The sequence below is a fragment of the Saccopteryx bilineata genome, chromosome 4 (assembly GCF_036850765.1).
Source record: "Saccopteryx bilineata isolate mSacBil1 chromosome 4, mSacBil1_pri_phased_curated, whole genome shotgun sequence".
Taxonomy (NCBI): Eukaryota; Metazoa; Chordata; class Mammalia; order Chiroptera; family Emballonuridae; genus Saccopteryx; species Saccopteryx bilineata.
In genome coordinates this window covers 121,020,973-121,597,688 of record NC_089493.1, presented here as the reverse complement: position 1 = coordinate 121,597,688, position 576,716 = coordinate 121,020,973, and the positions used below count along the sequence as shown (strand labels likewise).

General features: G+C 35.9%; 1 protein-coding gene and 1 non-coding gene across 8 annotated transcripts; both read left to right on the top strand.

The window, feature by feature from the left end:
* Positions 1-103,211: 103,211 nt before the first annotated feature.
* LRFN5 (leucine rich repeat and fibronectin type III domain containing 5) lies at positions 103,212-531,614 on the top strand. Of its 7 annotated transcripts, XM_066277863.1 has the most exons (7): positions 103,667-105,306; positions 304,459-304,633; positions 393,516-393,585; positions 510,111-511,515; positions 514,608-515,317; positions 523,237-523,280; positions 531,275-531,614. In XM_066277863.1, exons 4-7 carry the CDS (start codon positions 510,131-510,133, stop codon positions 531,290-531,292), a joined length of 2,157 nt encoding a protein of 718 aa, XP_066133960.1. In that variant the 5' UTR covers positions 103,667-105,306; positions 304,459-304,633; positions 393,516-393,585; positions 510,111-510,130; the 3' UTR covers positions 531,293-531,614. The 7 variants fall into 7 exon arrangements, with proteins under 7 accessions (XP_066133957.1, XP_066133960.1, XP_066133955.1 ...); XM_066277860.1 differs by lacking the exons at positions 523,237-523,280; positions 531,275-531,614 and adding an exon at positions 103,212-103,463 and having other exon boundaries at positions 104,367-105,306; positions 514,608-515,547; XM_066277858.1 differs by lacking the exons at positions 523,237-523,280; positions 531,275-531,614 and having other exon boundaries at positions 514,608-515,547.
* On the top strand, positions 275,666-275,771 carry LOC136337022 (U6 spliceosomal RNA). The gene has a single exon (XR_010731743.1). It is a non-coding gene; the product is annotated as a U6 spliceosomal RNA (small nuclear RNA).
* Positions 531,615-576,716: the final 45,102 nt, after the last annotated feature.

The window sequence follows — 576,716 nt, the reverse complement described above, 5'->3', positions numbered from 1 at the left end:
GTGATAGTTATTTTAAATTCCCTTACTGTATGTCTAATTGTGTTAATTTGATTTCCCATATAGGTAAGATCATATGATATTTGTTGTTCTCTGCCTGGCTTATTTCACTTAGCATGATAATCTCCAGGTCCATCCATGCCATTGCAAAAGGTAAGTATTCCTTCTTTTTCACAGCTACATAGTATTCCCATTGTGTAAATGGACCACAGCTTTTTTTAAATTTTTTATTTATTTATTTATTTTTACAGGGACAGAGAGAGAGTCAGAGAGAGGGATAGATAGGGACAGACAGACAGAAATGGAGAGAGATGAGAAGCATCAATCATCAGTTTTTTGTTGCATGTTGCGACACCTTAGTTGTTCATTGATTGCTTTCTCATATGTGCCTTGACCGCGGGCCTACAGCAGACCGAGGAACCCCTTGCTCGAGCCAGCGACCTTGGATCCAAGCTGGTGAGCTTTTTTTGGCTCAAGCCAGATGAGCCCGCGCTCCAGCTGGCAACCTCAGGGTCTCGAACCTGGGTCCTTCCACATCCCAGTCTGATGCTCTATTCACTGTGCCACCACCTGGTCAGGCAACCACAGCTTTTTTATCCGTTCATCCTCTGACAGACACTTGGACTGTTTCCAGATCTTGGCTATTGTGAACAATGCTGCAATAAACATGGCAGTGCATATCTTCTTTCGAATTAGTGTTTGGGGAATCCTAGGATATATTCTTAAAGGTGTTATAGCTGGGAGATAAGTCAGTTCTATTTTTAATTTTTTGAGGAAGCACCATACATTTTTCCACAGGGGCTGCATAAGTCTGGATTCATACCAGCAGTGTAAGAGAGTTCTTTCTCCCCACACCCTCACCAGAATTTGTTGTTTGTTGATAAAAGCCATTTTGGCAGTTGTGAGATAGAATCTCACTGTAATATTAATTTACATTTTTTCTAATGATTAGTGACATTGAACATTTTTTCATATGCCATCTATATGTCCTCTTTGGAGAAGGGTCTATTCAGGTTCTTTGCACACTTTTAAATTGGTGTTTACTTTCTTGGTGTTGAGTTTTAGAAAATCTTTGTAAATTTGGTTATTAACCCCTTATCAAACTTATCAATGAAGATGTTCTCCCATTGAATGGGTTGTTTTTTAATTTTGTTAATGGTGTCTTTTGCTGTGTGAAAGCTTTCTATTATGATGTAGTCCCATTTGTTTATTTTGTCCTTTATTTCAGATGCCTGCAGAAATATATTGGTAAAAATATGACTACGAGAGATATTGGAGAGTCTACTCCCTATGTTTTCTTTCAAGAGTTTTATGGTTCTGCTACTTAACATTTAAGTTTTTTATCTATTTTGAATTTGTTTTTGTGACTAGTGTAAGTTGCTAGTCTAGTTTCATTTTTTTGCATGTACCTGTCCACTTTTCCCGTTTATTAAAGAGATTGTCTTTACTGCATTGTATACTCTTGCCTTGTTTTTTAAATATTAATTTACCATAAAGGTGAGGGTTTAATTTTGAGTTCTCTCTGTTCTGTTCTCTCGATCTGTATGCCTGTTTTTTTCTTTCTATTTTTTTTTTATGACAGAGAGAAGAATAGAAAGAGACAGACAGACAGGAAGAGATAGAGATGAGAAGCATCAACTCATAGTTGCAGCACCTTAGTTACTCATTGATTGTTTTCTTATACATGCCCTCACTGGCAGGCTCCAGCTGAGCCAATGAAACCTTGCTCAAGCCAGCAACCTTGAGCTCAAGACAGTGACCTTGGGCTTCAAGCCAGAGACCTTTAGGCTTAAACCACCAACCATGGGGTCATGTCTATGATCCCACGCTCAAGCCTGCAACCTTGGGGTTTCAAACCTGGGTCTTCAGCATCTCAGGTAAATGCTGTATCCACTGTTCCACAATTTGGTGAGGCTGTATGCCTGTTTTTATGCCAGTACCAAACTTTTTTTATTATTACAATGGCCTTGTGGTATAATTTGATATCAAGAAGTGTGATATCGCCTGACCAGGTGGTGGTGCAGTGGATAGAGCATCGGAATGGGATGCGGAAGACACAGGTTTGACACCCTGAGGTCCCAGCTTGAGCGCAGGCTCATCTGGTTTGAGCAAAAGCCCACCAACTTGAACCCAAGGTCACTGGCCCCAGCAAGGGGTTACTCAGTCTGCTGAAGGCCCGCGGTCAAGGCACATATGAGAAAGCAATCAATGAACAACTAAGGTGTTGCAACGCTCAACGAAAAACTAATGATTGATGCTTCTCATCTCTCTCCATTCCTGTCTGTCTGTCCCTCTCTATCCCTCTCTCTCTGACTCACTGTCTCTGTAAAAAATAAAATAAAATAAAAAATTAAAAAAAAAAGAAGTGTGATATCTCTTGCTTTGTTCTTCATTTCCCAGATTGTCGAAGCTATTCCGGTTCTTTTTTGGTTGCAGATAAATTTTTGAAATATTTGTTCTAGATCTATGAAGTATGCCACTGATATTTTAATAGAAATTGCACTTAATTTATAGATTACTTTGGAGAGTATGGACATTATAATGATGTTAATTCTTCTTACCTATGAACTTCGTATATACTTCTACTTGTTTGTGTCTTCCTTGATATCATATTTCAATGTTTTATACTTTTCTGAGTACCAGTTTTTACTTCTTTAGTTAAATTTATTGCTAGGTACTTTTTTTTTTTCTTGTATTAGTGAAAAGTATTGTTTTCTTAATTTATTTTTTAACAGTTTATTAATGTGTATAAAATGCCACTGATTTCTAAATATTAATTTTATATTCTGCACCTTCTAAAATTCATTTGTTAGTATAGTAGTTTTTTGGCTGAGACTTCAGGGTTTTCTATATACAGTATCAGGTTGTCAGTAAATACTGATAGTTATACATCTTCTTTTCCAATTTAGATGCCTTTTATTTCTTCCTGTCTGATTGCTGTCATTAGGACTTCCAGTACTATGTGTTTTTTTGTTTTTTTTTTTTGTTTTTTTTGTTGTTTTTTTTTTGCATTTTTCTGAAGCTAGAAACAGGGAGAGACAGTCAGACAGACTCCCGCATGCGCCCGACCGGGATCCACCCGGCACGCCCACCAGGGGCGACGCTCTGTCCACCAGGGGGCGATGCTCTGCCCATCCTGGGCGTCGCCATGTTGCGACCCTCCTGGGTGTCGCCATGTTGCGACCAGAGCCACTCTAGCGCCTGGGGCAGAGGCCACAGAGCCATCCCCAGCGCCCGGGCCATCTTTGCTCCAATGGAGCCCTGGCTGCAGGAGGGGAAGAGAGAGACAGAGAGGAAGGCGCGGCGGAGGGGTGGAGAAGCAAATGGGCGCTTCTCCTATGTGCCCTGGCCGGGAATCGAACCCGGGTCCTCCGCACGCTAGGCCGACGCTCTACCGCTGAGCCAACCGGCCAGGGCCAGGACTTCCAGTACTATGTTAAATAAAAGTGGTAAAAAGGAACAGCCCTGTCTTCTTCCTGATCTTAAGGGAATTGCATTTATTTATTTATTTATTTATTTATTTATTTATTTATTTATACTAGAAAGAGAGGAGAGAGAGAGAAAGATATAGAGACAAGAGAGAGAGAGAACAGGAGGAGGAACAAGAAGCATCATCTCCCATATGTGCCTTGCCCAGGCAAGCCCGGGGTTTCAAACTGGCAAACTCAACATTCCAAGTCAATGCTTTATCCACTGCCCCACCACAGATCAGGCTGCTTTTATTGTTTGCTTATTGAATATAATGTCGACTGTGGAGTTGTCATAGATGTCTTTTATTACACTGAAGTGTGTTCCCTGTACTCCCACTTTTTTGAAAGATTTGATCATAAATGGTTGCTGGGTTTTATCAAATGTTTTTTCTGCACTTATTGATATGATCATGTGATTATTATTCTTATTTTGTTTATGTGATGAATCACATTTATTGATTTGCAAATATTGTACCAACCTAAGGTAGTCAGTTGCGTTCCCCTAGGCTGCTGCCATCTGGAGATGACTGCTTCACCCAAGAAAGATGGCAACTGCAACACTGGAGAATGACTCAGCACAGAGGTGCAGGTGGCCATCCCTTTCAGTGTCCCTCCTGTGGCCTCCAACTTTACACTCTCCTCATGCATCTCTATTCCTCCAAGCCCTCTCCCATCAGAGCCCCAAGTAGGTGGCTGTAAGCAAGATTTTTTTGTGCTGATCCTTTAACACAAAACCTGTGTCTTCAAGACCTCCTGTCTCTTTCTATCAGACAGAAACCTTGGCTTTTTTCACTGTAAAATGCTGTGTGGTGCATTTTCTAGGCTCTGGAGATCTAGGCTGGGGCACTGGCCTGGGACTGAGGACCCTCCCTTTTTAGGACGACCATCCCCGCAGTGAGAGTCCTTTCAGACCCTCTGCCATTGCTTACTCCTGAGAGCGGTGCAGCCCTTTCTGAGCCTCTACTCTCCCAACTAGTCTCAGTGTGGCTTCTGTGACTTCTTGGTTAAGGACTCCACTTCATTTTGTCCTAAGATGGTTTTTAAGATGATTGTTCTGAAATTTAGTTATAACTCCAATTTGGTCCTTGGAGACCACAACTGGACCATCCACCTATTCTTGCCATCTTGGAATGTGTCCTTCTCGCTTTCCTTTTTTTTTCTTTTTCTTTTTTTTAATTGAGAAGATGGGTGATAATGAGACAGACTCCTGCATGCATCCCAACCGGGATCCACTTGGAAACCCCTTTCTGGGGCTGGTGCTTGACTCAGCTGAGCTATCCTTAGCACCTGGGGACAATGCTCAGACCAATCAAGCCACTGCCTGTGTAAGGGAAAGAGAGAAAAGGGGGGAATGAGGAAGAGAAAAACAATGGTCACTTCTCATGTGTGCCCTGACTCCAGACATCCTCATGCTGGGCTGATGTTCTATCCACTTGGCCGAACAGCCAGCACTCTGCTCACTTTTCTAAGTAAAAAATCTCAGGCCCTTGTCTCACAATCTTCTAGCTCTAATATTTTTCCTCTGCAACAGTCTTTTTAAAGCAATGTATATTTTTTTATTTCAAAACCTTTTTATGTTGCATTCAAAAACATTTTAATCTGGTAGTCTGGAAAATCTTTAAGGAACTAAAATAGATAAAATGATTAGTCTGAAAGAAGCAAGTAAAGCTCAAGGTTGTCTCCTATGATGTAAACTACAAGGTGAGACATAAAGCCAAAATTACAAGAAAACCATTACAAGTTTTTTTTCTTAAATATAGGTCAGTATAATAAAAAATTGTCTGAATTTTCTTTGTCATTCTTTTGCTTTATTCTTAAGCTGGAAGACGAGTGGCAGAGCAAGAAAAAAGCTGAGAATTTATAGTAATTCCTGATAAGTCATTTTAAAATGTAGACAGTGATGGTAGTTAAAAATTTATAACATGAAAAATTTAAATAAAATGTTGGCATTTAGTCAAACTCTTCAGATGTCTCAAATTTGATAAATTATTCATGTGAGTAGAAATATGGTTGAAATCACATATGGGCATATGTCAAAACCTTTGGCACTATTAACATTTTGTGTCCAGATCTCTTTCTTTGCTATGTTAGCTGTCCTATGCAATGTAGAAAGTTTAGCATCATCACTAGCCCTTACTCACTAGATTCTAGTCTCATTCTTCCTGCCCCCAAGTCATGATAAACAAAAATGTCCCCAGACATTGGTAGAAGTCCTCTGGGAGACAAAATCACTTCACATTTAAAACCACTGTGCAAGATTTTAGTAGATATTGAAAAGCATAAGATGTCATTCTTTGCCTCAAAGATCATACTACCTTGTGGGCAAGGAAGACTTGCTAAATAAAGTCTTATTTCAGTTTACTTAATCCAACCAGATTGAGATTTTTAGAAGAGAAATTTTAATACAATTTTTAGCAAAATACAGGGTGAAATAATTCTAAGGACAAGAAATTAGGAAGGAAATTCAGTAAATATTCTATAGAGGAAGTATATATGAGCGTAGACTGAAAGACAGAAATGGAGAATAAGGAAACTGCAAAAACTGATAGCACACATAAAGACTGGGAACCATGAAAGTAAAAAAGCATATTTGAGAAATATTGAAAAGCCATTATAGTCATCCAACTTTAAAATAAGTAATGGGTTAGGAAGATGGAAAGATAAATCTAGGGGCATGTAGACTTTATCTGACTTTTTTGAAATTTTTTTATTTATTTATTTTTGTCAGAGAGAGTCAGAGAGAGGGACAGATAGGGGCAGACAGATAGGAAGAAAGAGAGATGATCAACATCAATTCTTTGTTGTGGCTCCTTAGTTGTTTATTGATTGCTTTCTCATATGTGCCTTGACTGGAGGGCTACAGCAGACCGAGTGACCCCTTGCTCAAGGCAGAGACCTTGGGCTTAAGCTGGTGAGCCTTGCTCAAACCAGATGAGCCCATGCTCAAGCTGGTAACCTCGGGGTTTCGAACCTGGGTCTCCACATCCCATTTTGATGCTCTATCCACTACATCACCACCTGGTCAGGCATGACATGTTTTAAGTTAGAACCCTCTGGTGTACTTTTAGAGACTTAAGAAGAAAAGAGAAAAAAACAAGGAGATAAGTAAATTTCTCAAGATAATCATTGTGGATGTTGTAGAAATGGTTAGATTCTATAACTCAGGGAACCTATGGTGCACGAGCCAGATGTGGCTCTTTTGATGGCTGCATCTGGCTCGCAGACAAATCTTTAATAAAAAAAAATAACATTAAAAATATAAAACATTCTCATGTATTACAATCCATTCATTTCCTACCACTCATGTTCATGGTTGCAGGTGGCTGGAGCCAATCACAGTTGTCCTCTGGGACAACACCAAATTTTTATTAGATAATGCGTAACATACACTGGTCATTGTATGGCTCTCACAGAATTACATTTTAAAATATGTGGCATTTATGGCTCTCTCAGCCAAAAAGATTCCTGATCCCTGCTTTAAATGATCTAAAGATGTAAACTGTAGGATTTGTCAACAGAATTATAAATGTGGTTAAAAGGGAAAAGTCAAGAAGGACCCAAGGTTGTTACCTGAACATCTGTAAGTATTTGCAAAGAGTTATATCTACTGAGAGAGAACATAGGAAAGAGTTGTGGAATAGGGAGTTTGTTTAAGAATATGTTGATATATGTATTAAACATCTGTATGAAGTTGAGCAGAGAACTAAATTTCAATGCTTAATTAAGTTCAGAGTGGAGATTTGGACTTGGAAGTTCTCAGCATCAGAAAGCCATGTGATGAGATCATCAAGAGTGAGAGCAGAAAGCAAACATCAGCAACTGAATTCTGGGTGCATCAATATCCAGAAGATAGGGAAATGAGACTATAGGCAAGACTAAAAAGGCATAACCAGTGAATTAGAAATAAAATAAGGAGAGAATCCTGACAGAATCATGTACAAAGAAAGAAAAAAGTGATGAAATCAGTAGATCAATAAGATGAGACCAGTAGAACAAATAAGTTGAAAATTGAGAAATCATGTAATAGTCATTGATGAACATTGCCAACAACTAGACTAGAGTTGGCTCCCACCCATGAACAAGTAGGAAATCTATTAGATCCTCCCAGCAAAGATTGCAATTCTTAATTAACAACTAGAGACAGAAAAACAATCCCAGAAGCATCTGAAATACACATACATCAAACAAAGGTACAATTGGATGAAAAGGTGGCTGAATATATAAATCATTCTGAAGGAAATAAGATGGAGAACAAAGTATTCTGCTTCCCTCACTGACTTGAGAAAACTTTTTTTTCACTTGGAACTGAGAGGAAGGAAGGTTTAGGGCAGAGAGATTCAAGCTGAGGAGAGAGTATGTCCACAGCTCAGCCCATGTGGAGCTAACACCAGCAGCAAACTCTATAGAGGTGGGTGAGTGGCTTGCCTGCAGAGTAGGCTTTGTTTATTCCTGGTCTCTGGATTGACGAGAGTGGACAGTGTGCGAATGGTTTCTCCTAGCACTCTTAGTATGGGTGCCCATGTTGCCAGAAAAAGGGCCTAGTTCAGAGACTTTAAGCAGTGGCTTTCTGCATAGGCTGTAGCCAGAGTCTCTGTATAATCCCTGCTCTCCAAAAAACAGCATGCAGGGAGTGCAAAAAAGCCAGCTTTCCTACACCCAGACCTCTCTGGGTAGAGAACCTCCACCAACCATACAGGCTAACAAAGCATATTCCCAAGGAAGAATACTATGGAAGTGCTGGAAGCCTCTGAAGAACACACCCACAGATCTCTGAAAGGAGCCTAACCCCCAGTCTGCTCACTGTCCAGCTAACAAGGTCTTCTTTCCCAGGTCTTCAAATTAAGAGAACCCAGAAAAGGGACTTGTTAGTTCTTAGGGCCTGTCACTCTGCAGGTAGTGGTGGGGGCAACTTCCTGCCAGCCAATACAGGTTAAAAAACACATCCTATGGAGCAGACCTCAGAGAACACTGCAGAAGTTGGGTGGGCTGGGCTGTAGGCTTTCCAATAAGAGAGAAGCCTGTGAAGAGCAGATCCATGGACCACTAAGGCTAATTTAACTATACATACCCAGGGAACCTTAGAAAGAAGCTTGACCAGAAGTCAGCTCACCCCCCTGCCTGCTTAAGCTGGTGGCTCTGGTTGGCAGAGCTTTCATAACCAGGGCTTTAAAAGGACCTGAAAGAGGGACTTGGCAGCTTTTAAGACCTCTTGTTCTGCAGGCAGTGACTGGGGCATTTTCCTGCCAGCCAATACAGGTTATAAAATGCAAAAAGCCTGGGGAAACTAGTACCACAAAATGCTGAAGCATATTAGATATACCTAGAGTCTCATAGAAAGACACCTGAGGAGTAATTGTCTCCCAGCCCTGCCTGATTATACTGGTGGCTTGGGCTGGATAAGCCTTACCCAGAACCCTGTCCTGAGTGGGGATAGAGGAAGAATTTGGCAGCTATTAGAGCCTCTTGTTCTCCAGGCAGTGGCAGTGGCAACTTCACAGCTGGGTCCCCAGGCAGCTGATTCAGGAAGGAGAGATCAATCGGGGAGAGGCTTTGGAAAACAAACTCTCTCATTGTCGAAGCCTGCAAACACTAACAAGCCCCATCTAATAATGGGCTGAGGCCTAGTTTATGTCATCGCCGTAGTAACACATGAACTGCAAATCTCTACCTAAGAATGCCACAGGGGCAGAGCCTGACGTACAGTGCCACCGGCCAAGAAGAGAGAGAAAGAAGAGATAACCTCTCAAAACTAGGAAAAATCCACAGTCTTTATAACTTTTTCCATTTTTCTTTCTTTTTCATTTTTGTATCTTTTTTTCTTCCACCTTGGTCTTTTTATCCTCTTTCCATTTTATTCTTTTTTTTAATTCTAAACTTCATAACCCATAGGTGTTACATTTTTCATTCTTTTTTTTCTCTCTATGAAAATTACATTCCAAAAATCTTAACTCCCACCTTTTTCTTTTTTTGTTGTTTCTTTCATTATCTTTTTTCTACCTTTCCCTTGGTTTCTTCTTTTCTCTTTCATTTTTCCTCTTATTTGATCATCACTCACAAATTATTTTATTTTGTATTCAAATTTGTTCTTGGTGGCATTTTATGTGCTTTTTACTTTACTTTTTATCTCATTAGCATTTCCCAAACTCTGACTCTCCATTCTATGTAGTTTTTGTTCCACTTAATACAATAGAATTTGCATTTCTCACTGTAATGTTTTTCTTTTTCTTTTTTTCTTCTCTTCTCTTTCACTATATCTTTCAATTGATCATCATTTACAAACTAATTATTTCATTCTTAAACCAATTTTTTTCCTTTCACATTATAAGGATTCTTACCTCATTTTTTGCCTCTTTTTCACTTCTCCCCAACTAAAGCCCTCCATCCTATGTAGTTTTGGTTCCACTTAGCACAATAGAATTTTCAGTTTTTCACTGCATTTTCTCAAAAAATATTTTTAATCAACTCATTTGTGTTATTAATAATATCACTCTCAAATGCCATTAAAGAAAAGGAAATCAAATATTATGGATACAAAAGACAAAGATGTAGCTAATATAAGTGAGGAAAATCAATAGAAAAAATTTCAATAGCTTAGGAACCTTGGAGTTAAATGGCAGAGAATTTAAAATTGAAGTCCTAAAAATACTTAAGGATATACAAGAAAGTACAGAAGAGCAATTTAAGGAGCTTAAAAAACAATTCAATGAACAGAAAGAATACTTCACCAAGGAAATTGAAACTATGAAAACGAATCAAACAGAGATGAAAAACTCAATTCATGAACCGAAAAATGAGGTAACAAGTTTAACTAATAGAACAGGACAGATAGAGGAGAGAATTAGTGGCATAGAAGACAGGCAAATAGAGGTACTACAGAGAGAAAAGGAGAGAGACTCATGAGTTAAAAAATATGAGATAGCTCAAAAGAAATTGCTGACTCCATCAAAAAGAGAAACATAAGAATAATGGGTATATCAGAAAAAGAAGAGAAAGAAAATAGAATGAAGGGCATATTTAAACAAATAATAGATGAAAACATCCCAAGCCTGTGTAAAGAACTAAAGCCTTGAATTCAAGAAGCAAAGATAACACCAAGTTGTCTTAACCCTAACAAACCCACTCCAAGGCACATCATAATGAAATTGGCACAAACCAATGACAAAGAAAAAATTCACTTGGTAGCCAGGGAAAAGAAGAATACAACACATAAAAGAAGGCCCATTAGATTATCATCGATTTCTCAGAAAAAAACTATACAAGCTAGAAGAGAATGAACCCCAATATTTAAAGTTCTGAAAGAGAGGAAATTCCAGGCAAGAATACTATACCCATCAAAGCTATCATTCAAATATGAAGGAGAAATGAAACATTCACAGATACAGAAAAAATGAGAAAATTTATTACCAGAAAATGCCCACTTCAGGAAATACTAAAAGGAGTTTTCTGACCAGACACAAAGAACAAAACAAAACAAAACCACAAGTAAAAGCTCCATCAAAAACACAATAAAATCAAATTTAATCTGTGACAAAAAAAACAAAAAAGGAGAAAGGACAAAGATTAACAGTAGCAAAGAAGGATGGAGTACAGAAGCACTCATGAGATAATGTATTTAAAATGAATATGATAGGTACCCTTTCCATTACTTAATGTTAACACCCCTGAAAAAAACACCACAAAAGCACATGGCTTGAAAAAGAAGTAAAAGAGTATGGATTACAACCAAACAAAAACAAATAATAGAAGAACAAAAGAGAGGAATCAAACAAGATACAAAACTATCAGAAAGCCATATATAAAATGGCAATACGGAACCCATAAGTGTCAATAATTACATTAAATGTAAATGGATTGAACTCACCAATAAAAAGACACAGAGTAGCAGAATGGGTTAAAAAAGAAAATCCAACTGTATGCTGCCTACAAGAAACACCCTTAAGCTATAAGAATAAAAACAAATTCAAAGTGAATGGCTAGAAAACAATACTCCAAGAAAACCACATACAAAAAAAGAACAGGTGTAGCAATACTCATATCTAACAATGTTGACTACAAGACAGCAAAGGTAATCAGAGACAAAAATGGTCATTTCATAATGATAAATGGGACATTGAATCAAGAAGACATAACACTTCTTGTGCTCGCTTCGGCAGCACATACACTAAGAAGACATAACACTTCTTAATATATATATATACAACAAAACAAGGAGCCCCAACATATATTAGATAGCTACTGACTGACTTAAAAACAAAAACCGACAAAAACACAATCATACGTGGAGAACTCAATACACCACTGACGGCTCTAGATTGTTCATCCAAACAGAAAATTAATGAAGAAATATAGGCCTTAAATGAAACACTAGAAAAACTGGATATTATAGACATCAACAGGACATTTCTTCCCAAAGTGCCAGAGTATACATTTTTCTCTATTATACCTGGAACATTCTCAAGAATTGACCATATGTTGGGCCACAAAAATAACATCAAGAAATTCAGAAAGATTGAAGTTCTACTAAGCATATTATCTGATCATAAAGCTTTGAAACTAGAATTCAACTGCAAAAGAGGTTTATTTACCCATACACCTGTGAACCCATAAAACCCATAAAAATGTGAAAACTAAACAACATACTTTTAAAAAGTGAGTTGGTCAGAGAAGAAATAAAAGCAGAGAACAAAGGTTACATACAGACAAAAATAACAAGACGACATATTAGAATCTCTGAGATGCAGCAAAAGCAGTAATAAGAGGAAAGTTCATATCACTATAGGCCTATATAAACAAACAAGAGAGAGCCCAAGTAAACAACTTAAATTCACATATTAAGGAACTAGAAAAAGAAGAACAAAGGCAACCAAAACCAGCAGAAGGATGGAAATAATAAAAATTAGAGCAGAAATAAATGAAAAAGAACAGAAAAACTATAGAAAAAATAATAAAACAAGGAGCTGGTTCTTTGAAAATATCAACAAGATTGACAAACCCTTGGCAAGACACCCTAAGGAAAATAGAGAAAGGACTCAAATAAACAAAATCCAAAATAAAAAGGAAAAATCATCACTGATATTGTAGATATGCAAAGAATTATTGTAGAATACTATGAAAAACTATACGCCACCAAATTTAACAATCTAGAAAAAATGGATAATTTTCTAGAATAATACAATCTTCCTAGACTTAGTCATGAAGAAGCAGAAAGCCTAAACAGACCCATAAGCAGGGAGGAAATAGAAACATCTAACAAAAACCTCCCCAAAAATAAAAGTCCAGGGCCAGATGGCTATATTAGTGAATTTCGTCAAACATTCAAAAAAGACTTGGTTCCTCTTCTACTCAAAGTCTTCCAAAAAATTGAAGAGGAAGCAATATTTTCAAACACATTTTATGATGTCAGCATAACCCTCATACCAGAACCTGACAAGGACAGCACAAAAAAAGAAAACTACAGACCAATATCTCCAATGAATACAAATGCTAAAATACTAAACAAAATACTAGCAAATTGAATACAATAACACATTAAAAAATAATACATCATGATTGAGTGGAATTCATCCCAGATCACAAGGATAGTTCAACATACGTAAAACAGTTAACGTAATACACCATATCAACAAAACAAAGGAAAAAACCATATGATCTTATTAATAAATGCAGAAAAGGCATTTGATAAAATGCAATACAATTTTATATTTAAAACACTCAACGAAATGGGTATAGAAGAAAAATATCTCAACATAATAAAGAGCATTTATGATAAAGCATTAAGGCCATTTATCATAAATGTTAAAACACCCAACAAAATGGGTATAGAAGGAAAATATCTCAACATAATAAAGGCCATTTATGATAAATCATCAAGGACATTTATGATAAATAATCAGTTAACATTATATTAAATGGCATAAAACTGAGGACATTTTCCCTAAAATCAGGAACAAGACAAGTTTGTCCACTCTCTCCACTCTTATTTAACATACTACTAGAAGTTCTAGCCGGAGCAATCAGACAAGAAAAGAAATAAAAGGCATTCATATTGAAAAAGAAGAAGTAAAGGTTTCATTTTTTGCAGATGATATGATTCTAATCATTGAAAACCCCAAAGACTCCACAAAAAAAAAAAAAAAAAAAAAAAACTACTAGAAAGAATAAACCAATACAGTAAGGTCATAAGATACAAAATTAATATACAAAATTCCATTGCCTTCCTATAGGCCAAAAATAAAACATCAGAAAATGAACTCAAAATACTAACCCCCTTCATAATTGCAACAACAAAAATAAAATACCAAGAAATAAACAAAACAAAGAATGTAAAGGACCTATAAAATGAAAACTACAAAGCATTTTTAAGGAAAATCAAAAAAGATACAATGAAATGGAAAAATATTCCTTGTTCCTGGATAGGAAGAATAAATATAGCCAAAATAACTATATTACCCAAAGTGATATACAAATTTAATGCTATTTTCATCAAAATTCCAATGTCATTTTTTAAAAAAATGAACAAAAATCACCAAGTTTATATGGAAGTATAAAAAACTCCAAATAGCCAGAGAAATCCTCAGGAAAAAAAAAAAAAAGCTAGGGGCATTACCATACCTAACTTCAAATTATATTATAGAGTCACAACAATCAAAAGAGCATGGTATTGGTAGAAAAATAGTTCAATGGAACAGAATAAAAAACACAGAAATAAAACCACATGTATATGGTCAAATAATTTTTGATAAACGGGCCAACAACACACAATGAAGAAAAAAAAGCCTCGTCAACAAATGGTGCTGAGAAAACTCGAAAGCCACATACAAAAGAATAAAATTTGACTATAGTATGTCCCCTTGTACTAAAATTAATTCAAAATGGATCAAAGACCTAAATGTAAGACCTGAAACAATAAATTACAAGAAAATAACAGGTACTAAACTTCTGGATCTTGGCCATAAAGAGCACTTTATGAATTTGACTCCAAAGGCAAGGGAAGTGAAGGCAAAGATAAATGAATGGGATCACTTCAGACTAAGAAACTTTTGCACAGCAAGAGAAACTGACAACAAAACAAACAGACAGCCAACTAAATGAGAGATGATATTTTCAAACAACAGCTCAGATAAGGGCCTAATATCCAAAATATACAAAAAACTCATAAAACTCAACAACAAACAAAAAAAAATTCAATAAAAAAAGGAAAGAGGACATGAACAGATACTTTTCCCAGGAAGAAATACAAAAGGCTAACAGATATATGAAAAGATGCTCATCTTCATTAGCTATTAGAGAAATGCAATTCAAAACTACAATGAGATGCCACCTCACACCTGTTAGAATAGCTATTATCAACAAGACAGTAATAACAAATGTTGGAGAGGCTGTGGAAAAAAAAGGAACTCTCATCCACTGTTGGTGGGAATGTAAAGTAGTACAACTATTATGGAAGAAAGTATGGTGGTTCCTCAAAAAATTAAAAATAGAGCTACCATATGACCCAGCAATCCCTCTATTGGGTATATACCCCCATAACTCAAAAACACTGTATGTAAAGACACATGTAGCCCCATGTTCATTGCAGCATTGTTCACAGTGGCCAAGACATGGAAACAACCAAAAAGCCCTTCAATAGATGATTGGATAAAGATGTGGTACATATATACTATAGAATGCTACTCAACCATAAAAAATGATGACATTGGATCATTTACAACAACATGAGTGGACCCTGATAACATTATACTGAGTGAAATAAGTAAATCAGAAAAAAATAAGAATTATATGATTTCATACATAGGTGGGACATAAAAAAGAGACTCAGAGACATGGACAAGAATGTGATGGTTACTGGGAGAGAGGTGGGAGAGGGAGGAGAGGGAGGACGTGGAGGGTAGGAGAGGCACAAAGAAAACCAAATAGAAGGTGATGGAAGACAATTTGACTTTGGATGATGGGTATGCAACATAATCAAATGTCAAAATAACCTGATGTCAAAGATGTTTTCTTTGAACATATGTGCCCTGAGTTATCTATGTCACCCCATTAAAATTAATATAAATAAATAAATGCTGTTTATGGCCTCTCCTCAGTGTCAGGCATCCTATGTTCAGACATTGATAGAGTACGAGTCTTTCACTCACTAACAGGGTAAATGAGACACAATTAAAATATTAAAATATATCACAGAACAGGCAAATACAAAGGATTATGAATCAGAACATCATATTCTCAAATGCAGCAAAAGAAATAAGAAGCATTCTGAATTATGTTTTCAAAATTCTGAGGAAAAATCTGAAGGGAGATGAGGATGGTTTCTGTCAAAACAAAGAAATAAACCAACATAGAACTGTGATCCAGGAAACAGAAGACCCAACAGAGTAGAGAGATGAAAATTTTCAAGAGCCGTGACAAAGAGTAACTGAACTCTTAACGAGCCATACTGCAAAATAATTGGCATTCTGCCATAATAGAGGAGACTGTTCTGCACAGAGAAAACAGGTGATACAATACTGACAACTGAAATCTGAAGTCAGCGCAGGGCTCATCATGAAACTTAATGACTCTAAACTCAAGGAAACTGATAGAGACAAAGAACCCATAGAAGTGAAGTTGTGAAGACAGAGATGGCAGGGTCCTGAAGGGAAGTCTGACTGTCTCTAGACAGTTAAGATTACAGAATAAAGGGAACTAGTGGATGCACCAGAAGAGGGCAGAGAATAAGAAACTGACTCCATCAGCAGAACCAAACCCTGATGCTCTAACATCAGTCCCATCTTCTCCAACGAGACCACCAACTTCTGCATCATCCAAGGTAAAGTTTTTCTTCTAAAATAAATGTAAATGGTGGAATAGCTCAGTAGGTTAAAGCAACATCTTGACACACCAAGCTTGACGATTCATTCCCCAGTCAGGGTACATACAAGATCAACCAATGAATGTATAAAAAGTGTAACAACAAATTGATGCTTCTCCCTCACTCCCTTGCTCTCTTTCCCTCTCTCAAATCAAAAAATAAATAAAGTAACTTTTGAAATAAAAAAAATATTAAGTATCCATATTAATTTTTAGGTCTTCTTGAATAGGTGGTCTACATATACCAAGCTTAATTGTAAATTTTTTTTGTGAAAATATATGGAAAGATTTCTTTTGGAAACAATCATAAAATGATTTAAAAAACCCACATTCTCTTACTATTTCTGTTAACTTGAAATTATAGAATAAATGTTTAAGAGAAAAGTCATGTTGATTTGCTTTTAATGAAATAAAATCTGAGAAAAAAAAATTGGAAGTAAACAAAAAAAGTTTAAAAAATTTAACCCAGGAGATTAAAGACTTGTACTTGGAAAATTATAAAACATTGATAAAAGAAATCAAAGAAGATATAAACAAGTGAAATTATATATAATGTTCATGGTTAGGAAGAATAAACATCATTAAAATGTCTATATTACCCAGCACAATTTATAAATTCAATGAAATACCAATTAAAATACCAATGACATACTTTAAAGATATAGAACACATATTTCAAAAATTTATACGGAACCAAATAAGAACACAAATAGCCTCAGCAATCTTGAAAAGGAAGAATAAACTAGGAGGTATCACAGATCCCAATATCAAGTTATACTATCAGTACAAGGCGATTGTACTCAAAACAGCATGGTACTGGCATAAGAACAGGCATATAGATCAATGGAACACAACAGAAAACCCAGAAATAAGCCCACAGCTTAATGGACAACTGATATTTGACAAAGGAGGTAAGAGCATACAATGGAGTAAAGACAGCATCTTTAATAAGTGGTGCTGGGATAATTGGACATCTACCTGCAAAAAAAATAAAACTAGACCACCAACTTACACCATTCACAAAAATAAACTCAAAATGGATAAAAGACTTAAATGTAAACCGTGAAACCATAAGCATCTTAGAAGAAAACATAGGCAGTAAGCTCTCTGACATCTCTTGTAGCAATATCTTTGCCAATTTATCTACATGGGCAAGTGAAATAAAAGGATAAACAAATGAGACTTTATCAAACTAAAAAGCTTCTGCACAGCTAAAGACAATAAGAACAAAATAAAAAGACAAACTCTACACTGGGAGAACATATTTGACAATACGTCTTCCTATATGAATCCATACATAGATTAGACATAAAAATGAGACTCAGAGACATGGACAAAAAAGTGATGGTAACCAGGGGCAGGGGGAGAGAAAGGAGAATGAGGGGTTGGGGGGAGGGGTGGGGCACAAAGAAAACCAGATAGAAGGTGACGGAAGACAATTTGACTTTGGGTGAGGGGTATGCAACATAATCAAATATCAAAATAATCTGTCTGACTGACTGAGCCTTACCCAGAGCCCTGTGCTGAGTGGAAATAAGAGTGGGGAGTGACCGCTCTTAGAGCCTCTTACTATCCAGGCAGAGGCAGTAGCAACCCCATAGTTGGATTCTCAGGCCAATGGTTGAGGAAGGAAAGACTAGGAGAGAGGCTCCTGGAACACGGACTCTCTCACTGTCAGAGCCTATAAACGCTAATGAGCCTCGACTGCCAACGAGACTGAAGCACAATACATGACATCGCCATAGAGACTTATCAACTGCAAACCTCTACCTGAGCGTGCCAAAGGGGCAGAACCTGGGGTACAGAGTCACCGACCAGGAAGAGAGAGAGAAAAGAAAAAGCAAGAAGATAACCTCTCAAAATCAGAATAATCTGCAGACTTTATAACTTATCCTATTTTATTATATTTGTTCGTTTGTTTCTCTTATCTTCATCCTTGATTTTTTTTTTCTTCTTTTTTCTTTTTTTTTTTCCTCCTCCAATTTGGTCGTTTAACTCCCTACCGGTCTTACTCTCTCCTCTCCTTGAACTACACTACCCATAAGTGTTACATCTCCCATTATCTTTTCTTTCCTCTTCCTTTCTCTCTATGAGGGTTGCACTCCAAAACCCTTAACTCTCTCTCTCTCTCTTTCTCTCTCTCTCTCCTCTATTTTCTTTTTTCTTCTTTTAGTGGTTCCCTTTTTCTTCTCTCTCTTCTTTTCTCCCTCTATATTAGTTTCTTCCTTTTTCCTTTACATCTCCTCTCATTCAAACCTCAATAACAAACAAATTATTTTATATGGGACTCAAACTTATGTTTGTGGCATTTTGGGGGGTTTTTACTTCACCTTTTTAACTCACTAGCAGTGCTCCCATCCCTGGCTCTCCATTTTATCAAGCTCTTGTTCCACTAAATAGTAATTTTTTAATTTGTCCCCCCATTTTCCTGTTTCCCTCTTACTCCTCTCATCATAACTCTTAGTCAACCAACACCTAAACGCAAATCATTTTATTCTTGATCCAAATTTTTTCATTATTTTCATTTTGTGGGTCCATACCACCACCCCTTTTTTATTTATTTATTTATTTATTTATTTTTCTTGCTCCTTTATTACTTTTCCCCAATTCAGGCCCTCCATTACAGACATTGTTTGTTCTATTAAATACAATATAATTCACAGTACACCACAAGATTTTCTCAAGAAAGAGGGGAGAGGAGAGAAGAGAAAAAAAGAAGGGGGGGAATAATTTCCTTTTTTTAAATTTTTATTTTATTTTATTTTTCTTTATTCCATTATTAATTTTTTTAAAAAAACAACTTTTTTAAATTTTTTATTTTTTTATCTTTTTATTTTTTATTAAATCTCATTAATACTATCAACAAAACCACCCTCAGATGGCATTAAGGAAGAGAAAATCGAATATCATGGATACAAAAGAAAGAGAGGTAACACAGATACAAGAGGAAAAATCTATGAAGAAAAAATTTAATATATTGGAAACCTTGGAGTTAAATGACAGAGAATTCAAGATAGAAATCCTAAAAATACTCAGAGATATACAAGAAAACACAGAAAGGCAATTTAGGGAGCTCAGAAAACAACTCAATGAACACAAAGAATATATGTCCAAGGAAATTGAAACTATAAAAACAAATCAAACAGAGATGAAAAACTCAATTCATGAGCTGAAAAACGACGTAACAAGCTTGGCTAATAGAACAGGCCAGATAGAAGAGAGGATTAGTGAAATAGAAGACAAGCAACTTGAGGCACAACAGAGAGAAGAAGAAAGAGACTCAAAAATAAAAAAAAATGAGATAGCCCTACAGAATTATCTGACTCCATCAGAAAGAATAACATAAGAATAACAGGTATATCAGAGGGAGAAGAGAGAGAAAATGGAATGGAGAACATACTCAAACAAATAATAGATGAGAACTTCCCAAGCCTGTGGAAAGAACTAAAGCCTCAAATTCATGAAGCAAACAGAACTCCGAGTTTTCTTAACCCCAACAAACCTACTCCAAGGAACATCATAATGAAATTGGCACAAACCAATGGCAAAGAAAAAATTCTAAAGGCAGCCAGGGAAAAGAAGAATACAACATATAAAGGAAGGCCCATTAGACTATCATCAGATTTCTCAGCAGAAACCCAACAAGCTAGAAGAGACTGGACCCCAATATTTAAAGTCCTGAAAGAGAGGAACTTTCAGCCAAGAATACTATACCCATCAAAGCTATCCTTCAAATATGAAGGAGAAATAAAAACATTCACAGATACAGAAAAGATGAGGGAATTTATCATCAGAAAACCCCCACTCCAGGAATTACTAAAGGGGGTTCTCCAATCAGATACAAAGAACAAAAAAAAAAATAAAGCCACAAGTAAAAGCTCCAAGAAGAACACAATAAAACCAAATTTAAACTGTGACAACAACAAAAAGAAAGGGGGGAGAGGATGGAGATTAACAGTAGCAAAGGATGATGGAGTGCAAAAGTACTCACAAAATAGTGCGCTACAATGAACAGGGTAGGAACCCTTTTCATTACCTAAAGGTAACCACCATTGAAAAAACCACCACAGAAGCACATGAGATAAAAAAGATAGCAACAGTGGAAAGATGTATGGAATACAACCAAATAAAAACAAAAGATAAAAAAATGAAAGAGAAGGATCAAACAAGACACAAAACTAACAGAAAGCAATCTATAAAATGGCAATAGGGAACTCACAAGTGTCAATAATTACACTAAATGTAAACGGATTAAACTCACCAATAAAAAGACACAGAGTAGCAGAATGGATTAAAAAAGAAAATCCAACTGTATGCTGCCTACAGGAAACTCATCTAAGTAACAAGGATATAAACAAATTCAAAGTGAAAGGCTGGAAAACAATACTCCAAGCAAATAACATCCAAAAAAAGCAGGCGTAGCAATACTCATATCTGATAATGCTGACTACAAGATAACAAAAGTACTCAGAGACAAAAATGGCCATTTCATAATGGCTAAGGGGACACTGAATCAAGAAGACATAACAATTCTTAATATATATGCACCAAACCAAGGAGCACCAAAATATAAGACAGCTACTTATTGACCTTAAAACAAAAACTGACAAAAATACAATCATACTTGGAGACCTCAATACACCGCTGACGGCTCTAGATCGGTCATCCAAACAGAGAATCAACAAAGACATAGTGGCCTTAAACAAAACACTAGAGCACCTGGATATGATAGACATCTACAGGACATTTCATCCCAAAGTGACTGAGTATACAGTTTTCTCCAGTGTACATGGATCATTCTCAAGAATTGACCATATGTTGGGCCACAAAAACAACATCAGCAAATTCAGAAAAATCGAAGTTGTACCAAGCATATTTTCTGATCATAAAGACTTGAAACTAGAATTCAACTGCAAAAAGGAGGAAAAAAATCCCACAAAAATGTGGAAACTAAACAACATACTTTTAAAAAATAAATGGGTCAAAGAAGAAATAAGTGCAGAAATCAAAAGATATATACAAACTAATGAAAATGACAATACGACATATCAGAATCTATGGGATGCAGCAAAAGCAGTGATAAAAGGGAAGTTCATATCACTTCAGGCATATATGAACAAACAAGAGACAGCCCAATGGAACCACTTAACTTCACACCTTAAGGAACTAGAAAAAGAAGAACAAAAACAACCCAAAACCAGCCGAAGAAAGGAGATAATAAAAATCAGAGCAGAAATAAATGAAATAGGGAACAGTAAAACTATATAAAAAATTAATAGAACAAAGAGCTGGTTCTTTGAAAAGATCAATAAAATTGACAAACCCTTGGCAAGACTTACCAAGGAAAAAAGAGAAAGAATTCATATAAACAAAATCCAAAATGAAAGAGGAGAAATCACCACGGACACCGTAGATATACAAAGAATTATTGTAGAATACTATGAAAAACTTTATGCCACTAAATTCAACAACCTAGAAGAAATGGATAAATTCTTAGAACAATACAACCTTCCTAGACTGAGTCAAGAAGAAGCAGAAAGCCTAAACAGACCTATTAGTAGAGAAGAAATAGAAAAAAACATTAAAAACCTCCCCAAAAATAAAAGTCCAGGACCTGACGGCTATACCAGCGAATTTTATCAAACATTCAAAGAAGACTTGGTTCCTATTCTACTCAAAGTCTTCCAAAAAATTGAAGAAGAAGCAATACTTCCAAACACATTTTATGAGGCCAACATAACCCTCATACCAAAACCAGGCAAGGATGGCACAAAAAAAGAAAACTACAGACCAATATCTCTAATGAATACAGATGCTAAAATACTAAACAAAATACTAGCAAATCGAATACAACAACATATTAAAAAAATAATACATTACGATCAAGTGGGATTCATCCCAGAGTCTCAAGGATGGTTCAACATACGTAAAACGGTTAACATAATACACCATATCAACAAAACAAAGAACAAAAACCACATGATCTTATCAATAGACGCAGAAAAGGCTTTCGATAAAATACAACACAATTTTATGTTTAAGACCCTCAACAAAATGGGTATAGAAGTAAAATATCTCAACATGATAAAGGCCATATATGATAAACCATCAGCTAACATCATATTAAATGGCACAAAACTGAAGACTTTCCCCCTTAAATCAGGAACAAGACAGGGTTGTCCACTCTCTCCACTGTTATTTAATGTGGTACTAGAGGTTCTAGCCAGAGCAATCAGACAAGACAAAGAAATAAAAGGCATCCATATGGGAAAAGAAGAAGTAAAGGTATCACTTTTTGCAGATGATATGATCCTATACATCGAAAACGCAAATAATCCACAAAAAGACTACTAGAAACAATAAGCCAATACAGTAAGGTCGCAGGATACAAAATTAACATACAGAAGTCAATAGCCTTTCTATATGCCAACAATGAAACAATTGAGAATGAACTCAAAAGAATAATCCCCTTCACAATTGCAACAAAAAAAATAAAATACTTAGGAATAAACATAACAAAGAATGTAAAGGACTTATATAATGAAAACTATAAACCGTTGTTAAGAGAAATTGAGAAAGATATAATGAGATGGAAGAATATTCCTTGTTCTTGGTTAGGAAGAATAAATATAATCAAGATGGCTATATTACCCAAAGCAATATACAAATTTAATGCAATTCCCATCAAACTTCCAATGACATTTTTTAAAGAAATAGAGCAAAAAATCATCAGATTTATATGGAACTATAAAAAACCCCGAATAGCCAAAGCAATCCTAAAGAAAAAGAATGAAGCTGGGGGCATTACAATACCTGACTTCAAACTCTATTACAGGGCCACGACAATCAAAACAGCATGGTATTGGCAGAAAAATAGACACTCAGACCAATGGAACAGAATAGAAAGTCCAGAAATAAAACCACATATATATAGTCAAATAATTTTTGATGAAGGGGCCAACAACATACAATGGAGAAAAGAAATCCTCTTCAATAAATGGTGCTGGAAAAACTGGAAAGCCACATGCAAAAGAATGAAACTGGACTACAGTCTCTCCCCCTGTACTAAAATTAACTCAAAATGGATCAAAGATCTAAACATAAGACCTGAAACAATTAAGTACATAGAAGAAGACATAGGTACTCAACTCATGGACCTGGGTTTTAAAGAGCATTTTATGAATTTGACTCCAATGGCAAGAGAAGTGAAGGCAAAAATTAATGAATGGGACTACATCAGACTAAGAAGTTTTTGCTCAGCAAGAGAAACTGATAACAAAATAAACAGAAAGCCAACTAAATGGGAAATGATATATTCAAACAACAGCTTAGATAAGGGTCTAATATCCAAAATATACAAAGAACTCATAAAACTCAACAACAAACAAACAAACAATCCAATAAAAAAATGGGAAGAGGACATGAACAGACACTTCTCCCAGGAGGAAGTACAAATGGCCAACAGATATATGAAAAGATGCTCATCTTCTTTAGTTATTAGAGAAATGCAAATTAAAACGGCAATGAGATACCTCCTCACACCTGTTAGATTAGCTATTATTAACAAGACAGGTAATAGCAAATGTTGGAGAAGCTGTGGAGAAAAAGGAACCCTCATACACTGTTGGTGGGAATGTAAAGTAGTACAACCATTATGGAAGAAAGTATGGTGGTTGCTCAAAAAACTGAAAATAGAACTACCTTATGACCTAGCAATCCCTCTACTGGGTATATACCCCAAAAACTCAGAAACATTGATACGTAAAGACACATGCAGCCCCATGTTCATTGCAGCATTGTTCACAGTGGCCAGGACATGGAAACAACCAAAAAGCCCGTCAATAGACGACTGGATAAAGAAGATGTGGCACATATACACTATGGAATACTACTCAGCCATAAGAAATGATGACATCGGATCATTTACAGCAAAATGGTGGGATCTTGATAACATTATATGAAGTGAAATAAGTAAATCAGAAAAAAACAGGAACTGCATTGTTCCATACGTAGGTGGGACATAAAAGTGAAACTAAGAGACATTGATAAGAGTGTGGTGGTTACGGGGGGAGGGGAGAAAGGGAGAAGGAAAGGGGGAGGGGGAGGGTCACAAAGAAAACTAGATAGAAGGTGACAGAGGACAATCTGACTTTGGGTGATGGGTATGCAACATAATTGAAAGACAAGATAACCTGGACTTGTTGATCTTTGAATATATGTAACCTGATTTATTGATGTCACCCCATTAAGAAAATAAAATTATAATTAAAAAAAATAATAATCTGGAGATGTTTTGTCTGAACATATGTACCCTGATTTATTAATGTCACCCCATGAAAAAATTTAAAAATAGAACTGGCTTTTTCTAAATTTGATTTTGTTTGTTTGATTGTTTCCTTTGTGTTTTAGGTTTTTTTTCTTTCTTCTTTTTAATCCATGAGGCACAAGAGTAGGATTTTAGTCCTTCCATGCTTTGTTGGATTGTTTGCATTATCTTTGTCAGCCTTTATTGTTCACTAATTTTCTGTCCTATATTATTTTTTGAAAACTGTCTGATTCTTTCTACTTTGTATAGCTATTTTATTGTTTATCCATATTAGAAGAAGACTTTTCTATGCAAAGTATATCTGAATGATATATACATGGTAATGCTTGTTTGGGAACCAACAGAATGAAATAAACCAAATAAAATTCATCAACTGATTATGTGATGGTCTGCCAAGAAGCAAAGAAGGTCAGTGATCAGTTCTTAAGTTGATAAATGGCCAGGCAAATTTCCGAAAACTGAACAGCTCCAGGACGCAAAGGGTCGGATGTATAATGATTATATTAGAGTTCATCATTTTATATAATATTGTGGTATTATGCAATAAATAACACACTGGAGACAATGAAATTATGTATAACTTTGAATAAAGGCAATTTATCATTATTAGTAAAACTAATTTGTCTTACGCAAGAGTTCTTATTTTTTTAAAAAAACATATAATACAAAGACACCAACTTCATATATCATCTGGTAGTCAGCAAAGTTACATCATTCTGTCTTTAAATTCAATCATTATAATATTCTAAGAGCTTATTAATAATATGAGAATATTAATAGCTAAAAATTATTAAGCATTTACATTACAAATAGTATTCTAAATACTTTAATACATACAATTTATGAGAGAGTTATTACTTTTTTCTATTTTATGGATGAGGAAACTGTAGCACAGAGAGTATAACTATCATCCAAAACCAGATAGCTAGGAAGTTTTGCAGTGGGCTTTGACACCAGGACATTCTGATTCTAGAACCCACACACTGACAGTGGTAAGAATAATGAATACATGAAGTATCATCATTCACCGGTCCTTCTGAAATCTATTATATGCTCCCACCATGTGAAGAGCATGAAGAGACAAAGAATTCAAAAATTTTTCAAGAAACTTGCAATCTAGTTGAAAACTCATGAAAGAAAAGAAAATGGCATGTCACAGTTCTAATGGCCTATAATCTAAACTAGTTTAGATAATAAAAACTAGAATAGCTGTTTATTATGATTATGATTATGATTATTGGAAACTATACGGAGGTGAAACTTTAAAAAGAAATTAGTTTTCTATTATTTGAAGGGAGAGGAGAAAATATTTCTAGTGACAATATAAATTTTATCTACCTGTTGTTACAACTGTTTTGTTTCCTGTGAAACAGCTTACTTCAAATAATCACTCTCCCTATATTACATAGATAATAGTCACAAATACCTTCCTGTTTATCTAAGGTAAGGCCAGACTCAGACTCTCCAAATTCCCAATCTCTGCCCCTTTAGTTGTTTCTTCTCTTCCTCCAAATTCTTGAACTTTGATCCCCCTTAGTATAAAATCTCTCGTTAAGAGACCCTCCCCCCAAAAATCAGCAGACTTTAAGGAAAGGTATTCCCTAAACTCGCCAGTCATGCTATCCACACATTCCAGTTATACATATCCAGATATTTCTAATTTTGTTATTACTCCCTATAAAAGAAGAGCCTTTTTCTTCCCAAGGCCCTTGCAAATCTCGTGGTCAGAGAGTTCCACTGCAATAGTCCTCCTCATTTTATTGTAATCGTTCTTTTCCCATTCTTGCAATAGTCTTTAAGGTCTCCTTATATAAGCCCAGATTTGTTATTTGACAATAGAAAAAGAACAGTATGAGAAAAAAAAATGTAAACCTATACATAGAAAAAGAAATGAAAATACTGTTATTAATTGGACACTGGGCAACTAAATTAATCAGAGCAAAAGCACTTAATTTGCAGACTGCTGAGGAATATTGTGTCAACAGCCTGAAGTAACATAAGACTGAATTGTTATATACCTGAATAATCATAACTAACAGCTGTAATAAAGGCATCATTATCTAAAATCTATTGAGTATTTATATCACGGTTTTTACATATTTAGCTTTTTAACCCTCATGTGAATCCTAAGATTAGAGACTATTTGTAAAGACTGAATTGTGTCTCCAAAATTCATATGTTGTAACCCTTACTCCACGTGGGACTGTATTTGAAGACAGGATTTATAAGAAAATAATAAAGATTAAATGAGGTTATATGAAAGATACTGTCCTCATAGAACCGGTGACCTTAAAAGAAAAGAAAGAGAAAGCAGAGATCTTGTTCCTTCCACATGTGTCACAAAGGAAAGGCCATGTAAAGAAAGCAAGAAGGTGGCCATCTTCAAGTCAGGAAGAGAAGTCCATCTCACCAGAAACTAACTCTGATAAAACCTTGATCTTGATTTTCCGGTCTCCAAAACTTTAAGAAAATAAGTTTCTATTATTAAAGCACCCAAAACTATGGTATTCTGTTATGGCAGTGTTAATAGACCAACACACTGCTTTTATCCATATTTTATAAGTGTGTAAATTAACACATCTACAGTAAGTCATTTAACTGGTAAGTCACAAAGCTGGAGCAGATTTTGAACTAAGGCTGTCCAACTACAGAATTGACTTCTTTGGTATTATACTATACTGTCCCCAAAAAGAAAAAAGGACACATGCATGCTGTCCAGACCTGCACATGAACTCACAATAAAAATATAAAGGCCAAAGTTCTTGAAAACAAGTAAGGCTTTGAAAATGCTATTCTGATCTGGAGAAAAATTGTCCTTATAAAAATGTTAAATAAATGGAATAGTAAGATATTGTAAGTAAATGTACCCAAGCAATAATTCTATCACATTGTAGGCACTAAATAAATATCCATTGAAACTGTGTTATATTATTTTTATAGTTTAAGCATATTTTATAAAAATTATATAAAAATAAGGTTTTGGATATATTTCATTAATTAATTTTATTGGAAGCTTTTTATTTCATAATACATTTTATACTGGAAACTTTATAACTTCCAAAATTCCCACATCAAATAATGATAAATAAAAACATGAAAAACATTTAGCATAACTATTGCTAACCCAGAAAAAATTAGAAACTTCAAATTCTTTCCTTTTTTTAAAAAAACTAAGCCTGACTAAACTAACATCATTGAATAATAAACATATTTTTCTTAATATATGTAAAGGCCTGAGCAAGTATAAAATTAAAAAAAATTATTCAGTCAAACCAAGCTTTCAATTATTAAGCTTCAAGAGTTTCACTGTATGTTAGATATTTTAATAGAGGATACAATTAATAATTTGAAGTATGAATGAAATTTTTTACCAGAGGAGAAAGAAGGTAGCAGATGCCATCATAGCTTATCTATTATAATGGAAAATGTACCATATTTCTCCATATATATCATGCACCTTTTTTCAAAAAATTTGGGATCTAAAAACTGGGTGCATCTCATACAGTGGTGGTAGATTTTTTTTCTTGCATTTCCCGCTTTTTTGTGCTTGTTTTTGAGCTCATTGTTGTAGACAATTTGACACCAGCAGGAAAAGTGAAGAAAACAACTATAAGAGAATTTTGTACCTGCATGGAAAGATGCTGGGATAATATCAAGATTGAGATTGTTGTCAAGTCATTAAAGAAGTGTGGCATTTCAAATGCCATAGATGGAACTGAGGACAAGACAATAAATGAAGACAGTGATTCGTCATCAGACACAGATGAGGACAAATTAATGGATAGGAGTTTTGACAGTGATGAGGAGTTGTATGAATTTTATGATGAATAAAAGGAGTTCAATAACTTTATGTAATACACTTTTTTTAATTTCTTGCCCCAAAATTAAGGTGCGTCTTATACATAAAAGTGTCCTATACATGGGGAAATACAGTGTTTTATACCATTATACACGTAGAAATCTGACTTGAAACTCAATATAAAGAAACAATGACACAATTTTATCTGATTTGAAGGTGACTCTCTGGTCTGACAAAACAGAACAAAATATGATTCCAAACATTCTTGTTTTATAAATAGATTTCTTATAACATTTCTTTAAAGAATGTGGTCTCTTTTTGAAATTTATTTTGTCAGATAGAAGTATTGTTAAGGAAGCTTTTTTTAAATTTTCTTTAGCCTGAAATATCTTCTTTTTTTTCCTCTTTGCCCTTCATTATAAGGTGGGTCTCTTGTAGACAGCATATGTGTGGTTCTTGCTTTCTTATTCATTCAGCTACACTATGTCTTTTTATTGGAACATTTAAGCCATTTACATTTAAAGTAAAGTAAGAGACAAAGAAAGGCACTTCATAATAATAAAGGGAGCAATCCAACAAGAGGATATAACCCATAGAAACATTTATGAACCCAATATGGGAGCATTTAAATATATAAAGCAATATCTGATGGACAGAATGAGAGAAATCAGCAGTCATAGTAGGGAATTATAACAACCCATTGATATCAATGCATAGCTCTTCAAGACAAAAAAATTCAACAAAGAAATGCTGTACTTAAATGGCACATTAGATCAGCAGGATTTAATTGATATCCTCAGAGTATATTCCCCCAAAGCAGAAGAATATACATTCTTTTAAAATACACATGGGACAGTTCCCAAAATAGACCATATGTTAGGACAATAAATAAGTCTCAATAAATGTAAAAAGATTGAAACTATATGAAGCATTTTGTCTGACCATAGTGATATGAAATTACAACTCAATTTATCCAAAGCAATCTATAGGTTTAATGCAATACTATATTTAATGCAATACTAATATCAAGATACTAATGGCATATTTCATAGAACTGGAAAAAATATTCAAATATTTATATGGAACCACAAAAATTCCCAAAGAGCAACAATAATTTTGACAAAGAAGAACAAAAAAGGAAGAATCATAGTATCTGATATTAAACTATACTACAAGGCCATTTTAATCAAAACAGCAGGGTACTGGCATAAAACCATACATATAGATCAATGAAACAGAGAAGAGAGCCCAGGAATAAACTCATGCCATTATGGTTAATTTGTATTTGACAAAGAAGGCAAGAACAGACAATGGGATAAAGATAATCTATTCAAAAAATAGTGTTGTGAAAATTTGACAGATAAATGTGAACAAAACTCAAACTGGGCCACCTTCCTACACCATACACAAAATAAATTCAAATGAATTAAAGAATTAAATGACAGACTTTAAACCATAAAAATTCTAGAAGAAAACATAGGCAATAAAATCTGGTACATGTCTAATAGTAAGACTTTTAATGATATATCACTCTGGGCAAGGGAAATAGAAAAACAAGTAAACATTGGAACTATATCAAAATAAAAAGATTTTGCACAGCAAAGGGAACCATCAAGAAAATGAAAAGATAACCCACTAAAGAGGAGAACATATTCGCCAATACCTTTGATAAGGGCATAAATATCTAAAATTTAAAAGGAACTTATAAATCTCAATATAAAAAAGTCCAATTAAGAAATAGAAAAAAGACATGAATAAACACTTCTTCAAAGAATAATATAGATGGATAATAGGCATATGAAAATATGCTCAACACCATTAATCATCAGAGAAATACAAATTAAAACCATAGTGAGATATCACCTCACACTTGTCAGAACAATTATCATTAATGAATCAACAAACAACAAGTGTTGGTAAGAGCGTGGAGAAACAGGTACCCTTGTGCACTGTTGGTAGGAATGCAAACTGGTTCAGCCACTATCAAAAACAGTATTGAGTTACCTTAAAAAATTAAAAATGGAACTGCCTAATGATCAAGCAATTCCACTTCTGGAAATACACCCAAAGAAACCTAGAACTAATTTAAAAGAATTTATGCAGCCTACTGTTCATTGCACTATTATTTACAATAGACAAGATTGGAAAGCAGCCCAAGCATCCATCAATAGATAAGTAAATAAAAACGCAATGGTACATCTACACAGTGGAATACTATTCAGCCATAAAAAAGATAGCACAGATGAACCTGGGGATTACTATGCCAAGTGAAATAAGCAAGTCAGAGAAAGACAAGTACCAGATGATTTCACTTATATGTGGTATCTAATGAACAAAATAAATTAGCAAATAAAACAGAAACAGAATCATAGATCCAGAGAACAGACTGACAGCTGTCAGAGGTGATGGAGTGTGGGAAGCTGGAAGAGATAGGTGAAGGGATTAAGTAAAGAAAAAAAACTGATGAACATAGACAACAGTGTGAGTATTAAAAGAGTGAAAGGGGGTGGGGAAGTGGAAAAGGGTAGAGAGGGATAGTTGGTGATGGCAGGAGACTTGATTTCAGGTGGTGGACGCACAATGAAATATACAGAAAATGTATTGTAGGATTGTGCACCTGGAACCTATCAATACATAATTTTATTAACCAATATCACCCAAATAAATTCAATAATTTTAAAAAATTTGCTCTCTCATGCATTTTTTGCAGTTACTATATGTAATTTTATTTTAATATGTTTTAAATTTATTAGGGTGACTCTAATTAACATAATTATATAGGCTTCAAGTGCACAATTCTTCAACACGTCCCTATACTATATTGTGCGTTCTCATGCATTTTAAACACTATTTTTCAAATATACAGAAGGTAAGCACAGTTGAATGATAAGGTATTAGAAAATATTATAATGTTAATATAATAACCTTTACTATATACACCAAATCAATTCTACAAACTGCCAGTGAAAAATAAAATTTTCATTAGCATATAGAGATAAAATCTATAATTTCAAGAGAAGAAATTAATTCCTTCTTTTCCTATAAAATAAACAGGGGGGTAAAGAGATTAATTCATGTTTTAGTTCTAAAATTTTTCCTCCAGATCCAGAAAACAACTTTTTCTGTAAATATAGTCAGGAGATACCAAAGTATCTATTTTAATTACACATTGAGTGAACTATTGAGAATTAGGCAGTGCATTTTGCAGTGATTAAGAATAGTGATGTCAAAAGTGAAACTAAGAGACATTGATAAGAGTGTGGTGGTTATGGGGGAGGGGGGAAAGGTAGTGGGAAAGGGGGAGGGGGAGGGGCACAAAGAAAACTAGATAGAAGGTGACAGGACAATCTGACTTTGGGTGATGAGTATGCAACATAATTGAACAACAAGATAACCTGGACTTGTTATCTTTGAATATATGTATCCTGATTTATTGATGTCGCCCCATTAAAAAAATAAAATTATTTAAAAAAAAAAGAATAGGAACCTAGAAGAAGACAGCCCTAGCTGGTATGCCTCTATGTTTAAGACCTCTCCTTGGTTAACTACCCTTATATCTGCAATTGCTGGACCCTTCCTATTATTCTTATTGGCTCTTACCTTTGGACCAATAATCCTTAACAAGCTCCTTGCATTTGTAAAGGAGAGGATAAATGTAGTGAAGTTAATGGTTCTGTCCCAACCTTACACCATTCTCCCCACTGATGAAGAATCAAGGGTTTGATTTATGCCCAAAAGAGATGGGGGAATATTACATTCAGGAAGATGTGCTGTGACTGCCAGAGTGTAAGAGCAGGAACAGGGAGGTGATGATAGGGAATCTGTGAGGCTGAGAACAAAGAAGATCAGCACAAAGGAAGACAAACGTTTGCATTCCATTGGTCAGAGACCCTTATCAGAAGTTTATGTTTGAAATTCACCACTAAGCTAAACCCTTCCCCTGTTGCTATGCTGTATGTGATCCTCTTAGCAAATAGGTAACTGCCACATCTGCTTCTGTATAATGCTTGCTTACTTAGGATATATAAGGACCTAGCTGTAAGCGCCAGGTGCAACTCTCGTTTGTAGCCCCTTGTGGGTACGGTGTCTCCAGACACCTTGAGAGTTTGTCCCTGCACAGGTTAAACTTGGCCAATAAAGTACTATCTAGGCTCCTAAAAAAAAAAAGAATACTGATGTCAGGGCTAAATCAGCTGGGTTCTGACACTGAGTAGCCACATGGCTTTAACATATTCTTTGGAATTCAGTTCTCTCATCAGTAAAACATTATGAGAATTTTGAGTTATTATATACCAAGGACATAGGATAGTGTCTAGAACTTAGCAGGTACAATGTAAAAATCAGCTGTCATTGTTATTGTTATTTTTTTCTTAATAAATAAAGATTTTCTGTTCGATAAACTCATAGTCTAACCCATGTTAGACAATACCATGGGAAGAATTATTGCAATGTGGAAAGTAACTTTACCCTGCTTTGTATCATACAGAAAGAGTGCTAGGCATCATCATGAATATATTTTAATATTTACATGTGAAGATATACAGCATGTCAATATTAGCTTCATAAAATTATGAACCTTTTGGTAAATATAATTGGTTGAATTTCCACTGTAAATATCAACTGTGATAAGATTTCTTTACCACTTTTTTTCCCTAAAGCATTTTTCCAGCTTGGTTGTAACTGAACTTCCTTTTCTCAAGTCTTTGGAAAGTTCCACAGAGAAACATTCCCACACTCGTGGGCCCTGGCCAATTATCTTAGTTGATTACAACATCAATCTGAAACACCAAGTTTCCTGGTTGGAACCCCAGTCAGGGCACATACGAGAATCCTCCAGTGAATGCACAGCTAAGTTGAGCAACAGTGAATGCTTCTCTCTCTCTCTTTCTCTCTCTCTCTCTCTCTTAAATCAATCAATAAAAATAAATAAATTAAAAGAAAAACACTTGTGGAATGTATGTAGTTACCAGTAATTGATATATATATATATATATATCATATATATATATATATATATATATGGCCAATTTAACAAAAGGTGAGAGCACTGGAGATTGACAGTCTATGGTCTTCAAATGTCAAAATATTATTTAATTACTGCTGCCATGCTTTTCCTTTTCTAACTTTATAAAAGATCAATGCTTATGATATTTAATGTTGAACATAATATCATAAAATCCAAATAATCTAAATGACATTTTTCAGATTGTTATTATTAAGACCTCAAGTTTGTTTGACATAATTAAAATATCTCCAAGACTTGTCAGCTGTTTTAATTTAATAAGGCAGTCAGTTGGATATTTAGGAGTGGTCTGTGTCTCTTCAATTGCTCTTAAGCTTTTTGTGTGTGTGTGGGAGGATATGGAAAATATATGATTGTCAATTAAAATATATAAAGTGTTAATTTATAACTGTCCATGTGTAGTGCTATTCAGGATTTTTAGGAGACTAGGTTAGCTTTAGGGAATATTTTTAAATTGTTGGCTCTGGCCGGTTGGCTCAGTGGATAGAGAGTGGGACTGGTGTGCAGACATCCTGGATTTGATCCCTGGTTAGGACACACATGAAAAGTGACCATCTTCTTCTTTTTCCTTCCCTATCCCCTTTCTCTTTCTCTCTTCCTCACTCACAGTCAGTGGCTTGACTAGTTCAATCGTCAGGCTCAGGTGCTGAGGATAGCTCAGTTGATTCGAACATTGGTCCCAGACAGGGGGTTCCCCAGTGCTTCCTAGTCAGAGCACATGTAGGAGTCTGTCTCTCTATCTCCCTCCTCTCACTTAAAAAAAAAGAAGAAAAAAATAAAAATCTTAAGTTAAAAATTATAAAGCACAGGTACTATTTTTGCCAAGTATTCCCTTTGCATACCCTTTACTATCAAATATATATATATATATATATATATATATATATATATATATATATATATTACATTCAGTTATCTTTTCCACTAAATGGTAGCATTCTTTCTCTTAGTAATACAACCAATTCAGGGTCTGGTCATCAGGTTCTTAGAACACTTTCAGACTGTCCTTAGAGACTTGACATTTATCAAACCTGAACAATCTCTGTGTGTAGAATATAGCAAATATCTACATTCATATAAATCATGAAATTTCAGTTAAAACTAGAATCATGACCTAGAAATTCAGTCAACTAGGATTCAGACAATATCTTTTGACAAATAGGAAAAGGTGACTTTTTAAAAAAAATTCTTAAATTTGATGTAGTCCAAGAATCATATAGACTAACAAGAAACAGCTTAAGAAGCAAAAAGATGTCTCTGAGAGCCCTATATTGAAGAGGTCACAGGAATGAAAACAAACAGTACTGATATTGTAAAGGTGTCTACTAAAGATCAGTTACTCAGACTGTTAAAGGGCAGCTACTCAATGAGCAAAGGTACAGTAAAGGGAAGAGGTAAACAGTAAGTGAAAAATGCTTTAGAAAAAAAAATTTTAAATTTTAATTTCTCATGCTTTAAGTATAAATATCACCTAAGTGAGGGTTCTCTGAACTTTAGAACTCTTGAAGTCTTATTTCATGATTACCACTTCTAAATTGCTCAATATATCTCTTGTAAAAGAAACAATGTAGTCTGAACAGGAGGTGGCGCAGTGGATAGAGCATTGAACTGCGATGCGGAAGACCCAGGTTCGAGATCCCAAGGTGACCAGCTTGAGCTCAGGCTCATCTGGTTTGAGCAAAAGCTCACCAGCTTGAGACCAAGGTCACTGGCTCGAGCAAGGGGTTACTCGGTCTGCTGAAGGCCCACGGTCAAGGCACATATGAGAAAGCAATCAATGAACAACTAAGGTGTTGCAACGCATAACGAAAAACTAATGATTGATGCTTCTCATCTCTTCGTTCCTATTTGTCTGTCCCTGTCTATCCCTCTCTCTGACTCTCTCTCTCTCTAAAAAAAAAAAAAAAAAAAAAAAAAAAGGAACATTATAAGGTAAAACATGTATCCAGGAATAGAGCTTCAAGAATTGAACTATCTTTATTCTGCAGTAAAAAACATCTTACATAGACTCAAAACCTGGCCACAGAAACATCAGTGTTACTTCCAGTTTATCCCTCCCACAAAGAAAGCTGTGAGGAATGTAAGTATGTTCAGAAGGAAACTCAAGGGTAAATAGAAATGTTCTACTGGGGATTGGAAAAATCATTTCTTCTTTATGAAATCTAAATCTGAATATATCTGAATTCAGTTGTGTGTGTGTGTCTATGTGTGCAGTTACACAGTGTTAGATCTGAAATGGTTATTGTTTTGTTTTTTATATTTAATTTAATATTTTATATTAAATATGTTGTTTAAATATAATATTTCTACTAGCTCTAAGTTCACAGTTAATTATACATAATTATGAATGGTTTTTAAATATGTTCTACTTACTTGAAAGAAAGATAGTACTGTAGAAAGATGACATTCTTTGGAATCAACACAAATATGTGTTTCTCATTTTTTATTTAATTTTCTAAGTATTGCATTATCTTTATTCACTATACATATATTATACTGATTAGAAACTTACTCAATAAGCCAGACACTAAAGCAAATGCCTTAGAGATTTAAGGTATTTAAATTTCACAGTAATTTGAAGAATGAGGTCTTATTATAAACAGTTTTCAAGCAGAGAAACTGAGATCACGTAACTTTCTTAAGAACATGTCACTTGGCCCTGGCTGGTTGGCTCAGCGGTAGAGCATCAGCCTGGCGTGCGGGGGACCCGGGTTCGATTCCCGGCCAGGGCACATAGGAGAAGCGCCCATTTGCTTCTCCACCCTCCCCCTTCCTCTCTGTCTCTCTCTTTCCCTCCCGCAGCCAAGGCTCCATTGGAGCAAAGATGCCCCGGGCGCTGGGGATGGCTCCTTGGCCTTTGCCCCAGGTGCTAGAGTGGCTCTGGTCTCGGCAGAGAGAAGCCCCGGAGGGGCAGAGCATCGCCCCCTGGTGGGCAAAGCTTCGCCCCTGGTGGGCATGCCGGGTGGATCCCGGTCGGGCGCATGAGGGAGTCTGTCTGACTGATTCTCATATTAGGCAAGTTGATATCAGAGGCCATGTGCTTTACCAACATGAGATTCCGCCTTCTTGGAACTTAAAGAAAAAGTCTTTGGAAACATAAGTTCCCTGTATTCAGGGGTCTTGCAGCCTGAGTTCAAACTCCATTCTACCAGACATAAGTTCATTTATTTTTACAACCGAGTATTTTTGCACTTTTTTAAACAGATAGATAAATTGAGGCTTTGAGAAGTTAAGAAACTAAGTTATTCAAAAGAACACAACTAGTGAGTGACAAAGCCAATAATTTGACATGATTGCTTTGACTCCAAAGTCAGTGCTTTAGTTCCAATACATTACACTGCAATTCATTTCTTTCTTATTTAATTTTTCTAACAATACTACAAATTAAGTCTTAGTGTGTGTCTTCTTATAAACAATGGAGCAGGTTAAATGACTTACCTGAGTTCTCTTAGTTATTAAGTACTGAAACAAGGGTTCTATGATAGGTCTGATTGATGCAAAAGGACATTTGCTATGATAATTCATTGTCACCAACCATTCTTGTGATCAAGCTGTCCATTACTAATATTTTAATTTTTAATTGGATGTTTTTGGGTGACTTGGTTAATAAAATTACATGTTTCAGGTGTACAAATTTATATTATATCATCTGTACATTGTATTGTGTGTTCTCTATCACAAGTCAAGTCTCCTTCTGCCACCATTTTTACCCCCTTTACTCTCATTTACTTCCCCAACGCTCTTTTCTCTCTGGTAATCACAATATTGTTGTCTGTGCCTATAGCTTTTTCATTCTTTGCTTAATTCTTTCACCTTTTTCACTCAGCCCCCAACTTCCTTCCTCTCTAATAGTCTGTCTGTTCTCTGTAACAATGAATCTGTTTCTTTTTTTGTTTGTTAGTTTATTTTGTTCAATAGATTTCAATTATAGCCCTGGCTGGGCTGCTTAGTGGTTAGAGCATCCATTCAATGTATAGATGTCCCAGGTTCGATTCCCAGTCAAGTCCCACAAAAGAAGCAACCATCTGCTTCTCTCCCCGTAACCTCTCCCCCTTCTCTCTCTCTTTTTCTCCCATAGCCAGTGGCTCGGTTAGTTCCAACATCACCAGGGATGCTAATGATAGATTTGTTTATTCGAGCATTGACCCCAGAAGGGAGTTGTTGGGTGGATCCTTGTCAGGGTCCATGTGGGAGTCAGTCTCACTATCTCCCCTCCTCTCACTTAAAAAAAAAAAAGGATTCCAATTATAAGTGAAATCATATGGTAGTTTTCTTTCTCTGGTTTATTTCACTTAGCATGATAATCTCCAGGTTCCTTTATTAAGCGTTTACTTATCTTCATCTTAACTATATAATTCTGTTTGTAGATAGATGAATCTCATACACAAACTTGAGCATTTTATAGTAGTCATTTGTTTTCCTAATCCTGATCCAAATGATATATGGAAAACATAAAAGATTTACCAAGGCAATAGCTTAAGAAGATGATACTGCCACATAATATATACACAGTGTTTTGGGGGGTAGGGGGTAGTTTATATTCATTGGAACTAGTTTTTTGTGTTTTCTTTTTTAATTTAATGAGAGGAGAGGAGGCAGAGACAGATTCCCGCATGTGCTCTGACTGTGCTCCACCTGGCAAGCCCACTAGGGGACAATGCTCTGCCCATATGGAGCATTGCTCTGATGCTTAGCACCTGAGGTAAAGGCTATGGAGCCATCTTCAGCACCTGGGGCCAATTCACTTCAATTGAGCCATGGCAGCGGGAGAGGAAGAAAGAGAGACAGTGAGAGAGAAAGACAGAGAGAGAAGTGAGAGAGGGAGGGATGGAGAAGATGGGTGCTTCCACTGTGTGCACTGACCAGGAATTGAACCCAAGACATCCACATGCTGGGCCAACACTCTACCACTGAACCAAGCAGCCAGAGCTATTCTTTGGATTTTTTAAGTGTATTTAATTATTTATTCAAATAATTTAAAATGCATATTTTACTTATTTATATGTTTCCTCATTCTACCAAAGAATTATTTTAGAAGTCTTTAGAATGGTGTTTCATATCTGTTAATAATTTCTAGAATATATCTTCTTTTTTTAAAAAAAATGTAATTAACGATAATAAAAGCCATTCTTGACTTAGAGATTATCTATGGCATGAACACAAACAGATGCCACACTCAAATTAGAAACATCTGAGGACTGTTAATTTATAAACCAACTAATTACAAAGGCACAGGAAGGGTATATGCACAAGGACTAGAGAATAAATTTGAAGCTATTGTCACCCTTTTTCCAATGTGGAAGAGGACAGGGAGAGGTGGCTGGAATGGGGAAGGATTGAGAGCTGTGTAGAAAAGGCCACTCTGAACAAGTAGTCACTAAACACACCAGCCTAAGGTGATTGCAGAGAATGAATAAAAGGGAGAACAACTGAACCGATATTTCTATCCTCCTGTTTTTTAATCTTGTTTCAATGCCTCAGATTGGCCTAACCCAGCTGTACTTCAAAGGGCGTGAAAACCTACTGATGTTAGCCATATAAAGCAGTTTCCCAGGGCAGACAGGGTTGGGGGAGAAAGGCAGAGAGCAAATCTGGAGGGCCAAATGTAAATATTCAATACAGAAATTAACACCCAGATTGACTAATTATGTACTTATGTATTTATACATAGTTTATCAAATCAAGTAGGATATATACATATGCTACTATATAAAAAATTAAATAACAATAATTGTCATTAATAATTATATACATATAAATATTTGTAATCTGTCTCCTAATAAGAAAACAAAAAAGGCTAGAGTGATTTTAAAAAAACTTTTAAATATTTTTTTAATTGAAAAATACATTTATTGGCCCTGGCCGGTTAGCTCAGTGGTAGAGTGTTGGCCTGGAGTGTGGAAGTCCTGGGTTCGATTCCCAGCCAGGGCACACAGGAGAAGCACCCATCTGCTTCTCCACCTCTCCCCTCTCCTTCCTCTCTGTCTCTCCCTTCCCCTCCCGCAGCCAAGGCTCCATTGGAACAAAGATGTCCTGGGCGCTGGTGATGGCTCCATGGCCTCTGCCTCAGGTGCTAGAATGGCTCTGGTTGCAACAGAGCAACGCCCCGGATGGGCAGAGCATTGCCCCCTGGTGGGCATGCCGGGTGGATCCCGGTCGGGTGCATGCGGGAATCTGTCTGACTGCCTCCCCGTTTCTAGTTTCAGAAAATTACAAAAAAAAGAAAAATACATTTATTAAGGTGACACTAGCTAACATAATTACACAGGTTTCAGGTGTCCAATGCTACAGCACATCCCCACCATATTGTGTGTTCACCCCTTCAAGTTGTCTTCGTCCATCACCATTTATGCCCCTATACCATCTTCTACCTAACCCCTCCCAGCAATCACTACATTGTTATCTGTGCACTTTAGAAAATGCAGAGGACTATGAGTTAGGATTCTTACATTTAAGTCATCCATATAAAATGTAATCTTAAATCAGTTAACCTCAATATTTCAGTTTCTGTTCTGTAAAAGAGAAATTATATATATCTTACCTCTCTCATGGGAATGTGGTGATAGTTTATTGGTTATATAGTATATAAAACTTTTAAAAATATAAAATATTAATTTTAAGAACAAAATCTCATATTTAATTGTCATCTGGCAAATATAATTTTAAGTACAGTTTATCTGATTGTTTAAATGGAAACTCGTATTTAAAAATTATGTGTAGCCTGACCAGGCAGTGGTGCAGTGGATAGAGCGTCAGACTGTGATGCAGAAGGACCAGGTTCAAAACCCCGAGGTTACCAGCTTGAGCACGGGCTTATCTGGTTTGAGCAAAAAAAGCTCACCAACTTGGACCCAAGGTCACTGGCTCCAGCAAGGGGTTACTCACTCTGCTGAAGGCCCACGGTCAAGGCATATATGAGAAAGCAATCAATGAACAACTAAGGTGTCGCAACACGCAACAAAAAACTGATGATTGATGCTTCTCATCTCTCTCCGTTCCTGTCTGTCTGTCCCTGTCTATCCCTCTCTCTGACCTCTCTCTGTCTCTGTAAAAAATAATAATAATAATAAAAATTATGTGTATACACTAGGTGAATATGAATGTTCAATTTAACCTACTCTGAATGTCTTGATTTCTGTTTTTAGGTACAAACAATTGGTTTCTTTCTGAATATTTGATAATCATCTATATAATACTTACAATATGATCACCTTACATATTCCTGGCATATTTGTAAAAAGAACAGTAGAGCAAGTGTACTTTCTCATTCTGAAAATATCAAACCTATATTAGAAATTGTATTTATTTAAATAAAAATATTAAAATACTTCAAAAGAACTTAATAATTTATACAAGATCTTTTTTTTTTTTTGATAGAGACAGAGAGTCAGAGAAAGGGATAGACAGGGACAGAGAGAGAGGAAGGGATAGAGATGAGAAACATCAATTCTTTGTTGCAGCACCTTAGTTGTTCTTCAGTTATGTTCTCATATGTGCCTTGATGGGAGTGGGGGTGGGTTTTACAACAGAGCAAGTAACCCCTTTCTCAAGCCAGTGACTTTGGGTTCAAGCCAGCAACCATGAGGTTATGCCTATGATCCCACGCTCAAACTGGTAAGCCCCTGCTCAAGCTCACAATTTTGGGGTTTTAAACCTGCATCCTCTGCATATCAGTGGCATTCTATCCACTGCACCACTGCCTGGTCAGGCTATTTACACAAGTTCTAAAACATAGGTTTAAGTATTAATCACCTTCCTATTTTCATTCTATATACTCTTTCTGACTTACTGCATACCTCTGGTTCATCAGCCATAAAATAATGACTTCCATATTGTTATCCAATGCTGGCATTTCTACTTACATGTGTTACAAGTACCTCAAACTCAACATGATGGAAATCAAAGGTAATTTTTTAATTCAAAATTATACTGCTGCTTTTAAGCAACAATGCAATAAAAATACATTATTATCTATTTAATCTCCCAGAAATTTTAACATTTTCAAGTAGCTACTACCTCCTGTTCATGCATATTTAATTCATTTTAAAATTCACTGTTTGATTTATCTTGTCTTCAAGCTAAAATTTCAATCTACTCTTCCCAGTACTATTGGTGTAACTTTCTATGACATAAGTGTGATGTTATTTTTCTGCTTATACGAAGTGAAATAAGTAAATCAGAAAAAAAACAGGAACTGCATTATTCCATATGTAAGTGGGACATAAAAGTGAGACTAAGAGACATTGATTAGAGTGTGGTGGCTATGGGGGGAGGGGGGGAGGGAGAAGGAAAGGGGGAGGTGGAGGGGCACAAAGAAAACTAGAAGAAGGTGACAGAGGACCATCTGACTTTGGGTGATGAGTATGCAACATAATTGAATGACAAGATAACCTGGACATGTTATCTTTGAATATATGTATCCTGATTTATTGATGTCACCCCATTAAAAAAATAAAGTTCTTAAAAAAAGAGAGAAAAAAAACCATTTAAAATATTCATAACAATTTAGTTTCCAATTATGCATGAGCATTATTTGAGCTATCTACAGTCACATTTTTATTTTTTTAATTTTAATGGAGTGACATCGATCAATCAAGGTACATAGGTTCAGAAAAAACATCTCCAGGTTATTTTGGAGATGTTTTTTAATGTTTAATCTCCAACATTTTATTATGTTGCATACCCATCACCCAAAGACATATACTCTTCCATCACCTTCGATCTGGTTTTCCTTGTGCACTTGCTCTCCCCCCCACCCCCTCCTTATCCCTCCCATCTCCAGTAACCACCACACTCTTGTCCATGTCCCTGAGTCTCATTTTTATGTCCTACCTATGTATGGAATCATATAGCTCTAAGTTTTTTCTGATTTTCTTAATTCACTCAGTGTAATGTTATCAAGGTCCATCCATGTTGTAAACGATCCAATATCATCATTTCTTAGGGCTCAGTAGTATTCCATAGTGTATATGTACCACATGTACTTTATCCAGTCATCTATTGAAGGGCTTTTTGGTTGTTTCCATGTCTTGGCCACTGTGAACAATGCTGCAATGTCATGAGGCTGCATGTGTCTTTACGTACCAGTGTTTTTGAGTTATGGGGATATATACCCAGTAGAGGGATTGCTGGGTCATAAGGTAGTTCTATTTTTAACTTTTTGAGGAACCACCATACTTTCTTCATAATGGTTAAACCACTTTACATTTGAACCAACAGTGGATGAGGGTTTCATTTTCTCCACAGCGTCTCCAACACTTGCTATTACCTGTCTTGTTGATAATAGCTAATCGAACAGGTGTGAGGTGGTATCTCATTGCAGTTTTGATTTGCATCTCTCTAATACAGCCGTTCTCAACCTGTGGGTCGTGATCCCAGTGGGGGTCAAATGACTAAAACACAGGGGTTGCCTAAAGCCATTGGAAAATAAATATTTATTATACAATACATTTTTAAATAAAATATGTATTTCCGATGGCTTTAGGCAACCCCTGTGTTTTAGTCGTTCGACCCCCGCCGGGGTCGCGACCCACAGGTTGAGAACTGCTGCTCTAATAGCTAATGAAGATGAGCATCTTTTCATGTATCTGTTGGCCATTTGTATTTCTTCCTGGGAGAAGTGTCTGTTCATGTCCTCTTCCCATTTTTTTTAATTGGATTGTTTGCTTGGTTGTTGTTGAGTTTTGTGAGATCTTTGTATATTTTGGAAATTAGGCCCTTATCTGAGCTGTTGTTTGAAAATATCATCTTCCATTTAGTTGGCTGTCTGTTTTGTTGTCAGTTTCTTTTGCTGTGCAAAAGCTTCTTAGTCTGATGTAGTCCCATGCATTTATCATTGCCTTCACTTCCCTTGCTTTTAGATTTAAATTCATAAAGTACTCTTTGTAACCAACTAACATCATATTAAATGGCATAAAACTGAGGACATTTCCCCTAAAATCAGGAACAAGACAAGGTTGTCCACTCTCTCCACCCTTATTTAACATAGCGCTGAAAGTTAAATATCTGTCTTGTAGGTATTTAACTTTTATGAGTTTAGTACCTATGTTTTCTTCTATGTAATTTATTGTTTCAGGTCTTATACAGTGTGTTCATAAAGTCATGGTTCACTTTTGACTGGTCACAGGAAAGCAACAAAAGACAATAGAAATGTGAAATCTGCACCAAATAAAAGGAAAACCCTCCCAGTTTCTGTAGGATGGTGTGGCAGCATGTGCCCATGCGCAGATGATGAGATAACACTGTGTATACAGCGGAGCAGCCCATGGCCATGCCAGTTGATATGTGGATGGTACAGACAAAAGCTAAGTGTGTTCTGTGGCTCGCTAAATTCGAATCCATGATCAAAGTGCAACATGAATATTGGCGCATTTATAACAAAGTGCCACCACATAGGAATAACATTTCTCAGTGGGATAAGCAGTTGAAGGAAACCAGCAGTTTGGTGGATAAACCACATTCTGGTAGCCCATCAGTCAGTGACAAGTCTGTATAGGCTATACGAGACAGCTACCTAAGGAGCCCTAAAAAATCTGTGTGTGAGCCCACATTGAACTGCACTGAATAGGTATGAAACTGGGAGAGTTTTCCTTTTATTTGGTGCAGATTTCACATGCTTTCCTGTGATTGGTCAAAAGTGCACCATGACTTTATGGACACACTGTATTTAGGTGTTTGATCCATTTTGAATTAATTTTAGTACAAGGGGACAAACTAGTCGAGTTTCATTCTTTTGCATGTGGCTTTCCGGTTTTCCCATTACCATTTGTTGACGAGGCTTTCTTTTCTCCATTGTGTGTTGTTGGCCCATTTATCAAAATTTATTTGACCATATACATGTGGTTTTATTTCTAGGCTTTCTATTCTGTTCCTTTGGTCTGAATGTCTATTTTTCTGCCAATACCATGCTGTTTTTATTATTGTGGCTCTATAATATAATTTGAAGTCAGGTATTGTAATGCCCCCAGCTTCATTCTTTTCCCTTAGGATTGCTCTGGCTACTTGGGGTTTTTTACAGTTCCATATAAATCTGATGATTTTTTGTTCCATTTCTCCAAAAAATGACACTGGAATTGCGATGGGAATTACATTAAATTTGTATATCGCTTTTGGTAATATACTCATTTTGACTATATTTATTCTTCCTATCCAAGAACAAGGAATTTTTTTTCCATTTTATTGTATCTTTTTCTATTGCCCTTAACAATGCTTTGTCATTTTCATTATATAGGTCCTTTACATTCTTTGTTGTTTATTCCTAGGTATTTTTGTTGTTGTTGTTGCAACCATAAAGGGGATTGCTTTTTTGAGCTCGTTTTCTGATGTTTTATTGTTGGCATATAAAAAGGCAATAGAGTTTTGTATATTAATTTTGTATCCTGCAACCTGCAGGTTGGTTTATTGTTTCTAGCAGTCTTTTTGTGGAGTCCTTGGGTTTTTCGATAAATGAGATCATATCATCTGCAAAAAGTGAAACCTTTACTTTTTCTTTCCCAATATGAATGCCTTTTATTTCTTTCTCTTGTCTGATTGCTCTGGCTAGAACTTCCAGCACTACATTAAGTAAAGTTTGAGAGAGCAGAAAACCTTGTTCCTTCCTGATTTTAGGGGAAAAGTCCTCAGTTTTATGCCATTTAATATGATGTTAGCTGATGGTTTATTATAGATGGCCTTTATTATGTTGAGATATTTTCCTTCTATACCCATTTTGTTAAGTGTTTTAAACATTAAATGATGTTGCATTTTATCAAATGCCTTTTCTGCATCTATTGATAAGATCATAAGGATTTTGTTCTTTGTTTTGTTGATATCGTGCATTATGTTAACCATTTTAGATATGTTGAGCCATCCTTGTGATTCTGGGATGAATCCCACTTGATTATGATGTATTATTTTTTTAATGTGTTGTTGTATTCAATTTGCTAGTATTTTGTTTAGTATTTTACATTTGTATTCATTAGAGATATTGGTCTGTAGTTTTCTTTCTTTGTGTTGTCTTTGCCAGATTTTTGTATGAGGGTTATATTGGCCTCATAAAATGTGTTTGGCAGAATTGCTTCTTCAATTTTTTGGAAGACTTTGAGTAAAAGAGGAACCAAGTCTTCTTTGAATGTTTGATGGAATTCACTAGTATAGCCATCTGGCCCTGGACTTTTACTTTTGGAGAGGTTTTTGATAGTTGTTTCTATTTCCTCCCTGCTTATGGGTCTGTTTAGGCTTTCTGCTTCTTCATGACTCAGTCAAGGAAGATTGTATTGTTCTAGGAATTTGTCCATTTCTTCCATATTGTTAAATTTGGTGGCATATAGTTTTTCATAGTATTCTACAATGATTGTTTATATATCTCTGATATCTGTGGTGATTTATTCTCTTTCATTTTGGATTTTATTTATATGAGTCCTTTCTCTTTATTCTTTGGTGAGTCTTGCCATGGGTTTGTCAATTTTGTTGATCTTTTCAAAGAACTAGCTCCTTGTTTTATTAATTTTTTCTATAGTTTTCTGTTCTCTATTTTGTTTATTTTTGCTCTGTATTTTATTGTTTTCTTTCTTCTGCTAGTTTTGGGTTGTCTTTGTTCATCTTTTTCTTGTTTTTTAATATGTAAAGTTAAGTTGTTTACTTGAGCTCTCTCTTGTTTGTTCATATAGCCCTATAGTTATATCAACTTCCCTCTTATTACTGCTTTTGGTGCATTCCAGAGATTCTCATATGTTGTATTGTTATTTTTGTTTGCTTGTATGTATCTTTTGATTGCTGTGCTTATTTTTTCTTTCACCCACTCATTTTTTAAAAAAATGTTATTTATTTTCCACATTTTTCTGGGTTTCTTTACCTCTTTTTTGCAGTTAAATTCTAGTTTTAAGGCTTTATTATCAGAAAATATGCTTGGTATAATATCAATCTTTCTGAATTTCTTGATGTTATTTTTGTAGCCCAACATATGGTTAATTCTTGAGAGTGCTCTATGTACACTAGAGAAAAATGTATACTCTGGCACTTTGGGATGAAATGTCCTGTTGATGTTTATCATATTCAGTTGTTCTAGTGTTTTGTTTAAGGCCAATATTTCTTTATTGAATATCTGTTTGGATGAACGATCTAAAGCCGTCAGTGGTGTATTGAGTTCTCCAAGTATGATTGTATTTTTGTCAGTTTTTGTTTTTAGGTCAGTCAGTAGCTGTCTTATATATTTTGGTGCTCCTTCATTTGGTGCATATATATTAAGAAGTGTTATGTCTTCTTGATCCAATGTCCCCTTTATCATTATGAAATGACCATTTTGTGTCTGATTACCTTTGCTGTCTTGTAGTCAGCACTGTTAGATATGAGTATTGCTACACCTGCTTTTTTTTGTTATTTGCTTAGAGTATTGTTTTCCAACCTTTCACTTTGAATTTGTTTTTATCTTTGTAGCTTAGATGTGTTTCTTGTAGGAAGCATACAGTTAGATTTTCTTTTTAATCCATTCTGCTACTCTGTGTCTTTTTATTGGTGAGTTCAATTAATTTACATTTAGTGTAATTATTGACATTTGAGGGTTTCCTATTGCCATTTTATATATTGCTTTCTGATAGTTTTGTATCTTGTTTGGTTCTTCTCCTTTATTTTTCTATCATTTGTTTTTGTTTGATTGTAATCCATACTTCTTTTTTCTGTAACTTCTTTTTTGGAGCCATGTGCTTCTGTGGTGGTTTTTTTCAGTGGTGGTTACCATTAAGTAGTGGAAAAGATACATATCATGTTCATTGTAGTACATTATTTCCTGAGTGCTTTATCATCTCCATCCTCCTTTGTAACACTGTTAATCTTTGTCCTCTTCCCTTTTTTGTTTTGTTGTCCCACATTAATCTTGTTTTTACTGTGATCTTGATGGAGCTTTTACTTGTGGTTTTGTTTTGTTCTTTGTGTCTGGTCAGAAAACTCCCTTTAGTATTTCCTGAAGTGGAAGTTTTTCTAGTGATAAATTTCCTCGTTTTTTCTGTATCTGAATGTTTTTATTTTTTATTTTTGTATTTGAAGGATAGCTTTGTTGGATATAGTATCCTTGCCTGGAAGTTTTAGAACTTTAAATATTGGGGCCCACTCCCTTCTAGCTTGTAGAGTTTTTGCTGAGAAATCTGTTAATAATCTAATAAACCTTCCTTTATATGTTGCATTCTTCTTTTCCCTGGCTGCCTTGAGAATTTTTTCTTTGACATTGGTTTGTGCCAATTTTATTATTATTATTTATTAATGTGCCTTGGAGTAGGTTTGTTAAGGTTAAGATAACTTGGTGTTGTGTTTGCTTCTTGAATTCGAGGTTTTAGTTTTTTCCACAGGCTTGGGAAAGTCTCACCAATATTTGTTTGAATATGTTCTCCATTACATTTTCTCTCTCTTCTCCTTCTGATATACCCATTATTCATATGGTGCTCTTTCTGATGGAGTCAGACAATTCCTTTTTGACTATCTCATTTTTCTTAATTTGTGAGTCTCTCTCCTCTTCTGTCTGTAGTGCCTCTAGTTGCCTGTCTTCTATGTCACTAATTCTTTCCTCTATCTGGCCTGTTCTACTAGCTAAGTTTGTTACCTCGTTTTTCAGTTCATGAATTGAGGTTTTCATCTCTATTTGATTCATTTTCAAAGATTCAATTTCCTTGGTGAAGTATTCTTTCTGTACATTGAATTGTTTTTTTAAGCTCCCTAAATTGCCCTTCTGTGCTTTCTTGGATATCCCTGAGTATTTTTAGGACTTCAATTTTTAAATTCTCTGCCATTTAACTCCAAGGTTTCTAAGCTATTGAAATTTTTTATTGATTCTTCCTCATTTATCTGGGCTACATCTCTGTCTTTTGTATCCAGGATATTTGATTTCATTTTCTTTAATGGCATTTGAGTCTGGTATTGTTAATAACACAAATTAGTTGATCAAAAAAAATTTTTTTTGAGAAATTGCAGTGAAAAACTGAAAATTTTATTGTTCTAAGTGGAACAAAAATATATAGAATGAAGGGCCTGGGTTGGTGGGGAGTGACTAAGAGGCAAAAAAGGAGGCAAAAACCCACAAAATACCAGAAGGAAAAAATTTGGATCAAGAATAAAATATTTTGTTTGTAATTGATGGTCAAATGAGAGAAATAGTGTAAGAGAAAAAGTAAATAAATAAAAATAATATAGTGAAAAATAAAAATTCTATTGTATTAAGTGACATAAAAACTATAGCATGAAAAGCTGGAGTAGGGGGAAATGCTAAAGAGATAAAAAGCAAAGTAAAAAATACACAACATGCCACAAAGTGAAAATTTAAATCCAGAATAAAATAATTTGTTTGTGGGTGACATTCGAATGAGAGAAAAAGTGAAAGAGAAATGGAGAAACAAAAATAGAGAGAAAAATAAATTGAGTTAAGTTTTTTGGAATGTAACACCAATAGAAAAAAAGAGAAAGAAATGAAAATGTAACACCTATGGGTAATTAAGTTCAAAATGCAAAGAAAAAAATAAAATGGAAAGAGGATAAAATGACCAAGGCAGAAGGCAAAAAAAAAAAGATAAAAAATATAAGGAAAAAAATGAAAAATATTATAAAGACTGATTTTTTCCTAGTTTTGAGAGGTCATCTTCTTCCTTTTTCTTTTTTTCTCTGTTTTTGGCTGGTGGCACTGTATCCCAGGTTCTTCCCCTATGGTACTCTTAGGCAGAGATTTGCTGTTGTGTCACTATAATGATGATCTAAACTAGACCTTAGTCCCATTGGTAGATGGGTCATTTTAGCATCTGCAGGCTGTGACAATGGGAAAGTTTGTTTTCCTGGATCCTCTCCCCAAATCTCTTCTTCCTGAACCAACATTCTGGGGACTCAGCTGTGAAGTTGCCCCAGCCACTGCCTGGAGAGCAAGAGGCTCTAAGAGCTGCCAAATCCCCCTCTATCTCCACTTAATGCAGGGTTCTGGGTAAGGCTTTGTCAGCCAGAGCTGCCAGTGTAATCAGTCAGGGCTGGGACCCAATTGCCTTTCAGGGGTTTTCTATGAGCCTCTGGGCATGTCTAGTATGCCTCAGCACTCTGCAGGTCTGCTCTGCAGAGGCTGTCTGCAAGCTACTTGCGTGCCCTTCCCCCCACCACTTCCGCAGTTCTCTTCCCCAGGAGTGTGCTTTGTTAGCCTGTATGGCTGATGGAGGTGCTGCCCCCGGACAGGTCCAGGTGTAGGGAAGCCGGCTCTCGAGTACTTTCCGTGCACTGTTGTTTCGGAAGCTGGGATTATTCACAAACTCTGGTCACAGCCCACACAGAGGGCCACTACTGACAGTCTCTGACCCAGCCCCTCTGTCTGGGAACACGAGCACCCCTGCCCAAAGCGCCAGGTAGAGCCATTCGCATACTGCCTGCGCTTGCTGACCAGGATACCAGGAATAAACAAGGCAACTGCTCACCCACCTCTGCCAGTGTCTGCCGTTGGAGTTAGCTCTGTGTGGGCTGAGCCGCGGACCCACTCTCTGCTTGACTAGAATGTCTCTGCCCTAGCCCAGCTTTTTCTGTACACACAGCCCTCCCTTTCTCTCAGTTCCAAATGAAAGCAGCCCTTCTTTCAATCAGTGAGGAAATACTCCATTCTCCATCTTATTTCCTTCAGAGTGGGTTATATGTTCAGGCACTTTTTTGCCCAATCATACCTTTGTTTGATGCATGTGTATGTCAGATACTCCTAAGATTGTTTTTCTGTCTCTAGTTGTTGAATTTGTTGAAGTTTCAGGGAGAGGTATTGGAGCACTCCTCACGGTGTCATTACTCTGACATCACTCTACAGTCACATAACTTTATCATTACTTCCACACTACCCTAGTGCCCAGAAAATACAGATAACTCTGACTTCCAAGCCTATTCTTAACTATCCATGTTGTTTTAGGTCTCACTGGTTTTTGGTCATATTGTGTTCTTTTCATAGAATAGTATTCTGTTTCTCTACCTCATCTCTGGCCCAGTCTGTCAGATACAAATTTCTCATCAGTCAAAATGGGCTGTTTCCACCTATGTGTGTACTCCTGGCTGGCACTTTTCCTTTAGTTAGAATAGACCATATCCTTTTTTGTGGTCTTTATTTTATTTGATCTTTCATTATAACACCTTTATTATTAGTTTGTAATCAGTCTCTTCTCTTACTGGAAGTTAAAACTCATTACAATCAGTGGTGCTGACTTGATACTTCATACATTTAATAAAGAGGAAGTTTTAAAATTACATAATATCATATATGAGAGAATGACTGAAACAACAATATTCTATAGAGATAATTTTCTACTCTTGCCAATCTTTCTTTGGATTCCCCAATTGATATTGATAAAACAGAATAATCATTGCTTTTGTTATTATAAGAGAAGAATACTAAACATGTATAAAATAAGTGATGAATAACTAATAATTGTAGTGACCTAGTTATGACCTCTTCTACTGTTTTCCAAAAAAAACCCTGCAAAATTATATTATACCTCACTAAAATCAGTATATTGTTCATAGTTTTATCAAATAACTTTTCTTTTACACTAAACTGGTTGCCTGAAAAGAATTAGATTCTATGGAGATATATTTTAGTTGTTGCTAAGATGGAAGAATTCTCTATTAAATTTCTCCTATGCTAAAATAAGAATTAAAACATAAATTTGCATTCTCAATAAGTTTGTCTTTAAAAATTAAAGTGAGAGTTAGTCATGTCTTTTAAGTTTAAATACATTTAAAATTAGGAATGCAATTATGAGCATTCAAAAAAATTGAACTTACTAAGAAGTAATTTTTTCCACATAAAAATGTCTTTTTCAGATCAAAATTTTTCTACTTATCCTATGTTTAACATTTAATTTCAGACTATTTAATTTAGCAATATAATTATATGCACATTATGTTAAGTAATCTAATGTTTTTTATTAGTCCATTTTTCTAACTATATATTTTGCTAAAAGTAAAATGTGAGATGTATGTTATTATTGTAATTTTTCTAATAAAACAAAACATCATCATAGCATCCACTTTACTCCAGATGTAAGATTTTATAGTAATAAATACAATAAACATATTTTCAATATGTTTCATGTAGTGTAAAGGAGATGAAATTTCTTAAAATTCCAGTATTTGTAACACATTTGAAAAGAAACAAACATGAAGAGAATTTCCTAGAAATTGTTGTTATAAGATTTACAGAAATCTTGTAGAAGGTTCTATTTTAAGCCTGAGTATTGAGGCTTTCTAAGAGGCCTCAGTTATCGCATGGCGCTATAGAAAGCAATGAGCCCTTTGGGTGATGGGCCCACAATGCAATCAACAGTTGAAATGCATGAAATAGGGTTGTTTACCTGAAACCTATGTATACACTTATTGATCAATGTTACCTCATTAAATTTAATTTTCTAAATAATTTTTAAAAAGAAAGAAAGCAATGAGCTGACTGATAAACCAGAGCACAGTCCAAATAAAGAGCATTTAACAGCACATGTCCTAAAGAGGTATGTAGTGTTTGCAACTAAACTGGAGGAAGGTCCTGGTGGGGCAGCAAAGTGTATTATTCTTAGCCATGATAAAGTACTGCTGACAGGAATTCCAGCTATGACATAGTCTGCTGTGTTAATTTTTTTCTTTTCAAGGCATTTCTTTTTACTATTTTTTATTGAGTTAAAATTGACAGAGCCTGACCAGGCAGTGGCACAGTTGGATAGAGCATTGGACTGGAATGTGGAGGACCCTGGTTCAAGACCCCGAGGTCACCAGCTCATCTGGTTTGAGCAAAGCTAACCAGCTTGGATCCAAGGTCGCTGGCTTGAGCAAAGGGTCACTCACTCTGCTGTAGCCCCACGGTCAAGGCACATATGAGAAAGCAATCAATGAACAACTAAAGTGTCGCAACGTGCAACAAAAACTGATGATTGATGCTTCTCATCTCTTTCCATTCCTGTCTGTCCCTATCTCTCTCTCTGACTCTCTCTCTCTCTGTCTCTGAAAAAAATTGACAGATTATGTAAATTTAAGGTGTACAACATGTTGATTGAATATATTTTTATATTGCAATATGATCACCATCATAGTGATATCTAAGACATATCATATCAGAAGACTATGATTTATTTTTTTTATAGTTGACATATTTAAGATCTAGTCTCTCAACAACTTTAGAAATATATAATATAATTCTGTGATGTGTCAACTTTTGAAACAAAGAAACAATGGTAAATCAAGCTTAATGACCTGTGCGATATCACACAACCAATATTAAACAATGCAGAAAGTTACATTTCCTTATAGCCTTTCTCTTTTCTAATATCATTTCCATATAGCTTTTCTCTTTTCTAATATCACCTCTAATATCAACTGAGGTGCTTCCTGAACAAAATTCCTAGAGTTGAAGTAGAAAATACCTCAAACAACATCAAACATGAATATGGATGCCTAACACACTTGTATAAACAATTACTTACGACCTTCCTGTAAGCATGAATATGAGAGCAGAAGCATAGTCAGGTGTATAGTGCAAATCTTCTAAGTTAAGATACTGAATTTTGTCATGAAAAAGATTCTGGTATTTGCTTCAGTTCAAATTTGAGCCATAGCCTGAAAAAAACATGGGCAAATTATTTAGTTTTCTGTTCCTCAGTTTCCCTAATTGTTAAATGTGCATGCTAGTAGTATCTTAGTGGATTGTTGTGGAAGCGTATAAGTAAAAATATCAAAAGACTTTAAATAATACCTGGCACTCAATAAATCCCATACTTGCATTTTGTTCATTATTGGAGTTTTTTGTTTGTTTATTTTTGCTGTTGTTTTTTACTATTAAATCTTTCAATGTAGGCATTTACTTATAGATAAGCTTTTATAAAATATTTAGAACAACCTATATGTGTTAGCATTTTTGGTTTGATTTTATGACTCAGAAAATGTTAAACAGAAAACAAAATAGTGTGTGGCAGTTAGAGTGTCCCTAGCCCAGTTTATGCTATTAAGCCCATCACATATAAGCTTATTAAGGGGAGGACAGTTGTAGTATCATCTAATTTCAAATAAGTTGAACTGGTTTAACCTGAATCAGATACTTTGCTGTCTGGCATTGTTAGTATGATAAACCTCTGGGTTTATAAGTCTTATTATTTTTAAAAAATTTTATTTCAATTCCCATTTTACTGTTTTAAATCCTTCTGCTTTTCAAAGCTGACAATATCTCAATGATTTCCTTATTCAAACACATTTTTTTATTCATCTTGTTTACTGTTTTCCAGCCTGATGTTCAGTTCCCACAACCTTCCAAGTCCCAAAGAGCCTGAAGGCCATTCATTTCTTCACTCCTTGATGACTCCTATTTCTAGTAAGAAAATAAAAGCAAGGAAGGTAGTACATCAGTAGATCAATGAGAAGAGGAGCCTGACACTCAAAAGCTATCCCATCCCATAAAAGAATCTCATGTGTTTGTTAATTCATTTGTTCACATATTTATTTACCTATTCATTTAACAAACATTTATTGAAATCTATTCTGTGCCAGATACCATTAGCCATTTAACATACACTGTCTCACTTGGTCCTTACAACAATACCATGTATCCATTATTGGCAGCACTATTATTGTCAATTAGCAACAATTATGCTATGGATAAACCTCATTGGCTATAATCCTATTACTGTGCAAACTGGCAGCACTGTTATTCTTAACTCTAATTTATACATAAAGAAACTAAGATTTGGAGGTTGTAAGTAACAAGATGGTAAGTGTTAGACACACTTGCTGACTTTCTCCATAAATAAAAGAGTCAGATAATATTCACATGGGAGTAGAGCAGACCATCATTCACATACTCATTCATTCACTAGTGTGCTCATCTGTTTGTTCTGAAAAACGTAGTTGTGTGCCCAGTCTTGTGCTAAGTATTGGGAAAAACTCTGCTTTCAGGGAATAGGAAAGTATTACTTACCAATGTTGCTTTACAAATGATAATTTACCTACTTTAGGAATGGGTAAAGTTTTGGTTGTTCTAAAAATTTATACAATACTTAAGTGGAGTATCCTGTATTGTTTGAACCTGATTACTGAGACTCAGTCATTTTTATTAAATAATGTTTTCAGAATTCTAGAAAACCTTTGATAATTTTCAGATTTATGAAAAAAGTAGATTTTGACAGGTTCTCATATTTTTTGGTGTAACTGAAGAGCATATTTTCAGAAGTTATTATCATTTTATTCCAGAATTACCTCCCTACAATAATTATAAACTTACTTCTAATTGTATTCTTGTCAGATTCTTTGTGAGCAAGTTCACTGTCATCCTTCAGTTAAAGTAATCTATCTTGATTTTAATTTGTTTTATAGTAGTTTAATATCTTCATTACTGAGGTGGTGGCACCTTGTTCAACCAATCATCCCAGAAATCATCATGATAAATTTCAGTACTGATCTTTCAACCAATCATCCCAGAAATCATCATGATAAATTTCAGTACTGATCCCCACTCTCTACTTAAAGACTATTTTAGAAAGGTGATTTCTTGCTACTTTCTTTGTATATATCTGGCATAAAACTTGAGAGAAGGATAAAATTACCCCTATACTTCACTTATCCATTTACATGTCTTTATGTTAATCATTGTGTATGATATAACTCACACAGAAAACAAAGACACCTCTCTGGGCTTTATTCTTTAGACCTGGATTTGCAGTAGAAAAGTTATTCTGGTGTGAAGTGTTTAAAAGATACTTGTTGCTATATGAAGGAAAGAACCCAGGGTAAAGATGAAAATGCTATATGTTAAGACTTCCAAGGTAATTTTATGTAGCTAGAGCTATCTTAATTCTAAAACCAGTAAAAGATACTACACAGAAAAAAATAATAGGGCAATTTCCCCATGAACATAGATGATAAAATTCTTATACCAAACCTGGTTTTATTAGCACTGAGCCCAGAGGCAGTTCAGCAAAAGTCTTAAGAATCTGTAAGGTCCTTCTTCATGTGCTTGCTTTTTTCTGCCAGTTGCCTGTTAGGCCTGGTCTCTAAAAGAGACTGCTGGTACTCAATTTGTGTGAAATAGGTTCTCAGAGAATCTCCAAGTTGGAGTGAGAGATGTCCACTAGATTTATACAGGTTCAAACACAGTGCCAGTGCTAGGTGTGAGTTCACTCAGCAAATGTACCATGGTATAACAAGTCTAGCTGCCACCCACTGGGTGGTACAGCGGGGTCTTGGGGATGTTAGATTGAGGGCTCTAAAATTGATTAAGCCCAAATAAACCAAGATTTGGTTATGTGAAGGAAAAGCTCTGCACTGCTTGCACGTGCTAAAGTAAAATGTTCCCTGTCCTGGATATACACAACTCAACCTTATCTGTTCCAGATTCTTCCGTAGCCTGACCTCAGCAGTGCAGGGCCACTGGAATTTGAGGGAAGAGGAAGTGCTGGTAAGGCTTAGGAGAAGATGGTAGGTGTGAGCCCTAATCCAGTGCCACACAGCTCAGCCTGTCACAGATTCTGCTTACATGTTAGCAGAACCCAGCCACCAAGAGTCAAGAGGGTGAGACCTCTGAGAGCCTCAAGGGCAGTGCCATGGGTCTCCCTTTAGGGCTAGGGGCCTTTCAAGAAAGTGGCTGGAATAACCTTTGCCTCAAAGCCACACAACTCAGTCACTGACACCCCTTAATATACCCAAACCTCTATACCCTTGCCCAGGCAGCTGATTCCTCAGCAGATCCAACTCCACAGGTGAGGTGACAGGGAGTCCAAGGGCAGGGATAATGCGTTCTGCCAGACTGGTGCCACACAGAGTCAAGTTCTCTACTCAAGAAACATAGTGTTCAGAGTGTTTTAAAGTGACTCAGTGCAGGAAATTTTAGCAGTTGTCCCTTCAGCTTTCTCCCCAGGGCGACAAATCTCAGTCTCTCCTCCCAGAACTCTAGTTCACTCTACCTTTCCTTCGATGGAGTCCAGGGTGCTTGGCTGTGAAGAAGATTTTGTGCATTGGCCCCTTAAGAAGGCTCCTGTATCTCTATCAGACTCCTGTCTTTCTCTGATGGACATAATACCAGCTAAATTTCACAGGGTAATGTTATGGGGCTGCCTTTTCCTAGCTCTGATGTTCTGGGGTAGCAAGCCTTTCTTGAGGTTGAGACCCTACACTTTTCACGGGGACTTTTGCAGCTAAGATATGTCTCTAGAATATCAGCCACCTTTCATAGGAGTGAGGCCAGCCTTTCCACATCTCCACATTTCCTAACAGTCTTGATGTGGCTTCTATTATTATTTTACTTCTACTCATTCCAATCTCTTGAAAGACCAAGGATGCTAAGATTTTCTCTGACATCAATTGTCTGTGCTGTGTAGCCTAGCTCAAATTGAGTTAATCTAGAGCCTTTAAAAAGACTCCAATTATATGAGACTTAAGTAGAACTACTTACAGGCATGTGAAGATGCCGTACCAATTCTTATGCTACCTTCTTTGGTTTTTGTGCTCATTTTGCCTTCCAACTTTGACTTTCTGTTCAATACCCAAAGCTTACCTCTTTCACATATCTTTTTCACATATTTCAAGCCATAAGATTGTTTCCCTTTGGTCTCCTAAAAGTGCTCCATTCATATAATCCTGTGTATGTTTGTTAGTTTTTTGGTATGCCTTTGCCTACCATTTTATTAGGAACCTTGAAGACACAGTCTATTATATGGTCTGAGTACACCCATAGCATATACATACTTATATGCCTATTCATGCTCACATAGCCACGAATGAAAATTTTCCCTTAAGTACAGAATAACTAATTGGACTCTAAGACTATATAGCAAGCTAACTTGTAACAGTGGATTCCGTCTGATCTTTTTCGTCTGATTTTTGCTTAACTCATCTTGGCTTGTAAAACAATAACTGGCCCACCCGGCCCCTAGATGTTTGCCCAGGCTCCTTGAAGAAGCCGCAGGCATCCGGTGTTTGATTAGGGGCTTATCAGAAAGGCAAGGCTGCAAGCATCTGAGGCAATCAATTGTTGCACTCGCCAGGTAAAATAGACACTGGAGACGTTTAGAGAGTTTAAACAAAGTTTTATGGCAAAGAAAAAGCAAAACCTGCGCAGGGGTGAGCTCAGGCGGCAGTCACACCGAGCGCCTACAATTTAGGGGTTTTTATAATGTAGCAAGCAAGCGGTTCATACAGAAGTGAATTTTGCTTTTAGCACTTGGCTCCCCCAAATTAAATTTTAGTCAGACGTGCCTTAGTAACCAGTCATACAGTTGAAAGCCTCCAGCTGGAAAAGTCCCTATCTATCCTCCAGGATTAGGTTGCACTAATTATCCTGGGAGTTTTACGACTTTCCTATCTCAAGGACTCATCTATTCCTAGTCATCCTGGGAGTCTAACACCTTCCTTACCTCAAGGACCGGGAATAGGTTATGTCACATCAATCACCCTGAGAACTGTTACAACTCCCCTCCATGAAATTAAGCAGATGTTTGCCCATCAATTACCCTGAGAACTGTTACAACTCCTCTCCCTGAAAATAGGTATAAAACTTGCCTGCTGAAGTGGCTCGGGGCTCTTGGCCATTTCCTTGCCTTGGGCCCGCTCACGAGTGTAATAAACTTTTTTTTGTTTTACCCTGAGTCTAAAATTCTGTTGGTGCGTCCTCAGTCAACATTTGGAGGTTCCACCGAGATCCTGCTTCCTCGCAGACCACGAGACTCACGCCTGATGCTTGGTAAGTGAAACTGGCGGTGGCTGTCAGGCAGGGACGTGATTCCCTCCTGGCTGTGACCGACAGACGTGTCAGGGGGTCGCAGGCCACGACTCCGGGGGACGCCCTGGAGTGTGAGGACGACCAAGGACACTTGGAAGTCCATCTGCTGTCTCAGACAGAATCTGTAGATTTGTTGCCAGTTTCCAACCGAGCTCGTAGGTCCGGACCGTTAGATTTATTTTTAGTTTTATTTTGCCGTTCGCGGCGCAGCCGGCTTTGTCTGTTTGTTTTTGTCAGTGTCTTATTTGTTGCCTTCTTTCTGTCTTTTTATCTCTTTGAAATTAAAATGGGACAAGGAGCTTCCACCCCACTGTCCCTGACTCTGTCTCATTGGTCTGAGGTTAATGCCCGAGCTCATAATCTGTCTCTTCTTGTTAAGAAGCGCAAGTGACAAACTTTCTGTACCTCCGAGTGGCCCACCTTAGGAGTAGGTTGGCCGACCACTGGAACCTTCCACAAAGACACCACAAAGGCGGTTAAAGCAGTCGTCTTCAGTCCAGGACCTCATGGCCGTCCGGATCAACAGCCTTATATTTGGGTTTGGGAAGACCTGGCCGACGACCCTCCTCCTTGGATCCAGCCTTTCCTTCCTCCCCCTGCACCCTCCCTCCCAACAACCCTCTCCACCACTCCGGGCACTCCCAGACCTGCTCCAACTCATCCAGACATCTGCTCTATGCTTCCACTCAAACCTTCGGAGCCAACGACGCCTACTTCATCCCTGTATCCTCCCCTTCCCTCCTCTGTTCTCCCTAAATCTCAAACTGACCTTATTCTTTTTGATTTGGGACTCCCGCCTCCCTATCCCAGGAATGTCCCTGCCGATGCTGCTGGTTCCCAGCCTGAGGCCCCACATCAGAACGAACGGGGACCATCAGGAGAGGGTCCAGCCCAAGGTACCCGGAGCCGGAAAGCACAAACCTCGGATGACGTGGCCGTCACCCTGCCCCTTCGGCCTTTCGGACCCCCTGTCCCTGACGGTCAAGGGAGAGACATGCTGGCACTTCAGTATTGGCCCTTCTCCTCCTCAGACCTATATAATTGGAAAAACAATAATCCACCTTTTTCAGAGGACCCTGTCAAACTTACTGACCTTCTTGAGTCTCTTATGTTTTCCCATCAGCCCACTTGGGATGACTGCCAGCAGCTCTTAGGTATCCTCTTCACCTCCGAAGAAAGAGAACAAATTCTCCTCGAGGCTAGGAAATTGGTTCCTGGACCTGATGGTCATCCTACTCAACTCCCCAACCTTATAAATGAGAATTTTCCCCTGAGGCGGCCTGACTGGGACCCTAATGCACCTGAAGGTAGGCGGCAACTCTTACTCTATCGCCAGACTCTGATGATGGGTCTCCGAGCAGCGGCGAGATGCCCCACTAATTTGGCTAAGGTAAGAGAAATAATTCAAGGGTCAGAGGAATCCCCATCCAGATTCCTAGAGAGACTAATAGAAGCCTATAGGAGGTATACCCCTTTCGACCCTGAGTCTGAAGATCAGAAAGGGGCACTGGCTATGGCTTTTATAGGACAGTCAGCTACTGATATTCGGAGGAAACTCCAGAGGATGGATGGGTTACAGGACATGGCTCTGAGAGATTTAGTCAAGGAAGCTGAGAAAGTGTTCTATAAAAGAGAGACAGCAGAGGAAAAGGAGCAAAGATTAGAAAAAGAACGTGAAGAGCAGGAAAATAAGCGAGATAAACGGAGAAATAAAGAGTTAACAAAGATTTTGGCTACTGTAGTAGGGAAACAAGATAGAAAAGGAAAGCATAGTACCTCGGGCCCAAACCAAAAACCAAAATTAGGACCTAACCAGTGTGCCTACTGTAAAGAAGAAGGACACTGGGTCAGGGATTGCCCTAAGAAGAACAAAAAGAAGACTGAGGAAATCCTTGCCCTAGGAGATTAGGGGCGTCGGAGTTCGGACCCCCTCCCCGAACTCAGGGTAACATTCAATGTGGAGGGGACACCAATCGACTTTGAGGTGGATACAGGAGCGGTTTACTCCGCCTTGCAGAACCTGCTGGGCCCCCTCTCAAACAAAAAATCCCTGGTTCAGGGGGCAAATGGATGCCAGCATAGGTCATGGACAACTAAAAGGACAATGGACCTGGGGAGGGGAAAAGTACAGCACTCCTTTCTGGTCATACCAGAATGCCCTGCCCCGCTGCTGGGGAGGGATTTGCTTACCAAGTTAGGGGCAAGTATTGACTTCAAGCCCCAGGGACCAGAAGTAAGATTCAGTAACCCTCTTGTCAGTCAGCCTATTGTGACCATGCTGACCTTGTCTGCTGAAGATGAGTATAAACTGTATGAGACCCCTGCCCCCGGACCCCATTCAACAGAGGACAGGTGGCTTCAGAGCTTCCCAGAGGCCTGGGCAGAAACGGCAGGGCCAGGATTAGCAGTACAAAGGCCTCCGATGGTAGTATACCTAAAGCCCTCCGCCACCCTCGTAAGGGTCAAACAATACTACATGAGTAGAGAGGCCCGAGAAGGCATTAGGCCTCACCTCAAGAGGCTACTAGGACAGGGGATCCTGAGGCCTTGTCAATCAGAATGGAACACCCCCCTGCTACCGGTAAAGAAACCAGGGACAGGGGACTATAGACCAGTCCAGGATTTGAGAGAGGTTCATAGTCGAGTTATGGACATACATCCAATGGTCCCAAACCCTTACAACCTCCTCAGTACCCTCAGTCCTGACAGGAAGTGGTATACAGTACTGGACCTGAAAGATGCCTTCTTCTGCTTGCACCTGCATGAGGACTGCCAACCCGTTTGCTTTCAAATGGACGGACCCTGAGAATGGACTCAGTGGACAGCTCACCTGGACGCGGCTACCCCAGGGCTTCAAGAACTCTCCCACCATCTTTGACGAAGCGCTGAACCAGGATTTGAGTGCTTACCGAGCCTCCACCCCTGAGGTAACTCTGTTGCAGTATGTTGATGATCTATTACTTGCAGCCGCCACCAGAGAGCAGTGCAAACAGGGAACTGAAAAACTGCTTGCCGAACTGGCCAAACTGGGATACCGGGCATCCGCCAAAAAGGCCCAGATCTGCCAACCCGAAGTCACCTTCCTGGGCTACTGTCTCCGAGACGGTAAGAGATGGCTAACTGAGGCGAGGAAAAAGACTGTTACTCAAATCCCGCCTCCGAAAAATCGGAAGGGCCTCAGGGAATTCTTAGGCACAGCAGGTTTTTGCAGACTATGGATACCTGGCTTTGCTGTACTAGCCGCCCCTCTATACCCCTTGTTAAAGGATGGAACTGAATATACCTGGGGAGATGAACAGCAAAAGGCCTTTGACCAAATCAAGAGGGCACTGTTGTCAGCCCCGGCCTTGGCACTCCCCAACATAGAGAAGCCTTTCACTCTCTATGTAGATGAGAAGGAAGGGATAGATAAAGGAGTATTGACTCAGTCTCTGGGACCCTGGAAACGGCTAGTAGCCTATCTTTCTAAGAGGTTAGATGCAGTCACAAAAGGGTGGCTGGGCTGCCTACGGGTGATTGCCACTGGGGCCCTCCTAGTCAAAGACACTGACAAACTGACTCTGGGCCAGAAATTGACTGTTGTCGCCCCCGATGCCCTGGAAAGCATAATAAGACAACCTCCAGACCGCTGGTTAACTAATGCCCACATTACTCATTACCAAAGCCTCCTGTTAGATAAAGACAGGATCACCTTTGGCTCTCCAACTGTTTTGAACCCAGCCACCCTGCTACCCAGGGAGGAGGGGGGAACTGTCCACCATCAGTGCAGGGATATCCTAGCGGAGGAAGCTGGGATCCGGAAAGACTTGCGGGACACACCATTGCCACAATCTGACTTAATTTGGTATACTGATGGAAGCAGTTTTCTGTATGAAGGAGAACGCCGAGCTGGGGCTGCAGTGGTAGACAAGGAAAAAGTAATCTGGTCAGAGAGACTTACCCCAGGAACCTCAGCTCAAAAGGCAGAACTAATAGCTCTAACAAAGGCCTTGGAACTAGCTAGTGGTAAACGGGCCACCGTCTACATGGACAGCAGGTACGCATTTTGCTACTGCACATGTGCATGGGGCAATTTACAAAGAAAGGGGCCTGCTTACATCAGCAGGCAAAGACATTAAACACAAACAAGAAATCCTAGCCCTCTTAGATGCTATCATGCTCCCATGGGAGCTAGCCATTGTCCATTGCCCTGGGCACCAGAAAGGTCAAGACCCAATAGCAAAACGCAACAGGAGGGTGGATGAAGAGGCTTGAGCAGTAGCCATGAGGACTGCCTCCAACATCCTCACTATAGAAGCAGAGCCATCCCCCACCCTGACCCACTTAGAGGAACCTGAGGATGTTCGGAAGTTCCTCCAGATGGCCCACCATCTTACCCACCTTGGGACTGACAAACTGGTACAACTGCTTCAAGATGATAAAACATTGACTACCCCCGAGAAGAGGCAAATAGCAAAGGAAATAGTCAAAGCTTGTAAGGCCTGCCAAATGGTGAATGCCTACCCAACAAAAGGAACCAGTGGAACCCGTCTCCGAGGCACCAGACCAGGCCAATATTGGGAAGTAGACTTCACTGAGGTAAAACCTGCCAAGTATGGACTAAGGTATCTCTTAGTTTTTGTAGACACCTTTTCAGGATGGGTAGAAGCCTTCCCTACCAAGCATGAGACGGCGGCGGTGGTAATTAAGAAGATTATGGAAGAAATCTTTCCTAGATTTGGCCTTCCAAAGGTAATAGGGTCTGATTAACGGACCAGTGTTTGTGGCCCAGGTAAGCCAGGGGGTAGCCAAAATATTGGGGATTGATTGGAAACTACATTGTGCTTATAGACCCCAAAGTTCAGGACAGGTAAGAGAATGAATAGAACAATTAAAGAGACCTTAACTAAATTAGTCATAGAGACTGGCCATAGAGATTGGGTAATGCTCCTACCATATGCTTTTTTCCGGGCTCAGAATACCCCTTCTGCTAAAACTAACCTAACCCCCTTTGAAATACTTTTTGGAACCCCTCCGCCTATTCGGGATTTATCCCTCTCTGACTTAAATATCCCAAATACCCCTTTGTCCATTAGGTTACAGGCCCTGACCAGAGTACAACATTGCCTATGGAAGCAGTTGTCTGACCTTTACCAGCCGGCAGGAGACGGGACCCCACATCACTACCAAGTTGGGGACTTCGTCTACGTCCGGAGACACCAACACCAGACCCTCGAACCCCGCTGGAAGGGACCCTACCAAGTCCTCCTCATCACACCCACTGCTGTAAAGGTCGATGGCATCGCTGCTTGGATCCATATTTCACACCTCAAGCCTGCTCCTGCTCCTGATGACCAGTGGACAATGGAGAAAACAAACTCAAAAGGAACAAACAGAGCACCAACTTACAACTATCATAGTAAAACCTTGCATGCTCATAAAAAAATTCTGCCAGCACAAAAACTGTTCATTTTGACTCTTTGATGGTAAAATTTATTTTAAATAAAAGTTCCCCACCATGCTGTGCCCTTTTATATAAGAATTGGAAAGAACTGCAGATCTAGCACCTGTTGAGTTATACAAAAATTTTAATGAAACCAAGAGTGTAAATGCATGTGATTAAATATAAAAGATTAAAATAAAAACCTTAGGTAGCTATGGTTTCTGCTGTTATTTTAACTCTCCATGCTCTTTTACCTCATGTATACTAATTACACATTGCTAGCCCTATTCTTCATTCCTAGACAATGCATATTATGGGTATTCTGAGCACAAGAAATGATTGAACCAAATAGAAAGGTTATCACATTGCGTTTATGAATTTTGATAATGAGTGGCCTTGTATAAGGCACCTCTGTGACTCTGGAGAGCAGATTTAGGTTCAATCCTGTGGCAGCTCCTGCAGGGGCTAATCAAAAGAGCTGCTGTGACTGAAACTGAAGTGGAAGTTGCAGCTACCCAGGAGATGATTTTTATTAAAGCTGCCTGGCAATGTCAATATGGAATTCAAACTGGATTTTAGAAACAAAATGTGACACTTGCAAGGAAACTTGGTCATACTACTCAAAATTTCCTAATGGTACTGTGGCATCTTTTCACCAAAAATGGAAAGGAAATCTTTAAACAATTATTGACATAAAATTCACCTTGTAACAAACTGGCCAAATGTGAATGCTTCTGTAGTTCCTTCTGTTAATTATTGTAATATATATGCAGGTTTTGACATTAAATATACATGTTTTCAGCATATGAATTACTATGGACAGAGATCAGAACATAATCCTGAATTGTGTTAAAGTAATTAAATTGTGAGGAAATTTTCTATTTAATTATTTTCATGTTATTTTATCACAATGAAATAAATGTAAAAATATTGGTAGAAATTTTCATTTATTTAAGTACAAAGGTAAATTGAGTATATATATGTATATATAGCATATAATATATATATAGATATAGATAGATAGATGATAAATAGAGATATAGATAGACACACACACAGTATAGCACTTTATTTTTATCCTTGGTTTTAAAAAGTAACTTTAAGATTTTTTTTCTAGTAAAATAACAAATATTTGGGAAAAAACCTTGCTTTCAGTAGACTTCTCTAATAGATATTAGTCAAAATGTATTAAATAGTATTATCTTGATTATTTCCTTGTTATTCTACAGATTTCACATAGAATGGTCGCTATAAAATAATTATTTGTGAAAATAAATTTTTTGCTTAGATATTAACTTGATAAAATATAGACAGAAATTTTATTTGCTTTTTCAAGGGATGCCAATAAAATGAAGAGGAGTAGCATAAGCACTGTATTACAATAGGGTTTTGGGCTTCTATGTAAACAAAACAAAAAAAAAACAACAGAAAAACTCACCTCTCTACAGCTTTATCCCAACAAATATATTTTAGTCACATTCATACTATATCTGAGTTTTTAAAGAAATAAAAAATTGAAAAATAATGAAGAAAAAGCTTAGTACAAGACTATTTCATGACGTTTTGCCTCGAAGCAGCTTCCTAGTTAATTGGATATTCCTCCTATGCCTTTGAGACTAGTTTATAGGAGTGTTCAGTTAAGCCATTTTTTATGTACACCATGTACTCAATACATATTGGTTCATCAAATGATTTTTTTCTAGTTTTTACTACTTCAGTTGAAAGGATTCGACTTCTTCAGAATAAAGAATGTGTTTCAGAGTACAGATAATCTATTTGAAAGATTTTGCAGCAATGGCCAATCAAAAAATTCACCTGGAAATTCATGATTGCTAACCAGAAAAATTTAGATTATTATTAACACTATATATTTATATTATCATTGTAAATAAGTGCAAGAAAATGCTTCTTATTTTGGTAATTATGGTATAAAGCTATTATTTTTGTGAGCAACCAAAATTAAAATTGAATCAAATGCTAGAATCCACAAAAGAAGGAAGTTAGTGTGGTAGAAACCTCTAAAATTTCCACACACTGGTGCTAGCTAAGGGTATCAGTATCATTTGAACACAAGAGCATCTTTAGATATTCTCCAAACACAGACATGCACTGGTATTTTTCATAAGCTCTCTGAAGGTAAGATAAATTTTAGAAGAGGCATTAATTCTCCAAGAAAAGAAAAGAAATAGAATTGCTTGATAAAGTAATTGCCAAAATTCTGTAAAACTTACACATTTGTAATGCCTGAAGTTGACATCTTTGCTTTCAGGGGCCAAATGATAATGTTTCAATGTACATGTATCATTTGAGTGTGTGCATCACAAATGAATGCAAACATATGAGTTTTATAAATTACTCAGTGACTGTTAAGCCTTATAAAACCTAGTCATTATATATAAACTTACCCACTTCAATCTGAGAACAATTTTGTTATGCTTAAAAATACTTGATCAATCAAATTATTAGTTGTTCTGTCTGGCAATAAGAACCTACTCCTGTCATTTAGATCAGGATTTCTTAATTCAGTATGCCACCCAATGTTGCCCTGCTAAATACCATATTTCCTTTAGTTTTTATTTCCCTTCTTAACATGCTACTTTAACTCTAAGTACATAATTGTATAATCTGAAACAGAATTTTGAAAGAAACTTTTATATTTTAAAAACTTCTTTCACTTGTGACAAAGTAAGTGAGCAATGTGGGAATGTCAGACACTCTGACAAGTCAATTTATGCACTTTCTCCCAAAATGTATCTGACATGTAGCTGCATTTTTCAAATATATTTATGACCAGCTCTGTATGAAAATCGACACTTATAATTAGTGTCCTTACATAGAGTTTCTGTACGTTAAATTCAAAATTTTAAGAAAATCCAAATGTTTATCACTTTGTTTTTTATTGTTTTGATTCAATAAGACTTTAGAAAAATTATGCATTTCTGCTGTTTAAAAATTACATTTTAGTCATATAAGTCTCTGACCCAACCAAATTATTATTTTATAACATATCTGAAAGAATCTCTGCTTTTTATTTTGAGGATTGTTTTTTAAATTTTATTTAGACAATTTTAACGGGGTGACATTGATCAATTAGAGTACATAGATTCAGAGAAAACATCTCCAGATCATTTTGACATTTGATTATGTTGTATACCCATCACCCAAAGTCAAAGTGTCCTCCATCACCTACTATTTGGTTTTCTTTATTTCCATCCCCCACCCCTTTACCTTACCTTCCCCTCCCTGGTAACCACCACACTCTTGTCCCTGTCCATGAGTCTCAATTTAGTGTCCAACCTATGTATGAAATTATATATCAATAGTTTTTAGTTTTTTCTGATTTACAAATAAGTAAAATAATACTCAAGATAATGTTATCAAGGTCCATCCATGTTGTCAAAAAGGATTCTACATCATCATTTCTTATGGCTGAATAGTATTCCATAGTATATATGTACCACATCTTCTTTATCCAATTATCTATTGAAGGGATTTTTGGTTGTTTTTATGTTTTGGCCACTGTGAACAATGCTGCAATGAACATGGGGCTGCATGTGTCTGTACATACCAAAGTTTTTGAGTTTTGGGGGTATATACCCAGTAGAGGGATTGCTGGGTCATATAATAGTTCTATTATTAATATTTTAAGGAACCACCATAATTTCTTCCATAATGGTTGTACTAATTTACATTCCCACCAACAGTGAATGAGGGTTCCTTTTTCTCCACAGCCTCTCCAACACTTGTTATTACCTGTCTTGTTAATAATAGCTAATCTAACAGGTGTGAGGTGGTATCTCATTGTAGTTTTGATTTGCATTTCTTTAATAGTTAATGAAGATGAGCATCTTTTCATATATCTGTTGGCCATTTGTATTTCTTCCTGGGAGAAGTGTCTGTTCATGTCCTCTTCCCATTTTTTTTTTATTGGATTGTTTGCTTGTTTGTTGTTGAGTTTTCTGAGTTCTTTGTATATTTTGGATATTAGGCCCTTATCTGAGCTGTTGTTTGAAAATATCATTTCCCATTTAGTTGGCTGTCTGTTTGTTTTGTTTACAGTTTCTCTTGCTGAGCAAAAGCTTCTTAGTCTGATGTGGTCCCATTCATTTATCTTTGCCTCTACTTCCCTTGCTTTGGAGTCAAATTCATAAAATACTCTTTTATGGCCAAGATCCATGAGTTTAGTACCTATGATTTCTTCTATGTACTTTATTGTTTCAGGTATTATATTTAGGATTTTGATCCATTTTGAATTAATTTTAGTACAAGGGGACAAACTGTAATCGAGTTCATTCTTTTGCATGTGGCTCTTCAGTTTTCCCAGCACCATTTATTGAATAGGCTTTTTTTTCTCCATTGTGTGTTTTGCACTCCACTAGCAAAGATGATTGGACCACATATATGTGGTTTTATTTCTGGGCTCTCTATTCTGTTCCATTGGTCTGAGTGTCTATTTTTCTGCCAATATTATGCTGTTTTAATTATCATGGCTCTATAAGATATTTTGAAGTCGGGTATGGTAATGCCCTCAGCTTTGTTTTTTTTCCTTAGGATTACTTTGGCTATTCAAAGTTTTTTATAATTCCATATAAACCTGATGATATAGTTCCATTTCTTTAAAAAATGACATTGGAATTTTGATGGGAATTGCATTAAATTTGTATGTTGCTTTGGGGAATATGGTCATTTTGACTATATTTTTCTTCCTATCCAAGAACAAAGAATATTTTTCCATTTCATTGTATCTTTTTTTTTATTTCCCTTAACAATGCATTATAGTTTTCATTATATAGATCTTTTACATTCTTTTCTATGTTTATTCTTAAGTATTTTATTTTTTTCTGTTGCAACCAGGAAAGGGAATATTTTTTTGAGTTTGTTTTCTGATGTTTCATTTTTGGCATATAGGAAAGCAATAGACTTCTGTATATTAATTTTTATTCTGCAACTTTACTGTATTGGTTTATTGTTTCTAATAGTCTTTTTGTGGGGTCTTTGGGTGTTTTGATGTACAGGATCATATCATATGAAAAAAAGTGAAACCTTTACTTCTCCTTTCCCAAAATAAATGCCTTTTGTTTCTTTCTCTTGTCTGATTGCTCTGGCTAGAACTTCCAGCACTTCATTGAGTAGAAGTGGAGAGAGTGGGCAGCCTTTTATTGTTCCTGATTTTAGAGAAAATGTTTTCAGTTTTTTGCCATTTAATATGATGTTAGCTGATGGTTTGTAATAAATGGCATTTATTATGCTGAGATATTTTCCTTCTATACACATTTTGTTGAGTGTTTTGAACATAAAGTGATGTTGTATTTTATCAAATGCCTTTTGTGCATCTATTGATAGGATCATATGGTTTTTGTTCCTTGTTTTGTTGATATGATATATTATGTTAATTGTTTTACATATGTTGAACCAACCTTGTTATTCCGAAATGATCGTGATTATTTTTTTAATATGTTGTTTTATTTGATTTGCTAGTATTTTTTTTTTAAGAATTTTAGCATCTGTATTCATTAGAGATATTGGTCTGTAGTTTTCTTTTTTTGTGTTACCCTTGCCATATTTTGGTATGAGGGTTTGTGGACCTCATAAAAGGTGTTTAGAAGTATTGCTTCTTCTTCAAGTTTTTGGAAGACTTTGAGGAGAATAGGAACCAAGTCTTCTTTGAACGTTTGATAGAATTCACTAGTATAGCCGTCTGGCCCTGGACTTATATTTTTCAGGAGGTTTTTGATAGTTTTTTCTATTTCCTCCCTATTTATGGGTCTGTTTAGACTATTTACTTCTTCATAACTCAATCTAGGAAGATTATATTGTTTTAGGGATTTATTCATTTCTTCTGGATTGTTGAATTTGGAGGCATATAGTTTTTCATAGTATTATACTATAATTCTGTGTATATCTATGATATCTGTGGTGATTTCTCTTCTTTCATTTTGGATTTTGTTTATATGAGTCCTTTCTCTTATTTTCTTAGTGAGTCTTGCAAAGGGTTTGTCAACTTTGTGGATCTTTTCAAAGAACAAGCTCCTTGTTTTATTAATTTTTTCTATAATTTTTCTGTTCTCTATTCATTATTCTCTATTTCATTATTCTGCTCTGATTATTATTTCCTTTGTTCTGCTGGTTTTGGGTTGCCTTTGTTCTTCTTTTTCTAGTTCCTTAAGATGTGATATTAAGTTGTTTACTTGGGCTCTCTCTTGTTTGTTCATATAAGCCTGTGATGATATAAACTTCCCTCTTATTACTGCTTTGGCTGCATCCCAGATGTTCTGATATGTCATATTTTCATTTTGGTTTGTCTGAATGTATCTTTTGATCTCTGCTTTTATTTCTTCTTTGACCCCCTTATTTTTAGAAGTATGTTGTTTAATATCCACATTTCTGTAGACTTGTTTACCTCTTTTTTGCAGTTGAATTCTAGTTTCAAAGCTTTATGGTCATAGAATATGCTTGGTATAATTTCAATCTTTATGAATTTGTTTGTGTTGGTTTTTTGGCCCAGCATATGGTCTATTCTTGAGAATATTCCATGTACATGAGGAAAATGTATCCTTTGACATTTTGGGATAAAATGTCTTGTAAATATTTATCATATCCAATTGTTCTAGTGTTTTGTTTAAGGCCCATGTTTCTTTATTGATTTTCTGTATGGATGAATGATCTAGTGCCATAAGTGGTTCATTTAGGTTTCCAAGTATGATTGTATTTTTGTAAGTTTTTATTTTTAGATAAGTTATTAGATGTCTTATATACTTTGGGTGCTCCTTCATCTGGCACATTATATATATATATATATATATATATATATATATATATATATATATATATATAAAGAAGTGTTATGTTTTCTTGATTCACTGACCCTTTTATCATTATGAAATAGCCATCTTTGTCTCTGATTATCCTTTGCTGTCTTGTAGTCAGTATTATTATATATGAGTATGGCTACACCTGCTTTTCTTTGGATGTTATTTGCTTGGGGAATCATTTTCCAATCTTTCACTTTGAATTTGTTTTTATCCTTGTAGCTTAAGTGTGTTTCTTGAAGGTAGTATACAGTTGGATTTTCTTTTTAATCCACTCTGCTACTCTATATTTTTTTATTGGTGAGTTCAATCTATTTACATTTATTATAATTATTGACACTTGAGGGTTTCCTATTGCCATTTTATATATTGTTTTCTGATAGCTCTGTATCTTGTTTGGTTCTTCTCTTATATTTCTCTGTCATAATATTTATTTGGTTGTATTTCATACTTCTTTCCTCTGTTTCTTCTTTTTTAAGCCATGTGTTTTGTAGTGGTTTTTTCAGTGGTGGTTACCATTAGGTAATAGAAGGTATATATATATCATATTCATTGTAGTACATTATCTAATGAGAACTTCTGAACTCCATCCTTCTTTGCTACTCTTAATCTTTGTCCTTTGTCCTTTTTTATTTTTGTTGTCACAGATGAATTTGTTTTTATTGTGATCTTGTTAGAGATTTTACTTGTAATTTTTTTACTTGTAATTTTGTTATGTTTTGTTCTTTGTATGTGGTTGAATAACCCCCTTTAGTCATTTCTGAAGTATGGGTTTTCTAGTGGTAAATTTCCTCATCTTTTTTATATCTGTGAATGTTTTTATTTCCCCTTCATATTTGAAAGATAGCTTGGATGGATATAGTATTCATGGCTGGAAATTCCTCTCTTTCAGTACTTTACATATCAGGCTTCATTCTTTTTTGGCTTGTAGAGTTTCTGCTGAGAAATCTAATGACAACCTAATGGGCCTTCCTTTATATGTTGTATTCTTCTTTTCCTTGGCTGCCTTGATTTTTTTTTTCATTGTCATTGGTTTATGGTAATTTCATTATGATGTATCTTGGAGTAGGTCTGTTTGGGTACAGATAACTCAGTGTTCTGTTTACTTCTTGGATTCAAGGCTCTAATTCTTTCCACAGGCTTGGAAAGTTCTTGTTCATTATTTGTTTGAATTTGTTTTCCATTACATTTTCTCTCTCTTCTCCTTCTGAAATGCCCATTATTCTTATGTTGCTTTTTCTGATGGAGTCAGACAATTCCTGTAGGGCTTTCTCATTTTTTTTTAATCCATGAGTCTCTCTCTTCTTCCCTCTGTAGTGTCTCTAGTTGCCTGTCTTCACTGTCACTAATTCTCTCCTCTATCTGGCCCGCTCTATTAACTAAACTTATTACCTTGTTTTTCAGTTTATGTACTGAGTTTTTCATCTCTGTTTTTATTATTTTAATAGTTTCAATTTCCTTGGTGATGTATATTTTTTGTTCAATTAATTTTTTTTGAGCTCTCTAAATTGCTTTTTTGTGCTTTCTTGTATTTCCCTGAGTATTTTTAGGACTTCAATTTTTAATTCTCTCTCATGTAACTCTAATGTTTTCAAGCAATTGAGTTTTTTTCTAGAGATTTTTTATCATCTATCTGAGCTACATCACTCTCTTTTTCATCCATGATATTTGATTTATTTTTTTCTTAATGGCATTTGAGAGTGTTATTGTTAATAACACTAATAAGAGATAATTTGAAAAAATAATAAAATAGAAATTGAAATGATACAGTGAAAAAATGAAAATTCTATTATGATATGTGGAACAAAAAGCACAGAGAACGGGGAGCCAGAACTGAAAGAAAATAATAGAGTTTAAAAATACAGTAAAAAACATGCAAAATGCCAATAAGAAATGTATCAATACAGAATAAAATAATTTTTTGATAAATGAAAATCAAATGAGTGAAAAAAAAGAGAAAAGAAAAAAGTTAACGTTTTTGAAATGTAACCCTCATAAAAATAACAAGAACGAAAAATGTAACAACTATGGATAATGAACTTCAAAAAGAAAAGGAAAGAATGAAATGAAAAGAAGATAAAATGACCAAAGTGGAATAAAATTAAAATAAAGTTATAAAAAATTTAATTTTTTTCCTGGTTTTGAGAGGTACCTTTTTTTCTTCAGCAGGTGGCGCTATACAGATTTTCCCCAGTGGGGCTCTTGAGTAGAGATTTGCTGTTGTGTTGCTATGGCAATGACTTAGGCTGGGCCTCAGTCCCATTGGTAGGTGGGGCTTGTTAGGGTTTGTAGGCTCTTACAATGGAGACTCAGTTAGTTTTCCTGGTGCATCTCTGCACGTCTCTCCCTCCTGAGCTAGCAGCCTGGAGACTTAGCTCTGAGGTTGACCCAGCCAATGCTCGCAGAGCAAGAGGCTCTAAGAGCAGCCAGGTCCTTCCTCTAGCACTGTTCAAAGCACAGTTCTGGGTAAGGCTGTGCCAACCAGAGCCACCAGTGAAAGCAGGTAGGGCTGGGAGCCGATTACAGATCAGGCGCCTTTCTAAAGGCCACCGGACATTTCTAGTATGCCTCAGCGCTCTGTGGATCTAATCTCCACAGGGTTTTCTCCCTTGTGCCCTGTTTGATAAACCACAGCAAGCTACGTGCGCACCCAGCCCCCACGACATCTGCAGTGCACATGGAGGTCTGCTCAAGCTCAGGTAGGTGCAAAACGTCTATGATCTCAGTTAGTGCTGGGAATGCAGGAACGTGCTTTGTGACCTGTATCAGCTTATGGAGGCATCCCGCCTGGACAGGTTGAGGCCTAGGTATCCTGGCCCTAGTACACTTCCTGTGCTGTGGGTCAGGGAGCCAGGATCACACAGACATGCTGGCTACAGTCCATGCACAAGTTCACTGCTGACAATCTCAGGCCTAGCCCCTCTGCCCGCGAATGTACAATGAGTGTGCCCATGCCAAAGGTGCCCGGTGGAGCTACTCGCACATCACCTGCGATCACAGACCCAGGAGTGCACAAAACCCAAAGTTGCTCTGATGCCGGCCTCCAAGGGCAACCTACTCCGGCAACCTCCGTCGGAGCCTGCCGCCCATGTTAGCCCCCCATCCATGATCTCAGGTTGAGCCAGCGTGCTCTCTGCTCTGCTTGATCATCCGCCCTATCCTAGCTTCTTCCCTCTACCCCAGATTCTCCGATTTGTGATTCCAGATGAATGTGGCCCTTCCTCAGGTCAGTGAGGAAAGTGGAATACTCCGTTCTCCATCTTATATCTTTCAGAGTGGATTATATATTCAGCCACTCTTTCGCCCAATCATACCTTTGTCTGGTGTGTATATATTTCAGGTGCTTCTGATATTTTTTCTCTGTCTTTAGTTGTTGAATTTATTGAAATTTCAGAAGGAGATATCTGGAGCACCCCTCATGGTGCCATTTCTCTCTAGTATTCAAAAGAATCTCTGCTTTAAGCTAGGTTGACAACAAGATGTACTACTCCATATTCTATCCACTTGGAATATTTCTTTCCTGAATACTTCTTCAGTGTCACACCTCAGTGAAATCAGTGAGATCACAGCAGTGACCTTCTTGCATGTGCAAACATATCATACAGAAAATTTTGTGGCCCATCCTCAAATATTTTACTCTATAGACCATAGTTTTGGAATAAAGGAAAGAAGAAAGTAAGCAAAATATGCATTGTTGGAATATGATTTAAATTAAACAAACAGAAACAGAGTGAAAGTAACAGTGCTCAAGTTTAAATTGTCATTCTCATGTCTTTAAACCTAAAATGCTTGCTATGATTTAATCAACTCAATGTGTAACTCAAGAAAAGGTGATTTTTCAGAGATATATTTAGATAGGCAGCTAGTTGGTCATGACACTGTTTGGAGATAGCAAGTTATCCAAATAAATACCACATAGCAATCAATGAACAACTAAGGTGTCGCAATGAAAAACTGATGACTGATGCTTCTCATCTCTCTCTGTTCCTGTCTGTCTGTCCCTGTCTATCCCTCTCTCTGACTCTCTTTCTGTCCCTGTAAAAAAAAGAAAAAAGAAAAGAAAACTAACATTCCAGTAGCTACAAATGCTATAAAAACAAGTTGCTTGAGGCCCTGGCCTGTTAGCTCAGTGGTAGAGCATTGGCCTGGCGTGCAGGAGTCCCAGGTTCGATTCCCGGCCAGGGCACACAGGAGAAGCGCCCATCTGCTTCTCCACCCCTCCCCCTCTCCTTCCTTTCTGTCTCTCTCTTCCCCTCCTGCAGCCGAGGCTCCATTGGAGCAAAGATGGCCCAGGTGCTGAGGATGGCTCTGTGGCCTCTGCTTCAGGTGCTAGAATGGCCCTGGTTGCAACAGAGTGATGCCCCGGAGGGGCAGAGCATCCCCACTGGTGGGCATACCTGGTGGATCCCAGTCGGGCGCATGCAGGAGTCTGTCTGACTGCCTCCCTGTTTCCAACTTCAGAAAAATACAAAAAAAAAAAAAAGACAAAAAAAAAAAAAAACCCAACAAGTTGCTTGAAAGCTGCTAGAGAAAAATAAATGGGATTGGCACCCCATTCCACCCTAAGAACTATCACTATTCAACCTGCCAAGCGGCTACTAAAAGCATCTATTCTCAAGAATTGGCTAATCAGAGCCTGCTATGTGAAAACAGCTCCATCCTCTAGACATTTGTTAAAAAACAATTGTTGGCCATCATAGCTGCCTGGGTTACATTACCAATTAAGACTAATAAGGTGGCCCTGGCCGGTTGGCTCAGTAGTAGAGCATCGGTCTGGCGTGCAGAGGTCCCAGGTTCTATTCCGGCCAGGGCATATAGGAGAAGCACCCATCTGCTTCTCCACCCCTCCCCCTCTCCTTCCTCTCTGTCTCTCTCTTCCCCTCCCGCAGCGAGGCTCCATTGGAGCAAAGATGGCCCGGGCGCTGGGGATGGCTCCTTGGCCTCTGCCCCAGGCGCTAGAGTGGCTCTGGTCACAACAGAGCGACGCCCCAGAGGGGCAGAGCATCGCCCCCTGGTGGGTGTGCTGGGTGGATCCCGGTCGGGCGCATGCGGGAGTCTGTCTGACTGTCTCTCCCTTTCCAGCTTTAGAAAAAATACAAAAAAAATAAATAAATAAAAAGAAGACTAATAAGGTGCTTATTAAAAATTTTAAATGCTGATTTAAAGTGTTTTCTTAGCCTTGATTTGTGGTGCTGTGGATAGAGCACCGTCTCTGATTATTATTACGTCACTGGTTTGATCTCAGGGTTGCCTGCTCAGTTCCTAGGTCAGCAGCTCAATCCCAAATATACCAGTTTGATCTTGAGGGTGAAGCTCTACTCTGAAGTCACCAGTTTGAGCCCCGGTTAGAGAAGGTATGAGAAGGGCCATCGAGACAGAGAGAGAAAAGCATCAATTCATTGTTCTACTTAGTTGTACACCCATTGATTACTTCATATGTCTTAACTGGTACTCAAACCATGACCTGGGTGTCAAGTTGGCACCCTCAGAATCAAGCTAGTGCCCTGTTGGGAAAACAGCAGTTAGGCTTGCTTGCTGGTGTACTGGCTGCAAGCACTGTGCTTGATTAGCATGTGAGCACATGGCAGAAGGACATGTGCATAGTCTATGTAAGGCTATCGGTGCTTTCACTCTGGGGAATTGGGGATTGCAGGTGGTGGTATGCCTGCCCTGCACTGTGAGGAGCCATTTGCTGTTTATTTGTCTGAGAAGCTGTTTTCTCCTGCTTTTGTGCTCATCTGCCATTTCAAGACTCTATTAAATGGAATGGTCCAATGCTTTCTGGCTTCACAGGTTCTCTCTACCATTTGGCTGAATCCAATGTGGCCTTGCCTGACCTTGGCCACCAGCATTTCATGCCCTCAAGATAGAGCCAGAGACCCTGAAGTCAAGCAAATGACCTAAGTGCTCCAGGACAATGCTATATACACTGCACCATAGGCCAAGGCTAAACAAAGACATTAAATAAGCATTTTAAATTGACCAAGGAAATAAAAGAAACTGTCCAAAGAATATAAAGAAAATATGAAAAATATTTCTTATTAAATAAAAACATCAATAAAAAGATAAAAAGTATTTAAAAAATCAAATAGAAATTCTGAAGTTGAAAGTGCAATAAATAAAATACATATTAGAGCATAACAACAGCATTTCTAAGCAGGCAGAGTCAGTGAAAGAAAAAATATAGATTATCATTTGGAATTACCCAGTTTAATGAACTGGAGATAAAAAAATAAAGAAAAGTGAACAGAGCTTCAAAGATATGTGGGACAGCATCAAGCATACCAACATATGTATAATGAAATATCCCTAAGGAGAAGAGAGAAAGAATATTCGAAGAAATACTGACTAAAACCTTCCCAAGTGTAATAAACATTATTAATCATCACACCTAAGATTAGTGAATGCCCAGTAAGATAAATGCAAAGAGATTCATGTATAAATGTATCATAATCAAAGCTTTAGAGACAAGTAGAGAGAGAATTTTTCAAAGTAGCAAGAGAAAAAGTGACTCATTACATACAAAGGATCCTCAATTATATTGATGGGTGACTTCTCAGAAATGATGGCAGCTAGAGGGAAGTGGGATAGTGTAGTCAAATTATTGAAAGAAAATAGATGGTAAACCCAAGAAGTTTATATTCTGCAACACTAATCTTTAAAATTTAAGAATAAATTAAGACATTCCAAAATAAAAAGTGAGAATTACTTGCTGGCATACATGCTCTTTAATAAAAGGGAGTTCTTTGGGCTTAAATAAAAGAAAACTAAATACATATTAACTTGAATCCACACAGAAAAATTAAGTGGTAAAGGTAACTATATAAGAAAATATGAGACAATATAAATGTAGATTAGTTTATAACTCTTCTATTACCTGATTTAAAATATACCTGCATAAAGCAATATTTTTAAATGGTGTTAATGGGCTTTTAAGTGCATAAAGATGTAATCTGAATGAAAATAATTGTACAAAAAGTAGGAAAAATGGAGCTATATACCATTAAATTTAACCTGTTATTAATTTAACCTGAATTTAAATTTCTTTGAATTAGCATGTAAATTGCAATCACTTGGGCAACAACTAAGAAAATGATTGAAAACATACTAAAAAGAAATGTTGACATTAAAATATACAGTATAATACATAAAATATAAAATTGTGACAATTTAAATCAGATTAGTAAAAACAAATTTAAAAATCAACCATAATTAACAAAACTAAAAAATCACCTTACTGTGTTGATGTTAAGTTTTCAAATCTTTAAAAGAATGTATATAAGCATTTATATTTTATACACATTTGTATTTTAATTTGACATTATATTGTAAACTATTTTTGATCTCAAGTTTGGATTTAAAGTATATGGTAGCAAACATTAAAATCTATTTTAATATCTTATAGAATGTACTTATGTATATGTAAACTAATATGTTATATAAAATTTAAAATGTATATTAATTCATGACATATTCACTTCTGTAAAACATCAAATATTTTAAATAACTAATTATAATATGTAATTAAGTAATAAAAGTTAAAATCTATTCAGAATCATGAATATTTACAAATTTACATGATATAAGGAGCTACCAGAAATATACATAATACTTATCCTTTCTCTACATGGTTGAGTTTTTAATATAAGAGTTTAAATAGTTCCTTAATCACAAAGTCTTATAAACTGTATTAATAAACAAAAATTGGCATAATTTAAAATAAATTAAATGCCCATTCAAATGTTTTTGGTTTATAGGCACATGAAATTTGCTTGGAGAAGTTATGCTCTCAGCAGTCCTTTCACATAGGGATTTGTGTGATATTTGTTCTTACCAAGAAGAAGAAAATTGAAAAGCTTTTTCAGAACTTGATTAAATTGCTTTGAAAAAAAATAAAACAAAAAGTGCTTTACTTCCTGTGGCTTTGAGCTAATTGCTCTTCCCTTCAAATCTCTGATTTGGGGGAGAGGGGTGTTTGTTTTGTTTTTCTTTATCTATTTTCAAGGTAGATTTAATGGTTTATGTGAAAAACTTGTTTAATTTACTTCTTTCTTATCAATAAAGGTTTTCTTACCTACCTTTTTTCTAAATGTTTATTATATTTATTTTAGAGGGAAAGGAAGGAAGGGAGAAAGAGAGACAGGAAAATCAATTTTCCTGTATGTGCCCTGACCAGGGATTGAACTGGCAACCTCTGTGCTTTGGAGCTTTGGAACGGTGCTCTAACCAACCCAGCTATCTTGTCAGCCATCACTCTTCTTTATTCCCTCCTTTTTATTCTTCTTACTGAAGTTTCATTTTAGTCTTAGCTAGTTGAGAAATTAATAAGAGGTTGAGAAATTGTAAGAGGTTAGATCTAATGATCTAATCCAGGGAATTATATATACTCACTTCAATTCTGCCTGGAAGAAGCAATATTATCTCAGGAGCCATGAAATAACTTTATCCATTTGTATCAATTTTCTTACTCATACAATAGAAAGGATGGAAAGTGTGTTTTAAATGAAAGACCTTCAAATGAACAAACACAAACTTTTAAAGATTTACCTAATTAATTTTAATAATGGGAAAATATAGATAAATTAATACCCTCAATAATTGCTAACTTTAACTTCAATACTTTCTCTTGAAATATCTGCATCTAAGTGATTTTTATATAATTTTTAAACATTTTTACTTTTTTATTTTAGAGAGAAGAAAGAGATGGGTGGGATAAGAAGTTTCAACTCATTGTTGCTTCACTTTAGTTATTTATTGATTGTTTGTCATATGTGCCTTGAACAGGCAAGCCCAGAGTCTTGAACTTGCAACATCAGTGTTCCAGGTCTATGTTCTATCCACTATGCCACCACAGGCCAGATGCAAGTGATTTCTTATGTGTATTTTATTACACAAAAGTAATAGTTAACGTTAATTGAACACTTATGCAACCAAGCACTATTTTAGGTTCCTGGCATGTGTCCATTTATTTAATAGTCAAAACAACTTATTAAGTAGGTACAATTATTACTAAATATTATAGGAGAAAATGCGGAGGTAAAGAGTTGTTAAATAATCTACTTCAGGATTTGTCTTAAAGTAATGTCATGGTAGAGAGCCTGCAATCTTATTTTGTAATCATTGTTAACTTTGAAAAAAATTATCAGCAAGAAAATTTAATTTAGGATTAAAAGTAGCCAATTTTTTTAGTGCAAAAAAGATAGCTATATGTGATATTACAAATAACAGTAAAGATATATATATATATATATATATATATATATATATATATATATATATAATAAGATGAATGGATGGTCAAGTTCCTCCAATGATTAAAGTTCAGGTCACCATAATAGAGTAAATTGGTATAAGATTTGGAAATAGATAGACATTTATTAAAATTACTCTTGGGCTGGATTATCTAAAAGTAGATTTCAGATATCTAAATCAGGATTTTAAAAATTATTTTCTTGTTGATTCAAAAATATGCAAAGTAATCTAGTTTTTAACAAAAAAATTATGTTTTTAAAGACCTCAAGAAAATAGCAGTAGTATTAACTTTCATGTTTTCATAAAAGAATAAAAATCATGGGTCTTTCAGATACATTATAAAATAATATTTTGAATAGGTCATAAACTGATATAACTAAAATATTAATATATAATTTAAGAATAAATGAATAACTTCATAAAGTCTTATTGAATGAAAATAATAAAAAATGACATATTTGGATTTTTAATATTTTGAATTTAATATATTTTACATTATGTACTTACTTTAAGCCAGATGCTTTTCTATGTTTTCTAGAAATATTACCTCATTTCATCTTTCTATCAAATGTGTGCAGTGGCCTTTTTCACCTACATTTTACAGATGAAGAAATTCAAAGAAGTTAAACTGGTTAACTGGTTTCCCAAAGTCACACAGTTGAAATATGGCAGAAACAATAAATATAACTTCAGCTTTGACTCCTAAAGTTGGATCATAACCAGTATCCTATAGTGTGCTTTAGATTTTTAATATTACTTGTTACCAGTTCTCTCTCTTTCTCTATCTCTCTCTTTCCACTTCTTCACTCTACACACACACACACACACACACACACACACACACACACACACACACACTGACTGTTAGGGGTGGTGGTCCTGCAAGTTAGCTTGGATTATCTATTTAGTTATACTACTCCTAAGATCAGCACATATATTGCATGATTAGTTTTCATATTTTTATTATTAAAATTTTTTTCAGTAGTTTTCTTTGCATTAATTGTCAATGAAGTTTTAAAGTCACAGTTAACAATGGAGAAGCATTTATTCCTTTTTACCATAAATCAGTCCAAGTAGATCCTATACATTTCAGAAGGAGTATCAAGAAAACATAGTAACACTATATTCAAGTTTTCTTCCAGTGGATTTTCTTTTCCTGTGTATTCAGGGTTACAACTGAAACACTTAAAAATCAAATATAAATTATGCACAAATATATACATGATGATCAACCACTTACCATGTCTAAAAGAGACCAAGAACTAATATTTTAATCACATTTTATAACTGCAAGTTATTTTCATACACATTTTAAGGACCTTAAGTTACAAAGCAGGCATTTTTATTTTTCCCAATATATTGAAAAAAGTGTAAAGATTTGCATCATAGAGTACTGTGATTGTTGATAATTAACTGAGTAACTTTAAAAAATAATTCTTCCATACCTCAGTTTCTTAACTTATAGAACAAGGCAGATAATATATACTTTTACACTTCCAGGAGTTTCTACCAGTAGCAAAGTAAGGCAAGAAAAAAGTAATTGCCCACTATAAATCACCACTCTTGGTCTATCGTTTCTCATGTGTACAGTAGAAACTAATGTTCAGGCCATAGAGTATTACAAAATATCTTCTAATAAAAATTCTATTATATAAATATAAGATGTTATTAGCTGCTGATGATCAGGTTTTCAACCTAGTTCAAAAAGATTTTTGGTTATTATTTATATAGTGTTAATATTTTTATACCCTTCAACATTGTAGAGAGGAAGACTATAGAATTAAAATTTTAAGGCGTTCTGTGATCTTGACTTGGATTAACTCAAGGTTACATTTGTCATGCATTCCTCTTCTTCCTTCTTACCTTTAGTTAAGATTAAGAGGCTTGCTGAACCTATTGGGGTATTAAGAAGAAGCAGAACTAAACAACAGCAGAGCATTTATATTTGAGAAAAATTATTCTTCATGTTATTCAGAAAGACAAACTATCATTTAAAGCGAAGTGTTAGTCTAAAAATGAAATGTTAACCAATATGCACTGAAGATATAGAAATAATTGATAATTTAAAATATTACTAGTAAACTAATATTTTATAGTTCTAGAAACTGAAGCCCCTTTGTAGACATAACTTAAACCATAATTTAAATGAAAATGGTATTTATAAGTGGGTCATTATTTACTAGAAATGGTTTTAATCAATGGAAAATGTGCAGAATGAATGAACTGGCCAGTGTATTATGCAATGCAATAGCTCCCCCAGCTTACAGTCTAAAGAATAAGTACTGGAAATCTTCTTTTGATAACAACATTTATATTTTATTTTGTTAATTCTATTTCTTTATTGAGAAGAAAAGTCTTATCACTGATATACTTGTTCCAAAAGTACCCATTATTTCTACAAGATATGAGAACATAAAATCTTTATAGATCATTGAAACTATTTCAGAGACTAAGACATTTCAAATTATTATTGTAAAGCTAAATAAATATTATGGGTACCTTATGCTTTTAAAAATATATATATCTGGTAAAATAAACTTTTTATTGCTCTGCTTTTATATTTTAAAAGTGATGTGTCAACTACCAAAATCTTTTTAAATGTTTCTTATATTTTGATCACTTAATAGCAGTAGTCAGGGTTTTCTTCTAGAGTCAGTTTATTTATTTTATTTATTTTTTATTTTTTATTTTTTGGTATTTTTCTGAAGCTGGAAACGGGGAGGCAGTCAGACAGACTCCCGCATGTGCCTGACCGGGATCCACCTGGCATGCCCACCAAGGGGCGATGCTCTGGCCATCCGGGGCTTCACTCTGTCACGACCAGAGCCAGTCTAGCGCCTGGGGCAGAGGTCAAGGAGCCATCTCCAGTGCCCGGGCCATCTTTTGCTCCAATGGAGCCTCGGCTGCAGGAGGGGAAGAGAGAGACAGAGAAGAAGGAGAGGGGGAGGAGTGGAGAAGCAAATGGGCGCCTCTCCTGTGTGCCCTGGCTGGGGATCGAACCTGGGACTTCTGCACGCCAGGCCGACACTCTACCACTGAGCCAACTGGCCAGGGCCTAGAGTCAGTTTATTTTGACTCAATATTTAAATATTTATTTTTTACTTAGTCTTGAAAATTAGCTTAAAAAGTACTAAGTAACTTACTTCAGGTTTCCTTAATAATGATTATACAGTAAATTAATTTAAAAACTAAAAATTAATTACTCAAGACAATATGAGTGAAATAATGTTGCATAATAAGTATATGAATTACAATTTCTCAATTTTAAAAATTTCATTGGACCCTATACACTATAGTTTTTCTATGTTAATTTGTATTAAAAAGTTTATGAGAGCCAAAGGGCACTAAAGGGGCCACCACATAAAAAAATCACAATAACAAATAGAGTAAAGGAGAATTACATGGATTTTTCATTTTATAAAGTAGATATTCAACAGCTTGCTAAACACAAAGCAAGTTCTTTAATATTACTTCAAAGACATAGTTTTATTTGAGGAAGATCTCCCTCCACCTTCACGCACACACACAATACCACCACCACCACCACTTCTTGAAAACCTTCCACAGAGAATATATTGGTTAAAGCTACTGGTGTTTGATAATGAAGTCATGTGGAAACACTTTTAGAACCTTGGAACCACATGTGTGCTGAGACCAGGATTCTGGTTAGCTGAAGTTCATTGTATGCATCTATTCTTAAAGTTGTGATCACTATCCTTGAAATTCCAAAAGATTTTTATTTATTAATTTTAGAGAGGGGAAAGGGAAGGGCAGGAAGCATCAACCCCCATATGTGCCTTGACCAGACAAGTCTGGAGATTCGAACCAGCGACCTCAGTGTTCCAGGTCAACTTTTTATCCACTGCACCATCGCTGGATCATTTACAAAAACATGGATGGACCTTGATAACATTATACTGAGCGAAATAAGTAAATCAGAAAAAAAACTAAGAACTATATGATTCTATACATAAGTGGGACATGAAAATGAGACTCAGAGACATGGACAAGAGTGTGGTGGTTATGGGGGGGAGGAGAGGGAGGGAGTTAGGGGAGGGGAGGGGCACAAAGGAAACCAGTTAGAAGGTGATGGAAGACATTTGGACTTTGGGTGATGGGAATGCAGTATAATCAAATGTCAAAATAACCTAGAGATATTTTCTCTGAACATATATACCCTGATTTATCAATGTCACCCCATTAAAATTAATAATAATAAAAAAGAAATTCCAAAGGAAGGATCCTTTAAACCATGGAGATACCCAAAGTTTTTATGTCAAAACTTCCCCTCCTTCCTCCAACAATCATTCTTGCCAAGCTGGTTTTAAGTCTTTACCAGTATACTATAGCTTGTAACAAGTCTAAACCTATAAAATCCCTTCTGGGATCAAGGTTTCTTTTTTGCTGGAGCACTTTGCTATATTTCTCAAATGGCTGTAGTTTCTCCTACTGGTAATTCTCTGGCTCTATAATGCAAGTACAGAAATTTAGAACTTCTACTTTTGTTTTTATACTTATAATGTCTAAACTGTTACAGAATTACATGGTATAAATGACAACCATTATCTAATAATACATGAACTCTAATTGAAAGTTCCATGATTTTATTTTATTTTTTTTTTTTTACAGAGACAGAGAGTCAGAGAGAGGGATAGATAGAAACAGACAGACAGTAACTGAGAGAGATGAGAAGCATCAATCATTAGTTTTTCGTTGCGACACCTTAGTTGTTCATTGATTGCTTTCTCATATGTGCCTTGACCACGGGCCTTCAGCAGACCGAGTAACCCCTTGCTCAAGCCAGCAACCTTGGGTTCAAGCTGGTGAACTTTGCTCAAAGCAGATGAGCCCACGCTCAAGCTGGCGACCTCGGGGTCTCGAAACTGGATCTTCCGCATCCCAGTCCAACGCTCTATCCACTGCGCCACCGCCTGGTCAGGCGAAAGTTCCATGATTTTAAAAACGAGACTAAGAGACATGGACAAGAGTGTGGTGGTTACCAGGGGTGGGGGGAGGGAGGACATGGGAGGGAGGGAGAGAGTTAGGGGGAGGGGGAGGGGCACAGAGAACTAGATAGAGGGTGACGGAGGACAATCTGACTTTGGGCGAGGGGTATGCAACATAATTTAATGACAAAATAACCTAGACATGTTTTCTTTGAATATATGTACCCTGATTTATTAATGTCATCCCATTACCATTAATAAAAATTTATTTAAAAAAAAAAGTTCCATGATTTGACACTTCCATGCAATTAAACATTGTCATACATAATTTATTCCATATATTTTGCATTCTTGTGAAATTGGTTTTCAAAAGGAAGAAATAATTTTAATTAATATAATAAATTATTTAATTTAAAGCTAAAAAATTATTTTTGAGGCAAATACATATTCATGAATATATAGAGAGCATAAGAACTGTCTGCATACTTTAAGGAAGTTTTTAAAAAATCAACAATTTAAAGCCCAAAGCCTGAACTGTGGTGGCACAGTGGATAAAGCATCAACCTGGAATGCTAAAGTCACTGGTTCAAAACCCTGGGCTTGCCTGGTCAAGGCACATATGGGAGTTGATGCTTCCTACTTCTTTCCCTTTTTCTCTCTCTCCTCCCTAAAAAAAAAAAAAAAAAAAAAAAATTTAAAGCACAAGTACAGAAGGGGGGAGAAAAATTAAAGACAACAAAATTAAACCTAAATTAAATGTATATTTATTAAAGTGATTTTCTGTTTTTATTCAAATATGTAATAAAATAATTGATGAATTTCAGTATTTAAATAAAATATATTTTATCATTTAAACAGAAGTATTAAAAAGTTTTAATTTTTAAGTAAAATTAATGTAAAATTGGAATGCCTGTTTTGCAATAGTTGGCCCCTTTAGTATTTAGTATAAGTCAGTACTAACCTTGAAATCAATGGTGATCACAATATAGAGAACAGAGAATGATCTGGAGAGCCTGTTAAATGATTCTTGGACCCTAATCCCAGGGTTTATATCTCAGTATATTTGCAATAAATCTTAACATTGTTATTTCTAACAAGATGCTGGACCAGGTACAACACTATAAGAATTATTGTTCTAAAAGTGCAAGTCTTCTAAATACTAATATCATCAAATTTAACCACCCTGAGACGAAAAAATTACTCAAATCTTTGAAATATTAATTGAGCTGTTGTAAGCTGTAATATATTTACTTTTAGATATATTTTGAGAATCTTTTTGAAATTATTATCTTGCTTGTTAATAAACTTGCATCTGTATGCAGTGGGCCAGGAGAGATGGAAGAGACAAACCACTTGAGATGGGTAAGTGGCAGGTTTATTAAGTAAGGAAATTTACTTATAAGGTTTGATTTGGATGTCCTCCAGAGAAGTAGAGCTCCATTCCTGCCTGACAGAATGCAAAAGTTTATATAGAAGGCCTAACTGGATTAAGTCATGCATACCATCTAAATGGTCTCAGCAACAAATTGCTCTCTCAAGGCACAATTTTGAAAAACGTTTTCACCATGGAAATGGTGAGCAGAATGTACATTTTAAAGACAGAGGAGGAGTGAAGACCTTTCAAATGCTATCATGGACTCTCCTGTCAACTGATGGCCAAGTGCTTTAAATAATCTTTTCCAATACATTAACTAACTGACTACATTAAAAACTAAAACTAAAACAAAAACAAACTTAGATTTTCCTAAAATAAAATTGAAAATATTCTGAAATTCAAAAACTCAAATGTCCATTCTGAATTTATCATTTTCTATATTAAAAATAATATCCTCATTTCATTGTTTTTTAGGACACATTATTATTTGCATTGCAGACAGAGAAACAAGGCCACAAAGCCTGATTTCATCTTTTAACCTCTCAGAGCTTGCTTCCCTTCACCTTTTGTGTCAGGTTGCAGAGCACATTATTTGCAAACCCAAGAACTGGTACTACAGAATTTGTCCTTGAGTCAAGGGCACACTCTGTGACTAATCCCAGGGTCAGGTAGATGCACAGGGGGGATTGGGAGGCCCATTGTTTGCTCTTTCTGGGAGGGTAAAGCAACAAAAGAGGTGGCCAGTTTCCCCTAGCTCACTCAATTTACACATGTAATCCCAGTGGAGGATAACACTAGGATTTCAAAGATTTAGAATCCCATTACACACCATGTTTCCCTGTAAGGTTGGTCCTCTAGTAACAGGGAACTTGGATTATAGGGTAGATACCCATCTTCCCAGGGAACACAGGCTATTTTCTACCACCCTGAGAGATCTAAAAAGCCAGAGCAGTGAAAGAGAGCTAAAAATCCTGTAACTCAGCCTCACCTACTGGAAAATAATATAAAGACTTTTTACCAATCTACTAGAGAAGTACCACTCATACATGCCTAGACAGAGAAAGAATTCATCAAATACAATGAATAATTAGAGTAATGATGCAATATAAAAAGTCTTCAGAAAATAAACTTAAAGACATGGAAATATGTGTTTTAAATGACAAAGAACTCAAGATTGCAATCATAAAAAAGTTCAATGTATACAATAAAACACATACAGGCAGTTTAATGAACTCAGAAAACAAATCAATTAACAAAAAAAGAACTTCACCAGAAAGATTAACCCTTTGAGTAGTATAAACATTCATGTACATCCTTGTGCCTCCTGACCATCCAGAGTAAAAAAAAATATTTTAAAAATGTGGCCCCAGCCGGCTGGCTCAGTGGTAGAGCATTGGCTCAACATGTGGAAGTCCTGGGTTCAATTCCCTGCCAGGGCAGACAGGAGAATAGCCCATCATCTTTTCTACCCATCCCCCTCTCCTTTCTCTCTATTTCTCTCTTCCCTTTCCACATCCAAGGCTCCATTGGAGCAAAGTTGGCCTAGGCACTGAGGATGATGGTTCATGGCCTCTGCCATAGATGCTCTGTTGCAACTGAATGGCTCCAGTTGCAACAGAGCAACACCCCAGATGGGCAGAGCATCACCACCTATTGGGCTTGCCCGGTGGATCCCAGTCAGGCGCATGTGGGAGTCTATCTCTCTGCCTCCCTGGTTCTCACTTCAGAAAAATACAAAAGAAAACAAAAAAAAAATGTGTAAAGCAACATTAAAGAAAGGCAAGTGTATGTTTTTCTTGTTTTCATAAGTTGTTTGTTATCAAACAAACAATGATTTTAAGTTAATAAAACTATAACTAGAACTAATTTTATTTTTTGAAAGAAACTTACTCTTGGTGGTCAACGAACATTAAAAAAAAAAGCCTCACTATTTAATGTGTTGAAACTCTAAAAAGAACCAAGTAGAAATTTTGGAGATTAAGAACCCAGTAAAAGAAATTAAGAATGAACTTGTGAACATAGGAAATAGAGGTAACAAAAAGGCAAATAACAAAATTGAAGAATATATTTGCTAACAACAGCTCTGGTAAGGTGTTAATATCCAAAATATATAAGAAACTTATAAAACTCAACAACAAACAATTTGATTTTAAAAATAGGCCAATAAGCAGAGGATTTGAATAGACACTTCTCCCAAGAAGACATGCAAATGGCCATAAAAAGATGCTCAACGAGGTATATAAAAAGATGCTCAACTTTACTAGCTATTAGGGAAATACAATTCAAAACTACAATGATATACCACCTAATACCTGTTATATTGGTTATTATCAACAACACAAGTAATAAGTTTTGGAGAATTTGTGAAGAGAAAGGAACTTTCATTCACTGTTAGTGGGAATGTAATCTGGTATGGCCACTATGAAAAACAGTATGCAGGTTCTTCAAAAAACTAAGAATAGAGTTATCATATGATCCAACAATCCCTCTACTGAGTATCTACTCAAAAAAATCAACATCGTTTATTCAAAAAGATAAATGCACCTCTATGTTCATTGCATTATTAGTCAAGGTGGTTAAGACATTAAGACAACAAACATTTTCTTTGTTAGAAATTTGGATTGAGAAGATATTTTATATATATATATATATATATATATATATATATATATATATATATATATATATATATATATATGAGGTCTACCGGAAAGTTCTGTTCATTTCTATCACAAGTTTCAACACATAAGCACATGTTTATTTGGAGCATGTGTGCCTCTCTATTTTCATCACTTAATGTATACATACTGACGTAGCAAATTAACTAAAACAAAGTTGATTCACGTTAGTCTTATGTGTGAAGCGATAGTGTAACCATGGCTACTGATAAAGTTCATTTACGCCACTGCATTGTATATGAATTTCAACAAGGAAGAAATGCTACAGAAGCATGTAGAAATTTATTGAAAGTGTTTGGTGAAGGTACAGTTTCTGATAGGACATGCAGAAGATGGTGCGAAAAATTCGAAACAGGTGATTTCGACCTTTCTGATAAGCCACATTCTGGGCGACAATCTTTGATTGATGACGATGTTGTTAAGACCATGTTGGAGCAAGATCCTTTTCTGACAACATCGGAGATCGCAGAAAGGCTTAATTCAGCCCAGCAAACCATTTCAGACCATATTCGGAAGATAGGATTGGTGTGGAAATATATTATTTAATAAAATTTATTGAAGGTAAGAAAAATTTGTACTTTGCTTTATTCCAAAAACGAACAGAACTTTCCGGTAGACCATATATATATATATATATATATATATATATATATATATATATATATATATACAGAATATATATATATATTACAGAATATATATATATTACAGAATATATATATATATTACAGCCTTAAGAAAAGATAAAATACTACAATTTGTGACAGCATGGATAAACTTTGAGAATATTATACAAAGCAAAATATTATACAAAGTCAATAAGAAAAAGCAAAAAAACATATGATTTTACTCATTTGTAGGATTTAAGCTGAAACTCATACACACAGATAACAGTATGATATTTTCCAGAGGAAAGGGAGGTGGGAGGTAGTGAAGAGAAAAGTAGGCCAAATATTTGGTGAAGTAAGATCATTTGACTTTGGGTGGTGGGCACACAATGCAATATACAAATAATGTACCACAGAACTGTACACTTTAAACCTATATAAATTTTTTTGAAAGAGAGGCAGGGAGACAGAGACAGACAGGAACATCAAGCTGCTTCTGTATGTGCCTTGATGGGGGAATTGAACCGGCAACTTCTGCACTTGGGGAAATACTCCAACCAACTAAGCTATCCAGTCAGGGCTTAATTTTTACTGACTTTTTTTAGAGAGACAGAGAGAGGAAGCAAGAGGGAGAAGAGGGGTAGGGGAAGCATTTGTTGTTCCACACAGTCATGTGTTTTTTGGTTGCTTTCCAATTGTGCCCTGACCAGGGACCAAAGTCACAACCTTTTTTCTGGACAACACTCTTAACCAACTAAGTTAAGGAGCCAAGACCAAAAACCTATATAATCTTATTAACTAATGACACCACAATGCATTTAATAAAATAAAATAAAAATAATTTTTACTACATGCCATCATCCTTAATTTTAAAAAATATCAGTATAAAAATAAAAACCATCAGCAATAATAAAATTAAATAGTTATGGAAAAGCTTAGACAAGGCAAAATGTACTATCTTCTGTCATATTTTTAGAAAGAAATCTCTTCTATTAATTAGTGCTAATTTCTTTCTAGAAAGCTCATGCATACAAATACTTTGGGTACTTTTCTTCAGCAATTTATAACTCCTTTTTCCATATTTTTATCTTTTATTGCTTAATGGGATCTGTTGATAGAGCTTTCAGCATTCTCTGTCTTCACTTGTCTTATTTGAATGAATGATCCACACCCATTTTGGATTTCTCATCTACCATTTTCTCCTTGGCCCACTAGGAGAAAGCTGTCCTCTGTCCACTCTACTTCAACTGTTCTTGCTAATATCACCAGTGATGCCCTGTAATTCTTCCCCCCTCTTTTCACTCTTTATATTATTAATCTCTGCTACACTTTATATTATTCTCTAATCCATTATTATTATGTCCTTGCTTTTCTTGATATCATTCTCTTCAACTTCCTATTAAGACATTCTTTTCAACTTATGTCCATTTTATTTTTCATCATTTTTTTGGCTCTTCCTATACTTATGGAGTCCATTTTTATTCAGATGTTTTAAGTTATGCATTCTTATCTAATCCTATAGTTTTAATTGTCACCTATAAATTAATGACTTCCAAATATATCTTCATCCCAGATTGTTCCTCTGCACTTATATCTAATGACCTCCTGAGAATCTCTCTTCTAACTATGATAAGCTGACATATAAAAACTAAATTAATTCTTCTCACCCAAACTGGCTTTCATTCTACATCTATATATTGGTAAACAAGAAAATACAATATGTTCTTTCGACCTTCAAATCCACTTCTCAGAAAACTTACCCGAATCCCTTCTTAGAGACGGTCTCTCATGATGATTTGCTGAGTATGTAGCATAAAGAAGATGTGGTGTGTATATATATATATACACACACACACACACACACACACATATACATATATATACATACATACACACATAATGGAATACTACTCAGCTATAAGGAATGATTGACATAGGATCATTTACGACAACATGGATGGACCTTGATAACATTATACTGAGTGAAATAAGTAAATCAGAAAAAACTAAGAACTGTACGATTCCATACATAAGTGGGACACAAAGTTGAGACTCATGAACATAGATAAAATTGCAGTGGTTACCAGGGAGAAGGGAAGGGTGGGGAGGGAGGGGATAGGGAAAGGGGAGGGGTTTAAAGAGAAACAAAATATATGGTTTGACTTTGGGTGATGGGCATACAGCATAATAAACTGTCCAAAGGATGGGGAGATGTTTTCTCTAAATTTATGTACTCTGATTGATCAATATCACCCTGTTAAATTTAATTGTCTAAAAAAAAATGTTCAGGAGTCTGTTTAAGCACATATTGATTGAAATCGGGCAGCACCAAAACAAGGGTTGTAGGAACATTCCACCAACAGGAGTGAGAGAAAAGAATTTTATAGAAAAGATGTGTTAGCAAAGCAAGGAAACGATCTGATTGTATATGGCTTAAACATTAGCCATATTTGGGAAAACCTAGCTGGCTGTTTATTGTTTGTTCTCCTTCCGTTCTCTCAGATTCGAATTAAGGTTTGCTTGTGTTGGCTATCAAGGCATTTGAATCAATTTAGTTTAATGCCCCCTTTGTTTAATTATTTTAACATTCATGCAGCCTATCTTACTGAAATTAACAATTCTTTTGATAGTATTTCAAATTGTGATACATTTGGCTAAGATTCTTTAAAACCAAAATTTACCATTTCCTACTCAAATTCCACATGTATTTTAAAAACCAGTTTCTTTTAACCAAACGTTAAAAGAAATAGATAATATTCTCCTTTTTACAAGAGACTGTAGTAATAGGATTGGCGAGTTGGAGAAAGAGTTAATTCTAATCTTGCTTCTACTCTCAAGGAAGCATGGAAAAGTTCACTAAAAAAAATAAATTAAAAGGTTAAAATAGATGATCTATAAATTTCCTTCTAACTTTACATTTTTGCTCTTGGAGATACAAAACAATTCTAAATATTAATGACCAGATAGTTTGGAAAGTAATTATTAGTGGCAAGCAAATGTACTTATATTAGTATTCAAAGGAAAATATATGACTGGTTGTATGAGTATAAATTAAAATATATTAATAATTTTTCACCACTCTAGGTGCAAATATTACAAAACACTTTGATTATAGCAACATACATATAAGAGTAAAAGGGCTATGTTTTGAGTTAATGTAAAAGCTAATTATCTGATTTTAATTTTTACAACTTATTTATTCATTTTTATTTACTTATTTTTTGAGAGAGAGAGAGACAGAGTAACAGACAGACAAGGAGGGAAAGAGCTGAGAAGCCTCAACTCATAGTTGCAGCACTTTAGTTGTTCATTAATTGCTTTCTCATATGTGCCTTGACTAGAGGTGCTCCAAGCTGAGTCAGTGACTCCTTGCTCAATCCAGAGGCCTTACGGTTAAGTCAGCGACCCTGAGCTTCAAGCCAGCGACCATGAGCTTCCAGCCAGTGACCTTTGTGATTATGTCAGCGACCATAAGATGTCTTTGATTCCATGCTCAATCTGGCGACTCCACGTTCAAGCTGCTAAAGCCACACATAAGCCAGATGAACCCACAATCAAGCCAGCAACCTTGGGGTTTCAAATCTGTATCTTCAGTGTCCCAGGTTGACATTCTATCCACTGTGCCACAACCTGGTCCGGATTATTTTAATTTTTGTAAATCAGATATATAGCATAACAAAGTGTCAGATTACATAGAAAAACTACTTATTTGTTTGGAGATAACCTCTAACACAGTGGTCTCCAACCTTTTTTGGGCCACGGACCAGTTTAATGTCAGAAAATATTTTCACAGACTGACCTTTAGGGTGGGACGGATAAATGTATCACATAACCAAGACAAGTGTCAAGAGTGAGTCTTAGACAGAGGTAACAGAGGGAATCTGGTAATTTTTAAAAAATAAAACATTGTTCAGGCTTAAACATAAATAAAACGGAAATAATGTAAGTTATTTATTCTTTCTCTGCAGACCAGTACCAAATGGCCCACGGACCGGTACCGGTCTGCCGCCTGGGGGTTGGGGACCACTGCTCTAACAGATTGTGTTCCAAGAATGTTTTCTTATCAGTTTGTTAGCAGCAATGTTAGATCTCAGTTCTCAAGTTTGGCAAAGAAAGAATTCAGAGCCAAGAACTCTAGTACAAGAAGTTTATTTAGTTTTTTAGAAAAAAAGATGTGAGCCATCGGGGCTGTGTGGACTCAGGAAACAAGTAATAAAAGCAAAAGAAGGACCTTTGGAGCTCAGAAGAAAGGAAGCAAAGTATATGCACCTAACGAAAGGAGGGAGTGAGGGAGTGAGAGTTGAGAGTGAAAGAGAGAGAGAAAGTACGAGAGAGAGAGTACACTGGGCCCTTTGCCTTAGGGTTTTTACCTGTTTTCTAAAAGAAATTTTAGAGAAGATCTAAAGGAAGAATATCAACAGAATATTTATCAGATTTCTAGCTATGTCCTTCCAGAACTGTGTTTTCTATTGATCGGTTGGTGCTAGAGCAGGAGTTCATTAATCATTGATTGCATCTGGTAAGAAAGTCATCCATGGTGGTGGTTCATCTGGTGGTTTTGGTGTTTTTCTGAGCCTGGAGATGAAACACAACTGAGGCCTAGATGTTACTACTAGTTTGATCAAAACTTTGTATCTGTATCCTAAGTTTATTTTCCTGAGGGCTTAATGGTTAAGAAAGTGGTTTTGTTAGGGAGAAGGAGGCAGATGAGTCAGGGTGCTGGATGAGGTCTGTTTAAATCGGCTAACTGTCTCAGTTTTCCCCAATTCTACTTGCCAAGCAATTTTCCTAACTTCTTACTATGCTACCTCAAGTTTATGCTCTTCCAGAACACAGATAATGGAATAAAGTAGTCAGTGTTGTTGTTGTTGTTATTTGTTTTTATCGTGACTGCTTATTTATAAACCTGAATGTTTTCACATTTACAGAAAGTAATCTTTCTATAGGTAAGGCCATACTACATATATTGTTTCTCTTCTTTAATATTTTAAACGTTACTCTAAGTTCCAATTGAGACATCTTTTGTAATATTTTCCAGAAGCCTCTTTCATAACTATTCAAAAAAGTACTCTTCTAATTATTCAGTTCCAAGCAGAATTATTCCTGTGTTGCTTGATGTTGAAAAACAGGCTTACATTTCACTTATAAAATAATCTCTTGCCAAATAAAAATCAGAACTGATTGAATAACAAAGCCAAGAAAGAAGCTAGTTGCATAATGCAAAGGCAAATACAATTGGCAGAAATGAGTTCAGGAGGTCCAGGAATTTTCTAAATTAGTAAATATAGTAGTATTGAATCCAATCAAGGTTTCCAAAATGAAGTCACTAGGAAAAAAAAACTGCCTTATTTTGTTTCACTGCCTCAAACAAGTGTCTGTCTTTCAACATTAATAAAAAGTATTTTGTTATGAGCATTTCTACATTTAAAACAAATTTTAAGATTTAAAACTACATTTTGAACTTTTCCTTATTTAACAAATTGAAAAATTAAGACCTTTATGTGTTATATAGATCCACTTTATATATATCTTTCTTATAAATCTTTCATTTATCCCTATCTTTTTAGAAGTGTGTAAAATAAATGTCACTGTGGAATAGTAAAAAAAGTACTTCTGTTTTAATAATTAATGTTTGATAACACCCCAAAATATAGAGAATAGTTCTCTGGTTCTTAGTAATTATTAGCTTTACAATCTGCCCTCATTCTTTGCTTTTCTTTCTTTTTTTTTCTTTTGCTATATTGCTGAATTTAGTATGAATAAGACTAGAGAACATTACCATCTTAATAAACACAGTCAAGAACCATATCTTGAAGCACAATGTGTTTGAAAGTGAGTAAATGAATGAATGAATGAGTGAATAATAAATTCCATGCAATGTTTTTACACTTTTGGTTACATTCATCAGTACACTGGAAACTAAGATAGCTTAAAAATTCTCCACCAGAAAACGTAGCAAATCCTCAAATTTCTGTAACTATAAAAGCTGCATTTTTATGCAGAAATAAAAGATACAACAAGTGCATTCTAGTTAAATTAATATTGCCAATATACAAATTCACTTGAGAAACTGAGAAAATACTTTTGCAATATAATGCAATGAAAAAAGGTGGTTAAATAATTACATTTCCTACAAGTATAATGTTAATGAGGCCTTGTTCAGTTGACTCAGCAATAGATCATCAGCCTGGCATGTATAAATATAAGTCCTGGTTCAATTCCCAGTTAGGACACACAGGAGAAACAACCATCTGCTTTTCCATCCTTCTCCCTTCCCTCTCTCTCTCTCTCTCTCTTCCCCTCTCACCTCTCCTGCACCCATGGCTCCGAGTGGTTCAAGCAAGTTTGGCCCTGGGCACTGAGGATGAGTCCATGGCCTCGCCTCAGGTGCTAAAATAGCTGATTGCTGAGGAAAGGAGCAGCAGCTCCAGATGGAAAGAGCATCACACTATAGGGGGTTTGCTGGGTGAATCACAGTCTAGGCACATGCAGGAGTCTGTCTGTCTGCCTCCTTCCCTCTCACTAAAAAAAAAATCTTAATGAGGATTTTAATAAATTGGAGGCCAAATAACTTAAATATTACTTTTATTCTCAACATATTTCTTAGTATTTATAACTAATATAATACTTTCCCTCCTTCTAATGAGTTCTAGATACTTCAATACTGGTGAAGAGACACTCTGTATGTTCTAACTCATCAGAGAGCCGGAGTGAAATTAGATAAAATTAAAGAAAGCTGCTTCGATCAAATTTATACAAGAGTAGCTCTCTTAACCCTTTGAGTAGTGACTTTTTTTTTCATGCTCGCTGACCCCCGAGAGTGAGTTTTTTTTTCAAAAAATAAAATTTGCTACAGTTACAGTTTTATTAACTTAAAATCATGTTTGTTTGATAACCAATTTATAGAAACAAGAACAGCATACATTTGCTTTTTTTAATGTAGTCTTACACATTTTTAAAATAAATCGATCGTATTCTGGATGGTCATGAGGCATGAGGATGTACATGAACGTTTGCACTACTCGAAAGGTTAAAGGGGAGAGTATTACTAGCACTTAACTTATAAAACACAGTTTGAGGGTGAACAGTGTTTGAAAAGAGCAACTTGATATTCAAGATTTTGCTAAACAATGTCACCAAAATTACAGAATATTTAATATGAAGGGAAATAAAAGTTTTAGAATGTTTCATACAGCTTCCTGAGAAATTTTATGTCACTTTTATGAACAATTTTCTTTATTAAAATAGATTATTTTAAGAAACTGGATTACTTATACTTTCAATGAAATTATTCATTATATAGTTTGAAATAGTCTAATGGCAATGAATAGAAATGATGTGCATCGGGCGTCTCCTTGTACTGGGTAGTTTATTTAAGTGAAGTCATTAAAATCTCTCAACCAATCCCAAATCTAAGTCTTATAATTTCCGTTTATAAACAAGAGAGTTAAAGATTCAGAGAACTTGGGAATTGGGCTAAGGACCAGGCCACTGGGAATATAAAACAAATAGAGGAGTAAGCAGTAACTCTGTATTCTAAATAAACCTTAATTAAAGGCAAAGAGAAGTAGTGAAGAGATTAGGAGAAAATTACCTAATGTTATACTCTAAAAGTTTATGTTAAAAATAATTGGGCCCTGGCCGGTTGGCTCAGCGGTAGAACGTCGGCCTGGCGTGTGGGGGACCCGGGTTCGATTCCCGGCCAGGGCACATAGGAGAAGCGCCCATTTGCTTCTTCACCCCCCCCTCCTTCCTCTCTGTCTCTCTCTTCCCCTCCCGCAGCCAAGGTTCCATTGGAGCAAAGATGGCCCAGGCGCTGGGGATGGCTCCTTGGCCTCTGCCCCAGGCGCTAGAGTGGCTCTGATTGCGGCAGAGCGACGCCCCGGAGGGGCAGAGCATCGCCCCCTGGTGGGCAGAGCTTCGTCCCTGGTGGGCGTGCTGGGTGGATCCCGGTCAGGCGCATGCGGGAGTCTGTCTGACTGTCTCTTCCCGTTTCCAGCTTCAGAAAAATACAAAAAAATAAATAAATTAATTAATTAATTAAAAAAATTGTTCTAAAAGAAATGATCTGCTTTCATGTAGGTAAACGTAAGCAACATTATTTGTTTCAATGACAATGCATCTTTCACAAGAACACAGAAAGTAATTCTTGATTCTAAATCTAAGGTGGTTTATGAGAAGGCAAAAGCTTTAAACTCAACCATGTAAGAGTGTTACATTACTGCCAACTTGTGGCCCTCTGGCTGAAATCAGAGGAAGATTCTGAAGATTGTTAAACATTAGAAAATGAAATCTGTAAAACTAAAGCTTAAAAGCAAACATTTTCTTAGTAGTTTGTCATCAGGTTCTTTGGAGAAATCAAGTCCGTAGACTTTCAACAGCTTATTACGTCCATCTAATATAACTGAGTTGTGTGCCAGTGCTCAGAAATCAATTCAGAAGAATAGTAATGCAAACTTTAGCTTTTAAGATAATTATGTGATGACTGGCTCCATTTTAGAACAGAGTTTCAAGATTGAGTGGAAATATTCCTGAAATATTATATGAATGTATAAATATAAAAGTCTCTAAATATGTCTCCCAAGGTTAAAATATTGGTTTTGGTTGTTTAATGGCACTATTAATAAAACAAAAAGTGGCCCTGGCCGTTTGACTCAGTGGTAGAATGTCGACCCAGCATGTGGATGTCCTGGGTTTCATTCCTGGTCAGGGCACACAAGGAGAAGCCTCCATCTGCTTCTCCACTCTTCCCTCCTCTTTCTCTTGCTCTCTTTCTTCCCCTCTTACAGACATGGCTCAATTGGTTTGAGAGCATCCCCTGGTGCTGAGGATGACTCCATGGAGTTTTGCCTCAGGAGCTAGAAATAGCTCAATTGTAAGCATGGGCCCAGACCGGTGGGGCTGCCCAGTGGATCTCGGTAGGTGGGAGAGGCATGTGGGAATCTCTTTCCATCTCCTCTCCTCTCACTTGGAAAAGGGAGGAAAAAAAATTAAACACTAAAGTATAAAATAATAGTACCACAGTTAACATACAATCCTGTATGCAAAGACTGAGGTAAGAATGACTACGGTGTCTTTGCTTCCTATATATTTATCACACTGCCAGTTACTCTATTTTTTAGAAGTTAAGTTGTTTTCACATTCCTGAAGTAGTAAATTGCTAGTTACTGACACTTTAGTTTAAATTAGTGCAATATTATTGTTTTTGTCTTAAAATTTTAATTAGATTCATCTAATATGACTAAATACAGGTTTCCATGGAAAGAGAAAAAAAATCACAACATTGTATCATTCTTCTCTGGGCTAGATATTCCTAGATAAGATGTTGTACTTTGAGGCTTTTGGGTAACTAAATGGAAGCACCAGACAAATACAAGGAGTTGATACCAGGATGCAAGTGAATAAGAAAGAAAAAAGATTGATAGATGTTAAAGACAAATTTCAGCCTGACCAGGCGGTAGTGCAGTGGGTAGAAAGTTGGATTGGGACTCAGAGAATCCAGTTTCAAAACCCTGAGGTCGTTGGCTTGAGTGCAGGTTCATCTGGCTTAAGTGCGGGTTTACCAGCTTGAGTGTGGGTTTTCAGGTTTGAGCATGGGATCATAGACATGACCACATGGTCACTGGCTTGAGCCCAAACGTCACTGGCTTGAAATACAGTGTCATTGGCTTGGGCCCAAAGTCACTGGTTTGAGTAAAGTGTCTCTCTCTCTCTCTGCTGTAGTTCGCAGGTCAAGGCACATATGAGAAAGCAATCAATGAATAACTAAGGAGCCACAACAAAGAATTGATACTTCTCATCTCTCCCTTCCTGTGTGTCTATCCCTATCTGCCCCTCTCTCTATCTCTGTCTCTGTCATAAAAAAGATAAATTTCACTTTTTATTTGCAATATCACCTAAGAATTGCCTTTTTGTCCATCAATGTTTATCTCTGAAATAACTCCTTTTTATTTTTTATTATTATTATTTTTTTTTTTTTGCATTTTTCTGAAGCTGGAAACAGGGAGACACAGTCAGACAGACTCCCGCATGCGCCCGACCGGGATCCACCCGGCACGCCCACCATGGGGCGATGCTCTGCCGGCCAGGGGGCGATGCTCTGCCCATCCTGGGCGTCACCATGTTGCGACCAGAGCCACTCTAGCGCCTGGGGCAGAGGCCACAGAGCCATCCCCAGCGCCCGGGCCATCCCTGCTCCAATGGAGCCTTGGCTGCGGGAGGGGAAGAGAGAGACAGAGAGGAAGGCGCGGCGGATGGGTGGAGAAGCAAATGGGCGCTTCTCCTGTGTGCCCTGGCCGGGAATCGAACCCGGGTTCTCCGCACGCTAGGCCTGCGCTCCTTTTTATTTTTGTACTCTCTAAAAATGTTCTTCCCAGGACATTGTCTTTAAAAATCATTACACTTACGTTTTAAACAGTAAGGTAAAAAAACAAATACTTTTCTTAGTAAAAGAAATTACCACTTTCATGTATACAATAATTTATTGGGTCTTAATGCTAGTTCCAGCATTCATAAGGCAGAACTTAAATCATGTTGTACCCCATTATCATAATCTCTAAAGGTTAAAAAATATCACAAAGATATAGGGAGAAAGGAAAGTAAATGTATGTTTTATGCAAGATCAAGTAAAAACACCCTGAAACAATAAAATAATAAAAGGAAAAAATGTCTTCTCTGTCTCAGAAGAATGCTAAATAGAAAATAAACGTAATTTGGGGGGGAGGTATGTCCATAATAAATAAATAGAAAGTCTATTTAATTATGGCTGAAATATGCTGGGTCTTCAAGTTCACTTGTATCATGTTTTGGGTAAAATTTAATGGTCAAAACAATGTATACTTTATGACTTTATATATCAGAAACATATTTCTAAGATAAGCAGATCTCTTTTTATATTTCAAAATTATGTAGAGTACATCCATGATAGCAATTTAAAAAATGTTTATGCTTAGATTTTATTTATTTTATGTTTCTTTAAAAAATGTTATTCTTCCTATTCAGAAACTTGTATTCCCCTGTTGGTCCCTCATATCATTTTCCAGTCTTAAATTAACAGAGAATTTCATACTTGTAAAAGAAATCAAAACCTCCTCACAATAGTGATTATTCACCTAGGAAATTTAGAGATAATTCCACTGTAAATTAGTTTCTTAAAGTGTATATATATATATATATGTATATGTATATATCAAGCAAAATATCAACTAAAGCGACAATCACACACTTCAATCCACAGAGATAACAAAATACGTGAAGAGAACACATTTTTAATTACAATTTTAAAATACAGTAAGTAGATTGTGTCTTAGAAAAACTTAAATGCTAAATAATAATATAACAAGAAATTCAAGTTACCTTTTGGTATTCATCATCTTAACTGTAAAACATTCATAATCCCATTTATTGTCTGAAATCAGCAACACAATCAACTTTTTTTTTTTTAAATTCTATATTATTATAGGAAAACAGTCCAACATTTATAATCATAAACAATCTGGGAGAGAGAGAAATTTGACATAATTTTGAAGGCGATTTGACATAATTATTGAATTGGGGGATAAATTAAGAAAGTCTTAGGCAGATATATTGAAAAAAAGTAAAAACTAAATTTTTAAAATAAATTTTAGTTTTCTTTAGATGCTAATGTGTAAAGGGACTCTATTCTACAAGAAATTCGTTTGTACTCTCAAAAGTATACCAATTTTTAGAGTTAGTTAATTGTAATAATAATTATATAGCAAGCTAGAAATGGCCAAATCCCCTTGTTTTCAGAAGCATTTTTTTTCCTTTGGAGGAGATAAAAATAAAAATTATCCTTTGCTACCTTTAAGAAAGATCCTTTGGAAAAGAATACCTTATCTTTTTCCTTGAAAGTTTGCCACCTTTCATTCACAAGCATATACAGTAAAACAAAGCTCTTCTTCCTCTCCACCGGTATGTAAGCTCTAACCAGTTTGTATAGGAATAAAAGAATAAATACACACTGTACCTGGTAGCAAGAGGTGCAAGGCTTTACCACAGTGCCTTCTAGAGCTGAGATAAAATGTAAAAACAGAGGAAAACACTTTCAAATACTATAATGCATAATGTATAGGGAGACTAAACAACAAAGAGACGCTGTTTTTATGAATTTGGTAAAAGAACATTGAGAAGTTACACATTACTCTCTGCTTTTTAGAGACGTGGATTTTATCCTTCTAAAGCAAATAAAACACACACACACACACACACACACACTCACACTCACACCCAGGAAGATGGTGGAACTTTGCCCTGTTCCCAATTCTGGACTTATTAGAACTGGTTCAGTGTGCCCCCCCCCCCCCCCCCCCCCCGCTCACCTCGGTACGGGCACTGAGGGGCGGGGGTGGCGTACGGGGTAGAAAATAAAACGAAAAAGAAGTTATCAGTCCAGCGAAGCAAGGTCTTTGGATTTTTCATTCAATATCTCTCCATAATTTGGTCCCCTGGGGAACTACAAACCTTGGTCTCTTGGACTTCAGCGGTTCCTATCAGCTCAGCAGGAAAGAGAAGCCAGTGAGACAATCCCGGAGGAAAAGAGGAATCATCCCCCACCCCCAACCCGTCCTAAAGTATTTGGAAGTGCTCTCCTGTATCTGTCAATCCTTGCTGGTGCAACTCCGCCATCCTCCAGCGAAATCCCAGAAGCCACTAAGTTTAAATGAAACGAAGATGGAAGCACTCTCTCTCCTTGTACCTCCGGGAGCCCCTATACTCAGTTTCGCTTCAGGTTCCTACCGTGGAAACCCCACGTTTTCACTTTGGGAGACGGAAGAGCCCTGGGGCAGCGCTGATAGTTTTAGTGGAGAGTCTCCGGGACTACAGCGGTGTCCGCTGATGCATTTGTCCACGGTGTCCCTTTTGTTTATTTTTGTGAGGTATCGCCTCACAGTTCCTCTGCTGCTAGAGTTGGGCTCCCCAGCTCTCGAACTCGGATCAGCCGACGCCGTCCGGGTCCCGCAGAGCTCTCCCCAGAGCTTCCTCCAGTGCCACAGACGCGGCGCCGCCAGTCTCCCTGGAGTAAAAAAGCGCAGTGGCAACTGCAGCCCCAGAGCGACGCTTCTGCAGAACAACGTGGCAAGAGATATTGCGGGGATTCCTGTACCCGGACTGAACCCGGAGCCCTGCGGACATAGAGGGGGAGAAGAGAGGAAAGAGGAGAAACGAGAAGTATCACCCCTTGGGTTTCTTCCCCAAGGACGCGGCTGTGTGGGTGCCGCTTACGGGTGGGTGAGTCTGTGGGTGTGCTCGAGTTTGAGCGTGTATAAACCGGCAGATGAACGCTAAGCCGGGACAGCGCTATTGGTAGCAAAATGCGAGAGCGTCCTTGGCATGAGAACACTACACGTGGCTTCGCTAAGTGTGCAGAACCAGGAAGAGTCCCTTATTAGCCAGTTTCTCTCTACAATCCCCAACTCTTCCATGTTCTTTGGATTCAGGCTCGCGTCCGGGCCAGCCGGGAAGGGAGCTGAAAGGGGAGGTGCTCGCTGTAAACGAAGACTACTTGCTGGTGAAAGGTTTCCCGGCTCCAGCAGAATGGAATGACTTGATTTCATTCGGGGTTCCTAGGAGGAAGCCCTTTCCTGGCTGGAAAAAGTGAGGGTAGAATCGTGGAGAAAAGCTCTTAAATTTCGGCGGAGACCCCCCTCCACGTGGGACCTGATCTAGTCTCCCCCCATCCCCCTCCCTTTCCCTGCTTCGCCTGTTCCCTGTCCCAGTGACCTTAGTGGTCAGGTCTGGCTTATGATTATTGGGCTTGCTTTCTGCCCTTAATAACCTAAAATGTGGCAAACTGCAGCTCTCCTAAAGTCTGAAGCTGAAATCAGTTGATTCTCAAATATAAATGTTCTTTTCAGCTTCCACCTCTAATTTATTTGTAAGCAAACCTACCACATAATATACTACTAAGGAGACACTGGAATACCTCGGTTTCAGATCTTTCCGGCGGGTCATCACTAATGACCTTTTCCACCGCCCTTAGTCGCTAGCTGACCGGGGCATTATCCCTTTATACCATAACCGTAGGGTCAGCAAGTTTTCCATTGGAAGAGATTGAGAAGCCCCTGGAAGTTCGCCTCCATGCTCCAGGTTTTCTGCCTTCTCCCCTCCCCCTGCCTGCAACGCCCCCGCTAGCCAAGGGATTTGCAGGCGCTGCGCCGGCCCTCTACCGCAGGTAGGGGTAAATCGTTCGGAACATTCCTGCTCCAAGGGGCGAGGGTGGCGTGGCGGCCCCAGCGGGGTTCTCGGTGTGTGGGCTTCGAGGCCGCTCCCGTCACCTTGGTGAGGGCCCAGCCCACGGCCGCGCGCTCGCCACCGCCTCCATGCTGCAGCTCAGGGCACAGATCCTCCGCGCTGGGCGGTAGCTGCTGCCGGAACACGCCGCCGCAGGGAGCTGGGGACCGGAACCCAGCTCCGCGGCAGCCGCAGCCGGGAATCTAGGCTGCCATCCCTGTGCCTGGGCCACGGACTCGCTCTAGAGTCGCAGGCAGCGTTTGGGGAGCTGAGTGCATTGGCGCGCAGGGAGGCGGTGAGCGTGTGCAGAGCGGCCCGACTAAGGACTCTGTGTGTGCGCGCGCGCGCGAGTGTGCGTGTGTTTGCGCGTGGTTTTCCTTCTTCCCTCGAGGATCTGAAGGGTTTTGCAGCTGGCTAGTCCCTTAGGATTTTTTACTTTTTGGAGCGCTGGGCTGAGAGCACAACCCATCCACATAATTCGTTTTGCACGGTCGGTTTATGTCAGGAGAAAAAAAAAAGAACAACTGGACGGGGGTGGGGCAGACAAACGATACCTTCTGAAAATACATACTCGCAGGAGCAAGGAACAATGAAAGGTCTGGGAAGATTTTCATAACCTTCTTGCTAGCCCTTTGATTTCCCGGAAGGATTCTGGATCTTTTCTACCTTTCGAAGTCATGGCATTTGTTTTTTGTAAGCTGCTCTCCAGCTAGCGCTCGCTCTCTCTCTCTCTCTCTCTCTCTCTCTCTCTCTCTCTCTGTGTGTGTGTGTGTGTGTGTGTGTGTGTGTGTGTGTGTGAGTGCACGCGCGCGCGCGCGCGCCCATCTTTTATCCATCTACCCAGAAACAAACGTGTTAACTCCGCGGTCCCCCTTGGTGCCCGGGTTCTTGAAGAGGGCGGAGGACGCTCAGACCCATTTTCCCGGCTGGATTCAGAGCGACTGCCTGGCTGTGGACCCGTGTGTGGATCATTTTACCCAGAGGCTTGGAAAGCATCAATATTAACCTGCTTTCAGGTACATCACAAGGTCAGCAGAGGGTCCTGCAGCCGACTTGTTTTTGTGCATATAAACCTTCCTGGCTTGGCAAGAAGGATATTTACGTTTTGGTCCACATCATTTGAAGACAAAAGTTCAGCCCATCGAGCTGGTTCTGGTTTCTGTACAAACAGGATTGCTTTTAAAACTGCTTAACAAAATCCCCTACTCTTCCTCAGCCCTTTCTCGGTTCTCTCTTCCCCACCAAAATGTCACCAGCTCTTGAATTACGCAGATTTAGGTCGGAGGAGAACTTGAAGGAAATGTGATCTACCGGCTATGCCAGACCACTTTCTTTGCTGCCCGTAAGTTTGGTGGGCATCCAAACTGATCCTGAGAAGGACCGGTCCTCTGTTATTGCTCCCTCCCCGTGTTGTGCGGGGTATGCGTGTGCAAGTGTGAATGCGAGTGCGCGCGCTCCTTGGTGAGAGTGTGTCTGAGTGTGTGTGTCTGAGTGTGTGTGCGCGTGGCTGCCTTGTCTCTGCCCGCTCTCCGGGCGCAGAAACACTGATTTCATGGGGCGATCGCGCGGATTCCCCACCCAGTGCGACCCGCAGGCAGAGGCGGCAGTGGCAGAAGCCGCCTCTGGGACTCCCTAGGATGCCGGTGCTGAGCTATGGCAAAGGGCAGCGAAGTGAGGAGGAAAACCAGCGTACGACTGTGAAAGCCACCTGGAGCCACCTTGCCGGGATTATACCTGCAGGCAGAAAGTCCTCCTACGACCGTCTTTTCCTCTAGAGGCACCAGGTAACAAGCAAACGACTACTCTCGCCTTACCCAGTTTCCTTATGATCTTGTTTCCACTGTTTTATCTGCATTGCAGGCTACTTTACTTATTAATGTTTTGAAAATCATTAAGAGCTGGGTATCCAAGGGCGTTCCATGATGTTGCAATATAAATCTCGGAAGTGGAATATAAATCTATACCTGAGCACTTAATCTAGCAGTGAGAGCTAAGGGAGTATGGATAGCTCCACCCTGACTGATGCTTTGAAAAGCATGTTAAAGCTATCTGGAGAAGCCAGAGATTAAAATCTCTTATTTCCATCAGGTTATGGTTGTCATGGACCATTTGGTACCCAACCTTCCCCAGACTGTGGAGTGCAAAGGGTGTTTGTTTCCACGCAGCATTTCAGACAGGGATGGTTTTTTGACCCTTCTCTACCTCTGGAGACAGATTGTTTTCCTTTTCCTATTGTTACTGAGCTTGCCAAATCCTTTAGTAGTTGTGAACTACACATCTGGAGACTTTAATTCCAAATGGAGTTTTTTTTGGAACTTGCTTTGCATAAAAGAGAATTCATTGTCATGGGTGTGTGTACCTCTGGATATGTGTTTAACTGGGGGTCTGCTTTTATGTAGCAAAGTAGGTCCATGAAAGAAATCATTTGTGTACCTAGAGGAGTGAGGCTAAAAACATAACCACCACCCCAACACCATCCCTAGCTGTATTGTCTCAGTTGTGGAGAGAGACTTGTGTATGGTGGTTCCCTTGTTTGTCTCTGTATTTTTTTAAATTCTTGATTTACAAGGAGTGGGATGGATTTGTGACTGGCTAATTAACATATTGGATCTGATATGTTAAAATGGAGATTCCCAAAGCCGGCTGAGGCAAAACAAATTTAGTGAACTTCCAAAGCCCTTTACCCTTGCACCATGTCTCATTTATTTTTTCCATCACCACTGTGTCCCTTACAGAAAATTGCAGTACCTTCTCGAGGGCATTAGAATTAGCAAGATAGAGCAGTTCCAGAATAGTCTTATCAATGTTTTATTCCATAGTGAAGGTGGTCCGAATAATTGAGCTGAGTTCTCCTTAGTCTCCTGCCTTCCAGAGCTGCCTGATGGCTGCACCCAGTGGAGGACTTGGCCAGGCCCAGCACAGGGCATCCTGTTCTAAGAGACAGTGACTGGGACTGCCAGGGTTTGTCTTTGCTGAAGCCGCTTAGAAAAAGTGTAGAGGTGCTGCCTGCCATTCCTATTCTCTCTGCATTTCAATGGCTATCCATTTGATGGCATTTATAGACTATAAGCCGGCAACTAGCTATTCTCCCTTGATGTCCTCCACTCTCTGTAGTCTGAACTCGGCTGCTGCTGCAGCTCTCACAGGCTGGTGGTGCTACAAGGCCATGTATGTAGCGGGCTTGGGGGGCTGGGCTCCTCCACTGCAGCTGCCAGGCCCTCGTTGACACTTTCTTGGGGCGGGGCAGGAAAGCTCAGAGGGCCCCCTGGCATCAGGGCTGAGGTAGCCCCCTGGGATATGAGGGGTATGAGGGGAAGGAGTTAAAGAGAAACACATGGAGAGTAGTGTTTTCCTATCTCTGCAACTCTCCTCCTGCTCCTCCCCATCTAGTAAATGAATAGTCAAGAACATAAAAGGAAAGCTTGCTGCAAAAATGCCTTTATATTCAAATACTGTAGGGTTTCTCAGAAAACCTGCAACTAAGTGTAGGTTTTTTCCCTACATTTCCACCTATTCATTTTTTACCCCTCGTCCCTCTTGGTCTCCTTTATTGAATCAGTGCATTTACACTCTTGTCTTGCTCTCAGTTGGAATACCAATGAAAAAGCAACTACACCACCCTTCCCATTTGCTCTGTAACTTCAGGCTCTAGGGAGAACCAGGAAAGGATATAGAGGGTAACTCAGCTTTCACAGAAGAGCAGGTCCCCACTCTCCCTTCTGAAGACTCAGAAAAGGGTACAGACTGCAAAAAAAAAAAAAACCCACAAAAAACAAAACAAAAAGAAAATCTAAATATTACTGGGAATTTGGGAGAGGTTAGGTGAGGATTTTTCATTTAGTGAATTTATTGGTATTTCTCCTATCACTCAGAAAAATCCTAGACAGAAAACTGACTTGTGTATGCTAAAAATCTGAAAAGGACACCGTCTCCCACATTTCTCCCAAATATTTACAACAGAAACTCTATGATTTTTAATGTTTGTTAACAAATAAGGCATACCTTAAATAATGTTTTCCCTATCTACCTTCTTTTTTTTTTTTTTTTTTTGCCTTTTCTTACTATTTAGCTTTTCGCAGGTTAGGTCTTGTCCTTGTACCCTCATCCTCAGGGGGTTAGACGACATGTCCTAACCTCAGTGACCTGCTAGCACAGAATTACATGTATACATGTTCCTTAAAAGTAATGGGCTTGTCCGCCTCTCTTTCCTTCTCCCTTGTGTAAGAGAGACAGAGAGGTGCAAGCCAGTTGGGAGACCTGAATCCACTGTGCTTGTGAAGCTTTGTACTTAGAGCTGGCCTGGCTCACTGACAGGTTAAGCCTGTCAGGTATTGATAGGAAATTTCCCAGCAAAATCTTCCTTTCTTGTAAGCCCTCTTATGGTCACTATTACTAGGGGCAGAGTAATAATAAAGTCAGCACACCCATTGGAACAGATGTGAGCAGATGGGCAGGTGGAAAGAAGTTGTCACTTGACTCCTGTCCTCCAGACCATTTTTAAGGCATTTTTTCCCTTCTTTTTTCAAAAAGAGAATGACCTTGAATGTACTCCAGTCTTCTGTGATTCACACACATCTTTTCTTCTTTCAATCATGTGATGTATACACATATGGTCACACACACACCTCATTTTTGAAGTATGAGATTTCTTTGTGTGTTTGCAGAGGGGTTCATTAAGATATATCTGGAAGATATCAACGAGGGGTGATTTTTCTTTCCTTTTTTCAAGATGGGATAGCAACAGCTGTGATTACTTGAGGGAAAATTGCCCCATGCTTATCCCCTTTTCCATTATTTTTGTCTCTTCTTTCATTAAATATATTCTTAGTGTTAAAGCAGTATCTTGTTATGGCATTGTTGTTTAAATGACCATCATATGTTATATCTGCCTTTTATCTTTTCATTAATGACCATCAGTTCCCTTGGTTCCATTTAAACCAGTGTTGTTTCCTCCCGCTGCTTGAAGCACTTTTGGCTTCAGAGTTTTGCTGTTTTCTAAGTGGTGAAATTAGGATCTCGTTTTCTGCTGATACTATTGCTGTGTTGTTATATGGGTGGGATGAGGTGCTTGCAGATAGCTAACAATGTCCCGGCTTCTACATGAAACTACTACTCATTTATTTTAAGAGATATTTACAATAAATATTGCTAATAAGCTTTTTTGAGCCAATTTTGGAGTTAAGGGAAGAAGACTATTTGAAATTTTCTTAAGGCTTAACTGTCTAATCTGTTAACTATTTCCACAGATTTTTATTTTCTCTTAGAAATGTAATATTGTGGCATTACTTTCAGAGTTTTATGTATAATGCAACATGTTCTAAGTTTTATGTATCACTGAAGTATAAAGATATAAATTTATTCCTTAAAATAACTGTGATTATGACCCCGTAGGATACATGACTAACATGGAATTTTGCTAAATCATTCCATGGACACATGCATAGCCTTGCCTTGTTTAGTAAATCTAGAGACTGAGACTACTCATTTAATTTCTACAGTCCCCATTTTTATTCCTGTGGCATCCTTTAATCATTGAGGACTATTTAAAACCTAAGGCAGTATAATTTGTCCATTACATGGTGTGTGCATGGTGAAATTAAGTAGTATTATAAGTATTGAAGCTATTCTGATTAGAGGTGAACCATTCTTATTATGCTCTATCCACATAAATTGTATGTAATTACAGAAACCCTAATTTTATATAAGTATTAAAAGATATAGGAATATAAGAATGTAATTCAGAGATAGTTAATACTATATTTAAGCTTTTACATCATAATGTACTGATAGATACTGTTCTGATAGAGTGCTATAGACTGAGCTATGATATAATTTAATGCTAATTTTTAAGATGATTAACAAGTGGAAGAATATTATATGGAGTTACATGGTTATATAACTGCACTATCATTCTAGGATTTTACTGATACCAAGCAAACTACATGAAAAGGCTTTATTATTAATTATTAACTACAAACTATTTTTGTAAGATTTCTCAACAATTGGCTTTGATTAGTGGTTAATTTACAAACTTGGTCACACAGGGAGGAAAATACCAATTGATGAATTTGGGTCTTTCTGGAAAAAAAATATAGATTATATAGGAAACATGTTTAATCTTAAATCTCATGCTCTTCTTCTTTATGACAGTATGTGTGTAATTGCTTTAAAAAACCTTTTAATGAAATATTGTGAAATTTGTATTATAATCCTGTGAAGAACAATTGCAGAATTGCCATTGAATAATGCATCTATTTTAGATTTAACAAGAAAAGGCTGTAAAAAAAAAAGTAATAAGATACACAAAGTTATAAAATCCTATTTTCCAACTCTGGGATTATTTCTTCATGCTTAGAAAAAGAATGAAAGAAAACATGAATTAGATCAGTATATACTCAAATAAGGACCAGTTTATTTTATCAGACATAGAAGCCAAAATAGTGTTGTTTCTGTATTTTCACTTTCCCTTGTGCAGTTCTTTTGAGGAAATACTAAAGAGTTTTAAAAGACACACCCAGTTGCTCCTGGATTCCATTCCCCATGTTGATTTCTTATTTCTTATCTAAAAGTAGGTTTATCATAAGTCTTAGTAGTGTCATTTCCAAAGTTGTAGGATATTTGCATTAAAAATTTACTAGAGGAAACATATCAGCTCTGTAATCATGTGAACTAACTTTCTCTATTTTCTTTGGAAGTACAATCTGTTATATTTCTCTGTAATTAACTCTTGTTATTTCTTTTTCTCATGGTATAAAATTAGGTTATGAAATGATTTATGTGAATTTGTTTTATTAGTGCTAAGGCATCTGTATAAAAACATTAATTTATATGACAAACATTGAACACAAAATTCAATAGTATGTATGCTTAATATAACAATATAATGATAGATAATGATATAATATAATATATATAATGTTATAACAAGAGATTGTTATATCACTGATATTCACAGATATTTTAGTTTTAAAAGCCTCAATTAATAAAAATGTGCTTATTGTGGCATTAACAATTTGGGGTTATTTATAGAAACTGTAGAGGATACTAGAAATGTATTGGTTGTTTGAATGTTAGGCACTTTAACAACTATGACTTATGACTAGACCTTAAGAGACTTATTTTCTTAGTAATAGGAAAGACAAAAACAAATTCATAAGCTTGAAATTGATATTTTAAATTATATTTCAATATTTTATGCTTTGTATTAGGAGAAAGAGGAAATTGTAACTGTGTAGATTGTAACTGAGCAGTGGTTAGAAGCACAAACTTTTGGGGATTTTACAAACCTGTGTCTCAGGCTTGTGTAACCTTGAGCAAGTCTTACAACCTCTCTGAGCATTTGTGTCCTCAGCTCTACAATGAAGCTAATAATAGAATACACTTAAATGCTATCATCAGCAGCAGCATCATTATCATCATCACCATCATCATCACCATCAATTATCTCATCATTAGCTATCATGAGGGTAAAGGGGGAAACTGAAGGATGTAGTAATTGGATGACTTAAAGGCCTATCCCTTGCATTGTCATAGACCCACAGGGTTCCAAGGAATGCTAAAGCCAAACCAGGTGTCACATAGTACAGTTTCTTCATACACTAAGCAGAAAATATAAAGCTGGAGATGTGACTGGGTTTAAAAAATTATAGACTGTAGGCCCTGGCCGGTTGGCTCAGTGGTAGAGCATCGGCCTGGCGTGCAGGAGTCCCGGATTCGATTCCCTGCCAGGGCACACAGGAGAAGCGCCCATCTGCTTCTCCACCCCTCCCCCTCTCCTTCCTCTCTGTCTTTCTCTTGTCCTCCCGCGGCTCCATTGGAGCAAAGATGGCCCAGGTGCTGAGGATGGCTTTGTGGCCTCTGGCTCAGGCGCTAGAATGGCTCTGAATGCAACAGAGCGACCCCTCAGAGGGGCAGAGCATCGCCCCCTGGTGAGCATGCTGGGTGGATCCCGATCGGGCACCTGCAGGAGTCTGTCTGACTGCCTCCCTGTTTCCAGCTTCGAAAAAATGCAAAAAAAAAAAAAAAATATATATATATATATATATATATATATATATATATATATATATATATATATACTGTAGAATCTCCGGTATACTGGAGAATGCAAGACTTACCCAAGATATATTAACATTTAAATTCATTTTAATTCTTGCTCATCTAGCATTGTGAAACTTTTGTTTTTTTCTGACATATATTAATTTGAAAATTTCCTCTAAAGCAGGGGTCTCAAACTCACGGCCCGCGGGCCGCATGCGGCCCGCCGAACAATTTTGTGCAGCCCACAGACTAATCCACAAAGTTCAAAATATTTTGGATAAAATTAAGTAAGCCTAGGGGCCTACTTGTATTTTTCATTTCTCTAGCATCCTAGCTAGATATTAGCTTAGTTAACAGCAGTTGTGATGCGAACTACAGTTTCTGGTCGTTTTGTGACACTGAGTAAACTGCATGTACGATTGTGCTTGTTGTACTGATTTTTTTTTTTGTTTTCAACTGCAGTGAGAAAAGTGTTGCATAACAGTTGCCTTTTGTAGACCTAGTGCGGCCCGCCGAAATGCTGTGATCTTGCTCTGCGGCCCACATGCTGAGTTGAGTTTGAGACCCCTGCTCTAAAGCATTCCTGCCAACTGGTCATCTTGACAAAGTGTTAGTACCTTTAGTGATTCTAAAATCACTCCACCTAAAGTAGAATATTCCATTTTTGAATGGGAATATTATAAAATTTTTCTTTGGTGCTCAGCCAAAAATCTGGCAGGCATCCTGTGGCTTTTAATTAATTTTAATATGAAAGGAGTTACCAATGACAGTACCTCAAATATTTAAACTCAGTTACTTGAGATCCCCAACACATTACTGCTCTGCTTTTGATTAAACATATAACTCTGGACCCAACCTAGTCATAATTTCAAGCCCTTATTACCTTTTATACTCATAAATATTAACTACATCATCTTTCTCATTATTTTTTTCTAGATGGATTTCAGTTTGTTTGCCTCACTTTTTTTTTTTTTTTGCCTTGTTTTGGCTTTGTGATATGTCAACTTGAATATGTTAGATTTCCCAGAATTCCCTTCAGAACATTTCAGGTAGATTTAAATTTTGTAACTGAGGATTTACTGTGAGATTTTGGTGCCTAGACACTGAGCCAGATATAATGAGATTGTCCTGCTATTTTGTGGTATGCTGCCTGATACCTGTGCTTCAGAAATAAGTATTTCTTGGAAATTACTGTTTTCTGTGTCTTAATTTCACAATGAGGGCCAACAGTATTAGTGATATTATACATCCCAAATGGGTGCTGCTGGTGAGTTGAGGGATGCAAAATTATACTGTTATAAATTATAATTTCACTGAAGCATGCATGGTACCACGACCAACAAAACCTGGGATGACTAGTGTGGAGTTGAACAGGATCATTATTTCCTTGCTTTTGGAATAACGAAAGCAGGTACATGCTGTAACTCTCCATCTGCATGCATGTCAAATATTACTATTTGATTAATTACTATTTTTCTTTAGAACCTGGACAAGCCCTTGGAGTTCTTAACATGCCTCTGGAACTCTACAATTTGTCAACCCACGTTGGGTAACAAAATTAAGAGTATTTGCTATTCTGAGTCTAGACCAGGGGTAGTCAACCTTTTTATACCTACCACCCACTTTTGTACCTCTGTTAGTAGTAAAATCTTCTAACTGCACACCGGTTCCATAGTAGTGGTGATTTATAAAGTAGGGCAGTAACTTTACTTTATAAAATTTATAAAGCAGAGTTACAGCAGGTTAAAGCATATAATAATGATTACTTACCAAGTACTTTATGTCAGATTTTTGTTAAGTTTGGCAAAATAAATCTTTATAAAACAACTTACTATAGTTAAATCTATCTTTTTATTTATACTTTGGTTGCTCCGCTACTGCCCACCATGAGAGCTGGAAAGCCCACTAATGGGCAGTATGGACCAGGTTGACTACCACTGGTCTAGACATTAGTAAAGTTGCCTGTGTAAAACAAAATTAATTTTAGACTATATAAAGAATGAAACATTTATTCGAGTGAAAGGAGCTACAGCCTAGGACACACAAATTTTCATAACAACCTAAATTAGGAAGGCTGTCTCTTGTAGCAGAAGTTCTGGCTGGGGTTCTCTATTAGGTCCATTTTATGTAAATGAGGTTTCCAAATTGTGCAGTTCTGATTGGACAGGGAAGGTCTCCATCATTGGTTGGAAGATAAAACTAGGGTTCTTATGCAGTGTTTAAGTTAGACTTTGGAAATAAGTGAAACATATTGAGGGAAGCTGAGAGTTCAGTCTGAGTTTCTCCCTGGTATACAGGAGGATCCCCTCGTTGCTAGACATTTATTATTCATGAAATCAGGGCTCTTGTTTAACCATTGGGATTCCATTTTAGTAGGTTAATTTCTTCTTCGGGTTCTCATCCAAAGATTCTTCTCGAGATCTATACTTGAGACGCTTTCTCAATATTGCTATCATGATTTTCTCATAATGATGACATTACTTAAATCTTTTCCACTAAATATTGAAAGAAAAATAAACATAAATTGTAATAGCGATGTTCATAATAAATATAGACATGAAATAGAACAAAGTAAGATGAAGTAGATTTAATTTCATCCTGAGGTGATGGCATTACTGTCTCATGTCTCATGGGCTTTTTGATCTAGATAAGAATGCCTCAAGGCCCATACCTTGAGTCCTTTAACAAACATTTCTTCAGCATTTAATGTATGCTAGGTACTCTGCTCACCATTTTTCTTTTGAGACAAAATGCCAAATGGCATAAATACCACTGTGAGGAAGCTGCAGCTGAGGGTGAAGAACAAATACTCCTTCAGAAGGGCAACCTTAGGTCTGAGTGGGTATTGATGATATTTTTATAGCTTTGACTTTTAGCTCTTAAACCTAGATGATAGTGATTTCTAGAATATTTATTCAGTTAATTTATTACTTCTTCCATTTTTTAAAGTTTTGATTTATTGTATTAACATAGTTCTAAGTGTCTCACTCGATATAATGCCTTCAACCCCCCTCACATTGTGCCCCCCATGCCCCATGCAAAGTCTCTTTCCATTCCCTTCTCATCCCCATTGCCCCCTCTCCCTACCTTCATCCTCCCTTTAACTCTGGGACTTGCTGCCCTGTTATCTGTATTTGTGGGTTATGTATATATGATATGGCTAATCTCTTCACCTTCTTTGATCCTGTCCCCTCTATCCCTTTTCCTCTGACAGCTGTCCCTGTGACCCTGACTCTGTTTCTGTTTTGTTCTTCAGTTTATAGTGTTCATTAGATTTCACATATAAGTAAGATCATATAATATTTGTCTTTCTCTGCCTGGCTTATGTCACTTATACTTTCTCAATTTTTTAAATTAAATTGACAATGACACTCTTAGTAATTCTTTCAGCCTGTTCCTCCAGCCTCCATGTAAGGTTACTAATTTCTAAGAAGGGTAAAAATAAGTTGAAATCAGAAGGAAATAAGACTAAAGGTTTCTTAACCTGGTACACTTGCAGAATGAGACTTTTGGCTATCAACATTCTTCATAATCATGAATATTATTATTTTTAGGCATTACGTTTAACAATTTTTTTTAAGTTTTACTTTTTTGTTTTTCTTTCTTTTTTCTGAAGTGAGAAAGGGGGAGACAGAGAGACAGACTCCTGCATGCGCCCTACCGGGATCCACCCAGTATACCCACCAGAGGGCAGTGCTCTGCCCATCTGGGGTGTTGCTCTGTTGCAACTGGAGCCATTCCAGTACCTGAGGCAGAGGCCATGGAGCTATCCTCAGCTCCCAGGCCAACATTGCTCCAATGGAGCCTTGGCTGCAGGAGAGGAAGAGAGAGATAGAGAGGAAGGAGAGGGGGAAGGGTGGAGAAGCAGATGGGCGCTTCTCCTGTGTACCCTGGCCGGGAATTGAACTTGGGACTTCCGCACACCAGGCAGATGTTCTACCACTGAGCCAGCTGGCCAGGGGTATAAGTTTTACTTTTAGTGTAACTACTACATTATTAAAATTGACACTAATTGGCCCTGGCCTGTTTGCTCAGTGGTGGAGCATCAGCCCAGCATGTGGATGTCCAGGATTCCATTCCTGGTCAGGGCACACAAGGGAAGTGACCATCTGCTTCTCTAGCCCTCCCACTACCCCTTCTCTTTCTCTCTCTCTCTTTTCCTCTCCCACAGCCATGGATTGATTGGTTTGAGTGCATCGGACCAAGCACTGAGGATGGCTCCATACAACCTCCACTTCAGGTGCTAAAAATAACTTGGTAGTGAGCATGACCCCAGATGGACAGAGCATTGAGCCCAGACAGAGTGGATGCCAGTCAGGGCACATGCAAGAGTCTATCTACCCTCCTCTCACTTGGAAAAGAAAGAAAAAAAATAGCACTAATTTAACTAATTTTAAATATAGTTATTCTTCTCTTAATGATTTTGGATCTTCATTGAATATGTTAGTTATTGCAAAATGCTCTTAGGAACCAGTCCATGTCATGTGTTATTTTTTTAAACATTTTAAAAAAGATTTTATTTATTGATTTCAGAGAGAAACAGTGAGAGAGAAAGGGGTAGGAAGAGGATCAGGAAGCATCAACTTGTAGGAGTTGCTTCTTGGATGTACCTTGACCGGGCAAACCCCCCCCCCCATTGTTTCAAACTGGCAACCTCAGCATTCCAGGTCAATGCTTTGTTTACTATGCCACCACAAGTCAGGCAGCCATGACATGTTGAAGGCAGGGTTTTTTTTTGTTTGTTTTTTTGTTTTTTTCTTTTTTTTTTGTATTTTTCTGGAGCTGGAAACGGGGAGAGACAGACAGACAGACTCCCGCATGCACCCGACCGGGATCCACCCGGCACGCCCACCAGGGGCGACGCTCTGCCCACCAGGGGCCTCGCTCTGCTGCCACCAGAGCCACTGTAGCACCTGGGGCAGAAGCCAAGGAGCCATCTCCAGCGCCCAGGCCATCTTTGCTCCAATGGAGCCTTGGCGGCGGGAGGGGAAGAGAAAGACAGAGAGGAAGGGGGGGTGGAGAAGCAAATGGGCGCTTCTCCTATGTGCCCTGGCCGGGAATCGAACCCGGGTCCCCCGCACGCCAGGCGGACGCTCTACCGCTGAGCCAACTGGCCAGGGCCTCGAAGGCAGTTTTTATTGAAATTTCCCCAACTTCTTTTTTTTCCCCTTTTTATCTTCTATGTATGATTTTCTTCGATTTATTCTTTTTCTCTTACAGCTTTTTTTTTTTAATTGGGCCTATCTTTCTTTTTTAACTCAGTGATAGGAGCTTATTTAAAAAATAACAAGATTTTTAGATATTTTTGGAAAGTAAGAGTCCAAGGATGAATAAAATTCTAGAGACCTCCTTCACTGAGAAAAGCACATAAGTTTTTCTCTAAGTGCTTTATGTGGAAAACGTGGAAGGTGCTGATACGTGTACCTTGAATGATACGTAACAAGTGATGAGCTGCTGTGGCAGTGTCTTCGTCACTTTTGGAGAATGTGCTCTGTGCTAGGCAGGCGCTGTGGCTTTCCCTTTCCTCTAATCTGTGGAGTGACTGTGGAGTTTAGGCATGATTATACACATTTTTAGAAGAGTAAATTGGGGCTAAGGACAGTTAATTTATTTGTCCATGATTATATGGCTAATAGATGGTAGGACTAGATTTTAAATCCAAATTCTTCTGATTCTAAAAAGATGCTCTATGTGGTTACTTTTCTTACCCCTTATAGGTGGTTTGTGTGTGTGTATTTTGCTGATTATTACCTTAATGTATTTTAACCACTCTCAAGGCCGAGGGCTATCCACTGAATTAGTACCTCGTTCTTAATTTCTTTACTCTTAATGGTAGTTCACGAATTGCCATATTTTATATTTGAAAGTTTATGAAGGACTTTGTGGTTAACCATTAGAGGATTCTGGGTTGGGTGATTTGCTCTAGTTACCAGTTCTCATATCAATCAGTTTGCAAGCCATTGTAAACTGACTGATACGTCATAATTAATAAATATATGTTCCCTTGAGCACCTTTCCTAGTACAGAGGGATCAGAGAGTTTTTTAAATGTTAAGATTGTATGGAACTTAGAGTGTATACTGTTTATCATTAAAACATTTACATTTGCCTAATTGTGCTCTACATTCCACTCAAGTTTTAGCGCCTTTGCCATGTGGTTTGTGTAGGCTGATGTTTCCTTAATGAGGGCTTTAGGCTTTACTCTTCCTCCACCACATCCCAGTTACTTCTCCCCTTTGAGACAAGGCCAGAAAAAAGTCAAATAACAAACACATTTCATCACCTTTATTTCAGAATTCTATGCTGTTATTTTAATGATAAACTGGTCAGACAGATGAAATCTGATGGTTAATTCTAGAATTCTAGGTATATCTTTGACAGAACAGATAATTTCTATATTAATTCATGTGGTTACTTTCTTACATTCTTTAGAAAATTCAAAATGGCAACAAATTCATTGCATGTCTTTCCATCAAGACTAATATATCTGTTTCCCTTCTCCTGGAGTCTGCACTGGCTTTCTACTTGCTTTGAACATTAGGAATGGCAGAAGTAATAAGGTATAATTTTCAAGCTGAACCCTCCAGAGACTCTGTATTCTTCACTCTTGTCTTCTTGGAAGAATGTTAACATCATGTGAATAAGATGGTTTCGCTGCTGGAACAGTGACCCGACAGCCTTGACCGACAGAGAGACATGTGAATTTAAGCTATACCATTCAGACACAATTGAGCTTTCAGTAGTTATATGTAGTCACATGAGTGACCCCAGGTGAAACCAGCAGAAGAACCAGCTCAAGTTGATGACCCACAAATCATGAAATAAAATGGTTGTTACTTTAAGCCATTAATTGATAAGGTAGGAATGAATAAGACAACTCTCTTAAGTAATGAGACATAGCCACTCACCTTGCCTATTTTGGAAGATACAGCTCTGACTCCCTATTTTGGGGGCTTTCATCAAGGATATATTAAATACTTATAATATTCAGGCATGCTGCCTGTCTATCATGGGTAAATTGATTTTCTTGAGGAAGAATATATTATTTTCATAAACCTTTGGGGATTTTTACTGATACCTCAGATGCTCCCAATTTCCACAAAATATTTTTTTCTAACATGATGAGTGTTATTTTGATTTGCTTGATTTCTTCTCTACCCCCTTATTACTGCATTAGAGAAGCCTCCCTAAAAGATTTATTCTCTTATGCAAACAATAATGCTATTCACCTAACGCCTAAGGAAGAATTTGTGTTTGTGTCTCCAAATTGCATATGGATTTGTTTTAGTTCAAAGTGACATTTTGTCATTTTTTCAAGACTTCATTTTAAGATTATGTATCAGTGGTTCATATGTACTATTCATTTCTTTGGTAAATTAAATCTAGATTGCACAAGTACTTGATTCTGGGACATCATACACATTTTATTTCATAATGTTCTCATTTATGTATCAAATGACTGGAATTTGGCATACTGTTACAGGTGTAATAAGGTAGAGGATGTAAGCTATGGAACACTACAATTACAATGGCTTTCTAAGCTTCTCAATACTATTGATTTACAAAAATACATAATAACAAAATAAATACTATTAAATTTAGTGTTTCTACTTTTAGTAAAAAAATACATTTCTGAGGGGGTGTGTGGGAATTCATAATTACATTCACCTAAATATTAAAGGTATTTTGTTATGGACTTGAAAATCTCCCTGAAATATAAAAAAATGAAATATTCTATCTATATTTTTTTCTGGTTTCTTGTAATGGGAATTTAGAGTTTAATATAAGTAATGTATATTGTACTAATCATTTGGAATTTTTACTGGTGAATTCTTTTTTTTTTCTAGTAGTGAATTCTAAAATAATCAAGTACATATTTCATCCATTGCATGCTGTAATATATATTAAAATATACTTTCTTATTATGGTATGTATTAACTTTGTCATCTGAAAAATGGGGCTAATGTTGTTGTCCAAATGGCCTTTTGTTAAAAATAAAGAAAAAAATGCTTCCCGGCACTTCACAAGTAACTAGCAAATAAGAGAATGTTTGAACAGCACTAGCAAAATGCATATCTTTATAGTTTATATATTAGAGTGTAATATTTGATTTGAGTAGATTGTCAGCTTGTAAATCTTTTTCTGTTTTACTCTGTAGAGTACCGAAGATTGAAGAAATCTTCTAAGACAATATCTGGACAATACTTTTCTTTCCCAATAAATACAAACGTTTTAAAGAAATTAGTAACAATAAAGTAAACTTTTATATAGATCTAGAATATCTAAATATACTTAAACTAACTGGAAGAATATTTTAAAAGAAACCTCTCAAATAATGTATGACCTTTAGAAATCCTAATATGATTAGAAAAACTGAAGATAATTATTTTAAAACTAATCTAATAGGCAGGGCCAATACAGTTTGTTTAGAGTTTTAAAATGATAAAACTTAATGGAGCTTTAAAGAAAAATAATATCAAATTAATTAAAAACACAAACTTTAGGTAAGGTGCCTTAGAAGGGGTCTGTGTATGCAATGTTAGTTATGTGAGAAATTTGCCTTTTATATTACATAAATGTTCATAAAGTTCTGGACAAAATGAATAACTTTCTTTTCTTTACTTTTGGGAAAATTGATTTTATAGTTCAGACTAATTTATGCAAAAAAACTTTTTGGTTCATGGTAATTTCTTTAAAATTTTAGTATGTCTTAGATATTTTTTAAACAGAAAATTAAAATATTTATCTAAGTACCTATCTGGCTATATGACTGCAGCATGTCTTGTTTTATTAATATCAAAATAAATGGATGAATCAGTTTGCATAATTAATGACCAAATTTTTCCAATGAATATGGGGAAATAATTTTTTCAATTTTAGGTGATATCCACAGCATTATAATTGAAAACATGGAATGAATAATTGTCTCTAAAGTATCTATATCAAAGGAAGAAAGCTGATTCAAGAGCAATTTTAAAGTAAATTAGGGAATTTCAGTAAAATCATGCCTTGTACAAAATGTACACTCAGGAGGTGTTGTTTGAGTACTGATATGTAAATTCATTAATAAATACAGTTTATTGGTTTTGAAATGGGGTTATACAGCACTTCAATCAATGTGTATAAGTAATAGCCTAACTAGTGGTGATGCAATGCACACAGTATTAACCTGAGCTTAGGCCCCCATTTCAAAACTCAGAGGTCGCTGGCTTAAACCCAAAGTCACTGGCTTAAGTACAAAGATAACTGGCTTGAACAAGGGGTCATCAGCTCTGTTTGAGCCCCTGGTCAAGGCACATAGGAGAAACAATCAATGAACAACTGAAGTGAAGCAACTACAAATTGATGCTTCTCATCTCTCCTTCCCTTCTCCCTGTCTCTCTCACTCTAAAAAAAAAACAAAGCAACAAACACACACAACAAAAAAAAACATCTTTATAAGTAATAGAAAGAAACCAGTTTCATTTTCTATATTTACTTTCTATATATTGGTGTTTGCATTATGATTTTAATATTTAAAAACTTGCTTATTCATGGAAAAAATAATATATATTCTTTCTAAGAATGTATATTGGAAGACAATGTAATGTTTTAACATCATTTTGAATATTTTCCCTATCATATCTGTCCACATAATCCCCCTATATCCATATTGGGAATAGAAAATATCAACTTTTTAAAACTGCTTCAAAGCACATAATACAAAATTGTCCTAGAAAGAGTACTAGATTTTGTAGGATTCAGCCCTTCTTGGATGGATCCATGTGAGTGAGCTGAGTGTAAATGGAGTTGATATTCATTCTTGCGAATTGGTGCTATCAATAACTATTTAAACGAACAGTTCAAATGCTATGGAGATGTTTACTTGAAACCTATGTACTCTTATTAATCAATGTCACTCCATTAAATTTAATTTTCTAAATTTTTTTTTTTTTTTTACAGAGACAGAGAGAGTCAGAGAGAGGAATAGATAGGGACAGACAGACAGGAACAGAGAGAGATGAGAAGCATCAATTATCAGTTTTTTATTGCGACACCTTAGTTGTTCATTGATTGCTTTCTCATATGTGCCTTGACCACAGGCCTTCAGCAGACCAAGTAACCCCTTGCTCAAGCCAGCAACCTTGGGTCCAAGCTGGTGAGCTTTTTGCTCAAGCCAGATGAGCCTGCACTCAAGCTGGCGACCTCGGGGTCTCGAACCTGGGTCTTCTGTGTTCCAGTCCAACACTCTATCCACTGTGCCACTGCCTGGTCAGGCTAAATAAAATTTTAAAAAATAAAAATATGATTTACATTGTATGTTGAAATCATATATTGAATATACAGTAGCCTATGGTGGAGCAGAAACTTGCATTTGAATAGTTTAAAAGAGTGAGACAAATGGAGTGATGTGGTTGTTCTCAGCTTGTTAGAGTTCAGCTTGTATAATCAGAATTCTATAACATAGGATTTTTGTTTTCAACACCTTCAGTTAAGGTTCAAACCGGGTTGTGTCACTTAGGACTCAATTATCTGTAAGTGGAAAACTTTGCTCAAATTAGCTCAAGCAAAAGGAATTTCTTGGTTCAAACAACAGTTGTCTTTAAGTATAGCTTAATTCAGGATTGAAATAATGTAATAACTGGGGTCCAATTTTCAGCTCTATAGCTCTCTGTTAGTTTCTTTTCTCATATTTGGGAGAGTGGATCACAATGGCTTCTAATGATCACACAATCTAAGCCAAAGATAGAGGGAGAAAGACATAGACAGAAAGGGTAGGAGGAAAGAAGAGGGTGCGGAAAGGCAGAGACTGCTTTCTGACAGTCAGAACAAAGGTCTTTTAACTGGTTCTTTTCAGTCTTAGTTGTGTGATTTGTTGTCTGTTAACATCTCCAAACTTGGAACTTGGTTAGAAGTCAAATAACTTTGATTTATTTACTTCTTCCTTTATCCTATTGTTTTTCCATCCTTCCAACCCTCCTTTCTTTTTTTTTCCTCTTCAGAATAATTTTCCACAAAGAGCCACTATTCTATTCTCATGTGAAATTTAAAAACCTATACAACTTAAGGGAAATTTTAATATTTTTCTTTGATAATGAGTGTTTCCTGCTGTAGGGAGGGAAAAATAATTTTACCTCTACTTTCTAGGTTCTTGGCTGAGACACCCTCTACATAATGAAATAACAGATTACCAAGAAAACAACAAACAAACAGAAGCTTAATAATTTGTGTATCTTCTGTATACATAAAAGATACCCAAGAAAACTGAGTAATTCCCCAAAGTGGTCCAAAGCATCACATTAAATACCATCTCCTGGTATAGAGAGGAAGACACACCCTTATAAATGAAGATTTTACTTACAAATATAAATATATTTTACAAGAGGATGACTTAGTTTTTAGGAAGGAGCTTTTCCTATGTCAATTATTTCTTAAAAATAGCCTAAAGTAATTTTTATAGTAAAAAGGCTTATTTTGGGGTAGTAAATTCTGCTCCTCTTTGCTTCTTTTCCCCCCTCCCCCTCCTCCCTTTCGCTTCTTTAAGATTTCTTAAGCAAATTAAAAGCTTCTAGCTTTAGTCTCACCATAAAATATTAATATTTGAAATGAGTATGTCTTACAGAATTTAGCTACAGTGAAAACTGTATCTATCATAGGTCAACAATCCTACCATTGTTGACAAACAAATAGATAACCAGATATTTGTCTAGGAAAATGAATGAGTATCTTCAAGAAGAATAAAGAATTGCAATTTTGCAATTCAGGACATTCAGTCTAATGGCTGGCCACCTGGTAGTCAGAGAACAAAGGAGAGGAATATTGTTTTATAAAAGAGGGGAGTAGTTCAGAGTCCTTTGGGAGGAAAGTAAGAGTTGGATGCATAGTGGCTCCTTCCTTCCCTCCCTCCCTCCCTCCCTCCCTCCCTCCCTCCCTCCCTCCCTCCCTCCCTCCCTCCCTCCCTCCTTTCTCTTTCTTTCTTTCTTTCTTTCTTTCTTTCTTTCTTTCTTTCTTTCTTTCTTTCTTTCTTTCTTTCTTTCTTTCTTTCTTCTTTCTTTCTTTCCTTCCTTCCTTCCTTCCTTCCTTCCTTCCTTCCTTCCTTCCTTCCTTCCTTCCTTCCTTCCTTCTTTCTTTCTTTCTCTTTTCCACAGAGACTGCGAGAGAGTCAGAGAGAGGGAAAGCTAGAGACAGACAAGAAAGGAGACAGATGAGAAGCATCAATTCTTCATTGAGGTTTCTTCATTGTTCAATGACTGCTTTCTCATATGTGCCTTGACTGGGGGGGGGGGCGGATGGCAGCTACAGCAGAGCAAGTGATCCCTTGCTCAAGCCAGCAACCTTGGGTTCAAGCCACTTCAGCTTCAAGACAGCAACCTTTGGGCTCAAGCCAGCAACCATGAGGTCATGTTTATGATCCCATGCTCAAGCCAGAGACCTTGCACTCAAGCTGGTGAACATATGCTCAAGCCAGATGAGCCTGTGCTCAAGCCCGCGACCTCAGGGTTTAGAACTTAGATTCTCCGCCTCCCAGTTTGACGCTCTATCCACTGCACTACAGCCTGGGCTGAGTGGTTGCCAGACAAGGGGATGTCATTATTCTTCCTGGTAGAGTATTGGCACAAAAATATCTTCCTATTGGATATAGAGAGTACAGTACAGTCACTTTACTATAGGATAAATGTTAGTATGTGAGAAGCCCTCTCAACTCCAATTTAAATGACATTTCTCTTTATTAATCTTCACACTGTAAGAGAACAATAAGGGGTTATTTATACAGAGAGCCATGTCTCATTCTATTGTGCTTTATTTTGTGTGCATTACTAACACTGTGCTTTTTGCAAATTGAAAGCGAGACCCTCTACCAGCAGAGGTCATGACTTGCTGAAGATTTAGATGATGGTTAGCATTTTTCAGCAATAAAACATTTTTTAAATTAAGGTATGTATTTTTTTAGACAATGCAATTGCACACTTAATAAAATACAATATAAACATAACTTTTTTATAAACTGGAAATCCAAAAATATCATGTGGCTTCCTTTGTTGCCATATTCACTTTATTGCTGTGCTCTGGAACTGAACCTGCAGTTCCTCTGAGGTCTGCCTGTGTGTGTGTGTGTGTGTGTGTGTGTGTGTGTATGTGTGGGTGTGGGTGTACACACATATAAGCATTCATACACATATACATACACATCTACATAGGCTTATTTGTTTTATCAGATTCAAAAAAATAATATACAGGCTACATTCTACTATTTGCAGTTATGCTTTAAATAATATCTGTGATAAATTTTAAGCTAAATGGTTGTAGATAATAACCATCTATTCATTTGGGAATAAAATTAAGTAAAATTATAAAAGATAAAAGATAATGACTGAATGTAAATATAATTTTTTAAAAGTCTCAGCTTTCTTATTTTTATGCAACAGAGATTAACTATATGCCAGAATAATTGTAGTTTTTGCTTTTTTAAAAAAATTGTTATTGATCTTCTGAAATACAACATTCCCCATTATGATTTCCCCATTTCTTGAAGTCGTACTTATTTTTTTTTTTTACAGGAATAGGCTAAATTTTTTTTTTGTATTTTCTGAAGTTGGAAACGGGGAGGCAGTCAGACAGACTCCTGCATGCGCCCGACATGCTCACCAGGGGGCGATGCTCTGCCCATCTGGGCGTTGTTCTGTTGCAACCAGAGCTATTCTAGCACCTGAGGCGGAGGCCATGGAGCCATCCTCAGTGCCCAGGCCAACTTTGCTCCAGTGGAGCCTTGGCTGAAGGAGGGGAAGAGAGAGACAGAGAGGAAGGAGAGGGGGAGGGGTGGAGAAGCAGATGGGCACTTCTCCTGTGTGCCTTGGCCAGGAATCGAACCTGGGACTCCTGCACGCCAGGCCAATGCTCTACCACTGAGCAAACTGGCCAGGGGCTAAGTTAAATTTTTTTAATTAACTTCCTATCTAATTTTCTGCTGGAGTATTATTTTACTATTACAAGTGATAGAAGTGAACTCAGTTTTAACTGGGATGAGCCATCATTTTGTATTGATTCCAGGAGAAGGAAAGAAGCAATAGACCCTGTAAAGGGGTGAGCTGGGACATGCTGAGAGCCTCTGCCTTTCAGCACAGGGTCAGATCAGCATTCCACCCCTGCAGGCTCATTGCTGTTCCCTCAGGACCACAGCATTCCTACAGTCATTGAAGAAACTTTCATTTGACAAGTAAAACAACTAAAATGATCACCTGTGGGATTTTGAAGAATTTCTGTGTTTGAGTTCCTATTCAGTGGAACATCAGAAAAGTAATCAAACATGTCTGTGTTTTGTAGGGAATGTCATAATGCAGTTACTTGTGCATGCAACCTATATTCAATTTTATATAAACAATTTTCAGTGTCTGTTATAAAGCTGATGAGGAAATTTAAAAAAATGATGTAGCCCTGACTCTAGCCTTAATTGATCACTGTAGGCAATATCTACTCATATTTCCATTATATTTTAATTGTCTTGAAAAGGCTTCTTAAGGTATGTATGTATAAAAGATGGATATTATTTTTAATATTTTTGGTTGATTGACTTTAGATTGAGGAGGGGAGAGAGAGAGAAAGAGAGACAGAGACATCGATACGATTTTGTTCCATGTTATACATTCATTGATTGGCTCTCTTATGTGTCCTGACCGGGGATCAAACCAGCAATCTTGGTGTATCAAGACAATGCTCTATCCAACTAAGCTACCTGTCCAAGGCTATTTACCTTTATTTTAGCTTACTTCAATATAGTGAAGATGGAAACTTACTTTATAGTTAATTTTTGGTCAAAGTACTCTAAAATTTACTAACAAATTTTGATGAAATTACAATTCTGTTTTTTCTTTCCCCATTGGGAGAAAGTTGGTGGCCTCTGAAGAAAATAAAGCAGTGTGGTGAGGTAATGATCCTATTTTCTCTTGTGTGATATAACTAGTTTAATCAATTATGTAAGCAACTATAAATTGTTGAATTACCAAGAAAGAAATATTTTCTGGCCACCACATATATTTTGATGTCAAATATTTTGAGCTTCAGCTATACAGAGTTTCAAATAACTGTCTGTTACTTCACTATGGGTAACACAGTATCCATATATTTTACCATCTGAGAGTATTTTAGAGTATTTAATCTCTTACATATAGTCAAAGGTATTGAACTTTTAGTTAGTCAGCATGGAGTAAAATTTTAATGACTGGTTAGTTTTCCTGCAGTTAGTCCTCTTGTGAAAGTATGATTGCTATCATTTAATTAAAATCAATAACAGGTTGTTTGTAATTGTGAACAAGGAAGATATGCTTATAATGTAATATCATATTATTTGCAAATTCTTTGGATGATTCTGCAGAAAGCAAAAATGTTGAACTGGAAGGTTATCAGCAAAAATGGAATATATTAAGGGATAATAAAAGAGGACTCTTCCTGTTTTTTTTTTTTAATTTGAATGGAGCACTCATTTTATGAGTCCACACAAATTCTGCAAAGTTCTGTAAAGACTCACTTTTAATTGGAGTAACCCTATGCTTTTTGAAGTGTAACCAATGACAGACAAAAGTGGCATTTTGATTAAGCCATGGTTTTATTCTGAAATATTGTTATTCTGTATTAATGCTGGGAACCTTAATTGGAGTGAGTCTTATTAAAGAAACAACAACAAAGCAAAAACAAAGACAACTGAATCATGGTACCTTTTTATGTCAGTTCTCTTACAGTTCACACACACACATTCTTTTTTCCTTCTGTTTAAATCAATAAATAATGCCCCTCCTGATTCTTACTGTTTTGTCTTAGTTCTAAAAAAAATGACTAATTACTGATAAAATATTACAAGTCAATCAGTTGCCAGTTTTTTTTTTCTTTTCTTTTTTCTATATTTTTCTGAAGTGAGAAGTGGGGATGCAGAGAGACAGGCTCCGGGATGTGCAGTACTGGGATCCACCCGGCATGCCCACCAGGGGGTGATGCTCTGCCCATCTGGGGCTTTTGTTCCATTGCAACCAGAACCATTCTAGCGCCGGAGGTGGAGGCCATGGAGCCATTCTCAGTGCCTGGGCCAACTTTGCTCCAATGAGCCTTGGCTGCTGGAGGGGAAGAGAAAGAGAAGAAGGAGAGGGGAAAGAGTGGAGAAGCAGATGGTCGCTTCTCCTGTGTGCCTTGACTGGGAATAGAACCTGGAACTTCCACATGCATGGCAGATGCTCTACCCCTGAGCCAACCGGCCAGGGTTCAATTTTCTTTTTAATGAAGTAATCCTAAGGTTATACTTATTACAAGTGTTTTCATTCATATTTTAAGACATAGATTGCTTTATTATTTTCATAATAATTAAATGTTAGATAAAGATATGTTAATAAACCATAGAATATAATAAAATTACAGAGTGCTTTTTTTTATATAGTACTTTGTATTATACTCCAACATGATAAAAGTTAGTAGAATCAAGGAATGGCTTTGAAATTTATCTTATAGTAAACAGATTAAATGTATATTTCAAAAAAGTTTATTGCAGTATGATTTGTAATAGCAAAAACATTTTACAAAACATTATGGAAGCAAAATATTTATTAATGGTGAGCAGGTTTCTTAACAGAATATTGTGTACTCTTTAAATAAATAAAATAGATCTATTTTTGATAATAAAAAGCAGTCTAAAATGTATGGTTGTATAAGAATGAACATGATATCTGTAATGTTATATTTTGTAAAAAATACATATTCATGTGCAGATACTCATAAACACACATGTGAATTAATATTCTTTGGAAGGATGCACACACAAAATAGTAGATGGTAGTTTTCTTTTGATGGAAGGGTCAAATGATTTTAAATTTTATTCATTTATAAAATTTGAAATTTTCTAGCTTCAACACATAGCAATTTATAATAATAAAAGGTTAAATATAAGGTTTAAATAGCCATTATAATGATAGATCAAATAAAATTAAAAATGAATATTTCTAAATGATGGCAGGTTATTATATGCTACGTGTACACTACTAAATGTTTATACATCAATAGAAATATCAATTATATTTACAGATTTACTTTCTATAAGTGCATTGCTGGAATTTAGCAACCAGGCTTATCTAGAATGTTATTTATATTGAATAAAACAAGCTATATATATGACTCCTACTGAGGATTTTAGTAACAGTGTAAAATGCCAAAATTCATAGCTCAGTTGTTTGGGAGTTTCTGCTCTGCTTTATATTGCTTTCTTTTTTGGGGGAAAGTATTTCTAAAACTTAAACTTTCAATTTAATCTAAAAGAATAGGAAACTTTGACTTCTATGATAAAGGGTGTTTCATTTTGGGCTCTATAACTCTGTAGCTTCCTTGTTCTGGCAATAATGTTGGGAAGAAGAAAATATTCATCTATTCTCTCTCATAGTTCTCTGGCTTCTCTAATAGTTAAATTGACATGACATAGATTAAAAGGAGAAAATAACTAAGTTTATTATATATGTAATATAGGGGCTCCGAAAGAATATGAAACTCAAGTACAAATTAGCCAGTTGAAACTTATGTTCCATCTTGAGGGAATTCAAAGGACAGGAGAGCAATTCACAAGGAAATGAAAACAGTTAACGTTTAGTAAGCAAATATTTGTTGAGCGATCTTGAAACTATGAGACACAGACAGAACTTTGATCAAATGGCTCTTGTTCCTTCCTCACTGTCTATCACATGCTAATTCATATATACTGTAGTTATCTATGATGACAACTCCCTTCTAGGAGAGGTTTTCTCTAAATTCTTTTAGGATTTTTCTGAGTCTTTTTTCTTAAAAGTAACCAAATAAAAATAACCAAAGTCCCCAAACCATATTTTGGGGTTGCAAATTCTCTTGTCCTTCAATAGAAATTTTGAGTGTTTAGTGCTTTTTTGCATCAGACACCAACACAGTTCTTGTCATGTAGATGAATGATTGGGTTATTAAATATAAAAAATATTCTTTTTTTTCTTTTTAAGAATCTTAACATATTTTGAAAATAAAACTAGTTTTTAATTTACTTCACTTTTTTAAACAAAATAAAGATACAACATGTTTTGCTAGGAGACCAGGTTAGGAAGTCAATATTGGGGAAAAAGTAACGAGGAAATTCCACATTAACAGAGATAAAAGTGTCATTTGGATTTTGTATAGAGGAATGAAGTTAAATTTTTTGAACTATTTAACACCATATTTAACAAAAATGGTATTGCAACTGTGTATGTTCCTGAAACAAGAGAAACACTCAAATCTTATTCCCCTGCATTTTCAAATAATATTGATCAGTAACATAAAATAGTACTTTGTAATTCACTTTTTTTGTATTTTTCTTTTCTTTTCTTTTTTTTACAGGGACAGAGAAAGAATCAGAGGGATAGACAGGGACAGAGATACAGGAACAGAGAGATGAGAAGCATCAATCATTAGTTTTCCATTGCGCATTGCAACACCTTAATTGTTCATTGATTGCCTTCTCATATGATCCTTGACCGCGGGCTTTCAGCAGACCGAGTAATCCCTTGCTGGAGCCAGCGACCTTGGGTTCAAGCTGGTGAGCTTTGCTCAAACTAGATGAGCCCTCAGTCAAGCTGGTGACCTTGAGGTCTTGAACCTGGGTCTTCTGCATCCCAGTCCGGCACTCTATCTACTGCGCCACTGCCTGGTCAGGCTTGTATTTTTCTGAAGTGAGAAGCTGGGAGGCGGAGAGACAAACTCCCGCATGTTCCCCACCAGGATCTACCTGGCAAGCCCACCACGGGGTGATGGTCTGTCCATCTGGGCATTGTTCTGTTGCAACCAGAGCCATTCTAGCTCCTGAGGTGGGGGTCATGGAGCCATCTTCAGCGTCTGGGCCAACTTTGCTCCAGTGAAGCCATTAGTGCAGGAGTGGAAGAGAGAGACAGAGAGAAAGCAGAGGGAGAACGATGGAAAAGCAGATGGGCGCTTCTCCTATGTACCCTGGCCAGGAATGGAACCTGGGACTTCCACACACGAAGATGCTGTACCACTGAGCCAACCGGCCAGGGACTTAATTCACATTTTAACTTTCATAGAAGAATCTAAGGAAGTTAATTTAAAAAAAATTATTTCCCATGTTTTTATTGATGCATAATTTCTGTAGTATATAAGTATATAATTCATCCTTTTAAAGTGTACAATTTGTAATTTTTGGTATATTTACCATTATATAATTCCAGAACTTTTTCATTTCCCTCAAAAGAACTTCTGTACCCATTGGCAATCCTTTTCTATTCCTTTTTCCCGGGTAATTAATTTTTCTTTGGTGGGGCTGGGGACAAGGAAAAGAAAAATAAAGTACACAAAAAACAAATCAGAGCTTTTTTTTTCATGACATCATTTTCCTACTCACTTTTTTTCATCTTTTAGATAATTGAATCAATATTTTTGAAGCATTCTTGCAGATACATTTTCCTTCATTTTTAAAGTGATTGCATTCTGCTAGATTCTCATACATCAGGAGCTATGCATTTGATTCTAGCAATTAATTAGTTATTTGACATCATTTTCATTAACTTCATAAAATCCCAATTGTTATAAATGAAATGGCAGTTCCACTTTACTGAGATACACAACATATTTATGATGCAATAGTGATGATAAAGATGTTGACAACATCATGAAAGGAATCTCTAGATTGATTTGTCTGACCATCCAGACTTGTGTGAAATAGAGGGAGTTATTTGAATGTGGTTAATTATATAAGTGAATATGATTCATTAATGACTGTTGTCTTGTAGTGATGGGTTTGGCTGCTTTTTAAAGTTTTATAATTTGAAAGACTTTAGTAAAGAATGCTAGGTTAAAAACACTTTTGTATGTCACTTGAGATTTTATACATTTTTACTCTCTTAAAATATATGTTGTTTCCATTTATGCAATTGGCAGTTGTGAATATTGTATAATAGAAATTAATTTTACTGATTGCAGATAAGAAAATTAGTATTTCCTCAGTATTAATCTTTCTAGGCTTTGGTGGCATTTGACTTATAACTTACCTCAAAGTTACTAATATTTGATTGTTGCATAAAAGGTGTCTATAGTATGAAGACTTTTCTGTCATAAGTGAAGCTTATCTGGTCTCTCAACTCTGAGTTTCTGAATTTTGACTATAATTTTAAAATCCTTTTTACCTCTTATTTCTCACTTTATTTTCTCATTAATGTGTCAGTGAAACCAATTATCAGAGTGGATTAAAATAAATAATTCATCTCTCTAAGCTGGTCTCCTTTTTCTGTTGTCATGTTCTTTATCTTTGATGGATTCACTCAACAAATATTTATTGATAACATTCTACAGGTAACAGAAACAGTGGTAAGATCTAAAGATTCAGCAGTAAATGAGATAATGATTGTTTCCCTTGTTGAATATATAAATTAGCAGGGAGATAAACAGGTAGGAATTCATGGATTCAATTTTTGGGTCACCAATTATATATCTGGTACTGGTATTTGTAGTAAAGTTGCATTACATATCTGTTGACCGTTATGACACAGGAAGCCCAGTGAGTTTGGGGCACATGTAAGGTGGCATCTCATCCATCACGCTCACTTTCTTCTGTAATCCCATGTTCTGTGGATAAATGATGGTGCATGCTAGACTAGCTTGTTATATCTGGGCTGCTTTTCTGATGCTTGTACATTCTCATTTAGTCTGTAAAGTATTAAAATTTAAATATTAAGGTAGATTTATCTCCAGCTATCTTTTTTAAAAAGGTATTTAAATCTATATCTATATGTGTATGTATACATATATACATATATGTCTATGCATTTATTATATAAAAATGTAGATGATGCCCTTGTCTACATATTTACAAAAACATATTTGTAGTTATTCATGAGATATGGGAATTTTCTTTCTATCTTGAATAATATAGAGTGTTCTGACTCAAATTCTGGGTTGAAAATGTACTTGAAGAGTTCTTTCTTGTTAATCAAAAACATTTTGTTCTATGGTTATTTTTTGTATTACATCATCATATTATTATTTAATAAGGGGAACCTAAAATTTACTGTTCAGTCAACTTAGTGTGTTTAATTTTTTTTGTGCTAAGCTTCCATGATGCTTCTATGACCTTGAAAGAATCCTGTTACTTTATAAAATAATTATATTCTTTTACTCCAACTTACTTTCTTCAACACATCTAATTATTCAAAGGTTCATGCACAATAATTAGGTTATACAAATACCATTTTATTTTTTGAACAAATACATCAAACTGAAAATCTTCTCTACAGCAAAAGAAACTGACAAAAAAACAAATAGGCAGCCAACTAACTGGGAGATGGTATTTGCACACAATAGCTCCTATAAGGGGTTAAAATCCAAAATATATTTGAAAAACTCAACAATAAATAAGCAAAGAATTTAATTTAAAAAATGGAGAGAGGACTTGAACAGACACTTCTCTCAAGAGGACATACAAATGGCCAACAGATATATGAAAAGATTCTCATCTTCACTTGCTCTTTGAGAAATACAGATCAAAACTACAACGAGACACCACCTCATACCTGTTAGGTTTGCTATTATCAACAAGACAAGTGATAACAAGTATGGAGAGGTTGTGGAGAAAAAAAGGAACCTTCATTCACTGCTGGTGGAAATGCAAATTAGTACAACCATTATGGGAGAAAGTATGGTGGTTTTTCAAAAATTAGGAACTACCATATGACCAGCAATCCCTTTACTGAGTATCGACCCCTAAAACTTGAAAACATTGATACATAAAGACACATGCACCCTTATGTTTATCACAGCGTAATTCACAGTTGCCAAGAAATGGAAACAACCAAAGTGTCCCTAGATAGAGGATTGGATAAAGAAGATGTGGTACATGCATACAATGGAATACTACTCAGCCATAAGAAATTATGACATATTGCCATTTGCAACATGGTTGGACTTTGAGAACATTATACTGAGTGTGATAATCAGAAAAATCTAAGAACTTTTATGATTTCGCACATAGGTGGGATATAAGACTGAGACTCATAGAAATAGATAAAAGTGTAGTGGTTACCAGGGGCAGGTGGACATTGGAGGAGGGGAGGGGCAAAGAGTATAAAGAGGGACAAATATACGGTGATGAAAAATGATTTGACTTTGGGTGATGGTTATACAACATCAACAGTTCAAATGTTATAGAAATGTTTACCTGAAACCTGTGTACTCTTATTGATCAATGTCACCCTGTTAAATTTAATTTTCTAAATAAAATTTTTAAAAAAAGGGAAGAAATTCCAAATTAGTCAGTATGGCAAACGCACAAGCTTATCCAAGTATTACTAAGCTATTTGTAGTTCTTTTAACATAGAAAGTTATTTCATATTTCTGTTTCTTAGATTCTTTTCTTCTTTCTGCCTAAAAACTGTTCTCATCATCCTAAAATTATTTATTTAAAATCATTTAAAAAATCGGCTTTTGGAGAAGGCTTTTTTGATGCCCCAAATTTGAGGTTATTGTTAAACACTCTTATTTCTTATTCTACCCTTATATTATATATACCCTGGATAGAATTCAAAGATTGAAGGTTTCTGTGTTTCTCTACAAAGAAGCTGCATTAGGTGCAGATTCAGCCTGAAGATCTCTGGGCAGATGTTTTTAAGAACTTTCCCATTCTATGTAGTTGTCATTCTGTATTGAGCATTCTTTCCTCATAGCACTTCCGTTGTGTATTTAAATCATTACTTATTTTTGTCTCCACATATTTTAGATTTTAATGTCTTTGAGGGCATGATATATTAACCTATTTTTAATATTTTTTCAATCAAGTGAGTAGAATAGTGTTTGAAATTATTGAACTAAATTACTAAATTACTCAGATGAAGCACATGCTTCTGTGTAAAGGCAGTATTGGTGGTATGAAATCAGGCAACTGTTTTCTCAGAGATTTCCCTTGATCTTGTTGGTATTAAGAGCTAAAAACTGGGTGTAAAGTAATATTTTTTATTTAAGTTTATTAGAGTATTATTGGTTAATAAAATTATGTTTCAAGTCCACAGTTCTGTGATACATAATCTGTGTAGAGTTTTATTTAAAGACCTTTTCTTAATAAGAAAACACTGGGAAGAACTAATAGTAACATAAATATGTTGTGAATAAAATTAAAAAAATTTCTTTCAGTTGATTAGTTTAAAGCAATGACATCTTTTTCAAATTTATAATTAAATTTCTGAATTGGCTGTTGGATTATGGTAAGCAGGGTAAATGTTTATAATTTCAAAATTTTAATGTGAATTATTATTATTATTATTATTATTATTCTTTTTTACAGAGGCAGAGATAGACAGGGACAGACAGACAGGAACGGAGAGAGATGAGAAGCATCAATCATCAGTTTCTCGTTGTGCACGTTGCGACTTCTTAGTTGTTCATTGATTGCTTTCTCACATGTGCCTTGACCGTGGGCCTTCAGCAGACCGAGTAACCCCCTGCTGGAGCCAGCGACCTTGGGTCCAAGCTGGTGAGCTCTTTGCTCAAGCCAGATGAGCCCGCGCTCAAGCTGGCGACCTCGGGGTCTCGAACCTGGGTCCTTCTGCATCCCAGTCCGACGCTCAATCCACTGCGCCACCATCTGGTCAGGCATGAATTATTATTTTTTATTTAGAAAATTAAATTTAATGTGGTGACTAATTTGAATTCTTAATTCTTTCTGAGGATTTCAGAAGGCTGCTTTTGAGAAAAAAGTAGGCTCTAAGAATGGACTGCTTTCCTGGATTACAGTCTTCCATTCTCAACACCCAGAAACTCTAATTCCATCTTGTACATTATGCATAGTTTCAGTTTTCATTTATTTTCTGCTAGTTCAGATGTACAATACCAAAACAGTTAGAATATTTTTTTTGACATGTTACTATTTTGCATCATATACTCTTGAGATGACATAAGTGGGTAAAGATACTTTTCTTTTGTAGTAGGAGATTTTAGTCACGTAAGTCATCACTGTTTTCAATCATTGGTCATTTGTTCTACTCAGATTTTCTTTGGTCATTTAATAAAGTCTTTTCAATCAATTAGATACACTTTATTTTAGGGGGATTTTATAAAAAGTTTTAATTTTTTATTTCAAAATTAAATTTATAATGACATTTGTGTTATTTACCATTTTGTTTCCATATCTTCTAAAGGTCTTTATTTTTAATTGACCTCAGTTGGAAATCTTACAAATTAAAATATAAAAATCTTTTCTAATTTATCAAATGTTAGAGTGAATTTAGGTTGGAATGGTTTATTGAGAGCTCTGGACTCTACATATAGAATTCCTCTTTCAATCCTTACTGTACATTCTTGCAAGATAAATCTTCCTAAAATGCTACAGTCATGTTATTTTCCTACTAAAAAACCTCCAGAGGTCCACCATTGCTTATTAAATTAAATAGAACCTTGCTCTCTGACATTCATGGCCTTCCAAACCCAAATAAGATCCAACCTCTGCTCTGAACTATGACTACTCTTCTGTTCACACTGTGTACAATAAAACTGACTTATTTGCCTTGCACATATTCTTTTTTTTTTCCACTGTATTTTTCTTTGGGCTTGCTCTTCCTATAACACTTGTTCTTGTATTGTTTCTCATTTTCAAATTCAACTGATTCTTTAAAACCCATTTTGGAAATCCATGTCTGTAAGAAGTCTCTCCTAATATATTTCTTCAACAACTGTCTGCCAGGCATTAGTCAAGGGCACAATGAATGAAAAAGTTAAAATCCCTACTATTAAGAGCTTATTTTAAAGCAGGGGTGATAGACAACAAATAAACAAATGACACAATCTCAAGTGATAAGTGCTATCAAGTAAAATATGGAAAGTGCCATATGAAGTGTGAACTTATAGTGGGAGGGCTGATAAATAATATAAATATAAATATGAATATAAATGTAAATATATAAATATAAATAAAATATAAATTATATATATAATAAATTATAAATATAAATTAGATATATATATATATATCTTTTTGACGGTGATCAAGAACATGTCATTTCAGAGACGAGGGGACATTTTCAAAGAGACCTGAGGGAATATGTCATGAAGATATCCAGGAGAAGACAGAGACTTAGGAAATAGTGAGTTCAAGACCAGACCTCTGGAGCAGCAGCAAGCTTGGTATATTTACAAAACAGCCAAGAGGCTAAAGAGGAATCACTAAAGTGATTGGAGAGAAGTTAGCCTTGTGAGCCAACCTAAAGATTTTCACTTTGTGTGTGTGTGTGTGTGTGTATACATTTATATATATATAAATATATATATTTAATTTTTATTTGTTGATGATTTTAGCAACAGAGGAATGGAGAGAGAGACAGAGAGAGAGAAACATCTATCTGTTTCTGTATGTCCCCTGACTAGGGATTGAACTGTCAACCTCTATGCTTCAGGATGATGCTTTATCAGCCAGGGGAAGATTTTAACTTTCAATACGAATAATATTGGAAACCAAGAAGGGTTTTGAGCAGTCATATGACCACTCTGAACTCTGAATGCTGCCTTTGAATAGACAATAAAGACACAAAGAACAAACAAGAAAACACAGTGGCTATCTTTATCAAGATTTAATGGTGTCTTGAATCATAGTTTTGATGTAGAAAGTGACTGGAAATCACACACAAAAAATCAGCATTTTTGAAGAATCATTCTTTAATTTCAAAACTGCCATTATTTTTTAAAACAATAATATTATGTGCTAGGTTGTTTATTAAGCTCTTTACTTCCATTATTCATATTTAAACCTTACAACAACTCTATGAAGTGTAGATACTATTATTGTTATATTTTTACACATGTGGTACTTGAAAAATGGAGGAATTGTTGTAAGGAAATATATGTGTCTATCTATATTTTTAGAAAAGGAAAAAATGGCTAGGATAATACATAAGAATGTTAATAGTGGAGAAAATAGATAATTTTTATATTTCTCTGCAATTTTTAAAGAAGTAATGTCAGGTTTTTTTACTTATTGTGAAATTCTTATAAAATTTTTATATTTAGATAAATAAGAATATTGCTTTTATAGTATGATAAATATTAAATGTAATAATCATGAATTTTAACACAATTTACTGGACTTTTGTTTTTATATAGTTGACAAAATATGCAATTTGTATTCAGACTTGGTTTCAAATTCTATTATGGGCAAATAATGTAGCTGTTCTAAACCCCTCAAGCTGTTATCTGTAAAGGAAACCTAATCCAAAGTTTCAGACTTGTCAGGGCACATGTGAACAACACAATAATAGTCACAGGCAGAATGCCTGAAGTGAGTACTTTCAATGGATTTTATTAATTATAAATAATTATTTAAGGATACCTTTTAGTTACTGATTTAGCATGGGCCAGTGTTGTTTAATGAAAACTCCTTTGATGTTAACTGCAAACAGACTTGATGCCTATGTTGATTCATTCTGCATTAGGGTTGTAAGATCAGGTCCAATTTCATTAAAATTATTGCAGTTATTATATGTGGCAATGCTATGAGTGTAAATTAAGTTATTCCTTTATTGATGTACATTTTTAAAAACAACAGGTGAAAGTATTCCCTTCAACTTCAACAGAGAGTGTCAGAGAGAGGGATAAATAGGGACAGACAGACAGGAATGGAGAGATGAGAAGCATCAATCATTAGTTTTTCGTTGTGACACCTTAGTTGTTCATTGATTGCTTTCTCATACATGCCTTGACCACGGACCTTCAGCAGACCAAGTGACCCCTTGCTGGAGGCAGCAACCTTGGGCTCAAGCTGGTGAGCTTTTCCTCAAACCAGATGAGCCCTCACTCAAGCTGGCAACCACGGGGGTCTCGAACCTGGGTCTTCTGCATCCCAGTCTGATGCTCTATCCACTTCGCCACCGCCCAGTCAGGCTCCCTTCAACTTTTGTTAAGTGTTGTCCCCTATTAATACATTTAAAGAGTCGTTATATTAAAACTATTTATAAAATTAAGTCTGTGTACTCCTAAAGTTTTTTTTTTAATGCATATGCTGCATTATGTATAGCTAGCATTCCAAATGAACTTTGTGGTGTTCTTTTGCTCTGAGCCCTTAACCCTTCATTTAGAGGAATTTTGTTTGTTTTTAAAATACAAAGAGGATTGCTTAGAGATAAGAAAAAATGTGAGCCTGTGTCTAAGGGCAAAGCTCAAAAGTGCAGCAGATGCTGAATTTACATTTTTTATTAAGGACCCAGGGTTATGATCACATTCTTCAAAATTTTAGTGGAATCTTCAGGACTTTTTGTGGCAGGATCAAATTGTCAAGTCGGTTCAGCACCTTGAACAGTTTCTCTCTGCCCATAGGCTTCACTGTGTGTACCCAGAAAGGTTTCTCTTTCAAGCCTAAATTTGCCTTAGTGAATCTTTCCAAGTTTTACTTCAAATTCAGATTCTATTCTGTTGTTTACAACTTTAGATTTAATATAAAATTGCTCTTTACTTCAGGACTCATTCTTACCTATTACATCAATGCCAGACCTCTGTGATGGCCCTTTGTAACTGGACTAACTCCGCCCACAGGGCAGCTCTGACATCCTTAATGGATGGTTTAATATGAAAACAGTCTATTCCTGTGTATAACACCACCTGATTTCTTTGCTTTGCTCATAGAAATGAGGTAACCCTGAGGACTTTGAGACCTTTGGAATTTCTGCTGTTACTAGTGAAGACTTTGTAGATGCTAATATATTGTATATTCTTGTTATACTAGGTACAACTTGATCTTTATACTTAGTATGGTAAGGAGTTATGAACCAAGGATGTCCCTGCCAAAAGCTGTCAGATTCTTCTTAGAATGCAGTGGGGGTATCTGAATAGTGTTAAGTCTAGACTGACAGAAGGTTGCTATTCCCAGAAATTACTGAAAGGAATCCCCCACATTGTTGCTTAAATATATTTTTGCTGGACTGAATTATGAAAGCCATTTAATGAAGAGATAATATACTTTGAACAATACTTTATATAATTTCCAATTGTTTTTTTTCTTGCTAAATGAGAAAAAGACATTTAAAAATATTTTACTTACCAATTTAAGGTTTGCAGTTCTTGTAGCATTGTATATCAATTCTTCTCACTAAAATTTATATGCTATGAGAGGAAGATTCTAGTTCTTAAAAAGAAATTCCAACCAATCCCAATTTTTAAAAGTTAGTTTTTAAATTAGGATAATCTAAATTATATAAGATTGTAGTTTTTATAACAAATTAAATTGTATAAATTTTATGGAGCTTAGAAGTAATGATATTTAAATATGTCAACATATATTAAATATTTTTATTAGAACCTTTGTAACTTGCTTCTGAAAGTACATCATCAGGAATAAAATAGGTGTGGTATTTCAAATACAGAGAATAATACTAATTTATATTTGAATATCTGTCATCTTTTAGAAAGCTTTTCTTTCATGTTATTTCTTGTTTACAGAAATGCTGTGAGATAGAAAGATTGGTATCAATGTCTTTACAGTACAGATAAGGCATTTCTTCAATAAAATATACTTGTAAAGTGACAGAAATGGACCTGGGGCCTCTGACTGCTAGTATTATTTTGCCTCTGTTGAGATAATAAAATAATATTTTTTTTCCTCTAAATACAGAATACGTAAACCATTCGTTCAGAAAGAGAAATCCATTATGTTTCTCTTAGGACTAGGTATTATGCTAAGCACTGGGAAAGCAAAGCAAGTGAGGCAGTCTTGGCCCTACAAGGATGGATGTCCTGGGAAATACTTTCAGTAGATCATGTTATAGCCTAATCTGGATATCACAGACATAGGGAATAAATTGTCTCTCATTCTTTTAGCAAACAATATGGTGCAGTCTTATCTTTTCTCCTACATTGTTATTAATTGAGCAAAGAGAAATTCACAAATCCATATCTACTTGTCTTATTCCACAGGGTTGGGTAGATGCCCTCTGTAGAAAGTGTATCTCCCTGAAACTGGCAACCTAGAATTTTTTTTTCTTCTCATACTACCTAGTTGTACAACTTTAACAATAATATTTCATCTTCCCAGGCTTGTTATTTTTTTATTAATAAATTAATCATAATAATGCTTAGCTTACCTACCTTATAGTATTGATGTGAGGAAAAATATACTACTTTATAGGTAAAATTGAAAGTGAGATATGTAGGAGGACTGAACAAATACAGGGCAATATAGTTAATTCTGGTTACTATATCAAGAAATTACTAACTACTATAATAATACAAATTAGTGACAGTACCCAGACATTCTTTAATTGGATACTACAGCCACTGGAAACAGGTGAAATGTAAACCTAGATAATGGGAGTATCAGAGGTGAAAACATGTCACTGTCATGCTGGAGGCCTGACATTCCAAGAGAGTTTTGTCAAGATAATATTACAAGCTGAGGAATAGAATACCATTTTTTCCTTTGCCTTAAGCTCTTAATATAAAGCCACATTTATTTTTTAAATGCCAAACCAACTCAGAATAAGTTATTGTTAGAAATAAATGGGCCTGACCTGTGGTGTTGCAGCGGATAAAGTGTTGGTCTGGAACGCTGAGGTCACTGGTTCAAAACCCTGGGCTTGCCCGGTCAAGGCACATACAGGAAGTAACTACTATGCATTGATGTTTCCCACTCCTCCCTCCCTCCCTCCCTCCCTCCCTCCCTCCCTCCCTCCCTCCCTTCCTCCCTCTCTCTTTCTCCTTTCTCTAAAAATCAATAAATGAAATTTAAAAATTAGAAATAAATGATAAATCCAAAATTTCAAGACAGTAATGGACATCAAGCATTATATTTGTACAAAATTATATACTAAAGGGAAACCAATGCTTTTTGATAAACAAATTGAAGATGCAGTTGTGCCCTGTAATTGTATCTATCATGGCCTCTATTATATCACATTTTACTTGTGTTTGTATCTGTCAAGGAGGAGCACGCAGGGAAGATTAAGACACTGTGGAGACAGAGTTATGTGGAACATTCATAAAAAATTAAATGCTATTAGCATTCTCAGAAGTAGGACATTTTATTCTTTATTAAATTTATATATCATAGTCGCTGATTCACCTATATTTATATTATAATTAGGTAAGTCTGAACTTTGTGTCAAAGCTTTTGTGCACATCTACCATGTATAACAGATAAATAGTATTAAGTTAAAAGATTATTCGGCCCTGGCCAGTTGGCTCAATGGTAGAGCGTCGGCCTGGCGTGCGGGGGACCCGGGTTCGATTCCCGGCCAGGGCACATAGGAGAAGCGCCCATTTGCTTCTCCACCCCCCCCCTCCTTCCTCTCTGTCTCTCTCTTCCCTTCCGGCAGCCAAGGCTCCATTGGAGCAAAGGTGGCCCGGGAGCTGGGGATGGCTCCTTGGTCTCTGCCCCAGGCGCTAGAGTGGCTCTGGTCGCGGCAGAGCGATGCCCCGGAGGGGCAGAGCATCGCTCCCTGGTGGGCAGAGCGTCGCCCCAGGTGGTCGTGCCGGGTGGATCCCGGTCGGGTGCATGTGGGAGTCTGTCTGACTGTCTCTCCCCGTTTCCAGCTTCAGAAAAATACAAAAAAAAAAAAAAGATTATTCAATAAGTTTCTTCCTCAGGTCTCATTGCTCTTTATCTCATATTTCACAACTCTGTCTTTTATACATCTAAGATTCTCTATCTAAGTGACCTATTTTTATCTTGGGTTGCTTATTTCAGCAGAAAGATGAAAAATCTCAGGTCTAAATAGTATGCACACCACATTGTCCTAAGAACTATATGTGGATCCCCTGCTGTTAGAATTTCAAGGATGAGTATTTGAAAAAATGGCACAAAGAACTTTATGTTTTTTGAAGGTATAGGATGACTGCATAGGCAGAATAAAACAAAAAAAAAAATCACTCTCTCTCAAAGTGCAAATTACATCAACTGTGAGCAGATATTCCCCTTCTAATGTAAAACCTCAGCACAGTAACTTGAGACATATCTGATCATTCTTGGAGACAGGATGATCTCTTTAGAGGTCATTTGAAAACATTATTCTGAAAGTCTGAAAAGGGCATCGAGTGAGTCACATGAAATATTAACTATACATTCAAGTATTATATAAGAAACACTCTAGAGAAATAGGAATGCATTTGATTGTGGATTTCCAAAAATGGATGAAAGAAGTAAAGCTGTATTTCTCTTTAACCATCATTAAGAAATATTAATTGTACTGTGTTTGGTTATTTGTTGATTGATTGGAAAGAGTGATATTTTGGTTAATTCTAATCACAAATTTTAGTGATTTATTGATAATATTTTTTTCAATGTTCCAAAATACTGTACCACAAAAATTAAGATAGCTGTTTTCTCTTTTCATGTAAATGTCAGTACTTTTGGCATGGAATGTCATCCCAATACATTTTTATATAGATATTTTTAGTTTACTAGTGTTGAAAACATAAAACTCAACATCAAATTGCTTTTTAAATTCCACAAATATACTGCAAGAGTGATAATTACCAGATCCATAGTAACCAAAATCAGATATTCATATGGTACCTTCTGGTTTGATAATGGCCTTATAATTTAGATTTAAAAAAATTTAAAAAGTGTGGGATAATTTACTACTCTGAAACATCAGAAGTTAAAGATTTGAAGCATTACTGTTGTCACATAAATCAACCAATTTCCTTTTGTTTTCAGAGTGCAGTATATTTTCCCTTGTTGAAAATGAGTGCATCAGCATAAAAGCCTCTTGAGCAAAAAAAAAAAAAAAAGTATATTGATCATTGTAAGTGCATTTCTGTAATACCCCCAAGGTACTGAAATTGACCCTAAGCCATGCTTTATTTCTGACAATAGATCCTTTTTGTGTTGCTATTTATTGATTTATAGCTTAATAGAGATGCAAAAATAATTTTCATTGCAAGAACCACAAGTAAGACCTTGTCTTAGTATTTTAATTTGTTCCTAGCATTAACAAAACATCACAAGCATTATACTCAGAATAATAGTTCACAGACTACCCACCAAAGCTCTTAAAACACTTTTGTCCTCCAACAATGTGTTGAAATAGATATGTGTGCTGAATCATCTGCATTACCACAAAGTACACTTGGCTAGTGAACATGTAGAGAAAAATAGATTCTAGAGAGGCAGACTATTCGTGTTATAACCTGAATTCTAGTTTTTTCTCAGACTTACCATATTATTTCTTTGTACTTCACATTTTCCATTTGGAAAATGGTGATAACATTAGCCTTCATCTATATAGCTCAATGAATGTTATAGAAATTGATGAGGCAGCATAGGTATACAGTTCACAGAGCTTTGAAAGAAAGTTGCTATGCAGATCAGTTAGAATATAAGTCAAAGCTGCTGGCTAAGGCAGGTGCTTCTTCAATGATATTTAGTTTCTTCCATTCTGAGGTAAAATAAGGCTTTCTGACAAAAACATGAGTTATCACAAAGAACTGAAATAGATCACAAGAATTTAGTTGTGTCTCCCATTTCTGCATTCTTGGTGACTTGGATTTAATAGTAACTTCCCTATGGATTGATGGAAAGATAATTTGCTTTATGATTTATATCCTCCCACTCACTAGCTACTTAAAAACTGTTTGTTTTTTCGTTCTACTTTCTTTCTTTTTCTCTTTAATATCTTAAACTGGAGTAAAAGGCTTGGGAAGATTCTGTGCTGTTTTATACACAATTGTACATAATATGATACAGGTGTTTTGAATGCTAGATAAATATTAATGAAACATATTTAGCTAGATTTAGCCACCAGTCATTTAAGTGCAAATAATTTGTTATACCTGTATGCTGTTACTACAATGTTACAATTTATACAAGATATTTTAGCAAAAGTAATAAAAATGGATTAAGAGCCTTACATAATCAGTATGAGGTGATCACACTAAATGGAGTATTAAAAATCCATCTTAACTAATTCATAATTCAGGACCAAAATCTAGTGCTTAGGGAAATCATGTATTTTTTAATTAAGTTTTTTTTGGGGGGTAACACTGCTTAAAAGGATAATATAGGTTTCAGTTGTACATTTCTATGGTACGTAATCTGTGCACCTTATTGTGTACTCTTCACCCAAAATCAAACCATCTCTGTCACCATAATTTGGCCCCCTTACCCCCCTTACCCCCCTTACTTGGAAAATAAGTAGTTCTTTTCCCATTAAATTTTGAAAGATAGGAAGGAAGCGGGAGACAGAGAGGGGAAGAGAGAGAGAGAGAGGGAGAGGGAGAGGGAAAGGGAGAAGCATCAACTCATTGTTCCATTATTTGTGCACCCACTGATTTTTTTCTCATACGTGTCCTGACCAGAGCTCAAACTGGCAACCTTGGGGTTGAGCCAGTGCCCTCAGAATTGAACCAGCAACGTTGGTGCTCTTGGGATGATGCTTTTTCTACTTCACCACTTGTCAGGATGCCTTAAGTATTTTTTTACTCCCCAGATGTTATTTTTGGTAAGATAATTTAAGATTTTATGGGTATGGATTTTGTAATTTCTTTGTAAAATAAAACAAGAGAAAAAGATGTCTATATGATTTTTAAAATGCTTAATTTTGTCATATAGTTCAGAACATTTTGAGTAAATGAAGGTGACCAAACTAAATAATTGAACTCAATGGAATATAGAAATTAAAGGTAGATAGATAGATGCAATATCCTGTGAGAAAATTAAAGTAGAATAATATTTTAGAATATTTTTTCCTTTCAGGGATAGTTTTGAAAACTAAAATACCTCCCACAACCTCCTCAGCTGTCCTTTCAGAAAACTATATATATTAGTTTCCAGATAGTCTAATATATTTGAAAGTCAGCTATCTTTACATCATCGGTTGATTTAAATTCTGGCTCTGTTTGCCATAGCTCCCCACTGTGCACTAAAAAATGATAAATTCATTATTATTACTTCATGTTTTTCTATAAACTCTTCCATGGGCACAATCTCTTTCTCTCTTCGGAAACATGCGCGCGCACACACTCATTTTTCTGCTTAACCTAATTTCTTGTTACTTCCAGATGTTCTTTCATCGTCTGATTTAAATGCGCTGTTGTTCTCATCTTTTCCTACACAGGAAGCCATATTTCCTTATGGTGCCTGCACTTAGGTTTTCTTGGGCATGCAACACTTCCCCTTCTAATCTTTGTCAGTCTCAAAGTGAATTCCTTCCATGTATATACCAAAACTAATATTTTCCTTTTTGGAACCACTGTAGCAGACCGCAAGTTAGCAAATTGCTCTGTATAGCATATGGTATAAAAATAAATTACCAACATACAAAATTGAAATAATTAGTTAGAATACTTCTCTTATTTGAAGTCACTGTTGCAAACAAAAGTGGTGTTTTGTTTTTGATATCATTCATTTGGCTCATTTACTTTTGAAAATTTTTAAGGGTTTTAGAATTAACAGATACTCTGAGATCTTGAGAGTTCTATAACTTGATTGTAACCAATTTGATATTTCAGATACTTCATGTATGGATTTCAGATTTCCATCATACTTAAAAGCATTTGTATTTACAAAATGTGTACAAGTAGATTTCAAGTGTTGAACCTCTCTTAAGTAATGTGTTGTTACCTTAGAGCAAATAGAAAGGATGAAAACCATTTATGATGTTTTCAATAACTGTTTAAATCTATCATGTGATAAGACATATAGTTTCTATAAATCTTCTATTTAATGCTTCTATAGAATAATTTATAAAATATAGGTTATATTTTATATTAGATAATTATATATACCGAATGTGTAGTCTATAAAATAACACAGATCCTACTATACATAGGATGCCATCAATCTCATTACATGTCACGAACCATATACCACACACTATAGCAGGACAGGCTAAGCAGATTGTGTGTGTGTATATGTGTGTGTGTATTGGTTAAGGCTAAAATCAAGGGTGTCTTTTGAACTCTGTGATGAAAGAGAGAACAAGGATTTTCCTGAGAAAAATATATAGAGATATTTTCATCAGTATGTGTTTTGAGTCCTTTCCCTACTTCCTCCAACATTCAGTCACTCTATTATTTGATAGTTTAATTTCCAAACACGGAAGACCAAGAACAGACAGATGTTGTTCATGGAAGACCAAGAACAGATGGATGCTGGGAGAATCTTGGCTGAAAGCATAGGTTTATCTTCTACAAAGAATATAAGATCAGAGAATCTTAAAATGAGATGGAAAGAAGTTTTAAGGATCCTCTTTACCATCTTTATGGTCTTCTAAAAGCAGCCATCTAGTTCTTTTAGGACAACCACAGCAAGATAACTACATATAGTGTAATGGTTAGGAACTTTGCTCTGAATCAATCCAACTGTCTATCTTTTCTACCTTTGCTAACTCAGAGAGCATAGCCTTTTTTTATGCTTCAGGTTCTTTGACTGTAAAATGAAGTTTGTAATAATATTTATCTCACAGAGTGGCTGAGGGTATTAAAGAATGATGCCTGTAGAGTGTAGCATGATGCCTGAAAGGAAACTCTCAATGAGTATTAGCAGTTATTTTTATATGGTTACTCTGTTGAAGAGCTCATTAGAAGTTCTTTCCTATTTTAAATCACTAACAACAATCTTTCTACTTCTATATGTTGGAATAGTTTATACCTTAATGAAAGTAGTCAAAATGACTGACCCTTTAAAATCAGAACTATTTAAACAATTAAGTAAAGGTAGCCTATTTCTTAATTTTTTTTTTTTTGAGGCTAGAACCCTAAGGTATTTCATTTCATATGTTATGATTCATCCTTCAGGCTATTCTCTTCCTTTGTGTAGTGACATGTGTGTTAATGTTTCTCTAGAAACTGAGTGCAATATTCTTTGTGTACTGCAGAGGCAGAGTCAAACAGACTATGTATCAGCTCTCTTTTCCTATGTCCTCTGCTTCTGCTGATGCTGGTTCTATTTTTGCTATTATTTTGAGGCAGTTCATATTTCATTTTGAACAGGCTAAGTTTTCTTGTTGTATTTGGGCAGACACATATTATATTTTGAATGACATCACTGAAATCAAGTTTGCAGTCAACCCACAATCTGAAACAATTTTATCTCATTTTTTTTTGCTTTTGTCATGTTTCCTTCATTATGTATATTTGTCTTCATTTTACACAATTTTTTTTAAGTCTTAGTGAAGAAATTTCTTTTTTTATAAAAATAATTTCAGCCCTGAAACCATCTTCTTTGATGCTGGACTAGAGCAAGCATTGCTTCTATTTCTTGATAGAGCCTGACCTATGGTGGCACAGTGGATAAAGCGTCGACCTGGAAATGCTGAGGTCGCTGCTTCGAAACCCTGGGCTTGCCTGGTCAAGGCACATATGGGAGTTGATGCTTCCAGCTCCTCCCCCCTTCTCTCTCTCTCTCTCTCTCTCTCTCTCTCTCTCTCTCTCTCTCCTCTCTAAAATGAATAAAAAGAATTTAAAAAAGTGGATATTTCCTGATAGATATATTCAAAATGGAAGAAGAAATGGTGCATCCAAGACAAGGCAGATGTGTCAGAGGACACAGACTCTTTCTGTATATCCCATTTATTAAGATCACTTCTCCTTCAAACTATTCACCCTATAATGCTTTATTTGGCCATATGAGGGTAATACAAGAAGTCTGCTGATTAATTATATCCTGATGAGCTTGCTGCAGCATTTTACTTTGTTTGGGCTTTTTTTTTCTTTTCTGTTAGTATATTCTCCAATTTCTTAAAAAATTTAGTGAATATTTACTGAAAACTGTGCTTTGCAAGCTAGTGCTCACTACTATTGGGGGATCTTTTTTCATAGAAAGCACCTTTGCAGTTGGCCACAAACCCCAAGACAATTTTTGGAGCCATCTTCTGGAGGGCAAATACAATTGAGAGGCTTCCTAATAGCCTTCTTGTCTAGGTTGATTTGGAGTTAGTTCAAGGCAAAGCCTGTGTTGTTCCCATTTTCAATATATGGGAATTGATGAGAATATACATAGAACAATACAGAATCCTTTGCATTCTCAGGAATCTGTGAGGAAGTAGAAAAAATAACTGGACAGGTGAGCTGGTGAAAACTTTTTGAAGAGTAAATGTTTATACTATTCTTTTATTGATATACATCCATATATGCACCTGAACATTAGCTCAAAGATTATTTCAGGAATTGACTTCTACCTTCTTTGAGCCCTGGCTCATCAAGTTCTTCTGGTGTTTATACTGTTGGTTTTATAACCACTATCCCCTCTAATCTTATCATTATGATTTATGTATTTGGATAACATACAGAGATTTTGATTCCACATATTCTAAAATGCTTCCAGTTACTAAAAAATCACAATATCACAGAAACAAAGGTGACACTTGCTGATGCCCAGACTATGTACCTAGAGTATGGCTTACACAACAAGCCCCTGACCCCTGCTTATCTGGGAAATCAAACTGGTCATCAGCTGTCAGGTAAAGAAATTTGAACATTATTTTTTTAAATGTTTTATATTATGAAAGAATATAGTCAAGAAGTAACATGATGAACAACTTTATGTATGTACCATATAGAGAAAGTGACATGTGGGTACCCCAGAAGATGTTTGCCGTAGCAGAAGATGAAGACGCCACCTAGAAATCCACAACCACTGGCAAGTGAAGTGGACAGAGAAAAGGAGGAGGGATTTGTTAGAGGTGATGCTATGGGCTTTTGTTTGATAAAATAATGGAAGAATTATGACTTTAATATGGGTAGGAAAATCTGGAGGATGTGAGTTGGCAGAAAAATAGTGAGTCTGTCCAGTATGTCTGGACATGTTGATTTTGAGTTGTAAGTAGGGTAAAAGCAAGGATTCAATTTTTTAAAAAGAAAGTAATAAGAGAGGACAAACATGTACCAAAAGATTTGGACTTATTCAGATAAATTTTTGAAGTGATTGGATGGATGAGATTATTAGTTGGGAACAGACTGAGAGCAGTGGACAAAGGTGGTAGGACAGTGCTGACAAATTTTAAGTAATAGGGAGCAACTCATGACTCAGGTAATTCTTTTTTTAATTCTTATTTTTTTTTTATTAAGTGACTAGCAGGGAGGCAGACAGGCTCCTGCATGTGCCTAAACAGGATCCACCCAGCAAGTCCCCTTCCAGGCAATGCACTGCCCATCTGGGGCTGCTGCTCCACTGCTTGGAAACTGAACTATTTTAGTACCTGAGTTGAACTCAGCACTGAGGGCCAACTTGTTTGAACCATTTGAGCCATGGTTGTAGGAGAAGATATATATATATATATATATATATATATATATATATATATATATATAGAGAGAGAGAGAGAGAGAGAGAGAGAGAGACAGAGAGAGAGAGACAGAGAGAGACAGAGAGAGAGAGAGAGAGGAGATGATGGGTGGAGAAGCATATCGTCCCTTCTTCTGTGTGCACTGACAAAAAATAGAACCTGGGACTTCCACATACCAGGCCAATGCTCTACTGCAGAACCAGGGCTGCACAGAGGTAAGTCAAGAAGATTAAAAATTACAAAGGCAAGTAGAAGTGCATACAATAATAACTAAGAAGAATAGTAACAAAAATTTTTTTGAAGTTTAGTAATTTGACATAATACAGGTATATCTATGTATAAACCGATATTAGTATCTGCATCTGCATCTTCCTATAACTTTTCATGTAATTTCATGTTTTAAAAAACATGAGTAGACTTTTTAAAATTAATTTTAATGGGGTAACATTGATAAATCAGGGTACATATGTTCAGAGAAAACATCTCTAGGTTATTTTGACATTTGATTATGCTGCATTCCCATCACCCAAAGTTCAATTGGCTTCTGTCACCTTCTAACTGGTTTATTTTGTGCCCCTCCCCTCCCTCAACCCCCTCCCTCTCACCCCCCCATAACCCCCACACTCTTGTCCATGTCTCTGAGTCTCATTTTTATGTCCCACCTATGTATGGAATCATATAGTTCTTAGTTTTTTCTGATTTACTTATTTCGCTCAGTATAATGTTATCAAGTTCCATCCATGTTGTTGTAAATGATCCGATGTCATCATTTCTTATGGCTGAGTAATATTCCATAGTATATATGCACCAAAGCTTTTTAATCCACTTGTCCACTGACGGACACTTGGGCTGTTTTCAGATCTTCACTATTGTAAACAGTGCTTCCATAAACATGGGGGTGCATTTCTTCTTTTCAAACAATGCTATGGTGTTCTTGGAATATATTCCTAAAAGTGGTGTAGCTGGGTCAAAAGGCAGTTTGATTTTTAATTTTTCTGAAGAATCTCCATACTGTTTTCCACAGTGGCTGCACTAGTCTGCATTCCCACCAGCAGTGCAGGAGGGTTCCCTTTTTTCCACATCCTCGCCAGCACTTATTCTGTGTTGTTTTGTTGATGAGCGCCATTCTGACTGGTATGAGATGATATCACATTGTGGTTTTAATTTGCATTTCTCTAATGATTAGTGATGTTCAGCATTTTTTCATATACCTACTGGCCATCTGTATGTCCTCTGTGGAGAAGTGTCTATTCATTTCTTTTGCACATTTTTTGATTGTATTGTTTGTCTTCCTGGTATTGAGTATTACAAGTTCTTTATAAATTTTGGTTTTTTTATTTTTAAATAATTTTATTTTTTTAATGGGGTGACATCAATAAATCAGGATACATATATTCAAAGATAACAAGTCCAGGGTATCTTGTCGTTCAATCATGTTGCATACCCATCACCCAAAGTCAGATTGTCCTCCGTCACCCTCTATCTTGTTCTCTCTGTGCCCCTCCCCCTCCCCCTTTCCCTCTCCCATTCCCCCCTCCCCCCCTTAAACACCACACCCTTATCAATGTCTCTCAGTTTCACTTTTATGTCCCACCTACGTATGGAATAATGCAGTTCCTGTTTTTTTCTGATTTACTTATTTCGCTTCGTATCATGTTATCTAGATCCCACCATTTTGCTGTAAATGTTCCCATGTCATCATTTCTTATGGCTGAGTAGTATTCCATAGTGTATATGTGCCAAATCTTCTTTATCCAGTCATCTATTGACGGGCTTTTTGGTTGTTTCCATGTCCTGGCCACTGTGAACAATGCTGCAATAAACATGGGGCTGCATGTGTCTGTACGTATCAATGTTTCTGCGTTTTGGGGGTATATACCCAGTAGAGGGATTGCTGAATCATAAGGTAGTTCTATTTTCAGTTTTTTGAGGAACCACCATCCTTTCTTCCATAATGGTTGTACTACTTTACATTCCCACCAACAGTGGATGAGGGTTCGTTTTTCTTCACAGCCTCTCCAACATTTGCTATTACCTGTCTTTTTTATTTTTTTTATTAAATAATTTTATTTTTTTAATGGGGTGACATCAATAAATCAGGATACATATATTCAAAGATAACAAGACCAGGGTATCTTGTCGTTCAATTATGATGCATAACCGTCACCCAAAGTCAGATTGTCCTCTGTCACCTTCTATCTTGTTTTCTTTGTGCCCCTCCCCCTCCCCCTTTCCCTCTCCCATTCCCCCCTCCCCCCCGTAACCACCACACTCTTATCAATGTCTCTTAGTTTCACTTTTATGTCCCACCTACGTATGGAATAATGCAGTTCCTGTTTTTTTCTGATTTACTTATTTCGCTTCGTATCATGTTATCTAGATCCCACCATTTTGCTGTAAATGTTCCGATGTCATCATTTCTTATGGCTGAGTAGTATTCCATAGTGTATATGTGCCACATCTTCTTTATCCAGTCATCTATTGACGGGCTTTTTGGTTGTTTCCATGTCCTGGCCACTGTGAACAATGCTGCAATAAACATGGGGCTGCATGTGTCTTTACGTATCAATGTTTCTGAGTTTTTGGGGTATATACCCAGTAGAGGGATTGCTGGATCATAAGGTAGTTCTATTTTCAGTTTTTTGAGGAACCACCATACTTTCTTCCATAATGGTTGTACTACTTTACATTCCCACCAACAGTGTATGAGGGTTCCTTTTTCTCCACAGCCTCTCCAACATTTGCTATTACCTGTCTTGCTAATAATAGCTATCTCATTGCTGTTTTGATTTGCATTTCTCTAATAGCTAAAGAAGATGAGCATCTTTTCATATATCTGTTGGCCATTTGTATTTCTTCCTGGGAGAAGTGTCTGTTCATATCCTCTTCCCATTTTTTTATGGGATTGTTTGTTTGTTTGTTGTTGAGTTTTATGAGTTCTTTGTATATTTTGGATATTAGGCCCTTATCTGAGCTGTTGTTTGAATATATCATCTCCCATTTAGTTGGCTTTCTGTTTATTTTGTTATCAGTTTCTCTTGCTGAGCAAAAACTTCTTAGTCTGGTGTAGTCCCATTCATTAATTTTTGCCTTCACTTCTCTTGCCATTGGAGTCAAATTCATAAAATGCTCTTTAAAACCCAGGTCCATGAGTTGAGTACCTATGTCTTCTTCTATGTACTTAATTGTTTCAGGTCTTATGTTTAGATCTTTGATCCATTTTGAGTTAATTTTTGTACAGGGGAAGAGACTGTAGTCCAGTTTCATTCTTTTGCATGTGGCTTTCCAGTTTTCCCAGCACCATTTATTGAAGAGGCTTTCTTTTCTCCATTGTGTGTTGTTGGCCCCTTTATCAAAAATAATTTGACTATATATATGTGGTTTTATTTCTGGACTTTCTATTCTGTTCCATTGGTCTGAGTGTCTATTTTTCTGCCAATACCATGCTGTTTTGATTGTCGTGGCCCTATAATATAGTTTGAAGTCAGGTATTGTAATGCCCCCAGCTTCATTCTTTTTCTTTAGGATTGCTTTGGCTATTCGGGGATTTTTATAGTTCCATATAAATCTGATGATTTTTTGCTCTATTTCTTTAAAAAATGTCATTGGAAGTTTGATGGGAATTGCATTAAATTTGTATATTGCTTTGGGTAATATAGCCATCTTGATTATATTTATTCTTCCTAGCCAAGAACAAGGTATATTCTTCCATCTCATTATATCTTTTTCAATTTCCCTTAACACTGGTTTATAGTTTTCATTATATAAGTCCTTTACATTCTTTGTTATGTTTATTCCAAAGTATTTTATTTTTTTTGTTGCAATCGTGAAGGGGATTATTCTTTTGAGTTTCTTCTCAGTTGTTTCATTGTTGGCATATAGAAAGGCTATTGACTTCTTTTTTTTTTTTTTTTTTTTTTTAAATAAATTTTTATTAATGGTAATGGGATGACATTAATAAATCAGGGTACATATATTCAAAGAAAACATGTCTAGGTTATTTTGTCATCAAATTATGTTGCAAACCCCTCGCCCAAAGTCAGAATGTCCTCCGTCACCCTCTATCTAGTTCTCTGTGCCCCTCCCCCTCCCCCTAACTCTCTCCCTCCCTCCCTCCCATGTCCTCCCTCCCCCCCCACCCTTGGTAACCACCACACTCTTGTCCATGTCTCTTAGTCTCATTTTTATGTTCCACCAATGTATGGAATCATGTAGTTCTTGTTTTTTTCTGATTTGCTTATTTCACTCCTTATAGTGTTATCAAGATCCCACCATTTTGCTGTAAATGATCTGATGTCATCATTTCTTATGGCTGAGTAGTATTCCATAGTGTATATGTGCCACATCTTCTTTATCCAGTCTTCTATTGAATGGCTTTTTGGTTGTTTCCATGTCTTGGCCACTGTGAACAGTGCTGCAATGAACATGGGGCTACATGTGTCTTCACGTATCAATGTTTCTGAGGTTTTGGGGTATATACCCAGTAGAGGGATTGCTGGGTCATAAGGTAGTTCTATTTGCAGTTTTTTGAGGAACCACCATACTTTCCTCCATAATGGTTGTACTACTTTACAGTCCCACCAACAGTGAATGAGGGTTCCTTTTTCTCCACAGCCTCTCCAACATTTGCTATTACCCGTCTTGTTGATAATAGCTAATCTAACAGGAGTGAGGTGGTATCTCATTGTAGTTTTGATTTGCATTTCTCTAATAACTAATGAAGCTGAGCATCTTTTCATATATCTGTTGGCCATTTGTATCTCTTCCTGGGAGAAGTGTCTGTTCATGTCCTCTTCCCATTTTTTTATTGGATTGTTTGTTTGTTTGTTGTTGAGTTTTATGAGTTCTTTGTAAATTTTGGATATTAGGCCCTTATCTGAGCTGTCGTTTGAAAATATCAGTTCCCATATAGTTGGCTGTCTGTTTATTTTGATATCAGTTTCTCTTGCTGAGCAAAAACTTTTAATTCTGATGTAGTCCCATTCATTTATCTTTGCCTTCACTTCTCTTGCCATTGGAGTCAAGTTCATAAAATGTTCTTTAAAACCCAGGTCCATGATTTTAGTACCTATGTCTTCTTCTATGTACTTTATTGTTTCAGGTCTTATATTTAGGTCTTTGATCCATTTTGAATTAATTTTAGTACACGGGGACAGGCTGTAGTCGAGTTTCATTCCTTTGCATGTGGCTTTCCAGTTTTCCCAACACCATTTGTTGAAGAGGCTTTCTTTTCTCCATTGTGTGTTGTTGGCCCCTTTATCAAAGATTATTTGACCATATATATGTGGTTTTATTTCTGGGCTTTCTATTCTGTTCCATTGGTCTGAGTGTCTATTTTTCTGCCAATACCATGCTGTTTTGATTATCGTGGCCCTATAATATAGTTTAAAGTCAGGTATTGTAATGCCCCCAGCTTCATTCTTTTTCCTTAGGATTGTTTTGGCTATTGGGGGTTTTTTATAGTTCCATATAAATCTGATGATTTTTTGTTCCATTTCTTTAAAAAATCTCATAGGGATTTTGATGGGAATTGCATTAAATTTGTATATTGCTTTGGGTAATATGGCCATTTTGATTATATTTATTCTTCCTATCCAAGAACAAGGAATATTTTTCCATCTCATTGTATCTTTTTCGATTTCCCTTAACAATGCTTTGTAATTTTCATTATATAGGTCCTTTACGTTCTTTGTTATGTTTATTCCTAGGTATTTTATTTTTTTTGTTGCAATCGTGAAGGGGATTATTTTTTTGAGTTCGTTTTCTAATATTTCATTGTTGGCATATAGAAAGGCTATTGACTTCTGTATGTTAATTTTGTATCCTGCGACCTTACTGTATTGGCTTATTGTTTCTAGTAGTCTTTTTGTGGATTCTTTGGGGTTTTTGATGTATAGGATCATATCATCTGCAAAAAGTGATACCTTTACTTCTTCTTTTCCCATATGGATGCCTTTTATTTCTTTGTCTTGTCTGATTGCTGTGGCGAGAACCTCTAGTACCACATTAAATAAGAGTGGAGAGAGTGGACAACCCTGTCTTGTTCCTGATTTAAGGGGGAAAGCCTTCAGTTTAGTGCCATTTAATATGATGTTAGCTGATGGTTTATCATATATGGCCTTTATCATGTTGAGATATTTTCCTTCTATACCCATTTTGTTGAGAGTCTTAAACATAAAATTGTGTTGTATTTTATCGAAAGCCTTTTCTGCGTCTATTGATAAGATCATGTGGTTTTTGTTCTTTGTTTTGTTGATATGGTGTATTATGTTAACCGTTTTACATATGTTGAACCATCCTTGAGATTCTGGGATGAATCCCACTTGATCATGATGTATTATTTTTTTAATATGTTGTTCTATTCGATTTGCTAGTATTTTGTTTAGTATTTTAGCATCGTATTCATTAGAGATATTGGTCTGTAGTTTTCTTTTTTTGTGCCATCCTTGCCTGGTTTTGGTATGAGGGTTATGTTGGCCTCATAAAATGTGTTTGGAAGTATTGCTTCTTCTTCAAGTTTTTGGTAGACTTTGAGTAGAATAGGAACCAAGTCTTCTTTGAATGTTTGATAAAATTCGCTGGTATAGCCGTCAGGGCCTGGACTTTTATTTTGGGGGAGGTTTATAATGTTTTTTTCTATTTCTTCTCTACTGATAGGTCAGTTTAGGCTTTCTGCTTCTTCTTGACTCAGTCTAGGAAGGTTGTATTGTTCTAGGAATTTATCCATTTCTTCTAGGTTGTTGAATTTAGTGGCATAAAGTTTTTCATAGTATTCTACAATAATTCTTTGTATACCTACGGTGTCCGTGGTGATTTCCCCTCTTTCATTTTGGATTTTGTTTATATGAGTTCTTTCTCTTTTTTCCTTGGTAAGTCTTGCCAAGGGTTTGTCAATTTTGTTGATCTTTTCAAAGAACCAGCTCCTTGTTCTATTAATTTTTTTCTATAGTTTTTCTGTTCTCTAATTCATTTATTTCTGCTCTGATTTTTATTATCTCCTTTCTTCGGCTAGTTTTGGGTTGTCTTTCTTCTTCTTTTTCTAGTTCCTTAAGGTGGGAAGTTAAGTGGTTCACTTGGGCTCTCTCTTGTTTGTTCATATATGCCTGAAGTGATATGAACTTCCCTCTTATCACTGCTTTTGCTGCATCCCATAGATTCTGATATGTTGTATTGTCATTTTCATTAGTCTGTATATATCTTTTGATCTCTGCACTTATTTCTTCTTTGAGCCATTCATTTTTTAAAAGTATGTTGTTTAGTTTCCACATTTTTGTGGGATTTTTTTTCTCTTTTTTGCAGTTGAATTCTAGTTTCAAGGCTTTATGATCAGAAAATATGCTTGGTACAACTTCAATTTTTCTGAATTTGCTGATGTTGTTTTTGTGGCCCAACATATGGTCTATTCTTGAGAATGATCCATGTACATTGGAGAACAATGTATACTCAGTCACTTTGGGATGAAATGTCCTGTACATGTCTATCATATCCAGGTGCTCTAGTGTTTTGTTTAAGGCCACTATGTCTTTGTTGATTCTCTGTTTGGATGACCGATCTAGAGCCGTCAGCGGTGTATTGAGGTCTCCAAGTATGATTGTATTTTTGTCAGTTTTTGTTTTAAGATCGATAAGTAGCTGTCTTATATATTTTGGTGCTCCTTGGTTTGGTGCATATATATTAAGAATTGTTATGTCTTCTTGATTCAGTGTCCCCTTAGCCATTATGAAATGGCCATTTTTGTCTCTGAGTACTTTTCCTGTCTTGTAGTCAGCATTATCCGATATGAGTATTGCTACACCTGCTTTGTTTTGGATGTTATTTGCTTGGAGTATTGTTTTCCAGCCTTTCACTTTGAATTTGTTTTTATCCTTATTACTTAGATGAGTTTCCTGTAGGCAGCATACAGTTGGATTTTCTTTTTTAATCCATTCTGCTACTCTGTGCATTTTTATTGGTGAGTTTAATTCGTTTACATTTAGTGTAATTATTGATACTTGTGAGTTCCCTATTGCCATTTTATATCTTGCTTTCTGTTAGTTTTCTGTCTTGTTTGATCCTTCTCTTTCATTTTTCTATCTTTTGTTTTTATTTGGTTGTATTCCATAAATCTTTCCTCTGTTGCTATCTTTTTTATCTCATGTGCTTCTGTGGTGGTTTTTTCAATGGTGGTTACCTTTGAGTAATGAAAAGGGTCCCTACCCTGTTCATTGTAGTGAACTATTTTGTGAGTACTTTTGCACTCCATCGTCCTTTGCTACTGTTAATCTCCATCTTCTCCCCCTCTTTCTTTTTGTTGTTGTCACAGTTTAAATTTGGTTTTATTGTGTTCTTCTTGGAGCTTTTACTTGTGGCTCTGTTTTTTTTTTTTTGTTCTTTTTATCTGATTGGAGAACCCCCTTTAGTAATTCCTGGAGTGGGGGTTTTCTGATGATAAATTCCCTCATCTTTTCTGTATCTGTGAATGTTTCTATTTCTCCTTCATATTTGAAGGATAGCTTTGATGGGTATAGTATTCGTGGCTGAAAATTCCTCTCTTTCAGGACTTTAAATATTGGGGTCCACTCTCTTCTAGCTTGTAGAGTTTCTGCTGAGAAATCTGATGATAATCTAATGGGCCTTCCTTTATATGTTGTATTCTTCTTTTCCCTGGCTGCCTTGAGAATTTTTTCTTTGCTGTTGGTTTGTGTCAATTTCATTATGATATGCCTTGGAGTAGGTTTGTTGGGGTTAAGAAAACTCGGTGTTCTGTTTGCTTCTTGAATTTGGGGCTTTAGTTCTTTCCACAGGCTTGGGAAGTTCTCATCTATTATTTGTTTGAGTATGTTCTCCATTCCATTTTCTCTCTCTTCTCCCTGTGATATACCTATTATTCTTATGTTATTCTTTTTGATGGAGTCAGATAATTCTTGTAGGGCTATCTCATTTTTTTTAATTTTTGAGTCTCTTTCTTCTTCTCTCTGTTGTGCCTCAAGTTGCTTGTCTTCTATTTCACTAATCCTCTCTTCTATCTGACCTGTTCTATTAGCTAAGCTTGTTACTTCGTATTTCAGCTCGTGAATTGAGTTTTTCATCTCTATTTAATTTGTTTTTATAGTTTCAATTTCTTTGGACATATATTCTTTGTGTTCTTTGAGTTGTTTTCTGAGCTCCCTAAATTGCCTTTCTGTGTTTTCTTGTATATCTCGGAAGATTTTTAGGATTTCTATCTTGAATTCTCTGTCATTTAGCTCCAAGGTTTCTAATATATTAAATTTTTTCTCCATAGATTTTTTCTCATCTAGCTGTGTTACCTCTCTTTCTTTTGTATCCATGATATTCGATTTTCTCTTCCTTAATGGCATCTGAGGGTGGTTTTGTTGATAGTATTAATGAGATTTAATAAAGAATAAAAAGTTAAAAAAATCAAAAATCAAAAATAGTTGTTTTTTTTAAAAAAATTAATAATGAAATAAAAATAAAATAAAATAATAATTTTTTAAAAAAGGAAATTATTCCCCCCCTCCTTTTTTCCTCTCCTCTCCCCTTTTTTTTGAGAAAATCTTGTGGTGAACTGTGAATTATAACAAACAATGCCTGTGATGGAGGGCCTGAATTGGGGAAAAGTAATAAAGGGGCAAAAAAAAAAAAGGGGGGGTATGAACCCAGAAAAAGCAAATAAGGAAAAAATTTGGGTCAAGAATAAAATTATTTACTTTTAGGTGTTGGTTGTCTAAGAGTTATGATGAGAGGAATAAGAGGAAAACAAAAAAATGGGGGGATAAATTAAAAAATACTATTGTATTTAGTGGAACAAGAACTAGATAAAATGGAGAGCCAGGGATGGGAGCACTGCTAGTGAGTTAAAAAGGTGAAGTAAAAACCCCCCAAAATGCCACAAACATAAGTTTGAGTCCCAGATAAGATAATTTGTTTGTTATTGAGGTTTGAATGAGAGGAGATGTAAAGGAGAAAGGAAGAAACTAATATAGAGGGAGAAAAGAAAGAGAGAGAGAGAGAAAAAGAAGGAACCACTAAAAGAAGAAAAAAGAAAGGAGAGAGAGAGAGTTAAGGGTTTTGGAGTGCAACCCTCATAGAGAGAAAGGAAGAGGAGAAAAAAGATAATGGGAGATGTAACACTTATGGGTAGTGTAGTTCAAGGAGAGGAGAGAGTAAGACCAGCAGAGAGTTAATTGGCCAAATTGGAGGAGGAAAAAAAGTATCAAGAATGAAGATAAGAGAAACTAACAAATATAATAAAATGGGATAGATTATAAAGTCAGCAGATTATTCTTGATTTTGAGAGGTTATCTTCTTGCTTTTTCTTTTCTCTCCCTCTTCCTGGTCGGTGACTCTGTACCCCAGGTTCTGCCCCTTTGGCATGCTCAGGTAGAGGTTTGTAGTTGATAAGTCTCTATGGCAATATCATGTATTGTGCTTTAGTCTCGTTGGAAGTCGAGGCTCATTAGCATTTATAGGCTCCGACAGTGAGAGAGTTCGTGTTCCTGGAGCTTTCTCCTAGTCTTTCCTTCCTCAATTAGTAGCCTGATAATCCAGCTATGGGGTTGCTGCTGCCTCTGCCTGGATAGTAAGAGGCTCAAAGAGCTGGCAACTCCCCACTCTATTCCCACTCAGCACAGGGCTCTGGGTAAGGCTCAGTCAGTCAGAGCTGCTAGCATAATCAGGCGGGCTTTCCGCCCACTCAAAGACCTCTGGCTCTGCCACTCTGTCCGATAACACAGGCGGGCGCCCACTTCCGGGGCGCTTGGAGGAAACTCTCATTCACTATCTGCGCGCGCAGACCAGGATATCCGGCCAGCAGTCTCACGCTCTGAGTGAAACTCCCAACCGCATGGAAAAGTTGCAGCGTTGGAATTCGCTCTCGCTCCGTCCCCGTGCGCGGCTTTTGCAAGGCGCTGGGGCGGCCCGAGATTCCGCTTTTGCCCACACAAAGGCCCCTGACTCTGCCCCTCTGTGTGATAACATGGGCGCGCACTGCTGAGGCACTCGGTGGAATCGCTCACTTCCTATCTGCGCGCGCACACCAGGATATGAGGCCGGCCGAGTTTCCCTCTGAGTGAAACCCTCACCAACATGGAAAATTTCCACCGTTGGAATTAGTTCTTGCTCCCTCCCGTGCGCGGCTTTCCCAGGGCGCTGGGGCTGCCCAGAGATTCTGCTTTCGGCCCACAGAAAGACCTCTGACCCTGCCTCTCTGTGGGGTAACATGGACACCCACTTCCGGGGCTTAGGAAGAAATCTCTCGCCCACTAACTGCGCACCAACCAGGAGAACGGGTAAAATGGCTGCCCCGCTTGTCTTTCTTTGTTTGGGTTTGGCGCGAGTGTTAGCTTGTCTTGCCCGGTTTGCCACAGGATCAGTTTTTCCTCGGCTAGGATCTCCGTACCACAGCCTGTTTTGGCCCTTTTTGCCGCAGCCTGGATGTATTCACCCCCTTTGCCCGCCTCAGTTTCCATATTCACAGTTACCAGAGAAAGCCGCCCTGTTTAGGTTAGTGAGGAAGGCGGAGCATTTCTTACTCCCTATTTCCTTCGGGGTTTGGTTATATATTTAGCCAATTTTTCACTCGACCATACCTTTGGGTGTATTGCGAAGCATCTGGAGGCTCCAAGTATAGGTTTTTCTGTTTCTGGTTGAAGATCTTGTTGAGTTTTGGGGAAGATTTATCAGTATCGCTTCCTACTCCACCATTACTCTGATGTCATCCCTAAATTTTGGTTATTAACCCTTTATGAAACGTATTGTCAAATATGTTCCCCATTGTATAGTTTGTCTTTTTATTCTGTAATTACTGTCTTTAGCTGTGCAAGAGCTTTTTAGTTTGATATGGTCCCATTTGTTTATCCTGTCTTTTATTTCACTTGCCCGTGGAGATAAATAGGCAAATATTGATATATTGCTGTGAGAGATATCAGAGAGCTTACTGCCTATGTTTTCTTCTAAAATGCTTATGGTTTTACGGCTTACATTTAAGTCTTTTATCCATTTTCAGTTTATTTTTGTGAATGGTGTAAGTTGGTGGACTAGTTTTATTTTTTTGCAGGTAGCTGTACAATTTTCCCAACACCATTTGTTGAAGAGGCTGTCTTTACTCCAATGTATGTCCTTATCTCCTTTGTCAAATATCAGTTGTGCATAAAAGTGTGGGTTTATTTCTGGGTTCTCAGCTATGTTCCATTGATCTATATGCCTGTTCTTACACCAGTAGAAGGCTGTTTTGAGTAGAATGGCCTTGTAGTATAACTTGATATCCAGAAGGGTGATGCCTCCCACTTTATTCTTCCTTTTCAAGATTGCTGAGGCTATTCGTGTTCTCTTTTGGTTCCACATAAATTTTTGGAATATGTGTTCTATATCTTTGAAGTAAGTCATTGTTATTTTAATCGGTATTGCATTGAATTTATAAATTGCTCTGGGTAATATAGACATTTTAATGAGGTTTATTCTTTCTAACCGTGAGCACGGTATATGCCTCCAATTGTTTGTATCTTCTCTGATGTCTTTTATCAATGTTTTATAATTTTCCGAGTACAAGTCTTTAATCTCTCTGTTTAAATTTATTCCTAGGTACTTTATTTTTTTGGTTGTAATATTGAAGGGGATTGCTTCCTTAATTTCTCTTTCTGACAGTTCATTGTTAGTGTATAAAAATGCCTCTGATTTCTGAGTATTAATTTTATATCCTACCACCTTGCTGAATTCATGTATCAGGTCCAGTAGTTTTTTGACTGAGACTTTAGGGTTTTCTATATACAATATCATATCATCTGCAAATAATGATAGTTTTACTTCTTTTCCAATTTGGATGCCTTTTATTTTTTTTCTTGTCTGATTGCTGTAGCTAGGACTTCCAGAACTATGTTGAATAAAAGAGGTGAAAGGGGGCACCCTTGCGTTTTTCCTGATCTTAAGGGGATTGCTTTTAATTTTTGCCCATTGAGTATGATGTTTGCTCTGGATTTGTCATAGATGGCCTTTATCATGTTGAGGTATGTTCCCTGTATTCCCACTTGGCTGATAGTTTTGATCATGAATGGGTGCTGAATTTTATCAAATGCTTTTTCTGCATCTATTGAAATTATCATATGGTTTTTCTCCTTCCTTTTGTTTATGTGATGAATCACATTGATTGATCTGGAAATATTATACCAGCCTTGCCTCCCAAGAATAAATCCCTCTTGATCATGGTGTATGATTTTTTTCATATATTGCTGGATCTGGTTTGCTAATATTTTGTTGAGGATTTTAGAACCAAAATCATCAGGGATATGGTCCTATAATTTTCTTTCTTTGTGTTGTCTTTGCCTGGTTTTGCAGTCAGAATATTACTCACCTTATAAAAGGAGCTTGGAAGTCTCCTTTCCTGTTGAATTTTTTGAAATAGCTTGAGAAGGATAGGAATTAGTTCTTTGAATATTTGGTTGAATTCACTTGTGAGGTCCTCAGGCCAAGGACTTTTATTTTTTGGGAGTTTTTTGATAACTGTTTCAATCTCATTTGTTGTAATTGGTCTGTTTAGGTTTTCTTATTCTTCCAGATTGATTTTTGGAAGATTATATGTTTCAAGGAATTTGTCCATTTCATCTAGATTGTCTAGTTTTTTGGTGTACAGTTCATCATAGTATTTTCTTACAATATTTTGTATTTCTGTTGTGTCAGTTGTTATTTCTCCATTCTCATTTCTAATTTTATTTATTTGAGTCCTCCCTCTTCTTTTCTTGGTGAGTCTGGTTAAAGGTTCATCAATCTTGTTGACCTTTTAAAAGAACCAGCTCCTGGTTTCATTGATCCTCTGTATTGTTTCTTTAACCTCTATGTCATTTATTTCTGCTCTGATCTTTATTATTTCCTTACTTCTCTGGGCTTTACTTGTTGTTCTTTTTCTAGTTCTTTTAGATGCAGTGTCAAATTGTTTATTTGAGTTTTTTCTAGCTTCTTAAGCTATGCTTGTAATGCTATGAACTTCCCTCTCAGGACTGCTTTTGCTGTGTCCCATAAATTTTGAGTTGATATATGCTTATTATCATTTGTTTCCAGGAATTTTCTTATTTCTTTTTTGATCTCATTGTTACCCCATTCATTATTAAATAACATACTATTTAGTTTCCATGTACTTGAGTATTTTTCAGTTTTTCTGTTGTGGTTGATTTCTAGTTTTATGCCATTGTGATCAGAGAAAGTGCTCGATATGATTTCAATTTTCTTAAATTTGTTGAGACCACTTTTGTGCCCTAGGTCTATAGACATATGGTCTATCCTAGAAAATGTACCATAAACACTTGAAAAGAATGTATATTCTGCTGCTTTAGGGTAAAAGGTTCTGAAGATATCTATTAAATCTGGTTGGCCTAGTATGTCCTTGAAGTCTGCTGTTTCTTTGTTGATTTTCTTTCTTGAGGATCTATCTAGTGATGATAATGGGGTATTGAAATCCCTACTGTTGTACTATTGCTGTTGATATAGCACTTTAAATCTGTCAAAGTCTGCTTTATATATTTAGGTGCTCCTATATTAGGTGCATAGATATTTATAGTGGTTTTATCTTCCTGTTGGATTGCTCCTTTATCATTATGTAGTAACATTCTTTATCTCTTACTATAGCCTTTGTTTTAAAGTCCATTTTGTCTGATATAGGTACGCTACCCCAGCTTTTTTTTTCATTTCCATTTGCGTGAAATTTTTTTTTTTCACTCTTTTATCTACAGTCTATGTGCATCTTTTGTTTTAAGGTGTGTCTCTTGTAGACAGCATATGTTTGCGTCCTGTTTTCTTATGGACGCAGCTACCTTATGTCTTTTGATCAGATCATTTAATCCATTTACATTTAAGGTTATTATTGACATGTAGTTGTTTATTGCCATTTTATTCTTTAAAACTGTATTCTTTTTTTGCTATATATTTTTTTCTTCTTTGATCTGCTTACAACAGACCCCTTAGCATTTCTTGCAGCATTGGTTTGGTTGTACTGAATTCCTTGAGGTTTTTTTTCTTGTCTGGAAAACTTTTTATTTCTCCTTCAATGTTAAACTTTAGCCTTGCTGGATAAAGTATTCTTGGTTGTAGGCTCTTGTTCTGCATTACTTTGAATATTTCTTGCCGTTCCCTTCTGGCCTCAAGTGTTTCTGTTGAGAAGTTGGAAGTCATCCTTATGGAGGCTCCTTTGTAGGTGATAGTCTTTTTTTCACTAGTAGCTTTTAATATTTTCTGTTTATCACTTAGCTTTGGTATTTTAATTATGATGTGTCTTGGTGTAGATTTTTTTGAGTTTCTCTTTAATGGAGTTCTCTGTGCTTCTTGAACTTGTGAGACATTTTCCTGCCTTAATTGAGGGAAGTTTTCAGCTATCATATGTTTGTACAAAGTCTCTATCTCTTGTTCTTTCTCATTGTCTTCAGGAACCCATATGATGTGGATGTTCTCTTCATGTTGTCACAGAGCTCTCTTAGAGTTTTTTCAGAGTTTTTGAATCTCTTTTCTTTTTTCTGCTCTGCTTCCGTACCTTCATTTATCTTGTCCTCTAACTCACTGATTCTATTCTCAGCTTCATCCATCCTGCTTTTAATTCCTTCCATTGTGTTCTTCATTTCTGATATTGTATTTGTCATATCTGACTAATTTTTTTTGTTATTTCAATGTCCTTTTTTATATTTGCTATCTCTTTATTTAGGTGTTCGTAATGACCATCTATTGTTGTTCTAATATCTTTGAGCATCCTAACAATCATTATTTTAAACTCTGCAGCTGGTAATTTGGTTATATCTAACTCATTCAGGTCCTTTTCTGGGGATTTCTCTTGATTCATTTGTGTTGCATTTCTCTGCCTTCTCGTTTTGTCTGTGTAAAAGAATGTTTTGGCCACTGAAGTCCACTGGGTGTGGACTCTGTGTTCTCTAGGTGTGGTCTGTCTGCAGGCCTGCTACCCCCTCTGCTGTTGCTGTCTAGGGCATTCAGGTATCCATGAGTACACTTTTGAATATAATATACAACCTAGATTAGTATCATACTTAGTGAGGTATCAGCAAATCCATTATTACTAGAATTAATACAATAATTAGTTTTATCATACATACAATACTTCTTAAGAAGGTTATGGAATGAAAATTTCCATTACTTTTTAATATTGTTTTTGAATTTGGTAATATAGGTTTTAGAAATGAGAATTTATGTTTATTTTTATTTGCAAGTTATTATTTTTGTTTATTATTACTTCAGGTAATTTTTTCAATCCAGAAATCTCCTAAATCAGTAAGTATATCAGATATATTCAGAGTTCATAAACATCAGAAAATAAATATGTTCAATGAAGTTGCTTCCTTTTAAAAATGAACAGTTTCAATTAAAATGCTTGTGTTGTCAAATAGTAACAGAAGTATAATACATCCAAAGATAAACTTGGCAAGATGTACAAAAACTTTATAAATAAAATTATTAGACTGCATGTTGGCTAAGCAGTACTATGGTAGTCAGCAAGAATGAGCACTTTATGGAAGGCAGCAAAAAGGGAGCCAAGAAAAAGAGTGGTTATCCATTTTGTAAGCAACGTCAGTGTGATGTAAAAGCACCAGCTATGTTTCACTATAAGAAATGTTGGAATACACCAGCCATGAGAACTCAAGGAAACAAAATAGCATCTGAAAGTCTCAAGGGTTGTGTTTTTGAAGTGAGTCTAGCTGATCTGCAGAATGATGAAGTTGCAATTAGAAAATGAAAGCTAATTACATAGGATGTTTGGGGCAAAAAGTGCTGACTAATTTCCAAGGCTTGTATCTTACTCATGACAAAATGTGTTACATGGTCAAAAAAATGTTAGACCATGACAAAAGCTCATGTTGATGTCAGGACTACCAATGGTTATTTGCTTTGTCTATTCTGTATTTGTTTTACTAAAAAATGCTCCAGTTAGATTTGGAAGACCTCTTACGTTCAGCACCAACAGGTCTGCCATATCTGGAAGAAGGTGATGGAAATCATGACTCACCAAGTACAGACAGATGACTGGAAAGAAGTGGTTAATAAATTGATTCTAGATAGTGTTGGAAAAGACATAGAAAAACCTTGCTAATGTGTTTATCCACTTTATTATATCTTTGTTAGAAATGTTAAAATGCTAAGGAAGCTCAAGTTTGAATTCAGAACACGTAATGGAGCCTCATGTTGGAGGTAACAATTCTGGAAAAACTACAATGATGAGACAGGTGCTGAAGTTGAACAATCTGATGGATAAAAGTATCAAGACCAAGAATATGTCTAAAATTCAGACTTTTAATGATAACAAATAAAATATCCTATTTGTGATGTTTAAAAAAAGGAAAACTATAAGACTTCATGAAGGAAATTTAATAAGAGGTAAATAAATGCTATTAACAAGTCCCTTGGTTGAGATGAGTTAATATTGTAAAGATGTCTTTTCTCTCCTAATATTTTATGCATTTATTCTCTTATTTCCCACTTCCTATAAAATGGCATCTTTTTTGGGGAAACTTGAACAAACAATTCCCAGTATAGTGAAAGAATAAATCAAGAAAATTAAGATGATCAATAATAATAATAATAATAATATAAAACTTGCCCTGTCAACTGCTAGCATGTAATTAAAACAGTAAAATGATTGACAAGAAATTTATTAGAACTAATATATTATTAGAGAAATAAACAAAAGTAAATATGGCAATTTACTTTTGAGGCTAGAAATTTTACAATATTGAGAAATAATAGATCATTTGGTAAATAATATTGAGATCATTTTAAATTTGGAAAATATATTTAAGATATTTATTCATCACCATACATCAATATTAACACCTATATATTAAATATTTAGTTATTAAAATACTAGGATAAAATGAGGTGAATAAATTTTACTTTTGTAGTGCTGAAAGGCAAGAGTCATTAGAAAATATACTGAAAGATTTCACTGTGTAAACCTAATTTAAAAAAAAAGAAACAAAAATGTTCATAATGATATTTTCATAAAAGATTTGTAATGTAGATGAACAACAAAGGTATAATATACTCAAGATATAAATAGAAATATGGCAATATAAAAAAGACTAACAATAATTAGATGATTTATGATAGGTGAAATGATCAAAGTCAAAGACTGTGAAAATATAACCAAATCCAGTAGCAATTAAAGATGTACCTCAGTAGTGCAAATCTGTGAGGAGACAGGAATTTACATGAACTTTTTATTGAAAGTTAAATTGATAGGACATTCTGAAGGGCAACCTGAAAGTATGTATATAATTTGAAGATTAGCAAACCTTTTAGTCCAGAAAAATCACTTTGAGAAATATCTCCTAAGGAAAAACTTAAAAATTTACTTATATGTGGGTTTACAAAAAAATACTTACAAAACAAAATCAGGGAACCATTTTAAAGAATATATTTAAGTTAAAGTTAATTATACACACATTAGAATATGGTACCTCCATCAAATAGTTAAATCAAGATGTGCATAATATTAAGTAAATATTATAGGTAACATATATAATACAGTTTTATTAAGAAAAAAGGAGGCAGGAAGAGAGAAAGGGAGAATAATATCATTTTAATATTTAGTGGTTGGAAAGATATGCACCAAAATTTTTCAGAAGGATACTGTACCTACAAGTTCTTTTTATTTTTTATTTATACTTTTCATCCACAAATTAAACATATATTAACTTGCAGTTGGAAAAAGATAAGGTTGTATATATGCATTGTCTCATTTATTTAGACACGAAGACAGTAAATACATATGTGCTCAGCTCATAGAATGAAAGCAAATTGTGCAAAAATTATTTGCTGTCACAGCACTATCATGAAACCCCAACAGCCACAACCAATTTGAGTTTCTTTAGTAGAAACTTTTAATGAGTGTTCAAGTTATGCTACAATAATGTGGAGTCATTCACTTGACTTGAGATGGTAATTCTCTAACTCTGGGATTTTATGTGGCAAAGGCTAAATCTCAAGGGTAGACTACTTCCAAGTTTTGCTTTTGACATGTTTCTTGAGAAAATCTATGACATGAGCTAAAAATATACTTTCAATGATAATCAGCCGGCTGTAATACAAAAAGATAATTGGAAAAAGATTAAACTTTGACATTTATACTTACACAAAGAACTTGAATTGGAAAAAGAAAGGATGCATTACCTCCCACATCTTCAAGCAGGTGGGTATAGTTAACGCAATTCATTTTATGATTCTTTTTATTTCTCCATGAAGGTATATATCGGAGCAGCCTGGAAAATAGTGCAAAAATACAGTATCAAACAAATAAAAATAGATACCGAAGTACTAAGGTGTGTGATATTTTGCATTTTTTTTGTAACTTAATTAACCAAAAAAAAAAAGAAAAAGAGAAAAATGTAACTGTGCCGAAAACACTACTAAGCAACACAATCCTATATTAGCTGCTTGCTATATCAGCTGTCAATTAGTTTGCTAGAGCTGCCATTACAAAGTACCACATACTTGGTGACACGAATAACAGAAACATGTTTTCTCACAGTTCTTGGAGCTAGAAGTCAAGGTTAGTTTCTTCTTAGGCCTCCCTCCTTGGCTTGTAGATAGATGTCTTCTCTCTACATCTTCACATATGTGTTAGTGTCCTCATATGCCCTTCTCATAAGGACACCAGTCATATTTGAATATGGCAAACTCTAATATTCTCATTTTAACTTACTTCTTTTGTGATGCTGTCTCCAAATACACAGTCACATTCTGAGGTACCAAGAGTTGACAATTCAACATACACATTTTGGGGAAATAAAAATAAATTGAAGAAATGATTGTGTAAATGAAAGAATGAATCTTTAGCATCATTTAAATAGTTTTGTTAATGTAGTCCATTAAGAAATATGCAAAAATATTAAAACTGTGTAAATACTTTGAAAATGAGAGATTAAAAATTTTTCAATATCATTTTTATATAGCATGTTAAAAAATTATGTCATTCCTGTGGTATTCTTAGACGTGTAGAAGTGTAAAAATAAATAAAGAATCTGGAAAAAGGCCTCTTAAAAGTTTTATGATATGTAATTATTTTAATCAATGAGTCAGTTAACAACTAATTATATAGTGGAACAGATACAATTCTGTTTACTTTCAGTATCAACAAGCAAAAGAAATTGAACCTCTGCTTTCAGAATTCATATTCAAATGGGGAAAAGAGTAAATAAACCAGTAAGCCAATAAATAAAATTAGTTTAAGAATTTTATACACTAACAGGAGAGAAGAAAATAGGAAAATATGGTGACCTTTCTGATGAGAAGGGCCCGCTAAGCAAAAGAACAGCATGAGCTAATTCCCTTTGAATGAAATGGTCTTTATTTGGGATTGCAGTGAAAAGTTTCAATTTAATTATAGTTGTAATCCTTTGAAGATTTAAGTCAAGGGAGTAACTTGGCTTTATAAACATTGAAAAGATATTATTCTTGCTTAGAAGAGAGGCAGGAAGAGAAAAAAGGAGACCAATATAATTGCTGCTACCGTGTTACAGGCAAGAGGGTGAGGTGACCTTGAGAAGAGCTGGGGAAATACAAATGGGGAGAAGTCACTAAATTTGAGAATTACTTTGGAGATAGAGCTGACAGGAGTGACAGACAGATTGGGTGTCAACAAATACAAATAATCCATGATGAATCTTAACCTTTTTTTTTTTTTTGGTTTCTGTTACTGTGTGAAAGGTGGTATCATTTACTGGATAATTTGAAAAGGGGAGTATATTTGGAGAGAAAACAACACGTTCTCTTTTGTCAAGGAATATCTAAAATGGAGAAGATAAGCAATTGAATATGAGCCTTATTTTCAAGGAAGAGTTTTCTTTAGGCAAGACATACAAGTTTGAAAGTTTTCAGTATATGCTTGGTATTTGAAGCTGTAGGGAGCTAGGTTAGGTTATATAGGTTGAGTACAGAAAGAGAAAAGAAGGGATTCTGGGAGATTGTTACAGATTTTTCAGGTTTGGAGGCTAATGGAGGTCCTAGTAAAAATTAGTTATTGAATTAAAAGTAACCCAAGAGTAGGAGTTCTGGGGAGCCTAGATACATTTTTAAGAAAGAATGATCCATTGTGTCAAATGCTACTGAATAGCTGAATAAAATAAGAACACATAATTTATCATTGGCTTTGATAAAATACAAGTTTTTGATATTCTCATTAAAAACCATATCATAAGACTGATGCAAATTAAATACTATTTGAGTACATTTAATGAAGAATGGAAGATGAAGCTATAGGTACAGACTAAAGAGGGTCAAATGGTAAACAGAAAAAAATATGAAATTAAAAGATATTAAAACACTAGGAAATATAACATATCATTATGCCATTTTAGGAGAGAAGGGTTTTCTTATCAAGATATAAAATATTGATAATTTTGACTCTAATTATAATTAAAAAAAACAACAAAAAACATGTTTAGTCCTTAGGGAAATTTAGTTCAAAACTATAATGAATTACTTTTCCACAACCCTTTGTGCAAGAATATTCATTATCACAAAAAGCCCCAAATTAGAAATAGCCCAAATATCTATGAACTGATGAATGAATGGAAAGGAAATAAAAAAGCATCAAATAATCACATAGACAACCAAATAAAACAAATTTAAATCATCTTTAATAACTAATAAGTGGTATGTATCAATTTAAACAGACAATTGAACAATTCAATAATATTTTTACAGAATAGCACAAATTTTCTCATATTTTTGACTAACTAGTTCTACAATATTTTGTCTCCCTCACATAACAGGTATCTTCATTTTAAGGTATACATCTATTCAGTGAGTGAGAATACTAATTATCATTCATCAATTTTAAATTTTCTTTAAGCCAAGTTCTCCTCTGTAGGGATAATATTGTAGTAGGTTTTAATTTAGTCCACAATACATTAGATCAGCTACCTCTGTAAAGTCATAAATTATATTAGCTTCTACAATATAAAATTTACCTATGGCTGCTGTATGATACCATAGAGTAGTATTATGAATACATGGTATGCTATAAATCATATATAATTACATGTAATTATTTGTTCTTTCCAACAAAATCTACCTTTTGTCATAGAAGTGTAGGTTAGTAATTATGTCTCTACTATTTCAAGATTCCAGCTTCTTAAAAAACATAGCAAATTATTTTTCTCTGGTTACATGGTTTGAGAGATAGGGTACTTTAGAGAGATGTGTTCCACAACTGGTTCCATCTGTTCTCCATTTAAAGGTTGTCCAACACCCATGAGTTATGTTATAGGAAAAGAATAGTTAGCTCTCAATCATGGCACCAAATAAAAATAAAAAAGAAAGAAAAAAAAGAAAGAGAGAAAGAGAGAGAGAGAGAAAGGAAGAGAAAGAGAGAGAGAAAGAAAGAAAGAAAGAAAGAAAGAAAGAGAAAGAAAGAAAGAAAGAAAGAAAGAAAGAAAGAAAGAAAGAAAGAAAGAAAGGAAGGAAGGAAGGAGTGAAGGAGGGAAGGAAGGCAAGCCATTCCAAAGGGCTGATGGCAATTAAAATAGTTTGTGTATTTTTTTTTTTTTTGTATTTTTCTGAAGCTGGAAACGGGGAGAGACAGTCAGACAGACTCCCGCATACGCCCGACCGGGATCCACCCGGCACGCTTACCAGGGGCGACTCTCTGCCCACCAGGGGGCGATGCTCTGCCCCTCCGGGGGGTCGCTGTGTTGCGACCAGAGCCACTCTAGCGCCTGGGGCAGAGGCCAAGGAGCCATCCCCAGCGCCCGGGCCATCTTTGCTCCAATGGAGCCTTGGCTGCGGGAGGGGAAGAGAGAGACAGAGAGGAAGGAGGGGGTGGGGGGTGGAGAAGCAAATGGGTGCTTCTCCTATGTGTCCTGGCTGGGAATCAAACCCGGGTCCCCTGCACGCCAGGCCGACGCTCTACCGCTGAGCCAACCGGCCAGGGCTGTTTGTGTATATTTAACAATAACCCCTCTCTCCCTCCCAAAAGAAAATAGAAATTGAAGTTAAAGATAAGTACAGACATGGTAGACTTTGGAACAATTTTACTATAGTAGGGAAATGGGATTCCACTGAAAGCATATGTGGATTCCAGAGAATTTATGTTTATAGGTTTGTGTCTGTGGATATTGCTTAAATTAGGTGATATTATTTGGTTTGTTGAAATGGATCATTCAGTAAAGAAGAAACTAATGTTGGAAAGACAGAGAAAGAGAGAGAGAGACAGACAGACAGACAGACAAAGAGGGAAGAATATTTTAGAAACTAATTTTTTGAGTACCAAGATGGGATCCAGGACATGAATAGAAAGGCCTTAAAAAGGAGTAGAAGCACCTCTTTCACAATAACTTGATGGAACATAGATTATGGAGATGCAGATATGGGTGAATTGGAAAATTAGTGGTGGGCAAATGAAATAATTATTTTTTATTGCATTTATTTGCTTTATGAATTATCAGTGAGGTCATCAGCTGAGGATGATGGAATAAAAAGGTCTAGGAAACTTGAGGAACAAAAGGCATTGTAAATAGTCACCTTGAAAAGGGGTACATGAATTTACTAGGGAAGTGATATAATAGCTGGACAGTCAGTCCTTGTTAAAGGATTCCTTGTACTGTGTTATTACAAGCTTGTGACTGGTAATTCTAAGTGAACCAGTCAAATTTTGCAGCTGTGTTCAGCTTTTTTCTTTTATTATTGGGATGTAACTAACATAACATTATATTACTTTCAGATGTATAATACATATAATGGTTTAATGTGTGTATATGTATGTATGTGTGTGTGTGTGTATTGCAAAATGATCATGGTGATAAGTCTATTTAATATCCATCACCAAGGCCCTGGCCGGTTGGCTCAGTGGTAGAGCGTCGGCCTGGCGTGCAGAAGTCCCGGGTTGAATTCCCGGCCAGGGCACACAGGAGAAGCGCCCATCTGCTTCTCCACCCCTCCCCCTCTCCTTCCTCTCTGTCTCTCTTTTCCCCTCCCACAGCGAGGCTCCATTGGAGCAAAGATGGCCTGGGTACTGGGGATGGCTCCTCGGCCTCTGCCCCAGGCGCTAGAGTAGCTCTGGTTGCAACAGAGCGACCCCCTGGAGGGGCAGAGCATCGCTCCCTGGTGGGCATGGCGGGTGGATCCCGGTCAGGTGCATGCGGGAGTCTGTCTGACTGTCTCTCCCCGTTTCCAGCTTCAGAAAAATACAAAAAAAAATATATATATATCCATCACCAAACATAGGCATAGTTTTTTCTTTTTTGGGCATGAAAACTATCAAGATCTACTCTACTGGCTACTTTTAAATATGCAATACAGCATTGTTAACTATAATCACCATACTATACATAACTTCCCCATGACTTACTCATTTTATAACTAAAAATTTGACCTTTTCATCTCTTGTACCCATTCCACACACTCCTACACCCTGCCACAGGAAACCACCAATTAGTTCTCTACATTTATGAGTATGGCTTGTTGTTTTGTTGTGGTTGTTGTTTTTCTCTTTGTTTTTAAAGATTCTACGTATAAGTGAGATCATACAGTTTTTATCTTTTTCTCTCTGACTTATTGCACTTGCCATAATTCCATTAAGGTCTATCCATGTTACCACAAATGGCAAGATTTTATTCTGTATTCTGGCTGAATTATACATATAAATTGGGGGCAAAAGTAGGTTTACATTTGTTCATATGGAAATAATACAATCATTAATAATAGTAAAATAAACAGTGTGCTTCACATACTCACCAATGTAAACCACATTTGTCCAAGCTATGAGTGATTGTGTGTGTGTGTGTGTGTGTGTTTCATTTTCTTTATCCACATGTCTTCTGATGGACACTTAGGTTGCTTCCACGTCTTGCTTATGAATATTGCCGCCTATTATGAACACAGGAGTGCAGATATATTTTTTAGATACTAATTTTGTTACCTTGGAAAAATATCCAACATTGGAATTGCTAGTTATGTAGCAACATCTGTTTTTATTTTTTTGATGAATCCTCATACTGTTCTCTATAGTGGCTACACCAATTTACATTTCCACAAAGGTTACCTTACCTCCACATCCTTGCCAACACTTGCTATGTCATGTCTCTTTTTAATAATAATCCTTCTAACCAGTATAGGGTGATATCTCATTGTGGTTTTGATTTCCAGTTCCTGATGATTAGTGATTTTCAACATCTTTTCATGTATCTGTTGCCCATCTGTATGTCTTCTTTGGAAAAATGCCTATTCAGATCTTCTGCCAATTTCAATCCACTTTTTGTTTGCTACTGAGTTGTATAATTTCTTTATATGTTTTGACTGTTAACTCCTTATCAGATATATGATTTGCAAATATTTTCTCCCATTTGTTACTTTTCTTTTCCTTCCTTCCTTCCTTCCTTCCTTCCTTCCTTCCTTCCTTCCTTCCTTCCTTCCTTCCTTCCCTCCCTCCCTCCCTCCCTCCCTCCCTCCCTCCCTCCTTCCTTCCTTCCTTCCTTCCTTCCTTCCTTCCTTCCTTCCTTCCTTCCTTCCTTCCTTCTTTCCTTCCTCCCTCCCTCTCTCCCTCCCTCACTTCCTTTCTTCTTTCCCCCCTTTCTTTTTTTCATTTTGTTTTCGTGAGAGAGGGAGAGACAGACAGACAGAAAGGGAGAGAGATGAAAAGCATCAACTCACAGTTTTAGCACTTTAGTTGTTCAGTGATTGTTTCTCATTCATGCTTGACTGGGGTGAGGGGAGCACCAGCTGTGCCAGTGACCTCTTGCTCAAGCTAGTGATCTTTGGGATCAAGCTAGCGATCATAGGATCAGACCGATGATTCCATACTCAAGCCAGCAACCCCTCATTCAAGCTGGTGAGCCCACACTCAGGGTTTTGACCTGAAACCTCAGCATACCAGGTTGATGCTCTATCCATTGCACCATCACCAGTTAGGCAGTAGATTGTTTTCCATTTTATTTATAGTTTCTTTTGCTGTGCAGAAGCTTTTTATTTTGGTGTAGTTCCACTTGTTTATTTTTGCTTTTGTTGTCTTTGCTTTTGGTGTCAAATCCAAAATATCATTGCCAAGAATGATGTCAAGGAGCTTACCATGTACGTTTTCTTCTAGGAGTTTTATGGTCTCAGGTTTTGCATTCAGTCATTGATCCATGTGAAGATAATTTTTTGTGTATGGTATCAGTTATTGGTCCATTTTTACTCTTTTTCGTATGTCTGTTTGGTTGAGCTTTTTCAAGGAATACACAATAACAAAGACACTAACAATATGTACAGGCTAGTAATATGATTGAACTGTTGCATCTTGGCTGAAAAAGAGGAATATGATGATATGATGAAGATGATAACTGTAGTAGAGAGGAGGTCTCAGTGATATTAGAAAATTGTTGGGATTTTAGAATAAGCGACCTGGAAAGATTAGATGTGATAGTCAAAAGGTACAGTAGTCATTGATGACAGGGTCTATTATCTGACCATGTGTAAGGTGAGGTGAAATAAGATAATTGAAACAAAAGATGTCAAGAAAATCAGAGGCCATAGTGTTAGATGGATCATATTCTTGATTTTCTTAGGTAGTAAAGAATGATAACAGCATCAGTTGTGAATTAGGAGAGGATAAACTAGGAGACAAGATCATCTCTGAATAAGGGATATGCTGAGAATGTCAGAAGGTGAGGACAATGAGAAGGGTATGGAGTACAGAAGACCGATGACATGCATTTCAAAGGACCTGGGGTTTTGAAAGAGGGAAAAGACAGTTCAAAAATATCAAGGAGGTGGCAAGAAAACACTCTACTTATGGTTTTCTTACTTCCTCTACTTTGATACGTGGGAGGAAAAAAGAAGCAGCCTTTTCTTAAGAAGCTGGGAGAAGCATGGCTTCAAGAAGACCTAGGTCTCAGATTATAAAGAGTAATAAATTGAAGTGAGTTGGGATATCAGAGAGCAAGTTTTATAGCAAGGCTTGTGAGGGAAGTGCTGGAGGGTTCTTGGTTATAAGAATTAGTGTTTTTATGATAGATAATCTGGGAGACTGTAACTTCTGATGTTGACTGAGATGAATGAAAAGTAGTTGTAAGGCAACCTGGTAATATTTCTGGGCTTTACGGCTGAATGTTATTTAAGATATTAAGGCAGCTATCACAACTGTGAATGGTGAAATTTTGTCAAAGAATGAGAGACTTACAGTGAACCATCAGTGAGGTTGGTTGTAATCTCGGGAGAATAAATACCTGGAAAAGGAGATAACTGAAAAAGGGCTAGAATTAGGGAGGAGAGGCTGGAAGAAGAAAGGCTCAGGATTTTTCTGCAGCTGGAGGTGTTTTAAAATCATTTTAAAACACAAACCAGTCAAGACATGTATAACAGCGTAGGTTTAGCTCAGTGTCTATGTCAACCTCTCTTTAGTGGGCCTCCCTATAACACAAAGTTTGAAAAACAAAAGGCTACATTACCCAGGCAATGTGTTTTAGATTCTGTCTATCAGATGGGGTTGTGTGAGTCTTTAATTTGAAACTGAGTTATGGGGAGAAAGGAATAGGGAATAAGACCATCATTATTTTGCTGGTAGAGACAGTGACAGAGACAAAACATTTTGGGAATTTGAAGTTTTAACCCTCAGCAATGGGTTTCTTGACAGTAAAAGAGGTAGCAGTTCCTTTGGTGCTTGAGGACAGGCATTACGTTTGAAAGCCTAGCCTAGAATCTGCCTCTTGGGCCCTCCCAGTGATTCTGTAAGCCATTTTATATCCTATAATAAATGTCCTTTCCCAAACTACTAGAATGGATTATTTCCTGTACAACTTTCACCAAATCTTGTTTCTTCTTTGAAAGCTACCCCTTCCCAGCCTGAGGTTGGGCACCCAATGTAGTACATATCTCGGCTTTGGTGGTTAAAACATATTAAGTAGGAACATAAAATATCCTCTCTTAGAATTTTATTTTATTTTATTATTTTTTAAGAAATAAGATTAGAACCAGTCAATTATGAGAAGTAATGGATGTTACTTTTAGAAGGCGGGTCTCATTCTCTGGTTGAATTGGTAGAAGAGAAATCTGGCATACCTGGTGTCATTGTGCTTCACTTTATTGCATCGCACAGATATTGCAATCCTGACATATTGAAGGCAAGGTTGTCCACCAGCCAAAGGATTACACTTGCTTTATTGTAGTGGTCTGGAACTGAACCCGTAACATCTCTGAGTTATGCCTGCAATTTTTTTTTAGATTAAATTTATTAGGGTACAGATTTTAATAAAACTTCATCTGCACACTTAATTTATGTTCATAGCCCCAAGCAAAGTCTCCTTCTGTCCCCATCTCCTACCCTTTGACCACCTCCACCTACCTGGGTGTAGGAGTTCTCTGTATCCATGCCTCTGCTTCTATTTTGTTCATTGGTTTATTTTGTCCATTAGATTTCATGTATAAATGAAATCATATGGTATTTTTCTTTCTCTCTGATTGCATGCATCAAAAATAATGCTGTAATCCTGAACTGATTTGTAGTGTGTATGTGTGTGTATATGTGTGTGTATATATGTGTGTGTGTGTGCGTGTGCATTTATCAAAAATACTACTGGATAGCTTAGAAATGCTGTAAAATGACTCTTGATCTGACACTGATTTTCTAGAATCAGAAATTACCCTCAGCACCGGATTCTTGATTGTTTTCTCCTATTCTCCATTCTATTTTCAAGTAGACAGAAATGTTACTTTAAATAAGTCACTCATTAATTTCTGAAGTATTTATTATATGCCTGTGTTGTCAGGCACTAAGCTAGGTGTTGGGAATGCAGCTAAGGAAAAAATAGAGAGCATAAGCTTACAATCTACTGTAAAGGGTAGATGTAAACAAAAATACTAATGAAAGAGATGAGTATTATGGATAGGGAAGACTTGGTGTTAGAAAGCAATTCTGTAGGGAGATCTAAGATCTAAGCTATCATACATAAATGGTGCTTTTCAGGGAAGTTTGCTTTCAATTGATTTCTACTTGTAATAGTGAACTTAACAATACATATACACAGCAAAAAACACAACTCTCAAAAGCTTAACATAACAAAAATGTATTTCTTGCTGTCATAAAGTCAGATGGATGTTTATTGGGTGGCTTTTCCTCACTGTTGACTTATTTGTCCTCTCCTCCCCCTGGTTGCTCCTTAGTTCTCTAGGGTCACCTCAGATTCCCCTGCTGCATTGACAATTGTCAGCTGCCCAAAGAACAGAACCCATTTGAGAAGGATTGTCTATCTGATACTTAATTATTTCATCCTGGAAAGGGTTACTCTCATTCCATCTAGAACAATCAGATGGGCCCACCAAGGTACAAGGGCAGGGGAAAAGGAGAAAGGTGTGTGAAATAGAGGTCTCGGTAGGACAGGTGCTTCCCAACAAGAATTCTCTACTCTGTAAAAGAAGGAGAAATCTCCTAGTTGAGTAGCTAATTGTCTCTGCCACATGAAGAGACACACTTGCATTTTAAAGAGATAACTAGCTTCATGTAAAGTTGACATATAAAAATATGACCGCAAAATGAACTGTTACTATCACCAATTTTAGTAGCATTGAGGGAATGTTGAACTTAAATAGATGTTTTTCATATAGCACATGGAAATTATAACTTTAAATCTGGGTCACTAAGTTACCGTGAACGCTAGCTATGATGTACCCTGATAGCTACTGTTAGCATTCTATGAAATTAATCTATCCTATAATTTAAAACTGTGACTCCATTAGCCAAACAGAATTGTTTAGAATACCAAGGAGTAGAAAAAAATGTGGACTTCATGCAGATTTTATATTTAGTTGAACCATTGTTATTAATACTTTTTGTATTGAGATTCCATATGTAGCAATGGGGAAAGGCTACATAATTTGAACTTAATGGAAAAATTGCAGGGGGCTGGAAAATCTCATGTAGTAACACAAATTGGCCTGGGACATCAAATTATTTTTACTTTTTAAAGTTTTTTAAATGTTTCAATATTTCTAATGTGTTTAAAAAATAGCCTACAATATTGTGATTCATAATAAGGAATACATATTTAATCTTTGCTTCTATTTCTAGTACTGAGTTTCTTAAACCTTTGGAATATCCTAATTGATGAGAGGGACAAAAGTATCTCTTATTATCATAATGAGGTGACTATTTTTAATTGAAGTATAATTAGCATACAATATTATATTAGTTTTAGGTATACTAGATAGTAATTTGATATTTGCATACACTGTGAAATGATCACCGTAATAAATATAGTTACCATTTGTTGCTATACAAAGTTAATAGACTATTAATGACAGTATTCCTTTTGCTATCCATTACCTTCCCATGATTTATTTATTTTATATATGGAAGTTTGCATCTCTTGATTCCCCTTACCTGTTTCCTCTGCCCAATTCTCCCCTCTGGCAATCACTAATCTGTTCTCTGTATCATTGAACTGGGTTTTGTTTGTTTGTTTTGTTTTCTATATTCCACATGTAAGTGAAATTATGCATGTTTGGTCCTTCTCATTTCACTTAGCATAATACCCTCCATATTTATCCATATTGTTGTAAACGGCAAGATTTCATTCCTTTTTATGACTGAGTAATATTCCATTGTATCTTTATTCATTCACCCCTTGATGGACACTTAGGTTGTTTCCATATCTTGGCTACTGTTAATGATGCAATAACCACAGAGGTATATATAAGCATTTTAAAATTACTGTTTTCATTTCTTCAAATAGATACCCAGAAATGGGATTATTAGATCATATGGTAGTTCTGTTTTTTAAATTTCAGGGGAATATGTGGTGACTTTTGGACCCCACTTAAGGATAGTGGCTGGTCACCAGGAGAGCCAGCCATGTGATTACTGTGTTGGAACTTGAAGTTCCACACCTGACTTCTGGGAGAGGGAGAGGATCTGGAGATTGAATCATTAGCAAAATGCCAATAATTTATTCAATAATTGCTATTTAATGAAGTATCCATAACAACACTAGAGGACAGGGTTGAGAGAGCATCCAGGTTGGTAAGCAAGCTGGGGGAGTGGTGCCTGGAGAGGACACTACGCCCCCTGTACGTTCCCCGGCATCTCTTTTATCTGACTGTTCCTGAATTATATAAGTTTATAACTAACTGGTAAAATAATAAGTAAAATGTTTCTCTGAATTCTGTGAGCTGCTCTAGCAATTTAATCACACCCAAGGTGGAGGTTGTAAGAACCTCTGACTTAAAGCCAGTTGGTCAGAAATACAGGTAACAACCTGGGCTTGTGACTGGAGTCTGAAGTCTACGCAGAGGACTGTGAGAACCTCTAACCTGTACCCAGTTGTTCAGAAATGCAGATAACAATTTAGGGTTGTGATTAGCACTTGAAGTTGGGGATGGGGTGGCTGCAGTCTGGTAAACTGAACACTTAACCTATGGAACCTCATGCTATCTCTAGGTAGATTGTGTCAGAATTGAATTAAATTTTAGGACATTGAGCTGGTGTTTGAGAATTGTTGGTGTGGAGAAGCCTCCACATATACACAGATTGGAATTTAGTCCAGGAATCCCGAAGAGAACTTTTTCCACAACTATTTTTGAAAACAGTTGAGAGAAATGTTGAATAAATTCCCATAAAACTTTACATAGATTAGTAATGACTAGTATTTTGTCATGTTACTTTTCTCTCTCTCTTCCTTAAATAGATGGAGAGCTAGCTAGCTGTAGATACAGGGTTTTTTGTTTGTTTGTTTGTTTGTTTGTTTGTTTCAGACTCAGCGGAGATATTGCAGACAGCAGGACACAAGATCCCTAAATACTTAAACATGTCCCTCCTAAGATCAAGGACATTCTCCTATATAAAAAAATACAGTTTGCAATGTGAAAATATAACACAGATATGATACTCTTATCTAAAATATAATGTACCAAGTTCTTCAATTGTCTAATAATGTCCTTTATCGATAACTTTTAATCTAATCTAGAATCTAGACAGGTATCTCGCTTTGTGTTTAGTTGTCAATATCACGTACTATTTTTTTGAAATAGCATTGACATTTTCAAAGAGTTCAAGGTAGTATTTTCAAAACTATTTCTGAGCTTTTATTTGTCTCATAATTTCCTAATGGTTAGATTCAAATTGAACATTTGTCATAGAGTATTGCATTAGGACATCTGTGATACTAGTTTCTCCCATTATTGGTGATGGGACATGTCATTACAGAATTACTGTGGTGTCTGATTTCTACATTGGAAAGCTGACTTTTCTTTCTTGTTATTAATAATTTAACAGTGAAGTGATATATTAGGAATGTGTGAAGATCCTGTTCCCTAAAAACTTTATTGTATTGATGAACCTTGCCTGATGTAAGTATTAAAAGTTTGTGGCAAAATGTTTATCTTTTATTTTGGTTGTTCCTATGTCACTCTGTCCCTACATACTACTTACTCCCTCTTCTTCCACTTTCTCCTTCTTCTTCAGTTTTTCTCCTCTCCTCTCTTGTTTTCATCTCCTCTTTCCTTCCTCCTTCTCACTTTTTTTTCTTTTCTTTACCTCTTTTCTATTTTTATGATTACCATTGTGGATTCATGGATACAATATGTGATACCTACTGTGATCCCAGTCATGCTAACATCTAGAAGGTGAGTTCTCCAAAAAAGAAACATGCTATAAGACCCCTGAGAAAGGCAGGGAATAAACTGTATAGAAGGATCCATGACAAGCAGCCAGGTTTGTAGAGCCAGATCAGTGGAGTCATGGTTGAGTGGGGGGATCCAGATCATAAGAACTTTTAGTACTTTGTAAAGACTCATTTATGAGTAGATATGAGAAACCATTATAAAGTTTTGAGAATAATGTGACACTATTAGACTTATGGTTTAAAGAGATAATTCAGGCTGTTGGGGTAAGGAACAGATCAAAGAGGGCCCGATTAGGAAAAGGCAGATAAATTATGAGGCTATTGAAGTGATCCTGAATGTAGGATAGGGCAAGTGGTGGGGGAGGTGGACAAATTTTAAATATATTTTGCAATTGAAGTTTGTGGATTGTTTGGTTATATGTGGAGCGTAGGACAATGAAAGAAATCAAGGATGACCTCACAGTTTTGACAATTGATTTGGGGGCTATGATAAAGGATTACATAGTTAAGTCACATAAAACATTTAGAATAGTGCCTCACACATGATAAAAAAATCAATAAATATTAGTTTTTAAATTATTTTTAGTGCCTATCAGTTATTTTTTACTTTTTTTATACATTTATATTGTTTTCATGTATTTGATTTCTGGATTTTATGTTAGCTGTCACTTTAACGCTATTTCTCTAGAAGTGTTAGCCATCTAACTATATACATTTTGGAATTCAGTTATCTTACTACTAAAGCCCAAGACTGAAATCAGCATATAGTTCACTTACTGTGTAGCTATGGGCAAATTACTGATCTCCCAATTTCATCTCCTATGAAATGAGGATAAGGATATTTACCCCCCAAGGCTATTATAAAAAGTAAAGAATATGCAGATTCAAAAGGGAATGTCACTACAAAGCATGAGTTATTGCAATTTTTATTGTTGCCTACACTCTGAGAAGGTTCTTTATGTTAATCCTAGCCACTTCAAGGCATGAAAAAAATAAATTTGAATGCATTAGTCTTTCACACTAAGTTTTATCCTTGTTTGGTAATATTGGAATGCTTTTATTGGTGAAATTTGTTTTTTATATTTCACAGTTTGGGATTTATTGAGACCTGAACAGCTCTATAGAACCATATTTAAAAAGATTTAATGAACCCAAATCTCCCAGTGAGGATGAATATTGGGCCCAGGAAGGGAGTGTGACAGGGCAGTTTAGAATATATTTATATATCTAATTCATTCAACTTAAGAGGGCTTATTCCTTAGTGCATATTAAAATACTTCCAGGATACAGCAATCACACACAAGTGTTATGATGTTAATACTCAGCAAATCTAGTCTCTAATAATTACCAAAGTTTAAGAAGCATTGATCATTGACATAAAAATTGAGGAAAGTACACTGAGGGATTGAGTGGGTTTTTCATTATTTTATTTCAATTGCTTGGTTCTTACTGAGACTGAAGGTCAAAAATAATAATGTCAATCCTAAGGAGGGTAGGAATACATAGCAATGTCATTTTTATCATTTTATACTATTTTACTACTCACCGATATTTCTCTGTGTGGATTCAATCTAAACTAAAAATCCTTATTTTGATACATTAAATTATACTTCTTAGGCAGATGTTATTGTTCCTAATTTTTTAAAAAAAGGGAATTAAGGCTGACAGAAACTAAATCACGGGGTCATTTGCTTAGTAAGTGGGAGAAAGGAACACAGCCTTCTTTTCCTGACTCTCTCTCATATCTACCCTCTACATCTCAGACCTTCATTTCTTATATTGTGAAATGTTGGTCACTTTGGTATCAGAATTATCATATTTAGCAGAAAAAAGGTAGTATTTGATCTTTTGCATTTCTGTTGCATTTAATGCATAGAAGCTTTTACCATTAAATGTTTTGTGGAGAAGTAGAGTTATAATTTAATTCAGACACAAGTCAGATACAAAATAATTTCATAATAATATTTTTAATAAAGTTTCAGGGAACACCTATGTAATCTGTTCAGCAAGCATGTGCAGTCCTTTTTATTTTTACCTTAAATGCTGTAAAATCAAATAGACGATTCCTGTGATTGTCACTAGAATTAGGGCTCTGATCTGGCTCATTTCATAAGGATATCAGAAATTCAGCATTTTAGAATTCATTGCTATAAAAAAGATATTACATGTAGCTCATAAGGTAATTTGAAACATTCTTTTGTAACTAAGATACAAATGACCCTGACCCCAAACCCTTTGATATTGAAAGGCATTTTCAAAATATGCAAGAAGATTTAAAACATGTAATACTAACACTGATTAGGTGATATCATGATCTCATGATGAAACTGTTAGGTCAGCCAGCGGGTTGTGAATGAATTCACAAAGATTAGAAATGCTGAAGCAGAATAATTTATTGAGTGTGCAGGAAGAAAGTCAGAGAAAATGAAAACAGGTTCAGGGGGTGAGCCCGGGATGAGCTACTGCTGCCCATTGCTTCCCTGGTTGCAAGTATCATGGTATGCCTTAGCAGGCATCCCCAAACTACAGCCCGCAGGCTGCATGCGGCCCCCTGAGGCCATTTGTCCGGGCCCCCACCGCACTTCCAGAAGGGGCACTTCTTTCACTGGTGGTCAGTGAGAGGAGCACTATATGTGGCGGCCCTTCAACGGTCTGAGGGACAGTGAACTGGCCCCCTGTGTAAAAAGTTTGGGGACCCCTGCTTAGAGCTTAGGAGAAAGAGAAGGGCCCAGAAAACACACCTGGGGGGAAGAAGGGGAGAAGTAGAGGGAAGGAAAAGGCCTGGGCATGCTCCTGGGAGGGAGAGTGTGCTGGGTCCTCTGTCCTAAGGTCTTTTAAGGGTGAAGATTTTAGGGAAGCTCCCAGGGGAGGATCTCAATAGAATATTCTTCAGTTCTCCAGGTGTGTCCTTTTAGGGTCATGATCTCCACTGATTGGTTGGTGCTACGGCAGGTGTCATTAGTCAATGCAGCTGCTCCTGAGGTCAGCTGTAGCATTGTTTGTCTGGTCTTGCTGTTTTTCTGGGCCTGGAGCTGAAACACAATTGAATCTTAGATATTATTTCTAGGGATTAATGCTTAAGCACTAATCTCTGGTCCCTTGGTCATTTTTTTAATAAGGAGCTTTGACCTGCATGACTAGCAACATGCTAATGAGGAAAAGTTCCCTGGGGGCCAGGTCTTTATTTTCCCAGCATTGCCCATAGTTAGGCACCTGAGGTTTGCCCCCCAGTGACCTTTCATGCCTGGCCTATTGTCTTTGCTTTGCTCTTGTCTATCTAACTGCTTAGGACATTCAATATCTCTTTATCTTTGTAAAACAAACTTAAAACTACCTCAGGTAACTAGGTTTTATGGTGAGCAATAGGTCTTTGGTTTTCTATCTCTACAAAAACCAAATATATGTATGTATATAGATATTGCCATAGTCATCTTAAAAACCTTGTTATAAAGGCCTGAAATAGGTATGAAATAACTTAATAAGCCACCTTTTAATCCCTTCCTTTTGTCAAAAGGAACCTCTAAAATTATTGGTGAATCTTAAGTATATTTTTCATCAGGAATATTTTGCTTTCTCTCATGTAGAGAATAGAAATACTGACCTGTGGTGGCGCAGTGGATAAAGCGTCGACCTGGAAATGCTGAGGTCGCCGGTTCGAAACCCTGGGCTTGCCTGGTCAAGGCACATGGGAGTTGATGCTTCCAGCTCCTCCCCCCCTTCTCTCTCTCTGTCTCTGTCTCTGTCTCTCTCTCTCTCTGTCTCTCCCTCTCCTCTCTAAAATGAATAAATAAAAATTAAAAAAAAAAAAAAAAGAGAATAGAAATAGAAATTACTTTTGTAATGCTGGTGGTTGAGGCCAGGCAAGTTCACATCGGATTCAGGCAGACTGTAGAAAAACTGCGGAGCCAGAAGGGTTGGGCCATTCTGTTTAATAAAGTCTCATAACCGCAGACTAGCACACAGGCAGGGGAAACCACCTCTCAGGCAAAGAAACAGCAAAATGGCCCCTCACAGTGAGAACAGGCAATCCATAATTTGCAATCCCCCTGAGCACAAGCAGCCATTGCCTTACATAGGTCATACACACATGGTGCTGCCACGTGCACACACACTAATCAGGCAAAGTGCTTACACCTGTTAACCCTGCAAACAAGCCTAACACAGCTGCCCCATATTCCACCCCTTTAGGTTGCTCACTTCACAATCTACATGACAGGAAACAGAGACTACAGCAACAGCAAAAGTTACACAATAATTACAGTAATTACAAAGGGGCCATCTACAATGTCTCCCTGAGCACTTTGCCCAGGGTGTCACCTGGAGGCCCACCTCTGACACTCTACCCCATGGTAGGTGGGAGGGCCTGTGTAGTCCAGGGCTGTGCCCATGGAAACTGTAAAGTGCCCTTGGTGCACCTCTGCAGCTGGATGAGAACCAGTGCAGGAGGGCCTCCACAGGTGCTGCCCACCCATCGAGTTCTCTCATAGTACTGTCCACGAGCTATGTGTCCATCCATTAATGGAACTGGTGGCCCCCTCTGTTCGCAGTCCAAGAGTCAGTCCATGATAGACAGCCCAAGCTGTCTCTGCAACTCACCAAGGTAAAGGTCCATTACAGGTAACTAACCATACAGCTCTTTATTAATGGACCTCAGCACCTTTCCATAGTGTGCTGTCCATTGCCACAAGCCCCAACAAACCCATCAATAAACTCACAGGGCCTGGCAGGGTCAAACACATTCAAGACTGTGTTGCCTTAACAGTTCTCTTAGCTGTTGCTGCTGTTGTAAAATAAACAAACAAAAAAACCAAAATAAAAACAAAAAGCACCTATTACCTTCTAATGCCAACAACTGCTGCATCTTAGAAGGAGACCAGTGGACTGCCAATTTCACATAGGTCCTCTGGCCCCCACCCATCCCTGTCGGATGAGTCCCTCCCCCCTCCCCCTATTCAAATGGACAACAGGTCTTGGGAATCCTATAACCTGAGCACCAGCCATTTTCCTGACAGATGCCAGGGTAGTCTCTTCCCCACTTTTTAAAATTATTTATTTATTTATTCATTTTAGAGAAGAGAGACAGAGAGAGAGAGAGAGAGAGAGAGAAGGGGGAGGAGCAGGAAGCATGAACTCCCATATGTGCCTTGACCAGGCAAGCCCAGGGTTTTGAACCGGCGACTTCAGCGTTCCAGGTCGACGCTTGATCCACTGCGCCACCACAGATCAGGCTCTTTCCCACTTTTTTAGTGGCTGGAACCTCTGTTCTGACTCAAGCTGCTGTCAAAGCTCCAACAAGACTTTATTAGTCTTGTCATCTAATTTTTCTCTATCTGCCCCAGCAGCAATCAAATCTACCCATATCTCTGTTTGGGTAACTCACAGGCCCATTTTCCTTGCTAGTCGGGGTGAGGAGCAGCATGGGCAGCAGCCCTCACAGCCTTATGGTCCATCTCTGTTCAGGAGAGCATGATGCCAACCAGCCCTATGTCCCACAGCTGCACCAAGCAGGCTGTCAGGGGCTTGGTATGTTTCTGCCTGAATTTCACTGCCAACTCCATCAGCTTTTCCCAGGTGTAGGGTTAGAGCAGAGTGCTCCACTACCTGGGGAGGAGGCTGTGGTTGCCCCTGAGGAAGTCTTAGCTGCTGGGTCTTTACCATTTTGGTGACCACCAGCCGGGCCAGGTCTGTGGACAGTAGTTGAAGCATGAGCCTCCCCCTCAGAAGAGTCAGAAATGCCTGCTCCCATCAACTCAGAGCCACTCCTCTGGCAGGAATGCAGCTCCATCTGATGTGCCCAATTCTGCTCCTGTGGCTGCCGGCTCTCAGCCTGAAGCTGACTCTTGAACTCCTGACCCTGCAGTTGTTTCTCCAACAGCCATCACTGCCAGAGGCAGATTAAGGTCTGTTGAGGCCCTGAGTGCAGAAGAAAATATTGGGTCCCTTACATTAGAAAAAAGTTTAAAGTTGGGTTTAGTGGGGCTCTTCAGATGTTGGGGTCCAGGGCACATGCCCAGTGCACCTATTGTTAAATCTGAATCTGGCTGCTGCCAATGTTCCACTTCCAGGGTAAACTACAGCTTGTGAACCTGAAACTCTTTGTCCATGGGACACTCTAGTTAGATGCCTTTGGTGCTCAGCCTGGACCTCACACTGCAACTCTCAGGCCTGGTCAGCCTCCTTCTCCAGTGCTCGCTCCAGTTCATGCAGTCATTGGTGCTCAGTGTGTAACTCATCCTGGAGCTTTTGACCTTGCTTAGCTTCTTGCACAGAGCTCTTGGTTTATTCTCACAGGGTTAAAAAATCACCTAGCCCATGGTCCCTAATAGGAGAACCACTGGGAACTGCCAGTCCTCTATTCACCCCTCAAGGGTGCCAGTGGCTCCATACCAATCTGTTTGGAACACTGCCCACTATGCCAGATGTAATGCTGGCTGAAGCCAAGCAGGTTCACATTGGATTTGGGCAGACGGTAGAGAAACTGCAGAGCTGGAAAGCATTGGGCCATTCCATTTAATAAAGTCTCACAATGTTGGACAAGCACACTGGCAGGGGAAACTGCCTCTCAGGCAAACAAACAGCAAAAATGGTCCCTTGCAGTGGTGGGAAGGCAATCCATGCATCTTCAATCCCCCTGAGCACAAGCACCTATAGTCTTACATAGGCCACGTGCTCACACACTAATCAGGCAAAGGGCATGCAGCTGGTAAACCAGTGAGCAAGCCTAACACAGCTGCCCCACAGCTTTGGTAAGGTGAAAGAGACTGTTGAAAACCAGATTTGGGGGAATTAAAATCAAACTCTAACCTCTACATATTTTAAGCCCTACTTATGACATTTGTGTATATATAATCTGGCTGTTTACAAAGCTCTAAATAATGAAATATTTAAAAATACTTTATCATGAATTAAAGGAATAAAACAGTGTTTTTTAATATCATAGCTAAAAATTATTATTATGTTCTTTTGGGGAGATTATGTGCTGAAAGAGTTAGTCATGTTATAGTGATCTATAAATCATTTGAATCAAATGCAGCAATAGGTGTTTGTATTTTTCATTTGAACTAGATATTAGATATACTTTTGAAAGAGAAGTTTAACCTTGAGAAAATATCACACAAATTTTTTAATGAATATAAACAAAATTTTTATTCATAAGATTATATATTATATTATATATTCATGGGATTATAAAGTAGAAAAAATAAACTGCTATATAATTTCATAGATATATTTCTAATAAGTGTGTGATTGGCAATTACATCATTTTTTAAATCATGACTTAATTAATACATGCAACTTTATCCTGCAAAAGTGGTGAATAATAATTCATCGATGCTTTAGTCATTCACTTATTTTCTTGAAAGTAACCTCTATGAACTTGAAATACATTTTTCAAATCACTTTCTTTTCAACCTGTAGCATGGAGTTTATTACTAATATAACAAAATTTTGTCATATGTAAATATGAAAACTTATAATAGAGTTCATAAAGGTTTTACATATGAAGTCAATTTTAGGCATTTATCCTATTAAAAGATTGAATTGCATCTTTGTGAAATGAACTAAAAAATGATCTGAAGGCTTTAGCTAGAAATAAATGATAAAGATTTATTAAAGGACCTTAAGGTTGTAAACCAGAATTACAACTAAGCAATAACCAGAGTGTTCCGAAAGAGAAGAAAGAAGAACTGAGGGTTCTTAAAGTAAAAAGTACATTTTTTAAAAGAATCAGTCTTGAGTGACATCATAGAAATGGTACCGTGAGGACACAGAACGAAAAATCTCCCCAAAATTTCAACAAGTTCAACAACCAGAGACAGCAAAACCTATTCTTGGAGTATCCAAGAGTTTCACAACTTGAAGGCGAAGTGCTATCAACAAGACCACCCTCAGATGCCATTAAGAAAAAGGAAATCAAATATCATGGATACAAAAGAAAGAGAAGTAACACAGATAGATGTGGAAAAATCTATGGAGAAAAAATTTAAAATATTGGAAACCTTGGAGCTAAATGACAGAGAATTTAAAATAGAAATCCTAAAAATACTCAGAGATATACAAGAAAACACAGAAAGGCAATTTAGGGAGCTCAGAAAACAACTCAGTGAACACAAAGAATATATTAGCAAGGAAAATGAAACTATAAAAACAAATCAACCAGAGATGAAAAACTCAATTCATGAACTGAAAAACGAGGTAACAAGCTTAGCTAATAGAACAGGCCAGATAGAAGGTAGGATTAGTGACATAGAAGACAAGCAACGTGAGGCACAACAGAGAGAAGAAGAGAGAGACTCAAAAATTAAAAAAAATGAGAAAGCCCTACAGGAATTGTCTGACTCCATCAAAAAGAATACCATAAGAATAATAGGTATATCAGAGGGAGAAGAGAGAGAAAATGGAATGGAGAATTTATTTAAACAAATAATAGACGAGAACTTCCCAAGCCTGTGGAAAGAACTAAAGCCTCAAATTCAAGAAGCAAACAGAACACCGAGTTTTCTTAACCACAACAAACCTACTCCAAGGCACATCATAATAAAAATGGCACAAACCAACGACAAAGAAAAAATTCTCAAGGCAGCCAGGGAAAAGAAGAATATAACATATAAAGGAAGGCCTATTAGATTATCATTAGATTTTTCAGCAGAAACTCTACAAGTTAGAAGAGAGTGGACCCCAATATTTAAAGTCCTGAAAGAAAGGAACTTTCAGTCAAGAATACTGTACCCATCCAAGCTATCCTTCAAGTATGAAGGAGATATAAAAACATTCACAAATACAGAAAAGATGAGGGAAATTATCATCAGAAAACCCCCACTCCAGGAAATACTAAAGGGGGTTTTCCCACCAGATCCAAAGTACAAAACAGAACAAAACCACAAGTAAAAGCTCCACCAAGAACACAATAAAACCAAATTTAAACTGTGACAACAAAAACAAAAAAAAAGGGGAGAGGACAGAAATTAATAGTAGCAAAAGACAAGGAAGTGCAGAAACACTCGCAAGATAGGGTACTACAATGAATATGGTAGGTACCCATTTCATTACTTAATGGTAACCACCCTTGAAAAAACCACCACAAAAGCACATGACTTAAAAAAGGTAGCAAAAGAGGAAAGAAATATGGAATACAAACAAACAAAAACAAATGAAAGAAAAAGAAAAGAGAAGAATCAAACATGATACAAAACTAACAGAAAGCAATTTATAAAATGGCAATAAAGAATCCACAAGTGTCAATAATGACACTAAACGTAAATGGATTAAACTCACCAATAAAAAGACACAGAGTAGCAGAATGGATTAAAAAAAATCCAACTGTATGCTGCCTAAAGAAACACATCTAAGCTACAAGGATAAAAACAAATTCAAAGTGAAAGGCTGGAAAACAATACTCCAAGCAAATAACATCCAAAAAAGCAGGCATAGCAATACTCATATCTAATAATGCTGACTACAAGACAGCAAAAGTACTCAGAGACAAAAATGGTTATTTCATAATGATTAAGGGGATGCTGAATAAAGAGACATAACAATCCTTAATATATATGCACGAAACCAAGGAGCGCCAAAATATATAAGACACCTACTTAATGAACTACAAACAAAAACTGACAAAAATACAATAATACTTGGAGACCTCAATACACTGCAGACGGCTCTAGGTCAGTCATCCAAACAGAAAATCAATAAAGATATAGTGGCCTTAAACGAAACACTAGAGAACCTGGATATGATAGACATCTACAGGACATTTCATCCCAAAGCAACAGAGTATGCATTTTTCTCTAGTGTACATGGAACATTCTCAAGAATTGACCATATGTTGGGCCATAAAAATAACATCAGCAAATTTAGAAAAATTGAAATTGTACCAAGCATATTTCCTGATCATAAAGCCTTGAAACTAGAATTCAACTGCAAAAAAGAGAAAAAAAACCCCACAAAAATGTGGAAACTAAACAACATACTTTTAAAAAATGAATGGGTCAAAGAAGAAATCAGTGCAGAGATCAAAAGATATATACAGACAAATGAAAATGACAATATGACATACCAGAATCTCTGGGATGCAGCAAAAGTAGTGATAAGAGGGAAGTTTATATCACATCAGGCCTATATGAACAAACAAGAGAGAGCCCAAGTGAACCACTTAACTTCACACCTTAAGGAACTAGAAAAAGAAGAACAAAGACAACCCAAAACTAGCTGAAGAAAGGAGATAATAAAAATTAGGGCAGAAATAAATGAAATAGAGAACAGAAAAACTATAGAAAAAATTAATAGAACAAGGAGCTGGTTCTTTGAAAAGATCAACAAAATTGACAAACCCCTGGCAAGACTTATCAAGGAAATAAGAGAAAAAACTCACATAAACAAAATCCAAAATGAAAGAGGAGAAATCACCACAGACATCATAGATATACAAAGAATTATTGTAGATTACTATGAAAAACTTTATGCCACTAAATTCAACAACTTAAAAGAAATAGATAAATTCCTAGAACAATACAACCTTCCTAGACTGAGTCATGAAGAAGCAGAATGCCTAAACAGACCTATTAGTAGAGAAGAAATAGAAAAAAATATTAAAAACCTCCCCAAAAATAAAAGTCCAGGCCCAGACGGCTATACTCGTGAATTCTATCAAACATTCAAGGAAGACTTGGTCCCTATTCTACTGAAAGTCTTCCAAAAAATTGAAGAAGAAGTAATACTTCCAAACACATTTTATGAGGCCAACATAACCTTTATACCAAAACCTGGAAAGGATGGCACAAAAAACGAATACTACAGACCAATATCTCTAATGAATACAGATGCTAAAATACTAAACAAAATACTAGCAAATCAAATACAACAACATATTAAAAAAATAATACATCATTATCAAGTGGGATTCATCCCAGAATCTCAAGGATGGTTCAGCATATGTAAAACAGTTAACGTAATACACCATATCAACAAAACAAAGAACAAAAACCACATGATCTTATCAATAGATGCAGAAAAGGCATTCGATAAAATACAACACAACTTTATGTTTAAGACACTCAACAAAATGGGTTTAGAAGGAAAATATCTCAACATGATAAAGGCCATATATGATAAACCATCAGCCAACATCATATTAAATGGCATAAATCTGAGGACTTTCCACCTTAAATCAGGAACAAGACAGGGTTTTCTGCTCTCTCCACTCTTATTTAACGTGATGCTAGAAGTTCTGGCCAGAGCAATCAGACAAGAGAAAGAAATAAAAGGCATCCATATCAGAAAAGAAGAAGTAAAGGTATCACTTTTTGCATATGATATGATCCTATACATCAAAAACCTGAAAGACTCCACAAAAAAATTACTAGAAACAATGAACCAATACAGTAAGGTCACAGGATACAAAATTATCATACAAAAGTAGCCTTTCTCTATGTCAACAATGAAATATTAGAAAACGAACTCAAAAGAATAATCCCCTTCACGATTGCAACAAAAAAAATAAAATACCTAGGAATAAACATAACAAAAAATGTAAAGGACCTATAGAACGAAAACTACAAAGCATTGTTAAGGGAAATAAAAAAAAAAACACAATGAGATGGAAAAATATTTCTTGTTCATGGGTAGGAAGAATAAATATAATCAAAATGGCCATATTACCCAAAGCAATATATAAATTTAATGCAATTTCCATCAAAATCATCAAATTTATATGAAACTATAAAAAACCCCAATTAGCCAAAGAAATCCTAAGGAAAAAGTATGAAGCTGGGGCATTACAATACCTGACTTCAAACTATATTATAGGGCCATGACAATCAAAACAGCATGGTATTGGCAGAAAAATAGACACTCAGACCAATGGAACAGAATAGAAAGCCCAGAAATAAAACCACATATATATTGTCAAATAATTTTTGATAAAGGGGCCAACAACACACAATGGAGAAAAGAAAGCCTCTTCAACAAATGGTGCTGGGAAAACTGGAAAGCCACATGCAAAAGAATGAAACTCGACTATAGCTTGTCCCCTTGTATGAAAATTAATTCAAAATGGATCAAAGACCTAAATATAGGACCTGAAAAATTAAAGTACATAGAAGAAGACATGGGTACTAAACTCATGGACCTGGATTTTAAAGAGCATTTTATGAATTTGACTCCAAAGGCAAGAGAAGTGAAGGCAAAAATAAATGAATGGGACTACATCAGACTAAGAAGTTTTTGCTCAGCAAGAGAAACTGACAACAAAATAAACAGGCAACTAAATGGGAAATGATATTTTCAAACAACAGCTCAGATAAGGGCCTAATATCCAAAATTTACAAAGAACTTATAAAATTCAACAAGAAATAAACACACAATCCAATAAAAAAATGGGAAGAGGACATGAACAGACACTTTTCCCAGGAAGAAATAAAAATGGCCAACGGATATATGAAGAAATGCTCATCTTCATTAGTTATTAGAGAAATGCAAATCAAAACTACAATGCGATACCACCTCACACCTGTTAGATTAGCTATTATTAACAAGACAGGTAATAGCAAATGCTGGAGAGGCTGTGGAGAAAAAGGAACCCTCATTCACTGTTGGTGGGACTGTAAAATAGTGCAACCATCATGGAAGAAAGTATGGTGGTTCCTCAAAAAACTGAAAATAGAACTACCCTATGACCCAGCAATCCCTCTACTGGGTATATACCCCAAAAACTCAGAAACATTGATATGTAAAGACACATGTAGCCCCATGTTCATTGCAGCATTGTTTACAGTGGCCAAAACATGGAAACAACCAAAAAGCCCTTCAATAGAAGACTGTGTAAAGAAGATGTGGCATACATACACTATGGAATACTACTCAGCCATAAGAAATGATGACATCGGATCATTTACAACAAAATGGTGGGATCTTGATAACATTATACGAAGTGAAATAAGTAAATCAGAAAAAAACAAGAAGTACATGATTTCATACATTGGTGGGACATAAAAGTGAGACTTAGATACGAGGACAATCTGACTTTGGGTGATGAGTAAGTGAATGACAAGATAATCTGGACATGTTTTCTTTGAATATATGTACCCTGATTTATTGATGTCACCCCATTAACATTAATAAAAATTTTAAAAAAATCAATACAAGAAACATTTTAAAAATTCAAAAAAAAAAAAAAAAAAGAATCAGTCTTGCATTCTTAAACTCTAGATTGGTCCAAGATGGTAATCTTCTGGACAATTGTTGGGCTGGATGACAGATGTCACGTAGTCAAGATACATGCATGTTTTTCCCTTAGTCATTGAAGAGGCAATCAGAGAGTTATCTGGAGTTCTAATATATATTCAGGGTTTGACTTTGTATTGAAAATTCAAAAGTTTAAGTTTCTCGGATACTTAAAGCAGAAATAATTGCTTATTTTCCCTCTAAAAGTAGCACAATGTTTATTTACTATTCATTTAATATCACATATGCCCTTGGATATCATATTATCAGCAGTCATTATATTACAAATTAGTTTATATATATTTTTTTATTTATTAACTAATTTGGTGATTTATACTAATAATTTTTAAAATCAAATGTAGTTTATTTATTTCAGCAACACTGTGATTTCACTTACTTAACTCATTAGTTTCTTAATTGTTTTCTACTCTTATCTCTCTGTACAATATGTCTTATTTACTTATTTTCTAAAGCATCTTTCAGTTTTTGAATGGCAATCCCCTACATCCTGTTCTGTGTTTCTCTTTCTACTCAAAACCATGCTGGATCTAAGTGTTTGGACATTTGCAAGGCAGCAGTTTTATGCTGGATTACAGCTGTATCCTGGCCTGCTACCATGAAACCCCTGCCTTTAAATTGAAAAAATGTACTGTTTTTGTCCACATGACTGTGCAGATATCTGATATCTACTCCGCATGTTTAGAAGACCGGCTTGCATAAGACCTTAAATGATTTATCTTTTTATTTTAAATGTTAAAGCAATTTGTTTGTTATTTATATATACCTCAATTTAACTACTTAGATTATGTGTATCAGTGGTACTCAAATCGTAGGGGAATAAGTCATTTGGAGTGCTTGTAAAGCTATTTATTGTTGGTCAAATTTTCTGATTTAGTGTGTATTGGGTGTGACTTGAGAAACCAGTATTAAGGAGAACCCTAAGTGATTCTGTTGGCAGTGAAACCAGATCAGGTGTTAGACAAGTTGAGTCAGACCAGACTTTGGTTTAGCAATCTCAGTTCTTGAGTTCTGGCTAAAAAAGAATTCAGAGCCAAAACTCAAACTGTAATAGAAAGAATATTTAGAAAATCACAAAGGTAGAAGAAGTAAGTTGTAGAAGAAATGGGCTCAGGAAATAAGGTTCAGGGTCAATAGAAGGGCCCCTGGATTTTAGGAGAAAGAGGCAAGGAAAATGTGCATGGGAAGGGGATGGTGACAGGCATGTGTGTGCTCTGAGACAGCCACACTAGGTTCTTCATCTTCAAAGTATTTATTGGGAGGTCTCAGGGAAGGATTTCAATAGAATATTCATCAGCTTTCCAGGTGTGTTCTTGTAGGGTCCTGGTCTCTATTGATTGATCAGTCCCACAGGGCAGGGCTCATTAATCAATGTGGCTGGTGCTAATGTTGACTATAACATTACTTGTCTGCTTTGCTTTTTTTCTGGGTCTGGGCCTACAGCTGAAACACAACTGAGGCCTAGATATATATGATGTGCATCAGAACCACATTGTCCTGACGGTTTAACGATTATGAGCTATTTTTTGGCTCTATTGTTTGTTCCACTCTAACGCAGTCTACCCTGCATGACTAGCAATGTGCCTGGGGAGAAAAGGTCAGGGGAGGGTTTGAACCACATGGCCAGTGATATGAAAGGTCAAGGGGTCTAAACCACAGGACCAGTAATATGCTTGGGGGCAAGTTACCCTGGGTGTGAGATCCTTGTTTTCCCAGTTTTGTCCATTGCTAGTGCCGGGTTTCTGCCCTGGCCTATCATCCTTGCCCTGCTCAAGTCTGTTTAACTGTTTACCATATTCCCTCTCAAGAATTCTTGGCTCTGATTTATTAAAGGGAAAGGGGTATAGGGTCTTTTCTGTAGCTGCTTTCTGCTGACACGGGCAGCATTTTCATTCAGAGCCAAGAGATCCTTGCTCTCTGTCAGAGGAATGATGAGCCCTGGGCACTGAAGGAGATGGTGATGATGTCTAGGGGTGGTATTTCCTGAATATGTGTAGGGTTTGTAATTTGATGAAGAAAAACTATTTAAAAAATCTCAATATAATTGGGGCAAAAGCTAGAATGACAAGAATTACAATGGTCTTATGAAACAAAAAAAAGTTCTAGTTCTCAATAATTCCAAGTCAAAGGATGGGAAAAAAATCAAACATCAGTTTGGATAGTTGTAGCCAAATATTTAAGAAAACTAGAAAATTCAGAATCTGGTTTAGTTTACAGGTGAATAATAAAACTTTGAAGACAATTACCTGAACAAGAGTCTACTATCCAAAATTGTGTATTATAAATTATATTGAAACAGAATTTATCCCCCTAAAATCACCCTTATTTTTATCAAACAGCCAAATTTAGACCAATTTATTAATTGCATTAGGTCCAGTTTCAATTTGCATAAATACAACAATACTAATTGATCATATAGGCTTGCATAAATCATTTTGCCGGAATCTCATAAGGACTCTCCAGATTGGGCTCTACTTAGCCTCTCATGGTAATAAAGCCAAGCCGCACAGTTGCCAACAGTTATTGCCTGAAATGCTTATACATTTGGGTGAATTCCTCAAGCTCTCAAGGTCCTCAGCAATGTCTTGAATTTCTTCCTTTGACATCTCCCAGGAAAACGACCTTTGCTCCTTACCTAGAAAGACTTCTATGAACTATGTGATGAAACAAGGTACCAGGCCATTTCTCTAAAGAACGTTTATTGACTTCCAATGTCAATCTTAATTCCTTAAAACTCTCTGGTGACATCCAGAATCTAGGCATGTCTTTCTCAAACATGACATTCCAAAGTTTTGGTTTATAAAACCACAATTGGAGACTGGTTGTATATGTCCTATTATCAAGAGGTAATATTCTTATTGGATTCATGTAAATAAACATACTGTCATGAAAATAATAATACTCATTAAGAGTTTCCAAATTCTGGAGGGATCAAGTAGGGAAATAATGTAAATGCTTTAATATTGCTTATGAAGGTATACTTTACCAAGTGCTTTAAGAAAAAAATGTTCTCACTGACCTGTGGTGGTGCAGTGGGTAAAGCATTGACCTGGAACACTGAGGCCACCAGTTCAAAACCCTGGGCTTGCCTGGTCAAGGAACATACAGGAAGTAACTACTATGAGTTGGTGCTTCCTGCTTCTCCCTCCCATTTCTCTCTCTCTCTCTCCTCTCTCTAAAAATTAATAATAATAATAATAAAAGACTGACCAGGCAGTGGCACAGTGGATAGAGCATTGGACTGGGATGCAGAGGACCCAGGTTCGAAACCCTGATGTTGTGGCTTGAGTGTGGGTTCATCTGGTTTGAGCAAGGTTTACCAGCTTGAGCTCAAGGTCGCTGGATTGAGCAAGAGGTCACTCAGCCTGCTGTAGCCCCCCAATTAAGGCACACATGAGAAAGCAAACAATAAACAACTAAGGTGCCACAATGAAGAATTGATGCTTCTCATCTCTCTCCCTTTCTGTCTACCTGTCTCTATCTTTCCCTCATTCTGTCTCTCTGTCACCAGAAAAAAAAATTGTTTACAAGAAAATTCTTGTCCTTTTAAGAGAATGAAAAAGAACTAAATTCTAACCCTGTATTAGCTTACTTTTGATATTTAAATTCATTTACTTAATTAAATTTATTATTCATCTGAACCATATAATTTCTTCCCAAAATTTCTCTTCACAAACCTTCTACATTTGCAATTTTCATTTAAAATTTATTACCCATTCAGAAATAACTTGCATTAGAACAACTCACTTTTTTTTCTTTTCTTTCAAGTTGTATCTCCATACCTTATACCTTCTCTGACCAAAACCATACAATTTTTTGAACTTAAATTAGAATTATTTATTCTTAGAAACCTTGACTTTTTAGTGAGAACAAAAAAGTAAGCAATTGGCATCTTTTTGATTAGCAAATTTATTTTTAACTCCTAGAAACATAGGCTTCTTCATTTGCAAACACAGTCACATTTTTAATAAAGTATATTCATTAACAGCTCCAAATGTGTTTTTTAGCTTTTCTGTAATAAAAAGCCAAAAGTGGGCAAACTTAAGACATGTCTAGCAATCAGTTTTTTAGTATTTCATGTTGTTAAACTATGTAAATATTTAATAATGTCTATCAAAACATTACTTTCTAAAGCGGTGGTAGTCAACCTGGTCCTTACCGCCCACTAGTGGGCATTCCAGCTTTCATGGTGGGTGGATGTGGAGCAACCAAAGTATAAATAAAAAGATAGATTTAACTATAGTAAGTTGTTTTATAAAGATTTATTCTGCTGAACTTAGCAAAAATCCTACATAAAGTACATGGTAAGTAATTATTATTATATGCTTTAACTTGCTGTAACTCTGCTTTATACATTTAATAAAGTAAAGTTACTTCCCTACTTTATAAATCACCATTACTGTGGAACCAGTGGGCAGTTAGGAAATTTTACTACTAACAGAGATACAAAAGTGGGTGGTAGGTATAAAAAGGTTGAATACCCCTGTTCTAAATGAACAGCTGAAATAAGTTAAATTGATTTACTCAGTTGGCTGTTTTTCTTTCTTCCTTCCATTCTCTTCCTTCCTTTCTTTTGTTCTTTTACTTCCTTCCTTTCTTTTGTTCTTTTGCTTGCTTCCTTCCTTCCTTCCTTCCTTCCTTCCTTCCTTCCTTCCTTCCTTCCTTCCTTCCTTCCTTCTCTTTCTTTTTTCCTTCCTGCCTTCCTCTTTCTTCCTTCTTTTCTTTTCTTTTCTTTTTTTCTTCTTTCTTTCTTTCTTTCTTTCTTTCTTTCTTTCTTTCTTTCTTTCTTTCTTTCTTTCTTTTCTTTCTTTATCTCTTTCTCTTTCTTATAATAACAGTTATCTTCCTGAAGCTTCAATTTTAAAAGATGGCCCAGATAAGATTTGGGAGACTTTGAATTATTTCTGGACCCACATTTTTGGCCCTGTAAGGTCTTTATTTGTAAAACAAAAACAGGTTTTTCAATACCTCAATGATTGTTTTGTCACCCAAATGTTGGCAAAGGACTGACAAAATTATCCACATATTTTTGGATTTTTTCCTCCTTCTAGGTATGTTTTTTCTTTCAGCATCTGTAGCAAGTACCTGTAATCTCTAGTTTACAGGTGTATAAAGCTTAGGGTTATCCTTCCCTGAGAGACATAAAGTCTTAGAAGTTTAGAACCTCTGTCCACTTTCCTTGCAAATGGTAAAACAGGTCTAGCTGAAAGATGGTATTAAAATTAATGCTGCCATTAATTGGCTGAACCTCTCCATTGCCCATTTTATTATATATTGGTACCAGGCTCTGTGGTCAAAGAAATTAACTCTTTTTCTTGAGGAACTCAGGGTCAAATTTATCCTAGTTGATGAGTATATACCCCAAAAGGAGTCTCTTGAGGAACAATAGACTAATATCTGTTCTACAGGAAGACAGTTAACCTGCAAAACCAAGAGCTAGCGGTGATCCTGCATGTTTGTGGGCTGATTTGGGTTTTCCTGTGAGTACACTGTGCCCCTATCATCCTGAAGTAGAGCAGGCAGGTTCCCTGTACTGTATCACCCAGGAGCCACCCAGAGTATAGAGTATTACCCCATTTTCTGAGGCAGCCATACCAGCAGTTACAATGGTGTTTAGGATTTCTGATGTTGAACTCACTCCATTCAGACAGGCAGTTTTAATTCTGCATAGATGATAAGTATGGCCTATATCTTAAGTGCCCCTCACTTGATTACCCCCACCCTTGCAACTCTCTAGTAGCTCTATCGCCATAGATGGGAAACTCATCTTATAAGTCTGGTCTTTAGTAGTTAGGCTAGTGAACTCCTTTATGTCCTCAGCGCCCCTGGTCCTTTACCTACTATGGAAAGGGCAGCACCCCCTGATGGGAAGGGAGAGTCCCTGCTAAGCCATTTTTGAGGCTCTTATGGAGGATAGTCTCTTTTTCTGTTTTCAGGGACCTCAAGGAGTATGCAGAAAGATGTTTTAAAAGACAGGGGACCCAGGTGGGGTCAAGAAAGATCCCCAGTGACTATCATATATTAGCTGGGCTGGCCAAACAGAGACAGCACCTTGGGCCCTGAGGATAAGTGTTGAGCAAATAAGTTTGTAAAATTTGTATTTTCTGGTTTTGCTCACTTTTACTCTTAAAAATGGCCGCTGCCCAGGTGAAAGGGCTAATTACCTTCCTACTTGGGAAGATCCATTGCCATACTGATGTTTACTGAAAGGGAGATCCTACCCCCACCACTGACACGTAGAAAGGATTTCTTTTTTCTCCTCCCTGCTCCCTTTCCCTCCATGGGAAAAGCAGGCTTTTTGCTTTTCCCTTAGCACTTTTTTTTTGTGGCTTGCCTGTCTTGGTGAGACACCAATAAACAGAATGGCCCACTATTCTCTGACTTCACCATTTCTTTACCGTCTGCCTGAATTCAATCAGAACCTGCATGTGAATGGCCACAGTGGTGGCCCCTGGCCATACAATAAGTCCTGTTGACTTCTTCTAGGAATATTATAAATTGCTGGGTACCTCTGTATATGAGAGGATGCAGGGGTTGTAGGAAAAATTAACAAATATTCAGACAGTCTCAAGATTAGTTTCCTCTTTGGAAGTTCCTTTAAAATCATTATTTTCCCAATTGGTTCAGTGTCTGATTTATTTACTTCTAAATACATTTCATCCACTTGGAAAAAAGATATGTGGTGTCATTGATTTCAAGAAAATTATATGCTATTATTTTCTCATAACATTCCCTAGTTGGAAGGGAACAGGTTCCAATTTAAAAACAGACATTGGTTGATTAATATCCTTGATATTTGCGCAGAAGCTTTACCGGAGAAAGGAGGGAGGAGGTAACTCAGTTGGATATGGTTAAGAAGAGATAAAGTAACCTCAGTATCTACAAGGATCTAAGTGATTTTCCCTTTTATGGTAATATTAATAGCTCCTAAATTATTAGTAAGAAAAAGGGGTAATGCCCTTAATTCTTCTTAAGGTGACCTGGCATTCTAGAAGAAAAAGCAGGCTTCTCTATAGGAGTTTCCAAGAAGACTCTATTTAGTAACTTTGTAGTTTTTTCCCAGAAACTCATTAATTGGAATAGCAGAATGGCCAATATTATGTATTCTAACAGTTTAGATTTCTCTATGAGCCCACTAGGGTTTGAGAGAAAGTTGGGAAAATCTTGAGGTAGATTCTTTAAATCTGTTCTAGTCCAAGGAATGTGTACAATCACTGTTTCCCCTCTGCCTGATACCAGTTCTTTCTAGTGTTCTGTTTTGAGTATAATTTACCTCAGACCCACCTAAAATCTTCTAATTTCCAATCATTATAAGCTTCCCATTCATTCAGTTTATTTTTAGAGCCAGTTATTTCTAATTTTGCTTACAAAAACTGTAATTTAGTCATTCAAAAAAGGTACATTTTGGCTACATTTGGCTTAAGTTGCTATCACTTCTAGTTTAATCTTCCCATCTCTGTTAGTACTTGCAAGAAAAGGTTTCCGATTAATTGTATGTCTATATGAATATTGATGGAGGTGGGGGTTGGGGATTTCCAGCTTTGGAGGCATGATTTTTCATGTTGGTTTTATCTTTATTTTATCAGCAGATCTGTAGGGTCTGAACAAATTTCTTGGGATATTTTGTAGTGGATGGAAGTGTGCTGGATTGATTCCAAGGGGTTGACACCTCCTGAGTCATCCATCTCAAAACCTCTTAATGTGACTCAGTTTCTCTCCTAGCCATCTAATGCAGCAGTGAGAGCTGAGCTCTAATTAACCAACTTTTATGTTCAGGTCCCCAGATGTGTTAATTATTTAATTAAAGTTGAGTTGAAATTTCCTATGGTGCTCTTGCAAGTCATGAAGGATACCTTTGACACCTCCGCAAAGATTCTTGGTCACTTAAGAATACCAGAGATTTGCAAAAAACAACTTTGGACTAAACTAAGAGGACTTTTTAACCAAGGATCACTGAAGAAGCCACAATAAGACTGGAAGGAAAAGCGGAAAGACAGAGAGGACTGCCCAGCTGCTGGGAGCAAGCGGCAGCCAGAAGGAACTCATGTGGTGGTGGGAAGTGAGTTTAGCAGAGAGGGGAGGGTCCTGCCCCAGAAACAAAGCCCCAGCCTGCAGCCCCAGAACCTAGAAGAGGTGTATGGATAGTATGTAGCTGTGAAATGAGCTAGGATAATGTATGCAAGAAAGAGACAGATTTCTCAGACCCAGGATTAGTCTTAAAGGGTCTGCACAGAAAACCTCTTTCACAACCACTCACCCAGGGCTACAGGGGATGGGGAGATCTGAGAGGACTGAAGTAGCAGGAAGAGAGTGTAATTTAAGAGGCACAGGAGAAACACTTTGAGGGAAAACAACCCTAACCCCTGGGCTGAGTCACTCCCAAATTTAAAGTGAATATTTTTCCTGGAACCAACAATACCAGCAAAGGGAAGCAGGTCACCAGCCAAATAGAAGCTCTCCTGTGGCAATCAGAGCAAAGAATCACTTAAAAGCACAGAGCCATCAGGGATACAGTATTGAGTGCTGAGGTCTGAGCTGTATCTCCACCACCACACTGCTGAGTGCTCGCTGGAGGGCGAGTAGTGCCGGGATGGGGAAGTATGGTCCTGTCGGTGAGGGAAGAAGCTGGTGAGGATGGACATTGCTGCAGCCTGGGTGTGAACTGAGTCTTTCCCAGAGAGGGTGGAGGTCAAGGGCAACCCAGCGGTGGAAGGGGCACACAAATGCCGTCCAACAGATGGCTGCTGTCTGGCCAGGCAAGAGCATTCCCTCCTGCAGTCCCACCCATGGGCAAGATGAAAGCGTGAGAACCAGCTGAGATTTGCGACTGGGCACAGGAGTGCAGCCCTGCCCAGAGGAATGAGACTTGCAGCACCAGCACTAGCACAGTTCTGCCCACGGAGTGAAATGAAGGCAGGGGACTAGCCAAGGCTTGCAGCCTCAAAGCAGGAGCATGGTCCCTTCAGTGGCAGTGTGGCAGAGAGAGGGGGCCAGCCAGGGCTTGTAGCTGAAACTCGTGAACGGCAGTCCCACCCACAGGGGCAGGACAAAGTCTAGGGGCTGGCAAGGGCTTGCAGCCCAGGTACATGAGTGCAGACCCGCCCTTGAGGGTGATGCAGAGGCTGGGCCAGCCAAGGCTTGCAGCCTGGGCACGTGAACACAGTCCAGCCCATGGAGGTGGGACAGAAGCTGCAGCAACTGCTGCAGTTGGCTGGCACCAGCAACACTGACACAGCAGCAGATAGGGTGGTGGGCCTGGAGACAGACTACACTTAGGGAAAACAGAGACAACACCCATCAAACTCCTGTGGCCACATCCTTCTTATAAACAAACAAAATGGGAAGGCAGAGAAATGCAATCCAAATGAATCAACAAGTGAAATCCCTAGAAAAGGATTTGAATGAAACTGAAATAACCAAATTACTAGATACAGAGTATAAAATAATTATTGTTAGGTTGCTCAAAGATCTTAGAACAACAATGCGTGGGCATAATGAGCACTTAAATAAAGAGATAGAAAATATTAAAAAGGACATGGAAATAATAAAAAAGAATCAGTCAGAAATGACAAATACAATATCAGTAATGAAGACCACACTGGAAGAAATTAAAAGCAAGATGGATGAAGCTGAGGATCAAATCAGTGAGTTAGAGCAGTGGTCCCCAACCATTTTTGGGTCATGGACTGGTTTAATGTCAGAAAATATTTTCACGGACCAGCCTTTAGCATGGGACGGATAAATGCACAAAATAAAATTATGCGACCAGCGTAAAAACTGGTATTTTTAAATATAATTGTCGAACTTATGATATTTATTGGGCTAAGTTAAAGGAAGAACGAGCATGTCCTCATTATTCAGGTTGTATTTAAATTTGTTATTCTGACAATGTTTCATGACTGACATCAATATGTAATATGATAGGTTCAGGCTAGCTACCAATCATAAACCTATGACAATAAAAATAAATATGAATCCTCTGTGTACTCATATGCAACTTTATTAGAAGCGTCCTCTTAACGTCACACCAACAACATAACATGAGCAACATCCTCTCTGCCTCCAAACACTTTCCAGTCGCTATGGTAACATTTAAACATGCCTTAAAAATAAGATACAACACAAAAATAAATATAAAGTGCATGAAAAATATAACTCACCATTGTTGTGAATATTATAAGTTAAGGGTTATTTATTATAATGTTTATATAGAATGAGAGATAGTAGCCTATCTCTCAACACCATAAAGCTAAAGCAGTGGGGGCCCTGAGCTTGTTTCTCTGCAATGAGATGGTTCCATCTAGGGGTAATGGGAGACAGTGACACCCAAAGTGTGTTGCATATATCCAGTCTATTCCATAATTTTGTTTTGGTTGCTGTCACTGTAGAAAATCCCGCTTCACACAAATAGGATGTCAGAAATGGCAACAGGGTTTTTAGTGCTTTTGTGGTGATCTCAGGGTATTCTGTCATGACTTTAATCCAGAACATCGGCAGAGTTGTAGTCTCGAACATATTTTTAAGGCCGCCGTCATTTGCGATCTCCAGTAGTTGATTCTCTTCTTGCATAGACATGCTGGATTCACCTGGTTTGTTGACAAATGGATTGAGAATTCATTCCTTGGCAATTCATGGGTCTTTTGTGGTTGGGAAGTAGCATTCAAACTCTTTTAAAAGCAAATACAGGTGATTGTGCACCAAATGGGACAATGAAGGCTTGGGCTCAGTCTCTTCCAAAATTCCTGTGAATGTTTGAAACATGTCAAATATATTCCTGTTCATGTGTAGTCCCCACAAATCCAGTTTGGCTTTAAATGCAGCTACTTTATCTGCCAACTTGAAGACAGTTGTCATTTTACCCTGAAGTGACCGATTGAGTTCATTGAGGAGGTTAAATATGTCACACAAGTAAGCGAGTTTTACAACCCATTCTTTGTCACTGAAATGTGCTGCTAGCGGTGATTTTTTTTTCTGAGAGAAATCTCTGCAGTGGCTCTCATAATTCAAACACTCTGGCCAGGGACCTCCCTCACAATAACCATTTTATTTCTTTGTATTAGAGAAGGTGTCTGTGCTCTGCGTTCATTTCCTCACAAAGCTGCTTGAACAGGTGCGTGTGAAAGGCATGTGCTCTGATGTGGTAATAACTTTAAAGACATCATTCAATACGCTGTTAAGTTCTGGTGGTATATTTCGGCTAGCTAGCATTTTCCTGTGAATGACACAATGTGTAGACTCACATTCAGGTGCAACTTCCTTAATCCAAGTAGTGAAACCAGAAATCCTTCTGGCCATGGCAGCAGATCCATCTGTGCATATGCTGACACAAAAAGATCATTTCAGTTTTCTTGATATATAGTTATCCAGTGATTTAAATAGTTCTGTGGCTGTGGTTTTGGTTGGCAATGATATTGCACATAACATACCCTCATGCACATCCTCTTGATAAAGATAATGCACATAAACAAGTAGCATTGCCTTGTTGTCAATATCTGTAGATTTGTCAACCTGGAGAGCATACCACGGTGATTTGTTAATCCTTTCTAACAATTGTGATTCGATATCCTCTGCTATTTTCTCAATGCGCCATGTGACGGTGGTAGCCAAAAGAGGCATCTGTGCTACCTTTTTAACCACAGCCTCTCCTAGAAGTTCACAACAAATGTCTTTAGTGGCTGGAAGGATCAATTCTTCACCAATGTTGAATGGCTTCTTGGTCTTAGCAATACGATTAGCCATCAAGTATGATGCTCTCATTGCACTTGAATTTATTGATGTAGTGGCCACTAGTAATTGTTTCTGTCCTTGTTCATGCTTTTTTCTTAAGAAATAACAGAAGGTTTGTCTTTTAAAGTAGGGTGCTTGGTCTGCAAGTGATGAAGCAGCTTTGAAGGCTTCATTGCCTCATTACTTAGCCAGTCGCCACATATTATGCAGAACAGCCTTGGTGCAATAAATTCATACTTTAAGAAGGACTCCTGGTATTATCTGTTAAATGAAGTCTTCTTTTTCTTCAAGGTCGTAGGTTCTTCTGTCTCCTCACTGGCCTTTTTCCACTTTGCAAAAAACTTGATAGAATTTTGTTTTTTACTCATTTTGCTAGTTTATGGGTTTAATTTTAGCAGCAACATACCACATGACCAACACAAGCATCAGAATTGAGTCTTAGATGGATGTAATAGAGGGAGTCTGGTAATTTTTTAAAAAAGAAAACCATTCAGACTTAAATATAAATAAAACAGAAATAATGTAAGTTATTTATATATTTTTTCTCTGTGGACCAGTACCAAACAGCCCACAGACTGGTACCGGTCCACAGCCTGGGCGTTGGAGACCATTGAGTTAGAGGACAAGATAAACAAAAGCATGGAAACAGAGCAGCAAAAAGAAAAGAGGATGCAAAGGACAGTGGAAACTGTCAGTGAGCTCTGTGACAACATAAAGAGAAATAGCATTTGCATAATAGAGGTTCCTGAAGGAGAAGAGAAAGAACAAGGGATAGAGAATATGATTGAAGGAATAATAGCTGAAATTTTCCTAAACTGATGAAGGAAAAAGTAACACAAGTTCAAGAAGCACAGAGAGTTTCATAAAGGATGAACCCGAAAAGGCCAACATCAAGACAAATCATAATTAAAATACAAAAATTAAGAGATCAAGAAAAAAATACTAAAAGCTGTAAGAGAAAAGCAGTCTATTACCTACAGAGGAGCCCCCATAAGGATGACATCTGGTTTCTCAAGAGATACATTAGAGGTCAGAAGGGAATGGCAAGAAATATTCAAAGTAATGCAATACAAGAGCCTATAACTAAGACTTCTCTATTTAGCAAGGCTATCATTTAAAATTGAAGAAGAAATAAAAAGCCCAAGTGTCTGTCAGTGGATGGCTGGATTAAAAAGCTGTGGTACATATAGTGGTACCTTGAGATATGAGTTTAATTGATTTTGTAACCGAGTTCATGTCAGTCAACTCATATATCAAACAATTGTCTCCCATTTAAAATAACTGAAATATATTTAATCTGTTCCAGCCCTGTGAAACATCTCCAAACCATCCTAAATTATAAAAAAGACATGTTTTTAGTTAAGAAACACACATGTATACTTTACCAATGCATAAGAAAATATATGAAATAAAAGAAAAAAGTGTTATTTAGTATTGTATTCTTACCTTTGAGACAGATGAGTGCAGCTAACGGAATTGAATGGTGGAGGAGGAGAGAGGGAGAAAGGGATGCAGGCACTGTAGACACATAAACTAAAACTGCACTTTAACACTAACTGTAAACTAAAACTGCATTTTCTTTACTTTAAACAAAGTTTTCTTTACTTAAAATGAACACAAAACTTAATTGTAAAAAAAATGCACTTTCTTAACTTTAAACTTAACCTAACCTTAACATTATGTATTTTTCATTTAATCATCACCTGTTTTTGCTTTTTTGGCTGCACTTTCGGCACTTTCACTTGCAGGAGTTTTGAATAAAAATCTATCCAAAGAGATTGCCTGCCTTTTAAAATGATATGGAAATGTGACAAACAAGTGTCATTAAAAAGTGCTGAAGCAGCAGCTTTCCAAATCATGACTCGTATCTCGGAATTTCGCTTGGATCTCAAACAAAAATACGAACTGAGACTCAGCTCGTATCTTAAAAATTCATATGTTGATCTGCTTGTATCTCAAAATACCTCTGTATACACAATGGAATACTATATGGCCATGAGGAAGATGGAAATCTTACCTTTTGCGACAACATGGTGGACCTGGAAACTATCATGCTAAGTGAAATAAGCCAGGCAGAGAAGGAAAAATATCATATGACCTCATTCATTTGAGGAATCTAATGAACAATGTGAAGTGAGCAATGGAACAGAGTAGAGGTGGGATCAAAGAGACCAGAGGGAAAGCAGTCAGAGGGAAAGTAGAAGAGAAGATAGGATCAGAGAAGGGAAAGCGATTAATGCAATTATATATACATAACAGCATTATAGAGAATAGGACAGCAAATTTTTGAGGAAAGGGGGAAAGTATTGAAGGGAAAGGGCATAGGTGGTTCGAGGGAAATAAGTGGGTGGGGGAAAAAGAAAAATAAATATTCTATATGCTCAACAGTTTGATAAGCATTGTGCTTGATAAAAAGAAATCTAAAAGTACATAATATGTAGGGTGCCTCAAATTCAGGAAGAAACAATCATCACAAAACAGTGGGGACAAAAATGAATTTGTAAGTTAACTCAAAGAAACAAAGTACCATTAATATTTTTTAATAAAAATTACAAGCTGAACTGTACAATATAATTAATTTAAAATAAAATATTAGCAAAATGCCTTACCAGGCAGTGGTACAGTGGATAGAGCATCAAACTGGGATACAGAGGACCCAGGTTCACAACCACGGGGTCGCCAGCTTGAGCGTGGTTTAAGCAAGGCTCACCAGCTTGAGCCCAAAGTCACTGGCTTGAATGAGGGGTCACTGGCTCTGCTGTAGCCCCCTCCCCATCAAGGCACATATGAGAAAGTAATCAATGAACTGCTAAGGTGGCGCAACATAAAATTGATGCATCTCATCTGTCTCCCTTCCTGTCTGTCTGTCCCTATCTGTGTCTCTCTCTGTCTCTGTCACAAAAAAATAAAGAAATAAATAAAATATTAGCAATTATTAAGATTTTCAAAACAACTGTCAACTCATACAGTTTTATTCTATTAGACAAAGTTAAGTAAATAAACTAAAACATTAAAAATACACTATATAAAACAAGCAAGGTTTAGTTACAAAATGCATGCTAAAAATTATTTGGGACCTACAGTACATAAAAATTATTTGAACATCACAAACTTTTGTTTAATTAAACACTAGTCTTGTAAATACTAAAAGTAACATATTAATCAGTTAAGTCCTATCTTTTCTCCTTTTGAGATGTCTTATGAAAACTCATCTTGTCAAGTCCTTCTGCCACAACCTAGTTCAGGCCCTCATCTTGAGTCTCACTAAAATTACCATGGTGTATCAATGCTGATCTTCCCCTCTGCCATCTCTCAGAGCTAACGTGGTACTGAATCTTTCTAAAATGCTGCAGGCTTATCATCACCTGGACTCTACAACTCACAAACCATGTCTGAAGTCAGCCTGGTTTTAAATTTACTCAGAAATCAGGCCTCCTCACCCAAGTATAAACCCTATCTTTTATCATTGACATTTCTGTGACATCCTAATCCCTTTTTCCATTTCCTACTCATGAATTTTCATATCTCACAAAGTATACCATATCATAAGCCTATTGTCATTTTAAAGGATTTAGATTTCCAGGACCAGCACTCAAAAATTTGGACTCTTGTGCCAAGCAAACTGGATTTAAACTTTGTTTTCACAAATGACTTTTTTGACTTGAGAGAAGTCAGGTGACCTTTGTTTTGATAAAGATAGAGTAACAACACCTAGCCAATTGGGCTGCTTGAATTGGTGAGATAATTCTCATGAAGCCCATGCATAGTGTGCTGCCTGGCATGCATTAGAACTGTGTGGCTGATAATTATCTTAATCATTATGCAAAATGCCTGATGGGTGTTGCATACTGTTATAGAATCAGGGAATTATTGAGTAAGATCTAAGCTCCTTTGGATAGGGACTGATCTCATCCTCAGGGCTCTGGTGTCTTCTTGTTACCCCACAATATTAAAAATGATCAGTATTCAAAAAAAAAAAAAAGAATACTCGAGATTTGAGCTGGAGGGAGAAAGTTCCCTGATTTTTGGAATGAGTTCAAGCTCTCATTTATCCAGCAAAAGGTTTTATTCAGACCTTCAGAAAACAATACCACTTGAAAGCCAAAATGAAAAACTAGCCACTCAATAAACAACTAATGTGAAGCAACTACAAGTTGGTGCTTCTCATTTCTCTCCCTCCCCCCCTCTTCCTGTCTCTCTCTAAAAAAAACCAAATACTCATTCTTTTTGTCCTTAGTTATCTCAACTCTCATCTTTAGCTTAGATTCTCTCAACCCTTTACCTTTACCTTCACCTTGAGGATTTTAAAGAAACAGTTTAAACAAAGTCTACCTCATATCTTAAAACAGGGGAGTTTGTAATTCCAAGGAAGACCCACCCAAGTTCATCTGGTGCAAATTGAGGAGCCAGTGGTGCACAATGACCTCTGTTGATATCCAGCGTGAGTTCGGGTCTGCAAGGTGGTGCTGGTTGGGCTTTGGAATTGTGCGCCACTATGCTGCAGTAAAACAACTCCAGGCACAATTTGAGTCCAAGGATTATATTCTTAAAAATATTGGTAATATTTCTCTTTATATGAACTACTTAGGATAATAAATTAAATAAATTAGCATAATTTGGCCAAGACTAAGCATGCATTACTATTCTTTTCTACCTTATTAAATAATAAGAATAGCTCTAGCTTGATTCTTGGATTTATTGCACTTATATCTCTTGAATCCTCATATGACTTGAAGTTATTGTTATTCATATCTGTGAGATACAAAAGATAGATACCAATTTTAGATAACTTAGATAAAATTTTACTTGCAAGTATATCACTACTTCTTCCAACTTACTAAAACTATAAAAATAAGAGTTTGTAGAGACATTGTAGATAATTTGTTCTAATATTCTGTTCTAAATGGAACTAAAAAACCTTCTTGCAGGATTTGTTCATGAGTATAATCTAGTTATTGTCACTAGTAGAAGACAGGTCTCTTAAATCTCAGTAAGAACTCTTCTCATTCAAGATTAGAAATATTTTTCTAATTTTATTATTCATGAGAGTCATCTAAAGTGGCTATCAAAATGAATATTTTGGGACTCAACCTCAGAAATACTACTATAGTAAGCAAAGAGCATAGGCAACTATCTTTTTAATGGTTATCAATGGTGAATTGAATATAAATTGTCCAAGGGTTATGTTTTGTGAAATTGTACATAATTTCCTGTTAGAAAGGTTGAAGAGTTAAATAAATAATAACTAGCCTTAAGAAAAAAATTATTTATTCAGACTTAATGACAGATCCTGAGTTAATAGATACAACCCTTACCATTCAAGAAGTTCACTGGTTAGATGGTGACACTTTGTTAAATCAACAACTGTTGTATATTAGGTGATGTGGAGCACAGGAAACAGAGCACCCAGTACTGGAGGGTGTCAATAAGACCATCAGAAGATGCATTTCTGATAAAAACAACCCTTGTGGTGGAACTAGAATGTGGGGAACTTGGCCTCTCATGCAATATTAATAGCTTAAATCGGGAAATCATAAACAACAAAAATCTGTGATGAGAGAAAGCTTGATACCTGGGAGTGTTACAGGAGACAACGTGTGTGGTTAACATCCATCATAAACATTCAGGAAACGCTCATCATTATTTGTATTATTTATTTCAATGGTGGGCTAAGACTATAAGAAATGAGTAAGAAAAGAAAATCTCATGAAAGACAATAATAAGAGAAACCCTGGGACTACTGAGCTTTTAGACTAAACCGTGAGCCAGTACTTAGGGTAGATTATGTCTGTAGTTCACGTTAATGAATTCACTGATAAGTGATCTGTAGAAGAGCCAGCTATTTCAAAGACATCTAGAAAGATAAAAAATTCAAGGAGATATCATTAAGAGTATCAAATATTGAAGAAAGGTCTGATATGAATAAGAACTGAGGAGTTCCCACCAAATCTTGTTAGTTATTCATGACATTATTCCTAACCACCTACATGAGATAATTTAGGAGTGCTTATAAATATTCAGATCCCTGCTTTCCAATTTTGGACTATTGTATTAGATTTTCTGGGGTATCGCTTTAAGAATCCAAATTAAAAAATATTCAGGAGATGATGATGATGATAATGATGATGATTATGATGGTAAAGATTTGCACACTGAAGTTTGAGAACTACTATACTACAGAGATATATTTCAGTATGTGATAGGGCACAACCAACTGAAAATTTTAAAATATAGTAGTATGAAGGATAGGAAGTGGAGATAAAGCAAGTAGAAGCAAGTTTTATTATGAAAGCAAGAGAGGGTATAGGAAATTAAGGAGATAGATCAAGGAAGGATTTTCTTTTTACATTTTGTGTGAATTGACAAGAAATACATGATGGTGATTTAAGTATGTTATATTCTGATTAGAAATTCATAAAACATTCTGGATCATATGCTTAGTTACCAAGTAACTTATTTTAGTTTTGAGGTTGTAGGTTTGCACTAACTGGTAGTTACAATTATCTAATTTAAGAATCTCTAATATTTGAAGCACATTTATGGGAGGTCCTTGTGTAGCTGTCATGTTAGTAGGTTCATGGCCAAACATGTGTTGTGAACCTAGAGCAAACGTTGGTTATAAGAAGCCATCAATTAGGAAAAGGAGTTATACATGGTGCAGAGGACATTAAAGTACCTGGTATTTATAGGACATCTCTGCATTTTTTTGTCACCATGTCTTTCTGCATAAATACTGTCAGGGAGCTATGGCAGTTGCTTCACTTCTGCTTTATAAATCTTGTGGAAATACTACTTTTAGCCAGCTCTAACCTGGACAACATTGGGAGAGAATTCTGGGAAACAGTTCCTGTCTTAAGGAAGTGTCCAAAGCATGATCAACCAATAACTTATATCGCAAACTGCCTTCCTTAGTCGTTCTTTAGGAGTTAGTTGTGCTACATAAGGTATGAAGTTGTAACTAGATGAGAACATAAGGAATGCCATGTGAATCAGATGGCAGTTTACTACTCCTACTCCATCTCCAATTATAGATAGATGATAGCATTTATTGACTACTAATGATCTGCAAGAACTGTGGAAATTATTTACACACAGTTTAATTTTGTCTTCTTAGAGACATGAGAAGTGAGTAATATTCTCTTCTAACAGATGAGATATTTGACTTTAATGGATCTGAGTTAATTGCCCAAATTTTAACATCTTTCTATTTGAAAAAAAATGTACTGACTAGTTTGTTAGTCAGACTACTGGATTGTTGAAAGAAAAACCAGAATTTCATTATTCACCTAAATAATGGTGATGTGATAGCCCTGATAAGTGTTTATACCTCTTCCTGGACAAAGAGTACACACTCACATCCCTTGATGTCTTTAGGTCAGAGTTTGAGAAAAATGCCAACCAGAATGTCACAACTGACTGAGAAAAAAGGACTCAGAAAATGTAATACAGAGACTCACAGGACTACAAGACCTGACAAGAGATAAATTGTTTGCATTGGTATTTATAGGGGAAAAAGATGTTTTCTAATTCTGTCCATTTTGAATCCTTTGTGTAAGTATAGAGGAAGAAGAATATTAGCATGTTCTAATTATCAGAAGCAAAAATAAGAATAAGGACGGATCACTTTGATTGAAGCCTAATTTTTCTTCTTGAGAACATTGCTCTTATAAAAATGATCTCATTCTAGATAACCTGGCAACTCATCTTGGTTGTATATTGATTGTCTAATACGAACCTGGCAAGGAATTTGTCCCTATGCACTTTATAAGCTGGTCTCTGCTTACAAAATGGTGTGTGAACCCCTGAACTTGGAGTTAGAGAAAGTGGGCAGAGTTGCTACTTTCGGGTGTGGAGGAAGGTAAATAATAACTGTCCAGTCTAGTTATACAGGGATTATATTTAAATAGTAAGATGAACTAGTAAAAATCAAATTTTTTTCTATAAATAAAAAATATCTCTATTGAATGTATATAACTTGATCAATACATATTAACACCAAAAATAGTTTTAATTTCAGTTGGAATTTTTGATATGCTTACAGTAGGACTCATGATAAAGTGTTTTCTGTTTTTTCTTCTTTCCTTTTTCCCCACATAGTAGTCCAGAGTGTTAGAAACACCTTGAAAACATCTTCCTTCATCTCACTTTCCCTAGTTTCCAGAAACAACTACAAAATTCAGTTTTTCTTACAAGTGTTTGCAAATTATCTGTAGGTGAGATAGAGGAGTTAAAATTACAATAAAATTCTCTTTTGCAGAAAGTTGCTAAATTTTATATGAGAGATGTTCTACCTTTAGCTTAATTTTAAAATGACTTCAAAATAGCTAATAAAATATATATTAAAATGCAAAATTTGTGCTATTTCTTTAATTATAAAAGGTAACAGCATGCTACAACATTTAATAGTTGTTTGTTTCCTCATTTTTTTAAACCTTTTTTTTCCCCAAGTGTCAATTTTTTGGAGGTATAATATAATAAGATTAATGAGTTTGAATCTCACAAATATGAGAGCTAACTAAATATGTTCTTAATTTACTTGGGGTGTCTTACCATTCAACCATTCTGGATATTTTTTTTCTAATTCAGTGACATTCAAAAAACTCTTAGGCATGGTTATGAAAGTATATTGACTCATAAAATAATTAATTTTTGATTTGTGAAGTAGTATTTTAAAAATTATTTCTGATTGAATTCTTTCTCTTGATGTGCTGCTATTGATTGCATTGAAATATGGTCTGCACAAGTCAATACTCAGGAAGACAAGTTGTGTGTGATGACAGTAATTCTATCTGCAAGGTAAATGCCAAATGTCTGGGTACAAATGATTATATTTCAGTTAGCTGGTCTGCACATGATAATTTGTTGGTAAACCATGTCTCTTTCTTTGCCTTACAAAATTATGCCTCCTTAGTTTCTTACCTCTTGTAACTCTGAAATTTTTAATATAAACATACAGTTTCAATTTTTAGAAACAAGTAATTAGGTGAAATTGATGCTCCCTTTACAGAGAATGGTGATGCTTTAAAAAAAAGGCCCAATTCACTTTCTTTTTTAAAAATTTTTATTTCTTTCCTGTACTTTTCCGTAGTGAGAAGTGTGTGTGGGGGGGACAGACAGACTCCCGCATGCGCCCGACCGAGACCCACCGGGCATGCCCACCAGGAGGTGATGCTCTACCCATCTGGGGTATTGCTGCATTGCCACTGGAGCCATTCTAGTGCCTGAGGTGGAGGCTATGGAGCCATCCTCAGCTCCTGGGCCAACTTTGCTTCAATGGAGCCTTGACTGCGGGAGAGGAAGAGAAAGAGAGAAAGAAGAAGGGGAAGGGTGGAGAAGCATATGAGCACTTCTCCTGTGTGCCCTGGCTGGGAATCGAATCCGGGACTTCCACACACTGGACCAACGCTCTACCACTGAGCCAACCAGCCAGGACTGTCCACTTTACTTTAAATAGCTAAAACTGATACCTATTATTCAGTTAAATTGCAAAATGCATTTTTTAATATATGTATATTTTTCATTTCTAGTTAGAAATGTAATTCTGATTATAGTAACATATTAAATTTATTTTTACATCTGTTTTATGTCCCCTATTGACAAATATTTCATAAAACTGAAGGTACCAACTTGGATAACATGGTATATTTTATGCTGGTATTTAGTATGTTTGGTCATTCATGATTATTTTATTTTAAACAATTTTATTTTAATTGAATTTATTTGGTTGACAAAGGTTACCAACATTATACAGGTTTCAGGTGCCCAATCCTATAATGTGTGTTCATCCTCACAAATCAAGTCTTTATCCATTACTGTTTATCTCCCTTATACCCTCCTCCACCTCCTCCCTCAAACCCCTGGCATCATCACAGTGTTGTCCATGTCTGTAAGTTTTATCTCTTTTCTTTGTCCTTTTTAGTTCAATCCCTCCACCTCCTTACCCAGCCATCCCACCACTCCTGATAGCTGTTAGCTTACTTTCTATGAATAAGTCTGTCTATTTTGTGGTTAGTTTATTCTGTTTATTCAGTTCCACATATGAGCAGAATCATGGTACTTGTCTTTCTCTGAATGGCTTATTTCACTTAGCACAATGCCCTCCAGGCCCATCTATACTGTCATAAATGGTAATATATATTTCTTATGGCTACATGATGTTCCGTTGTATAAGTATACAACATTTTAATTCACTCATCTACTGTTGGGCCCTTAGGCTGCTTGAAAATTTTGGCTATTGTAAATACCACTGATATGAACATCAGTTCTTTGAATTAGTGTTTTGGGTTTTTCTTTTTTCTTCTTGGATATATTCCCATAAGTGGAATTGCTAGGTTATAAGGCAGTTTCATTTTTAATTTTTTGAGGAAATACCATCTTGTTTTCCACAGTGCATTCCCACCAATAATGCATGAGCATTCCCTTTTCTTCACACCCTTGACAACGTTTGTTGTTTGGTGATTTATTGATGATAACCATTCTGACAGGTGTGAGATGATATCTCACTGTGTTTTTTTATTTTTTTAATATTATTTTAATTATTGAATTTTAGATAGAGGAGAGAGAGGGGGAGAGAGAGAGGAGAAGCGGGAAGCATTAAGTCATAGTATTTGCTTTGTATATGTGCCTCGACCCGACAAGCTCAGGGATTTGAACCAGCGACCTCAGCATTCCTAGTTGAGTTTTTATCCACTGTGCCACCACAGGTCAGGCTTCACTGTGGTTTTAATTTACATGTTTTCGATGATTAGTGACACTGAGCATCTTTTCATATGCCTGTTGGCCTTGTCTTTGGAGAAGTGTCTATTCAGGTTTTTTGCAAATTTTTAAATTAGATTATATTTTTTTCTTTTGAGTTTTATATGTTCTTTATAAATTTTGGATATTTATCTCTTATCAGATGTATTGCTGAGTATGTTCTCTTATTTAGTGGGTTGTATTTTTATTTTGCTGATGGTTTTCTTTGTTGAGCAAAGTTGTAGGAATCATTCTGCCTGATATTAAACTGTACTATAAGGCCATAGTAATAAAAATAGCATGACACGTGCATAAAAAAAGACATATAGGTAAATGGAACAGAATAGAGAGCCCAGAAATCAACCCATGTTTTTATGATCAATTAATATTTGACGATGGATGCAAGAATATACAATGGGGTAAATATAGTCTTTTCATTAAACGGTTTGGCAAAAATTGGACAGATATATGCAAAAAAATAAAATAAAACCAGACTACCTTCTTACACCATAAATAAGAATAAACCCAATAGGGATTAAAGACTTAAATTAAATACTAGACTCAAAAGTATAATCTTAGAAGAAAATAGGCAGTAAAATCCTGAGATTTTAGAGTAAAATCAGTATTTCTTGTAGAAATATTTTTTCCAATGTATCTCCTTGGGGAAAGAAAACAAAAAGAAAATAAGTGGGACTACAACAGGATATCTTTTTCTTTTTTTTTTCTGTATTTTTCTGAAGCCAGAAACGGGGAGAGACGGTCAGACAGACTCCTGCATGCGCCCCACCGGGATCCACTCAGCACGCCCACCAAGGGGTGATGCTCCACCCCTCCGGGGCGTCTCTCCGTTGCTACCAGAGCCACTCTAGCGCCTGGGGCAGAGGCCAAGGAGCCATCCCCAGCGCCCAAGCCATCCCCTCCAATGGAGCCCCGCTGCGGGAGGGGAAGAGAGAGACAGAGAGGAGGGGGGGAGGGGTGGAGAAGCAGATGGGCGCTTCTCCTGTGTACCCTGGCCGGGAATCGAACCCGGGACTTCTGCACGCCAGGCCGATGCTCCACCACTGAGCCAACCGGCCAGGGCCCAGGATGATTTCTTTAGAGACCATTTTTCCAAATATAACTAGCAGTATGTTTGGCTCCAATACGAAAAATGTGTATTAATTGAAAGGATTTAAGAACTCACAGAAACCATATATTGCAATGGTTTTAAAATTATTTTATTCAAATGTTTTCTGGTGTCTTTGAATGAAAATTGATTAGTAATGTGCTTAATTTGTGCTTCTTCTTATTCTCATTTAGTTGAAGTCCTGAATAGTAATTAAGTTTACAAGATATTAAAGATCATTTGGAATAGTTGCCTGTTGTTAAAAATCTCAAAATCCAAACTGTAGAGGAAGGAATTAGTCTTATCCCCATTTTTTCAGAAATAGAAACCGACGCTTAGAGTGTTTAAGTTATTCTGTGCTGGCCCACACTAATCACCAAAGGTGATGTATATTTATTGTGTTTTCTCTTTTTTTATTTAGACAATTAAATTTAACAGGGTGATACTGGTCAACATAGACTTAGAGAATCTCCACGTTGTTTGGACAGTGGATTATGCTGTATACCCATCACCCAAGGTCAAATCATCTTCTGCTACCCTATATTTTGTTTCTCTTTAAGCCCTTCCCCTTCCCTTATCCCTCTCCCTTTCCACCTTTCCCCTCCCCTTGGTAACCACTGCACCCCTGTCGATGTCCATGAGTCTCAACTTTGTGCCCCACCTATGTTTAAAATCATATAGTTCTTAGCTTTCTCTGATTTATACATCAGACTAAGAAGCTTCTGCACAGCAAAAGAAACTGTCAACAAAACAAATAGGCAACCAACTAAATGGGAGATGATATTTTCAAACAACAGCTCAGATAAGGGAATAATATCCAAAATATATAAAGAACTCACAAAACTCAGCAAGAAACAAACAATCCAATAAAATAGTGAAAGAAGACATGAACAAATACTTCTATCAAGAAGAAATACAAATGGCCAACAGATATATGTAAAAATGCTCATCATCACTAACTATTTGAGAAATGCAAATCAAAACAATAATGAGATAACACCTAACACCTGTTATTTGTTGTTTTTTTAAATGAACATTTCATATTACTCTATTATCACTACTTTTGCTAAATGACAAGTGGGTCCTGCTGTATACATATTATGCACTTTTCCTCTATAGTTACTCTCTGAAGGTGCTTTTTAACTAGGGTGCTTGCATATTTATGAGGGAAAATGCAAGCTATAGGTGCTATTTTTTTAATTAAATATTTTTTAAAATTTTAATTTATTGTGTTAACATGGATTCAAGTGCCCCACTGAATGTAAAACCCTCACCCCAACTCCCTTTGCCCCCCTCCCCCTAACTCCCTTCCACCTTCCCTCTGGAATTTGCTGTCCTGTTATGTATGTCTATGTGTTATGTATATATGCTTTTACCAATCCTTTCACCTTCTCTTATCCCATGCCCTCATCCCCCTTTCCTCTGACAGCTGTCTCTCTGCTCCCTGTGACCCCGCCTCTGCCTCTGTTCTGTTCCTTGGGTCACTTTGTTCATTAGATGTCACATATAAGTGAGATCATATGATATATATCTTTCTCTGCCTAGTTGATTTAATTAAGCATAATAATTTCCAGATCTATTCGGGACGTAGCAAAAGGTAAGATTCCCTTCTATTTCATGGCTGAGTAGTGTTCCATTGTGCATATGTACCACACCACTTTAATGCACTCGCCCACTGATGGACACTTGGGCTGTTTCCAGATCTTAGCTATTGTAAACTATGCTGCAATAAACATGGGGGTTGGCCATGGCCAGTTGGCTCAGTGGTAGAGCATCGGCCTGGCGTGCAGGAGAAGTGCCCATCTGCTTCTCCACCCCTCCCCCACTCCTTTCTCTCTGTCTCTCTCTTCCCTTCCCGCAGCCTAGGCTCCATTGGAGCAAAGTTGGCCCAGGCACTGAGGATGGCTCCATGGCCTCTGCTTCAGGCGCTAGAATGGCTCTGGTTGCAGCAGAGCAACGCCCCAGATGGGCAGAGCATCGCCCCCTGGTGGGCATGCTGGGTGGATCCCGTTCGGGCGTATGCGGGAGTCTATCTGACTGCCTCCCCATTCCCAGCTTTGCAAAAATACAAAATAATAATAATAATAATAAAATAAACATGGAGGTGAATATCTTTTTTTGAATCAGTGATTTGGTATTCTTATGATATATTCTTAAAAGTGGCAGAACTGAGTCAAAAGACAGTTTCATTTTTAATTTTTTGAGAAAACACCATTCTGTTTTCCACAATGGCTGCACAAATCTGCATTCCAACCAGCCCTGCAGGAGGGTTCTCTTTTTTCCACACCCTCCTTAGTAATTATTTTATTTAATTTGTTAATGATTACCATTATGACAGGTGTGAGGTGATGTCTCATTGTGGTTTTAATTTGCATTTCTCTGATGATTAGTTACATTGAACATTCTTTCATATTCCTGTTAGCCATCTGTATGTCCTCTTTGGAGAAGTGTCTATTCAATTCTTTTGTCCATTTTTTAAATTGGATTGTTTACCTTCCTAGTGTTGAGTTTTAGAAATTTTTTATAAATTTTGGTTATTAATCCCTTAGCAGATGTATTCGCGAATATGTTCTCCCATTGTTTAGGTTGTGTTTTTATTTTGTTAATGGTGTCTTTTGCTGTGCAAAAGCTTTTTAGTTTGATATAGTCCCATTTCTTTATTTTGTCCTTTATTTCACTTTCCATGGAGATATATTGGCAAAAATAATGCTATGAGAGATATCAGAGAGTTTACTGCCTGTGTTTTCTTCCAAGATGTTTATGGTTTTGCAACTTGCATGTAAGTCTTTTATCTATTTTGAGTTTACTTTTGTGTATGGTGTAAGTTGATGGTCTAGTTTCATTTTGTTGTCTGTATCAGTCCTATTTTCCCAAAACCATTTATTAAAGAGACTGTCTTTATTTCACTTTATGCTCTCACATCCTTTATCAAATATCAATTGACCATAAAGGAGTGGGTTTATTTCTGGATTCTCTGTTTTATTCCATTGATCTGAATGCCTGTTCTTATGCTAGTACTGTGCTGTTTTGATTACAATGGCCTTGTAGTATAACTTGATATCAGAAAGTGTGATACCTCCCACTTTATTCTTTATTTTCAAGATTGCTGAGGTTATGCGTGTTTTTTTTATTTGGTTCTATATAAATTTTGGAAATATTAGTTCTATATTTTTGAAGTATGTCACTGGTATTTTAATACAAATTACATTGAATCTATAGATTGCTGCGGATAATATAGACATTTTAATGATGTTTATTCTTCCTTTCCATTAACACAGTATATGCTTCCACTTGTTTGTGTCTTCCTTGATTTCTTTTTTAAATGTTTTATAATTTTCTGAGTACAAGTATTTTACCTCCTTAGTTGAATTTACTCCTAGGTACTTTATTTTGTTGTTGTTGTTGTTGCATTAGTGAAGGGGATTATTTCCTTAATTTCTCTTTCAGACAATGTATTGTTGGTGTATAAAAATGCCACTGATTTCTAAATATTAATTTTATAACCTATCTCCCTGCCAAATTCATTAATCAGATCTAGTAGTTTTTTGACTGAGAGTTTAGGGTTTTCTTTGTACAATATGTGGTCATCAGCAAATAATGAAAGTTTTACTTCTTCTTTTCCAATTTGGATGCCTTTTATTCTTCTTCTTATCTGATTGCTGTGGCTAGGACTTCCAGAACTATGTTGAATAAGAATGGTGAAAGGGGGCACCCCTACCTTGTTCCTGATCTGAAGGGGATTGCTTTTAATTTTTGCTCATTGATTATGATGTTGGCTTTGGGTTTGTCATAGATGGCCTTTATTATGTTGAGGTATGTTCCCTATATTTTCAGTTTGCTGAGAGTTTTGATCATAAATGGGTGTTGGATTTTATCAAATGCTTTTTATGCATCTGTTAAAATAAACATGTGATTTTTATCCTTCCTTTTGTTTACGTGATGAATCACATTTATTTATTTGCAAATATTGTACCAGCCTTGCCTCCCCAGAATAAATCCCACTTGAATGTGATGTATGATTTTTTTAATGTATTGCTGGATCTGGTTTCTGAATATTTTGTTGAGAATTTTAGCATCTGTTTTTATCAGGAATATTGGCCTCTAGTTTTCTTTCTTTGTAGTGTCTTTACCTGGTTTTGGAATGAGGATAATGCTTGCCTCATAAAAGAAGCTTGGAAGTCTTCCCTCCTCTTGAATTTTTTGAATAACTTGAGAAGAATAGGTGTTAGTTCTTCTTTAAAAATTTGGTATAATTTACCTGAGAAGCCATCCAGGCCAGGACTTTTGTTTGCCTTGAGTTTTTTGATAAGTGTTTCAATTTCATTTGTTGTAATCAGTTTGTTTAGGTTTTCTGATTTTTTTTGATTTTTTTTTTTTTTTGCATTTTCTTTTGCATTTTTCTGAAGCTGGAAACAGGGAGAGACAGTCAGACAGACTCCCACATGCGCCCGACCAGGATCCACCCAACACGCCCACCATGGGGCGACGCTCTGCCCACCAGGAGGAGATGCTCTGCCCATCCTGGGCTTTGCCATGTTGCGACCAGAGCCACTCTAGTGCCTGAGGCAGAGGCCACAGAGCCATCCCCAGCGCCCGGGCCATTTTTGCTCCAATGGAGCCTTGGCTGTGGGAGGGGAAGAGAGAGACAGAGAGGAAGGTGTGGCGGAGGGGTGGAGAAGCAAATGGGCGCTTCTCCTGTGTGCCCTGGCCAGGAATCAAACCCGGGTCCTCCGCATGCTAGGCCGACGCTCTACCGCTGAGCCAACTGGCTGGGGCCTGATTTTTCTTGATTAAGTTTTGGAAGATTGTATGTTTCTAGGAATTTATCAATTTCACCTAGGTTATCTGATTTTTTGGCATATAGATTCTCATAGTATTTTCTTACAATCTTTTGTATTTCTGTGCTCAGTTGTTGCTTCTCCACTTTCATTTCTAATTTTATTTATTTGAACCCTCTGTCTTTTTTTCTTTATGTGTCTAGTTAAAGGCTCATCAGCTTGTTTAACTTTTCAAAGAACCAGCTGTTGGTTTCATTGATCTTTTGTATTTTTTTTTAGCCTCTATGTCATTTATCTTCATTCTGATCTTTATTCCATTATATCCTTCCTTGTACTTCTTCCGGTCTTTATTTGATGTTTTTTTCTAGTTCTTTTAGATCCAGGGTTAGGTTGTTTATTTGAGCTTTTTCTTGCTTCACAAGGCAAGATAGAATCTTGCCTGTAATAATATAAACTTCCCACTCATGACAGCTTTTGCTGTGTTCCATAAATTTTGAGTTGTTGTATGTTCGTTTTTATTTGTTTCAAGGACTGTTTTGATTTTTTCCTTGATCTTGTTTTTAATCTCTCTGTTATTTAATAACATGCTATTTAGCCCTCAAGTGTCTGAATGTTTTCCAGTTTTTCTTTTGTAGTTTATATCTAGTTTCATGCCATTGTGATCAGAGAAGATACTTGATATGATGTCAGTGTTCTTAAACTTATTAGGAGTTGTCTTTTGTCCTAACATGTGATCAATCCTAGAGAATGTATCATGAGCATTTGAAAAGAATGTATATTCTACTGCTTTGGGGTGAAAGGTTCTAAAGATATCAATTAAATCCAGTTGATCTAATATGCATTTAAGGCTCCTGTTTCTTTGTTAATTTTCTGTCTGAAGCATCTATTCATTGATGTTAGTGAGGTTTTGAAATTCCCTCCTATTATAGTATGTCTGTTGATCTCACCCTTTATGTCCATCAAAATCTGCTTTTATATATTTAGGTGCTCCTATATTAGATACATAAATATTTACAGTGGTTATATTCTCCTATTGGATTGCTTTCTTTATCATTATAGAGTGACTTTATTTATCCCTTACTATATAACCTTTGTTTTAAAGGCTATTTTGTCAGATACAAGTATTACTATCCCAGCTTTTTTTTCATTTCCATTGGCATGAAATAATTTTTTTGCTTATTTTTTTTTTTTTACAGAAACAGAGAGTCAGAGAGAGGGATAGACAGGGACAGACAGACAGGAATGGAGAGAGATGAGAAGCATCAATCATTAGTTTTTCATTGCGCGTTGCAACACCTTAATTGTTCATTGATTGCTTTCTCATATGTGCCTTGACCACGGGCCTTCAGCAGACCGAGTAGCCCCTTGCTGGAGCCAGAGATCTTGGGTTCAAGCTGGTGGGCTTTTGCTCAAACAAGATGAGCCCGCGCTCAAGCTGGCGACCTCGGAGTCTCGAACCTGGGTCCTCTGAATCCCAGTCTGACGCTTTATCCACTGTGCCTCTGCCTGGTCAGGCATGAAATATTTTTTTTTAACCCTTTACTTTCAGTCTATGTGTATCTTTTTTTCTGAGGTGGGTCTTTGTAGACAGCATATGTACACGTCCTGTTTTTTTTTTATATATATATTCTGCTACCATATGTCTTTTTTTTTTTAATAATTTTATTTTTTTTAATGGGGTGACATCAATAAATCAGGATACATATATTCAAAGATAACAAGTCCAGGTTATCTTGTCGTTCAATTATGTTGCATACCCACCACCCAAAGTCAGATTGTCCTCTGTCACCTTCTATCTTGTTTTCTTTGTGCCCCTCCCCACCCCCTATCCCTCTCCCTTTCCCCCCTCCCCCCCGTAACCACCACACTCTTATCAATGTCTTAGTTTCACTATTATGTCCCACCTACGTATGGAATAATACAGTTCCTGTTTTTTTCTGATTTACTTATTTCGCTTCGTATCATGTTATCAAGATCCCACCATTTTGCTGTAAATGTTCCGATGTCATCATTTCTTATGGCTGAGTAGTATTCCATAGTGTATATGTGCCACATCTTCTTTATCCAGTCATCTATTGATGGGGTTTTTGGTTGTTTCCATGTCCTGGCCACTGTGAACAATGCTGCAATAAACATGGGGCTGCATGTGTCTTTACGTATCAATGTTTCTGAGTTTTTGGGATATATATCCAGTAGAGGGATTGCTGGGTCATAAGGTAGTTCTATTTTCAGTTTTTTGAGCAACCACCATACTTTCTTCCATAATGGTTGTACTACTTTATATTCCCACCAACAGTGTATGAGGGTTCCTTTTTCTCCACAGCCTCTCCAACATTTGCTATTAACTGACTTGCTAATAACAGCTAATTGAACAGGTGTGAGGTGGTATCTCATTGCCGTTTTGATTTGCATTTCTCTAATAGCTAAAGAAGATGAGCATCTTTTCATATATCCGTTGGCCATTTGTATTTCTTCCTGGGAGAAGTGTCTATTCATATCCTCTTCCCATTTTTTTATTGGATTGTTTCTTTGTTTGTTGTTGAGTTTTATGAGTTCTTTGTATATTTTGGATATTAGGCCCTTATCTGAGCTGTTGTTTGAAAATATCATTTCCCATTTAGGTGGCTTTCTGTTTATTTTGTTAACAGTTTCTCTTGCTGAGCAAAAACTTCTTAGTCTGATATAGCCCCATTCATTAATTTTTGCTTTCACTTCTCTTGCCATTGGAGTCAAATTTATAAAATGCTCTTTAAAACCCAGGTCCATGAGTTGAATACCTATGTCTTCTTCTATGTACTTAATTGTTTCAGGTCTTATGTTTAGATCTTTGATGCATTTTGAGTTAATTTTTGTACAGGGGGAGAGACTGTAGTCTAGTTTCATTCTTTTGCATGTGGCTTTCCAGTTTTCCCAGCACCATTTATTGAAGAGGCTTTCTTTTCTCCATTGTGTGTTGTTGGCCCCTTTATCAAAAATTATTTGACTATATATATGTGGTTTTATTTCTGGACTTTCTATTCTGTTCCATTGGTCTGAGTGTCTATTTCTCTGCCACTACCATGCTGTTTTGATTGTCGTGGCCCTATAATATAGTTTGAAGTCAGGTATTGTAATGCCCCCAGCTTCATTCTTTTTCTTTAGGATTGCTTTGGCTATTCGGGGGTTTTTATAGTTCCATATAAATCTGATGATTTTTTGCTCTATTTCTTTAAAAAACGTCATTGGAAGTTTCATGGGAATTGCATTAAATTTGTATATTGCTTTGGGTAATATAGCCATCTTGATTATATTTATTCTTCCTAGCCAAGAACAAGGTATATTCTTCCATCTCATTATATCTTTTTCAATTTCCCTTAAAAATGGTTTATAGTTTTCATTATATAAGTCCTTTACATTCTTTGTTATGTTTATTCCAAAGTATTTTATTTTTTTTGTTGCAATCGTGAAGGGGATTATTCTTTTGAGTTCCTTCTCAGTTGTTTCATTGTTGGCATATAGAAAGGCTATTGACTTCTGTATGTTAATTTTGTATCCTGCGACCTTACTGTATTGGCTTATTGTTTCTAGTAGTCTTTTTGTGGATTCTTTGGGGTTTTTGATGTATAGGATCATATCATCTGCAAAAAGTGATACCTTTACTTCTTCTTTTCCCATATGGATGCCTTTTATTTCTTTGTCTTGTCTGATTGCTGTGGCGAGAACCTCTAGTACCACATTAAATAAGAGTGGAGAGAGTGGACAACCCTGTCTTGTTCCTGATTTAAGGGGGAAAGCCTTCAGTTTAGTGCCATTTAATATGATGTTGGCTGATGGTTTATCATATATGGCCTTTATCATGTTGAGATATTTTCCTTCTATACCCATTTTGTTGAGAGTCTTAAACATAAAATTGTGTTGTATTTTATCGAAAGCCTTTTCTGCGTCTATTGATAAGATCATGTGGTTTTTGTTCTTTGTTTTGTTGATATGGTGTATTACGTTAACCGTTTTACGTATGTTGAACCATCCTTGAGATTCTGGGATGAATCCCACTTGATCATGATGTATTATTTTTTTAATATGTTGTTGTATTCGATTTGCTAGTATTTTGTTTAGTATTTTAGCATCTGTATTCATTAGAGATATTGGTCTGTAGTTTTCTTTTTTTGTGCCATCCTTGCCTGGTTTTGGTATGAGGGTTATGTTGGCCTCATAAAATGTGTTTGGAAGTATTGCTTCTTCTTCAACTTTTTGGAAGACTTTGAGTAGAATAGGAACCAAGTCTTCTTTGAATGTTTGATAAAATTCGCTGGTATAGCTGTCAGGGCCTGGACTTTTATTTTGGGGGAGGTTTTTAATGTTTTTTTCTATTCTCTACTGATAGGTCAGTTTAGGCTTTCTGCTTCTTCTTGACTCAGTCTAGGAAGGTTGTATTTTTCTAGGAATTTATCCATTTCTTCTAGGTTGTTGAATTTAGTGGCATAAAGTTTTTCATAGTATTCTACAATAATTCTTTGTATATCTACGGTGTCCGTGGTGATTTCTCCTCTTTCATTTTGGATTTTGTTTATATGAGTTCTTTCTCTTTTTTCCTTGGTAAGTCTTGCCAAGGGTTTGTCAATTTTGTTGATCTTTTCAAAGAACCAGCTCCTTGTTGTATTAATTTCTTCTATAGTTTTTCTGTTCTCTAATTCATTTATTTCTGCTCTGATTTTTATTATCTCCTTTCTTCGGCTGGTTTTGGGTTGTCTTTGTTCTTCTTTTTCTAGTTCCTTAAGGTGGGAAGTTAAGTGGTTCACTTGGGCTCTCTCTTGTTTGTTCATATATGCCTGAAGTGATATGAACTTCCCTCTTATCACTGCTTTTGCTGCATCCCATAGATTCTGATATGTCGTATTGTCATTTTCATTAGTCTGTATATATCTTTTGATCTCTGCACTTATTTCTTCTTTGACCCATTCATTTTTTAAAAGTATGTTGTTTAGTTTCCACATTATTGTGGGAGTTTTTTCCTCTTTTTTGCAGTTGAATTCTAGTTTCAAGGCTTTATGATCAGAAAATATGCTTGGTACAACTTCAATTTTTCTGAATTTGCTGATGTTGTTTTTGTGGCCGAACATATGGTCAATTCTTGAGAATGATCCATGTACACTGGAGAAAAATGTATACTCAGTCACTTTGGGATGAAATGTCCTGTAGATGTCTATCATATCCAGGTGCTCAAGTGTTTTGTTTAAGGCCACTATGTCTTTGTTGATTCTCTGTTTGGATGACCGATCTAGAGCCGTCAGCGGTGTATTGAGGTCTCCAAGTATGATTGTATTTTTGTCAGTTTTTGTTTTAAGATCGATAAGTAGCTGTCTTATATATTTTGGTGCTCCTTGGTTTGGTGCACATATATTAAGAATTGTTATGTCTTCTTGATTCAGTGTCCCCTTAGCCATTATGAAATGTCCATTTTTGTCTCTGAGTACTTTTCCTGTCTTATAGTCAGCATTATCTGATATGAGTATTGCTACACCTGCTTTTTTTTGGATGTTATTTGCTTGGAGTATTGTTTTCCAGCCTTTCACTTTGAATTTGTTTTTATCCTTGTTACTTAGATGAGTTTCCTGTAGGCAGCATACAGTTGGATTTTCTTTTTTAATCCATTCTGCTACTCTGTGCCTTTTTATTGGTGAGTTTAATCCGTTTACATTTAGTGTAATTATTGATACTTGTGAGTTCCCTATTGCCATTTTATATCTTGCTTTCTGTTAGTTTTCTGTCTTGTTTGATCCTTCTCTTTCGTTTTCCTATCTTTTGTTTTTATTTGGTTGTATTCCATAAATCTTTCCTCTGTTGCTATCTTTTTTATCTCATGTGCTTCTGTGGTGGTTTTTCCAATGGTGGTTACCTTTGAGTAATGAAAAGGGTCCCTACCCTGTGCATTGTAGGGATCTATTTTGTGAGTACTTTTGCACTCCATCGTCCTTTGCTACTGTTAATCTCCATCTTCTCCCCCTCTTTCTTTTTGTTGTTGTCACAGTTTAAATTTGGTTTTATTGTGTTCTTTTTGGAGCTTTTACTTGTGGCTCTGTTTTTTTTTTGTGCTTTGTATCTGATTGGAGAACCCCCTTTAGTAATTCCTGGAGTGGGGGTTTTCTGATGATAAATTCCCTCATCTTTTCTGTATCTGTGAATGTTTCTATTTCTCCTTCATATTTGAAGGATAGCTTTGATGAGTATAGTATTCGTGGCTGAAAGTTCCTCTCTTTCAGGACTTTAAATATTGGGGTCCACTCTCTTCTAGCTTGTAGAGTTTCTGCTGAGAAATCTGATGATAATCTAATGGGCCTTCCTTTATATGTTGTATTCTTCTTTTCCCTGGCTGCCTTGAGAATTTTTTCTTTGCTGTTGGTTTGTGTTAATTTCATTATGATATGCCTTGGAGTAGGTTTGTTGGGGTTAAGAAAACTTGGAGTTCTGTTTGCTTCTTGAACTTGAGGCTTTAGTTCTTTCCACAGGCTTGGGAAGTTCTCATCTATTATTTGTTTATCTTCTCCATTCCATTTTCTGTCTCTTCTCCCTCTGATATACCTATTATTCTTATGTTATTCTTTTTGATGGAGTCAGATAATTCTTGTAGGCTATTTCATTTTTTTAATTTTTGAGTCTCTTTTTTCTTCTCTCTGTTGTGCCTCAAGTTACTTGTCTTCTATTTCACTACTCCTCTCTTCTATCTGACCTGTTCTTTTAGCTAAGCTTGTTACTTCATTTTTCAGCTCGTGAATTGAGTTTTTCATCTCTGTTTGATTTGTTTTTATAGTTTCAATTTCCTTGGACATATATTCTTTGTTTTCATTGAGTTGTTTTCTGAGCTCCCTAAATTGCCTTTCTGTGTTTTCTTGTATATCTCATAGGATTTTTAGGATTTCTATCTTGAATTCTCTGTCATTTAGCTCCAAGGTTTCCAATATATTAAATTTTTTCTCCATAGATTTTTCCTCATCTAGCTGTGTTACCTCTCTTTCTTTTGTATCCATGATATTCGATTTTCTCTTCCTTAATGGCATCTGAGGGTGGTTTTGTTGATAGTATTAATGAGATTTAATAAAGAATAAAAAGTTAAAAAAATAAAAAATCGAAAAGAGTTGTTTTTTTAAAAAAATTAATAATGAAATAAAGAAAAATAAAATAAAATGAAAATTTTTAAAAAAGGAAATTATTACCCCCCTCCTTTTTTCCTTTCCTCTTCTCTCCCTTCTTTCTTGAGAAAATCTTGTGGTGGACTGTGAATTATAACAAACAATGCCTGTGATGGAGGGCCTGAATTGGGGAAAAGTAATAAAGGGGCAAAAAAAAAAAGAAAAAAAAAAAGAAAAAAAAAAAAGAGCATATGGACCCACAAAAAGCAAATAAGGAAAAAATTTGGGTCAAGAATAAAATGATTTGCTTTTAGGTGTTGGTTGTCTAAGAGTTATGAGAGGAATAAGAGGAAAACAGAAAAATGGGGGGACAAATTAAAAAATTACTATTGTATTTAGTGGAACAAGAACTAGATAATATGGAGAGCCAGGGATGGGAGCACTGCTAGTGAGTTAAAAAGGTGAAGTAAAAACCCCCCAAAATGCCACAAACATAAGTTTGAGTCCCAGATAAGATAATTTGTTTGTTATTGAGGTTTGAATGAGAGGAGATGTAAAGGAGAAAGGAAGAAACTAACCATATGTCTTTTGATTAAAGCATTTAATTCATTTATATTTAAAGTTATTATTGACATGTACTTATTTATTGCCATTATATATTTTTTAATTTAATTTAATTTTATTTTATTTATTCATTTTTAAAGAATAGAGAGAGAGGGAGAGAGAGAGACAGAGAGGGAGAGAAAAGAGAGAGACAGAGAAAGAGAAGGGGAGGAGCTAGAAGCATCAACTACCATTTGTGCCTTGACCAGGCAAGCCCAGGTTTTCGAACCGGCAACCTCAGCATTTCCAGGTCGACGCTTTATCCACTGTGCCACCACAGGTCAGGCCGCCATTATATTTCTTAAATCTACAATTCTCCTTTTCTCAATTTCTTGTTTTTTCCTTTATGCTTTTTACAACAGGCTCCTTAACATTTCTTGCAGTACTGCTTTGGTTGTAATGAATTCCGAGTTGTTTTTTTTATTTGATTGTTATTTTTTCTGGGAAGCTTTTTATTTTTTCTTCAATTTAAATAATAGCCTTGCTGGATAAAGAAGTTTTGGTTGTAGGTTCTTGTTTTGTGTCTTTTTGAATAATTTTTGACAATCCTTTCTGGCCTCAAGTGTTTCTGTTGAGAATTTAGTAGGATGTCATCCTTATAGGGGCTCCTCCGTAGGTAATTAACTACTTTTCTCTTGCAGCTTTTAGCATTTTTTTTTTGTCTCTTTACTTTGGCACTCTAATTATGATGGGTCTTGGTTTAGGCTCATTGGGTTCCTCTTTTATGATACTCTCTGTGCTACTTGAAGCATTTAAGGCTGCTGTTTCTTTGTTAATTTTCTGTCTGGAGCATCCATTCATTGATGTTAGTGAGGTATTGAAATTCCCTCCTATTATAGTATGAAGTTTTATGACTTTTTCCTTCACCAATTTAGGGAAATTTTCAACTATGACTTCATTAAACAAGTTCTTTATCCCTTGTTTGTGCTCTTCTACTTCAGGAACCCCTATGATACAGATGTTGTTTCTCTTGTTGTCACAGAGGTTTCTTAGAGTTTCCTCAAACTTTTTGAGCTTCTTTTCTTTTTGCTGCTCTGTTTTTATATTTTTGTTTATTTTATCCTCTAAATTGGTTTTTTGATCCTCTGCTTTATCCAGCCTGCTGTTAATTCCTTCTAGTGCAGTCTTCATTTTTGATATTATATTTGTCATTTCTGACTGGCTCATTTTTATGATTTTAATGTCCTTTTTGATGCTTGCTATCCCTTTATTTAGGTGCTCATTATGTACATCCTCTGTTACGCTAAGATCCTAGACCATTCTAAAAATCAATATTTTAAACTCTACATCTGATAGTTTAGTTACTTTAATTTTATTTAGTTTTTTTCTAGGGATTTTACTTGTTGATTCATTTGGGTTGCATTTCTTTGTCTTCCCATTTTGTCTGTGTATTAGGTAGCACTGTCTGACTTTGAAATTTTTGTTGTCTTTATGAGGAAGTTGGGCTTGATGTTACTGATGTCCAGGTCACCTGTTTTCCTTGCTCTAAAAATGTTTCTTGAGGCATCTATTTTCCCTGTTTTTGTATATGATAATTGAGTGCAGTTGATACTTTTGTAGGAATGGCTATTCCTTCAGGCCAACTGGGTCTAATGGTCAACCTTGCTCATGAGTATTGCGCACTGTGCAATGTCTATCTTGTTGGATGTATTTATTCTTTAGAGTATTTGATGCCTTCTAGACTCCTCCTTTGGGTGTACTCCTTGTGTAGCTAGCTGACTCCTGATTTTGTGCCATCTACTACCTACTACCAGTTGTATTGGTTCTAGAACTTCTTAGGTTGGTGTCAGCTGTTGTTTGTAACCTGCTGTGGGCTACCTGTTTGCAACTTCTGCCTTTTTGCTGTTTGTGTCTTCGTTTTCTGTTTCAGGTAATGTGGAAGGGGCCAACCTGTGTATAAGGATCAGCTTTCTCCTGCTTAGAGATGACAGTAGCTCTGTAAAAGCTCAAAGCTCCATAAGATTTGCCTCTAATTTTCAGCTACTCTACCTCCACTTGCAGCTGCCTGGTCTTTCCAGAGTTTTCTGTTGAAAGACTATAGTGTGAGCTCAGTCCAGCCTCTCCCAAACAACCCCTCTACAGGTTGCAAGTTTTTGGGTTAGGTCAGCTGAGTTTGGGAATACAATGTTTATGGGACCCCTTACTTCAAGGGTCTCTTTGTCAGGCACTCAGTACAGGGAATGTGGCCCTTACTTCAGAGCCTAATCCTTCAGCCACTGCTGGATACTCAAATTTTATTTCTCCCCAGCAAGTTGAGCAGCAACTTCAGATTGAGTGGAGTCGACAGTTGCCTCTGCAGCAGTCCTTATAGCTGGTGAGACCCTGGTTTCAGGGAGAAATACTGAGAGAGTCCTTTCTTGAGGCTGATTGTGCCCCCCCTCAGAAAGTGCTAAGCACCTTGACCTGGTCCAATAATAGGCTCACAGTCAACCACACAATAAATGTCCATGCTCCCAGCCTCTCTCACTTCCCACTGTGAAATCTAGCCCCAGGGTAGAATACCCAGTACCCAGGCCAGCTGACTGTGAAGCTCCACTCTATTCAATGCTCATGAGCTGTTGTGCAGGTGCTGATCATAGAGAGTGGAATTTGCCTGAGCTGGGCCTGATGTGAGGAAACTTTACTTAGGATACCACTCTAGCAAGGGTTGTTAGGTCCTGAACCAGTGCTTTCCACTGCTGGTTACTGGATGTGTCATCCCTGGGCCTCCCCGGCACAAACCCAGTGCAGACCAGTGGGAGACACTGCCCATGGGTGACTGGCCCTCAGCAACATTCTTGGAGCTACAAGCAGTGCAGAGTTTGTGACTGCCTCTGTTGGACCCAGGTGCACATGGAAATACCAAGCTGTACACATAAGCTGGCTTTTCCCACACTGGGCCTGGGGGAAGATCTGCTTAAAAGGCCCAGTTTCCTGAGTCTCGCCTCCTCCAGCCTGTCTGCTGGCTGCTTGTTGGGCTCAGCTGCTGAGAAAAACCTCTGCTAGAGTCTTGAGCCTGCAGCAATTCAGGGATTTGGAAGGGTGCTGGGTGTGGCTCCACCCCTCAGCCCCAGGTGTCAGATTGTCCTGACTTTTTTCACAGACCTCAGTAGGGTGTCACTCCAAGAGTCCAGTGGGTGTGGCCTCAGACCCTGAGGTGTGGTCTGCCAGGTGCACTCTGGACAGTTTCTACTGAGTCTCCTGTGAGGTGGAATTATCAGTCTTAGATTCAGGAGTGTGTGGGGGAAAGCTCTGGCCTCAACATCAGAAAACTGTGTCACTGAAGCACCTCATACTTTCTGGCTTCTCAGAAAGACCCATTCTCCATTACTGGGGTATCAGAGACACCTGAGGGCAGAGCAGTTGCCTGTCTTCATGCTGATGCTGCTCAGAGGGGACTGCTCCACCCAAGAAATTTGACGACTGCAGTATTGGACAATGACTCAGCACAGTGGTTCTGGTGGCTGTCCCCTACAGTCTCTCTCCATGGGTCTTCAACTTTACACTCTTATCATGCAACTCTGGTCTTCTAAGTTCTCCCTCCACTGGAGCACTAGGTAAGTGACTGTGAATAAGATTTTCTGCATGGACCCTTTAAGACATAGCCTGCATCTTTAAGAGCTCTGTTACTTTTTTGCACACAGAAACCTGGCTCTTTTCACCTCCAAATGATGTGTGGGCATCTTTTCTAGGCTATGGGGCTCTAGGCTGGGGCTCCGGGTCTTGAGTTGAACATCCACACCTCTCAGAGCTAACCTTCCCGCAATGAGAGTTCCTCAGCCCCTGAGAACTTCTGGGAGCTGGGCAGTCCTTTTCATATTTCCACCATTCCTACCAGTCTTGGTGTGGCTTCTTCTGTGATCCTTGGTTATAGACTTCTCTTCATTTAGTCCAAAGTTGGTTTTCAAGATGATTGTTTTAAATTAAATTGTAATCCAATTTAGTCCTGGGAGGTGGCAGTTGGAATGTCCACCTGCTCTGTTGCCATCTTGGAATATCCTAGGTGTTAATTTTCAATTGATGAAAAAGTTGTTTTTATCCATGGATTTTATTTTTTTTAAGTTTCTACTTTATCACTTAAGAATTATCTTGCAAAGGGAAAGAAAAAGACCAGGGAAAAATTCTTGCTTCTGCTAATACTTTTCCATGGGAGTCATTTATTTGAAAAGGCTTGTCAGCCATTATTCATGGAGTTTGTCCATAGTCAGGATAAAGGTAAAAAAAACACAATGTACTGTTAGTTTAAAAAAGGGTGATATTGCAATGTAGGCTGTCGTTCATTAATTACTTTGTTTTTCTGACTCTACCTTCCTAAACTTAATGGTATGAATACTGTAAAAATTATGATGGAATCAATTCTTGCTAACATTTTAAGTAAAACAATGGTAAACTTCTAACAATTGTCAAAAACAAAATTACCTTATATTTAGCAAAGGTGATTTTTGATGAATCCTCAGATTCTAGATGTGCTCCTATACAGTAACCTCAACCACATGTACTATTCAGCACTTGAAACACTTGAAATGTGGCTAGTGTAATGAAAGAACTAAATTTTCAATTTTGTTTAATTTTAGTTAATTTAAATTTACATAGCTACATGTGGCTAGTAACTACCAAACTGGATGGTCATAGCGTAGCTCCAGAGCTCAGAAATGGGAGCTAGAAATCCATGCCCCTACCCCTTTCCTGAATCTGCACAGTGCTGGTTCTGTGTTAGGGGTCTTCAGCTCATGCCTCATTTACAGATATGAGCATTTATGTTTTCCTCCAGTGTGGGCCCAGCTGTAAAAGCCAAATATCTATGTATTAAACTCTGGTTAGCTAGTATCTCCTATTCATCCTCTAGATTTGGACCACTGTTGGCCTGCCTGCTTTCTCTGATTTTTTTTTAATTGGGACTGAATTCTGTTCCTTCCAATTCTGACTTAAACTGACAACTACTGAGCATGATTTATGACAATTATAGCCATTTACAGTTGCTGATTTATGCTTCCTGAGCATACAGACTCCTTTAAATATGTGCAACAGACATTGTGGCTATGCTCATTAGGGCTCTACAGCTAGTTTCTGTAGTCCATCCTAGATCCCTCTATGCCAAACTGGGTGATGAAGCTGTCATTTTTCATTTTATTAATGCACAGCTGGATCATTACTGGCTGTGGAACCTAAGCACCTTATTTAATTATCTTTACTCCAGCTTCCTCACTTCTAAAATAAGGTGTATAATACTATTTAGCTAATTTGGTTAATACAAGGTAGTGTTTTGAATGGCGCTTGGAATATAATGTTTGGCATATAATTAGCCATTGTTAACAGTATTTTAGTAGTTTGCATCAGATGATCTGATTAAAACTGTATTATTCCATTTAGCTTTTCATTTTTATTATATGTCAGAATATAAAAAATATATTAATTATTTTTTTGTATTTTAGTATGAAAGTTTTGTCAGGCAGACAATCCCTACTCTATGGCAATTAAATATGCGTGTGTTTTCATTTTCTCTCCTTACCTCATGTTGTACCACCCCTCTTATCCCACATATTACCTAAATTAATCACAAATCTTTGGTCAACAGAAACTCCTTAGAAAGTGGTGTAACAATGTCTATTAATACATACATCCTTTTGGATTTTACCACTATCCTAAAAGGCTTTAGAATTTTTCTACACAGAATACCAAGCCCAAGACTGCTCTTCAAATTGCTTATAAAAAGCATGATTTTCTTCATGTAATTATATTTTAATATTAAAATTATTGCCTCTCAGGTTTGAAATAAGTATTTTATAATTAGTGTCTTTACCAGATACCAAGCAGAGTTTGTATAAGGATCAGATTTCCTGAAGAATTATGGATCCAAGGAAATTATGCACTTATCTTTATTAAATACAATTTATTTTATCTGTTGACCTTAGATCTGGCTTCTGTTCTCCTAATCATTCCATTCATATATAAATAAATATATGTATATACAATATACCTATATATCTTGTTAATTGCTTATATTTTCAAGAAATTACACTCTGTATACAGAAGAAAGGGCAAATAATCTTGGCAACTATAGAAATAAGTAATTTTGTTTATAGAGCCAAATGACTAGTTTATAAATGGTGTGAAAAATGAGTAATCAACTAACAGGTAAAAAATTGGCTACACATCTCAATCCTTATATGAAGATGAATAGTTAAAATATTTGTATGTAATATATGAATACTTAAGAATATAAGAAGAAAACTGGAGACAACTTAAAATCTTAAAATGGAGCAGCTTTTTTATAATCCTAACTCATCTGGAACCCATATAATAAAGAATAATTACATTAGAAAAATCAGCAACATTTGAATAAAATCTATATAGAAAATATATCAAAATTGAACGTAAAGACAGGAAAAACAATTTGCAACTCATTTCACAGAAATGTACTACTATCATTAAAATATTCTAGAAATCAAGAACAAGACAAAAATTAAACCAATACACAAAGAAATTTAATAAAAGATGATGATAAAATTTTCTCAAACCTAGGAAATAGTCTGACCTTTGGTGGCGCAGTGGGTAAAATCGTCGACCTGGAATACTGAGGTCACCAGTTCAAAACCCTGGGCTTGCCTGGTCAAGGCACATATGGGAGTTGATGCTTCCTGCTCCTTATGCTTCCTGCTCCTTCTCCGCCCTTCTCTCTCTCTCTCTCTCTCTCCTCTCTAAGATAAAAAATTAAAAAAAAATCTAGGAAATATCCATCAGAATTCTAACAGAAATTGAAATTAAAGCAACACTGATAGACAAATATCTGAAAGGTTGTTTGACCCACATTTCTGGTATGGTAGCAAAATAATACTCTCATGTGGGCCTGTGAGGTTGTAAACAGCACATTTTACATGTTGGATGATTTTGCAAGAGCTATAAATATTAATACCATATGCAGCACACTCTCTTCTCCAAGGAAATTTTTACAGTTCCATTGTTATATATGCATGAAATAAAGTTTGTCAATCAACAATCCAATTAAAAATGGTCATATTACCTGAACAGGTACTTCTCCAAAGAGGACATAAAGGTATCTGGTCAATAGATATATGAAAAGTTGTTTGGTGTCACTAATCATCAGAGAAATGCAAATTAAAACCACAATGTGCAATCACCTCACACCGTTAGAATGGCAATTATCAAGAAATCAACAAACAACAAGTATTGGTGAGAGTGTGAAGGAAAGGGAACGTAGGTGCACTGCTGGCAGGAATGCAGATTTGTGCAGCCACTGTGGCAAATAGTATAGCGTTTCTTCAAAGGATTAAAAATAGAACTACCATATGACCTAGTAATTCCACTTCTGGGAATATATACAAAAAAAAATCCCCAAACACTGATTTCAAAAAATTTATGAACCCCTATGTTCATTCCAGCATTATTTATAATAAGCAAGATTTGGAAGCAGCCCAAGTGCCCTTCAGTAACTGAGTGAATTAAAATGTTCTGGTACATTTATACAATGGAATACTACACAGCAATAAAAAATAAAGAATTTTACCTTTTGTGACAGCATGGATGGACCTGGAGAGCATTATTCTAAGTGAAGTAAGCCAGTCAGAGAAGGTACCATTTAATTTTACTTACATGTGAGATCTAATGAACAATATAAATTAACAAATAGGCTAGAAACAGATTTATTGATACAGAGAACAGACTCACAGCTGTCAGACAAAAGGGGGATTGAGGGGCAGGGTAAAAAGGGTGAAGGGATTAAGCAAAAAAAAAACAAAACCCAAATTTATAGACAGAATATTCTGGTGATGACCAGAGGGTAAGGGATTAGGGAAGTAGAAGAGGGTAAAGGAGAAATAAATGATGATGGAAGGAGTTTTGACTTGGGGTGGTGAACACACAGTACAATATATAGATGATGCATTATAGAATGGTACACCTGAAACCTATATACTTTTATTAACCAATGCCATTGGGTTATACTAAATTTTTAAAAACTTTCACTTTTCATTCTTGCATTACTGTAATAGCTCTCTTAAACAGAAATGTCAAAGACAACCAAGTTATATTGTTAAGTTAAAAAATCAAATTGCTTTACTGTACATGAAGTACAACAAAAACAAAAATGCAGTTCAATAAAATTATACTATGCATTCCAATATTCATATATATATGTATGTGTGTGTATATATATATATATAAATATATATATATGTTTATATATATGAACTCCAGAATACATATTGATGGAGCTTTCATATATATTCTGGGTGTCTAAACATAGAGATTTGAAGAAAATTTTCACTGTAAAATTTTGTGTATGTTTTTAATTTATCAATAGAATAAATCCATTACCTATTAAAAATAAATTGAATTATGATAAAGTTAATTAGGAGAAATATCCCTTTGATAAATTCAAAATGAAAATTTTATTTCTATAATTTATATTTCAAGCCATCTGTAACTATTAATTTCATTTATTATTTTGCCATTTTGGACCTTTGGGTATCTTAAGTTTGTTGTTTTTAATTTTATCTATTTTTATGTGACAGAGACAGAGGGAGAGACTGAGAGGGGGACAGATAGGGCCAGACAGACAGGAAGGGAAAGAAATGGGAAGCATCAGTCCTTCATTGCAGCCCCTTAGTTGTTCATTGATTGCTTTCTCATATGTGCCTTGATTGAGGGACTACAACAAAACGAGTGACCCTTTGCTCAAGCCAGCGACCTTGGGCTTAAGCAAGCAACCATGGGATCATGTCTATAATCTCATGCTCAAGCCAGTGATGCTGCACTCAAGCTGGTGAGCTCACACTCAGGTCAGCAACCTTGAGGTTTCAAACCTGAGTCCTCTGCATCCCAGTTCGATGCTCTATCCACTGCACCACTTCCTTGTTAGGTTAATTTTATCTTTTCTTTACTTTATTTAGTTATAAAATCATAACTACTCACTGACATGATCCGAATAATTTGAAATCATTTTGATTTTAGCAGATAAAAAAAATGGGACACAGGAAGATTAAAGTTACATAATGTCAGAAAGCAAGGTAGTAGGAAACAATACATTTTCTATTTTTTTTCTTTCAGCCAGCATTTCTTTAATGATGATGAATTGTATTATAATGTAGTATCATTTTTTGTATGTTCCATTTTAGTTTTAAAAGCTTCTATTTTCTTTCTTTTCTTTTCTTTTTTTTTTTTTTTTTGTATTTTTCTGAAGCTGGAAACGGGGAGGCAGTCAGACAGACTCCCACATGTGCCCGACAGGGATCCACCCGGCACGCCCACCAGGGGGCGATGCTCTGCCCATCCGGCGCATTGCTCTGTTGCGACCAGAGCCACTCTAGCGCCTGGGGCAGAGGCCACAGAGCCATCCCCAGTGCCCGGGCCATCTTTTGCTCCAATGGAGCCTCGGCTGTGGGAGGGGAAGAGAGAAACAGAGAGTAAGGAGAGGGGGAGGGGTGGAGAAGCAGATGGGCGCCTCTCCTGTGTGCCCTGGCCGGGAATCAAACCTGGGACTTCCGCACACCACTCCGATGCTCTACCACTGAGCCAACTGGCCACGGCCAAAAGCTTCTTATTTTCTTATTGTACAAAAACCTTGAACTGCTTCTTTCTCAAGGGCAAAAATGTTAGTAAAATTGTTATGAATTTGACCCCAAAAAGGCAAAAGAAATAAAGGCAAAAGTAAACAAATCGGACTATATGAAACTAAAAAGCTTCTTCTGCATAGCAGAAGAACCTGGCAACAAAATAAACACACAGCCAACCAAATTCGAGATGATATTTACAAACAACAGTTCTGATAAGGGCCTAATATCCAAAATATTTAAAGAACTCACAAAGCTCAGTAACAAACAAGCAAAAAATCCAATTAAAAAATGGGTAGAGGACCTGAACAGACACTTCTCCCAAGAAGATTCTCATCTTTGCCAGCTATTGGAGAGAGACAGATCAAGGCTGCAATGAGATATGACCTTATACCTGTGAGATTGGGTGTTATCAACAAGATATGTAATAATAAGTGTTGAAGAGACCGTAGAAAAAACGAAACTCTCATTCACTGCTAATGGGAATGTAAATTGGCATAGCCATTACAGAAGAAAGCACAGTGGTTCTTCAAAAAATTTAAAACTGGCCTGACCTGTGGTGGCACAGTGGATTAAGCGTTGACCTGGAAATGCTGAGGTCGCCGGTTCGAAACCCTGGGCTTGCCTGGTCAAGGCACATATGGGAGTTGATGCTTCCAGCTCCTCCCACCCCTTCTCTCTCTCTCTCTCTCTCTCTCTCTCTCTCTGTCTCTCCCTCTCCTCTCTAAAAAAATGAATAAAAAAAAAAATTTAAAACTGCAATATGTACCAGCAATCCCTCTACTGGGTATCTACTAAAAAAACTCAAAAACATTGGTTCACAAAGACACATGCACCCCATGTTTATTGCAGCATTATTCACAGTGAGCAAAACATGGAAACAACCAAAGTTTCTTGATAGAATATTGGATAAAGAAGATGTGGTATATATATACAATGGAATACTACTCAGCCATAAGAAATGATGACATAGCTCCATTTACAACAACATGGATAGAACTTGAGAACATTATACTAAGTTAAATAAGTAAATCAGAAAAAGCTAAGAACTATATAATTTTACACATAGGTGGGATATAAAAATGAGACTCATGGACAGAGATAAAAGTGAAGTGGCTACCAGGGTAAGAGGTCTGGGGAGAAAAGTTTAGGGGGAGGGGAGTAAAGAAAGACAAGTATATGGTGAAAGAAAATTATTTGACTTTGGATAATGAGTACATAACATAATCAACAGTACAAATGCTATAGAAATGTTTATCTCAAATCTATGTATTCTTATTGATCAAAGTAACCCACCAAATTTAATTTTTAAATAAAAATAAATATTAATATCTATATTTCTTTTATTATTAGTTTATATAAAGGTCATCATCTGCTACAAAGGGAATTCATATTCTAGTATAAGAATATATTTTCTGTAATAGTTGACAAAATCATGAAGAGGTTATTAAGAAATTTTATAATTTAAAAATAAATCAAGTTTTTAATATATAAGTGTCTAATATAAGAATATGAACTTTCTTTCCTGAAGTCTAAAATCATCTTAATAGGAAACTAGTAATTACTTTAGCCTAAAAATGAGGACTAGTTTTTTTCTCTTTGAAGCATTTCTGTTTCTCCTCATTCTAACTGTTCTGGTTCATTGTACTTAAATCTTGGAAACCAGCTGCTTTAGAGTGTCATTTTTATTTGTTCATTCTAGTCTGTCTTTAAGCAATTAATCCTTGTTTCTTTGACTCCAGTACTGCTTTTAACAATCCACCTCTCTTCAAACTAGGCTTAAATAAATCTTTCTAAAACATCACTTTGAGATACCACTTCCAAGCCCAAGAAGCTGCAATGTCTCACCATATGTTTGGGAGAGATCAATACTTACAAGCCAAACTTGATTCAAAACCTATTTATTCAACACCTAGCCATTTGCAGAGTCTTCCCAGACTTATTTCCTCTCTTCTCTTTCATGAAGCCAGAGGTTTAATTCATTTTCAAATTCTAGCTTTGCCAGGCAATTTAAGGCAAGTACTTATTTTCTGGCTGCCACATTCTCCTTATTTGTAAAATTGGAATAATAAGTGTACTTATTAGATGTTGTTAAAATAAAATGATGTTAATACATGTATAATTCTTTAGAAATCATGTTTGGCATATAGTAAGCACTCTACAAGTACTAGCCATTTTTATTTCCTTCTTTCTTGAAATGTGAAGGTTGGGTTTAATTTCTTCCTCAGGCTCACCTGTGTCATATATGAAGGATTCTATTCCTCCTCATTTCCATTTATTTAAATTCTATCCTTCCTTCAGGTCACAGTTTAAGTGCATTTATTCTGCTAAAGACATGTCTGTGCACTTCAACGAGACACCTAATAGCACTGGACTGCAAATTTCTCTTAGCTCTTAATCAAATGCTTCTCAGGAGTAGAGGTCACATTTTAATTATTCGATTCCACCTAATGCCTGGGTGCTCCCTCAGACATTGATCATTAGAATTAATAAATCAACACATTTCTTACATGTTATGTGTCTATATTTTGGACTCAACTTGAAAAAATTATAGCCTTCAATCTTTCCAGCATGCTGGCAAACCAAGTGTGTTTCTATTCTTATATAATATCCATCAGCTGTGCCTTGAGTACAAGAATACTTTCATTGGGATTTGTGGATGAGCCTCAGGAGGACCTCTACAGTTTTCCAGGAAAGCAATATCTCAAATACATGTTAATTATAATAATTTTCTAAATGATTTCTTTGGCCTCATTCCCTGTATTATTGATCTCCTGAAAAATGTTGAGGCAGAGAATAGGGGAAAATTAACAGAATTCTGTACATAATGGGGATAGTTGTAATTTTCTTCCATTTCTATTGAGATATTCACAGACAGTATTGTATCAGTTCAAGGTACACAGCGAAATGACTTGATTTACATATATTATGAAATGATTACCAAAATAAGTTTAGTCAACATTCATCATCTCATATTGATACAAAAATTAAATATTTTTCTTTTCTTGCAATGAGGACTCTTAAGATTTACTCTCTTGACAACTTTCAAATGCAGCATATAGCAGTGCTAACTATAGTCACATGTTTTACATTACGTTCTCAGGACTTCCTTATCTTATAACTGGGTGTGTGTACGTTTTGACCACCTTCACCTCATTCCCCACCCTGTACCCTCTCTCTGCCTCTGGTAACCACAAATCTGAGCTATTGTACTATGTTTGGTTATTAAAAATTGTATTATATTCCACATGTAAATGATGTTGTATAGTATTTGTTTTTCTCTGACATTTCTCTTAGCAGAATGCTCTCAGTCCTGTCAATATTCTTGGAAACGTTAGCATTTCCTTATTTTTTAAGGCTGAAATAATTTTATAGTATATGTTGTGTTTGAAAAATAGAGTGGGCTATAGATTCACAATTAAGTAAAAGAAAAATTTAAGAAATGTATAAATCCAGAGAAACCTATGAAAAATAAAGGAAAGGAATCTGAGAAGTTACAGGAGAACCTGAATAGTTCAAACTGAAACTATTCCTTTGGACTTAGCTGATTAACATTACCAAATGCTACAGAATCTTTTTTTTATTGAAGTGTGGGCTTAGAATGAGCAGGATTAGATTCATCTAGGAGATTTATCAGATTCTGCATTAAAAAATTGTGAAATGATAAAGTGATTTTTCTGCACATTAAATTAAACATTATATGGCAGTGGTTCTCATCCTTGCCTGCCTGTGAGTATTACCTGCGGAGCCTTTAGAAACCCCATTGTACAGATTGTACCTTAGAGCATATCAGAGTCTGGGAAGTCCTGACTCAGGAGTCAGTATTTTAAAGCTCCCACATGGTTCTATTTTGTAGCTGGGGTTGAGATTCAGTACTATCAGACATGGAAGAGAACAAAGACTGAACTTGACAATTAAGAGCAAGGAAAGCTGGGAAGGACCTCAGAGGCTGGATTCTAGTACTTGTGCTGCATGTGAGAGATACTCCTTTATTCTCTGAGAAATCTGTTTAATTTTAATTTTTCTTTTTCTTTTATTCAGCAGATATTTATTAAGGGCATACTTTTTGCCAGACAGCATGAAGGGGTTATTAATGATCTCCAAACTCCTTCCAATTCTAAAATAATCTGATGTTACTTTCTTTTTTTTTGTAATTTATTTTTTTATTGATTTTACTTTATTCTGTTTATATAGATTCTAGAGTTTCCCCAAATGCATCCCCCTTCCCCTGTATTCCCCTCAACATTTCCTTTGCCCCCCTCCCCAGAACGCCCTCCTCCCTTCCCTTCAGGTTTGATGTTACTTTCTATGATTTATAATTTATGAGGTTATTGGCAATATATAATAGATAGGTGGTAATCATCTGTAGGGATCAATATGTGAGTGGAAGGTTGAAAGTTTACTGATTATTACAATTCAATTAATTGAGTATGCAGTACTCATCAGAAGACCTATTGTATGAAAATGAAAAAAAGCAAAGTTAGTACAAATAAAACTGGATAAGCTGATGAATTTATTTGTGTGTAAATTGAAGAGAGTGAGAAAAGATAAAACCAGAAAATATACAGTAAATAGCAAGCTTGCAGAGTTAGTTGTTGTTTTTTTTTGTTTTGTTTTGTTTTTTGTTTGTTTGTTTGTTTGTTTTTTTGTTTTACCATTAGAGAAGTGAAAAGAATTAGATCAGTGCATCTCAAACATTACTGTACTCAGGAATTACTGGGGAGTTTTGTTGAAATGATGATTCGGACCTAGTAAGTAACTAGTGTAGGGCTTGAAATTCTGCATTTCAGATAAGTGTCTACAGTGTATAATTAAATACTGCTGGTATGAGGACCATACTTAGAGCTGGAGTTCAGGTGCATGATACAGGTAGAGCAAGGGATGTATAAAAAGCTGACCTGCTCATACTTCTTTCTCAGCTACCTTGGTAAATGCTCTTCCTCAAAGTCATGATACCATGTTTTAGAATTCACATGAAATAAGATAAACTCTAGTGAAAAATAGAGCAACATCTCAAAATAATATGAGGGAGGAGTTTTTCAGAGAGGTTCTGTAGGTCATGAAGATAAAGTTATTTCAGGAAAAAACTGGTATATCTCTAAAAGAGTGAAGAGATTTTGTGAAATTAGAAACTTGTAGGCTACAGTAGGGCTGTTTTATTTTCAACTGACTTTTTCATAGTCAGCCAAAAATCTCATTAGGTCATGAATATGAGATTGATGTGACATTAACATTGCATGGAAGAAACTCTTTCAGAGAACATAATTATGTTGCCAACACCAGCTAATAATCAGGAAATGACATACACTTCTTTTGTAGGTATAGTTAATAGTGAAATTAAAGGTAGAGATACTATAGAGAGCAATGAATGAAAAGAAATAACATTAAAGTTGAGAGTAAGGCATGAGAAAAAAAAAGCACATTTTGTTTATTTCAAAGATGAGAAAACAAACTGAAGGCAGAAAGTATATCAGTGGAGTCTTCATATTAGGGAATAGGAAGCAAAATAATCTGTGAAGAATGAGAAAAGGCAGGGGATTTGCAGATCAGGAAAAAAGTAATCAAATGTTACAAAAGAAATGTTAAAGCAATATTAAGAGTCTGTTTGCAACTAGATAGAAATTTTTGGTGGAATAGATTCCTGGTGTTGATGCTTTCTCCATCTATGCTCTGCATACCAGGGAAGGCGATGGAAAAGAAGGTAAGTGTGCACAGAGAAGGACTGGTGACTACTCTTGGCAGTATCACAAAACCTAATTATGGGGAGAAGGAAGGATCATGTGGGAATGACTGACCATCCATTATAGGGGAAATAAAAGAGGCTAGAAATGAGCCAATGAGTTGAGTAAATTAGAAGGCACTTTAGCTTGAAATTTAGGATGCATATAAAGATGAAAGTATGTTACTTTGTGAGCTCTGGCAATAAAAAGATGTTTGAAACCTTGGGATTGGAATATATTAATAGTATACTATGACAAGTTACAAAACATGGTTGTGCAAGGCATAGGTGACTGATGTGGAATGAATATTATAAATGGCTTGAAGGAGAGAAGTTTCGTTAAAACCAGGCTGTTGTGATGCTGCACAGTATGATTATTGTTAGTATAAATGTCCAGGAATGTGGAATGGAAAAGAAACATAAATGAAAATTCTTGAACTTATTGAAGAGGGAGAAAATAGATCTTAGTTTTGAAGATTTGGAAAGAGTGATAATAAAAGAATATCATACATGTAAAGGGTTGGAAAGGAATTTAGAATTCAACCCATAATTTAACAATGAAGAGCAGGCTTATACTCAAGAAGGTAAATTACTTGTCCAGAAACACAAATCTCTTAGAAAAATGGTGGATTAAAACATAACATGATTGTAATGCAGGTGGTTGAGGCCAGGGAGGTTCACACTGGATTAGGGCAGAGCACAGAAGAACTGTGGAGCTGAAAGGCATTAGACTCTTCCCATATATTGGATTCTGGCAGTAGAGGGAGAGTGAGCAGGGGAAAATTACCCCCAGGGAAAGTACCCATAGCCTTATATAAGGTATGCACACAAAAGTGGCTTTCTGCCATGTGCTTACATCCACTAATTAGGCAGAGTGATGGCAGCTGGAAAACAAGAGAGCAAGCCTAACTTTTATTCCTATAATGATTGACCTCTCTTTTTTTGTAGCAGGGAGGATGATGGCAGTGATTTTGATGATGAGTGTAGGTATAAATACTTAAGGGCTTATTATAGATGGGAATTTTGCTCAATAGTAATGCAGAGCAAAAAGGTAAAGCAAATGTTTGATTATAGTTTCTCCCCTCCAGAATGTTAGTTGAATGAATGCAGTGATTATCCCTTGGTATATCCTGAATACATACTTGGTATTCAATATACTATCTGATAGATATATGAATAAACACATTTTTAAACTTTAGGATTTGCTAATAAGCTAGCTTTTAATGTAGAACTGTTATTTTTAAGAAAAAAATATTGTTGCCATGGCCGGTTGGCTCAGTGGTAGAGTGTCGGCCTGGTGTGCGAAGTCCTGGGTTCGATTCCCAGCCAGGGCACACAGGAGAGGCACCCATCTGCTTCTCCACCCCTCCTCCTCTCCTTCCTCTCTGTCTCTCTCTTCCCCTCCTGCAGTGAGGCTCCATTGGAGCAAAGATGGCCTGGGCGCTGGGGATGGCTCCTTGGCCTCTGCCCCAGGCGCTGGAGTGGCTCTGGTCGCGACAGAGTGACGCCCCGGAGGGGCAGAGCATCGGCCCCTGGTGGGCAGAGCGTCGCCCCCTGGTGGGCGTGCCGGGTGGATCCTGGTCGGGCGCATGCGGGAGTCTGTCTGACTGTCTATCCACGTTTCAAGCTTCAGAAAAATACAAAAAATAAATAAGAAAAAAATATTGTTTAATTGAAATGAATACTTACAACTTCAAGTAATATCTAAGTGTTTACAGATAATAGATAACACTTACTAAACACACACTATAAACCACATGGTATATATATATATATATATATATATATATATATATTTTTATTCATGTAACAACTCTGGAAAGTAATTATTATAACATGGAATACCTAATTTGCTGTTTTCACTATTTTCTTTTTTTCCCCCCACTATTTTCTACTACTAAATTTAGTCCAGGATTATATGGTGAATGTATTGGGGAGACCTTACAGAATAATTTATAAGGACTCAGAATTCTCCTGGAACAGAATGTCTCCTGAAACAAAGAAGATGCCAGGCTAAGGGAGGTTCATAAAAAAACACTAGTTATCAAATAGTTTCTGATTTGATAAATGCAATTTTTTCCTAGCCCAGATGCAGGAAGAAAAGCTGTTCCAACAAATAGTGTAATTCTTAGAGATTTGAGTAATGACGTAATGGGAAAATAAAAACCTTCAACTTTTTTTTTACTCAGATCACTGAGATCATTCATTATTGAAAAGGTTCAGAGCATCATAGGAAAAGTTGGGTTTAGCATACTGGTTTAAAAGTCTGTGACCTTTCAGATTTTGTGCTTGGACCAGCAGCAGTAGCATCATCTAGGTGCATTTTAGAAAGTCAGAGTCTTGAGCTCCACCCCAGATCTACTTTTCCAGAAACATCATTTTTACAAGGTCTGCACATTTAAGTAGGTGATGCCTGACCAAGCAGTTAATTGAAGCCAATCTTAGTAGAGCAGCAGTAAAGGGAAATGTAAGGGAGCTGTAAGATGTATTCTGAGTAGATGTAAGATGTATTTTGAAAATTCAATACTGATTTGGTAGATAGATAAAGATGCTGCCTGACCAGGCAGTGGCACAGTAGATAGAGCCTCAGCCTGGGATGCAGAGGATCTAGGTTTAAAATCCTGAGGTTGCTGGTTTGAGTGTAGGGTCACAAAAATTACCCTATTGTCAATTGCTTGGGCCCAAGATCAATGGCTTGAGCAAGGGATCACTAGCTCAGCTGCAGCCCACTGGTCAAGGCACATAGGAGAAAACAATCAATAAACAACTAAGGTGCAATAAAGAATTGATGCTTCTCATCTCTCTCCCTTCCTGGCTGTCTGTCCCTATTTGTCCTTCTCTCTGTCTCTCTAGCTAAAAAGAAAAGAAAAGAAAAGAAAAGAAAAGAAAAGAAAAGAAAAGAAAAAGAAAAAAATGGACCCTGGCCAGTTTACTCAGTGGTAGAGCATCAGCCTGGCGTGCAGGAGTCCCGGGTTCGATTCCCGGCCAGGGCACAAAGGAGAAGCACGCCCATCTGCTTCTCCACCCCTCCCCCTCTCCTTCCTCTCTGTCTCTCTCCTCCCCTCCCACAGCCAAGGCTCCATTGGAACAAAGTTTGCCCGGGTGCTGAGGATGGCTCTATGGCCTCTGCCTCAGGTGCTAGAATGGCTCTGGATGCAACTGAGCGATGCCCCAGAGGGGCGGAGCATCGCCCTCTGGTGGGCATGCCGGGTGGATCCCGGTCGGGTGCATGCGGGAGTCTGTGTGACTGCCTCACTGTTTCCAGCTTTGGAAAAATGAAAAAAAAAAAAAAAAAAGAAAAAAAAAGAAAAAGAAAAAATGATGTTATATGAGCAAATGAGGGAGAATTGAAGTGAAATGTTGGTAATTATTATGACAGAACTCTGTCTATAAAGTCAAATCAGTAAAACCTAGAAAATTTGAGCTTCTGTCTATTATATAGATGAAGACACAATATCTCAGAGAAGTTAACTTCCTCAAGGTGGTGCAGGGAGTTTGTTTTTTTTCCACTCTCTTGACAATATTTTAAATGAGAAGTGACCTGACTTCAAGAAACATGTCCTTACTACTTAATCTCCCATAATTATGGGCCAGGAGATACAATATGGCCTCTTCATAATGAACTTTTGTTCAAGATGGTTGCTGATGTGTAGGAAATGTCCAATTTCTGCTAAAGCAAAAGAGTGAGAAGGAAGGTAATAAAAGTTTGGTGGTAAAAAGGACTTAATTGATTTGAAAGGGCACCAGAAGAGACTGAGTTGATTGAAATAAGGAGAATTATATAGCATGAGTTTTGGGTGTAACTCACAAGAATGATAGCAAAGAATCATGGAGAGATTAGAAGCACCTGGTAGTGAAGGTGGTGAAGTAATGAGGTGACTAATGAAAATTAAGATTGAGTTCGGAGGGTGGAGGATTGGCAGCAAAAGGATGAAATAGTAAATCAGAAATCTCACATGTAGTCAAAATCAATATGAAAAAGCTGGCACAATACATATATACTTAAATTCTGACTATAAATAGGCTAGTTTCTATTCAAGGGTTCAATGTGTTATATAGGCATAATCATATTAATTTTCATAGTACTCCCTGGAGACAAGTAAATATACAATATTACTTAAGTGTATGTATTTTCTATCCCTCAATTGAAAAGGAGAAACAACTTGGTGAAAGTCTCCTTTTTCCAAGCTGAAATAGTTCAAAGTATATTTTTATAGACTCTAAGTAAGACAGTTATCTTTTTAAATCATGGTACGTTTGTACCACTATCAAATTTTAGTATCTGACTTAATTATTGGGAGATCCTTTCAGATTTCCTGGAAAGACTTTGTGGGGCAGCTATGTTAGGCTTGCTCGCTGATTTCCTGGCTGCAAGCACTTTGCCTGATTGGTGCATGAGCCTGTGGCTTCACCACATGTATAATGGCCTATGTAAGGCTATGGGTGCTTGCACTCAGGGGGATTGTGGATGGAGTCTGCCTGCCCACCACTGTGAGAGACCATTGTGTTCTTTGCCTGAGAAGTGGTTTTTCCCTGCCTGTATGCTCATCCACTGTTGCGAGACTTTATTAAACAAAATGGCCAACCCTTCCTGGCTCCACAGTTTCTCTACCATCTTCTGAAAACCATTGAGGACCTGCCTGGCCTCAACCACCGACATTACATCAGGTGTAGTGGGCAGGATTGGGAGCAGGATGGTATGGAGCTGCCAACACTCTTGAAGGGTGGAATAGAGGAGTGGCTGTTCCTGGTGGCTCTCCTGTTGGGGGCTGTTGTCTGGGTGTTTTTTACAATCCTGTGAGAACAAACCAAGAACTCTGTGTGTAAGTCTGCACTAGGTTGAAAGCTCCAGGATAAGCTGAAGATCAAGCAGCAACAACAGCATGAACTGGAGCAAGCGCTGGAGAGGTAGGCTGGCAGGGTTCGAGAGCTTCAGTGTAAAGTGCAGGCTGAGCACCAATGGCACCTGGAACTGGAACAATCTCTAAGAGAAGGAGTGACAGGTTCTTGAACTCAAGTTTGCCCTGAAAGTGGAATGTTGCCACAGACAGCTATTGGAGAAACAACTGCAGGTTTGAGAACTCAAGCTTCAGCTTCAGGCTGAGAACTGGAAGCCGCAGGAGCCAAAGTGAGTGCAGAAGACAGAACAGCATTCATGCCAGGGAGTGGCTCTGAGTTGGTGGGAGCAGGCATTTCCAAATTCTTTTCTGAGGGGGATGCTCAGGCTGAAACTGCCATCTGCCAACTCAGAGCCTGGCCAGTGGTCACCCAGAAGATAGAAACCCAGCAGCCACTAGCACCTCAGGGGTGGCAGGCACAGCCCCCATTGCATGTAGTTGAGCACTCTGGTCTGACCCTATACCCAGGCAAAGCTGATGGATTTGAGGGTGCAATTCAGGCAGAAACCCACCAAACCCTTGGCAGCCTGGTTGCTGCAGTTGTCAGACATAGGGGTGGATGGCATCATGCTCTCTGGAACAGAGATGAACTATAAGGCTGTGAGGGCTACTGCCTGTGCTGCCTCCCTGGCTTAAAAAAAATGGGACTGGGCCCTGGCCGGTTGGCTCAACGGTAGAGCGTCGGCCTAGCATGCGGAGGACCCGGGTTCGATTCCCGGCCAGGGCACACAGGAGAAGCGCCCATTTGCTTCTCCACCCCTCTGCCGCACCTTCCTCTCTGTCTCTCTCTTCCCCTCCCGCAGCCAAGGCTCCATTGGAGCAAAGATGGCCTGGGCGCTGGGGATGGCTCCTTGGCCTCTGCCCCAGGCGCTAGAGTGGCTCTGGTCGCAACATGGCGAAGCCCAGGATGGGCAGAGCATCGCCCCCTGGTGGGCAGAGCGTCTCCCCATGGTGGGCGTGCCGGGTGGATCCCGGTTGGGCGCATGCGGGAGTCTGTCTGACTGTTTCTCCCTGTTTCCAGCTTCAGAAAAATGCAAAAAAAAAAAAAAAATGGGACTGTAAAGATTACTCATACACAGATGTGGCTAGATGTGATTGAGGCTGGGGCAGATAGGGAGAAATTAGATGGCAAGCCTAATAAACTCTGGTTGGAGCTTTGGTGACTTGAGTTAGAACAGAGGTTCCAGCCGTTAAAAAAGCGGGGGAGCCTGACCTGTGGTGGCGCAGTGGATAAAGCATCGACCTGGAATGCTGAGGTTGCCGGTTCGAAACCCTGCACTTGCCTGGTCAAGGCACATATGGGAGTTGATGCTTCCTGCTCCTCCCCCCCTTCTTTCTCTCTCTCTCTCTCTCTATTCCCCCCCTCTCTAAAATGAATAAAAAAAAAGTGAGGGAAGCAGGTGGCCCCAGCATCTACCAGAAAAATGGCTGGCATTCAGATTTCAGGATCCCAAGGACCCATCTAACAAGGATGGGTGGGGGGCTAGAGGACCCGTGTGAAATTGGCAATCCACTTCAATTTGCAGCAGGTGTTGGCATTGCCTGTAATGGAATTTTTGTTTTGGTGATTTGCACACACAGCTGGGCTATCATGAACTGCTTCTCAACCAGTTGCAGAGATACACCAAGGTTCTTTCTTCAATGGACACATACCTGGACTGTACCGGCCCTCCCATCTACCATCAGGTGGGGAGCTAGAGGTGGGCCTCCAGTTAACTCTCTGGGCAGAGTGCTCAGGAAGACAATTGTGAAGGGCACTTTTGTAGTTGTCATTTTTGGTATGTATGTAATGTACCTATTGTGAGGCTATCAACCCTAAAGGGGTGGAATGTGGAACAGCTGTGTTAGGCTTGCTCACTGGTTTACCAGCTACAAGCACTTTGTCTGATTGGTGCGGGAGTGTGTGGCTGTGCCACGTGTGCATGGCCTATAAAAGGCTATGTGTGCTTGCACTCCGGGGATTGCAGATTGTGGATGGTGGATGGCCTGCCCACCACTGTGAGGGGCCCTTTTGTTATTGGTTTGCCTGAGAGGCAGTTTCCCCTACCCGTGTGCTCATCCACCATTGTGAGACTTTATTAAGCAAAATGGCCCAACACTTTCTGGTTTTGCAGTTTCTCTTCCATCTGCTCAAATCCAGTGTGGAGCTGTCTGGCCTTGGCCACCAGCATTACAGACGTAAGAAAGAAAGAATTAAAATCCAGATTTAAAAATTAGGAATATTTTAAGACTGCCACGTAGCTAATGATTTTTTCTATATTTATTTATAAATGGAATATAGTTGTTTAATTAATTAGCAATTAAACAATTAAATGACATTAATTATTTAAATTAATTTCTTACAATATTTTTAATGAAATGATATATAGAGATATTTAATGGTGAGTTCTGATTCATTCATCATGTGATCATATTATGATAAGAAATTTAATATAATTAAATATATCCTTGGAGGAAAAATTTAAACTCACATTGAATGTTGTCTTTTTTTTAAAATCTTGAACAATCAAATTATTCTCCAGACTCATGAAATAAAAACATTTTGTCTGATTATTTAAAAGATGCATTAATTATTACAGTCTACTTGACTAGTTTTCTTTTTTTTTTTTTAGTATTTTTTCATTAAACAGAATGGCCTTCATAGCAGTGATAGTAAGATATGTTTTTTGTCCACTGCTAAACCCAGCTAAAGTGTTTTCTTTTTCTAAAAGTTCTGCAACACAGCAGTTTTTGCTCTTTGTCTTCTTTCCTTTGGAAGAATGACTATTTATAAACACTTGTCTTGAATATTTTGAATATTTCTCAGAGTAAATGCACCAGATATGTTGATTATTTCATGGTCAAACCCTTTGGAAACCAACACACATCCTTCTCTAAAGGTGATACAACCAGATGGTATAATAAATATCAACAGATGTGTTTTATCAGCATTATTATGATTATTTTTTTAAATCACACTATGATATTGTAGATTTTTATTCCTTTGGATGACTTTGGACTTCATTTATTTTGATTTCTTAGTTAAAATGGGAGATACTTATTCTCTACCTTGCGATAAATACTGCAAACAATATTAAGCCCTTCTTTGACCTTTCAGAATAATCAACTCTTACCTGAATTAAAATTCAGGGTATCACTGTAGAGTGTCCTTCACATTAAATTATTTTCTCTTCTGCTCAATTCCAAGTCTTCTCTTTGAAGCAGGAGAAAGTGGAGACAGCTGAATCGAGGCTCTTAACTCTGTTTCACTGACCCCTGAATTATGTGAGCATGGATGATTGATACCAATCCATTCTCTGAGGCTAGAATAGAATGACCATACTTTTAATGGTTTTTTTTTTTAAGTTTTTTTTTTAAATATTTTTTAATATATTTTATTTTATTTATTCATTTATAGAAAGGAGAGAGAGGGAGAGGAGAGATAAAGAGAGAGAGAGAGAGAGAAGGGGGGAGGAGCTGGAAGCATCAACTCCCATATGTGCCTTGACCAGGCAAGCCCAGGGTTTCGAACCGGCGACCTCAGCATTTCCAGGTCGATGCTTTATCCACTGCGCCACCACAGGTCAGGCACTTTTAATGTTTTAATACATGAGAGTGCTGCATTTTAAAATTTAACTTTTCCTGGGGACAAACTTTCATTTTTCTTTCTCTTTCTGTGTGTGCCTGTGTTTGTAGTTCACCTAAGTGTTCATGATGACATTACTTCCTATTCCAGGATCATAAAAGATTGGATAACTGTTTTATATTTTATTATATGTAGGAAATAAAGTATTTCTAAATTTAGCTCTCCTAGGAATATTTTTTAACATTTTAATATTAAATTTCTTATCACTCTGGAACTGAATGTCTCCCAGAATTATGAATTTCTTGGGAGGGAGAACAATTTATATAATTTTAAATATCATCATTGTTTTCAGGCAAATGAGGTGACTTCTTCCTATTAGTCTGATATACGTTCACTGTATTATCAAGTTATTTACTTAGCCATCTACACAGTGGTTGTCTGATAGTAGATGATTCATATGAATATAGGAAAGTAGGACATCAAGATTTATTCATCTCCAAGACTACATAACACATGAATTGACTTTATAGAACAGGTTCTGAGATGCATTCATCACATTGAGAATAGTATTTTAGAAGGTATGTTGGCATTAAGTTGACCCACAAAATTATGTGTTTCTGGTTGAGATTGTAAACAGTATTTTGGACTTCAGAACTAGGTTGGTATCATCTGAACTGGAGGAGGCTAACTTTTCACCATAATGATAAGGTTGAGAGCTCCCTCTTCATGGAAAGTAATTTCTATTATTCTCACCTTCCTGATTCTGACACATATAAGTGCTAGCACCCACTTTTGTAGTAGGAGACTTTGTGGAAGCCAGCCTCAAAATGTTTTAGATAGCAGATTGGGAGTTTGCTTAAATAAATCTAAGGTAATTTTAGTGCTTCTTAACCTAGTGTTCAGAAGTACTTACTTGTTCACACTTAGAAACATCTTCCAATCTGATTTTGTGGTAATTAAGGCTCTGATTTTTTATGTGTGTGTGACAGAGAGAGAGACAGATAGGGACAGACAGGCAGGAATGGAGAGAGATGAGAAGCATCAATTCTTTGTTGGAAGTCCTTTCGTTGTTCATTGACTGCTTTCTCATATGTGTCTCGACTGGGGTGCTACAGCAGAGGGAGTGACCCCTTGCTCACGCCAGTAACCTTGGACTCATGCCAGTGACCTTGGGCTTCAAGCCAGTGATCTTAGAGCTTAAGCCAGCGACCATGGAGTCATGTCTATGTTTCCACACTCAAGCCAGCGACCCTGCACTCAAGCTAGTGATCCTGCATTCAAGCCAGATGAACCCACGCTCAAGCCAGCGACCTCAGGGTTTTGAACCTGGGTTCTCTGTGTCCCAGTTTGATGTTCTATCTACTGTGCCATCTAGTCAGGCAAGGTTCTGATTTTTGATCTGTCATGGGCCAATCTTATTTTAAGATTCAATTGTGTATTAGTCATGGCTATCCTGAGAAGTGGAACTAATAGGATATAGTATATAAATATGTGTAAGAGAAGAAATGTAGGAATGGGTTCATATGGTTACAGAAATCTAAAGCCCCAAGATCTGTCAACTGCAAGCTGGAGAACAAGGAAAGCTGCTGGTGTTATTTAGTCTGAGTCCAAAGGTCTGAGAGTTGGGAGGCTGAGGGTATAAGTCCCTGTCTGATTCTGAAAGTCTGAGAGTCAGGAGCACCAATGTCTGAGGGCCTTAGAAGATAGATGTCTCAGTTCAAGCAGAGAGATGAAATTTGCCTTTCCTTCACATTTTTGGTTCTTTTGGTCTCTCAACAGATGGGCTGATGCCCAACTACATTGGGAAAGGTCATCTACTTTACTCAGTTTACCAATTCAAGTACTTATCTTGTCTGGATACACTTTGCAGACACACCTAGCTATCTGGACTTCCCTTGTCAATTTGACACATATACACAACACCTTGAACCATACTTAATCTCCAAATAAAAACAATAACAAGGTTATAGTTATACCAAACATGATACAGCTATCCAAAATATAACTGCAAATTCTAATCCTTTTTCCAGTTGAGGATGTAAAGTCCTTCATAATGTTTACTCTTCTCCTGATAATCCTGTAACTTGAATACTATCATGTAAAATTAAAAATACTTGGATACTAATGTAAAGTCAATAGAACTTACTTTACATAACAAGGGAATACAAGAGAAAAGAAAAAAGAAACAAAGATGTTTGCTTAGTATATGTAGATATACTCTCAAACATTCATAATAAGGATTAAATATTTATGACAATTACTGTTTTTCTTGTTTTTATCACTTTTTTGTATTTTTCTAAAGAGAGAAGTAGGGAGAGAGAGAGACAGGCTCCTGAATGCGCCCAACCAGGATCCACCTTGCATGCCTACTAGGGGGCAATAATCTTCCCATCTAGGGCATTGCTACAATGCAACCGAAGCCATTCTAGCACTTGAGGCAGAGGCCATGGAGCCATCCTCAGCACCTGGGCCAACATTGCTCCAGTGGAGCCTTGGCTTTGGGAGAGGAAGAGAGAGATAAAGGGAAAGGAGAGGGGTAAGGGTGGAGAGGCAGATGGATGCCTCTCCTGTGTGCCCTGGCTGAGAATCAAACCCAGGACTTCCACATGCCGGGCCAACATTCTACCACTGAGCCAACTGGCTGGGGCCTTAATGACATTTTTATAAGCTGGATTTATAGCTACTTTTTTCTACTACCTGTTTTCTGTATTTGTGGGTGGAGCACAGGGTGCATTCCTAGCAGCAGCGGCTGATGCAATGCTGTGAGAATACTCCAGCTCCCAGAAGCCTCCTGGGCATACACGGGAAGGAAGCTCGCCCACTATTAGGAAGTGACATAGCACCAACCACACAGCTCCCTGATCTTTTCAGCCATTGGCTATGAAGAACACACTGTAACACCCTATAGGCTGAACCCATGTATATAAGCTAGTTTACTTCCTGAATAAAGTGGATCTGCATCACTTAACCTAGTCCCCAGAGTCGGGTCTCTGTGTCTCCATCGTCCTCACCCCCAGCAGGACTTGTCTACAACTGGCGCCCAACATGGGGCAGGGACCTAACTGGCATCCAAGGAATGGGTGAGTGACCCTCTGCAATGGGAAACCTTCTCCCTCATGCTTGAGCCTGGCAGGCTTGAGCCCTGCAGGCCCTATTGCAGAGTAGGTGAGTTGAAGTTTGTGAAAAGGATCTCTGTACTTACTGGGAGATTCTCTCTGGTCTCAATCCCTGGATTGAGGACATGCTGCTCTGGGACCCAGATACTTGGGTTCGAGCTCTCCGACATGTTTGTTCAGCTGAGGTGCATGGGGGGCAACCTTCCATCTTGGTCTCACTCCTGCCTTATTGGCAATACATGCCTGCTTGACTGGTGCTCCTGCTGGGGACCCTCCACCAGTCCCTGGGGCCCTGCAGGCTGCTCCTCTTTCAGAGGAGCCCCTACCTTCCTATTCGTCCCCCTCCACTGAGGAGGAAACTAGTTTCACCTCCGAGTTTGCAGCTGAGTGTGCAGAAATGAAACCAACGGAATTTCTAATTGCGCCATCAGCTCTGCCACTGGAAAAAGTGGAAGTCGCTACTTCTGTATTCCCTGCTGGGGCTCAGTGCCCCACCCCAACCTCTCAGACACCATTTTCTCCAACACGTGTTCCTGTTGCAGATCCATGGACCAGCCTATATGGCCCCATGTGTCTTTTTTTCTTTCTGTCTGTCTGTCTTGTCTATTTTTCTGTATCTCTTGCTCACTCTCTTCCCCACCCCTCTCTCTGAAATGACGCTGGAAGGACCCAGCTACAGCTCAGTGGCAGGGACTGCACCCTCTTCTAATGCAAGGGAGAGGTTATGCTTATGTTTGTCAGCCAATTTAGATCCCAAGAACCCCCCAACCTGCTTGACAGGGTTTCTTGGGCACCCTAAGTGGTTCAGTCTTCACCCACCCAAAGCCACAGCCCTGGCCTTCTCCACACTGACTACACCTGAAGGGAGGAGGTCCTCAGCATTCCAGAAAAAGACCTCATGGCCAGTGTGTGCACCCCATCACCTGGGGGGGATGTGGAGACTTTGGCGGGGTGGGCCCAGAAAATAGCCCCTGATGGGCACCCAGGCCCTGGTGCTCTGTTCTTGCTTATGTGTGCTATAGTAACCACTGACTCCCAGACGCAGGCGGTGGCAACCCAGGGCTCAAGCCCGGCAGCGCGAGCTGATGTTTTCAGTTAATCTTTGGAGGATGAGGAGAATTGAGCCGGAGTTGCAATTCTCAGACTCCAGAAGGTAAACAGTGGCAGCTGCGTTGGGAGAATGAACAGAAGCCAGGCTTCCATTGCTAAAGGGCCACTGGAATGGCAGGGAGTGCCTGTAAGCCACTGGTGGGTTCGCTGACATTTTGGAACATAGGGATGGATGCCATTATACTCTCCAGAGCAGAGATGGAAATGCTGACTGCCATTGTCAAGTGCTCCTCTTTGGGACAGTGTAAGACCTACCAGGACAGCAGGGATGAGGGGGGTGGCTGAGGCCTCATGTCCATGGACTGATTTCCTGGACTATGACCCATGTGAGCACTGGCTCCTCTGTTGGATGGACTTACGGATTTTGGACAATGTGAAATACCTTGATCGGGGAGGGGGGCGGCTTTGCTGGAGGCCCTTATTCTGCTCTGGGAAGCTTTTTCCATGGCCAGAATGAAGGCTGAGGACATTTTGTGCTTTTGGCAACATGCTCAGAGGCTGGTAAAATGTTCCTTTTTAATTGTTGAAATTGTATGATTTGCCATGTTGCTGTAATTTTTGTAATGTGCCTTGCAACCATATGCAGTATGCAGCCCATGGCAAGCCATTCGTTCTATGTTTGGACATTGGGACCTTTGTGGGAAGGGGGCATGCATGGACCTACATCCAATTTTTACAATCAAAATGGAACTGTGTTTAATTCCACCTAGAAGGTCTCTGTAACACAATGGGAGGGAAATGACATCCCAAACCCTGGGAAGAATCCCCTGTTCAAGACCCCCATTCTATTTCCTAACTAGTCAAACATTACAGAAACCTGCCTCTTGGTTTAATCTAGCTAATCTATTAGCATATAGTATAATAAGTATTATAGTTGTTTTAGTTCTACTAAGGTTCTGTTGCATACTGTGTAGAATTCAGAAGCTACAACAACAGCAAGCTGTCATTCATCAAGTCCAATTGGATTTAATTTAAAGAGAAGGGGGAGCTGTGGGTGAAGTGCAGATCGCATTCCTAGCAGCTGCAGCTGATGCAATGCTGTGAGAATACTCCAGCTCCCAGAAGCCTCCTGGGCATACCCAGGAAGGAAGCTCGCCTGCTATAAGGAAGTGACTTAGTGCCAACCACGCAGCTCCCTGATCTTTTCAGCCATTTGCTATGAGAGGACACACTGTAACATCCTATTGGCTGAACCCATCTATATAAGCTAGCTAGCTTCCTGAATAAAGTGGATCTGCGTCACTGAACTTGGTTCCCAAAGTCGGTTCTTTGCGTCTCCATCGTCCTCATCCCCGGCAGGACTTGTCCACATGTATTTCCTTTGCCTTCAGTAAGTACATCAGCTAGTCTTAGCTCTTTATCTGGAGGAGTGATTCATTCCTTTTTTAAATTAAATTTATTAGGATTATGTAATGCTGGTATTTGAGGCCAGGCAGGTTCTCACTGAATTTAGGCAGGCAGTAGAGAAACTGTGTAGCATGAAAGCATTAGGCCATTCCCATTTATTGAAGACTTGCAAAGAGAGGTGAGTGAATAAACAACAAAAGGGAAAGAGCCAATAAACAAAGGAAAATCTGTTTTTGCAGTGAAAGGTTAGGGAGCTGGGAAAACCACATTTCATGGTGGTAGGAGAACAATCTGGGATAATTGCCAGCCAGATATAGCACTCACAACCATATATAAACCATACACACGTGGCACTGCTATGTGCCCATGCAGCAATCAGGCAAAGTGCTTACAACAGGTACCCTCAAGCAAGACTAACATAACCATTTTCCCCACAGGGTGACAATTAGTAACATAATTACTTCAGTTCCAAGTGTCCAATTTAATAACACAGCTCCACATCTCTGTACACAATATTGTGTTTTCATCCTTCCAAAATCAAGTCTTTGTCCATCACCATTTATGTCCCCTATAGCCTCTTCCATCTCCCTTGACCCAGGCAAGCACCACACTGTCATCTGTGTCCATGAGTTTTTCTGATTTCTATTTTCTCCTTTTTGCTCAAACACTTCACCCTCCTCATCCAGCCCCTACCCCCAACAGCTATTAGCCCATTCTCTATGAATGAGTCTGTCTCTACATATTTTGCTTGTTCATTTTGTTCGTTACCTTCCACAATTCAGTGAAATTCTATGAAACTTGTCTTTCTCTGACTGGTTTATTTCAGTTAGCATAATACTCTCCAGGTGTATCCATGGTGTCACAAAAGATACAATATCCTTCTTTCTTATAGCTGAGTAGTATTTCATTGTGTACATGTACAACTGCTTTTTTATTCACTTGTCTACTGATGAGCATTTGGGTTGCTTCTAAATTTTGGCTATTGTAAATAATGCTACAGTGAACATGAACATAGGGGTGCATATGTTCTTTTTTTTTTTTTTTTGTATTTTTCTGAAGCTGGAAACGGGGAGAGACAGACAGACTCCTGCATGCGCCCAACCAGGATCCACCCGGCACGCCCACCAGGGGCGACACTCTGCCCACCAGGGGGCAATGCTCTGCCCCTCCGGGGCGTCGCTCTGCCATGACCAGAGCCACTCTAGCACCTGGGGCAGAGGCCAAGGAGCCATCCCCAGCACCCGGCCATCTTTGCTCCAATGGACCCTTGACTGCGGGAGGGGAAGAGAGAGACAGAAAGGAAGGAGGGGGGGTGGAGAAGCAAATGGGCGCTTCTCCTATGTGCCCTGGCCGGGAATCGAACCCAGGTCCCCTGCACGCCAGGCCGATGCTCTACCGCTGAGCCAACTGGCCAGGGCCCATATGTTCTTTTGAATTAGTGTTTTGAGTTTCCTCAGATAAATTCTAAGTAGTGGAATTCCTGCACCATAAGGCATTTTCACTTTTAATGTTTTGAGGTAACTCCACACTGCTTTCCTCATGGCTGTACCAATCTATATTCCCAACAACAGTGCCCAGGGTTCCCTTTTCTCCACCCCTTACCAACACTTGTTGTTTGTGGGTTTGTTGATGGGAGCCATTCTGACAGGGGTGAGGTGATACCTCATTGTGGTTCAAATTTGTATTTTTTTGATGATTAATGACATTGAGCATCTTTTCATATGTATGTCCTCTTTAGAAAATGTCTATTCAGGTCCTTTGCCTATTTTTTTAGTAGGGCTGCTTTTTGTTTGTTTAGTTTTATTTTTTAGGTATCTAGTTATAAATTTTAAAATTTGGACTTTAATCCCTTATCAGATGTATCAGCAAATATATTCTCCCATTTGGTGGGTTGTATTTTTATTTGTTAATGCTTTCTTTTGCTATGCAAAAAAAAAAATTTAGATTTATACAGTCCTATTTGTTCTTTTTTCTTTTTGTTTTCCTTGCCCAGGGACGGACATCAGAAAGAATATTGGTATAAAAACAGTCCAAGATTTTACTGCTTATATTTTCTTCTAGGATTTAAAAAAAAAAATTTTTATTAAAGTATTTTAAGTCTTTATTATTTATTTATTTATTTATTTATTTATTTATTTCATAGACAGAGAGTGAGTCAGAACGAAGGATAGACAGGGGCAGACAGACAGGAACGGAGAGAGATGAGAAGCATCAATCATTAGTTTTTCATTGCATGTTGCAACACCTTAGTTGTTCATTGATTGCTTTCTCATATGTGCCTTGACCACGGGTCTTCAGCAGACTGAGTAACCCCTTGTTGGACCCAGCGACCTTGGGTTCAAGCTGGTAGGCTTTTGCTCAAACCAGATGAGCCCACACTCAAACTGGCGACCTCGGGGTCTCGAACCTGGGTCCTTTGCATCCCAGTCTCATGCTCTATCCACTGCGCCACTGCCTGGTCAGGCTCTTCTAGGATTTTTATGGTGTCATTACTTACATTTAAGTCGTTAATCTATTTTGAGTATATTTTTGTGTTTAGTGTAAGAAGGCACTTTATTTTCATTTGTTTTTATTTTCTTTTGTATTTATCTGTTCAATTTTTCCAATATCATTTATTGAATATCTTTACCTCATTGTGTGTACTTGCCTCCTTTGTTAATTATTAATGACTGGGCTCTGAGTTGATTTCTGGGCTCTGTATTGTCTTCCATTAATCTTTATGTCTGTTTTTTTGTTTTTTATTTGTTTTGCCACTACTATTGTACTTTGATTATTATGGCTTTGTAGTATAGTTTAATCTCAGGTAGTGTGATTATTCCCACTTTTTTTCCTTTCAAGATTGCTGTGACTGTTCAGTTTTTTGTGGTTCCATATAAATTTTTGTAATAATTCTAGTTCAGTGAAAGTTCTAGTTCATATCTTAATAGGAATTGCTTTGGATCTATAGATTGCTTTGGGTAATATGGAAATTTTAATGATGGTAGTGTTTCCTATCCATGAATACAGTACATGTTTTCATTTATTTGTATCTTCAGATTCTTCCTTAAATGTTTTATAATTTTCTGAGTACATGTCTTTTACATTGTTGGTTAATTTATTTTTAAATATTATTATTTCTGAAGCAATTATGAATGGCATTTTTCTTTTTTAGTTTATCATTTTGATAGATCATCAATGATGTAAAATACTGACACAGATTTTTGAATATTTCTTTGGTATTCTGCAAAGTTACCAAATTCATTTATCATTTTATCTGGTTTTGGAATTAGAACAATGCTGGCCTTTAAAATGAGCTTGGGGTTTTCCTTCTTCCTGAATTTTTTGGAATAGTTTGAGAAGGCTAAGTGTTAATTCTTTGAATGTTTGTAATAAAATTCACTGGCAAGCCATAAAGTCTGGGCCTTTTGTTTGCTGAGAGTTTTTTTATTTTGCTTTGTTTTTACTGCTTCAATATTACAACTCTAATTTGTGTATCCACTTCTCATAGCATCTTATTCTGGTTTGTGAATATTTTTAGGTCACTATGGTAATTTTTTAATTGTTTAGGAATGCAATTAATACAATTTGAGGTTAAAATCCTTACACAAAAATAATACATATCATTTTGCATTATGAAATAACTTTAGTAATCATTTTGAAATAGCTATTAGTGTATTGGTGATTATTTCTTTCTCATTTTCACACACATACACACACACCAAACAATAATTGTATTAGATAAACCACTGTAAAGACCTCTGTCCAAGTAGTGTCATTTTTTTATTTTATTTTGTCTTTGCTTAGCTCTTTTCCACATCATACTCTTTCTCTACCCCAGGTAATTATGACAACATGCTTTGGATTTTCTATGTCTCCTTATGCTCATGTATCACTTATTTATAGTAAATGATATTTGCATAGTTTATATATAGAACTTTTTGTATACTGTACAAGACAAATGTTTTACATATCCATTGAGCATACCAAAACTGTATGCATATATTATCACTGCTAGCTTTTATAAATTTAGGCTCATAATATATAATTCATTATTTAAACACAGTGGAAATCCTGTCATGTCAACTATTTTTAGTATAGATCCATTTTTTTTCATAAATTTCTTCACAATGAATCTGGCCATAATTTATTATATATACTGATCAATATCACTTACACTGTTTCTATTGATTTTTACTACCACAGACTTTCTGTAACAGAGAACCTATACTTTATGCTTAAATATTTAAATTATTATTTTGTGAATGATATAGATTCCTAGGAAGAAATTTTGGGGTCAAAGATTTTGTTAATGTTTCCCACTTGGTTTCTAAAAAGTCTATCAAAAATCACAATCTCTGGCTACATGTGAACTATCCCTTAATGTCCAGGTCATCTGCTGTTATTATCACTTGTTCAAATTTTTATCAATTTGATGCATATTGTCTCATATCTTACTGTTACTTTGAGTTTGACAATCGTTTTATGTATTTATTGGATATTCATTTTGGTTTTTGTTTTTTTTTTATTTTAATGCAATGACATTGATAAATCAGGGTACATATGTTCAGGGAAAACATCTCCAGATTATTGACATTTGATCGTGTTGCATACCCCTCACCCAATGTCAAATTGTCTTTTGTCACCATCTATCTGGTTTTCTTTGTGCACCTCCCCTCCCCCATACCCTCTTTCTCCTTCCTCGCCCCCTCCCCACCACCTTTCCCCCCCCATCACCCTCACATTCCTGTCCATGTCTCTGAGTCTCATTTATGTGTCCCCTCTATGTATGGATTCATATAGTTCTTAGTTTTTCTGATTTACTTATTTCACTCCGTATAATGTTATCAAGGTCCATCCATGTTATTGTAAATGATCCGATATCATTATTTCTTATGGCTGAGTAGTATTCCATAGTATATATGTACCAAAGCTTTTTAATCCACTCATCCACTGACGGACACTTGGGCTGTTTCCAGATCTTTGCTATTGTGAGCAATGCTGCAGTAAACATGGGGGTGCATTTCTCCTTTTGGAACAGTTCTATGGTGTTCTTAGGGTATATTCCTAAAAGTGGGATAGCTGGGTAAAAAGGCAGTTTGATTTTTAAATTTTTGAGGAATCTCTATACTGTTTTCCACAGTGGCTGCACCAGTCTGCATTCCCACCAGCAGTGCAGGAGGGTTCCCTTTTCTCCACACCCTTGCCAGCACTTATTCTGTGTTGTTTTGTTGATGAGCGCCATTCTGACTGGTGTGAGATGATATCTCATTGTGGTTTTAATTTGCATTTCTCTAATGATTAGTGATTTTAATCATTTTTTCATATGCCTATTGGCCATCTGTATGTCCTCTTTGGAGAAGTGTCTATTCATTTCTTTTGCCCAGTTTTGATTGGATTGTTTGTCTTCCTGGTGTTGAGATTTACAAGTTCTTTATAAATTTTGGTTATTAACCCTTTATCAGATGTATTGTCAAATATGTTCTCCTATTCATTTTGTTTTTATATGTATTATTTTCTAATTGTTAGTTAGTGCTAGATTTGGCTACATTGAATAAAATATTCAAAATAATAATATATTGAAACATATAGTTGGTAGGCAGTGCATGTATTGGTGGCTTTCTACTATGATCTTGGTTCCAGGTCTCCCATGCCCTCTGCCAAACTAGTATATTCTATTCTGGGCACTATCACAGGCTGGAATTTCAGTCATTAATTCCAGACACCTGGAAGCAGGAAGAAGAGGAGTTAAGTGCTCTTTAAACCTTTAAGAAAAAATTGTTCTTAAATGCACATATTTGTTTTTCCTGCCAATATTACACTGGGTAGATGGTAGATATTGCTGTGTAATATACTATAACATAGTTTGTCAAATGTGGTATTTTACATTTTTGGCAGAATGGCAGACTTAAAAGCAGGTCTCTGTTTCTAACAAAGAAGGCAAGAATATAAGTTGGGAGGCCACAGGCATTCACCACCATCCAAATCCTTTCCTTGCTACTGCATTATCTTTTCTTTTAAATTATATATACTTCCTGCTTCCTACATCACAAATATTAGTACAAGTGTATTAGAAACTCTTCGCAAATCATTGAATGCTCATGAATATATGCAGTACTTTTAAAGTATTTTAAAGAGTATTTTTGCTTTATTGCTTTATTCTGCATATTTAAATATTTAAGCAATATGTATGTGCTTTTGTAAATAATGTGATGAAGGAGTTAGTTATTGTTTTTCTTAATGAATATTTTATATGTTGCCATTAATAATTAAATTGGTGAAATTTATAATCCTTTTCTCACTAAACTAAAATACTATCCTTGCTATTTATTTCTTTTCATACATGTTGACATCAACTCCTGGACTTCATCTTCTTATCTATTTCCTATTTTTCTGTCAACATTATTTACTAATTTGCAGTAATTTATTTATTTATTTATTTATTTGTCAAACAGCATGGGCCAAATCCAGCCTACTCATTTTGGTAAACCAAATTTTATTGGAACATGTTTATGCTCATTGATTTGCATGTCATCTATGACAGCTTTTGTGCTGTTTTAGAGTAGTTGTGACAGAGATGATATTGCCACAAAACATAATGTATAACTTTCTGTCCTACTACAAATAAGTTTTCTGGCTCTTGAATGACTAATTAGATGGTTCTTCACCAAATTTATAAGTATTAAAAAACCAAACAGCTACTGATGCTTAAATAACAAAGGGTTAACTGGTTTAAGCAATAATATGACATATAAAAGTGAATATAGCTTGATCAGGCAGTGGCGCAGTGGATAGAGCATCAGATTGGGATGTGGAGGACTCAGGTTAGAGACTCTGAGGTCGCCAGCTTGAGCGTGGGCTCATCTGGTTTGAGCAAAACTCACCAGTTTGTACCCAAGGTCGCTGGCTTGAGCAAGAGGTTACTTGGTCTGCTGGAGCCCCATGGTCAAGGCACATATGAGAAAGCAATCAATGAACAAGTAAGATGCAATGAAAAACTGATGATTGATGCTTCTCATCTCTCTCCGTTTCTGTCTGTCTGTCCCTATCTATCCCTCTCTCTGACTCTCTCTCTCTGTCTCTGTTAAAAAAAAAAGTAAATATGAATTATAGAATTAAATTATCAAAACCAATTTTGATATCAAAAAAGACTCAGTTACATACAGAACTGGACAGTAGATTATTATATACTTGTACTTGTTTTTCACTGATAAACATTTGATAAAATTGTCATTTCAGGGTTAAAAATCCCTGCTAGGGACCATTTAGTATTATATTTTAAATAATGTTGTTATCTCTATTACAGGAAACTTCAAACATACATTTTACAAAATAAAAAGAACAGTATAGTAAACCTGTAAAAAACACATTACCATCTTTAATATTTATCACCAAAATAGTTAATCTTATTTCATTCATTTGCCTGATCTCTTTCTACTACTTCATATTATTTAAAAACAAACCTCAAAATCCTATTAGTGGATCTGTAAATGTTTGAACTAGTTGATCTGTAAATTAAATGCATGCCTAAAGGTTCAGGGCTTTTTGTTTTAACAAATCACATTACTATTATTACATCTAAAAAATTGCATTACTTTCTTTATATAATCACATATTCAATCAGTATTCAAATTTCCATATTTGCTTTTTAAAGGTCCTTTCTTGATTTTTTTGTTTGTTTTAAACAGATCTTCTATTTCAGTGGTCCCCAACCTTTTTGGGGCCACGGACCGGTTTAATGTCAAAATATTTTCACAGACTGGCCTTTAGGGTGGGATGGATAAATGCACAAAATAAAATTATGCGACCAGCGTAAAAACTGTGGTATTTTAAAATAGAATTGTCGAACTTATAAGACAAGCATCAAGAGTGAGTCTTAGACGAATGTAACAGAGGGAATCTGGTCATTTTTTAAAAAATAAAATATCGTTCAGACTTAAATATAAATTAAATGGAAATAATGTAAGTTATTTATTCTTTCTCTGCAGACCGATACCAAATGGTCCACGTACCAGTACTGGTCTGCGGCCTGGGGATTGAGGACCACTGTTCTATTCAATGATTTGTTTATCATTAATAGATTCATTATTTCATTATAGTTACAAAGTGGTGGGTGATATTTTCAGTTTATCATTCTTTATTAGCTGGAAATCTTTTACAAAGTAAAACATTTTAACCATCTATTATACCTAGTTATACTATAGTTCTTGTAAAGAAAAAGCAAGAGAGATGCTTAAATCTTTTCACTTTTTTTTTTAAGTTTTAAAAATATTTTAATGTCTTGGCAACCTCAAAACTTAATCAATGTGTTTTTTATTGGTTTAGTTGACTGCTTTAATTAATTGAGTACCACTATATATACGTTACCTCTATTTCACCATGTAAAAACTCTTGTAGTTCCTTCTGGACTCTTTTCAATTAGAACTCAGTATTCTTCCTTGCTTATTTGTTAAATTAGGTGATTCTGATTTTTCTTGTATATTTTTAGATCCCAGACCTGGAATCCCACTGGGTTTCTAAGAACTAGAACTTGAAATCACTTTTTTTTTTTTCCCACAGGGACAGAGAGAAAGTCAGATAGAGGGATAGATAGGGACAGACAGATAGGAACACAGAGAGATGAGAAGCATCAATCATCAGTTTTTCTTTGCAACACCGTAGTTGTTCATTGATTGCTTTCTCATATGTGTCATGACCATGGGCCTTCAGCAGACTGAGTAACCCCCCGCTTGAGCCAGTGACCTTGGGTCCATGCTAGTGAGCTATTTGCTCAAGCCAGATGAGCCTGCGCTCAAGCTGGCAACCCCGAGATCTCGAACCTGGGTCCTTCCGCATCCCAGTCCGACGCTCTATCCACTGCGCCACCGCCTGGTCAGGCTGAAATCACTTTTTACTTTCCACATGGTGTGTGTGTGTGTGTGTGTGTGTATGTGTGTGTGTGTGTATAGTATATTAGGAAAATAATTTATATATTTGCCACTTATGAACTCCACTTCTCATATTTTGCTTTAGTTTTCAACATGTGTTAAAGAAACATTTTATACTTATTAAAGAGCTCACCTGCTAGTCTTTTTTGTAGCATTAACTATAGTACTTAATTTCTTTTTGTGTGTGTACCATCCATCTTTCTTCACTTTATACTTGTTTGGAATTGAGTTTGGATACATCTTTAAAATATGTATCCACAAAATTCAAGTAATGAAAACATTAAAGAAGAATAAAAATTTATTTTAGCTTTGTATTAGAAATATTAGTCTAAGTAGATTTGTCTCAATTTTGCCTAAATATAAAATTTACCCCAATCTAAAAATATAAGGGAATATGTAATATATCCTAACCTAATCAGTTATTTTATGACTACCTGTAAGCATATCTGAAGTAACAAACAACAATAACCAAAAAAATAAAAAAGTAAAAATAAAAAGTGAGACAAAATAAACAAACCATAACACAGAAAGACAAGGTCTGATTCTAGATTTCTCCCTTTGGGGATAGATGAACTGAAATGTTACATATAAATTATTACCTATTCTAAATTCAAATATCATGAAAGAATACATAGTTGTTTTTTAAGAAATGATATATTGTGTAATTTATAATTTATAAAAACTGTAAATCAAAATTGTTTTGACAAGGCATTTCTAAAGCAGGTATATTAATACATTAAATGAGTAATTTCTGTACTGCAATTTGAAACTACATGGTAGTATCAATGCTGCTCATTAGTGTTGACATCACTATGAAATATTTCTAGGTCTTGATGAAGAGCCTTTGTTCAAAAGCGTTTTGAGAGGACATCAAATTAACAAAATTTTATTAATGGAAAATACCAGAATCATGGAGTATGAAAATTATCTCAGAGTCAAGTCTGAGAAAGCATGTAGTATATATTTCCTGAATCTTTTTTGAAATAGGTAATGTGGTTGTAGTCTTTCAAATATGTCCTTAGTAGATGGTTTTCTATTAATGCAAATGTGCTTAGAGTAACAATGTAAAGCACTGTTTTATGAAGGTAACAATAGTTCACTCTGTTAAACTATCAAGTAATAAATATAACATAGAATGCAGTTCATTTGCCTTTTACATTTACTAATGATGTATAATTTAATGACTCTTAATTATGAAAATCACTCAAAAATAACAATTTGAAAATATGTATGTTTAAATTTTAATTATAAGCATCGCTCTGTCAGAAAGGAAGACCAGATATCCTGAAAAAATATTTTAATGTAAACAAGAAAATTTTCAAAATCTCTCTCTCTCTTTTACACACACCTGGCAGAAAACTAATAGATATTAACTGAAGCAAAAGAAAATGAAGTGACTATAGGAACATACAGAGAGATAATCAATTTATAAACTTTCTTTTTGCTTTTGAAGGATTTTGATATTTTATTTTTTTTGTATGATGCCTATGGTACAGGAGAAAGGAGACTAGGCCAGGACATTATAATATTGGCCGACTCATAGGAGATGCCTTTTTAAAACCAAAGTCCTGGAGGGTGATATGCTTAGTGAATGCGAGAAGAAAAGAGCCTCTACACAGAGGGAAAATATAAGCAAATTTTTCTGTCTTGACTTTTTAGCACTGGGCCTCTGGGATGTATGTAAGTAGGTTGGTAGAGAGATATTCTCCTAAGAATTTAAAACCTCAAATTGACATATGAATTATATTTGTGACCTGAATTTTATCATAATTTTGGTTTCAAAACTTTTTAAGCTTTAAATTGTGTTTAAATTAGTTCCTGATCTTTAGTGCTTACAGATAGCTGGCAGAAGCAATCATAGTTTCTTTAGCAATCTAAAGAAACTTTCTTTAAATATAGGGCTCAAATAAGTTTTACAGATAAGATTTCATTAATATAAACTCAACATCAGAAAACATGAGAAAAAGAACACTATAATGAGACAATAATACTAAGCAGAAGTAATAGAATCAGATTCTCAGTGTTTCAGATCTTAGAACAATGTCAGGAATGATAAACCAGTACAAGTGAAAGTATGTGTTTGTATGTATGTGTGTATGTATGGTGTGTGTATGTGTTTACATGGAAGAAGTCTTAGGAATAGAAAACTATGGGAGATAGACAAAGTAAGAAAAGAACCAAATGAAACTTCAAAAAATAAAAAATAATGTGAAAATGGATAATCTAATAAACATCAACTTAGACACAATAAAAGAAAAAATTGGTGAAATTAAGGGAGGTTAAGGGAGAAGTGAAGAAACTACACATAAGACAATGGAACTAAATGTGAGGAATATGCAAGACATATTGAGACATGAGTGATCACTTAAGAGAATATTTGTCAAAGCAGTCTTATTACTGTGAACCAGAGATATCTCCGTTTTTTATATATATAATGTCTTTCAAGAAGGAATTAAAAATTCCTCCAAAGATTATAATTTTCTAAAAAAAATATTTTATATTTGGTTTTCTGTTAATGCAAATGTGCTTAGTTTTATTCCTAAATACCTTCTTCTATAATTGATATGTAGATTAAATGCCATTCCAAACAAAATTATGTTATTCTATGAAACTTAACATTTACAAAATTAATAGAATTAAAAAGATCAAGAAGAGCCAAGATACATTTTAAAAAATGAGCAAGTTAAGATCTTGATCAAATTAAATAGCAAAACTTGTCATATAACTTTAGTAATTAAAACAATGTAGCATGAGCACTGAGATAGTCAAGATAAAATCTAATGAAAGACAAAACTATTAAAAATCACATAAATATAAGAACTATGTTTGATATAGGGGTATTTGCAGATCAGCAGGGGAAAGAATGAATTATTAATAATGCTTTGGGAACACTTGATTATCATCTTGAAACTAGTTGAAATTTGTGATTATTATAATGTCAAGTAATTTCCAGTTAGAGTAAAGATTTGTGTGCAAAAACAAATCTTTGAAAAAATTTGAAGTAAATAATTGAAGAATATGATTTATGAAAAATATTTAATCAATACATTAATAATAAGAAAAAATGTGCAAGCCATGTAGAATAATATTGATATATTTGACTGCTATAAATTAGGATATTTTTCAATCTAAACATTCCATAAAGTACAAAGATAAGTTGTAAACTAGTCTTTGTCAGTGAAAACTTTGATATATGTAACACATGTAACTGAAAAAGAATGTTTAAAAATTCTTCTATAAACAAACTAAAATTTCCATTTTTAACCTGTAAAATGAGCAAAGGCATAAATTAATATTATGGTAATAAACCTACCAGAATATATTCAATATTACTGATATTTAGGGAAATACAACTTAAAAACAAACAATAATGCTTCAAATCTATTGTTTTGGCAAACCCAAAACTATCCATAAATCAAATTGTTTGAGTGTATAGAAGAATTTTAGTAATATTGACTGCTGATGAGATAAATTTGTATAATCCTTTTGTGAAACAGCTTGTCATTACCTTGTATATTTGAAATGCCATAATTTTCAACCTGATTATTTTGTCTATAGGAATGTAATTGCTGAGAAGCTCTTCTTAATGTGGATGAGGACACATAAGGATTACTCAGTGAGTGGGATGTGAATGGATAGGAACGGGCCTTTATAGTCATTATTAACATTATTATTCATAGTATGCACATAGGTGTTTGTTTCTCTTTCTTTTTGATGGCCCACATATTTGGTTATGCCTCTTTTTGAGGATTTACATTAAGTCATCAGCTTTTACCAGCATCAGCATATTAATTTATTTTCCTACAAAGCCAAAGACATAATACTTGACACATAATTATCATACAAAATGGTCGATAAAATAATAGTTATTATTTCAAAACAATTTCTTGTTAACTTTCAGATCAAATTCCTCTTTTTGTAGAGGCTGTGGAGTAAAGAAGAACCCTCATTCACTGCTGGTGGGAATGTAAACTGATACAGTCATTATGAAAGACAGTATGGTGGTTCCTCAAAAAATTAATAGAATTACCATATGACCCAGCAAATCCATTACTAGATATATAACCAAAAAATTGAAAAACTTTAGTACACAAAGACATATGCACCCCCATGTTCACGGTGACCAAGACATGGAAACAACCAAAGTATCCCTTGATAGAGGACTGGATAAAAACGATGTGGCACATGCATACAATGGAATACTACTCAGCCATAAGAAATTATGACATATTGCCATTTATGACATTATGGTTGGATCTTTAGAACATTATACTAAGTTAAATAAATAAATCAGATAAGGCTAAGAACTATATGATTTCACACATGGATAGGATATAAAACTGAGACTCATGGACATAGATAAAAGTTAAGTGGTTACCAGAGAGAGGGGATGGGGAGAGGGGAGAAAAGAGGAACAAATATACAGTGACAAAAAATGATTTGAGTTTGGGTAATGGACACACAACACAATCAACAGTTCAAATGCTATAGAGATGTTCACAGGAAATCTATATACCCTTATTAATCAATGTCACCCCATTAAATTTAATTTCAAAATAAAAAATAATTTAAAAAATCTTCTCTTTGCCATAGTGAGTTATTAGTGTTTTACTCTAATAGCAGTTTAATTGAACAAACATTTGTTATTTTCTAATATGCAGATGTCAGTGGTATTTTAATTTTTTAGTCTGATGTTCTAAACATCATCATAATTTTCCAGAATATTTCAGTTTATTATCCTCAAATATTCTTTAAATTTTCAAAACTGAGGCAGTTAATGGAGTAATATAAAATATTGAGGGGGAGAAGGTAAATAGTGGTGGACTGATTTCCAGGATACTCATAGTCCTGTGCAGCTAACCATGAAGTGAAATAAATTGTATATTAAAGAATGTAATAAAATGAAAGAATGACAAATAAATGAGAGAATAAAACATCCCCAAAATCTAGTGCTTTTCTAAATAAGTCACTACTCATGACCAGTTTGAAATGATTTGCTTAAAAATCAAAGAGGAATTCTCAGCCCAGATCTTTTACATTTAATTTTTTTTCTTGTAGTATCTTTCTTCTGTATTGAATCATCAGAACATTCAGTTCTGATTCAGTCATGTGAAATGTTTAATTGACTTAATCTTGGGTTTCAAATTAGGCTTATAATGTAGGAATCAGAATTCCAGTTCTACCTCTCTTGGCCTTTATTTTAACCTCCTCCTTTAACAAAAGCAAATCACGTCATGTCACGCTTGATCGTAATTTACAAGGGGAGACTGTTCTTTCAGAAACCACAGTTTATATCTCTCCCATGTTCCTCTTTTGTTTTCTCTCTAACTTCTCTTCTTCAGGTTATATTTCTCAGTGGAATCTTTCTTCTGATGAAATTTACTTTTCCAAGTTTTATACTCTCCCTAAGTCTTTCAAACTTTGTTGTCAAGCCCATTAATTGCTTCTTTTACTTTATATATTTTTCTCCGTAAAAACAATCTCAGAATATCAGCAATTATTTTCTTACACTTTTCTGGCATTGTTTCTTAAGCCTATAGGTTCGTATTTCAAGGTGTCCGTGTTTATAAATAAAGAAGGATAAAAAAGATAGCAATGGTAAGAATTAGAAGTTCTGGGCATTGTGACTGTCCTCCCCACTCCACACTTACTTTCCATTATACTCCATCTGGTTAGCCTAAGCTAAACCACATTTAAACCATAAGAATGGCTCAGAGTATGCTTAGATGAGTCAATCTATGTAGAGGACAGTTTTTCTGGGCAGTCAGTCAATCTATGTAGAAAACAGTTTTCCTGGGCACATCTGGAACTGCACATTTTTGTACATAAAAGAGAATTATAGTACCCTCTGTGCACACATATGCTAAAATTGTAAAAGATACACAGAAGATCATCATGGCCCCTCTGCAAGGATGGCATATAAATCCATGAAGTGTTCTGTATTTGAAAAAAGAGAAAGACCTCTTAAAAAAGTATTTTTCTTTCTTTTACTGGCTTTGAACTTCCAAACACATAGCTTTATACTCACTGGTATCTGCATAGAGAAGGGGACAAGCTTCAGAGTAGAGTTAGCACTGTGCCCTTGAGGAGAGTTAGGGATCTTGAGTCCAGGATACCACCTCTGAGCCTCTGAGCTCTGCTGAAGCCCATCCTCACCACAACTCCTCTTTTTTCAAATAATATTTTTTTTATTCTTTTAAGCAGTTTAAGTAGGACTTTTATTGCTTACAGTCAAATTCATGCTAAGGGTTACATTATCCTTCATTAAGTGTTCATTTTGTGTCTAGTCCTGAAGTTGACATTTTACATATTTTATAAGTCTAATAGGCATTGCTTATTGCTTAAAAGCAGATTCTGTCAACCTCAGCAGCATTGATTTTTGGGCCAGGTAATTCTTTGTTGTGGGAGACTCTCCTCTGCATTGCAGTAGTATTAACAACACCCCTGGCATTCTCCTGCTAGATGACAGTAATACTTTCTAGTCATAACAGCTAAAAATGTCTCCTGATAGTGCCACATATCCTCTATGAGATAAAATCATATATGATTAAGAAAATTATGTTATACACAAAGAAACCAAGAATGAAAAATCTTATGTATGAATGAATCAAAGGCTACAAAATTGGAACATGCAAGCAGCAAGACTTGGATCCAAGTCTCTGTAATCCCCCAAATTTAATTCTTTAACTTCATTACTCACGGCAAAAAATAAGTAGAGTTGCTACCTAAATATCAGTGGGAATGTATTTATTCAAATACAAGGTGATGGTGATTGTTATTGTTATTATTGTGGTATACAGTACCAGTAAGTTGAAAACATAGAGCTTACCAGGCTGCACTCCCAAATGAACTATTAACGTCCAAAGTGGGCTGTGAACTGGCTATGGTTATGTATCTATCTCTTAATTCAGTCATCTTGAAGAAGTTATTTGGTTTTTTTAAGCCTAAATTTCCTCATCTATCAGAAGGAAACACTGTATATTCTTTATTGAACTTAATTACCTGACAAATAATAGGTTCACAAGATTATTCTGGGATGAAATTCTAGAGTATGTAATTTTCTGGTTTGCAATTTGAAGTATTACTAGTCTAAGTGACTATTGATCTTAAGGAAATTAGCCAACTATATCATTACATATCAAGTTATATATCTGCTCTTTGATTTGTTTGACATGAATTAGAAAGGACAGAGAAATATGTCTTTTGATAAATTTAACTATATTGTGCATTTAAAAAGTTATATGTAAAATGTTTAATTTCTGGAATTCAGTTAGTTTGTACTAGTTTATTTTGTTTTACCTGTATAGGAAGAGTGCCCTGGTGAGCATGAGTAAACATTATAGTTGATTTTCTTGAATCCATCTTGCCTTTTCCTGACTGCATAACCATTTAGGCAATTGGCCAAAACTCCACATCTTGATTAAGTCAGTTGTAGTAGTTCTACTCGTGGTGTTAACAACTGGTTCAGAAAACCAGCTCTAAGCACATTTCTGATTGACATTCCACTGTGACTTTCTATCACTGCCTTATGAATGAACTTGTTATCTATGGTGGGCTATTAAAACTGTTGAAGGGATTTTTTACAACTTAGAGAGAGGCTCTTGCAAAAGATGAATGAACCCAGCAAAGAAAACAAAACTAAATAAACAAACAAAAACCTTTGCCAAAAATTTGTAGTAAAATTCAACATAAAAAAATGGCCAATCCGATTAAGGATACTATGCTAAGTGAAATAAGCCAGTCATACAAGAAGAACACATACTGTGTGGTTTCACTTATATAATGTTTCTAAAATAATAATACTCACAGAAGTAAAGAGCAGAATGGTGGTTATCAAGGGCTAGGGAAGGTGGGAGTGGGCTATAAAATTTCACTTAGGCAAGATGAATAAGCTCTAGAGATCCTGCTGTACAACATTATGCTAGAGATAACAGTACTGTATTATACTCATACAAATTTGGTTAGAGGGCAAATCTCGTGTTAAGTGTTCTTACCACTATATAATAATAATAAATAATAATAATAAACTAATGACCACTTCTGTTAAAAAGAACGTTTCTTTTAAATGTCTATTCAAATGATTTGGAAACATTAAAAGTAATACCTAATTTGTCACATTTAGCAAGATTAAAGAAGCCTTTTAAATTTATACCATATGTCTTTTTGAGGCCACCAAATTGCAGACTAAAGACCTTTAAAATGAATTAAGACATTTATATAGCCCTGGCCGGTTGGCTCAGTAGTAGAGCGTCGGCCTGGCGTGCAGAAGTCCCGGGTTTGATTCCCGGCCAGGGCACACAGGAGAAGCGCCCATCTGCTTCTCCACCACACCCCTCTCCTTCCTCTCTGTCTCTCTCTTCCCCTCACGCAGCCGAGGCTCCATTGGAGCAAAGATGGCTCGGGCACTGGGGATTGCTCCTTGGCCTCTGCCCCAGGCGCTAGAGTGGCTCTGGTCGCAATGGAGCGATGCCCCGGAGGGGCAGAGCATCGCCCCCTGGTGGGCAGAGTGTCGCCCCCTGGTGGGCATGCCGGGTGGATCCCGGTTGGGTGCATGCGGGAGTCTGACTGTCTCTCCCCATTTCCAGCTTCAGAAAAATACAAAAAAAAAAAAAAAAAAGACATTTATATATATTTCAATTGACTAGCAACTTTGGCTAAAATTTATTGTAATATGCTACATTAAAGGCAGAAATAATTTACATTTAGACTTTAAGAATAATGTTCAGAAGCACATATTCACTGACTATACTAATTAAATGTATAAGAAAATATGAAATTATAGTATATTTAAAGTAGCAAAATGCCTCGGCCAGTTAACTCAGTTGGTTAAAGTGTCGTTCCCATACTCCAAGTTTGTGGGTTTGACCCAGGTCAGGGCACATATAAAAATCAACTAATGAATTCATAAATAAGTGAATAACAAATCTGTTTCTGTCTCTCCCTTATTCTCTCTCTAAAATAAATAAATAAAAGTAAAAAATAAAATAGCAAACTAGTCAATGTAATCAGATTTATATTTGTGAAAAATAAGGTATGCTCACTTTTTATTAAACATTGTAAACTTGACCTTTCTATCACTAAAAGTACATATAATCCAAATAAACATGATTAAGAAATTTAAAGTTGTAAGCATATTTTAAGGTATGTATTAGCATTAATATGTTATATAACATGTTATAAACTAAATTTAGGAATTTATTGTATGTGATGATATTAATTTTCAAATTAAACGCATAATCTTCTTTACTCATCATTTTATTACTATATCAATCCTTAATTTCTCCTTTGCCCACAGCCACCTAAAAGTCTCATTTATTTTTTCTACTCTCTGAACATTTTTATTTACATATCAGTAACCACTACTGCCTTGTTAGTTTTGAGCACCATATTCCCCCATTGCTTCTACCTTTTCTGTCAGATTTTTAACAGTCCTGAATGGTTAGTTTTGTTGATCCTGTTGATATAGAAAATCGCTAGGATATTTTTCCTTGCAGCTTTGTTCTTTTCTTATTTCTTTGTAGATGGCAGTTAAATAATGAAGTTAGCAGGCCCTGGCCGGTTTGCTCAGTGGTAGAGCGTTGGACTGGCGTGTAGAAGTCCCAGGTTCGATTCCTGGCCAGGGCACACAGGAGAAGCACCCATCTGCTTCTCCACCTCTCCCCCTCTCCTTCCTTTCTGTCTCTCTCTTCCCCTCCTGCAGCCGAGGCTCCATTGGAGCAAAGATGGCCCGGGTGCTGGGGATGGCTCCTTGCCCTCTGCCCCACGCGCTAGAGTGGCTCTGGTCACAACAGAGCAACTCCCCGGAGGGGCAGAGCATCGCCCCCTGGTGGGCAGACTGTCGCCCCCTGGTGGGCGTGCCGGGTGGATCCCGGTCGGATGCATGCGGGAGTCTGTCTGCTATCTCTCCCCGTTTCTAGCTTCAGAAAAATACAAATATATATATCATGAAGTTAGCAGTCATTATGCTATTTTTTTTTGGTATTTTTTTCTGGATAAGCAGGGAGGCAGAAAGACTACTGCATGTGCCGGATCAGGATCTACCGGGAATGCCCACCAGACAGTGATACCCTGCCAATCTGGGGTGTTGCTCAGTTGCAACCGGAGCCATTCTAGCACCCGAGGTGCACCCGAGGCAGAGGCCACGGAGCCATCTTCAGCACCAGGGCAAAATTTTGCTCCAGTGGAGCCTTGGCTGCAGGAGGGAGTTAGAGAGAAAGAGAGGGGGAAGGGTGGAGAAGCAGATGGGCCCTTCTCCTGTGTGCCCGGGCCTGGAATTGATCCCAAGGCATCCACACACCTGGCAGACGCTCTACCACTGAGCCAGCCAGCAAGGGCTTGTTATGCTATTTTATTGAGCACTTATATGTCAGGCATAGCACCTTACAATCATTCTCTTATTCAGTTTCATGAGCACTTGAATAAGGTGCCTAAAATTAGTATTCATATTTTATTTTATTTTTTTTTATTATTATTCATTTTTAGAGAGGAGAGGGAGAGACAGAGAGGAGAGACAGAGAGAGAGAAAGGGGGAGGAGCTGGAAGCATCAACTCCCATATGTGCCTTGACCAGGCAAGCCCAGGGTTTCGAACCGGTGACCTCAGCATTTCCAGGTCGATGCTTTATCCACTGTGCCACCACGGGTCAGGCGTAAATTAGTATTCATATTTTAGAAATGAAAATATTAAGGCTCAGTGTTGTCATTTCCCAGGTGATATTAAGGGGTAAGAAGACTTGGATATAAGATTTTGGATCCCAATGTATTAACTCTTATGTTTTCTGCTTTCCATTTGTTTGTATGCTTATGACTTCCTCTGTTGTTTTGGGGGACAGTTGACATTTGATTGCCTCTTGAGACAAATTTCATTCTTATGCAGCATATGGCAGTTAGGTTAGACCTATCTTTCTTGAAAACCCAGAAATCATCTTTAATTATTCAAGTGCTATGCATACTTTCAGAAGCAAAACAAAACAAAAATTTAATATATGTTTCTCTTACACTAAACCCAATCTATAGATCATGTGTTGATAAATATATTTGCCTAGTATTACTATAAATTGCTAAATCTGTGTAATTACTTTAGATAGTATCTAGTCAAATAATAATTTTCTGTTTTCATGGAACCATATTGTTACACTTTTAAAAATCTTTGATGACCTTCCAAGAAATGTCCATCTCCTTCATAGGGCATCTAGTCCCTGTCTGCTACAGATATGCACATTTCTCTTCTGGAATAACCACTATTTACTCTTATGTATATATATTATATACATATATAGAGATAGAGCTTTCTCTTATGTTTGGCTAAAAGAGAAGGCTGGAAAAAGTTATTGTTCTAAGTGTTAAATTCTTATCTCCTGAATAGAAATTGTGATGCAATTGGTTGAATTTTATCAATCATTATTTGGTAGTGCTTTCATCTATGTACTTTAAAATGCTTTCTTTTAAAAATCCATGCATGTAAATATGATTGATGATCACAATACATTAATTAGATAAAATGGGAACACAATACTTAAATAAGTTAGCTTGCTATTGGCTATAGGAATGTCTCTTTCTTATTTTGAGCTAATGATAAGATATCTAATTTTTGCTCTTCTCAGTTATGGTCTTCAGTATTTGTGCCTCTAATTATGCCACTTTATAAATCTAATAATTCAAAGGAATTCATGAAACTTCCACCATTGCTTGTCTTTCCTCTAAAGTATCATTTTTTCTTCCTGATTCCTGTCATTTGAAACTCCTTTTTCCTAAGTGAAATATGTACGTATATTTAAGAAAAATATAGAAGAAATATACTAAGTAAAATGTAACTTTTGCTAATGAGAATTAAAGCAAGTAAGCACAGGCATTGTTTCAGAAACATTCTAGAAATAATAACTAAGATACCTAAAATGCATGAATTTCCACAGGGGCATTATGATGTTGAAGTTAAAGACTGATGTGCTGCTGTAATTGTATATGAGCAGCAATCTTAGTCATACTTTTTCCATAATATAAATAAAGTTTTATTTATTTCTCTTACTCTTTTGACTTTTTAATGTCCATCATAAGAATCAGTTACTAACTTTTCATATGTCCATTAGATTTTGACACGCTACTTTCTCCTCCGTCAGCTTATTCTATTAACATTCCTCCTTTACATGAGCTCCAAAATCATGAAGCATATCATGCATCACAGTTAAACTGTTAACTTGTGTAAATATGCATATATAGTGGAATTGGTGATATTTTAATAGACATTTGATAGATACTCAGTGAAAACCCTAAATGAACATGTTTGCCAGAGCACTGCATGCATATGCATATAGTATTAACATTAATAAGAAGTTGCAATTATTGATATAGATGAACATTTTTATATAAATTATTTATTTGACTTTTGTCTCTTTACTAGTTCTTTTTCCATATTTTACCTAAACTTGAATGTTGTTTCAAGACAGGGTCATAATATCTTTATATTCTATGAAACCTATACAATATGAGATTATTGACTGCTTATACTCAGATAAAGCAGTTTCAGTTGAAAATGGAACCTCCACTGGCCTTTCACAGTGACAAAGCTTCGCATCATTTATTTGAGCCTGAATTTACACGTGCCTGGAGAAATATGATCTTAATATTGGAAGTTAATTTAAAAATCATTCTTATATTAAAACAATGAACTGCTTATTAGTAATGGCTTATTTTAAATAACATTAAATATTGAGGTAAATGCCTTATAAATTTCAAATCAATTATTGAGGTAAAGCAAAGTCAAACAGCATGATATATATATATATATATATATATATATATATATATATTTTTTTTTTTTTTTTTTTTTTTTTTTTTTTTTGTATTTTTCTGAAGCCGGAAATGGGGAGACAGTCAGACAGACTCCCGCATGCGCCCGACCGGGATCCACCTGGCACGCCCACCAGGGGCGAAGCTCTGCCCACCAGGGGGCGATGCTCTGCCCCTCCGGGGCATCGCTCCATTGCGACCAGAGCCACTCTAGCGCCTGGGGCAGAGGCCAAGGAGCCATCCCCAGCACCCGGGTCATCTTTGCTCCAATGGAGCCTTGGCTGTGGGAGGGGAAGAGAGAGACAGAGAGGAAGGAGAGGGGGAGGGGTGGAGAAGCAGATGGGCGCTTCTCCTGTGTGTCCTGGCCGGGAATCAAACCCAGGACTTCTGCACACCAGGCCGACGCTCTACCACTGAGCCAACCAGCCAGGGCCTGGCATGATATATTAAAAAAATAATTTTAAAACATCATCAATAACAAATTTTTTAAAAATATTCAGTCTTCACGTCTGAAAAGTATCAATCTTAGTACTGGCAATGCTTTTGGCTGCATAGGTGACTTTTTTTAATTTTTAATTTTTTTTATTTTTTATTTATGATTTTAATTTGGGTTTATATAGATTCAAGTGTCCCACTGAATATATCTCCCCCACCCTCTTCTTCCCCTCAGCCCACTATTCCCCTCTCCCCCCAATACCTCCCCCCCTTCCCTCCAGGATTTGCTGTCCTGTTCTCTATAATGCTGTGTTATATAAATATAATTTCATTAATCTTGTTCCCTGCTCTGATCCCATCTTCTCTTCCACTTTCCCTCTGACCCCCTTCCCTCTGGTCCTTTTGACCCCGCCTCTGCCCCTGTTCTGTTGCTCAGTTCACATTGTTTATTGGATTCCTCAAATGAGTGAGGTCATATGGTGTTTTTCTTTCTCTGCCTGGCTTATTTCACTTTGTATATGTGACTTTGAGCCAAAGTATTTTCTTTCTCTGTATGCCTGAAATATTCCAACTGTGCATGTTGCGTCTTTTTACGTGGCTGTGGGGGAAGTAGAGTGTTCTAAATAATCTCAAGTGCAATTGCTCTCTCTCACCACACAGAGACCAGTTGCAGGCAGATGAGTAGATGAGACAGATTTTGATTCCAGGAGAGTATGGAAGTATTTACCGTCTGGTTCTAGCAGGAAATAATATTGATAGAGGAAAGATGACCGGAGAGAAAGATCAAAGAAAAAAAATCACTGTATTTACATCTTTGCTTAGAAGTGGATTATTAAATCCTGTCTTTGAGGTATCAAAACCAGCTTTATCCTTTAAGACTTCTGTGAAAAGAAACACTCAGATCTTTTTGCTGAGTGTTTTGAAAGGAGCTGCATAACATTCAGGATTTATTTTGAATATGACAAGTCTATTTGAAGAAAACATTCTAAATTCATTTTGTGCTTCTGTGCAGTTTTGTCTATGACCTGTTCCCCACCAACCCCCTTCTGTATTTTCTTAAATTCTCCTTTAGGAATTTCTCCTCCCTTTAGTCACACAAAAGCACATTAGAGCATCCTTAAGGAGCTTTTATTTATTTATTTTTTCAGTTCAAGCAAAGTGTTTTGTTTTTATAACGCTGCCCGAACATTGGCCTATCCTTATTTTCAGGTCAGTCCTCATGTAATGGGAAAATTCTGGTAATAATGTTGGCAATATAACTCCTTTGTGCGTGGTTTTTACAGAACTAAAGAGCTGTACCTCACTTGGGCAATCTGCCATTACTCACATTTATCGGATAAACTTGCAGTTTCAGCAGTCACTAAGAGTAGATGCAGACAAAATTAGTGGTGTTGCTTCTTTTTGAAGAAAACACAAATAAAATGGCTGCAACTCTCTTTTTGAGAGGTTAGACTAACAACTTAAAAAAATCTATACTTCAGAGGAAAATAGTAGACTGAATAGAATCACTCAGCAAAGACGTCTAATGGTGTCTGAACCTCATGTTCATGGATCATCTTAACAAGCTCAAAGGTTCACAAAAAAGAAAAAACACATTCATGTGTATTCCTTTAAAAAATGACAAAAAACTTTAAAAATAAAACAAATTGAAACCCATTTTCTATCTATATTTAAATAAGGAATGAAAGACATTACATGATCCTTAAAATTTTCTGTCCTTTTTAATTAACTCAGATTTTCTTTGAACTAAGAATTATGTTCTTTTTTAGACTTCTAACATTCTTTCTTAATTTCTCATTATAAAACAATCCATCATGTTTACTGCAAAAAATTGGGAAAGCTTCCAAATTTTATAGCTGTCTTCTATCTTGAAGACAAAACATTTTATGAGTCTCTTGGTTCTAATGTTCTTAACTCAGCTGAATTTCTGAGCATTTTAGATGAGAGACATTTTTATCACATTGACAAAAATGGCACTTTAATTTTAATGACTCCATCAAAAATTGATCAACTATGTTGTTTTTGTGAGGTCTTTTAAAAAATGAACTTATGGGCACAATCTCCCCCTCAGGAGCACGCCCTGCTTTTCTTTCCCACCCGTTGTCCCGCGTCCCGGGCTCCTCGCCTTTACCTCTCTCTCTGTGGCTGCTGTGTCCTGTCTCCTGAGCCTACACAGCCCAGCTGGCTCATTTCTACCACTTATGGAACTTTCTAAATTTTCTCTTATACTTTGGAAAAAAGGAAAAGAACTTAACAAACGGACAATTCTAAGTACTCCTTCATTTTGGCTTGAATGCTTACCTTCAGCTTAATACATGAATTAAGCATTTATTCATTCCTGGCATCTTTTAAAACTGAATCTAAATTGCAGTTAGAAATTTAAAACAAAGGTTTCCAACAATAAGATTATTTTTTGCAATTAATTAATTATTCAATCAAATATCAAACACTGGATCCCTGTCCTTACTTTTTTGTTTATAAATGATTTTTATTAAGTGTTGGAAGGAGTATTCATTTGAATGACAATACTTTTGTAATTTCAATAATTTCTTCCCTATGTTACATAATTCTTGAACATCTCAATATTTTAAATAATTTTATGGAAGAGATATTTATTTGTTTGTTTGTTTGTTTGTTTATTTATTTGAGAGAGTCAGGGAGAAAGTAACAGAAACATCAAACTCCTCTGGTATGTTCCCCGAACAGGAAAAACTGAGCTATCTGGCCAGGGCTTAGTTTTTTTGTTTTGTTTTGTGTTGTTTTGTTTTTGAGATAGAGAAAGAGGGAGGGGTGAGGGTGGAAAGAAGCATTTATTTGTTGTTGCAGTCAGTCCTGCAGTCATTGGTTGCTTCCCATGTGTGCCCAGACAGGGATTGAACCTGCAAACTTGTTGATTTTTTACTATGCTGTTCGATAAGCTAACTTGCCAGGGTCGAAGTGGTTTTTTAATTTAATTTAGCACATCATTTTCTTTTTAATTTATATTTTTATTAACTTTATTGGGGTGACATTGGCCATTAAGATCGTATAAACTTCAAAAGTACGTTTCCATAATGATCTCTATATTGCATTCTGTGCCCAACACCCAAAGTCAAATTATTCTGTTTCTATATATTTCACCCTTCTTAACCCTTATTATTCCTCCCACAATCCTTCCCTCTGGGAACCACCACATTGTTGTCTTTGTCTATAAGTTGTTGTTTGTTTTCCCTATCTCCCCAGCTCTAAATGAAACAGTTTTAATTTAAATGAGTTCTCTATGAATAATGTTTATGTTTCTAAAATTTTAGAAATAATTTGAGTATTAAATATTTTTAAATAGCTATAATTATCAGAAAAAAACTTAAGAAGGTAATATTTTATTGTCAAATAAGTGAAGAATAATTTATTCAATGAGAATTATCTGGAAGAATTAGTACTTTATTTTATTTTATTCGTATTTTAATAGGTGAAATCAAAGTAGAAAAAAATGTTTTAAAACAACATGAGAATAGAATTAATCTTAACACTGTAGAGCTTCTTTTTTTTTTTTTTTTGTATTTTTCTGAAGTGAGGAGCAGAGAGGCAGAGACAGACTCCCACATGTACCTGACTGGAATTCACCCAGCAAGCCCACTAGGGGGCGATGCTCTGCTTATCTGGGCAGCTGCTCCGTTGCGACCGGAGCCATTCTATTGCCTGAGGCAGAGGCCATGGAGCCATTCTCAAAGCCCGGTACAACTTTTGCTCCATTGGAGCCTTGGCTGCAGGAGGGGATGAAAGAGATTGAGAGAAAGGAGAGGGGGAAGGGTGGAGAAGCAGATGGGTGCTTTTCCTGTGTGCCCTGGCCGGGAATTAAACCTGGGACTTCCACATGCTAGGCCAATGCTCTACCGCTGAGTCAACTAGTCAGGGCCCGCTGTAGAGCTTTTTGCACACAATTCTTTCCCTGGTATTTGAAAATTACAATTTTTTAAACAAATGAATATGAAAATTGTATGGCCAGGAGCCACCACTGTCGTGGCCATTCACATGCAGGTTCTCATTGAATTCAAGCAGATGGTTAAGAAACAGTGGAGCCAAAAAATGGTAGACCATTTCTTTATTAAAGTTTCACAAAGGCTGACGAGCATACACACAGTGCTCTCAAAGCCACTGACATGTTCTCTGGTTCCACAACCAGGAGAATCTTCTCTGGTTTCTCCTAGAATCAAAGGTCCCACCAGTATTAATGGAGTTCACAAAGCTCCTTACCTCTGGTTCCCCATCTGCACACCTTCTCTTTCCCTGCCAACCTGGTTTCTTTCTTCAGCACTCTGCATTCTCTCTTCTCTCACTCTGCAAACATAGCTTCTTTTCTGCCTCTTCTCCTTCTTCTTTGCTCCTTTCAAAACTTTCTGGTGCAAAAACCTCTCCTCCAACAAACATCAGCAAAACAGTGGCCCTTCTTAAACAGGAAGATGATTTTCAATTTCACAGACCATATACATCGGTACCACCCAGCCCCCAATGCAAACTATAAGCAAGCAAACATTAAAATCATATTTTACAAACTTATTTGACCAACAAAAATGTTTTCTAAATCATCAATATTGTCATATCATGAATATTTAAAAAGCATAGAAATTAATAGACTATTTTAAAATGGCTGTATTTCAATTTTTACCTTTTATTGCACATATGTTATGCAAATTAAATTCTATAATTTAAAAATAAAAATATTTATTGCTTACTATGAGGTCCACTAATATTGAATATAATAATCATGTTTCTAATCCATTCAAGTCCTTGGTCATATAAAACTTATTTTTAACAAAAAATTTACTAAATTTACAAGCATTTTAATGACTTGTAAGCATGGAATACTTTTCTGAAATCTGAAACTGGAACGGTAGATAGATAATGAGTGGACAATGTAAGAAGATGGGTAGGTAAATAAAAAACGAAGTGTCATAAATACTAAGTTTAGGTCTTTTTTTTTTTTTTACAGAGACAGAGAGAGTCAGAGAGAGTGATAGATAGGGACAGACAGACAGGAACAGAGAGAGATGAGAAGCGTCAATCATTAGTTTTTCGTTGCGGCTCCTTAGTTGTTTATTGATTGCTTTCTCATATGTGCCCTTACCGTGGGGCTACAGCAGACCGAGTAACCCCTTGCTCGAGCCAGCGACCTTTTGTCCAGAAGAGCCCATGCTCAAGCTAGAGACCTTGGGATCTTGAACCTGGGTCCTCCGCATCCCAATCCAACGCTCTATCCACTGCACCACCTCCTGGTCAGGCCCTAAATTTACGTCTTAATGAGTCTAAAACATGTTTGACCAACCATACTTATGGGAGGAAATGCGGATTGACTATGGACTTGATGTGGAGTAGTTACAATATGTGTTTTGTGGTTTTAAACATGCTATTTTTTTTTTGCTAACCACATACTATATAATTTTTCATTTAAATAAGTACATAGCTATCTAGTCAAAAATATTTCTCATAACCACTCTTCTGTTTTGAAATATTAGTTCTTTTCTATTCCTTAATTTACCATCATAAATATGTTTACATCTTCTTATATGTACTTTTGTTAATATAAATACTGTAAAGTGATATTTGCAAAAGAGAGTTCTTTTTATAATAATCAAAGAATGTGAAGCTGTCTTTCCCTTCTCTGCTTGTTGCTAAATTCTAATTTATATTTTTGTATGTTAATTTAATAAAAGGTCCTCTTCTGGTTATTACATAGATAGTACCCTAGAGTGCCCTGCACAGAATTGACATTTGACATCTAGATGTTCCATTTCAAAAATGAGAAGAAATATTGCTTTGAGGTAGTCTAAGTCAGTGGTCCCCAGCCCTCAGGCTGTATACCGTTACTGGTCTTCAGAGAAAGAATAAATAACTTACATTATTTCCATTTATTTACATTTAAGTCTGAACAATGTTTTATTTTTTAAAAATGACCATATTCCCTCTGTTACATGGGTCTAAGACTCACTCTTGATGCTTGTCTCGGTCACGTGATACATTTATCCATCCCACTCTAAAGGCCAGTCTGTGAAAATATTTTCTGACATTAAACCAGTTTGTGGCTCCAAAAAAGTTGGGGACCACTGATCTAAGTGCTTTACTTTATATCCAAGTTATTTAATAAATTAAGAAATTAACTTTTTCAAGAACAACCACAACAAGAAAGTGTGAGAAAACTGAGTCTGGTGCCAAGATCTGAGCTGCACACAAAGACCAAAAATCTTCATCACTCCATTTTACTTTTGCTCATGTTTGAAATTATCTATTTCTTTTTACATTGTTTTCAGCCCATATGAATGTAGGGCTCATTGTTTTCTGTAAGTTTGTACCGGTAACCTCAGCTACCATTAAATTTTTCTCAAATTTATCAGATTTGATACTTTACAAATGTAATCTCTCTGACTAAAAACTGTATTCCAGGCCTTTGTACTAACTCTTCACTCAGACAATTTCATTTAAATCTCACATAAAATGTATAAGATGAGATGATCGGTGCTTAGGTAAAATGACTTTCTTATAATTAAAAAGCTAGAAAGTTCGCATTCCCACCAAAGGTGCAAGAAGATTTCATTCTGTTCACATTCTTACCAAAACTTCTTTGTGGATTTAATTATAATAGCCATTCTGAGAGATGTGAGGTTTTAATTTACATTTCTCTGATGATTCATGATATTGAACATCTTTTCATGTCTATTGGCCGTCTCTATGCCACTATGGAAAGCAGCATGGGGTTACCTCAAAACATTTAAAATGGAACTGGCCCTGGCCAGTTGGCTCAGCGGTAGAGCGTCGGCCTGGAGTGCGGGGGACACGGGTTCGATTCCCGGCCAGGGCACACAGGAGAAGCACCCCTTTGCTTCTCCACCCCCCCTCCTTCCTCTCTGTTTCTCTCTTCCCCTCCCGCAGCCAAGGCTCCATTGGAGCGGGGATGGCCCGGACGCTGGGGATGGCTCCTTGGCCTCTGCCCCAGGCACTAGAGTGGCTCTGGTCTTGGCAGAGCATTGCCCCCTGGTAGGCAGAGCATCACCCCTGGTGGGCGTGCCGGGTGGATCCTGGTCGGGCGCATGCGGGAGTCTGTCTGACTGTCTCTCCTGGTTTCCAGCTTCAGAAAAATACAAAAAAAAAAAAAAAATGGAACTTCCTTATGACTCAATAATTCTTCTGAGAATATATTCCAAAATACCCAAAAACACTAATTAAAAGTAATATATGAACTCCTATGTTCACTGTAGTGTATGGAAACAGCCCAAGAGCCCATCAGTAAATGATTGGATAGAAAAGCTGTGGTACATTTACACAATGGAATATTAGTTGGCCATAAAAATGGAGGAAATCTTACCTTTTACAACAGCATGGATAGATCTGGAGATTATTATCCTAAGTGTAATAAACCTGTCAGAGGAAGCAAAATACCATATGATTTTACTTAAATGTGAAAACTAATGAACAAAATAATTTAACAAAACAAAAACATACTCATAAATACAGAGAACAGACTGACAGGTATCAGAGAAGAATCAGGTTGGGGGCTGGGTGAAAAAGGTGAAGGGATTAAGCAAAGAATAAAAAAATCTCATAGACAACAATACGGTGATAAAAGAGGGACAACAGGATGAGGAAGAGAAGAAGGTAAAGTGGGATAAATGGTGATGAAAGGAGAACTGACTCGGGGAGGTGAAAACAGTTCAGTGTACAAATGATGTATTACAGAATCATACTACTGGAACCAATAGAATAATATTAACAAATGTCACACTAATTAATCCAATTAAAAATAAATAAAAGAAATAGCTAGTAGGTGATAAAGTCAAAGTTTCAAATGCCATTTTTTGTAACATCATGCTGCCTGCCATCAGATAGATCATAGTAAGTGTTGGTTTTGCTCCTGCTGCCATCCTGCTCTAAAAATCCCAGCTATGTCCTGAGTGATGGAAATCATTTCCTAACTGGTTTCTCTTCTGCCTCATTGGCCATCACTATAAAGGTTACATTTTTTTAATTGTAAATTTGATTATGTAACCTATTCTTGATTCTTTTCCCTTTCTGTCTCAGTTAGTAGAGCTAGGTTTGGAAGGTAAGGAGTTAGCTAGGCAAAGAAGTGATGTAAGGTGTGAGGATATTACATGTATAAGAAGCAGCCTGTGCAGAGACCTAACATTTCTAAAAAGCAAGGTGTTTTGATGATCTGTAAGTATAATTGAACATTTTCAAAGTTAGGGCATAATGAACAGTGGAAGCCAGATGCTATGGATCTTGTGTATCACTAGAATTTTATTTGTGACACATAGTTTTGATTTGCATTTTTAGAGAGAATCATTATAATGGTGGCAAGTGAAAATATGAAGTGAATGTTGTCTTGTGATAAGACAGGAGCACAGGTTGCCTTTTTGAAACTGTTGTATTAATGCAGATGAGAGGTAATAAAATACTGAATTATGATAAAGGTAATGAAGAATGCGTGCAAACAGAACCAGGATGCTAAGGGCATTGAATCAAGAGACCTTGATTGATTAGATGAGAAAATACCATTCCTAATATTGAATGTTCATTACCATTATATTATTGTAATAGCTAAAAAGTAGAGTTACTGATACATGTTGGAAAAGCAGCATATATTTTAATAAAATAATCTCAATAATGGTTATTTCAAGGTAACATCACTAGGGATCTATTCACATTTTGAAATTCTCTGTAACTTTTATTTTTATATCAATATAGATTTTCTGCTTAGCTTATTCATTTTTGATATACTGAAATAAATTTAAACATTTATTGCCCTTATCTCTAAAATAAATTGAAAAACTGTACATAAATGGTTTATCAATTTGACTCCTATGAATTAAATTTCCATTTTATTTTTTATTGCTCACGTCTTTTATAGTACTGTCAATTTTCTTCTTTATTGACATGACTTGAAGTTTCTTGTGCTTGAGTTACTTTTTCTATAAATGTGAAAAATAGAGTTGAGTTTTAAAGAAACTTTTGAGAAGCCATGAATTCTATAGTGTTTTCTTTTATCTGCTATCCAATAGTGGTGTGACCTTGTGCAAGTGACTTTTTTTTTTTTTTTTTTGGTATTTTTCTGAAGTTGGAAATGGGGAGACAGTCAGACTCTCGCATGTGCCCGACTGGGATCCACCAGGCATGCCCACCAGGGAGCGATGCTCTGCCCATCAGAGGCATCGCTCTGCCACAACCAGAGCCATTCTAGCACCTGAGGCAGAGGCCATGGAGCCATCTTCAGTGCCTGGGCCAACTTTGCTCCAATGGAGCCTTGGCTGTGGGAGAGGAAGAGAGAGACAGAGAGGAAGGAGAGGGGGAGGGGTGAAGAAGCAGATGGGTGCTTCTCCTGTGTGCCTTGGCCGGAATCGAACCTGGGACTCCCGCACGCCAGGCCGACGCTCTACCACTGAGCCAACTGGCCAGGGCACAAGTGACTTCTTATTTAAGCCTGGGAAATGAGATCAATAATAGTGCGACCTGCCTTGTTATTGTTTTTGTTTGTTTGTTTGTTTGTTTTGTTTTTAGTGAAAGTGGAAAGATACAGAGACAGACATCTGCATGTGTCCAGGATTGGATCCACCTGGTAACCCCCATCTGTGGCCGTTTTTGCCGATCTTGGGCCATGATCACAACAGAGCTAGTTTTAGCACCTGTGGTAGAGGCTCCACAGAGCCATCCTCAGCACCCTGGGCCAACAAGCTTGAATCAATCAAGCCATAGCTGTGGGAGGGGAAGAGAGTGAAAGAAGGGAGAGAGAAAGTGGAGGAGAAGCAGATGATCACCTCTCCTGTGTGCTCTGATGGGGAATTGAACCCAGAATTTCTACATGCTGAGTCTATGCTCTATGGTTAAGCCGGTCATCCAGGGTCTGTGCTACTTGGCTTGTAAGAATATTTTTAAGGCCATGCTAATTAAGTTGAATGGAAAAGCTTTGAAAATTCTAAAGTATCCACAGAAAATATTAAAATTGGCTTTTAGTTTATTCTGAGCTCAGTTAAACTTACACAGAACCATTTGACTAATGTATGTAATAACTAAAGAAAATTAAATTATGCTCTTCCTTGGAGACTTACAGTTTGCACAACTAATAGCATTTACAGAAAAATTCAAATGCACACAGTTTTAGAGTTATAAACAATATTACAGTTCCTTTGATCAAACATCAAAATCACAAATGAGAACATATTGAAAAAGTATTTAAAATTATATCCCCCTAGCCTGACCAGGTGGTGGCGCAGTGGATAGATAGAGCGTCGGACTGGGATGCGGAAGGACCCAGGTTTGAGACCCCGAGGTCGCCAGCTTGAGCGCGGGCTCATCTGGCTTGAGCAAAGAGCTCACCAGCTTGGACCTAAGGTCGCTGGCTCCAGCAGGGGGTTACTCGGTCTGCTGAAGGCCCACGGTCAAGGCACATGTGAGAAAGCAATCAATGAACAACTAAGAAGTCGCAACGCGCACAACGAGAAACTGATGATTGATGCTTCTCATCTCTCTCCATTCCTGTCTGTCTGTCCCTGTCTATCTCTGCCTCTGTAAAAAAAAAAAAAAAAAAAAAAAAAATTATATCCCCCTATAGACATGTGTATTGAAGTAAGAATATATTGCTCATTGAGAATGTCCTAATATTTGAGGTAAACTTTCTCATTTACATTTAGTCTTATAATTTATCATCATAAAGTCAGTGATGCTACTACATACATGTATCAATTTATCTTATCGCTTTGTAAGAGACCTTTTCAAACAGAGCCATATTCTGAGGGTGCTGCAAAGTCAACTTGCTTTTGAAGACTGGCCTGCCTAACCTAGTAGAGACACTCCCATATGATATTAGCATTAGAAGCTATATTTATTACAGTCCCCTTTAACCATAAATCTTACACCAGAATGTAATATCTGATGTCTAATAGAATGAATCTGTCAGTAAACAACAAACTCAAGGCCTCTAGCCTATCCCAATGTGGAACTATTTAAGTAGCATGTCCTTAATGTAAAAATAAAATTCTCATGCAATTCTTATTCTTCATTCCAAATCATGTTCTCTAGCTTTAACATTCTTCTTCCTGCCCTTTAAGATATATTTAAGATATTTAAATATATTTAAATATATTTAATATATAAATTTTAAGATATTTAAGATATATTTCCTATATCTTATCTCTTTTCCAATATATAATATCCAGTTTTATTTTTTAGCTATTTATTTGCAGTGGTTGGGGTTGACTGTACCTTCCTTGGATGTCTTTCTCTAGGTATGTCCCACCAGGATTTAGAATGATACACTCTATTCCAGATGTGGTTCAATAAGGACCAAATAATTCACTGCAACTATTAAACTTATTGTTCTGGATGTTTATTTTCTATTAGTGAATGTTGACATTGCAATTATGATAATACTGTTGACCTTTAAGATCCTGTACACAACTAATACATTAAGTATATTTCATTTAAACTGCCTTTAAAGACAGATTCTTCAACCTACTCTTTAATAGTTCTTGAATCTAAGCATCTTTAACTTTGGCTTTATTGTATTTCATTTTGACAGTCTTGATCCATTTATTAAAACTATGGAGGTATTTTTTTTTTCTTTGTATTTTTCTGAAGTTGGAAACGGGGAGGCAGTCAGACAGACTCTCGCCAGCGCCCGACTGGAATCCACCCGGCATGCCCACCAGGGAGTGATGCTCTGCCCATCAGGGGCGTCGCTCTGCCACAACCAGAGCCATCCTAGCACCTGGGCAGAGGCCATGGAGCCAGCCTCAGCGCCCAGGCCAACTTTGCTCCAATGGAGCCTTGGCTGCGGGAGGGGAAGAGAGAGACAGAGAGGAAGGAGAGGGGGAGGGGTGGAGAAGCAGATGGGCGCTTTTCCTGTGTGCCCTGGCCAGGAATCGAACCCAGGACTCCTGCACGCCAGGTCAACGCTCTACCATTGAGCCAACCGGCCAGGACCTATGGAGGTAATTTTAAATCCCAGTTTTGTTTCAGCCACAGTATCACAGATTTAATAAACACTGTTTCTTATGTCCTCTTGCAAGTCAGTGTGAAAATGCTGAACAAAAAAGACCAAGGAGAGCATAGTTACTGCCTAATGAAATAATGTATCTGAAAGTGCCTGGCAAATGCTATTTTATATCCATCTTTGGTTCTGCATCCTTCCTTCTGTGTTTTGTATGTACCACTTTATAATCTGACTTAATGGAAAATTCTTTTTGTGTAGTCTTCATGGTTTCCTTAAATTACTTTCCAATAACCTCTTTGTCATCCAACTCATTTCTGATTGCGTCTTATGGATTTCACTTTCAAAACTTCTCTTTCTGAATTACTTTTCTCTTAGAAACTTCATCCTCAAGAGCTAACTTTCTCTGAGTTTTAGGTATGTGATTTTCCTTTGTTTGCTCTTTCAAACCTTTTATTTTTATATTTTGAGTGTTTGTTATATGTAGCTATGGGTGCTTGATGCTGCAGGGCATAAGGGCTTATAGGCTGATAGGAGAGCTAATACACATGATATCCCTTTAGTGATATATAATAAGTGCAATACCTCTCACTCTATTCCCTTAGGTCTTCCCTGTAGTTGTAAATGTGACTTTAAATAAACTCTTCTCCTGAATCCTAAAGAAAAAGTAATCCTTGTGCCTCTAGGTAATTTCTACACTCATATTACCCATTGCAGTGGTTTCAAATCTCAATCTCTATGTGGTCCTTGTTTGTCTGAAATTGCTCCAAAATATTCTTTTAACCCACGTGAATCCAACTGACAATTGATTGACAGTTGCCCAGGACCCACAGCCTAGTGTTTAACTCTGTGACTAATATATAAACTAATATATAGGGCCATTATAAAAGCATGTTTTCTCTACTTCCCTCTCTGGATAGTTAGATGGCTCGATCTATAGGTATACATATTGATATAGTTTTTTAATGTATACTTATGTAGGTGTGCACATTAGAAATATCTAGTATATACTTATCTGCATAAAGTAGCTGTTGCTCATTTACTATTTATTTAAAATACAGCTATTTCTAGTATATGATGTATACAGTATGCTTGTGTGTGAGTTCAATTTATTTTTATGGATTTATACATCCTAAGTAAATTAGGTTTAACATAATGTATTAAGTTCTTTCATCAGAGCTTAAAATGAGGAATTAAAAACAAAGCATCCACCACTACAACAACAAAAATGCATAATGATTCCTATCCAGACTCTAAGCATTTTCTTCCACTCTTTTGTTTTTAACCATCTCACATTTCCCAGACTCTGGATATCCACACATTTTTTTATTTTTTGCCTAAAAGGGGAGAAAAATATCAGTAAAGAACAGGTAAAGATTCTACCCCACCTCCGTGCAGCAGAGCACAGTTCAAAATTTACCATATCACATTTTTTTTGTGCAAAACCTATTTCCTGTCCTTCATAATAATGTTGTAGATGCACTCTGGTACCCAAAGCAAGCAGTAAGTCAGCCTTTTTTATTGACTAATAGATTTAAGGCTTTTCCTGTGAGGCACACTGTACTTTAGATATAGTTTGATAATAATCAAATAGTTCACTGAAAATGTGAAGCTTTGTATTCTGGAGATTCATTTCCTATTAATAAATGCAGCCCCAGAACTGTTGACTCCCAAGGGTCACCTTAAGGCACATGATGTACCATTGTATAAATTCACTGCAATTGTATGAAATAACATATAGATCCCCATATAACCTATACATAGTTTCTCCCAATGGTAACATCTTACATAACTGTAGCACAATATCTCATATCACAATCAGGAAACTGACATTGATACAATCCACTGAACTTACTTGGATTTTACTAGTTTGACATACATTTGTATGTGTGTATATTTAGTTTTCTAAGTTTTATCACATATATAGGTGTGTGGCGAGTAGTCGTGGGGGTCACAGCCACCTGGCACTTGCAGGTTCACATCAGATTCGGATAGATCATAATGAAACAATGGAGCCAAGAACTGGTGGGCCTCCTTTATTCTAGCTCACACTGGCAAGCATGTAAAAACAAACACATGGGCACCAAAACCCAAACACATGTTCTCTGGTTCTACAACCAGGAGAATCCAGTTTTTCCTGGAATCAAAGGTCCCCACCTCTATTCCCTTTCAGCTCCCAGCTATCTTGCTGCCTACCTCCTTTACAACCACGTGGCCTCTCCCAAAATGGCCTCCTAGCTCTTCTTTCTTCCTTCTTCTTAAAACCTCTTGGCGTGGAAGCCCTCCTCCAGCACACATTAACATAACCAAGCCCCTTCTCAAGCAGGAAGGTAATTATCTGTATCACATGGGAGCATCATCATGTGAGCAGTAACCATTTTTAACAATAAAAGTGAGAAAAACCAAATAACACAAATGTTTCAAACTTATTTGCCCAACAGTAGGTATGTATGAAAGTCAAAATACAGGGAAAGTCTATTAGCATGATAGTTCCTGCTACTCTTTTATAGCCACAACCATTTCACTCTCACATTCCTAACTCTATCCAGTATATTATAATTATAAAAGAAGAAATGTATTCATGTGTTACTTGTATAATGAATATTAATAAACAAATGGTACACACACTTTCTCATTTGCATATTAAAATTAATCTGGCTTCTACAAATATATGCATGAATCAGAACTCTGAAGTGTGTACATAATATAAATGTTTTGAAATTCTCTTTAATGTATTTGAGAAACTTTTATATTTAGAGAAGGTGCAGTATAATGGTTTCTTTATAAAATAATTTCTAATTTCACTTGCAAGAGGTGAGTTTTGGAGGAAAAGAAGGAGGGGGGAGGAGAGCAGGAGAGAGAAAGCAAGAGATGGAGGAAAAGGAGGGAGAAAGGAATAAAATGGGGGAACAGCAAAGAAGAAAGGAACAAGGGAGGAAGAAAAACACTGTATGTAGGCACATGTAGTTAAAATAAACATATTAAGAGTTTGCTGGTATTCTCTTTTAATTGAAAGGTTATTAACAAGGTGACACACTGACATGCAGATTAGTGTGACCTTAATAACTGCTGACTTTTTCCAAACAACTAAGATTAATAGGAATGCTGCATTTTATTTTTCCCTGCATTCAAAGGAGCAGAGCAAGACCAAACTTTTTTCCTCATAGATCCAGAGATAGGAAAGGGAGAAAGAAGAGACAGTTCTCTCACTTCACCAAGGCATGAAGATATAGAAGAAACCTCCAAGGTCAAAAGTGAGCAAGAGAATCGTAGGATAGAAAAAGTCTCAGAGGCGTGGAAATCTGCTGCTATGGGCCCTTTGCTAACATGCCTGCAAAACAAGTAGAGTGGATGGTGCAGGTTTTGTGGGCTTCTGTGGTGAAGTAGCCTGCATCCATCTTTGGCCAGGGTGCTTGCCCAATTGTGGTCAAGTAACCAGATGACTGGAGAGGACAGTGGCTTCCATGTGATTGGGAAGATGAGTGAGGCACCTGTGTTGACCTCAGGAGTGGTTATTGATCAGCGTCCCAGGAGCTAGACATCTACCAGATACCCCAGATTTCTCAGAGTTTCTGCTGATTCCCACCAACTACATATGTCATGTATTTAAAACCTTTCTTTCTCTACAGAGCCCCAAGAATGAGCTTAAGAAATAGCTTTTGCCTGGCCCTGGGAGCCAGCTCCTCTTCAGTCCTTCCACAGTCTTTTCAACTAAATATTTTATGCACAGGATCTGAAAAGAATTTCTGGCTGTGCAAGTGTCTCTTAAAGATTTTTTGCTTCAAATCTCCCTTTGAAATTTGCCCTGAGCACAGAATTGTAGTAATTTTTCACCTGAAAAGAATTTTAAATGCCACCAATTGAGCAAGATGCTGAGTCATTATTTATCAGCCTTATTCCTTGTGTTGGGCTCTTGGCTAAGAGCTGGGTTCACAGAGTAGCTGGGGTCAGGGGAATATATGGCTTTCCTGAGGGTGTTTCTTTAAAACGCTGTGTTCATAAAGGCCAAGAGTCAACCCTTTAGGGATCTTTAATGTCACTTAAAATCAGAACAGTTCTTGGGCAGCTCTCAAATTTGGAGTGGAGCATTGGGAAGGGAATTCAGAGGCAGGTAATGAGTATAAATATGGAACTTGATGGTTTATTAGAGAGGAGAGTCATGCTGATCTGATCTCCAGAAGTCTGGGCGAGAACTCATCTCCAAAGAGAGACTTATAATTCCCAGTTGATAAGTAAGAAGTAAAATGTTTACTGTTAAAGCTCTGATATACAACCTATTCTTCCCAAAATATCAATATGAGAGCTGATGGAAATATCTTATGCCTGCAAAGTGATGAATTCCACCAGGAAAGGAGCTAGTGCTTTCTTTGAGAAACACTTTTTTTCCTTTTGCTCCTCATTGCTGAACTGTACAGCTCATAAACACAGTCGTCCCTCACCATATCGCGATTCACTTTTCATAGTCTCAATGTATTGCAGATTTCTAAATTGTATATATCTTATTTTGTATCGCCAAATTTTTTGTTATATTGTGGGATTTTGTGGTATAAAGGTATTTTTATATATTTATTATTTTAATTATCTTTGCAGTAAAATAAGCATAGGAAGTGTTTATGATTGTGGGAAAGGTTAATAACAGTGTGGGTTTATAAGAGTGTTGGGAGGGTTTATAAAGCCTTAAAATATATATAAATAATAAAATAAATATAAGGTCACTCCTTCGCAGATTTTCAACTATTGCGGAGGGTTCAGGAACCTAAATGACCCCCGCGATAGATGAGGGACAAAGGCTTATTAAGATAGGTTGAGGCCCTGGGCACAGAAGAAAGTACTAGGCCTCTTACATTAGGAAAATGTGTCAAGTTAAGGTTTTGCGGGGCCCTTCAGAAGTCTGGGCCCGGGTACACGCCTGGTGCGCCCACTGTTAAATCTGCCTCTGATGAGGGAACCACTGTAAGTCAGTTTGCTGAAGGAAGAAAAATTTTTTTTCATAAATTCATTATCTGGGACTGTATATTAGCTATTGGAACAGCTAGTTCTTCCATAGCCCTCTAATGTGTGAGGGCAGTACAGACTTGATTGTACAAAATATATGTTGTAAATGTACTTTTTACCTGTGAATGAACTTATTAGCAAAAACTTCCAAAAAAAAAGTGCCAACCAAATTTGTCTTTTGGAAGAAAAAATATTTTCAGAACTTTGGAATTCGAAAGGATTTCAAGAAAACTTTTATCAGAGTAAACATATCTAATGAAGAATTTATATATTGAAGAATTATTTGGTACTGCTTATATGCTCTTGATCTTATCATTTAAGAAAATATTAGTTGTACAAAGAAAAATACTACCTTAACTTTATAATCTTTAGTTGGGCATTATTTTACATTTATTTTATTTTTTTCTTTGTATTAGAATTTCACAACCACTATTTACTAAAATGGATTTTTTGTGAAGTCAAATTACAATGATGCATTTTGTTTCTTCACTAAATCAATTGCCTACTTAATATAAGTTTTGCTATAATAAAATATCTATTATTTTAAATTATGATTATAAAATTTACTGGATGAGTTTGTTTCTTAAAAACATATCAAACTCAATACAATACCAGCTATATCTATTTTCTGCCCCTCAGAAAAGTCTTTCACCTTGTGTTTTATGTTATTGAAATATACCACTTAAGATTGTTTTATTGAGTTAATAGAAATTTACAAATGCAGTAATAAAAATTTTTTGGTCTCCAAAATTTATGTTTTGTTTAATTGCTGAACTCTTGCTATTAGAGGAAAGGATGATTGGTTGTTCTCACTTAAAAAGTAACACTTGTATTAAGCAATAAATGATCTAGCAGTGCATTAATTTATTTATCCTACGTTCCTGAATGTGTATATTAATTTGTAAACATATTCTTTCAATTGATATAATACTACACTTGTATTCAATGACACATGCATTTCCATATTTAATCATATGAATTCCTCTGAATACTTATGCATTTATAAACTCATTAATGTGAAATGATTTTTAGTTTTTTCCTATATTTCTTGTCAAAAAACTTTGGTTATTCTTAATAAAATAGCATGTTTTATATTATGCCCTCATGTTTGGAATAGACCACTAAAGATCATGCCCAAATATAATATTACTCTATGATTATAAATAACTGAAATAATTGCATTGAAACCAGATGATTCACTTACTAATATATTTCAAAACAGCTGGCTTTTTGCATCATGTAGATCAAACATCTGGATGATTACATGTTTAATTTCTAATTATTTTTTACACAGGGTAAATATAATTAAAGGTAAATGTAGAACACCTCCCTCATGTTATTTATTTTATACCATTAGAAATAAGATAGAGATTGGTAATGATATAATTTGTTGTATTTATAATTATTTAAACTTTATAAATCTTAAATTAAAGGAAATATTTAAGATTCTGTTACTATTATTTTCAGATATTTCAAGGGTCTCCTTAATATTCAATGGGTTAAAACTCAGGGCAAACTTAGGGAAAACTTTCTGAGGAAAACAAAATTATTTCATGCCTACAATGAATGAAGCACCATGACTGGTACTTTCAAGTATTATGTCTTGAAATAATTATAGCTTTTTGTAATCATGTTTATTTTTTAATTTTAATAGAAAAACTGAGAGATATGGTCATTGCTATGATTTATTGAGGTTTACAAGACAGTCCTGCTCTTGGACTTGGCCAGATGACTCAATAAATAAAGAGTTGATCCAGTGTGCCAGAAGTCATGGGTTCCATCCTGGGCCAGGGCACATAGAAGAAACAATCCTATGTATACAACTAAATGAAACAATTAAGTGAAACAGTGACTTGATGCATCCTTCTCTCTCCTTTACCTTTCTCTCTTTCTCTCTCAAATAAATGGAAAAAAAATTTAAATAAAAAATAAAATAAATTTCTGACTTTTTTGATAGTGAAACTGGAATCAAAGTACAGATGGTATCTGACTTCTTATATCCGACTTACAGTTTTTTCACTTTATTATGGTGTAATACCATTCAGTAGAAACTGTACTTCACATTTTGAATTTTGATTTTTTTACTGGGCTGGCAATATGTGATTTGATGCCACTATGATGCTGGGCATTGGCTATGAGCTGCATCTCAACCACCAGGCAGTCAGAAGGGGAAACAACCCACACTGCACAGTGTATTTGTTGTTTATATGATCTTGCCCAATGATAGGTTGATGGAAGTGTTCAGAGCATATTGAATAACTGTTGCCATATTTTCTAAGATTGTAGAAAAAAGCCAACATAGCAACAACTTGGAACTAAGGAACTGATCAGAATTTCTTATGAGATGTTTAATTTTAGCATAATATCAAAATAAAAAAAGAAATTTTTAAAGATTGCACTGGAAAATTGTATTGTTGAATCCTAATCTAAAAATGTTTTTGCCATGGCAATCATCAAAATATGTAGACTAAGAAGAGGACCTTACATAAGTTTCTTTACTATGGAATCTTATAATGGTTGTCTGAAATCTTACAGCATGAAATATAGAAGCATTGCTTTGCAGTGAGATAATCCTAGGTGAAAGTCCCAGCTTTGACAACTGCTAGCTATATTTATAAGGGTTAGTTGAAATATTTCCATCCCTGCCTCTTATACCAGTATATATATTTAAGTGTAATTTATCTCACTTTATTCTTGGGCAAATTGATTAAGATAATATGTTTTTGAAGATGGCATGTAGGAAATGCTTAATAAAAGAATATTATGATGATAAGAAAAATGTTATATCATTAATAAATAGCATTACCATACAAAAAAAAGCACTTTTTCTGGAAATTAGAATTTATATAGGATTATATCAGTTACTATGTTCTTCAAGCTAAAGTGAATATCAGTAAATACTATTGATCATCAATCCTTTTCTTGTGGTTAGAATATTTATAGGAGGCATTTATGTAGTGCAATAATATAAAACAATCGTAAATACAAGTTTACTCTTGCTTTGTGCTACCTCTTTACTACAGAAAAAGGAATACACAGAGTTTCAAAATCAATGAGGCTTCTTGTTCTAAACATTTTATTTCTAGGAATTTATTATATATGTATTCATTCATGTGTTCATAGATACATGTATATTGACATTGCCTATATCATTTTATAAAAACAAAAGTCTAGAGACTTTTTATTTTTCATTTGGAACATGAGCAGATTATATTGTATCCATATGAGAGATATTTCTTGACAGAATGGATGGGGTTGTTGATAGAAGACAGAAAAGGAATGATCTCCATGATTTGTTCTCAAGTGTGAAATTTGTTCTTTCTGAGAGGAATTTGTGTTGCTTTGAAGAGAGATTTACATTCAGAATTCTTGTATTTTTATCATGCATATAAAGAGAAAAAAATATATTTAAAAGATTCATGGAAAGAAATAAATGAAAAGGCAAACAATAACTATCTCAGGGTGGTTAGTGTTTGATTGATTTATATTTGTGTGTATGTTATATGAATTATTCTATAATTTTATAATAAACATCTTTTATATTATATATTTTAAAGAAATTATTTGTTGATACATTTTAAAGATAATTTGAAATAAACTATAACTTACTTTTATTTAACTGTAATATTAATCTATATATTGATATTTAGCAGGTCTGAGTAATTTTAGCATAAATTAGGCAATGGCTTAAACCATAGCCTATGAAAAATTACAATGTTTTTACTCATTTCAAGAACATTACTATAAATTCAACCTGTATCTGCATTAGGAATAATGGTTGAATATTAATTACTACAATTATAAAGATCTTAGAAGAAAAAGTTAAATACTCTGTTTCAAAGAGCTAGGTCTATCATTATTTAGATTGACATGGAACTCTCAGAAACAGGTAAAAATCAACAATCTTCTACATAAAGTTAAAATGAAAATGGCATGCTCATGTATTTCCTTCATAGTCCTAGGTGTTCAAATAAATACATTTTCTCTACTGAAAAAAATAGAGACTACCCGACATAAGACTGTTAGCTCCATGAAGCAGGATTTATGAGTTTAGTATCACTGCTAGATCCCCAGTGTCATGTGCCTGGTACATAGTAGGTGATGAGTAAACATTTTTTTTTAACAAACAATTTTTTTAACAGTATTTGCAAGTTGAATTAATGGAAATACCATAAAGAAAATTGAACTGCCTATCCTTTGATTGTTAAAACTATCTTCAATAATAAGATAAGAAGACTCTTTCCCCAAAATAAAAAACACAGTGCTAACACATCTATTGGAATCAGAGCATATTGCACATTCCACTGGAAAGCCTTATTATATGAGTTTATTTAAATTTTATTTAGAGATATTTCTGGTATAGTGTGAAGTCAATCACACATTTAACAGCAACTATATTTATCAAAAGTAGTCTACAAGCATATATTGATACGTGTTTTGTGTGTGTGTACTTGTCTCCTTTGAAGAGTCCCCGTAACCTTCAGCCAGGTGTTGGGAAGACATGTTGTAGCGGAACATCCTTGCTTCTGACACCATCCTCAGATTCAGTTTTGGAGATGCTTTCACCCTTTTCATCTTCTGCAGCAGCTGCACAGAGTGCTGACTACTTCGCAGCAGTGAGGAACTCTTCAGGCTCCAGAAGTAAGTGATTGCCTTCAGCTTGGTAATTGCCAATGAGTTTACAAACACTTGGGTTAGGTTTACTAAAAACCTTGAAAATTAATATACAAATTAAAACCAGTACTATTCATCATGAATTATTTTGTTTCTGTTTTGACTTGTATCTTTCTGGAGAGACAAAATCTACAACTTTTTATGTTGATAATCTATATATTTATGGAATTTTATGATTTTTTAAGGATAGTTTTAAAATGAAATGACCTAATTTATAATAGCAGCTTTGAAGAGTAGATGAGAAAGATTAAAATAATAATGTATGCACATGAGTAAACAGATGCAGAATAACCAAGTATGTTTATCAAAGTAGCTTAATGATTTGTGAATCTGCAATAACATCCCTGGCCTTTTGATTCTTAAAAATTAAGCATTCAGGCCCTGGCCGGTTGGCTAAGTGGTAGAGCATCGGACTGGTGTGCAGAAGTCCCGGGTTCGATTCCCGGCCAGGGCACACGGGAGAAGCGCCCATCTGCTTCTCCACCCTCCCCCTCTCCTTCCTCCCCCTCTCCTTCCTCTCTGTCTCTCTCTTCCCCTCCCACAGCCTAGGCTCCACTGGAGCAAAGATGGCCCGGGCGCTGGGGATGGCTCCTCGGCCTCTGCCCCAGGCGCTAGAGTGGCTCTGGTCGCAACAGAGCGACACCCCGGAGGGGCAGAGCATTGCCCCCTGGTGGGCAGAGCGGAGCCCCCTGGTGGGCGTGCCGGGTGGATCCCGGTCCGGCGCATGCAGGGAGTCTGTCAGACTGTCTCTCCCCATTTCCAGCTTCAGAAAAATACAGGGAAAAAAAATTAGGCATTCATTCTATAACTTTTATCTCTAATGCTATAAGAGATAGAATTAGAGGGTAGAATTAGAAATAGCACTTTTCCTGATTCATTGGGTTATTGAATGGCATGTTCTTTTTGTGTCATTGAAGGAAAATACATGGCTGCCTATAAATATGAATACCAAGAACACTGAATAAACAGAAAAATCACACATAGAAAAAGAAATTGAAATCAGGAGACAAATTCCCAGCTACATACTTATTTTTTGTGTTTTCTAGTTAGTAGATAAGTCAGTAAATGCATCAATTACATGAATATTTATTTTCATAAGATTTGAAAAGTCAAGAGAATTTCTCAGGAAAAATTCTTACTTCCCTGGTCCACATATATGATTCTATTGTTTTGTTATTTTCCTAGTTTACTTAGTTTAAATTTGACATGCTTTTTTTTTTATCCCTTCTTCCAAATATTTGATATAGGCATCTCTTGTTGCTCTGAGGGTTGCATTTGTATCAGAATGTTACTATACAGAAAATTATTTTGGGTGCTTTTTATAGAGAGCAACATTTGTTACAGCTAAGATTGTCTTTTGGTAATTAGTAACTTAGCAATTAAAATTTCCTTGAAGACAAAGGGAAGAAGATACTTAATAAGCTTAGTTTATTTTGCAACACATTACAGCTTCAGTATGCCAGCAACAGAAATGTCTTTGTCCTTCAGAGAACATAGAGACTGTTAAGAATTTTTTCTGAATCATGGTGCCACGGATTACATAAGATTACATAAAATAGGCAACCAGTATTCTGTTGCTAGTGTGCTTAAAATAACGTAGGACTACTTTTTTGAGGTTAATTTATTATAACAATAACTGTAAATGATGACTCTAATGGTGCAGAAAACCAATTAGAAGTCACTGCTTCAGTGGAGGCTTCTTCTATGATTTTACTACATTGTACTTCTTTGGTATATGATTTGTTAATTTACTTTAAGAATTGCTTTTGTTGCTTAGATCCATGAGCATTTTATTAAGTAAGCTTCAGGAAAATATTTTAGATTTTCCATCTTTTACTTTTCTTGAAGAAATGGAGGACCCTGTCTAAAGCCTGGGGTAATTTCACATATTTTGGAGAAATGAAAATGTATTGGGTTTGTTTCTTTTCTTTTATTTTCATCATTTTTTTTTATTTTACAATTTCTTTTATTTTTGATTCATTGTGTTTATATGGTTTTAAGTGTCCCACTCAATATAACACCCTCTACACACACAGCATTGTGCCCCCCATGCCCCATGAAATGTCTCTTTCACCCCCCCACCCCCGCTTCTCCTCCTTTGTTGCCCCTCCCCCTATCTTTACCCCCCTTCCCTCTGGCTAGTGCTCCCCTGCTGTTTGTGTCTATGTGTTGTGTATATATGCTTTTTGCTGATCCCTCCGTCTTCTCTGACCTCCTCCGCATTCTCCCTCCTCTCTGGCAGGGTTTGTTTCTTAAGGACAACTACCCAGGAACTCCAGAGCTTTTATCTGCCCCAGCAATTAGATAATTAATCCATTCTTGTTTTCATAAATAAGACTGATTTTAAAAAAATTCTGATTTTATGAAAGCTGTTAGCAAAGGAAACATATTTACTGATATAGATTCCCTGGTGTAAATCACAAGACTTAGTGAATTCAAATACATTTTCATTTCCTAATGGCAATAAGGCCAAAGGATTTACTTAATTAACCTGGCAATAGAAGGCTAAACAGAAATAATTTATGTATTGAAAATGTCTCTTCTGAGTTAATGCTTACTCCCATTTTTTTACTTACCAGTCCATTAAGCCGTAGAAGTAGAACCTCTTTTTCCCTTTCTACTTTTTCTTTGGAGTAACATTAGGCTAAAAAACTTGCATGGAATTAATCACCTTGAAAAAAGAAAAAGTAAATACATTCTTAATTAGGTTTTCCAAATTTCAAACAGCCCATTGAAAATTCATCGCACATCCATTAACTCTCTTTAAAAAATAAGTGGAATACTGGGAACTTTCTTAGAGGAAATAATGAATGGAGAAGCAGTACAATAATGAGGCAATGGAATATCCATCAGTTACTAATGCAGGATAGTTGAGGAGGTGGTTGTTAGATGGTTATTTTTCTCACTGTGACATTTTCAATTAGTCTTGGCCAGTAAAACAGTACTTTGTCTGTATGTGCTGTTGTTTCTTGTTTAACTAAAGCACTGATGAATTTAAACAATAAACAGTGATGTCTGAACAGGAGATGTGCATGCCTGTGTAAATAGAATGTATGAATCTAAAGTTAATTTACTATATTCTTAACAGCAATGATAATTGCTCTACAAAACTAATATGCCTTCTATATATTAAGGTATGCTTAATGACAGTGAATATATAATTTTTAAAATACTTTTCTAATTCTGAAACAAATTGCCTGATGTTTAAGACTTGTAAATTATCAACTCTGATAATATCTGACAGTGGCTTAATCACTTACAAAAATGACAAACAGATGATTTGACAATTTCTAGAACTTTTTAATAATCATTAATTCTTTTTATTCTTACACTATTTCAATCAGATAGATTTTTTTTATGCTCAATATCTATTTTGGTATATATGTATGTACCAGACATTTAAGCCACAGAACCAGCTAGAAAATCACCATTATCATAAAATGCCTACCATGAATACTAAGTGGTTACATAAACTAGGTTTCATAATCCCAATTTCAAAAAGTAGAACAAAGAGAAAACATGTTATACTATGCAGTGTTCATTAAAAAATAAGCAAGTAGCCTGACCAGGCGGTGGTGCAGTGGATAGAGCATCGAACTGGGATGCAGAGGACCCAGGTTCGAGACCCTGAGGTTGCCAGCTTGAGCTCAGGGTCATCTGGTTTGGGCAAAAGCTCACCAGCTTGGACCCAAGGTCGCTGGCTCGAGCAAGGGGTTACTCAGTCTGCTGAAAGCCCATGGTCAAGGCACATATGAGAAAGCAATCAATGAACAACTACAGTGCCACAACAAAGAATTGATGCTTCTCATCTCTCTCCTTTACTGTCTGTCTGTCCCTATTTGTTCCTCTCTCTGTCTCTCTTTGTCTCTGTCACAAAAAAAGAGGAAAGAAAGAAAAAAAAACAATTCTCAAGGAAAGCAAACTTTATGACATTGAATATATATGTTCATTGTTAGTTGTGTCCAATTTTATACATCTAATTAACTAAGTGCCTGAATTTGACACGTAGCAAGCTATACACTTGGTTATCTCTCCAAGTATACTATTTTGGTATTTTTTTTACCTCAGAATATAACTTCACAATGTATCAGAAAACAAGAATCACCTTGTCACCTATCTCCTTCATTTCATAAATTCTGTCTTTCACCCAATCTGGTTATATTTTCCTACAAAATATGTTTTGGAATTCATTCATCTTTGTCCTTTTTGGACAATGTGTACCTTGGTCCCAAATAATATATTCTCTCCCCTGGTCTCTTCCAGAGGCCTCCTAAATTATTACATCCACAGAGGTACCTATTCTGTTTATTCTCCATAGGTAGACAGAAAGGGCTTTATAAAACACAAAATTTGATGTATCATGACCATGCTCTGCATGGTTTAACACTTTTCTGAATATCTTCAACTCATCCTAGGCACACAAAGACCCTTAGGTTTTTCTTTTTCATGTGACTTCCCACCTAAATTTTTGCACCTGGTTATTGCTCCTTGAGGGGTTTACCACTCCAAACATTGTTTTTTCCTAGTGTTTCAAAGGGATGGTCTCCTCCTGAGGGAAGCCTTTCCTACCATGCCTGACCAAATTATCTTCTTTTACATGTCTCATAGCATCCAGTAACTGCAACTCATTACAATTTTATGGTTTCTTGTGCAGTTATCTGATAATGTTGACATTCCCTTCATATTGTAAGCCCTATAATGCCACAATCCATGATCATTTTGTTCATCATTAAAACTCCTCTTTATCGTGTCAGTTTATACTGAATACAGGCATATAGTCTCTTAGTCTTTATCTCTCTCTCCTTATCTCTGTGTGTGTGTGTGTGTTTTAAAAGACAAAAAATATCTGAGATCTGAGAAATAATCATAGAAGTATCAAGAAGAGAACATTATAACAGAAAATGGTAGCACTGGAAACTTGAAAATTACTGCTTATATTTTGCCTTTCTTCCAATCCTTTTTTTCTTTATTAAGTGATTTACTGGGATAATTTTCCTTACAACTATCAAGGCTTTTGTTATACATTTCCTGAAACTATGATGTTAACTAAAAACAACTTAGACCTCTATATTTCTAGAACTGATAGCAAATAGTGGCATGAAATTCTTGTATTTTTATATTGATAATAATAAATGTTAAATAAGAATGTTCAGATATTTAAATGTGAATGTCTGCTCTGGTAAGTGGCTCAGTGAATAGAATGTCGGCCTGATGTATGGACGTCCTAGATTCAATTCTCACTCAGAGTACACATGAGAAATGACCATATGCTGCTCTTTTCTACCCCTCTTCTCTCCTTTCCCTCCCAAAGCCAGTGGCTTGATAGGTTCAAGTGTGACTCCAATGCTGAGGATAGCTTGGTTGGTCCCAGAGGCATCCACCTCAGGCATTAAAAATAGCTCAGTACTGAACCATCAGCCTCACACAGGGTTGCCTGGTGGATCCTCATCAGAGCACATGTGGGACTCTATCTCATTATCTCCCCTCTTCTCACTTAAAATAAATAGCTAAATGAATGAATGAATAAATAAATAAATAAATATGAATGTCAAAACCAAGACACTGGTTATTAAAATAGAGGAATCTGAACTCTCATGTAAAACATGAGCATACTTTTGATTTTACCTTAAAGAAAGATTCCAAGGATATCAACTGGAAGAAAAATTTTAGGTATCAAATATTACATTTTTCCTTCCTTCCTTCCTTCCTTCCTTCCTTCCTTCCTTCCTTCCTTCCTTTCTTCCTTTCTTCCTTTCTTTCTTTTTTCTCTTTAATTTTCCTGTTGCAAGGTTGAATCCTATGACTGCAGGCTTATCCTTCTCAGTGGTGTGTCTTTCCCCAGTGCCCTGTACTGCTGCCCTTTCCTCTTTTAGTCTCAGCACCATTTTCCAGGGACTTCTTTAAGATAGGTGACAGATCAAGGCTCTCTCCTTGCTGTTATAAAACAAATGTATCCAACCAGAATTTTTGTTCAAAAATGTTATATATCAGTAGGACAGGTAAGAGAAAAACTACTGTAAGATAAATAATGGTACAAAGCTGCAAAAAGTCATGGGAGTTCAGTAGAAAAAGAGGTTACTTCCATCTGTGATTATGCAAATATACTTCTTATTAGAAGTAGAACTGTCTGGACCTCAGAGATAGGTTTCAGCATCAAGCTGTTGTTGTTAATGTGCTGGTGTGGAATCTCATTTAGGTAAAAATTCCAGAAGGTAGAGAGATAATGCACAGTTCTCCCAAAAGCCCTTAAGTACTGACACCAAAACTAAAAATGTCTTAGCTGGCAAGTACTTGAAGTAGAAAGGCTTCTGCTCTCTGGGCCTACTGTTAGTATTGGCCCTGAGGGTTGCTAATACTGCAGTTCTTTCTGTGAAGTGCCCTGGAAGAGGTCTGAATAAATGCTTTTCCATAGGAGGTAATGATTACATTTAGGCCTGGGGGAGATTGATGTCATAGGGAGAATAGTCCTGGCAACTAACATGAGATTCATGGCAACAATCTTAATTGCAAACACTGGCTATGAAACCCTCTGGAAAACAACAACAACAACAATTTGTACAGATTCAGCCTCAGTTATTATCCCAGTTATCTTTATGAGCAATCTTTTCCACTGTCCAAGCAGTTAACCCCCTGTATACTACTGTCAGTGTCACTAAGTGGTAATTTTTAGCAAAGTTCGATTTAGTATTCTCTAAGTAAATTGATACATCTCTCATCAATATGAAAGTGAATAGGGGAGATTTTATAGCAAGGAAAACCTTAACAATGTAAAGGCTCCTAAAAGAAAATCCATGATTTACCATGTGAAAGAACTCACAGACTGGAAGTTTCTATGTATATTGATCTGAAATAATAACTTAATATTGCTAATGACATAATTTGAAGGGGAAAAGCCACAATGAAATTCATAGTTATCATTGTATGAAAAGATGTGTGAAGTAAAATTAGGAATTTTGTAGCTATATCACTACTAGCTGAGAACTATAAGTAAACTTAGAAATTTGGTTTTGAAAACTGCTAATTTAGATGATACACTTAACTTAGATAATATAGTTTTGTCACAGAAGTATTTAATGGTAAAAAATCTCAGTGTTGTTAAAGGTATTTTATCATTGGGGAGATAAATAAAACACATCATTGGGAATAATGACATGCAGGAGTAGAATTATGAATCTCAAATAATGACTACTTCTTCTGCTTGATTGTGTATGTAAAACTAGGTAATGACTGTCACCTGAAAGGCTGTAGCTTGCTTGATCTCACTTGTCTAATTACCCTTACCCTTGGTTTTAAGAATATTTCATGTGTAACCAACTTGACATAAAAACACATTTTTCCTGTATTTATACCATTTAAACCATCAAGCAGATAAGATTTGCCAACTGAGGGCAAAGCTTTGTTTGTGAAAGCAACTATTTTGTTTTTTAAATGGCTGTTTTTGGTGTCAAGTAAATGCTAAATCCATAATTAGACCTTGACTTTTTATTGTTTATTATTTATTTGCATGCAAATATGGATTACTATTCTAAATCCTAAAGCCATAACATATTGTTTAATATCTGGAAAATGGATAACCTTTTAAAACCTACTTATTTATTTATGTCTTAATGATAGCATTCCATTACACGCAATCAGTACCTACCACAATAATGATCTCAACACAAATAATCCACAATTGAAAGTGTGCATTTATTATTTATAAAGAAACAGAAAGAGTAAACATTTTTTTATAACAAGGCTTCTCTAGTTAAAATGGAGAACTGAAAAGGAAACACTGACAAATATAATTAAATGTATTTTCAATGTAATATTTTTATTTTTAAAGGTTATTTTATGAAAGATTTTTCAATATTTCTTACATGCATCTTGAAATAAACTGTAGAATCTCAGAATTTTAGGTTGGTATAATTAAAGAATGACTCAATATGTAATAGTTATAAAAATAACAAGAGTATACTCCTGGCATTCATGAATTTTATTTATGCAGTTATACATGAACACTCCAGCTTACAAAATGGTATAAAAAAATGAGTCACATAACAGAAGACATTCAATATCTGAATTACTTTTTCTGTTTTATTCTCTATTAATTATGACATACCAGTAACACGTATTAAAGGTATAGAGAGCTTCTTAAAAACTTTTCAGCGATTCTTTAATATATTTAAAGTGCAGTATTACATAAATCAGTAGCATAGATTTCTAAATATTTTGAGACAAAATTCAAATATATGACTCTGTGTGGATTTATACCAGGATATTCATGTAAAAGAGTCTATAATGCTACATTATGAAAAGTAATGGTGAATAAAGTAAATACCAAAAAAAAATTTCAAATAAGAATGTGGCAGCCATCAAGTCTATGCAGAACTCATCCTATCCAGTCTTGGTAATATCCTTATAATTTATTTTTGTCACATGATACCCATGAGAACAATATTTTGTTCTCATATATTTAATATTTTTAAATTTTATTTATTATTTTAAAAGTAGAGTAAGGGAGAGAGGGAGAGAGACAGATTGATTTTTTTTTTCTTATTTATGCATTCACTGGTGGATTCTTGTATGTGCCCTGACTGAGAATCAAATCTGAACCTTGTCTTATTAGGAAAATTCTCTTACCAACTGAACTACATAGACAATGTTTATTCTCATATATTTTAGACCTAAGAAATGATCACAGCTGTGTCCTGGCTGGAGAACTTGGTTGGTACCGTTAGAGCATCATCCCAAAGTGCAGAGGCTGTCGGTTTGACTTCCAGTCACGGCACATACAGGAACAGTTTGATGTTCCTGTCTCTCTCTCCTTCTCTTGCTGAAATAATTAAAACATAAGAAAAAATATTTTTAAAAAAATAAACGATCACATCTGTCCTGGATCTAGACAAGTACACTGCTCACAAAAATTAGGGGATATTTCAAAATGAAAATGAAGCAATAAAATATCCCCTAATATTTGTGTGCTCACAAATATTTTACTCAAATAGTATTTCTTATGCTTTTGTTTCTCAGAATAAATGAGTCACTTTTGGAATAAGTCTAGGCATTAATATAATAGGAAGTTGTTATAAAATAGACTACTGTATGAGAAACTCTAATTTAGTCTACTCCAAATAACCAAAAAAATATATATACTTACAAATTTGCAATGTACTTTTATAAAAAATAGTCCTTTGAAAAGCAACAAATAAATATCATGGATTTACATTAAAAATGTATACATAAAGCCCTGGCCGGTTGGCTCAGCGGTAGAGCGTCGGCCTAGCGTGCGGAGGACCCGGGTTCGATTCCCGGCCAGGGCACATAGGAGAAGCGCCCATTTGCTTCTCCACCCCTCCGCCACACTTTCCTCTTTGTCTCTCTCTTCCCCTCCCGCAGCCAAGGCTCCATTGGAGCAAAGATGGCCCAGGCGCTGGGCATGGCTCTGTGGCCTCTGCCTCAGGTGCTAGAGTGGCTCTGGTCGCAATATGGCGACGCCCAGGATGGGCAGAGCATCGCCCCCTGGGGGGCAGAGCACCGCCCCTGGTGGGCGTGCCAGGTGGATCCCGGTCGGGCGCATGCGGGAGTCTGTCTGACTGTCTCTCCCTGTTTCCAGCTTCAGAAAAATGAAAAAAAAAAAATGTATACATAAAAAAAAAAATAGATAGAGGGTGATGGAGAACAATCTGACTTTGGGGGATGGGTATGCAACATAATTGAATGACAAGATAACCTGGACATGTTTTCTTTGAATATATGTACCCTGATTTATTGATGTCACCCCATTAAAACTAATAAAAATTTATGTATAAAAAAGTATACATCATATATGTTAAAAATAACAAGAATGGTAACTCCAAGGCCATAGAAGTCCTTATGAGAAATGGTTAGCTATAGAGATTTATCTCTTGCATCATTTTTCATAAGTAGGTGCATTTTGACATGCTTTAATTATTACAAATTAGTCATCTTTATTTAGGACATATAGGTATTTTCACTTCACTTGAATGCAAATTAACCAGCATTCTATAGTTACTCTAAATAAGTAGGAGTTTAATACAAATTGAAAGCAAAAATAAATATCAAAATATTTGATTAAAATTATACAAACTTATTATCTTGTATTATAAACTAAAATATCTTTATTTATATGATTGAAAAAAGGCAAGGGAACTAAAAGCAAAAATAAATGAATTAGACTATATTCAAATAAAAAGCTTCTGCACAGCAAAAAGAAACTGACAACAAAACAAATAGGCAGCCAACTAAATGGGAGATGATATCTGCAAACAAAAGCTCTGATAAGGTGTTAATATCCATAATGCACAAAGAATTCACAAAGCTCAGCAACAAACAAGCAAACAATTCAATTAAGAAATGGGGAGAGGATCTGAACAGGCACTTCTCCCAAGAGGACATACAAATGGCCAACAGGTACATAAAAAGATGCACATCTTCACTAGTTATTAAAGAAATGCAAATCAAAACTGTAATGAGATACCACTTCACACCAGTTAGATTGGCTATTATTAACAAAACAGATAATAACACGTGTTAGAGAGGCTGTGGAGAAAAAGGAACCCTCATTCACTGCTGATAGGAATGCAAATTAGTAAAACCACTATAGAAGAAAAGTGTGATGGTTCCTCAAAAAACTAAGAATAAAAGTATCATATGACCCAGAAATCCCTTTACTGGGTATTGACCCACCAAACTCAAAAACACTGGTATGTAAAGACACATGCAGCCCCATGTTCATTGCAGTATTATCCACAGTGTCCAAGACATAGAAACAACTAAAGTATCCCTTGATAGAAGATTGTATAAAGAAGATGTGGTACATATGGAATACTATTCAGCCATAAGAAATGATGACACAGTTACATTTACAACAACATGGATGGACCTTGATAATGTTATACTGAGAGAAATAAGTAAATCAGAAAAAAACTAAGAACTGTATGATTCCATACATAAGTGGGACACAAAATTGAGACTTATGGATATGGGCAAGAGTGTGGTGACTACCAGGGAGAGGGGAAAGGAGGATAGGAAGGGGGTTGGGGAGGAGAGGGACATAAAGAAAACCAAATAGAAGGTGACAGAGGAAAGTTTGAATTTGGGTGATGGGTATACAACATAATCAACTGTTCAAATGATATAGAAATGTTTACCGAAATCTATGTAGTCTTATTGATCAATGTCACCCTGTTAAATTTAATTCTCTAAATAAAAATTTTCAAAAATCTCGTATAAATAAAACATAAAAATATAAATATAATCTAAATAAATAGATATTCATATTCATGGAGAGGAGAACTCATTGTTTTTAAGATGTCACTTTGCCAGCCCAATGTTTAGATTCAATGCAATTTTAGTCAAATTTACAGCATGTTATATTTTGGAAATGAACAAATTGATTCTGAAGTTTTTGAGGAGAAACAGCAGACACCCAATTAGCCACTATTGGAAAAAATTAAAGTTTGTGGATTGGCACTCCTTGATTTCAAGGTTTATTATAGAGCAACAGTAATTAAAAGAGTGTGGTATTAGGAGAAACTAGACAAACAGATCAGTGAAACAGAACAGAGATCCCAGAAGTAAACTTCTATAAATATAATCCACTAATTTTTGACAAAGGAACAATGACAGTACAGTGGAGAAAAATGTTGTTTATGAAATGGTGTTGGAACAACTCTATACACAAACACACACACAAATCTAGATGCAGATTTTATATCTTTCACAAAAATTAACTGAAAATGAAGTAGAAACCTAAATGTAAAATGCAAAACTATAAAACTCCTAAAAAAGTACATAGCAGAAAACATAGATGATGTTTGATATGATGATGTGATGCCTTTTTACATATAACACCTAAGGCATGATCCTTCATACAAATTATTGGTAAGCTGGATGTTATTACAGTTAAAAAATTGGTTTTGTAAAAAAAAGAGAAAATATGTAAAGAGAATGAGAAGACAAGCCATATACCGTAAGTAAATACTTTATTTGAAAAGACATACGAGTAGTACCCAAAATATACAAAGAAAAAAAACTCAACAATACAAACCAAACAATATGTTAAAACAATGGGTCAAAAACCTTAAGACACCTCACCAAAGGAGAAACACAGCTGGAAAAGAAATGAATAAACAAATACTGCACTTCATATAATACACTGGGGAAAAATAATTTTTGTTGCATCCACAAAAACACTTGTTCTTAGCTAAGTTGAGTGTGCTGATCTCAAATCTGACATTAGTTTTTCTCTGTAAACTACAGTTTTTTTGCAATTCAAGATTTTAGGTTTTTATCTTATTGTAAAATTTTCAACATTTAGTTTAACATAATGAAGTAGAATGTCTTCTTGGGCATCATCTTTGTGAAAATATAATAATTTATATAATGCTATAAATATACTAATATACTAAAAGATATGATTGCATCAGAATTTGTCTAAAATTTCAAAATAGAACATATTAAAACACTTATTTTAATCATAAAATTTGTGCAAAACTTACTTAAATTCTATTTAGAAAAAAATTGCGTTTGTAGATCTTGTGTTTGTGTACTTGTTAAGGACAATCTCATTTGATGCTCCAGCAGTAGTCTGCTCATCACTAACAGGTCCAAGTTTTTTGGGAAACTTATCAAGGTGACTGTTCAGGAAGTGAATCTTAATGCTCATGTTATATCCACTGTCACGGAAAGCCAACAGCATCCTGTGAACCACAAGTTCATAGTTTTCTGCTTTTTTGTTGCCAAGGAAGTTCTTTGTAACGTCCACAAAAGACTGCCATGCTGCTTTCTCCTCCTTATTCATCTTCGACAAATTCTTCGTCACGTATGAGGGTTTGAATTTGAGGTCCATGGAATACACCTGCTTTTATCTTCTCGAAAAACACGCCAAGAAAAGCAGAAATAATATGTTGAAAGCATTCACTTTCTCTATTCAAAGCCTAAACAAACTGCCAAGTTTGATGTGTAGTGGGGGAAAAATGATCCTGTCTCAATTTACTACAGGTTCATTCACAATATTTTGCATTCCTAACTCTAGAGCTTCACGTTTCAGCCACTCCTTCTGTGTCCAGTGTTTCTCCCAAGCTCGGCTGTCCCACAAACACAGAAAGCAAGGATACTTTATGAAACCTCTCTGTTGTCCTAGCAGGAAATTTATCATTTTAAGATCCGCACAAATGATCCAGTTATGCTCCTCATACTTCAGAAGGTCGAGGACAATTTTTATATCAGTATAATCTTCTCACAGATGAGTCAAATAGCCAATTGGAACCACTGCATAATCATTACCGTTATGTAGGAGAACACATTTCATACTCCATTTAGAGCTGTCAAGAAATAGCCACCATTCTGTTGGACTGTAAGTGGTAACACCTAGCTGGCTGAGAAGACTACTGATATCATGACAGTAAATAAAATGTTTGTCTTCGGAGAGAAAGTCCACAAAAATTTGTTCACCCTTCCTGAAATGGGATACTTTAGCTGACTGGTGAAGTACATTCTTTTCTTGAAGCCTGGAGGCTAATAATTCAGTTTCTTTCTTTGATAGGCCCAAATCTCTTACTAAGTCATTCAATTCGAGTTGGCTAAACTGCTCAAGAGTTAATGACTGCTTGGCATCAGAAGAAGATCCATTAGATTCTACAATTATTTCCTCATGCATTTTATCAAAATACACTTGATCACCATGTTCACTTTCTTTGTCCTTAGAAGAAATAAAACCATTGAAAACTGGAACTGATAGTGTTTCAGAGTGTGGGATAGGTCGTATTGCTGAAGGAATATTAGGATATGCAATCATATGCCGTTTTTTCTTGCCGATGCCCTTTGTATGGATCAGACAGAAATAACAGTCACTGCTGTGGTCCCTAGGTTCACACCAAACGATGGGAATACCAAAAGGCATTCCTTTGCATTTTCCCTTTGTCCAGTCACGAAGCATTTTCTCACAATTATGACACGCAATATGAGTGGCCCAATTCTTGTCTTGATCACCAAGGGGAACTTGAAAATAGGCCATATATGCACGTGTCACAAATGATAAAATATTGCGCCTTTGACGTTGAAGTGTGTAACAGCCACATACATAACAGAAGGTGTCAGGACTATTCTTACATTTACGCCTACTCGAAGGAGCCATGAGTTAATTTTAAAACAAAATAAGAGGGTGTTTTAATCAGATATTTTTTACATTTAAAAACAACTACATTATTTAAAAGTGATGTTTGTAAAATATTAATTGCCTTGTGGTTATGTTCAATCCAAGAGTCATTGCCCTTTAACTCCAATTTAAAAACAAATGCATTGCATTAACTGTAACAAAAAGAAATTAAAATTGCCTAAAAACTAGAGCATGCACCAAAAAATGGATTTCAGATATGGAATTAGCGATGCAGAAATATATAGAAACAGTTCTAAAACCTCATGCAACAGAAAATGAAAGGAACAATTGTTTCCCAGTGCAGGGAAATGTGAATTGAAACAATAATAAGACACCACTATACACCAATTAGAATGGTCAGAATTTGGAACATTGGGAGCCCTAAATGCTAATGAGGATATAGAACAGAAAGTCTTATGCATTACTGGTTAAAATGCAAAATGGTACAGACACTTTATAAGTTTGCCTGTTTCTTAAAAACCTAAACATACTCTATGTGTTTCGGCCATCATGCCCCTTGGTACAACTCAAAGAAGTTAAAAATTTATTTTTATACAAAAACTGCCCACAAATATGTATAGCAGCTTTATTTCTAATTGACAAAAATGTAGAAGCAACCAAAATGCCCTTCAGTAGTTGCATAGGTAAGTAAACTGTGGTGCATCCAAACAATGGGATATTATCTGGAACTAAAAAGAAATGAGCTATTAAAACATGGAACGTCCAGGAGAGACCTTAAATGCTTACTACTAAGAGAAATAAGCCAATCTGAGTAGTCCATATATTGTATAATTCCACCTGTAGGACATTCTCAAAAAGACAAAACTTTGAAAGCAGTATAAGGATCAGTGGTTGCCAGGGTTTGGGTAGGATGGGAGTGGTGATGGTAGACAGATGACTAGACAGGGAACAAAGATTTTTTTAAGGAAGTGAAAATACTCTGTATGTTACTATAATAATAAATACATGTTATTATACTGCGTTTATACAAGTCATAGAATGTAAAACACAAGGAGTGAACTGTAAAATGGACTAAGAAAGAAGTTTGTGTGATGATATGTCATCATAGTTTCATCAGTTGTAGTAAATATCCTATTTTGGTGGAGAATGTTGATAATAGGAGAGTCTACGCATGTGTGGGGACATGCATATATGAGAAATATCTTTACTTCTCCTCAATTTTGCTGTGAACCTTAAAGTGCTTTGAAGAAATAGTCTTAATTAAAAAAATAAAGGTACAAACATTTCCAGTTTCATTGTTGAACTTTTTCTGTTTCAGTTTTAAATAAATTCCTTATATATTATGAAATATTACTGTATATATAACTTTGAAATTTCCATGATTGATATCAAATGATTTATTATTCCTGTATTAATTTAAATTGACTTGCTCTGGACGGTTGGCTCAGTGGTAGAGTATCGGCCTGGCGTGCGGAAGTCCGGGGCTCGATTCCGGCTAGGGTGCACAGGAGAGGCACCCATCTGCTTCTCCACCCCTCCCCCTCTCCTTCTTCTCTGCCTCTCTCTTCCCCTCCCTTAGCCGAGGCTCCATTGGAGCCAAAGATGGCCCAGGCACTGGGGATGGCTCCATTCTGCCTCAGGCGCTAGAATGGCTCTGGTTGCAATACAGCGACGCCCTGGATGGGCAGAGCATCGCCCCCTGGTGGGCGTGCCGGGTGGATTCCGGTCGGGCGGATGCGGAAGTCTGTCTGACTACCTCCCTGTTTCCAGTTCAGAAAGAAAAAAAAATTGAACTGACTTGATTATTAGTAAAATTGAGAATCTTTTCTTAAATTTTTTGAGAAGTCTTTCCCTTATCTTTAAATTAGGATATGTTTCTCTTACCAAATTATAGTAGTTTTAAAAAATTATTTTGCCTTCCAGTCTTGTGGATTTCTTGAGTCATATATACTGTATTGCCTCTAATCTATGGTTTATACTTTCACTTTAACAACGTAATATTGTATTTATTAAGTATCAACAGTCTGGGTTGAGGGGTTGAGGTAGGAGTAGATTTTTTTCTTTTTTATGAATGACATGGATTCACAAGATATGAGTAACACTTACAAGCATGCTTTGATGTCAGCATCAGACCCTTGGCACTCAGAAAAACATAAGAGGAGAATACAGTTTGTATTTTACTCTCATTCAGGAGCAGTTTATAAGCAGTAAAGTAAAAAAAAAAAAAATGAGTAAGAGTTGTGAAATTCCATAGCTTGCAGATCCCCAAGGAAACATGACCCTCTCCCATCTGGTTAGGGCAGCAGCACATCCATTAGAAGGTGTACAGGTACCATAGCAGGGAACTGGATGAGAATATACTGCCTCAGACTATACTGGAGAAGTGATCATTAAGTGCTTCCTTTTTTCTTGTCAGCTGAGAGTATCTCTGATTTTTATTGATGGTGTTTCTATGGCATTCTGGGGCTTACCTACACTCGTAACCCAGAAATAGATTTTAAATTTGGAATCTAGTGGCACATTTAATGTTTCACACATAGAATGGGTGCTTTAATTTAGTGTACCTTTTTGTCAGTAAGTTTCATTAGCCCTTTTTATGTTTAATAATTTTAGCATTGTATTTTAAGAAACGGTTCAGTGATTTTAAAAAAGGTAAATTATTTTTACACAGAGGAATTTACATGAAAGATTCCAAGGTCCTGGAAAGAGATTGTCTCAGGAACTCATTACCCACATAAAATATTTTCATTTAAATATGGCAAAATGATCAGTTCTTTGTTTTGATTTTCACGTGTGTGTGTATGTTTTCAGGTATATTTTTCTGTGTTTTGTTTAAGCTATTGTTCTCTGCTATTGAAGTAGATATTTTTGTATGTATTCTTTTAATATTTTAAGTCTTTTTTTTCCTTTTTTTGTATTGTGTGGAAATCAAACTGGACATGGAGTTGAGTTCAGTTCTACTTTATTTCTCATACTGATGGACAATTTCTAAGCAACTTTGCTAAATTCTTACTAGTTTTCATAGTTTGTAGTTGTTCTTGCATTTATATAATTATATTTAAAATATTTATGTCCCAAAGCACTCTTCACTCACCGCTACACTGCGCTATATTTGTCATACATTGTGTCCACATGTACATGATTCTTAAAAAAATAAGAGAGTACAGCAGTGGGATAATCTTGGTTGCTATGTCAAATAATTATTAATAAATGAAAAAAATGAATGTAAACATTACCTTATTACATGTTAAAAAACAATACCAGGCCCTGGCCGGTTGGCTCAGTGGTAGAGCGTCAGCCTGGCGTGCAGAAGTCCTGGGTTCGATTCCCGGCCAGGGCACACAGGAGAAGCGCCTATCTGCTTCTCCACCCCTCCCCCTCTCCTTCCTCTCTGTCTCTCTCTTCCCCTCCCGCAGCTGAGGCTCCATTGGAGCAAAGATGGCCCGGGCGCTGGGGATGGCTCCTTGGCCTCTGCCCCAGGTGCTAGAGTGGCTCTGGTCACAACAGAGCAACACCCCGGAGGGCAGAACATCGCCCCCTGGTGGGTACAGCGTCGCCCCCTGGTGGGCGTGCCAGGTGGATCCCGGTTGGGCACAGGCGGGAGTCTGTCTGATTGTCTCTCCCCGTTTCCAGCTTCAGAAAAATACAAAAAAAATAAAAACCAAAAAACAATACCAATGGATTGTATATGTAAATATCAACGGCAAAATTTTTATTTATTCATTTTAGAGAAGAGAGACAGAGAGAGAGAGAGAGAGAGAGAGAGAGAAGGGGGGAGAAGCAGGAAGCATCAACTCCCATATGTGCCTTGACCAGACAAGTGAAGGGTTTTAAATTGGCAAACTCAGGCTAAAGTCTTGAAGAAGCAGTGCATTAAAAAATATTTAAAAGGACAATAAACTTATAGAAAGTTACTGAAATTCATTAGTCATGAGTCCAAATGCAAATTTAATCTTCTGAACCAACCAGAATGGCTACATTTAGAAAGACTGACAGATAAAGATAAATACTATACGATCTTGCTAATATATGGAATCTAAAACCATCGAACTCATAGAAACAGAAAGTGGAATGCTGATTGCCAGGGGCTGAGGGAAGGAGGACATGGAGAAATATTGATCAAAGGGTTCAGATTTTCAGTTGTAAGTGGAATAAATTCCAGGGAGCTCAGGTACAGCATAGCAAATATAATTAACAAATCTCTACTGTATACTTAAAAACTGCTATGAAAGTAGAACTTTAATGTTTGCACCATAACACTAACAATAAAATTATAATTATGTGAAGTGAAAGATTTGTTAACTAAACTATTTTGGTAAACATTTCACAAATAAGTATTTGTATGAAATCATCATATTGTACACCTTTATATTTATACAATAGAATATGTCAGTTATATCGCAATGACTCTGGGTTAAAAAAACTGAAAGATTTATAAGGTTTTATATCCAACAGGTAAAGAACTTTGAAATTGTCACTCTAGTTCTTACACCATAAAAGAGTTAAACAAACAAAAATCAGTTCTTGTATTCCATATAATCATGTTTGGGATTTAATTTTCATTTTGCAACTTCTTTTCTGTTTTTCTGTTGTGTTCTTGGTTCATTTCCCTTCTCTTTCCTTCCTTTTAAATAATTAAATATTTTTATGATCCCATTTTATTTTCCATATGGGTTTATATAGTTATACCTCTATCCTTAATATTTTTAGTTTGCTCTGAGGCTTAACTGATCAAAGCTTACTTTTAAATGATATTATATCATATCACATATAGTATAAGAAACTTACAGTGGTTTATAACCATATTTCTACTCCCATCCTTTGAATCATCATCATATTTTACTTCTCAGTATGTTATTAACCTAACAGCACATAGTTATTATTTTTACTTTAAACTGTCAATTATGTTTTAAGGAAGTAAACACTGTGAAAAGTATTTTTATTTTAAACTTATTTGTCATTTATGTACCTTCAGACTACCTATTATTATTTTTCCTTTATTTAAAAAAGTTTTGTAATATTTTTAATAGTGTTAACTCCACAGGTGATGAATTTCTCAGCTTTTGTTTGTTTCAAAAGTATTTAATTATTCATTTTAAAGTTATTTTTATATTTATAGTTACACATATTTTTTTCTTTTATCAATAGTACCTTTAAGATATCTCTCCATTACTGTTATATTTGCATAGTTTCTGAAAAGGATATTCTCATTCTTGCCTATGTTCTTCTGTATGCAATGTTTGTGTTTTTGTAGTTGTGTTGGAGTTTTTCTCTTCATCAGTGTTTTGCATAAAATTGATGAATTATGCCTTGGTGTAGTTTTTTTAGATTTCTTTTGCTTGGGTTATATTGTACATTTTCCATCTGTTGGTTTTTCTTAAATCATCTTTGGAAATATGTAAGCCATAGTTTCTTCAAATTCTTTCTTGCTTGGCAGCTTTTTTTAAGATTCCATCAACACATATTAGACTGTTTCATAGTCTGACAAATCACTGGTGCTCTGGATATATCTTTTCATTTTTGTTCATCTTGTTTTTGTGGTTAATGTTTTCCTGTTTTGCTTCATTTTGTATAATTTTGATTGTTATGTCTTTTTTAAAAAAATTAGATTCATTGGGTGACATCGGTTAGTGACATTATATAAGTTTCAAGAGTACAATCTGTGATACATCATTTGTATATTGGCTGTGTGCCCACCACCCAAAGTCTTATCTTCTTTCCATTCACTAAACATTTCTTCTGTATAAATATAAATTTGTTTAATCTGCTATAAATATAAATTTGTGTGGTTTTTTTGATATTGCATTTTTCATGCCTAGTATTTTTCTGTGGTCTGTTGTGTGTATCTTTTATTATTTTCCTCATCATGATCATTTTATCCTCTAACTTTTTGAGCTTATTGAACATTGTTATTATAGCAGAGTTTGTTTCATATCAGTTATGTGATTCAACTGAGTGTTATGAACTGAATATTTGTACCCCCCAAATTTCAGTGTTGAAGCCCCAATCCCCAGCATGATGATGTTTGAAGCTGAGACCTTTTGAAAATAATTAGTGTTAGATGAGAAAATAAGCGGTGGGCCTTCAGGACGGAAAAAGTAACCTTATATGAAGAGATAGCAGAAAGATTGCTTACTCTGAGAACAGGAGAGTTCCCACTAGACTCTGAGCATGTTGGCACCTTCATCTCATACTTCCAGTTTTCAACTGTGAGAAAAATCAATATCTGAATCATAGAAAAAGATATCAGAGTGTGGTTACAAGAGACAAAGAGTTGGGGGGGGGGTAGGAATTGTAGGAAAGTAATCAAAAGGTACAGGTTTTCAGCCTGACCTATGGTTGACCTGGAATGCTGAGTTTGAGGGCTCAAAACCCACGGCTTTCCCAGTCAAGGCTCAAATACTTTTCCCTTTCTCTAAAATCAATAAATTAATAAATAGAATCTAAAATAAAGGTCCTTAAAAAAAGGTACAAACTTTCAGTTGTAAGATGAGCACCAGGGATGTAATGTACAACATAACTGTAGTTAACACTACTGTATGATATATAAGAAAGTTGTTAGGAGAGTAAATCCCAAGCATTCTCATCACAAGGAGAACGTTTTTTAAGCTCCTTGTTAGGTTTCAATGTTTTTCTTTTTGTTGCTTTTTAATTTTTTGATATCTTCTACCAACTATAAGGAATATTACTTACTATATCTTTAAATAGTACTTTTATCCTGTTGTCTAGAGTCAGTTCCTCCTGGACTCCATTTATTTTGAATGTATATCTATTCACCATGTCCCATATATCTCTGACTTTTCTTTTCAGGATTCCTCATCCTTGTAATTCTGCATGTTTGACCTAGATATTTTCTTCCAATCTAATTTTACAAATTTCTAGTTTTTTCTTTAAATATGTCTAATCTCAAACCATCTACTGATTTTGAATTTTGGTTTTGAAATTTAAATTTGACACTTTTAGTACATTCTAGTTTTTTTTTTAAATTCTTAATTTTGTCACTTAATTTCTAGCTCATATTAATTAAATTTATTTTAAGGTTTTTGATAACTGGTTGAATAAATATTTCTATGTACTTTGCATTTCTTATAATTGTCTCCTTTACTTTTTTCTGTGAAGTCAAACACTGCCTTTTTATATAGCTGCTTAATTTTTTAAAAATTTTGTCACAAGTATTGGGTCTGAAATATTGTGGAAATCATTTGAGTAGATAGATAATAACCTCATTAGATGAGAGAGCACATGTAGGATTTACTTTCACTAAGAAAAAGTAAGATGAGGGCTATTCATTTTCATGCAATTAGGGTTCCACTTTAGTCCCTCTGCAAATTGATCGACTGGTACTTCAATTTGTTCTAAGATCTAGCCATTTTTTTTTTTTTAACAAAGACAGAGAGTCAGAGAGAGGGACAGACAGGAAGGGAGAGAGATGAGAAGCATCAATTATTTATCGCAGCGCTTTAGTTGTTCAGTGATTGCTTTCTCATATGTGCCTTGACCCCAGGGGTTATAGTCAAGCAAGTGACTCCTTGCCCAAGCCAGCAACCTTGGGCTTCAAGCCAACGACCTTTGGGCTCAAGCCAGCAATCATGGGATCATGTCTATGATCCCATGCTCAAGCCAGTGACCCCACACTCAAGCTGGCAACCTTGGAATTTCGTACCTGAGTCCTCCGCTTCCCAGTCCAATGCTCTATCCACTGTGCCACCACCTGGCCAGGTGGATCTTAGCCATTCTTGATCCAAGATCAAATAATTGGATGTTTACTAAAGACATTTCTATGGAAAAGCCCAAACTTTGTTATTTTATTTTTTATCCTTTAAACCTAGGACTCACAAAAACACTCACTTCTGTTTCAAAAATTGCCCAAATGACTGACTCACTTATTTTGAGAGAGGGTCTTCCTTTTTCTTCCGGTTATTGCCACAGACTTTCACGACCTTGGTCACTTTAAAACAGACACATAAAAAGACACACATGGTTTTTCCAGAGAACTGTTCCATAACAAAGTAGTCATTGTCAAAAAAAAGAATACACAGGCCCTGGCCAGTTGGCTCAGCAGTAGAGCACCAGCCCGGCATGTGGAAGTTCCGGGTTCAATTCCCAGTCAGGGAATACAGGAGAAGTGCCCATCTGCTTCTCCACCCTCCCCCCTCTCCTTCCTCTCTGTCTCTCTCTTCCCCTCTAACAGCTAAGGCTCCATTGAAGCAAAGTTGGCCCTGGCGCTGAGGATGGCTCCATGGCCTCTGCCTCAGGTGCTGGAATGGCTCTGGCCACAATAGAGCAAAAGCTCCAGATGGGCAAAGCATCGCCCCCTGATGTGCATGCCAGGTGGATCCCGGTTGGGCACATGCCAGAGTCTGTCTGACTGCCCCCATGATCTTAGGTTCTATTAATTTTTAACTTTAATAATTAGTGTATATTATTTATCATTTCTTTTCTGCATCTAGTAAGATGAACTTATTTTCTAATATTTAAGTAGACTCACATTTCTGGGATAAACCTTAACTGGCCATGACATGTTATCTTTTTCTTTTTAAATTTTATTGAATATGAACTGCCAATATTGCTATTGTCATTTTCTTCTGTGTCCATGAGTGAGATTTTCTTCTAATCATCTTTTCTCATATTTTCAAAAGCTATGCCTATTCAGAAGATGCTTTGGAGCATATTTCTTTGTTTCCTATTATCTAGAAGTGTTGATATAGGATTGAAATTATTTCTTTGAAAGCTTTGTAGAACTGAATAATAAGAACATATAAACCTAGAATTCTCGTTGTGGGAAAATTTGAAATGAAGAGATTCCACTTTTTAGTGGCTCTAAGAATATTCATGTTTTCAATTTTCTTTTAAGTTTGTATATTTTCTGGGAATTTACATCTTTAAGCTAAAGTTAAAAATGTATTGTTTATTTATACATAATATACCTTTTATTTATTTATTATTATTTTAAAATCTGCATCTTTTTTTGATTCTTGATTCAATTATTTGTGCCTTCATCTTATTTTATTTTTTAATATTACATGGATCTCTGAACTGTCTGTGTCTTTTTCTTTTGAAGATGTAACTACTGGTTTTGTTGATATTTTCCTTGGTTATTTTATTTTTTATTCAATTAATTTCAGCTTCTATCACAAATATTCCCCACTAGCTACTCTCTATGATTCATTTTGTTCTATTCTTTTCTAATTACTTGAGATGGTTTTTAAAAATATTTTGCTAATCAACTGTGTCATCTATCTTTTTAATTAAATTTAATGGGGTGACATTGGTTAATAAGAATACACACAGATTTTGCCTGACCAAGCAATGGCACAGTGGATATAGTGTCAGAAAAGGATGCAGAGGACCCAGATTTGAGACCCTGAGGTCACTGGCTTGAGCACGGGCTCTCCAGGTTGAGTGAAGGGTCGCTGGCTTGAGGGTGGGATCTTAGACATGGCCCCATGTTCTCTGGTTTGAGCCCAAAGGTCACTGGCTTGAGCAAGGGATCACTTCCTCTGCTGAATTCCCAGGTCAAGGCACATATGAGAAAGCAATAAATGAACAACTAAGGTGCCACAACAAAAAATTGATGCTTCTCATCTCTCTCACTTCCTGTTTGTCTGTTCCTATCTGTCCTCTCTGTGTCTCTCTCTGTCACACACACACACAAAAAAAGACTACACAGGTTTCAGGTAAACAAACATCTCTATAACATTTGAGCTCATGATTACATTGTGTGTCCATCACCCAAAGTCAAACCCTTTTCCATCACCATATATTTGACTCTATTTACTCTCTTGCCCCCATCCCCTTCCTCTAGTAATCAATGCACTTTTGTCTATGTCCATGAGTCTCATTTTTATTTATCACCTATATGTGAAATCATAGAGTTCTTAGCTTTTTCTGATTTATTTATTTTACTTAACCTAATGGTCTCAAGTTTCTTCCATGCTGTCATGAATAACAATATATCATCATTTCTTATGGCTGAGTAGTATTCCATTTTATATATGTACCACATCTTTATTCAGTACTGTATCAAGGGATACTTTGGTTGTTTCCATGTTTTGTCAACCATGAGTAATGCTGCAATGAACATGGGATGCATGTGTCTTTGAGTACCAAAGTTTTTTACTTTTAGATAGATAACAAGTAGAGGGATTGTTGGGTCATATAGTTGCTCTATTCTTAATTTTTTGAGGAACCACCATACTCTTTTCCATAATGGCTGTACTAGTTTACTTTTCCACCAGCAGTGAATGAGGTTTCCTTTTTCTCCACATCCTCTCCAACACTTGTTATTACTTGTCTTGTTGATAACAACCAATCTAACAGGTTTGAGGTTGTTTCTCATTGTAGTTTTCATTTGAATTTCTGTAAGAGTTAATGAAGATGAGCATCTTTTCATATATCTATTTGTTGTCTGTATGTATTCATGGGAGTAGTGTCTCTTCAGATCCACTCCCCAGTTTTTAATTGGGTTGTCTGCTTGTTTATGGCTGAGCTTTATGAGTTCTCTATATATTTTGGATATTAATCCCTTAACATAGCTGTTGTTTGTGAATATTGTCCCCCATTTGGTTAGCTGCCTTTCTGATTTGTTGTCGGTTTCTTTTGCTGTGCAGAAGCTTATGAGTTCAATGTGGTCCTATTCACTTATTTTTGCTTTTACCTCCCTTGTGTTTGGGATCAAATTTATAAAATATTCTCTACAGCCAAGGTTCATAAGTTTTTACCTATGTTTTCTTCTATGTAATTTATTGTTTTAGATCTTATATTTAGGTTTTCCATCCATTTTGAATTAATTTCTGTTCATAGAGACAAGGTCTAGCCAAGTTTCATTCTTTTACATATATGGCTTTCCAATTTTTCCTGCACCACTCATTGAAGATGATTTCTTTCTTCTATTGTGTGTTTTTGGCTCATCTGTCAAAGATTATTTTCCCATATATATGTAGTTTGATTCTGGATTCTCAACTCTGTTTCATAAGTGTGTATGTCTGTTTTTCTGCTAATACCTGCTATTTTGATTTTCATGACTGTAATATAGTTTGAAGTCAGATAGTGGCCTGACCTGTGGTGTCGCAGTGGATAGAGCGTTTGACCTGGAAATGCTGAGGTTGCCAGTTCCAGACCCTGGGTTTGCCTGGTCAAGGCACGTGTGGGAGTTGGTGCTTCCTGCTCCTCCCCCTTCTCTCTCCTCTCTCTCTCTCTTCTCTGAAATGAATAAATAAAGTCTTAAAATAAATTTTAAAAAAAATAAGTGACGTCACGGAAATGGCGCCGTGAGCAGCGCGTCCGACAGATCTCCCCAAAATCTCAACAAATTTATCAACTAGAAACAGAAAAATTTATCCTCGGAGCATTCCGGAGTTCCACACACACACTGAAAGCAAAAGGACTGTTGCCGAGGAGGGAGTACACCTGTGGTGAGTCAACCCACACGTGCAGCTGCCCACCCACACTCGGGGATGGCAGCCTGGGCACTGGCAGCTGCCCCTGCATGCCCTGAGAAACCGCGCATGCGCCCCCCCGTGCCACGGTCCGAAGAGTCCCTGACCACTGACGTGACGAGAAACCCGCGCGTGCCCCGTGCCGCGGTCCAGAGAGTCCCCGTCCACTGGCGTGCGGAGAAACCGCGCGCGCGTGCCCCGAGCTGCGGTCCGGGAGGGGCGCCAAGGCTGTCTTTCCTAGTCAGGAGATTCTCTCCGTGGGCGGGGCACCTCACCCAGCCATTCAAGCTAACAGTCAAGCGTTGGGGGGAGGGGCGCGCAGGCAGCCTGAAATACTTTCTGGAGCACAGCTGCGGATCCAGTCACTGAAATTAGCTTAACCCACGAAATCTACGCACCCACGGGGCTCTAATTGATAAAATCTCTCCCAGTTCAGCGATCCAAGACAAGAGGTGTGATATTTTTCAGTGCCTTTCGCTAAAGGGGCGGGGGCAACTTCTGATTGACAGAGCCTCCATATTCAGGGATATACCTAACAAGAGGGACTTGGCAGATATCAAGATCCATAAAGCAAACAGCGACTAGTGCTTTTTCTTCCCAGCCAAAAAGCTGGGAAAGCCTGGGTTGAGTGGTCCAACTGAATGATAGGCGCTGAACAGTCACCTTGACAACAATTGACTCCCAGCCCCACCTGATTACGCTGGAGGCTCTGACTGCCAGAGCCTTACCCAGAGCCTTGCGCTGAGTGAGGATAGAGTGGGGATTTCCCAGTTCTTTGAGTCTCTTACTCCCCAGACAGAAGCAGTGGCAGCCTCATAGCTGGATCACCAGGCTGCTAATTCAGGAAGGGGAGACTAGGAAAGAGACTCCAGGAAAGCAAACTCTCTCATTGTTGGACTCTGCAAACGCCAACAAGCCTTGACTACCAGCGAGACTAAAGCCAATTATATGACATTGCCATAGAATCCCATCAACTGCAAATTCCTACCTAAGAGTGACACAGGGGCAGAACCTGGGGTACAGAGTCACCGACCAGGAAGAGGGAGAGAAAAGAAAAAAGGAAGAAGTTAACCTCTCAAAATCAAGAAAAATCCAGACATTATAACTTGTTCCACTAATTCTTTGTTGTTGTAGTTTCTTTCTTCTATCTCATTGCCTTTATTATTATTTCTATTTCTTCCACCTCGGTCCTTTTACTCTCTGCCCATCTTATGCTACCCTTTTCTTGAACTACACTACCCATGAGTGTTACATTTTATTTCTTTTCTTTATCCTAACTCTCCTTTAGGGTTACACTCCAAAACCCTTAACTCTCAATCTCTCCCCCCCTTTTTTTTTCCTTTCCTTTTTTTCTTCCTTCGTTTCTCTCTTATTCTTATTTTTTCCTTTCTATTCATTTCTTCTTTTCTCCTTTTACTTTTCCTCCCATTTAAGCCTCAATCACGAACAAATTATTTAATTTGGGACTCAAGTTTTTGTGGGTTTTTTTTTTGTTTTGTTCTTTTTTTTCTTCTTCTGCTTTTGTTCTTGGTTTTCCTTTATTTGTTTGTTTTTGTGGCATTTTGGGCATTTTTTACATTGCTTTTTAACTCACTAGCATTCCTCCCAACCCAAAGTCTCCATTGTATTTAGTCTACGCTCCACTTAATACAACAGATTTTTACTTATTATTTTTATTTTTTTCTTCTTTAATTATTGTTTTTTCTCTCCTTTTTTTCTGTTTCCCTCTTATCCCTCTCATTATATCTCTTAGTCGACCAGCACTTACAAGCAAATCATTTTATGCTTGTCTAAAATTTTCTCCTTTTTTATTTTATTTTTTTTAGTAGGTCCCTACTCCCTTTTTTGTCCTTTGAACTCTTCACCCCAAATCAGGCCCTCCATTATAGGCAGTTTTTGTTCCATTTAGCATAATATAATTCACAGGTCATCACAATATTTCCCTAAGGAGGTGAGAGGAGGAGAAGAGAAAAAAGAAAAAAGGGGGAAATAATAAATTATTACTTTTTTTTTGTGGAGTGTTTTCCTTTTTTCTTTTTTTTTTCTTTTTTTTCCTTTTTATGTTTTATTAATTCTAATTAACACTATCATCAAGACCACCTTCAGATGCCAATACGAAAAAGGAAATCGAACATTATGGATACAAAAGAAAGAGAGGTAACACAAATAGATGTGCAAAATCTCTGGAGAAAAGATTTAACATATTGGAAGCCTTGGAGCCAAATGACAGAGAATTTAAAATAGAAATCTTAAAAATACTCAGAGATATACAAGAAAACACAGAAAGGCAATTTAGGGAAATCAGAAAACAACTCAAGATCACAAAGAATATATTACCAAGAAAATTGAAACTATAAAAACAAATCAAACAGAAATGAAAAACTCAATTCAAGAGCTGAAAAACGAGGTAACAAGCTTAGCTAATAGAACAGCCAAGATAGAAGACAGGATCAGTGAAATAGAAGACAAGCAACTTGAGGCACAACAGAGAGAAGAAGAAAGAGACTCAAAAATAATAAAAAACGAGAAACCCCTACAGGAATTGTCTGACTCCATCAGAAAGAATAACATAAGAATAATAGGTATATCAAAGGGAGAAGAGAAAGATAATGGAATGGAGAATATACTCAAACAAATAATAGACGAGAACTTCCCAAGCCTGTGGAAAGAACTAAAGCCTCAAATTCAAGAAGCAAACAGAACACCGAGTTTTCTTAACCACAACAAACCCATTCCAAGGCACATCATAATGAAGATGACACAAACCAAAGACAAAGAAAAAATTCTCAAGGCAGCCAGGGAAAAGAAGAATACAACATATAAAGGAAGGCCTATTAGATTATCATCAGATTTCTCAGCAGAAACTCTACAAGCTAGAAGAGAGTGGACCCCAATATTTAAAGCCCTGAGAGGAACTTTCAGCCATGAATACTATACCCATCAAAGCTATCCTTCAAGTATGAAGGAGATATAAAAATATTCACAAATACAGAAAAGATGAGAGAATTTATCATCAGAAAGCCCCCACTCCAGGAAATACTAAAGGGGGTTTTCCAACCAGATTCAAAGAACAAAAAAAAACATAACCATAAGTAACAGCTCCACCAAGAAAACAATAAAACCAAACTTAAACTGTGACAACAAAAGAAAAGAAAAGGGGAGAAAGGATGAAGATTAACAGTAGAAAAGGACGATGAAGCGCAGAAATACTCACATAAAAGGGTAGTACAATGAATTTGGTAGGTACCCCTTTCATTATTTAATGGTAACCACCCTTGAAAAAACCAGCACAAAAAAACTTGACTTAAAAAAGGTAGCAACAGAAGAAAGAAGTATGGAATACAAACAAACAAAAACAAACGATAGAAAAACAAAAGAGAAGAATCAAACAAGATACAAAACTAACAGAAAGCAATTTATAAAATGGCAATAGGGAACCCACAAGTGTCAATAATTACACTAAATGTAAATGGATTAAACTTACCAATAAAAAGACACAGAGTAGCAGAATGGATTAAAAAAGAAAATCCAACTATATGCTGCCTACAAGAAACACATGTAAGCAACAAGGATAAAAACAAATTCAAAGTGAAAGGCTGGAAAACAATACTCCAAGCAAACAACACCCAAAAAGAAAGCAGGTGTAGCAATACTCATATCTAATAATGCTGACTACAAGACAGAAAAAGTACTCAGAAACAAAAATGGTCATTTCATAATGATTAAGGGGAAGTTGAATCAAGAAGACATAACAATCCTTAATATATATGCACCAAACCAAGGAGCACCAAAATATATAAGACAGCTACTTATTGACCTTAAAACAAAAACTGACAAAAATACAATCATACTTGGAGACCTCAATACACCGCTGACGGCTCTAGATCGGTCATCCATACAGAGAATCAATAAAGATATAGTGGCCTTAAATGAAATACTAGAACACCTGGATATGATAGACATCTACAGGACACTTCATCCCAAAGCGACAGAGTATATATTTTTCTCTAGTGTACATGGAACATTCTCAAGAATTGACCATATGTTGGGCCACAAAGACAATATCAGCAAATTTAGAAAAATTGAAATTGTACCAAGCATATTTTCTGATCATAAAGCCTTGAAACTAGAATTCAACTGTAAAAAAGAGGAGGGAAAACCCACAAAATTGTGGAAACTAAACAACATACTTCTAAAAAATGAATGGGTCAAAGAAGAAATAAGTGCAGAGATCAAAAGATATATACAGACAAATGAAAATGAAAATACGACATATCAGAAACTCTGGGATGCAGCAAAAGCAGTAATAAGAGGAAAGTTCATATCACTTCAGGCCTATATGAACAAACAAGAGAGAGCCGAAGTAAACCACTTAACTTCACACCTTAAGGAACTAGAAAAAGAAGAACAAAGACAACCCAAAACCAGCCAAAGAAAGGAGATAATAAAAATCAGAGCAGAAATAAATGAAATAGAGAACAGAATAACTATAGAAAAAAATCAATAAAACAAGGAGCTGGTTCTTTGAAAAGATCAACAAAATTGACAAACCCTTGGCAAGACTCACCAAGGAGAAAAGACACAGGACTCAAATAAATAAAATCCAAAATGAAAGAGAAGAGATCACCACAGACATCATAGATATACAAAGAATTATTGTAGAATACTATGAAAAACTATATGCCTCCAAATACAACAATCTAGAAGAAATGGATAAATTCCTAGAACAATACAACCTTCCTAAACTGAGTCATGAAGAAGCAGAAAGCCTAAACAGACCAATCAGCAGGGAGGAAATAGAAAAAACTATTAAAAACCTCCCCAAAAATAAAAGTCCAGGCCCAGATGGTTATACTAGTGAATTCTATCAAACATTCAAAGAAGACTTGGTTCCTATTCTACTCAAAGTCTTCCAAAAAATTGAAGAAGAAGCAATACATCCAAACACATTTTATGAGGCCAATATAACCCTCATACCAAAACTTGGCAAGGATGGCACAAAAAAAGAAAACTACAGACCAATATCTCTAATGAATACAGATGCTAAAATACTAAACAAAATACTAGCAAATCGAATACAACAACATATTAAAAAAATAATACATCATGATCAAGTGGGATTCATCCCAGAATCTCAAGGATGGTTCAACATACATAAAACAGTTAACGTAATACACCATATCAACAAAACAAAGAACAAAAACCACATGATCTTATCAATAGATGCAGAAAAGGCTTTTGATAAAATACAACACTATTTTATGTTTAAGACTCTCAACAAAATGGGTATAGAAGGAAAATATCTCAACATAATAAAGGCCATATATAATAAACCATCAGCCAACATCATATTAAATGGCATAAAACTGAGGACTTTCCACCTTAAATCAGGAACGCGACAGGGGTGTCCACTCTCTCCACTCTTATTTAACTTGGTGCCAGAAGTTCTGGCCAGAGCAATCAGACAAGACAAAGAAATAAAAGGCATCCATATCGGAAAAGAAGAAGTAAAAGTATCACTTTTTGCTGATGATAGGATCCTATACATCGAAAACCCAAAGGACTCCACAAAAAGATTACTAGAAACAATAAACCAATACAGTAAGGTCGCAGGATACAAAATTAACATACAAAAGTCCATAGCCTTTCTATATGCCAACAATGAAATATTAGAAAACGAACTCAAAAAAAATAATCCCCTTCACGATTGCAACAAAAAAAATAAAATACCTAGGAATAAACATAACAAATAATGTAAAGGACCTATATAAAGAAAACTACAAGGCATTGCTAAGAGAAATACAAAAAGACACAATGAGATGGAAAAATATTCCTTGTTCTTTGATAGGAAAAATAAATATAATTAAAATGGCCATATTACCCAAAGTAATATATAAATTTCATGCAATTCCCATCAAAATTCCTATGACATTTTTTAAAGACATGGAACAAAAAATCATAAGATTTATATGGAAGTATAAAAAACCCCGAATAGCCAAAGCAATCCTAAGGAAAAAGAATGAAGCTGGGGGCATTATAATACCTGACTTTAAACTATATTATAGGGCCACAATAATCAAAACTGCATGGTATTGGCAGAAAAATAGACACTCAGACCAATGGAACAGAATAGAAAGCCCAGAAATAAAACCACATATATATGGTCAAATAATCTTTGATAAAGGGGCCAACAACACACAATGGAGAAAAGAAAGCCTCTTCAACAAATGGTGTTGGGAAAACTGGAAAGCCACATGCAAAAGAATGAACCTCGACTACAGCCTGTCCCCGTGTACTAAAATTAATTTAAAATGGATCAAAGACCTAAATATAAGACCTGAAACAATAAAGTACATAGAAGAAGACATAGGTACTAAACTCATGGATCTGGGTTTTAAAGAACATTTTATGAACTTGACTCCAATGGCAAGAGAAGTGAAGGCAAAGATAAATGAATGGGACTACATCAGAATAAAAAGTTTTTGCTCAGCAAGAGAAACTGATATCAAAATAAACAGACAGCCAACTAAATGGGAACTGATATTTTCAAACGACAGCTCAGATAAGGGCCTAATATCCAAAATTTACAAAGAACTCATAAAACTCAACAACAAACAAACAAACAATCCAATAAAAAATGGGAAGAGGACATGAACAGACACTTCTCCCAGGAAGAAATACAAAGGGCCAACAGATATATGAAAAGATGCTCAGCTTCATTAGTTATTAGAGAAATGCAAATCAAAACTACAATGAGATACCACCTCACCCCTGTTAGATTAGCTATTATCAACAAGACGGGTAATAACAAATGTTGGAGAGGCTGTGGAGAAAAAGGAACCCTCATACACTGTTGGTGGGAATGTAAAGTAGTACAACCACTTTGGAGGAAAGTATGGTGGTTCCTCAAAAAACTGCAAATAGAACTACCTTATGACCCAGCAATCCCTCTACTGGGTATATACCCCAAAACCTCAGAATCATTGATACGTAAAGACACATGTAGCCCCATGTTCATAGCAGCACTGTTCACAGTGGCCAAGACATGGAAACAACCAAAAAGCCCTTCAATAGAAGACTGGATAAAGAAGATGTGGCACATATACACTATGGAATACTACTCAGCCATAAGAAATGATGACATCAGATTATTTATAGCAAAATGGTGGGATCTTGATAACATTATACGGAGTGAAATAAGTAAATCAGAAAAAAACAAGAACTACATGATTCCATACATTGGTGGAACATAAAAATGAGACTAAGAGACATGGACAAGAGTGTGGTGGTCACCAGGGGTGGGGGGAGGGAGGACACAGGAGGGAGGGAGGGAGAGATTTAGGGGGAGGGGGAGGGGCACAGAGAAAACTAGATAGAGGGTGATGGAGGACAATCTGACTCTGGGCGAGGAGTATGCAACATAATTTAATGACAAGATAACCTAGACATGTTTTCTTTGAATATATGTACCCTGAATTATTAATGTCATCCCATTAACATTAATAAAAATTTATATTAAAAAAAAAGTCAGATAGTATAACAACACCTCCAGCTTCATTGTTTTTCGTCAGCATTACTTTTGCTATTTGGGGTGGTTTTTTTATGGGTCTATACAAATCTGGTCATTTTTTTCTTCTATTTCTTTAAATAATGACATTGGGATTTCAATGGAGATTGCCTTAAATCTGTGTGTTGCTTTGGGTAATATGGCCATTTTAACTATGTTTGTTTTTCTGATTTATGAACATAGAATATGTTTCCATTTCATGGTGTCTTTTTAAAATTTCACTCAATAATGTTATAAGTTTCAGTATTTGTGTCCTTCACATCTTTTGTTGTTTTTTCCTAGGTATTTTATTGTTTTTATTGCTATTGTAAAAGGGATTGTTTTTTCACTTTATCTTCTGAAGTTTCATTGTTGATGTGTAGGAAAGCAGTAGAATTTTGTATGTTGATTTTCTATCCTGCTACTTTACTGTATTTCTTTATTATTTTATTAGTTTTTTGGTGGAGTCCTGGGAGTCACATATATAGGATCATGTCATCTGCAAAAAATAATACTTATACTCCTTCTTTACCAATAGAGATGCCTTTTATTTCTTTCTCTTGCCGAATACTCTAGTTAAAACTTCCAGTACTATGTTGAATTATAATGATGAGAGTGGGCAGCCTTGTTTTGTTCCTGATTTTAGATGAAAATTTTTCAGTTTTTTACCATTTAGTATGACATTTGCTGATGGTTTGTCAGATATGGCATTTATTCTGTTGGTGTACTTTTCTTCTCTACCCATTTTATTCAGTGTTTTAAACATAAATGGATGTGTATTTTAAACATAAATGGATGTTGTATTTTATCAAATGCCTTTTCTGCATCTTTAGATAGGATCATATTATTTTATTCCTTTGTTTTGCTGGTGTGGTGTATTACATTGTTCAAATTACATATGTCAAACCATCTTTGTGCTCCTGAAATAAATCTCACTTGCTTGTGATATATTATTTTAAAATATTGTTTTATTTAATTTGCTTGTATTTTGTTTAGATTTTTGCATCTGTATTCATCTCTGATATTGGTCTATAGGTTTGTTTATTTTGTGTTGTCCTTGACAGGTTTTGGTATCAGGGTTATGTTAGCCTCATAAAATGTCTTAAGGAGTATTGCCTCTTCAATTTTTTGGACAACTTTGAGATGGATAGGTATTAAATCTTCTCTGAATATTTTGTGAAATTTACTAATGTAGCCATCTGGTCCTGACCTTTTATTTCTTCAGATGTTTTGATAATTGTTTCTATCTCCTCCATGCTTATGGGTCCATTTAGGCTTTCTACTTCTTCCTTAATCAGTCTAGGACAGTGTTTCCCAACCTTTTTTGTGCCATGCCCCACCTTAACCTTTCTAAAATTTTTATGTCCCCCCCTATGTAACATACATAATTTTTAACATTAAAAAATTGATTTGTTCACTTAATAAACATAAATGATAGGTTCTAGGAAGAAATCACTATGAAATTGTTAACAAAACACAGTAAGTAAAATTTCAAAACATATAATGAAAAACAGAAATTTAAATTCCAAATAATTTTAATACAGATTTTTCTATATTAATTTATTATTTTAATTTAGTGTGATCCTTGCACTTGCTGCTTGCTGCACAGAGATTTTATATTAAGTTCCAATTTGGTTAGCTTTAGTCTCAAGTCTCCACGTTGTGTTATATCCAGCCGATTTCTTTTTTTTACCAGTAAATCATTTACAGCACTAAATCCACATTCAGCTAAAAATGAAGATGGAAATGGTAGCAATAGTTTTCTTGCACATTTGGTTGAATTTGGGTATTTGATTTCTGTTTCCTCACAAAGCCATGCCATCGCTCTTTTGATATTAAATAAAGCTTTAACTGACTCATCATTTTGCAATTCTGCGAGTTCTTCTTGATATTGCATATTTGATATATCAGACAAATCCACTAACATTGGCTGCATCATCCATGTTGGGAAATCAATTTGTTTTAAATCAGAAAATCTTTCTTTTAAATCAGCCGATAGAATATTCAAATGATTGACAATAACAAGTAAAGCGGTATCAGTTACTTCACATTTTTGGAGCCAATGAAACTGTTTAAAGTTTTTGTTGTGAATATGTTTCTGACATAACTCAATATTGGTAATGAAACCAAATATCTTTGCTTTTGCATCCACAAGAGTTCTATTTGTTCCTTGAAGTTGCTTATTTAATATATTTAGTTTTTCAAAGATATTGGCTAAATAACTCACAAATGCTTTACCATCTATTGTTAACAGATACTTCATTTCAGGTTTGTCGCTTAAAAAATCACTAAGAGTATCAAACAGTTCCATAAATCTTTTCAAACAGTTTCCTAGATAGCCATCTAACTTTAGTATGAAGTAAAAGTCTCATATGGTCTTCATTTTGTTCTTCACAAAATAGCTTGAAAAGACGCTCACATTTGGCACTAGCTTTAATAGCATTAACACACTTTATTACTGTATGTAATACTTCATTCAGAACAGGTGAGATGTTTTTAGCTACCAAGTTTTCCCTATGAATAACACAATGCACAAGAATCATTTCTGGATTTGCATCTTTCATCAATTTTAAGCAGCCATTTTTCTTGCCCATCATATTGGGAGCACCATCTGCAGCACAAGATGTTCTGTTTTTCATTGGTATATCATTGACATCTAAGTAGTTTTTTAGCTTATTATATATATATCTTTGGAGGTAGTGGTGCTTTCTAATCTTTTACAGAACAACATTTCTTCAGCAAAATGTCCTTTATCAATATATCTTACGTAAGTTATCAATACTGCCTCACTGTCTCTCAAAGTTGATTCATCCATTTGCAAGGAGAATTTTCTTGTTTTCAGCTTTTCAATAAGTTGTTTTTCAATATCCTCACTCATTTCGTCTATTCTTCTACTAACAGTATTGTCACTCAGTGGCATAGCTTTTACATCTTTGTCATCTTTTTCAAGAACCATTTTAAGAAATGCTGATATTGACAGTTTTATTAAATTCTCTCCTATAGTGTGATTTTCTCCAGTTTTAGCAATGAATAAAGAAATTTGATAACTAGCCTCAAGAACACGATTATTAGTTGAAGTATGAGCAGTAAATAGAGACTTTAATGTTGTTCTTTTTTCAAAATTTTTCTTTAAAGTTTTAAAGTAACTCAAGTCTGAATTAATATGAGCACTATGTTTCGCCTTCAAATGCGCCTCAAGACGACCTCGTTTCATTGATTCGTTGGTCTAGCATTGCTGGCAAAAAAGACAAAAAGGAATCTGCTCATTGTGAACAGCGGGTATGAACCCAAATTTTAAATATTCCTCCGAATATTGACGAGTTTTTTTCTTGCTTGTACCACTCATTTTACTATGGGTTATAAGAAATAAAAATAAGATCAATTAAAAACTAATATTAAAATATGTGTTAAAATATATTCAATGTGACATAGAGTAAACGTATACTAAAAATTCATATTTATTTAAATGTGTATAACACATTTACCACACTACCACCACAAATCAAAATGTATCTATATTTTTTCCACTTGACAAAATTTTCTGGAAAGTTATGCTTCTAAAATTAAAATTGTTGTGCATGCTCTATTATAGCCCCAATAATATTTATAAAATATTAGTGCTTTCTAGCCCTGATGCAAGAAGTACTTAATAAAGATAAAAATAAAATCAAATACTTATCAATTATATCTATACAATATATATATGTATATTTATTAAATCAACGAGCTTTTACAACAGTTTTGACTGACACTTATTTCAAATTAACACCAACATAATGATGTGAAACACTACAGAAGTTGCAATGGGCCAATTAGGTGAGAATAACTGCGTTGTTTTTTTTAAAACATCAGGGGTTCCCCACGGCAGATGGCATGCTCTGCGGTGAACCCAGGACGAAGTTTACTTGACGATGCCAATCACCCAGTTGATATTTTGGTCTCGTCAAATGAAATTATACTTAATAATTATTTACTGCAATTATTTAAGAATTGCATTTTTTGTTAAATTTGGCACCAATATCTAACATTGCATTTAAATGGCCCGGGGCGAAAGAGTTAAAGTTGTGTCGAGTCCATTTTCAAATTGCCCCCCTTAACTATCGAATTGCCCCCCTGTGGGGCATGGGCCCCACATTGGGAAACACCAGTCTAGGAAGATTGTAAAGTTTTAGAAACTTATTCATTACTTCTAGATTGTTGAATTCTGTGGCATATATCTTTCATAGTAGTGTAGTATGATCCTTTGTATATTGATGATGTCTGTAATAATTTCTCCACTTCATTTTAGATTTTGTTTATATGAGTGATTTCCCTTTTTTTTTAATGAGTCGCACCAGGGATTTTTAATGTTAATTGATTTTTTAAAAAAACAAATCTCTTTTTTTAATATTTTTCTATAATTTATTTGTTCTCTGTTTCATTTAGTTTTGCTCTAATTTTTATTATTTTATTTCTTCTGCTGAATTTGGGTCACCTTAATTTTTGTTTTGTTTTCTAGTTCTCTGAGATGGAATGTTAGTTTGTTTACTGGGAATCTCTCTTGTTTCTTGATAAAACCCTGAAATTATTAAGCTTCTCTCTTATTACTGCTTTCATTGCATCCCAGAAATCTTTATGTGATATGTTGTCATTCCTATTTGTAATTTTAATTTTTGAAGTGATTTATTTATTTATTTAAAGAGAGGTGAGAGAAAGAAAGGATAGGGGACTGAAGCAAAAACATCACCTCATGTTCTTGATTCTAGTATATGCCTTGACTGGGCAAGCTCGGGGCTTAGAACCAGCGACCTCAGCATTCCAGCATTCCAGGTTGACACTTTTTCCTCTGCACCACTACAGATCAGGCTGTATATATAATTTGATCTCTGCTTTTATTTCTTCTTTGACCAAGTCATATTTAGAAGTACATTGTTTAGTTTCCACCTTTTTTTTTGGGGGGGGGCATTTTTTCTTCTTTTTTGTAGTTAAATTTTAGTTTCAGAGCATTATGCTCAAAGAATATGCTTGGTATAATTTCAATCCTCTTAAACTTATTGAGACTAGATTTGTGGCCCAACATATGGTCTCTCCTTGAGAATGTTTCATGTGTACTGGAAAAAGAATGTATAATCTGATGTTCTTGAATGAAATGTTCTATAAATGTCAATTATGTCCATATGATCTAGTATGTTGTTTATGACTCATACATATATTTTTTAAATTTGTTTTCTGTCTGGATGATCTGTCTAGCACTGTCAATGATGTGTTGAAAGCTCCAACTATGATTTGTTTCTGTCTTTTTCTTGTTTTATATCTGTTAGCAGATGTCTAATATATTTTGGTCCTCCCCAATTTAGTGCATATATATTAAGCAGTGTTATGTTTTCTTGAAATAGTACCCCTTTATCATTATAAAATATCCACCTTTGTCTCTTGCTAACTTTTGTTGTCTTGAAATCAGTATTATCAGATATGAGTATGGCAACACTTCTTTCTTGGATATTATTTGCTTGGAGAATTATTTTCCGACCTTTTACTTTAATTCTACTTTGGTCTTTGCAGCTTAAATGTGTGTCCTGAAGGCAGTATATGGTTTTTGTTTTCTGATCCAATCTGCTACTCTTTGCCTCTTTATTGATGAGTTTAGTCCATATATACTTAGGGTAATTATTGATGCATGATGATTTCCTTTAGCCATTTTATGTTTTGTTTTCTGGTTGTTTTGTGTCTTGTTTTGTTTTGTTTTTTTTTTTCTTTATGCTTCTGTTGGTTGTATTTGTTTATTGGTATTTCATGCATTTTCCTCTGCTTTCTTTTTTTAAGCTATGTATTTCAGTTTTAGGTTTTTTGTGGATGGTTACCATTAGTTTATTGAGAAAAATTTTTTTATGTATGCAAGAATCCTTTATTTTTTGAGTACGTTTATCCTCTATCATCCACTGCTATTTCAGAATTTTATCCTCTCCCTTTTTATGTTATTGTTGTCACAGATTATCCTTATTTATATTGTAACCCTGTTGGAACCTTTACTTGTAGGTTTGTATTGTTTGGTGTTTGTATCAGTTAGAATAATACTCTTGAGTATCTCCTGCAGTGGGGGTTTTCTAATGATAAATTCTGTCAGGTTCTGTATGTTTAAAAAAGTTTTTATTTCTTCTTCATATGTGAAAGATAGCATTTTGGATATAGTACTTTTGGCTGGTATTTCCTCTCTTTCAGTACTTTGGGTCCACTCTCTTCTGGCTTGTAGAGTTTCTGCTGAGGAGTCTGGTGATAACTTGATGGGCCTTCCTTTATATGTTATATATTTTTTTGCCTTAACTGCCTTGTGAGTGTTTCTTATTCATTGATTTTTTTTAATCTCTCTTTTTTTTTTCAGAGACAGAGAGAGAGTCAGAGAGAGGGATAGATAGGGACAGACAGACAGGAACAGAGAGAAATGAGAAGCAACAATCATTAGTTTTTCGTTGAGACACCTTAGTTTTTCATTGATTGCTTTCTCATATGTGCCTTGACAGTGGGGCCACAGCAGACTGAGTAACCCCTTGCTCGAGCCAGTGACCTTGGGTCCATGCTGGTGAGCTTTGCTCAAACCAGATGAGCCCACGCTCAAGCTGGCCACCTCAGGGTCTCGAACCTGGGTCCTCTTCGTCCCAGTCCAATGCTCTATCCACTGTGCCACCGCCTGGTCAGGCTTATTCATTGATTTTTGACATTTTTATTACAATATGCCTTGGAGAAGATTTATTTGTATTGAGATAACTAAGTGTTTTGTTTGTTTCTTGGATTCAAGGATCTCTTTTTATAGGCTTGTGAAGTTCACATTAATTATGTATTTGTATAGAATCTATTCATTTTTTCTTTTCTTCTTATATCACTTTTTCTGACAAAGGTAATTCTCATCAAGCTCTATCATTTTAAAAAAATTTTTGAGTCTCCCCTTTTTATTTCTGTATCATCTCTAGTTGCTTGTCCTTGATGTCATTCAGTCTATCTTCTATCTGGTTTGTTCTATTACCTAAACTTCTTAACTCATTTTTCAATTCATGTATTGAGTTATTCACCTCTGGTTTTTTTTTAAAGTTTCAATCTCCTTGGTAAAATACTCTTGTTCATTAATTTACTTTCTGAGCACATTAATTGTCTGTTGGTGTTTTCTCACATCTTGTTGAGTATTTTCAGAACTTCAATTTTGAATTGAATTTTGGAAATAAGGTAATAATAGATCTGTCATGTATTACTTTCTGTAGAAATGCAGGTAATTAGGCAACATCAGGAGAAAAGTTCAATATAAAATAAGTTAACAGGTTATAATTACTAATAATGATTGAACTCTTTTCATATGCTATATTATCATATTAGATTGATATTTATTTTATTTATTTCTTTCCTAAATATTTACTCATCTCTGATATGGTAAGTAAAAATTTCAAGACTAATTAATATTTAGAGTGGTAGTTTTGCCACAATCATCTAATTTTAAAATTTACATTGTTATTGAATACTTGTCTTGGAGTTATTACTGCTAAAACTGCCTTTGGCATTACTGTGTTTCCATTAAGAGGTTTATTGCATCTCTATTTCCAAGTCATATTGCTGCAAGGTATAAAATTCTATTTGAGGGTCATCTTTTATTCAAAAGTGAGGCTATCCTGAAAATTTAAGCTGGATTTCTGAATAATACTTACAACTAAGAAGTGATTACTGCTGAGTCTTAGAACTTAAGACATCATAAAATGGAATACAACTTCTTTACCTTTGATTACCTAATATTGTAGAACAACAAATTATTATTCTTTTGCAGCCAATATGGTAAATATAAATTATGTCCAAAATCATATGTAAAGCACAGCACTACACAGGTTCATGAGTCAAAATGCTCTCTTTATACTAGGATACACAAAAATTATATGCATAATCATGAATGTATATTTTATTCTTGGAATATCTATCTTCCAAAAAATTTTTATAATATATATTTTGGAATATAATTTACTAGAGAAGATTTTTTATTTGCCTACATTATGTTGTGTGTGTGTGAGTGTGTGTGTGTGTGTGTGTGTGTGTTTAATGCTTGAATATTTATTCAAGGGGCTGATAGATTTTATCAGCATAATACAGGAGCACAGACTTCTGGTAGGGTGGCATTGCAATTTATTGTCCCAACTGGACACATTAATTTGGACAATTATTAATTCCAACAGAATGCTGAGGCAATAGGCATAAACTGGGACGCATGCAGACATAACCATTTGCCCGGCTCTTTTTTTTTTTTTTTTTACAGAGACAGAGTCAGAGAGAGGGATAGATAGGGACAGACAGACAGAAATGGAGAGAGATGAGAAGCATCAATCATCAGTTTTTCATTGTGACACCTTAGTTGTTCATTGATTGCTTTCTCATATGTGCCTTGACCGTGGGCCTTCAGCAGACCGAGTAACCCCTGGTTCAAGCCAGCGACCTTGGGTCAAAGTTGGTGAGCTTTGCTTAAACCCGATGAACCTGCACTCAAGCTGGTGACCTCGGGGTCTCGAACCTGGGTTCTCTGCATCCCAGTCCAATGCTCTATCCACTGCACCACCGCCTGGTCAAGCCCATTTTCCCTACTTTTAAGGATGAGGTTAGAATTAAATGATCACAGTGCTCAAGAATGATTCTGCTAATGAGAAATGTAGATCAAGCATAAAAGATGATTGTAATTAATTATCTCTGGCAAAAGCTTTTTTTAAAAAGAATATATATATTCTGGATATTTAAGATTTTGGGGGGGGTTTGTGTGTGTGTGTGTGTGTGTTATTGTTTGTTGTTTTGTTTCGTTTAATGCCCATCCATTTGAAAGTCTGAAATGCTCCTCAAGTTCAGTATATTTAGAATTAAATTCGTCTTTGAAAATACATTGCCTTTATATCCTTTACCATATCCAGAAACAGAGTTTTTCTGGATTTCTCCTATCACCCACTTTTATAATTTATCTGTCACTAACTTCACTGATTTACTCATCCTTTCTCTTTTCACTTCTACTGCATGGCTGTGTCATATCAATTTTTTTTATTGAATTTATTAGGGTTACACTAGTTAGCATACTTATACAGGTTTTGGGAGCCCAATTCTATAACACATCTCTGTATACTTCATTGTTCACATTGCCTGCCCCCATATCAAGCTTTCATCCCTTACCATCTATGCCCCAGTACTCTTCTCCAACTCCCCCTATCCTGGCAATCACCACACTGTTGTCTGTATCCACGGTATTTTTTTCTTCTTTCTCTCTATCCCTCCACCTTCCTCACCTATTACTTCCTATATGTATATATGTAACTGCCTTCTCAATAGTGTACTGGCTTGCAGTCTACCCCTATAGTATTTTGCCAGAGTTTTATTTCTAACATAAAAATTTATTCAAGCCATAACTCTACCCAAAAGAACATAATAGCTCCCTAGAGCTTTCAAGGAACTTGAAGCTCTGCATTCCAGGATCTGTACTTCTAGCATCACTCTATACGTCATTCATCCCCCACCTCTGATCGTTTCAACTTTCTGTGTATATGCTTTGTTTAACAGTACTGAGGTGCTTGTAATCATGACTACCTTATGATATTTCAATAGAAGACAGATATTGTAATTTTTCAAAAATATTATTTTTTCTGATTGTAATATTTATGTGTGATTATTATACAAAATTTATAAAAATATGAGGAAAATATAAATTATTTATAAATATTACTTGATATTACAACTGTTAAAACATTGCTGCCATGGCTGTCCAATATTCTGTATTTTAACAATTTGGCAATGTGAATATGTATGGTAGGTAAAAAAGCAATAGAAAAATTAAAATGTCACTTTATACAAATATATATAATCTAAATATATAATTCCCATATTGGTATATATGAATATATTCATCAATATGAATATCTGTATATTCTAAATATTTTATATGTGTTCAGACTTTCACATTTAGTTTATACTGAGCATTGTGTCTATGTTATTTAATATTATTTAATAATATGCTTTTCAAAGGTTGGGTAATCTATTATTACCTGTATATACTTTGGGAAATATGAATTTTGTTTTATTTGTTATAATTTTATGATTATTTTAATATAGCACAAATTTTTGCTTATATATCTAATTATTTCACTAGAAATTAATTTGGGATTAATTTTAGGGGTCACTGTGTCAAAGTACAGGGTGAAATGAAGTAATTTTACAGTTGTGAGTTTGCAAAAGTGTTTATTCTTATATTTTAATTTATTATTTTATTACATTCCATACAAACAAGTATACACCTACTTTTGCTCACCCTGTATATTAATTTTACAATATTTTTTGATAAAACTTTACATGACCTATACGCCCTAGTAACCAACCTCATATACATTGAAACCAGGTGCATATCTTACTGTCCCATTTCTTGCTTTAATTCTGTTCCAAAATAGACAGACACTTTCAAATATTATTCAGGTCAATATGGATGATATTAATGTCTTAGTGGATTTCTATTCCATTACTCATTTCACATTTTGAACATAATTCTAATATTTCTTACTATTTTTTTATGTTTGTATGCTTTACTTATTTTTAAATTAGATTTTAAAAACTTGACTAGGAAAAATGACTTATTTTCACTACATATTACAAATATATTCATACTCTGTAACTAATATTCTTTGTGGTGTCTTTTAATTTATTAAATTTTAAATTTGTATTCAAGAAAATATATCATTTTTTTGGTGATTTTTAATAACTTGTGCATAGAAATTTTTGTTCACCATGGGACTGAATAAGCAACTATGTTTCGTCTCATATTTTTATGTTTTTCAATATTACTTATCTATTTGGCCATTTGGGGTTTAATTTTGTTAAATGCAATGAAATAGGTTACTCTAGTAAATTATTTTCCCATATCAAAAATTGTCTGTATCATTTGTTAATAGAGATTTCACCTATCCATTTTGTGATAATTTATACATTTTTATATTTAGGTTTTAATTTTAGAATATATTTATTATTTATTAATTTGTTAAATTTCATAGCATTTTTCTATTCTAAGTATGTATATTTAAAATATATGTATTTAAATGGAACTGTTTATTTTTCTCTATTTAGAATTTGTTGGCCCTGGCCAGTTGGGTCAGTGGTAGAACATCAACCTGGCATGTAGAATGCCCAAGTTTGATTCCTGGTCAGGGCACACAAGATAAGTTACCATCTGCTTCTCCTCCCCTCCCTTTCCCCTTTTCTTTCTTTCTCTCCTTTCCCCTCCTATAGTCATGCTTGGTTGAGGAAGTTAGCCCTGGACACTAAGGATAGCTCCAGGCATCACCTTAGGTGCTAAAATATCTTGTTTGCTGAACAATAGAACAGTGGCCTCAGGTGGGCAGAACATTGCCCAGTAGGGGCTTTGCTAGCTGGATCCTGGTCGGGGTACATATGGTAGTCTATCTCTCTGCCTCCCCACCTCTCATTTAATAATAATAATAATAAATAATTTGTTAAATTTCCTTCCAAAGAGAAGTTTTGGATTTTACAAATGTAAATGACAATATATAAGTCATCTAAACTTTCTGTCTTTGAGAAAATTAACAGCAATGGTATTTAGGTATTCATTTTTTCCATTTAAGCTATTTCTTTATTTTTAAATACTTCTTACCAAAAAATCTATAATTTACTTGCTATACCATATATATATATATATATATATATATATATATATTGCTTGACAATATTAAAATTTGCTGTGCTTATATTTCCTGTTGTTTTTAATTTTTAGTTGATATATTGGGGTGACATCAGCTAATAAAATTATGCAGGGTTCAGGTATATAGTTCTACAAAACATGTTTGTACATTGCACTCTGTGCTCATCACCTCAAATCAAGTCTCCTTCCATCAGCACTTATACTCCCTTTACTGAATTCTACTCCCACCACCCACTCTCCCTCATAGTCACCATATTGTTACCTGTACCTGAGTTATTTTTTAAACTTTTTGCCTTTCCTCATTTTTTAATTATATTTCAGATTTTTTTATGCTTTAGGTTTTCACATCTTTAAATTATTCTGAATCAAAGTTTTTTACAGATGTTTTCCTTTTGGACCTGCGTCATCTTAAACTTAGAGGTCTCTAGTCCTGCTGTAAACTGTAATCCCTGAGTGATCCATCCCTTACTCACCTGGCTGGAACAACGTTTAAATTATTTGTGGGATCATAGGTTTTAATCCTTATTTTGTTTACTAAATTTATTGAAACAATTTTCAAAATTTTCCTCAGATAGATTTTAGGGAGGAAATTTTGATAAGTTCTTTCTTGTCTGAAAATAGTCTTACTTAATATGTAGGTCGGCTTTCAAGCACTGTTTCACCAGTGTTGCTGATTGGAGACTAATGCCTATGTGGCATGTCTTCATATTTTCTTCTCTGGAAGCTTTAATAACTGTTAGCTTTATAGATTCATCTAATATGTAGTTTCTAAATACTATGTTCCATTTTGTGTACTCAAGAGAGGACAGTGAACAACATTGACAAAATTCCTGCTCTCACACAGTTTAATCACAAAGTAAAAGAGAAAGACTAGCGATTTTCCAGTGATTAGGTCTAGGAATATATCTTTCTTACATGCATTGTATTGGGCATTCAGCAGACACTTTTAATCTGAAATTTGATGTTATGCTGTGAGAATTCTTTTAAATTAAGTTTTAATGCTTTAATTCAATATTTTTTCTTTCTGAAACTGTCTAATCAGAAGTAAAATTTTGATATAAAACTTTTGTGACCCTTACAATTTTGATCATGCAGTTTTTTTATTTATTTATTTTAAATTTGCATCAGGCCTGACCAAATGATGGCACAGTTGATAGAATGCTGGACTGGGACGCGGAGGATTCAGGTTTGAAACCCCGAGGTAACAGTAGGCTTGAGCGCAGGCTCACCAGCTTGAGTGCAGGGCCGCTGGCTTGAGCTTGGAATCATAGATATGACCCAATGGTCTGTGGCTTGAGCCCCAAGGTCTCTGGATTGAAGCCCAAGGTTGCTGGCTTGAGCAAGGGGTCACTCACTGTGCTGTACCCCCCAGTTAAGACACATATGAGAAAGCAATCAATGGACAAACAATCAAGAGACAACTAAAGATGCCACAACAAAGAATTGATGCTTCTCATCTCTCTCTTTTCCTGTCTGTCCCTATCTATCCCTCTCTCTGACTCTCTCTGTCTCTGTCAAAATTTAAAAAAAAAAATTGCATCAGTTTTTAACTCCACATAATTCTATCAATTTTCTTTTATTTGAACATACTGGATATGCTTTTTCTTTTCTCTAACTATTCATTCGTCATAATATCATATTAATTTATATTCATGTAATATCTCTTTTTATCTGAGGCTTCTTTCTTATGATGTGTGGCTTTTTACCTTATTGTTACCTTTTGCTCCTTTTTATCAGTTTTCTTATTTTAATTTGGTCTCTGATTTTCCTTAGATGGTCTGGGAACTTAGTTGTAAGCTCATATTTTAAAATGAAATCTACATCTACTTGGGAGCACTGTGCATGACCCAAGTTTACTGACTACGGAACTTTGCTTGAGAGCAAAGAGAAAGCTTGCTGGCTGCTGCACCAAGTCAAAGGGACCCTGAATCTCAGAATATGAAGATTTTTTGTAAAGTATAAAAACCAACACACTATTCTAACCATTCCAAGACAGTTCAATCTCTTTTTCCCTGTGTCTGTGCATGTATGTGTGTAATAATTTTTTTTTCAGTTTTTTGACTGGGGAGTGGAAGGATTGGTTGCTGCCAGGCATTATGTGCACAGTAATACATGTATCTATGAGGGTAGAAGAACACATTATTGAAAAAGATAAAAATTTACAATTAATCTCTCTGCTTTCTTTTTTCAACTACTTTATATTTATTGGGTGACATTGGTTAATACAATTATTTAGGTTTCAGGTGTACAATTCTATGATATTTATACATCATCTATATATTGTGTGTTCACCACCCAGAGTCAACCAAAGAGTGTCAACACATATTTGACCCCTTTCTCCTTTAGTACCACCCACACCCATTTTCCTTTGTGGTATCCACCTTACTGATGTCTATATATTTTGTGTGTTTGTGTATTTTTGTGTTCATTTTATATCCCTCATGTTAGTGAAATCATATGGTCCTTGTTTTTCTTTTTGTTTAGTTTATTTTGCTTAGTATGATTGTCTCTTGATCCATTAATGTTGTTGCAAATGATAGTATTTCATCTCTTCTTATGGCTGAGTAGTATTTCATTGCATGTATGTACCACATCTTTATCTGACCATCTACTGAAGAACATTTGCATAGTTCCCATGTCTTTGCTATTGTGAATAATGCTGCAGTTAACATAAGAGGTACATATAACAGTATCTTCTTTCTAATTTTTTCTATTTATTAATTTTAGAGAGAGAGGACAGAAGAGAGAGAGACAGAGACAGAGAGACAGGAACATTGATCTGTTCCTGTATGTGTCCTGACCAGGGATCAAATCGGCAACCCCTATGCATCAGCACAACGCTGTAACCAACAGAGCCACTTGGCCCGGGCTAGGAGTACACATATCTTTATGAATAAGTGTTTTCAAATTTTTCAGGTAGATACCCGGAAGGATTATTGGATTATATGGTAGCTCTATTCTTAATTTTTTGAGGAACTTCCGTACTGTTTCCCGTAGTGGCTGTTCCAGTTCACATTCCCACCAGCAGTGTATTTCACTCCTATTCATTATACTTAGCAATTCGAGGTACAATGTCTGTTCCCAGAGTTCTGAAGGGCTTCTTGCTTCTACCTTCAGTTATATTTTTTTATTTTTATTTTATTTATTCATTTTAGAAAGGAGAGAGAGAGGGAGAGAGAGAGAGAGACAGAGAGAGAGAAGGGGGAGGAACAGGAAGCATCAACTCCCATATGTGCCTTGACCAGGCAAGCCCAGGGTTTCGAACGGGCAACCTCAGCATTTCCAGTTCGACGCTTTATCCACTGAGCCACCACAGGTCAGGCCTACCTTCAATTATACTCACTCTCTTCTGCAACTTCTACTATGCTGATTCCTAGACATTATATTTCCTTTATCCACTTTTTTTTGTTAGATATTTGTTAAAATAGTTTATTTTGACAATGTCTTTAGACCTGTTTTCCTCATATCTGTGGATATATTTCTTTCTAAATTAATTTTTCAGCAGGCCAAATGAAGAAGTTAGTGTGAGTCTGTCTATTAGAATCAGGAGTTGGGAAAGTGTGGCTCCTGCTCTTGTTTCTCTCATTTTTGTTATATAATTTTTAAGTGATGGGTTATATTTGTGGCCTAAACATCCTTTTTATATGAAAAGCATAATTGATGGAAATAAGAGTCTCAGGCAATGAATTACAGTCAATGGAAATGAAAATAAATAAATAATTCATTTTCAATTATGTGTTAGATAGTAAACTATGTATTTCATTTAATAATAATAGCAACACTGTGATATCACATATTCTGTAACCAGCTCCAATTTCCAAAGGTCATTTCCAAAATCTAACACTTTAATAGTGTGCCATGTGTCTCATTTAAAATTTGAAATCATATTATATTCATAATTATTTGTCTACCTTCTTTCATCTCTCCCTACTAAGCTGCCACTAGAATTAGACGGTTCTAATGTGATTATGTTTCTCAAAATATTTATCATAGCTAGAAACAAAAATTTATCAATATATGTCCTTAAATAAAACTACCTTTGCCCTGTAATGCTGGACTCAAAATATATATAAACTAAAGCTAATAGAAATGATACTTTTGCAACCATATATAGGTTATATATGTTTTATTCTTTCCTTTTATAGTTTTTTATAGTTTCGTACTTTCTTTTTAAATAAATAGTACATTCTAATTATGACTTCTCAATAGAAATATTTACTAATAATTGAATTAATATATTTAGTAGTTAAACAAAAATACTATATAAGTAAGTTTTTATTAAACTTATTGAGGTAACATTGGTTAATAAGATTATATAGGTTTTAAGTGTACATTTCTACGATATATGATTTGTATATTGAATTGTGTGCCCACCACCCAAAGTCAAATCATCTACTATTATGGAATATATTTGGTTCCCTTTACTCCTTACCACCTCTTTGTTCTCTGGTAACCATCATATGTTGCCTGTTTTTATGAGTGCCAGTTTTATATCCCATATATGAGTGAAATCATATGGTGGCTGGCTTTTTCTGACTTATTTCACTAAGGTTAATATTCTCAAGATCTATACATGTTGTCACAAATGGCAGTATCTCATCTTTTATTATGTCTGAGTAGTATTTCATCATATATATGTACTACATCTTCTTTAATCCTCTATCAAAGGGTACTTTGATTGTCTCCATGTCTTGGTCACACTGAATACTGCTGTAATGAACATGGGATATGTGTCTTTGCAAACAAATGTTTTTGAATTTTTGGTGTAGACACCCAGTAGAGAGATTGTTAGGCAAAATGGAAACTCTATTTCTAAGTTTTTGAGGAATCATCAGACTATTTTCCATGGTGGCTCTACCAGTTTACATTCCCACCAGCAGTGAATGAGGGTCCTTTTCTCTCCATAACCTCCCCAACAGTTGTTGTTACCTGTCTCATTGATAAAAGCCATTCTATCAAGTGTTAGGTGGTATCACATTGTTGTTGTTTTTTTAACTGTTTGGCTTAAAAAATATGTATTACTGTTGAGAAATTAATTCCTCTTTTACATAAAAGTAATCATTTAATTAAGACAATCTTTTATTTCATTCATGATATATGAGGTATTGCTACATTTAATCAAAATATTTAGAATGATTATACTTTTACTTTTATGATCTTCTACATCTATGTTATAATTTGGAGTATTAATTGAGAAGTAAGAAGCAGAAGATGTGACTGGAAAGATAGGCAAGGCCTATGGCATAAAGAGCTTTATTTGCTCATTGAAGTTTTGTTTAGCACTTGCCTAATAGTGAAGTAGAACATCTTTTCATGTATGTGTTTGCCATTTGTATGTCTTCTTAAGAGAAGTGTCTGTTCTGGTTCTCTACCCATTTTTAAATTGGACTGTTTGCTGTTTTTTTTGGGGGGGGTGAAGTTGTAGGAGTTATTTGTATATTTTGGATATTAATTCCTTGTCAGAGTTTTTTTTTTTTTTTTTTTGCAAATTATTTCCCATTGGTTTGGAGGCCTTTTTATTTTATATTGGTTTCTTTTTCTGTGCAGAAGCTTTTCAGTTTGATATAGTCCCATTCATTTATTTTTGCCTTTACCTAAACAAAAGATGTTAGGGTCCAATATACTGAGAAGTACAAATTATTATTAAAAGAGATTCAAGAACAAAATAGTGGCCCTGGCCAGTTGGCTCAGTGGTAGAGCATCGGCCTGGTGTGCAGAAGTCCCGGGTTCGATTCCCGGCCAGGGCACACAGAAGAGGCGCCCATCTGTTTCTCCACCCCTCCCCCTCTCCTTCCTCTCTGTTTCTCTCTTCCCCTCCCGCAGCAGGGCTCCATTGGAGCAAAGATGTCCCGGGCCCTGGGGATGGCTCCTCGGCTTCTGCCCCAGGCGCTGGAGTGGCTCTGGTCGCAGCAGAGCAACGCCCCAGAGGGACAGAGCATCGCCCCCTGGTGGGCAGAGCGTCGCCCCCTGGTGGGCATGCCAGGTGGATCCTGGTCGGGCGCATGCGGAAGTCTGTCTGACTGTCTCTCCCCGTATCCAGCTTCAGAAATATACAAAAAAAAAATTATTAAAAAAAAAAGAACAAAATAGAAAGATATTCTTTGTTTATAAATTGAAAGAATCAACATTGTTAAAATGGCTATATTGCTCAAAGCAAGATACAGATTTAATGCAATCCTACTCAAAATTCCAATGTCATTTTTTGAGGAAATAAAACAAAAAAAATCATGAGATTTGTGTGAAACTTCAAAAGATCCCACATAGCCAAAGCAATCCTGAAGTGGGGGAAAGGAGCAGAGGTATCACACTAACTGACTTCAAATTATATTACAAAGCTACAATAATTAAAACAGCATGGTATTGGCATAGAAGCAAATTTTATATGTCCAGTATATCATTAAACACTAGGTATATAGGCAAAACAAATAACATCACTACCCTCAATTAGTGTGAGTTTAATTGTATTCTACATAAACATTAGATACAAATTAATGTCAATAACTCACTAACAAATAGAATATTTTTAAATGTCTAAATATAGAAATACATGGTAGAGAAAAAATATATACAATAAAAATGCAATGAAATTTTGATGCTATGTCCTTCCTAATTCATAAAGGAACCTTCTGAAGAAGGGGATACAATGTAAGTTTGGAGAAAATTGTGGAAAAATCAGTGGTAAAGTGCTATGAAAGGAGAGGCAGTTTTTCACTTTTAAAAATGTTAGTTCTAAACAGCAAGACCATGAAGAAATAATGATAAGGTTGAACCACTGCTTGACTTATGAGTCAAATATAATGACTGGATATATATGGATATATATATATATATATATATATATATATATATATATTCTATAATTTTTTCCAGTAAACTACAGCAAAGTTAATATGACACTTTTGTGTTGAAATGTAATGGCATTATCTTACTATATTTTATAATATCATTTAGGTATGAATATGAAAAAGGTGAAAGGATTAAGGAAAAAAAAAGACTTATTGACACAGACAATAGTATGGTGATTACCAGAGGGAAAGGGGAGTGGGAGAAGTTAGATGAGGGTAAAAAGGGAATAAATGGTGATATAAGGGCCCTGTCCAGTTGGCTCAGTGGATAGAGCATTGGCCTAACATGCTGACATCCCGAGTTTGATCCCTAATCAGCGCACACATGAGAAGCGACCATCTGCTTCTCTTCTCCTACCCTCTTTTTTCTCTCTTCCCCTCTTGCAACCAGTGGCTTGATTGGCTCAAGCATTGGGTTGGGTGCTGGGGATAGCTCAGCTGATCCAAGAATCGGCCCCAGACCTGGAGTGGAGGGTTGTTGGGTGGATCCAGTTCAAGACGCATGTGGAAGTCTGTCTATTTCCCCTCTCTAACTTAAAAAAACATTTTTTAAAATGATGATAGAAGAAGGCTTGACTTGGTGTGATGAATGCACAATACAGTATACAAATGATGTTTTACAGAATTATGCACCTGAAATCCATACGATTTTATAAACCAGTCATCCAGTAAATTCAAGAAAATTAAAAAATATAAAACACTCATGTTAGCAGAATTTGTTAATACTGGGTAGTGGATACAGATGTTGATTATATAGTTCTTCTGTACTTTTGAATATTTCATAATTAAAAATAAATAACTGAAGAAAACAAAACAAAGTATGAAATGATTGCCCCAGAGAATAGAAGAAAGAATACCCTGTAGGCTGGAATTGAATTACCAGGAAATGTCATGAACTGCAAGATCTATGTTCAGAATTGTGAAGTGAGGCCAGTTAGTCCATTTGTGAGTTTTCTTTCACCTACAATCCAGTTAGGTACAGGCACAAGGAGTATGGAGAACTGGGTGTAGTTCATGTTGGGATTTCTGCTGTATACATACAATGAGGGGAGAGAGAGTTGCATTAGTTTCAGAGGGTTACTGGAAAAATTCTACCGTAAACTTTGTGGCTTAAAACAACTAAAATATATTACTTCAGAAGGTAGAAGTCTAAAATCAAGGTGTTATAATTATTGGTTTCTTCTAGAGGCTTTGAAGAAGAAACTGTCCCATGCTTCCCTCCAGCTTCTGGGAGTTTCTGGCCATCCTTGCCATTTCTTGGATTGTGGAAGTATCAGTCTCTTCCCTGCCTCCATCTTCACATGGTTTTCTTCCCCATGTTTATGTCTCTGTTTGTCCTTCTCTTCTTATAAGGGTACTAGTGATTGGATTTAGGGCCCATCCTAATTTAGTTTGTCCTCACCTTAACAACTTATACTTGCTAAGACCCTATTTCCAAACAAGGTCATTTTCTGAAGCTGAGTGGACATGAATTTGGGAGAGACACTATTGAACTTACTACAGGGGCTGTGAGCATAGGCAAAGAAGTGCTTATAAAAAAAGAGAAAAAAATAAACATAAAATAATATGCATGTGAGTAGATTGATGATGAAGTAGAAATAAAAATTGATTTTGGAACCTAATACAACTTAAATTTGATCGCTGACACTTAGTTCTAAATGCTGTGTAAATTTGCACAAAAGTATTCAGCTAGGCAGTATAAAAATAAAAATATATAAAAAGAAAAAATTGAACAGCAGTCTCAAAAATTATTATGAGAATTAAGTACAGGTATGTTTGTAAAGCTCTTAATATAGGTACCTGATTAATGGTTGGAATGCAATTAGTGAAAGTTAAAATACTTGCAAGACATTTTTGACTTTTTCTTAGTTCTTAATTATGAAATGAATATTCACTAATATTATTGAACTTTACATCATCACATACATCTATCTACAGGAACAAAGCACATGCATCTTAAAAAACAAGAGCCCTTGTTCTTCCACTCAAAATCTTCTTTCCTCTTACTATTGATAGTCACTGCAGAGTTAAGATTTTCTGTGTTCCCTAACTGTTCTTCTTTCTAATTGTCTTCCATACTGGTTTTCTTCTCTATGCAATGGGTCCTTGAGTAACTTAAAGCTCACAGCATATGCTCATCATCCTGAATGTTGGGACCCTTGAGGCACCACGCAGAGCATGTTGGGACAGAAATAGGTTTCATCTCACTATGCCAACATTGAATGATTGATGATGACTACAAAAATTGCTGTTGAAAAGGAGAGAATGCTCTAAAATCTGCAGCTAGAAAGCAACATTTGCCACAGAGTGGGAGGAGGGGGAGTTTCTTGCTTGCCGGGTCCTTGACATCTCTGAGTTTTAATGCTTGCCATGAAGCAACTGTAAAACAAGGAACTGGAAGGGCCTCACTGAGATTCAGAAACAGAATGGACTCTGAATCCCCAGAATATGGCAATTGTAGGAGTCTTGTAATAGAGAAATGAGATGAGATAAAATGGGGTTAAGATGGAAATATTTTGAAACTAATTTTATGCATCATTTCACCCCCTTTGAGTCAACCCTCAGCTGAATTAAATTTCTAACAGTCAACCTCAAGTATAATATAGTTTAATAGGCTAAGATGCAATTTTCATAGCCTTGAATTTGAAGTCCTTAAGTTCTACTTGCAAAATGAGAATCCATTTCCAGTTAAGAAAAATTTAGACTAAAGCTTAAATGAAGGTGATATTCAAAGGCAGGAATGTTTTTGTTTTTATTTTTTAATATTTTTCTTCCTTGCTGTAAACTTAGGCTTCAGAAAACATTGTTTACTCAATGTTTAAGTTGTTTCTTTGAGTATATGCAGTAGGAAGAGAGTGTGTTAGAGGGTTTAAAATTGTTTGGCACTAAGATGGGAACAGAAAATGAAAGAAAGAATTGGTTATTATTACAAACACATTTTAACAGAACTTAATTTTGGATGCATTATCCTTTTCTATATATGTTCTTCTTTCTATAGAAAATACATATTTTACAAGAGTATTTTATACCCTCAGTAATACAAATTACCTTAGTATTGGTATCAAGACACAGTGAAGCTTTTAAATTATACCTACCCACAGTAGTGGACTTCAGTTGGTTCATACCAGTTTGGCATAACTGATACCTAATTTTTTGTTGAGTTTGGTTGTTAAAATGGCATTTGTAATCACAAGTTCTCTCTAAGGTGGGCACCTGGGTAGCTGCCCAATGTGGAATTTACAAACTTATATTCCTTACTCTTTTTTAATGGTCACCTCAGCAAATGAGTATTCTAAGTGCCCATAGTAATGTTCATTACATCCATAGGTGAAAAACATTGACAGAACTATGCTTGTAATATTTATTTATTCATTTCATGAAATTCATTATTTCTTCAATGACATACTATATTTTAATTCCCTAGTGTTAAGTTACTTCAGTAAACAAACATATAACATAAAGAGAAAAAGTGTCATACAACCAGGGGGTAACAAGCTGTCATTTGTTTCAGCATTATGTTACACCAAAAATTCCCTGGAGATATTATGAGTTCACTGGTATTCCCAAAATGGTGGAACCAATAGGAAGCTAGAACACATAAACCAGTAGAAATAGAGATTTCAAGGGTTATCTTATTGCCCATTCTGGAAGCCTTGGAAGCATTAAATGCATAAAATAATAAACTACATTTCAGTGTATTTTTTTATACTTAAAACAATCATTAGGGCAGAGAACTGGTTGTTAAATTATTTGAATCCCACTACTGCCTACCCCCCAAATAAAGTAACCAAAGAAACAACAACCACAACAGAACTGTACAGTAGCCTCCCCTTACCCATGCTTTGCTTTCCCTGGTTTTAGTTACCCTTAGTAAACCTCAGTATAAAAATATTAAGTGGCAAATTCTAGAAGTTAACAATTTATAAAATTTAACTTGTTCACAATTCTGCATAGCATCATGAACTTTCTCACTGTCAGCCCTGGGTGGTGGCTCAGTGGGAAGAGCATGTGCCAGGCATATGGACATACCAAGTTTGATTCTTGGTGAGGACACATAGGAGAAGCAACTCTCTGCTGATTTCCTACTTCCTCTCCCCCTTGTTCCTCCTCCCCTCCTACAGCCAGTGGATCATTGGTTCAAGCATCAGCCTTGGGCATTGAGGATGCTCGGTACTCAAGCATTAACTCCAGAATGGGGTTGCCTGGAGGATCCTGGTTGAAACACATATGGGAGTCTGCTTCACTATCTCACCTCCTCTCATCCTCCCCCCCTCCCAAATAAAACTCTCACTGTCCTGTGCTGTCCTGCCCAGGACATGAATCATCCCTTTGTTCAGTATATCCAAGCTGTAGATGCTACCACTAGCCAGTTAGTTACTTAATAGCCATCTCAGTTATGAGTTATCAGAGAGAGAGACCACATTCACATAACTTTATTACAGAATACTGTTAGAATTATTCTATTTTATTATTACGTATTATTGTTAATTCTTACTATGCCTGATTTTGAATTAAACTTTATCATATGCATGTAGATATAGGAAAAAAAACATAGTACATATAAGATTTGGTAATATTGGCAGTTTTAAGCATCCATCCACTGGGGGTCTTGGAATTTTTACCTCCGGAAAGGGGACACTACTATACTGGAAAGAAATTAGTGGTTTCCAAACAACATGCCATTCTTTATAGGTATAATAAGTTTATTTAACTAATATATAGTTGTATGTATGTATTATTACTGGAACAGATATCTTTCAGTATTTTTCATTGATTTTGTGATAGCTAATTGTATATATGATTTTTCAAAGCTGTATATATTTAGTAATGGTTTTACAAAGCTAATTCAACTTATTGATCAGAGGATTTTTATGCATTCACTTTTAATTATACTGTGTTCTACAATACCATTTTATAGTGCTATTCTTAGAACAGTGCCTGAAACATAGCATGTTCTCAAAACATATTTGTTATATGAATGAATGCCTTATTCCTTTAATTATTTTTGAGCTATTTTTAATGGTTTATAATGTACTGAACAGAAATTGACATTATCTCTAAAACTAATAAACATTCTTAATAGAAATGTACATTTCTTTTTATTCATGTTAGTTTATTCTAGAAAGCATTATTATATTAGTTATTACTTTTATTAAAAATATCTTTAAGCTATTAGTGGTGGTAATGGTTTTACTGCTAATGGAAGGAGGAGGAGAGATCAATGTGAATCAAGAAGCAGATGGAGTACAATATTACTAAGATTAGCTACAGAAGAAAAGCAATAAATAGCATCTGTATTTTCAATAAATAAAAATTAGATTACAGCAGAATTTTGTGCCTACTTTGTGCCTGAAGCAAGACTTTGGCTGTCAGCAAGCATCTGAGCCTTTTATAAATGAAGAAATGTTGGCCAGATTGATATTTATGGAATTGGAAAACATATCAGGAATATATTGAATAGATTGAAATTATATACTATAAACATGGAGTAATACATAAAAGGGAAACTGCATCCGTTATAGAGGTTCAGATCATTAAGTGTTCTTACAAGACTCCTCAGGACACACACATGGCTCTGTAAGAGAAGATACAATAGGCCCTGGCCAGTGGCTCAGTGGATAGAGCATCAGCCAGGCATATTGACGTCCCAGGTTCGATTCCCAGTCAGGGCACACATGAGAAGTGACCATCTGCTTCTCTTCCACACCCCTTATTCTTCTCTCCTTCTTCCCCTTCGATAGCCAATGACTAGATTGGTCTGAGCATTGCCCTAGGCACTAAGGATAGCTAGGTTGGTACTAGAGTCAGCCTCAGGTGCTAAAAAAAACTCAGGGTGAAACCTGGGTTGGGGCTTCTGTGAGAATCTGTCTCATTCTCTTCCTCTTACTTAATAAAAAAAGGATACAATAGACTTAGGATGGAAGTTCAGGAACATAAAAGAATTGAGTGGCTTCTTGGTGCAACTCCTTTGGGTACTTTTATGTTGACTTTTTCTTCAAGTTATGAATATCCAAGATATCTATGAGAAACCTAGGTTTCAGGGAGCTCAGATGAAAATTTTTAATGGGGTCTTTGTAACAAGGCCAGACTATGTAGCTGATTAAAACAGGTGTAAACCATTAATTAAATCCCTAAATAATAAACACAAATTAAAATGGATACCAGCTTGAGAATATTAAACTTAGTTTTAACTTATTTTTTTATTTTGAAATTAAGAGTATTAAACTTTCAACTGCACATTACAAAGCAGTAACTAGCTCATCTTGGCCTTACTTTGACCAATGGTGAATATTGGACTTCTAGACATGCCAGAGATAAGCATAGTGATATCTTAGTCAAGCTGTATGAGAACCTTTCACAGGAACATTACACAATTAGATAGGTATATTCAGTGTGTTCGTAAATGCATGGTGCACTTTTGACCAGTCACAGGAAAGCAACAAAAGATGATAGAAAAGTGAAATCTGCACCAAATAAAATAAAAACTCTCCCAGTTTCATACCGATTCAGTGCAGTTTAATGTGAGCTCACGCACAGATTTTTTAGCGCTCCTTAGGTAGCTATCCCGTATAGCCTCTACAGACTCGTCACTGACTGATGGCCTACCAGAACAGGGTTTCTCCACCAAACTGCCGGTTTCCTTCAACTTGCTTATCCCAACAAGTAACGTTATTCCTATGTGGTGGCGCTTCGTTATAAACGCGCCAACATTCACATTGCACTTCTGTCACGGATTCAAATTTAGCAAGCTACAGAACACACTAAACTTTCCTCTGTAACGTCCACATCTCGACTGGCATGGCCTTGGGCTGCTCCGCTGTATACATGGTGTTACGTCATCATCTGTGCATGCGCACATGCTGCCACATCATCCTACAGAAACTGGGAGGGTTTTCCTTTTATTCGGTGCAGATTTAACATTTCTATTGTCTTTTGTTGCTTTCCTGTGACTGGTCAAAAGTGCACCATGACTCTACGGACACACTATATATGAATTGTCCTAGGTGTTGAATATAGCTGAACTTGACTGTCATCATTGTGTGCAGCACTCAGGACATACAGACATATAAGCAATCTCTTCAGCCAAATAATTTGCTTCTTTGTCAAAGGAAAATACCAAATACATGAAATAAAAGAATGTACAGATAATCAATTGCTATTGTCTGGCACTATTATTATTAGAGTATGGAGAGAGGTAGTCCTACAAATGATAGCACTTAAGATGAACTTTGAGAGACTAAAAGCTGATCTTTTAAATGATGGTCCTTTATATTATACTGTAAAGTGAACTCAGATACTTGGCACATAATGAGATTGGAGAACAGTATGATTGATATTTATCTATGGATTGAGACTGGGGATTTATTTAAGAGGAATTGAATTCTAGGAAGAATTCAAAAAGATTGATGTATACAGAGCTGATTGATCTGTATAGATGTGATTTGTAAGAAACTTAATGTTTAGAGAGGTACAGGTTAAAGACAATTTTCACCACCAGATCTGCCTAAGATAAAGCAATGCACTCTGCTGTATGCAAACCTGGAGAAGCCCCTGATCTCATTCATGAAGAAGCCCTAGGTGGACTGTTCCCAGGAAAGCTCTCCTTTCATTAAGACTGAACTATCACAGTCAAAACTACAGAAGCCTGATAACCTAGAGCTTTCCTGAAACCCCACTCCTAAACTATTGAATCAAGTGGTCCAACCCTTATAACCCATTTGCTCCTCTGCGGAGCAATTGCTTACCTCTTACTTGCTTATCCAACACTGCCCTGAAAGGATTTAGAGTCTAAATTGTGTGACTGTTCAGAAAATTTATTCTATCTAATAGGTCAAAAAAGAATCCACATGAGAAATAATGAAATAGGATGTATCATATAAGAAGAATAATATCTGGAATAGTTTGCTGTTATTTTAGGCAGAATCCAGAAATGAAAGTAAATCTACAGACTTGCTCTCCTACCTGGTGAATAAATATGACCTGAATAGATTACTAGTTAGTTAAATAAAACAAATATTGGTTTAAAAATAGTACTGTGGCTTTGTAGACATATTAAATAATAGAAATCACTTTCAAAACATATAGTCAAATGTTAATAAAATAACTATTAATGATATTTTATCAGAATTAGAGTATATATAATTTAATGTAGAATGTTTTTTAAACTAGAATATAGGTCTAGAATTATCTTGGTCATTTTAAAAATATGAAAACTATTTGATAAAAATTAATTCAACAAATATTTACTGAGTCTATAGCATTTACTAGATACTGGATCTAGAGTAAATAAGAACTAAATTTTGTTTCAAGAAGATCCTTAGTACTAATGCAAAAGTTGAACTGGGGAAATTATGGTTTATTTTTAGGTTTATACATGAGCACAAGACCAACATGTGATGCAAATATTCTAAAGACAGTAGCAGGTTAATAAGGATTTGACTACTTTGCGACATAGCTTTGAATGAAGGAAAAAATAACCATGCAAAACATTTGTTTATTGCTTGACCCACAGGAATAAGAATGTAAGGAGGGAAAACCCAGTGTCCAGTGGTCAGGAGGCTTTAGAGGGACAGATGTATCAAACTAAGTTTTCAGATTATTATAGGTCACCCTATAGTAGTGAAGAACTTGGGAAAACTAGTATTTGGAAGTATAAAAATAATTTTGTGAGTAACACATAATTTCTGAAGTATCTATTAATACATATCAGTGTCACATTATAAAAGCTGTATGATAGTACAAGGTATATTTCTTGGCTTCTATATATTCTAAGTTATGATAAAAATGTAACAAGTAGACCTGTTGTACTCTGTCAACTGACATTTTATTAATGAATCAACTATCACTGAAAATGAATGACCTGCCCTATAAGATGTTAAGAGAAAAGTCTGTATCCTGAAACTCTATAATTCTATGCCTCAAAATTTTCAGAAGTTAAAGAAAGGAAAAAGGAGACAGAGATACAGACTAAGCAATAAAAGGAGGAAAGAGTGAAAGAGGAAAAAAAAAGAAATAAATCTATGAGATTAACTCCAGAAACAGTTACCAATTGTGGACAGTTCTAACAGTGTTGACTAAAGACATGTTTTTAAAATGTTGAGAATTCAAATTACTTCAGAAAAATTAAAATTCTCTCTAGTTTTTCAATAACACATTATGTATGTGTTAATATAACATGTTGTTAGTCATCATAAACTAAAGGGTAATATAAGTTCTGGGCTTTGAGCATCAGTGGATTGCTTATTAGGTCAGGAGGAATTCCAGCTCCCTACCACCATTCTGTACTGTGCATTTGATTATAAAATTTTGTCCCACAGAATAGCCTTTTAAGACACTTTACTTGATCAATTAGTCTGTCATTCTAAAACAGAAAGTCTTGTATTCTTCTGGCATTTAAAGTAACATCCAACTTTAGCAGAAAGTATACATGCTGTTGAATTGCAGTTATTCAAAACAAGAGGAAATTATTTTTTCTTACACTTGTTCCTACTGCAAAAGATTATTAGGCTATAAATATCTGGGTTTTGACTGTAATGAAACAGAGACAAATATACTGGTTTATAAAGTCACATTTTAAGTATCTCATGCAAGTAGGTCACATGTATTCATAGGATAGTCATTAAGCAAATTATGAAATAATAATGAAATAAAATAAAAGGTGGTCATTAAAATTACAGTCTAGACTTCTTTTCATGGAAAATGACTATGATCAATTAAGTGAAGAAAAGCAGCAGCCCAAAATAATTTATAGTAGTTTATTTGTATTGAGTCGATAGTATTTGACAAGAACATTGATATGCTCTTTATAATTTTTATCTTACTTAATACTTAATGCAGCTCTAAAAGGTAGGTATTATTAATTTTCTTAATTGATGTGGGTAAAATAAATGATACAGGATTAGCAATCCAATCATGACCTTTTCTAAGCAACAGTGCTGGGATATGAACTAAAACTCTGATTCTGGAGTTTTTGCTTTTAAACTATGTTATACACTGAAATAGATCTCTAATATTTTTGTTAAATCATTAAAACTATGGAAGGATACTCATTAAAATATTAGCAGTGGTTAGCTGTGGATGGTAGACTATGTTTATATTTATATTTCTTATATTTTATATATTTATAACAATCATTTTTTTAAATCAGGGAAGACAAATAAAATACTTAAATAATACTCAAAATTGATTGTATCTAGATTTATAGATGATAGATGTATAGATTCATCTTTGTCACTGATGATTAAAGTTAGATCATGAAGAAAGTAAAACATTTTATATTATGCTTATGAGGAAATAACAAAATTAAGATATCAATGACATTTCAAAACAAGTAGCCAAGCATGGTGCAATTTTTCATATGGCTCTGATCTCTTTTTGTTAGTTGAAAATATCTTTCTAGTATGTAGTTTGTGGAAGAACATTCAGGCAAGCATGAGTGAAAACAGAAACTAATTGTTAATAATGACTTAATTTTTATTAAAATAACATATATTTGACAAAGGAGAGTAAAGTTCTATATTAGGTTACAATACAGTATTATTCCTTAAGAATAATGTCTGTATTTTCTCTGAGGATAGCAGGAAATTGGCAGCAAAAGCAGTAACAAATCTCATGGTGTTCCAGAAGGTGTATCACTTTTGAAATATTTATATCAATGTATTTAACTTAGTGATCCAGTTTACTAAGGAAGACTGAAGTCTTTCTATGAAATTTCTACAGTAGTGTTAAGCTAATTAAAATACATAGTAATCCTCACAACTAATTTCTCCAAAGAATATATACAAATGGTCAATAAGCACATGAAATGTTCAGTATCATTAGCCATTGAGGGATATGCTGGTCACAATCACCATGAAATACTACTTCATATCCACTGGAATAGTTATAATAAAAAAGACAAACAATAACTAGTATTAGCAAGCATTTAGAAAAAGTAGAATTCTTATACTTTGATGATGGGAATGTAAAATATTTCAGCTTCTGTGGAAAATTGGTCATTTCTCAAAATGTTAAGCATACTTGGCCCAGTAATTGCATGCCTCATTGTATATATACCCAGATAAGTGAAAACATATATCCACAACAAAAACTTGCACACAATGTTTATAGAAGCGTTATTCATAATACTCAAAGATTAGAAACAATACAGATGTCCAACAACTGATGAATACAAAAATAAAACATAGTATATTCATACACTGAAATATTCAACAATAAAAAGGTGTAAAGTAGTGATGTATTTACAAAAAGGATGAAACTTTATTCTAAGTAAAAGAAGCCAGTCAAAATAGACTACATATTATATGATTTGATTTATTATGAAATGTCCAAAATAGACAACTCTACAGAGAAAAAAAGCAGGTTAGTCTTTGCTTAAGGCTAGTCGTGGCAGGGTTTGGGAGAACTAGAGAGCAAGTGTTAAAGTGTATGGGATTTGTTTTTTGCCATGATGAGTATGTTCTAAAATTGATTATGGTAATGATTGCACAAGTATGTTAACATACTGGAAAACTTTGAATTGTACAATTTAAAAGGGTTAATTTTATGTTATGTAGTTTATATTTCTAAAAATCTAATATTGATATAAGATAATTAAAAATAATATTTTGTAACAACACATTTTTTTATCTTGTTTTTTAGCAAGAGAGAGACATAAAGAATGATAGACAGGGATAGATACACAAAGGAAAGAGACAAGAAGCATCAACTCATAGTTGCAGCATTTTAGCTGTTCATTGATTGCTTTGTCATATCTTTGACTGTGGGGCTCCAGGCTGAGCCTGTGACCCTTTGCTCAAGCCAGTGACTTTGAGCTCAAGCCAGCAACCTTGGGCTTCAAATGAGTGACTTTTGGGCTCAAGCCAGCAACCATGGAGTCATGTCTATGATCCCACACTCATGCTGGCTACCCTGCACTGAAGCTGGTGAGCCCGTGCTTAAGTCAGATGAGCCTTTGCTCCAACCTGCTACCTCCACGTTTTGAACCTGGGTCCTCAGTGTCCCAGGTTGATGTTCTATTAACTGTGACAGTGCCTGGTCAGGCTGTAGCAAAACTTTTAATATATATATTGATCTTTTATAAATTTAGGGCTTATTATTGGGAAGGCAAAGTAAAAATTTGTCTAACAGAAAAGATTGATTACTGACTAAATAAAATCATAGGTGTGTGGTGATATTGAATAGTTTCAACTTGGAAACATTAATTAAAGTGACAGTACCATACTTTTTAATGTGTAAGGCTATTTGGCCAGGTCAGAAACTCAAATTTAAGATAATCTTAACTCTTTAAGAAGTAAGGAAATTTTTTTGTTTGCATTTGCCTTGTTAAATAACAAAATTGAATTGAGTACATATATTTGAAGATCTAACTGGCTTTATTAAGTGATTAATAAATTTGACAGCAACCTACCTCCCAATCAAGGTGTTGTACAAAATGAAAGGTTTTCTGTAGGAAGAAAGGTGGGGCAAGGGAACTATAAACCAGACACAAGAAATTATTATTTTAGGACCAGGACAACTTTCCAATGGGGGACAATAATGGAATAGGTTTGTAACATATAGATTGTATCTTCTATTTATGGAAGATGGAAAAGGATTTAATGACAGATTACCATACTAAGTTTGGTCAGGAAATTCCAAGCTCGTTGATTAAGATTACATATCTGAAAAAGGTTAAAACTGCAATTAGATTAGGTATAAAATCTTAAGTTTGGGATCAAGGGCTTTGGCATAAGTGACACCAATTGGGATGTGTGGTTTTTCTCTTTAATAATCTTAATAATCAAATGCAGACAAAGTCAGCAAAAAGCACAAAAAATTCTTTTATAAATATGGTATATCTATTACTTGAAGCAGATTGCACAGAAGAAAACCTTATTATTAGCTAACCGAATTCTCCAAACCAATTTGTCACTTAATAGGGATTAAAAAATATTTACTGCCCACAAATATATGTGAAATGATAATATTCCACAGTAGCATGAGGAAAGGAATATAAACTCGAGTTTAAAGCAAAATTATCAAAACTGTGATATTAACAGACTTTATTATTTTAAAGAATTTAGGTTAGTACATAAAATGTTTCTTAATTAGGGATTTCTATGAAAATATTTTATTTTCTGAAGACTAGCACATTAAAGTTATTATAATTTTTAGTTTTTCTGAGATGTACGGACATAGATAAAAGTGAAGTGGTTACCAGGAGGAAGAGAAAGTGGAGGAGGGGGAAGAGGATGTGAGAGAATGGAGAAGAGGAAGGGGTGGGGAGAAGGGTGTAAAGAGGGACAAATATAAGGTGATGGAAAATGATTTGACTTTAGGTGATGGGTATACAACATAATGAACAGTTCAAATGCTATAGAAATGTTCACCTGAAACTTATGTACTTTTATTGATCAATATCACTGTTAGAGTTAATTTTCTATATAAAATTTAAAAATTTTTAAAAAGACACATACAAAAAATGTTTAGTTTTTCTGTTTCCTGGGAATTATAAGAATATTAGTTTCTCTAATTTAATTAGAACAGCTCTTTTAGTTTAACACATTTATTTCTAATATCTTAGTATCTTCTGTAGGTAGAAAACTATTTTATACTCAAGCAATGATATATATAGATTGTTCTTAATTATATACATAAAGGCAAACAGACAACTTGTAGCTTTATTTCTGTTACTTCAGCCACATGTAAAAAAGTAGACTTAAATACATATAAAACTAACCAATCAAAGTCCGAAAGAGTCTTTTCCTTTTCAGCAAGTACAAAGTATTTTTTACTGATTTATACCCTAACAAAAACATACAAACCAAAAAAAAGAAAAATCAAACTGTACTATCTATCCTCTGTTAACAGACAATAAAAGAGATTATTCTTAAAGAGATAACCACGGGATCACATTATCAAACCTTTTCTGACACTGCTGTTACCAGTGTAGAATAATATTTCATCCATGTATAAACCAGATTGAACTACTCTGTTGAATATGCAGTCAATCTGGTCTTATAGGTATTGGACACATTAGTCCTTGAGCCTGGTTATAGTATGGGAAATAACCTAACCCAAACATTACCCAAGATTTAGATGGACCAACAGGATTGCCTAAGAACGTGAAATAAAATTTAAAAACACAAAATAAAATGGAGTAAGATAGAAAAAACAGATTCAATAAAGGAAATCTCTGTTGCCATTAGGATTCATCTGGCATATATGTTCGTGGGCTAGAACAATCAATGAGGCAAACTTTTCAGGCAACAGTTTAATTGATCTCAAAGGGTAAGACTTGAACCTCCCCAAGAAACCTTTAGAAGTATCAAAGTGTAATTTTTATAAGAGGGCCTATGTCAAAATGTATTTAACTCATTAATGAGGGACACTGCAGGATGGTAAAACTGGTTCCTGTTCTTCATTTATTGTTTCTCAATAAACCAAGCATTTTACACCTTAGGTAGTGGTCTTTGCATACCCTTTCCCTGGAATTACCTTCCTTATTTTTCTCAATTGTCTTTTTTATTTAATTAAATTAAATTAAGTAAATAATTAATAACATTATATGAGTTTGAAGTATATAATTATGTAATATATCACCTCTGTAGTCCATTGTGCACTCACCACTTGAAGTCTAGTCTCACCTGCTACCACATATTTCACTCCCTTTATTGTCCTCATTGTCTCCCTAATTCCCTTCCTCTCTGGTAACCACTATACTGCTATTTGTGACTATGAAATTGTTTGATTTGTTTGCTTGTCACTTGTCTTTGAAGGTATAATGCTGTTTCACCTATTCTTTTATTTGTTCATTTTAGAGAGGAAGGGAAAGAGAGAGAGAGAGAGAGAGAGAGAGAGAGAGAGAGAAGGGCAGGAAAGGAGCAGGAAGCATTCAAGTCCCATATGTGCCTTGACCAGGCAAGCCCAGGGTATCAAACCAGTGACCTCAGTGTTTCAGGTTGACGCTTTATCCACTGTACCACCATAGGTCAGGCTTCTCTCACCTACTTTTAATCAAAGTCACTGTGACTTTACTCATCTTATCAAGCTTAATTCCCACATTTCATAATTGTTATTTTTACTCTGTGGTAGTTATTACACTCTAAGAAAGATTCCCCTCACCTGACCAGGCTGTGGCACAGTGGATTGAGTATTGGACTGGGACATGGAGGACCCAGATTCAAAACCCCAAGATTGCTGGCTTGAGTGTGGGCTCATCCAGCTTTTGCACAGACTTACCAGCTTGAGCATGGGGTCACTGGCTTGAGCCCAAGGTCTCTGGCTTGAGCAAGAAGTCACTTGCTCTGCTGTAGCCCCCTGGTCAAGGCACATATGAGAAAGCAATCAATAAACAACTAAGGTGCTGCAATGAAAAATTGATTCTTCTCATCTCCTTCCCTTCCTGCCTGTCTGTTCTTATTTGTCCCTTTCTCAGACTTTCTGTCTCTGTCAAAAATAAAAAATAAAATAAAAAAGATCTCTAATTTCTGTGCTGTTTTATTTTTTTACATATATTGTATTTGACCTTATTTGTTTGAACAAAATGGTTTTAATACTGAGTCAAATAAAATTGGTATAATGAAATAATATTTTAATCAATTACCTTCTGAGCAGTGTTCCACTTAGTTTGGATTGATATACAATCATGTACTATATAATAATATTTGGATCAAGGATGGACTATATATACAAAGGTGATCCCATGAGGTTATAATGGAAATGAAAAATTCCTATTACCTAGACAAGTTATTAGGTCATAGTGCAATGCATTACACAAATATATTGTTAACTTGCCTACAGTATTCAGTACAGTAACATACTATACAGGTTTGTAACCTAGGAGTGTGGGGGAACAGAATTTGTCATCTCAAAGGATGTATATTTGTCATAAGAATTACTTTAGGCTGGTTAATTTTAAGAAATACCAGATATGGGAGAAGTTAAAAAACCAAAGAAGGTACTCTGTGTAAAATACACTTACATATTTAAGGGGAATCTCAAACTGTAAGGTTATCTCCATTTTTATACCTAGAAGAGGAAGATGACCTTATCTCTATAAACTCTTATCAATGCAGAAAACTGGGAATTATATTTTCATAATTAATTTACCCTCTTTTATTGTGCTTTTCCTGATAATCTCTTATAACTGACTTATTCCATTGGCAATATCATCTTTAAGTGGTGGCTTCAACTACTCTTTGAAGTTATTCAGTTTTCTTGGCTTTCTTCCATCTACACAGGAGGTATATATGTTATTAAACTTTTGCTTGTTTTTCTTCCATTAGTCTCTTTTGTTATAGAGATATCTCAGCCAAGAAACCAGAAGGGTAAAGGAAAAAATTACTTTTTCTCTCTTACAGAGCAATAGGCTGTACCATATAACATAGGTGTGTAGCAACCTCTACCATTTACAGTTATGTAAATGTACTCTGTGATGTTCATATAAGGACGAATTTGCCTAAAGAGGTTATTTCTCAGAACTGTCACTGTCGCTAAGCAGTGCATGGCTGTAGTTCTAAAGAGAACAAAGAAGTTGAAATAGTGATAGAAAATTTCATGGTAGTTATATTGACCTAAATCTAGATAAGGGTGATAATTTGACAGAATAGAGGAAGTGTGTTCCAAACCAGAAAAAGGACATAAACAGATCCTTGTGAACTGAGGAAACCAAGTGAAGGGTGCTAATGGAATAGAGGATATGTGTTGAAAGTGACAGGAATTAAGATAAAAAAGTTGTTTCCGATTCTTAGAAATGACTGTATTCCTAATGCTGATCACATATATGCCAATGCTACTGAAGCTGACTTTTGGTCATCTTTTCCACCCAAATATGTTGTCAATTTACAACAGAAAGGAACTCTTTTAACACTTTCATCCATTGATTGTAGACATGATTCAGAGAGCCAATATTAGAGCATGTTTTCTAATCTTTTCTTATTAGGACCTCCTTAGTCTGGTCCAGAAAGTGCTATACTTTATACATAAGGTATTTTTACTGTCAGTCAATAAACATTAATTAAACAACAATAAATTTGAATTAAATGGACTGAAGGATTAACGAAGTACAAAACATAGTCCTTAACCTAAAATAACTTATAATGCAGTTCAGGAGATAACAAATGTGCATAGCAAATACTATATAAAGAGATTTTTTGAACCTACTTAAATACTAAACTCTGTTGTGCAACTAAAGGTAAATAGAAAGTCAGCAATAGCAAAATAAATCAATAGGGATGTAAATCCACATAGAAAGACAATCTTACCATGGACCAGGTACTGAACTTTGTATCTGCCCGCATCACAAAATTAAATCCATCAGAAATCTCAGGATTATTTCTCAGATGATGGAATTGACCAACAGAATTGCCAGCTCTGTTGATATTGCTCAAGTAGTATGTGACAGACAAACCAAAACTTAGAATTTTTGACTCAGCATTGCAAGCTGTCTCACTATGTCTATGTTTCAAAGGCTCTTCATAATTTACAAATTCTGAAAAGATGATAGTTTTTGATCTGCACTAGCCAGTAGGAATGGGATTTTAGCAGAGAAAGAACAGCAAAGAGGACAGTGAGATAACCAGAAGGTATATATGGATCATAGATCCTCCTTTCTGTCTTAAAAAAGAGAAATCCATGCTATCATCTCCTAGGCTTGAGAAGTTTTTAATTAGACTGTAATCCATTGTGCTAACTAATCCAGGGGGAACAGCAAAATCTCCCCTTCAAACCTCAGGTTATTGGAAGCTGGTCCACCTTCATTTCTAAACTTTACCATACATTAAACTGATGGTGGATCAAGAAGTTTTTTCATGAAGATAACAGGGTAGTATAAAGATAGACCTGAATATAATCTCCTCAATCTTTTCTGTGCTTTACCAGAGTCTCGCTGCATCTGGTAATCATCTCAATCTTTCTGAATGGACAAGTCACAGGTCATTTAACGATAGGTTATTTCTTGTGTCATAGAAAGCCTGCTGCTTTAGGGGAACTTTAACAGAACCCTATTCAAAGAGCTTTATTTATTCTTTTTTTTTCTTTTTGGTCTCCACATCATCATTGTTAGGAAAGTTTTATTATTATCAGTTTATTTTAAAATAAGAAAATGACATAAATGCATCAATCTTAGTGCAATGTTTCTTGCTTCTTAACATTATATTCTAACTCTTAACTCTTAAGCACCTAATATAGCTCCTCCTCAGTTCCGACAAATAAAAAGGTGCACTCTGATACTCTGGGTTGAGCAGAAATAAGGCATGTACTTTGACTCCAATCTGTCTTATCTAGAAAATTGGTAGTCTCCAGTTTTCTTAATTTCTTGAGATGGAGAGTTAATTTTCTTCCAAAAAACACAAAGTCTAGTTACACATCAAAAAGCCTCAGTTCATTCTATTAATGTACTATTGTATCTATTTTTGGGTATTAGCCTTGACCTTGTTAAGAGAAAATTTGTCTTTCTCCTGAGTCTTAACAGCTCAGTAGCTGAGTGCATCTAAGCTTAATTCCCAAGGGTTACCCATGGTCTCAGGGTGCAGTTTCTCAAACTTTGGCAAGACTCCAGATGGTTATGCTTAGATTTAGTAGTAGACCAGCTTGAAAAGATCAAGGTGTTTCTCAAGTAACATTTGAAAGTTCTTGTGGAAGCAGATTTTGGAGAACCTGAAAAATGAGGCTAAGAATTGAAACTTGATATTTGAGTTGTTAGTCATAGCAGAAAATTATATCTTTGACATTTCCTTATTTTTAAAAAATTTTCTACGTATTTTCCTTTTATGTTTAATTTATCACCAATTTTATAAATTGTACTCCCAAAATACATCTAACTGACAAAAATTAATTTCCTTTTATCGTTTCATTAGTTTATTCAAATATATGGTATCTTACATACATAATTTCAATAACCTAATTAGTCCTTCTGGCATTAATAGTGTTTTTATGAAACACATGAATTAATACACACAAAACCCTGTTCATGTCGACAGCAAGCACTCAATATATGTTATATATGTTTTTCTTCTATTTAGTTCTTCCCATAGAATATAGAGTAATTACTTTAACATTTAATCATTTTAATTTCTGGTAAAATAATATGGGTAGCTAGTTAAAAAGGCAGGTTATAACAGAAGAATATTCTAGTCCTCTGGCCTACCACAACCCAAGCTATAATTCCGTTGTATCAAAGGTGTTGTTTACTTGTTATTTTTTTCTTCATTGATGAATAATATTCTTATACTGTAACTATTTTTTCAAATTGACACATTTTCTGTTAATTTCTCATTATAGATTATATTATGACCTGATTTTCTTCATTTTTCTTCATTTCTCCTTTCTCCAGTCCCAATACTTTTTAAATATTCAAATGTATTTTAATGCTTAATATTTAATAAATAATAAGCATGTATATTTTCATGATTATATAAACATTATTATACGAAACCACACTTTCTAGTCTCTATAATCCATTATTTTTTCTGGACGCACTAATTTACTTTTTTTTATTTTGCCTGGTTTGAGTTGAAATCATCTTTAGTTTTTTCCCAAAAGATCTAACACCTCTACCACATGCATAAATCTATCAATATTTTACCTAAGATCCAACAATCACATTTGTCCTCATACTAGAACTTCATTTGTAGTTCTATGTTTGATCAATTTTTACTATATGTTATATATTTTTCTCTTTTCCTTTGTTTCTATATAGTATTTCCTGGGACATTTATCTACTAGCTTCTACTAGAAAGTATCCATCTTGAGTGGCAAACATTTTGAGGTTTTACATGTCTAAAAACATCTCCTTTTCTCAGACTTTTAATGGCTAGTTTTGCTGCGCACAGAAAAGTTGAGGAATAAAGTCCTCTTAACAAAGTAGTTGTTTTCCTTTTTATTGAATTTATTGGGGTGACACTAAATAACAAAATTAGGCTTCAGATGAACAATTATACAATAAGTCATCTGTATATTGTATTGTGAATTTGAAGTTATTGCTCTATTGTACTGTAGCTTCTAGTTTTGATGTTACAATGTTGATGCTAAATCCTTTGCTATGACCTGTTTTTTCAAAGTATGTTTTTGGATCTTCATTCAAACTTGTTGTATTATTTATTTATTTATTTATTTTAGTTTTGGATATTTTCTGTTATTTATAAATATTTCTTTTCTTCTGTTTATTCTTTACATCACAAAGTTATATTAATTAGATATTGGTTTTTATTTTTCTGTTCTTACTTCCCATTTATTGTAATTTTATTTTCCTTCAACTGTATCTTTAACTCTCCTTTAAATTTTATTTTAATCTTATATATCTTAACTTTAATTTCTGATAACATCTTTTTTAGTTTTCAGATTTCATTTTATGTAAATTTCAAATATTGATTTAAGAATCAATTTAAGCAAAGAATAGATAGCTTATCTCTTAGCAGTAGAAGAGGTATTGTCACTTTACTGTTTTGGCTTTGGCTAAAAAATTAGGAAATCTCATTATTTTATACATAGACTGTGAACCAGAATGATTTTTTGGTTGTTTAACCTTACAGACTTTCTTTCAAGTGCAATTTGCCATACAGTCTTAAATAGTTCTTGGGTTTTGTGTGGGCAAATTATCTATTTCATTTTGATCTTTCAAGTCAGTTGTGGCTAATTCTGTTATTTTCAGCCATCACCAAAGTGTTAAAATGTCTTGACCTCCATTGTTGATCCTTCAACTAACTTTGTCTTTTTGTGTTAATTCCTTATTTCATCCTTTTACAATCATTTTAAAGGGGTTAGTGAGGTGGTGACATTATGCAGATACCTAAAAGACAACTAATCTTGTACCATACACATGAAATTGTAATTATAGTTGACTTTCTTTAGTTCTTAGATGTTATCCATGCCTCTTTTATTGAAGTCTGATTTTATATGCGTTTTGTTTTTTTTTTTAGTTTAAAATCTTTTTCTCCATTCTCTTAACCAGGATACTCATTTTCTTCCTTTTTACTATCTCTTAAAGGTCCTTTCATTTGAGAAATGTTTTATTTTCATTGTTTTCTTATCACAGTAAGTGTACCATCTCCTTGATTCACCATCCAATACCTAAACCATAGAGATGTCTAGTCTGTCATTTGGTATAATATATATACCCCATGAGAGAAAGAAATATTTTGTTGTTGATTGACTATATCATTTCAGTAAGGGTGTTGTTCTTACAGATTACAAAACAGTGTGGAATAGTGATTAACAGCATGACATTGGGAGCCAGACTACTTGGGTTTGACTCCTGGCTTTGCCAGTGCCTGGCTATATGCCTTTGGACATGTTATTTAAGTGCATTGATTTCCTTGTCTATAAAATAAATAAAACACCTAACTACTAAGGGTTTGTAATAATGAAATTAAAATATATGTTATATTTATGTTTGATATGATCCAAGTGTTTTGTAAGTGTTGGTTTAAAAATTTAGTACTTTTGATTCACATGGCGTTAAACATATTAAATCCAGCTTTACAAATGCAATCTTCTGTTATCTTGTATATAGTTCCAAAAATATAAATTAGCTTTACCTAATTCACAAATCTATAATTAAAACACATATAATCAGAACAAAATTACCCCTATTTAAATGATAAAAAATAATTAAGATTAATATCTGGTTTATTAATATTGAATTGCACAGTCTGTTTCTTCTCATGTTCATGAAGCTTAGGGTCTTTTTAGAGTTTTCTTTTTATCTTAAGATACTAGCGTTTTGCATAACAGATAAAAGCAGAGCTATAAGCATATAAAGGCAATTGCATTTCTCAGCTGCACAAAAAGAAAACTGTGTACTTATTTCTAATTTTCATAAAGTAAGCTGTAGGAAATATGGGAATATAAATATAAATATAAATGCATAAGAATAAATATAGAAACATATCTTCAAAAGTTATTGCTTTTATTACTTGGAAACATGTTTGGAGAACATATATTTGAATGTGAGAAAATATCAAGCCAGACACATTTCAAAATTATAAAAACAATATATTAAAGAAAAATAAAAAAATAAATGAAAAAAATAAATGACATATTCATTAATTATTCAATGATAACTTAGGCATCATCTAATTTAAATTTTTCTTCAGCCCAATTTCTAAAATTATGACAATGAAACCATAGGCCAACTATTGTTTTATAAATTAAAACTTCACTATTATATTTGAGGAAGATGATAATATCATTCTAAACTTAAAATTTAGAACTATTTGCTTGACAATGCTTTATTTGTGTTTAATAATTGTCTGCAGCTGTGGCTGGATGGCTCAGTTGGTTAGAGCATCATCCCAAAGCATAGAGGTTGCAGGTTCAATCCCCAGTCAGGGCACGTAAAGAAACAAATTGATGTTCCTCTATCTATCTATCTATCTATCTATCTATCTATCTATCTATCTATCTATCTCTATCTCTCTCAATTCAGTCCTCTATTGCTAATATCAATAAATAAAAATAAAATAAAATAATTTTAATAAATAATAATTGTCTGAAGTATCAGCAAATTTTATAACTTACGATTTTCTAAGCTTAAGACCTAGTTTTATTTTATAGATATACCTCTTCCTTGTGCAGTGGAAGAAAACATAAGAGACATAATCTAGCTTCCTTCTCCCTTCAGTGTGTGTTTTTATTTTCTCAAAAGCTTCAATACTGTCCTTTAAACTAACAATACTTCAAGGTTCTCCTTAATGCTCATGTCACAGGAGTACTATGACTGGTATATAAAAAGAATTGTTTTATATTGAAACTGAAATAATCAAAGGGAAATATTTTGGTTAGCTCTGTCTATTTATAACCTTTATATCAGTAGAACAAATTATATGCAATTTAGATTTTTTTTACATTTTTAAAATTAATTTTAATTTATTGTATTTACATGGATTCAACAGTCTCACTCAGTATAACACCCTCACTCTTGAACCACATGTTCCCCAGTTATATCCCCTTTGCTCTCTCCCCCTAACTCCCTCCCCCCTTCCCTCTGATATTTGCTGTCCTGTTATCTGTATCTATGTGTTACATATATATAATTTCACTAATCCCTTTACCTTCCCTGAACCCATCCCCTCATCCCCCTTCCCTCTGACTGCTGTCCCTCTGCTCCCTGTGACCCCACCTCTGCCTCTATTCTGTTCCTCAATTCACCTTGTTCATTAGTTTCCACATATAAGTGAAATCATATGATATTTCTATTTTTTTGCCTGGCTTATTTCACTTAGCATAATAATCTCAAGGTTCATCCATGCCATCGCAAAAGGTAAGTTTTATTCTTTTTCACAGCTGTGTAGTATTGCATTGTGTATCTGTACCACAGCTTATTTTTTTAATTTTATTTATTAATTTCAGAGAGAGGAGAAAAGAAGGTGATGAGAAGGAAGCATCAACTCATAGTAGTTCCTTCTCGTATATGCCTTGATTGAGCAAGCTTGGGGTTTTGAATTGGTGACCTCAGCATTCCAGGTCAACTCTTTATCTACTGTGCCACCACAGGTCAGGCTACCACAGCTTTTTTATTCACTTGTCCACTGACAAATACTTGGGCTGTTACCAGATCTTGGCTATTGTAAACAATGCTGCCATAAACATGGAGGTGCTTATCTTCTTTTGAATCAGTGAGTTGGTATTCTTAGGATATATTCCTAAAAGTGGGATGGCTGGGTCAAAAGGGAGTTCCATTTTTAATTTTTTGAAGAATCTCCATACTGTTTTCCACAGTGGCTTTACAAGACTGCATTCCCACCAGCAGTGCAGGAGGGTTCCCTTTTCTCCACTCCCTTGCCATCACTGATTGTGTGACATTCAACTACTTTAAGTGTATAATTCAGTGTCATTAAGTACATTTACATTGTGTAATATCACCACTCTTTATTTCCAGAAATTTTCTTTCATTCCAAACAGAAGCTCTGTAGCCATTAAACATTAACTCCTCCTTTCTACTCCACCCCAGCCCCTGGTAAACAATATTTCACTTGCCTATTCTAGGTACCTTGTATAAGTAAAATCACAAAATATTTGGCCATTTATGTCTGGCTTATTTCACTCAACATAATGTGTTTAAGGTTCGTCTCTGATATAGCATGTATCAGAATTTCATTTTTATGGCTGAATAATATTCACTTGTATGTATGTATCCCATTTCATTTATCCCTTTATCTGCTGATGGAAACTTGAGTTATTTCTTCTTTGTGACTCATGTGAATAATGCAACTGTGAACATTTCTCTACAAGTGTCTTCTTTGAATCACTGCTTTGAGTTCTTTAAATATTTACTCAGAAGTAGAGTTACTGGATTGTGGAAATTCTGTTCAACTTTTTAAGGAACTGCCAACTTTTCTGTAGTAGCTGCACTATGAACATACATCTCTACAGGATTTGTTCTTACACTTCCAGGATTTTTGTGTCTCCGTTCATTTTACATTTTAGATTTTATATATGGGAAAAACTTTCATATTTAATGTGATTTTCTTCCATTTATTTTTACCTAAATACAGACTGTCTTTTTCTTTGCTTTTTCTTGTTATTCTCAAATATACATATTAACTATTAAGATGTGTTTGTACAAAGAAATAATTGTAGTTTAGGTCTTGCAATTTGATTGGATTATCTATTTTTTAGGTGTCAGATGACTTTTAGAGGACAGTGGTACTTATAGATTCTAGTTTATTTCATTCTCCACAACTAACTTAAATCACACTGAACAGGTTGGAGGAAAGAATGTTACATGTAAGGCCCTGGTCCTCTATTGCCAGGTAAAGCAAAATCCCTTTACATTGCCCTTCTCTGTGCTTTCTCTTCTCTAGCGAAGATATAAGTTTGAGTATTTTAATCATCACGGTGTCTGTTTTTTGAGCTTTATATATAATGTTCACCAAAAGTTATCTGAACATTAATAAAGTAAGAAAAATTTATCTGTAGATACCTCTTTCTCCAGATTCATAAATCTATCCCTTTACTCCATATCCAATCAATACTTCTTTAACAGGGACACCCAAAATCAAAATCATGTCCAGTATTGAAATCATGATCTTTGTTCTGAAATCTACTCTTTCTTTCACTTTCCTCAGTATATGCCTTTAGTTTCTCATGTTAGAAATTGAGAAGTAACTCATGGCAACCTTCCATTTCATTATTCATTCAAATCTGATAAATCAATAAATCCTACTGATTCTCCTTCTTATTCCCAAATCTGTCCACTTAATCTCAAATTTCACTGTCAACCCACAGAAGTTAGGGGCACTACTATTTCTCACCTTGCATATTGCAATATCATGCTTTCTCCAATCTCAAATTAACTACTGCATCCTTTTCTTTAAATTGGAAAATGCTTCCCATAAATTTCCATTTTATGGCTTCTCCATGCTTCTTTATAACTCTCTGGCCTCATTTTGTGCAATTCCTTTACAACCAGACCTAGATTAATAACCTTTTCTCAGTTCTTCTAAAACTCTAAGCATTTTCGGGTGCAGGGTCTTACATGTGATCTCTTTCCTTATAGTACTCTTCCCTCTGTACTCACTCAGAACTTTCTTATGTTTTATGATTTAACCATTACTTATTTACAAAAATTTACCTTGAATTTCACTTTCTAACAGTAAAATGCTCTTTTTGCAAGAAAAAATATGATTATATTTTCTGCTAAGACTCCTATTAAATGTTAAACTCCAATTTCTTTAACACTACCTACCTTACTAGCCTTCTTTCTTTTTTTTTATTTTTTTTAGATTTTATTTGTCCGTTTTTAGAGAGAGAAATAAAGAGAAGGGGAGAGGAGCAGGAAGCATCAACTTTCATATGTGCGTTGACCAGACAAGCCCAGGGTTTTGAACCGATAACCTCAGCATTCCCAGGTCAACACTTTATCCACTGCGCCACTGCAGGTCAGGCTAGTCTTCTTTCAATTATTCTTTTTTCACATGGGAACTTTTACACATATTGTTTCTTTAACTGCATTAACTATATTTATAACTTATTTCCTCAGGGAATGTGTTTTTGACCACTAGACTAAGTCCAGTTGTCCTGTTATATTTGCTGACAACATGTGCTAGAAATTACCACATTTATAATTTTATATTTATTTCTGTGTTTTCAAAATTGCCTTTCCCTAGGGGTAAATAACAACTATTTTTTTTTACTTGGAGAATACTTTATTTTCTATTTTACCAAACAATTTTTTTAAGTGAATGGAAGGGAAATAGTGAGACAGACTCCCACATGCACCCTAAGATCCGCCTGACAACCCGTCTGGGGCTGATGTTCCAATCAGCTGTGCTATCCTCAGTGTAGACGCCAACATTCAAACCAATGGAGCTACTGGCTGCCTGAGAGTAGGAGACAAAGGAGGAGAGGGAGGGAAGAAAAACATACTTTCACTTCTTTTCTGTGCCTGACCAGGGATCAAATCTGAGATGTCCATATACCAGATTGATGCTCTATCCACTGAGCAAACCAGCCAGGGCCATAGAGAACAATTTTTTTTTATAAATTTTTATTAATGTTAATGGGATGACATTAATAATTCAGGGTACATATATTCAAAGAAAACATGTCTAGGTTATCTTGTCATTAAATTATGTTGCATACCCCTCGCCCAGAGTCAGATTGTCCTTCGTCACCCTCTATCTAGTTTTCTCTGTGCCCCTCCCCCTCCCCCTAAATCTCTCCCTCCCTCCCTCCTGCATCCTCCCTCCCCCCACCCCTGGTAACCACCACACTCTTGTCCATGTCTCTTAGTCTAGTTTTTATGTTCCACCAATGTATGGAATCATGTAGTTCTTGTTTTTTTTCTGATTTACTTATTTCACTCCATATAATGTTATCAAGATCCCACCATTTTGCTATAAATGATCTAATGTCATCATTTCTTATGGCTGAGTAGTATTCCATAGTGTATATGTGCCACATCTTCTTTATCCAGTCTTCTATTGAAGGGCTTTTTGGTTGTTTCCATGTCTTGGCCACTGTGAACAGTGCTGCTATGAACATGGGGCTACATGTGTCTTTACGTATCAATGATTCTGAGGTTTTGGGGTATATACCCAGTAGAGGGATTGCTGGGTCATAAGGTAGTTCTATTTGCAGTTTTTTGAGGAACCACCATACTTTCCTCCATAGTGGTTGTACTACTTTACATTCCCACCAACAGTGTATGAGGGTTCCTTTTTCTCCACAGCCTCTCCAACATTTGTTATTACCCGTCTTGTTGATAATAGCTAATCTAACAGGGGTGAGGTGGTATCTCATTGTAGTTTTGATTTGCATTTCTCTAATAACTAATGAAGCTGAGTATCTTTTCATATATCTGTTGGCCCTTTGTATTTCTTCCTGGGAGAAGTGTCTGTTCATGTCTTCTTCCCATTTTTTTATTGGATTGTTTGTTTGTTTGTTGTTGAGTTTTATGAGTTCTTTGTAAATTTTGGATATTAGGCCCTTATCTGAGCTGTCGTTTGAAAATATCAGTTCCCATTTAGTTGGCTGTCTGTTTATTTTGATATCAGTTTCTCTTGCTGAGCAAAAACTTCTTAGTCTGATGTAGTCCCATTCATCTATCTTTGCCTTCACTTCTCTTGCCATTGGAGTCAAGTTCATAAAATGTTCTTTAAAACCCAGGTCCATGAGTTTAGTACCTATGTCTTCTTCTATGTACTTTATTGTTTCAGACCTTATATTTAGGTCTTTGATCCATTTTGAATTAATTTTAGTACACGGGGACAGGCTGTAGTCGAGTTTCATTCTTTTGCATGTGGCTTTCCAATTTTCCCAACACCATTTGTTGAAGAGGCTTTCTTTTCTCCATTTTGTGTTGTTGGCCCCTTTATCAAAGATTATTTGACCATATATATGTGGTTTTATTTCTGGGCTTTCTATTCTGTTCCATTGGTCTGAGTGTCTATTTTTCTGCCAATACTATGCAGTTTTGATTATTGTGGCCCTATAATATAGTTTAAAGTCAGGTATTGTAATGCCCCCAGCTTCATCATAGAGAACAATTTAAATGACATTAATTTATTTTATGTTTTAGCAGTTAAAAGTATATTTTAAAAATCCAGTCATCTTAATAAGAGGTAAATTAACATTTTCTATTTCTATTAATGATTATTTGCCTATTGATTTTTCTTTTATATTTTAATTAATTTCATAATTAATGTCTTCCTAAATAAAAATATAGGTTATTACTAATTTCAAATACATCATTGTTTATTTAAAAAAAATTTTGTGTGTATGTGTGTGACAGACAGAGACAGAGAGACAGAGACAGGAACAGACAGAAAGGGAGAGAGATGAGAAGCATCAATTTTTCATTGTTGCACCTTAGTTGTTTATTGATTGCTTTCTCATATGTGCCTTGACCAGGGGGCTACAGCAGAGTGAGTGACCCCTTGCTCATGCCAGCAAGCTGAACCTTGCTCAAACCAGTTGAGCCCACACTGGTGACCTCAGGGTTTAGAACCTGGGTTCTCTGCAACCCAGTTCAATGCTTTATCCACTGCACACTGCCTGGTCAGGCATATTTTTAGAATTTTAAGTGATTACAATCATTTGCGCTTATAAAATGGTATGTTTATGTGTTCATTTCTGTGTGTGTTTATTTTAATTTATTAGGCTGTGGCTCATAAGGTGTTATTTTCTTTTAAACAATAACTTCTTGAATTATATGTTTTTATGCTATTTTGGTAATAAGTTTTAAATCTTTCCTCTAATATTTAGAAAATCTTTTTTGTGGAAACCATTCCCTATAATTTATTTAAAAATGTATTTCGTTGAATGCTTATTTCAGCTGCACTTTATTAGTTATTATTTATAAAACTATTTAGATCTTTGGATTTATTGTTAATAATATATCTGATTATATAAATTTGTTTTTATGTAATGTTTCTATTATATTCATTTTAATGTTTTGTGAATAGAGATTTTATTTTCTTTTAGATCAGAGTTATTCATTATTATTACTATTATTATTTTCTTACAGATGTTTGGTTTATATTTTTGGTATTTATCAGACTGCTTTGAACTTCAGTGGAGTTATGTTTTTATTTTGATATTAAAATATTTTTCCCTCAAGCTTATTCTAATATCAATATATACAATGATATTTTTACTTATTAATTTTTTTTTGTATTTTTCTGAAGTGAGAATCAGGAAGGCAGAAACACATACTCCCACATGTGCCCAACCAGGATCCACTCTGCATAGCATGCCCACTAAGGGGTGATGCTCTGCCCATCTTGGGCATTGCTCTGTTGAAACTGGAGCCATTCTAGTGCCTGAGGTTGAGACCATGGAGCCGTCTTCAGCATCCGGGCCAACTTTGCTCCAATGGAGCCTTGGCTGCAGGAAGGGAAGAGGGGGGGGGGGAAAGGAGAGGAGGATGGGTGAAGAAGCATATGTGTACCTCTCCTGTGTGGCCTGACCGGAAATCGAACCTGGAACATCCACACGCTGGGCCAATGCTCTACCACTGAGCCAGCCACCAGGGCCTACATATTAATTTTTAACAATTTGAATAAACATTATCTTCAAACATCAAAGCAAAAAAAGTGAATTTTAAGATTTAAAAAATATCTTCTTATTTCTTATCTTGACTTTTATATCAATACTGTTACCTGATATATAGAATATTATGAAAGTTTTAAAGTTTTATCTTTATTGTAGCTTATGTACATAACCTTCTATATCTGTCAGTATTTGATCAGGAAGCCTGATTTACTATGAATATTTTGAAGCAGGCTCTCTTTTAAGAGGTAAACTCTAGAAGTGGCACATGGATAGTGAGAATGGTCACTTACCAGCCCTCCTTCAGCACAGGCACTGATGGGTGAACCTGAGTTGCGGGAATGGAAGCTGGGCGTGCTCATCTGTGAGGGAAACCATAAGGGGAGGTGTTGGAGGAATCTGTGGAAGGATCTTGATGCTCCTTCTGTTGTGGGTGTATACATCAGCAGTTGGAAAAGAAGAGCTGGGCATAAAGTGACAGAAACCAAGGCAAGCTTGGACTCACCAGCACCTCTGACTTGTGTCTCCCCTTATCCCACCCCAAAAGTCTTCATTTCTTCTTTTCATTACTCACACAATTTTCTCTTTAGAAAACTTCTACCTTTTATTCATGCTAGGAATTCTAGAAAATATAGTTCCAGGTTACAGATTTATACCTTTAACACCATTCTTCACCCTTAATAACTTGGCATTTATGTTTCACTTTTTTAATAATATGATTTTTCTGAGTAATGTGAGAGCAAAATCATGCAACTATCTCACATAAACTTCTCTCCCAGAGGTGATATGAGTCACTTTATCTCTTTGAATATACTATCATTTTCTAGCTGAATCACATTCGCCATTTTGTAGCTTGTAATTAAATACTAGAAATAAGTTAATCACTATTAACACATTTTATGAATAGGGAAATGAGTGAAGGAGACAATTGCATGTATGTATATGTACTTATATACCTACCTAATACAAACTATATATACACTGTACACACATGTATATAATATATATGATTATAAATCAACAATGTCAGCAATATACATTGTACACATGTATATTGATATAATTATACACACACATGCTATGCACTTACATGCATATATACTACATATGTGTTTTTTGTATGCATGTATGCACAAAATAAATCACCTTGGAACATGCAACTAAAATGACTGTGTAACTGTTCTTTGAGTATTTCTGTCTTAAAAAGAATACATGCACACACTTTTTAATAATTCTTATTTATTGATTTTAGAGATAGAGGGAGAGAAAAAGAGAAATAAACATCGATTTGTCATTTGCTTATTTATGCATCCATTGTTTAATTCTTGTATGTTCCTTAAATGGGGATGGAACTGCAACCTTGGCATTGAAACAGTGCTCTTACCAGATGAGCTACCCAGCCAGGTGCACATTTTTATTTTATTTTTTTTTATTTTATGTAATATAACCACAGCAGTAATTTTCTTCTGTAAATAGTCATATATCTTACCTGATAGGTTTATTATCTCTTTGCCCTGAGCTTCAGTTATAATAAAATACCAAAATAAATTGGATAGCTTAAACAATAGACATTTATTTCTCATGGTTTTGGAGCCTGAAAAGTTCAAGATCAAGGTAGTGACCAGTTTGATACCTTCTGAGTACCCACTTTTTGGATTGCAGATCATAGCCTTCTTGTTGTGTCATTACAATGAGGAGAGAGAGTAATTGTAATCTATCTCTCTCTCTCTTTGTTCTCTTATAAATCCACCAATCCCATCATGAAGGTCTCTCTCCTAAGACCTCATATAACCCTACTTAATTTCCATAGCCCTATCTCCAAATACCATCACATTGGTGGTTAAGGCTTTAACATATGACTTTCTGGACACAATTGTATGGCCACAAGTCCAGAGCAGCCCTCACCATACTCCTCAGCTAGTAATCAAATCTTGCCTGTTAGGTGACCCAGACTTTTTTACTTGAACAAACTTATTCTTAAATGATCTGTGGCATTGGCAGTCTTGCCCATATCAGGTTGTTGCAGTTTGCTATTGACTCATTACAGAGCATGAAAGCATTAAGAAGTGCCAAACAGTGCTTCCTCCATTCTAAATATATGCCTTTTCACTTTCACTGTAAAACATCATCCAATTTCCCCTTAATAATCAGGGTAATCATCCTCTTCTGTGCCTGTTGATTTACTGGCATGAGAAACCCAACCTGTCCAGGTGGCATTTTCATTTCCCAGTTTAATGGAACCACTGTTGTGACCCTAAGTATGAATATTTCTTCCTTCAGAATTAAGATTCTTAGACTAGCAGAGCTCAGAGTGCAGTGATGAGAAGCAAAATTTTCACTAGAGGCTCATTAGTGACAATAATGAAAGGAGCTATTCACATTTACACAACATGACTCCTGGACTTGTAATCTTGAATATGGGAAAAGAAGCACCATATAGTGGGCAATTACTCAGAGCATATTCCTTATCCTAAAACACATTGCCACAACCCCACAATATTGTACCACACAGGAGCACTATAACTGAGTCTTCGAAATTCCATTCTATTAGGCTATAGTGTCAGGTGTTTTAGGTTGATAGCATACATGGTACTATTAGTAAATTCCGAGAATTTGACTCATACATTTTTTTCTTTAAAGTGAAATACTGGTTGGAACAGAAACATTGTAGGTAGGGAAGGCAAGCCTATCTTCACAATAAATATTTATTTCTCTGAGAACAAGATGTTGATTCTTCTGTTTTAGAAGTGGTCTAGTAAAATCAACTTGTCACCAGGTAGCTGGCTGTCTTCTCTCAGGGACTCATGCCATATCAAGGCTCCTTGTTGATTTCTGCTGCTGTTGGTTAGATCATTCAGCAGTGTTTCTGTCAGACAATCCTTGGTAAGTGCAAGTTCACTTTTATAAGCTCAGATATTACAATATTATAGCCACTATGACAAATTATTTTTCACAAGAACAGAAGTAGCTGGAGGAAAAGACTAACACCCACAGGAAAGTCATCCTATTGACCTGATTAAGAACATTCTTGAGGTTGCTGTGTCCTGAGCATTCATGAGAAACAAAAAATTCTTTATTTTCTAGACATCAGAGAGAGCTACCTTTAAAGCACTTCCACAGAATCACTTGTAACCAAGTTTTCAATTACATCTTTTTTCAAATCCTTAACCATTCAGCCAAAATGTTTATCACTACCCATGAGTTAGATAAAATACATATATCTGTCCATCTCTTTTTTTAGCACACTTACACCCAGGTGCACTGATCAAAGCCTTCCCCGCTAGGGAAATGTTCCTTCACCCCTACCTTTCAGTTTCACACTGAGTGGTATGTTAATGATAAAGCAGCTGCTGTCTACATTTGTAGTTTTCCATCAAGACAAAGAAAATTTGATGCATCACTTTGAACAGGCTATTTATAGTCAGTTATTGGCTTTTGTATAATCAATCATTCACTTTTCCTACTTTCTTAGCTTTGTTTTTTGTTTGTTTGTTTATTTGTTTTTTGTATTTTTCTGAAGCAAGAAGCAGGGAGGCAGAGAAGCAGAGAGACAGACTCCCACATGCTCCCTACAAGGATCCACCCCTCAAGCTCGCTAGGGGGTGATGCTCTGCCCATCTGGGGTGTTGCTCCATTGCAACTGGAGCCATTCTAGTGCCTGAGGCAGAGGCCATGGAGCCATCCTCAGAGCTGGGCCAACTTTGTGCTCCAGTGGAGCCTTGGCTGCAAAAGGGAAAGAGAAAGAAAGAGAGAGAAAGGAGAGGGGGAAGGGTGGAGAAGCAAATGGGTGTTTCTCCTGTGTGCCCTGGCTGGTAATCGAACTCAGGATTTCCACACGTGTAAGCTAACTTGCTTTGTTGTTTTTTCATATAACTCTCTCCTAGTGTCTTACTTCCCTGGGGCTATATCTTTTTTGTGAACAGAGAGTTGCTTAGATTTTTTATTTTGGACTACTGACTCTCTGCACACCCTTAACAGTGTGAAGTTGTGTCCGTATTACTTATTATTGGGAATCTGACAGTTAAGGAAAGTTCTTTGTTAACAAACTACACCCCATATATAAGCAAGGGAATAAGGTTTTGTGTATGCTTATATATTTGTGTGTTACTTTAGTGCCCTACTGTCCTGCTTTTCAGCAAAAGCATGGTCTGTACTTACTCCAGAGTGACACTACCAGCTAATCTTGTCAGTGGGATTCCAGTGGAGGGATGCTACACTTATCCCTAAACATTATTATGTGTCCGGGTGCCTCAGTGAAATTAGGTCACTTTGCACAATAAAGACCCAAAAATCTTAAATATTTATTGCAAAATTTTTTTCTCTTGTTTTATGAGTTTCTATATATTTTACTTATACTTATTGTTTGCTTAATTATTAAATTACTTATGTATTTGTTTACATTTGATTCAGTTATTTTATTGGGTATTTTAGAGCTGAAAGAGTTAAAAGCAAGAACTCAAATTAGCATGTTGAATGAGATCTTTATCTGTATTTGAACTCAACTAATGCTAAGGCAATTCTGTTAACCTTGACCAATCATTCTAGCCTGCCAAGACCCTCTTTATACTAACTACCAATAAATTGTGTTTACATTTCTATTTTACCTTAACCATTTAAAAAGTACACCTTCTAGGTCTTCATCTAATTACTTCATGTTTGTGTTAAATAATATAAAGTGACATATGTGTTTCTAATGGATTTCAGAAGAAGAAATGTGAAATTAGTAGTGACAAAAGAAATCTTAGAAACCTGAAGCATAAAAACTGATTTTTCATCATTATTTACTGTTATATCTGGAATATTGTGGCTTAGAAAAAACTAAGACAAAGGTATAGATTAAGAAAAAAATATGTGACAGTTTCCGTCTTCAAATGTGCTATTGAGAAGAAAAACAGAGTTGAGACCAGAAGAGTTAAACGGAGCAGCAATTTTGCAAATAAGAAAAGGTGGTGGTGGCAAATAAATACCCATTACTGCAGTTTACTAGTTCACTATGATGTGACTGTAGGCTAAGATATGGAATGTCTCTCCTCTTTTCTATAAGGACACAAAATTGTGCAGTAAACAAGAATTTGGAATAAACCCCTAGCCTGAGCATCTTAAGCAGATGCTTATGTTTGGAAATAGAACACCTGTCAAGTACTCTAAAGTTAAATAGATCTCGACTTTAATAGGGGTTAAAGTAGTCAAGAGAGCATTAAAAACTAATGGGTGAATAAATGAGGTGGACAGAAAAATATTTTGGAAATCTAGTTAAAAATCTTTGAAGTTCATATTAAAGTAATGATTTTAGATGGAAGTGATGGGTCATCCATAAATAGCATATAATCAAAAAATAATTTTAATCACATTCAAAAAGCTGTTTTTAACTTCTAAAAATGTGGCTTCAATTATCTTCAGAATTCACTGAATTACACCATTCTATAAAACTTTAAATATCAAGATGAGCTTAGAAATTATATAACCTTCATCTTAAAACTCACAAAAGATATTAAAGGACCCTATGAATAAAACCAGTTTATTTGGTATAGATGGAAAGAGGACTGGTATACATTTCTGTGAACTTAAACTTTGTTTTTTTACACTGGAAATGTAAATTATTATGGCTCCATTATTTCTAGAACAATAAATATCTCTGGACAAATGGGATCGTGTTGCTTGAAAAAGTTTTCTAAAATATTCTGTGAGCAAAGAGAAAACCTTTTTTTTCGACAATCTCGGAAAATAAAGATTATATACATGAATTATGAAAGCAAAAACATTTGGAAAATGAGGTGAAAAAAAATGCATGTGTATACATATACACATATGTGATATATATGCATAAATATGACATTTGATGTGCATTTATGTCTATGCATCTGAATATTTGTTATAAGGTATGCATGTTGTAAGTTATTAAAAGAAAACTCTTTTGGTTCCCTCTGATTTGAGGGCTGGGGGCCAAAGCTTGGGAAAATAAACTAATTGTTTTCATATTATGAAGTGATCCAGGAGCAAAGTGCAGCTCCCTATTTGATGGGGCTAGGATGGGTGCATTTTCTCTGAGCTTAATGCTTCATTGGGAAGCTGACTAAACCTGACTAATTTCTCCAATTTCCCACCTCAGAGAATTGCTCTCGGGAAAGAAAACCCTATCAGGAATCTCTGGGGAGTTGAAAGTTGTCAGCAACTAATACCACTTGGTTTTCCAAATCAGGGCACTGGGAAGTGGGAACTCCCTAAAGAGTCTAACAAATGATAAATAGTCTTAATTGTAGTGATCATTTTGCAAGCAAAATTTATTAATTTTTACCTTTTACACCAAGAAAAAAAGATTTGATGTAAAAACGTAAGAAAAAAGAAAACCCCACACGCATTCCACACAAGAGCCAGAATTTGAAAAAATAATGTTGCTTTACAACAGCCTCAATAGTCATGTTAGTGTTAGAGAAGCCTCCGCAGCCTGCAATTAAGATAAATCTGAACTTTTTTCCAGCCCACTACCCTGCTAGGGCTGAGATGAGGGCAATGTGGAAAGACACATAAAAACAGAGTATACTCCCATCTGCATTTTAGTCCCCTTGACCTTGTCCTAATGGTAGATAGGAGAGGTTGGAATCAGAAATGAGATTAAAGCATTATACTAGAACTACCCAATTTTATTAACTTAAAGCAATCTGAAAGTTATAGAATCTACCCAAAGTAAAAACCCACTTTAAAGAAAAATATAAATTTACAGTGAATGATATTTGCTGAGTAAAGATAAAGATGTAGGTTAGAGCAAGGAAATATGGATCCTTTTTTCCAGTTATTGTTCCAAAGGTACATCTGAAATTTTTATTTTCTGCGTGTGCAACTTCTCTGTCAAACAGATGAATTGTGATATTTAAAGAGCTGCTGCTTTAAAATAGCTAAAATAATTTATTTGAGAGTTTATAAAATGATATTCAGCATTGAAGCTTGTAATGCAGACCAAAGAAAACTAAATGCTGGTGTAGTTCTCATGTATTTCTGGCTTATGGACCAATTCTTCACAAGCATATTAACTGTTGGAAATGTAGAAATGCTGTGTGCCTGTGGATGGGCTGCACACAGCATTAGCATACACACAAGAATTACACTTAGCATTTAAGAAAAAAATCTTGCATCATCTGAAAAGAAGATAAAGCCAAATAGATGAGATTTCTACATTGTAAAACACATCAAAATATTGGAAAAAAATTGGCGGGTGCATTCTTATCTTAGCACATTTACAGTGTAATAATGTATTTTTAAAAATCCTGTAAAACACCAGTATGAACTATATTAATCTATTTTGTACTATTTAAGACTCAAATAGAGGAAAGCCTGAATGTCATATTTTGGTTCTACTTTGAAAATAATATATCAACTATTGTGACATTTTAATGCTATGCATTTCATCTTGGGACTATAGATTATGGCATAGTCCATACCTGTTACCACCTACCTAGAGAGATGCTTCAATGGAGTAGGTCCTTGCTAGAATGGCATATCCAGGGAGAAAGATCCTCAGTGTGTTTTCACCCCAGCACTCTATTTCTGTACTAGCCAGCAAAACATACCCTAATTGTGAATTTCTTCCTCATTTATGAATTAAGAACTATGAACACAGATAATATAAAAAATATAAGTAAAATTAAAAAGTTTTTTTTTTAAAGCAGTTGAAGTTAAAGTAAAAAGAGTGGGAACAATAATACTTATCATCTTGCTGCATCTCTTCTGTGTTCTCTTCCTTAGGGTTTCTGGAAGAAACTAAGATAACAGGGTAGAGAAAGTGAAGAAATAAGGATAAGAAAATAAGATTACAGTAAGTTATTTCTCAGTATAAATAACATGGCACTATTTTGAAAAAGTCATTAAGCAATGAGTGCTTGACGAATGAATAATAAGTCTGTAAAGAAATCAAGATTAACTTGTATTAGACTGGTGTGGAAAATGTTCACTTCTAAAAGATAACGTTTAAAAATATTGGTGGCCATGAATGTGTGGGCTTTTTCTTGACTTATACAACTAAATATATGACCACTAAACCTTTTTTTTAATTTCCCCCAAAGTTAGAAGCAGGGAGGCAGTTGGACAGACTCCGGCATGCGCCCAACCGGGATCCACCCCGCATGCTCACCAGGGGGTGATGCTCCACTGCAGTCAGAGCCATTCTAGTGCCTGAGATGGAGGCCATGGAGCCGTCCTCAGTGCCTGGACCAACTTTGTTTCAGTGGAGCCTTTGGCTGTGGGAGGGGACGAGAGAGGCAGAGAGGAAGGAGAGGGGGAGGGGTGGAGAAGCAGATGGGCGTTTCTCCTGTGTGCTCTGACCAGAAATCTTACCTGGGACTTCCACACGCCAGGCCAACACTCTACCACTGAGCCAACTGGCAAGGTCCGACCACAAAACCTTTTTGATGTAAGAAGAGTAAAAGGAAAACAGTGTCTAAAGAATCATGTCCTCCTTTCTCCCCTCTTACAAGAATGAGATTATTAGAAATACTATTTGGCCTGACCAGGTGGTGGCGCAGTGGATAGAGCGTTGGCCTGGGATATGGAGGACCCAGCTTCAAGACCCGGAAGTAATCAGCTTGAGTGTGGGTTCATCTGGCTTGAGCAAAAAGCTCATCAGCTTGGATCCAAGGTTACTGACTGGAGCAAGGGGTTACTCAGTCTGCTGAAGGCCCACAGTCAAGGCACATATGAGAAAGCAATCAATGAACAACTAAAGTGTCGCAATGCAAAACCGATGATTGATGCTTCTCATCTCTCTCTGTTTCTGTTTGTCTATCCCTCTCTCTGACTCTCTGTCTGTGTGAAAAAAAATATTGTTCTTGTTTATTTTATATCACTTTTCTGTCTCTTCAGATTTCAATATGGAATTATATCAGTCTCTTCTGAATTTCCTTGGTAGCTCCAAATTGTCTATTCTATGAACAGAGTTTTAATTTTATAAATTAAAATGTCATGTTTTCATAATTTCCATTTTTTCAGACTGTTTTATTAACAATTCTCCCCTCTTTCATATATAAACAAAATAATTTTTAGCATGGAAAGCAAAGTGGATAAATTTACTGAGTATTTGAATAGATGTGATGTCTTAAACAAGTTTCTTTTGACTTTAAGAATAGTTTTAAGAATAGAAATATTTTTAAAGATTTTTTTGCATTAAGCAATATATATATATTTCTTAAGATAATGCAACAACAGTAACTTAAGTAGCAACAGCTATATTATCTGTATATCTCTCTTTTTACATTATTATGCATCTTACTAATCTTTGCAGCCTAGGTAGGAACCATCTTGCATTTTCTCCGGTGATGTCATACCGTACCCTGCATTTAATAAAAGTCAATTCTTTCTCTTAAGGCATATTCATTCTGAGAGGAAGAGTTACAAGTTCTGTATAAATATGAATCAAACATTGTATTTTATCATAATAGTTGTGAAGCTATAAAAAAGATTTCAACTCATCATAACTCTATCTGTGGAGGGACCTTAACAATGATCAGCTTTTTCTTCCTGATCTAAATGCCTTGTGAACTTATTGCTATAGCTGAAATCTTTCGATTGAACTCCCTTGGCTTTAGCTAATTCAATTCCAAACCAGCAGGTATTGCTAAAGCATGCTGTGAGCACATACCACCAGCTTTGATAATACAGATGGGAACCAGGGAAGAATCACCAAATTAAGATATGCATGCTGTTCTTGCTATAAATATCCACATTATCCTGGCATTCTTTTTCTTCTTTTCCTCTTTTATTCATCCATATAATTCCAATTGGTAATTTTAATTTCATGATTACTTGGAAGGGTAATTAGGGCATGTACATTAAATATGGAAGGCATCGTGGAAATATGCATTAGCTATGAGATCATTCTTGCTAGAAAGAAATATCTAGTAACCTATTAAAAGATCAATAATATAGATAAAATTTGATCAATTTTGTAGGCTAAATTGCAGAGCTTTAAAGTAGCTACTAAATATTTATATGACTTTTTTTCTTACCAGCATAAAAGTACTGATGTTACTAAAGAATTCATGCAACACATAGTAGGTTAATGACTGAATATCTCTAGTTGTCTTTGTTCTCAAAAATAAATTATATATGTATATATATACATAAACATATATATGAATATATACTATTAGTGTAATTTCTTTAGTGATTATTTCCATATAAGCTATTCCAGAAAGATATTCAGACAATGGTGCCACGCAATGAAGTCTGATGTTATTTAATCAAGCTTATTAAATATTTCAATATAATAATATCACAAAACAGTGTTAGAGATGTAGAGCATAAAATCTTTTATTGGTGCTGAAGTGCAATTTAAAGTAGTCTTTAAAAAACTCTCATATGAAACTCCCAGGAGTAAATATTATCTGAATACATCAATAATGAATATAATTTTTCCCTTTCATTCTTTAAGTGGGGAAAGTTGTAACCTTGCCATTGCATTATCTTATAGACCAGCTGAGAGAGCCAAAACAGTCATATTCTTAAGAGGGCTGGTAGGCAACTAAAATAATTCTAAGTGAACAAACATAAGTGAAAAACATATTTATGTTTCTCCTAGTTAGCTCTTGCTGGTATTAAATGTTTTAATAAGTGTGATTCATTTAGTATAAAAGGACTGGATTAGAATTATTTTCTCTATTTTTTTCTTAATTTTTTAATGTACTGTGTTGACATGGTTCCAATGGTTCCACTCTATATAACACACTCTACAATACACACTCTGTCATGCCACCCCACCACATGCAAAGTCTCTTTCTACCTCTATTTTTCTTCCTTTTTCTCCCCTCTACTACCTCCAGCCTCACTTTTCCCTCTGGCTATTGCTACCCTGTTGACTGTGTGTGTGTGTGTGTGTGTGTGTGTGTGTGTGTGTGTGTGATTTTGGCTAATATCTTCACATTCTTTGGCCCCATCCCCTCTTCTTCCTTCCCCCTGACAGCTGTTCTATTTCCTGTGACCCTGCCTCTATACTAGTTTGTTCCTCAATTTAATTTGTTTATTAGATTCCACATATAGGTGAAATCATATCTTATTTGTCTTTCTCTACCTGGCTTATTTCACTTACCACTATAATGTCCAGGTCCATCCATACTGTAGCAAAAGGTAAGACATCCTTCTTTTTATGGCTGTTTAATATTCCATGATGTAAATGTATCACAGCTTTTTTATTCACTAATTCAACAATGTACACTTGGGCTGTTTCTAGATCTTGGCTGTTGTATAATAATGCTAAACAAAATATAGGGCTACATATATTCTTTTGAATTAGTGTTTTGGGATTCTTAGGATATATTCCCAGAAGTGGAATAGCTAGGTCATAAGGCAGTTCCATTTTTAATTTTTGAGGAAACTCCATGTGGTTTTCCACAGTGGCTGCATGAATCTACATTCCCACCAGCTGTGCAGGAGGGTTCTCTTTTCTCCACACCTATGCCAGAATTTGCTGTTTGTTGATTTGTTAATAAAAGCCATTCTGGCATGTGTGCAGTGATATTTCATTGTGTTTAAATTGCACTTCTCTGATGATTAGTGACCTTGAGTATCTTTTCATATGCCTATTGGCCATCTGTATGTCCTCTTTAGAGAAGCATATATCAGATCCTTTGCCCATCTTTTAATTGGATTTTTATTCTCCAGGTGTAGAGTTTTATAATATTTGTTATTTCCTTATCAGACATATGAGTGAATATATTCTCCCATAGAGTGGGTTGTCTTTATCTTGTTAATGGTGTCTGTTGCTGTGCAAAACCTTTTTTTAGTTTGATGTAGTCCCATTTGTTTATTTTGTCCTTTTTTTCACTTGCCCATGGGAACATATTGGCAAAATATTGTTACCAGAGATTTCTGAGAGAGTACTGCCTATGTTTTCTTCTAGAATTTTTATGGTTTTGTGACTTATGTTTAGGTATTCTATCCATTTTTATTTACTTTCTTGTGAATTGTGTAAGTTGGTGGTCTAGTTTCATCTTTTCACTTTTATTGGTTCAATTTTCTCAACACCACTTATTAAAGAGACTGTCTTTACTCATTGATATTTGCCTCCTTTATTTATTTCTGAGTTTATTTCTGAGTTCTCTGTTTTGTTCCGTTGATCTGTATGCCTGTTCTTATGCCAGCACCAAGCTGGTTTATACAATGGTATTGTAGTATAGCTTGATATCAGGAAGTGTGATGCCACCCACTTTGTTCTTCATTTTCAAGATTGCTGAGACTATTCAGGTTTGTTTTTGGTTCCATATAAATTTTTAGAATATTTGTTTTAGACCTGTGAAGTATATCATTGATATTTAATAGAAATTGCTTTAAAATCTATATTCTTTTGGGTAGTATGGACATTTTAATAATGTTAAGTCTTTCTAGCCATGAACACAATATATGTTTCTACTTCTTTGTATCTTCCTTGATTTCTTTCCTCAATGTCATATAGTTTTTCTAGTACCAGTGTTTACCTCCTTGGTTAAATTTATTCCTAGGTATTTGATTTATTTATTTGCAGTAGTAAATAGGATTTTTACTTTAACTTTTTTTCTAAAAGTTTATAATAGGTGTATGATTTCTGAATATTACTTTTATATCCTACCATTGCCGGATTCATTTATTAGCTCTATTTTTTTCTATGGAGACTTTAGATTTTTCTGGGTAAAGTATCATGTCATCAGCAAAAAATGATAGTTTTCCTTCTTCCTTTCATATTAGATGCTATTTACTTCTTCTTGTCTGATTGCTATGGCTAGGACTTCCAGTACTATGTTGAAAAAAAGTAGTGAAAGGGGACAACCCTGCCTTGTTTCTGATCTTAAGAGAATTGCTTTAAATTTTTTTTCCATTGAGTATGATGTTGGCTATAAGTTTGTCATATATGGCCTTTATTATGTTGAGGTATGTTTCCTCTATTCCCGTTTTTCTGACAGTTTTTTTTTATCATAAATAGGTCCTGGCTTTTATCAAATGCTTTTTCTGTATCTATTGATATGATCATGTGATTTTCATCCTTCATTTTGTATATGTGATGAATCACATTTATTGATTTGTGAATATTGTACCAGCTTTGCTCCCCAGAATAAATCCTACTTGATCATGGTTTCTGATCTTAATAATGTATTGCAGAATCTGGTTTGCTAATATTTTCTTGAGAATTTTAGTATCTATGTCCATGAGGGATTTGGCTTATAACTTTCTTTCTTTGTAGTATCTTTACCTGGTGTTGGAATTAGAGTTATGCATGCTTCATAAAATGAGCTTGTAAGGCTTGCCTCCTGTTAAATTTTTGGGATACTTTGAGAAGGTCAGGTGTTAGTTTTTCTTTGAATGTTTGGTAAAATTTGCCAGTGAAGTCATCTGATCCTGGATTTTTGTTTGTTGGGAGATTTTTTTAATACTGTTCCTATTTCATTTGTTGTAATCAGTCTGCTCATGTTTTCTGATTCTTACAGACTGAGTTTTGGAAGATTGTATGTTTTTAGGAATTTATCTATTTTGCCCAAGTAGTCCAATTATTGGACATATACTTCTTCAGAGTATTTTCTTACAGTCCTTTGTATTTCTGTGATGTCAGTTATTGCTTCTCATTTATTTCCAATTTTATTTATTTGGGTCTTCTCTTTTTCTTGATGAGTCAGTTAAAGGTTTGTCAATTTTGTTTAACTTTTCAGAAAACTAGTTCTTGGTTTCATTGATTTTTCATTCTTATTTTTAGCCTCTATGTCATTTATTCCCACTCTGATTTTTTTTAAAGATTTTATTTATTCATTATAGAGAATGGGGAGAGAGAGAGAGAGAGAGAGAGAGAGAGAGAGAGAGAGAGAAGGAGGTAGGAGCAGGAATCATCAACTCCCATATGTGCCTTGACCAGACAAGCCCAGGGTTTTGAACCAGCAACCTCAGCATTCCAGGTCAATGCTTTATCCACTGTGCCACCACAGGACAGGCCCCACTCTGATTTTTATTATTTCCTTTCTTCTACTTCCTCTCGGTTTTGTTTGTTGTTTTTTTTTTTATAATTCTTTTAGGTTCAATGTTAAATTATTTCTTTGAGATTTTTCCTGCTTCCTAAGGTATGCCTATAATGTAATGAGCTTCCCTCTCAGGGCTGCTTCTGTTGTGGCCCAAAGTTCTGAGTTTGTTATATATTCATTTTTACTTGTTTTAAGGAAATTTTTTATTTCCTCCTTGATCTCATTGTTAACCCATTTTTTATTAAATATACTATTTAGCCTCCAACTCTTTGACAGTTTTTTTAGTTTTATTATTGTAGTTGATTTTTTTTCATGTCCTGTGGTCAAAGATACTTGCTATGATTGTAATCTTTGTAAATTTATTGAGAATTGGTTTATATCCTAACATGTGGTCTATCCTAGGAAATGTTATGTGAGCATTTGAAAAGAATGTATATGCTACTTCTTGGGGGTAAAATTTTCAGAAGATATCAATTAAATCTAGTTGCTCTAGAGTGTCATTTAATGTTGCCTTTTTTTCTGTCTGAAGGATCTATCTATTGATGTCAGTGGGGTGTTAAAATTCTCTACTATTACTGTATTGCAGCTGATCTCTCCCTTTATGTCCATCAAAATCTGCTTTATGTATTTAGTTGATCCTATATTGGGAAAGTAAATATTTATAATGGTTATATCTTCTTGTTGGATTGCTCCCTTTGTCATTATGTATTGACCTTCTTTGTCTCTTACAGCCTTTGTTTTAAAGACTATTTTGTCAGATATAAATATTGCTATTTCACCTTTCCCCTCCCATTTTATTTGTGTAGAATATTTTTTTCTATCTCTTTACTTTCAGTCTATATGTATGTTCTGTCCTGAAGTGGATTCTTTTTTCTATTATTATTTTTACTTAGTCAGAGGAGGGCAAGCATAAAGACAGACTCTCACATGTGTCCTGACTTGAATCCACCTGGAAAGTCCATTAAGGGGTGATGTTCTTCCCATCTGGTGGGTTGCTCCATTGCTAAACAACCAAGCTCTTCTTAACACCTAAGGCAAAGTCCATGGAGCTATCCTCAGCACCCAGGCCCAACTCGTTCCAATAGAGCCAGGGCTGCAGGAGGGGAAGAGAGAGAGAAAAGCAAGAGGGGGAGTGTTGGAGAAGCAAATGGGTGCTTCTTCTGTGTGCCCTGACTTGGAATCAAACCCGGGACATACACACACCAGGCTGATTCTCTACCACTGAGTGAACTGGCCAGGGCCTGAGGTGGCTTTTTGTAGACAACAGATATATGGGTCATGTTTTCTTATCTCTTCTTCTACCCTATGTTTTTTTATTGGAGTATTTAGTCCATTTACATTTAAAGTTTTGAAATGTACTGATCCTTATCAGTTGGCTCAGTCACTTAACAGTGTCATCTCAAAACAACAAAGTTGAGGGTTTGATCCCCCATTAGAGTACACGTGGGAAATAACCAATGAATGAACGACCAAGTGGAACAACAAATGAATTCTTCTCTTTCCTGTCTCCTCTCTCTTGCTTCCCTTCCCTTGCTAAAAATCCAACAATAAATTAAAAAAAAATAATTAAGCCCTGTTTGAATAGATCAATTGGTTGGAGCACTGTCCTGGAGCACAGAGGCTGCCAGTTTAATTTCCTATTCAGCGCACATACAGGAGCAGCTCAATGTTCCTTCCTGTTTCTCCCTGACTTTCAAGAAGAAGAAGAAGAAGAAGAAGAAGAAGAAGAAGAAGAAGAAGAAGAAGAAGAAGAAGAAGAAGAAGAAGAAATGTACTTATTTGTTTGCCATTTTATTTTTTAAAACTACAATCCTCTTGCTCTCAATTTTTTTCATCTTTTTAAAGCATTCTCTTTAACATTTCATGTCATACTGGTTTAGTCATAATACACTTCTTTATTTTTTTTCAAAATCTGAAAAGTTCTTTATTTTTTTTCAATTTTAAATGATAGCTTTGCTGAATAGAGTAGTCTTGGTTATAGTTTTTTGGCTGTGTTTATCTTTTTAAATATCTCTTGCTAATCTCTTCAAGTCTGAAATGTTTCTGCTGAGAAGTTGGATCACAGCTCTGTGGTAGGGGGTCTCTTTTGTAGGCAATCAATTGATCTTTTTGTTGCAGCTTTTAGAATTCTTTATCTTCTATCTTTGGCATTTTAATTATGATGTGTCTTGGTGTGTGCTTTTTTAGGGTTCATCTTGAACAAGACATTCTGTGCTTCTTGAACTTGTGTGACTTTTTCTTTTACTGGGTTCTGAAAATTTTCAGTTATTATTTCTTCAAACAGGTTCTCTCCCTTGTTCATTCTCTTTTCCTTCAGGAACCCCTATGATATGGATGTTGTTTTGCTTGATGTTGTCACAGAGGTCTCTTAGACTCTCCTCACCTTTGAGTCTCTTTTCTTTTTACTGCTTTGCTTCTATTCTTACTGTTATCTTGTCCTCTAAATTGCTGATTCAATCCTCTGCTTTATCCAAACTTGCATTGATTTTTTCCAGTGCAGTCTTTATTTCATATATTGTAATTTTCATTTCTACTGGTTCTTTTTTATGGTTTCAATGTCCTTTTTTATGCTTACTATATCTTTGTTTAAGTTCTCACTGAGATAATTTGTTCTTACTCTAAGAACCATGAGTATTCTAATAATCATTGTTTTAAACTATGCATATGATAGTTTGGTTCTTTCCATTTTATTTAATTCTCTTTGTGAAGATTTCACTTGTTAATTCATTTAGAGCATATGTCTTTGTCAGCCCATTTGTATGTGTATTAGGTAGCTCTGTCTGATCCTAGATTTGATGTGATGCTTAGATGCCTAATGAAGAAGGTGGGTTCAGTGGTACAAACCTCCAGGCCACTTGAGCTACTTGCTCTAGGAATGTTTCTTGAAAGTTATATTTAAATTCCTGTTGTATGTCTTAAATGCTGTAGGCCCTTTCATGGGTGGAGTTATCCAATCAGGCTGGCTGGTTCTAAGGGTCAAGCTTGATCATGTGCATTAGATACTGTACACTGGCTGTTTTTTTTTTGTGGTGTTATTATTTTCAGCAGGGTCTGGTGCTTTCTGGACTCCCCTTTGAGTGTGCCATTTGTGTGGCTAGTTGAATCTAGCACTGTGGTGGTTCGCAATCCACTGGTGCTTGTGTAAGGATATAGGACCTCTTTGGTAGGGTTCAGGAATGGGTTATCAGATGTTGTTCGTAATCCTCTGTGGGCTATCTGTTTGGAGCTACCACTCTGTTTACTGTTTGTGTCTGTGTTTTCTGTGTCTGGGTGTGTGTATGAAGGCCCAACCTGTGTATAAAGGTCAACTTCCTTGTGCTTAGAGCTGAGCTCTGCAAAAGGTCCAAGATCTTTAAGATTTGCCTCCACTTTTCAGCTGTTTCACCTTCACTTGCAGTTACCTGGTCTTCTCAGAAAGTCTTCTGTAGAGAGACTGTAGAGTAAGTTTGGACTAGCCTCACCCTATCAACCCCTCCACAGCTTGCAAGCTTGGTGTGGAAGGGCAACTAAGGTTGGGAGTACAAGGTTAATGGGACCCCCCCACTTGAGAAGTCTCTTGTTCAGAAGCTCAGTGTAGGGAATGTGGCACCTCCTCCACAGACTAATCTCTCAATCGCTGCAGGATAATCTAACTCTATTTCTCCCCAGAGAGGTGAGAAGCAGGTTTAGGTTGGGTGGCTCAACAGTCCCCTCTGCAGAAATTCTTTCAGCTGAGGAACCCCTTGTCTCAGAGAGAAAGACTGAGAGAGTCTTCCACTGATCTTTCCCCCAACAGGTGGTTAAGCCCTTCATCCATCCCGACAATAGGCTCCAAGGAACTCACACATTGAATGTTTGAGCTCTAAGCATCTCACCCTTTCCCCTATGGAACTGACCCCAGTGGCATAGGGTATTTGAGACTAAAGCTGGCTGACTCTAAGACTGTACTTCATCCAATGAATGTGAGCTGCTGTGCAAGTGCTGACCACAGGAAGCAGAATTCTCAGCTGGGTTTGGTGCTTGCCCAGCTCTCCCTCTGCATGTCTGTTTTTAAGGCTGGTTGGATGTTGTCAGTAGCTGGACACTGGATATGTTAGTTTTGGGCCTCATAGGAGGAAACCTAGTGCAGACCAGTGTAAGACAGTGCCAGTGACTGACTCTTGGCAACCTGTTCGGAACTATAAACATTCCACAGTTTGTGGCTGCCTCTGCTGGGCTTAGATGCACGTGGAAGGACCAAGCTGTTCACCTAGGCTGGCTTTTACCAGCACCAGGCCTGGGGGCAAGTCAGAAAAAGACCCAAGGTTTCCTGAGATCTGTTTTCTGTTGACTCTGTCTGCTGACTGCTTGTTAAGCTCAGTCTCTAATAAAAACCTCTGTTAGAGTAGAGAGCCTAGGGGTATTAATCTCCCCTAAGGGGGAGGTATCTCTCAGGCATAAGGAAAAGTGGTTTGAACGGCTCACAACCCAGGGACCCAGATATCCTGAGTTCTTTTTCAGACTCAGTAGGGTCTAGGAGTATGGTGGGTGGGGCTTCTGAAACTAGAGGCCTGCCAATAGTTTCTGCCAATAACAAGACAGTTTCTAGTGAATCCCCTGAGAGAGGCAGCTCCAGTCATATTCTCGGGAAAGTGGGAGCCTCAAAGCCAGACAATTAAGCAGAGGTGGACAGGTACACCAGGCACATGCCCTTGGCCCTGATTTCTGAAGAGCCCTGCAAAACCCCAACTTAATATTTAATATTTTTTTCTAATGTCACCAAGTTCAGTTTTGTATGTGCAATTTTAACATTAACAGTATATAATATCTTTTATTTATTTAAAAATATGGTTAACATGTATTTTTATTTTCTCTCTCTCTAGCTTTTAAGGGGCCTAATATTTTCTTCTGTGCCCAGGGCTTTAACTGACCTTAATCCATTTCTGCAATTAAGTCACTGTCTCCCCCTGACTCTGCTCAATACCCTCAGCTCCCTGGCCAAGCCTGCCTACATTGCAGCTGGGCCCAGTCTCCATAGGGTGGGGTGGTTGCTTTCTTCCAGACTGACTGAGAACTGTCTCTTCTGGCAGACAGAAATCTTGCTTCTTTTCACCACCAAATGCTATGTGGGTACTTCTTACCTCTAGTGCTTTAGGCTGGGGAGCTCAGGTTGGGGTTCAGGACCTACACCTCTCAGGGCAAACCACCCCCACAGCTGTGATGTCCCCCAGGAACCTCAGCCACTGCTTCTGGGAGTGGGGCAGCCCTTTTTGCATCTCTGCCCTTCCTACTAGTCTCAACCAAACTTCAGTTTGGTCCTGGGGGGAGGCAAATAGACACCTGCCTATTCCATCACTATTTTGAATCCTTTTCTTTATAAAACTATTTTTAAAAAATAAAAGAAAAAGAAAACAAATGCATAATTATTCCTAAAGAATCCAACATTTTCCACCCTTGATCTTTGCCTTATAACTTGACACTTAGCCAACAGTGAAACAGTTAACAGTGTTGACTCTAGATAACTGGGAGAAATGGGCCTGGTGTTTTGAGTTGTAAGTTATTTTGTTCCTAAACCTGGGACTCTATTAAAATAACTATGGAAGAAAACAGTGTTTTTTTTCTATTCCTTTCAAAATCTGGAGCGCTTAACAAAATGAAAGTAGAAGCTTTTTAAATGTATCCCTTGATTGGCAGGGTTGAGATACTGCTGGATCTGAGGTTTTCACTTCTTCAGGAGAAGCCTTCACCTGTCTCTTTGGCTGTCTGCCCTGTCCTGTCTTCTAAAGGGTTGACTTATTATTTTGGAAAAAAATCTAGAATTACTTTTTGATTCAATTAAAATAATCTTCTCAGTGAAGATAGGTATTTCATTTTTTGTAATACAAATATTTAAGATAGATGTGTGGATTACTTTTCTATTAATGAATATAATTTTATTCCAAAATACTAGTATTCAAGAGATCTGTATGTATTTCAAAAACTCAAACCATAGTACATGCTTATGGTAAGATAAAAGGAATATTTTTCATTCATAATGACAAATATGTAATTATAAAAATGATATGTAAATATATAACTAAATAAATGTGGAAACTACAAATAAATTAATAATTTCTTTGTGATCTTTTGTTATTTTTCACAGTCTGGTACAGAAATAATAAGGATGTTATCTCTTATTGTCCTACTTGGAAAAACTGAACATAAATAGGGAACACTTGGAAGTATTTTTTATAAAAAATATATTAAATAGCTTTACTAGATAGAGACAGCTAGCTTTAAAAGTGGGTCTCAGGGGCCCTGGCTGGGCAGCTCAGTTGGTTTGAGTGTCATCTTTGTACACCAAGATTGTGGGGTTTATCCCAGGTAAGGGCACATAAAAAAATCAACCAATAGATGTATAAATAAGAGAAACAACACATTGACATTCCTTTCTCTCTGTTTCTCCATCTCTCTCTCAAAATCAATAAATCAATTTTAAAAATTAAAAATATTAAATTTGGGGCTCTGGGGACACATTGCCTTGTTTTTCTTCTAGTAAATTTATAAATATGACTGGGTTAAATATGTGTGTGTTGCAATAGAAAAAGAGAGTATTATGTGTGTATATTCATGTATAGCATTTGATAGTTTGTATTTTTATGTGTCTGTTTTTCTTCTATTCAGTAACATATTTTAGAGATTCATTTATGTTTTGCACATATCAATAATTGTGTATTTGTATAACTGTAGAGTACCCCATTGTATAAATATATCACAATTTTTTAAATTAAAAATGTTATTGATTTATTTTAGCAAAAGAGAAAGGGAGAGAGAGAGATAGGGACATCAATTTGTTCCCGTCTGGGCCCTGACCAGGAGTTAACCAGCAAATTCTGTGCCTCAGGGTTATGCTCTAACCAGCTGAGCCATCTAGTCAGGGCACACAATTTCTTGATGAATATACCTTTAGAGGTCCGATTACTTTTTTCTAGTTTGGAGTTATTATATTCATAAAGCTACTTTGAACATTTTTGTATAAGTCTTTCTGTGTATATATGCATTCCTTTCTTGTTAGTATGTACATCAATGTTGAGTTTCTGGTCATAAGTATATGGGTAGAACAGAGCAACCTCATATCAGCTCCCTAGTACTGCTTGTTAAAGCTTTAGGTATTTCGTGAACTGATCATTAAATATAGACATTATTTAAAAATCAATTAAATAGAATTACACTTAAATTATATTTAAATCAAAGTGAATAAATTCTCAAAAATTAATCATACCCTAATTTTTTAATATTTTTGTATTATCTAAGTTACTGAGGTTATTTATGTATTTTAAGTGTTTAGTGGAAAATTTGTATTAAGATGTTCTATTTTGAAGCTTTTTTCAACTATGCATTCAGTAATATATTGAATATGAAGTCAGATATGAAAATATTTATACTCACAAAATTAGGTAACAATTACAAATGAATGCTGGGTTTGGGTTTTTGCTTGTCTAGAACTAAGAAACTTATGGAGAAAATGATAGTCATGCAGATAAAACTAAAAAAAGTGTTACATCTATAAACATTGCATTTTGAATATCGCATAAACCTGAACAAAATATTCTTTAGGTATTTCAATATTATTATATGAGTTAGCAAATAAGTAGTGTATCATTGATGAAACAGTGACATGTGTAATTGTTTTACATATGTCTTGTAAATGTAAACAAAAATATTAACAAATATTATTTGTACATTGATTATTATGCATCATTTACAGAATAAAAATTATAATAAATTTATATATACACTTATATACATACATTTATTTTTCAGAGGACTGGGAGTTAAACATTTACCAACTAACAACTTAAAAACAGTTCATTAGAAACTAAATGCTAAATAAGTAAACAAAAATAAACAAGAGAGGCTACATCAAACTATAAAGCAGAGAAAGAATCAACAAAAGAGACTGTCATTATACAGGGTGGACCAAACTAAGTTTACAGTTGTTTGTATGAAAAATAACACAATAATAAATAAATAAAAATTCAAGAATAAACTCTGTGGTTTGTATACTCACAACAGTAAATTTACATTTGCCCCACCCTATAATAAAAAGACAACCTATATGGAATAAGCAAAAATATTTCCAAGTCATATATCTGATAAGGTTTTAATATTCAAAATACATAAGGAACTCATATAACACAAAAGAAAAAATAGATTTAAAAATGGGCTGATAATCTGAATAGACATTATCCAAAGAAAATGTCCATATGACAAACAGGTACATAAAAAGGTGCTTCCCGTCACTAATCAACAAACGGAAATGCAAGTAAAAAATTCAGTGATATATTGCCTAATCTGTTGATGAGAACGAAGTAAAAAACAGTTTTGCACTGCTGGTGGGAATGTAAGTGATACAGCCACTGTGGAAAACAGAATGATGGTTCCTCAAAATATTAAAAATAGAACTACCATATGACCTAGCAATTCCAATTCTGGTTATTTATCCTTTTTGTTTTTTAGATTTTATTTATTTATTTTAAAGAGAGGACATAGAGACAGAGAAAGAGAGAGAAGGGGGGATCAGAAATCATCAAGTCCCATTTATGTCTTGACCAGAAAATCCCAGTGTTATGAACCGGTGACTTCAGCGTTCCTGGTCAATGCTTTATTTTCTGCACCACCACAGGTTCATCCTGGTTATTTAACTAAATCAGTCTCTTGATAAGATATCTGCACCCCCATGTCATTGCAGCACTATTTATAATAGCCAAGACAGATGCATGCACAAAGAAAATAGGGCTCGCACGTGCGCGCGCGCGCACACACACACACACACACACACACACATACTTACATACACAAACACAAAGGAATGCCAGTTAGCCTCACACAAAAAAATAAAATCTTGTCAACAACATAAGTGGAACTTGATGGAGTTATGCTAAGTGAAATAAGTCAGAAAAAGACAAGTACTAAAATCCTGTATGATTTCACCTACATTGAAATTGCAAAAATGACCTGCATCTATCAGATAACATATTACATTTTTTATTTTTGGTGAGAATCTTTATGTTCTTCTCTTAATAAATTTCAATTATACAATACACTGCTATTAATTATAGTCACCGTGTTATACATCAGATCTTCAGACCTTACCTTATTTAAGCAATTCACAGTGCTTTTGATGTAGTGGTATGAAGATCATTCTCTTAAAAAATTCTGATTAAGTTAAAAGTAATTACCAATACTTTAAAGACAGTTTAGCTATACCAATATCGTATTCTTGAATGCTTAAACTATTCTGCTAGTGATTATACATAATGATGTTATTCTGGTAATTTGGCTTTTTGAAAAAAAATAAAGCTATGGTTTGTAATATTAATTTTTTTTTAACTTATTGGGATGAAATCATTGGCCAAACCACACAGGTTTTAATTGTACAACTCAATGTAACATTTTTTTATATAAGTATTTCTACTATGTCTACATTTAAGCTACTAAAAGTTCAATTCATTCACAAAATTTTAGAATTGTTTCTTGTGAGCTAATACAAGCCAGCACAAGGATTTCACTGTATGTAACTTGTTTTCTTTCATTTTAAATAACAGTGAATCATATGTAAAATATTAAATTACCAATCTTTTTAAAATACAATTAATCATATTTGGGGAAAAACTGATTTAAAAATGGCTTATTTTCTACATTTAAATATAAAATTAAAGACTTTGGCCTTCTTACTATCTTGTTAGTAATAAACATCACATCTGAATACATGCTTATTTATTAATAAAGTAATTTATCTTTATTTATTTATTTATTTATTTATTTAATTTTTACAGAGTCAGAGAGAGGGATAGATAGGGGCAGACAGACAGGAACAGAGAGAGATGAGAAGCATCAATCATCAGTTTTTCGTTGCGACAACTTCGTTGTTCATTGATTGCTTTCTCATATGTGCTTGATCGTGGACCTTCAGCAGACCGAGTAACCCCTTGCTCCAGCCAGCGACCTTGGGGCCAAGCTGGTGGGCTTTTGCTAAAACCAGATGAGCCTGCACTCAAGCTGGCAACCTCGGGGTCTCAAACCTGTTTCCTCTGCATCCCAGTTCAACACTTTATCCACCGTGCCACCGCCTGATCAGGCCAGTAATTTATCTTTAAAAAATGAAAATGGATGGGCATAAATTTATTGATTAGTTTTATTGAAATACTGCAATTTTTAGCAATTCTCTGAAAAAACTCTGTATTGTATTGCAATTCTACTGTGGCTAAGCTTAAAAATGTAATAATAGGCAGTCATTATACATAATATTTTAAAATATTATTTAAGAATATGAAGAATATAAAATATTGGGCCCTAACAGGTTGGCTTAGTGGTAGAGCACCAGCCCAGTATGTGGATGTTCCAAGGTTGATTCCCAGTCAGGTCACTCAAGAAAATTTTTCACCGTTCCCCCTCTCCTTCTCTTTGTGTCTCTCTCCCCTTCCCACAGCCATGGCTTGATTGGCTCCAATGCATTGGCCCTGGGTACTGAGGGTGGCTCCCATGAGCTTCCACCTCAAGCACTAAAAATAGCTCAGTTGTGAGCATCATCCTGACACAGGGTTCTCAGGTGGATCCCAGTCAGGGTGCATATCAGAGTCTGTCTATCTCCCTTTCTCACACTTGGAAAAAAAGAAAAAAAAAAGTTATTGCATCATACAGAGTGGAGATAGACTACAGACTAACATTCACAGTCCTTTATTAGAGAAAATTTATGTGTTTGATTATATCTGCTTTTGTCACAAATATTTGACCTATATATATATATACAATATGCACATACAATATATATGAAATATATTGTCTTTTCAGTATATTTATAAATATTTACATACTTTTTATGTTGTTAAACAAAAGCATTCTTCCTGTGTAAGATTTTTATGTTTTTCTATTTTTCCAATATTTTATATCTATTTGTAGCTTACAAATTATTTTTTAGGCTAATCATTTTTTTATTTTAATAATTTTATTTTTAATGGGGCGACATCAACAAATCAGGATACATATATTCAAAGATAACAACTCCAGGTTATCTTGTCGTTCAATTATGTTGCATACCCATCACCCAAAGTCAGATTGTCCTCTGTCACCTTCTATCTAGTTTTCTTTGTGCCCCTCCCCCTCCCCCTTTTCCTCTCCGTCTCCCCCCTCCCCCTGTAACCACCACACTCTTATCAATGTCTCTTAGTTTCACTTTTATGTCCCACCTACGTATAGAATAATGCAGTTCCTGGTTTTTTCTGTTGTTTTGGGATGAGGCTCTTATCCAACTGATCTAACCAGCCAGGGCCATATGGTGCTTTATTTAGTTGTATAGTTAACCTGTTTGGGTTGGCAAACCATGTCATCCCAATAGATTAAAAATAAATTTAAAATTTTTTTAAATTTTAAAAATGTTCTCTATTTGTAAGTCTGTTTCTGTTTTGTTTATTTATATATTTATTTATTTAGATTCCACACATAAGTGAAATCATATAGCATTTGTCTTCCTTTGTCTGACTTATTTCACACAGCTTATTACCCTCAATATCCATCCATTTTGTTGCAAATGTCAAGATTTTGTTCATTTTTATTGCTGAATTATATTTCATTGTATATAGGCGCCACTTTTTATCCGTTCATATATTAATGGACAGTTAGGTTGCTTCTGTATCATAGCCATTGTAAATAATGTAGCAATGAACATAGGGGTGCATGTCTTTTTATTTGAGTGCTTTGGACTTCTTCAGATAAATACCCAAAAGTAGAATTGATGGTTCCTTCTTGTTTCTTGTTATATAGTTTTGTTTAAAAGTCTATTTTTTCTAGTGTAAGTATTGCTACCACAGGTTTTGTTTATTTATTTTTATTTTCATGAGATTTTTTTTGTATCCTTTTAGTTTCAGTCTGTATGTGTCTTTTCATCCAAATTGAATCTCTTGTAAATAGCAATGTAAGATTTTTTTTTACAGAGACAGAGAGAGTCAGAGAGAAGGATAGATAGGGACAGACAAGAAAGGAGAGAGATGAGAAACATCAATCATCATTTTTCGTTGCGACACCTTAGTTGTTCATTAATTGCTTTATCATCTGTGCCTTGATCGTGGACCTTCATCAGACTGAGTAACCCCTTGTTCAAGCCAGCAACTTTGGGTCTAAGCTGGTGAGCTTTGCTCAAACCAGATGGGCCACACTCAAGCTGGCAACCTCGGGGTCTCGAACCTGGGTTCTCCACGTCCCAGTCCGACGCTCTATCCACTGCACCACTGCCTGGTCAGGCTCAATGTAAGACTCTTGTTCTGTAATTTATTCAGCCTCTTTGTCTTTTGATTGAAGCATTTACTCCATTTGCAAGAAAAATAACTTTTAATAGATATGTATTTATTGTCACTTTGTTATTTATATTTTTTATTCTTCCTCTTCTTCTTAAAGAAGAATTTTTAACATTTCTTATAATATTGGTTTGTTGGTGATCAACTCCTTCAGGTTTTTCTGATGTGGGAAACTCCTTATCTGTCCTTTGATTCTACATGATAGCTATGCTGGGCAGAGTAATATTTTTTTTCATTTATCGTTTTAATTTGTGTATACATAGATTTAAGTGTCCCACCGAATATATCTTCCCCCACCCCCTTATTTATCTTTGGTCCTCCCACACCTCCTCCCCCCAATGCCTTCCCCTCTTCCCTCCAGGATATGATGTCCTGTTCTCTGTAATGCTGTGTTATGTATATATAATTTTATTAAACTCTTTTTCTTCTCTGATTCCATCTTCTACTTTCCTTCTGACTGCTTTCTCTCTAGTCCCATTGATCCCACCTCTGCCTCTGTTCCATTGCACAGTTCACATTGTTTATTGGATTCCTCAAATGAGTGAGGTCATATGGTATTTTTCTTTCTCTGTCTGGCTTATTTCACTTAGCATGATAGTTTCTAGGTCCATTCATGTTGTTGTGAAAGGTAACATTTCCTTCTTCCTCGGTGCTGTGTAATATTCCTTTGTGTATATGTACCACAGCTTTGTAATCCATTAGTCCACTGATGGACACTTGGGCTGTTTCCAGATCTTGGCTATTGTAAACAATGCTGCAATAAGCATAATACTGATTTCAAAACCAGGCAAAGACACTACAAAGAAAGAAAAACTATAGACCAGGGGTCAGGAACCTATGGCTCATGAGCCAGGTGTGGCTCTTTTGATGGCTGCATCTGGCTCACAGACAAATCTTTAATAAAAAAAATAACATTAAAAATATAAAACATTCTCATGTATTACAATCCATTAATTTCCTACTGCTCATGTTCATGGTGGCTGGAGTCAATCACAGCTGTCCTCCGGGACAACACTAAATTTTTATTGGATAATGCATAACATACGTGGGTCATTGTATGACTGTCATGAATTACATTTTAAAATATGTGGTGTTCATGGCTCTATCAGCCTAAAAGATTTCAGACCACTGCTATAGACCAATATCCCTGATGAACTTAGATGCTAAAATTTTCAACAAAATATTAGCAAACCGAATCCAGTATTACATGACAAAAATCATACATCATGAGCAGGTGGGATTTATTCTAGGGAGACAATGCTGGTATAATATCCACAAATCAATCAATGTGATTCAACACATAAAAAAAAGAAAGGATAAAAATCACATGATACTATCAATAGATGCAGAAAAAGCATTTGATAAAATCCAGCACTCATTTATGATCAAAACTCTCAGCAAAGTGGGGATACAGGGATCATTCATGCCTCAACATGATAAAGACCATCTATGACAAACCCAAAGCCAACATCATAATCAATGAGCAAAAGTTAAAAGCAATCCCCTTAAGATCAGGAACAAAGCAGGTGTGCCCCCTTTCACCACTCTTATTCAACATTGTTCTGGAAGACCTAACCATAGTAATCAGACAAGAAGAAGAAATAAAAGGCATCAAATTAAAAAAAAGAAGTAAAACTACCATTATTTGCTGATGATATGATACTATACATAGAAAACCCTAAAGTCTTGGTCAAAAAATTACTGGACCTGATAAATAAATTCAGCAAGGTGGCAGTTTATATAATCAATATTCAGAAATCAATGGCATTTTTTCACACCAACAATGAACTGTTTGAGAAATTAAGAAAACAACAAAAAATAAAGTACCTAGGTATAAATTTAATCAAGGAGGTTAAAGACTTGTACTCGGAAAATTAGAGAACATTGTTAAAGGAAATCAAGGAAGAAACAAACAAGTGGAAGCATATACCGTGTTCATGGATAGGAAGAATGAACATCATTAAAATGTCTATATTACCCAGAGTAATCTATAAATTCAATGCAGTTCCTATTAAGATACCAATGACGTACTTCAAAGATAGAGAACAAATATTCTAAAAATTTATATGGAACCAAAAAAGAACACAAATAGCCTCAGTAATCCTGAAAAAGAAGAATAAAGTGGGAGGTATTACACTTCCTGATATCAAGTTATACTACAAGGCCATCCTGCTCAAAATGGCTTGGTACTGGCATGAAGACAGGCATACAGATCAATGGAAGGGAACAGAGAACCCAGAAATAAACTCATACCTATATGGACAATTGATATTTGAAAAAGAGGTAAGAGCATACAGTAGAGTAAAGGCAGCCTCTTTAACAAATGGTGTTGGGAAAATTGGACAGGTACTTGCAAAAAAATGAAACTGGATCACCAACTTACACCATTCATAAAAGTAACTCAAAATGTTTAAAAGACTTAAATGTAAGTTGTGAAACCATAGATATCTTGGAAGAAAACATAAGCAGTAAATTCTCCAATATCTCTCGTAGTAATATTTTTGCTAATTTATCTCCACAAGCAAATGAAATAAAGGACATGGTAAAGAAATGGGACTGTATGTAACTAAAAAACTTTTGCGCAGCAAAAAGACACCATTAACAACATAAAAAGACAACCCACACAATGGGAGAATATATTCGCCAATATGTCTGAAAGGAGTTAATAATCAAAATTTATAAAGAAGTTGTAAAACTCAACACCAGGAAGATAATTAGTCCAATCAAAAATGGGCAAAAGAAATGGACCCTTCTCCAAAGAGGACATACAGATGGCCAATAGGCATATGAAAAAATGTTCAACATCACTAATCATTAGAGAAATGCAAATTAAAACCACATTGATCAGCGGTAGAACGTCGGCCTAGCGTGCGGAGGACCCGGGTTCGATTCCCGGCCAGGGCACACAGGAGAAGCACCCATTTGCTTCTCCACCCCTCCGCCGCACTTTCCTCTCTGTCTCTCTCTTCCCCTCCCACAGCCAAGGCTCCATTGGAGCAAAGATGGCCCGGGCGCTGGGGATGGCTCTGTGGCCTCTGCCTCAGGTGCTAGAGTGGCTCTGGTCACAACATGGCGACGCCCAGGATGGGCAGAGCATCGCCCCCTGGTGGGCAGAGCATCGCCCTTGGTGGGCGTGCCGGGTGGATCCCGGTCGGGCGCATGCGGGAGTCTGTCTGACTGTCTCTCCCTGTTTCCAGCTTCAGAAAAATGAAAAACAAAACAAAACAAAACAAAAAAAACACATTGAGATATCACGTCACACCATTCAGAATGGTGCTCATTAACAAAACAACACAGAATAAGTGCTGGTGAGGATGTGGAGAAAAGGGAACCCTCCTGCACTTCTCGTGGGAATGCAGACTAGTGCAGCCACTGTGGAAAACAGTATGGAGATTCCTCAAAAAATTAAAAATCAAACTGCCTTTTGACCCAGCTATCCCACTTTTAGGAATATACCCCAAGAACATAATAGCACTTTCAAAAGAAGAAATGCACCTCCATGTTTATGGCAGCATTTTTTACAATAGCGAAGATCTGGAAACAGCCCAAGTGTCCATCAGTGGACGAGTGGATTAAAAAGCTTTGGTATATATATATATATACTATGGAATACTACTCATCAATAAGAAATGATGACATCTGATCATTTACAACAACATGGATGGACCTTGATAACATTATACTGAGTGAAATAAGTAAATCAGAAAAAACTAAGAACTATATGATTCCATACATAGGTGGGACATAAAAATGAGACTCAGAGACATGGACAAGAGTGTGGGGGTTATGGGGTGGGGGGAAGGAGAGGGAGGGAGTGGGGGGAGGGAAGGGGCACAAAGAAAACCAGTTAGAAAGTGACGGAAGACAATTGGATTTTGGGAGATGGGAATGCAGCATAATCAAATGTCAAAATAACCTAGAGATGTTTTCTCTAAACATATGTACCCTGTGTACATATGTTTATCAATATCATATGTTATCAATATCACTCCATTAAAATTAATTTAAAAGAAAAGTGCTTGAGAAGGTGTGGAGAAAAGGGAACCCTCCTGCACTGCTGGTGGGAATGCAGACTGGTGCAGCCACTGTGGAAAACAATATGGAAATTCCTCTAAAAATTAAAAATAGAACTGCCCTTTGATCCAGCTATCTCACTTTTAAGAATATATCCTAAGAATACCAGATCACTGATTCAAAAGAAGAAGTGCACCCCCTTGTTTATTGCAGCATTAGGTAGAGTAATATTGATCGTAGTTGCTTGCTTTTTATCACTTTGAATGTTTCTTGCCCATCCCTTCTGGCCTGCAAAGTTTCTGTTAAGAAATAAGATTGTATGGGAGCTCCCATGTAAATAACTCCTTTCATCTTGATGCTTTTAAGATTATCTCTTGGTCGTTAATATTTGTAATTTTAAGTAGTTTGTGTTTTGCTGTGGGGCTATTTGAGTTGATCTTGTTTGGGACTCCATGCTTCCTAACATAGGGAAGTTTTTCTTTTTCTTTTTTTTTCTTTCTCATAGGTATTCAATTCCTTGCGCTCTCAGTTCTCCTTCTGGTACCCCCATGAAACAAAGTTGTCCTAGGCGTCCCCAAACTACTGCCCATGGGCCGCATGTGGCCCCCTGAGGCCATTTTTCCGGCCCCCCGCTGCACTTCTGGAAGGGGCACCTCTTTTATTGGTGGTCAGTGAGAGGAGCACTGTATGTGGTGGCCCTCCAATGGTCTGTGGGACAGTGAACTGGCCCCCTGTGTAAAAAGTTTGGGGACCCCTGTTAAGAGGGTCCTTATACTATCATAAGTTTTTTGGATTTGTTTTTATTTTTTGTTATTCTGGTTGTGTTTCCTCTACTACTTTGTCTTCCAAATTGCTGGTCTGCTGTCCTGCTTCTTCTACTCCATTGTTGACTCCTTGCAACATAGTCTTTATTTTGGTTAGTGTATGACTGATCTATTTTCATGTTTCCTATCTTTGTGTTGGATCATTTATGACTGATCTATTTTCATGTTTCCTATCTTTGTGTTGATATTCTTATTAAGTTCATGAACTCTTCTCCTAAGTTCTTTGAGTATCCTTATAACCAGTGTTGTGAACACTGCATCTATTAGATCATTTGTCTCTATTCTGTTTAGTTCTTTTTCTGGAGTTTAGTTCAGTTTTTTCATTTGGAACACATTTATTTGTCTCTTCATTTTGCCTGGTTCTCTGTGTTTGTTTCTAATGTATTAGAGCTGCTACATCTACAAGTTTGGTAGAGTGCCCTAAGAAAGTATGTGTCCTGTAAGGTATAGTGAGACAGGCTCATCAACTCTCAAGCTGAGTACTTCAAGTGCTCCCCTCCAGGTGGGCAGTGTACACCTGCTTGTTGTGCTTCAGCCTTGATTGTTATTGGTAGGTTAGTGGGAGCAACCCGCCCTAAGGCTGACTGGGTGCAAGCAAGGACTAGTTATGACTGCTGTGGAGGGTCAGCTGTGCAGGGCTCCAACCCATGGGGACAAACTTACTTCATCAGGGCTCTGGTTCCTGCAGAGTCAACCTTTGAGTGTGTCCCTCGTGGAGATGGAGGAGGTTTGGTGTTACTTGAGTTTGGTGTGGAGGTCTCCACCAGGTATGCTGGCTCTGGGACCTCCCAGGAGGTGTAGGCCAACATCAGCTGCCAACTTTGCCCTGCCCAGGGCCATCCAGCATGACCTACAAAGTGATTTGCAATTGGCTGTTATTAATGCTAGACTTGGATGTGCCCAGGAGAGGCCAATCTGTTAACCAAAGTCACTTGCTGCTAGTGCCAGGCCTAGGACCACTTAGCAAGAGGTACAGGGAACACTGAAGCTAGATCCTTATTTGAAAGATTTTAGTAATGTTTGAATCATGAACCAAGAGGTCATTTGTATGAAAAAGCCACTAGAGATGTCTTGGTTGAGCCTGGAAGTTGGCTAGGTCAGGGTCTCAGTATAGGGTGTACAGTGTTAGCCAGTAAGATGGAGTCTTAGATATGGCATCCATCGGCAGCTTTGTGGAAATAGGGCCCAAAAAAAGAAATAATGGCTTCTGCTAGCACTTGTGTCTGGAAGGAAGCTGTCCCTCCAGTTTTTGATCCAATTTCAGACAATACCATTTTTCCATATTTATGTCCTGTCCTCCTGTGCTGCAGCTCAGAGAGAGTGAGTTTAAGTAAGTCTGTTTGTATGCTTTTTAAGAGAGGCTGCCTGGGACTTCCACAATCCTAATGTTCTTCAACCACAATCCCTGATGATTTTCACAGATGTAAGGCCAGGGGCCACCGCCATTGTGGCCATTTACATGCAGGGTCCTATTAGATTTGGGCAGATGGTAAAGAAACAGTGGATCCAAAAAATGGTGGGTCATTCCTTTATTCTAGCCTCACAACCAGCCAGCAAGTAAACACACAGCAGGAAAACACTTCCCTTTCCATTTCAGGGCTCCCAAAGCCACTGACTCATCCAGTTTTTCCTAGAATCAAAGGCCCCCACCAGTCTCAGCCACCTCTGGTTCCCCATCTGTGAACATGGCTTCTTACTCTGCAAAACTGGCTTCTCTCTCCTTCCCTTCCATCTTAGCTTCTTCCTCTCCTTTTCCTTCTTTCTCCTAAAAAATGACCTGGGCCCACACAGACCCCTCCTCCAGCAACATTAGCATAAGAAAGCCCCTTCCCAAGCAGAAAGTAATTAGGCATTTCGCCTGAGCAGAGCCATACAAGCAGGCAGCACCATTTTTAACAATAAAAGTGAGCAAACTCAAAATTATATTTGACAGACCAATTTGCCCAATAACAGACAAAATTTATAGAACTTTCTCTTCCTGGCACTAGAACCCTGCTGTGGGGCTGGGACCCATGGCTTTTTGGGGGGAATTTGGCAGCTGAGATAGCCCTGCCAAAATTTTTCTTCCCGCTTGTGGGTATGGGACCAGCCTGTACGGAGTGTCTGCCCCTCCTTCTTTATATCTTTGGTTATAGGGCTTCCATTCAGCTAGATTTCAGGCAGTTCTGAACAACAGTAATTCTGTTAAGTTTAGTTGTAATTTTAGATGGTTGTGAGAGGAATCAAAGACCACATTTACATTTGCCTCCAGCTTGACTAGACTGCCACAGTCCCCATTTTCTTGCTGACTGTTAAGTGAGGGCCATTTCTAACTTGTAGAGACCACCCATATTCTGTGGCTAATGGCCCATTTCCCACTTTCAAAGCCAATAATACCTGGTTGAATAGGTCACATGCTTCAAATCTCTTGCCTTTTCTTGTGTAGTTAGTGCTCTCTCTGATCTTTCCCTCTGACTTCATCTTGAGCTTGTAAGGGCCCATGTGGTTACATTGGGCTCTCCGAGGTCATTAAGGATAATCTGCCTGTTTTAAGGTCCATAACTTTACTTCCATCTCCAAAATTCATTTTGCCATGTAAAATAACATGACCATGGGTTCCAGGCAGTAGGTCTTAGACATCATTGTGGCTGTCATTACTCTACTTCCCACAGTATTAAAATTCAAATTAAAACTTTTCCCAAAAATGTTTTGAAATTACATCCAGACAAGAAAAATTTAAGTATACTTATTCTTTCTTAGAGCTGTAGCCTTTGTTGGGACCTGTAGCATTTCCTTCCAACTCCCTCAGATTCATAAACTACCAGGGATCATTGCATCTTTTCTATTAAAAGTGAGCCTCCTAATCTTTAAAAAATGTTTAATTAAAATTGGGAAACTCAATATTATCTTCTCTCATGGGGAGTGTAAGGTATTTTTCCCCTCCGAGAAGGAAGGAAGGGGCCGGAGTCACAAAGTGTGGAATAACAGAAGGCTTTATTTAGTACAGAGCACATCCCGCCCAATGAGGTTCCCTGGCCCCGAGGAAAGATGGAGACCAGGGAAGTCCCAAGAGAGGGTCAGACAGGAGCGAGAGAGAGTTTGGAATCTGCAGAGAAGGAAAGATCAGGAGTAGAGGTTTTAGGTGATGTTTCTCCGGCCAGAAAAAGGCCTGCATGGTGGAACAGGCGGCACAGAGATTAAGGACGGGTGCATGAATAATTAGAAGCCATGTATGTAAGGGATCTCCAATCAGTTCCCAGCTTTTTTGGTGATAGTTAAATTGGTGAGAGTGTTAAAACCGAAAGTCCCTTCAGGAAGCTAATTCAGTGGGTTCTGTGGCCTGGCCACAGTGGAAAAGAACAGTTTCTTCTCCTTTAAGGAGGGAGATTCCTGTGCCCCCACAGCTGCCCTCAATCCTCGAAGTGGTCAGATTTGAGTATCAGCGTCCTAAAACTCAAGGTCTGGCCATGGACAGAAAAGGTAAAGTGGATGTGCTTCGGACGTCTCCACAAGCACACTCACTCGGAATGGAAAAGACTTCCTTGACGTAGCTATGGTTTCAGACAGGGAGTTTTGGCAGAAAGAACTGAGGGGAAGGCTTGTGCGCCGAAGTGGGTGGAAGGTTGGAGATCCTGGTTCTTTCTCGGAGGAGAAGTGGCCCTTGTGGACTTCAAACTCCTCCTGGGTTTTTGGCACCAAAATGTAAGGTATTTTTTCCCCACCGAGAAGGAAGGAAAGGGCCAGAGCCACGAAGTGTGGAATAGTAAAAGGCTTTATTGAGTACAGAGTGCGCATCCCACCTGTCGAGGTTCCCTGGCCCCAAGGAAAATGGAGGCCAGGGAAGTCGCAAGTGGTGACCTATGTGGGAGATATTTAAATGGTCCCTAGGGTGGTCGAGCTAATATGACGTGGTGAAATCTCAATGGCTTGCAGACAGTCACCATTTTCCAAAGGGTTCCTGAGAAGTTTCTTTTGGCCCGCTTGGTTGTAGGCGGTCCTAGCCAAAGTTCTCAGGCCTGATCTTTCCCCATTACCCACCAACGTTACAGGGAGTCATAACATGCATTAATATAAAAAATTTCTGAGATATTTTACAGCAAAATATTTCTTTAGTTGTGTTAGTCCAAATACACTTGAACACGAAACATTAAAAAAATTGCCCTGTTCAAGCTCTTAGCATCATTCTTAGGAAATGGTTTTCCTTGTTCTAAATATTGATCATGACTCTTGAAAATCTCTCAAATTATTTTTTGTTATATCACCACTATACTGCCTTACATTTTCTTGCCTTATTAAAAATATTCATGGTGGCCTGACCTGTGGTGGCGCAGTGGATAAAGCGTTGACCTGGAAATGCTGAGGTCGCAGGTTCGAAACCCTGGGCTTGCCTGGTCAAGGCACATATGGGAGTTGATGCTTCCAGCTCCTCCCCCCTTCTCTCTCTCTGTCTCTCTCTCCTCTCTCTCCCTCTCTGTCTCTCTCTCTCTCCTCTCTAAAAATGAATAAATAAAATAAAAAAAATATTCATGGTGTTTTTACTCTATATTAATTTTTTATGTGTATTATTTTATCATAATTAGTGCCCCTCTTTTACAGATAAGAAAACCAAGGTAAAATAAATAATGTTTCCAAATTTCCACAGGTAGTATTTGGCAGAGTACCTTTGACTATAGCCAGATCTGTGTTTTACCTTTCCCCAAACCATTTTCTGTTTTATGGTAAAATTTTTCTTCTAAAGTACTGTTTTGGGTTTTTGCTTAGAATATTTTTAACAAATCCTTATAACCTATTATAAATATCAGATACAGTTAATGTGGTAAAGAGGCCCTTCTCAGACCTTTCCAGATGCTGTGCTACAACTGTCTCTTCCTATGCACCTGGCTTTACTCACCCATCTCTTCACACTACCTGTCTTTCTACCTGTTCTTGCACTTCTCTGTTCCAAGTGTGAAATTCCTTTCATTTTCCCAGAACCTCCTCAAATATGACCATCTCTATGGAGATGTCCCTCTCTCTTCTAGATAGATGTATGTGCTGGCACCCTTTGGTAGTTGTTTAGTGTGTGTTTGTTGATGTAGATTTATTTTATTTGTTTGTATGTTGACTCAAAGAAAAATAATATCTAATACTTTTTAATGATTTATAAAATAGTTTCCCACCAATCCTCTCTTCCTAACTTCTAAATTACTTTATTTACCATGCAAGGTGAGTATTATAACCTATTTATTTAATTAAAAGACTTCAGAATATGTCTTTTGGTAGAGTGATTAGTCATCTTTGTTAAAAGAAAATTATATAAATAGTTAACAGGCCATTCTTCATAATAAATGTGCAGTCATTTGTTATATAACCGATACCCTCAAATTCCTGAATTAGATGGTAAGCTTCTAAAGGGGAAGGACAGAAACAATGACTTATATTTTGATCTTCAGTTCCTGATCTTTAAGCATTATATGAGACATATATAACATGTGCTTATTAAAGGTATGACTAATGACTGATTAATAAAAGTGATGGGTAGAACAAGGACAGGGTAGATAAACCAGTCATAGAATTCTCCAGAACTAAGTGAATTATGTTCTTGCTTAAAGACATTTGTTTCTAAAAAATTACATTGTCACTTTCAAAAGTTCTGCACTTAATTTTCAATATTGACTCCATTCACTTATTATTATTACCAGGACATATTAAAATCTTTTAGAACTGTAAATGTAATTGAATTAAGTACCACACAAATTTATTTATTCTCTTTAATGTAGAAACAATAAGAAAGGTAGAGTTAAGCAGAATCATAAATAGCACTGATCTCTCTTCAATATAACTAATACATTATTTTGTTATTCACTAGGTTCATTTCAGTTATTTTCTACCTCAGTGGTATTTTTATGGTCTGCTATTGTGGAACAGTCCTCTGATCTGAAAAGGCACCCTATCTCTACCTGAGCCCACTTCTTGAAAGTTATACCTAGGAAAAACAATGTATGATGATTACTTCATGTTATTTTAGTATTTCAGGAAAACTAAGTGTTACTATGGTGTTTCTAGATGAAAACCTACAAAATGTCTTTACAGTAAACAAGTGAGATGAGTATGAAAATATACTTGGAAGACAGGAGGAAAGTGTCCTTAATTTTTGCCAGTAAACCTTAATAATACATTGTTGAAAGTTGTGTGTCATTAGAGCTAGTGTTTTTGTTTGTTTGTTTTGTTGTTGTTTTTGGTTTTTTGTTTTTTTTTTGCACAAATGCAATTAAAATCAATCCAAAAAATATGAGCTTTCATACCATTTCGGTACACCATGTTTTCTACTCCAAGAAAATTTGTAATAATGTAGCTACACTGGTATACCAACTGGTTGTAACAAAGCTATGAAAGTGGCACTTGGATACACATGTTCGCTGTATAAATTCTATACAATAACAAAACTAGAAAACAATTTTATCAGAGACTTTTCAAAGCAGGTTTAGAATCTTAACATATAAATTATATCTAGGGAAACATACTACTGAGATTATGTAAAAAGTATTTTATATACAATTTCAATTATATCATAAATACACTGATTCCAAACAAATCACTCTTCAGATAAAAGAACCAAAGAGTGAAAAACTAGGCTTTTGATTATGTTTAGATGTTTACATAAAACATTTCTGCAAAGATTTCTTAATGAGTAAGCATAATTTTCTGAAAAATTAAAAACGTTCTTTTTTACGTAAGTGAATTTAAACTGAATAGGTACATCTGTTTATCATAAAAACTTATGGCAATTGTTTTATTTTCCAGTTATTCACAACAAATGTTGTTTAAAAAACAATGTAAATGTAATTTTTAGCTTAATTTTTATAAACATGTTGGGTGGCTTACCAAATGCCATAATGGAACTCATTAAAAAAATATCAATTTACATTACGGGGGCACTTCATTGGACTTTCAAATTTGGGTTCAAGTATTTGAACAGTCTCAGATCTTCCACATTTTAATAAACCAAAATTGATGGGTCTGTTGCAATTGAGAAAAGTTAGAAATTGGGATGTTTTATTAATGACTCAATTCTAACATAAAACCAATGCCTAACTCCATTCCTATTCTGTAACAGTGGAAACTTTTGTCACCATTGCTATAACTTAATGTAGGGAAGGAAGGAGGACATCTTGTCTTTTAAGTTTTGTTCACATTACATTTTAGTTTCAAGCAAATTGTGATTACATCTGTATTCCCCTAAAGTGCCATTTACTCTAATTCATAATGATCAATACACAATTTTCAACCTTCTTACATATTAGGGTTATTGTTAATGCAGTCCTTTTTGAAAGTACCTCAGCTACAAGCAAGAGGAAATTGTTAGTTCACTTCCAGAAATTCACAAATGATAACATAATCATATGACTTTTTCATATTTTTACACTATCAATCACAGGTACATACTGAACTGGAGACAACTTTCTAATCCATCACTACCATCAACACTGATGCAAAATTACTAATGAATTTTCAACACAGCATGTACATTTTCCTCTAATATGTTGATTTGTTTTTATTAGTTTTCAGATAATTTACAATTATTTTTTTAACCTTAATCTAAACAACTTAAAAATATGTATAGCTAATTTTGAAGAATATTCAGACTTTCAGATACCACGTATTTATATAAAAGTTTGTTTCTCCCATTTCCTCTACCTTCCTTTTGACATACTCTTACCTGAGTTGAATAGTTAACTTGTTCTTTCTAAAATTCAGTTTTCCCCTCAGCACTAACATTTTCTATTAAGTTCTAAGCCCCTTGCCAAAATTTTTTTTAGCTTACATGTTTCCCAAAACCTTTAGGCTAACATTCTTTTAGAGATTATTGCTTGTTTGATAATAGTGGATGACCACACTAGAAAACTATCTGTACATTTTTATTTTTACCAATAAATTGTCATTTTTGGGATAAGTGCATAGATTCCTCTGCCTGAACTTACTCTCTGGTCACTTTTAAGCAAGTTGCTTATAAAGGGAATCATTTGTTTGTTTGCTAATTGTTGGGCAAATAAGTTTGTAAAATGTGATTTTTACATTTGCTAACTTTTATTGTTAGAAATGGCCGTTGCCCAGGTATGTGATCTGTGAAACTGCTAATTACCTTTCTGCTTGAGAAGGGGCTTTGTTATGCTAATGTGTGCTGGAGTAGAGGTTTCTCACCAAAAAGTTTTAAAAAGAAACGAGAAGAAGAAAGAAGCCATGTTTTTGCAGAGTGAGGGCAGAGAGAGGGCAGAGTACTAAAGAAGAAAGAAGCAGCCAAGAAGTCAGGGTGCTGAGGAGAAGAAAGTTTGTGCAAAAGTGAGAAAGGAGAAAGTGAGCAGATGAGGAACCAGAGGTGACTGAGCTGGTGGGGGCCTTTGATTCTAGGAAAACCTGGATGTGTCAGTAGCTTTGTGAGAGTTTAATGAGTGGGTTTTGGAGCCCTGTGTATTTTGACTCACCTACCAGGAGCAAGGCTAGAAAAAAGAAATGACCCACCAGTTTTTGGCTCCACTGTTTCTTTCCTGTCTGTCCGAATCTAATAGGAACCTGAATCAGCATGTGCCTGGCTGTGACAGCCACGACTACTCACCATACACTAATGAAATCCTTATTGCATTTTCTTTGCCAGGCTACCCCTTACGGGGCAATTAAGTATGTTAGTATGAATATGGAGCACTGAGGAAGAGAATAGAAGCAGAGGTGGGGTCACAGGGAGCACAGGGACAGCTGTCAGAGGGAAGGGGGTTGAGGGGATGGGATCAGAGAAGGTGAAGGGATTAGTGAAATTATAAATACATAACACATAGATACAGATAACAGGACAGCAAATTCCAGAGGGAAGGGAGGAAGAAGTTGGGGGGGGCTAAGGGGGTGTAATGGGGGATACATGATTGGGGGTGAGGGTGTTATATTGAGTGTGACACTTGAATCTATGTAAACACAATAAATTAAAATTAATAAAAACAGTATATTAGTATGTCTCTTTCTTACATTATTGGACTAAAGGTGGCCACTTGCCTTGGAACATCAGAAACCAATAAGACACAAATAGGAGCTTGCAACAAAGTATGGGTTTGTTAGAATTGGCCTGGAGTCATAGGTAAGCCAATATTTGAAGGCCTGGCTCCCCAAGGCTTCCAGCAGATGGGTTATATAGGAGAAAATTATTAATCATGGTGACTAAGGAAGTTAGGATTGTGATCAGGGTCACAGTCACTACTGATTGGTCAGTGCTAGGGAGAGGGTGGTTGATCAGTGCATCTGGCCTTGAAGTCAGCCATGGCAATGATTTGTCTGGGTTCACCTCTTTACTGTGTCTGGAGCTGAAACACAACTGAGGCCTGGATGTCCTCTTTAGCATGAATGAAATGCTGTCTCTGTGGTCAACAGATTGAAATTTTGTTCCTAAAATTGCTTAATGCTGAGCAGGGCCTCATTGTCTTGAGGGCTTAATGATTGAGGAAGTGGATGTACAAGGGAGAAGGAAGCAGGTGAGTCAGGGTGCTGCATGAGGTCAGTTTTAGTTAAAAGGAAAAAATGAAGAAAAAGTCATATCAAAGAAATAAAGTTTCTGTGCAGTTACACTTATATGAACTACTTTATAATGCAAGTTTAGCATTAGTGTTAGAAAAATGTCTGGAGTTAAACTAGATACAGAAGCTGATTTATGTAAGAGAGATGTTTTTCTCTTTTCTTTTTTTTTTTTACAGAGGCAGAGATAGACAGGGACAGACAGACAGGAACAGAGAGAGATGAGAAGCATCAATCATCAGTTTCTCGTTGCGCATTGCGACTTCTTAGTTGTTCATTGATTGCTTTCTCACATGTGCCTTGACCGTGGGCCTTCAGCAGACCTAGTAACCCCTTGCTGGAGCCAGCGACCTTGGGTCCAAGCTGGCGAGCTCTTTGCTCAAGCCAGATGAGCCCGCGCGCGACCTCGGAGACTCGAACCTGGGTACTTCCGCATCCCAGTCCGACGCTCTATCCACTGCGCCACCGCCTGGTCAGGCGAAGCTGATTTATGTATAAAGCCAATGTTATAACATTCTTAAATTTAGTATCTCCTACCTGAACAGGCAATGGTGCAGTGGATAAAGTGTTGACCTGGGACACCAAGGACCAGGGTTTGAGACCCCAAGGTCACTGGTTTGAGTACAGACTTATTCATCTTAAGTGCAGGCTCACCAGCTTGAGTGTAGGCTTGCTGGCTTGGGCTGAAGATTGTAGACATGACACCATGGTTGCTACCTTGAGCCAAGGGTTTCTGGCTTGAACAAGGGGTAACTGGCTGGGCTGGAGCCCCCAGTCAAGGCGCATATTAGAAAGCAATCAATGAACAACTAAAGTGCTGCAACTATGAGTTGATGCTTCTCATCTCTCTTTCTATCTGTCCCTGTCTGTCCTTCCCTCTCTTGCTCTCTCACTAAAAAAATTTTCTTTCTCTTGCCTGACCAGGTTATGGCTCAGTGGATAGAGCATTGACCTAGGATGCAGAGGACCCAGCTTTGAGACTTCAGAGTCACCCGCTTGAGCACAGGCTCATCCTGCTTGAGGTCAGGCTCACCAGCTTTAGTGTGGGGTCACTGGCCTGAGCATAGGATCATAGACATGACCCCATGGTTGCTGGCAAAGCCCAAATGTTGCTGGCTTGAAGCCCAGGTTTGCTGGTTTGAGCCTAAGGCTGCTATCTTGAGCAAGGGGTCACTAGCTCTACTGTAGCACCCCCCCATCCCCATCAAGGCACATATGAGAAAGCAATCAATGAACAACTAAGGTGCTGCAATCAAGAATTAATGCGTCTCATCTCTCTCCCTTCTGGTTTGTTCGTATCTGTCCCTCTATCTCTGTCTCTCTCTCACTTGCTAAATATATATATATATATATATATATATATATATATATATATATATATATATCTCAGTTTGAGATTGGAAATGATTTTAAGTAAATACTTTTTTAAAATAGCCCTGGCCGAATGGCTCAGCGGTAGAGCGTCGGCCTAGCGTGCGGAGGACCCCGGTTCGATTCCCGGCCAGGGCACATAGGAGAAGCGCCCATTTGCTTCTCCACCCCTCCGCCGCGCCTTCCTCTCTGTCTCTCTCTTCCCCTCCCGCAGCCAAGGCTCCATTGGAGCAAAAGATGGCCCGGGCGCTGGGGATGGCTCTGTGGCCTCTGCCCCAGGTGCTAGAGTGGCTCTGGTCGCAACATGGTGACGCCCAGGAGGGTCGCAACATGGCGACACCCAGGATGGGCAGAGCATCGCCCCCTGGTGGGCAGAGCGGCGCCCATGGTGGGCGAGCCGGGTGGATCTCGGTCGGGCGCATGCGGGAGTCTGTCTGACTGTCTCTCCCTGTTTCCAGCTTCAGAAAAATGCAAAAAAAAAAAATAATAATAATAATAATAATAATAAAAATAAACAGTTAATTTAAAGTTTTTAAATAAATTTAAAGGAGTGTGAGAGGAAGGCATATTTTTATTATTAATTCATATAGTAATTGCAAACTTTAAAATTTATTATTCTCAGTTCTATTCTAGATACAATGAGTGGAGTATAAATCTAGATAGCAAAAAGACTAGTTAGTAGAAAATTACAACTTCTTTTCCAAGTTGAGAAGAGGGGAAATAGAGAGACAGACTCCCACATACACACCAACTGGGATCCACCTGGCAATCAGCATCTGGGGCCAATGCTCTGCTCACTTTGGGCTGTGCTCACAACTGAGCTATTTTTAGCACCTGACATGGAAGCTCTATGGAGCCATCCTCATTGCCCATGGCCAATGTGCTTGAACCAATTGAGCCATGGCTGCAGGAGGGAAAGAGAGCGAGAGGGAGGGTGGGAGAGATGGAGGGGTGTAGAAGCAGATGGTCACCTCTCCTGTGTGCCCTGACCGGGAATCAAACCTGGGACATCTACACACTGGACCAATGCTTTACCACTGAGCCAACTGGCCAGGGTCAGAAATTACAACTTTTCAATAAAATATTAACAGCATCTTAGTCTAATAAAGTGACAATAGATATGAAGATAAGTATTTGAATTGAGGACATATTTGGTTGCAGATTGTTAAGATTTAAAAATGAATTGGATTTTGGAGGATAGTAAAGGTGACAATATAATAATGACTGTTAATTGAACATTTTAACACCTGAGATGGGGGAAATGGGGTTGTTGGGTTAAATCTCGTTTCCATTTTAAGTATGTAAAATTTGAGATACCTACCAAATGGGCAGATCAACGTGCACATAGATATAAGGGTCTGGAACTCAGAACGACAGTCAAATCTAGAGATATATTTGAGTGAATAATAATCTTACAGAAATGTAAAACTTTGGGAAATGGTGAGCTAATTTTGAGTAAGAATGTAGAAAAAGAAGTACAGAAGCTTCTGGGTATTAGAGGAAGAGCAGTGTTTAGATGTCAGGTAACAAGATGGCAGAGAAAATAGCTATGGTAATCGTAACAACAAAGGGAAAAACAACAACTATGATTTATTGTTTCCTTATTTGAAATCAATCAGTATTGTAAGCATTTACACCCTTTTAGAAAGCTTAGGTAATTCTCTTGGCAACCATGTGCTGTATGCTCCATTATCATCTTCATTTTGAATGAGGGGAACAAAATATTGTAAGATACAATGGAGTAAAGTGACTTTTTCAGAGAAAAGTGATTTTTAATAAGGAGACACTAGAACCCATGACTTATTACCTAGTAGAGAGTGAGAAATAAACAAGATTACGGAAATTATATCCTTGAGAAGATAGAAGGGAAGAAAATCTAATATCCAGAGGTCAAGAGGTTAGTCTTTGAGGAATTCAGTGTAATTGGAAGAAAGAAACAAGGAATAAATGTATAATATGAGTGTATTGTGGATATGTAGTTTATGTATGAGAAGATGAGACAGTTCCCTTTTGATTGTTTCTGTTTGTGCTGTTGTTGTTTTACTAGAGATCATCAAAGGGAACTGATGTATGGAGGTCAGTCTGAATATTGTATAGATCAGGGCTCAGGAAACATTTTGGCTGAGAGAGCCATGAACGCCACATATTTTAAAATGTAATTATGTGAAAGCCATACAACAACCCATGTACGTTATGCATTATCCAATAAAAATTTGGTGTTGTCTCGGAGGACAGCTGTGATTGGCTCCAGCAATCCACAACCATAAACATGAGCGGTAGGAAATGAATGGATTGTAATACATGAGAATGTTTTATATTTTTAACGTTATTATTTTTTATTAAAGATTTGTCTGTGAGCCAGATGTAGCCATCAAAAGAGCTACATCTTGTTCATGAGCCATATGTTCCCGACCCCTGATATAGATATTACATTCAGTACCCTTAGGATCTTCATATCTCCATTTGATAAAACACTATTTCATATATAGCATGTATTCATCAAGAATCTGTTATATGAATTGTGTCTGTGAGATCTTTTACTCTAGACATAAATTAATCAAATGTTCTAGGTTAAAAGAGAGATAAAATTTTAATAAAGTCCTGAAAATGTGTTTATTTAAACCCAATGATTTTGAAAGTTTCATGAAGGAAAACACATTTTAGCTGACACTCCTAAAATTTAATAAGATTTTGATGGGCAAAATTTTGAGAAAACGATATTCCAGAAGGAGAAAGCAGGTTTATCAAAGGCATGACCAGAAGCTGGTTTGGCTTAAAAGTAGGGCAGGTAAAGTTATATAGCACGATATAATTCACACAAAAAATTATTGACAGATTGTGAAAGCTTTGAATATCATGCTGAGTATATATCTATTCTATAATAAACTGGGCTACATAGGAGGTTTTTGAGTAGTAGAGTGATGAGATAGTATAATTGGAAGTTGATAATGAGCCCTACTGTTTCATAATTTGGAATGTATAGTTTAATACCACAGAAGTTATATATTTAGCTACAATTTAGCTTGGCATAACTTTTTTTTTTATATTGCCCCTCTGTTTCAAGTCCAGGGCAACACTTGATAACTATTCTTTTTTGTACAGTTGTGCAACGAATTCCTAGATATAGTTGTTTTGGGTTTTGTTTTTTTTTTCCTCAAAGGACATCTAAATATTTTAACCACTTAGCAGCCTTTGCACATTTTCACTTTGAAAAATGTAACTATAAGGGATTCTTGTCCACTAAGGAAGCTCTTGATTGTTACTGTTAGCAAGCTGAATAAACATTTCTGTAAATGTTTAATTAGAACTACTGGCTAAAATAAATGTTAATTTACCTATTACAACCCAAACAGAGTTCAGTAAAACAGTTGTTTCCACCAAAAAATGAACAAAAAAGAAACTGTACAGACTCTTTTTCTTAGTCTATAAAAACCTCACGAACAACTTAGAAAATTCTCAACTATTTTCTTTTGGAAGTACTTCAGGAACAAACCTAAAACACTTTTTGTCGCCCCTTCATTATCCAGATATTTATTCATTCACAGACAGTTAATGTTGTGTCATAAAGGGAGTTCCCCTTCATGAATATATTTGACTCAGATTATTATATTAACACAGAAATTGACATTTTTATTTATCATCAGTGAAAAGTCAAAACTAGGTAATTTCCTCAGGAGAGGGTTTGGCATGTTTGGATGAAGGCACTCACTCTTTTACCTGGTTTTTCTTATAGCAAACAGATTGAATTGTCTTTATGAACCACTGACCATAGGGTAGGGGTCTAGTAAATAAACAGAATCATTTTTTAAATAAGTACATGATCAAAATGTATATAATGAATGTGTAATTTTAACCTGTTGATTCATGCATTTAACAGAAAGGTCTTAATTCCATAGTGTTTATTGGGCATTGTACTTGGTGCTGGAGATGAAAATGGGAATAATACATAGCACTTTCTCTCAGGGAGCAAACCCCCTAGTGGGGCAGTAATAGGAAAAAGAACCATGGAAAGTGTGCCTCCCTCTTGCTTGCCAGCATTTCAAACTTTTATATTCTGTACGATTTATTAAACACATTTGAATGCTCTGAGTCCTATAGGTATTCAGTAACTAAGCCATATTTGATAGAACTCAAGAAATTTAGCCCAAAATTTTAACTAAATTAATTATACTATTACCCTGAAAACAGAAAGAGAGAGATGCCATTAATGCTGTTATCTATGCAGTAAAATACTTAGGAAATACATATATAGAGTTGTATAACTCCCAGAAACTACCTTTATATAGATTCTGCTTTTGTAGTATATACACTATTTATAGTTCTACTGTCAGAGAATTAACATTATTTATAGTTGGTGGCACTGCTATTTATAATTCTGATTTTTAAACTGGGGTAAAATTTGTCTTTTCATTCAATCTTAAATTTATTAAACATATTTCTTTTATATTAATACATCCCACATAAGAAAGACTATGGTAACACCTACACTAGTTATTGTGATACAAAGATGCATAAGACACATTCTCTATACTTGTTCACCTCATAACTGGAAAAAGAACATAAGTATGGAAACAAATCTTTATGCAGTTTGGCAAATTCTCTACAACAGGTCTTATAAAGAGTGTTATTAAAAGATGAAACAGATAGTATTTTGTGCTCAATAAGAATGTCAGTGAAGACCTTGTCATGGTGAGGACATTTAAACTGAAACTTGAAACTTGAGAATAAGTTAGGGGGGAGAAGAAGAGAAAAGAGATATCTTCACAGAAAATGAAATGAAAGAATCTACATAATTGCTCAAAGAATACACCAGTCACAATGATTAGAATATAGTCATAGCAGGGTATTGGGGGTGGTGACAGCAATAAAAATGGTTAGAGCCACATTGGAAATAAGTTTACCTTTGTCTTGTAGATAAATATATATTAGCAAATATTCTTATGCTGAGAGATGTCATTTTGAGATGTTTTAAACTTCACTATGTTTTTATACTTAATTGTTTCCCAGGCAGAGTCCTTGTTCATCAACCTCAAGGATTATTCTAAGTCTTTTCCACTTGCCAAACATTATCCAATCCATGCCCCCTTTGGGAAAGCTCAGCAGAATGTGTCACCTGTTCTTCAAGAAAAAGGCCATAACCTGGCCAGGTGGCTCAGTGAACAGAGTATCATTCCTACATTCTAAGATCACAGGTTCAATCTCCAGTCAAGGCACATGTTAGCAGTCAATGAGTGTACAACTAATGGAACTACTAAGTGGAACAATCAGTTGTTGCTTCTCTCTCTTTTTCTCTCCCTTCCTTCCTCCTACCTCTTCTTTTCTCTCAAATCAATGGGAAAAGTTAAAAAAGAAAATAAAGGAAAAGAAAAAGGCCATAATACACTGTCTCAACTTCCTGATAACAAACAAACTTTATGTGATTCTACATCCTGTATTTTCTGTCTCCTGATCAGACTATGCTCTGGACTTCATCACCTCTTGGTCTTGGGGAGAGGCCTTGTTTTCTAATAGACACTTTTTATTTTATAGGTTCATTCTTTCTTTTTTAAATATTTTCTTTAGTTTAGTATGGGTTTGGACTATGCTAAAACCAAAATGAAACAAAACAACGAAGTATAAAAATCCTTCCTTTGATCCTACATGGTTCACTAATGTCTCCTTTTATTCTCCTCTTCAAAGCCAGACTTTTCAGAGTACTGCCAAGAAACCCACATTTACACTTCCTGTCCTCCCACATTCTCCCTAATCCACTGCAAATTTTTTCTATCTACCACTTCACAAAAATTAATGAACTGTTAACCTCAAACTTTTGTCACAGTGTTATGGGCTCTCCAAGAGTTTCACAAGGTTTATTCCTCTTCATACTTTCTGCTGCTCACCTCCCTACCATTGTTCTTCTACTTACATGTCTCCTGTATAATCTCTGTCCTAAACTAGGGGTTCTTGTGATTTTAGTGATGATATAAATTGAGACAAGGACCATTTTTAAGGCAGTCTGTTAAACAATAGCAAATACATAACAGCTGGCTAGTGGTTGGGGAGAAAAGCCTATATTGGTAGAATTTGTGAATTTCTGTAATGTAATTATTTTTACTGCAACCAATTTCAGGATAACATGAGAGGTGAACTAGCTCAGAAAATTTCTGAAAGTTTAACAAAAGTGTCTTTCATCAGTCAGAGTCTCACCTTCAGCACACAACTGGATTATGCAAATATGAGCTATTAGTCATGAGATATTACATGATATTTAGGACTAACTTGATAAAGACAGTGGTTCCAAATAATTTTATTAACCCCAAAGTTGTATTAACTTACCAAGTGTTTTTCCATCAAATTCAGCTCCCTTCAAATATAATTCTGTAGGAAAAAATACATCCATTTATATCATTTAGAGCAGGGGTAATCAACCTTTCTATACCTACCTCCCACTTTTGTATCTCTGTTAATAGTAAAATTTTCCAACTGCCCACTGGTTCCACAGTAATGGTGATTTATAAAGTAGGGAAGTAACTTTACTTTATAAAATTTATAAAGCAGAGTTACAGCAAGTTAAAGCATATAATAATAATTATTTACCGAGTACTTTATGTCAGATTTTCGCTAAGTTTGGCAGAATAAATCTTTATAAAATAACTTACTATAGTTAAATCTTTTTATTTATACTTTGGTTGCTATGCTTCTGCCCACCATGAAAGCTGGAATGCCCACTAGTGGGTAGTAAGGACCAGGTTGACTACCACTGCTTTAGAGAGAATAGAAGAGTATTCTCATGAGAAAAATACACTATTAGCCCTAATGATTGGTGAGATAATATTTCCAACATTAAAATAACGAGTAGACAGTAGCCAAACTCCTTCCTGCCTCAGGCAAAACATCATAAATATCTATTGTGTTTCCTAGAGAGGGGCACATTTTCAGCAGTAACTGTGCCAATCGTCAGGCATATTTAGGGAGTGCTATGAAGGAGTTCAAATTTTGAAAAAAAATATTCAAGAAATGTTTCCAAACTCAAGAAAAAAGATATAAAAGTATTATTCAAATATATAGAAATTTGAGGCCATCCCAGCAGAAATTACTTAAAAGAATAGGAGCAGTTTTAACATTTCTGTCTGAGTTAATCTTCAATAATATTTTAATAAATGTTACACCATCTTATTTTTATTACTGTTAAATTTTGCCATCTCACTGTTTTCACCATATCAAAGGCATATTTTACATCTTATTTATGCCATCTCTTTTACATTATAATTAATCAGTCACCCTACACAACCCTGTACACTGCATTTTGGAGCCAGGTTACTGTGGTTCACTCAAACAGACACATTGATTGTACACCAGGATATTGTGACCATAATGCATTCTTCTGCTTGAATCTTGTCAAAGTATTCCAGAATTTACCCAAAGAACTATGAGTCAAGATAGCTCTCACTGCCAGCCTCACCTTAATACAATTTCAGCTATCTAGAAAAATAAATAAATAAAGCCCAGAATCTTTGCTACAAACCAGAAAACAAACAAAACAAAAACAGAAAAATCCCAGGAAACTTAAAGATATAATAAGGCACCTAGCATTTACAAAAAAAAAAACCCAAAAAAACAAAAATACACTCATGCTACATACAGATAGTAATGAACAAGAACAAAAAACTAGTGTCCATTGCATTTACATTATGTATTAAATAATTATATATGATTCAAATACTACAAGGTTTTAGAAAGTAAAAGTGATTTCTTTTTTTTCAATCTTAACAGTTTTATATTTATATTATTGTAGACTTATGCTTATATAAACATAAATAAATGAACCTACATAGATAACATTTTTAACATAAATTGATTCAATGAAGTATATTTTTCTGAAACTATTTTCCATTTAAAACTGTATCATGGACACTTATCTATAGTATACCACAAGATTTACTTCTTATTCCTACTGACTCATAGTACACTTTTTATAAATATGTATTTATTTATTTTGGTAAAGGTTCTGGAAACTGGGGACATGTAGTCTGGCTGCAGGAGAAGAGGGAGAGAAGGTAGAGGGGTGTAGAATCAAAAGGTCACTTCTCCTATGTGCCCTGACCAGGAATCAAACTGGGACTTCCACATACTGAACCAATGCTCTACCGCTGAGCCAACTGGCCAAGGTCAAGATTTTTTACACTGAAATCCTTTTAAAGATTAATAGTTTGTGTTTAATAAAAGAGTTTTAAGTAAACTATTTCAATATTATTTTATAGAAAAAATCCTGGTTCAGAGTCCAATCCATGTTGCACTTATTTTTCAGATCTCTTTAGTATCTCTTAACTTCGAACAGTTTTGCAGAATGATATTGATTTTTATACATGTTTAATACATTGATAGCTTTCTTTTTCATAAAGTTATTGCATACCTCTTTTAAATTAGTAATATTTGTGAGGATATATATATATATTTACATTTTATTTATTTATTTTTATTTAGAAATTTAAATCTAACAGGGTGACATTGATTAACAAGAGTACATAAATTTTGGGGAACCAGGGAACCATCTCAACATGATTTGAACAGTCGATTATGTTGTATACCCATCACCTAAAGTCAAATCATTCTCTGTCAACTTGTATTGTCCCTCTTTATACCTTCTCCCAAATTCCTCTCCTTACTCCCTCCCCCATATCCACCCCTCCCCTGCAACCACTGTATTCTTATCTGTGTCCCTGACTCTCATGTGTGAAATCATACAGTTTTTAGCCTTTTCTGCTTTACTTATTTCACTCACTATAATGTTCTCAAGGTCCATTCATGTTGTTGTAAGTGATACTATGTCATCATTTCTTATGGCTGAATAGTATTCATATATATATATATATATATATATATATATATATATATATATATACCACATCTTTAGCCAATCTTCTATCAATAGTTAAGATATGCAAACAACCAGTAAAGGGTATATTTTAAAACAATGAAAGAATGCTATTTTTTATCACATTTTCACCCACTATTTTAACACCTATTAATGATTATAGGCCTGGATTAATTATTATCATGATGCTTGCTGAGTGGTGATTTTTTTCACTCTATTATTTCTACATTTATTAATTGCCATTTCTACTATTATAAAGAACACCATTTATTTCTCAACATATGTTTATATATTTATTTACTTGTATGAGTATTATCAATATTTACTCCTGGAGTCCTCTTTTATTCCACTAATTATATTATGTTGCCTTATTTTGATGTTCAAATTGTAGATAACACCCTTTGAGCAGCAAGGTTCTAAACAGCTTTATTTTAGCAAATGTTTGATGAATGTCTGTATGTTTTTTACTTATTCTAGTGCCATTTGAGAAGAAACACCTTCTTCCATGTGTATTTCCAATGTCTGACAGAATACTGAGAATGCGATAGTGATGCACAAACATTTGTTGAATGCATACAAGGCCGCAATGGTTTTCCTGTGAATTACTTCTATTTGAACAATGTACTCAAAGAATTACAACAAAAAGAGTACAGAAAGTAAATGTACGAAGGGGAGAGTATAAAGATCTGCAGTAATAAGGGAGGATGGTGTGGAGAAGCACTCATAAGAAGAAGGACACTGTGTGTGTGCATGTGTGTGTGTGTGTGTGTGTGTGTGTGTGTATACTGCTTTATAACCTTTTGGTAACCACCCATTAAAAAATAATACTGAAGCACATAGCTTAAAGAAAATAAGAAGAAGCAGGGGAAAAATATGGAGTACCACCAAACAAAATTAACTGACAGAAACACAAAAGTGAAGAACCAAAGGAGATACAGAAGTACCAGAAAACAAAACATAAAATGCTATAAGAAATCCTCAATAATTGCATTAAATGTAAATGGACTGAACTCACCAATACAGAGGCACAGAGTAGCAGTCTGAATCAAAAATCAAAACCCAACCACAAGACACACCTAAGTTATTGTATAAGAAAAAAAAGAGACTCAAAGTCTAAAGGTTGGGAAACAATTCTCCAAGCAAATAATACCCAAAGTAAAGCCAGTGTAGCCATACTAATATCTGACAATGCTGATTTTAGGATGACAAAGTAAAAAGAAACAAAGATGGATATTTCATAATGATAAATGGGACACTACATAGAAAAAACAGAAAACTTCTTAATATATGTACACTGAATCAGGGAGCACCAAAATGTATAAGACATCTACTAATCAGTGATTTTCAACCTTTGTTTCTCACGCACACATAAACTACTTACTAAAGAAAAAGGAGCCCTGACCTCTTCTTCTTTAATAACTAATTTATTTGTTCCATGAGATGAAAATGGTTGTATTTAGTCATGGGCACTGACCTTAGTAATTAGTGGGTGTTTGTGCCATGGAAAAAAAAGGTTGAAAATCACTGTACTAACTGATCTAAATATAGAAAAAACCAACCAAACAAAAAGCACTCTTTGAGATCTCCACACAACATTGGCAGCTTTAGAGAGATCATTCAAACAGAAAATCAATAAATATGAGTGTTAAATGATACAAGAGAACAAATGGACGTAAGAGACATTTACAAAATATTTTATCTCAGAACATTAAATAATACATTTTTTCCCCCAGTGTGTATGGAATATTCTCAAGGATATTCAAAACTAACCTCAACAAATTTAAAAGATTGAAATTATACTAAACATAATCTCTGGCTATAAGGCTTTGAAATTAAAATTAAAATTCAAAAAGAAACCCACAAATATAAAATTTAAACAGCATACTTCTAAAATATGATTGGGTCAAAGAAGAAATAAAGGCAGAGAACAAAAGATATATACAGGGAAACAAGAATGACAACACGACCTATCAAAATTTCTGGGATGCAATGAAAGCTGTAATAAGAAAGCAGTTAATATCATTACAGACTTATATCAAGAAACAAGAGAGATTGCAAATAAACAACCTAATATCACTTCTTAATAAACTATAAAAAGAAGAACAAAGACAACCCAAAGTCAGCAGAAGGGGAGAAAGAGTAAAAATTAGAGCAGAACTAAATAAAATAGAGAACCAAAAAAATATAGAAAAATGTAATACAAAAAGGATCAATAAAATGGACAATCCCTGTCTAAGCTCACTAAGGAAAAAAGTAAAAATGACTCATATAAACAATATCTGAAATAAAAGAGGAGAAATTACCATAGGCATCACAGATATGCAAAGGGTCATACTAGAATACTACAAAAGATTATTTGCCACCAAGTTTAACAATCTAGAAGAAATAGATAAGTTCCTAGTACTATACAAACTTCCTTAACTAAGTCACAAAGAAGTGGAAAACCTAGACTCATAAGCAGGGAAAACAGAAAGAGCTATCAAAAACCTCATCAAAAATAAGTCGAGGACCAGATGGCTACACTAGTGAATTCCACCAAACATTCAAAGAAGAATTGGTACCTTGCATTCTCAAAGACTTTCAAAAAATATTAGAAGTAAGACTTCCTACCATATTTTATGAGGCCAACATAACCCTGATACCAAAATCTGGCAAGGACAACAGAAAATGTTCAATTTATTTTCTTTCTTGTGTATTTAATACCTACAATTTATGGACTTTGGGATTTTTTTGGTTTTTCACTATTACACATAATACTGATATGAACATTTCAACAGGTAGGTCTTAGTGTCTATCATCATGCATTGGTGTTGGATATATGCCATCTGAACAAGTGTTGGCTTATAGTGTATATATATGTATGCTTAACATTAAGTGGAAAGTTCGAACTGTGATTGAGTAATTTACCAATAGGTTATGAGCATGTACATTGTGCTATATTCTTACCATGCTTATAATTGGCAGTACCTTTTATTTGTTACTGATAACATAGCAGATTTATAGTCATAACACGTTGCAATTTTGCTCTGCATTTCCTTGATGACTAATGAAGTAGAATTCTACTTTATATATATATATATGTCTTTTATGACATATATAGTAAAATGCTGTATAAGTTTTTTACATATTTTATTGGTTTTTATTTTAATTACCAAATTATAGAAATTATTTACATAATTTGATATGAATTTTTTATAAATTTTTATTAATTTTAATTGGGTGACATTAATAAATCAGGGTACATATGTTCAAAGAAAACATCTCCAGGTTATCTTGTCATTCAATTATGTTGCATACCCATCACCCAAATTCAAACTGTCCTCTGTCACCTTCTATCTGGTTTTCTTTGTGCCCCTCCCCTCCCCCCACCCTCCCTCTCCCCCCCTCCAACCACCACAGTCTTGTCCATGTCTCTTAGTCTTGTTTTTATGTCCCACCTATGTATGAAATCATGCAGTTCTTAGGTTTTTCTGATTTATTTATTTCACTCTGTATAATGTTATCAAGATCCATCCATTTTGTTGTAAATGATCCGATGTCATCATTTCTTATAGCTGAGTAGTATTCCATAGTATATACGTACCACATCTTCTTTATCCAGTCATCTATTGAAGGGCTTTTTGGTTATTTCCATGTCTTGGCCACTGTGAACAATGTTGCAATGAACATGGGACTGCATGTGTCTTTACGTACCAATGTTTCTGAGTTTTGGGGGTATATACCCAGTAGAGGGGTTGCTGGGTCATATAGTAGTTCTATTTTTAGTTTTTTGAGGAATAACCATACTTTCTTCCATAATGGTTGTATTACTTTACATTCCCACCAACAATAGATGAGGGTTCCTTTTTCTCCACAGCCTCTCCAACACTTGCTATTAACTGTCTTGTTAATAATAGCTAATCGAACAGGTGTGAGGTGGTATCTTATTGTTGTTTTGATTTGCATTTCTCTAATAACTAATGAAGATGAGCATCTTTTCATATATCTGTTGGTCATTTGTATTTTTTCCTGGGAGAAGTGTTAGTTCATGTCCTCTTCCCATTTTTTTTATTGGATTGTTTGTTTGTTTGTTATTGAGTTTTATGAGTTCTTTGTATATTTTTGATATTAGGCCCTTATCTAAGCTCTTGTTTGAAATTGATATGAATTTTTAATCATTGATTGTATGCATAGCAAATACCTTCTAGGTAGTTGCTTCTACACTCTGTGGTGCAGAATATCATACTGTTTTAATTATTGTGGTTTTATTTTTATTTTTATTTTTTTTGACAGAGACAGAGAGAGACAGAGAGAGGAATAGATAGGAACATACAGAAATGGAAAGGTGAGAAGAACCAATTCTTCATTGCAGTATGTTAATTTTTCATTGATTGCTTTCTCATATGTGCCTTGACTAGAGGGCTACAGCAGACCAAGTGACCCCTTCCTCAAGCCAGCGACCTTGGGCTCAAGCTGGTGAGCCTTGCTCAAACCAAATGAGCCCACGCTCAAGACAGTGACATTGGGGTTTTGAACCTGGGTCCTCCATGTCCCAGTCCAACGCTCTATCCACCACCTGGTCAGGCTAATTATTGTAGTTGTATAATATGCTATGCTTTGTGCTGGAACAGATTCACACATCTATAATTATGGTTGGAGTTTTAATCAATACCATTTTTAAATGATTAAATATTCCAGAGTTTTTATTTAATTACTTTTATTCAATATTTTATTTTATGTATTTATTTATTTATATTTTCTTTCATTGTTTCACTAAATGTAATCTTAGGTGTTTGACATTTTTTCTGCTTTTTCAAAGGGTATATTTTAATCTGTAGCTTAACTTTTCTTTGTACATTTTCAGTCTGCAAGTAATAACAATTTTCTTTCTTTCTTTTTATTACTTATGTTTTTTATTTATATTTTTGTTTGTTTCACTGTCTTGAATGTCCAGTACATTGTTAAATAAGAGCTGTGACATTGGACAACCTCATTTTGTTACTTTCTCAGACAGAAGCATTCAATATTTAATCATGAAGAATAATATTTTTAGGAAGCCATCTATCAGGTTAAATACTTTCCATTCTATTCCTAGTCTAGAAATATTTTTTAATATTTTTTATATTTAAGTCAGAATAGGTATCAAATTTTATCAAAGTCTTTTACTCTTTCTATTGAAATAATAACAGGTTTTATTCTCTTTCAGTCTGTTAAATAATTACATTGACTGATTTTAAAAGGTTAAAAAAAATGTTTATCTGAAACCTATAAACTCTATTGGATTAATACCTACCCTGGTAAATTTAATCTTATAAATAAAATTTAAAAAATAATTTCTGAAATCCATCCAAATTTATCATCTGTATTTTGATTTTATATATGACTCTACTCAAGTTTAATAGTAATGTGTGAAGAATATTTGTGCCTGTGTTTTTTTCTGAGATTAGTTTCTAATTTTCTTCTTATGACATCTCATAAGTATTTAGTGGTAATGTTGCGAGGACATTGAGAGTATCTTGTCTTCTTTTATCCTCCTCAAAAGAGTTATAAGATTGCTATTATTTTTTTCTTTATTTGTTTAGAAGTATTAATTAGTGAAACCATCTGTGCCTGAAGATTTCCTTGCAGGTAGATTATAATTATAAATTTTACTTTACTAATAATGCTAAAAATATTCAAATTTTATACTTTTTCTTGTGCCAGGCTTGGTAATTACAGTTTTATAAAAATTTGTTTCTATCACAAAAAATTTCAAATGTATGATTTCAGTTTTTCTAATAGTTTCATATATTTTTAAAGGCTGTTAATGTATGTAGTCAAGTCCTTTTTTTTTTTTTAATAAATTTTTATTAATGGTAATGGGATGACATTAATAAATCAGGGTACATATATTCAAAGAAAACATGTCTAGGTTATTTTGTCATCAAATTATGTTGCAAACCCCTCGCCCAAAGTCAGATTGTCCTCCGTCACCCTCTATCTAGTTCTCGGTGCCCCTCCCCCTCCCCCTAACTCTCTCCCTCCCTCCCTCCCATGTCCTCCCTCCCCCCCCCCACCCTTGGTAACCACCACACTCTTGTCCATGTCTCTTAGTCTCATTTTTATGTTCCACCAATGTATGGAATCATGTAGTTCTTGTTTTTTTCTGATTTACTTATTTCACTCCATATAATGTTATCAAGATCCCACCATTTTGCTGTAAATGATCTGATGTCATCATTTCTTATGGCTGAGTAGTATTCCATAGTGTATATGTGCCACATCTTCTTTATCCAGTCTTCTATTGAAGGGCTTTTTGGTTGTTTCCATGTCTTGGCCACTGTGAACAGTGCTGCAATGAACATGGGGCTACATGTGTCTTCACGTATCAATGTTTCTGAGGTTTTGGGGTATATACCCAGTAGAGGGATTGCTGGGTCATAAGGTAGTTCTATTTTCAGTTTTTTGAGGAACCACCATACTTTCCTCCATAGCGGTTGTACTACTTTACAGTCCCACCAACAGTGAATGAGGGTTCCTTTTTCTCCACAGCCTCTCCAACATTTGCTATTACCTGTCTTGTTGATAATAGCTAATCTAACAGGGGAGAGGTGGTATCTCATTGTAGTTTTGATTTGCATTTCTCTAATAACTAATGAAGCTGAGCATTTTTTCATATATCTGTTGGCCATTTGTATCTCTTCCTGGGAGAAGTGTCTGTTCATGTCCTCTTCCCATTTTTTTATTGGATTGTTTGTTTGTTTGTTGTTGAGTTTTATGAGTTCTTTGTAAATTTTAGATATTAGGCCCTTATCTGAGCTGTCGTTTGAAAATATCAGTTCCCATATAGTTGGCTATCTGTTTATTTTGATATAAGTTTCTCTTGCTGAGCAAAAACTTTTAATTCTGATGTAGTCCCATTCATTTATCTTTGCCTTCACTTCTCTTGCCATTGGAGTCAAGTTCATAAAATGTTCTTTAAAACCCAGGTCCATGATTTTAGTACCTATGTCTTCTTCTATGTACTTTATTGTTTCAGGTCTTATATTTAGATCTTTGATCCATTTTGAGTTAATTTTAGTACACGGGGACAGGCTGTAGTCGAGTTTCATTCTTTTGCATGTGGCTTTCCAGTTTTCCCAACACCATTTGTTGAAGAGGCTTTCTTTTCTCCATTGTGTGTTGTTGGCCCCTTTATCAAAGATTATTTGACCATATATATGTGGTTTTATTTCTGGGCTTTCTATTCTGTTCCATTGGTCTGAGTGTCTATTTTTTTGCCAATAACATGCTGTTTTGATTATCGTGGCCCTATAATATAGTTTAAAGTCAGGTATTGTAATGCCCCCAGCTTCATTCTTTTTCCTTAGGATTGTTTTGGCTATTCGGGGTTTTTTATAGTTCCATATAAATCTGATGATTTTTTGTTCCATTTCTTTAAAAAATCTCATAGGGATTTTGATGGGAATTGCATTAAATTTGTATATTGCTTTGGGTAATATGGCCATTTTGATTATATTTATTCTTCCTATCCAAGAACAAGGAATATTTTTCCATCTCATTGTATCTTTTTCGATTTCCCTTAACAATGCTTTGTAATTTTCATTATATAGGTCCTTTATGTTCTTTGTTATGTTTATTCCTAGGTATTTTATTTTTTTTGTTGCAATCGTGAAGGGGATTATTTTTTTCAGTTCGTTTTCTAATATTTCATTGTTGGCATATAGAAAGGCTATGGACTTTTGTATGTCAATTTTGTATCCTGCGACCTTACTGTATTGGTTTATTGTTTCTAATAATCTTTTTGTGGAATCCTTCGGGTTTTCGATGTATAGGATCATATCATCAGCAAAAAGTGATAGCTTTACTTCTTCTTTTCCGATATGGATGCCTTTTATTTCTTTGTCTTGTCTGATTGCTCTGGCCAGAACTTCTAGCACCACATTGAATAAGAGTGGAGAGAGTGGACAACCCTGTCTTGTTCCTGATTTAAGGTAGAAAGTCCTCAGTTTTATGCCGTTTAATAGGATGTTGGCTGATGGTTTATCATATATGGCCTTTATCATGTTGAGATATTTTCCTTCTATACCCATTTTGTTGAGAGTCTTAAACATAAAATTGTGTTGTATTTTATCAAAAGCCTTTTCTGCATCTATTGATAAGATCATGTGGTTTTTGTTCTTTGTTTTGTTGATATGGTGTATTACGTTAACCGTTTTGCGTATGTTGAACCATCCTTGAGATTCTGGGATGAATCCCACTTGATCATGATGTATTATTTTTTTAATATGTTGTTGTATTCGGTTTGCCAGTATTTTGTTTAGTATTTTAGCATCTGTATTCATTAGAGATATTGGTCTGTAGTTTTCTTTCTTTGTGCCATCCTTGCCAGGTTTTGGTATGAGGGTTATGTTGGCCTCATAAAATGTGTTTGGAAGTATTGCTTCTTCTTCAATTTTTTGGAAGACTTTGAGTAGAATAGGAACCAAGTCTTCTTTGAATGTTTGATAGAATTCACTAGTATAACCGTCTGGGCCTGGACTTTTATTTTTGGGGAGATTATTAATAGTTTTTTCTATTTCCTCCCTGCTGATTGGTCCGTTTAGGTTTTCTGCTTCTTCATGACTCAGTCTAGGAAGGTTGTATTGTTCTAGGAATTTATCCATTTCTTCTAGATTGTTGTATTTGGTGGCATATAATTTTTCATAGTATTCTACAATAATTCTTTGTATTTCTATGATGTCTGTGGTGATCTCTCCTCTTTCATTTTGGATTTTATTTATTTGAGTCCTGTGTCTTTTTTCCTTGGTGAGTCTTGCCAAGGGTTTTTCAATTTTGTTGATCTTTTCAAAGAACCAGCTCCTTGTTTTATTGATTTTTTCTATAGTTTTTCTGTTCTCTATTTCATTTATTTCTGCTCTGATTTTTATTATCTCCTTTCTTCGGCTGGTTTTGGGTTGTCTTTGTTCTTCTTTTTCTAGTTCCTTAAGGTGTGAAGTTAAGTGGTTTACTTCGGCTCTCTCTTGTTTGTTCATATAGGCCTGAAGTGATATGAACTTTCCTCTTATTACTGCTTTTGCTGCATCCCAGAGATTCTGATATGTCGTATTTTCATTTTCATTTGTCTGTATATATCTTTTGATTTCTGCGCTTATTTCTTCTTTGACCCATTCATTTTTTAGAAGTATGTTGTTTAGTTTCCACATTTTTGTGGGTTTTTCCCCCTCTTTTTTGCAGTTGAATTCTAGTTTCAAGGCTTTATGATCAGAAAATATGCTTGGTACAATTTCAATTTTTCTAAAAATTGAATATTTGCTGATATTGTCTTTGTGGCCCAACATATGGTCAATTCTTGAGAATGTTCCATGTTCACTAGAGAAAAATGTATACTCTGTCGCTTTGGGATGAAATGTCCTGTAGATGTCTATCATATCCAGGTGTTCTAGTATTTTGTTTAAGGCCACTATATCTTTATTGATTCTCTGTTTGGATGACCGATCTAGAGCCGTCAGTGGTGTATTGAGGTCTCCAAGTATGATTGTATTTTTGTTAGTTTTTGTTTTAAGGTCAATAAGTAGCTGTCTTATATATTTTGGTGCTCCTTGGTTTGGTGCATATATATTAAGGATTGTTATGTCTTCTTGATTCAACTTCCCCTTAATCATTATGAAATGACCATTTTTGTCTCTGAGTACTTTTTCTGTCTTGTAGTCAACATTATTAGACATGAGTATTGCTACACCTGCTTTTTTTTGGGTGTTGTTTGCTTAGAGTATTGTTTTCCAGCCTTTCACTTTGAATTTGTTTTTATCCTTGTTGCTTAGATGTGTTTCTTGTAGGCAGCATATAGTTGGATTTTCTTTTTTAATCCATTCTGCTACTCTGTGTCTTTTTATTGGTAAGTTTAATCCATTTACATTTAGTGTAATTATTGACACTTGTGGGTTCCCTACTGCCATTTTATAAATTGCTTTCTGTTAGTTTTGTATCTAGTTTGATTCTTCTCTTTTGTTTTTCTATCATTTGTTTTTGTTTGTTTGTGTTCCATACTTCTTTCCTCTGTTGCTACCTTTTTTAAGTCAAGTGTTTTTGTGGTGGTTTTTTTAAGGGTGGTTACCATTAAGTAATGAAAAGGGTACCTACCATATTCATTGTAGTACCCTATCTTATAAGTATTTCTGCACTTCATCATCCTTTGCTACTGTTAATCTCCATCCTCTCCCCCCTTTTTTTTCTTTGTTGTCACAGTTTAAGTTTGGTTTTATTGTGTTCTTGGTGGAGCTGTTACTTGTGGTGTTGTTTTCTTTTGTTCTTTGAATCTGGTTGGAAAACCCTCCTTAGTATTTCCTGGATTGGGGGCTTTCTGTTGATAAATTCTCTCATCTTTTCTGTATTTGTGAATGTTTTTATATCTCCTTCATACTTGAAGGATAGCTTTGATGGGTATAGTATTCTTGGCTGAAAGTTCCTCTCTTTCAGGGCTTTAAATATTGGGGTCCACTCTCTTCTAGCTTGTAGAGTTTCTGCTGAGAAATCTGATGATAATCTAATAGGCCTTCCTTTATATGTTGTACTCTTCTTTTCCCTGGCTGCCTTGAGAATTTTTTCTTTGTCATTGGTTTGTGTCATCTTTATTATGATGTGCCTTGGAGTGGGTTTGTTGGGGTTAAGAAAACTTGGTGTTCTGTTTGCTTCTTGAATTTGAGGCTTTAGTTCCTTCCACAGGCTTGGGAAGTTCTCGTCTATTATTTGTTTGAGTATATTCTCCATTCCATTTTCTTTCTCTTCTCCCTCTGATATACCTATTATTCTTATGTTATTCTTTCTGATGGAGTCAGACAATTCCTGTAGGGCTTTCTCATTTTTTATTATTTTTGAGTCTCTTTCTTCTTCTCTCTGTTGTGCCTCAAGTTGTTTGTCTTCTATTTCACTAATCCTATCTTCAATCTGGGCTGTTCTGTTAGCTAAGCTTGTTACCTCGTTTTTCAGCTCGTGAATTGAGTTTTTCATTTCTGTTTGATTTGTTTTTATAGTTTCAATTTCCTTGGTAATATATTCTTTGTGTTCATTGAGTTGTTTTCTGATCTCCCTATATTGCCTTTCTGTGTTTTCTTGTATATCTCTGAGTATTTTTAAGATTTCTATTTTAAATTCTCTGTCATTTAGCTCCAGGCTTCCAATATGTTAAGTCTTTTCTCCATAGATTTTTCCACATCTATTTGTGTTACCTCTCTTTCTTTTGTATCCATAATATTCGATTTCCTCTTTCTTATCGGCATCTGAGGGTGGTCTTATTGATAGCACGCAGGCGCACTCCCTCGCGGCTTGAATGAGCGTCACTGCGGTAGCTTCCTCTACACCTCGTCTCTCAGATTCAAGTGATAACAGTCCTTTTGCTTTCAGTTTGTGTGGAACTCCGGAATGCTCAGAGGATAAATTTTTCTGTTTCTAGTTGATAAATTTGTTGTGATTTAGGGGAGAGCTGTCGGACGCGCTTCTCACGGCGCCATTTCCGTGACGTCACTCCAAGTCCTTTTTCATAACTATTATCAGTCTAGATAGTGGGCAATTACTTTTAATAGTTACTCTAAATAACATTTTTGGTTTGTCAATCTTTTTAATTATATATTCATTTTCTATTTCAATAATATATCTCTCTTTATTATTTTCTTATTTTTTAAAAATTTTTCACAGGCTTAATTGGCCGTTCCTCTTAAAATGTCTTATTTTATGTGGTGTCAATGTTTAATGTCATGATTAGTCTTTGCTATTTAGTTTTCTCCTTTTCCAAAATATTTTTATCTGTTAAGAATATACCTTTTATGATTTTAGCTGTATCCCACAAGATTTGATATGTAGAGATTTTATTACTTTAAAATACTTTTTTGACTTGCATTACTAGTTCTCTTTGACATATGGGTTATTTAGAGTTTAATGGTCAATTTCATACATATGCATATATTATATATATATGTTTTTCTTATTAATTTTTAGCTTAATTGAACTGCAGTGTAAAAATTCTTCCAAATAATTCCCCTCCTTCCAAATTTCTATACACTTGTTTTAATTCAAAAGACGTGTGAATTTTTAGAATATTTTCTGGGTATTTTACAGGTAATGCACACAGTAAAATATCACATGTGTGTGTGTGATGTTTATTAGAGCAACTAGTTAACCTTATGTTGTACTATGTTATATTCTTACCAATTATTTTCTGTTTAAATATATGAGGGTAGTATATTAAACTGCACTTGATAGTTATTACTTTATTTATGTTGCTCCATACACTTTGAGATTTTATTGGTTAAAAAAAGAAGAAAGAAACCTCATACAGTTTTATGATTTGTATATTTTATTGTGGAAGTCTTTTTTTGTTCTCTAATAAGGCTTTTTGAATAGAGGGTTTTTTTGTGTTTTTTTTGTTTGTTTTTTTCTGAAGCTGGAAACGGGGAGAGACAGTCAGACAGACCCCTGCATGCGCCCGACCAGGATTCACTCTGCACGCCCACCAGGGGTGATGCTCTGCCCCTCCGGGGGCATTGCTCTGCTGCGACCAGAGCCACTCTAGCGCCTGGGGCAGAGGCCAAGGAGCCATCCCCAGCGCCCAGGCCATCTTTACTTCAATAGAGCCTTGGCTGCAGGAGGGGAAGAGAGAGACAGAGAGGAAGGAGAGAGAGGGTGGGGGTGGAGAAGCAAATGGGCGCTTCTCCTGTGTGCCCTGGCCGGGAATTGAACCCGGGTCCCCCGCACGCCAGGCCGACGCTCTACCGCTGAGCCAACCAGCCAGAGCTGAATAGAGTTTTGTTGTTTAATATGAATGTAGCTACACTTGCTTTCTTTTTTAGCATTTGCTCATGAAAAAGTTTTCTTTTTTCATCTTTTCTTTTCAGCTTTCTATGTATATTTTGTACATGTATCTCTGGTAAGCAACATAAAGCTTACATTTTTAATCTAATATACCAAAATTTTTGTTTTATTTGCAATATATATCAGTTTTCTAGGGCTTCTGTGACAAAGCACCTAACAAGTAATACAAACTTGGTAGCTTAAATAATAAATGTATTGTCTTATAGCTCTGAAGGTCACAAGTCTGAAATCAAAGTGCAGGTGAGGTTGTTTTGTTCTGAGGGCTGTGATAGAGAATCTATTCTATGCCTCTTGCTTAAGCTTTTATTGGTTTTCTGACAATCTTTGATGTTCTTTGTCTTGTATATCATTTTCTTGACGTCTTCATTTTCATCTATTGTTCTCCCTTGTATCTGTTTCCAGGATTTCCTTTTTTTATACAGACATCAGTAATATTGACTTTGGAGTCCATTCTACTCCAATATGATCTTATTTTAACTAATGATATCTACAATGGCCCTATAACTAAATAAAGACATATTCAGAAGTATGGAGATTAGGAATTCAATATATGGATTCTGAGTGAACTAATTTAACCCGTAATAAAATATTTACTTCATTTAACCTTCACGTAAATACAGATAGATTTTGAATATACTACATTACTATTTATTTTCTTTTTCTCCAGTGTGTTTATATGTATGTATATATATATATATATATATATATATATATATATATATATATATTGTTGTTGTTGTTGTTTTGATGTCTTGTCTTCCTTCTGGTTGAATACTTTTCCCTTGAGATAATCAATTTCCAACTTCAGAAAAATACAAACAACAACAACAACAAAAAACAACTGTGGTACATATACACCAGGGGTTGGGAACCTTTTTGGCTGAGAGAGCCATGAATGCTACATATTTTAAAATGTAATTCTGTGAGAGCCATAGAATATGTTTAACACTAAATACAAGTAAATGTGTGCATTTTATGTAAGACCAACACTTTTAAAGTACATTAAGTCTCTGTCTTTTTAATAATGTTATGCTGTTGCTAACCAATGATGAATAAAATACTTCTTACCATTAGTGCGTCTTCTGGTGCTGCATGGGTTTCCTGATGGCTTTGTAGTCTGGTTGATATGTGGTGAGGTTAAGCTTCATGCAGGCATTGAGACTTCCATTCTTTAAACGTGATCATGTGTTGGTCTTAACGTTCTTTAGATGTGAGAAATACTGTTCACATGCATACGTAGAGCCAAACATTGTCAGTACAGCAATATTCACATGCTGCAGTGTGTGGTATGTGACTCGAAGTGCATTCCAAGTTTTGACAATCAGCTGGTTCGCAGGTTGAAGTTTTTTTCATTTCTCCCCACTTGTGTTTGCTCGCCAACTCTGCTTGCTGTCGTGCAAGTCTTTCCAGATCTTCATTCAGTGATTTGAACTATTCACCCACATGTCTGAGGCCTTCAGATCAGCAGCTTGTAGCTCAAAATCTCTGACAGAGACACCTGGGATGTAACTCAGGTCAGCGCTATCCACTGCACACTCCTGTGGATGAGTGATGAACTTAAAAAGATGAGTACACTCACAAAATTCTCCAAAGTGTGCTTTGAATGATTGCAGATTAGATGTGAAGCCTGCTAGCTGCTGGAGATCAAGATGAGCAGGGTCACTTGCTGTGCATGCATCTTTAAACTCTCCCAGTTTTTCAAAGTATAGTAAACAACCTGTTTCAATGTTCCAATGAAGTTTTCCAGCTTGTTGTCAAATGCAAACACTACTTTTTGAAGGGATAAAACTGTATTTCCAACGCCTTGTATTTTCACATTGAGCTGGTTCAGATGTTCAGTTATGTCCACGAATAGTAGAACTTGAGGAGCCACTCAGTGTTAGCTAACTCAGGATGCTCGATGTTTTTCATTTCAAGAAAAGTCAGAATTTCACTCAGACAAGCTGTGAAATGGCTGAGCACCTTCCTTCTTTTTTTTTTTATTCATTTTTTTAGAGAGGAGAAAGAGACAGAGAGAGAAAGAGGAGAGACAAAGAGAGAGAAGAGGGGGAGGAGCTGGAAGCATCAACTCTCATATGTACCTTGACCAGGCAAGCCCAGGGTTTCGAACCGATGACCTCAGCATTTCTAGGTTGACGCTTTATCCACTGCGCCACCACAAGTCAGGCGCACCTTCCTTCTTTTTTTTTTTTTTTTTGTATTTTTCTGAAGCTGGAAACAGGGAGAGACAGTCAGACAGACTCCCGCATGCGCCCAACCGGGATCCACCCGGCACGCCCACCAGGGGGCAATGCTCTGCCCACCAGGGGGCGTCGCTCTGTCATGACCAGAGCCACTCTAGTGCCTGGGGCAGAGGCCAAGGAGCCAACCCCAGCGCCCGGGCCATCTCCGCTCCAATGGAGCCTTGGCTGCGGGAGGGGAAGAGAGAGACAGAGAGGAAGGAGAGGGGGAGGGGTGAAGAAGCAGATGGGTGCTTCTCCTGTGTGCCCTGGCCGGGAATCGAACCCGGGACTTCTGTACGCCAGGCCGACGCTCTACCACTGAGCCAACCGGCCAGGGGCGCACCTTCCTTCTTATCAACCAATGTACATTACTGTGCAGAAGCAGACCAGGATAATTATTCCCAACTTCATCCAGCAGTGTTTTAAACTGGCAATCATTTAAAGCTCGGACAACAATAAAGTTGACCACTTGAATGACCAGCAACATCACCTCACCAAGATGCTCACCACACATCGGAGCACAAAGCGCCTCCTGATGTAGGATGCAGTGAAAACTTAGGATGGGTCTCTTTTCATGTTCATAAAGAAGCTACAAATCCTCTGTTTTTCCCCACCATGCATGGAGCATCATCAGTACACACCGAAATAAGTTTATCCATCAGTAGATTTTTTTCTTCAGCGAACTCAGTGAAAGACTTGAATAAATCCTCCCCTCTTGTTGTCTCTTTCATAGGAAAAACAGCAAGACTTTCCTCATATAGTGTGTCACCAACAGCATACCTTGCAATCACACTGAACTTGGATAAATGGCTTATGTCTGTTGACTCATCCAAAGCAAGAGGAAAGAATAGTGCTGCATTTTTGTCCTTCACTTGTGTTGCCTCAATTTGATTTGCCATCATGATTGTTCAATCGTGAACAGTTCTTGCCGACAGAGGCATGTCTTTTATTTGTTTGATTGTCTTGTCTTTATCAGAAAAGTCATCAAAAAGTTCATTGGCAACATCAAGCATGAATGTTTTGGCATACTTCCCATCTGTGAATGGCTTTCTGTTTCTCACAATTGCTAAAGCACCAGCAAAACTAGCCAAATTCCAGTCACCTTGTCGGGTCCAAACACGAAGTTGCTGTTGACTAGCTTGCACTCTGCACAGTAGCTCTTGACATACTTTCTTCCTGCTGTCCCCTGTTGTATATTTCAATGCAAATGTAATATGGCGTGAGTCGAAGTGCCACTTTATATTTGACCATTTCATCGATACAATTTTATCATTGCTTATTAGACACACTGCAGAACCTGCTCTCTCCATAAAGGTGAATTCCTCTGTCCATGCCTGCTGAAAAGTACAATACTCATCATCTTTTTTTCTTTTAGCCATCTTCTTCATCAAAAGGGTTTCTGCTATTAGCTAGCTGACTACTTGATTAGAAGGAGGGAAGTTTACTTCCTGACCTCACAATGACCCCTGTATGTTACACATTATCCAATAAAAATTTGGTGTTATCCGGAGGACTGCTGTGATTGGCTCCAGCCACCCACAACCATGAACATGAGCGGTAGGAAATGAATGGATTGTAATACATGAGAATGTTTTATATTTTTAACGTTATTATTTTTTTATTAAAGATTTATCTGCAAGCCAGATGCAGCTATCAAAAGAACCACATCTGGCTCACGAACCATAGATTCCCTACCTCGATATACACAATGGAATACTATGCATCCATGAGGGAAATGGAAATCTTACCTTTTGTAACAGCATGGATGGACTTGGATACTATTATGCTGAATGAAATAAGCCAGGTAGAGAAAGAAAAATACCATATGACCTCATTCATTGGAGGAATCCAATGAACAATGTGAACTGAGCAATGGAACAGAGGCAGAGGTGGGATCAAAGGGACCAGAGGAAAAGTGGTCAGAGGGAAAGTAGAAGAGAAGATGGGATCAGAGAAGGAAAAGAGGTTAATGAAATTATATATACATACCACAGCATTATAGAGAACAGGACAGTAAATCCTGGAGAGAAGGAGAAAAGGCATTGGGGGAAGGAGGCATAAGAGGGGTCGAGGGAGAATAAGAGGGGGAAGATATATTCGGTGGGACACTTGAATCTATGTAAACACGAATTAAAATCATAAATAAAAAAATAATGGTAATATCACTCACTCATATAACAAAACTTGGATAAGTTCTTAAACCTCCTGTATTCTCCAAAGGGCACATAAAATGAGCTCTTACTCTCCTGGAGTTTGTACCTAATGACACATGGCATAAATGTTATATGTTATACTTGAAATCTATCTCTCAAACTCAAATCCCCACTCTTATGACACTTTTGTTGGCTTAGTTCAACCTACTTGGCCTAAAAAAAATGAACTTAAATTAAAGTTGTTATTATTAATCACAGGACACTGACTACTTTTTAATCTATTTAGCATACTTAAACAACTTCTTGTAAAATACATCATGTATGCTGAAAAATATATAACACAAGCATGTTCAATAAAAGTAAATATAAAATAAATGCTCCTCAGTTAAGAAATTAAACATGCTAATAACCTCAGATGCCCTATATGTCATATGGAGAAAACATTCCCTCCAACCTCGCAAAAACATAAAAAACATAACCCATCAATATGAATTAATAACTAATAGGTGTTATACATAATCGGAGCATGCATTATATGGATATGCAAATATGAATTTGTGGATAAAAAACATAATAAATATAAACATTTTATGTTAATTATTTTGTTTTTCTTTATGGTTTATAATTTTTAAATACATCCTTAATTTTTCAAATTTATGTAGAAAGTTTCTGTGTTTATTAGCATGTGGCTTTCCTTTGCCAAAATTATGCTTGTAAACAATATGTTGCTCCTTGCAGAAGAGTCATTTCATTTCATTTCTATATAGTATTCCTTTAACATCCAATTTTTATTTTTATTTTATTATGGATAAACAATGTGGTTGGTTTCATTTTGGAGTTATTACAAATAAAATTAGTGAAAACATTTTTCTGCATATCTCCTGAGCTCATGACCAACAGAACAAATCTGTTAGAAAGTCTCTTTTTTCATGATAAAAAAAATTGTTAGGATGTTTTTGTTTCTGAGAAATAGGCTTATCTCTGTTGGATCTTGTGATCCTTCTTAACTTTATGGAGATTTATTAAAATGTTTTCATTAGCATTTTATTAAACTTTTAAAATTATCCTCTGTGAAAGAAACAATATTATTTAACCCAACATTATTTTTTTTAATTTTTATTAATTTTATTTTATTCTGTTAACATGGATTCAAGTGTCCCACTCAAAATAACTCCCTCACCCCTGACCCCCATGTCCCGCACTACAACCCCTTTGCACCCCTCTCCATAAGTCCCTCTGCCCTTCTTTCTGGGATTTGCTGTCCTGTTATCTGTATTTATGTCTTATATATATACAAGATATATATATAATTTCACTAATCCTTTCACCTTTTCTAGTCCCTTTCCCCTTTCTCTGATCCCCCTTTCCTCTGACAGCTGTCCCTCTGCTCCCTTTGACCCTGCTTCTGCCTCTATTCTGTTCCTCAGTTCACTTTGTTCATTAGATTCCACATATAAGTGAGATCATATCATATTTGTCTTTTTCTGCTGGCTTATTTCACTTAGCATAATGGTCTCCAGGTCCATCCATGCCGTTGCAAAAAGTAAGATTTCCTTCTTTTTTCTTGGCTGCATTGTATTCCATTGTGTATATGTACCACAGCTTTTTAAGCTATCCATCCACTGATAGACACTTGGGCTGTTTCTAGATATTGGCTATTGTAAACAATTCTGCAATAAACATGGGAGTGCATATTTTCTTTTCAATCAGTATTTTGTTATTCTTAGGATATATTCTTAAAAGTAAAATAACTAGATCAAAAGGCAGTTCAATTTTTAATTTTTTGAGGCAACATCACAAAAGACATCATTAACAAAATAAAAAGACAACACATAGAATCGGAGAATGTAATTGCCAATATAGTTGATAGGGGTTAATAACCAAAATTTATAAAGAACTTCTAAACCTTAACACCAAGAAGATAAAAAATCCAATTATAAAATAGTCAAAAGGCTTGACCAGGCGGTTGCACAGTGGATAGAGCATCAAACTGGGTTGCAGAAGTCCCAGGTTTGAACCCTAAGGTTTCCAGCTTTAGTGCGGGCTCATCCAGCTTGAGCATAAGCTCACTAGTGTGAGCAAGGAGTCATTGACTTAAGTGTGGGATCATAGACATAACCCCATGGTCACTGGCTTGAGCCCAAAGGTTGTTGGCTTGATGTCCAAGGTTGCTGGCTTGAGCAAGGGGTCACTTGCTCTTCTCTAGCCCCCCCCCCAGTCAAGGCACATATGAGAAAAAAATCAATGAACAACTAAGGAGCGGCAACAAAGAATTGATGCTTCTCATCTCTCTCCCTTCCTGTCTGTCCCTCTCTCTAACTCTCTTTGTATCTGTAAAAAAAAAAAAAAAAAATAGGGCAAAAGAACTGAATAGACATTTCTTCAAAGAGAACATACAGATGGCCAGTGCGCATATAAAAAAATGTTCAACATCACTAATCATCAGAGAAATACAAATTAAATCCACAATGAGATACCACCTTACACCTGTCAGAATGGCTCTCATTAACAAATCAATTCACAATAAGTGCTGGCGAGGGTGTGGAGAAAAGAGAACCCTCCTGCATTGCTGGGGGAATGCAGACTTGTGTAGCCTAACATTACCAAAATTGGAATTGTATGAATTATTATTTATTGTTTTAGTTAATATTTAAAAAAATTATGATTATAGTATGCATTCAATTTTATTAACCACTTTTTATTCTAAATATTTTGTATTTTTTATTGCTGTTTTACTACCATAAACTCAGTGGTTTAATACATATTTATTATTTTATAGTTATTTATGGTTTATTCTAGCACATCTTACTTGGATTCTCTGCTGGTTTCATAAAGCTACAATAAAATTGTTGGCTATGTTGAATTCTTATTTGGAGGCTTAACTAAGGAAGAATAATATCCAAGTTTCCTCAAGTTGTTTGTAAAATGCATTCTCTCCTGCTGTAGAATCCACACAATTTACTTCTTCAAAGCAAACTATGGAGAGAGAAAATCTTTGCTACTTAGAATGTCTAACTTAAAGGCAAAGTCTGACGTTTTTTTAAAGAACTCACCTGATAGGTCATGCCTCAAGAATATTGTCATGCCTTCTTTCCAGTAAATCAAGCTCAAATAATTAGGCACCTTAACATATCCAAAATTTTTTTACCTTTGCTGCATGCTATTGGTTAGAACAAATTACTAGTTTTAATTGAACTTAATGGGAAGATTAAACAAATGTGTATTCTCCAGGGAGTGAGAATAAGGGAATATTTTAGAATTCTCTATATCATACATTATGATATATGTTTTCTTGTTTTCAACTATCATAAAGATTTTTCATGACTCTTATTACATTCAAACATGAAGTAGATTATAATTCCCTTAAACACATGATTATCAGGACATATTTATTTTTTATATTCTTAGCTTTTAAGGTTTGAAAAGCTCTAATCATATCTGAAAAATATTTGCGTGTCACTTTTCTTAGATAAATCTCAGTTGTCCTTAAAAAATGGAAAAAAAAGAGTGGTAGGTATATTATTAAAAAATTACTTGATGTCTGTCTGGTTTCATTTTTAAAATCCTAAAGGCAAAGATTAGACATTAGATTCATCTCATTAAAAAATGCTAGCTAGTGTCACAAGCTTTGACAAGTGGCACTTGAAAAATAATCATGAATCAAAAAGTAAACATTATTTTATAAAATAATAAATGAGAATGAAAAATCCTCCTAAGTTTAGACAATAGAGTGCTGTGAAGATATTTAAAATAACACATTTCCATTGCCTTCGAACCAGCCATATCCATCATATCTTTTAGGGATTGTACATCACATATTTTAATACAGGTACCTTGTTTATTTCAAAGTCTCTAATTCTAATTAAAACTGTACAGATGGCTTCAAAAATAGATTATTTCAAACCAACTTATTATCTCATCATGTTTATACCTCCTTTCTTTTTTATGTTCTACATGATAGTTAATGTCACCCTATCCACTTAGTTCCTCCAAGTCATAATTGAGGAAGTAAGCCAACACTTGCATTTACTTCACACAATTAATCAATTACCAAGTCATAAATCTATTTCTATATTATATTTTTATAGTCAGAGAATATCTATAGATAAGCCAATACTTAATTTTTATAAGTTTTCTCTTAGCTTGAAAAATTAATAAACTTTTCTAACTAACTAGCTATAAAGAGCTTCCTCAGGGATTGAATGAATAACGTCTCCCTGCTGATATATGACAGTTTTATGCTAAATGTGTTTACTAACTTTGATCATCATAAAATAACTATTTTTAACAATTTGGGGGCATTTGTTATAGCCCACAGCAATACCTGTCAAAACTCTCTCAACTAATAGACAATTTTTATAGTCATAGTGTTAGAGTTGGTAGCTATATCCTAATAAAGAAAGGGAGCAAAGGAAATCAGACATTAAAAGCCTGCTCATTTCACTAGGAGGTTATAGCTTCAGACATTCCAGCGGATTGTAGCAGTTGCTTGCCAAGGGGATTAACATTCCTGTCCCATGGAGGAAAGACCAGCTTTTCAATCTCTTCAGGGTAAAATAGGTCCACTTGCCTAGACTATGTTAGGAAGCATAAACATCAGGAGAAATTCTTTTACTGAGCACGTGCTTAGTAAAGTCAAGATGGCACAAGGAGACATAGAACCAAGATGGTGATCATAGAGGCTTATCTGTCTGGCCTAGGAAAAGGAACGGATTGAATAAGGGACACAGAACGCTGGAAGGCTATTGTTATATTATAAGTGAAAAATGATAAAAAGTCAGCAGTAGACATGATCTCATTATATATATTTTTACTGTTTAGTCTATAAGACTATTAATAAATAAGATATGGTATATGAAAGAAAGAAAGACTAATGGATAATTCTAAGATTTTTGGCCTGGGCTTTGAAAAGAATGCAGGTGACCTATAATTAGAGAGACATATGATAGGAGGAGTAAAACAAATTTGAGAATCTAAATTAGGAGTTCTATTGTAGACATATTTTGAGATTATTAGTGATCAAATTAGAGTAGACAAGTTTTCTGCTCAATAAGAAAGGGAGTGGTCCAGGCTTCAATGAACCATCTGTTTTTATCCTTTATTCAGTTATCTCTTAAATTTATAAGTTTTATGTAAATAAGCATTGACTTTTTAAGTTGTAATATTATATTAACTTTTGAAATATATATAACATCACATTAAATGATCATTATGTTGTAAAAGATAATATAGTAAAAAAATATAGGAGAATCTAATAATACCAGATAGAGTGAGTGTATTTGATAAAGATGGAGGGAGAGAGAAAATGAGAGAGAAAGACAGAAAGAGAAAAAAACATTGCTTTCAGTGGTATAAAACTTCCGTATGGTGTTAGTTTGTCGAAATATTTCTGTCAGAGTACTGCCAGAACTTTCCACCCACACACATATTTTGTACTTAAACCCTCAGTAGTAAATTCACTTCTTCCCTTGTATGTGTGTATGTCTTTCTCTGTTATCCCATTTCATAAGCTTTTTATTAGATTTTCTATTGATGATAGCTTGGATGCCTCAATGCCCACAATAATATGAAGTGACAGTCTAAACCATATTTTTTTCTGAAGAATTATCCAGAATTTTAGATGCCTAAATTGTGTCAAACAACATTTCTGTGCTGATCATCCTGTCTGCATTGCTCTGCAACTGTGCCTCTTTAATTGCTATAGCAACAGCACAATAGAGCCAATATAACCACAGAGACTGGTTACAGGAGATGTTAAACACCATCTGGAAACTGAAACATAATGGATTGCATGACATCTCAAAGGCTCAGAAACTCACCTTTCAGAATATCAAAGAAAAATAGATAAAGTGCAAAATCATTTACTAGATTCAAAACACCAATTAATGACATTCATATTGTATTATAACCTTTTTTCCTGTCCTTTCAAGTTGTGATAAAATCGAGGTGAATTCTGAGGGGAAAGCTTCTGTATCTTTAGAAATTGAAAAAAAAACAGGGTCATCCACCAGTCTAAATAGGCAGGATAGTCATTTCATTGAGTTTTACATTTGTGATAATGTTTCATGTCCTGGCCCTTTCTTTCTTCACTGTGTTCACTGAAAAATGGTAATTGTGCAAGGAACTATAAATATAATAGAAAGAGAAAACGGTGAATTAAATCCAAATTGGAGTTTTAGCAAGCCATCACTGGGGTTCAGTTCCTCATCACTCAATACCAGCCCAGACATGGTACACAGCTCTTTTTCCCTGATGTTCCCCACACAACATGGATATAAGGGCGGGGGGCACATTTCTTCTGGTTGAATTTGATGAGGAGCAATCATGTAATAATACCTGTGAATAATTACACAGAATATTATCACTTTATGTATTTCTTTTACATTCTCTCTTCTCTTCCGACAGTGAACGTTAACATATTAAACATGAAAGTTGGCTAGCCATTGTTTCATTGCCCCTTTAAAATGCATGACTTGGGATATTCACTGTTCTCACACATGTGGATTATCAAATTATTTTACTAAATAAATAAACATCTACTCTCCAGATAAATTAAACCTATTCCTTAAAGACATTATTGTCTTAGTTGGTTGAAGTTTTAAATATCAATTATCTTGCACTTTCATACACACATAAACCCTCATCCTTCCCAATGCTTTTCAGTTATATCTGAACATACATAAGGAGTGCTCACAATCAACATTCATTTTAAGGAAACTCTTGTCTCCTGTGCGAACTGACCCAACTCCCAACTACTGCTGTTCCAGCACTTTTCAGAATCTTCACAGTATCTTAACCTTGGGCTGTTCTAAGCTGCTTTCTCTCTCCAAGCTGTTTTCTGCAAGAGAGAATACATTTTCCTGCAGGATTACTAATAGCACTACTCAATATCCAAGGACCATCAAGAAGAGGGAGAACTCAACCCATATCAGAAAATACTGAGACCATTTTATATACAGAAAACACTCTCCTTTCTTTAGATAGAATTTTTCTTTCTTTCTTTCTTTCTTTCTTTCTTTCTTTCTTTCTTTCTTTCTTTCTTTCTTTCTTTCTTTCTTGTTTTCTGTGACATAGAAAGAAAGAAACACAGAGAGGGACAGATAGAGACAGACAAGAAGGGAGAGGGATGAGAAGCATCAATTCTTTGTTGCAACTCCTTAGTCTCCTTAGTTGTTCATTGATTGCTTTCTCATATGTGCCTTGACTGGGGGGCTGCAGCAGAGTAAGTGATCCCTTGCTAAAGCCCGTGACCACTGGACTCAAGCCAGAGATCGCGGCCTAATGTTTCACGCTCAAGCCAGCGACCGTGAGCTCAAGTAGGTGAGCCTGCGCCCAAGCTAGCGACCTCAGGTTTTGAATCTGGGTCCTCTGTGCCCCAGCCCAATGCTCTATTCACTGCGCCACTGCCTGGTCAGGTTCTTTAGGTAGGATTTCTATTCTTAGACTATGTAGCTTTGTGGACTTAAGTATTTGAGTAAATTGAATCATGTCTTTACATACTAAAGGAAATGGACGAAGATGATTAAATGTATCATTTGTGTTGTCATCGAGGTGGCTTTAGGTCTTAATTAGTAATATGCTAGCAACTTCTAAATGTAATTTGATTATAAAGAGAGACTGAAGAGATGACGTCAGAGTAATGGTGGGGTAAGAACCAATACCAATAAATCTCCCCCAAAACTCAACAAGATCTTCAACCAGAAACAGAAAAACCTATCCTTGGAGCCTCCAGATGTTTCACAATACACCCGAAGGTATATGGTCAAGCGAAAAATTGGCTAAATATATAGCCAATCCCCAAAGGAAATAGGGAGTAAGAAATGCTCCACCTTCCTCACTAACCTAAACAGGGTGGCTTTCACTGGGAACTGAGAATATAGAAATTGAGGTGGGCAAAAGGGGTGAATAGATTCAGGCTGTGGCACAAATGGCCGAACCAGGCTGTGGCACGGAGATCCAAGCCGAGGAAAAATTGTTCCTGTGGCAACCCGGGAAATACAAGCTAACACTCGTGCCAAACCCAGACAAAGAAAGACAAGTGGGGCAGACATTTTCCCTAATCCCCTGGTCGGTGTGCAGAGATAGTGGGCGAGAGGTTCCTCCAAAGCCCCGGAAGTGGGCGCCTGTGTTATCCCACAGAGAGGCAGAGTCAGAGGCCTTTGTGTGGGCCAAAAGTGGAATCTCCGGGCCACCCCAGCGCCCTGGGAAAGCCGCGCACGGGGAGGGAGCGAGAACTAATTCCAACGCTGGAACTTTTCCGTGCTGGTGGGGGTTTCACTCAGAGGGTGAGGCGGCTCGCCTGATATCCTGGTCTGTGCGCGCAGATAGTGAGCGAGAGATTCCTCCGAGTGCCTCGGCAGTGCACACTCATGTTATCCCACAGAGGGGCAGAGTCAGGGGCCTTTGTGTGGGCCAAAAGCGGAATCTCGGGCCGCCCCAGTGCCTTGCAAAAGCCACGCATGGGGACAGAGCGAGAGCCAATTCCAACACTGGAACTTTTTCGTGCGGACGGGAGTTTCACTCAGAGTGTGAGACTGTCGGCCTGATACCCTGGTCTGCACAGAGATAGTGAGCAAGTGTTTCCTCCAAGCACCCTGGGAGTGGGCACCCACCCATGTTACCGGACAGAGTGGCAGAGCCAGAGGGCTTTGAGTGGGCGGAAGTCCCGCCTGATTATGTTAGCAGCTCGACTGACTGAGCCTTACCCAGAGCCCTGTGCTGAGTGGGAATAGAGTGGGGAGTTGCCAGCTCTTTGAGCCTCTTACTATCTAGGCAGAGGCAGCAGCAACCTCATAGCTGGATTATCAGTCTACTAATTGAGGAAGGAAAGACTAGGAGAGAGGCTCCAGGAACATGGACTCTCTCACTGTTGGAGCCTATAAATGCTAATGAGCCTCATCTGCCAACAAGACTGAAGCCCAATACATGACATCGCCATAGAGACTTATCAACTACAAACCTCTACCTGAGCGTGCCAAAGGGGCAGAACCTGGGGTACAGAGTCACTGACTAGGAAGAGGGAGAGAAAAGAAAAAGCAAGAAGATAACCTCTCAAAATCAAGAATAATCCACAGACTTTATAACCTATCCCATTTTATTATATTTGTTCATTTCTTTCTCTTATCTTCATTCTTAATTTTTTTTTCTCCTCCAGTTTGGTAGTTTAACTCTCTGCTGGTCTTACTCTCTCCTCTCCTTGAACTACACTACCCATAAGTGTTGCATCTCCCATTATCTTTTCTTTCCTCTTCCTTTCTCTCTATGAGGGTTGCATTCCAAAACCCTTAACTTTCTCTCTCTCTTTATCTTATTTTTTATATTTTCTTCTTTTAGTGGTTCCCTCTTTTTTTTCTCTCTCTCTCTTTCTTTTCTCCCTCTATATTAGTTTCTTCCTTTCTCCTTTACATCTTCTCTCATTCAAATCTCAATAATGAACAATATCTTATCTGGGACTCAAACTTATGTTTGTGGCATTTTGGGGGGTTTTTACTTCACCTTTTTAACACATTAGCAGTGTTCCCATCCCTGGCTCTCCATTTTATCTAGTTCTTGTTCCACTAAATACAATAGTAATTTTTTAATTTGTCCCCCCATTTTCCTGTTTCCGTCTTATTCCTCTCATCATAACTCTTAGTCAACCAACACCTAAAAGCAAATCATTTTATTCTTGACCCAAATTTTTTCTTTATTTGCTTTTTGTGGGTCCATACCCCCTTCTTTTTTCTTTCTTTCTTTTTTTTTGCCCCTTTATTACTTTTCCCCAATTCAGGCCCTCTATTACAGGTATTGTTTGTAATAATTCACAGTGCACCACAAGATTTTCTCAAGAAAGAGGGGAGAGGAGAGGAGACAAAAAAAGGGGGGGGAATAATTTCCTTATTTTTTAATTTTTATTTTATTTTATTTTTCTTTATTTCATTATTTTTTAGAAAAAAACAACTCTTTTTGATTTTTTATTTTTTTAACTTTTTATTCTTTATTAAATCTCATTAATACTATCAACAAAATCACCCTCAGATGCCATTAAGGAAGAAAAAATTGAATATCATGGATACAAAAGAAAGAGAGGTAACACAGCTAGATGAGGAAAAATCTATAGAAAAAAAATTTAATATATTGGAAACATTGGAGCTAAAAGACAGAGAATTCAAGATAGAAATTCCAAAAATCCTCCGAGATATACAAGAAAACACAGAAAGGCAATTTAGGGAGCTCAGAAAACAACTCAATGAACACAAAGAATATATGGCCAAGGAAACTGAAACTATAAAAACAAATCAAACAGAGATGAAAAAACAATTCACGAGCTGAAAAATGAGGAAACAAGCTTAGCTAATAGAACAGGCCAGATAGAAGAGAGGATTAGTGAAATAGAAGACAAGCAACTTGAGGCACAACTGAGAGAAGGAGAAAAAGACTCAAAAATTTAAAAAAATGAGATAGCCCTACAAGAATTATCTGACTCCATCAAAAAAAAATAACATAACAATAATAGGTATATCAGAGGGAGAAGAGAGAGAAAATGGAATGGAGAACATACTCAAACAAATACTAGATGAGAACTTCCCAAGCCTGTGGAAAGAACTAAAGCCTCAAATTCAAGAAGCAAACAGAACTCTGAGTTTTCTTAACCCCAACAAACCTACTCCAAGGCACATCATAATGAAATTGGCACAAACCAACGGCAAATAAAAAATTCTCAAGGCAGCCAGGGAAAAGAAGAATACAACATATAAAGGAAGGCCTATTAGATTATCATCAGATTTCTCAGCAGAAACTCTACAAGCTAGAAGAGAGTGGACCCCAATATTTAAAGTCCTGAAAGAGAGGAACTTGCAACCACGAATACTATACCCATCAGAGCTATCCTTCAAATATGAAGGAGATATAAAAACATTCACAAATACAGAAAAGATAAGGGAATTTATCATCAGAAAACACCCACTCCAGGAATTACTGAAGGGGGTTCTTCAATCAGATACAAAGAACAAAAAAAATCAAAGCCACAAGTAAAAGCTCCAAGAAGAACACAATAAAACCAAATTTAAACTGTGACAACAACAAAAAGAAAGGGGGGAAGGGGATGGAGATTAACAGTAGCAAAGGATGACAGAGTGCAAAAGTACTCACAAAATAGTGTGCTACAATGAACAGGGTAGGTACCCTTTTCATTACTTAAAGGTAACCACCATTGAAAAAACCACAACAGAATCACATGAGATAAAAAAGATAGCAAAAGAAAAAAGATGTATGGAATACAACCAAATAAAAACAAAAGATAGAAAAAACGAAAGAGAAGGATCAAACGACACAAAACTAACAGAAAACAATACATAAAATGGCAATAGGGAACTCACAAGTGTCAATAATTACACTAAATGTAAACGGATTAAACTCACCAATAAAAAGGCACATAGTAACAGAATGGATTAAAAAAAATCCAACTGTATGCTGCCTACAGGAAACTCATCTAAGTAACAAGGATAAAAACAAATTCAAAGTGAAAGGCTGGAAAACAATACACCAAACAAATAACATCCAAAAAAAAGCAGGCATAGCAATACTCATATCTGATAATGCTGACTACAAGATAGCTAAAGTACTCAGAGACAAAAATGGACATTTCATAATGGCTAAGGGGACACTGAATCAAGAAGACATAACAATTCTTAATATATATGCACCAAACCAAGGAGCACCAAAATATATAAGACAGCTACTTATTGACCTTAAAACAAAAACTGACAAAAATACAATCATACTTGGAGACCTCAATACAGCGATGACGGCTCTAGATCGGTCATCCAAACAGAGAATCAACAAAGATATAGTGGCCTTAAACAAAACACTAGAGCACCTGGATATGATAGACATCTACAGGACATTTCATCCCAAAGTGACTGAGTGTACTGTTTTCTCCAATGTACATGGATCATTCTCAAGAATTGATCATATGTTGGGCCACAAAAACAACATCAGCAAATTCAGAAAAATGAAAGTTGTACCAAGCATATTTTCTGATCATAAAGCCTTGAAACTAGAATTCAACTGCAAAGAAGAGGAAAAAAATCCCACAAAAATGTGGAAACTAAACAACATACTTTTAAAAAATGAATGGGTCAAAGAAGAAATAAGTACAGAGATCAAAAGATATATACAGACAAATAAAAATGACAATACGACAGACATATCAGAATCTATGGGATGCAGCAAAAGCAGTGATAAGAGGGAAATTCATATCACTTCAGGCATATATGAACAAACAAGAAAGAGCCCAAGTGAACCACTTAACTTCACACCTTAAGGAACTAGAAAAAGAAGAACAAAGACAACCCAAAACCAGCCAAAGAAAGGAGATAATAAAAATCAGAGCAGAAATAAATGAAATAGAGAACAGAAAAACTATAGAAAAAATTAATAGAACAAGGAGCTGGTTCTTTGAAAAGATCAACAAAATTGAAAAACCCTTGGCAAGACTTACCAAGGAAAAAAGAGAAAGAACTCATATAAACAAAATCCAAAATGAAAGAGGAGAAATCACCACAGACATGTAGATATACAGAGAATTATTGTAGAATACTATGAAAGACTTTATGCCACTAAATTCAACAACCTAGAAGAAATGGATAAATTTCTAGAACAATACAATCTTCTTAGACTGAGTAAAGAAGAAGCAGAAAGCCTAAACAGACCTATTAGTAGAGAAGAAAAAGAAAAAAAAAAACATTAAAAACCTCCCCAAAAATAAATACCTCCAGGCCCTTATGGCTATACCAGCGAATTTTATCAATCATTCAAAGAAGACTTGGTTCCTATTCTACTGAAAGTCTTCCAAAAAATTGAAGAAGAAGCAATACTTCCAAACACATTTTATGAGGCCAACATAACCCTCATACCAAAACCAGGCAAGGACTGCACAAAAAAAGAAAACTACAGACCAATATCTCTAATGAATACAGATGCTAAAATACTAAACAAAATACTAGCAAATCGAATACAACAACATATTAAAAAAATAATACATCATGATCAAGTGGGATTCATCCCAGAATCTCAAGGATGGTTCAACATACGTAAAACGGTTAATGTAATACACCATATCAACAAAACAAAGAACAAAAACCACATGATCTTATCAATAGACGCAGAAAAGGCTTTCGATAAAATACAACACAATTTTATGTTTAAGACTCTCAACAAAATGGGTATAGGAGGAAAATATCTCAACATGATAAAGGCCATATATGATAAACCATCAGCTAACATGATATTAAATGGCACTAAACTGAAGGCTTTCCCCCTTAAATCAGGAACAATATAGGATTGTCCACTCTCTCCACTCTTATTTAATGTGGTACTAGAAGTTATAGCCAGAGAATCAGACAAGACGAGGAAATAAAAAGCATCCATATCGGAAAAGAAGAAGTAAAGGTATCACTTTTTGCAGATGATATGATCCTATACATCGAAAACCCCAAAGAATCCACAAAAAGACTACTAGAAACAATAAGCCAATACAGTAAGTTCGCAGGATACAAAATTAATATACAAAAGTCAATAGCCTTTCTGTATGCCAACAATGAAACAATTGAGAACGAACTCAAAAGAATAATCCCCTTCACGATTGCAAAAAAAAAATAAAATACTTAGATATAAACATAACAAAGAATGTAAAAGACTTATATAATGAAAACTCTAAACCATTGTTAAGGAAAATTGAAAAAGATATAATGAGATCGAAGAATATACCTTGTTCTTGGTTAGGAAGAATAAATATAATCAAGATGGCCATATTACCCAAAGCAATATACAAATTTAATGCAATTCCCATCAAAATTCCAATGATATTTTTTAAAGAAATAGAGCAAAAAATCATCAGATTTATATGGAATTATAAAAAACCCCGAATAGCCAAAGCAATCCTAAAGAAAAAGAATGATGCTGGGGGCATTACAATACCTGACTTCAAACTATATTATAGGGCCACGACAATCAAAACAGCATGGTATTGGCAGAAAAATAGACACTCAGACTAATGGAACAGAATAGAAAGACCAGAAATAAAACCATATATATATATATATATATATATATATATATATATATATAGTCAAATAATTTTTGATAAAGGGACCAACAACACAATGGAGAAAAGAAAGCCTCTTCAATAAATGGTGCTGGGAAAACTGGAAAGCCACATGCAAAAGAATGAAACTGGGCTACAGTTTGTCCCCCTGTACTAAATTAACTCAAAATGGATCAAAGATCTAAACATAAGACCTGAAACAATTAATTACATAGAAGAAGACATAGGTACTCAACTCATGGACCTGGGTTTTAAAGAGCATTTTATGAATTTGACTCCAAAGGCAAGAGAAGTGAAGGTAAAAATTAATGAATGGGACTACATCAGACTAAGAAGTTTTTGCTCAGCAAGAGAAACTGATAACAAAATAAAGAGACAGCCAACTAAATGGGAAATGATATTTTCAAACAACAGCTCAGATAAGGGTTTAATATCCAAAATATACAAAGAACTCATAAAACTCAACAACAAACAAACAAACAATCCAATAAAAAAATGGGACGAGGACATGAACAGACACTTCTCCCAGAAGAAATACAAATGGCCAGCAGATATATGAAAAGATGCTCATCTTCTTTAGCTATTAGAGAAATGCAAATCAAAACGGCAATGAGATACCACCTCACACCTGTTCGATTAGCTATTATTAACAAGACAGGTATTAGCAAATTTTGGAGAGGCTGTGGAGAAAAAGGAACCCTCATCCACTGTTGGTGGGAATGTAAAGTAGTACAACCATTATGGAAGAAAGTATGGTGGTTCCTCAAAAAACTGAAAATAGAACTACCTTATGACCCAGCAATCCCTCTACTGGGTATATACCCCCAAAACTCAGAAACATTGATACGTAAAGACACATGCCGGCCCGTGTTCATTGCAGCATTGTTCACAGTGGCCAGGACATGGAAACAACCAAAAAGCCCGTCAATAGATGACTGGATAAAGAAGATGTGGCACATATACACTATGGAATACTACTCAGCCATAAGAAGTGATGACATCGGATCATTTACAGACAAATGGTGGGATCTTGATAACATGATACGAAGTGAAAAAAGTAAATCAGAAAAAAACAGGAACTGCATTATTCCATACATAGGTGCGACATGAAAATGAAACTAAGAGACATTGATAAGAGTGTGGTGGTTATGGGGGGGGGAAGGGAAAGGGAAAGGGGAGGGGTAGGGGCACAAAGAAAACTAGATAGAAGGTGACAGAGGACAATCTGACTTTGGGTGATGGGTATGCAACATAATTGAACGACAAGATAACCTGGATAGGTTATCTTTGAATATATGTATTCTCGCCCCATTTAAAAAATAAAATTATTAAAAAAAATAAAAATAAAAGATAAAAAAATAGAGATTAGGAAAATAAATAAATACATCACTCTATGATTCTAAGGAGTCATTATTGGAATCAACACCTTATGTGTTCAAGTGCTAAATAATCAGTAAAACATAACTACAATAATATTTATAAATATTTTTTCTTAGAACATAGATTTTGAAAATACATTTATCTTAATCTTGCCATTTGTTTATATTCTATATGACCTTTAGAGATTGCTGAACAGTTCTCAAATTTTATATTGTTATATAAAATGAGAATAAAAATAACTACTTTATATAGAATTTTGCAATGATTAAGTGGGATTTGGTATGATAATTACATCACCTAACAAGCATTTTAGTTTCTAATGTAGGCTAGTACAATTAATATTAAAAACATGTTATAAAAGAAACAAAACACCTATATAGTTTTCACTTTAATTTTAAAAAACAAAGGAGAGCTGAAATGTTTGCACATCTACTAGTGAAATATTTACTAAATAGCATATTCCATTTAGTTAACTGGTTTAATTTAAAAGTTATCAGGGCCCTGGCCAGTTGTCACAGTGTTAGAGCATGGCCAAGCGTGTGGAAGTCCTGGGTTCAATTTCCAGTCAGAGCACAACAGGAGAAACAATCATATGCTTCTCCATCCATCCCCCTCCTTCCTCTCTCTTTCTCTCTCTCCCTCTCTGTTCTTCTCTCTCCCTCCTCCTGCAGCCATGGCTCAATAGATGTGAGCGAATTGGACTTAGGTGCTGAGGATGGCTCCATGGCCTCTGCCTCAGGAGCTAGAAAAAAAATGGCTCAGTGCTGAGTAACAGAGCAATAGCAGATCATCGTCCCCTACTGGGCTTGTCAGGTCAATCCCGGTCCTGCTGCATGAGGCAGTCTGTCTTTGTCTCCCCTCTTCTCACTAAAAAAAATAATAAAATAAAATAAGTTATCAGTTTATCAATCCCATTTTTTTCAACTATAAAAGAGACCATTAATTTCTCAATTGTTTACCTGTACTCAATGAATGGTAGCTATTAAATTTTAAATTTTAGTTTTATTTAAGTAATTGACTTCTTATTTGTAGTTTATTACTGTAATATGTGTTTACACATATATACCATGTTAAATAAAAGAAAACATTTATATACATATGTTGAGAATAAAAATTACAGAATGCTCTATTAACTCACAGAGCCATTTGAACTCTGTAAATTAAATATCAATATATATATATTAAGTTAAAATATTTCAAAGTCTGCTTTCTATTCTAATTGTATATGTGTTTGTCCTTGTTGGAGCACAGCCTTCTAAGCTTGGTAGATTCTAGCAATCTCCTTGTATGTGATGCAGATACTAAGTTAATCTTGATGAAGAAATTAGTAAAAGAATGACTGAATGGATGCTTGAGTGAATTTTAAAAAAATTATTATGTTGAATGTGCTTAGAAGTTTTAATAGTGATTACTGTAATCAAAGACCAAAGGATAATTATTGTAGGGTATAGTTATATTTTGAGGCCTGGATTTAAGAGGTCAATGATAATATCCTCAATATATATTTTATTAGAGAATAAATTTAAAATGTTATCATTTATAGTCCTACTTTACAAAACTAGGCAGAAATCTAAAATATTTTAAATGAATATCACATGTTTCATTACCTACACTATATTATAAATGATCCATTACAATACTGTATGTGTTTTGACACATTTTAAATAAGTCATCAGCATCAACAGGCATCAGCATCTGTCCTCAGGAATTAACCTGGGCAAAGGGGCACTAATTTAACTGAGAGAGCTTTGCTGAATGATGGCAACTCCTGAGGAGCCCAATAGCTTTTTTTTAACACAGCATATAAATTGGTACCATATTGGTTTCTGCAAAGAATAGATTATACTCTCAGTTGGTTGTAAAAATCAAAATTTGCTTTTATATTCTCTTCTAGTTTCCAAATAAATACTGATTCTCTTGATCATACCATGGCCTGAAAGAAGGATGAAGTACGGGGAAATCATTTTCCACTTTGTGTGTGATTGGCTCTTGTTTATAATTGTGTCTGAAAGGATATAGAGTTTAGAGATGTGTAAATATTACCTTAAGAGCTGAAACTATGTGTTTACTGAGTTATGATCCCACTAAAATATTATTAATAATATAAAATATAATATTAAGAATATTACTATTGTTAATTATTAACAATAGCAATGATATTATTAATACTAATTTTATCTGTGTTGTTAGAGAATTTAACTATTTGGAGAAAGCAGTAAAAAGTCATGTTTTAAAACAGTTTCATCTAACTACATAAGAATGAAGATAGTGTCTTTGATGACCTTTATAAATTTTTAAATCATGGGTTCCAGCAAAATATGACAACTACTTTGCTTAACCATTCACATTTATTTTCTTAAGGTGGTCATACATTAATCTAATAAGTATGTCAAGGTAGTTTGTAGGAATCAAAAACTGTTTGTTTTTTTAAAGAATTCCTTATCTTTATTCTTTAGAATCTTTGAAATCTCCACCCTGTTTTTAGATAGCATGAGAAAGCTCATTAGTCATAATTTATATAATTATTTTATTATAAGTCTCACCTAAACAAAAAAATTGAGTTAAAGATGTGACCTATATTTTATTCTAAACTTACCCTTACCTTCTAAGTCACCATATTGGCATTGAGGTAACATATCTGGCAGTATTTATGTTGCCTGATGAAATAAATCAGATTATGAAATAAAGTGCATAATTTGGGTTGAAATGAAATGACATCTTTGAAAATATATGAGAAAGCTAAGAAAAATATGACTAAGTTCTGATTAAATACCAATAATGTGTCATTTTATAAATTTTTCTTTTTTGGAACCAATATTTGGAAACGTAACGCAAAATCCATATTTCTGTCATTAAACTTATCAACTATAATGAAATATACTTGGAATAAATAAAACACACTAATTTTTAGTATATGAATGGTGATGAATGTATACATCTGTATACTATTATTGCAAATAAACTATAGTATATTTGTATGACCTTCAAAATTTTCTTGTACTTCTTCCCCATCCAACATCCTCCAATGAAGCAAACACTGATTTGATTTCTATCACTAAAAATTAGCTTGGCCTGTTCTAAATGCATGTACAGGGTATGGTCAATGTAAGTTTACAGTTGTATAAAAAACACAGAGGTTATTATTGAACTATTATTTATTATTGTATTATTTTCCATAGGAACAACCGTAAATGTACTTTTGCCTCACCCTGAATATCTGGAAGCTTAAAGTGTATATCAGTGTGTATCTGCAATACTGCTCTTAAGGGAAATGTTTTAGTGACTTATATTATTATATTAAGATTGGTGTAACAATGCACCACAAATGGTATCTTAAAATGTAATGTATTGTTCCACAATTCTGGAAGCCAGATGTCAGAAATTGAGGTGCCTGGCATGGTTGGTTCTTTTGAGGGCTCTGAGACAGAAACTCTTTTCTTTCTCTCTTCTAGATTCTGGTATTCTTGAGCTTTCCTCTGCTTATAGATGATTCATTCTCCTTGTGCTTCACATTTTCTTTACTCTGTGGATATCTATTATTGTATTACCTTTCTTATAAGGACACAATCCCTGTACTAGGGTCTACAGTAATTACCTCCCCTTAATTTTTAAAAAGTTTTAATTAAGTGAGAAGCTGGGAGGCAGACTGACTCCCACATGTACCTCAACCAGGATCCACCTGGCAAGCCCCCTACAGGGTAATGCTCTGCCTATCTGGGGCCCTAGCTCTGTTGCTCAGCAACCAAGCTATTTTAGCACCTGAGGCAAGGCAATGGAGCCATCCTCAGTGCTCCAGGCCAAGTTGTTCCAAGTGACTCATGGCTGTAGGAGGGGAAGAGAGAATTACAGAGAGAGAAGAAAGGGGGTAAGGATGGAGAAGCAGATGGTCACCTCTCCTGTGTGCTCTACTGGGACTCAAACCTGGGACATTCACATCCTGTCCAATATTCAGTCACTGAGCAAAATGGCCAGGGCCCACCTCTCCTTAATTTGATCATCCTCAATAACCTTATTTCCAAGAAGGTCACATTTACAGGTACTAGGAATTAGGACTTCAACATCACTTTTTTGTTGTTAATTGAAATATAATACCATTGTGAATATTTAAGAAATTTTAAAGTGTACAATGTGTTGATTTCATAGATTTATATATTGCAATACGATTGCCACAGTAGAGTTGGCTAACACCTCTGTCATGGTGGGAACAATCAAAATCTAGTCTCTTGGCAACTGTGTATTGTACATTATTAGATTTGCAGGACTTATTTATCTACTATTTTCAAGGATGTACACTTAAACAACAGCTCCTCTTTCCCCCACAGCCTACCATCTGAAAACCACCATTCTACATTAAGTTTTTATATGTTTGGGCTTGTAGAAATTCTATGTGTAAGTGCTATCATACCATATTCATCTTTCTCTGTCTGACTTATCTCACTTAGCATAATGCACTCCAGGTTCATCCTTGTTCTTGTGAGGAGATATAATTCACCCTATAACAAAACCCACTCCTGTTATTGTGCATATTGGTAACATTTTTCTTTTTTGTTTCTTCGTAGCATTTCTTGTATGACAATAGTGCAATTTGTTCATCACTTCAACTGTTAATGGAAATTTGAGATGTTTTGAATTTGGGACTAATATCAATATAGCTATGTTGATTATTCTCAGAAACATCTTTATGCATAAATATATTTTTGTATCTCTTATATAAATACTTTTATTTACATTAAGTAAGAATAAGTTTAATGTAGCAAAATAACTGCCAAACAACTCACCAAAGTGGTTTCAATATTTTGCAATTGCCACAGAAATGTACTGAGGTTCCAGTTGTTTCAGTCATCACCAAAATTGGGATCAGCACACTTTGTACTGTATTTATTTCTTTAATTTTCAGGGGGTAGTGAGAATTTGGTTTAAATATTCATTTTGTTAATTATTAAACCTTATGAATATTTTTATGTGGTTATTGGGTATCTTTATAACTTCATTATGAAATATATCTTTTATTCCTTTGTCAATTTTCTTATTGGAAATGATGTCTTTTTATTAAGATATAAGATTTATTTTTATATATAGAGAACACAAGTTCTTTGTGAGATACACACACACTTCAAATATACTCTCCCAGTCAGGGAACTGCCTTGTTTCCTCATGATGTACTCTCTTTTAACATTTTTTGGTCACAATTTTATAATTATTAATAGTTAAAAAATAGCATGAACAATTTTTGTATATACTTTACCCAGATTGCTAAATAATCACATTTACATTTGCTTCCATCCTCTACCTCTTCTGGTTTTAATTCTATGTATGTATGTATGTATGCATGCATATGTTTTTTTCCACAGTGTGTTTTTTATTGGTAAGTTTAATCCATTTACATTTAGTGTAATTATTGACACTTGTGGGTTCCCTACTGCCATTTTATAAATTGCTTTCTGTTAGTTTTGTATCTTGTTTGATTCTCTCTTTTGTTTTTCTATCATTTGTTTTTGTTTGTTTGTGTTCCATACTTCTTTCCTCTGTTGCTACCTTTTTTAAGTCAAGTGTTTTTGTGGTGGTTTTTTCAAGGGTGGTTACCATTAAGTAATGAAAAAGGTACCTACCATATTCATTGTAGTACCCTATCTTATGAGTATTCCTGCACTTCATCGTCCTTTGCTACTGTTAATCTCCATCCTCTCCCCCCTTTTTTTCCTTTGTTGTCACAGTTTAAGTTTGGTTTTATTGTGTTCTTGGTGGAGCTGTTACTTGTGGTGTTGTTTTCTTTTGTTCTTTGAATCTGGTTGGAAAACCCCCTTTAGTATTTCCTGGAGTGGGGGCTTTCTGCTGATAAATTCTCTCATCTTTTCTGTATTTGTGAATGTTTTTATATCTCTTTCGTACTTGAAGGATAGCTTTGATGGGTATAGTATTCTTGGCTGAAAGTTCCTCTCTTTCAGGGCTTTAAATATTGGGGTCCACTCTCTTCTAGCTTGTAGAGTTTCTGCTGAGAAATCTGATGATAATCTAATAGGCCTTCCTTTATATGTTGTACTCTTCTTTTCCCTGGCTGCCTTGAGAATTTTTTCTTTGTCATTGGTTTGTGTCATCTTTATTATGATGTGCCTTGGAGTGGGTTTGTTGGGGTTAAGAAAACTCGGTGTTCTGTTTGCTTCTTGAATTTGAGGCTTTAGTTCTTTCCACAGGCTTGGAAAGTTCTCGTCTATTATTTGTTTGAGTATATTCTCCATTCCATTTTCTTTCTCTTCTCCCTCTGATATACCTATTATTCTTATGTTATTCTTTCTGATGGAGTCAGACAATTCCTGTAGGGCTTTCTCATTTTTTATTATTTTTGAGTCTCTTTCTTCTTCTCTCTGTTGTGCCTCAAGTTGCTTGTCTTCTATTTCACTAATCCTATCTTCTATCTGGGCTGTTCTGTTAGCTAAGCTTGTTACCTCGTTTTTCAGCTCATGAATTGAGTTTTTCATTTCTGTTTGATTTGTTTTTATAGTTTCAATTTCCTTGGTAATATATTCTTTGTGTTCATTGAGTTGTTTTCTGATCTCCCTAAATTGCCTTTCTGTGTTTTGTTGTATATCTCTGAGTATTTTTAAGATTTCTATTTTAAATTCTCTGTCATTTAGCTCCAAGGCTTCCAATATGTTAAGTCTTTTCTCCATAGATTTTTCCACATCTATTTGTGTTACCTCTCTTTCTTTTGTATCCATAATATTCGATTTTCTCTTTCTTATTGGCATCTGAGGGTGGTCTTGTTGATAGCACTAATTAGAATTAATAAAGAGTAAAAAGTAAAAAAAAAAAAAAAGGTAAAACACCCCACAAAAAAAACCAGTAATAATTTATTATTTCCCCCTTTTTTCTTTCTTCTCTTTCCCTCCTCTCCCCTCCTCAGGGAAATATCGTGATGACCTGTGAATTATATTATGCTAAATGGAAGAAAAACTGCCTATAATGGAGGGCCTGATTTGGGGTGAAGAGTTCAAGGGGCAAAAAAAGGGAGTAGGGACCTACTAAATGCAAAAAAAAAAAAAAAAAAAGGAAGAAAATCTTAGACAAGCATAAGATGATTTGCTTGTAAGTGATGGTCGACTAAGAGATATATTGAGAGGGATAAGAGAGAACCAGAAAAAAGGAGAAAAAAAAGAATAATAAAGAAGAAAAAAATAAAAATAATAAGTCAAAATCTGTATTAAGTGGAGCGAAGACTAAATACAATGGAGACCTTGGGTTGGGAGGAATGCTAGTGAGTTAAAAAGCAATGTAAAAAGTACTCAAAATGCCACAAAAATAAACAAATAAACAAAAAACAACAAAAACAAAAGCGAAAAAGAAAAATAAAACCAAAAAAAAACCTTGAGTCCCAAATTAACTAATTTGTTCGTGATTGAGAATTAAATGGGAGGAAAAGTAAAACGAGAAAAGAAAAAAGGAATAGAAAGGAAAAAATAAGAAAAAGAGAAAAACGAAGGAAGAAAAAAAGGAAGAGAAAAAAACAAAATAAAGTAAAACAAAAAAAAACAAAAGAGGAGAGAGTGAGAGTTAAGTGTTTTGGAGTATAACCTTAAAGGAGGGTGAGGATGAAGAAAAGAAATAAAATGTAACACTCATGGGTAGCGTAGTTCAAGAAAAGGGAAGCATAAGATGGGCAGAGAATAAAAGGACCGAGGTGGAGGAAATAGAAATAATAATAATAAAGGCAATAAGATAGAAGAAACAAACAACAACAAAAAAAAATTAGTGGAACAAGTTGTAAAGTCTGTGGATTTTTCTTGATTTTGAGAGGTTAACTTCTTCCTTTTCCTTTTCTCTCCCTCTTCCTGGTCAGTGACTCTGTACCCCAGGCTCTGCCCCTGTGTCACACTTAGGTAGGGATTTGCAGTTGATGGGATTCTATGGCAATGTCATATAATTGGCTTTAGTCTTGCTGGTAGTCAATGCTTGTTGGTGTTTGCAGGGTCCAACGATGAGAGAGTTTGCTTTCCTGGAGTTTCTCTCCTAGTCCCCCCTTCCTGAATTAGCAGCCTGTTGATCCAGCTATAAGGCTGCTACTGCTTCTGCCTGGGGAGTAAGAGGCTCAAAGAGCTAGGAAATCCCCACTCTATCCCCACTCAGTGCAAGGCTTTGGGAAAGGCTCTGGCAGTCAGAGCCTCCAGTGTAATCAGGCGGGGGTGGGAGTCAATTGTTGTCAAGGTGACTGTTCAGCACCTAGCATTCAGTTGGACCACTCAACCCAGGCTTTCCACACTTTGTAGCCTGTTTTGGCTGGGAAGAAGAGGCACTAGTCTCTGCTTGCGACTAGTGTAGTATAGATCTTATTATCTGCCAAGTCCCTCTTGTTAGCGTTTATCCCTGAATATGGAGGCTCTATCAATCAGAAGTTGCCCCCGCCCCTTTAGCGAGAGGCACTAAAAAATATCACGCCTCTTGTCTTGGATGGCTGAACTGAGAGAGATCTTATCAATTAGAGCCCCGTGGGTGCACAGATTTCATGGGTTAAGCTAATTTCAGTGATTGGGTCCGCAGCTGTGCTCCTGAAGGTATTTCAGGTTGCCTGCGTGCCCCTCCCCCAACGCTTGATTGTTAGCTTGAATGGCTGGGTGAGGTGCCCCGCCCATGGAGAGAATCTCCCAAGTAGGGAAGACCGCCTTAGCGCCTCTCCCGCTAGCCCCGCCGCTGATGGCTGGGGCGCACCAGGCACAGGATAATGGGGCACCCTGGGTGTGCGGGCCAGTAGGGCGCTCTGGGCGTGTGGGATGCCCAGGGCACACGCGCGAATGGGGTGCTCTGGGCACCGGTGGCTGGGGACTCTCACTCGCAGTGCACGGGCCGCTGGGAACGTTAGCGGTGCTCGCCGCTCCCGAGTGTGGGCCGACTCACCACAGGCACACTCCCTCTGCGGCTTGAATGAACGTCCCTGCGTTAGTTAGCTTCCTCCACACTTTTGTCTCTCAGATTCAAGTGATAACAGTCCTTTCGCTTTCAGTTTGTGTGGAACTGTGGAATACTCCGAGGATAAATTTTTCTGTTTCTAGTTGATAAATTTGTTGTGATTTTGGGGAGATTTGTCGGATGCGCTGCTCACGGCGCCATTTCTGTGACGTCACTCCCACAGTGTGTTTTTTAATCATGGTTTAAATTTCAATTACAGTTGCATACAATATTATATTACTTCACATGTACAATCCAGTGCTTTGACATTGTATAATGTAATAAATGATTATCCTGATAAGTCTCATACCCGTATGACAACATAGTTATTAGAATATTATTCATTAATTTTTGTTATGCTGTACTTTACATCCAACCCCATAACTTTTCTGTAACAAATTTGTACATCTCAATTCCTTCACTTTTTTCACCCATCCCCCACCAGCCCCCTCCCATCTTGCAAATGTCAAAATTTTTTTTTGTTTCTGTGAGTCTGTTTCTGTTTGTTGTTTATTTTGTTTTTCACATTTGATTGTTGCTACATATGCATCTATCGCAATTTTATTGTTCATATTTTTTACCTTTATTTTATCTTCTTCTTCTTAAAGAAGATCCTTTAACATATCATATAATACTGGTTTGGTAGTGATGAACTCCTTTAGCTTTTTCTTCTCTGGGAAACTCTATATATGTCCTTCAGTTCCAAATGATAACTCTTCTGGGTAGAGTAATCTTGGTTGTAGGTCCTTGCTTTTCATTCAGCTTTGAATATTTCTTGTTACTCCATTCTGGCCTGCAAAGTTTCTGTTGAGAAATCAGCTGATAATCTAATGGGAGCTCCTTTGTAGGTAACTAATTGCTTTTATTTTATTAGATTATCTTTTGTCTTTAACATTTGGCATTTTAAATAGCATTAGCCTTGATGATGCCCTCTTTGTGTTCATCTTTGTTTTGGACTCTTTTTGATTGAAATGTTGGTATACTTTAAGCAATCCCAGAGGCTCCTTACACTATCTTCATTTTTCTGGATTTTTAAAATGTTTATTAGGTGTTCTTCTGCTTCCTTATATTCTAAATCACTGATTTTATCTTTGGCTTAATGTACTCTACTGTTGATTCCTTGCAAATTACATATTTTCTCATTTCAGTTCATGTAGCCTTCATTTCTTACTGGTTCTTTTTTATGGTTGCTATGTTCTTTTTCATGCTTATTATTTCCTTGTTGAAGTTCTCACTACATTCCTTGAGTATTTTTATAACCACTGTTTTGAATACTGTATTTAGTAGTTTGCTTGCCTCTATTTTGTTTAGTTCTTTTTCTGGAGATTTCACCTGTTCTTTCACTTGGGTTATGTTTCTTTGTCACTACTTTTTGGCTGCTTCTCTGTATTTGTTTCTATGTATAGGTAAAGCTTCCATATCTTCCAGACCTTGTAGAGTGGCCCCATGTAGTTAGTGTCCTGTAGGGTCCAGTGGCACAGCCCCCCTGCCACCTGAGCTGGCACTTCAGGTGAGCCTCTGAGTGGGCTGTGTGCAATATCTTATTGTAATTGAGGCTTGACTGCTGTTAGCACCACTGGGAGGTACTGACCCTCAGGTTGATCAGCTTGAAGGACTGGCTGTGATGACAGCAGAGAAGTTGCTGTGCAGGAATCAACCCTATGGATCAGAACTGTCTTCTGGTATTCAGTAAGTCTGCTCCTTCAATGTATCACTCTTGGAAGTGGTAGGGTTATACTCTGGCATGGTCTGAAACTCTCCACCGAGTGCACTGGCTTGGGTGCACAAGATGGGTAGTGTGGGGTCTTAGTGAATCACCTGGGCGGCATTGTAAGTTGGGGTCATGAAAACTCAGATATGGAGCCTGCTGCCTGGCTTTATACAGGATACCTCAGAAAAATAACAAGGGCTTCTGCCAGCACATTTTTTTGTGGCAGAAAGCTGTCCCCCCAGCTCCTGCCTTGATGCACAACAGTCTAGTTCTTCCCTGTAGGTCTCTGGTTCTTTTCAAGATATTGCCCTAGTACTGAAACTTAGAGGGAGTGTCACAGTCCAGCTACAATGAGTCTTTACGGGGCCTTTGAATGGGAAAAGGTATGAAATTAAATAAATAATAGAGACATTTTTTTAGTATTTTTTCTGAAGTTGGTAATGGGAAGGCAGTCAGACAGACTCCCGCATGTGCCTGACCAGGATCCACCCGGCATGCCCACCAGGGGGCGATGCTCTGCCCATCTGGGGCGTTGCTCTGTTGCACCAGAGCCATTCTAGCACCTGAGGCAGAGGCCATAGAGCCATCTTCAGCCCCCGGACCAACTTTGCTCCAATGGAGCCTTGGCTGCAGGAGGGGAAGAGAGAGACAGAGAGGAAGGAGAGGGGGAGGGGTGGAGAAGCAGATGGGCACTTCTCCTGTGTACCCTGGCTGGGAATCAAACCTGGGACTCCTGCACACCAGGCTGACACTCTACCACTAAGCCAACCAGCCAGGGCTTGATAGACAGAGACTTAAAGATACATACATACTGAATGGTTCGGGAGGATGGCACAGAGAACAGTCTCTACTGTTCCACAACCGTAACATGGCTGCTCCCAAACTGCATCAGTTTTTATTCAGGGAAAAAACGTGGTCCATTAGAAATTCAATTGTTTCCAAGACAATTTAAAGACAACCCCCACCATACCATTTAGATCTAACTTTACACCAATAAGAAACTCTTCCAGCCTCTTCTGGAGAACATAGGTGGGACAAGTGAGAATCAGGTATAGCTCTTTGTTAACTGGCAGGTGACGTTGGGCGTTGGGCCCAACAACTCTGTTCCCTAGATATATTCAAATTACAAAAATACTCTATTTATTCTGTCCCCCACTGATCCCCCTTTTGTATTTTTTAAAACTGCAATTTGTGTGCTGTGATTCATACTCATCTGAATTCCCATGTTCCAATTTGGAGGCAGACTGGAAAAATATAAAATAAACAACAAAATTAAAATAGCCAATGCTAACAGATACTATAACAAGTATCCTGATACAATGAAGTCACTAAAGCCTATTAAATTATCAAGCAAAGTCTTAACTAATACAACAGGATCTCAAATAAATTCTTACAGTCTTAAATGTTCTTAATATGTCAATATAATTTCACCAAGTCCATGTTGACACCATCACTGCTTCACATTATTTGTAAATGTAACCCAACCCCACTTCAATCTGAGAACTGTCCCAAGGAGCAAGAGTCACACACATTCAGGAAAAGTCCACAAGGCACTGGAGTGGTGGTCACATTTCCACACTTTGCAGCTAGAGTCCAAGTCCCAATGACCACTCCTTCTAGCTAGCAATCATTCAGGTAGACTGGAAAAGCCATCTACAACAGTGGTCTCCAACCCTTTTTGGGCCATGGACCGGTTTAATGTCAGAAAATATTTTAATGGACTGGCCTTTAGGTTGGGATGGATAAATGTATCATGTGACCAAGACAAGCATCAAGAGTGAGTCTTAGATGTAACAGAGGGAATCTGGTCATTGTTTAAAAATAAAACATTGTTCAGACATAAATATAAATAAAATAAAATGGAAATAATGTAAGTTATTTATTCTTTTTCTGCAGACCAGTACCAAGTGGCCCACAGACTAGTACCGGTCTACGGCCTGAGGGTTGGGGACCACTGATCTACAGCATGTATGAAGATGAAGTTTTTGTTTGTTTGTTTTTAACTGTAGAGATGAATCCAGGGTGCCTTTCCCTGGAGCTCTACAACCATGGTGTGGTGAAGAAAACCTTGGGATACACTATGCTGGGTGGCAAAGGTAAATTCATCTAAATTAGGAGCATTTCCCAGCCTAAAATAGGCATGGGGCATTGAGGCAAGAGGAATAAAGGAGACACTATATATTAAACAAAGCAGCAGAAAATAAGACTATCAACACCCACAACAGAGATCTTCGAGGGATGAATAAAAACCCGAATATTCAGGCAAGACATAGTAAGTGACCCTCGTGTCCATAAGAAACGAGAACAGCTTACCTACTACTTGGAAGAAATACCCTAGGCTTGTCCACATTGACATAGATGGGTCGATGGCACTGGGAACCTTTAGCCTTCAGTGGCAAGTCCCAGCAGGCTAGGCATGGTTAGGTCACAGGTGACTGGAGCAGGGCTGGAAGAGACTAAACCCTCCCTTAGAGGAAGCAAGGGGGCAGCATACCTTCCACTGTCACATTTTCCCCACAGCAAAGGCCCTGGTGGAGGCCCAGAAGCCAGACAGGCTTTAGCTCAATGACCTTCCTTCTCACTCTTGAAACAGGGCCCTCATGGAGTCCAGTGAGGCCCCTTTGTGGCATTGGAGCATTTAAGAGTGCATGCCAGGAGCTGGTATTTTGCCTGATCTCTTTTGGGCTCTGTTTGCCTTTTCTCTTCTTGTTGGTCATTATAGACCTTCTTAGAAGATCTTGCTGAGGGGTTTGAGGGTTCTCATCTGCCTGTATAAACTTTTTCCGTATATCTGAAACTATTTGGAAAAAGACAAAACAGTGTTATTAGCTGGATCAAATAAAACAGGGTAGAAGATTGCAATAAAAAGAGGTTTGGCATAACTTGTAGGATTCTAGAGTCTCTCTGCTGATGAATAATCCTGTAAATCAGTACTCAAAAGAAATTTTTTAAAGTAAGAAGCATGATAAAAAGATTTGCAGGAGTTCCAGGATATGACTTCCCCCTTTTTTTATATTATTTACAATTGACTTTTAAGCATTTGTTGAGCACACTTTATAATACCTTGACTTCGAAAATTGTAAGAAATACTTGTCTTTATGTTAACTTCTAACAAAATACAGTGGTACCATGAGATATGAGCAGACCAACATACAAATTTTTAAGATATGAACTGTGACTCAGTCCATATTTTTATTCGAGATCCAAGCAAAATTCTGAGATACGAGTTGTGATTTGGGAAGCTGCCACTAGTTGGCACATTGGCACATGGGTCCAGTATCGGCAGCACAACACCAGCATCTCGTTCTTTCTCGTGTTACCTGCAGAACCATGTTGAATCTTGTGTGCTGTACTCATTCTTGCATCATTTTTGCATTTTTTACTAACTGTTTTTGTGTGTTATCATGGGGCCGAAGAAGGTGAGTGCAAGGGCAATGGTGAGAAGAAGAGAATGATGTCAATAGAAGTAAAGCAAGAAATAATAGAAACACATGAATGTGGTGTATGAGTGATTGAACTGGCAAGGCTATATGACTGCAATACATCCACAATTTGTACCATCCTTAAACAAAAGGATGCCATCAAAAGTGCAAATCCAGCAAAAGGAACTACAATTCTTTCCCAATTAAGGACAAATATCCATGAAGAAATGGAGAAGCTTCTGCTGGTGTGGGTGAAAGAGAAAGAGCTGGCAGGAGATACAGTGACAGAGACTGTAATATGTGAAAAGGCATGCACGATTTACAGCGACTTGAAGAAGAAAGAACCACCAAATGCAGAAGAGGCCACAGAAGATATGTTTAAGGCAAGACACAGCTGGTTTGAAAATATCAAGAAGAGATCTGGCATCCACTCGGTGGTGAGGCATGGTGAAGCTGCGAGTGCTGATATCAAGGCAGCTGAGGAGTACATCGCATGTTTTGCTGTGCTTATCACAAAGGAAGGCGACATCCCTCAACAAGTGTTAAACTGTGATGAAACAGAACTGTTTTGGAAAAAAATGCCCCGGAGGACTTTGATCACCACAGAGGAGAAGCTGCCAGGCCATAAACCCATGAAGGACCATCTGACCCTTGCATTGTGTGCAAATGCTAGTGGTGACTGTAAAGTAAAGCCACTGCTAGTGTGTCATTCCAAAAATCCTGGAGTCTTTACGACTCATAAGATTCTTAAATAAAAACTGCAGGTTATATGGCGCGCCAATGCCAGGGCATGGGTTACACGGCAGTTTTTTATTGAATGGGTAAATCTCATTTTTGGTCCAGCAGTGAGGAAATATCTTCAAAAAAATAAACTCCCAATGAAAGCATTACTAATCCTTGGGTGGGTTCCAGCCCAACCACGTGGTCTTGAAGATGACATTCTCGATGAGTTAAAATTCATGAAAGTCCTCTACCTCCCCCTCAACATAACTTCAATCTTGCAACCTATGGATCAGCAGGTCATTTCCAACTTTAAAAACCTTTACATGAAGCACTTGTTCCACTGCTACTTTGAGGTGACTGAGAATACAATTCTAACCCTTCAAGAGGTTTTGGAAAGATCACTACAACATCGTGATATGTTTACACATTATTGACTTGGCATGGCAAGAGGTTACAAGAAGAATCTTGAACTCAGCATGGAAAAAGTTATGGCCTGATGTTGTTACAGATAGAGACTTTGTAGGATTTGAACCAGAGACTGAGACTGAGGTAGAAGCGTTGGAGGAGATTGTGTCCTTCTGAAAGTCGATGGGTCTGAAGGTAGATGAGGGTGATGTAAACAAGCTCGTTGAGGAACATGAGGAGGAACTCTCAACTGAGGAGTTGAAGGAGCTACAGATGATGCAATATATGGAGCTTCTGCAAGAGATTAGTAGTGAGGAGGAGGTAGAATCAGAAGAAGTGATTTCTACAAGAGAAATTAAAGACATGCTGGCAATGTGGGAGAAGCTTTCAAGTTTCATTGAAAAGAAACAACCAGAAAAAGTTTCAACTGGTCATGCTTCAGCACTTTTTAATGACACTTGTTTGTCACATTTTTGTAACATTTTAAAAGGCAGGCAAAAGCAAACCTCTTTGGATAGATTTTTATTCAAATGTCCTGCAAGTGAAAATGCCGAAAGTGCAGCCAAAAAGGCAAAAAACGGGTGATGATTAAATGAAAAACGTAATATTAAGCTTAGGTTAAGTTTAAAGTTAAGAAAGTGCATTTTTTTACAATTAAGTTTTTGTGGTTTCATTTTATGTAAAGGAAGTGCAGTTTTAGTTTACATTTAGTGTTAAGAAAGTGCAGTTTTAGTTTACATGTCTACAGTGCCTGCTTCCCTTACTCTCTCCCTCCTCCTCTGCCATTCACTTTTGTTAGCCGCACTTATCTGTCTCCAAGGTAAGAATACAGTATTAAATAACACTTTTTTCTTTTATTTCATATATTTGTTATGCATTAGTAAAGTATACATGTGTGTTTCTTAATTAAAAACATTTCTTTTTTATAATTTAGGATGGTTTGGGGATGTTTCTCAGGGTTGGAATGGATTAAATCTGTTTCAGTTATTTTAAATGGGAGACATTTGTTTGACAGACAAGTTGACTGATTTATGAGCTTGGCTACAGAATGAATTAAACTCGTATCTCAAGGTACCACCATATAGTAAATGCATTTTCAAGTGACATTCCCATACTTTTAAAAACATTTCTATCCCATTAATGAACAGGCAAATTAAAGAGTATATTAAAGCTTGAAAATTCCAGTGTGGCTTTCATTATTTTCCTATATTAAGCAAATCTACCTGCTTCAAGCTTTATAGCTGCAGCAGTTTGGCCAAATTAGTAAGTCTCTAGGATTCACAGTCCACCTCTTTTGCTCACTTCACAATCTAATGCAGAGGTATTCCTGCACAAGGAAATTAGGCACACTACACAAATTACAACATGACAAATCATACAATTTCAACAATTACAAAGATAAACTTCACCAGTCTCTGAGCACTCTGCCAAAAGTGCAAAATGTCATCAGACTTCTTTCTAGCCATGGGAAAAGCTTCACAGGGCAGGGGAAGGGCCTCCAGCAAAACCATCTCCCACCCCCATCAGGGTATTTCACATTGACTAAAATCTGTAAGTCCATGCAACAAAAGAGCCAGTGCCCATTACTGGTTATAGTCCAGGAATCAGTCCCCCACACTCAATGCAAACTATAAGCAAGCAAACATATATATCATATTTACAAACTTATTTGACCAACATTTCATTTTATTTAAATTTAAATGAGTATGCTTTACTTATTCTAATTAAAATAAAAAATTTGTAGGGATGATATTTTATTTTTTTAATATTAAAGCTGGCATTTCTAATTTTTGCACGTGAGGACTTAATTCAGGCCTTAAAACAGACACATTTAGACATTAAACAAAGACTTTATATACAATCATACAAATCAAGAGTGAAACCCAGGATTTTAGAGATTAGAACGTGGCCTGCTTGATCTTACTCAGGGCTGTTTTGATAGGAACATAAAGGATAGAAACTAAACAGAATTCTCTCTTGAAAAGTTTTGAAATAGCTGTATATAAAATCTCTGTTTAGCCATATCCAAACAGGTTCCCTCTTTGCTCTCTTTCCAAGCATAGAATAGGAAAGAAATAAAATGATCTAAAACATTAAAGAAAATTAGATAGTAAGAAAAAGCTGCAACTTTAAAGAGCATCTGAGTCTTCTAATCATTCTTAAATTCTAACAGCTGCTGCATCTGGCAGCCTAAAACCCTTTAATTCAACCCCAGCCAAAAGGCAGGGGAAGGCCTCCCCGCTCCACTCCCAGGGACGGGCAGCCTGGGAGAGCCATGCCCCACCTCCACGGAGGTCAGCCTGCCCTAGCATGGCAGCCACCACCACTGCCATCGGTATCTGGGGCCTGTGGCCTCGGCTGCGCTTCCTCTGCTACTGTGCTGCAAGCTCCCGGGCACCACACATTCCAGCACAGGAGGCTGCGCTGCGAACCTGGCCCACACCGCCACTGCCACCTGCAGGACATGCCCCCTCCACTGCCTGCGTGTGCCATGGTACACGCCTCCGCAGCTTCTCTGAATTCTTTACCCCTCGGCATTATATCTAGACTTACACTCATTCACCTAGTGTTTCCCTTGTTTACAGCGTGGGCAAAGGTCTGGACACTTAGGAGCCAGCCAGGCTTGAAAAAGAGGCTGAGGATGATATTAAGGGGGGCAAGGCAGTTGGTAGCAAAATGCCCCAAATCCCAACATTGGAAACAAGGTCCACTGGCATAAATATTTCCCTGACTTCCCTTCTTTGTTTTTTTTTTTTTGTCTTTTATCAAGCCTGTGGCAAAAGCAAGACCTTTCATGTATGAAGGCCTAATATCAGTACATATTCTGATATAAACTTCTTTTTCTACCACTATTCTTTCAACTTCTAAAATAGGCCATGAAACAAATTCTTGATATTGTTCATCAGGACCTTGCCTAATATTGCCGAATTCCTCTATTTCTTCCCCTGCATCTCAAGCTTGATCCCAAGCTTGTTGGAGTGGGGATTTCCAAGGGTTTGAGATAAAGACCTTGGGAGCAGAGGGCAGTGGAGGCGCAACTTTTAAAATGGCAAAGCTGTGATATTCTCATCTCCCAAGTTATTCTCAGACTCCAAGTTCTTCTCATATTTACATTCCTCTGTTTCTACCTCATTCTGATCAAACAACTTATTCTCAAATAAAAACATTTGTACAAAAAAAAAAGGTCCCTCACTTTCAAACCTATTTGTCCCATGGTCATTTACTCCCGAATTACTTTATTATTATACTCTCCCCCCTAACTCTACTTAAAAGCTTCACTCTCTAAAAGCTTTATACTTACTTCATGTGCTCACTTCTGCAGAGTTCCATTACCTCTCCTCTTTCCCTTTTTCAATGGCAACACATATGGGTGCCAATTGTCTCGGTCCAGCCACGATGAGTATATTATGGGGTCTTTGAATAGGGAAAGATATAGAATTGAAGGGTCTCCTCAAAGGAATTCTAAAAATTCACGTGTCCAATATATATTTTCTTCCTATCACTGCTATAAAATGTTCTGCAAACTTTTTGACAGCCATTTTCCAAATGACTCAGGTCACATGGGAGAACTAAGCAAGATACATACTTTAAGCAAGAGACTTAAAGATACATACATACAGATGGGTTCCAGAGGACGCCACGGAGAACAGTCTCTACTGTTCCTCAGCTGTAACATGGCTGCTCCCAAAGCTCCTAAGTTTTTATTCAGGTAAAACACGTAGTCCATTAGCAATTCAGTCGTTTCCAAGACAACTCAAAGACAACCCCCAAAATACCATTTAAATCTAACTTTACATCAATAAGAAACTAGCTTCCAGCCTCTTCTGGAGAACATGGGTGAGACAAGCAAGAATCAGGTATAAGCTCTTTGTTAACTAGGCAGGTGAGGTTGGGGGTTGGGCCCAACACCTCTGTCCCCTAGATATATTCAAATTACAAAAATACTCTGTTTATTTATTTGGTCCCCAACAAGGGAGGAAGTTGAAGTAAGTTTGTGTGAAGGCCCTTTAACAGGAGCTATCTAAGACTCCTGCAGCTCATTCAGCCATAATGACCACTACTTTTTACAGCCAGAAGTTATGGGTACTTCTCTTCCGGGAACTGGAACTCTGCGCTAGGTGGCCCAGACCCCACACTCTTCAGGGGAACCTCTGCAGCTGAAATATTTTTTAAACCATCACATGTGGGTGTGGAACCAGCCCATTCCACATCTCCACCACTTCTACAATATTCAATGGGGCTCTAATTTTCTAATTTTTAGAACTTCCATTCATCCAGATTTCAAGTGGTTTTGAATGATGGTTCTGTAGTTTGTTATTTTGATGGATTTGTGGGAAAATAGTTTACTTACACCTCCATGTTTAGTGGAAATCGCAAAATGTGTTCTTCAAATGCTTTATAAATTGGTTCCCGTGTTATTGTAGGCAGACTAATAAGTTTTTGCCTTTAAATTTTAAATTCAACTTGTGTTTAAAGTAATTATTGATATCTTGGAATTATATATAACTTATATGCACTGTATATTTAAATGGTTATATACTATATTTATCAATCTGAGAGAGAGAGAGAGAGTGAGAGTAAGAGAGAGAGAAAGATCCTACTGGATTTGGCATTACCTTTGTAGAAAGATGTTGCTATGAATTCAGTTTCTTTAATAAATGTGGTATTGTTTATATTTTCTATGTGCTTTTTTGTATTAATAGTTTTAGTAATTTGTTTTCTAAAACAAATTTTTCCACATTGTGTAAATTGAGTTTATTAGCAATATGTTCTTAATAAAAATCCCTTTTAATGATTTTGGGATGTATATTAATATTTCCTTTTTATTATCAGTTTTAATAACTTTTCTCATTTTTTTTCTTACTTTATCAGCAAAAGACAGTTAAATTTTATCAATTGTAGATTTTAAAAAAATTATCCATTTTTGTTCTGTCATATCTTGAAGCTCTAACATTAGGTGCCTGTATTTTTAGTATTCTCCTAACTTCTTTTATTAATTTTTAATTTATTGTATTTACATGGATTCAAGTGTCCAAGTGAACAGAAATCCTTCACCCCCACCCCCATGTTCCTCTTCATAACCCCTTTGCCCCCTCCTCTTAATGCCTTCCCCTTTCAGTCCAGGATTTACTATCATGTTATCTATATCTCTGTGTTATGTATATATAGTTTCACTAATCCCTTTGCCTTCTCTGATCCCATCCCCTCATTTCCTTTCCCTCTGACTGCTGTCCCGCTGTTCCCTGTGACCCCACCTTTCCCTATATTCCATTCCTCAGTTCACTTTGTTCATTAGATTCCACATATATGTGAGATCATGTAATATATATTTCTCTTTCTCTGCTTGGTTTATTTCACTTAGCATAGTAGTGTCCATGTCCATCTATGCTTTCACAAAAGGTAAAATTTCATTATTTTTCACAGCCACATAGTATTCCATTGTGTATATGTACCACCATTTTAATTCACTTGTCCACGGACATACACTTGGAATGTTTCCAGATCTTGGCTATTTTTAACAATGCTATAATAAACATGGAGCTGCATATCCTCTTTTCAATCAGTGATTTGTTATTCTTAGGATATATTCCTAAAAGTGGGATAGCTGGGTCAAAAGACAGTTCCATTTTTAATTTTTTGAGGAATCTTTATACAATTCTCCACAGTGGCTGCACAAGTCTGCATTCCCACCAGCAGTGCAGGAGGGTTCCATTTTCTCCACATCCTCACCAGCACTTATTCTGTGTTGTTTTCTTAATGAGTGTGATTCTGACAGGTGTGAGGTAGTATCTCATTGTGGTTTTAATTTGTATTTCTCTGATGATTAGTGACATTGAACACTTTTTCATATTCCTATTGGCCATTTGTATGTCCTCTTTGGAGAAGTGTCTGTTCATTTTATTTGCCCATTTTTAATTGAATTGTTTACTTTTCTGGTGTTGAGTTTTAGAGCTTCTTTATAAATTTTGGTTATTAACTCCTTATCAGATGTATTGGTGAATATGTTCTCCCATTGTGTGGGTTGTGTTTTTATTTTTTTTAATGGTGTCTTTGCTGTAAAAACCTTTTTAGTTTGACATAGTCCCATTTGTTCGTCCTGTTTTTTCTTTCACTTGCCCATGGAGATAAATCAGCAAAAATATTGCTAAGAGAGATATTGGAGATTTTTTGCCTATGTTTTCTTCCAAGATGTTTATGGTTTCATGACTTCTATGTAAATCTTTTATACATTTTAAGTTTATTTTTGTGAATGGTGTAAGTTGGTGGTCTAGTTTCATTTATTTGCATATACCTATTCAATTTTCCCAACAGTATTTATTAAAGAGACTGTCTTAACTTCATTGTATGCTTTTACCTCCTTTGTCAAATATCAATTGACAATAAAGGTGTGGATTCATTTCTGGGTTTTCTGTTCTGTTCCATTGATCTGTATGGTGGTTCATATGCCAGTACCAAGCTGTTTTGAGTACAATGTCCTTATAGTATAATTTGATATCAGGAAGTGTGATACCTCCCACTTTATTCTTCATTTTCAAGATTGCTGATGCTATTTCTGTTCTTCTTTGGTTCCATATAAATTTTTGGAATACTTGTTCTATATCTTTGAAGCAGCCATTTGTATTTTAATTGGAATTGCATTGAATTTATAGATTGCTCTGGGTAATATAGACATTTTCATGATGTTTATTCTTCCTATCCATGAACAAACATGGTATATGCTACCACTTGTTTGTAGCTTTCTTGATTTCCTTTTTCAATGTTTTATCATTTTCTGAGTAAAAGTTCTTTACCTCCTTAGATAAATTTACTCCTAGGTACTTTATTTTCTTTGTTGCAATAATGAAGCAGTTTGTATCCTTAATTTCTCTTTCAGAGTATTTATTATTGGTGTATAAAAATGCCACCAATATCTGAATATTAATTTTGTATCCTGTCACCTTGCCAAATTCATTTATCAGGTATAGTAGTTGTTTTTTTTTACTAAGACTTTAAGGTTTTCTATGCACAGTATTATGTCATCAGCAAATAATGATAGTTTTACTTCTTCTTTTCCAATTGGATGCCTTTTATTTCTTCTTCTTGTCTGATTGCTGTGGCTAGGACTTCCAGAACTATCTTGAATAAGAGTGATGAAAGGGGGCACCCTTGCCTTGTTTCTGAACTTAAGGGAATTGGTTTTAATTTTTTTCCCATTGAGTATGATGTTGGCCATTAGTTTGTCATAGATGGCCTTTATTATCTTGAGGTATGTTCCCTGTATTTCCTGTTTTCTGAGAGTTTTGATTATAAATGGATGCTGGATTTTATCAAATGCTTTTTCTGCATATATTCATATAATCATTAAACTTTTGTCCTTCCTTTTGTTTATGTGATAAATCACATTTATTGATTTGTGAATATTGTACTAGCTTTGCCTTTCCAGAATAAATCCTACTTGAGCATGATGTATGATTTTTTCATGTATTTTTGGATCTGGTTTGCTAATATTTTGATAAAATTTTAGCATCTAAGTTCATCAAGGATATTGGCCTATAGTTTTCTTTTTTTGTAGTGTACCTGGTTTTGGAATGAGGATAATGCTTGCCTCATAGAAGGAGCTTGGAAGTCTTCCTAATCTCTTGAATTCTTTGAAATAGCTTGAAAGGGATATGTGTTAGTTCTTCTTTGAATATTTTATAAAATTCACCTGTGAAGCCATCAGGTCCAGGACTTTGTTTGCTGGGAGTTTTTGATAACTGTTTCAATTTCATTTGTTGTAATCGATCTGTTTAGGTTTTCAGATTCTTTCAGATTGAGTTTTGTAAGATATATGTTTCTACGAATTTATCCATTTTGCCTAAGTTGTCCAATTTTTTGGTATACAGATCTTCCTAATATTTCTTAAAATCTTTTGTATTTCCATGGTGTCAGTTGTTACTTCTCCATTTTCATTTCTAATTTAATTCATTTGGGTCCTGTCTCTTTTTTCCTTGATGTCTGGGTAAAGGTTCATCAATCTTTTTTACCATTCCAAAAAAACACAGCTCTTAGTTTCATTACTCTTCTGTATTACTTTTTTAGCCTCTGTGTCATTTATTTTCCTCTGATCTTTATTATTTCCTTCCTTCTACTTCCTCTGAGATTTATTTTTTGTTCTTTTTAAATTCTTTTAGATGCATGGTTAACTTGCTTATTTGAACTTTTTTTGCTTCTAAAGGTATGCTTATAATGCTATGGACTTCCCTCTCAGGACTGCTTTTGCTGTGTTCCATAAATATTGAGTTGTTGTATGTTCCTTTTCATTTGTTTCAAGGAAATTTGTTATTTTTTCCTTGATCTTGTTGTTAACCCATTCGTTATTTAGTAACAACTATACTGTAAGTGTTTGAATATTTTTCAGTTGTTCTTTTGTAGTTGATTTCTAGTTTCATGCCATTGTAATCAGAAAAGATGCTTGATATGATTTCAATCTTCTTAAAGTTATTGAGACTCATTTTGTGTCCTAACATGTGGTCTATGAAGAGAATGTACCATGAGCACTTGAAAAGAATGTATATTCTGCTTCTTTGGAGTGAAAGGTTCTAAAGATATCTATTAAATTCAGTTGATCTAGTGTGTCCTTTAAGTCTGTTTCTTTGTTAATTTTCTGTATGGAGGGTCTATCCATTAATGTTAGTGGGTCATTAAAGTCTTCTACTATTATAGTATTGTTGTTGATCTCACCTTTTATGTCCATCAACATCTGCTTTATATATTTAGGTGCTCCTCTATTAGGTGCATTATATTGACAATGGTTATACAACTGGTGCTCGACTTACAACCACGATTGGTTCTGACAGACCAGTCATAACACAATTTGGTCGTAAGTTGAGTAGGCTATATGTACAGTACTGTGAAACGATGTTATAAAAATCTTTAAGTCATATTTTTCATAATTTTCTTTCATTATTATTATATATCATAATTTTCTTTTCTTATATCATAATTTTTTTTGTTCATTTTATGCCATTTGTATCATCTCTACACCATTTTGTTTCTTATTTTTATATTCATCAGGTTTAAGTAAAACACTGCATTACCAGTACAACTGGTTTAATATTTGCAAAGACAATTACCTCTTGGTAGACATCTTGGGAGGGGTTTGATGAAAAATATCCAAGACACAAAACACAAATTGCTGTACTGAGTCTGGGATAACAGTTGAAATGGTGCACGTGGAGATGGTAGTGCTGCCGGAAGCTGGTCCGCACTGTCATACACCCAGCTGGGCAATGCTTGTGCTGCCAGATGCAGAGCAGTCATGACCAGCAATTGTGATTGTAAAGTCGAATGGTCATAAGTTGCATAAGTCGTAAGTTGATCAATATTTGTATCCTATTGGATTGCTTCCTTTATCATTATGTAGTGACCTTCTTTATCCCTTTTATAGCTTTTGTTTTAAAGTCTATTTTTCAGATATAAGTATTGCAACAGCAGCTTTTTTTTTCATTTCCATTTGCGTGAAATACTTTATTCCATTCCTTCACTTTTAGTCTATGTGTATCTTTTGTTCTAAGATGGGTCTCTTGTAAACAGCATATGAATGGGTTCTGTTTTCTTATTTATGCTGCTACCCTATATCTTTTGATTGGGTCATTTGATCCATTTACATTTAAGGTTATTATTGATATGTAGTTGTTTCTTGCCATTTTATTCTTTAAATCTACAATCTTCATTTTCTGATATTTTTTTTCCTTTGCTCTTTTTACAGCAGGCCACTTAACATTTCTCACAGTACTGGTTTGCCTGTAATGAATTCATTGAGTTTTGTTGTTGTTGTTTGTTTGTTTTTGCTTGAGGAACTATTTATTTCTCCTTCAATCTTAAACAATGGCCTTCCTAGATAAAGAAGTCTTGGTTGTAGATTCTTGTTTTTCATCAATTGAATATTTCTTGCCAATCACTTCTGGCCTCAAGTGTTTCTGTTGAGAAGTTGGATGTCATCTTTATGGGGGCTCGTCAGTATGCAATTAACTGCTTTTCTCTTGCAGTTTTTAGTATTCTTTCTTTGTCTCTTAACTTTTACACTTTAATTATGATGTGTATTGGTGTAGGCCTCCTTGAGTTCCTCTTTAATGGAACTCTGTGCTCTTGAACTTGTATGACTTTTTTATTCATCAATTTACAATTTTCAGCTATGATTTCTTCAAACAGATTCTCTATCCCTTGTTTGTTCTTTTCTCCTTTAGAAACCTTTATGATGTGGATGTTGTTTCTCTTCATGTTTTCACAGAGCTCTCTCAGAGTTTCCTCAGACTTTTTGAGCCTTGTTTTGCTGCTCATCTTCCATGCTTTTGTTTATTTTTTTCTCTAAATCACCAATTTGATCCCTGCTTCATCCAGCCTGCTGTTAATTCCATCTAGTGCAGTCTTTATTTCTGATATTGTATTTTTCATTACTCACTTTTTTTTATGATTTCAAAGTCCTTTTTGATGCTTGCTATTTCTTTATTTAGGTGCTCATTATGTCCATCCATTGTTGCACTAAGGTCCTTGATAATCTTAAAAATCATTGTTTAAATTCTGCATCTGGTGTTTTAGTTACTTCCATCTCATTCAGTTCTTTTTCTGGGGATTTATCTTTTTTATTCATTTGAGTTACATTTCTCTGTTTGCCCTTTGTGTCTGTGCATTAGTTAGTCCTCTCCTAATTTAAATTTTTTGTGGTCTTTATAAAGAAGATGGGCTTGTTGGTACTGTTCTCCAGGCCACTTATTTCCCTTGTTATAAAAATGTTTCTTGAGGGTACTATTTTTCCTTTTGTTGTATGTGAGTATAGTTGCCATTTGTCCTTTCATGTGTATGGTTATCACTTTAGGCTGACTGGCTCTAAGGTCAACCTTAATCATGTGTATTATACACTGTGAAATGTCTGTCTTGTTGGGCATATTTATTCTCCATAGTGTCTGGTGCTTGCTAGACTCTAACCTGGGTGTGCTGCTTGTGTAGGTAGCAGGGTCTAGGGTTGGTGCTCTCTGCCACCCAATGCCAGTAGTGTTGGCTCTAATTTTTTGGGGGTTGGCATCAGCTGTTGTTTGTAACTTTCTATGGGCTACCATTCTGCAGCTACTGCACTTTTTGCTGTTTTTGTATGCATTTTCTGTGTCTAGGTACTATGGGAGGAGCAAACATTTCTATAAGGATCAGCTTCTTTCTGCTTAGAGATGACAACAGCTCTGTAAAAGCTCCAAGTTCTATAACATTTTTCTCCACTTTTCAGCTGCTCTTCCTCCTCTTGGTGTTGCTTGGTCTTCCCACAGAGTCTTCTGTAGTAAGACTATAGTGAGGGCTCAGATTGGCCTCACCCTACTGACCCCTCTACAGGTTGCAGTCTTGTTGGGTTAGGGCAGCTGAGGTTGTGAATACATTTGTGGGATCCTGTTCTTCAGGAGTCTCTTGGTAAGGAGCTCAGTACAGGGAATTTGGCCCTTACTCCAGAGCATGATCTCTCAGCAACTGCTAGATACTGAAATTTTATTTCTCCCCAACAAGGTGAGCAACAGGTTCAAAACGAGTGTGGCCAGCAGTCCTCTCTTCAGAAGTTCTTTCAGCTGTTGAGACCCCAGTCATGGAAAGAGTCCTTTCTTGGTGCTGACTGTGCCCCTCCCAAAGGTGGCTAAGCTCATTGACCAGATCCAACAATAGAATCACAGGGACCCACACTTTAAATTTCCATGCTCCAAACCTCTCTCCATTTTTCCTGTGGAACCTAGCCCAGCCAGACAGAATATCCAGTGTCCAGGCCAGCTGACTGTGAAGTTCCACCCTATTCAAGGCACAGGAGCCACTGTGCTGGTGCTGAACACAGAGAGTAAAAGTTGCCTCAGCTGGGACAGTTGTGAGGAGCTTTTCCTTAGGATACCACTCTAGGAAGGGTTGTTTGGTCCTGAACTGATGCTTTCTGCAGCTGGCCCCTGGATGTGCTAGCCCTGGGCCTCCCAAACAGGAACCTAGCACAGGCCAGTGGGAAACACTGCCTGTGACTGGCCCTCAGCAACCTTTTTGGACGTACAAGCAACTCAGAGTTTGTGGCTTCCTCTGCTGGGCCCAGGTACACATGGAAATACAAAGCTGCACTCCTAGGTAGGCTTTTACTCACTCTGGTCCTGGTGGAAATTCCACTCAAATGGCCAAGTGTCCTTGAGTCTGGCCTCCTGTAGCCTGTCTGCTGGCTGCTTTTTATGCTCATCCGCTGAAAAAAAATTTCTGCTAGATTCTAAAGCCTGTGGCAATTTAGGGATTTGGAAGGGTGTTGGGTGTGGCTCCACACCTTAGCCCCAGGTGTCAGTCTGTTCAGACTTTTTTCTGAGACCTAAGTAGGGTGTGGCCCCAGAAGTCTGGTGGGTGTGGCTTCTGAGATCCAGAGGTGTGGTCTGCTCACCCACAGTTTCAACTGAATCTCTTATGAGTTGGAAGCACCAGTCATAGACTTGATATAGTGTTGGAGGGGAGTTCAGGACTCTTCACCAGAAAACTGAGTCACTGACACGCTCCCTGCTTCCTGGCCTCTCAGAAAGACCTATCACCATGACTGGGGTAGGAGATTCTCCCAAGGTCAGAGTAGCTGCTTTTCCCCAGGCTGATGTCACTCAGAGGGGACAGCTCCACCCAAGAAAGATTGTGACTGCAGTACTGGAGATTGACTCTGCACAGGGGTTCTGGTGGCCATCCCCCATAGTTTCTCTCCTTAGGCCTCCAACTTTACACTCTTCTCCCTCAACTCCAGTCCTCTCAGTTCTCTCCTGCCAGAGCCCCAGATAAGTGGCTGTGAACAGGGTGTTCTGTACGGGCCGTTAAAACAAAGTCTGCATCTGAGAGCTCTGTCTCTTTCTTGCGGACAGAAACTTGGCTCTTTTCATAGCTAAATGCTGTCTGGGCATCTCTTCTAGACTCTGGGGCTCTAGACTGGGGCTCTGGGCCTGGGGCTAAGAACCCACACCTCTCAGGGCAACACACCCCACTGTGAGAGTCCCTCCATACCCTCAGCTGCCACTCACTCTTGGGAGCAGGGCAGCTCTTTCTGCGTCTCCATCCTTCCTACCAGTCTTGATGTGGGTTCTTTGGTGATCTTTGGTTATAGACTCCCTCTCATAATTTCTTGATGAACTCATCCTTTTCTATGAAATGCCTCTGTTTATATCTGGTACACTTTTATCAGTTTTCTACTTTGTTTGATGATAATTTAGTTATGCCAAATTTTTTATGCTCAGTGTTTTGTAATCTATCTTTTCTAGCCTTTGACTTTCAATTGTCTCTGTTTTCAAAGTTTTTCTTTTAATGCTTAATGAATGGCCATCCCTACTATTTATGGCAAATTAATAATCTTTGCCTCATGTTTTGATTCAAGTTGTTTTTAAAATAATTATTGAAATCTTTGGGATTGAACCTACCACCTTTGTATTTTCTTGGTGGGTGATTTTTTTCAATTTTTTTTTTTATCCTACGAATATCATTCATAATGTCTTGCAGATAATATCTGAGATTATTTTTTCTTAACTTTTTCTACCTCTGAGTATTTTTGGTTTATATTCATTTTGAAGAATATTTTTTATTGGCTGTGAAACACAAAATTTAAAGGATTTTTTTTTTTTTACTTTTTAAATATATTATTCCATTTTTTGGCTTTTATTTATTTTGAAAATTCAATTATAGTTTTTATAATTTTTTTTCTCTGCTGTCTTTATAATTTTTCTCTTTCTATTTTATTTTTACAAATTGACATTTATATGTCTAAGTATAATTGTGTTGATACTGCTTAGGGTTAATTGGCCTTTTGGATCATTAATGTTATCAATTCTGGAAATTATTTAACTGTTATCCCTTTAAATAGTTCTTCTCCATTCTCTTCTTCCTTTCTCTCTGGAACTCCAGTTATGATTATATCAGAGATTTTTATATTTTCCTTCAGATCTCAGACTTTATATTCTCTTCTTTCAGCTTTATTTTCCTCAATTGTTGGAGTTTAGATTGTTTTTCTATCTATCTGCTTTTAAGTACATTGATATTTTCCTTTGCTGTGCCCACTATTCTCTCAAGCACATCTAATAGTTTCTTCAAAACCATTTACATTTTAAAAAGTGTTTCTACATCTCTGCTAGTATTATCCATAACATCATGCCTGTTTTCTACATCTTCCATTTGATATTTTAGCATTTTTTAAGTTATTTTAAATTACTTGTGACAATTCTAACATCTGGAATGTCTATTAAGTCTGCTTCTATTGACCATTTCCTTTTTGAATGTTAGCCACTTTTTCTTTTTTTTTCTCATATTTCTGTTGTTGTTGTTGTGTGTGTGATTTCTTACTTTATGCAGCATATTTTATACCAAAAACACATTAGGTTATAAAATAAATGATATTTACTTTTAAAAAATATATATGGATGTTTTTTCTTTGTCACTAGAGTGGGGGGTGAGTATATGTTCTGCAGTTAAGCTCAGTCTGTAATTTGCTATAGTATTATTGTGATTCAGTTCACTGTAGCTTCAAATGTTTGGAAAGAATGGTTGGGAATTTCCAGTTTATTCAGCCATGGAACCTTAGCACAATGGATTTGGAGATCTTTTTTGTGCAAATGAACCATGTGTTGTATAAACTTTTGGAATTCTGATCCTGTTTGACAGTGCTCCTGCCAGCTATTCTGATGACCAAGGAGATCTGTTTGATCTATGAGCTAAACCCTGGATTTCTTTGATGGGCAAAATCTGAGCCTCACAACGTTCTATGAAGGTAGAAATATTTTCTAAAAATAAAAAATATTCTCACTTCTCCCATGTCGCTCCAGATGGTTGAAAGTTAGAAGTATCTGAATGGGAGGAAAAGAATTGAGCTCTTCTTACCCTTCTCAATCTTTTAAAGCAGAAATTCCTGAGCGAATTTTTTTCAGGCCCCTTCTTATTACCCATTTTTCCAAAGGTGGACATCTGAATTACCTGGATAATTCAATTTAATTTTTCTTTTCACCTCTGATTATCTTTTATCTGCAACTATAGAACATCTCTCTGCTCTCTAGTCCATATTTATCATTTAAGATCTCCATGACTCAATAAATACAAATAAGAATGAAATTCTGAGGAAACATTTTCTGGCCTTGGTTTGGGGCTCTTTTAAATTTTGTTTTCTTCTATCACATGTGGTTCTTAAAACTTGATTAAAATTCTGGTTTCACCCTGACTGATGGCTCAGTTGTAGAGCATCAGACCAGCATGTGGATGTCCTGGTTTTGATTCCTGGTCAGGTCAGACAGGAGAAGGGGCCATCTGCTTCTCCACCCCTCCTTCTTCTGCTCTCTCTTTCTCTCTTCCCCTCCCACAGCTATGGATTGATTGACTCAAGTGCATTGGCCCTGAGGATGGCTCCATGGACCCTCTGCCTCATGAGCTAAAGATAGCTCTGTGGTAAGCATGGCCCAGATGGGGGTTGCCGGGTGGGTTCCAGATAGTACACATGCAACAGTCTGTCTCTCTATCTCCACTCCTCTTATTTGGAAAAGAAGAAAAAAAATTCTGGTTTTCTATTTCACCTGTGCTGAGCAAACTGAAAATAAAAATAAATAAATAAATAAATAAATAAATAAATAAATAAATAACACAAAAACCCTCATCCTGGCTCCATAAAAGAGGGGAATAGATAGATAGATAGGCTAACTATTGCCCCAATGTTGGAAAGACAGAATGGTGAATCCAGGGAGCCCCTGATTACTGGAGCAGACACAGAGCTGTAGACACTGTAGGAAACAGTGGCACAGTGGGAGAACTGAACTGTCACAGTGAGTTGCTGGAGATGCCATGCAGACATGGCTGAGGGTTTTAAATTCAGGGTAACCCAGTTATAAAGGATAATTCCACAATATTTTAAGATTTACCTCCTGGAACTCCATCAATTTCCCACAGCAAATATCGGGAAATATACCTACTCCTGCTTCCAATGGGGAGAAGGAAAAGAACCCTTTTGAATTATGTTAGAGCACTCTGTAATTCTTAACAAGGTCTGTCTTAAAGGGAATCAAATTAAATAGAGCTTAAGCTGCTGTGGGAACCCACATAACCTGGGAAACGACTCAATACCAGCCAGCTGTAGAATTACAAGTAGAAAAAGGAAATGCTTAACTCCAACCCACTATAGCCATCAGGTCTCATCTAAGGAGATAGAGAGAGGAACATAGAAATATTTGTGAAGTTCACAGTCCAGAGACCTAGGCTCACTAAAACACATCTGCTAAAAAAGACTTATCATACAAAAAAAATTGTTAAAACTCAAAAGTTGTTGTCCCAGTAGAGCCTGAACTCTATTTTGATCAGGTATCCCCAATTTGACTTTCCAGCACCAAGGGACACTCCTGCTTATTAGCAGGGCAGGCAGCCTTTTCGAAACTACCCTTGAGGTAGCTGGGAGGATGCTACTGATCAGTGCCAACACTAACTGCCACCGGAAGAAAGACAAAACTGACCTATACACAAGTTAGTTGCAAGAATCACACAGGCAGTTTATTACTCACAAATCCTTTTGGCGTGCCTGGGTACAGTTTAAGGAGGCCCCTTTGTTGTGCTCCTCTCAGCTGTCTTTGCACAAAGCGGTGTGGAGACAGTCCACATCAACATTGGAGTCTGGGTGACTATACATCAGGTATCCCCTTAGCTTTAGTACCTTTTCTAGCCAACACCTTCTAACAGGTGTCAATCTACAAGATTATCATCTCAACCCACCTTTGTCAATTTACAGGATTATCACCTCAAACTACCTTTTTGGGAGTTCCTCATAGAGAGCCCTTTTTATGCTAATCTACTGAAATATCACATCAAGCCACTTTTAAGGTGTTCCTAGGGAAGCTTCTTGTTTATGTTAACTTACAGAGTTATGACATCAAGCCACTTCTTATCTATGTATAACTTCACACACACACTAACTGGGCCCTCTGCTCGAAAGTCAGAATTAATATAGTGTGTACAAATATTATCATATTTATACACACTATATTAATACCTATACAGATGGCATAACTTTATTTAATTTCCTTAATTGCTTTTAATATTATATCTTAATTACTTTTATATATCTTTCATATTTTTTCATTTCTATATATTTAATTACTATAACATTATATTACTGCAACAGTTGTTTTATGATGTTAGTGTATTGATTTCAAAGTTTATATAGAAAGGCAAAAGATCCAAAATAGTCAATATAATACTACAGAAGAACAAAGTTGGTGAACAGACAGACACTCTGCAACTTCAAGACTTAAAGAGCTACAGTAATCAAGACAATGTGTAACAATAAAAGAATAAATTAAACAAAATAGAAATCCCAGTAATCAATGCTCATACCTGTAATTAAAGTCTTTGACAAACAGCAAAAGCAATACAACAGAACAAACATATTCTTCTCAACAAGTTGTATTGGGACAACTGGATATTTTCATGTAAAAAAAAAAAAAGAAATTTAACACAGACATTAAGTTATTCAAAAAATAAGCTCAAAATGGAGTCCTAAATGTCAAATGAAATATTGTAAAACCACTAGAAGATAATATAAATAACCTAAATGGCATTGGTTACGATGATGCCTTTTTTTCATATAGCATCTAAAACATGATCCGTGAAAGAAATGATAAGCTGAACTCATTAACATTAAAAAGCTTCTGCTCTTGCCCTGGCCGGGTTGGCTCAGCGGTAGAGCGTCGGCCTAGCGTGCGGAGGACCTGGGTTCGATTCCCGGCCAGGGCACACAGGAGAAGCGCCCATTTGCTTCTCCACCCCTCCGCCGCACTTTCCTCTCTGTCTCTCTCTTCCCCTCCCGCAGCCGAGGCTCCATTGGAGCAAAGATGGCCCCAGGCGCTGGGGATGGCTCTGTGGCCTCTGCCCCAGGCGCTACAGTGGCTCTGGTCGCAACATGGCGACGCCCAGGATGGGCAGAGCATCGCCCCCTGGTGGGCAGAGCATTGCCCCTGGTGGGCGTGCCGGGTGGATCTCGGTCGGGCGCATGCGGGAGTCTTGTCTGACTGTCTCTCCCTGTTTCCAGCTTCAGAAAAAAATGAAAAGAATAAAAAAAAAAAGCTTCTGCTCTTTTAAGGACAATGTCAAGAGATTAAGACACATTGGGAGAAAATATTGGCAAAAGATACATTTGATTAAGAAACTTAATTCAAAATATATAATGTAGTCTTAATTTTAATATTTAAAAGAATAATATGTATAAATAATGGGCCATAAGATCTTAACAGACAACTCACCAAGAAGATGTACAGATGGCAATATATGAAAAGATACACTTCATCATGTGTCATCAGGTAAATGCAAATTGAAACAATCAATACTTATTGGAATGACCAAAATATGGAACCACGACAAGATATGGTGCAGCCATTTTAGAAAACAGTTTGGCAGTTTCACACAAAACTACATATATTATTACCATATATCCCAGCAATTATATCCTTATTATTTATCAAAGGAGTTAAATATTTACATCTACGGAGAATCCTGTATACAGATGTGTACAGGTATGTGGCTTTATTCATATTTGCCAAAACTTGGAAGCAACCAAAATGTCCTTCAGTGGACGAATAGATAAATAAACTGTAGTTCATTCAGACAATGGACCATTATTCAGTGCAAAAAAGAAGTGAGCAATTATGACTTTGGGTGATGGGTATACAACATAACCAAATGTCAAAATGATCTCTCTAAATCTATGTACTCTAATAGAGTTGATCAATGTCACCCTGTTAAAATTAATTGTCTAAATAAAATTTAAAATTTTTTTAAAAAAGTGAACTATGAAGCCATAAAAAACATGTAATAACCTTAAAGTCATATTACTACGTGAAAAAAATCAGTTGGAAAAGCTGCATACTATACGGTTCCTACTATATGACATTATAGAAAAGGGGAGAACTGTGGAGATGGTAAGATCAGTGGTTGCTTTGGAGAGATAGAAAATGAAGAGATGGATAAGCAGAGCACAGAAGATTTAGAGAGAGCGAAAATACTTTGTACGATTCCTAAAATGTGCCTATATGCCATTATACATTTGTTCAAACCCATTGACTGCATAAAACCAAAAGTGACCCCTAATATAAAGTATGGATTTTTGGATGATTATTATAATGTGTCAAATTAGATTAATTGATTATAACAAATTTACTATGCTGGCAGGGGATGTTGATAATGGAGGAGACTCTTCATGTGTGGGAACAATTGTTACATAAGAAATCTGTGTACTTTCTCTCCCAATTTTGTTGTAAACCTAAAAGTGGTCTACAAAATAAAGTGTTAAAAAATGTTTTTAAAAGTTAGGATATTTTCTACTCTCTCCAATTAGTGCCAGATAGGTCCTTCTTTCTGACTGTGAGAATAATAGGAGGGTACCAGTGGATCTCTCCTCTTTCATAAAAATCTGTCACTTTCTGGAATTTAGTTCAAGTTTATTTGCATCATCAGCAAGATGATGTTATTTTTTAAAAGCATATGACTTGTAGCTTATTCAGCTTATTTGATGGTTAAGGTGAAATGATATTTTTTGTTACTTTTTATATTTATACCAGAAGTACTACCTGTAAACAATAAAACAACAAAAATATTTTATACTTAATCACAGAGATACCATTTCTGCTGCTTTTTATTCATTTCTAAAGATTTAAAATTCATCTGATATAATTTTCTTCAAGACTGAAGAAAATTTCTTTGTTTTCTTATAGTGCAATTCTACTGGTGATGAATTTTTCAGTTTGTTTCTCTCAAAATATCTTTATTTTACCTTTATGAATGAATAATTCCACATTTAAATTGACAAGCTTTTCTTTTTCTTTAACTGCTTTAAAGATAATTTTCATTGTCTTCCATCTGCTTTACTTCCAAAAGGAAGTCAGTGAGGAGTCAGCTTTTTTTTATTTTGTTCACCTTATTTTCTTATGATGTGTCTTATTTATGTGACTGCTTTGAAGATTCATTTTTTTTTCTTAGCTTATCTGCAATATAATTGTGATGTATGTTGGTGTGGTTTTTCTTATTTTGAGTTTAGATTTATGGGTTGCTGTGCTTTTTAATAACAAATTTGGAAAAAAATTACCATTATTTCTTGGAATATATTTTTACTTTACAGCCTTCTTCAATACTCAGTTATATGTATGTTTGACTTCTTAATATCTTTATCACAAGTCACTGATTATTTGTTCAAATTTATTTCCATCCTTTTTTGTTGTTGTTGTTATTATTAAGTGAGAGGCAGGGAAGCAGAGACAGACTCCCTCATGTGCCCACTAGGAGCAACCCATTAAGCCCCCTGCCAGGTGATGCTCTGCCCATCTGGGCCGCTGCTCAGTTGCTCGGCAACCGAGCTATCTTAGTGTCTGAGGCAAGGCCATGGAGCCATCCTCAGCACCTGGGGCCAAATTGCTCCAACCAAGCCATGGCTGTTGGAAGAGAAGAGAGGAAGTGAGAGATAGATGGGGGGAGGGTGTGTGTGGAAGCAGATGATTGCTTCTCCTGTGTGCCCTGACTGGGATTTCAACCCAGGATTTTCACATGCCAAACTGATGTTATGCCACTGAGCCAACAGGCCAGGGCCCCATCTTTTTTTTTTTTTTTAATTAGTGTTTTATTATGGATAATATTTATTCCCCTGTCTCTACTTAGAGATTACTGGAGTTCTGATAATTGCCTTTCTGTTACTCTGCCTTATACATTTAAGCCACTTGAGACTCTGCACCTCCTTCTCTCTCCTCAATTAAATAAAGCTATTGATGCTTTACCTTGTTTTTCCCTTCTGTGCTGTGTTTTGAAAGTGTCTCCATGAGCAATGATAGTGTTCATTTTTAATTCACTTTTTTTAAGAATGACAGTTCTGTGCTTTCTCTTTTCTGAATTCTAAAAACTGTAGTTTTATATATTCTTTTTTACTTTTTTAGCCACTTATTTTGCAAAGGCTAGTTCAGAACAAGTCATTCTGTCACAAACAGAGATTACGATTATTTCATCTGTTTAAAATGATTGTTCTTATCCATTACAATCACATTTACTATGGCAGAAAATAGGCATAAAGAAATGAACTAATAAGAATCTGTTCTCTGTAAAAACTTGGTGCGTTATTTCTAAAATACTCCATATTTCATATTTTTAAATTAAAATTTTGAATGAGTTTTCCAACTTTTTTCCCTCTTGGTATTTAAAACTACATGTAATTTATAAGAACCTTTAATCATGTTTGTGTTAGTACTTCTTATTATTGAGCATTAATGTAAAAAGCAAATATAATCAAATTAAGAAATGAAGTTATTAAAAATTAAATATGGATACATGTAAATGCATTAAGAATTTACAAAAATGAAAATGGAATATGATATCTTTTTGGACTCACTGTCAGGTACTTTGAAAATTGGTTTTCATAAGTTATCTTTAAAAACCCACATTTATATCAAATAATTTCTCTAATATTAAAGAAGCTTAGAGAATTTGAAGTTTTTAACATTACTATTTTTGAGAATAAGATTTTGTATTACTGTTAGGATGTGAAGCTTGTACTACGTTCTATGTTGAATTATCTTATTTGCATGTGAATAAACTTCATAAAGGTAGCAATTCTTTCTCTCTTTTGAATTAATTTGTTGTGTTTACATAGATTCTAGTGTCCCCCCAAATACCTACTCTGCTCCCCTGTGTTCCCCAGTACATCCCCCTTGTCCCCCTCCCTGTAACGCCCTCATCCCTTTTCTCCAGGATTTGCTTTCCTACTCTCATCCCGTCCTATCACCCTGTTATCCCCTTCCCCTCTGTCCACTTTCCTTCTGGATCCTTTCATTCTGCCTCTGTCTCTATTCCGCTCCTCAATATATAGTGGTCATCGAATTCCTCAAATGAGTGAGGTCATATGATATTTTCCTTTCTCTGCCTGGTTTATTTCACTTAACATAATAGTTTCCAGGTCCATCCATGTGGTCGCAAAAAGTAGTATTTCCTTCCTTTTCATGGTCCCATAGTATTCCATTGTGTATATGTACCATAGATTTTAATCCATTTGCCACTGTTGGGCAATTGGGCTTTTTCTAGATCTTAGCTATTGTAAACAATGCTGCCATAAACATGGGGGTGCATTTCTCCTTTTGAATTGTTGATGTGGTGTTCTTGGGATATATTCCTAAAAGTGGGATGACTGGGTCAAAAGGCAGTTCCATTTTTAATATTTTAAGTAATCTCCATATTGTTTTCCACATTGGCTGCACCAGTCTGCATTCCCACCAGCAGTGCAGGAGGGTTCCTTTTTCTCTACATCCTCGCCAGCACTTATTCTGTGTTGTTTTGTTGATGAGCACCATTCTGACTGGGGTAAGGTGGTATCTCACTGTGGTTTTAATTTGCATTTCTCTAATGACTAGTGATGTTGAGCATTTTTTCATATGCCTACTGGCCATCTGTATGTCCTCTTTGGAGAAGTGTCCATTTATTTTACTCATTTTTTTTATTTGATTGTTTATCTTCCTGGTGTTGAGTTTTACAAGTTTTTTATAAATTTTGGTTTTTAACCCCTTATCAGATGTATTGTCATATATGTTCTCCCATTGTGTGGTTTACCTTTTTATTTTGTTCATATTGTCTTTAGCTGTGCAAAAGATTTTTAGTTTAATATAGTCCCATTTGTTCATTCTATCCTTTATTTCCCTTGCATGTGGAGATAAATCAGCAAATATATTGCTGCGAGTGATGTTGGAGAGCTTATTGCCTATGATTTCCTCTAGGATGCTTATGGTTTCATGATTTACATTTAAGTCTTTTATCCATTTTGAGTTTATTTTTGTGAATGGTGTAAGTTGGTTGTCTAATTTTATTTTATTTTTTGCAGGTAACTGTCCAATTTCCCCAACAGCACTTGTTAAAGAGACTATCTTTACTCCATTGTATGCTATTATCTTTATTACCCTTGTCAAATATCAGTTATTCATAAAGGTGTGGGTTTATTTCAGAGTTTTCTGTTCTGTTCCATTGATCTATATGCCTATTCTTATGCCAGCATCAAGCTGTTTTGAGTACAATGGCCTTTTAGTATAACTTGATATCAGGAAGTGGAATCCCACCCACTTTATTCTTCTTTTTCAGGATTGCTGAGGCTATTCGTGTTCTTTTTTGGTTCCATATGAATTTTTGGAATATTTGTTTTATATCTTTGAAATATGTCCTTGGTATTTTCATAGGAATTGCATTGAATTTATAGATTGCTTTGGGTAATATGAACATTTTAATGATGTTTATTCTTCCTAGCCATGAACACAGTATATGCTTCCACTTGTTTGTATCTTCCTTGATTTCTTTTATCAATGTTTTATAATTTTTCGAGTACAAGTCTTTAACCTCCTATGTTATATTTACTCCTAGGTATTTTTTTGTTGTTGTTGCAATAGTGAAGGGGATTCTTTTCTTAATTTCTCTTTCAAACAGATCATTGTTCATGTATAAAAATGCCTCTGATTTCTGAGTATTAATTTTATATCCTGACACCTTGCTGAATTCCTTTATCAGGTCCAATAGTTTTTTGACTGTGACTTTAGGTTTTCTATATACTGTGTCATATCATCAGCAAATAATGGTACTTTTACTTCTTCTTTTCCAATTTGAATGCCTTTTATTTCTTCTTCTTGTCTGATTGCTGAGGCTAGGACTTCCAGAACTATTAATATATTGAATAAGAGTAGTGAAAGGGAGCACCCCTGCCTTGTTCCTGATCTTAAGGGGTTTGCTTTTCACTTTTGCCCATTGTGTAAGATGTTGGGTGTGGGTCTGTCATAGATGGCCTTTATCATGTTGAAGTATGTTCCCTGTATTTCTAGTTTGCTGAGAGTTTTGATCATAAATGGGTGCTGGATTTTATCAAATGCTTTTTCTGCATCTATTGATATTATCATGTGGTTTTTATCCTTTCTTTTTTTATTGATAAATCACATTGATTGATTTGCCAATATTGTAGCAATTCTTTAAGAAATTTATGATTTCCTGATAATATCAATATCAAAAATTGCATATAAATATTAGAATATTTTAATGCAAAATATAAATATAAAATATTGAGAATAGCTAAACTAATGCTCAGAGGTAAAGAAAATATGAATAGGCAAATCAACAATAAACAAGGGAGACTGAAACTACCAAATATTTAAAAACATTATAAATGCATAATCTTAAAAAATGGCCTGCCAGAGCAAAAATCAACAGTCAGAATAATGGAATAGAACATAATTAGAAAAAGGTAAGTAAAATAAAATGAAATATCCAAATAAATCAAATAATATAATGTAAATAAAAACCAAGATTATAAATACCAGCTAGTATTAAGAACTAAATGTAAAAATTAAAAGTGCATTTTAAATTAACAAAAATTGAGTTTATCTTGATATAAATTAAGATTGCATTAATTATAGCACATCAACAAATCTGAGATAAAAATATTTGGCCCTTTTCCAATAAACAAAGTATAAAAGAATTGTACAATATTCAGCTTTATTTGCCTCAACATTATTCTGTTCCTCTCTGCAAATGCATTACTGCATATAAGTGAAAAGACACAACAAAATATATAACACACTATTAGTCTTCTCCTATTCCTACCTGCCATGTTGTATTCTGAGACTATGTTTCTTTCATTGGATGAAAAAGGAGAGGTATCCATGATGGATGGAGATTGTCATGTGGCCCAAGTTGTAAATGTAAAGAAATCATATCCCCAGAGTAAAGCTGTAGTTGTTCCAGTTGTTTTACCCAAAATCTCTAATCTGGAAAATATTTTTAAAAAACATTTATATTTATTTTCTATTATTATTAATCATTATTTCCTCTCACCAGAATTCAATACATAGGTCATAACTTTTGTCTTAGTCCAGTTTTATCTACTTCTGGTGGATGATGGAAACTCCTTTGGGTTTTTTTTCCAATGAAGAATACATAAACTTAGTTCTCAGAATGATTTTTAGGTGTTATCATTAACATTCTCCATAAGTGTTTTAATGGAAATATACTGACATATTTAAAATGCCAACTATTATTTAATTTCTGCTTAAAAATCTTATTACAGTGCTTAAATAAAAGAAAAATTCTCACATGATAAAAGATAGTTAATAAGACAAATAAAATTTAATAAAAATTAATTACTTTCCAATATAATGCCACAAAGTTAACAGTAACAAATATTTTCTGTTATTGTTTCTACCCAGACCAATTGAAATACTTATAAATCCTTAAATATCTCTAGGCTTTTGAATTCATAAGATGACTTTAGGGGTTTATGGAAATTTTCCAGAACTTCTAACCTTCAATTTGTTCTAAGTATTACTTTGTTTGTACAGCCATGGAGTACCCCAGCCATGTTTCAAAAATAATGCTTAATTTACAAAATTATAATAATCTATTGACTTTTTTCTCCATTGGATTTTAAATCCCATGAGGCCATGAATGTATATTTTTCATCCTGGTGTCTATTATATCCTCCAATCCAGAGTGGATATTTTATATCTATTCGGTAAATAATCAAATAAATTATTTATGTATTTTAATTTGAATGAAAAGGATTATTCTAGTAGGAATATAAACCTTGGTCAAATAATTGGATGCTAACTCTCCATTTTGTGTCTTTTCTTACAGGCTCTTAAATCTGATCTACAATGGAAAAATTCCTTCTTTATCTGTTTTTCATTGGCATAGCAGTGAGAGCTCAGATCTGTCCAAAGCGCTGTGTCTGTCAGATTTTGTCTCCTAATCTCGCAACCCTTTGTGCCAAGAAAGGGCTTTTATTTGTTCCACCAAACATTGACAGAAGAACTGTGGAACTGCGTTTGGCAGACAATTTTGTTACGAATATTAAAAGGAAAGATTTTGCCAATATGACCAGCTTGGTGGACCTGACTCTATCCAGGAATACAATAAGTTTTATTACTCCTCATGCTTTTTCTGACTTACGAAATTTGAGGGCATTGCATTTGAATAGCAACAGATTGACTAAAATCACAAATGATATGTTCAGTGGCCTCTCCAATCTCCATCATTTGATATTGAACAATAATCAGCTGACTTTAATTTCATCTACAGCATTTGATGATGTCTTTGCCCTTGAGGAGCTGGATCTGTCCTATAATAATTTAGAAACAATTCCTTGGGATGCTGTTGAGAAGATGGTTAGCTTGCACACCCTTAGTTTGGATCACAATATGATTGAGAACATTCCTAAGGGGACCTTCTCCCACTTGCACAAGATGACGCGGCTAGATGTAACATCAAATAAATTGCAGAAGCTACCACCTGACCCTCTCTTTCAGCGAGCTCAGGTACTAGTGACCTCAGGAATTATAAACCCATCTACTTTTGCATTAAGTTTTGGTGGAAACCCTTTGCATTGCAATTGTGAATTGTTGTGGTTAAGGCGTCTGTCCAGAGAAGATGACCTAGAGACCTGTGCTTCTCCAGCACTTTTAACAGGTCGCTATTTTTGGTCAATTCCTGAGGAAGAGTTTTTGTGTGAGCCTCCTCTCATTACTCGTCATACTCATGAAATGAGAGTCTTGGAGGGTCAAAGGGCAACCCTGAGGTGTAAAGCCAGGGGAGACCCAGAACCTGCAATTCACTGGATTTCTCCTGAAGGGAAGCTGATTTCAAATGCAACAAGATCTTTGGTGTATGATAATGGAACACTTGACATTGTTATAACAACTGTAAAGGATACAGGTGCTTTTACCTGCATTGCTTCCAATCCTGCAGGGGAAGCAACACAAACAGTGGATCTTCATATAATTAAGCTCCCTCACTTACTAAACAGTACAAACCATATTCATGAGCCTGATCCTGGTTCTTCAGACATCTCAACTTCTACTAAGTCAGGTTCTAATGCAAGCAGTAGTAATGGTGATACAAAAATGAGTCAAGATAAAATTGTGGTTGCAGAAGCAACATCATCTACAGCATTACTTAAATTTAATTTTCAAAGAAATATTCCTGGAATACGTATGTTTCAAATTCAGTACAATGGTACTTATGATGACACCCTTGTTTACAGGTAAGAAAAATTAAGTAAATTTTTATACTTACTATGCTTCTTAGTGTAGGGTTTATTAAGGTACTCTGATATTTTTTAATTGTTGGTGCTACTCTTTATTGTAATTAGAGTGCTCCATTTTTAAGTGTATCATGTAAGGCTTGTGAAAAATAAGTACATATAGGAATTGTTTTGAAGAGTGTTATTTTTAGTGAGTTTAAATTTATATTTGCTATTATGCTTACTTTTCACTCCCTCATCTAAGAGATGTGACTATCAGAGAACAAGATTGATTTATTTAAAAAATTTTAAAACATACCAGAACTTACACATCCATATGAGTGTTCTTTCCTTCAAGGAAGTCATGTTGGGAAGCTATACCATTATCCCAATGATGCTGCCATTGCTCAAAGCACTTTTGGAATTATCTTTAGAACCTTCGTCATACTATTTTGAATATCCTCAGTGGTGGCAAATCATCGTCATTTGAGGGTGAATTTGAATTTTGGAAACAAGCAAAAGCCATTTGGATCCAAGTCTTGTGAATAAGGTGGGTGATCAAGATGGGTATTGCCATTTTTGGTCAAAAATAGGATGTAACTATAAAATAATGAGACTGATATTTTGAGTGATTGATTTATGTGTGTGTGTGTGTGTGTGTGTGTGTGTGTGTGTGTGTTGTCTCATATAAACTGGTTATAAGATAGTTCCAAATAGAAACTTTATAAATATTTTGAGCAGTGAGAGTATCACTGGAGTTAAGTATATAATAATCTTCTGTAAGAACACTGATGGAGAGAATTTGCATCTGATTAAAGAATTTCTGGTATGTTTTTCTAAACTTCAGCCTCATTGATTTATAGTCACATCTTGTCCAATTTTTAGTTGAACATATTCTATTATACCCCTCAACATAATTTCACTCATGATAGACTTTTATTAATCTTAGAAAATAATACAAAATCATGACTTTGAAATATATATATATATATATATATATATTTGTGAAATTGGATCTACTCAATACTTATATACCTATGTGAATTCTAAAAGGTAATTTGATTTTCACTCATTTATAAAAATGAGATACATTTTTAAAAGTGAGCATGAGCTGGTAGAAAAAAGAAACTGGCCCAGCTAACTATGTGATCAGTCCTAGGTAAGGTTCTACCCGACTGAGTTTTAATTTCCCCATCTTTAAATGGAATAGATTAGAGTAAATGGTTTCTAATATCTTTCTTATTACTAAATGTATGGAATGCAGACTATGATACATGTACATTAGCATAAAGTAGTTTTAGTCTTGTTATATTCTGCTCACCACAGGAACTATAGATTATTTAACCTCTTGTGAAAGACCAGCAGACATCTCTATGCCCTCATCTTCCTGTAGCTACTACACATTATATATATTTTAAACATTAACTCTATGAAGTAAGTTAGTTTCCATTTTCTAAATTCTAAGATTTTCATCTTTCCATAACAGTAAGTTCTATGTGACCTTGAGGAAATGGTTTGAAATTCAGACCTTAATATTTGTCATGTATAAAATTGTGATAATGCTTACCTCATACAGTAATTGTAAAAATTAAATTATAGTGTAATACAAAATGCTTACATTTTACTAATGCCTGGCATTTATCATCACTACACTAAATGGTATTGATTTCAATTACAAATACATACTCAGGCCTACAAATTTTATTTTTTTTCCATTAAGTGAGAAACAGGGAGACAAAGAGACAGACTCCCTCGTGCACCCTGACTGGGATCCACCCAGCAAGCCCACTACCAGGGTATGCTCTGCTCATCTGGAGTCCTTGCTCTGTTGCTTAGCAACTGAGCTACTTTAATGCTGGAGTTAAGGTGATGGAGTCATCCTCAGCATCCGGGGCCAACTTTCTCCAACTGAGCCATGGCTGCAGGAGGCAAAGAGAAAGAGAGAGAGAGAGAGAGAGAGAGAGAGAGAGAGAGAGAAGGGGAATGGGAGGGGTATAGAAGCATATAGCCATTTTTTCTGTGTACCCTGACCAGGAATCAAACCTGGGATATATATATATATACATGCCAGGCTGCCAATCTACCACTGAGCCAACTGGCCAGGGCCACCTAAGAGTTTCTTGGTTCATTTAGATGGTATAGTTTATACTGTATAACAGACTAGCATTGCCAAGTTTTCCTAAAGTTCTCTTTCAGAGAAAAAAAAGAATTTCAAACTTTTACTTATTTATTTATTTTACATGAAATATTGGTTTAGATCATAGTTTGTTTCTAGTGAGAAAAAAAAGTTATTGGAAAATAAGCTCCCATAGAGGGCTTGTGATGTGATAGATTCAGAGATATCTAAAACTCATAAAATTTCAGTAACTGTTTTGAAAGTAAATCCATTATCCCTCAATGGGAAAGATGAGGGATTTATTCTCTCTGGTCAACAGTGTTGACCTGTTCATGTTTACAGGATAATATTACTCATACATTTTCATGCAACCTCATATGTAGATAAAAATATATAGGAAACCAAATGTTGAAGGTTTAAACGATGGAGAGATCTGTAAATAAAGTACTTTAATAATAGAAATTAACTTAGTTATTAAAGAATATTTTACTGGGTACCATTCCATAGCAGCTTATAACTAATTTGGAAAAAAGTACTCTAAAATGCATTTCCATTCTGGTTTCTAATGATTGTTAGTGTTTCTCCTTCCTTCAAATCAGCTTTTAGTCACAGACATGTTGTAGGTGCAAAATGAATTTGTTTAGTAGTCAGATAATGTAACAGTCAAACCTTTCAAAAGCAATTTGTCAGAAATGATTTTTTTGCTGTGGCTTTTATTAGGAGTTCTATTTGCCAAGCAAAGCTTGTCAAAGGCCTGGTAATGGTATAGGCAAACTTAATATAATGCAGATTCCAACAATAACTTTTATCCATTTTTACTGGGTAAATATTAGATTAGACCATTTTCTCCATATTTCACATATGTTATTGTTGGGCTTAATGAGTACTGAAATGAAATAAAACTCAAGTCATAATGACTGTGTGTGTGTATATATGTGTGTGTGCATGTATATATATGCTTTTTAAAAATATTAACACACTTTTCATTGTCCCTCAGAATGATACCTCCTACAAGCAAAACTTTTCTTGTCAATAACCTGGCTGCTGGAACTACGTATGACTTATGTGTCTTGGCAATATATGATGATGGCATCACTTCTCTCACTGCCACAAGAGTCGTGGGCTGCATCCAGTTTACTACAGAACAGGATTATGTGCGATGCCATTTCATGCAGTCCCAATTTTTGGGAGGCACCATGATTATTATTATTGGTGGAATAATTGTAGCATCCGTGCTAGTTTTCATCATCATACTAATGATCCGGTATAAGGTTTGTAACAATGGGCAGCACAAGGTCACCAAGGTTAGCAATGTCTACTCTCAAACTAATGGGGCTCAAATGCAAGGCTGCAGTGTAATGCTGCCCCAGTCCATGTCTAAACAAGCTGTGGGCCATGAAGAGAATACTCAGTGTTGTAAAGTTGCAAATGATAATGGGATACAATCTTCAGAAATGTCTTCAAGTCAGGACTCCTGTACCACTACCTCTGCTTTGCCTCCTACCTGGACTTCAACCAGTTCTGTGTTCCAGAAGCAGAAAAGAAAGACAGTCACAAAACCAAGTACCGAACCACAGAATGAAGCTGTCATGAATGTTGAGTCCCAAAACACTAACAGGAACAACTCAACTGCATTGCAGTTAGCTAGTCGATCTCCTGATTCTGTCACAGAGGGGCCCACATCTAAAAGAGCACATTCAATGCCAAGTAAGTTTCTCACGTTGCCTTCTGAGAGATCCAGAGCAAAGCACAGGTACTCCCTGAATGGAGAATTAAAGGAATACTATTGTTATATTAACTCTCTGAGAACATGTGGACTACTTTCTAAGAGAAGCATGTCTATGAATGGGATATTAATTCAGTCCAACAGTTCTGATGGGCCTAGTGGAAAAACAACTCTCTCAGATTCTGAGTGTATATTGGAAAGCACTGTGTAACCTATTTCTTTTTAATGAAAAAGTTATTTTGAGAACTCACATAGAAAGTTGGAATTTGAAATTTCAGCCTCGTATCTCTGACACATGAGTAATAGAGCCAAGGTGTATAAAGCTTTTAGGATACAGTTGTTCATATATAAATTTACACATATAAATATGTATTTATATATATTTACAAGTATATATTTCTAAATATATACAAATATATTGTATGATTAAGGGGGAAAGCATGAAATAATAGTAGTGCCTTTCCCACAAAGAATTGGCTTCCAGGTTCTGCAATAACAGATTACAAAATAAAAGTTGTCATAGAAAAAATCAAGTTTTGCACAAATAATAGTATGTCCTCCAGTCTTACAAGGACCCCTTTTGGATAATTGGTATTTTTCAATAAGTAGATTGCCTATTTCTTTCAATGGCAATGGTGTTTGTTTTTAGGCAAATAATATAGAGATCAACTTTGTGATGTTATGTTATTTAAAAGAAAATATTAAACAAGTACACCCAGACAAGTGTTAAAATAAGTACCCAACAAAATAAGTACCAAAACAATATTTTTGGTTCTAGTGCTTTAATGGTTCTATGATAGTTCTCATTCAGGGCACAGCTTTTTCAGTCGGAATCAGAAGAAAATGCAATTGATTTTATATTTATAAAAGAAAAATTCTAGTTCAGGTTTAAGTTACATGTCACCATTTTATATGCATCTACTTGGGCATATGCAGGTCTTTTCTTTCATTTAATTTCATACACATTTGCTAAATGAATGAATTTTATATTTTTGTTAATGCAAGTTAAAAAGAGGGACAAAAATATGACTGTCTTTATCAAAGGAATTTTTATTTTTATCACCAAGTAATTTTAAACAGTTTTAATGAATTTTTATTACATTTATAAGCACTAAAAAGTCATTGCTCATTAACCAGATAGTAGTTTCGTTTTTCTCTTCAGCACTGTAAATCTGAATTGAACAGTTTTCTTTTACAGTAAGTTTATTTATTATTTTAACCAAAACCTGTGATAAAATTTAATTAGAAATAAATTGGCTTTTTAAAAAAAGATTTTAAATTTAGTCAGGCAATAATATTGCTCCCTGTTAATGTGACATTTTTGGACATTCACTATAATCAAAGTCTGCAGATAAATATTCCTATCAACTTGTTGGAAATCTTACAACATAGTACACTAACATGATGATCTTTTATTAAAGATTGGTAGATAAGGGCTAACATTTTGAGTACTTTGTTTTTGGTTTTGTTTGAGAAGAAGGTTCATGTAGAAGCCTTGCAGAAATACAGTAGCCATAATATCATAAGCATTTATTAACCCAGATCTCTTGAAATACCTTTTAAAACACAGTTGAGCAATGTCAATCATTAGTTTTATTTCCTTCTGTTACAGGCATATGTAAAATTTTCAGTTAATTTTAACTTTACAGAGGTACTTCTTATCACATACAATTCATCATGATGACATTCAAAAGAGGGCAAGATTAAAGTAGTGAGAGATGTCTGTCCATGCCAGTCTTGAAAATAATTGTCTACTGGGCTCTTATTACTCTAGGTGTTTTCTAAGTGCTTTTTCTTCCCTGCTTCTTTTTTCTGAAGTTTGCCTTTTACCATTTCTAAGATCTAATCAACATTCATAGGTCAAGTACATAGTTTTGTACATTATGAGGAATAAATGAGATCACATGTGGTGGTAGTATTTTATAAAATCAGAAACATCATAGAAGTAAATTTTCAACATTATTTCAATAATAACACTCTAATACCAACTAAATATTTTTTAACCCTAATGTTGATACACACATTTGTTTTCTTCTCATAATTGAGTTATAAGTGACATACAACATTAGATTAGTCAGGTATATAACATAATGATTCAATTTTTGTAAATACTGTGAAATTATCACCACCAGTCTAGTTAACATTCATCACCACACAGTTACAGAGTTCCTTATTCGTGTGGTGAGTGCATCTGAAATACACTCTTTAAGCAACTTTCAAATATAGAGTATTATTGACTATATTTACCATGCTTTACACTACATCCCCATGACTTTTTTACTTTGTAACTGGAAATCTTTACCTCTTGACTTCCTTCATCTATTGTGCTCCCCCCCTCTCCCTGTCCCTGACAACTACCAGTCCATTCTCTGTATTGATGAGCTTGGGTTTTGTTTTCTTTGTTTTTAGATTCCACATATGCGTGATATCATATAATATTATTTTCTGTAATAATGCTCTAATCCCAACAAAACATTTTAAATTAATTAACATTAGTTAATATTTCATAAGGTGTTGATTAACAAAGGTATATTACTTTTTCCCTTTCTTTTTACCTACATAATATTTTAAAATCCTAAATGTAGAAAAGCTTTTGAGACTTAAATACATGAATCTCCTAAAATATTCCCAAAGAAGAAATCTCTGGCATTATTAAGATTGAAAAAAAGTGGGCTGTGAAATTGTGCAACATCAAAGCAGTTTAGCATATTTATTTCAAGCTATCAATTCACATATTCTAAATTTTTCAGTTGTCCTTTTTTTTTTTAAAATCAAATTTCTGATTATGTTTCTAAGGAAACTTTAATTAAATATTTTATTTCTTATAAACATTTAAAACTCTTCATTATCTAGCCATGTGAAAGTTATTGTTTGACTAAATCCATTGAAACCACTTGAACACTTGTTCTTAAAAGTGATACGAAGTCCTGTGTGCTTCTCTTTTAAAAAGTTTGTATTTTGAGAAGTCAACAAAAGATTGGCCTATCAAATGTGTCACATTTTTTTTGTTTTTATTTATAAGTGTAAGAGAAAAAATTGCTCAGTATAGTTTCAGTGTAACGTGACTGAAAAATAAATCTATGGGGAGGTTAGGGTTGATTAGAGGTACCTGGTATAATGTCGGAAACACAATAATGACTCAGGGGAATGAATGAGTGAATAGATAGGGAAATTAGTAAATGAATAAGGACAGTGAGAAGGTGCAGTAGTACAAATTTTTGTTAATTAGCACAATAGACAAATATGCAGTCCAGCTATTATGTTACTACAGGCAAGAAATTCTTTCTTTTTCTTGTTGTTTTTCTTTGCCTTTGTGTGTGTGTGTGTGACAGAGACAGAAACAGAGAGAGAGAGAGATAAGCAGGAAGAGAAAGATGAGAATCTTCTATTCTTCAATGTGGCACCTTAGTTGTTCATTGATTGCTTTCTTGAGGGAGGGGGGAGGGGGGGTGCTACAGCAGAGCAAGTGACCCTTTCGCTCAAGTGAGTGACCTTAGGCTCAAGCTGGTTAGCCTTGCTCAAACCAGATGAGCCTGTGCTAAAGTCAGCTACCTTGGGGTTTTAAACCTGTGCCCTCCGTGTCGCAGTCTGACTCTCTATCCACTGCGCCACTGCTTGGTCAGGCTTTTTGTCTTTTCTTGAATTCCTCATTTAACTAGCCGTGTGTGTGTGTGTGTGTGTGTGTGTGTGTGTGTGTGTGTGTGTGTGTGTGTGTTGGCTGTGTATAGGTTATATATACGGTTTTTTGGTTTTTGCTTCCTTGTTCATAAATATTTTCTTTGATTTTTAGCAATTTTAAATTATGACCAGCTTGTTCAATAGTAAAATATATTAACAGACAATATATTTACAGAGATTTACTCCAAACATTTTTTAAAGTATATGTTTTCCTTTATGTTTTTGTGGTTCTTTTGGGTAATTTTCTCCGATTTGAAAATGCCCAACAGTATTAAAGTACGTCTTTTTTAAAAATATATGTAATATCTGAGTGTCATCAAGGAATAATGAAACATCAAAATTCTAAGAGGAAACAAAATTTGGTTTGATAAATATTATTTTTCAATCTATAATTTGTATAATACAGGAGCATCTTAAATACAATAATTTCAATTAGATACTATAATATCGTTATTATGGCTTATTTCCTTTTTTTTCCCAACCATTAAATGTATTAATTGAGTAGAGGTCACAATAAGCTATTTTATGCTTTCAGGTAGTTGAATTTAGCTTCTTTGAATATATATTCTACTATAACTTTTTAGAATATAAGTTTTGAACTATTGTAAGCTACCTGTAAACATAACAAGTCTACTATGGAATGATACTTTCTCCACAAAAACTTGATATTTTTAAAGTAAACATATTTCATTTATTTTTGGTTATCTCTTTTTATTTATTTATTTTTATCAAGTATTTTTTTAATTAGATGAGAGGTGGGGAGCGGAGATATCCAACTGGAATCCACCCATCAAGCCCCCTACAGGGGTTCCTCTGACCATTTGGAGCTACTGCTCTGTTCTTCAGCAGTGAGTTCTTTCAGCACCTGAGTTGAGGCCGTGGAGCCATCCTCAGCACCTGGGGCCAACTTGCTTGAACCATTTGAGCCAAGGCTATGGGAGAGGAAGAGAGAGAGAGGAAGGAAAGAGGAAGGGGTGGAGAAGCAGAAGCAGATGGCCGCTTCTCCTGTGTGCCCGAATGGGAATTGAACCTGGCACTTCCACATGCTGAGCCAACACTCTACTGCTGAGCCAACCAACCAGGGCCAGTCAAGTATTTTCTTATTGGTTTAAATCATTCATACAGTTCTTACTTGCAAAATAAATTTTAATTTAGTTTACTTGCAAATAATATCACTGAATGGAAACTAAATGTTTCATTTATAAATCTAAAAAAATTAATAGAACAATTAACATAGTTCACATCAATTGCCTTTTAGTTCCTAAATTTTTGTATTTTCTCCTCTGTTTATTCACATTAATAATTTTTAAAACAACTGTAAAAACACCAATTGCTAAAATAATTTCAAAAACAAAGCAACATATTGTCCATCAAATTCTGAATCCTTTTCAAAGAAGACTGCAGATATGAGCCACTTTTCTTGTCACTGTGTCTGAATTCCAATTCCAAATTCAATTTATATAATGTTAAGAAAGCAGTATTCAAGCCCTGGCCGGCTAGCTCAGTGGTAGAGTGCCGGTCCGCATGTGGAAATCTTGCATTTGATTCTTGGCCAGGGCACATAGGAGAAGCGCCCATCTGCTTCTCCACCCTTCTCCCTTTCCTTTCTTTCTCTCTCTTCCCCTCCCACAGCCAAGGCTCCATTGGAGCAAAGCTGGCCCAGGTGCTGAGAATGGCTCCATGGCCTCCAACTCAGGCACTAGAATGGCAATGCCCCAGATGGGCAGGATATTGGCCCCTAGTGGGTGTGCTCAGTGGATCTCGGTTGGTCGCTCCTCACTTCAGAAAAATACAAAAAAAAAAAAAAAAGAAAACAGTGTTCCATTATATAAATCGGAATGAAGACTATCTACTCTCTTTACCTTGTAAAACCTTCCCTTGTGTCTCGGGAAGAGTCCAGACTTTCCACTTTAACAGTGTATGTGAATGTGTCTGTGTTTGAATGTACGTGAAATGTTTTGGGGAAAGGATTTCAGCATAAATGTGGATTAGATGGGAAAGCATAGTTTTCTTATCCTCTTCAGTTGGTGATGATTACAATAATAATAATGATAATAATAATAACGATATTAATTTAACATAATGTTTGTGAGTTAAATGTTAGTTTAAATTAATGTATAAGAATTATCTCATTTTTTAAATTTCATGGAAAGTAGAAAAAAATAAATGACTGGAATATTATAATAGTTTCAAAGTTCTGTCTCTCAGATTCTTTCTCTCCCATGCTAGATTAATAATGCTGGAAATACAAATAGTTAGTTTTGTCATCTTGTTTCTTTGTTTCAGATTTTTTTTTCTTTTCAATATCTTTGCAATAGAAACTATCATTTTTGTAACAGTACAGATCATCAGTTAATAGTGAAAGAATGGTAATCACATTACTGAAAATGAATCATCCTAAAAATGTGGTATTATGTGAAGTATGACATAGCAAGTAGCAGTTTGTTACTGAAAGTGTATTTAACTGTTAAACTACCTATTAAGGTAATGTTAAATCTTAGTAATCTTATTTAAAAATACAAATAATATAAATAATTATCAGTGTATTATTGTCTCCTAATTTGTTCAGGTATTTCATAGTCAAAACTTAGAATCTGAAGTTATCATCAGCTAAAATACATACCATGTACATATTTATATATCTATATAAGTCAAAACTATATATAAAATATATTTAATATGTATATTTATAAAATTAATTAGTTAAAATCATAATTATGTGTTCTGCAATAAGAATTATAATTAATGTATCAAGATTAGATTTAAATGATCTGGCCATCAGAGAGCTTCTCTCAGCACAACTGTACAAACATGCTTGTTATTTATCAGATCACAATGGAATATAAATTCTCCAAGACAAATGATAACCATCACTACAACTTGTCTAATTTCACCTATTCTCTTCAAATTTATAAACAAAAATAATTATTTTTAAATATATTCAGGAAAGCCATGATGTCCCTTTCACTTTGTGTTTGGAAGTAGATGTACACTTAATCTTGCCATAAACATGAGCTTGATTAATACTATACTTTGGCCCCAAAATATGTCTAATAAATAATTATTCTAGTAACATAAAGTCATTTACTAAATAGGCTATGTTGGCTCAGCCATAATAGAGTTTCCTAATTATTTTGTTATAACATGAACATGTCTTATTAATGCTTTCAATAATTTAGTGATGTAAAATCTAATCTCCAGAAGCCATTGTAAATTTTTTTATTTTTAAATTATTTTTATTTATTTATTCATTTTAGAGAAGAGAGAGAGAGAGAGAGAGAGAGAGAGAGAGAGAGAAGGGGAGGAGCAGGAAGCATCAACTCCCATATGTGCCTTGACCAGGCAAGCCCAGGGTTTTGAACCAGCAACGTCAGTATTCTGGGTCGACGCTTGATCCACTGTGCCACCACAGGTCAGGCGAGGCCATTGTAAATTTACATGGATATTTGTGCTGGAATTTTATAGGAGAGTATTTTGTATTATTCTCATCAGTGTCACCTGTGAACTCTGAGAATGACTTTTTCCTGAGACACATAATTTGTTCTTATTTCGTCACTTCCTAATGACCAGTAGAAGTATTTATTTTTAAAAAGGACATTTTAGAATGAAATAGAATGTGTTATGCAGGGTTACACAATGATATTAAACAATATAGGCAATTGGAATATACATATGGACATTTGAGGGCAGAATGTTTGTATTTAGAACATCACTGTTTTATGTAAGTATATGAGTATTTTGTAAACATGCTATTGTTTGCAGGGTTATTGAATAATGGCTTATATTGTAAATGGTTATTTTATATTCTGTATTGAATATGGTAAAACTACATTTATTCTTTTGAATTTTTTTCCTTGATGCATCTTTTCATATTAATCAAATGGAACTCTGTAGTTAAAATGTTAACTTTGAGCAGGGAAAATTAATAGAAGCCTTAGTCTCCAATGGAAGTTCTTACAGGAAAGTGCATTCCATATTGATGATTACTCATTTGAATAACTAGAGTAATATTCTAAAAAATTCTACCTTTATATTATTATGTATTAGGAAATAGCCATAGAAAACTATAAAGTCAATAGCAACTAATCCAAGAACTGATAAGTTACAAAAAAATCTAGATAAATCTTTGTTAAGAGGAATTTTATCAATATTTCAGTGAAAAGTGTTTTAGGGTGTTTCTTAAAAAGTGAATTGTTCATGATACTGAAAATTTTATTCCCAGATGCTTTGCTGTCTAATGTTGACCAGATTGTCCAGGAAACACAGGTGAGATTCTTGTTATCTGTCACATACTTTAGCACCTTAAATGGGTATATTCTTTTATAAATGAATCTTTAATTTTTGTTTTGTTGGCTTAAGTAATTTATTGAAAGGTTAAATTAAATCTTAATGTCAACAACAAGAATAAAGTTCCAGTTCAGTTAAGTGAATTTTCAGTTCTTCAATTTAGGCACACTTGTGGTTATGTGCTCGTTTCTGACTCATTCCCATACCGTAAGAATAAAGGGAATACTGATATGGTTGGAGTAACTCTTGGAGTCATGCATGATATAATGTGCATTTAAAAACATTTCCCAATGGGAAGACAGTAGCTTAATAAGAATCTATTCACTTCTGGCCCTGGCCAGTTGGCTCAGTGGTAGAGCGTCGGCCTGGTGTGCAGGAGTCCCGGGTTCGATTCCTGGCCAGGGCACATAGGAGAAATGCCCATCTGTTTCTCCACCTCTCCCCTTCTCCTTCCTCTCTATCTCTCTCTTTCTCTCCTGCAGCCAAGGCTCCATTGGAGCAAAGATGGCCCGGGCGCTGGAGATGGCTTCATGGCCTCTACCTCAGGTGCTAGAGTGGCTCTAGTCACAACAGAGTGACGCCCGGGATGGGCAGAGCATCGCCCCCTGGTGGACGTGCCGGGTGGATCTCAGTCGGGTGCATGCGGGAATCTGTCTGACTGCCTCCCCATTTCCAGCTTTAGAAAAATACAAAAAAACAAACAAACAAACAAACAAATCTATTCACTTCTATCCCTGACCTCCACATCCTAATAGGAGCCAGTATGATTCATTTAAATGTCATTGAAAGTGGAGGAGCAGAAGTTTCATTGTTACCTAAAATGAATGAAGCTGCTATAAAATGAAGCATTAGACTCCCCATGAAATATTTATGCTGTTCCTTTTGTCAGCAACAAATTAGTCTTCTTGATGTAATTTTTTTTTCAATTTCAAAAGAGTATTTGATTCCTATATTTTAATTTGATCAGAAAATGTGTTTCCAGAGCAGAAGAGCACTTTAGTAATCTGTTCAATCAGCTGGAATCATCAGCAATTTGCTTAAAGTTTGGCACAGGAAAAGTATCCTGCTGTTAAAAGTGCTAAAATAGTCCATTGATTTATTTCTTGGTAGTAAAAATAAGATTATGTTTTTTTGTTCTTTTTTTTTCTTTATTTTAACATTTTGTGCATAAAAGATAACAACTTGGACAATCATTCTAGGTTTCCCCTAATAAATTCCATTCCCAAATTAAACAAAATGTTTTCATGCATCATTTCTTTGCCTAATATGGAATTACATTCTTATGTTGAAAAATAAAACTACGCCTGACCAGGCGGTGGTGCAGTGGATAGAGCGTTGGACTGGGATGAGGTAGACCCAGGTTGGAGACCCCGAGGTCGCCAGCTTGAGCGCGGGCTCATCTGGTTTGAGCAAAGCTCACCAACTTGGACCCAAGGTCTCTGGCTTGAGCAAGGGGTTACTTGGTCTGCTGTAGCCCCACGGTCAAGGCATATATGAGAAAGCAATCAATGAACAACTAAGGTGTTGCAACACAATGCCGCAACGAAAAACTAATGATTGATGCTTCTCATCTCTCTGTTCCTGTCTGTCTGTCCCTGTCTATCCCTCTCTCTGACTCTCTCTTTGTCTCTGTAAAAAAAGAAAAAGAAAAAAAACGAAAACTAATGGCTCACCGGAAAAAATCAATAGCCTGTACTTTACGTACTGAACTGACCCGTATGAAGGTGCATTGTGTTACCACCACCCTGTTTCTCTTTCTCAATCATTCCTTCCTTTCTGTCTCACTCCTATCCTGCATTTCTTTCTTTGATTTTCAAAAGTTCATTTATCCTGTAACCTTGGACATCTATCTGTCCTGAAAGTAAGATGGCTTTAGAAAGTTATAAGGAAATAAATGGTTAATCTATCAGAAGCACGTTCCAGAATAATGCGAAATATTCTATCAAGATTTAGAATTTAGGGCCTGACCTGTGGTGGCGCAGTGGATTATGCGTTGACCTGGAATGCTGAGGTCGCTGGTTCAAAACCCTAGGTTTGCCTGGTCAAAGCACATACGGGAGTTGATGCTTCCTGCTCCTCCCCCTTTCTCTCTCTCTCTCTCTCTCTCTCTCTCTCTCTCTCTCTCTTTGTCTCTCTTCTCTAAAATGAATAAATAAAAATAATTTTTAAAAAAGATTTGAAATTTTTAAATTACCAATTAGAATAGTTTCCCAAATGTTCACATTTCATGGGACATGTCACATACTGTTGGGTTTAATTATTTGTTTCAGCAAATTGTTAGAAATTGGTTTTAGAGTAAAGTCAGCTCCTTAAGAGTTCATGTACTACTGGAGGTAGCACAAGGTTTGCCAATATTGTAAGTATGTAAAATTTATAATAATGATTTTCTTTGTCCTAAAGTAATTAGTATTCATTATAGAAACTTTAAAAGGTATAGGTAAAAATTAAAAAAAAAACTATAAATTTGTCATTAGCCAACACCTAGCTAGGCACAGATAATAGTCTGTTGTATAATCTTTCAAATTTTTCAGTGCTTCGTCAAATCTGTGGGTATATATGTGTGTTTTGTATTAAATTTACATAGTAAATGTAATATATACTGAACTGAATATATTTATGTCTCCTTCTTTCAAAACTTTTTTTTTTTTTTTGTATTTTTCCGAAGCTAGAAAAGGGGAGAGACAGTCAGATAGACTCCCGCATGCGCCCCACCGGGATCCACCTGGCACGCCCACCAGGGGGCGACGCTCTGCCCACCAGGGGGCGATGCTCTGCCCCTCCGGGGCTACCAGAGCCACTCTAGCGCCTGGGGCAGAGGCCAAGGAGCCATCCCCAGCGCCCGGGCCATTTTTGCTCCAATGGAGCCTCGGCTGTGAGAGGGGAAGAGAGAGACAGAGAGGAAGGAGAGGGGGAGGGGTGGAGAAGCAGGTGGGCGCTTCTCCTGTGTGCCGTGGCTGGGAATCGAACCTGGGACTTCTGCACGCCAGGCCGATGCTCTACCACTGAGCCAACCGGCCAGGGCCTCAAAACTTTTTTAGTCTTTCTTTATTTTCTTTAGGAAACAAATGACAATGGCATAAGAACTTTCCATGTTCCAGCTAATTCTTTTTGCTTTCTACATGCATTAGCAAGAAATAGAAATTCATAAGCAAAGAACCATTTTAACAAAATTTAGTGTCAATACATAACTCACTCCTTCCCTAACCCCTTGCTACTTTTCTTTTATCAGATTTAAGTCACCATATTACCTCAGAATAACTATCATTGCCAACAGGTATATGATTTCTGCTATAGCAGGCCTATTATGTCTACAACTGTCAGCTCAACAAAATAGTCATGCCTCTTTGAGATGACTGTGACCTGTGTGCTCTAAGTCCTCATGGCCTTTCACATGTCAGCAGTACTTTACTGTGTGTGACTGAAGTGAAGAAGAGAGCAGTCATCGATTCCTGTGTTCACAGCTGTCCTATTCTCTTTTTTGGGGGGGATATGAAATTTAATTTTAAGTTTATATTTTATTCAAGATTCTATCATGTTTTTTCGTACCCAAGGACATATGTCGGCCCTGGCCAGTTGGCTCAGTGGTAGAGCATCGGCCTGGCATGCAGGAGTCCCGGGTTGGATTCCCAGCCAGGGCACACAGGAGAAGCACCCATCTGCTTCTCCACCCCTCCCCCTCTCCTTCCTCTCTGTCTCTCTCTTCCCTTCCCGCAGCCTAGGCTCCATTGGAGCAAAGATGGCCCAGGCACTGAGGATGGCTCCATGGCCTCTGCCTCAGGTGCTAGAATGGCTCTGGTTGCAACAGAGCAATGCCCGAAATGGGCAGAGCATCACCCTCTGGTGGGCATGCCAGGTGGATCCCAGTCGGGCGCATGCGGGTGTCTGTCTGACTGCCTCCCTGTTTCCAACTTCAGAAAATACAAAACAATAAAAATTAAAATTAAAAAAGGATATATGTCTATTACAAAAATTTGGACCCTATTGTGTTATATTTAAATTAAACCAAAAAAACTTTTTTAAGTATAAAAATATTTTCAAGGCAACAATATTAAATTAATTAAACCACAGTTCCCAAGAAAATATCGAGCTCTATTAGGAAGGTACAGAGATGGCAGACAGGTTTCATCCAGTTAGGGATTTGGGTATTCTATTTCAACTCAGGTGTCTGCTAATTTTTTTCTGAAGGTGAAGAGTTCATTTTATTTCCATTAGCCAGAATATGCCTTATGTCAGTTTTTATTCTCTTAAGACCCTTCACATATGTGTATAGAAATTAAGTGAGCTTAAATAGTTTAATATATCACATACAATATTTTTATAATGAAATCATAAGATTCTAGTCACACTAACATGAGTTAAGAACAAAGCAGGAAAATCATTGATAAAATTAGTGATAATAACAAGTAAACTGGTACCTATAAATTAACCTTATTTTTGAAAGATTTTTAATGACCTGGTAAAACAATTAATGTGCTATGTCTAGTAGTTTAAATAGGAACATTTGACTAGTTTGCATTTATACTGATAAAACATTCATTAAAATTTCTTGAAAAGTATTTATCATATTCAGACTAATAAAATATGTGTACACTGTGTGTGTGTGTTTATGTATGTACATGAAATATTGCTTTTCGGTGATTTTTCTTATTTCTTGCACCAGCCTTTAAAAAAAATCGTTTCCTGATTTTTATAAATTTGACTTCTGATTGTTTTGTTTAGCATTAATCAAGGTATTTAAATTTTTTAACTTTGTCAGAAAAACTCTGCTATGGATTCAATTACCATGAAAAAGGTGTACTAATTTTAGAGAAGGTAACAATATATAAATGAATAAAAAATAATGTTGATTATAAGCAAACAAACATTTAAATAACTACGGGAAAAAATATAGGAAATCAGAGCTGGACAGCAAAGCAAATGTGTGTATATGATTAGATGTCTCTCCATTTTTCCCCAAGAGAAATATTTCCTTCAAGTGAATTAAAAAACAATAAGAGGAATAACATAGGCCTCTATGTGGAAAACATTTAACTATTTTTATAATAATTAAATCATACTTTTGAGATATTTATTTGAAAATTACAAAAAATTAGAAAAATAATTGAACCCTTGTGTCTGTCCTGGCCTCTAGAAATCATTTCCTCATTTTGATATTCTAACTATATAAGATAAAAGTCTTTCATACTGTTCACTGCCTTCTGAATAAGGGCTGCAGCAGCATTTTCCCATGATCCATTCAACATCAGGACATTGTTTTTCTTTTAATGCTAAGGTAGATTTAATTTGCTCTTTTATTTGTCCTTATAGTACTGTTAATAAGACTGACACAGGGTTTTACATATACCCTTAAACTGTTATGAGAAGACCATTACTAAACATTCTGCACCTATTCCAAATTTATTATTTTTAGTTTTTTTATAATGTTGGCACAATTATTACAGTCTATGTTGTTTAATTCTTTGTGATGTTACTGTAATTTTTTTATCCTTGTTTAGATCTTTATGAAATCACTATAAGAGTTCATCAAATGATATGTTAAAAAGTATTATTTTGAATATCCTACATATACAAGTTTTTATATTATTTCACTATTTCAATAATGGCAGTACTTAAGGCAGACAAATTCACATGATGGTATGCAAAACTTATTTCTATTTTTAATTTTTGAAATTAATGTCTTTTATATAAATCATAATTCCATAGATTGTTAATAATATTATGTAATGTGAAATTGAATTTAAAAAATATAAAATATGTCAGCTTTTAGGATCATCCATTGGATACTATCAATAAAATAAAGTTTATTATTCTGGAAGGATTTATTTCCAAAGTCAAACTAGTTATACTATTCACTATATTTTCCTTCTAGGTATATTTAGTTTTTTCAACATTACTACTTTCTGAAACTTGGACTTTGGCTAAATGCAGTTATATCGTTTTTTCTATTAAAGGAAACATATGATTGAATTTAGAAAAAATTGTTGATATCCAATTTCATCAAAATAAGCTATGCTATAAACCCAATAGGGAAGAATATGGTAATTTAGTAATTTTGTGATATTTTAAAAATAATATTCCAGGTAAAGTATGATAGTTATTAGTCAATTATTTTTTATAAATAGGATACACATCTGTTATCCATTAACAATCTTCAAACATTGTGTAAATCCCATGTTCAATAATTCTAAAAAATTACTGTTTGAGCCCAAAAAATTATAGTTTTTTGGATTATCAGGTGTTTGAAATATTTTTTCTTAAATATGTTTCAGCATTGTGCCTGCCTCTATCAAATAATCTAAATAACCATATATACTTGTATAATTTAACCACCAAATTATCTAAATTGTTTCTATATCAGCATTTTATTTTATTTTTGTATTTTTTTTTCTGAAGCTGAAAACGGGGAGAGACAGTCAGACAGACTCCCGCATGCGCCCAACCGGGATCCACCCTGCAGGCCCACCAGGGGCAACGCTCTGCCCACCAGGGGGCGATGCTCTGCCCCTCCGGGGCGTCGCTCTGCCGCGACCAGAGCCACTCTAGCGCCTGGGGCAAAGGCCAAGGAGCCATCCCCAGCACCCGGGCCATCTTTGCTCCAATGGAGCCTTGGCTGCAGGAGGGGAAGAAAGAGACAGAGAGGAAGGAGGGGGGGGTGGAGAAGCAAATGGGCGCTTCTCCTATGTGCCCTGGCCGGGAATCGAACCCGGGTCCCCTGCACGCCAGGCCAACGCTCTACCGCTGAGCCAACTGGCCAGGGCCTATATCAGCATTTTAATAAAGAATATTCAGTAGATAACTAAGAAGCTATATATTATGATTCATTTATGCCATACATTTTATAATTCATAAATTGTAAACATGGAATCATTTTTGAATGGAAAAAATACTTCTATTTTAAATGTATGGAATTGTATAGATCTCAAAAATTATTTTCATCTTCATCAAAAATAGACTTTATAAACATATCTTAAGTCCAGTACTGAGTTAGTTCTAAGTACTCCAGAACATATTAGAGTAAAAACATATTTATAATTTATTATTCTTATGTTTTTACTATAAAAGTATCTATCATATGTGATACATTGATATATTTAGATATTTTAAAGATAATTTTATGTTATTTCTTTCAAAATCATATTAACTATGGTATGCCTTTGTGAGTTATTGTTTATTTTAGCTGAGGAACTAATTATAGAAGATGAGCAATTGTCTTCACTATCATTAAATATATAATTAAATCTTATAAAAATTAAATATTATACAAATAAATATTATGCAAAACTCCCAGCATAATATATTTAAAAAGTTGAGCTCACTTACATTTTAGATGTGTTGAACAAATTTTATCTAATATGTTCATGTTTAAAAACCAGTATAACTATTTGTTAAAACTTATATGCTATGCATTAATGAATGAAATCATTATATTTTTATCTTGAGAATGTAAATGTAAAACATCAAAGCAAGGGGAGATTTTATTTCACAATTTCGCTTTAACTTATATAGCTATTAAAGCTTAATGTGTTTAGATTTTTTAATATATTTTTTATTTAATTGTATTGGGGTGACACTGGGTACCATAATTATACAGGTTTCAGTTGCTCAATTCTCTCTCCACTATAAATTGTGTGTTCACTACCCCCCAATTAAAGTCTTTGTCAGTCACCATTTATCCCCCATACCTTCATCTACCATTTAGGTTGTTTTTAAATAAAATTCTTTTATGTGCCCACCAATTTGAAATTACCAAAAAATATCTGAAGTACTAATGTGCACATTTTGTCTGTTTTCAGAGTTGTGTCTTGTATTTTATAGAAAGAAACTCCTGCATGAATAATAGTAGTTCAGTAACTTCTAGGTTTTTAAGACAATAATCTTATTAGCTATGTTTTCTTTCTTTCTTTCTTTCTTTCTTTCTTTCTTTCTTTCTTTCTTTCTTTCTTTCTTTCTTTCTTTCTTTCTCTTTTTTTCAGAGGCTGGAATTAATGTGAAGCACCACTTCTCTCTCTCCTGAAAAAATTGCCACTGATATTTTTACTGGATAAAATTTAAAGATGTTTGAACTCACAAAGGCTAATTGTTGAACTGGTGTCCTAGAAGAAATTGTTCACAGGACCTGAAACAGAAGTCTCCGATGCTGGTGAAACTGGCTCCATCAGATCACAATTCATCCCCTTTTAAAACCAAATTGTTTTTTCTTCTGGCCCACGTGTACTTTTTTTTAAAACAAGGAAAGAGAAATACCTACATTGGCAACAAGTTCTGTATCGATTCATGTTACATTGCCATCCATGATTTAAAACTGTAGAATCTTGAATAATCTATATCACTTTAAAAAAATAAATGTTTTACTATGTCAGAATTTGCACCTTGCCTGATTTATGGAACTATCATTTGCTTCAAGTATGAATGGTGAAATGATTGCAAAAACTAATAACACTATTTTACATTTATGTAGTGCAACAACCTTAAGGTATAATAAATTGATTTAAACTACTGGAACTATTTCTTCCATGAGTAAAGTCTATTCACTTCATGAGAGAGCAGTGCAGCTGTCTAAACAATATTAAAGAATTATTATTTCTCAGCATAAGACAGAAAGTGGTGAGGGATCTCTTTTCCTAGTGGAGCTTCAGAAAGCATCAAGGTAGGCATATTGTAAGTAATACAAATTTATTCATTGCTTTTCTGAAGAGTCAAAGGATGGATGTTTTAATAATTTTAGGACTTATATTTCATTTTAAGTACCCAATTCTCCAATTTTGCACAATTCCAAGGTAAATAAAGAACATGCATCTGATTAAACACCAGCATAAATAAGAGTAAGATATCTTTGATAGCTAATAAATATTAGCAATCATATTTAAGCAGTATCTAAACCTAGCATTGAAAAGGTGATCCTGATGCAGACCTGAGTTCAAACTCTAGAGCTAAGTGAATCTGGCCATTTATCCACTCTGTACTTCCATGATCTTGCAGGAGAAATACGTTGTCAAATTTTAAAATGCACAAAAACTAATCACTGCACTTGTTGTAAGCAGGAAAGTCAATTAGAAATAGTAGCAGCATTGTTATTAACAATTAAAGCAAGATTCTCTAAAACATTAAATATTTTATTTTTGTTCCTTGATAATTCTGGTAGTTATCAATTATTAAAAGTAATATGTATTTTTTTTAAATTCATTAAAACAAAAAAAGCCAGAAAACTTTGTCTTTTAAAGAATTTATATTAATCTGTTAACTATTTCAGAGCTCTCAGACTATCAGACAATATTCAATCATCCAAAGATGCCAGCCATTAGATAGCACTTGGAATCTGCTCAGGATCCAACTACACTAGAAAGCAATTTAAACATATGCACACATATATGTATACACACACACACACTTCCACATACACACAATGCATGACTAAAACAGAAGTAACAGGTTTGCATTGAAATATAATTAATTTGTGACCTTGGGCAACTGGCTTCATTCTATTTCTTGACAACTCTAATGCCCTGGAGCCATCCTGTTTACATATGTGTGAGTGTGTTTATGCAATGTCTATGGTGAGAAAAGGACAAATTTAACAATATTTCATATAAGTAAAATCATACAGTATTTGTCATTTTGTGTCTGGCTTATCTCATTTACCATAATTTTCCAAGTTGAACATGTATCAGAATTTTATTTCTTTTTATGGTTGAATAATTCTTCATTGCATATATATGGCACATTTTGTTTATACTTTAATCATTTGATGGACACTTGTGGGGCTTCCACATTATAGGCACAGCAAATAATGCTAATTTAAACATTTTTTATAGAGGTATATATATATTTATTTCAGTTTTTAATCCTTTAGCTATAGTCCTAAGAGTGGAATTTCTAAGTCATGTGGTAATTTTCATTGAGGTTTTTGAATAACTGTCAAACTGTTTATACGTGGCTACAACATTTTACATTCACTCAGTGTGTAAATGTACAAGGTTCTCAAATTGTTCACATATGCAATTTTTTATTTTAATAGTCATTCTAGTTGGTATGAATGATCTCATTGTGATATTGATTTGTAGTTTCTTAATTGCTAATGATATTGATCTTATTTTCATGTATTTATCAGCCATTTGTATATACACTTTGGAGAAATATTAACTCAGGTCTTTTGCCAATTTTTATATTAGATGGTCTTCTGTTATTTAATTTAAGGTATTCTGTATAATTCTAGGTTTTAAACCTCTCTTAATGTATATCCTTTGCAAGTATTTTCTCCCATTCTGTAGTTACTTTTTACTTTGTGGATATTGTAATTTGATGAACAAAAATGCTTAATTTTTATGAAGTCCAATTGTGTAATTTTATTTTGTGACTTTTTTTAGTGTTATAACTAAAATTTTATTTCCCAATCCAAAGTCATCAAGATTTAGCCCAGTTTTTGTTTTAAAAAATTACCATTTTAGCTTTTATATTTAGGTGATTGATCCATTTTAGTAAATTTTTGTATATGACTGGAGGTAAAGCTCCAAATTTATTCTTTTAGATGTGAAAATCCAGTTGTCTCAGCAGTATCTATAAAAAATAATTCTTTTCCCATTGAATGGACTTGTCAGGTTGTCAAAAACAGTTGACTGTAGTTGTATGTATTTATTTCTAGACTATATACTCTATTTCATTGGGCTATATGTCTGTCTTTATGCAAGTACCACAGTTTTTTGGTTACTGTAGCTTTGTAAATTTTGACACCAGAAAGTATGAGTCTTCCAACTTTGTTCTTGCTTTTCAGGGAGGTTTGACTAGTCTGAACCCCTTACAATTATATGGTAATCTAAGGAATAGCTTTTCTATTTCTGCAAAACAGCAATTGGAATTTTGATAGGAATTGCATTGAATCTGTAAGTAACATTGTATAGATTTGACATGTAACAATAGTGGCTGTGAATATGGGATGTTTTCACGTTTACTTGTGTCTTCATAATTTCTTTCAATAATGTTTTCTAGTTTTCAGTGTACTTGGCCTTCACGACCTTGGAAAAATGTATTCCTTGTTATTTTATTTTTTATTTACTATTGTAATTGTAATTGCTTTGTTAATTTCCTTTTTTTTCTATTGCTGCTTTTTTTTTTCAAAAAAAACAAAACATAAAAACACCTAATATCTGGATGTTAACTTTGTATTCTGGAACTTAATTGAATTTGTTTATTAGCTTTAATAGCTTTCTGTAAGTTCTTTGTGAGTTCTATACACAGAATCATGCTGTCTGTGAAAGAGATAGTTTACTTCCTCCTTTCACATATGCACGCATTTTATTTCCTCTTGGCTAATTGCTTTGCCTAGAAATTCCAGTGCAATATTGCATGGCAGTAGTGAAAATGAACATCCTTGTCTTACTTTTTCATCTTAGAGGAAAAGTTTTAGTCTTTTAAAATGTAGACTGTAGAGTTTTAATAACTGACCTTTATCTTGGTGATTTCTCTTCTGTTCTTAGTTTTCTGTTCCTAGTTTCTTAGTTTGTGATGACAATGTGTTTTTTTATTTGTTTGTTATTAACTTATTTCTATTTAACTTATTTCTCTTTATATGGTGTATTACACTGCTAAAAATTTTAATTTCTACATATGGTCCTGGTGTATAATCCTTTTAATATAGATGTTGCATTTGTTTTGCTCACATTTTGTTAAGTATTTTTGCAACTCTATACACAATGGATGTTGGTGTATAGTTTTATTTCTTTTGATTATTTTATCTAGCTTTGGTATTGGGTAATGATTATCTCTAAAATCAAGAAGTGTTTTCTCCTCACTATTTTTGGAAAAATTAAAAAGAATTGGTATTAATTCTTATTTTTTTTTAATTTTAGGTTTGGTAGAATTCACTATTAACCCCATGTGATTTTTTTTGTTGGGAGGTTTTGGATTTTTAATTCATTTTTTTTTTTTTTACTATAAATCTGTTGAGATTTTTTATTCTTCTCATGATTCTTTTTGGGTAATTAGTGTGATTAAGGATTTGTCAGTTTCATCCAGATTATCTGGTTTTTTGGTGTACAATTATCTCTAATATTCTTTTATATATATTGTTCTGTAAAGTCAGTTTTATACATTATTGAAAGCAGTTTAGTTAAGTCACCAACTATTATTGTCTATTTCTTTCTTCAATTCCATCAGTGTTTCCTTCTTATATTTTGAAACATTTTTCTGTTATATACAAGTTACAGATATTACAACTTGATGATGTAATTTGTATTAAAATGTCTTTCAATATTGTAAATAGTATTATTATAATCGTTAACTGAATGAATTTGTTTTGAGGTCACTAGGCTTGTTTGGTAGATATAAACTTGTCACATCTACTTCACTTGTTTCCAACCCAAACTATCATTGCTTTCTCTTTTGCAATAATTTACTAACCCTAATTTTTTTTTGCCCTTATTGCAGTCCCATTTAAATGCCTAACACCCATCACCTACTTGAATCTTACCAGCTAATCCTTGCCAGGGCCTTTGTCGTTAACATATTATCAACCTCTATAAACCTGTTTCACAAACTAACATTATCAAATGCCACCTAATCAAATCACCTTTTCTAAACAAATACTCCTTTTCTCTCTATAAGTTAGTAAAGCGGGTTATATTTAACTCTCTACCTGCCCTTGATATGAGTACCAAATTAAAAGAGACCACAAAAGAAATATAACTATTTTTAAAATGAATGCATAATCTATATAGGCATAAATCACTTTAGCAACATTACCTGTGAATATATGTAAAAGCCAACAATAAGTACTCTAAGTATATATATTATTAAACACATGCAGGTAAACTGTAGTTCATAAGGTAACCTTGAAAGTGTTGTTTTAAGCTATTTTTGTTGTTGTTGCTGTTCCTTTATAAGGAAAAGGAATATTGAATATCAGAGGTACCAATAAATATAAGGCATAATGTCGCAACTCATAACTCCTTAGGAGGATGAGATGTACAAAGGTATAGAATAAAAAAGCTATAATGTGAGTCCAAATTATTCTTTCAACTTGAGTTAAGAAAATAAATTGATACATTATCATATTTAACAATTTATATATATATTTAATTAAATGTGATTAAAATTTTTATTTGAAATAATTTCTGAGTGAAGTGGCTTAGAAAATTTTCACAAGAATTCTCCAAAACCTTATTTCAAAGAGAAATTTCAAAATTTCTGACCCCCTTCATCAAACCTGTTCAATTCTGCAATCATTAGTTCAATATTTAATTTTCCTACGAATGGTACTATCCACTGGAGATACATAATTCAATGATTCTAGACTCAGTTGTTCATATTTAGGTGGTAGATAAGTGTGGTGACACTGTGTTAGTGTATTCAAGCTGTTCTAACAAAAATACCACAGACTGAGTAGTGGCTTATACAAAGAAGGTATCTACAATTCACAGTTCTAGAAACTGGAAAGCCTAAAATCAGTGTGCCAATTTGCTTATGTTCTGATGAAGACCAACTTTTATTTTATTTTATTTTTTTTTTATTTATTCATTTTAGAGAGGTGGAGGGGAGAGTGAGTGAGAGAGAGAGAGAGAGTGTGTGTGTGAGACAGAGAGAAGGGTGGGGTAGGAACAGGAAGCATCAACTCTCATATGTGCTTTGACCAGGCAAGCCCAGGGTTTCGAATCAGTGACCTTAGTGTTCCAGGTCATCGCTTTATCGACTGTGACACCACAGGTCAGGCCAAGACCCACTTTATATTTCATAGCTGGTGTCTGGTCAATGTTTCTTCACGTGATGAAATGTGCTAGAAGTCTCGCTAGAGACTTTTTATAAGGCATTAATCCCATTCATGAGGCTTCACTTTCCTGATATAAGTACCACCCAAAGATCCACTATGTTTTTATAACCTTGAGGTATTAACCTATTAATTTGGGGGGCAATCAAACATTAAAACCATACTACATATATTTACATAAGAATTGACATCATTAGGGATTTAGGACCACAGCTGTGTGGGAGCAGAATGCAAACCAACACAATAACCATCTGAAAAAAAGAGATGAAAAGAGCTCATCAAAATGGTGTTACTTATGATGAGAAAGATTTAATAGTGCTCCCAAATTATAATTCCAATTATGAAATCATAAGACTTTATGGTCTCATTTTGACACTACTCTCAGTACTTTACCACATCAACTTAAACCATCTTTCCCAAGCCTTGAATTTTATGTCCTTTGTGTTATATATAACAATATATATCTTCTTATCCAGACATAAAATTTAATTGATATCAGATGCCATTATTTATTTAATTTTACCTCTCCTACAATGCTCAGTATCCTGCATCTATTCTATATATATTTTGTAATATAAATATATTGCAACAGTAGCTATGTACATAAAGAACTGAGGAATGACAAATTTGGAGTCAACTATGAGGATGTGGAAGTCTTATGTAATGATGTTAAGGTAATAGCAAACAAAGAGAACTTGAAAGAAGATACAAAGAGTGCTAAGAAAACCTACATTTATTTATAAATATTTATTTGTATTTAACATATTTTTTAGTATTATCTGCTACTGAGATAAAATAGGAAATAGGTACCTTTTGACCATCTATTTTGTTCACATAAAATCAATCTACTAATTCTCATAGGAAACTTTGTTTCTGAACTAGAACAACTCTATTACAGGAGTAAATAGATGTATAAACAGAAGGTTTTAGGACAAGATATCTGTGCTATAAACATAATAAGATACTTTAAGTAGCTTAAGAATTGGAAGTTTTCCCAATAATTTCTTGTTGGTGTCCTTTTATCAATAGTATTCTATTATTTTCTTTTATTGACTAACTAATAAATGCTTAAATAAATAGCACTCAGGAACTAGAAGGATAATTATCTTGTTTATATTTCTTTTTAAGATATAATTTTTAATATTATGGAAAATTAAAATTTGTAATAATTACTATTTGGACACAAATATATACTCTTTATATATCTTATCTTGTGATCTCTAAATTACTTTACTTGTATATATGGTGAATAAAATCCACAATAACAACACCAACAATCTAATCCTGTTTTGAGCAAATTACTTGAAACAATGCAACTTCATCATTCTAAATTTTAGTTCTATGGTTTGTGTTATCACTTACCCTAGTCTTTTTAATTCAAGAATGAAAAGTACAGTGTAGACAAAGCCCTCTTTCAATGAACATTTTCCAAATTTTTTAAGATGCCAAATGGTCCCCACAATATTTCTCAAACTTTAGTAGATATCAGAATTATCTCAGAACCAAATCCATGTTTGGTTTTCAACCCTGCTTCAGGAAATCTCTGTGGAACCAAATGCATCTTCCATTCATCTCTCACAAACAAGTTTAAAGTGGGCTATTAAAGAATAAGACCCTGAGAAGGATTAGCTAATAGGAAAAATCTAGAAAGTAGAAATAGAATTTACCATAATTTGGTCTTTATAATGAATTTCTTAAAAAAATATTTTTACCATTTGGATTAATTTATGTTATGTAGGATGCAATTTTATATGACATAATTATTTCATAGAAAATGATTATTTGCCTGACCTGTGGTGGCACAGTGGATAAAGCGTTGACCTGGAAATGCTGAGGTTGTCGGTTCGAAACCCTGGGCTTGCCTGGTCAAGGCACATATGGGAGTTGATGCTTCCAGCTCCTCCCCCCTTCTCTCTCTCTGTTTCTCTCTCTCTCCCTCTCTCTCTCTCCTCTCTAAAAATGAATAAATAAAAAATTAAAAAAAAATTAAAAAAAAAAAGAAAATGATTGTTTCTGACAAATTCAACTAAAAGTTTCCTGTCTCAATTATCTGGGAAATTTAATATTTCCCTTAAAAAATGTTTGGATTATTTAAAATGAAATGTTTATTTTCTAATAAATAGGAAACTACTCTTATTAAGTCTCACTACACTTAGTGATGTCATATCAGCATACTGTATTCACAAATTGGAGACCTTTTCTACATTACAAAAATTGCCTTCTAAAATGATTCTGTAAAACTGTTTCAGGTATAAAATTTCAACTGATTATCAAATAACAGTTCACTATTTTAAGCTAAATTATCAGAGGCTTAGTTGCAAATTAATATTCTAATAAGTTAATCTCCAAAAATATTAAATTATTTGTCCCCTAAATATTTTTATTATAGTACTTTCATTATTTTCTGAGCATTAGCTCTTAAGAGAATAATATGAAGGTAGCATTAAAGTCCTCCTAATGAAAAAAAATTGAGTTAGGTGCATTACTGCATTCCTTAAAATTTCAAATTTCCTCAGAACCCAAATTATGGCCAAAATTGTGATTAATATAAGACTTGGATACAAAAGAAAAGAAAAAATCAATATTAGAAATTCAGAAAATATTTTAATGATATTAATGCCATTCACTTCACTAAAGTTGTTATACTACTGTAATATTTTCTAAAATTATACTTTCAGACATCATTTCTATAGTTTATAATATTTTCTTTTAAATCAATGAGAAATCTCTAAATCTATGTAATTTTATTATGTAACATTTTTTATAACCATAAAACCTTTTTTTTATTTTTTGTAACAGAGACAAAGAGAGAGAGAGAGAGAGAGAGAGAGAGAGAGAGAGAGAGAGATAGGGACAGACAGACAGGAAAGGAGAGAGATGAAAAGCATCAATTCTTCATTGCAGCTCCTTAGTTGTTTATTGATCGCTTTCTTATATGTGCCTTGACTGGGAGGCTACAGCAGAGTGAGTGACCCCTTTTTCGAGCCAGTGACTTTGAGTTTCAAGACAGCGACCTTTGACTTCAAGCCAGCAATCATAGGGTCATGTCTATGATACCATGCTCAAGCCACTGTCCCTGTGTTCAAGCTGGTAAAGACTGCACTCATGCTAGCAAACTCAGGGTTTTAAACCTGGATCCTCTGTGTCCCAGTCCAGTGCACTATCCACTGCTCCATCGCCTGGTCAGCCTATAACCATAAGATCTTCTCTAAAGGGTTGTATTCAAAAAACATATGTCAATATTATGTTAATCAACTCTTTAATAAATCACATATGCTAAATACATATATTTAAATAGCATCAATTATAACTAAAAGGGGAATTTTACTTCAGAGAATTTTTGAAATTAGAAGCAAGATAAAATAGTGGGTAATTAATCAAATTCTAGTTGTTTAAATCAAGTATATAAGAAAGACTTCTTAGTGTTACATATTTAAATTTTAAAGAATATCTTATTTGTACACTAATTTCTTTTCTGTTGTCCAACTTTTATTTTGCTTATGTTCTATGGTGTTGATTTTAATGTAAGATTCACAATTTCATTTTTACATTAAGGTCTACAAAATTATCTTCAAATTGTGCTGTTTATTTGTGAATAATAATTTATATATTTAACTATATTATTGTATTTTTTATCTCAAGATATTTTAAATTGACCTAATTATATACTATTTAATTTTTCATTTATTCTATTAGTTGGCTATGTTTCTTTCTTGGTGTTTACTCTTTTGTAACTGTATTAGTGTTAAAGTCCTTAAAACTATTTTGCTATTGCTAACATCTCTAATTTAACAATATTCAAAAAAGTAGGCATAATAGAAAGATTAAATGTACTAAATATTGGAAATGAAAAAACTTACATTTAAAAAAGATATGCAAAAGTCATCTAACAATAGTAAGTGAAGGTTAATTTTTTTTTTGTTTTATTAAAATAAATGGAATTAAAAGTAAGCCCTAGACAGGGAGAGTAGATAGGGAATTGGATTTGTGAAGTTCTATGTCAAAATTTTGGGACCAGGGCAGTTGGGTGTGAGTAGGATAATAAAGTACTTTAAGGAAAATATTGGAAGACTGAATCTATACCATGGATTTGCTAATTTTGTGTGGAAACTGAGGGTAAGTATAGACTAGAAAGTTGTCAAAAGTTCTTAAATAAGAAAGTTGTGGGTAAGAAAAAACATGATAATGAAGATCGATATGAGATATACTAGTCCCAAGGCAAATTTCAGTAAGTAAGATACATGTTTAAGTTTGATATATGAGAGCCCAGTTTGAATAGTCTAAGCTAGGTGTTAAAGAACATGAAGAAAGAGGTTTAATTTCCAAAGGACAATGACATAATAGAACAGGATATTCTGATGTGGAGACAATACACAAAGGGCATGCTAAAATTGAAATAGTAATGAATTTCATGTTATCTCTGTATCTATTTCAGATTCTTTTTCTTGTGCTCAATTAGATGACAATAGATATTTTCTGTTTTGAATTCTGCTTTATCTTACCCACTTTCACTTTCCTGAATTTGCCAGTGTGGTGCCCTAGAATGAAGAAAATTAAAGTTAGGCTGAAATTGACATCCTTAATTAAAAGCCCTAGTATCAGGAGGTTAAAGTCAAAGCTAATTACATTTATCCCTTAGTTGTTTAGTTGATTTTCCAGGGTGGGGAAAGAATCATTTAAATATTGAAGAATAAAATTCAAGACTTCTAACTCTTGAATGGAACAAGTAAACCATATTTTGATGATCTTTTTATGGCATCATAGAATAATTTATAAGGTTTTAAAAATCACAGTCTAGTATTTTAGATTTGGATCCAGAATTCAAGTGTATTAGAGAAGTAATTATTTCATCCAACAAACATAAATTGATTTTAGTTTTAAGTATGGTCTAATTTACTTAGTTTAAATTATTTAAGCATCACTTATAAAAATATTTAGTACTAAGTTACAATTAGAACATTTTTTCAAAAATAAAACATTTTGTATCATGAGATGGAAATCAAGTTTACTAAGAAGAGCTGATACAGTATTATCTTTCCTGCTTTGGTTGAAAAACTTTATGCAGTACGTGAGAGCTGACATATTTTAGAGGACAAATAAACAAAATTCTCTTAGCTCTATTATTATAATTCTCTAGTATTTTTAACTTGATAATACTACATTTATATAGTTATTGATGTGGTGTGTTGAACCTCATTCTCATTGGTATTAATGAACCTTGGCAGAAAAGTTGAGTAAGCAAGTTTATTTCAAATGCCTTCTCATCACTTTAGATAATCTCATAGGTGGCAGCTTAGTAAGATTCATGCAATGCTTTGTGAAAACTCAAAAAATATTTATGTGAGGACATATAACAGCAACAATTTGCCTATCGCACAAGCATGAGGTTATATTTATGAGAGCATTTTACATAATATTGAGACAGTTTTAATTTTCTAGATTCAGGAATGGTAATAGAATTAGTGAAGATCAAGCCATCCTTTGTTGCACCTGCTATCTGTTCAGGAAACTAAGCCCACACAGGAAATAAGATGGCTTAGAGTTGTCCTGCACTAACAAATAAGAAGTTGGCCTTTTGGGAATGAAACTGGTAAATTCAAAAAAAGTTTTAGTCAATCTTCCATGTCCTTAAAAAAGCTGCTTTTAATTAGATCTAACAGCAGATGTATATAGATTAGATACTAGTTGTAGGTTGAATTGAACTTAATCCATTCACTAGTCACCAAATATTAAGTGATCAGCTCAGGCAAACAGTTGTTATGTTGATTTAGATAGCCATAGTCTGAATATTTAGGGGTAAGTAGACATGCATGTACAGTATTCTCTCTAGACACTCTTAGAGACTGTCTTTCAGATTCAATGAACAGTTCAAAATCCAAAGCAAAAATCTCACTACAAAAATGTCAGTAGGGTCTCAAAGTTGAAAGTTGCTAACTTAAAAGCTAAGGGGAAAGGGAAAGCTTAATGCTTAATTACTTAATCATTATCATTATATATATATAAATAAAAAAATTTTAATTATCTTGAAATCCCAGTACAACGTGTAAGAATGTATGAAGTCTATTTCTTAAGCATTAGTGTCTTTTTTTCTCTGCGGTTGAACTGTTATATTAACACTACTCTAAATCAGTAAATAGAATTATTCTGAAAATTATGAAGTGATTTATAACAGGCAAAAGAGATAACATCACCCAAAGATGAACACTATATTGTTAAAAAGAAATAGTACTATTTCTGGCTGAGGGAAGCATCTCACACCACCAGTGTCTATCTGGGACCTTTGTTAACCTATGGCACCTGCATTCTACTCTTAACCTGCAGACCTTCCAGGGTAACAGCCTTAACATCACTCTGGTACCTTCCTGGCCATTGGAAATCCATAGGAGTCCCTATATCTTTAAACCAACCCTTCTCCCCAGTTTTGTCTTTTTATTTCCTGACACTATGAGATCAGTATAAACTATCATTTCCCAAAATTATATTATTATTACAGATATAACTAATATTATCAATCTACACACAGTACATTTTCTTTTACTGTACATAATGTAGTACCCTCTTCACCTCACTTTGTTAATCACTGAATTATAAAATATTTCCATGTAATATCAAATACCATTTGAAAATATGATACAAAATATAGTATAGAGTGATTTTTTAAATAGTGATTTTAATTAATCAAACTATACCCCTCCCTATCTACTGTATTAAGGTGTATTCTATTTTTGTGTGGTATAAACACAAGTATGAGAAATACAAGTACATTAACAAAGGATATTATTTTAAAGATTATTTGATGCATATGGCCAAAATTTCATTCATAAGGGTTGGACTAAGTTATCTTTCCATAAAAAGTGCCTGGTATTGCCTATCTTATCAAACATTCACTAACATAGAGAGTTATTATTAAAGAATAGAAAACCTTTGATTAATTACCAGTCTTGAAAGTATGTTGCAATTATATGGGTATATCTTTGAGTAATAATGAATTTGGTAATTTTTACATTTTTATTTTTCTATAATATTCCCACAAGTCTAATAGAACATTCATTATTTTTGCATTTATTTATATAAATTATTAAGCATAATATCAGTAACTTATTGTCATGTTTATTGATATTTCCTGAGATTGTCATTTTTTTATACTTTCATATTATATTATGCAAATATTAAGGTTTTAATTAATATGTAGTTAAGTAATAATAATTTTCTGAGTAGTTCTTTTGTTGTCTTTATGTTTAGAAGTTATTTACTGTCTTAATAATAAATATTCACTTATATTTTCTTTAAATTGCTATACTATTTAGAAATTTATTCTTCTTTTTAATATTCTGTTCTGTCCAAAAGCTATATATATGTTGTATGGTATATAAAGGAGTTTATTTTACCTTTTTTATTTAATTAAAAATTTATTTTTTATTTGTACAAATGATTAAATAATACTTCCATCACTGAATTTTTATTCATGCTTCAGAAACCAAATACTACACACACACACACACACACACACACACACACGCATGCATATAGACTGTTTCTACATATTCAGTTCTATTGTACCAATTTGAATAATATTATATCAATTTTCTTTTATTCTTGGAGCACATTATTTAACTTTTATACTATATATTTAAATACAAGGTCTTCTAGAAGTCTTTTTACTTTATATACTTATTAGCTAAATTATCTTGTATTTTCCTTAATAAATCAATAAAAGTATAGAGGAAGAAATAATATATTTATACATTTGAATCTTTCAATCAAGAATATAATGTGATTTCCTCAAGTCTTCTTTTGTCTTTAAGATAAACAATTTTTGTCTTGTGATTCTGTACCTTTGTCATTAAATTTAAGGTTCACTTTCAAAAGTGAAACTTATGTTACTTTTACTTTTCTATATTCCCTGTAACTTGACATTTCAACTTCAATTGCAAAGTCATTTCTGCTGTAGTTCATTTCAATTGCAAGCTATGAATAGTGGAACAATTTCATATTGCTTTTAAAATGCTATTTTGAAATCCAACATGTTTGCATTTGCAAACAAATCTTATCACTTGTTACCTTTGTGACTTTTGGCAAGATGTTCCTCACCTACTCCTAGAAAAAAAATTTTAGGTTTCTTGTGAAATAAAAATAAAATATAATGCTAGAATTCTTATAACAGTGTCAAACAATTAAAACTGCTTAGCTATAATTTTAATGTGCTCAAGTGTAAGATGTTAAATTGTACTAAAAACATTACTTACTACTAAAATTAATAAAAATGTTGCTATAACTGGTAAGACAGTATGATGAAGAAATCAAGCAGTTAAACAGTCAATGTGTTTTGGATCAGTCAAATTAATTAACTAAGTCATCTAACATGAGATACAGTGATAAAGCCAGAATTTTATAACCTGTCAAAATAACACCATCATCATTTCATTCTGGAGAAAAGATTTATGACAGCTGAAGAAGCATAAATCTAGTTTGATCATTAATAGTACAATAAATTTCTCAATATCATTATATGTTATAAAGGAAGGACCAGAAAAATATCAGTCACTATAGACAGAAGACTAAGAAACTTCTTTCTGTCAATTTTGTGGGAGAATCTCTCCTCAGAATCTGAAACTGTTGGTTTCAGAATCTTTATAGTTGAGGAAAAGCCAAGGAAATATCAATAATATTAAATATGAAACCAGTTTTTTAAGATGTGATATCATGTTGTTTACTTGGAATCTCTCTTGTTTCTTCATATAAGCCTGTAATATTGTATAATATTAATTTTCCTTTTATTACTGCTTTGGCTGCATCCCAGAAAATTTGGAATGTCATGTTGTCATTTTCATTTGCCTGTATATATCTTTTCATTTCTGTTTTTATTTCTTCTTTGACCCAGTCATTTTTTAGAGGTATATTATTTAATTTTCATATTATTGTGGGTTTCCTCCTTTCTTTTTTGCAGTTGAATTCTAATTTCAAAGCCAATGGTCAGAGAATATGCTTGGTATAATTTAAATCTTTCTGAATTTGTTGATGTTAGTTTTGTTGCCTAATATATAATCTATTCTTGAGGATGTTCCATGCACACTGGAAAAATGTATAATCTGATGTTCTGGGTTGAAATGTCCTGCAAATTTTATTAAGTCTATTTGGTCTAGTGTGTCATTTAAGGCCCATATTTCTTTATTGATTTTCTGTTTAGATGATCTATCTAAAGTCATCAATGGTGTGTTGAAATCTCCAAGTATGATTGTGTTTTTATCTGCTTCTACTTTTAAATCAGTTAATAGATGTCTTATGTGGTTTGGTGCTCCCTGGTTCAGTGCATATATATTAAGAAGTGTTATGTCTTCTTGATACAATGTTCCTTTTATCAGTATGAAATGTTCATCTTTGTCTTTTTTTGTGACAGAGATAGAGAAAGACAGAGAGAGAGACAGATAAGGACAGACAGACAGGAAGGGAGAGAGATGAGAAGCATCAGTTCTTCATTGCAGCTCCTTAGTCTCTTTTGTTCATTGATTTCTGTATCATATGTGCCTTGACCTGGAGGCTATAACAGAGTGAATGATCCCTTGCTCAAGCCAGCAATCTTAGAATCAGCCAGTGACCTTGGGCTTCAAGCCAGCAACCTTTTGGCTCAAGCCAGTGACTATGGGGTGATGTCTATGATCCCATACTCAAACTAGTGACCCTGCATTCTAGCCAGTGAGACTGGGCTCAAGCCAGATGACTCTGAATTCCAGCCAGCGGCCACAGGGTTTCAAACCTGGGTCCTCTTCATCCCAGTCTGAGGCTCTATCCACTATGTTATCACCTGGCTAGGCCATATTTGTCTTTTGTTGCTTTTGTTGTCTTGAAGTCAGCATTGTCAGATAGGAGTATGGCTATACCTGCTTTTCTTTGGATATTATTTGCTTGGAGAATATTTTCTAACTTTTCACTTTGAATCTATATTTGCCCTTGCATCTTAGACATTTCTCTTGAAGACAACATACTATTTTGTTTTGCTTTTTGATCCAATCTGCTACTCTGTGCCTCTTTATTGATGAGTTCAATCCATTTACATTTAGGGTAAATATTGACACTTGAGGATTTTCTATAGACATTTTTTGTTTTGTTTTCTGGTAGCTCTGTGTCTTGTTTCGTTCTTCATTTTTGTGTTTTTGTCAGTTGCTTTTGTTGGGTTGTATTCCATACTTCTTCCCCCTGTTTCTTCTTTTGATGAGTTACCTGTTTAATAGTGTCATTTTGGTAGGGGGTTACCATTAGGTTATTAAGATAAAATTTTTTATATATACAAGATTTTTTTTGTCTTATGTGAGCTTCTGAACTCCATCCTTCTTTGCTAATCATTATCCTCTCCCCTTTTATATTCTTGTCACAGATTACCCTTGTTTTTATTGTGACCTTGATGAAGCTCTTACTTGTAGTTTTAATTTTTTTGTTCTTTGTATTTGGTTGAATAACCCCTTAAGTATTTACTACAGTGGGAGTTTTCTGATGATAAATTCCCTCAGCTTCAGTATGTCTGCAAAAGTTTTTATTTCTCTTTCATATTTGAAGGATAGCTTTGGTGGATATAGTATTCTTGGCCAGTAACTTCTTACTTTCAATACTTTGAATGTTTGGATCCACTCTCTTCTGGCTTGTAAAGTTTCTGCTGAGAAGTCCAATGATAACCTAATGAGTCTTCCTTTATACATTATGTTCTTGTTTTCTCTAGCTGCCTTGAGGATGCTTTATTTTTTCATTGATTTTTGACAATTTTATTAAGATGCACCTTGAAAAAGTTCTGTTTGTGTTGAGGTAACTTGGCATTCTGTTTGCTTCTTGAACTTGAGGTTCTAATTCTTTCCATAAGCATAGGAAGTTCTCATTAATTATTTGTTTGAGTGGGCTCTCCATTCTACTCTCCCTTTCTTCTTTTTGTGATATACCCATTATTCTAATATTGCTTTTTATTATGGAGTCAGACAATTTTTGTAGAGCTTTCTCATTTTTTTAAAATTCATGAGTCTCCTCTCCTTAGCATCTCTAGTTGCCTGTCTTCAATGTTACTGGTTCTCTCCTCTACCAGGCTTGTTCTAGTAGCTAAACTTGCTACCTCATTTTTCAATTCATTTATTGAGTTCTTCATCTCTTTTTGGTTCTTCTTCAAAGCTTTAATCTCCTTGGTGAAGTACTCTTCTTGTCCAATAATTTGGTTTTTTTAGCTCAATAAATTGCCTATCAGTATTTTCTTACATGTCATTGAGTATTTTCAGAATTTCAATTTTGAATTCTCTTTTAACTCCAAGGTTTCCATGTGATTGAGCTTTTTTTTTTCCTTTGGAGATTTTTTATTTTTTTTCTGAACTATGTATCTGTCTTGTGTAGCCATGGTATTCAATTTTTTTCTTCCTTGAGAACATTTGAGAGTAGTATTGTTAAGAAATCTAAGAAAAAATAACTAAAAAGTAAAAAATACAATAAAGAATATAGCAATTTTAAAAATAATAAAAAGTAAAAAAAAAAAAAAACCTCAGAAAACAAAGAGCAAAAACCAATAAAATAATGAAAACCAAAAGCAAAACACACAAAAAAGAATGAAAATATAAGCATTCCAGAAAATAAAATTCATATGGGAAAAAGAGAAAAGAAATAAAGAGAAAAAAATTGTTTTTCTGTTCTGAGAAGTTACTCTTTTCTTCCAGTGGATGTTACTATATAACAAGTTTTAGCTCTGTGAAATTGCTGGACTACCCTTCACTGTGGCAGTTGCTGTTGTAATAATATATGTGAGGGCTTTATGGCTTCAGCAGTATGGCTTCTACTTTACAACTTTATGGCTCTAGCAATGGCAATGGTGGGCTTTGTGGTGCTCCTATCCACATCCAACAGAGCAGGGGACCAAACGTGGAACACCTCTGTTTTTCAGTAGAGAGAGTGGCTTTAGAGGGCTAGCTGTGCAGTCTGTCCCTGCTACTCTCTGTGCCCATGAGGTAAGGGATGCAGTATCTGGGAGACTAGGGGCTGCACTTTGGCCTTTTCAGTCTCTGTGCTGTTCAGACTTTGGGAAGACCATGGGATCACTGGATGCAACCCTGTGCTCTGCCACTTTTGTTTAATTTCTCTCTCTTTGTCCCTCAATCTCTCTGCTCCTCCCACTGAAAGAGACCCAGGCATTCTGGACTTCCCTCATGAATCCCAGTAAACAAAACTCAGACAGCCCAAGCCTGGCCCCCAACCTCCTGGCTCATAGTCCAACAACAACAAAAAAACTTAGTCCCTCTGGTTGGTCTCCTCTTAAGAGCTTACCATGAGTGTGTTTTATCTTCTGCTCACCTTTTCAACCTGTCCCACCTTTAGTCCATGTGTCTTTCAGGTACACCTGTGAGCCCAGCTGGGGTCCCTTTGCTGCATTATAGTTGTTCAATTTGTTGAAATCTCAAAGGGCAAGATCAGATGTATCTCTCATGCTGTCATTACTCTGATGTCATCCCATCAGTTTTTTTTATTGTGGTAAAAGAACTTAACATAAAATTTACCATCTTAAGCATTTGTAAGTATGCAGTATAGTTGTGGTAACTGTGCATATTGTTATGCACAAAATCTCCTCAGTTTTAAATGAATCATACCAGTATTAATCAATAAAAATGTAAAACTATTGAGGAATGTCATTGATAATGTGTGATAGCCAGTGAACCTGTGAGCTGGATCTGGTAATTGGAGGTTTCTGATTTTGGAATGTGTGCTCTGCTTGTCTTTCCCCTTCCTAAAAGGTTCCCCATAATACAGCCTTGATGTAGAAATGTAATCTTGTTCTTATCTGGATGGTATATGTAACTGAACCCACTTAAAACCTCTATATAAACTTTGAGATTTGGGCAGATTTGGAGAACAACTCATCTTGCAGCCTCTCAAGGCAAGCCTCGTAAAGATGCTCTCTTGTTTATTTCACCTGCCACCTATCAGTCTGGAGTGGACATTGGCATTTCCTTGCCTTTTGAAAATGGAGGAGGCTGGTTTCAGATTTTAGCCAGGAAGCTCCTGAGAAGGCTGATAACCAAAAAAAGCATTTTACTCCAGAAATAAGATTGCATGGGTAACAAAATATAATGCATTTAAGTTAAGAATATTTTTTATCTTACCTACATAGGTTTACTTTAATAATTATACTTTTATATAACAATAACAACTAAAACTAAGTACATTATTTTTTTCTGGACAGGTCATTTAATGTTTATTGGTTTCCATATAAATGACTATTATATTCTGAAAAATGTCTTAATTTTATTATGTAACATATAAATCCTTCCAAAAATTCTCTTTTTTAAAAGATGATAATTGTCATTGGCTTGCTCCTCAGGCTCATGAAAGTAGAGAGCTTTGTATGTCAGTATAAGTCCTTAGTGGAAAGTTAACATGTGTGCATTCTCCAAAAACTAAGCTAATTTTATTTTATAAGAATAGGGAATGTGTTCAGAAGGCAGAAGGATCTACCTAAACTCACAAGCCAAACATGAAAGAATTCCAATTATCTATGGGTAACTAAATAATTAAAATGCCTTATTGTTAGTGATAAAAAAATTCTTGGTCTTCTGGCTACATATTTATGTATTTTCAGATATGAAAACTATACCCTAAAGTACCCTCTGAATTTTTATATATCCCAAATAGTGCCACTATTGGAGGCACTTGGACCTCCAGGGAGAAAACAGGAGGTGATTCTATGCTAGCTCTTGCATATAATTCAAGCATTGAAGAAGAAAGCCAAGTACTTCTTTCTATGGACACTAGACTGACTAAGCTGACCTCAGAACCTAAGTGCCTACTAAGCTGGTATGTCTGTGGTGAAGATGGTGGTAGGCAGAAAGAGGCTTGTGAAATGCTGTTATCTATTCCTATTGGACTGATGTTTGCTGTGACAATTAGTATCCACTTCAGATACCATGCAGACAGTTTTCTGCTCACTTTCTTTGGAAATGCAGTCTGGAGAAATGGGAAGACAAGGTATTGGGTATGGGAAAGGAGTGTTGAAATTCTAGGAGTGGAATTTGATATTTTTATTCTGAGTCTTTTGACAAGTAATTTAAAATCTGAACCCTAGTTTTATTATAGTAAACTACAAATAATAATGTCAACTTTCTAAGATTATTATACAGATTAAAAAAATAATTACAAAGGTCTTGCATATTTTTAAAATTGAAGCATGATTATATGTACTAAAAACTCTTTACTACTTGATTCCCCAAATAATAATTGAGAGCAATATTCAAAAGGAAGTAAAATAGTACATCAATTCATTATATTTTAGTTATATAAAATATTTCTACATGTAATTATTTTTGGCTTTTAAACATAATTCTTGACATTGTTATGTTTGCAAAGACTTAAATAAACCAAGGTAATGGTTGGCAGAGATAAAAATCTCATTAAAAATAAGACTCCCACAGGTTCTAACTTTTAAATAATTCAAATACCAGCACCTTGTGTATAAATGATATGTGTATAGTAACTTAAATTTTGTTTTCATGTCTAATTGTGTATGATCTATGATATTAATGGGGAAATGGTTAGAAGTCAAAATAGGTGATTTTGACAAAAATAGATAATTAATAAAGAAACTTTATAAAATTTCTTTCAATTTTATGCTACAGTTTTACTAATGGATTAAATGCCAAAATTATAGCTTCAAAATAAATGAAAGATACCTGGTATGTTGAGAAAAAATAATTATCATGGCATCATTATACCCCAATTTCTTTTCTTCTTCTTCTTCTTCTTCTTCCTCTTCCTCTTCCTCTTCCTCTTCCTCTTCCTCTTCCTCTTCCTCTTCCTCTTCTTCTTCTCCTTCTCCTTCTCCTTCTCCTTCTCCTTCTCCTTCTTCTTCTTCTTCTTCTTCTTTTTGTATTTTTCTGAAGTGAGAAGAGGAGAGGCAGAGAGACAGACTCTTGCATACACCAGAAAGGGATCCACTTGGTATGCCCACTAGGGGACAATGCTCCTTTGCAACCTGAGACATTTTAACACCTGAGGTGGACACCATGGAGCCATCCTCAGTGCCCAAGCTAACTTTGCTCCAATGGAGCCTTGGCTGCAGGAGGGGAAGGGAGAAATAGACAGAAAGTAGAGGGGGAAGGGTGGAGAAGCAAATGGGTGCTTTTCCTGTGTGCCCTGGCCGAGAATTGAACCCAGGTCTTCCACATGTCAGGCCAACTTTTTATCACTGAGCCAACTGGCCAGGGCCATACCTCAATTTCAATTTTATTTTAAACACAGAGCCACTTTTTGGTTTAAAATGGGTTATTTACCTTTAGATGATGGTATACTTCTCAAAAAATAAAATGTTGCTTAAAGCATTAACTCTTGGTTTCTTCATGGTTTTTTGAAATTTCTTATTGAAAGGAAATTGGCACAAGTGAACAAGGTACTATTTGTATGACAGTTTTTAGTCTGTGAAACATATAAAAATAGAAATGGCCCTGGCCATTTGCTCAGTGGATAGAGTGTCTGCCTGGCATGTGGACATCTCAGGTTCTATTCTTGGTCAAGGCACACATGAGAAATGACCATCGGCTTCTCTTTCCCTCCATCTCTCCCCTTTTTTTTCTCTTTCTCTCTTATAGCTGGTGGCTCAATTGATTCAAGCATTGGCACCAGAAGAGCTTTCAGGGTGGATCCTATTTGGGGCTCATGCAGAAGTCTATCTCCCTTTCTCTCACTTAAAAAAAAAGTAGAAGTAAATTAAATAAATTTCTGGAGAAAATTTTTCAAATTGAATTTTCCTACATTAAATGTTGCAGTGAGTTTTTTAATGATGTCCATTAATAATCAGCTAATTAGTATATTGTTTCCATAATGACAGTTCTCTGATCAATAGCACACTTAGCGTCAGCTTTTTTCAAGTCAGGCAACAAAAAAGAAGCAAGTTGCTATTTTGATCTTCTCAGGATCAACAGGCATCTGACAGGCTTTAAACCATTTTTGTGATAGCAGCTAGTTTTTCAAAAATTATTTTATTTAGAAAGTTAAATTTAATGTGATGACATTGATCAATAAGAGTATACAGGATTCAGTTAAACATCTCCATAGCATTTGAACTGTTGACTGTGTTGTGTGGCTATCTTTTAATTGAATGAACCATTAAAATAACCCAGGACAGAGTCTTCAATTTAGATACATCTTAGAACCTTTCAGATGGTTGATAGACCTTTCAGTATCTGTTATAAACAATAAGAAAGCTGATAGTTTTGGAAGAAAATAAGAAAAAGATACTAAAAAATAGAAAAAAATAAAAAATTATTTGACTAAATAGAAACAATAGACAAAGCCTCGAGTCTCCTGCTTTTGGGATTCTAAGATATCATTTTTGAGCTTTTTATTCAGTGTTAACAGATTGTCTATGGGATTTTGATTAATTTTAAACTTTTCAAGAGTATGTCTTTCTTTAAAATTAAATTAATTATGACTTATTTATAGAGGCACAAATTACTGGAGGAAAGACCAAGAAAGTTTTAAATTTGCTTAAACTTGGAAATAATTAGTGCAGAAAAAGAGCTTTTTCTAAAAACTGGAAAGACCAGTGCAGCAATTGTAGACTCTATTGAGTATTCCAGTTGGGAACAATGATCATTAATAAATGTTTTGGCTCAGGGATTTAAATTATAATGCTTGGTACTGAGCAATCAGGCATGATTTACTGTGGAAGACAACAGGGGGTGAGGTTTTCAACTTATGGCATTGGAAAATCATTATAGTCAAGGAACCCAAAAATGTGACCTCTTATGATAGTCATATCTTGTCTATAGCTCCAGTCTGTAATAATGATGAAAATTCCATGACTATTGCTTCTTAGTTTTCAAAAAAAGATTTTCTTTCTATAAAACTTTCTATCCACATTCATGCATGTGAATACACACATATCCAATAAATCAGTATGTCTATACATACCTATATATACATAGTAACAAACTTCAGGTTTTAGAAAAATATATTATTGAATAAGATTTCATGGTTCTTATAATAGTAAAATAAATTATAATAACAATTCAAAATGTAAAATTGGAAATGCCATGCATAAATGATATTTTTTCAAAAGTAGTTTTTTACCATTAAAAAGCATAGTGTTGTTGTTACTACTACTAGAACTACTACTACAATAAAACTAACAATAAGAGCTACAAGTTGAGCACATATTTATCTCCAAAAATATACAGTATTAGATTATTTTTCTCATTATCCATAAAAATAAACTTAAAAAAAATTGGGAATAGTGATTATGTACATAAACATAGTGGTGCCACTTATAATCACTAATATGGTGTTATAATTCATACTTTTTACTTTTTTTATATTTTATTTATTGATTTTTTTTTTTAGAGAGAGAGGAGTGAGAGAGAGAGATAGAGAGAGAGACAGAGAGAGAGAGAGAAGGGGGAGGAGCAGGAAGCATCAACTCCCATATGTGCCTTTACCAGGCAAGCCCAAGGTTTCAGCCGGCGACCTCAGTGTTCCAGGTCGACGCTTTATCCCACTGCGCCACCACAGGTCAGGCCTAATTTTTACTTTTTGACATGGTAAATCTAATGATACAGTATTATAAAAAATGTAATACTTATAAAATTGAAACAACTAGATAAGAAATAATGTATTTATATTTTTAAGATTTTATTTATTGATTTTTTAGAGAGAGGAAGAGAAAGTGAGAGAAAGGAGAGAGAAGAGTGAGAAGTATTAACTTGTAATAGTTGCTTCTGGTTTATGCTTTGACCAAACCAGTGACCTCAGTATTCCAGGTTGATGTGTTATACACTGCACCACCATAGGTCAGGCCAGAAAAAATAATATATTTTATAATTGAGCTAAGAATAAGAAATCTGTAGGTTAACTGAAGGGACAGAAAATATAGTAGTTGATAACTTATGATTATATTTTTAAAAAGTTAACTGACTGCCTTGTTTTCCCACTCGTTTATTAATCTGTTTCAGGTTATTTGAACCAATATTTAAAAAAAAATAGACCATATGAAATAATTATATCTATACTGTTACTTGATTTTTTTTTTCCTTTTTGGTTCATAAATGTGGTTAACAAATTGTTGTCCTTAGAAACTCTAACAACAATTTATTATTAATTCTTTAAACTATTTCTAAGATATTGACATATATTAAGATGTTAATACGTCTTAAGGTTGTTCTAAATGGCCATTCTGTATATGTTTTAGTAATCCTGGGCTACTTTGATTAGTTCTTATCTATAAAGAACAATTTCAATTTTTATATGTATATTTAACTTACAAAAGCAGAAAGCTAGCCCTGGCTGGTTGGCTCAGCGGTAGAGCGTCGGCCTGGCGTGTGGGGGACCCAGGTTCGATTCCCGGCCAGGGCACATAGGAGAAGTGCCCATTTGCTTCTCCACCCCCACTCCTTCCTCTCTGTCTCTCTCTTCCCCTCCCGCAGCAGGCTCCATTGGAGCAAAGATGGCCCGGGCGCTGGGGATGGCTCCTTGGCCTCTGCCCCAGGCGATGGAGTGGCTCTGGTCATGGCAGGGCGACACCCAGAGGGGCAGAGCATCGCCCCCTGGTGGGCAGAGCGTCGCCCCTGGTGGGTGTGCCGGGTGGATCTCGGTCGGGCGCATGCGGGAGTCTGTCTGACTGTCTCTCCCCGTTTCCAGCTTTAAAAAAAAAAAAAAAAAAGCAGAACGCTATAATTTTCAAAACATTATTCTTAACTCATCCTATTTCTGATAGCAGCCTTTGTCTTCTGTGTTTTCTGAGTCAACATATACTTAGCATTGCTTATCATTTAAATATTAGTATTTTGCCTGTCGCCATAGGTATATTTATCTCTTATTTAATAAATAAATTAATCACTTCAAAACTACAACTTATTTTTGGCCCTGGCCGGTTGGCTCAGCGGTAGAGCATTGGCCTGGCGTGCGGGGGACCTGGGTTCGATTCCGGCCAGGGCACATAGGAGAAGCGCCCATTTGCTTCTCCACCCCCCCTGCTTCCTCTCCCGCAGCCAAGGCTCCATTGGAGCAAAGATGGCCCGGGCGCTGGGGATGGCTCCTTGGCCTCTGCCCCGGCTGATGGAGTGGCTCCGCTCGTGGCGGAGCGATGCCCCGGAGGGGCAGAGAATCGCCCCCTGGTGGGCAGAGTGTCACCCCTGCTGGACGTGCCGGGTGGATCCCGGTCGGGCGAATGCGGGAGTCTGTCTGTCTCTCCCCGTTTCCAGCTTCAGAAAAATCCAAAAAAAAAACAACAAAAAACAAAAAAAACACTACAACTTATTTTAATCTATTATACTCATGGCATTTTCTTTCAAGTTAGAGAGGTAGAATAGTCTGATAAACATTGTGTTAGTATAAGAAAGACCTAAGTATCCAGAAATTCTGCAATGGGTTCTCTCTGGTATTACAAGTAAGATTTAAAGCTTTAGGTATATTTTATTTAAATTTTTGGTTGCAAGTTGTGACTCCTCAAGAGGAAAACAATTTGAGCCATTGCAGATGAAATTAAATACATTAAAATACAACTGTACTTCTTTTTGTATACTTTGCCCTATTCTCATATATCCTGAACGATGCTGAGTATATACTTGATGCAATAATTCAACACATGGAAAAGTAAGGCCTTCCTGGTGGTAAGATTACCAGGAGGGTCACAAAGTATAAAGTGTGAGAGATCATAAATCTGAACGTGAAATTCATGATGGGAAAAGTAGAATATAAGAGATTCTTGAGGGCAGTGAAGCTGTGTAACAGGAATCCAAGTACAGTAGTAAAAAACAGATACTTCAACATAAATCAGATATTTATTGTCTTGTATTATATTTACTATCATTTGTTCTCCTTTAGAAAAGAGAACTGTAACAAAGAGTCATTCCTTTTCTTTACCTTGCTTTGTGGCTCTTACAATTATCACAACAGAATCTCACATCTCTGAAATTCTCTGCAAGAAATCTTGAGGTTTTCATCTATCTCCTATTATAACACAAGTTATATCAGTGCAGAGCAGCTTGTTCATTCCTGATTATATCTCATGTAAGCTTCCAGCTTATGTAGTTTGTACTCACTCAGTGATTTGTGGCTTGAGGCTGCTGAGGAAAAGATGCAGGTGTGTAGTTTGGGGTCTGGGAAAATAATCTTTCCTTTCAAGCCTTGTAAACAATAACCCCAACCCTGAAGTTTAAACAAATTGTGCCCTAACAAATATAAAGAGAAATATTCTTATTTATTTCTTAATTAAAGGGCATTCTGGAAACATATGCTAGAAAATATATTACTTCTTATTTGTGAGAGAAAGAAAATTAATGCACGTTAAGACTGTCAAATCTAGCTGCTAAATTACAAAACAAATTCCATGGTGCACTGCAGAAAGATCAGCTTCTCTCAGGCTGACATCAGTCTCATCAATATGTCTTCCATCTGAATATTTCATTTTAAGTAAGAGGTTTTCATGTTTCTTAATTAGATTTAAGACAACTCAGAAATATTACTTTATTTTTAAAGGTTAAATGGATGAATAGTGCACCTGATCTCTAAGTGACAGAAGGTGACAAAGTGTGTGAGACTGGTGAAAGAAAAAATTCTAGAAACCACATTTTCAACTGTGAATAATATTTGCCTTATTGGGCCATAGGATTAAAATGAGATATTGTTTACTTCATTTAGTTCATAGCATGAAAACAAAATTACAAAATATATAGTTTTTTTATATATAATTTTCCAGAATTTCCCCTTTTCTTCCTCCAAACCAAATGCTTGCAAAACCACATTAAGAAGATAGAGATTAGTATATAACTTGCAGAATGTCTGAATATAACATAAAAACAAAAAGTTCAGACAGCTCTGACTAGGAATGATCCATTCCCCCAACCCCTCATAATCTTCCAAGTGATTACATACACACCTTGTTTTATTGCATTTATTATGTGTAAATATGCACATCTTGTTTTATTGCATTTTATTGAGATACACAAAGGTTGCAGTTTTGGGGTTTATTTTAATTTTTAAATTTTATTTAGAAAGTTGACTTTAACAGGGTGACACTGATCAATAAAAGTGCATAGGTTTCAGGAGAACATTTCTATAGTATTTGAACTGTTGATTATGTGGTATACCCATCACCCAAAGTCAAATCATTTTCTGTCACCTTATATTTGTCTCTCTTTACACCCATCCCCCCACCCATCCCCCCTTCATCTACTCAAGTCTCATTTCTCCTTCCCCACATTTCCTTCCCCCTGGTAACCACTTCACTTTTATCTATGTCCATAAATCTTAGTTTGATATCCCACCTATGTGTAAAATCATTAAGTTCTTAGCTTTATCTGATTTACTTATTTCACTCAGTATAATGTTCTCAAGGTCCATCCATGTTGTCATAAATGTCACTGTCATCATTTCTTATGGCTGACTAGTATTCCATTGTATATATGTAACATCTTTTCTTCCTATCCTCTATCAAGAGACAGTTTGGTTGTCTACATGTCTTCGCCACTGTGAATAATGCTGTGATAACCATGGGATGCACGTGTCTTTACATACCAATGTTTTCGAGTTTTGGGGGTAGATAACCAGTAGAAGGATTACTGGGTCATATGGAAATTCTATGCTTGATATTTTTAAAATTATTTTTATTTATTCATTCATTTTAGAGAAGAGAGACAGAGAGAGAGAGAGAGAGAGAGAAAGAGAAGGGGGGAGGAGCAGGAAGCATCAACTCCCATATGTGCCTTGACCCTGCATGCCCAGGGTTTTGAACCGGCGACCTCAGCATTCCAGGTCGATGCTTGATCCACTGCTCCACATCAGGTCAAGCTATGCTTGATTTTTTGAAGAACCACCATACTTTCTTCCATAATGGTTGTACTAATTTGCATTCCCACCAACAATGAATGAGGGTTCCTTTTTCTCCACAGCTTATCCAACATGTGGTATTATCTGTCTTATTTATAATAGCCAATCAAACAGGTATAAGTTGGTATCTCACTCTAGTTTTGACTTGCATTTCTCAAATAGCTAGTGAAGATAGGCATCTTTGCATATACCTGGTGGCCATTTGTATGTCCTCTTAGAAAAAGTGTCTGACAAGTCTTCTCCCATTTTTTAATTGGATTGTTTGTTTGTTGCTGAGCTTTGTGAGTTCTTTATATATTTTGGATATTAACCCCTTATTGGAGCTGTTGTTTGCAAATATCATCTCCCATTTATTTGGCTGCCTATTTTGTTGTTGTTGTTGTCAGTTTCTTTTGCTGTGTAGAAGCTTTTTAATTTGATATATAGTTCCATTCATTTATTATTTTCTTTACTTTGCTTGTCTTTGAGATCAAATTCATAAATTGTTCTCTACAGTCAAGATCCATGAGATTAGTACCTATCTTTTTTTATGTAATTTATAGTTTCAAATCTTTGTATTTAGGTCTTTGATTCATTTTGAATTAATTTTTGTGCAGGAGGGCAAACAGTAGTCAAGATTTATTCTTTTGCATGTCATTTTCAAATTTTCCCAGCACCATTTCTTAAAGAGGCTTTATTTTCTCTATTGTGTGTTTTGGCTCTTTTGTCGAAGATGATTTGTCCATATATATGTGGTCTTATTTCTGGGTTCTCAATTCTGTTCCATTGTTCTATAAATGTTTTTCTGCCAATACCATGCTGTTTTTGATTAACATGGCTATATATTAATTTAAGATAAGGTAGTGTGATATCTCTGGCTTCATTCTTTTTCATAAGGATTGCTTTGGCTATTTGGGGATTTTTATGGTTCCATACATACCTGGTAATTTTGTGTTCTCTTTCTTTAAAGAATGACATATAATTTTTATGGTAATTGTATTAAATTTATATATTGTTTTAGGTAATATGGCCATTTTAACTGTGTTGATTCTTCCAATCCATGAAGATGAAATATTTTTACATTTCATTATGATGTTTGCAATTTCTTTCAATAATGTTCTGTAGTTTTCAGTGTATAGGTCTTTCACAACCTTTGTTAAGTTTATTTCTACTTTATTTATTGTTGCTGCGATTGTAAAAGTAATTGTATTTTAAGTTTATTTTTCAAAGATTCATTGTGGTATATAAGAAAGTAGTGACTTTTGTAGGCTAATTTTGTATCCTGAGACTTTACTGTATTGGTTTATTGTTTCCACTAGATTTTTGGTGGAGTCTTTAAGGTTTTTCATGTACAGAATCATGTCATCTGCAAAAAATGATACCTTCACTTCTTCATTCCTAATTTAAATACCTTTTATTTCTTTCTCTTGCCTGATTGTTCTGGTTAAAACTATCAGACCTATATTGAAAAAGAATGGAGAGAGTGGGCAACCTTATCTTGTTCCTGATTTTAGAGGGGAAGCCTTCATTTTTTCACCATTTTGTATGTATGCTATTAGCTGATAGTTTGTCATATATGGTCTTTATTATGCTGATTTACTTTCCTACTATTCCAATTTTACTGAGTGTTTTAAACATTAAGGGGTATTGTGTCCTTTTTTATTAATTTTGATTTATTCTGTTTATATAGATTCTAGTGTCTCCTCAAATGCATTTCCCTCCCTCCTATTCCCCTAACATCTCCCTTGCCCTCCTCCCAAAAATACCCTCCTCCCTTCCCTTCAGCTTTATCCTTTCCTATCATCCCTTTTCCCTCTGTCCTCTGTTCCTCTGGTCCCTTTGATCTCTCCTTTGTCTCAATTCAAATCCTCAGTTCACATTTTTCATCTGATTCCTTAAATGAGTGAGGTCATATAATATTTTTCCTTCTCTGCCTGCCTTATTTCACTAAACATAATAGTTTTCAGGTCCATCCATATTGTAAGATTACCTTCTTTTTCATGGCCCCATAGTATTCCATTGTATATATGTATCATAGTTTTTTAATCCATTAGTCCACTGACTGACACTTGAGCTATTTCCAGATCTTGACTATTGTGAACAATGCTGCAATAAGCATGGGGGTACATATTTTCTTTTGAATCAGTGATATAGTGTTCTTGGGATATATTCCTAAAAGTGGGATAGCTGGGTTAAAAGGCAGTTCCATTTTTAATTTTTTGAGGAATCTCCATACTGTTTTCCACAGTGGCTGCACCAGTCTGCATTCCCACCAGCAGTGCAGGAGGGTTCCCTTTTCTCCACATCCTCACCAGCACTTATTCTGTGTTGTTTTGTTGATGAACGCCATTCTGGCTGGTGTGAGACGATATCTCATTGTGTTTTTAATTTGCATTTCTCTAAAGATTAGTGATGTTGAGCATTTTTTCATATGCCTATTGGCCATCTGTATGTCCTCTTTGGAGAAGTGTCTATTCATTTCTTTTGCCCATTTTTTGATTGGATTGTTTATCTTCCTGGTGTTGAGTTTTATAAATTCTTTATAAACCCTTTGGTTATTAACCCTTTATCAGACGTATTGTTGAATATGTTCTGCCATTGTGTGGTTTGTCTTTTTATTCTGTTCATCTTTTCTTTAGCTGTGCAAAAGCTTTTTAGTTTGATATAGTCCCATTTATTTATCTTGTCTTTTATTTCACTTGCCGTAGATATAAATCAGCAAATATATTGCTGTGACAGATATCGCAGAGCTTACTGCCTATGTTTTCTTCTAAGATGCTTATGGTTTCATGATTTACATTTAATTCTTTTATCTATTTTGAGTTTATTTTTGTGAATAGTGTAAGTTGGTGGTCTAGTTTCATTATTTTGCAGGTACCTGTCCAATTTCCCCAACACTATTTGTTAAAGAGATTGTCATTACTCCATTTTATGCTCTTACTTTCTTTGTCAAAAATGAATTGTCCATGAAAGTGTGAGTTTATTTCTGAATTCTCTGTTCTGTTCCATGGATCTATATGACTGTTCTTATGCCAGTACAAAGCCATTTTTATTACAGTGGCCTTTTAGTATAACTTGATATCAGGAAGTGTAATACCTCTCACTTTATTCTTCTTTTTCAAGATTGCTCAGAATATCCGTGTTCTTTTGTGGTTCCATATAAATTTTAGAAAAATGTGTTCTATATCTTTGAAGAATGTCATTGGTATTTTAATTTGTATTGCATTGAATTTATAAATTGCTTTGGGTAATGTAGACATTTCATGATGTTTATTCTTTCTATCCATGAACACAGTATATGCTTCCACTTGTTTGTATCTTCCTTGATTCCTTTTATCAAAGTTCCATAATTTCCCAAGAACAAGTCTTTAATCTCCTTGGTTAAATTTACTCCTAGGTACTTTATTTTTTTGTTGTTGCAATAGTGAAGGGGATTGTTTCTTAATCTTTTTTTTTAGAGTTCATTGTTGATGTATAAAAATACCTCTAATTTCTGAGTATTAATTTTTTATCCTGCCACCTTGCTGAATTCATTTATCAGATTCAGTAGCTTTTTGACTGAGACTTTAAGGTTTTTTATATATAGTATTATATCATCAGCAAATAATGATAATTTTACTTCTTCTTTTCCAATTTGGATACCTTTTATTTTTTGTTCTTGTCAGAATGCTGTGGCTAGCACTTCCAGAACTATGTTGCATAAGAGTGTGAAAGGGGGCACGCTTGCCTTGTTTCTGATCTTAAGGGGATTGCTTTTAATTTTTGCCCATTGCATATGATGTTGGCTGTGGGTTTGTCATAGATGGCCTTTATTATGTAGAGGTATATTCCCTGTATTCCCACTTTGCTAAGAGTTTTGATTATAAATGTGTGCTGGATTTAAAAAAAAAATTTTATTTTATTTATTCATTTTTAGAGAGGAGAGAGAAACAGAAAGTGAGAGAGAGGAGAGAGAGACAGAGAGAGAGAAGGGGGGAGGAGCTGGAAGCATCAACTCCCAAATGTGCCTTGACCAGGCAAGCCCAGTGTTTCGAACCGGCAACCTCAGCATTTCCAGGTTGACGCTTTATCCACTGTGCCACCATAGGTCAAGCTGTGTGCTGGATTTTATCAAATGCTTTTTCTGCATCTATTGAAATTATCATGTGGTTTTTCTCCTTCCTTTTGTTTATGTAATGGAACACATTAATTGATTTGCGAATATTGTACTGCCTTGCTTTCCCAGAATAAATCCCATTTGACCATGATGTATGATATTTTCATGTATTGCTGGATCTGGTTTGCTAATATTTTGTTGAGGATTTTAGCATCTATATTTATCAGGGATATTGGTCTATAATTTTCTTTCTTTGTGTTGTTTTTGCCTGGTTTGGAATCAGAATTATGCTCGCCTCATAAAAAGAGCTTGGAAGTCTTCCCTCTTCTTGAATTTTTTGAAATAGTTTGAGAAGAATAGAATTTAATTCTTCTTTGAATATTTGGTAGAATTTAACTGTGAAGTCATTAGGCCCAGGGTTTTGTTTGTTTGGAGTTTTTAAATAACTCTTTATATCTCATTTTTTATAATTGGTCTGTTTAGGTTTTCTGATATATCCAGATTAATTTTTGAAAAATTACATGTTTAGTGAAATTTTTCCATTTCACCTAGGTTGTCTAATTTTTTTGGCATAGAGTTCTTCATAGTATTTTCTCACAATATTTTATATTTCTGTTGTGTCAGTTATTTCTCCACCCTCATTTCTAATTTTATTTATTTGAGTCTTTCTTGGTGTGTCTGATTAAAAGTTTATTGATCCTGTTTATCTTTTGAAAGAAGCAGCTCTTGGTTTTATTAATCGTCTGTATTGTTTCTATACTATCTATGTCATTTATTTCCACTCTGATCTTTATTATTTTCTTCTTTCTACTTCCTCTGGGCTTTACTAGCTGTTCTTTTTCTAGTTCTTTTAGATGCAGTGTTATTTATTTGAGCTTTTTCTAGCTTCTTAAAGTATACCTTTAGTGCTATGAACTTCCCCCTCAGGACTGCTTTTGCTGTGTCCCATAGATTTTTTTTTGTTTGTTTGTTTGTTTTGTTTTGTTTTTTGCATTTTTCTGAAGCTAGAAACAGGGAGAGACAGTCAGACAGACTCCCGCATGCGCCCGACCGGGATCCACCCGGCACGCCCACCAGGGGGCGACGCTCTGCCCACCAGGGGGCGATGCTCTGCCCATCCTGGGCGTCGCCATGTTGCGACCAGAGCCACTCTAGCGTCTGAGGCAGAGGCCACAGAGCCAACCCCAGCGCCCGGGCCATTTTTGCTCCAATGGAGCCTTGGCTGCGGGAGGGGAAGAGAGAGACAGAGAGGAAGGCGCGGCGGAGGGGTGGAGAAGCAAATGGGCGCTTCTCCTATGTGCCCTGGCCGGGAATCGAACCCGGGTCCTCCGCATGCTAGGCCGACGCTCTACCGCTGAGCCAACCGGCCAGGGCTGTCCCATAGATTTTGAGTTTTGTATTTTCATTATCATTTGTTTCTAGGAATTCTTTTTATTTCTTCTTTGATTTTATTGTTAAATCATTTGTTATTTAATATCATGCTATTTAGTTTCCATGTGTTTGAGTATTTTTCAGTTTTTCTGTTGTGGTTGATTTCTAGTTTTATGCCATTGTGATCAGAGAAAATGCTTGATATAATTTCAATCTTCTTAAATTTGTTTACACTGCTTTTGTGTCCTAACATGTGGTCTATCCTAGAGAATGTACCATGAGCACTTGAAAAGAATGTATATTCTGCTGCTTTAGGGTGAAAGTTCTAAAGATGTCTATTAAATTGAGTTGATCTAAGTCTGCTGTTTCTTTGTTAATTTTTTCTTCTTGAGGATCTATCTAGTAATGTTAGTGGGGTATTGAAATCTTCTACTCTTATAGTATTGCTGTTGATCATGTCCTTTATACCCATCAAAGTCTGCTTTAAATATTTAGGTGCTCCTACACCTAATATGGTAATATTTTTCTGTTGGATTGCTCCCTCTATGATTATGTAGTGACCTTCTTTATCTCTTACTATAGCCTTTGTTTTAAAGTCTATTTTTTCAGATATAAATATTGTTACCCCAGCTTTTTTTTATTTGCATTTGCATAAAATATTTTTTTCTACCCTTTTACTTTAAGTTTATGTGTATCTCTTGAGATGTGTCTCTTGTAGACAGCACATGCATGGGTCCTGTTTCTTGTCCATACGGCTTCCCTATGTCTTTTGATTGCATCATTATACCATTTACATTAAAGTTTATTATTGATATGTAGTTGTTTATTGCCATTTTATTCTTTAAAGCTACATTTATCTTTTACTATATTCTTTTCCCTCTTTGATCTGTTTACAACAGGCACCTTAACATTTCTTGCAGCATTGGTTTGGTTGTAATTAATTTCTTGAGATTTTTTTTTTATTTTTTTTGGTCTGGAAAGCTTTTTATTTCTCCTTCAATTTTAAATGATAGCCTTGCTGGATAAAGCAGTCTTGGTTGTAGGCTCTTGTTCTGCAGTACTTTGAATATTTCTGGCCATTCCCTTCTGGCTTCAAGTGTTTCTGTTGAGAAGTCAGATGTCATACTTATGGGGGCTCCTTTGTAGGTGATTGACTTTTTTTTCCCTTGCAGTTTTTAATATTTTCTCTTTATCTCTCTCTTTCTTTTTTTTTTTTTTTGTATTTTTCTGAAGCTGGAAACGGGGAGAGACAGTCAGATAGAGTCCCACATGCGCCCGACTGGGATCCACCCGGCATGCTCACCGGGGCGACGGTCTGCCCACCAGGGGGCGATGCTCTGCCCCTCTGGGGTGTCTCTCTGTTGCGACCAGAGCCACTCTAATGCCTGGGGCAGAGGCCAAGGAGCCATCCCCAGCGCCCAGGCCATCTTTGCTCCAATGGAGCCCTGGCTGCGGGAGGGGAAGAGAGAGACAGAGAGGAAGGAGGGGGGGTGGAGAAGCAAATGGGTGCCTCTCCTGTGTGCCCTGGCCGGGAACCAAACCCAGGTCCCCCACAAGCCAGGCCGACGCTCTACCGCTGAGCCAACCGGCCAGGGCCTTCTCTTTATCTCTTAACTTTGGTATTTCAATTATGATGTGTCTTGCTGTAGATTTCTTTGGGTTTCTCTTTAATGGAATTCTCTGTGCTTTTTGAACTTGTTTGACTTTTCCTGCATCAATTTAGGAAAGTTTTCAGCTATAATTTTTTCAAACAAGATCTCTATCCCTTGTTCTTTTTCTTATTTTTCAGGAACCCCTATGATGCAAATGGTGTTTCTCTTAAGGTTGTCACAGAGCTCTCTTAAGAGTTTCTTCAGACTTTTTAGCCTCTTTTATTTTTTCTGCTCTGCTTTCATGTTTTTATCTTTTCTTCTAAATCACTGATTTGATCCTCTGCTTCATCCAGCCTGCTTTTAATTGCTTCTAGTGTAGTCTTTATTTCTAATATTGTATTTGTTATTTCTGACTGGTTCTTCTTTATTATTTCAATATTTTTATTGATGATTATTATCTCTTTATTTATGTGCTCATTGTGTCTATCCATTGTTGTTCTAAGATCTTTGAGCATTTTAATAATCATTATTTAAACTGTGAATCTGGTAGATTGGTTATTTTCATCTCACTTAGTTCTTTTTCTGGGGGCTTTTCTTCTTGATTCATTTGGATTGCACTTCTCTGTCTTCCCATTTTGTCTGTGTATACATTCCTTATTTTGGTGTGTTGTTTGTGAAGCTAGCTAAGCCAAGGGTTGGTATTGTCTACCTCTAATTTTCAGTTGTGTTATTTCTAGATCTTCTTAGGTTGGCAACAGCTGTTGTTTGTAATCCACTATGGGCTACTAATCTGCTATCACTTTTCTTTTTACTTTTTGTTTTTGAGATTTCTGTGTTTTAGCTGGGTCAGGTGTGAGGAGCCCTTCAAAAGCTTCCAATCAACAAGGGTTGTTAGCTCCTGAACTGGTGATTTCCATATCTGGCCACTGAATGTGCCTGCCCTGGACCTCCCTGTCCAGGGCCTGGCACAGATCAGTTGGAGTCACTGCCTATGACTGGGTCTTATCAACGTTTTGGAAGCTACAGGCAATCCAGATCTTATAGCTGTCTCTGGTGAGTCCAGGTGCCGTTGTAAATATCAGCCACACTCCTACGCTTGCTTTTATCTACTCTTTGCCTTGGGGTAGTTCCTTTAAAAGTTCAAGTTCCCCTGAGATTTGTTTTTTGTTGCCTCTTATTGCTGGCTACTTGTTGGGTTTAGTACTGTAATTCAGTGATTAGGTACGGTATTGGATGTGGCCTACTCCTTAGCCTCCAGTGTTATTCTATGCAGACTTTTTATTTACTTATTTATTTTGTTTTTTTTTTCTTTTTCTTGAGCACTCAGCAGGGTGTAGTCACAGGGTTCCAGTGGGTATAGCCCCTGTGCTCCTGTTGTGTGGCCTGTTCACTGGGCTGCTGCTACTGTTGCTGCCTGGGGCATCTGGGCTCAGGTGCTGCTGGCGCCAGCCTGCCTCCACGTTTGCTGCAGCCTCCGCTGTCCCGGGAGTGCTTGCACATGCCTGCATGCGCTCGTTTGGACTGCTTTTGTGGCTGCCCCAGTCTTTGTTGCCGCTGACGGCCAGCCTGTGCTGCAGGCAATATTGCTCATTGGCTAGGGCCTCTGCAGCATTTGCGGCACTTTTGCCACCATGTGTGGGCCCACACACACACCTGCTCAGACCACTTCTGGGGCTTCCTTGGCCTTTGCTGCTGCCAAGGGGTGATCTTCATTGCAGGGGTCACATGTCAGCTGAGACTTCCTGAGCAGCTGTGGGGGAGGGGAGGTGCATTCACACCTGCTCCGACCACCCCTGAGGTCACCAGGCTTCCACTGCTGCTGAGGGTGTGCCTGCACCATGGCAGGTTTGTGCGCTGGCCCAGACCTCCGCAGCAGGAGCTGCAACTTCTACCCTCACTGGCTGGCTTGTGTATGACTGCAGGAAACCCCTCCACTGTTGCTCAGCCCTCCACCCCCACCAAGGATGGGCCCATGGGGCAAGCGTGACTTTATATGAGCCTGCACCAGTAGCTGTTGTTCCTGCCTCTGCGGACCAGCCTGTGTGCACTCACTCAGACCACCTTGGCTTTTGCAATAGCACCTTGCTGCCTCCAGCCTGCCTGCCTCCAGCAAGCACTCAGCAGCATGGTGGGTGGTGTAGATTAGACCACTGCATTCCCTATTTGTGTCCCTAATGTGCTGCCTGCCTCTAGCACCTTTGTTCTAACTGAGTCAGGTGAGCCTTTGGTAAATGGGGTAATTTCTTCCCTTTGCTGGTGATGCTGTTCCCAGGAAAAATGTCCTCTTTAGATTTGGGGAGTGATTCAGCCCAGGGCTTAAGGTGTCCATTCCTCAAAGTATCTCTCCCTGTGCCTTCGAGACCACTCTCTCCCTGGCAACTGTAGTCCTCCCAATGTTCCCTGCCCCTGGAGCTCCAAAAAAATGGCTTTGAGCGAGGCTTTCCATTTTTAATACAGAGCCTGGGTCTGAGAGTTCTGCCTTCTTTCAAGCAGTATCTAGGCTCTTTTCTCAGCCAAATATAGTCTGTAAGCCCCTTCCAGGCTCCAGGGCTATAAGCTGGTATTCTGGTTTTGGGGCTGAGACCCCACAACTTGCTGGGCAACTCTTCTCATCATGAGAATGCCTCCTGGCCACTGCTCACTCCCAGGAGCAGGGCAGCCCTTTCTGCATCTTCGCCTCTCCTACGAGTCTCAGTATAGATTCTTTGTTGATTCTTGGCTGTAGAATCCTCTTAGTTAAGAACAAAGTTGGTCTTTCACAATGAGTGTTCTCAGATTTAAGTTGTAATCCACCTTGGTTCTGGGAAGTGGGAGTTGGAGCATCCGCCTACTCTGTGGCCATCTTGTCTCTCTTAAGGCCTGATTCTGAGTGGTGTGGGCACAGGCTTGTCTGTGGTATGGCTGCCGGGCTGCTTTTCAGCAGCCGTAAAGTAGGAGGGGCATGTGAGCATCAGCCTAAAAGGATATTGTATTTTACCAAATGCTTTTCCTGCATCTATTGATAGGATCCTATAGTTTTTGTTCTTTGTTTTGTTGGTGTGGCATATTATGTTGATTAATTTTCCTATGTTGAGCCATCCTTGTGCCCCTGAAATGAATCCCAGTTGATTGTGATGTATTATTTTTGTAATGTGTTGTATTTAATTTGCTAGTATTTTGTTTTTTTGTTTTTTTTAATAAATTTTTATTAATGTTAATGGGATGACATTAATAATTCAGGGTACATATATTCAAAGAAAACATGTCTAGGTTATCTTGTCATTAAATTATGTTGCATACCCCTCACCCAGAGTCAGATTGTCCTCTGTCACCCTCTATCTAGTTTTCTCTGTGCCTCTCCCCCTCCCCCTAAATCTCTCCCTCCCTCCCTCCTGCGTCCTCCCTCCCCCCACCCCTGGTAACCACCACACTCTTGTCCATGTCTCCTAGTCTCGTTTTTATGTTCCACCAATGTATGGAATCATGTAGTTCTTGTTTTTTTCTGATTTACTTATTTCACTCCGTATAATGTTATCAAGATCCCACCATTTTGCTATAAATGATCTAATGTCATCATTTCTTATGGCTGAGTAGTATTCCATAGTGTATATGTGCCACATCTTCTTTATCCAATCTTCTATTGAAGGGCTTTTTGGTTGTTTCCATGGCTAGTATTTTGTTTAAAATTTGTGCATCTGTATTCATTAGCAATATTGGTCTGTATTTTTTTATTTTGTGTTCTCCTTGCCAGGTTATGGTATGAGGGTTATGTTGGTCTCAAAAAATATGTTGGGGAGTATTGCTTCTTCCATTTTTTGGAAAATTTTGAAAAGGATAGGTACCAAGTCTTCTTTGAATGTTTGTTAGAATTCATTAGTATAACCACTTAGTCCTGGACTTTTGCTTTTGGGGAAGTTTTTGATAGTTCTTTCTATTTCCTCCCTACTTATAGGTATATTTAGGTTTTCCACTTTTTGTTGCTTAATCTGGGAAGATTGTATAGTTCTAGGAATTTATCCATTTTCTCTACATTGTTGAATTTGGTGTCATATAATCTTTCATAATATTCTAGTATGATCTTTTGTATACTTATGGTGTCTATGGTAATTTCTCCTCTTTTATTTTGGATTTTGTTTATATGAGTCCTTCCTCTTTTTCCTTAGTGAGTTTAACCAGTGGGTTTTTTATTTAATCAATCTTCAAAGAACCAGCTCTTTGTTATATTATTTTTTCTATAGTTTTTTTGTTCTTTATTTTATTTAGTTCTGCTCTAATTTTTAATACACTGCTCACAAAAATTAGGGGATATTTTATTGCCTCATATTCATTTTGAAATATTCCTTAATTCTTGTGAACAATATATTTTCTTTCTTCTGCTGACTTTGGGTTGCTTTTGTTCTTCTTTTTCTAGATCCTTAAGGTGTGAGGTTAGGTTATTTACTTGAGATCTTTTTTGTTTCTTGATATAAGCTTGTAATGATATAAACTTTCCTTTTATAACTGCTTTCACTGCATCCCAGAAATTTTGGTATGTTATGTTGTCATTTTCCTTTATCTGTATATATCTTTTGATCCCTGATTTTATTTCTTCTTTGACCCAGTCATTTTATAGAAGTATATTGTTTAATTTCCACATTTTTTGTGGGTTTCTTTGCTTCCTTTTTACAGTTGAATTCTAATATCGATGCCTTGTTATTAAAAATATGCTTGGTATAATTTAAATCTTTCTATATTGGTTGATGTTTGTTTTGTGGCCCAACATATGGTCTATTCCTTAGAATGTTTTATGTACCCTGGAGAAGAATGTACAACCTGACATTTAGGAATAAAATGTCATATAGATGTCTATTATGTCCATTTGGTCCAGAGTGTAATTTAAGACCGATATTTCTTTATTTTCTGTTTGGATGATCTATCTAAAGCTATCAATGATGTGTTAAAATTTCCAAGTATGATTGTGTATTTATCTTCTTCTACTTTTAGGTCAGTTAGTAGATGTCTTATATATTTTGATGCTCACTGGTTTGGTGCATATATATTCACAAGTGTTATGTCTTACTGATACAATGTCCTCTTTGTCATTATGAAGTGTTTATCTTTGTCTTTTGTTACTTTTGTTGTCTTAAAGTCAGCATTTTCAGATATGAGTATGGCTACACCTGCTTTTCTTTGGATATTATTTGTTTGGAGATTTGTTTTTTAACATTTCACCTTGAATCTACTTTTGTCCTTGCAACTTAGATGTGTCTCTTAAAGGTAGCATATGGCTGGGATTTGGTTTTTGATCCAATATGCTACTCTGTGCCCCTTTATTACTGACTTCAGTCATTTTACATTCAGGCTAATTAGTGATACTTGAGAATTTCCTATAGCCATTTTATATTTTTGGTTTTTGTTTTTCTGGTAGCTCTGTGTCTTCTTTGGTTCTTCTTTATTTGCTTCTATCAATTGTTTTTGTTTTGAGGTATTCCATACTTCTTTCCTGTTTTTTTTTTTTTAACCTGTGTGTTTCAATAGTGGCTTTTTCGAGGGTGGTTACTATTAGATTAAAAAAAAAAGTTCATATGTACACAAGTATTTTGTTATAAAGTGCTTCTGCACTCCATCCTCCTTTGCTACAACAGATTTTATCCTCCCCCTTTTATATTATTGCTGTCACAGATTATTTGTTTTTATTGTGATCTTGCTGGGTTTTTTAACCTGTAGTTTTGATTTTTTTGTTCTTTGTGTCTGATTGAATAACCCCTTTGAGTATTTCCTGTGGTGGGGGTTTTCTGGTGATAAATTCTCTCAGCTTCTGTATGTCTGCAAAAGTTTTTATTTGTCTTTCATATTTGAAGGATAACTTTGATTGATATAGTATTCTTGGCTGGTAATCTCTTTTAGTACTTTGAATGTTTGGGTCCATTTTCTTTTGTTTTGTAGTTTCTGCTGAGAAGTCAGATGATAACCTAATGACTTTTCCTTTATATGTAATGGTCTTCTTTTTCTTAGCTGCCTTAGAGATTTTTTTTCTTTGTCATTGATTTTTGACAATTTTATTATTATTTGCCTTGAAGTAAGTCTGTTTGGGTTGTGGTAAATGGGCATTCTGTTTGCTTCTTGTATTTGAGGCTATAACACCATAGATTTGGAAATTTTTCATCAATTTTTTATTTAAATAGGCTCTCCATTTCCTTCTCCTTCTCTTCTTCTTCTTAGATACCCATTATTCTAATATTGCTCTTTCTGATGAAGTCATATAATTCTTGTAGAGGTCTCTCATTTTTTTTTTTTTTTTTTTTTTTTTTTTAGTTCTTGAGTCTTTCTCCTCTTCTCTCTGTAAGATCTCCAGTTGCCTGTCTTCAATGTCACTGATTCTTTTCTGTACCTGGGTTGTTTTATTAGTTAAACTTGCTGCCTCAGTCTTTAGTTTACATATTGAGTTCTTCAAATTTGTTTTTAAAGTTTCAGTCTCCTTGGTGAGGTGTTTGTTTTGTACATTAATTTGCTTTCTGATCTCATTAAGTTGCCTATTTGTATTTTCTAATATCTTGTTGAGTATTTTCAGGACTTTAATTTTGAATTCTTTATTATTTAACTCCAAGGCTTCCATGTGATTAAATTTTTCCTGGATATTTTTTATTTTCTTTTTGAAATATGTTTCTGTCTTGTCTAGCCATAGTATTGAATTTCTTCTTCCTTAGTGGCATTTGAGAGTGCTATTTTTAAGAACCATAACAAACAAAAATAACTAAAAAATTAAAAATTAAATAGAATACAATAAAATTTTTAAAAAATTATGTCAATTAAAAATACAGAAAAATGACTGAAAGCTAAGAACAAAATAAAAAACAAAACATCTATAGAAAAATAAGAATAAGAATGTAAAAATTCAAAAAAGTAAAATTCAAAAAGGAAAAAGAGAATGAAGAATAGGAAAAAAGAAAAAATAACAAAATGGAGAAAAATGGAAAAATAAATTTTAGTTTTAAGAGTTTGCTTCCAGTAGGAGTCACTTTATTACAACTTTTAGCTCTGTAAAGTTCCTGGTCTGTCACCTGAGATGTTGCTGTTGCATTGATGTATACAGGGCTGCAATCAGATTGGAGGGTGGGGCTTGGTGTGAGGGTTTTACAGCTATAAGAATGGTGATCTTAGGCTTCTGAGTGCTCCTTTCCATGTCTCAGCAGACCTAGAGATCTAACATGTAGTACCTTTTTTCTTCAGGGGAGAGAGCAGCTCTGGGAAGCTAGCTGTGAGGTTTGTTTCTGCCATTCTCCATATGGTGAGGTGAGAGAAACAGGATCTGGGAGGCTGGGGCCACACTTTAGCTTTCTCTATCTTAGCCAGGTGTGTGATGCAGGCAGACCATGGAAACAGTGGCTGTGACTCCACATTCTGTCTTCTTTGATTTATGTCCCTCTTGGCCCCTTTACCACATTGCTCCTCCCAGCAGAAGATGACCAAGTTACCTCAAGTTTCCCTCTCTGTACCCCTTTGACAAAATCCCTCCTCCCCACAGTCCAGCAGAAAACAAACAAGCAATCACTGCAGCTTTGTCTCCTCTCCTCTCCAAAGTGCACTATGGTTGCATTTGATCTTTCCCCCCCCCTTTTTAACCCATTCCACCTTTACTCCATTGGGTGTGTGGATATTTCAGGTGTGCCTGTGATCTCAGCTGGGGTTCCTTTGCTCTGTCATAGTTGTTCAATTTGTTAAAATTTCAAGGGGAAAGTCAGGAGTACCTCTCACGCTGCCATTACTCTGATGTCACTGCAGTTTTTTTACATATGGAAAGCAAGACCCTCCACCAACAAAATTACTATGATTCACTTTATTGCAAGACTTGCTTTATTGCATTGGTCTAGAACTTAAGCTGCAGTATCTCTAAGATATGACTCAACTCAATTATAAGTTTGATCATTCTATCTTACTAAAATTATTTATTGTACGCAGCTAGTTATTGTAAATTGATTGAGTTGGTCCACTTTGAAGCCTAAAGTAACTTTATAAACTAATTTATTACAGTTTTACAGATTACTCATAGACAATATAATTTGGAGTTTAAAAATTAAGACCATATTTTTGGCATCACATTTATATCAATAAAATTTGTTTTCTTTCATTTAAAAGTAATTACAGCTCGTCTATCTAAGAAAATAATTTATTATTTTTAAGAACATTATTTAATTTATTAAAATTATTTTTGTCATAAAGTCTATTTTAAATCTATTATATAGCGAATATTTTATTTTTGTACTAACCTTCTCAAAGTCTTCCAAAATATTGAAAGAGCCAATACTTGCTAACAGGTTGTATAAGGTCAACATAACCCTGATACCAAAATCTGGCAAGGACAGCACACACACAAATAAAAATACAGACCAATATCTCTGATCAATAGAGATACAAAAATCCTATGTAAAATACTAGTATATTAAGTACAACAATACATTAAAAAATTAATTCATCACAATCAAGTGCAATTCATTCTAGGAGTACAAGAATGGTACAATATATATAACTCAATCTATGCAATACCCTCATCAAGAAAACAAAAGACAAAAATCATATGACCCTATCAAAGATGCAGAAAAACATTCAATAAGATACAACATCTATTTATGTTTAAAGCACTCAATATAATGTGTATAGAAGGAAAGTACCTCAACATAATAAAGGCCATATATGACAAACCATCAGCTAAGATCATACTAAATGGTAAAAAACTGAAAGTTTTCTTTCTAACTGGAACAAGAGAAGGTTGCCCCCTCTCCCCACTCTTATTCAATATAGTATTGGAAGTATTAGCCATAGCAATCAGGCAAGAGAAAAAAATAAAAGACATCTATTTTGGGAAAGAGGAATTAATGTATCACTTTTTGCAGATGACATGATTCTGTATATAGAAAACCCCAAATACTGTACTGTAAAACTACTAAAACAAAAACCAAATACAATAAAGTACAGGACAGAAAATCAGTATACAAAAGTCCACTGCTTTCCTTTACACATAAAATAAAACTTCAGAAAATGAATTTTAAAAATATTCATTTTATAATTGCAACAACAAAAATATAAAATACTTAACAAAGTATGTGAAGCACTTATATACTGAGAACAACAAAGCATTACTAAAAGAAATTAAAAAAAAAACCCACAATGAAATGAAAAAATATTTCATGTACACGGATCAAAAGAATTAGCATAGTTAAAATGATCATATCATATAAAGCAATATACAAATTTAATGCACTCTTTTTTTTATTTATTCATTTTTATTAGAGAGAGAGAGGAGAGAGAGAGAGAGGGAGAGATAGAGAGAGAACAGGAAGCATCAACTCCCATATGTGCCTTGACCAGGCGAGCCCAGGGTTTTGAACCGGCGACCTCAGCATTCCAGGTCGACGCTTTATCCACTGCGCCACCACAGGTCAGGCAATGCACTCTTCATTAAAATCCCAATGTCATTTTTTTAAAAAAATAAAAAAAAAAATCACCATATTTGTATGGAATGATAAAAGACTTCAGAAAACTAAGGCAATCCTGAGATAAAAGAAATGAAGCCAGAGGTATCACACTATCTAACTTCAAATTATACTATGGAGCCACGATAATCAAAACAGCATAGCATTGGCAGAAAAATTGACATACAGACCAGTAGAAAAGAATAGAGAGTCTAGAAATCAAACCACATATATATGGGCAAGTAATTTTTAACAAAGAAGCCCAAAACATTCAATGGAGGAAAGAATGCTCTTCAATAAGTGGTGCAGAAAAAAGTGGTTACATGCAAAAGAATAAAACTTGACTACAGTTTGCCCCATGTACAAAAATTAATTCAAAATTGATTAAAGACATATAATATCTGAAACAATATTTTTACAATATTTATTTTATTTTTAAATTAAATTAATGCAGTGACATTGACTGAAAGAATACTAAGATTTCCAGTGAACATTTCCATGGGCTTTGAACTGTTGATTGTATTGTGTGCCCATTGTCCAAAGTCAAATCATTTCTATCACCATATATTTGTCCCTCTTTACTTCCCTACCTCCATTCCCCTCCCACTGGTAACCAGTGAGTTTTTATCTGTGTTTATGAGTTTTAGTTTTATATCCCACTTATGTATGAAATCACGCAGTTCTTAATTTTTCCTGATTTATTTCACTTAGTATAATGTTCCCAACGTTAATTCATGTTGATGTAAATGGCAATATATTATCATTTTTAATGGCAGATTAGTATTTCTTTGTATATGTCTACCATATCTTCTTCTTTGTCGTCTTTAATTTTTAAGTAAGTTGATAAGAAATAGAGAGACTGACTCCTGTATGTGCACAAACCAGGATCCACCCAGCAGCCCTGTCTGGGACTGATGCTTTATTCAACTGAGCTATCCTCAGTGCCTTGGAGTGATGGTTGAACCAGTTGATCCACTGGCTGAGAGAGGGAAAGAGGGAGAGAAGGGACAGAAGAAAGGGAAGAAAAGTAGATGGTTGCTTCTCATGTGTGCCCTGACCAGAATTGAACCTATTATTTCTGCACACTGGGCCAACACTCTAAACACTGAGCATAACAGACAGGGCTATAACACATCATCTTAATCCCATACTCTATCAAGGGACATTTTAGCTGTTTTCATGTCTAGGCCATGTATTGTTATAAAACAATAAGTTATGTAGAAGGAGACATATGTATTAAGCTTATACTTATAGACCTTGGTCATAGAAAATATTTTGTGAAGTTGACCCCAAAGGCAAAAGAAGTAAAGGCAAAAATAAATAAATAGACTATATCGACCTAAAAACTTCTGTACAGCAAAA

Excerpts from the sequence above, each read along its gene's own strand:
- LRFN5 (XM_066277860.1), top strand. The coding sequence starts at position 510,131 with ATGGAAAAATTCCTTCTTTATCTGTTTTTCATTGGCATAGCAGTGAGA. Across the intron at positions 511,516-514,607 it reads GATGACACCCTTGTTTACAG|AATGATACCTCCTACAAGCA; the intron begins GTAAGAAAAATT and ends ATTGTCCCTCAG.